Source organism: Dendrobates tinctorius, unplaced genomic scaffold, assembly GCF_039654945.1.
Source record: "Dendrobates tinctorius isolate UK_male_01 unplaced genomic scaffold, ASM3965494v1 ptg000132l, whole genome shotgun sequence".
Taxonomy (NCBI): Eukaryota; Metazoa; Chordata; class Amphibia; order Anura; family Dendrobatidae; genus Dendrobates; species Dendrobates tinctorius.
This window is the reverse complement of record NW_027361800.1, coordinates 2,051,324-2,628,039: the sequence shown is the minus strand read 5'-3', so window position 1 is coordinate 2,628,039 and position 576,716 is coordinate 2,051,324. Positions and strand designations below refer to the sequence as shown.

The 576,716-nt window shown below is 45.4% G+C and overlaps 2 protein-coding genes across 3 annotated transcripts in view; one reads left to right on the top strand and one right to left on the bottom strand.

The window, feature by feature from the left end:
- The window catches only part of PRSS57 (serine protease 57), a 247,421-nt gene extending 37,206 nt beyond the window's left edge, over nucleotides 1-210,215 (top strand). Inside the window, exons 2-5 of the mRNA XM_073543371.1 lie at nucleotides 47,685-47,832; nucleotides 146,826-146,970; nucleotides 147,060-147,320; nucleotides 209,776-210,215. Of these exons, the coding sequence (XP_073399472.1) occupies nucleotides 47,685-47,832; nucleotides 146,826-146,970; nucleotides 147,060-147,320; nucleotides 209,776-209,928 (707 nt within the window). The 3' untranslated portion in view covers nucleotides 209,929-210,215. The remainder of the gene's footprint in view (nucleotides 1-47,684; nucleotides 47,833-146,825; nucleotides 146,971-147,059; nucleotides 147,321-209,775) is intronic.
- Nucleotides 210,216-244,185: 33,970 nt separating this feature from the next.
- Nucleotides 244,186-520,921, bottom strand: FSTL3 (follistatin like 3). Of its 2 annotated transcripts, XM_073543369.1 has the most exons (6): nucleotides 520,118-520,921; nucleotides 469,189-469,374; nucleotides 421,372-421,587; nucleotides 305,457-305,684; nucleotides 304,846-304,899; nucleotides 244,186-245,370 (listed from the first exon to the last, which is right to left on the bottom strand). In XM_073543369.1, exons 1-6 carry the CDS (start codon nucleotides 520,200-520,202, stop codon nucleotides 245,318-245,320), a joined length of 822 nt encoding a protein of 273 aa, XP_073399470.1. In that variant the 5' UTR covers nucleotides 520,203-520,921; the 3' UTR covers nucleotides 244,186-245,317. The 2 variants fall into 2 exon arrangements, with proteins under 2 accessions (XP_073399470.1, XP_073399471.1); XM_073543370.1 differs by lacking the exon at nucleotides 304,846-304,899.
- Nucleotides 520,922-576,716: the final 55,795 nt, after the last annotated feature.

Sequence of the window (576,716 nt, the reverse complement as noted above, 5' to 3'; positions counted from 1 at the left end):
GCATCATCTGATGCTGCAGTTCTCTACCCAAGATCGTCGTGGGACACACTCGTGGACTGCTTCGGATCGTGGGTGAGTATTTTTGTGGTTTGTTATGTTAATATTTATCCCGGAAAAGACAATGGCTTCGGGGAACAATGTGACAAGTATTGGTAAGTATGTTACTCTATGTTATATGTACTGTATGTCAATGTATGTATTGTATGAATGTATTGTATGTATGTAGTATATATGTGGTATGTATGTAGCATGTAGTATGTATGTAGTATGTATGTAGCATGCATGTAGCATGTAGTATGTATGTAGCATGCATGTAGTATATATGTAGTATGTATGTAGCATGCATGTAGTATATATGTAGCATGCATGTAGTATGTATGTAGCATGTATGTAGTATGTATGTAGCATGCAGTATGTATGTAGCATGTATGTAGTATGTATGTAGTATATATGTAGTATGTATGTAGCATGTAGTATGTATGTAGCATGCATGTAGTATATATGTAGTATGTATGTAGCATGCATGTAGTATGTATGTAGCATGCATGTAGTATGTATGTAGTATGTATGTAGTATGTATGTAGTATGTATGTAGCATGCAGTATGTATGTAGCATGTATGTAGCATGTAGTATGTATGTAGTATGTATGTAGTATGTATGTAGCATGCAGTATGTATGTAGTATGTATGTAGTATGTATGTAGCATGCAGTATGTATGTAGCATGCATGTAGTATATATGTAGTATGTATGTAGCATGCATGTAGTATGTATGTAGTATGTATGTAGTATGTATGTAGTATGTATGTAGCATGCAGTATGTATGTAGTATGTATGTAGTATGTATGTAGCATGCAGTATGTATGTAGCATGTATGTAGTATGTATGTAGCATGTAGTATGTATGTAGCATGCATGTAGCATGTATGTAGTATGTATGTAGTATGTATGTAGCATGTAGTATGTATGTAGCATGCATGTAGTATATATGTAGTATGTATGTAGTATGTATGTAGCATGTAGTATGTATGTAGCATGCATGTAGTATGTATGTAGTATTTTTTTTTTTTTTTTTTTTTTTAACATTTAACACATTAGCCGGATGATGGGACTACTACTGTCCCATCATTGGCTAATGTGTCAATCACTGTCATGGTAGCAGGCATCGCCCGATGGGACTTGTAGTCCCATCGGACGATGCTTGCACAGACCCCCGGACATCAGCACAGCCCCCCGGCAGGCCGGCACAGCCCCCCGGCAGGCCGGTACAGACCCCCACAGGGTGCACAGACCACCGGCAGGCCGGTACAGACCCCGGGCAGTCCACACAGCCCCCCGGCAGGCCGGCACAGCCCCCCGGCAGGCCGGCAGAGACCCCCGGAAGGCCCGAAATGACGGCGCATCATGATGCGCACACACCGCGCATCATGATGACGTCAGGCCGTCAATCAACTGAACTTCCGATTCCGATGCCGAATTCCGATATTGAAAAAATATCGGAAGTCGGTATCGGAATTCCGATACAGCAAGTATCGGCCGATACCCGATACTTGCGGTATCGGAATGCTCAACACTACTAGCGATATGACGCAGTCAGGATCGCTGGTGCATCGCTAGGTGGTCGCTAGTGAGCTGCCACACAGGCAGATCTCACCAGCGACATCACTGGGGTCGGGGATCGCTACTTACCTGTCAGACGCGGCGATCCTGCGTCCTCCCGCCCAGCTCCACGCGTCGCTCATCGGTGCCACAGGAAGCCCAGCAGGAAGTGGCCGACGAGGAATGGTCCAGGAGCTTCTCGCGCGATCAGCGATAACCAGCGGGGGAGCCGGTCGGAGGTAAGTATCACATGCAGCGATATCGCTAGCAATATCGCTGCAACGTCACAAAATCGGTGACTTTACAGCGATATTGCTAGCGATATCGCAGTGTGTAACGGGGGCTTTAGGCTTGCTATTGTGGCTGTGTCCCCTCCCTACCTTTTTCCAATGTACACAAATACCCCATACTGTGGCTACTTCCAATTCTGTGCCTGCTGGTGCCCCATTTGCCATATCAATACACTTGCTGTATGGTACCTTGACCCAAATACTTAAAAAAGTGAAGTTCTTATAATTATACCCCAAAAAAGTAATGCAGAGCCCCTGACAATATTAGTGGCAGATAGTGCCGCTGAAATATATAATACCAAACATACACTACTCACAAAAAGTTAGGGATATTTGGTTTCACGCTAGTGATATTTTATCATGAAATTAGGGCATTTAGGTAGAAGAATGCATGTGGATTTCCTCATCTCAAACAATTTATTGAAACAAAAACCAACAATAGTGGTGGGTATACACCAACAAAAAATGTTAATGTCTTAATAACTTGTCATGTGACCTTGAGCATCAATTACAGGTTGACGACTGTTCACAAGTCGAGTTATTGACTGCTGAGGCATGGCATCCCAATCTTCTTGAAGGGTGGACCTCAGGTCATTGAGGTTCTTGGATACAGAGCTACAAGTCTCTACTTGGCAAATCAGCTGATCCCATAGGTTTTCTGTCACAATTCCTCCAATCAATGAGTTATTGCTATGCTGTGCTATGGAAACTGTCTTGCTTGGCTGTCCAATCTTGTGATGGGCTTGCTGAGCTGTCGATGCTTTGATTGACAGCTCCGCTGTCCAATCAGTGACAGGGAGCTGCAGGTCTTTCTCCAGGTGTTCAGTGTTCTGGTGATTTCCCAGCTACTTAACTGATCAGTCTGATCCTGACCCCTACCAGATGTAGTTTGTGCTTCTTGGTGTTAGCCTGATTCTGTTGCTTTGAGTTCTGATCTTCTGCTGCCTGACCCTTTTGACCATGTTCTGATTATCCCTTTGTCTTGTCCTTTGGCCTTTGATCCGCTATCTCTTGTTATTGACCGGGACTGTGACCTACAGTACGTCTTTATTGATTGAAAAATAGAGGAACAGCGCTCCATCCAGGTGTAGTAGTAAAAAAAGAAGAAACTTTATTCCGACATAATATAATACAACGTTTCGATCCAAAATTGATCTTTGTCAAGTATAGGTAACAGTGCAAAGGGTGGGCTTTAAATAGTGTGGAGCTACAACAAGCACCAATCACCATCCAGCCACATCCGCCTTTAAAAAACATACAAGAGAAATTACAAATAACATCAAATATACATAGGATACATATCTGTCATAAATCAATCATATCTATATATGCAAAATTGAATGTATGTGTATGTGTGTATCACCAACCAATCACAAAGCATCTTTCATTTCACCAGAGCTGTTTATAAGAAGCGGAGCTGTGATTGGCTGCTATGAGCAACAGTTTTCTCACTCCACGACAACACCTCAGCAGACACTGACTGGGTGGGAGAAATCCAGCATCCCCGGAAACATAAGCTCCCAGCCATTGTCTGCCCCCCAGAAAGGAGCAAAGAGAACAGGACAAAAATGAATCACCCACTCCCATGCCCATATACCCATCACACATCCTCCATCCCATAGGCACATCTTCCCTCTTAAAGGGATCTCCGGTATGGAAGTTAGGGCAAATCCCTCAGCGCTCTGATTCTGACCCCAGGCTTCTATTAACCCCTTCACCCCCAAGGGTGGTTTGCACGTTCATGACCGGGCCAATTTTTACAATTCTGACCACTGTCCCTTTATGAGGTCATAACTCTGGAACGCTTCCATGGATCCTGGTGATTCTGACATTGTTTTCTCGTGACATATTGTACTTCATGTTAGTGGTAAAATTTCATTCAAATAACTTGCGTTTATTTGTGGGAAAAACGGAAATTTGGCGAAAATTTTGAAAATTTCGCAATTTTCCAACTTTGAATTTTTATGCCCTTAAATCACAGAGATGCAGCACACAAAAAACTTGATAACTAACATTTCCCACATGTTTACTTTACATCAGCACAATTTTGTAACCAAAATGTTTTTTTGTTAGGAAGTTATAAGGGTTAAAAGTTGACCAGCGATTTCTCATTTTTACAACACCATTTTATTTTTAGGACCACATCACATTTGAGGTCACTTTGAGGGGTCTATATGATAGAAAATACCCAAAAGTGACACCATTCTAAAAACTGCACCCCTTAAGGTGCTCAAAACCACATTCAAGAAGTTTATTAACCCTTTAGGTGCATCACAGGAATTTTTTTGAATATTTAAAAAAAAATGAACATCTAACTTTTTTTCACAAAAAAAATACTTCAGGTTCAATTTTTTTTATTTTACCAAGGGTAACAGGAGAAATTGGACTGCAAAAGTTATTGAGCAATTTGTCCTGAGTACGCTAATACCTGATATGTGGGGGGGAATGACTGTTTCGGCGCATGGCAGAGCTCAGAATGGAAGGAGCGCCGTTTGACTTTTTCAATGCAAAATTGGCTGGAATTCAGATTGGACGCCATGTCACGTTTGGAGAGTCCCTGATGTACCTAAACAGTGGAAACCCCCTACAAGTGGAAACTAGACCCCCAAGGAACTTATCTAGATATTTGGTGAGAACTTTGAACCCACAAGGGCTTTACAGAAGTTTATAACGTACAGCGGTACAATTAAAAAATCATATTTTTTCCACAAAAATGATCTTTTCACCCCAATTTTTATTTTCCCAAGGGTAACAGGACCCTAAAAGTTATTGTGCAATTTGTCCTGAGTACGTTGATACCCCACATGTGGGGGTAAACCACTATTTGGGCGCATGGCAGAGCTCGGAAGGGAAGCAGCGCCATTTGACGTTTTTGGCTGGAATTGAGATCGGACATCATGTCGCGATTGGAAAACCCCTGATGTACCAAAACAGTGGAAACCCCCCACAAATGACACCATTTTGGAAACTAGACCCTGTAAGGAACTTATCTAGATGTGTGGTGAGAACTTTGAACCCCCAAGGGCTTCACAAAAGTTTATAACATAAAGCCGTACAATTAAAAAATCATATTTTTTCCACAAAAATGATCTTTTCACCCTCAATTCTTATTTTTCCAAGGGTAACAGGACCCTAAAAGTTATTGTGCAATTTGTCCTGAGTACGTTGATACCCCACATGTGGGGGTAAACCACTATTTGGGCGCATGGCAGAGCTCGGAAGGGAAGCAGCGCCATTTGACGTTTTTGGCTGGAATTGAAATCGGACACCATGTCGCGATTGGAAAATCCCTGATGTACCTAAACAGTGGAAACCCCCACAAATGACACCATTTTGTAAACTAGACCCCCCAAGGAACTTATCTAGATGTGTGGTGAGCACTTTGAACCCCCCAGTGCTTCACAGAAGTTTATAACGCCCGGGCGTGAAAATAAAAAATTCGTATTTTTTCCACAAACATGATCTTTTAGTCACCATTTTTTTATTTTCCCAAGGGTACCAGGAGAAATTGGACCCCAAAAGTTGTTGTCCAATTTGTCCTGAGTATGCTGATACCCCATATGTGGGAGAAAACTACTGTATGGACACACGTCGGGGCTCGGAAGGGAAGTAGTGACGTTTTGGAATGCAGACTTTGATGGAATGGTCTGCGGGTGTCATGTTGCCTTTGGAGAGCCCCTAATGTACCTAAACAGTGGAAACCCCCACAAATGACCCCATTTTGAAAACTAGACCCCCTAAGGAACTTATCTAGATGTGAGGTGAGCACTTTGAACCCCCAAAGGCTTCACAGAAGTTTATAATGCCAGGGCATGAAAATAAAAAAATTGTATTTTTTCCACAAACATGATCAATTAGTCGCCAATTTTTTTATTTTCCCAAGGGTAACAGGAGAAATTGAACCCCAAAAGTTGTTGTCCAATTTGTCCTGAGTACGGTGACGCCCCATATGTGGGAGAAAACTACTGTATGGACACACGTCGGGGCTCGGAAGGGAAGTAGTGACGTTTTGGAATGCAGATTTTGAGGGAATGTTCTGCGGGTGTCATGTTGCCTTTGGAGAGCCCCTAATGTACCTAAACAGTGGAAACCCCCCACAAATGACACCATTTTGGAAATGAGACCCCCTAAAGAACTTATCTAGATGTGCGGTGAGCACTTTGAACCCCCAAGGGCTTCACAGAAGTTTATAATGCCCGGGCAAGAAAATAAAAAAATCGTATTTTTTCCACAAACATGATCAATTAGTCCCCAATTTTTTCATTTTCCCAAGGGTAACAGGAGAAATTGGACCACAAAAGTTGTTGTCCAATTTGTCATGAGTACGCTGACACCCCATATGTGGGAGAAAACTACTGTATGGACACACGTCAGGGCTTGGAAGGGAAGTAGTGACGTTTTGGAATGCAGACTTTGATGGAATGGTCTGCGGGTGTCATGTTGCCTTTGGAGAGCCCCTAATGTACCTAAACAGTGGAAACCCCCCACAAATGACCCCATTTTGGAAATGAGACCCCCTAAAGAACTTATCTAGATGTGTGGTGAGCACTTTGAACCCCCAAGGGCTTCACAGAAGTTTATAATGCCCGGGCATGAAAATAAAAAAATCGTATTTTTTCCACAAACATGATCAATTAGTCCCCAATTTTTTCATTTTCCCAAGGGTAACAGGAGAAATTGGACCCCAAAAATTGTTGTCCAATTTGTCATGAGTACGCTGACACCCCATATGTGGTAGAAAACTACTGTATGGACACACGTCGGGGCTCGGAAGGGAAGCAGTGACATTTTGGAATGCAGACTTTGATGGAATGGTCTGCGGGTGTCATGTGCGTTTGGAGAGCCCCTGATGTACCTAAACTATTGAAATTCCCCTCAAGTGACCCCATTTTGGACACTAGGCCCCCCACGGAACTTATCTAGATGTGTGGTGAGCACTTTGAACCCCCAAGTGCTTCACAGAAGTTAATAACGCTCGGACGTGAAAATAAAAAAATCATTTTTTTCCACAAAAATGATATTTTTGCCCCCAATTATTTATTTTCCTAAGGGTAACAGGAGAAATTGGACCCCAAAAATTGTTTTGCAATTTGACCTGAGTAGGCTGATACCCTACATGTGGGGGTAAAACACTGGGCGCATGGCAGAGCTTGGAAGGGAAGGAGCACCATTTGACTTTTTCAACTCAGAATTGGCTGGAAATGAGATCAGACGCCATGTTGCATTTGGAGAGCTCCTGATGTGCCCAAACAGTGGAAACCCCCAATTCTAACTCCAACCCGAACCCCAACACACCCCTAACCCTAATCTCAGCCCTAACCCTAACCCTAACCCTAGCCCTAACCCTAACCATAGCCCTAACCCTAACCCTAGCCCTAACCCTAACCCTAATGGAAAAATGGAAATAAATACATTTTTTTTATTTTATTATTTTTCCCTAACTAAGGGGGTGATAACAGGGGGTTTGATTTACTATTTATGGCGGTTTTTATGTTTGGCAGCTGTCGCACGCTAAAAGACGCTTTTTATTGTAAAAATAGTTTTTGCATCACCACATATTGAGAGCTGTAATTTTTCCGTATTTTGACCCACCGAGTCATGTGAGGTCTTATTTTTTGCAGGACGAGTTGACGTTTTTATTGGTACCATTTTCGGGCACGTGACTTTTTTGATCACTTTTTATTCCAATTTTTGGGACGCAGAATGAACAAAAACCAGCGTTTCATGAATTTCTTTTGGGGGGGTGCGTTTACACCGTTCCGCGTGCGATAAAATTGATAAAACGGTTTTATTCTTCGGGTCAGTAAGGTTACAGCGATACTTCATTTAGGTCGTTTTTTTATGTTTTGTCGGTTTTATGCAATGAAAACTATTTTATATAAAAAATAATTATTTTTGCATCGCTTTATTCTGCGAGCTATAACTTTTTTATTTTTTTGCAGATGATGCTGTATAGCGGCTCGTTTTTTGTGGGACAAGATGACGTTTTCAGCGGTACCATGGATATTTATATGCGTCTTTTTGATCGCGCGTTATTGCACTTTTTGTTTGGCGGTATGATAATAAATCATTATTTTTTGCTTCGTTTTTTATTTTTATTTTTTAAGGGGTTCGCTAAAGGGGTTAACTAATGGGACAGTTTTATAGGGCTGGTCGTTACGGATTTATTTGGGGGAATATTTTTTTTTTTTTCTAATGTATTTGGCGATTTTTTTTAATTTATTTTAACACTTTTTTTTTTTACTTTATTAAATAGTCCCAGGTGGGACATCACTGTCCTGTGACAGATCGCTGATCTGTCACATCACAGATCACTGTGACAGATCAGCAATCTGTCACAGGCACTGCAGAAGGCTTCCTCATGCCTGCGCTTTGCAGGCACTGAGGAAGCCAGCTTCCTGCAGGCCCCCGAAGGCCCCCGTCGCCATCTTGGATTCGGGGGCCTGCAGGAAAGGAGCCCCCCGCAGCAGCTCTGCACATTGCGCTGCCGTGGGGGGCTCAGGGAAGCACGGAGGGAGCCCCCTCCCTGCCGATGCTTCCCTTTAACCCCCGGTACACCGCGATCTTGTTTGATCGCGGTGTGCAAGGGGTTAACGTGTCGGGGGCGGTCCGTGACCGCCCCTGACACATTGTGCCGGGTGTCAGCTGTGATAATCAGGGCCGGGCTGGGGGGTGGTCCCCGGGCTGGGGGGTGGGCCCTCTCTTACCGCGCAGAGATGTAACAGAAACACGAGGGAGGCAAATATCGGGTACAACAGGTCCAAGTTTTATTCTCTTCGCCGTCCACCTGACGGCCTCCGCAGTACACCGCACTTCAATTCACTTTACCTCACTTGACTTGACTTCACTTATCGGCTCTCCGTTTCCAGAGCCGTTTCCTGCACAATGTACTTTACACCGGGGACGTTCAGATACGTACCGGCCCCTCTTCACTCTTTGACGCTCCTGTCAGATCTGTCCCTGTGGCCGCCTTAGGCCCGTAAACCAACAGTACTTTTCTTGAACAGTCATCTCCCTCTTTCAATACGGTGTGCTTTACCTCGGTGCCTCATCTATACTGCGGTATTTTCCTGTCAGGACCACCCCCCTGACGTTCTCTCTCATCAGTCCCCCTGGTTTGGTTTTCCTCAGAGTGCACAAACTGTCATAGTCCTCCTGTCTCTCGAGCTCCCCCTGGGGACTGGAACTTTCTGGAACCCTCCCTCAGTATTTATATCATTCCGGTTCCCTGTAACTTCGCCCCCCATGACCAACGGTTTACTAAGCCCTTAGCTGAGGTCAAGTCCTTTACTCACACTCCTCCTTGCCCTCTAGTGGTCAACCCAAGGTACTGCATGTCCACTACACTTTTTTAGCTGCTTCCCCACTGTAGTAACTGACACCTGTCAAACTGTGCAAACCTTCCTTTCCCTATTCTGACAAGTCTGTCCATCCGTCAGGTCACCTTCCCTACACTCTCCCTTCCTTTGTCTATTGTCGTCCTCGACAATTGTAATCCCTGCCTTCGTCGTTCTGAAGCTTCACCTACGCTCTGTTGTCGGACCAGTTGTTGGGACAAACCCACTACCCGCGTGGGCCGAACCATACTGGGTGCACCATGCTCTGAGCAGCCTACTGCTACTCACCAGCGCGCACGCCACATGACAACGTCTTTCAAATTGGGCTAGGTACACTATTTTCTCTCTATGGCGTGTACCTTCCCTTACTCTCCCCTTCTGTCACTTCCACTGTCTGGTACGCCATGATCGAGGTCTCACATCTGCCAGATCATTACCGGCGTCCACTTTCCTCCTTCAGGGGTGTCCGTGGTGTCGGGGACCTGACCTGGGACGGCTGTCTTTCTGACATCTTCCATCTCTTCTACCTTTCTTTCAGTTACATGTCATGGTTGGCGCCTCGGTCTCCCAGACCCTCTTAACACATAGACCCCTTTCGGATCTCACACTTCCCTTTGGTCTCTCAGACCTTCTCTTACCCAGACCTGTTGCATTTACTTGTGCGTATTATACAACAAAACAACTATACAACATCACAAGTACCCCATTTTTATGGTTATTTTTTCATTTTCTTTTGCTCTTACAACCAACATGTTACAACAAAATATTGCATGTCTTCTTCGTCCCCCCTTCCTTGAACATGGACACTCTCTTTCCGTATCCCCACTCTGTCAGACTTCTCCATTAAACACGAACCATCCTGTAAGAGGAATATCATAATACAACAATACTTAACAAATGAACACACATTTTTCTTTAACTCAAACTATTCTTCGCAACCTGCACTTCGGTACACCAAACTCTCGACAGTCCTTTCCACTATTTAGTGGTCAGTGGCAAGGGCTCCACAGCCATGGAACTCCTGGGGTACTGAGAGTGTCCACACAAGTCCTTTTTACGGGGGTTCGCATTCTTCGGGCTCCGCCAGTACTGCCACCGCATAATATCCGCGGGGGCAGTATTCTTTATAATATGATACTAAGTCCCCCTCCTTCAGAGCTCGGCCGTGATGTATGGAGGCCACATTCACATAAACCTTTTGGCCAGTCTTATCTCGGATGAAACCGTACCCCTTGTCGAGGTTGGTATACACCAGCCGTCCCCGAGATCTCTTCACTGCCATGCCAGCCTCCCCCTTTGAGTGGAGTAGGCCCCATATCTCCTGCTCCCAGGCTTTCTTTTTCTTGATCACCTATGCGACCCAAACAGAGGGTACAGCGCAGGTTCTGGAGTCCGGTGGGCGGGGCTCCGCCGAAGAAGAGGGCAGGGCAGAGGCGACCGATGGTTTCTGCGGCCCAGCATCCGCTGGAGCCAAATGGCGAATGGGGGCAGCCATGTTCTCAGTAGGTTGGGTCACAGGACCTGCTAAATAGGATGCAGCCGGTTCCAGCACCGGCATAACCGCGGCCGCAGGGTAGGCCGCACTAGACGTTTCAGCCGGGGCCGGGGTAGTGACCGCTTTTAGAAATGAGGTCGTCAGTAGCAGGGGAAGCGCAACAGTGCCATCTGGGATCAGGCTCCGCTCCGGCGGCACCGTACGTGGCGTCTCCGGGCGGGGTGGTTCAGGACTTGGAGCGGAGGCCCCGCTCAGTTCAGCATAAAGGGGAGGGCCTCTTGTGACCGGTCTCTCAGGTACGTAGGCTGCCGCGTGCTGCAGCCGAATGGTGGGGGCCACTTGCAGAGCCACTGTCGGGGCCGGAGGAGCTCTCACCTTCCCCGGCACCGCGGCCTCCGTTACGTCATCACGCGGCTCCTCCCGCAGTCTCTGCTCTCACCCTGCCGTCCGACTGGCCTAGCCTCCAGGCTTAGGGCCTCCGCGGGCAGACTGTCCGCCGATATTCTGGGTGGCCGCTCCAGCTGATTCCGCACAGGCTCCGCAGATGACACTTTCTGACGGAGCTCGACATCCCGCCGCCATTGCCACTCCAGGCGGCCGATGCCTCAACACCCGCAGCGTCTCATACCGTCCGGTGGGCAGCAATCGAATGGCGCCAAGCAGCCGCAGCCAAACTTTTTCTCAGTGCCACTCCCTCTGCTGGGTGGGGCATTGGCAGGCCTTTCAACCCATCTGCCAGGGTCCAGTATGTGAGAGCGCTGGCCTCCTGGTACATATCGCTGGCCCCACTGGTACGTAGGAGGGGGCCCCAGTCCATTGGGAACAACAGCAAACACCTGGATCTTTCTTCTGCGTCGAAGTAACACCGCCATCCTGCGCAACTCCTGGTACCGCCCCGGATCCTCTGCCAACAACGCGGATCCGCCACAGCGTTCCCAATTTGTAATCCACAGGTGGGTGATTTGTATTCCACAGGTGTTGATAATCCACACAGAGCAGTCTGTCTCTTTCCATTCCTTGGGGCAGGCCTGCCGCAGAAGATGGCACATTAGCGGCGGCGATCCTGCCGACTACGCCAAATGTAGGGTTGGTGGGCCGAGCTGGGGGGTGGTCCCTCTCTTACTGCGCAGAGATGTAACAGAGACACGAGGGAGGCAAATATCGGGTACAACAGGTCCAAGTTTTATTCTCTCCGCCGTCCACCTGATGGCCTCCGCAGTACACCGCACTTCAATACACTTTACCTCACTTGACTTCACTTCACTTATCGGCTCTCCTTTACACCGGGGACGTACATATACGTACCGGTCCCTCTTCACTCTTTGACGCTCCTGTCAGATTTGTCACTGTGGCCGCCTTAGGCCCGTAAACCAACAGTACTTTTCCTGAACAGTCATCTCCCTCTTTCAATACGGTGTGCTTTACCTCAGTGCCTCATCTGTACTGTGGTATTTTTCTGTCAGGACCACCCCCCTGACGTTCTCTCTCATCAGTCCCCCTTGTTTGATTTTCCTCAGAGTGCACAAACTGTCATAGTCCTCCTGTCACTCGAGCTCCCCCTGGGGACTGGAACTTTCTGGAACCCTCCTTCAGTATTCATATCATTCCCGGTTCCCTGTAACTCCGCCCCATGACCAACGGTTTCCTAAGCCCTTAGCTGATGTCAAGTCCTTTACTCACACTCCTCCCTGCCCTCTAATGGTCAACCCAAGGTACTGCACGTCCACTACACTTTCTTAGCTGCTTCCCCACTGTAGTAACTGACACCTGTCAAACTGTGCAAACCTTCCTTTCCCTATTCTGACAAGTCTGTCCGTCCATCAGGTCCCCTTCCCTACACTGACCCCAGGCTTCTACTACTAAAGGGATCTCCTGTAAGGAAGTTAGTGTAAATCCCTCAGCGCTATGATTCTCACCCCAGGCTTCTATTTTGCACAAGGAAAGACTAGAAGCAATGGGATGAAACTGAATGGGAGGAGACACAGATTAGATATTAGAAAAAACTTTTTGACAGTTAGAGTGATCAATGAGTGGAACAAGCTGCCACGAGAAGTGGTGAGTTCTCCTTCAATGGAAGTCTTCAAACAGAGGCTGGACAGACATCTGATTGGGATGATTTAGCGAATCCTGCTTTGAGCAGGGGGTTGGACCAGATGGCCCAGGAGGTCCCTTCCAACTCTACGATTCTATGATTCTATGATTAAAGGGATCATTGGTATGGAAGTCAGGGCAAATCCACTCAGTGCTCTGGTTCTGACACCAAGCCTCTCTTAAAGGGATCCCCAGTATGGAAGTTAGGACCGTTCCACTCAGCGCTCTGGTTCTGATTCCAGGCTGACAGGATGATGTGATATATTAGGGGTATTAGTATGGTGGCTCTGGCTGATGGGATGATGTGGGATATTAAGGGTAGTAGTGTGGTGGCTCTGACGGGATGATGTGGGATATTAGTGGTAGTAGTCCGGCTGCTGTGACAAGATGATGTGGGATATTAGTGTTAGTTGTCCGGTGGCTCTGACTGATGGGACGATGTGGGAAATTAGGGGTAGTAGTCCGGTAGCTCTAGTTGACGGGATGATGTGGGATATTAGGCTGGAGTCACACACAACATATAAAAATACGGTCAGTTTTTCACGGACCAGAATTGCACAAATGTTCCCTAAACAATGATCCATACGTCATCCGATTGTCATGCGAGGATGCAATTTTCTAACATCAAGCATCCGTATGACATCCGTATTGCATCCATATGCTAAGATTTTCTCGCTGGCTGGCAAATTGGACATATAATGGATCCCAATGACAGGTTAAAACACAAACGAAAGAATAGATATATACACATAGAATACATATATATATATATACATATCATTGAGACATATATATATATTTTATGTAGTGTAGTGACCACTGTGTCCGCTAGGGGGTGCTGTGTGGGTGTCTCAGGACGGACAGGTAGCCATGTCCAGCGTGGTAACAGGGGCAGGGTGCTAAAGGACCGTTATGTATCCCAAGGTGGGTGGCCTTGGGATGAAGGCTTGGTTATGTTCTCATTAGCAGAGCTGATCTTTTGTTCCAATGTGTTAGGGAGAAGCCTTCAGGTGATTGATGAAAAGGGTGAGATCAATCAACTACAAACCCACCTAGGGGCGGGTGTCTAAAACGCCATAGTAAAGCATGTGTATGATTGGTTGAAGGACCTGTGATGAGGTCATAGCCATGTGATCCAGTGGGCGTGGCTATGGACCATATAACTTTCTGTTGCTGTTCATTGTTTATGATACCTAATAAACCGCATGGACTGTTAGTGTTATATGAGAAACTTGTGCCGGACCTGGTTATTTGGCTGCCTAGCGAGTATCCCCTACCTTAATGACAAGCGCTGCCTTACTATATATATATATATATACAGTGGGGCAAAAAAGTATTTAGTCAGTCAGCAATAGTGCAAGTTCCACCACTTAAAAAGATGAGAAGCGTCTGTAATTTACATCATAGGTAGACCTCATCTATGGGAGACAAACTGAGAAAAAAAAATCCAGAAAATCACATTGTCTGGTTTTTTTTTCATTTTATTTGCATATTATGGTGGAAAATAAGTATTTGGTCAGAAACAAGCAATCAAGATTTCTGGCTCTCACAGACCTGTAACTTCTTCTTTAAGAGTCTCCTTTTTCCTCCACTCATTACCTGTAGTAATGGCACCTGTTTAAACTTGTTATCAGTATAAAAAGACACCTGTGCACACCCTCAAACAGTCTGACTCCAAACTCCACTATGGTGAAGACCAAAGAGCTGTCAAAGGACACCAGAAACAAAATTGGAGCCCTGCACCAGGCTGGGAAGACTGAATCTGCAATAGCCAACCAGCTTGGAGTGAAGAAATCAACTGTGGGAGCAATAATTAGAAAATGGAAGACATACAAGACCACTGATAATCTCCCTCGATCTGGTGCTCCACGCAAAATCCCACCCCGTGGGGTCAGAATGATCACAAGAACGGTGAGCAAAAATCCCAGAACCACGCGGGGGGACCTAGTGAATGAACTGCAGAGAGCTGGGACCAATGTAACAAGGCCTACCATAAGTAACACACTACGCCACCATGGACTCAGATCCTGCAGTGCCAGACGTGTCCCACTGCTTAAGCCTGTACATGTCCGGGCCCGTCTGAAGTTTGCTAGAGAGCATTTGGATGATCCAGAGGAGTTTTGGGAGAATGTCCTATGGTCTGATGAAACCAAACTGGAACTGTTTGGTAGAAACACAACTTGTCCTGTTTGGAGGAAAAAGAATACTGAGTTGCATCCATCAAACACCATACCTACTGTAAAGCATGGTGGTGGAAACATCATGCTTTGGGGCTGTTTCTCTGCAAAGGGGCCATGACGACTGATCCGGGTATATGAAAGAATGAATGGGGCCATGTATCGTGAGATTTTGAGTGCAAACCTCCTTCCATCAGCAAGGGCATTGAATATGAAACGTGGCTGGGTCTTTCAACATGACAATGATCCAAAGCACACCGCCAGGGCAACGAAGGAGTGGCTTCGTAAGAAGCATTTCAAGGTCCTGGAGTGGCCTAGCCAGTCTCCAGATCTCAACCCTATAGAAAACCTTTGAAGGGAGTTGAAAGTCCGTGTTGCCAAGTGAAAAGCCAAAAACATCACTGCTCTAGAGGAGATCTGCATGGAGGAATGGGCCAACATACCAACAACAGTGTGTGGCAACCTTGTGAAGACTTACAGAAAACGTTTGACCTCTGTCATTGCTAACAAAGGATATATCACAAAGTATTGAGATGAAATTTTGTTTCTGACCAAATACTTATTTTCCACCATAATATGCAAATAAAATGAAAAAAAAACAGACAATGTGATTTTCTGGATTTTTTTTTCTCCGTTTGTCTCCCATAGTTGAGGTCTACCTATGATGTAAATTGAAAAAACCAACTACTGATGTAAAGAGAACCAGAATAATGTGAATATATATATAAACACTAAAATAGAGGCAAAATATGTATAAAATAAGCCTTTATTAAAATTATGGCCAAACAACAACAACAGCGATGTATGAAAAAACGTATAAAAAATGGCAAAGAAACCGCACAATACATAAATAGTTAAGTGTTTGTACTTATAATGATATCACCACTTATAGAATAGAAAGTGTAAAATGGGGCATATATAATAATCCCTATATATAGCAACCAAAACACATGGTAGGCACAATAAAACCAAAAATAAAATATAAAGATAAATAGTAAAAGATAATATAAATATACCCAAAATTAGTGAAAAAAAAATATATGTGTGTACATATATAAAAGTGATTAATGTGCACCGAAAAAATTATTATATATATGTGTATAAACAAATAATAGTGAAAAAAAGGAAAAGAAATAATTGATGTGCGCCAAATGGTAGCTATACAAAAACTAGTCCTGAGAAGCGCTATATAGCAAAAATAAACCAGGAACAGAAGCCAAACAGCACATGCGCTAAACAATGGTAAGAAGGCCACAAAAAACACCATAAAAAGCGCTATATGGCAGAAATGGGCCAAAACCATAAGTCAGACAGCATGTGCGCTAAATGATGCCGCATAAGTAAAGTGGGCCACAATAAACAAGACCTAATACACCTGTCAATGGCTAATAAAGCGCTTACACAGAGGTAGTGTGCCCAAACTATGCAGCACCATACAGCACAATGCACTGCTTGGAGGACAAATGCGGAGACAATGATCAGAATAATGAGCTGCAAGGGTACACCACAATGGGACGTCCATGCAGCAAAAACTGTCCTGAAAATATAACGCAATATCGCGCAGTTAGTTACCTAGAGGGTACATGACCAGGGAGTGGTGAAGGCGGTGTGCCAAAAAGAACGCGCCCCGACGCGCGTTTCGGAAAAGCTCCTTCGTCAGGGGGATGGTAATGCTTCAATTAGGGAATCTATTTATAGTCCATATAGTCAGGTGCATAAAGCAAAGCGGCGCGTGCGCAGTCAGCGTCACCAGAGACATAGAGGGCAGAAGGCGTCATGCAATTAATCACCGCACAGCGGTGCATATAAACAATTGCATAAAGACGCCAATGCCCTAGATTTCTACCAGGACGTCAGACAGCGACGCGCACAGCTATATACACAACCTAGACATAAAATTGGACGTTTATATCACTTATATAACATGTGTATATTTACTACAGAGACAATAATAACCAATTGCTAATGCAGCATACGGACATAACACTATATACATGGCATAATACTATAAAGAAAACATATAATCAACACATTAAAGCCACGTACAAAAAAGTGGTAATAAACTATGTGCAAATAATAATAATAGAATAGATATAAAAAATATATTAATAAAATACAGAAAGACATGTATATATATACAAATACATACAATTGTGATATCTCATTATAAAGTTAAATGCATAATGTGAAAAACAGTACATGCAATTGAGATACATTTATATAGAAAAAACATTCCATATAAATTAGTGATACATAATTAAGATACATATATATATAGAAAAATTATATTGTATAAATTAGAAGTACATTAGTGATAATCAAAAAAATATATATACAATTACATATAATGTTTATTTATTAGCCAATGTAAAGAAGAAAATATTCCTTCTCTTGTAGTTGTCAAGATGTCCATATGTATACACAAGAAATTCCCTTGTAGTTTCAATGTATACATATATGATTATTTTCGTAAATGGTCCATAGAATTCATTAGACAAATAGCTGAAAAAATAAAAACATTAAATTATAAAAAAGGCATAAAAGACAAATTTTCATTAAGACCCAGTGGGGACACAGTACGAAGTGTCCAAATCCGCTGTGGAAGAACATGTAATATGTTTGGTGATGGAGAAGGTACGAGAATTATCAGAATTATTAAAAGTGGAGGCTGTCATTATATTCGGACAGGCCACACAGGACCCACAAGGTCTACATCCTTTAGTTGTAATTGGTTTAGAGATCAAAGTATTATCATTTACATCAGGAATATAGTGACTTTTAACCAAAACATCACTCAAATTAGATGACCTTCTAAACGTAATATCGGGATGGTCCCCTATATATTTAGAAACTATGGGGTCCGATTTTAAAATAGACCAAAATTTATTCAGACAACATCTAATAGATTCGTGCTGTCCATTAAACTGTGTGATAAAACGGACAACATTCTCAGACCTAGGGGTTTTTAAATTATAGAGTCTCATGTCGTGATAGAGATCTAGCTCTATTAAAAGCTCTTTTAATTGAACGTTTGCTATATCCCCTTTCTAAAAATCTGTCCTTCAAAATTGTTGCCTGTCTATTGAAATCATCTTCAACTAAAGATGATTAGAGAACTATCCTGGCTGGGCCAGGTGAATAATGTGTTTGGTAATTTGGGCACAACTACTGCAACTATTGATGGTCCAAATTTTGATTCTTTTTTTATTTCTATTAAAAACTATTGTTCAAGCGCACCAGAATCTGGTGGAGCAAGGCTTTCTTAGAGAATTATATTCAAAAATGCTTGATACCAAGAGGTCTTAGGATGAGAGTTACACCTTCTTTTGTAATCGAGGATGCTGAGTTTGTGACTTCATGGGAAAAAGTTTGCAATGAGACATCATGGAAACTCATGGAGCTTCTTATTGGTTTGAATATGAAATCTATAACAAAGATTGATCAGGAAGTTGATGAATTATTTGGTAAAGCTAGGATTGCTTTGTTACCTGATCAACTCAGCAATCTTAATGATATTTTGGGCAAGGATTTGGAAAGATTGGTGAAGGATATTCAAGTTAAACATACAAATAAATTATTAAGAGATCAGAATGATCTTTCTTCCGGAAGGATTTATAGGTGGAGGAAACGGAACAATAATCAGCAGGACAAAGAACGTTCCATTTCAGTTACCTCCAAAATCTCTGCCAGTAATGTCTCTGTGGCCTCATCTTCCGTCTCTATACCTTCCATTTTTACTCCAAAAAGGAAAAGGAATTTACGTTTTCTTCCAAATAAAAGGAACTATTCTCCAGAATTAGGTTCCAATCAACCCAAGGTAATCAATTTGAGTAATTATACCTTCTCATGTCTTGAGATTGATCTTTTAAGTAGAGGTCTTACATTTTGCCCCACTGCTAATTTTGACCTATTTACAGCGGTCAAAGATTTACATCTTTTCGCTCGTAAACTTCTATTTAAACGTATTTTCCATGATGACAAAACATCTAAAATTTTTTCGACAGAGGCGGAACAAGAGGCGTTAGCCACTCTTGAACTACTGGCTAAAGAACACACTGGCATAGATGAAGGTGAGGTTCCTGAAATAATTAAAAAATCCTCAACCAAATTTCCTGCCTTGTCATCATGTTCAAGCATTGACATTTATGTGAGGACAGTCTCTAAAGAATTTGAAAAAATTAATAAATTTCCCCAGTTTGATAATCTTACTTATGAAGAAAAGATTGGTCTTAGAAGACTTTCTGGGTTACAGGATATAGTGTTTAAACTGGCAGATAAGGGTGGGAATGTGGTGGTGTGGCCCAAATCTATGTATGAGTCTGAGGCTTTTAGACAACTAAACAATCCAGATTGTTATAAAAAACTCACATTTAATCCTTTGTCTAAGTTTAATTTGGAACTTAAGAATTTATTATGTGAGGCCAAGGATGAGGGGATTATTTCTAGTGATCTTTGTCTGAGTCTTCAGATTCAGGAACCCACCATTCCCACCCTCTATCTTTTGCCAAAGATACATAAAAATCTTGAAGTTCCACCTGGAAGACCCATTGTCTCTGGGAGAGGCAGTTTTTTGGAAAATGTGAACAAATATATTGACTACATTTTACAGCCATTTGTCACATCCCTTCCTTCGTACACCAGGGACACTGGAGATTTTCTCAAAAAGGTGGATGGCATGTATGTAGATGGGGACTCCATGTTAGTCACTTGTGACGTGGAGTCCCTTTACACTAATATTAGACATTCTGATGGCATCATGGCGGTCAATTATTTTCTACAGCATTCTTCATTTTCTAGGGCATTTATTGTGTTTTTTACTAATCTACTGGAATTTTCTTTATCACACAATTTTTTTACATTTAAGGGGTCCTTTTTCCTACAGACCCAGGGAACAGCTATGGGTGCTTCGTTTGCACCGGCATATGCCAATCTGTTCCTGGGTCTGTGGGAAAGGGACCTCTTTTTGTCTGGTAACCATGATCAAGCTGAACGTGTTCCATTTTGGACACGTTATATTGATGATGTGTTCTTTATATGGCAAGACACCCATGTTGCATTATCAGAATTTATTTTGAAACTTAATTTGAATGCCATCAACATGCATTTCACCTATCAGTGTCACACCGAGGCAATTGAGTTCCTTGATGTGCGGATTTTAATAGATTCCAAAGGCTGCCTACAAACGGATCTATATAGAAAACAGACGTCTGTCAACTCATTACTCCACGCTACATCCTCGCATCCTCAAACATTGATTCGTTCGATACCGATAGGGCAATTTTTGCGTCTTAGACGCATTTGTTCAGTTGAAGATGATTTCAATAGACAGGCAACAATTTTGAAGGACAGAATTTTAGAAAGGGAATATAGCAAACGTTCAATTAAAAGAGCTTTTAATAGAGCTAGATCTCTATCACGACATGAGACTCTCTATAATTTAAAAACCCCTAGGTCTGAGAATGTTGTCCGTTTTATCACACAGTTTAATGGACAGCACGAATCTATTAGATGTTGTCTGAATAAATTTTGGTCTATTTTAAAATCGGACCCCATAGTTTCTAAATATATAGGGGACCATCCCGATATTACGTTTAGAAGGTCATCTAATTTGAGTGATGTTTTGGTTAAAAGTCACTATATTCCTGATGTAAATGATAATACTTTGATCTCTAGACCAATTACAACTAAAGGATGTAGACCTTGTGGGTCCTGTGTGGCCTGTCCGAATATAATGAAAGCCTCCACTTTTAATAATTCTGAAAATTCTCGTACCTTCTCCATCACCAAACATATTACATGTTCTTCCACAGCGGTAGTATACTATGCCACGTGCCCATGCTCCCTCATCTATGTCGGGTTAACCACCCGACAACTCAAGGTGAGGGTCCGTGAGCACGTTTTAGGCATAAAAGCAGCCAAGGATATTGAGGATATTTCATCATTGAAAACACTGCCGAAACACTTCAAAATCTATCACAACAGTGATTCTTCTTTACTTAGGGTTGCTGGGATAGACATGATTGTTGGTGGGATCAGAGGTGGGAACATCAGTAAAAAGCTTGCTCAACTTGAGACCCAGTGGATTTGGACACTTCGTACTGTGTCCCCACTGGGTCTTAATGAAAATTTGTCTTTTATACCTTTTTTATAATTTAATGTTTTTATTTTTTCAGCTATTTGTCTAATGAATTCTATGGACCATTTACGAAAATAATCATATATGTATACATTGAAACTACAAGGGAATTTCTTGTGTATACATATGGACATCTTGACAACTACAAGAGAAGGAATATTTTCTTCTTTACATTGGCTAATAAATAAACATTATATGTAATTGTATATATATTTTTTTGATTATCACTAATGTACTTCTAATTTATACAATATAATTTTTCTATATATATATATATGTATCTTAATTATGTATCACTAATTTATATGGAATGTTTTTTCTACATAAATGTATCTCAATTGCATGTACTGTTTTTCACATTATGCATTTAACTTTATAATGAGATATCACAATTGTATGTATTTGTATATATATACATGTCTTTCTGTATTTTATTAATATACTTTTTATATCTATTCTATTATTATTATTTGCACATAGTTTATTACCACTTTTTTGTACGTGGCTTTAATGTGTTGATTATATGTTTTCTTTATAGTATTATGCCATGTATATAGTGTTATGTCCGTATGCTGCATTAGCAATTGGTTATTATTGTCTCTGTAGTAAATATACACATGTTATATAAGTGATATAAACGTCCAATTTTATGTCTAGGTTGTGTATATAGCTGTGCGCGTCGCTGTCTGACGTCCTGGTAGAAATCTAGGGCATTGGCGTCTTTATGCAATTGTTTATATGCACCGGTGTGCGGTGATTAATTGCATGACGCCTTCTGCCCTCTATGTCTCTGGTGACGCTGACTGCGCACGCGCCGCTTTGCTTTATGCACCTGACTATATGGACTATAAATAGATTCCCTAATTGAAGCATTACCATCCCCCTGACGAAGGAGCTTTTCCGAAACGCGCGTCGGGGCGCGTTCTTTTTGGCACACCGCCTTCACCACTCCCTGGTCATTTACCCTCTAGGTAACTAACTGCGCGATAATGCGTTATATTTTCAGGACAGTTTTTGCTGCATGGACGTCCCATTGTGGTGTACCCTTGCAGCTCATTATTCTGATCATTGTCTCCGCATTTGTCCTCCAAGCAGTGCATTGTGCTGTATGGTGCTGCATAGTTTGGGCACACTACCTCTGTGTAAGCGCTTTATTAGCCATTGACAGGTGTATTAGGTCTTGTTTATTGTGGCCCACTTTACTTATGCGGCATCATTTAGCGCACATGATGTCTGACTTATGGTTTTGGCCCATTTCTGCCATATAGCGCTTTTTATGGTGTTTTTTGTGGCCTTCTTACCATTGTTTAGCGCATGTGCTGTTTGGCTTCTGTTCCTGGTTTATTTTTGCTATATAGCGCTTCTCAGGACTAGTTTTTGTATAGCTACCATTTGGCGCACATCAATTATTTCTTTTCCTTTTTTTCACTATTATTTGTTTATACACATATATATAATAATTTTTTCGGTGCACATTAATCACTTTTATATATGTACACACATATATTTTTTTTTCACTAATTTTGGGTATATTTATATTATCTTTTACTATTTATCTTTATATTTTATTTTTGGTTTTATTGTGCCTACCATGTGTTTTGGTTGCTATATATAGGGATTATTATATATGCCCCATTTTACACTTTCTATTCTATAAGTGGTGATATCATTATAAGTACAAACACTTAATTTACAATTTATTAATTTTTATTTTTATTTGGCTGTATAATTATTTATATTTTATATTTGTGTTGTTTCTTTCTTTGTTCTTCTATGATGTAAATTACAGACGCCTCTCATCTTTTTAAGTGGTGGAACTTGCACTATTGCTGACTAACTAAATACTTTTTTGCCCCACTGTATATATATTTATAGTTCGTAGAGTTATACATTGCATAACAGCCACTAAATCAATTGCTGGCTTTTGTAAAATCATTACAGAACCCGACATGAAATGACACATGGTTTACATAAGGTAAACCATTTCATTTCATTTAGTTTTTTATATGTATTTGACTAATAATTAGACTAGGGTATGTGTGTAAAATTTGGGACATGTAGGTGTTAAATTAATGGGTTATTTCATTGAAAAAATTTGCGTGGGCTCCCTTGGTATTTTCTCCGCCAGAGAGGGAAAGTTAGTGACTCAGGGCAGATATTAATAGCCTAGAAAGGGATCCTTGTTTTTGCCCCCCTCGGCCAAAAAAATCTGCCCCCAGCAACCCCAGCAAAAGGTGCATCTATAAGATGCGCCTTTTCTGGCACTTAGCCCCTCTATTCCCATTGCCTTTAGCGGTGGCTCATGGGTTAATAATGGGTTAATGTCACCTTGCTATTGGAAGGTGACATTAAACCAGGTTAATAATGGAGAGGTGTCCATAAGACACCTATCCATTAGTAATCCTATAGTAGTAAAGGGTTAAAAAAGACACATGCGCATTAATTAAAAATTATTTTAATGAAATAAAAACATGACATGGATTATGGCATCGGACAGAATGATGGATAGGTGAGGGATATGGTTGTTTTTTATTTATTTTTTTTTTTTCCAAAATCATTTTTATTAGATTTTCAAGTGATTCATACAGATGAACATTTGTGTAAACATATATTATCTCACAAATAAAGGCAGTTTGTGATCGAATCCCCATAATAACATAACCCCCAAAATAATAGAGAAATTAAAATCATGTTTACGCGCAACTCAGGTCCCCCTCCTCATCTCAGGCATCTGTTCATTCACCTTGTTTCAGACCTTCAGATTCCCCAACGTACCCCTTATGCTTTCGAGTAAATACCAGTTCGAGTATATAAATGGGTTCATTACCTCTCTTCTTTCATCTTTTGTCATTTTATTCTCAATAAACCTCCTCCATTTCCCCATGAATTTAGCTGTTTCCTTGTCTTTGTTTCTTATCGCCTCTCTTTTATCAATGTCCAATGCTTTTTTAAGGCCCAGTATCATGTCTTTCCCGTCTGGAATCGTTTGCGTTAGCCAGTTCCTCAGGATTAATCGTTTGGCCAGTAATGCTATGACATGAAATAATTTAGGAATGCTCTCTTCCCTCCCCCTATTTCCCGTATGGTGCAGTATCCAACATATGGGCTCAAGTTTCACCTTGACCCCACAGATTTCCTCGGTGAGCCTCTGTACCATCGCCCAAAAATTTTGTGTATATTGACAGTGCCACATCCCATGGATCATGTCAGTTCTTTCTTTCTGACATTTGGGGCATTTCTCTTTTCTGTTTGGGCAATTTGCTGAAGGAGGAATGTTAAAACCAAGCACTAGGCTGTGCATAATTCCAAATTGGCTGTCTCTCCATTTTTCAGAGATGATGTGTTTCCTTACTCTTCCCCAGCCCTCCAAAATACATTCCATCCCGTCCTCTGAGTGTAGTTCTCGAGTCCAACCGCGAAACATTTTGTCTGACCCTGATGGTAACAGGATTTCCCTTACATAACTATATATTTTTGAAATATTCACATCCTGTATGTCCCAATTGGTCATCATGTCAAATTCGTTAGTCCCTATTTCATTGGTCACCTCCCGAAGTTTTCCCATAATGTGAAATTTCACTTGGTTATATTGGAGGATTTGAGACTCTTTGAGACTGAATTTCTCTAAAACCTCTGCCCCCTTCAACCACCTGCCTTCCGTCTCATGTAACAGGTCACCCACGTTTCTCACCCCCTTCCTCTTCCATTCCTCGAACAAAGCATTCTCACGTCCTAACTTGAAATCTGTGTGTGCCCATATGTTCAGGTGTTTGGAAATTGACCAAGACAATTTGAATTTCTTCCTCATCGCCTTCCATGTCATCAGTGAGTGTTTAACTTCACTCGGCACCCCACTCAAGGAAGCGTGTAGTAGCGAAACTTTATCCCACGGTTTGCACAGTTGGGATTCCAGAGCGTTGTCTGAATACCTCGATGTGCCCTTTATCCAATCAATTATATGACGTGTCAGACAAGCCAAATTATAACCACGTACATTGGGAAGACCTACCCCCCTCTATCTTTATGACCCATCAATACTCTGGCGCGTAGTCTCGGCTTTTTGCCCCCCCAAATGAACTTTGAGAAGGCCCTATTAATTCTGTTACAATCTACATGTTTAATCAGAAGGGGTATGGTTTGCATGGGATATAACAGTCTGGCAAAACTCACCATCTTCAAGAGATGGCATCTCCCCAAGAACGACAACGGTAGCCCTTTCCACCTCTCCAATTCTTTTTCAATTTTGTCTATGAGGGGTCTATAATTCAGCGCATATACCTGGCCTGGGGATCTCCCAATTTGTATGCCCAAATACTTTAGTGAGGATTTCATTATCGGGATCCCTACCAAATTATCTCTACCTTGGCTTTCTTTCCCTTCCCTTAACATCAATATTTCACATTTTGCCCTGTTTAATTTAAATCCCGAGAAAGCCCCGAATTTTTCGATTTCCCCTAATAAGCGTGGTAAATCTCTTTTTGAGTTATTCATGTATAGGATAATATCGTCAGCGAAAAGCGCCGACTTAACTATCATTGATCCTATTCTAATCCCCTCATGGGAATCTTGTGAGTTAAGGAACCTAGAGAGGGGTTCTATTGCTAGGTTAAATAGCAATGGCGATAAAGGGCATCCCTGACGGGTTCCCTTATACAGTTTGAAAGCATCAGACAAAAATCCCGGCGTATATACTTTGGCTTTGGGGCTTTTGTACAAAGTCGTTAAATAGTCTCTAAATGGACCCACCATTCCCACTTTGTCTAGTACCATACCCAGCCATGGCCACCTCACATTGTCAAATGCTTTTTCTGCATCCAATGTGACCATGGCCGGGTCAGCACGTGAATCTAATTTCCTAGCTCTAATTGCGTCCAGGATCAGTAGAGTTTTTCTCACGTTCGTGACTGCCGATCGACCTTTGATGAAACCCGTCTGGTGATTTGTAATTATTTTTGGTAACAGCATCGCTAAGCGATCAGCCAGTATCTTAGATAATATCTTGATATCCTGGTTAATTAGTGATATTGGCCGGTATCCCGAGGGCGAATCTTTATCTTTATCCCCTTTTGGGAGCAGTTTGATATAGGCCGTATTCATGTCCTCTGACAAGTTTTCCCCTTTCAATATGTTGTTAAACATTCGTGTCAGGGTGGGTGCGACCTGCGATCTAAGTTCTTTATAGAATTCCCCATTCATCCCATCCGGGCCAGGAGCTTTATGCGCTCCCAAGTGTCTTATTGAGGACTGTACCTCCTCCTCTTTGATATCCATATTTAGAAAGCATCTGTCTTCCTCTGTAAGTGTGGTCAATGCTATCTTCTCTAGCCATTCTCTCCCCCCCGCGAGATTATCAGATTCATCCTTGTATAACTTTGCAAAGTATGTACCCAGAATCCCATTAATGTCTTTGGGATTAGTTACCATATCCCCTTTTCCCCCTTTAATGCTGTTATTAGGGTTTGTGCACGTTTACCTCTCGCTAGATTAGCCAGGAGCCTGCCAGACTTATCACCATATCTGTTCAATTCCACTTCTCTTTGTCCCCATACTAATTGCTCCCTCCTTTCCGCCCATTCCTCATATCTATTTTTGGCCTCTACCCATTTCTGTTTGTTAGAATCATTTGGACAATTCTTAAAAGTTGTGTACTTAGTCCTTACCTCATTACTCGCTAATACATATTGCTCCCTGATCTTCCTCTTCAGCTTTAACGTGTAGGCTATGATCCTTCCCCGTATTACCGCTTTCCCTGCTTCCCAGAATAATTTTGTGTTCTGTTCATGTTCGGCATTTAACAACGCATATTCTGACCACCATTCCCTGAGTTGTTTTCCAAAGTCTCCATCATTTAACAAAAAGGATGGGAAGCGCCATAAAATATCCTGCCCCCTCTGAAATTTTTCTGACAGGTCTATCGCTACTGGACTGTGATCTGATATGACCATATCTTCTATGATCACCCGCCGTGTCCTTTGTATCATGTTGCCGGACCCCAATATCAAATCTATTCTAGACCATGAATTTTGAGCGTGTGAGTAATGAGTATATTCTCTCTCCTGCGGATGCAACACTCTCCAAATGTCTTTGATGTGTAGGTGCGAAGTCATATCTTCCAGATAATTCCTACCTGTTCCCTGTCGTTCCCCAGTATTACCCTCTCTACACGATGATCTCTTTCTATCTTCTCCCTCTCTCATAACTTGATTGAAGTCGCCCCCTAATATCACGTTGGGCTCTGCATCCCTCAGGATTCTGTTTTGTAACTGAGTAAAAAAATCTTTTTGAGATATATTAGGTGCATAAACATTGTATAGGCTGAATTTTTCCTCACATACCTCGATGAGTAGATGTAAAATCCTCCCTTCCTCATCTCCTTCCTCTTGTATTATTCTATGAGCAAGTGATTTGTTTATTAGGATTATTACTCCCCCCTTTCTAGATGAGGTCCCCGAACTGAACACTGCGCTTACCCACATCTTATGCATCCTAAATGCCTCGCTCCCCCCCAAATGTGTTTCCTGAAGCAGGGCTATATCCGCTTTTAGTCTTTTTAAATGTCTCAGAACCATGCTTCTCTTGTTAGGGGACCTTAGGCCTTTCACATTCCATGTTACTATCTTAGGCATAACCGAGCTCTGGGAGGATTCCCTCCTCTGCTGTTGTTATATCTCAATTTATAATTTTCTCCATATGAGGACCTGAGTTCACGACCCATTCTTGTCATTCTCTCCCACCTTCTTTCAGTTTGGAACCACATATAAAAACCCTCTTTTAAAGAAAATTCCCCACCCTTCCCCTCTATTTTCCTCCACTCCTTTTCCCCATTTTCGACTTCCATTTTTTCTACCCTTCAAACGTCGACAACCCCTTCCCGCCTCCCCTACAGAGCCTTTTAACTGACCCGCCTATGAACAAGAATGACCAACCTCTCTATAGTATATCTTACAGTATGTGGCCTTCCGTAACTATAACAGATTTCCGTTGTAACTTGTCTACCCTCCCAAACCTCCCCCGGTTGATTAATCACATGCCATTCCCACCAGCAGTAAGACTGTGCATAATGTGAGAGAAAAAAAAAAAAAGGTGGGGGGGGGTAGGGGGGCACACAGCACGCACGGAGGGCTAGAAGAATAATGGGTATCGAAAAGAAAGCAAGAGGAAACGTAAAGCCACGAACAAGAGAATATGTGGGGGAGTGAAAATATCAGAAGTCAATTAGCAAATTAATGACGAAAATTCGTTTCTCCGCTGGTCGTCACATCCCATCTTCTCTGGATCGCCCTACTGGTTAACCACCTCCTCTTCTGGGCCACGAAACAGAAAGTGAGATCTTTCAGCGGTTGTTATGTTCCTGATCCGATTTGTCCAAGTCCATTTCTGCAATATCCGTGTTTATGTGAAGCTCCTGGCGTAGATCCTCTTCTCTCGTTGGTACATTGGTGCCTTTGCGTTGATTTCCCATATCTAATTGACTTTTTGATCTCATAGTGTCCTTCTTCTCATGTCCGTTTTGTGTTCCACAGCTTTTTTGTATAATGTTTAACGCCTCATTAGGGTCAGATATTATTTTCATTTTACCGTCCTGCGCTCTGAACCGGAGTATGGCTGGATACATCAGATGAAAGCGAATGTTTTTGCGGAACAAAATTGTGCACACTTCACTGAATGCTTTACGTCTTCTGGAGACATCTATGGAGTAATCGTTGTATACCAGTATCTTATGACCCCGTATTAATAATGGCTGCCGCCTGCTCTTAAATGCTCTAAGCACCTCCTCCTTATCCTTATAATCAAGGTATTTCACCACCACTTGGCGAGGTTTTGTGATGTTAGGACGTTGTGGTATGCCATTCCGAGAGTTTACTGACTCTGGTTCACGAGGTGGACTCACCCTGTGAGCTCTTTCCACTCTGCAACGGTGCGAGAGCCCCAGTGCTTTGGGGAGGTCAATTTCACATATCTCATCAAGTGCTCTGGATCCCAGTGATTCCGGCAGCCCCACCAGTTTTAGGTTGCTCCGTCTGGAGCGGTTTTCCAGGTCATCTATTTTGCCCACCATATAGGCGGACTGTTTTTGCAGGTCATTTATCTGTGACTTCATCTCCTCTATCTTATCCTCCGCTCCTGACACCCTCTGTTCAGTTTCTTGAATTCTGGCCTCATGCTGTGTTGAGGCATTTTGAATCTCAGGCAATGAATTATGTACCACCTCTTTAATTGTTAGCATTACATCTTCTTTTAGTGAAGTAACTACTTCTTTTGCCAGCAATTTATAATCAATTAGTATATCTCTGGTCTGTGCATTCTTCCTCCTCTCCCTTCTATGACCTGTCTCAGTTTCACCTCTGTCTTTGCAGCTTTGCACACTGTTGCTCCCACCTCCCTCCTCCCCCTCCTGCATTCCTCCACTCTCCTCGTGTGCCGGCGCCATCTTGCCAGACGCTTCTTCACCCCTCCTCTGTCCTCCGTCCTCCTCCTCTCTCCCCGCGCTTCTAAGGACATAACGATCCATCCCTCCTGCTCCTGTCACACCACTCGCTCCTGTTTGTGGCCTGGGATCGCGGCGGGCGATGCAATAAAATACCGGTATGTGGCGGGTCAGGCAGGAGCTCCTTCACCTTGCGTCCTCCAGGGCAGCGCCGGAACCGGAAGTCTCTTTATTTTTGTTTTATTACAGGAGACATGGCTTCAGTGATATGGGTGATGTCGTTAATATGGTTTAATTTAGATTCATTAAAGGAGTCTGTGTCATTCTTTGAATTAAGGGACTTTATTCTGGCTGTGTGTTTATTTACAATATAACTATAGGATTAGTAATGGATAGGCGTCTTATAGACGCCTCTCTATTGCTAAGCCATAGGCTTGATGTCACCGGACAATACATATGTGACATCAACCCCACAAATATCAAAACCACTTGCCACCACCACAGAGCAAGTGGGAAGAGAACTGGCGCATTTAATAGAGAATACCAGCCCCCAGCTGTCAGCTTTAGCTTGGCTGGTTGTCAAATGGGGCGACCCCACGTTTTTAAATTATTTATTTAAATAATTCAAAAAACAGCATGTGGACCTCTCTATTCTTGATAATCAGCCTTGCTAATGCTGATAGCGGAGGGTTGCAACACGCAGCTGTCAGTTTTTCCTGGCTGGTTATCTAAATTACAGGGGAACCATGTCAATTTTTTTAAATTATCTATTTATAGCGCAATTGATGGGTCAATAAATGACATTTTCCTGGTGTCTGCCCCTAATTTTAGCAGCTTTGGCAGCTTTTTGGCCCCCCTGGAGGTGTTGTCCATGCATTTGGTTTTGCCTCCCATCGAAATCAATAGGCTTTGGGTATGTTCAACGAACCGTTCAGCAAACATCAGAATGTTCGCCGATCCTAACCAAACCTTGAAAGGTTTGCGCATCTCTATAGGTGAGCAATATGATACCGATAAATTTGGAGCAAGTATTTTGAGGCTCATTTAGCAATGAAATGTACCCAAGAAGATGTAATACCCTATGAATGAGCACTAAAATACCAATAAACTAAGTTTTTCTAAGTTGAACTTAGTTTTTGGAGGCTTTTAGAGCAAGGAAATGTACTCAAGAAGATGTAATAGCTTATGGGTAAGCAATATAATACCGATAAATTTTGAACCAGTTTTTTTTAGGCTTTTAGAGCAGCGAAATGTACCCATGAATATGTAATACCCTATGGATAATATGATATTGATAAATTTTGAACAAAGTATTTTGAGGGTTATATACCAACGAAATGTTCTCCAGACTATGGAATAGTTTTATAGGTGAGCATTTATTGTAATACCAATACATTTTTTGAGCCTTTTATAGCAATGAAATGTACCTAGAATATGTAATACCCTATGGGTGAGCAATATGATACCTATAAATTTTGAACAAGTTTTTTTGAGGGTTATATTCCAAGGAAACATACTTCAGACAACAGAATAGTCTATGGGTGATCAATATAATAATGATAACATTTTTAACAAGGTTTTTGAGGGTAATATAACAACAAAATGTACCAAAGAACACATAATACTGCATGGCTGAAAAATGTATCCCAGCAAAATTTTTAAACTTTTTTTGAGCCTTATATATCACATAATAATTATAGCCAGAACACATAATAGCGTATGGATGAGAAAATGTGAGCAAAATGCTTTTTTCTACTGTTATATACCACCAAAATATGACAAAGCATGTAATACTCCATGGATGAGTAATCTACCTTTGAAATATTTTTCTATGCTTTTTGTAAGTTTTACATACCACTGTAATGAAACAATAAGAGTATTAAACTGTATAGATAAGTCATTGAATCCACAAAAAATTTGAGCAAAAATATTTTGAAAGTGTATTTGATGTACTTATACAGTCATAGAGGTTTTGCCGAAAATGCAAAGCCAGAAATTATGCAGAGGGTCATCCGTAGACAACAAATTCCGGGCTTCATTAAAATATTGAATATTACAAACAGTTTATGTGCTGCTGTTATCTGGTGGTGTGGAAAAGTGTGGGCTAATTCAGACTTTGTTCATTTTTATGAGCGTGAGCCTGTCTGCATTCCATTTTATGACCCCCCCTCAGTGGCACTAAAATCCTGCTCAGACGAGACGCTAGTGGCAGGTCAGCACACAACACCTCCAAGACATAGAGGGAGAGCTCATATCAGGTGTCCAGTCAAAAGAGTTAATAGTTGAAAGCCGCAGAGGAATTAGGGAGTACGCTGGTCTAGTCGATCAAGTATTGCTTGACCATCTTTAAAAATGTTTCCCTGCTTGTCAAAAATAACCAGTCTTCATGCCTTGGGCGCTGGGCTGCTGTCATGAAATTGGTCCCCGCCTTTTACAGTGTATTTCTGCCTCTGCTGTGGTTCTCCTTGGCCTCTACTTTTTGATTGGACAAGGAAGCTTGCCCTCTGCTGCTAGCATTGTCTGATGGGAATTTTTTCAACATACACTACCATTCAAAAGTTTGGGGTCACCCAGACAATTTTGTGTTTTCCATGAAAACTCATACTTTTATTAATCAAATGAGTTGTCAAATGAATTTAAAATCTAGTCCAGACGTTGACAAGGTTCGAAAAAAAAGATTTTTATTTGAAATAATATTTTTCTCCTACAAACTTTGCTTTCATCAAAGAATGCTCCCTTTTCAGCCATTACAGCATTGCAGACCTTTGGCATTCTAGCAGTTAATTTGCTGAGGTAATCTGGAGCAATTTCACCCCATGCTTCCAGAAGCCCCTGCCACAGGTTGGTTTGGCTTGATGGGCACTTTTTGCGTACCGTACAGTCAAGCTGCTCTCACAACAGCTCAATGGGGTTGATATCTGGTGACTGCACCAGCCGCTCCATTACAGATAGAATGCCAGCTGCCTGCTTCTTCCCTAAATAGTTGTTGCATAATTTGGAGGTGTGGTTTGGGTCATTGTCCTGTTGTAGGATGAAATTGGCTCCAATCAAGCGCTGTCTGCAGGGTATGGCATGGCATTGCAAAATGGAGTGATAGCCTTCCTTATTCAAAATCCCTTTTACCTTGTACAAATCTCCTACTTTACCAGCACCAAAGCAACCCCAGACGATCACATTACCTCCATCATGCTTGACATATGGCGTCAGGCACTCTTCCGGCATCTTTTCAGTTGTTCTGTGTCTCACAAATGTTCTTCTGTGTAATCCAAACACTTCAAACTTTTTTCCAATCTTCCTCTGTCTGATGTCTGTGTCCTTTTGCCCATATTAATCTTTTCCTTTTATTAGCCAGTCTTAGATATGCTTTTTTCTTTGCCACTCTGCCCTGAAGGTGAGTATCACAGAGTCGCCTCTTCACTGTAGATGTTGACACTGGCGTTTTGCGTGTACTGTTTAATGAAGCTGCCGTTTGAGGTCCCATGAGGCGTCGATTTCTCAAACTATAGATTCTAATATACTTGTCTTGTTGCTCAGTTGTGCAGCGGGACCTCCCACTTCCCTTTCTACTCTGGTTAGAGCATGTTTGTGCTCTCCTCTGAAGGGAGTAGTACAAACCTTTGTAGGAAATCTTCAGTTTCTTGGCAATTTCTCGCATGGAATAGCCTTCATTTCTAAGAACAAGAATAGACTGTCGAGTTTATTTTTTTCTGGACATTTTGAGAGTTTAATGGAACCAACAAATGTAATACTCCAGATTCTCAACTAGCTCAAAAGAAGGTCAGGTTTATCGCTTCTCTTATCAGCCAAACTGTTTTCAGCTGTGCTAACATATATGCACAAGGGTTTTCAAGGGTATTCTAACCATCCATTAGCCTTCTTACACTGTTATCAAACACAAAGTACCATAAGAACACTGGAGTGATGGTTGTTAGAAATGGGCCTCTATACACCCATGAAGATATTGCATTGCAAACCAGACATTTGCAGCTAGAATAGTCATTTACCACATTAAGAGTGTATTTCTGAATCATTTATTGTTAGCTTCATAGAAAAAAAACTGTGCTTTTCTTTCAAAAATAAGGAAATTTCTAAATGACCCTAAACTTTTGAACAGTAGTGTATATTCCACAATGGCCTTCTGGTATAGCACCATTTTAGAAGACCTCTCCGCCTCAGAAAGAAGAGATGCAAAGTTCTTCTTGTAGCATGGGTCTAGCAGGGTGAACAACCAGAACTCCTTTTTGGACAAGATGAATGCAAAGCGAGGGTTATGGGAAAGGCAGCGGTACATAACATGCATACAGTTATGCTAAGCTCCATACAGCCAACTCTACCCTGTCTCCACCATGATGATAATTCTCCTCCTCCTCTGTCTCTTCCTCATCATTCCCATCCTCAGCTTATCCATGTAGGAGAGATGGGACAAAGGTTATGTCCTGTTCCTCCTCTTCCTCCTCCTCAACGTCCATATCCTCATTGTTACACACTCCGGGCTGAGTTGAGCAGATGAGATGAGACTCGGCTGGCTACAATCGCTCTGCGTTATGTTTTCCTCCATCCCCAGCTGCTCCGTATAAAAAGCTTCATGTTTAATTGTTTGTGAGCAGTGACTGTTTAAGTAGGCACAGAAGTGGGATAGTTGCACTGACTATGGTGTCATCGCCACTCACCAGCTTTGTGGAGCCCTCAAAGTCTTGGAGAACCAAGCAAATGTCAGACATCCATGCCCATTCTTCAGTTGTTATTTGTGGAGGCTGACTAGAATACCGATAAGCGTGTTGAAGCTGGTACTCAACCACTGGCCTCTTCTGCTCAAAAAGCCTTGTCAGCATGTGCAGTGTGGAGTTCCAGCTTGTTGTGACGTTGCACACCAGTCGCTGAGCTGGCACTTGAATGTACTGCTGCAGCACTGCGATTTCTGCGGCAGCTGTAGCTGACTTGCAGAAATGGGTGCTGACATGGCATGCCTTGACCAGAAGCTCTGGCAAATCTGTTGAGCACATGTACAAAGCATGGTATGTGTGTGAGCTTACAAAGCTTCAGAGCTGCCACCAGGTTACGCCCATTATCACACATCACTATGCCTGGTTGGAGTTTCAGTGGCAAAAAAACACTAATCTGTCTAGTCTGTTATTCTCTTAAGTAACTCTGTCTCGATGTGCAGTTTGTCTCCTAGACAAATTAGCTTCTGCAGAGGCTATTGCCTCTTCGCTGAGGCAGTGCTGCAGAGCTTCCAAGCTTTTGGCTGATGTTGATGACGTGCTCTGAGATACCTCATCATAGATGGGAGGTTGAGGAGGAGCAGGAAAGGGTACAGGAACTGCTGTAGGAGATGGAAGAAACCTTGATAGAAGTAGAGCCAGCAATGATCAGGGCTGGGTGCAAATGCACCGTGCAAGCTTGTGACTCGGCCCCAGCTTCCACAATGTTCACCCAGTGTATCGTCATGGAAATGTAGGGTCCCTGCCCAAAAGCGCTTGTCCACGTTTCGGTCGTTAAGTGGAAAATGCCAGTAAGTTTATTGGTAGGGGTACAGATGATGTACAAGGCAAGGAGAACAGGTAGCGAGGGACGGAGGGACAGCTGCCGCCATGAGTCAGTGGAAATTCTTTGTGTCTACCAGCCTAAATGGCAACATTTCCATGGCAAGCAGCCTGGAAATGTTCCCGTTTAGCATTTGGGCCTGTGTGTGGGTGGTTAGGAACTTTCTTTTTCATTCCAAAACCTGAGGAAGGGACAGCTGAATGCTGGACTGGGAAAAGGATTAGGAAATGCCTGATGATAATAAGTCAGAATGTACAAGGATAGGTGCAGGGCAGAAGGCATCTGCGCCAGTGTTTTGGACAGGGCATTGGGAATCACCTAGCACAGAGGAAGAGGCAGTGGTGTCACCCAATACCACCAATCATGGGCCACCACCTGATCATGCTGGCGGTGGTTAGATTCTTAGTGGTCAGGCCTCTGCAGATCTTTGCATAGCACAGGTTGCAAATGGCCTTTTTGTTTGCTCTGCTGAACAGTTGTCCATTTTCTCCCTCTAATCAACCACCTGCCTCTTCCTGTCTGTTACGGTGCTGCCTATCTCTCCTCCTCAGCCCTGCTGGCCTCGTTCTGCATGCAAACTTCCCAGGTTGGGTTGGTGACTTTATCATCCACCACCTCGTCGTCCACCACCGCACCCTGGTCCTCCTGACTTCGAGATGTAGCAACAACAAGTCTTAGATGCAACTGTGTCTCATCATCATCATCATCTTCCTCCTTAGGCCAAATTTGCCATTCTCCACCATAATGTTCATGTAGCCTGGGTTGCTCTAAGGTTTGTGCACCACTTAATGGCATGTGCCTCCTGTCCCTCTTGTAGCATGCAGGTTGATAGTCCACAATCAAGAAATTATGTTGTTAAGAGCTCCTGGGAGTGTCCTAGTGTGGGATAATTAGTCTGCTGGGAGTCAACATGGTGGGAGGAAAGAGGATCAAGTGATCCAGAATTTAGACTGGTGAGACTGGACCGTGTTGAAGAATGTGTGGTGATGCCAAGCCTGCAGGAAGAATTATCTGCTATACAACTGATCACCTGTTCACACTGCTCTGGCTTAAGAAGTGGTGTACCATGCCTCCCTGCAAAGTAGGACAGGAACCTATGTGTCATAGATGGGCGTGTTTCTTGTGTCAAAGCCAGATATGCCAGATCACCATTGAGGCCGAATTAAGATATTACGCCATCAGATAACAAGCTCAGAGAAAAGAATGCACATGAGTTGTGAGCAAGTCACTTTTCTGGTTTATTGAAACAAGAAGCAGTATTTTATAGCATCTACAGCAATGTATCTCAAGGTAACTCATGTAGCCCCCCTGTTACCCAGGTCATGCTGACCTTTATTTACCATGTACCCAGAACATGTTCTTGCTGATTCTTGAAAACTTGAAAACATGGCATATGAGATAAGAAGTATAAAATCCTTGAATCGGAGACTATAAGGCTACAACATTATGAGAACAAATTCTAGCAATAAAAGGTAAAACATTAACCCTTCTATATCACTTTCCCTCTTTTGTAAATGGTATAACCTTTTGCCACATGGTCAGTTGGTGTCCACAAAGGAGGTACTGTTTCATTGGTCTGTTACCCATAAGAGGGCTTTCTACCTGCTTCACCCATCCATCGTCAGTGTAGACACTTACTTCCTCCATCAGCAGTGGTTATCTATGATACGCTATGGAAGGTTCAGCCTCAGATTTTTTCTACACATACATTATTCAATAGCTTAGGTAATACATATATTAGCGGTTTTACAGCTACATAAGGCAATAAGCAAAACAATAAAATTTGCATATGTCTGTACAATACCAGAAATCCATCCCGCTAGGCCACTAAACCAGTTGCCTGGATTTTAAAAGGAGTCTTTGTATTGTATTAGCTTCATTAAGAACTTCAAATAACCTGGAAAATCTGAGTCCAGGTCTTATTGTGTATGCAGTGTAGTGTTAATACATTCCATGGCTCCAGAGGTAAGGCTAAGTACGGCATAGTCCTTGCAGATACTGGGCTGTCTGTACAGATCTAACAGTCTTTTGGTTTTGTTCTTCCATGTCCATTATAAGAGCATGAGAATAAGTTTCTTTACCCAGTTTATATTTTAAAAGTTTATCCAATGTTTCTGTAAGGTGCAATATTCCTGCTACTGCCAGCAAGGTGATTAGTATAACAGTCATTCTGCCAGTGAATTGACCTTTTTGCAGTGACTGGTGTGGAATCAGGCGGACTTTCCCTTAAGTCTCACTGAGGTGGATTTGGTCAGCTGGACTTGGAATGGGCTGTCAAACTGTGGATCTAGGCTCCTTCTCACGTGTCTGCCTATGACCAACCAGTCACCTGAATTCAGCTGAGGCACATCTGCACTTTTATTAGGATCCTGAGTAGTAGTATGTAGTCAATCTGCAGTCTCTGAGATGGGTAGAGAGGCCTGGATGTCGCTTTCTTATGGACTTTTTCTGTTCTTCCTGGGTTTTGCTGTGCACAGATGAGACGGACTGCATGAGTTTCGCGGCTGCGTAACTAAAACCAGAACCGATCCAGAAGGCATATACCATGGTACACATGTGACTTTTTGAGGAGTGTGTGGGGCTTTGTGTTGCTTGCGCCATTACTAGGAACAGGGACCTCAGTAAACACATTTTACCCTTATTCTCCCATACTCCATTTTAGTTCAGCTCAGCCCCCATTTTCCCCCATCATTCCTTCTCTGAGGGGGAAGCCTGATGCTTGAGGGATTTCTGGACATGTAGGCTCAGTGTAGCTGGATTTCCCTAACTCCTCGCCACCGTCCTCTGCTCCCTAGGCCATCTTGCTGCTACTTTAGCAGCCTCATGCACCCTTCTGTTGCCCTCTACCTCCAGGGAGCTACCTTTTGTGTGTGCTTTCACCTTGATTATGCCAACCTGGACTGGTAACTGCCTCCATTAATTATTTCACCAGCTCTGCATTTTTAATGGGCTTACCAGCTGATGTAAGAAAAGCTCTGCTTCTCCAGATGGGGCCAAAATCATGGGATATTCGCCATGCATAGTTCGAATCTGTGTAAATTTTAGTGACTTTACCTGGAGCAGCTCTACACGTCTCAGTGAGTGCCTTCACCTCTGCCTCCTTCACTGACATGTGAGGAATCATAGAATCATAGAATCGTAGAGTTGGAAGGGACCTCCTGGGCCATCTGGTTCAACCCCCTGCTCAAAGTAGGATTCGCTAAATCATCCCAGTCAGATCTCTGTCCAGCCTCTGTTTGAAGACTTCCATTGAAGGAGAACTCACCACTTCTTGTGGCAGCTTGTTCCACTCATTGATCACTCTAACTGTCAAAAAGTTTTTTCTAATATCTAATCTGTGTCTCCTCCCATTCAGTTTCATCCCATTGCTTCTAGTCTTTCCTTGTGCAAATGAGAATAAAGTTGATCCTTCCACAATGTGACAGCCCTTTAGATATTTGTAGACAGCTATAGAATCATGAACAAGTAGTTCAGCTCGGATTACCTCATGTGAGGATAGTACCGCATATCCAATGTAGAGTCACCCATTCTGGTGGCATCTGGAGCCATCTGCAAAAAATTCAAAATCTGCATTAGAAACAGGTTTTTCATGAACATGTGCAAAACCCACTGTCTCCTGAATCATCAGTTCTATGCAGTCATGTTCGTGCGTCATGTCAAAGTATTCTTCCTCACTTGTTAATACTGTCACCAATTCCCCCTTTTCTGAATCCACAGGCAGAACATTACATCTTTTGAGGGTGACATATTCAGGAATTAGTTGAGCCCATTCAAGTCTGAGCTGCCTGGCCATAGACAGGTGTTTTGGTTGAACTTGTATGATGAATGGCATGGATGTTATGTGGGGAGTAACTTGTCAAAGGAAAAGTCACTGTGATCTCACACGCCTTTCCTAGCAGTAGTGCAGCTACCCCTACCGCACGGACACACGTAGGAGACCCTCTGATCACTGGGTCTAATTGTGCTGAGTAGTAATAATAATAATCTTTATTTATATAGCGTCAACATATTCTGCAGCGCTTTACAGTTTCAAAACACAAGTCATAAGTAACAACTTTAACAATACAATAATTAAAGCAAAATAAGACGACCCTGCTCATGAGAGATTACAATCTACAATGAGGTGAGGGAGATACAAAGTACAGGTGTGTATTTACAATGATGTATTTGCAATGATGGTCCAGCCATCTTGAGGGAGTGAGGGATGGATGGAGATAGTGAATGGGCTACTTATGCACACTTACACATAGAATGATTTTGATTAGTGAACGTGATAGGCCGCTCTGAACAAATGTGTTTTGAGGGAGCGCCTAAAACTATGCAAATTGTGGATAGTCCTAATTTCTTGGGGTAGAGCATTCCAGAGGATTGGCGCAGCGCAGGAGAAGTCTTGGAGTCGGGAGTCGGAGGTACGGATTAATGCAGAGGTTAGTCGAAAGTCGTTTGCAGAGCGCAGCGGTCGGTTAGGCCGATAGACAAAAATGAGGGAGGAGATGTAGGGGGGTGCTGCACTGTGGAGGGCTTTGTGGGTGAGAACAAGTACTTTGAATTGGATCCTATAATGAATGGGCAGCCAGTGTAAGGACTGGTGAAGAGCGGATGCGTCCGAGTACCGACTAGCCAGATAGATGACCCTGGCTGCTGCATTAAGTATGGACTGGAGAGGGGATAGTCGAGTAACAGGGAGGCCAATTAATAGAGCGTTACAGTAATCCAGGCGAGAGTGGATCAATGCTACAGTGAGGGTTTCTGTTGTTTCCATGGTGAGAATAGGGCAGATTCTAGACATGTTCTTTAGATGTAAGTTGCAAGAGCGGGCAAGAGATTGTATATGGGGTGTGAAGGAGAGATTAGTGTCAAATATAAGGCTGAGTTCACACGTGGCGTTTTTTTCGCGTTTCCTCGATTTTGCCTCAAAAACGCGAAAAATAAGCATCCCATGCATTCCTATGGGATTCCGCAATGCTGTGCTAATGCTGCGTTTTTTACCGCGGCGGAATCGCTTCGCGGTAAAAACCGCAGCATGCTCAATAATTTTGCGGAATCGTGGCGATCCCGCACCCATAGGAATGCATTGTTCCGCTTACTTCCCGCATGTGGCTGTGGCTTTGGGTACCATATCCCTGTAAAAAATAGAATTTAAAATAAAAAATATTGTTATTCTTACCTTCCGCCGTCCCGCGCAGTCTTCCCGCTTCTCTCCACGCTCTCGTTCCCAGTAATCCTTTGCGAAAATGCCCGCAATGGCGTCCGTTCTCGCGGGAAGAGCTTTGAGGAGATCATTTGCATATTCCCAGTGCCTTCTGGGATAAGTAAAGAGTCTCCGCGAGCTCAACGATCACTGGGTTTTGGCCGTTGCAGCTGAAAAGAGGAAATCGAAAACCGCGTGCCGATCTTTCATCGTTTTTAAGAAATCTCAATATGGAAGAGGCCAGGAGCCATTTGGTGAGCTGCATTTCTTGCTACATGTTCACAGACTTACCAGTGGAAAAGCCAAACTTCACATGCCACAAATGCAAGCTTGTGTCCCTGTTGGAGGAAAAGTTGCAAAATCTCGAAGAGCGGTTAGCTACGTTGAAGATCATTAAGGAATGTGAAGAGTTCTTAGACAGAGCAGAATTATCTCTTCATGTTACAGAAAGAGAAGAAATTCGAAGTGCACCTGAAGAAACAGAGGAATGGAGACATGTGACCCAGAGAAGCAGGAGGATCAGGAGGCAGTCAGCACCCATACTTCTCAGGAACCAGTACCAGGCTCTCACGCAGGAAAACGATGAAGAAATACATCAGGATAAGACTTTGCCCACAAACAGCAACCTTGTACACCCTCAGAGTCCTCCTGGATGGGGAAAGAAAAATGTTGTGAAGAAGAAACGGAGAGTGGTGGTCATGGGGGATTCCCTGTTGAGAGGAACAGAGGCCGCTATCTGCAGACCGGATATAACTTCAAGAGAAATGTGCTGTCTTCCAGGTGCAAAAATTAAAGATGTGTCTGACAGGATATCAGGACTCTTCAGACCTACAGATGACTACCCATTCCTGGTACTACATGTGGGCACAAATGACACCGCAAGAAACGACCTGGAAACCATCTGCAGAGACTTTGAAGACTTAGGCAAGAAAGTGAAAGAACTGGGAGCGCAGGTGGTCTTCTCTTCCATCCTCCCAGTGGATGGCCATGGAACAAGGAGGTGGAATAAGATTCTGCAGGTGAACAACTGGCTACGTCGATGGTGCCGTCAGCAACGATTTGGATTTATGGATCACGGAGTGGACTACTTGCTAGAGATGGGGTGCACCTTACGAAGACTGGAAAACATGTATTTGGAAGTCGCCTTGCTACACTTGTAAGGAGAGCTTTAAACTAGAACAACATGGGAAGGAAAGCAAAAGACCAGAAAAAGCCATACACCTGACAAATGCTATTGAGAACTCTGCTATTAGAAGTGGAAAGGAAGAACAAAGACAAAAGAATCTAATTAATAAAAATATTGGAGAAAGAGAAACCAATCACAAACTAAAATGTTTCTATACTAATGCACAAAGCATGGGCAACAAACAAGGAGAATTGGAACTACTAACACAGGAAAAGAAATATGATGTCATTGGAATCACTGAAACTTGGTGGGACGATACACATGATTGTAATACAAGACTAGAAGGATACAACTTATTTGCAAGAACCAGACTTGATAAACGAGGAGGTGTCGCATTGTATGTTAGAAACGCGTATATCTGCACAGAGATTGAAGCTTCAGAGACTGGGAGTTCTGTGGAAACTGTTTGGGTAAGAATACAAGGACAGAACAATGGAAAGGACACCATTGTAGGCATTTACTACAGGCCGCCTGTGCAAGCTGAAGATATGGATGAACTCTTTATGCATCAAATGGCCAAGTTCTCCAAAAAATATGACATAGTTGTCATGGGTGATTTCAACTATCCAGACATTTGTTGGGAATCTCTCTCAGGCAAAACTAACAGGTCAAGGAAATTCTTATCCTCTCTTGCTGACAACTTTATCTTCCAAAAGGTAGGGGAGAAAACAAGGGGAACTGCTACCTTGGATCTAATCCTTATAAACAGGGAGGAAATGGTTGAGGAGGTAAAAGTGGCTGGGACCCTAGGAGGTAGCGACCATGCTATTTTAGAATTTTGGATAACTAGAGGAGGAAGACCTGTGAAGACTCAGAAGTCAAGGTTAGATTTCAGAAAGGCAGATTTTAAGGGATTCAGAAAGAGAATTGGAGGGATCCAATGGCTGGATATCCTTAAAGACAAAAATGTCCAGGAAGGATGGGAAATCTTGAAAAGTGAAATTCTCAAAGCACAATTGTTAACAATTCCGAAAACAGGGAAGAATAGGAAGCATTTAAGGAAGCCAGGATGGATGAACACAGAACTTAAGCACATGCTAAAATGGAAGAAAAAAATGTTTATAAAATGGAAAGAGGTAGGCATATCTAAAGAAGAATATAATGCTGTCTGCAGAACCTGCAGGGCACAAATCAGATTATCTAAAGCTGACAATGAATTGAGGCTTGCAAGAGATGTCAAAAGCAATAATAAAGGATTTTGGGGATATGTCAAAAGTAAAAGAAAAGTCAAAGATGCTATAGGATTTTTACAGGATGAAAATGATGAAATGGTAAGACAGGATGTTGAGAAGGCCGAACTTTTAAATTCCTATTTTGCATCTGTTTTCTCTCAGAAAGGAAATGTAACATCAACTGTTCTTCACTGTCCTATTAAGGGAATAGAAGAATCCAGGATATCTATAAACAGAAAGATAGTGAGGAAACACTTAGCTAACCTAAATGAATTCAAGTCTCCAGGTCCAGATGAATTACACCCCAGAGTACTGAAGGAGATAGCAGAAGAAATTTTTGAACCCCTCTCCATAATCTTTGAAAATTCTTGGAGAACAGGAGAAGTCCCAGAAGACTGGAGAAGAGCAAATATTGTTCCTATCTTCAAAAAGGGGAAGAAGGTGGACCCAGGCAACTATAGGCCAGTGAGTCTGACTTCTATACCAGGAAAGATCTTTGAACAAATTATTAAACAACATGTATGTCAGTACCTGGATAAGAATGAAGTGATTAAACAGAGTCAGCATGGGTTTGTAACTAATAAGTCATGTCAGACTAACTTAATTTCCTTCTATGACGGAATCACTGATTGGGTGGATCAAGGAAATGCTGTAGATATAGTATATCTTGACTTCAGCAAAGCATTTGACAAAGTATCTCATACAACCCTTATTGAAAAAATGACTAAGTATGGAATGGACAAGGCAACTGTTAGGTGGATTCATAACTGGCTTAGTGATCGGACCCAAAGAGTGGTCGTAAATGGCTCCACATCCAGTTGGAAGAATGTCTCAAGTGGGGTACCACAGGACTCTGTCCTGGGCCCTGTATTGTTCAACATCTTTATCAACGATTTAGATGAAGGAATTGAGGGTAAGCTGATTAAATTTGCTGATGACACAAAGCTAGGAGGGATAGCTAATACTAGAGAAGAGAGAGAGAGAGGATTCAAAAAGATATAAATAAACTGGAGAAGTGGGCAGCAACTAACAGAATGGTTTTTAACAGGGAAAATTGCAAAGTACTACATCTGGGCAATAAAAATGAAAAAGCATATACAGAATGGGAGGAATAGGCCTAAGCAACAGCACATGTGAAAAAGATTTGGGTATACTAACAGATCACAGACTGAATATGAGTCAACAGTGATGCAGCAGCAAAAAAGGCAAATGCAATTCTAGGATGTATTAACAGAAGCATACAGTCTAGATCACGTGAAGTCATTATTTCCCTCTACTCCTCTTTGGTCAGACCTCATCTGGAATATTGTGTCCAGTTTTGGGCACCACATTTTAAAAAAGACATCAACAAACTGGAGCAAGTTCAGAAAAGAGCAACCAGAATGGTGACCGGTCTGCAAACCCTGTCTTATGAGGAAAGGTTGCAGGATTTGGGATTGTTCAGTTTGCAAACGAGAAGACTGAGAGGAGACTTAATAGCTGTCTACAAATATCTAAAGGGCTGTCACATTGTAGATGGATCAACTTTATTCTCATTTGCACAAGGAAAGACTAGAAGCAATGGGATGAAACTGAATGGGAGGAGACACAGATTAGATATTAGAAAGAAATTTTTGACAGTTAGAGTGATCAATGAGTGGAACAAGCTGCCACGAGAAGTGGTGAGTTCTCCTTCAATGGAAGTCTTCAAACAGAAGCTGGACAGACATCTGACTGGGATGATTAAGCGAATCCTGCTTTGAGCAGGGGGGGTTGGACCAGATGGCCCAGGAGGTCCCTTCCGACTCTACGATTCTATGATTCTATGATTCTATAAGAACAAATTCTAGCAATGAAAGGAAAAACATTAACCATTCTATATCATGCACCATCATCAGCACTTCCACTTCCCCATCCATTAATGCACTGTTACGCATTTTGTAATTGCTAGGTCTCTTAAAACCAAATTTATTTTTAATAAATGAAAAAAAAAATGGTTACCTGCAGCAATCCAAGCGAGTTTTGAGAGATTACTCCACCGTAATGTAACAGAAAGCACAAAAAGTGTATGGATGACAATCAAATTCAATCCAGAAAAATGTTTCAAAGCTTTTAGTAATTTTGCAGATAACAGAAATGTTCACAGACCATGTAAAAATGTATGTCTGAGAAATGGAAGTCTACAAAATTTTTAGAAGCTTTTTAGCATTTTTACAGCTTACAACAATGTTCACAGACAACGCAACACAGCGAGCCATCGATGACCATTAGCGTCAAGCTTTGCTGTGGTCCTCACATAGGTCATTGGATTGTTATCAGTGTGAACTTTAAAATGCACTCCATGGAGGTAGTCATTTAGTTTGTCTACCACAGCCCACTTCAAAACTCAGAACTCAAGTTTATGTGCTTGAGAATTGGGTTCACTCTGCGTCAATCCTCGACTGATGTAGACTGGCCACACGACACCATTATGCTCCTGATACAAGACTGCTCCAAACCCTCAAAAGAAGCATCCACATAAAGTACATATGGTCTGTTGGGGTCAGCATAGGCCAACACTGATGCCTGTGTCAAGCAAGAATTGAGGTTCTCAAATGCCTCATCACATGCTGTGTTCATCTCTCTCTGAAGGGTTAATTTACCCTGAAGTAGGCCTTGGTTGCAGGCTTCTTGGGGCAAGCTGTCCCTTGTGGAGGTGATACCCTTTGGTAGAAGCAGTTAAAGACTTTGCTATCTTGGAAGTAATGTGTCACAAATCTTCAGTAGTACCCGTAGTATCCTAGAAAAGATCTGAGCTCAACCAATTAGGTGGGCTTAGGCCACTCAAGCACAGCTTGCATTTTGGTTGGGTCTGTAGAGATAGCGTCCTACATACTTGTGTCCTACATACTTCACAGCCTTTTGGTACTTGTCAAGGGATAGTTTTAGTCCAGCTTCCTCTAGCCGATCCAACACTTTGATTAATCAGATTATCTAGGTAGACCAGGACTTCACTGAAATTCAAGTCCCCATCAGTTTGTCCATGCATCTCTGGAAGGTTACTCGGTCACCCATCACTCCCTGAGGCTCCCGCTGAAATTTGTAGGGCCCAATAGGACAAATTAAAGCAGTCTTCTCTTGATTCTCCTTGGTCATGGGTAGGGTTGAGCGAAACGGGTCGGTCAAATTGATAAGTCGCCGCCTTTCGCTAAAGTTGGGTTTCGCCGATCGAAACCCGACCATAGCAGGAGGTCGGCCATGAGGTCGCCGACCCGCACGCCAAAGTCACGTTTCCCATGATGCTTCCATCGCCTTTTCTCAGCCAATCACCAAGGACGCACACTGTGGGCGACGTGATGACATCAGCAGCGGCCACCACCATCTTAGAGAAGGGCATTCGTGTGATTGGCTTGCTTTGTGTGGCGTCACAGTGGCTATAAAAGCCCTGACCGTCGACCGCCATTTTACTTCTGCCGATCTTAGCATAGGGAGAGGTTGCTGCTGCTGATTCTCAATAGGAAGAGCGTTAGGCAACAAAGAAAAAATAAACTGTGCTTCTTCTGATAGCGATTTCAACTGTACAGTTAGTGTGCAGTGACAGGGGAGGATTTTTGTGTGTGCAGCAGCGCTGGTGGTTATTAGGCTGCCTTATAAGGCTACCTGATAGCTGCATGCTGTGTGCACGCTGCTGTGCAGACTGCTTTTTTAAAAGCAAAAAAACTTTTATTCTGATTTTCTGCACAGTTAGAGAGCGTTCATTATTTCACACAGCGTATAGAGGTGTACGCTCCTCACACACTACCGTGTACCGGCTGGTATCATGGACATATACATGATATCTGTGTGCGACTCCGTAAAAAAATAGACGGAGATTTAAAATTTTCCATACATACACCGTATAGAGCTGTCCGCTTCTCAAACAGTTTCGTATATCAGCTGTTTGTATTGTGGTCAAATCTATACAGAGACAGCGTGTGTGTGTGAGACTCTGTAAATACATATACGGACATTTCAATTTTTCCATACACCGTATAGAGCTGTCCGCTTGTCAAACAGTATCGTATATCTGCTGTTTGATAATGGTCAAATCTATACAGAGACTGCGTGTGTGTGTGACTCCGTAAAAAAATAGATGGAGATTTAAAATTTTCCGTACATACACCGTATAGAGCTGTACACTCCTCACACACTACCGTGTACCAACTGGTATCACGGACAAATACATGCTATCTGTGTGTGACTCCGTAAAAAAAGCGGAGATTTAAAATTTTCCATACATACACCGTAGAGCTGTCAGCTTCTCAAACAGTATCGTATACCTGCTGTTTGATGATGGTCAAATCTATACAGAGACAGCGGTGGGTCTCTCCGGGAGGGGACGAAGAAGGGGGTGCATTGGGGGGCATGCGGCTTATCTCAGTGCAGTGCGGGAAAAATAGACTCCCGGGCGAAACAGCAGATGGGAGGGTCAAAATCGGGACTGACCCGCTGGATCCAAGATGGTTGGGAGGCTTGTTACAAGTTCCAACAAGCTAATCACCCTTTGATGTGGCAGTTCTGCAGTTGCATAGGGTTCCAACCTGAGGATTCCAGATTCAATTTCTTAGGGACAGAAGGCAGAGTTCTTCTTTCTCCTTTCTGTTGTGCAGCGCCAAGGCTCATTGTCCTCTCACATCGAGCTGCAGAACTATCTGTTCTTAAACTATGCTCTCTTTCTAGAACAGTGCTGTCTCCTCTCAGTAATGGCTGACAGACCTCCTGTTCCCTGGAACTGACTCCTCCTCCCTTCTACAGCTTGCTCAACCAATCAGTCCCGTCTGCTGCTGCTCCTTCTCTTCCAGGTCGCTAAGGCAATGCAGCTAAGGATGGGGTAATATTTTATACTGGGACACACTGCATGCTGCTACCAGGCTGAGTACACCAGTCTCTCTCCACAGGGGTTTCATATTCATTGCATTTTCTTTATTTATTTCAACTTTCTATTTCCAGAGAACAAATGCAAATACTTTATTTGAAGCTGTCTATGCCAGCTGCAGGCACATTCTTCTAATCTAGAAGCTTTTTTCTTATTTTTTTTAATAGGCGCACACAGGATTGTTGGAGGTCGGGAGGCCAGAATTCATTCAAGACCATACATGGTTTCTCTACAGATCAGGGGTCAGCATTTCTGTGGAGGAGCTCTAATCTATCCTAACTGGGTTCTCACTGCTGCACACTGCATGGAAGACACGTAAGAAAATATCAGACAACTGTGAATTTAACTGTGTACTGAGTTGCAGACTAGAAAGATATATATAATCAGTCTATCAGATGTTTAGAAAAGCTCCAAAGAAGTGTAAATCCGCACAGCGGGGAAGCCCACTCAATGCACAGGTGTTGCGTGAACAAAGCTGCAAGCATATGTAGGACAATGAACGCTCCGTAAGTTGGGGTGCCTCTCCAAAGGAAACAGTCACAATAAATGCCAACATTGAAAGAATCGGATACACTCACCCTTTCGCGCTGCAGTGGTGACCAATAGAAGCGCCACTGTAGCACGAAACGGTAGTCGTCCCTTCCACTCCTGCTCCCATCCTCCCTACGCCGATGTTTTAAAGTATTGGAATAAAGAAGTTTTTTTATTGGTGAGTGCCATCCGCTTCTTTCAATTTTGGCATCTATCAGATGTTTATTTTAAGTTGTCTATAGAAATGAAAGTGGGCCCTCTTTTGATTAACCCCTTCACCCCCAAGGGTGGTTTGCACGTTCATGACCGGGCCAATTTTTACAATTCTGACCACTGTACATTTACGAGGTCATAACTCTGGAACGCTTCCATGGATCCCGGTGATTCTGACATTGTTTTCTCGTGACATATTGTACTTCATGATAGTGGTAAAATTTCATTCAAACAACTTGCGTTTATTTGTGAAAAAAACAGATTTTTGGCAAAAATTTTGAAAATTTTGCAATTTTTCAAATTTGAATTTTTATGCCCTTAAATCACAGAGATACAGCACACAAAAAACTTGATAACTAACATTTCCCACATGTTTACTTTACATCAGCACAATTTTGAAACCAAAATTTTTTTTTGTTAGGAAGCTATAAGGGTTAAAATTTGACCAGCGATTTCTCATTTTTACAGCACCATTTTATTTTTAGGACCACATCACATTTGAAGCCACTTTGAGGGGTCTATATGATAGAAAATACCCAAAAGTGACACCATTCTAAAAACTGCACCCCTTAAGGTGCTCAAAACCACATTCAAGAAGTTTATTAACCCTTTAGGTGTGTCACAGGAATTTTTTTGAATATTTAAAAAAAAATATGAACATCTAACTTTTTTTCACAAAAAAAATACTTCAGGTTCAATTTTTTTTATTTTACCAAGGGTAACAGGAGAAATTGGACTGCAAAAGTTATTGTGCAATTTGTCCTGAGTACGCTGATACCTGATTTGTGGGGGGGGAACGACTGTTAGGGCGCATGGCAGAGCTCAGAATGGAAGGAGCGCCGTTTGACTTTTTCAATGCAAAATTGGCTGGAATTCAGATCAGACGCCATGTCACGTTTGGAGAGTCGCTGATGTACGTAAACAGTGGAAACCCCCTACAAGTGACCCCATTTTGGAAACTAGACCCCCCAAGGAACTTATCTAGATATGTGGTGAGAACTTTGAACCCACAAGGGCTTTACAGAAGTTTATAACATACAGCGGTACAATTAAAAAATCATATTTTTTCCACAAAAATGATCTTTTCACCCTCAATTCTTATTTTTCCAAGGGTAACAGCACCCTAAAAGTTATTGTGCAATTTGTCCTGAGTACGCTGATACCCCACATGTGGGGGTAAACCACTATTTGGGCGCATGGCAGAGCTCGGAAGGGAAGCAGCGCCATTTGACGTTTTTGGCTGGAATTGTGATCGGACACCATGTCGCGATTGGAAAACCCCTGATGTACCTAAACAGTGTAAACCCCCCACAAATGACACCGTTTTGTAAACTAGACCCCCCAAGGAACTTAACTAGATGTGTGGTGAGCACTTTGAACCCCCCAGTGCTTCACAGAAGTTTATAACGCCCGGGCGTGAAAATAAAAAATTCGTATTTTTTCCACAAACATGATCTTTTAGTCACCATTTTTTATTTTCCCAAAGGTAACAGGAGAAATTGAACCCCAAAAGTTGTTGTCCAATTTGTCCTGAGTACGCTGACACCCCATATGTGGGAGAAAACTACTGTATGGACACACGTCAGGGCTCGGAAGGGAAGTAGTGACGTTTTGGAATGCAGACATTGATGGAATGGTCTGCGGGTGTCATGTTGCCTTTGGAGAGCCCCTAATGTACCTAAACAGTGGAAACCCCCCACAAATGACCCCATTTTGAAAACTAGACCCCCTAAGGAACTTATCTAGATGTGAGGTGAGCACTTTGAACCCCCAAGGGCTTCACAGAAGTTTATAATGCCAGGGCATGAAAATAAAAAAATCGTATTTTTTCCACAAACATGATCAATTAGTCCCCAATTTTTTTATTTTCCCAAGGGTAACAGGAAAAATTGAACCCCAAAAGTTGTTGTCCAATTTGTCCTGAGTACGCTGACGCCCTATATGTGGGAGAAAACTACTGTATGGACACACGTCGGGGTTCGGAAGGGAAGCAGTGACGTTTTGGAATGCAGACTTTGAGGGAATGTTCTGCGGGTGTCATGTTGCCTTTGGAGAGCCCCTAATGTACCTAAACAGTGGAAACCCCCCACAAATGACCCCATTTTGGAAACGAGACCCCCTAAGGAACTTATCTAGATGTGTGGTGAGCACTTTGAACCCCCAAGGGCTTCACAGAAGTTTATAATGCCCGGGCATGAAAATAAAAAAAATCGTATTTTTTCCACAAACATGATCAATTAGTCCCCAATTTTTTCATTTTCCCAAGGGTAACAGGAGAAATTGGACCCCAAAAGTTGTTGTCCAATTTATCATGAGTATGCTGACACCCCATATGTGGGAGAAAACTACTGTATGGACACACGTCGGGGCTCGGAAGGGAAGCAGTGACGTTTTGGAATGCAGACTCTGATGGAATGGTCTGCGGGTGTCATGTGCGTTTGGAGAGCCCCTGATGTACCTAAACTATTGAAACTCCCCACAAGTGACCCCATTTTGGACACTAGACCCCCCACGGAACTTATCTAGATGTGTGGTGAGCACTTTGAACCCCCAAGTGCTTCACAGAAGTTTATAACACTCGGACGTGAAAATAAAAAAAATCATTTTTTTCCACAAAAATGATATTTTTGCCTCCAATTTTTTATTTTCCTAAGGGTAACAGGAGAAATTGGACCCCAAAAATTGTTTTGCAATTTGTCCTGAGTAGGCTGATACCCTACATGTGGAGGTAAAACACTGTTTGGGTGCATGGCAGAGCTTGGAAGGGAAGGAGCACCATTTGACTTTTTCAACTCAGAATTGGCTGGAATTGAGATCAGACGCAATGTTGCATTTGGAGAGCCCCTGATGTGCCCAAACAGTGGAAACCCCCAATTCTAACTCCAACCCAAACCCCAACACACCCCTAACCCTAATCTCAGCCCTAACCCTAGCCCTAACCCTAACCCTAGCCCTAACCCTAACCCTAGCCCTAACCCTAGCCCTAATGGAAAAATGGAAATAAAGACATTTTTTTTATTTTATTATTTTTCCCTAACTAAGGGGGTGATAACGGGGGTTTGATTTACTATTTATGGCGGTTTTTATGTTTGGCAGCTGTCGCACGCTAAAAGACGCTTTTTATTGTAAAAATAGTTTTTGCATCACCACATATTGAGAGCTATAATTTTTCCGTATTTTGACCCACCGAGTCATGAGAGGTCTTATTTTTTGCAGGACGAGTTGACGTTTTTATTGGTACCATTTTCGGGCACGTGACATTTTTTGATCGCTTTTTATTTCGATTTTTGGGACGCAGAATGAACAAAAACCAGTGTTTCATGAATTTCTTTTGGGGGAGTGCGTTTACACCGTTCCGCGTGCGGTAAAATTGATAAAGCGGTTTTATTCTTCGGGTCAGTACGGTTACAGCGATACCTCATTTAGGTCTTTTTTTATGTTTTGTCGGTTTTATGCAATGAAAACTATTTTATATAAAAAATAATTATTTTTGCATCACTTTATTCTGCGAGCTATAACTTTTTTATTTTTTCACTAATGATGCTGTGTGGCAGCTCGTTTTTTGCGGGACAAGATGACGTTTTCAGCGGTACCATGGATATTTATATGCGTCTTTTTGATTGCGCGTTATTACACTTTTTGTTTGGCGGTGTGATAATAAATCATTATTTTTTGCTTCGTTTTTTATTTTTTAAGGGGTTAACTAATGGGACAATTTTATAGGGCGGGTCGTTACGGACGCGGCGATACCTAATATGTGTACTTTTATTGTTTTTTTTTTTTTTATTTCCAAAAAATGGATTTATTTGGGGGAATATTTTTTTTTTATTCTAATTTATTTGGCGATTTTTTTTTAATTATTTATTTTTATTTTTTTATTTTTTTTTAACTTTATTAAATAGTCCCAGGTGGGACATCACTGTCCTGTGACAGATCAGCAATCTGTCACAGGCATTGAAGAAGACTTCCTCTTGCCTGCGCTTTGCAGTCACTGAGGAAGCCAGCTTCCTGCAGGCCCCCGAAGGCCCCCGTCGCCATCTTGGATTTGGATGCAGGAAAGGAGCCCCCCGCAGCAGCGCTGAACATTGCGCTGCCGTGGGGGGCTCAGGGAAGCACGGAGGGAGCCCCCTCCCTGCCGATGCTTCCCTTTAACCCCCGGTACACCGCGATCGTGTTTGATCGCGGTGTGCAAGGGGTTAACTTGTCGGGGGCGGTCCGTGACCGCCCCTGACACATTGTGCCGGGTGTCAGCTGTGATAATCAGCTGACACCCGGCCGCGATCAGCGGCGCTCACCACGTGGGCGCCGCTGATCGCGGTAGACGTACTATCCCGTCCATGGGCATAGGGGCCATGGATGGGATAGTACGTCTGATGTCAGAAAGGGGTTAATATTAGCATTAGTAACCTGTTGCTGTTGAGTGGGAAACCTGAGATCTGTCTCCTACCTGCCAGCATCTGTGGTTCTTCTTTTGAACCGGCTTGGCTCGATGTCACATGTGCATCACACAACAGTAATGACATTGCACCAGGCTAGCTAGTCAAATGAGGTTCTGGGAATGTCGTCTTGTAAGAGGCAATTCCAAAGGCTCCTGTCTGTTGACCACAAATCAGCGAAGTGGCTGCTGGGCCAAGTCCTGCAAATCGATTCCCACCATTTCTAGTTGCTATTGTATGTGAAACAGTTTAGTGTTGTTTTTTTAATTTATGTGCGTAGAGCTTTAAGTCATTGAGACATTATCTCTGATATTGTTTAACCACTTAAGGACCATCTTCAGGACCAAACACTGTTTTTCATTTTTTTATTGACAAATATTGTAATGAATTAGAGGTTATATTGCACCTGAGGAAAATAAACTATCTTTAAACCACCTGAAATAGCAAGTAATCAAGCTTGCAAGTGGTTTGTTCTCAGTGAGGTTTGGCTCTCCCATCAAAGTTTTTATTATTTTAAAATATTGCAGTTATCATATGATATAGCATTGTGTGCTTACAATTGCTCAGTTTGCTTTCTACCCAGTTAATGCTTCTGTTCTCCTGTTCTCCAATTAAGTCTATGAGATCATGTGATTTAAAACTGACTAGCTGAATCCTTCTAAGCTCTATGAAGAAACAGGAAGTCTATTTTCCCTGCGTGAGCCATCATTAGAGCTACAATCCTATCTCACTGAAAAGTTCCCGTCAGCCCAGTTCCACCTGGTGCACCCACCAGGGCCGTGGGGATGCTCGGTACCAGGCCATTTCTTAAGGGGATGTGTCACGGCAGCAGTGACCCGGTCCGTGGTCCTGGGCATCCAATGAAAATGATTATAAAGGGGAAATAACGTTTATAAGGGGTTAATTCGTGATGCCACCTGAGGTACTCGGCAATAAGATGTTGGCCGAAGCTGCTTGAAGAGACCGCTGGGGCTGATGGTGATGCAGCAGACTTGGTACAGCTCTCCACAGGTAGAGCTAAGTCCCAGGGCAATTATATTATAAAAGATGGTGATGATGAATGCAATGCAGGGCTGAGGTGATGCAGCAAATAAACAGGAGGACACAGCAGAGTGCAATCTTCACACTTTTACTCACAGTTTGAGGTGCAGACCAAGGCACTGAGTACAGATGATAATGGAGATCCATCCAGTCTGGAAGCAACTTAGGATCCACTAAGCCAGATGAGTTGGAGGTAGTGATGAGTGAACGTGCTCGCCACTACTCGTTACTCACTCGAGTATTACGGTACTCGGAGTACTCGGCGAGCACCGAGCATTTCCGGGATTACTCAGCGGGAACTTGGGTCTCCTCCCAGCTTTTTTGGCAGACTTTAGAGACCCAATAATGCTGCAGGGATTGTCTGCCAGGCAATGAAACTCCACAGCCATCTTTGTTGTAGTCGTGCAGTGATTAGCTGGCCGCACAGCATCATCAGTGTATAAGAGACTGGACGCCGCCCTGCTCGGCATTGTCAGGGTCCTGACAGCGCCGGCGTACAGCCTCTGCTAAGCAGGGACTCACCCGCACCGTAGGGACCCCTGGGGACAAGAACAGCCGGAAAATAAAGATGCACAGGACCTGAATGTAGAAGTTTAGCAAGCTGGCACGGGACTTACGGTCAAGTGACTGAAAGGGGGCGGGGATTAGCATCCTGCTTTCAAAGAAGGTAGAAAACTCAAAGTCGGACAAAGCAGGGGTCATGCACAGTACAGGCAAACGAGGTACAGGAGGGATAAACAGACGGGAGGTCAGACAAAGCCAAAGGTCATACACAAGATATCAGTAAAGTACCAGGGACGAGACAGAACGGATAGTCATGGCCAAGCAGAGATCAAAACCAAACAGACATAGAAGGTACCAGGCAGAATCCAAAGCAAAATCCAGAGAACAGACCGAGTCATACACAGAGAATCATTCAACAAGAACACAGCACTAACACACTCAGAGTCACCACACAATGCCAAGGGTGAAAGTATAACTGACGGGGGATGGGAGCTTCCTGAGGCTATAAGAAGCCTCCCCAGAACCAATGAGAGGCCACCATAATAGGTCCCAGGTGTGCAGGTGAGAGTCTGCACTGAGGTCAGAACATTAACCCCAGCAGTGCCGGTCACCCAGCACTGGTATTATGACAGGCGTATTCAGCTCTGGATTGAGATAGTGTAGGGAGAGCTGCTGTCGAGATAGGGTCAGAATTAGGGATTTATTAGTCAGTGTGGGGTCTACCATCCTAAACTAGTCAAATCCAGCTAAACCAACAGTCCTTCTAAGGACTAATATTAGCCATATATAGCTAGCCCCAGGTGTAATTGGAATACAGGCCATACATTTTTTTTGTGTGGTATCTCCGTGCCAGCTCATATCTGTGTTTGCTTAAACTTTGGCCAGTTTACGGCGGTTTTCTTTTTTTGTCCTGTCTCTCACTGTACTTATGTACAGCAGTATTTAGCAAAAAAATACAGGTCACACATTTTTTGGTGTGGTATCTCCATGGCAGCTCATATCTGCGTGTGCTCAAAGTTTGGCCAGTTTAGGATAGTTTCACTGCATTGTGTACGCAGACCGTGCACAGGTATGCTATTGCCGGCGCATGCGTCCTTTTGACGGTGCGACGGCCGCTCCAAAATGCAACACGATGCATTTGGTCCCGGTCGGCGCACCGTCAAAAGGACGCATGCATCAGCAAAAGCATACCTGCGCATGGCCTGCGTACACAATGCTAAAGATAGGGTATGCAGGTCACATACAGCGTCATGCGCCCATAGGCGGAGCTGACCAGAGGAGGTGTGGCAGGGGGTGGAGCTTCACAGCGAGCATCCACTGCGCCTCAAAGCGCTAGTGTGAAACTAGTGTTTTTCTTTTTTGTCCTTGCTGTCACTGTACTTAAATACAGCAGTATTTACCCACAAAATAAAAAAATACTGGCCACACATTTTTCGGTGTGGTATCTCCGTGGCGGCTCATATCTGTGCATGCTCAAAGTTTGGCCAGTTTAGACCGGTTTTCCTTTTTTTTGTCCTGGGTGAAACTGTATTTATGTACACCACTATTTAGCCAAAAAAAACCAACACATTTGTCGTATCTTCTTGGCAGCTCATATCTGTGGTGCTCAAAGTTAGGCCAGATTACAACGGTTTTCTTTTTTTGTCCTGGGTAAAACTGTGCTTATATACATCACTATGTAGCCAAAAAAACAAACAAACAAAAAAAAACCCATTTGTCATAGTGTTATCGCCGTGCCAGCTGATATCTGTGTGTGCTCAAAGTTTGGCCAGTTTAGGCCGGTTTTCTATTTTGGTCCTGGGTGAAGCTGTGCTTATATACTGCACTATTTAGCCAAAACAAAAAACAAAAAAATAAACACATTTGTCATAGTGGTGTCTCCGTGGTAGCTCATATCTGTGTGTGATCAAAGTTTGGCTAGTTTAGGCCGGTTTTCTATTTTGGTCCTTGGTGAAGCTGTGCTTATATACTGCACTATTTAGCCAAAACAAAAAACAAAAAAATAAACACATTTGTCATAGTGTCATAGTGGTGTCTCCGTGGTAGCTCATATCTGTGTGTGATCAAAGTTTGGCATGTGTAGGCCAGTTTTCCTTTTTTTGTTCTGGATGAAACTGTACTTATATACAGCACTAATTAGTAAAAAAAAAACACATTTGTCATAGTGTTATCTCCGTGGCGGCTCATATCTGTGCATACTCAAAGTTTGGTCAGTTTAGGCCGGTTTTCCTTTTTTTGTCCTGGTTGTCACAGTACTGATATACAACACTAGTTAGCCCAAAAATAAAAACAAAACAGGGCACACATTTGTTGTAGTGGTATAGCCGTGTCAGTTAATATTTGTACGTGCTCAAAATTTGGCCAGTTTAGGCCAAAACATTGTATTTTTTTTGCAATCTGTTAACGTAATTATTAAATCTGATAAGGCCAGAAACATTTTTACCTAAAGCCCAGATAATTAAAAGTGTGGTTCTCAAGCACATGTTTCACATACAAGTTGCCTCCCAAATCACCCTTTTGTAGTGAACGTGTATAAGGCCGGGGTCACACTAGAGAGGAATACGGACGAGTGAGAGGCGCTAAAAGCACGCATTAGATACGGACCAATGATTCTCTATGGGGTACCTCACACCAGCCGTATATTTCTCATCAGTATTCTACGGTCCGTGCCAATCGCAGCATGCTGCGATTGTCAGCGTACTACGGCCGTAGTACGCCAATGCAAGTCTATGGGTGCGCAAAAAATACGGATTACACACGGACCACACATGTGACTTGCGAGAAATACGCACCAGGTGTCTTTTAGCAAAGCCGGCAATTCAGTGCGCTATACAGTAAACTCACACTGACAGTTTTAATAAAGAAACGAAAGAATAGATATATACACAATAGAATACATATATACAGTGGGGCAAAAAAGTATTTAGTCAGTCAGCAATAGTGCAAGTTCCACCACTTAAAAAGATGAGAGGCGTCTGTAATTTACATCATAGGTAGACCTCAACTATGGGAGACAAACTGAGAAAAAAAAATCCAGAAAATCACATTCTGTTTTTTTTTTCATTTTATTTGCATATTATGGTGGAAAATAAGTATTTGGTCAGAAACAAGCAATCAAGATTTCTGGCTCTCACAGACCTGTAACTTCTTCTTTAAGAGTCTCCTCTTTCCTCCACTAATTACCTGTAGTAATGGCACCTGTTTAAACTTGTTATCAGTATAAAAAGACACCTGTGCACACCCTCAAACAGTCTGACTCCAAACTCCACTATGGTGAAGACCAAAGAGCTGTCAAAGGACACCAGAAACAAAATTGTAGCCCTGCACCAGGCTGGGAAGACTGAATCTGCAATAGCCAACCAGCTTGGAGTGAAGAAATCAACTGTGGGAGCAATAATTAGAAAATGGAAGACATACAAGACCACTGATAATCTCCCTCGATCTGGTGCTCCACGCAAAATCCCACCCCGTGGGGTCAGAATGATCACAAGAACGGTGAGCAAAAATCCCAGAACCACGCGGGGGACCCACTGTTTACAGATCCTGCACCTCCTCCTCCTCCTCTTCAGCATCCATCTCAGAAATGAGCACATCAGTCTCAAGCTGGAAGCACTGCAGCACTGCTAAAGCCAAAGCGGCAACAGGCTGTGCTTAAGCTAATTTGCTTAGGTGACAAACCGCACAATACTGAAGAGTTGTTGACAGCTTTGAAAAATCAGGCAGATGTGTGGTTGACACAGCTAAATCTCCAGCCAGGCATGGTTGTGTGTGACAATGGCAGGAACCTGGTGGCGGCTTTGAGGCGAGGCGAACTGACACACATACCATGCCTGGCCCATGTGCTGAACCTCATTGTTCAACGTTTTCTAAAAAGCTACCGGAGCTGCCGGATCTGCTGGTTGAAGTACGTTGCCTGTCTGCACATTTTAGAAAGTCAGCTACAGCTTCAGCAGCTCTTGCCGTACTTCAGCAGCAATTGCAGATTCCGGCTCACAGACTGGTGTGTGATGTCCCCACGCGTTGGAACTCTAAACTGCATATGTTAGAAAGGATTTGTGTGCAGAAGCACGAAGTTGTTCAGTACCAGCATCAACAAGGCCATCGTTTTTCAGGTTTGACTCCACACATAAGACCTCAGGAGTGGATATGGATGTCAGACATATGTAACATCCTCCAAAACTTTGATGAGTCCACCAAAATGGTGAGCGGCGATGATGCCATATTTAGCATCACCATCCCGCTCATCTGCGTTCTGAAAAGCTCTCTGCTCACAATGAAAGAGAAGGCATTGCAGGCATAGCACGAGGACATCGATCAAGGAACCATACAGGGTGATTACACACAGTCCATCCTCATGTCATCACAACGTGGATTGGTTAACAATGAGGAAGAGGCGGAGGAATTACAGGAGCTAATTTCATGCGCTATAGAATGGACTACAACCACAACTGTCATGCCGTCTGTTCAGCATGGATGACCTGAGGACAGGGAAGAAGAGGGATAGGAGGAGGATACCTTGGTCAGTCGTCCTGTTGGTGAGGACATGGAAGGTTTGCCTGTTACCAGTCTTGCACGCATGGCTGACTTTATGTTGTGCTGCCTTTCCCATGACCCTCGTATTGTCAAAATATTGGATACCAGTCATTACTGGCTAGTGACACTTTTAGACCCACAGTACAAGGATAACTTTCAATCTCTACTTCCAGAGGCAGGCATGTGTAACAAAATGGTGCAGTACCATAGTGCCATTGTTGCTGAATTATTAAAAAAATTCCCATCTCAAAACGCTGGTGGCAGAGATAACAATTCGTTGGCCAAACAAGCAGGACAGGCAAGACACACAAGTCCACTCCAGCAGAGGCAGGGGAACACTGGCAAAGTTCTGGGACAGTTTTCTAAGACCCTCCCATCGCCAATGCACTGAGGCACAGGGTAATCACACAAGGAATGCAATCTTCTCTAAGATGCTGAGCGAGTACCTTGCTGACTGTACCAACGTCCTCCGTGATTCCTCTGTGCCTTTTAATTATTGGGTATCCAAGCTGGACACGTGGCATGAGCTGGCTCTTTACGCCTTGGAGGTTCTGGCCTGCCCTGCCGCTAGCGTTTTGTCCGAGCGGGTTTTTAGTGCTGCTGGTGGCATTATCACAGATAAGCGCATTCGCCTTTCTATGGAAAATGCAGACAGGCTGACACTTATAAAAATGAACAAGGGATGGATTGGGCCTGACTTCTCGACACCACCAAATGATGACAGCGAAGCATAAACTCCAATTTAGTGTTTTTTGGGAGGTGTATTCCCATGCACCTCTTCATAACCAAACATGCATATACACGCCCTGATTTTGGCTATTTGATGTCCTCCTTCTCATTCTCCTCATTCTCACCGTCCACCACCACTTCAACACCAGGGTGAACGTATTCAGTCATGCTCTGGCCACTCTATGTTTTGGCAAGGATGTTATGATGCCCGTCACCAAAATACAAAAAATATGTACACCCCCACAGGGGAAACGTTTGCCAGCCCATACACGAAGTGTATAGGCATTCCAAGTCTAGGAGTCCCGCTCCTAGAAATTGGGCCTATTTTTTAATCAGACCTTCCTCCACATCTCATCATCCACTGCCACTAGATCAAAAGGGTTTAAGTGTTTTGTGCAGCTACAGCCAGTGTCGCATTATTAACAAGGGTGGGTGGTTAGGCTGTGCGTAAAAGACTTGTTCTAAAAAAGGTTGAAGTGTACCCCACAGGGGAAATGTTTGCCACCCCATACAAAAAGTGTATGGGCATTCTAAGTCTAGGAGTCCCGCTCCTCGAAATTGGGCCTATTTTTTAATCAGGCCTTCTTCCACGTCTGATCATCCACCGCCACTAGATCAAAAGGGTTTACCTGTTCCATGCAGCTACAGCCAATGTCGCATTATTAACAAGGGTGGGTGGTTAGGCTGTGCCTAAAAGACTTGTTCTGAAAAAGGTTGAGGTGTACCCCACAGGGGAAATGTTTGCCAGCCCATACACAAAATGTATGGGCATTCCAAGTCTAGGAGTCCTGCTCCTAGAAATTGGGCCTATTTTTTAATCAGGCCTTCCTCCACGTCTCATCATCCGCCGCCACTAGATCACCAGTGTTAACGTGTACTGTGCTGCTACAGCCAGTGTCGAATTCCAAACAAGGGTGGGTGGTTTAGATGGGCCAAAAATACTTTTTATGGAAATGGTTGAGGTGTACCCCACATGGGAAAATGTTTGCCAGCCCAACACACTTAGGGTATGGGCATTACAAGTCTAGGAGACGCGCTCCTTTTTAATGAGACATTTTTTGTTAAGAGGCCCTCCTCCATGTTTCTTCCAAGGTGGGATTGGCGTTATTGGGGTGCATATGACTTGGCAGCAGGGCAGGCCTTGCAGTCAGTGCATAAGAAAACAGAATGGGAGTACAAAATGAATAATGTGAAGTGGATTTTCCTGGCCCATCCAGTACCTGGGTTCATAGGCTTTTTGGGGTTCATATGACTTGGTAGCAGGGCAGGCCTTGCAGTCAATGCAATATTTTTTATGGAAGCCCTCCTGGACATCTCGTGAAAAGGGTATTGGGGTGCGTTGTAATTCTTGGCAGCACATCCACTCACTGCATAGGCTATAACTAGAGTTGAGCGACTTTTGGTTTTTTAGGGTCGCGTTTCGTTTCGTGAAACCCGACTTTTCCAAAAGTCGGGTCGAGCAAGATCGTCCGATTATAGGGAAAAGTCGGGGTCGTCCCGAAACACGAAACCCAATGTAAGTCAATGGGGAATAAAAGTCGGCAGTGAGAGGAGGACAGGAAACACACCAACAGTGCCCATTTGAATGCCAAAAGCATCAATTCTTCTTACTTAAGCTTGTCAACCTTAATTAACTTCATAATATAAGTTACGCACTGAAAAATGGGTGTTATTTGGCTAAAGTTGTGGGGGGGGAGGGCTGGCTGCAGGTTTTCATGTGCCCTGGGCGAAAGAGCGCCCCTTTAACACATACCACAACTCATCATGCTCTGATACGGCAGAGAAATAGCGGTATAGTACAATGAAAAATACCTCACTTTTTACATCTCATGACGAGGCCCATCTATTTCTCCATACAGAATCATTGGTCCCATATAATGTTTGAAACAGTATATGATGAGCTCCACATAATGCTACAGTATATGTTGGTCCCCATGGATGAAGCTCCACTGTCTTATGGGCCCAAATAATGCTCCAAACATAATGGGCCCCATTTCTAATGCTCTAGTGTATAATGGGCCCTGTAAATGCTGCTCCAGTGTCTGATGTCCACCTTTGGAATGTTCCAGTGTATGGTGGGCCCCATCTATCATTCTCCAGAGTATAGTGCTCCCCAAAAATTGCTGTCCCAACATTGAAAACAATCAAATAAGTCTCCTCGCTAGGGAATCCCTGTACTTGTCTGGACAGGTGCTGTAGCTTGCTTAACAGCTCGCCAGCCGTTCTCACGCCCAGTATGGATTGCACGTGATTGCACAAAGGTTAGAAAGGGTACCGTATCCCTGGATAACATGTATGGATAGCGTACACATTCAAAATATATGTCTATACAGCATGAGGCAGGCTCAGACGGTGTTAGGCCCAGTATGGATTGCACGTCATTGCACAAAGGTTAGAAAGGGTACCGTATCCCTGGATAACATGTATGGATAGCGTACACATTCAAAATATATGTCTATACAGCATGAGGCAGGCTCAGACGGTGTTAGGCCCAGTATGGATTGCACGTGATTGCACAAAGGTTAGAAAGGGTACCGTATCCCCGGATAACATGTATGGATAGCGTACACATTCAAAATATATGTCTATACAGCATGAGGCAGGCTCAGACGGTGTTAGGCCCAGTATGGATTGCACATCATTGCACAAAGGTTAGAAAGGGTACCGTATCCCTGGATAACATGTATGGATAGCGTACACATTCAAAATATATGTCTATACAGCATGAGGCAGGCTCAGACGGTGTTAGGCCCAGTATGGATTGCACGTCATTGCACAAAGGTTAGAAAGGGTACCGTATCCCCGGATAACATGTATGGATAGCGTACACATTCAAAATATATGTCTATACAGCATGAGGCAGGCTCAGACGGTGTTAGGTCCAGTATGGATTGCACGTGATTGCACAAAGGTTAGAAAGGGTACCGTATCCCTGGATAACATGTATGGATAGCGTACACATTCAAAATATATGTCTATACAGCATGAGGCAGGCTCAGACGGTGTTAGGCCCAGTATGGATTGCACGTCATTGCACAAAGGTTAGAAAGGGTACCGTATCCCTGGATAACATGTATGGATAGCGTACACATTCAAAATATATGTCTATACAGCATGAGGCAGGCTCAGACGGTGTTAGGCCCAGTATGGATTGCACGTCATTGCACAAAGGTTAGAAAGGGTACCGTATCCCCGGATAACATGTATGGATAGCGCACACATTCAAAATATATGTCTCAGGAGGCAGGCTCAGACGGTGTCAGGCACAGTATGGATTTGACGGCCCAGATTACACAGCGGAGGAGCAGGGAGAGGTAAAGATTGCAAATGCTGGGGCCCTGCCCAAGCAAGGGGGGCCCACTCTTGGGCGTCGGTACTGGCACTGGGCCCCTCATAGTACAGCGGTGTGTCTGACGGCGGGTGTGCACCACCACCGTCAAAGACACTTGATTGCACTATGAGGGACTCTGTGCCAGTGCCCGCGCCCAAGAGTCGGCCTACCCACCTGTCCAGGGCAACGGCACTCGCACGGTGTCGTGCGCTAGGTGGTTACCCCGGCCATGGGGGGGAGGCAGCACAGTTAGGGAGTTTTAGAAAGTGGCATATGTTGATGTTGGACATTCAGCTGATGCAAAAGGCGAAATAGGTGAAGTACCAGGAAGAGGTGGACCAAAGCAAGCCATTTTTCTGTCACCCTATGTGTCATCAGGGGAAGGTGGGACAAAATCCTTGGAAACCCATGCGTGGTTCATTTTAATGAAGGTTAGATCATCCACATTTTGGGTTGACAGACGGGTCCTTTTTTCTGTCAGGATTGATCCAGCTGCACTGAAGACTCTTTCCGATAGCACACTTGCAGCTGGGCAAGCGAGCTCCTGTAAGGCATATTGGGCCAATTCAGGCCAGGTGTCCAGTTTAGCGGCCCAATAGTCAAAGGGGAATGACCTGTGTGGGAGAACATCGATATGGGAGGAAAAGTAGTTTGTAACCATAGTTGACAACTGCTGTCTCCTGTCACTTTCCATCGATGCAGTATTACCAGTTGTGTGAGCGGTATTTGAAAAATCAGTCCACAACATTGTCATGAAACCCCTGTCTCCAACGCCACTTCTGCTGTGTGCACCACGAACACCTCTGCCAAGCTGCCCCCGGCCCGTACGGCTCGTGTGAGAACCATCACCGCTGCTGTGTGCTGGGAATGCCTCAAGCAACCGATTTACCAGAGTTGCTTGTTTATTAGCCAATATTAGGTCAAGGTTCTCCTGTGGCATGATGTTTTGTAATTTGCCTTTATAGCGTGGATCCAGGATGCTGGCCAACCAGTAGTCGTCATCGTTCATCATTTTGGCAATGCGGGGGTCCCTTTTTAGGATCCGCAAGGCATAATCTGACATGTGGGCCAATGTTCCCGGTGTCAATGATGCACTGCGAGTGCTGGGTGGAGGAGCACTTTCTGGCAAATCCACATCCCTCCAGTCACGCACAAACCCTGTACCAGACCTTGCCACGCCAACATTTTCACTTGCCCCACGAGATGCATCCTCCTCCCCTAAGTAATCATCCCCATCATCCTCCTCCTCCTCCTCCTCTTCTTCCTCCACCTCGTCCAGGAGAGGTCCCTGAGCAGACAATGGCTGAATGTCATCAAGGATTCCCTCCTCCTCTTCCTCCTCATCAACATTGGCTGCAGACGCCTGCTCCTTAAGGTGCGTCAAAGTTTGCATGAGCAGACGCATAAGTGGGATGCTCATGCTTAGGATGGCGTCGTCTGCGCTTACCAGCCGTGTGCATTCCTCAAAACACTGAAGGACTTTACAAAGGTCTTTCAGCTTCGACCACTGCACGCCTGTCAACTCCATGTCTGCTCTCAAAGTGCCTGGCCGTGTATCCTCCCACAAATGCATTATGGCCTGCCTCTGCTCGCACAGCCGCTCCACCATGTGCAGGGTGGAGTTCCACCTTGTTGCAATGTCGATAATGAGGCGGTGGTTGGGAAGGTGGAGCAATCGCTGCAGCTTCTGCATACGAACGGAGTGTACAGGCGACCGGCGGATGTGCGCGCACAGTCTTCGCACCTTCTGGAGCAGGGCTGTTAACTCCGGATAATTTTTGAGGAAGCACTGCACCACCAGGTTCAAGGTGTGAGCCAAGCAAGGTATGTGGCTGAGTTTTGAAAGGGCTATGGCTGCCACAAAATTACGGCCGTTATCACTAACTACCTTGCCTGCCTCAAGATGTACACTGCCCAGCCATGACTCAGTTTGTCGCTTCAAGTACTCGGCCAGCACCATGGTGTGTCTGTCGCCCAAACACATCATCTGCAACACAGCCTGCTGACGCTTTCCACTAGCTGCTCGATAGGGGGACACATCGTGTGCAAGAGTGGCAGCTGCAGATGGAGTGCTCGTACGACTGCGCTCTGTGGACGAGCTTTCGCTTCTGGAGGAGGAGGAGGAGGAGGAGGGTCGAACGCCTACAGCCAACTGTTTCCTATACCGTGGGCTAGGCAGCACTGTCCCACCACCGCTGTCCCCTGTGGACCCTGCATCCACCACATTAACCCAGTGCGCAGTGATGGACACGTAACGGCCCTGGCCATGCCGACTGGACCATGCATCAGTTGTGAGGTGCACCTTTCCGCTCACTGACTGCTTGAGTGCATGGACAATGCGGTCTTTCACATGATGGTGGAGGGCTGGGATGGCTTTGCGAGAGAAGAAGTGGCGACTGGGTAGGTCATAGCGTGGTACTGCATAGGCCATGAGTTCGCGGAAAGCTGTGCTTTCCACCAACCGAAAGGGCATCATCTCAAATGAGATTAGTTTGGCAATGTGGGCGTTCAAACCCAGTGTACGCGGATGAGAGACTGAGTACTTTCTTGACCTACTCATAGTGTCTGGGAGGGTGAGCTGGACTTGAGATCTGCATATGGTGGAAGTAGCGGTGGACAGGGCGGACTGAGAGAGGGTTGATGATGGTGATGGAGTTGGTGTTCTTTCTGATGGCCTAGAATCAGTCTTTCGTTGATATAACAGTGGGATCCCCTGACTGCTGTGGCCTTGCAACGACACCTCAACATTTGCTGCTGTGCTAACCGGTGGGCTTACAGTGGGGGAAACAATGTAGCGTTGCTGACTACCTTCGTTGTGATCAGTTGCACATGTGGCACTTGAGGTATGGTGTTGTGCCCACGCTTGCAAGTGCATGCTGGTTAAATGTCTAAGCATGCAACTGGTATTCAAATTTTTCAGATTTTTCCCTCGGCTAAAGGTCTTTGCGCACTTCTTACAGATAACCTTGGCCTGATCATGAGGATTTTGTTCAAAAAAGTGCCACACTGCACTCTTCCTACTTTGGCAGTCATTTTGCGGCCTAGCACGCTGTGATCTTTTGACCCTCTGGACAAGCTGTCCAGCAACTCTTTTGATGTTTGGAACCTGTCTTTGGAGTGCTCCGGGCCTGCCAGATAACAGCTGTTGCGATGTCGATGTCTGCTGTGGATGCTCCTCATCTGAGCTATTGGAACCAGCACCCTCTTCCCCCAATGGATGCCAATCTGGGTCAACAACTGGGTCATCCATCACCTCCTCTTCTATGTCATGTGCACCTTTCTCTGTGTCACCGTGTATGGTGGTATAGTGTGCGGGAAGGGGCACCTGAGTCTCATCAGGGTCAAAATCTGGCTCTGTACACTGCGAGGACAATGTAGTGCTCTGAGTGAATGTACCAGGAGAATCATCCATCAGCGGCTGTGCATCAGTGCACTCCATGTCAGATTCATCTTGGCCTGGGTAATTCACCATTTGACTTGATAATCCAGGCATGGTATGTGAAAACAGCTCCATGGAGTAATCAGTAGTATGGCCTGCGTCATCCTTCAATCTTGGTTGGGGTGAAGGACACAAGGAAAGGTGTGGTTCATGAACATGAGCCTCCAATGACAACTCAGTGCTTTTACTTTTTACAACTGAAGAAGAGGAGGCGATAGAGCTGGAGGCTGAGTCAGCAATGTAAGACAAAACTTTTTCCTGATGCTCTGCCTTTAAAAGCGGTTTGCCAACTCCTAGAAAACTAAGCGTTCGAGGCCTTATGTAGCCAGACGATGACGCAGGGTCAGCACCTCCTGCATTCGGTCCTATTTTGCTCTTGCCACTACCATCAGATCCACCACCAATACCATCATTACCAGCTGCCAACCCCCGCCCAATTCCACGGCCTCTTCCACCAGCCTTCCTCATTTTTGGTAGAAATGTAGACAAAATCCAACAAACTATATAGTAATGTAAAACAAGGTACAAGGTGTCTATAGGACAGGGGAGATTTAGAATTTCTGCACTCACTTGTGGACAGTGGACACTTTTGGATTGTGTGAGGCCCACTGATATCTGAGCGCTATGTGACACGCTCGATGGCACAGCTGCCTGTGACCAAAGTGACGAGAGGATAATGGAGATTTTGAATCTCTGCGTACACTTTTGGACACTGGACACTTGTGGATTGTGTGAGGCCCACTGATATCTGAGCGCTATGTGACACGCTCGATGGCACAGCTGCCTGTGACCAAAGTGACGAGAGGATAATGGAGATTTTGAATCTCTGCGTACACTTTTGGACACTGGACACTTGTGGATTGTGTGAGGCCCACTGATATCTGAGCGCTATGTGACACGCTCGATGGCACAGCTGCCTGTGACCAAAGTGACGAGAGGATAATGGAGATTTTGAATCTCTGCGTACACATTTGGACACTGGACACTTGTGGATTGTGTGAGGCCCACTGATATCTGAGCGCTATGTGACACGCTCGATGGCACAGCTGCCTGTGACCAAAGTGACGAGAGGATAATGGAGATTTTGAATCTCTGCGTACACATTTGGACACTGGACACTTGTGGATTGTGTGAGGCCCACTGATATCTGAGCGCTATGTGACACGCTCGATGGCACAGCTGCCTGTGACCAAAGTGACGAGAGGATAATGGAGATTTTGAATCTCTGCGTACACATTTGGACACTGGACACTTGTGGATTGTGTGAGGCCCACTGATATCTGAGCGCTATGTGACACGCTCGATGGCACAGCTGCCTGTGACCAAAGTGACGAGAGGATAATGGAGATTTTGAATCTCTGCGTACACTTTTGGACACTGGACACTTGTGGATTGTGTGAGGCCCACTGATATCTGAGCGCTATGTGACACGCTCGATGGCACAGCTGCCTGTGACCAAAGTGACGAGAAGATAATGGAGATTTTGAATCTCTGCGTACACTTTTGGACACTGGACACTTGTGGATTGTGTGAGGCCCACTGATATCTGAGCGCTATGTGACACGCTCGATGGCACAGCTGCCTGTGACCAAAGTGACGAGAGGATAATGGAGATTTTGAATCTCTGCGTACACTTTTGGACACTGGACACTTGTAGATTGTGTGAGGCCCACTGATATCTGAGCGCTATGTGACACGCTCGATGGCACAGCTGCCTGTGACCAAAGTGACGAGAGGATAATGGAGATTTTGAATCTCTGCGTACACTTTTGGACACTGGACACTTGTGGATTGTGTGAGGCCCACTGATATCTGAGCGCTATGTGACACGCTCGATGGCACAGCTGCCTGTGACCAAAGTGACGAGAGGATAATGGAGATTTTGAATCTCTGCGTACACTTTTGGACACTGGACACTTGTAGATTGTGTGAGGCCCACTGATATCTGAGCGCTATGTGACACGCTCGATGGCACAGCTGCCTGTGACCAAAGTGACGAGAGGATAATGGAGATTTTGAATCTCTGCGTACACTTTTGGACACTGGACACTTGTGGATTGTGTGAGGCCCACTGATATCTGAGCGCTATGTGACACGCTCGATGGCACAGCTGCCTGTGACCAAAGTGACGAGAGGATAATGGAGATTTTGAATCTCTGCGTACACTTTTGGACACTGGACACTTGTGGATTGTGTGAGGCCCACTGATATCTGAGCGCTAAGTGACACGCTCGATGGCACAGCTGCCTGTGACCAAAGTGACGAGAGGATAATGGAGATTTTGAATCTCTGCGTACACTTTTGGACACTGGACACTTGTGGATTGTGTTAGGCCCACTGATATCTGAGCGCTATGTGACACGCTCGATGGCACAGCTGCCTGTGACCAAAGTGACGAGAGGATAATGGAGATTTTGAATCTCTGCGTACACTTTTGGACACTGGACACTTGTGGATTGTGTGAGGCCCGCTGATATCTGAGCGCTATGTGACACGCTCGATGGCACAGCTGCCTGTGACCAAAGTGACGAGAGGATAATGGAGATTTTGAATCTCTGCGTACACTTTTGGACACTGGACACTTGTAGATTGTGTGAGGCCCACTGATATCTGAGCGCTATGTGGCACGCTCGATGGCACAGCTGCCTGTGACCAAAGTGACGAGAGGATAATGGAGATTTTGAATCTCTGCGTACACTTTTGGACACTGGACACTTGTGGATTGTGTGAGGCCCACTGATATCTGAGCGCTAAGTGACACGCTCGATGGCACAGCTGCCTGTGACCAAAGTGACGAGAGGATAATGGAGATTTTGAATCTCTGCGTACACTTTTGGACACTGGACACTTGTGGATTGTGTGAGGCCCACTGATATCTGAGCGCTATGTGACACGCTCGATGGCACAGCTGCCTGTGACCAAAGTGACGAGAGGATAATGGAGATTTTGAATCTCTGCGTACACTTTTGGACACTGGACACTTGTAGATTGTGTGAGGCCCACTGATATCTGAGCGCTATGTGACACGCTCGATGGCACAGCTGCCTGTGACCAAAGTGACGAGAGGATAATGGAGATTTTGAATCTCTGCGTACACTTTTGGACACTGGACACTTGTGGATTGTGTGAGGCCCACTGATATCTGAGCGCTATGTGACACGCTCGATGGCACAGCTGCCTGTGACCAAAGTGACGAGAGGATAATGGAGATTTTGAATCTCTGCGTACACTTTTGGACACTGGACACTTGTGGATTGTGTTAGGCCCACTGATATCTGAGCGCTATGTGACACGCTCGATGGCACAGCTGCCTGTGACCAAAGTGACGAGAGGATAATGGAGATTTTGAATCTCTGCGTACACTTTTGGACACTGGACACTTGTGGATTGTGTGAGGCCCACTGATATCTGAGCGCTATGTGACACGCTCGATGGCACAGCTGCCTGTGACCAAAGTGACGAGAGGATAATGGAGATTTTGAATCTCTGCGTACACTTTTGGACACTGGACACTTGTAGATTGTGTGAGGCCCACTGATATCTGAGCGCTATGTGACACGCTCGATGGCACAGCTGCCTGTGACCAAAGTGATGAGAGGATAATGGAGATTTTGAATCTCTGCGTACACTTTTGGACACTGGACACTTGTGGATTGTGTGAGGCCCACTGATATCTGAGCGCTATGTGACACGCTCGATGGCACAGCTGCCTGTGACCAAAGTGACGAGAGGATAATGGAGATTTTGAATCTCTGCGTACACTTTTGGACACTGGACACTTGTGGATTGTGTTAGGCCCACTGATATCTGAGCGCTATGTGACACGCTCGATGGCACAGCTGCCTGTGACCAAAGTGACGAGAGGATAATGGAGATTTTGAATCTCTGCGTACACTTTTGGACACTGGACACTTGTGGATTGTGTGAGGCCCACTGATATCTGAGCGCTATGTGACACGCTCGATGGCACAGCTGCCTGTGACCAAAGTGACGAGAGGATAATGGAGATTTTGAATCTCTGCGTACACTTTTGGACACTGGACACTTGTAGATTGTGTGAGGCCCACTGATATCTGAGCGCTATGTGACACGCTCGATGGCACAGCTGCCTGTGACCAAAGTGATGAGAGGATAATGGAGATTTTGAATCTCTGCGTACACTTTTGGACACTGGACACTTGTGGATTGTGTGAGGCCCACTGATATCTGAGCGCTATGTGACACGCTCGATGGCACAGCTGCCTGTGACCAAAGTGACGAGAGGATAATGGAGATTTTGAATCTCTGCGTACACTTTTGGACACTGGACACTTGTGGATTGTGTGAGGCCCACTGATATCTGAGCGCTATGTGACACGCTCGATGGCACAGCTGTGACAAAAGTGACTAGAGGATAAGGGAGATTGGATTGCTTTTAAAAAAGCAGTTTGCGGAGCAGTGGGTAAACAGCAATGCCAGCGTGTCAGGAAGCCTTAAAAGGCAGCCCAACAACCAACACCACTGATACACCACAATATAGCCTCCCCTTGCACTGCACACACAGTGACTTGTGTGTTGTGCAGGCCAAATCGCTAGCAGCAGAAGCAGTTTTTTTGTCTTCTTCCCTGCCTAACGCTCTCCCTACAGAATCAGCAGCAACCTCTCCCTATACTAAGATCGGCAGAAGTAAGATGGCGGTCGGCGTGCATGCCCTTTTATACCCCCTGTGACGCCCACCAAAGCAAGCCAATCACTTGCATGCCCTTCTGAAAGATGGTGGTGACCCGTGCCTAGGTCATCACGTTGCCCACAGTGTCCGTGGATCCTGATTGGCTGAAAAAGAGCGCAAAACAAACTTTTGAAACGCGACTTTGGCGCGTAAGTCGCCGACCTCGTGGCCGACCTCATCCTAGGGTCGGGTTTCGTTTCATGAAACCCGACTTTGCCAAAAGTCGGCGACTTTTGAATTTTTTCGACCCGTTTCGCTCAACTCTAGCTATAACAATTTTAAAGATGCACTGTTTAATACTGGCCCTTTAAGCAGATTAATGCTGCCTGATGCCTCGGTAAAAATAGGCTCTGTGATTTTAAGAGTCCCTCCTTCATAAATGAAACAAGATATGTATGCTTATGTGTCACACACCACATGGCCAGCTAGGCTTGGTAAATGTTAGGCTGGTTTCACATTAGCACTTTTTAAGCGCACGCACGGCCGGGGGTAGCTCCGCCCCCAAGCCGGCTCTCTGCCCGGCGTGCCCGCCCCTTGCTTGTAGCGCCGCCTCCTAGCGGACAGCGGCGCCTGCGATCGGCGCACCCTATCTTTAGCATAGGGTGCGCAGATCGTGCGCAGGCCGTGCGCTAGTTGCGCTTTGACCTGCGCTGCGCACTTTTGACGGTGCGCCGTGCACGCCAAAATCGAACTTTTCGGATTTTGGCGCGCACGGCGCACCGTCAAAAGTGCGCAACGCAGGTCAAAGCGCAACTAGCGCACGGCCTGCACACGATTTGCGCACCCTATGCTAAAGATAGGGTGCGCCGATCGCAGGCGCCGCTGTCCGCTAGGAGGCGGCGCTACAAGCAAGGGGAGGGCACGCCGGGCAGAGAGCCGGCTCAGGGGCGGAGCTACCCCCGGCTGTGCGTGCGCTTAAAAAGCGCTAATGTGAAACCAGCCTTACAATGATATTTCCCATTGAATGCATTTGTTTTGGCTGAAAGCTATGTTAAAGTTGAAAAACGCTTCAAAAATGCTGCGTCTGAACATAGCCCAAGGTATGGAGGAGCATTTTTGCTTTTGCTTAATTTTTTTGCCTTATATACAAGTCATTAACCTGAAAAGGACGTACCTTAACAAATTTCCCAGCAAAATCCGTTTTGGTTTCGTTTTGGAATGTTTTTTGTTGCATCGGTAAAAATGGCATGTAACTCTGACAACATTGTTTAAAGCTGTGAACTAGGAGTCATGAATGCTTCCAGGGGCGATCCCCATGATGTCCCCGTGTCATTTGGGCAGAGTTTCCATCATTTTCAGACGTTTTTAGACCTTAAAAGGACCCCGAGGGGGGGGGGATCGCGGTAAAGGGTAAGGGAGGAGGGGGAAAACACACACAGAGAACTTATGTTTTACTAAATATTACCATATGAGATAACAGTGAGATAATGAGATCTACAGTAATATGGCAATGCTCTTAAGACATTGTTATGGTTCAAAATAATACATTAACAACAAAACTATCAAAGCCTAAAAAATAAACAAAAAACAAAAGCAATTATAGCACGAAGGTTTCCTAACCAAAGAGGTATAGGTTAGACTATAGACGAAGGAAATGTCAGGTCCCATCTAGACCATTTTTTATAGTTTTGCAAATTGGTCGTTTGCCAAGGCGAACTTCAGCTCATACGATCTGTGTAGAGCTAATTTCCGGATAATGTTGTCCTTGTTCGGAAGATTTTGACTTTTCCAATGAAAGGCAATTGCATTTTTAACTACCAGGCAGATGTGATTGAACAATGGTTTAATTACTATGTCTATATTTTCCAAATCAAGAGAAAGTAAGGACGATTGTGGAGAAATATTTATGTGTTTTAGAGTTAATTTATTTATAATGGAAGGGAAAACTTGCGACCAGGGTGATTTAACAGTAGGACAATACCAAAATATGTGAAGTATGTCACCTCATTGACCACAATTGGAGGCCTCCTTTCTGCGCTGTCCTATGAGGTCCTTGCTGCCTAAAGCTATGCTCAGTCATCTGTTCTTTATTGTTGTTTAGTCCTTACCTGTATGGCAGGCAGCTTGAGCCTTTTACAAGTGTCACTCCTTCGTGGTGGCTCCGACTTTGGTATGTTGCTGTGCCTTCAGGTGTGTGATGGGACCAGGAGGCCTGCAGTCTCCTGCCCTCCAGATTTGGCTGCTGGAACTGTTGTACCTGTGCAGCCATGGACTCTGGCATCTGGTGTCAAGCACTCTTCCCTGGGGTGAGCTTGGTCACAGCTCCAATCTCCAGGCTTTCCTAAAGTTCCACTTTCCTCTCTCTTCACTCTGCTCTTGGGACGAGCACCTCACAGCTCCTGTCCCCTGTACAGACTTTCACAGACTGACAAACCCTGCTTCCAGGCCAGAACTAATAAGGAAGCTTTCCTGAAACCAGGTTTTGCGCTCCCCCTTCTGATCTGGAGTCAAGAAAGGTGTTGTGGCTAGGGAAACCCGCTTGCTTCCAGGCATGACATCACCCCCTGTGAGGGAGGCATTGCCACTGTGGCAACTGGACTCCTGGGGTGCCACATTCTCTCCTAGTGAAAATCAGTACTCCCGGACTGAGGAAACATAAACATTAACAAGTGAACAATTATAACAATTTACAAGATTTCAAAAATGAAAAATTACAAAAACCAAAAGCTCAAAAACAGTCCTGATGACGAATAGTCCATGCGTTATTGTCCATTGTTCATTCCTGAGCCATGTTGTCAACTATATACAGGTAAGGTAAGGACCACACATAGTCCTGTTACCCAATTGTCCTTTAACGGGTTATTACAAATAATTTAAAGTTCATACAGTAAGTCTCTGTAGACTCTTATGCTTAACTGTTGCAATGATACATATTATTAACTTATTTACATTTTATGTTTACACTTTAGTCCCTATACTGGGCTGGGATCTGACCTCTTGCACTACGGGTGGATCTAAGCAGTATTGGTATTTCTAATGACTAGCTTGGCCTAGTGTGTCTGTTGTTGATGTTGGGGACCCACCAGTGTCTGTGCTGTGAGCAGGCCTGCATATTACTGGTAAACTTGGCAGCCATCTGCGACTTCTTAGACTCACCATTGGTCTGACAGATTCACCTCTGGCAGGGGTTAAACTTTCTTGCCGCTGGTGTGACATCTGCTGCTTGAGCTGACGGGTCTAGAGTCTCTGCTGCTTCAGGTGCAGTAGGCTGGGGAAAGATCAGGACAGGTACTACGATGGCTTGATTCACCTGTGTCCAAGACCGCGGAAAGTCTCCAAGAATGGTATGGATCTTCTTTTCCATGGGCTGAGGAGTGTCTTGGTCTTCAATCCTTTCTTTTAGTTGGTCAGGGCACTGTTTTAGATGATCCCGCCACACTGCCACTGAGGTTTCTCCTCTATCCTTACTGACGAGGCATACTTTGCTATTAAGTTTGAAGGCATGATGGTGTATGGTTCAGTTTCCCACTGATCATCCAGTTTGTGCATCCGTCTCTTCCTTTTGAGTACCTGTTCTCCAGGTGACAAGGGAACTGCAGGGGCGTGCTGATTGTAATTCCTTTCATGCCTCTGTCTTGCCTGGGATAAACTTTTCTTTACACATTCTTGCACCTTGCGGTATTGTTGCTGGCGCTCTGTATCCCAGTCTGCATCTGGTGATGTCGTCTCAGGTGTTATGATTCCCATGTCCAAATCAATGGGTAACTTGCCAGGTCTCGCCCTGATCAGGTAGGCTGGGGTGCAGTTGGTAGAGTTTACTGGGATATGGTTGTATAGATCTACCAGATCCGGCAACTTCTCTGACCATAGATTTTGCTCCTCCAGAGGCAAGGTCTTCAGTAGGTCAATTACCACCTGGTTCATCTTCTCGCAGATGCCAATTGTCTGTAGATGGTACGGCATTTTCCTGATTTTCTTGCAGCTGTACAGGTTCCAGAACTCCTCAAACACTTCTGCCTCAAAGGCTGGGCCTTGGTCGGTGACCACTTGTTCAGGGTAAGTATTCTTGAAACACTTTGGCTGCCTTCTTCGCTGTTTGGTCTTTGACAGGTACGACTACCAAGAATCTTGATTAATGGTCAATGATAGTCAGAGCATAGGTGTAGTCAGCTCGGAGTCAATTTCACATGATCCAAAGCTACCAGTTCAAGTGGCTGTTTGGTGACTATGGGCTGTAATGGGGCTCGCTGGCTGTTGTGGTTTTTCCTGTGCAGGTTGCATGGGCCACATTCTCAGCCCCACTTCTCAATGGCTCTCCTCATGCCAACCCAGTAGAATCTTTCACGAAGTAGGACCTCCAACTTCTTCCATCCGAAATGCCCTGCTCTATCGTGGTACGCCTCCAAGACCATTGGCGCATACCGCTTCGGGACTACCACCTGCCAGACCAATTCGTGTGTGCATGAGTTGATGTTCCTCCGACACAGCTTACCCTCATAGATGAACAGCTTGCCCTTCTCCTTCCACAACTGCTGTGTTTCCTGTGGAGCAGCTGTACCAGGGTGTGAATCAGCTTGTGTCAGCAACTCCTTTACTAGGCAGATGGCCGGGTCACTATCTTGCGTTTCTCCCCACTCATGATGGGGAAATGGGTCAAACGTGGCCTCTCGTATGATGTAGCGCTTGTTCCTCACCCCTTGGGAGAGCTGGGCCGCAACTGGACAGTAGAAGGCTGGTAATTCGAATTTTTTGGAGTTCTTCTGGATGTTCTCCCCCGTCTGGTGAATTGGGCATTCTGGACAGCGCATCAGCATTACCGTTCTTATGCCCCTGCTCAGTACTTGATGGTAAACTCATAATTGGACTACCAGGCCATCCATCACTGCTCCAGCACACCCAGCTTTGCCATTTCAAGGTGGTTTAGCAGATTATTGTCCATGTAGATGGTAAACTTCGCTGACGTCAAGTAGTGATTGAAGCATTCCGTTACCGCCCAGACTATGGCGAGGAACTCCAGCTTAAAGGAACTGCAGTTGTCGGTGTTCCTTTCAGTGGAGCGAAGCTTCCTGCTGGCGTAGGCAATCACTCTCTCTGCCTTTCTGCATTTGTGACAGCACTGCTCCCAATCCCACGTTGCTGGCATCTGTGTAAAATACAAATGGTTGGTCATGGTCAGGATAGGCCAGGACTTCATCTCCCGTGAGAGCCAATTTCAACCGTGTGAAGGATTCTTCTAGCTTGTTCCACTCAAACTGAAGATTCTTGTTCTTGGCCTTCTTGAGTTGGCCCACTAGAAGGTCTTGCAGGGGTGCAGCTATTTTCGTGAAGCCCTTGATGAATCTCCGGTAGTAGCCTACCAACCCGAGAAACTGCCGTGCTTCATGAATGTTGCTGGGTTTTTGCCAGTCCCAGATAAATGTGACTTTGTCAGGGTCTGGTGCCATGCCTTCCACACTTACCATATGGCCTAGGTATTGCACCTTGGGTTTCAAAAGGTGGCATTTGGACAGCTTTACTTTCAAGCCAATGATGGACAGGGCTTCGAACACCTCGGCTAAGTGCTTTAAGTGACCTTCATAGGTTTTGGAGAAGATGATGATGTCATCCAGGTACAGCAGAATGGTTTCAAACTTTTTATGTTCTAGGCATCATTTCATTAACCATTGAAACATCTCCGGTGCACTGCTGAAAGGCATGTAGTTAAACTCATAGAGGACCATTGGTGTCGTAAAACCTGCCTTCTCTCTGCCTGCTTCTGTATGGGAACCTGCCTATACCCACTGGTGAGATCTAAAGTCAAGAAATAGTTAACGGTTCTCAATGCAGCCAATGATTCCTCAATTCTAGATAGCGGGTAGGCGTCCTTTTGTGTAATTTTGTTAATCCACCTGTAGTCAACACACATTCTCATGGTACCATCTTTCTTTTTAACAAGGACTAATGGAGCTGCCCAGGGGCTACAACTATCTCTGATTACCCCAGCCTCCTTCATCTCCCATAACATTTCCTTGGCACGTTGATAGTGTGCTGGGGGTACAGGCCGGTACCTCTCTTTACTGGGCGGATGATCTCCTGTGGGGATATGGTGTTGGGCCCCTTTTGCCTGCCCAAAGTCTAGAGGATGTTTGCTGAAGACCCGCTCATACTCTCGAGCCACCCGGTAAGCCCCATGCTTTTGGTGCGAAGGGATGGAGTCAGTGCCTACGTGTAGCTGCTGACAGCAATCCTCCAGCTTCCCCTCAGAGCCATTGTCCTCCACCTGGAAGAAGGGCTCTGCTGCCGCTATTGCATTGTAACTGACAATGAACAGCTTAGCAAGGGTGGCATACCGGGGTAAATGGACCTCTTTCTCCCCATAGTTCAGGATGCGTATTTGTTAGCAGCGGATTAATCAGCGTAACATCCAGAGTCAGCAACACAGAATGTAGATTTTTTCATATCCAGGTTGAACAGCTTACAGCATGAAATGTGATCAGTCTGGTATTTGCTGTGGCTTGCAGCATGGGAGCATTACAAAAGCAAGAAGGGAAGAGAAGGAGGGGTCATCCTGTCTGTTTTTTTTTTTTTTGTCACTGAACTTTGTTAACAATCTCACAATATGCACAATATATAAAACAGTACAGTAGTAGTTGTTGCAATACATACAGATCAATATGCATTTTTCCAACACCCCCACTCAACAACTACTTATCCTCTTAGTCCCAGTGATGTCCTCAATTCTTGGAACCTGGCTCGTGGTCTGTTTAGCGACTGGCGCAAACGTAGCATCGTAATCTTCACCATACTTTTGAGAATATCCTTTTGCCACCAACCTTGCTTTAAATCTGTGGACTTTACCTTCAGAGTCATATTTGGTTTTGAAGACCCACTTGCACTTGATTACCTTTTTGCCCTGTGGCAGCTTGGTGAGCTTCCAAGTTTGAAGTTGATGAAGCGATTTGATTTCCTTATTAGCAGCATTGATCCACTTTGTTCTTTCATGGACAGGTAGTTCTTGCATTTCATGCCATGACTGCGGCTCTGATTCAGGTAGTGTCTTGACTATGTAGGATAGACGTTTAGCTGGTATGCCTCTGTTTGATCTTGAAGATCTCCTGATTTCAGATTCACCTGATTTTTCTGTTGTTCCTTCAGTGGTTGAAGAATCCAGCCAGACCTCTACATCCTCCTTGTTATTGTCTTGTAATTGTGACTTCAGCTGGACTACTGGCATGATGTCACAAAACTTGGGGGACGCAAAGTTCTCATCAATCACTACATCTCTACTTATTGTGACCTTGTTTGTTTCTGGGTGTAGAATCCTATAACCTTTCTGGGTTTCACTGTAGCCTACCAGGATCCCTTCCTTAGCGTGAGATTCCCACTTAGTTCGCCTTTCTTTGGGAACATGTACAAGCGCTTTACTTCCGAATATTCCTATATGATGTAGTTTTGGCTTTCTGCTGTTCCATTGCTCAAACGGAGTTTTCTCTGTAGATTTACCTGGTAGTCTGTTCTGAAAATAGCAAGCTGTCATGATTGCTTCACCCCAATATGCTGTGGGCAAATTTGCATCAAACAACATACTTCTTCCACTTTCTCAGAGTGTTCAGTTACTTCTTTCCGCGACACCATTTTGCTCAGGATTGTACGGTACAGTGGTCGGAAATAGGATTCCATTTTTCTTTAAAATGCTCTGTCTCCTTACTTGTGTATTCAGTCCCATTATCTGCACGTAGAATCTTTGGCATTCTCCCAAATTTATTATATACCTCAGCTAGATATACTTCAAGTTTCTCTGGAACTTCTTTCTTGCTGTGAAGCAGATGGACAACTGTATACCTTGAATGATCATCAATAAATGTGAGAAAATATCTCTTCTTCCCAGGAGTCTGAGTGCTCATTGGACCACAGACATCTGTATGTATTAAATCTAGTGTCTGTTCTGTTCTTGTAGTACTTCTCTTAGGAAAAGCTTTTCTAGACATTTTCCCTTTAATGCAGCTAGTACATTTCATTATCTGCTTACATAGATCAGTTGTAATGTCCTCAGCTAGTTGCTTTTGAACTAACTTCCTTATTGCTTCTGGGTCTCTGTGTGCTAGGCGCCTATGCCATACATGAATGCAATTATTGTGCCTTTCTTCCTGAGCAGTATACACACACTCTTTGCATTTAAGCTGGTAAAGTTCATTTGTGATTTTTCCTTCTGCTAGTGTGTGGCCCTCTTTTGAGATGATGCAGCTATCATGCTTAAATGTAACTTCATTTCCTTGTTTTGTGAGTTTCTTCACAGATAGTAAATTACTCTCAAGACTAGGCACATAGAGCACATCTTTTACTGGGATCTTCTTGCTTTGTGTTGGTGAGATTTGACAATCAATATAACCATCTCCTATACCTTGTGAAGTCATGTACTGACCATTAGCCATAATCACTTTCTCTGACTTACTTTGATTAAGCTTAGAAAAGAAGTCCCTGTTATTAGTCATGCGACTAGTTGCTCCAGAGTCTATACACCATGCATGCTTTGATGTATTTACACTGACAGTAAATGCAGTTTCAGTATTCACAGAATCATTTTCTGCAGACACAGCACTTTTAACCCTTTGAAGACTGCTTTGCTTTTTCAGCTGATTCATTCTAGCTTTCCAGACTCTGCAGTCGGCTTTCAAATGTCCTGATTTCTTGCAAACAAAACATTCACGTGTTTAGGTGCTTTCTGTTATCATTTAGATTTTGTGTCTGTAAAGCAGATTCTGCATCGCATGTCCTGCTGTTTACACCTTCCGCTTTCCGCTTATATTCATCTATGAGCTTCCCTCTGACATACTCCAATGTAAGCTCATCATCTGGGCGCGCATCTAGTGCAGTTACAAGCGTGTCATAGTTTTCTGGAAGACCACTAAGCAATAATGCGGCTACATGAAAGTCCTTCAAATCTTCCCTAATGCCTCTCAGGCGTTCTACAATCTCTAGAATTCTTGTTGTGTAGTCCTCCAAATCCTGGCCATTCTGTAGTTTAGACTGGTACAATTTTCTCATGAGATAAAGTTTATTGCTTAAATGTATCCTCTCATGCACCTTTTGCAGCTGCTCCCACATTTGTCTTGCAGTTTCACTTTTACACACATGTACAATCTGATCATCATCTATACTGAGTGATATGGTACTTTGTGCTTTCTGATCCATCTCTATCCACTCTTGTGATACTGGGTCAGGTTTAGGCTCCTGTGTGTATTTCCACGTACCTTCTCTTATCAGCAGCATTTTCACTTTGAATTTCCAGGATTGATAATTCTGGTTAGTGAGACTTGGTACTGTAAACTTCATGGAGTTGCTGCTTCTGGTGGCCATCTTTGCTGTCTTCCTTTCTTTTCTTTTCTCTGTGCTCTGGGGATCTGGGACTCTAGGACTCTGGGCCCATAACCTGTTAGCAGCGGATTAATCAGCGTAACATCCAGAGTCAGCAACACAGAATGTAGATTTATTCATATCCAGGTTGAACAGCTTTCAGCATGAAATGTGATCAGTCTGGTATCTGCTGTGGCTTGCAGCATGGGAGCATTACAACAGCAAGAAGGGAAGAGAAGGAGGGGGCATCCTGTCTGATTTTTTTTTTGTCACTGAACTTTGTTAACAATCTCACAATATGCACAATATATAAAACAGTACAGTAGTAGTTGTTGCAATACATACAGATCAATATGCATTATTCCAACAGTATTGGTACTCTCCCATTGTGTACATCAACTACCCCTCTGGCTGTCAGGATGGTGAGTCTACTATCAGAGTACACTGGTTCTACCAGGGTTGGTAATCTTGACCCCTGAGGCCTATTGCTGCCCGACACCAAATTAACATTTCACTCCTTGGGGGGTACTGCAATGGGGAATGGATCACTCACTCTGGCACTTACGACTTCTCTACCAGACAGCACTACCTGTTGTCTCTGCATCAGTGCTTTGATCTCCTTTTGCAGAACCCCCTGCTGACTAGAAATGGTGGCCTCGGCTACCTGTTGCAACAAAACAATAACTTCTCCAAGACAATTTTATATTACAATAGTGTTGTGAGTTCATTTTCCCCTTCACCATTGAGGTCTGATGAACTCCCTCTTCTGGTGAAGGAAGGTAGTGAGGCTGATTACCAAGCACCTGAGCAGAATGATGATGACTGAGTGACTGGAATTGCTGACTGGATATAAGGCAGCCGACGCCCTTCTGCCTTGCGGGTGATTTCTCTGAGGGATATTAGGAGACCAGTCTGATTCCTGCTCCTCAAAAGCTAAGTTTTCTGCTCTGCTTTTTGCATTTGTGTTTTGGTTTTGTTTTGCCTTGTTTTTCTGGATTTCTGCCATTCCCTGCTGGGGTGAGCTGAATTCCTTTTTGCTCTGTCTTCAGAAAATACCTGAGTACTGATATAGTCTTTTTGAAGCCTAGCGTCTTCAGGGCATTTTTCCCTATCAGTCTGTTGGCTCTTGAGAGGGTTTTGGCGGATTGCAGACAGCAGCTTTTCTATCCTGTCCTATTTAGTTAGCTTGGGCCCCATCATTTGCTCAGCCTATCTTTCTATCTGTGTGAGTGTTTTTTCATCTTGCTTCACCATCATTATATGTTGGGGGCTGCCTATTGCTTTGGGATCTGCTCTGGGGCAGTTTAGATTTCCCTTTCTGTCTTTAGGCTATTTAGTTCTCCGGCTGTGATCGAGGGGTCTAGGGCACCGTAGGAACCCCCCACAGCTACTGCTAGCTGTTGTTGTTGTTAGGTTCAGGGGTCTGCAATCCGATAGCTGCCAACTTCTCTGGTTTTCTGGACTTAGCTAGTATTTCTGTTTTTGCCTCCTACGGTGACTCATTCATAGCACAATAGTGCCTAGAGTTATCATTGGATTGCATTCTCATTTGTCAATATCAACGATAATCAAACCTTGCCACTGCAATTCTACTCTGCCAATCTTAATGGTCACCTCTTTATACTCCATCTGAGGCAAGGGCTCACCATTACTGGCCAAGATGGCAAGGTGTTCATCTGGGCTGCAAGTAATGTCTGAATCAGCACAGTACTGCTTAAAGAGGACATATGGCATCGTTGTTACCTGGGAGCCGGTGTCCAGTAAGGCGATCATCGGGAAGCCATCGATCACGGCGGGCAGGACCGGCTGTCCTCGCACGTACTTTTCTTGCCAACTTTGTGGGCCTGGTCATCTTACTCATGGGGGTTGGCCCTCTGCCCCAGGGGTTGCTTGTTTAAATTACAGAATCTTGCGATGTGTCCCACCTTGTTGCAGCAGTGATAGATGGGTTGTCTGTCCTGGTCGTAGCGGTTGTTGTCTCTCCCTCTGGTCTGTGGGATTCTCCTCTGTCGTCAACATGGGATATCATCTGGACTGGAGGCAAGCTAAATCTTCTTCTTTGGGGCCTCTTGCAGGGACTGCACAGATTTAGTTAGTGCAGCCACACTTTCGGTCAGCTCCTGAACCTGGAAACGTAGGTCTGCAGAAGAATCATTATCTTTGGTTGGCGTCTCAGCCTCAACAGGGACCCGGGAAAAGGATGCTGCCTCCTGCTGATTGTGACGTCCATCCACGAATCTGGGCTGTAATAGGGACAGCACCCCGAGAAACCCCCGAGACCCTTAACCCCTATGCAGGGACCTGGAATTGTAGCAAGGCCCAGGGCGTGGCTGTCTAGAGGAGCAGTGGACCAGAGCAGGACGGTCGCCAAGGGAAAAAGGCAGGGAACCAAAAACGCAGAGAGAAATTGGGAGAGCAGGGGAGGTACCGAATCGGCAGGCAGTGGCAGAGTAGACAGTCCAAGCCAAGGTCACAAAATGGGAGAGTGGCAAAGGTACAAAAATGGCAGGCAGTAGCAGAGTCGAATATCCAGGCCAAGGTCACAAACCAGGAGAGGTACAAAATCATCAGGCAGTAGAGGGGTCAGAAATCCAGGCTGAGGTCAGAGTCAAAGAATAGCAAATCACACCGTAGCACACAGGGGAACCAAGAATATATCCGGCGGCTTGCAAGACCAGTCCCAAGGTATTTGAGGGATCAGGTCATCCCTCACAGGTTCCCGGACTGATGATGTCATCAGGACCGCCCCCAGGACCAGGCCAGATGGTGATGCACCAACCCCTTCATGACTGACAGAGGAGCGGAGCCTGTGTCCACCAGATGCCTGCGCAGGAGCCCCTTCTCTGTCGCCGCCATCAGTCGGGGGTGTACCATGGCGCCTCCCAGTGGCCGAGGCAGGAACAGCAGGCCCCGAGTCAGACGGCGACGTGACAGTCCGAGGCCTCCTGGTGGCCGAGTTCGGGACAGCAGGCCCCAAGTCTGATGGCGATGTGACCGTCTGGCGCCTCCTAGTGGCCGAGGCCAGGATAGCAGGCCCCGAGTCTGATGGCGACGTGACACTGATATGTGATGGCTGGGCACCTAGAGGGTGCTGTGCAGCTAGCATTTGGTGCATGCAGCATCCGGATGGCCCTATCCTTAAAGTGCGCAAAGTCCAGGTCAGGATTTTGAAGGGCCATTATGTGCAGCTGTGTCCTTTGAGTGTTAGACAGGAGTCCCTCAATAAACTGCTCAGTTATTAATCTATCCTCATATTTCACGCTGTCTGGGTCAACCTGCTTTACAGCCTGTAGCGCCTCCTGTATGTTAGGGGCATAGTCCCGTATACTGTCCTGCACCCTTTGTTTACACCCAAAGAGTCTCTTTATTATTTCTGCTGCAGTGCTGGTGCCAAAGGTGTCCTTCAGCCTGGCCAAGATTAGCTTAAGGCTAAGTGCACACGTACCGGAACTCTCGCGGAAATTACCGCGAGAATTCCGGAATTCCAGTCCGCGGGAAAATCGCATTTTAAATTCCCGCGATTTTCCCACGGAAAAACTAGCATTTTGCAAGTGTAATTAGCTTGCAAAATGCTAGCGTTTTCCAAGCGATCTGGAGCATCGCTTGGAGAACTGATTGACAGGTTGGTCACACTCGTCAAACATAGTGTTTGACGAGTGTGACCAACTTTTTACTACTGAGGCCGCCTATGCAGCCTCAGTAGTAAAAGATAGAATGTAAAAAAAAATAAAAAATGGTGTTATTCTCACCCTCCGACGTCCCGTGCAGCCATTCCCAGTAATCCTTTGCGAAAATGCCCGCGATGGCGTCCGTTCCCACGGGATCGCGATGTCTCGCGGTGATTCGCGATGACGTCGCGCGAATGACCGCGAGACTTCGCGATCCTGCGAGAACGGACGTCATCGCGGGCATTTTCGCAAAGGACTACTGGGAACGAGAGCGTGAAGACTGTGCGGGAAGGCTGCGAGGGACGTCGGAGGGTGAGAATAACAATATTTTTTATTTTTAAATTCTTTTTTTTACAGGGATATGGTACCCAAAGCCCGGAGGACAGTCTCCTCTCCTCCGGACAGTTTGTACCATCCGCAAATGTTCTGCTTACTTTCCGCATGGTGTGCACAGCCACATGCGGGAAATAAGCGGAACAATGCATTCCTATGGGTGCGGGATTGCCGCGATTCCGCAAATTAATGAGCATGCTGCGGTTTTTACCGCGAAGCGATTCCGCCACGGTAAAAACCGCAGCATTAGCACAGCATTGCGGAATCCCATAGGAATGCATGGGATGCTTATTTTTCGCGTTTTCGCGGCAAAATTGCGCGGTTAAAACCGCCGCGGAAACGCGAAAAAAACGCCACGTGTGAACTCAGCCTTACAGTTCTTTTATCAGTGTCCAGCCAAGACTTTACTTCCCTCTGTGCCACACCAGTTAACTGGCCAGTGAGGATGCTGACTTTTTGACTCTCAGACAGAGGGTTCACTTCAAACAAACTGCATAATCTCTCCTTGAAATCGCTCAGAGTGTGTGACTCCCCTGAGTATTGCGGGAACTATGCCGCTCCAGGGATGTATGGCATTGATAGTGGCATTATAGAGGTTGCAGCTGTGGCTGCCGCCTGAACTGGTGGCACAATGGGTGCTACGGCTGTGGCTGCCGCTGGACCTGTCTGCATCGTGGGGCAGCAGCCGCCGCTGAATCAGGCTGCATCATGGAGGCTGACGCTGAATATCCACCCGGATTGGACATTTTTTCTTCCTCCCCAGTGAACCTCATTCAGACCCTACGTTTCTTTATTGGAGAGCAGCTGTTCCGCAGGCGGTCTGGAATCTGCGCCTTCCGGTTTTCCCAGAAGGGGCTTTCTGCTTCTTGCCGCTGATCACAGAGCGCAGCCTGCACTTTACTTCACACCTCTTCTTTTGGTTCTGTTCCACGATGACATGCCGCTTTCTTCCCGTGCGACACAGTAATGGCGGCAACTTCACAGTTCACTTACCGTATATGCTTGCATATAAGCCCATTTTTGGGGGCTGAAAGTCACCCTCTCGGCTTATACGCGAGCCATATACGCCAGGGGGTTAGTGGGGGAGGGGTAGCAGGGGTGTCAGGTCATACTGATCCCCCCAGCGTGTCTCTGCAGCCTCCCTGCTTGTCCCATGGTCTCAGGGGTCTGCCTTCAGTGGTCACGTGGTACCACTCATTAAAGACATGAATATGCGCATATTCATGCGTTTAATGAACGGTATCACGTGACCGCTGAAGGCAGGCGCTGGAGACCTTGGGAGAACAGGGCTGCAGAGACGCGCCGGGGGGGTGAGTATAAGCGATATTCACCTGTCCCTGTTCCTACGCTGCTCGCCACTGTCCTCCGCGTCCTCTGTCAGTGATGTTCAGGTCAGAGGGCACGGTGACGTTGTTAGCGCGCGCCGCGCCCTCTCCTGCATGAACATCACTGACAGACGATGTGGCAGATAGTGGCGATCAGCGATGGACCGGGGACAGGGGTCTATGGAGCATCTTATGAGGGCATATTCTATCGGGCATTTTATGGGGGCCTATTCTATGGAGCATTTTATGGGGCATTTTATGAGGGCATATTCTATGGGGCATCTTATGCGGGCCTATTCTATGGAGCATCTTATGAGGTCATATTCTATGGGGCATCTTATGGGGCATATTCTTTTGAGCATTTTATGGGGGCATATTCTATGGAGCATCTTATGAGGGCATAATCTATGGAGCATCTTATGGGGGCATATTCTATGGAGCATCTTATGGGGGCATATTCTATGGAGCATCTTATGGGGCATATTCTATGAGGCATCTTATGAGGGCATAATCTATGGAGCATCTTATGGGGCATATTCTATGGAGCATCTTATGGGGGCATATTCTATGGAGCATCTTATGGGGGCATAATCTATGGAGCATCTTATGGGGACATATTTTATGGAGCATCTTATGGGGCCTTTTCTATGGAGCATCTGATGGGGCATATTCTATGGAGCACCTTATGGGGCCATAACCTTTATGGAGCAGCATTTGGGGCATATTATTCTATGGAGCATTTTCTGGGGCCATTATTAACCTTTGTGCAGCATAACATGGGGTGTATTTTGTATGGAGCATCTTCTGGGCCCATCATGAACTGTATGGAGCATTATATGGGGTTCCTGATTCAATATATGGATATTCAAAAATATTTAACCTACTGATGTCTCAATTAATTTTACTTTTATTGGTATCTATTTTTATTTTTGAAATTTACCAGTAGCTGATGCATTTTCCACCCTAGGCTTATACGCAAGTCAATAAGTTTTCCCAGTTTTTGTGGCAAAATTAGGGGGGGTGCTTATACATGGGTCAGCTTATACACGACTATATACGGTAAGTCTCTAGCACACAGTACCCAGCTATGCTGGGCTTGGAAATCCGGTTTGTGACACCAAAATGGCGTGTTCGCCCGGGCCGTGGGGATACTCGGTACCGGGCCGGTTCCAAAGGGGATATATCACAGAAGCAGTGACCCGGTCCGTGGCCCTGGGCATCCATTGAAAATGATAAGGGGAAATAAAGTTTATAAAAGGGTTAATTTGTGATGCCACCTGTGGTACTCGGCAATAAGGTATTGGCCGACGCTGCTTGAAGAGACCGCTGGGGCAGATGGTGATGCAGCAGTTGGTACAGCTCTCCACAGGTAGAGCTAAGTCCCAGGTCAATTATATTATAAAAGATGGTGATGATGGATGTAATGCAGGGCTGACACAGCGGAGTACAGTCTTCACACTTTTACTCACAGTTTGAGGTACAGACCAGGGCACTAAGTACAGATGGTAATGGAGATCCAGCCAGCCTGGAAGCAACTTAGGATCCACTAAGCCAGATGGATTGGAGGCCTCCTTTCTGCACTGTCCTATGAGGTCCATACTGCCTAAAGCTATGCTCAGTCCTCTGTTCCTTATTGTTCTTTAGTCCTTGCCTGTATGGCAGGCAGCTTGAGCCTTTTACAAGTGTCACGCTTTCGTGGTGGCCCCGGCTCTGGTATGTGTTGTGAACACTCTTAACCTGACTTCTGAGTTTGGGCTCCCTCTGGTGGTTGTTGCGGGTAGTGGAGCTGGTCGGGTTGACAGAAGTCCATCACCTGAAGATGATGAGTGGAAGTCAGGTGTTACAGACTGGGAAGATTTAAGTGAGCAAGCATCCTTCAGTTGTTGGTAATTTGTTTTTCTTCCTGTGCATCTTGAAGTCCGCTTGTCCCCTGCTTTGTCCTGCATCGTTCAGATAAGTTATTTGTTTGCTGGAATCTTTTTGCATTTGATCCAGTTTTGACTTTTTCTGCTTTCTGCTTTGCTGTGTGGGTTCAGCATTGTTCCCTGCTGGGACCGGTGCTGGACCCCACTCCATATGCCACAGATTATGTCAGTCTGCTCAGTATTGCTAATCCCCTGTTATAGCAGTGTCTCTGGTTTTGCTTCCAGTTCACACCAGAATGCTGATCTAGTGGGGTAGAGGTCATGTGGCCTCAGTATTTTTCCATATCGGACGTGTTGGATTTTTTATGGTTTTTGCGTGATTGCAGACAGTATATTTTCTGTCCTGTGCTATATAGACAGTTTGGGCCCCATCATTTGCTTACTTTATTTTCTGCCTGTGTTTGTGCCTCATCTTGTATCACCCGTAATATATGTTTGGGGGCTATCTATTCCTTTGAGGTTCTGCTCCATTGCAGTTTAGCTTCCCCCTTTCTTGCTTCAGGCTTAGTTAACTCTTTGGCTGTGCCAAGGCGTCTAGGGCATCATAGGTACATCCCACGGCTAGTTCTAGTTGTGTTGTTACGTTTAGGGGTCTGCAATCCGCTAAGTTGCCAACTTTTCTGGTGTTCTGGTTGCCTAGCTTATTTCCCGGCTATCCTCCTTGGTGACCTAATCATAACAGAATCACCAGCCTAAACTGTAGACTCTAGGGTACTCTAAAGAAGGGAAAAATTGTAAAAAAAAAAAAAAAAAGTGTCAGAATTTTTTATATATTTTTCCTCTTTTTCTCTGGGGGCCATAGGAGGATTTTTTCTTTAATGGAGACTAAGCAATTGTCTGATTGTGTTGAGCAGCTCGCTGCTGAAGTTCGGAAAATGTCTGCCTATCTCGCTCAATCATCTGCTGTAGAACCAAAAATCCCTATTCCTGATGTATTTTCTGGGGATCGGTCTAAATTTTTGAACTTTAAGAATACTTGTAAACTGTTTTTTTGCCTTGAGACCTAATTCCTCGGGGAACTCGTTGTAGCAGATTAAAATTGTCATCTCCCTGTTGTGCGGCGACACCCAGGACTGGGCTTTTTCTCTGACACCTGGGCATCCTGCTCTGGCTAATGTGGATGCGTTTTCTCAAGCTCTGGGATTGTTGTATGATGAACCTAATGTTATTGATTAAGCTGAGAAAAGTTTATTGGCATTGAACCAGGGTCAGGAAGCGGCAGAGTAATATTATCAAAAATTCTAAAAGTGGGCGGTCCTTGCTAATTGGAACGATGACGCCCTAGCAGCTCTTTTTCGGAAAGGTCTGGCAGAAACCGTAAAAGATGTTATGGTGGGATTTCCTGTCCCCTCTGGTCTTAACGACTCTATGTCATTAGCCATTCAAATTGATCGATGTTTACGTGAATGTAAAACTATGCGAGAGGTGGTGCTGCCTTTCGAACAAACTTCTGAGCCCATGCAATGTGATAGGGTTTTGTCTAGGGCGCAACGTCAAGAGTTTAGAAGGCGTAATAAGTTATGCTTCTTTTGTGGGGACGCCTTTCATACTATTTCTGTCTGCCCTAAGCGGGGAAAAACGTTTTGCTCACTCATTTGCTCTGGGCAGTGTACAGCCTAAATTCCTTTTGGTGGTTTCCTTGATCTGCTCCTTATCTTCTAAGGCTTTTGTTGATTCAGGAGCAGCTGTCATAGTCCAATTCTTGGATCTGTGTCAGATTCGGGATTTCCTCATATAAACCCTTTTTTTTTTCCTTTTCAGGCCTTTGGGGACTTAATATAGGTTTTGGTTTCCCTGCTGATGTGACCACTCCCTTGGCTATATAGGTCACATGGTGTATCAGCAGGTGTTGGTTATAGGTTCCTGTTCTGAGTTCATTCTCTGGTCCACCAGTGGTTAGTTCGCCTTCCAGACTCCCTCTGGTGGTGACAGGAGGTGGTGAGGCTGATTTGGTCAGTGGAGATCTACCACCTGATGGTGATGATGACGATTGGACCTCAGGAATCTTAGATTGGATTTAAGACTGCCGACGCCCTAAGTCAGTGCTGGTGATTGCTTCAGGCTGCTCAGGTCTTGGTTTTCAGCTCTGTTCCAGCCTTATCAAAGCTAAGTGTTTTTGCTAATCTTCACACTTGATTTTGTTGGTCTATTCAGTTTTTTGTGTGTTCAGCCAGCCCCGGCTGGGCTGTGCTGAATTTCCACTCTTATTAATCTGTATTTGCCAATTTGCTTTTTAGTCCCTTATTAGATTGGCTTCTTTTTGCTCTGTCTCAGAATATTTCAGAGTGCTGATATAGTGGGAGAAGTCTAGTGGCTTCAGGGTTAATTTTGTTATCAGAAGTGTTGGACATTATTTTGTAGGGTTTTTTGGCAGATTGCAGACAGTGTCTTTCCTTTCCTGTTCTTTCTAGTTAGTCGGGCCCCATCATTTGCTTAGCCTATTTTCCTGCCTGTGTTTGTGTTTTCATCTTGCTTCACCGTCAATACATGTGTGGGGGCTATCTATTCCTTTGGGGTCTGCTCTGGGGCAGTTAGTTTTCCATTTTCTTGCTTTAGGTTTATGTAGTCCTCCGGCAGTGTCGAGGCGTCTAGGAACATCGTAGGAACGCTCCACTGCTACTGTTAGTTGTGTGGTTAAGATCAGGGATCTGCAATCTGCATAGTTACCAACCTCTCTGGTTTTCTTGGACTTAGCTTTTTTTTGTTCCTCCTCGGTGACCCATTCATAACAGGTTCCTTTTTGGATTTCAACCATGGTGAAGTGAGCAGCGGGCTCTGAGGTTTTGAGCCACTGCTGAAAGCTGATCTGGTGCTGCACTCTGCTGTCTGGTGACTGCAGCAGAGAAAGATAAGTGTTTTGGTGTTTTCCCCTTTTCCCTTCGTGTGTATTAGTGCAGCGGTGGGACAAGTGTCCGCACTATCTAGTTCCCTAGCAAGGGATAGGTGCAGGGATAGTGAGGGATTCAGGTATCCTCCTCGACGACAGGTGAAGAGCCTGTATAGGGAACGTTAGGAGTGTTCAGGGACACTGCCTCAGGGGAGTGCAGGAGGTCTCCACATCCCCGTTCCCTATTGCAGGGCCCACCATTGTAACTGTTTCTCCAGATGTTCCCCTTTTGTCTTGTTGTTTTAGTTACCGACCTGCGGGTCGTGTCACACAGGACAGGTACATGTGACGTCTTGTTTCAGTTACCACCTGCGGGTCGCGTCACACAGGACAGGTACACGTGACAGCAGCCCTGAACCTGATGGATTTTGACTTTACCAAACATTGTGGTTTTCCCATGGTACCCCTGCCGACTCCTATTCCTTTAAGGGGCATTGATGCTACCCCTTTGGCAGAGAATAAACCCCAGTTTTGGACCCAGGTGATAATGCGGGTAGCCCCGAACCACCAAGAGAATTGTAAATTTTTGGTGTTGCATAATTTACATGACATTATTGTACTGGGTTTTCCTTGCTTACAAACCCATAATCCTGTTTTGGATAGGAAATCTGTGTCTGTAGTTAGTTGGGGTTGTCAATGTGTTCTTACTGACACTCCTGTTTTCTCCACCTCTCCCCAGTCTCATGATGTTCCTGACTATTTGGCTGATTTTTCTGATGTATTTAGTGAGAGTAAGTCTGCGTCTGTGCCTCCTCATAGGAGTTATGACTGCGCAATTGAGTTAGTGCCCGGTTGTAAATTTCCTAAGTGTCGGCTTTTCAACTTATCTGTACCTGAACATGATGCTATGCGATCTTATATCAAGGAGTCATTGGAGAAGGGTCATATCAGGCCATCCTCTTCACCTTTAGGTGCTGTTTGTTTTTTCTGGCCATCGTTCCCTTAACAAAATCACTGTTAAGTATAAGTACCCGTTACCCCTGATTTCTGATTTATTTTCCAGAGTTAAAGGTGCATATAATCTTATTCGCATCAAGCCCAGGGATGAATGGAAGACGGCGTTTAATACCTCTGAGGGACATTTTGAGTACCTAGTGATGCCTTTTGTGCTCACTAATGCCCCTTCCGTTTTCCAATCTTTCATGAACGATATTTTCTGGGACTTTGTGGATAAGTTTTTGATCGTTTATTTGGACAATATCTTGATCTTTTCCAGTGATTGGGATTCTCATGTGGAACATGTTCGGACTGTGTTCCGTATTTTGAGAGAAAATGCTTTGTTCGTTAAGTGATCGAAATGTCTCTTTGGCGTACAAACGATTTCGCTTTTGGGATTCATTTTTTCCCCGTCTGCTATTGAAATGGACTTGGCCAAGGTCCAGGCCATTTATGATTGGGTTCAGCCCACTTCTTTGACGGCTCTCCTGAAGTTTTTGGGTTTTGCTAATTTCTACCGTAAATTCATAAGCAATTTTTCTGGTATTGTTAAACCACTGACGGATTTGACCAAAAAGGGCGCTGATGTGGTGAATTGGTCTCCAGAGGCGGTCTCGGCGTTTCAGGAGCTTAAGCGGAGATTCACTTCTGCTCCTGTCTTATGGCAACCTGATGTCTCACTCCCATTTCAGGTGGAGATAGATGCTTCTGAGATTGGTGCAGGAGTCGTTTTGTCTCAAAGAGAGCCTATAACCTCTAAGATGAATCCATGTGCCTTCTTTTCTCGAAAATTTTCCCCATCTGAACGTAACTATAATGTGGGGAATCGGGAATCATTGGCCATGAAATGGGCATTGGAAGAGTGGAGACATTGGCTGGAGGGAGATAGACATCAAGTTGTGGTCCTCACCGACCATAAGAACTTGATCTGTCTCGAATCAGTCAGGCGATTGAATCCTAGATAGGCTAGGTGGGCCTTGTTTTTCACGCGTTTTAATTTTGTGGTCTCCATTCTTCTGGGCACTAAGAATGTTAAGGTAGATGCCCTCTCTAGGAGTTTCTTTGTGGATTCTTTTGATGTGACCGAGCCTACTACCATTCTAAATGAGGGTGTGTTTCCTCCCAACATTTCTCCCAATTTGAGACTTGCCCTCGAGGAATTTTAGGAGGACAAACCTGAACGATGCCCTATGGGGAAATTGTATGTCCCTGACCAGTGGAGGAGAAGAGTAATGTCTGAAATTCATTGCTCCCCGTTAGCTGGTCATCCTGGTATTTTTGGTACCAGAGATTTGGTGAGTCGGTCTTTTTGGTGGCCTGCCTTATCTCGTGACATCAGGAATTTTGTGCAGTCCTGTGGGACTTGTTCTCGGTCCAAACCCTGTTCTCGTTCTAGTGGTTTGTTAATGCCCCTGCCGGTGCCCAGGAGGCCATGGACCCATATCTCAATGGATTTTATTTCTGATCTCCCTGTCTCTCAGAGAATGATGGTTATCTGGGTGATCTGTGATAGATTTTCTAAGATGGTCCATCTTGTACCACTCCCAAAGTTGCCATCTTCTTCTGAGTTGGTGCCCTTGTTTTTACAACAGGTGGTTCGTTTGCACGGTATTCATGAGAACATTGTGTCTGACAGAGGAGTCCAGTTTATTTACAGATTTTGGAGATCCTTTTGTTCTAAACTGGGAATTCAGTTGTCTTTCTCCTCTGCATTTCACCCTCAGTCCAATGGGCAAACTGAGAGAACAAACCAGACTTTGGAAACCTATTTGAGATGTTTTATATCTGCTGATCAGGATGACTGGGTCTTATTTTTGCCCTTGGCCGAATTTGCTCTAAATACTGTATATGCTCGAGTATAAGCCGACCCGAGTATAAGCCGACCCCCCCTAATTTTGCCACAAAAAACTGGGAAAACTTATTGACTCGTGTATAAGCCGAGAGTGCACAGTGAGTGGCCTCAGTTATCTGCAGTGTGTGGCCCAAGTTATCTGCACAGTATGTGGCCCCAGTTATGATGCACAGTGAGTGGCCCCAGTTATCTGCACAGTATGTGGCCCCAGTTATGATGCACAGTGAGTGGCCCCAGTTATCTGCACCGTGAGTGGCCCCAGTTATGATGCACAGTGAGTGGCTCCAGTTATCTGCACAGTATGTGGCCCCAGTTATGCTGCACAGTGAGTGGCCCCAGTTATGATGCACAGTGAGTGGCCCCAGTTATGATGCACAGTGAGTGGCCCCAGTTATGATGCAGTGTGTGGCCCCATCATGCTTCTGCTGCCGCTGCCTCTCTTACAAAAAAACCCAAAAAACTGTAGTCACCTCAGTCGCTGCCCCCTGCTCATCAGCGTTGTGCTCTGCAGTGACTGTGCAGGCAGAGAGCGATAGCGCTCTCTGACCTGAATGTCACTGCAGAGGACGCAAGACAGCAGAGTGCAGGGACAGGTGAATATGCCTCCCAACCCCCCGTTCATACTCACCGGGTCCTGGCGCTTGTCTCTGCAGCTCCTCTGCTTGTTCCATGTTGTCGGCGCTGCTCTCTTCCTGGTTCAGCGGTCACGTGGTACCCGCTCATTAAATATGCGCATATTTAATGAGCGGGTACCGTTTGACAGCTGAAGCAGGAAGAGAGCAGTGCCGACAACATGGAACAAGCAGGGGAGCTGCAGAGAAGGGTGAGTATGATCTGACACCCCCGCTCCCCTCCCCCGCCGATCCCCCCGGTATATGACTCATGTATAAGCCAAGAGGGGGACTTTCAGCCCCAAAAAATGGGCTGAAAATCTCGGCTTATACACGAGTATATACGGTAATAGGGCTAGTTCTGCCACTTTGATGTCTCCTTTTTTCTGCAACTTTGGGTTTCATCCTCTATTTTCTTCAGGGCAGGTGGAGGCTTCGGCCTGCCCAAGTGTGGATTCTGTGGTAGAGAGAATGCAGTAGATTTGGGATCAAGTAGTGGATAAGTTGTCTCACTCTCAGGAGAAGGCCCAACGGTTTGTCAACCGGTATAGAACCATCGGTGCCCGGTTTAAAGTGGGTGACATGGTTTGGTTGCCCTCAAAAAATATTCCCATGAAAGTTGCGTCTCCAAAATTCAAGCCAAGGTTCATTGGACCATATAAGATTTTGGAAATCCTTAATCCCATTTCTTTCCATTTGGCTCTTCCAGGAACGTTTAAGATTCACAACGTTTTTCATAAATCTTTGTTGAAAAGGTATGTGGAGCAAGTAGTTCCCATGGCTGCGCCCCCTGATCCTGTATTGGTTAACGGTAATCTGGATTATGAGGTAGAGAAGGTATTGGATTCTCGTCTGGCTAGACGGAGACTCCAGTACTTCGTCAAGAGGAAAGGCTATGGTCAGGAGTAGAGTTGAGCTGACTTTAGCTAAAGTCGGGTTTCGCCTATCGAAACCCGACCATAGCGTGAGGTCAGCCATGAGGTCGCTGACCCGAGCGCCAAAGTCGTGTTTCAAATAATGCTTCCAGCGCCTTTTCTCAGCCAATGATGGAGGACGCACACTGTGGGCAACGCAATGACATGGGCAGCGGCCACCATCTTAGAGAAGGGCATTGAAGTGATTGGCTGGCTTTGTGTGGCGTCACAGTGGCTATAAAAGGCCATCTTACTTCTGCAGATCTTAGAATAGGGAGAAGTGCTGCTGCTGATTATGAATACGGAGAGCGTTAGGCAGGGAAGAAGAAAAAAAATAGCTTCTGCTGATAGCGCTTTTTACTGTACAGTTAGTGTGCAGTGACAGGGGAGGATTTTTGTTGTGTGCAGCAGCGCTGGTGGTGATTAGGCTGCCTTTTAAGGCTACCTGATAGCTGCATTGCTGTGTGCACACTGCTGTTCAAACTGCTTTTTTCAAAGCACTCCAAGTTTTATTATTTTGTTCTGGTCAGTTACCGATCATTCATTTTTTCACACACCGTATAGCGGTGTACGCTCCTCACACACTAACGTGTGCCAGCTGGCATCACGGACAAATAAAAGCTATCTGTGTGTGACTCTGGAAAAACAAACCGAGGAGATTTTCCATTTTTCCAGACCTACACCATATAGAGCTGTCCGCTTTTCAAACCGTTTTGTATATCTGCTGTTTGATGATGGTCAAAACTATACAGAGACAGCGTGTGTCTCTCCGTCTAAAAATAGACAGAGATTTACAATATTCCATACAGACACCGTATAGCGGTGTACGCTCCTCACACACCACCTTGTACCGGCTGGTATCACGGACAAATGCAAGCTATCTGTGTGTGACTCTGGAAAAACAAACCAAGGAGATTTTCCAATTTTTCCAGACCTACACCGTATAGAGCTGTCAGCTTTTCAAACAGTTTTGCATATCTGCTGTTTGATTTCGGTCAAAACTAGACAGAGACAGCGTGTGTCACTCCGTATAAAATTAGACTAAGATTTACAATTTTCCATACAGACACTGTACAGAGCTGTCCGATTCTCAAACAGTATTGTATATCTGCCGTCCGCATTATGGTCACATCTATACAGAGTCAGTGTGTGTTTGTGACACTCCGTAAATATATATACGGACATTTCCATTTCTCCATACACCGTATTGAGCTGTCCGATTCTCAAACAGTATTGTATATCTGCTGTTTGCATTACAGTCACATCTATACAGAGTCAGCGTGTGTGTGTGACAATCTGTAAATACATATACAGAGATTGATAGTTACACAAAAAATGTATACAGCTGTACACTTCTGATACAGTACCGTGTATCTGCTTGTTGGATTACGGTCAAATACATACTGGGAGAGTGTCTGTGACTAACAAAATATATACGTAGATTTAATTTTTTTAATACACCTTAAACAGCTGGACGCTCTTCTTACAGTACCATCTCTCTGCTGGTATTTTTGGTACATTTTCCCAAACATGAGGAAGTATGGTGGAAGAGGCCATGGACATGGGCAGGTGGGCGCGGCTGGTACTGATGGTGGTGGTGCATCGGCTGGCTCTGGCAAAAGCACAATTGCAGCTAATGCAGGAGGTGTTGAGCCTGCGTCATCGTCTGGCCCAAGAAAGCCTGTAAGGTTCCCTTTTCTTGGAGTAGGAAAACCGCTTTTAAAGCCGGAGCATCAGGAACAGGTTTTGGCGTACATTGCCGAAACAGCCACCAGCTCTATTGCCTCCTCTTCTGAACGTTCGAAACCTGCAAGCACGGAGTTGTCAGTTGAGGGTTCTGGTCAGGAAAAACACCTTTCCTTGTGTCCTTCACCCCCTCCAAAAGTTAAGGATGCGGCAGCACACACTTCAGATTACTCTATGGAGCTCTTTTCACATACAATGCCTGGGTTATCCAGTCAAATCCTGAATTCCCCAATCCAAGATGAATCTGACATGGAGTGCACTGATGCACAGCCACTGCTAGATGATTCTGCTGGTACATTGACCAGGAGCACTACATTGCCCTTGCAATCTACTGAGCCAGAATCTGACCCTGCTGAAACTCAGGTGCCCCTTCCCGCATACTATACCACCTTACATGGTGACACAGAGGAAGGTAAAGAGGAAGGTGCAGATGACTTTGAAGAGGAGGTGATGGATGACCCAGTTCTTGACCCGGATTACCATCCATTGGGGGAGGAGGGTGGCGCTGGCAATAGTTCAGATAAGGAGAAGGATCCGCAGCAGGCATTCACATCGCAGCAGCGGTTACCCGGCAGGCCCGTAGCTGTCCAAAAACGTGAACCAAAAACTAAGAGTTGTAGGACAGCTTGGCCAGACAGTCAATTTAGCACAGCGTGCAAGGCCAGAAAATGTATACCATATTAGGAAGAGTGCAGTGTGGCACTTTTGTCCAAAATTCTACTGATGAGGCAAAGGTTACCTGTAAGAAGTGCGGAAGGACCTTTAGCCGAGGTAAACAACTCAGAAATTTGAATACCAGCTGCATGCTTAGACATTTAACCAACATGTACTTGCAAGCGTGGACGGACTACAAAACCTCAGGTAGCACATGTGCACCTGCTCCGACTGAAGGTAGCCAGCAATGCTCCATCACTTCCCCCCCTGTAAGACCACCGCCACCGTTAAGCACACCACCAGCACTAAATGCTGAGCTGTCGTCGCAAGGCCAAAGCACTCAAAGAATCACAATGGTTTTGCAACACAACACTGAATCTAGGCCATCACCACCAATACCATCACCAACCCCCTCTCACTCTGTCCGGTCCACCGCTACTTCCCCCATATGCAGCTCTCCAGTCCAGCTCACCCTACCAGACACTCTGAGTAGGACAAGAAAGTACTCTTCCTCTCATCCGCGTACACTGTGTTTGCCAAAATAATCTCATTAGAGATGATGCCCTACCGTTTGGTTGAAAGCGAAGCTTTCCGCGGGCTCATGGCCTACGCAGTCCCACGCTATAACCTATCCAGTCGGCACTTCTTTTCTCGAAAAGCCATCCCAGCCCTCCACCTGCATGTGAAAGACTGCATTGTCCATGTACTCAAGCAATCAGTGAGTGGAAAGGTGCACCTCACAACAGATGCATGGTCCAGTAGGCATGGCCAGGGCCGTTACATGTCCATCACTGCGCACTGAGTTAATGTGGTGGATGCAGGCTCCACAGGGGACAGCGGCAGTGGAACAGTGCTGCCTAGCCCACGGTATAGGAAACAGTTGGCTGTAGGCTTTCGGCCCTCCTCCTCCATAAGCGAAAGCTTGTCCACAGAGCGCAGTCGCTCGAGCACTCCATCCACAGCTGGCAGTGTTGCACACAAGGTGTCCCACTATCGAACAGCTAGTGGTAAGCATCAGCAGGCTGTGTTAAAGATGATGTCTTTGGGCGACAACAGACACACCGCGGAGGTACTGGCCGACTACTTGCAGCGACAAACTGAGTCATGGCTGGGCAGTCTACATCTTGAGCCAGGCAAGGTAGTCAGAGATAACGGCCGTAATTTTTTGGCAGCCATAGCCCTTGCAAAACTCACACACATATCTTGCCTGGCTCACACTTTGAACCTCGTGGTGCAGTGCTTCCTTAATAATTATCCGGAGTTAACATCCCTGCTCCATAAGCTGTGAAGACTGTGCTCGCACATCCGTCGCTCAGCCGTACACTCCAGTCGTATGCAGAAGCTGCAGCGATTGCTCCACCTCCCCAAGTACCGCCTATTCATAGACGTTGCAACAAGGTGGAACTCCACCCTGCACATGGTTGAGAGGCTGTGCGAACAGAGGCAGGCTGTAATGCATTTGTGGGAGGATACACGGGCAGGCAGTTTGAGGGAAGACATGGAATTGTCGGGTGTGCAGTGGTCAAAGTTGAAAGACCTCTGTAAAGTCCTTCAGTGTTTTGAATAATGCACATGGCTGGTAAGCGCAGACGACGCCATCATAAGCATGAGCATCCCACTTATGCGTCTGCTCATGCAAAGTTTGACGCACATTAAGGATCTGGCGTCTGCAGCAGAGGAGGAGGAACAGGAGGAGGAGGGAAGCCTTGCTGACAGTCAGCCATTGTCTGGTCAGGGAACTCTTCTGGACAAGGTGGAGGAAGAAGAGAAAGAGGAGGAGGAGGATAAGGGGGATGATTATTTTGGGCAGGAGGATGCTTCTCAGGGGGCAAGAGAAAATGGCGTTCCAGGGTTAGGTACAGGGTTTGTGCGTGACTGTAGGGATGTGGATTTGCTAGAAAGTGCTCCTCCACCCAGCAGTGGCAGTGCATTATTGACACCTGGAACATTGGCCCACATGTGTGATTATGCCTTGCGGATCTAAAAAGGGACCCCCGCATTGCCAAAATGATGAAGGATGACGACTGCTGGCTTGCCAGCATCCTCGATCCACGCTACAAAGGCAAATTACACAACATCATGCCACAGGAGAACCAAGAGATAATATTGGCTAACAAACAAGCAACTCTGGTAAACCGTTTGCTTGAGGCATTCCCAGCACACAGCAGCGATGCTGGTTCTCCCACGAGCCGTAGTGGGCACAATGGAAGAGGTGTTCGTGGTGCACACAGCTGAAGTGGCGTTGGAGAAAGGGGTTTCATGACCATGTTGTGGACTGATTCCTTAAGTACCGCTCACACGACTGCTAATACTGCATCGATTAAAAGTGGCAGGAGACAGCAGTTGTCAACTATGGCTACAAACTACTTCTCCTCTCATATCGATGTTCTCCCTCACAGGTCATTCCCCTTTGACTATTGGGCCTCTAAACTGGACACCTGGCCTGAATTGGCACAATATACCTTACAGGAGTTAGCTTGCCCTGCTGCTAGTGTGTTATCTGAAAGAGTCTTCAGTGCTGCTGGATCAATCCTGACAGAAAAAAGGACCCGTCTGTTGACCCAAAATGTTGATGATCTAACCTTCATTAAAATGAACCATGCATGGGTTTCAAAGGATTTTGTTCCACCTTCCCCTGATGACACATAGGTGGCCAGAAAACTGCCTAGCTTTTGTCCTTCTCTTCCTCGGACTTGCCCAATTTTGCCATTTGCAGCTGCTGATTGTTCAGCCTACACATCAACATATGCCATTTTTTAAACCTCCCTAACTGGGCTGCCCACCATCCAAGGGCTGGGGTCAACACCTGGCGCACCCGGGCAAGTGCCGTTGCTCTGAATAGGTGGATGGGCCCACTGATGGCCGATGGCACTGGCACAGGGCCCCTCATAGTACAATACAGTATTTCTGATGGTGGGGGGGCCCACTCGCCGTCAGACACACTAGCGTACTATGAGAGGCCCTGTGCCAGTACCGTCGCCCACAAGTGTGCCCCCCCTGCTTGGTCATGGCCACAGCACTTGCAAGTTGTAATACTTACCTCTCCGTGCTACACCGCTGTGTAGTCTGGGCAGTTAAATCCTTCACAGGGACGGCCACTAGAAATTTAGTGTATTGATCGATGATGGTTAAGATGTAGCTATGGCCTGTCCTGCTGGCCTCTACCTTCAGATGATCAATGGCTACCATTTGTAATGGACATCAACTTACAAGCTGATGCATTGGTGCTTTATGATCACCTTTCACAGTTGTGATAGTCACAGATGTGTGACATTCCTGCCACCATTTTTCAATGCCTCCTCTCATGCCAATCCAATAGAATCACCTACGGCCTGTGGCTTCTGTCTTTTGCACTCCAAAATGACCAGACACATCATGATAGGCAGTGAGGACCATGTCTACATCTCTCCCTGTGATCACAATCTGATGGAGACGAGTAACGGTGATGTGATCCACGCTACTGGGATAAAGCAATTCTTTCTTCACAAAGAACCATTTTTCGCTGTCTCCACAGACACAGTAATTGAGGGTCTGCATCGCCTCTGCAACATCTACCGGGAGGTTTTCCCGCGATGAGTAATTCCCAAATTTCTGCAAACACTCGACTTTCCGTCTGTACTTGTATCCATGTAGTTTCCAGTAGCGGAGAGTCTGGACTGGCTTACTGTGATTGAAATATATACGAAGATTTAAAAGTACCACTACACTATATACTGGTATACGCTTCGAATACCTTTCCCTTTTTCTACTTTTTAAATTCTGGTGTAATACATACTGTGCCTGTGAGTGTCTGTGTCTGACTCCGGAAGTATAGACGGAAATTTACAATTACCCCTAGACTGGATACACCTGGTATATGCTGATACAGTACCTTTGTTCAAATTTTTTTATTACGGTATCATCCATAGTGAGTGAGCATGTGTGGTTTACGCCTTCTATATATACAGTGAATCGGAGATACCAATTTTTACCCTATACTCGATACAACTTGTATCTTGTTATACAGTACCTTTGTTCGACATTAAGTATTATGGTCAAATCCATACTAAGTAAGCGTCTGAGAATGACTACGGGACTATGTATGCAGAGATTTCAATTGTACCCTATAATATATATATACTTGCTATCTTGTTATCCAGTACCTTTTTTACAACATTTTGTATTATGGTCAAACCCAGACTGAGTGAGCGTCTGAGGGTGACTCCGGAAATATATACCGAGATTTCAAATTTGGCCAACACTGTATACAGCTGTGTGCTTGTGTTACATTACCCATTTACAGCTTTTCATATTCTTGTGTAATCCATACTGGGCCTGAGAGCGTTTGTGTCTGCCTCCTGAAATATATACGGAGACTCAGAATGTTTACACTATACTATATATACCTTGTATCTGGTGATACTGTAGCCTTTTTCAACTTTTTATTTTATTGTGTAATCCATACTGAGCCTGTGAGCATCTGTGTATGAAATATATACGGAGATTTACTGTTATCCCTAGACTGTATAGAGCTGTACGCTTCTGATACAGTACCATATATCTGCTGGTATTTTGGGTCCATTTTCCAAAACATGAGGAAGTATGGTAGAAAAGTACGTGGACATGGGCATGGGGGGCCACCTGGTACTGATGGTGGTGGTGTTGCATCTGATGGTAGTGCCAAAAACACAATAGCAGCTTAGGCAGGAGGTGTTAAGCCTGCGTCATGGTGTAGCTCTGTAAGGCCTGTAAGGCTCCCTTTTCTGGGAGTAGGTAGGCTGCTTCTAAAGCCGGAGTATCAGGAACTGTTTTTGGCTTACATTGCTGAAACAGCCTCCAGCTCTATCGCCTCCCCTTCTGAAGTTTCAAAAAATGCAAGCACTGAGTCGTCAGTGCAGGCTTCTGGTCAGGAGCAACCCCTGTCCTTGTGTCCTTCACCCACACCAAAAGTGAAGGATGCGGCAGCACACACTTCAGATTACTCCATGGAGCTCTTTTCACATACCATGCCTGGGTTCATTAAAAATGGGGCCCATCATATACTGGAGCATTTCAAATGGGGGACATCAGACACTGGAGTAGCATTTATGGGGCCCATTATACACTGGAGAATTAGAAATGGAGCCCATTATATATGGAGCATTATTAGGGCTCATCATACACTGGAGCATCATCCATGGGGCCCATCATACACTGGAGCATTCTAAATGGGGCAGATCAGACACTGGAGCAGCATCTATGGTGCACATTATACACTCGAGCATTAGAAATGGGGCCCATTATATATGGAGCTTTATTTGGGCCCATAACACACTGGAGCATCGTCCATAGGGACCATCATATACTGTAGCATTATGTGGAGCTCATCATATACTCTATGGAACGTTATATGTGACCAATTATTCTGTATGGAGAAATATATGGGGCTCATTATTCTGTATGACGCACAATGTGGTGGCCATAATACTGTATGGAGTAATATACTGTCCTTTTTTTGAGCTATTGTACAATTTAAAATAGATCAGTCATGTCATGTAAGCAGTGAAGTATTTGTCATTGTACTATACCTATATTTCTGTGCCGTATCGGAGCATCATGATTTGTGGTATGTGTTAAAGGGGCGCACTGATACTCTTTGGCCCAGGGCACATGAAAACCTGGAGCCAGCCCTACCCCGCCGCAACTTTAGCCAAATAACCCCCAGTTTTCAATGCGTAACTATTATTATGAAGTAAATTAAGGTTGACAAGCTTCAGTAATAAGAATTGATGTTTTTGGCATTGAAATGGGCACTGTAGGTGTGTTTACTGTCCTCCACTCCCAGCCGACTTTGCTTCCCCATTGACTTGCATTGGGTTTCGTGTTTCAATCGCCTCTGACTTTTCCCTATAGTCGGCCGATTTCGTTCGACCCGACTTTTGCGAAAGTCGGGTTTCATGAAACCCGACTCGACCCTAAAAAAGGCAAAGTCGCTCATCTCAGTCAGGAGGATAATGCTTGGGTGTCTGCTTCTGACATTCATGCCGTGAGATTGGTTTGCGCTTTTCACCGAGCCCATCCTGATTGGACTTGTGGCTTGGATTAGGGTTCGGTGACCCCTCCTCAAGGGGGGGTACTGTTGTGAACATTCTTAACCTGACTTTTGAGTTTGGGCTCCCTCTGGTGGTTGTTGCGGGTAGTGGAGCTGGTCGGGTTGACAGAAGTCCATCACCTGATGGCGATGAGTGGAAGTCAGGTGTTACAGACTGGGAAGATTTACGTGAGCAAGCTTCCTTCAGTTGCTGCCGGTGATTTGTTTTTCTTCCTGTGCATCTTGAAGTCCGCTTGTCCCCTGCTTTGTCCTGCATCGTTCAGATAAGTTATTTGTTTGCTGGAATCTTTTTGCATTTGATCCAGTTTTGCCTTTCTCTGCTTTCTGTTTTGCTGTGTGGGTTCAGCATTGTTCCCTGCTGGGACCGGTGCTGGACCCCGCTCCATATGCCACAGCTTATGTCAGTCTGTTCAGTATTGCTAATCCCCTGTTATAGCAGTGTCTCTGGTTTTGCTTCCAGTTCACACCAGAATGCTGATCTAGTGGGGGAGACGTCGTGTGGCCTCAGTATTTTTGCATATCGGACATGTTGGATTTTTTAGGGTTTTTGCGTGATTGCAGACAGTATATTTTCTGTCCTGTGCTATCTAGACAGTTTGGGCCCCATCAATTGCTTACTCTATTTTCTGCCTGTGTTTGTGCCTCATCTTGTCTCACCGGCAATATATGTTTGGGGGATATCTATTCCTTTGGGGTTCTGCTTCGGGGCAGATTAGCTTTCCCCTTTCTTGCTTCAGGCTTAGTTAACTCTTTGGCTGTGTCGAGGCGTCTAGGGCATCGTAGGTACATCCCACGGCTAATTCTAGTTGTGTTGTTAGGTTTAGAGGTCTGCAATCCGTTAAGTTGCCAACCTTTCTGGTGTTCTGTTTGCCTAGCTTATTTCCCGGCTATCTTCCTCGGTGACCTAATCATAACAGGTATGCTGCTGTGCCTTCAGGTGTGTGATGGGGCCAGGAGGCCTGCAGTCTCATGCCGTCCGGATTTGGCTGCTGGAACTGTTGTACCTGTGCAGCCATGGACTCCGGCATCTGGTATCAAGCACTCTTCCCTGGGGTGCGCTTGGTCACAGTTCCAATCTCCATGCTTTCCTAAAGTTCCACTTTCCTCTTTCTTCACTCCGCTCTTGGGACGAGCTCCTCACAGCTCCTGTCACCAGTACAGACTCTCACAGACTGACAAACCTCGCCTCCAGGCCAGAACTAATAAGGAAGCTTTCCTGAAACCAGGTTTTGCGCTCCCCCTTCTGGTCTGAAGTCAGGAAAGGTGTTATATGTTGGTGTTATCTGGCTAGGGAAACCCTCCTTGCTTCCAGGCATGGCATAACTCCCTGTGAGAGAGGCAATGCCTCTGTGGCAACTGGACTCCTGGAGTGCCACATACCCCTTCTTCAACTCCTGACACAGCGGCTCCCACCCCCTTGCTTTTCTCTCTCTTCCTTACTTCCTTTTGGAAGTGACAAAGATTGTAGTTTTAATGCTGACTTATGCTGAAAAGCAAAATGAGAAATTGCCATACAATATGATGATTGAAATTTATTAAGAGGATAAACACTTTGAAAGGAGTGCTCCTTTAAGTGTGACTTGAGATACAGAGACTTTGGATTCAGGGAATTTAGATGGGAGTAAATTGCATTAATTCACTGTTTTTTATTTACTTATTTAAATTCCATTATTATGAAATTCCTATTAGTAAAATAAGCTCTATCGTTGGCAATGCTATCAAGTGTACATCTTGTCGCATGTATAAATTAATTGATCAGCTGCTGAAGGGTGCATACTGCTATGCTGGATCTGTGCACGCTGTACATTTGGAAGCACATGTGCTGGATCTAAATGAGCAGTTTGCAAAATTGAGAACCACTCACAACATGGAAAGGATTTTCTGCTCACTAAGTAAGTGCTCACTGGGCTACATGTGGGGTAGGACAGTGGCATGGAAATGCAGGAAAATGAGCTAGCAGGGTGACAGAAGCTGGAAAGAGGAAAGATGGTCAGGGAGGCTAGTCCTAATCAGGCACAACCCAACAAGTTTGCAGATGAAAGCGATATCATTACAAGGGTAGCACTGCTGCAGCAAGATGTATTCTCTGAAAGCCAGGGCACTGTCTTTTCCAGTAAGGAGGGAAATAGGAGAGCAACTCAAATATTGTGGATTCAAATATTCAAGGAACTGACAGGGCAAAGACCAGGAAATTTGAAAGATGTTTTGTCTTACTTGTGCTCGAGTTTGACACATCGCAGATCAGGTTGACAGATTACTATGAGGTGTTGATGAGGACCCAGCGATCATGGTGCACATTGGCACCAATGGCAAAGTAGGTGGAAGGATCCTAAATATGATTTAAAAAATATAAGCTATAATCTTACAGGGGTTGTCTGGTCTTAAACTACAAGTCTGCAGTCACTCTATGCATCTGCAGACTTGTAAATCCTCATATCATGCACACTGTGTTGTAAAGATTCTACGATGTTGATGCTGAGAATGGTTCTGTGCCCGCAAGTGCACGATATGCATACTACCGGCCACATTCCAACTAGACTGTTTCCAGCCTTGGAGAAGACAACTCGATAAAAAAATAAATTGATTAGATCAGCTTAAAGGCAACCTGACACCAGGCTTGGCCAATGCGAGTTACAACCATCACTTTTCAGGACTGTTGAGAGCAGAGAAAAGTCCTGCAATGCGCAAGCGCTGGGCATCTCTGACTTGTCCCAGAGCCTGTGCACTCCAGTACTTTGCAGATAAGGGCAGATAAGTATGCCTGCGCAGGAGTGCGATGCCGAGCAGATTGTGTGGATAATGCAATGACACATTATCCACATGAAGCAAGCAGGACAGTATCAGAAGAAGATGGGAGGCACCGGATCAAGAAGAGCGACACTCCTCGGACCGACCACCCCGCAGGTTTAGTATAATAAGTTGTTTTTCTTCTCTTACAGGTCGGATTGGGGCTTATCTACAGCATTATAGAATGCTGTAGATAAGCCCTGAAAGGCGTTGGCCGTAACTCTTATCGGCCAAACCTGGTGACAGGTTCCCTTATAAATTTCATTTAAAAACTGGAACCTCAGAGCTTGATGCATGTCTAGGGTACTGGGACTCCCTTAGTTTTAGAATATCACATAAGGTAGAATGGTAAGTGTATACAGTATATAAACAAGGAACCAATCAGAGTTTGATAAAATAAATTGCATTGGGAAAAAAAAAATCCGGTGTTCGCTTCAGAAACCAAAATAGTGAATACAAAAGTAATGTGCCTATAAACTAATATTCTACAAGGCGCCACATAACAAAATACAACACGAAAATATAAACGTATAAATATACAAATATGTTAATATTATATATCAAGCAGAGGCAAATTTATTTCAGACAAGTAATATGGCAGTACAAAAGAGATCTATATATATAAAACTGACTGTATGTTTGTGTGAGTGTGTGTGTGTGTGTGTGTGTGTATCAAAGACAGCAAATTTATACCCCTTATAGCTACAACTCAGAAAGCCAAGTTATTTCATATAACACCAAAAGAACAGGCTTTGATACACCATAAGGTAACTATACCATATTATATTTAATATGCGGGCAATTTTTTTATATTATGACTATATATTGATACTATGTGCACAACATAAGGGCAACTTTTGATAGCATGACCTTATTAGCATTAGGTGCATATTGCATTGTGCTTTGATATGACTCTATGCGTTTATATATATATATATATGTAGTATTTCAGATGCACTTGCATTATTTCCTATTAAGGATCAATTGTTTTGAGGACTTTATACCTTAATACCAACATCATTGAATATATATGAAAAATAGGACTATGTGGTGCTATTATTCAATTGCGGTCTGTGTTGTTTGCCTGTGTTACAAATATTGCATATTTCAAAAACAATTTAAGCGGGCACCATCAATAAATAGTACAAAAATATAACCTAGTGGGATCACCAAATTTACATAGAGATACTATAGATTCTAAATAGATGAAAGACTATGCAAAGAAATAATTTAGGATCACCACACTAATAACTAGTAATTGTGAAAAAATCATGAATTTTTATTGTACATCAGGTCATGAAACACTACACACAATAAAAACATTTAAAAACAAGGCAAGGGACTATAACAAACAAAAGGTCCCATAGTCCACAATATGTCCACCAACTGCCTGGACAGTATACAAATCACATATAAATCACTATTTAGTAGTAGTATGCTGCTGGTTGTTCCATTTAGGTAAGACCATAGGTTATGTAAAACAAAACCTGATACACAGTGGTTATAGTATACTCAGGTAGAGTGTAATATCATATCAAGCATAATATCTGAATAAATGACCACACAAAGAATATGTTTAATCCTAGTAGTCAGTGGCTCTAGCAGATCAAAAGTGAAATACTGAGAGATGCACTAGCCCTGATTAAAGTATAGCTATACATCACCATTTCCCTATCAGAGTAAGTATCAGAGTCCGGTCACCCAGTCATCCCAGTCAGCAGTCAGACAGGCAGCCCATCAGGTGGCATAAAGAAACCCACGCGTTCCGACACACGAGGTGTCTTCCTCAAGGTGAGTGTATCCCATCCCTGTGTACACCAGATATTTATATACAACAATCATTAGAAAATAAAGAGAAGATTATTACCAGCTGGGAGCCCTCAGCAATAGAGCGGTTAAAGTCAGAGTCTCGGCGCATGGTGTAATACCCGGAAGAGCACGCTCAGGGCGGGGGGAAATGACCCACAGGAGTCTGTGACGTAACACAGACGGCGTCTACGCTCATAGAGCACAGCACGGGCTAATCCTCCAAGGTTACTCCAAGTTTTGTACGCAAACAGCGTACCAGATAGAGCAGTTAGCACCAAGGGAGGAGTTACACAGATGACGAAAATATGAGGGAGATTGCTAAACAGGCAGCGCCCTCATGTGGTGAAAAAGTCATCCCGATCAAACACTCCTATATGTGTCAACACAATTATTAACCGTACAAACGCCAAGATAGGGCACCCTTATATCATGGCACAAAGGGTACGTTGCATAGCGTTTTTGAACAGAACACCTTTATTTAGAAATATAAGGGTCACACTATCAATGTAATACAATAATTCCACTTGTATGTAAAAGTGGTATAGGGTAAATCAACAGAATATTTTAGCAGATAGAATTTCAGGGCAGACTGCTCATCCAGATCACCTGCGTGTAAATATATCATACAGGACGCGTATAAATTGACAAAATTACTATGCAAAGGCTGTATTAAAGTAGTCCTCATCAAATACCCCTAAATAGGTAGAGTCAGGTAACCTGTTGTTGCCCTACAAGCTCATCAAGATCTCTTACGTCTAAAGTACATTGTACAGAGCATATGTAGATGGAAAAAACAACACTTGTATAGCAAAATAATATAGCGCGAATCAGCACGATATTAGTGCACCCAGAGCTTACAATAAAATACTAATCCAGGTTGAAAAAACTTTTGATTCTCTTACATGCTCATCCAGATCTCCTACGTCCAAGATGTATTATTTGTGTGAAGCACATATGGATGAGAAAACTCTCCAAACAGAGACAATATTTCCATAGTGAAAATAGTATGACGCAAGTTTACATGGTGATAATACATGATGATAATACACGGAGCTTGGAATGAGGTACTCATCCGAGTCACTTGTAGCTACGGTATATTATGCAGACCACATATAAATGTGGGGGTGGCCATACAAAGACAGCACTTATATACTAGAGCGATAAAACGCAAATTGGGAACAGTCCCAATAGAGAGATCCTATATATAGATAAAATCGAGGGACCTATTGTTACCTTACATGCCTCAGTGAAAAAGTATACAGTAGAGGCTATCTTAATGCAAGGTTTAGGAAACATACCAGCAGCATACTCCAAACTAGGTGCCTCAAAAAGAGGCAGAAAATTCTAAGAAATGGCAAGAGGTTTTTCCTTTCTTCCCTTTATGTGTATACAATGCTGTAACAGCAACCTAATGTAATGTATACGAAGAGTAACTCTAAGTATTTTATTCACCCTTTAGCATAGTATATAATGGGTATTACAATCTTGCCACACCAGATTCAACAATTCAGGGTGACATTGAAAATATAAACAGAGTATAAAAGAGAAAATGGGTATAAACAGGATAAAGACTAATATAATAAATGAGAAGGGAATGCAATGGACTAACAGCATATGATCCCTATTCCTCAGTTGGTTTAAATCAGGAAAACAGACAGCAAGTGAGAGCTCCTTGATCTTTGGTAGATTTGCTTTTTGAAAAGCCGGACAGAAGAGGGGACTCCCAAAAATGCCATTCTCTCATTGCACAGACCTGTGGGAGAAAAGGATCAAATTAGAAGGGTGACAACGCATACCGATCAAACACCGAATTTAAGATCTCCTATAAAAACCGGTGTATAGCAGTTCCTCGTTTAGACCAGCAGGGGAGAGGCTGTCAAGGTAGAATATCCATCTAGCCTCTCGCCGAAGTAATTCATCCGTAATATTGCCACCCCTAATGTTAGTCTGTACACCCTCAAGGCCCATGACTCGTAGAGAGGCCGAAGACCCCCCATGATAGTCCAAGAAATGGGCTGCCACCGATGAAATGGGCTTACCCTTTGACTTGTCCACCCGAGCAGTAGATATGTTCGATAAATGCTGCTGTGTTCTACGTCGCAGTTCCTGTGTCGTCTGTCCAACGTAGATCTTTCTACAACCGCAAACCAATGCGTAGACCAAGTTCCGAGAGCGGCAGTTAAAGTAGGCCTTAGACCGTAGCTGTAAGGGTAGATGGACCAAAAGAGCAGCTTGGTTAGAAATAGTAATAGAGCAAAACGTACAACCCCCACAGGGGAAAGTTCCTCTGTTATCATGTCCTGACCTTAGTTTGGCCATAGGACGCCTATAATGACTGTTTGACAAATGGTCCTTAAGGTTCTTAGCCCTCCTGGCTACCACCTTAGGTTGATCACCAATGAAGCCCCTAAGTTTGGGTTCACTGAGTAAAATACCCCAATTGTTCCCCAAAAGGCGATAGATGTCACTCCATTGGTTATTAAATCTCGTGATAAGGCTGATCTTATGTGTATTCGTCCTTACCCGGGGTCTGAGGGCATCATCTCTTGATTTGTTCATCGAATATTCAAAGGCTCTTGAAACGGTCTTCTTTGGATAACCCCTCTCATGGAACCTTTTGGTAAGCTGTCGGGATTCTTGTAAAAAGTCTCCCATATGACTACAGTTACGTCTAAGCCTCAAGAACTGCCCTTTTGGTATCCTTCGTCGTAGATGTGCCGGATGGAAACTGTCAAAATGTAGTACATTGTTCGTGGCGGTTTTCTTTCTGAATAGAGTGGTGGTTATACGATTCTGGTGTATCATCAGTTTTAAATCCAGAAACTCCACCGAGCTGAAAGAGAAGGAAGAGGTCAACTTGATATTCCAGCAGTTATCATTCAGACCACCAATGAATTCATAAAGTTTATCCAATGTACCAGACCAGATGATCACAATGTCATCAATATATCGTAGCCATTTGGTGACTGATTCCTTAAATAGATGTTGTTTATACACATGTGTCTCCTCCCACCACCCCATAAAGAGGTTGGCGTAGGAGGGCGCACATTTGGCTCCCATAGCCATCCCGGATACTTGTTTGTAGAATGCTCTATCAAAAACAAAATAATTCTTCTCTAGGACGAATTTTAAAAGCTCCAGAATAAAGGCATCATGTCCCCTCTCCCCCGTAGTCTGACATTCCAGAAAAAAAGACACAGCATGCAAACCTAGACTGTGATCAATGTTGGTATAGAGAGCTTCTACATCCAGTGTTGCTAGGATGGCGCCCTCCGGTAGATCCAATTTCTCCAGGAGAAGTATCAAATGTGTTGAATCACGGACAAACGAATCCAGGGTCTGTACAATTGGCTGCAAAAAGTAATCCAAATAAGAACATGGCCTCTCATATAAACTCCCCATCCCTGAGATGATAGGTCTACCTGGAGGGTGTGTCATAGACTTGTGAATTTTTGGCAACATATACAATGTCGGTACCACAGGATGGATAGTTGTCAGAAAGTCCAGCTCTTTCTTATTGATGATGTCACAGGAAAAAGCCCTCATTAACATTCTGTCCAATTGTCCTTTAAAAATAAAGGTAGGATCAGAGGGGAGTAGTTGGTAATGATGGCTATTGTCCAACTGTCTTCTTACCTCTTGGCAATACATCATTTTGGGCCATAGGACAATATTTCCGCCCTTATCTGCTTCCTTAATTTCAAAGGCATCGTTATTTTTTAAATCATATAGGGCTTGCCTCTCAGCCACACTTAGATTGTTGCCCCGATACTTATCGACCCTCAGGTCCCTAATATCACTGCATGTCTTCTCAAAAAATATTTGTATTACTGGAAACAACGAGAATTTGGGAGTGGCCTGTGATGGGAGTCTACCAGTAAATCTGTGCCTGGTTTGTCCGGTCTCACTTTCAGTTAGTAGGTCCAACAGGTCACGGAAAACCTGTCTGTCTTGGTCGGGGAGTTCATCAATAAGGGACGGCTGATAATACAGCATTTTAAAAGTTAGTTGCCTGCAGAAAAGGTACAAGTCTTTTGTCAACTCAAATTTGTCCAGACACATCATAGGTGAAAATGAGAGTCCTTTGGTAAGTAGCTTGGTTTCAATGTCAGAGAGTGTATATGTGGACAAATTGATGATGCGCAAATTTCCCACATCACCAATATTGTCCTGCCAAGGAACAGTACCTATCGATATCTCCGATTGTTGAACCTGGTCTCTCTTTTCGAGGTCTGTGACCAGACTCGAAAGTTCCCTTTCCTTTTCTGTCGATGGCCTAGGCTTCCTTCGCCCCCTTCTATGCTGCTTTCCCTGTCGCTTGTGTCCGTGGATAAAAAATCACTGCTCAAATTAGGGATAGGGCCACTCTCTGTTACTCCTGTTCTATTGGTTGAAGTCTTAAAGGGCTGTTTCCTCATATTGCCCTGGTGAGACCATTTAAATACTCTGTGTCTATCCGAGTCTGTCCTATCACGTAGAAACTTACTCTTCTTCCCTCGAATTATATCTTTTTCAAAACGATCCAATTGGTCTCTAAGCTGATTTTTAAAAGGGTCAACCAGGGTTTTCTTATCAAAAGACTCCAATTTTAATTCCCTGTCTTTAATTTCTTCTCTAATCTTAGAGAGAAAAAGACGGTCTTGTTCTATTAGCATGTCAATGATGATATAAGAACATTTTTTTAAACCAGTTTCCCAGATATTTTTAAACTCATGGTCCACTTCCCATGCCGGGAAGATTTGGACCCTGAGACCACGTGGAATTAGGCCCAATCTCTTATACTCCTCCAAGCTCTTAGTATTCCACCAGGTTTTTGTCAATTTCTTGTGTAGATTAGTCAAATCAGAAGTCAGATTTTGGAAAGCAGAATCACCACTAGCCCCAGAAGCACTATAAGTAGCTGCTCCAAAGATCTCTTGAACCTGCTCCTGCCAAGCAGCTTCCCTAGCATTTAAATCCATAATAACCAACAGATGTGCCACCACTCGCTAGGAAACCTCACTAAAGATGAGGGCAAAATACCAATTTCAAAAACAATTTAAGCGAGCACCATCAATAAATAGTACAAAAATATAACCTAGTGGGATCACCAAATTTACATAGAGATACTATAGATTCTAAATAGATGAAAGACTATGCAAAGAAATAATTTAGGATCACCACACTAATAACTAGTAATTGTGAAAAAATCATGAATTTTTATTGTACATCAGGTCATGAAACACTACACACAATAAAAACATTTAAAAACAAGGCAAGGGACTATAACAAACAAAAGGTCCCATAGTCCACAATATGTCCACCAACTGCCTGGACAGTATACAAATCACATATAAATCACTATTTAGTAGTAGTATGCTGCTGGTTGTTCCATTTAGGTAAGACCATAGGTTATGTAAAACAAAACCTGATACACAGTGGTTATAGTATACTCAGGTAGAGTGTAATATCATATCAAGCATAATATCTGAATAAATGACCACACAAAGAATATGTTTAATCCTAGTAGTCAGTGGCTCTAGCAGATCAAAAGTGAAATACTGAGAGATGCACTAGCCCTGATTAAAGTATAGCTATACATCACCATTTCCCTATCAGGGTAAGTATCAGAGTCCGGTCACCCAGTCATCCCAGTCAGCAGTCAGACAGGCAGCCCATCAGGTGGCATAAAGAAACCCACGCGTTCCGACACACGAGGTGTCTTCCTCAAGGTGAGTGTATCCCATCCCTGTGTACACCAGATATTTATATACAACAATCATTAGAAAATAAAGAGAAGATTATTACCAGCTGGGAGCCCTCAGCAATAGAGCGGTTAAAGTCAGAGTCTCGGCGCATGGTGTAATACCCGGAAGAGCACGCTCAGGGCGGGGGGATATTTATTTAAGGTATTCCCCAGGTTGCCCACCCATTTTTACTGTACCTGTGGTATTTTTCTAATTTTTTAATGTTTTCAATGAGTGTCAATAAAAATGATTTTTTTATCGATATATGGTGGTATCAAAGCCTGTTGTTTTGTTGTTTTATGTGTGTGAATCAAGCCACGCCCACTCCACATATCGCCCCGCCCACGCCACATAGCCACCCTCACTCCATACGCAAAGCCCCGTATAATAAATATCTAATCTAATATATACTGTATATAATGTATATATATAATCTAATATGCTTTAAATATCTAATATATATATATAAATATATTTCATAGGCACATTTTCTTGACCACCACAGGTACACTGCCTGTGTTGCCTATAACAACCAATCACTAAGCATCTTTCATTTCACCAGAGCTGTTTAAAAAATGAAAGCTGAGCTGTGAATGGTTGCTATGTGCAACAGTTTTCCTTGTAGACAGTTGTGGTAACTGAGGTCTATTATTCTTATCATTTTTATGGTGTTATCGTCCTTCTGTAAAGCTGGAAATAACACAATTTATTACCGTGTTGACACAGATCACCCTCTGACACAGACTGCAAGGGGAGCCCAGAATCTGGAACTTCTCTTTGTCTGGCATGAAGCATCTCATTAACTTACAAATTCAAACACAGATTAAAAAAAACACAAGACGATTTCTCCAACTCAGGTATCATTTTAATCAGTATAACAGCGCCAACCTGACAATGCCTGGTTCCCTTTAAACTTACTTATACAGCTACAACTAATGACACTCTAAATTAGTTCTTCTTTACAATGTCTAACTAAATGGTTTTACACTCTGGGGGCAGAGCCGCCACACTGAAATGCTCTGTGCTGTGGTGACACTGTGCCTCCACCGTATACAGATGGGAGGGAACCTGGAGATGACACAGGTATATACTATATACAGGGGGAGATGACATACAGATATATACTATATACAGGCAAGATAACATACAGGTATATACTATATACAGGGGGAGATGACATACAGGTATATATTATATACAGGGGAGATGAAATACAGGTATATGCTATATACAGGGGAGATGACATACAGGTACTGTATATACTATATTCAGGGGAGATGACATACAGGTATATACTATATACAAGAGGATATGACATACAGATATATACTATATACAGGGGGAGATGACATACACGGTATATACTATATACAGGGGAGATGACATACAGGTATATACTATATACAGGGAGAGATAACTTACAGGTATATACTATATACAGTAGAAGATGACACATGTATATACTATGAACAAGGGAGATGACCTATACGTATATACTATATACAGGAGATGACATATAGGTATATAGTATATACAGAGATGACATACAGGAATATACTATATACAGGAGAGATGACATATAGGTATATACTATATACAGGGGAGATGACATACATGTATATACTATATACAGAAGGAGATGACATACAGGTATATACTATATACAGAGGGTGATGACATACAGGTATATACTATATACAGGGAAGATGACATGCAGGTATATAATGTATATACAGGGGAGATGACATACAAGTATATACTATATACAGGGTAGATGACATAGAGGTATATACTATATACAGGAGGAGATGACATACAGGTATATATTGCCATGGCGACACTGATGTCATCATAGGTTGCAAGTCCCGCCCCTCATTATGACGTCATAATTAGCGTTGAGCGATACCACCCGATACTGAGAAATATCGTATCGGAATGGATTGGCCGATCTAAGATTGTATCGGGTATCGCCGATTCCGATCCCGGAAGTCCCATTCAAGTCAATGGAACTGAAATATCGGAATTACAAAAACCCCTTTCTTTCCCTGTAGGTTAATTCTACATGAAGAAACACAACTAATAATAATGTAGAATGTATTGTGGGAGGTGTAGGACACATTAAAGCCATAGAGGTTTAGCCCAATCAAATGGAATAGCAGGAATTAAATTTTTTTTTTTAAAGACGTTTGGAGTTACAAAGATATTTACTATGTTAACCTATTTTATATTTTGTCAGATATGTATGTTTCACTACTTCCATGCTCTTCACCTTCTTTTTTACTTCTCCCACACTTTCTCCTTCATCATCCTCAGCAGCATCTTTTTCATCAACTTCTTCTTCACCTTATTCATCATCTTCTTCTTCTTCTCCTTCTTCTTTTTTTTTTTTTTTTTTACATTCTTCATATTCTTCTTATTCAACTATTATTCTTCTTCATATTCTACTTCTTCATCTTCTTCCTATTCTTCTTCTTCATCATATTCTTTTTTGTGTCAGGCATTCCTGTAGTTGGAATCTATAAAAGTTTGAAGATTACACCTTCCGTTCAGCCTGTGACAACAGATTTACAACAGGATTTGTCCGCGTTCAGTTTGGCCTGCAGCAGCAGGCCTTTTCCAGGGGCACCACGAGGAGGAACGGACTCACCCCCATACACTGTTTAGTCTTCTTCTGCTTATAAATTAGATAATATCATTTGCTCTGATTTTTAGTCTTATGCTTAATGTTCTTCTGCTTTTGGTTTTTATGCTTCTTGGTCTTCTGTCTCTTGTTGTTCTGCATCTTGGTGGTTGTCTTCCTGTTCTTTGTCCTATTGGTCATCTACTTCAGGTTCATCTTTTAGGTATTCTTCTGTGTGGTCTTCAGGGTCGTCGTCTTCAGGGTCACTGTCAGGGAGATCCAGAGTGAGAATCAAAAACCATTTCCACAAGCTTGAACTTGGAAAAGTAGCAGAAGGTACAAGAAGGCTGAGGAACTGCCGAGAACCAGCTGACGGTACTGGAACCCGGAGGGGCAGCAGAATGAACAAGAGCCAATGGGAGAACCGTGGACCAGCTGACGGTGCTGTAACATGGTTTCTAAGCAGGAGGTACCTGTGCTAAAAAGCACTACCAAGGACCAGCAGACGTTGCTGGAACTCAGATACCGAGAAGGAGGTACCTAGGCCAAAGGCTCTGCCGAGAGCCAGCTGACGGTGCTGGAACCCAGAGGGGCAGCAGAAGGAACAAGAGCCAATGGGACAACCGTGGACCAGCTGACGGTGCTAGTACACGGTTTCTAAACAGGAGGTACCTGTGCTAAAAAGCACTACCAAGGACCAGCAGACGTTGCTGGAACTCGGATACCGAGAAGGAGGCACCTAGGCCAAAGGCTCTGCCGAGAGCCAGCTGACGGTGCTGGAACCCGGATGGGTAGCACAAGGTACCCAGGAAAAAAACAAAGTTGCAAGGACGTGAGCCGGCCGCAGTTACCGAAACCAACAGTCCTACAGGGGGTGCTTGTACTACTGGCACTACGGAACCAGCCTTTATTACCAAAACCTGCAGCCCACATAGGAAGCACCGAAACTGCAGGCACCATAGACTCGGCTAACCCGACTGCAACACGACAGGACAACGTATTGGTGGCAAAGTGACGTTGACACTCCCCGGAAACAGCAGGCGTGCTGGAACCAGGCTGGGCAGGAGGGAGTGCCCGTGCCAAAGACACTTCCGAGAACCAGCTGACGGTGCTGGAACCCGGATGGGTAGCATTAGCTACAAGAGTCAATGGAACTACTGAGAACCAGCTGATGGTGCTGGAACCCAGAGTGGCAGCAGAAGGAACAACAGCCAATGGCACAACCGTGGACCAGCTGACGGTGCTGGAACACGGTTTCTAAGCAGGAGGTACCTGTGCTAAAAAGCACTACCAAGGACCAGCAGACATTGCTGGAACTCGGATACCGAGAAGGAGGCACCTAGGCCAAAGGCTCTGCCGAGAGCCAGCTGACGGTGCTGGAACCCGGATGGGTAGCAGAAGCTGCAAGAGCAAATGACACTAGCGAGGACCAGCTGACAGTGCTGGAACCCGGAGGGGCAGCAGAAGGAACAAGAGCCAATGGGACAACCATGGACCAGCTGACAGTGCTAGAACATGGTTTCTAAGCAGGAGGTACCTGTGCTAAAAAGCACTACCAAGGACCAGCAGACGTTGCTGGAACTCGGATACCAAGAAGGAGGCACCTAGGCCAAAGGCTCTGCCAAGAGCCAGCTGATGGTGCTGGAACCCGGAGGGACAGCAGAAGGAACAAGAGCCAATGGGACAACCGTGGACCAGCTGACGGTGCTAGAACACGGTTTCTAAGCAGGAGGTACCTGTGCTAAAAAGCACTACCAAGGACCAGCAGACATTGCTGGAACTCGGATACCGAGAAGGAAGCACCTAGGCCAAAGGCTCTGCCGAGAGCCAGCTGACGGTGCTGGAACCCGGATGGGTAGCACAAGGTACCCAGGAAAAAAACAAAGTTGCAAGGCCGTGAGCCGGCCGCAGTTACCGAAACCCACAGTCCTACAGGGGGTGCTTGTCCTATTCGCACTACGGAACCAGCCTTTATTACCAGAACCCGCAGCCCACATAGCAAGCACCAAAACTGCAGGCACCATAGACTCAGCTAACCCGACCGCAACACGACAGGACAACGTATCGGTGGCAAAGTGACGTTGACACTACCCGGAAACAGCAGGCGTGCTGGAACCAGGCTGGGCAGGAGGGAGTGCCCGTGCCAAAGACACTTCTGAGCTGCAACTGGCGACGTTGGAGCCCAGGGGTCAATCATGCAGCAGGCTGAGGCCTACTTGGAGCGAGTTTTATATTGGTTGTACGCAACTACTGATTTTAACCGGGCTCCACTTAGGCCTCTGGCTCTACTGTCTCTAGTATTTCCCCTGGCCTCCAACCCACCAGTTGCTGCTCTGAAGTGGCATGTGCACAATCCACAATTGTTCCTGTGTGACTGGGGCTCATTTACATCAGTTGATCCACTGATGTGTGTCCGGCAAGGTCTCCTGCTCTGTCCACATTCCCACTACTAGTAATGGGAATGGGGACAGAGCGGGAGACCTTGCCGGACACACATCAGGGAATCAACTGACGTGACTGAGCCACAGTAACTCAGGAACAAGTGTGGATTGTGCAGATGCCACTTCAGAGCAGCGACTGGCGGGGTTGGAGGCCAGGGGAAAAACTAGAGACAGTGGAGCCGGAGGCCTTAGTGGAGCACGGTTAAAAATCAGTAGTAGTGTGAGTTTGGACGCAGCAGGAGACTTTGCCATCCACACAGCAGGGGAACAGCTGGCGTTACTGAACCCCACAGACACTGGACCCAGTGTTTCAATCTCTGCGGACGGCACTTCCAGGCTACAACTGGCTGTGTTGTAGCCCAGGATCAATGCTCCGAGCAGGCTGAGGCCTACTTGGAGCCAGGAGAAAATACGATGTAGTGTGAGTTTGGAGGCAGCAGGAGACTTTGCCATCCACACAGCAGGGGAACAGCTGGCGTTACTGAACCCCACAGACACCGGAGCAAGTGTTTCAATCTGTGTGGACGGCACTTCCAGGCTACAACTGGCTGTGTTGTAGCCCAGGATCAATGCTCCGAGCAGGCTGAGGCCTACTTGGAGCGAGGAGAAAATACGATGTAGTGTGAGTTTGGAGGCAGCAGGAGACTTTGCCATCCACACAGCAGGGGAACAGCTGGCGTTACTGAACCCCACAGACACCAGAGCGAGTGTTTCAATCTGTGCGGACGGCTCTTCCAGGCTACAACTGGCTGTGTTTTAGCCCAGGATCAATGCTCAGAGCAGGCTGAGGCCTACTTGGAGTGAGGAGAAAATACGATGTAGTGTGAGTTTGGAGGCAGCAGGAGACTTTGCCATCCACACAGCAGGGGAACAGCTGGCGTTATTGAACCCCACAGACACCGGAGCAAGTGTTTCAATCTGTGCGGACGGCACTTCCAGGCTACAACTGGCTGTGTTGTAGCCCAGGTTGAAGCATGCAGCAGGCGGAGACCAACTTGCAGCTGGTTTTATAGAGGTTGTAGACTACTACTGATTGTAACAGTGCCCCACTGTGGCCTCCAGCTCCACTGTCTCTAGTATTTCTCCTGGCCTCCAACCCCGCCAGTTGCTGCTCTGAAGTGGCGTCTGCACAATCCACACTTGTTCCAGTGTAACTGTGGCTCAGTCATGTCAGTTGATCCCCTGATGTGTGTCTGGCAAGGTCTCCTGCTCTGTCCTCATTCACACTACTAGTAATGGGAATGTGGACAAAGCAGGAGACCTTGCCGGACACACATCAGGGCATCAACTGACGTGACTGAGCCCCAGTAACTCAGGAACAAGTGTGGATTGTGCAGACGCCACTACAGAGCAGCAACTGGTGGGGTTGGAGGCTAGGGGAAAAACTAGAGACAGTGGAGCCGGAGGCCTAAGTGGAGCACGGTTAAAAATCAGTAGTAGTTTGCATGTGGAGGCAGCAGGAGACATTGCCGTCTACACAGCAGGGGAACAGCTGGCATTACTGAACCCCACTAACACAGGAGCTAGTGTGTTTTGCTCTGTGAAGACGGCACTTCTGAACACTAACTGGCGTTGTTGGAGCCCAGGATGAGGCATGGAGCAGGCTGTGGCCTGATGTTGTTGGCATGTGGAGGCAGCACTAGACTTTGCCGTCTACACAGCAGGGGAACAGCTGGCATTACTGAACCCCACTAACACAGGAGCTAGTGTTTTTCTCTGTGAAGACGGAACTTCTGAACACCAACTGGCTTTGTTGGAGCCCAGGATCAAGCATAGAGCAGGCTGAGGCCTGATGTTGTTGGCATGTGGAGGCAGCACTAGACTTTGCTGTCTACACAGCAGGGGAACAGCTGGCATTACTGAACCCCACTAACACAGGAGCTAGTGTGTTTTGCTCTATGAAGACGGCACTTCTGAACACCAACTAGCATTGTTGGAGCCCAGGATGAGGCATGGAGCAGGCTCAGGCCTGATGTTGTTGGCATTTGGAGGCAGCACTAGACTTTGCCATCTACACAGCAGGGGAACAGCTGGCATTACTGAACCCCACTAACACAGGAGCTAGTGTGTTTTGCTCTGTGAAGATGGCACTTCTGAACACCAACTAGCATTGTTGGAGCCCAGGTTGAGGCATGGAGCAGGCTGAGGTCTGATGTTGTTGACATGTGGATGGAGCAGGAGACTTTGCCGTCTACACAGCAGGGGAACAGCTGGCATTACTGAACCCCACTAACACAGGAGCTAGTGTGTTTTGCTCTGTGAAGACGGCACTTCTGAACACCAACTGGCGTTGTTGGAGCCCAGGATCAAGCATGGAGCAGGCTGTGGCCTGATGTTGGCATGTGGAGGCAGCACTAGACTTTGCCATCTACTCAGCAGGGGAACAGCTGGCATTACTGAACCCCACTAACACAGGAGCTAGTGTGTTTGCTCTGTGAAGACGGCACTTCTGAACACCAACAAGCGTTGTTGGAGCCCAGGTTGAGGCATGGAGCAGGCTGAGGTCTGATGTTGTTGGCATGTGGATGGAGCAGGAGACTTTGCCGTCTACACAGCAGGGGAACAGCTGGCAATACTGTACCCCACTAACACAGGAGCAAGTGTGTGTTTGTCTGTGTGAAGACGGCACTTCTGAACACCAACTGGCGTTGTTGGAGCCCAGGATGAAGCATGGAGCAGGCTGAGGCCTGATTGTTTTGGCATGTGGAGGCAGCAGGAGACATTGCCGTCTACACAGCAGGGGAACAGCTAGCATTACTGAACCCCACTGACACAGGAGCTAGTGTGTTTTGCTCTGTGAAGACGGCACTTCTGAACACCAACTAGCGTTGTTGGAGCCCAGGTTGAGGCATGGAGCAGGCTGAGGTCTGATGTTGTTGGCATGTGGATGGGGCAAGAGACTTTGCCATCTACACAGCAGGGGAACATCTGGCATTACTGTACCCCACTAACACAGGAGCTAGTGTTTGTTTGTCACTGCGAAGTCGGCACTTCTGAACACCAACTGGCGTTGTTGGAGCCCAGGATGAAGCATGGAGCAGGCTGAGGCCTGATTGTTTTGGCATGTGGAGGCAGCAGGACACATTGCCGTCTACACAGCAGGGGAACAGCTGGCATTACTGAACCCCACTAACACAGGAGCTAGTGTGTTTTGCTCTGTGAAGACGGCACTTCTGAACACCAACTGGCATTGTTGGAGCCCAGGATGAGGCATGGAGCAGGCTCAGGCCTGATGTGGTTGACATGTGGAGGCAGCACTAGACATTGCCGTCTACACAGCAGGGGAACAGCTGGCATTACTGAACCCCACTAACACAGGAGCTAGTGTGTTTTGCTCTGTGAAGACGGCACTTCTGAACACCAACTGGCGTTGTTGGAGCCCAGGTTGAGGCATGGAGCAGGCTGAGGTCTGATGTTGTTGGCATGTGGATGGAGCAGGAGACTTTGCCGTCTACACAGCAGGGGAACAGCTGGCATTACTGAACCCCACTAACACAGGAGCTAGTGTGTTTTGCTCTGTGAAGACGGCACTTCTGAACACCAACTGGCGTTGTTGGAGCCCAGGATGAGTCATGGAGCAGGCTCAGGCCTGATGTTGTTGGCATTTGGAGGCAGCACTAGACTTTGCCATCTACACAGCAGGGGAACAGCTGGCATTACTTAACCCCACTAACACAGGAGCTAGTGTTTTTCTTTGTGAAGACGGCACTTCTGAACACCAACTGGCATTGTTGGAGCCCAGGATCAAGCATGGAGCAGGCTGAGGCCTGATGTTGTTGGCATGTGGAGGCAGCACTAGACTTTGCTGTCTACATAGCAGGGGAACAGCTGGCATTACTGAACCCCACTAACACAGGAGCTAGTGTGTTTTTCTCTGTGAAGACGGCACTTCTGAACACCAACTAGCGTTGTTTGCGCCCTTGTAGAGGCATGGAGCAGGCTGAGGTCTGATGTTGTTGGCATGTGGATGGAGCAGGAGACTTTGCCGTCTACACAGCAGGGGAACAGCTGGCATTACTGAACCCCACTAACAAAGGAGCTAGTGTGTTTTGTTCTGTGAAGACGGCACTTCTGAACACCAACTGGCTTTGTTGGAGCCCAGGATGAGGCATGGAGCAGGCTGTGGCCTGATGTTGTTGGCATTTGGAGGCAGCACTAGACTTTGCCATCTACACAGCAGGGGAACAGCTGGCATTACTGAACCCCACTAACACGGGAGCTAGTGTTTTTCTCTGTGAAGACGGCACTTCTGAACACCAACTGGCGTTGTTGGAGCCCAGGTTGAGGCATGGAGCAGGCTGAGGTCTGATGTTGTTGGCATGTGGATGGAGCAGGAGACTTTGCCGTCTACACAGCAGGGGAACAGCTGGCATTACTGAACCCCACTAACAAAGGAGCTAGTGTGTTTTGTTCTGTGAAGACAGCACTTCTGAACACCAACTGGCGTTGTTGGAGCCCAGGATGAGGCATGGAGCAGGCTGTGGCCTGATGTTGTTGGCATTTGGAGGCAGCACTAGACTTTGCCATCTACACAGCAGGGGAACAGCTGGAATTACTGAACCCCACTAACACAGGAGCTAGTGTTTTTCTTTGTGAAGACGGCACTTCTGAACACCAACTGGCATTGTTGGAGCCCAGGATCAAGCATGGAGCAGGCTGAGGCCTGATGTTGTTGGCATGTGGAGGCAGCACTAGACTTTGCTGTCTACATAGCAGGGGAACAGCTGGCATTACTGAACCCCACTAACACAGGAGCTAGTGTGTTTTTCTCTGTGAAGACGGCACTTCTGAACACCAACTAGCGTTGTTTGCGCCCTTGTAGAGGCATGGAGCAGGCTGAGGTCTGATGTTGTTGGCATGTGGATGGAGCAGGAGACTTTGCCGTCTACACAGCAGGGGAACAGCTGGCATTACTGAACCCCACTAACACGGGACCTAGTGTTTTTCTCTGTGAAGACGGCACTTCTGAACACCAACTGGCGTTGTTGGAGCCCAGGTTGAGGCATGGAGCAGGCTGAGGTCTGATGTTGTTGGCATGTGGATGGAGCAGGAGACTTTGCCGTCTACACAGCAGGGGAACAGCTGGCATTACTGAACCCCACTAACACAGGAGCTAGTGTGTTTTGCTCTGTGAAGACGGCACTTCTGAACACCAACTGGCATTGTTGGAGCCCAGGATGAGGCATGGAGCAGGCTCAGGCCTGATGTGGTTGACATGTGGAGGCAGCACTAGACATTGCCGTCTACACAGCAGGGGAACAGCTGGCATTACTGAACCCCACTAACACAGGAGCTAGTGTGTTTTGCTCTGTGAAGACGGCACTTCTGAACACCAACTGGCGTTGTTGGAGCCCAGGTTGAGGCATGGAGCAGGCTGAGGTCTGATGTTGTTGGCATGTGGATGGAGCAGGAGACTTTGCCGTCTACACAGCAGGGGAACAGCTGGCATTACTGAACCCCACTAACACAGGAGCTAGTGTGTTTTGCTCTGTGAAGACGGCACTTCTGAACACCAACTGGCGTTGTTGGAGCCCAGGATGAGGCATGGAGCAGGCTCAGGCCTGATGTTGTTGGCATGTGGAGGCAGCACTAGACTTTGCCATCTACACAGCAGGGGAACAGCTGGCATTACTGAACCCCACTAACACAGGAGCTAGTGTTTTTCTTTGTGAAGACGGCACTTCTGAACACCAACTGGCATTGTTGGAGCCCAGGATCAAGCATGGAGCAGGCTGACGCCTGATGTTGTTGGAATGTGGAGGCAGCACTAGACTTTGCTGTCTACATAGCAGGGGAACAGCTGGCATTACTGAACCCCACTAACACAGGAGCTAGTGTGTTTTTCTCTGTGAAGATGGCACTTCTGAACACCAACTAGCGTTGTTTGCGCCCTTGTAGAGGCATGGAGCAGGCTGAGGTCTGATGTTGTTGGCATGTGGATGGAGCAGGAGACTTTGTCGTCTACACAGCAGGGGAACAGCTGGCATTACTGAACCCCACTAACAAAGGAGCTAGTGTGTTTTGTTCTGTGAAGACGGCACTTCTGAACACCAACTGGCGTTGTTGGAGCCCAGGATGAGGCATGGAGCAGGCTGTGGCCTGATGTTGTTGGCATTTGGAGGCAGCACTAGACTTTGCCATCTACACAGCAGGGGAACAGCTGGCATTACTGAACCCCACTAACACAGGATCTAGTGTTTTTCTCTGTGAAGACGGCACTTCTGAACACCAACTGGCGTTGTTGGAGCCCAGGTTGAGGCATGGAGCAGGCTGAGGTCTGATGTTGTTGGCATGTGGATGGAGCAGGAGACTTTGCCGTCTACACAGCAGGGGAACAGCTGGCATTACTGAACCCCACTAACACAGGAGCTAGTGTGTTTTGCTCTGTGAAGACGGCACTTCTGAACACCAACTGGCGTTGTTGGAGCCCAGGATGAAGCATGGAGCAGGCTGAGGCCAACTTGCAGCACGTTTTATAGAGGTTGTAGACTACTACTGATTGTTACCGTGCTCCACTTAGGCGTCAGGCTCCACTGTCTCTAGTATTTCCCCTGGCCTCCAACCCCGCCAGTGACAGCTCTGAAGTGGCGTCAGCACAAACCACACTTGTTCCTGTGTTACTTGGGCTCAGTCCCGTCAGTTGATCCCCTGATGTGTGTCCGGCAAGGTCTCCTGCTCTGTCCTCATTCACACTACTAGTAATGGGAATGTGGACAGACCAGGAGACCTTGCCGGACACACATCAGGGGATCAACTGACGTGACTGAGCCCCAGTAACTCAGGAACAAGTGTGGATTGTGCAGACGCCACTTCAGAGCAGCAACTGGCGGGGTTGGAGGCCAGGGGAAATACTACAGACAGTGGAGCCGGAGGCCTAAGTGGAGCACGGTTAAAAATCAGTAGTAGTTTGAATGTGGATGGAGCAGGAGACTTTGCAGTCCACACAGCAGGGGAGCAGCTGGCATTACTGAACCCCAATAACACAGGAGCTAGTGTTTTCCTCTGTGCAGATGACACATCTGAGCGACAACTGGCTGTGTTGAAGCCCAGGGATTATAGTTCAGGTGGTAGAAACATGAACACAACAGGAGACCTGGATACAGTTGCCAACCAATTATTTAGTCAGGAAGAGGACTGGCAAATTCTGGGGAGATCCAGGCCTTGTTCATTTTCAGAAAAGTAAGCCGGTCAATGTTATCGGAATAAAGTCGCGTGCGACGGTCTGTTAGTACACCATTTGCGGCACTAAAGACGCGTTCCGATAATACACTGGCAGCAGGGCAAGCCAGCACCTCCAATGCATACTGGCTAAGCTCTGGCCATGTATCCAGCTTAGAGACCCAAAACTTGAAGGGGGAAGAGCCATCTGGGAGTACAGTCACAGGGCAAGACATGTAGTCTGTCACCATCTGACGGAAACGTTGTCTCCTGCTGACTGGAGCCGTCAGTGATGGTGTAGACAATTGTGGCGGACACACAAAATTTTGCCACATTTGGGCCATGCTGGTCTTGCCTTGTGCTGAGGCGCTGCCTCTGCTCCCTCTTTGTGACGAGTTTCCTCCACTGGCTCGACGCACAGAGGTGCTTTGTAAAGCACTAGCACCACTGCTGTCGGGTGGAATGGAAAACATGATGGACTGCACCAGTGTGTCTTGGTACTCCCGCAGTTTACGCTCCCGGTTCAACGTTGGTATGAGGGTTTGCAAGTTGTCCCGGTAGCGAGGATCTAGGAGGGTGTACACCCAATAATCAGCCGTATAGAGAACGTGGGCGATGCGGCGGTTGTTTCTCAGGCACTGCAGCATGAACTCAACCATGTGCTGCAGATTCCCAACTGCCAAAGAACCGCTGTCCCCTGCTTGAGGCGTGATCTCTGCCTGCTCTGCATCACCCCACCCTCGCTGTACATACTGACAAGAGCTTTGTGTACCTCCTTCCTCTGGAGAGATGTCTTCCTCCTCCATCGACTCCTCCTCATCCTCCTCACAAAGTGTCCCCTGCCTAGGCCTTTGTGAGGAAGCACGTAGCGCAGACTGTCCAGAAGCAGATGGCATTTGGGACTCCTCATCCTCCACCTCTTCCAAAACCTCATCCCTTTAGTGCTTGCAGTGTTTTTTGAAGCAGGCAGATAAGGGGGACAGTCATGCTGACTAGTGCATCATCTTCACTCGCCATCCGCGTGGAATCATCGAAGGCACGCAAAACGAGGCAGATGTCCTTCATAGAGGCCCACTCAGTGGTGCTGAAGTGTGACCGGCGCACAGTGCGACTTGTTTGCGCCTGATGCAGCTGGTACTCCATGACTGCTGCCTGCTGCTCACACAACCGCTCCAACATATGTAACGTAGAATTGCACCTGGTGGGTAGGTCACATATGATGCAATGTTCCGGAAGACGTAATCGGCGCTGCAGAGCAGCAAGGCGCGACCTTGCCGTGCTGGAACGCCTCAAGTGAGCGCACTCTATGCGGACCTTGTGCAGCAGTGCATCAAGATCCGGATAGTCCCTCAGAAAGCTCTGCATGACCAAGTTGAGCACATGTGCCAGACATGGGATGTGAGTGAGATTGCCAAGGGCAAGAGCTGCCACCAGATTTCGGCCATTGTCACACACTACCTAGCCCGGCTGGAGATTCGCTGGCAGAAACCACACGTTGCTCTCCTGCTTGATGGCATTCCAGAGCTCCTGCGCTGTGTGGCTTTGATTCCCCAAAGAAATTAATTTCAGTACGGCCTGTTGACGTTTGGCCACGGCTGTGCTCATATCGGTCGTAACAGGCTCCTGCTGCGCTGTTTCAGAGGAACTTGAGTAAGAGGAGGAGTCAATGTGTACAGACTGGATTCCTGCAATCCGTGGAGTTGGCAGAACACGTAGAGCGCCACTCTCCAGATCTGTACCCGGCTCCACAACATTGACCCAATGGGCAGTGAGGGAAAGTTATCGTCCCTGTCCATGGTTACTGGTCCACGCATCGATGGTCAGGTGGACCTTGCTACTGACGGCGTTTAGTAGCGCATGTTTTATGTTTGCCTCCACATGTTTCTGCAGGGCAGGGACGGCTGAAATAAAAGCGGCTTGGCACCGTGTATTGTGGGACTGCCAATGCCATGAAGTCCCGGAAGGTGTCAGTCTCCACCAGCCTGAATGACAGCATTTCAAGTGCCAGTAGTTTGGCAATTCCAGCATTCAGAGCCTGTGCTCGGGGATGGTTTGATGAGTATGGCCGCCTTTTCTCCCATGCCTGTGCTACTGATGGCTGTTGAGTGGCCTGGGAGTGTGAGGATGACTTGGAACGTGGTGCTGTGGGTGGAATGTCACAGGGTCTCCGGACAACAGTGCCAGAGGTTCTTCCTTGGCGATCCTGTGAGGAAGCCGAACCAGCTGTGTGTGAGCTGGAGGAAGAGGCCCCAACACGAGCTGAAGAGGTGGTAGGTGGTGCTGTATGTTGGCCTACGTCTTCAGTGTGTCTGTGTAACTCCCCCTCGTGCTTGGTCCACACATGTTTCCACATATTAGTGGTATTGAGGTTGCTGACATTTTTCCCTCTTTTGACTCTCTGATGACACAGCTTGCATTTGACAAAGCAAATGTCATCTGCAACTGTGTCAAAAAAGGACCACGCACTGCAAGTCCTGGGAGCGCCCGTTTTGCCTTTTGAAAGTGGAATGCTCCTAACGGGTGCCGAAGTGGAGGTTACAGGCAACCAAGTCTGCCCCCTCCCTCTCCCTCCGGTTTTGGCCGTTCGGGGAATCTCTTCCTCAGAGCTGCTCCCACCACCTTCCTGTTCCTCACACCGTGATGGGTCAAGGGCCTCATCATCTACACTTCCCTCTTCAAACACCTGCTTCTCCTGGGTTGTCTCGCCAGCACCGTACGCAACAGAAAGTGGCAACTGTGTCTCGTCATCATCTGATGCGATGTGAGGTGCGCTTACCATAGGCACTGGCCCACCCGCCTCTTCAGATTCAGAGGGTCAAAGAAGTTGAGCATCACTGCATACTCCCTCTTCTTCACATTCTGGAATGCTGCTTGGCTGGCCCCCTCTTTCCAAACCAACAGATTCCGAGAACAGAAGTAGAGACTGTGATGGCTCCTGTCCAGCGCTCTCTGACTGCCTGGGCACTTTGGCAGGTGGTGAAGAGACAGATGGTGGCTCTTCGGTGCTCTGGCTCTGAGAGGATGTGGAAGTAATTGAAGTCGATGCGTTAGCTGCCATCCATCCCACAACGACTTCAATTTGTTCCTCCCACAGCAGTGGGGTACGGTGAGGTCCTACAAAGCTGCGCATAAAGGACTGTTGCCTGCTAAAACTGGGGGATGCTGACTCGCTGCTGCCAACAGCAGGCACAGAATCCCCATGTCCTCTCCCTGCAGAATCCCCACGTCCTCTCCCTGCAGAATCCCCACGTCCTCTCCCTGCTGAAACTCCACGCCCACGTGCCTTACTCCCTGCCTTCTTCATCTTGCTAGACTGAGAAAGATAGGCAGAAAAGTACAAAGGGGGGCCTTAGTGTGCTTATTCCTGAACAGCTGGTTACAGGTATAAGAAACACTAATTTTATGAAGTGTGTGTTGACTACACTTTAATGGGAGCTAATGTGGCCTACACAACTTTCAAATGTAGTGTTTGGTGAACTTTGTTGTTTTTTTTTTTGTGAAAAAAATCTAAAAGGATGTGACCAAAGATTTGAAAGTGAGAGTATCACCAACTTTCTGGAGCTATTACAATGCAGGCAGGTAACCTACAATGCAAAAGATGAGGCTCCAAAAAAATTGGGTAATACTAATCTGGCTGCAGCTGAAGGGCACAAGCCAGAAAAAAGGCTCCTCTATCTACTCCTATGTAGTGTTTGCAACCAACCAATATAGATGGATATGGATGGATGCACACTAATAGGAGAAGAAAAAATGAGCTGCAATTAAAGAAAAATATGTGTGAGGCAGTGACGCACGCTGAGCAGCCTACAACCAGACGTAGCTGCAGGACACACTACTCAGCGTGAGCTGCACTCACACACAGTCAGAGACCTCTCAGACAGCTGTGAACAGTGCAGCTAAGTGGGCACTAGCACTGAAAGGCTGCAGAAAGGCTCCGCTGTCTACTACTAGTGTTTGCAACCAACGTATATGAATACGGATGGAAGCACACTAGATAGAATTTTTTAAAAATAAGCAGCTCAAAAAGAAAAATATGTATGAGGCAGCAGTGAGGCACGCTGGGCGGCCTACAACCAGACGTGGCTGCAGGACCCACTCCACAGCGTGAGCTGCACTCACACAGCCCTTGCAGACAGCTGTGAACACTGCTGCTAGGGAAAAGCAAGCTACAGTGGTGGTTTATGTAGCCTGGGTAAAGCAAAATATTGTTTTGAGAATCGCTATTTCTAACTGACCCTCACAGTCTTCAACAGCAGCCTGTCCCTAACTGAATTCACAGCAGAGTGACCAGAAATGGCGGCGGCAGTGGCTTTTATAGTGCATCATGACATCATTTCAGCAGCCAATCACAGACATGCCAATAGTTAACATACCTACATGCCTAACAGGATGTGCCCACACTTCTGAGGATTCCCATTGGCTGAATCAAAGTGAGCGGGCTGATAGCATTATGGGAGCTTCCGATTCCGGTATCCGATATGAAAAAAGTATCCGAAGTCAGTATCGGAATTCCGATACAGCTAATATCGGCCGATACCCGATACTTGCGGTATCGGAAAGCTCAACACTAGTCATAATGGTTGCCATGGCGAAGCTAATGTCATAATAGGTTGCAGTGGCGAAGATACTGTCACAATGGTTGCCATGGTGATGATGATGCTTAATAGGCTGCAATGGTGACGGTTATGTCATAACGGTTGCCATGGTGATGATGCTGTCATAATGGGTATATGGGCAAGGGACTATGGGATGGAGGATGTGTGATGGGTATATTGGCACTGGACTATGGGATGGAGGATATGTATGATGGGTATATGGGCACGGGACTTTGGGATGGCGGATATATATGATGGGTATATGGGCACGGGACTATGGGATTGAGGATATGTATGATGGGTATATGGGCATGGGACTATGAGATGAAGGATGTGTGATGGGTATATAGGCACTCAACTATGGGATGGCGAATATGTATGATGGGTATATGGGCTTGGGACTATGGGATGGAGAATATGTATGATGGGTATATGGGCATGGGACTATGAGATGAAGGATGTGTGATGGGTATATGGGCACTCGACTATGGGATGGCGAATATGTATGATGGGTATATGGGCATGGGACTATGGGATGGAGGATGTGTGATGGGTATATGGGCATGGGACTATGGAATGAAGGATGTGTGATGGGTATATGGGCATGGGACTATGGGATGTAGGATGTGTGATGGGTATATTGGCACTGGACTATGGGATGGAGGATATGTATGATGGGTATATGGGCAAGGGACTTTGGGATGGTGGATATATATGATGGGTATATGGCCATGGGACTATGAGATGAAGGATGTGTGATGGGTATATAGGCACTCAACTATGGGATGGCGAATATGTATGATGGGTATATGGGCTTGGGACTATGGGATGGAGAATATGTATGATGGGTATATGGGCATGGGACTATGGGATGGAGGATGTGTGATGGGTATATGGGCACTCGACTATGGGATGGAGGATATGTATGATGGGTATATGGGCATGGGACTATGGGATGGAGGATAATTATAATTTGTTATAACTAACCACAGTTAGTTACTATGCCCGGGCAGCACCGGGCTCTTCAGCTAGTATACTATATACAAGGGGAGATGACATACAAGTATATATTATATACAGGGAAGCTGACATACAGGTAAATACTATATAAAGGGGAGATCACACACAGGTATATACTATATACAGGGGTGATGACATACAGGTATATACTATATGCAGGGGAGATGTTATACAGGTATATACTATATACAGGAGGAGATGATGCACAGTTAAATACTATATACAGGAGGATATGGCAAACAGGTATACACTATGTACAGGAGGAGATGACATACAAGTATATACTACTGTATATACAGGAGGAGCTGACATACAAGTATATACAGGGGAGATGACATCCAGTTATATACAGGGGAGATGACATACAGGTATATCTAATATATAAAGCGTCATAGGCTATGTTGTGAGGCGAAATTTTAACCCCGCACGTTCCAATTCACAAAACAATTTTGCCCCTATCTACATAATGGGGAAACAGTGAAAGAAAAAGTGTTGGAGGCAAATTGACAGCTGCCAGATGTGAACAACGGGGACTTAAAGAATGAAAGCGATTGCGCCAAACAGTATCTACTGTACAGTTGCTAAGGTGTGGCCCTGACATGGGATACACACCACACACGGGGATATGAACAGACACACAAAATGCGCCACACACTACCACGTGCTTCAACACATATACCACCCTCAGCACACATTTCACCACACATACACCAACCTCGCCACATAAAAGTCGAAACACAAAAGTCGCCACTCAAAACTCGCCACGCTGTCCCAGAGCTGTTTAAAAGATGAAAAATGAGCTGTGATTGGTTGCTATCAGCAACAGTTTTCTTTGTAGACAGTTGTGGTAACTCAGGCCTATTATTCTTATTTCTATGGTGTTATCGTCTATTAGATACACGGCTCAGCAGACAGTATCACACAGAATAGGATTAGATACACGGCTCAGCAGTCAGTATCACACAGGATAGGATTAGATACATGGATCAGCAGTCAGTGTCACACAGGATAGGGTTAGATACACGGCTCAGCAGTCACTATCACACAGGATAGGATTAGATACACTGCTCAGCAGTCAGTATCACACAGGATAGGATTAGATACACGGCTCAGCAGTCAGTATCACACAGGATAGGATTAGATACACTGCTCAGCAGTCAGTATCACACAGGATAGGATTAGATACACGGCTCAGCAGTCAGTATCACACAGGATAGGATTAGATACACGGCTCAGCAGTCAGTATCACACAGGATAGGATTAGATACACGGCTCAGCAGTCAGTATCACACAGGATAGGATTAGATACACTGCTCAGCAGTCAGTATCACACAGGATAGGATTAGATACACGGCTCAGCAGTCAGTAACACACGATAGGATTAGATACACATCTCAGCAGAAAGTATCACACAGGAGAGGATACTTGGGTAATCGTTTAGTTAATTTGTGTTGCAAATCTGTAGTGTTGAATATATGATGTGAAATGGTTTTATGAGCAATATAATAATTATAATTTGTTATAACTAACCACAGTTGGTTACTATGCTTAGGCAACGCTGGGCTCTTCAGCTAGTACTATGTACAGGAGGAGACGACACACAGATAAATACTATTTACAGGAGGATATGACACACAGGTATACACTATATACAGGAGATGACATACAGTGACAATTTATGTTCAATATAATCATTATAATTTGTTATAACTAACCACAGTTGGTTACTATGCCCGGGCAACGCCGGGCTCTTCAGCTAGTACTATATACAGAAGGAGATGACATACAGTTAAATACTATATACAGGAGGATATGACACACAGGTATACACTATGTACAGGAGGCGATGACATACAAGTATATACTATATACAGGGGAGATGGCATACAGGTATATACTTTATACATGGGGAAATGACATACTGGTATATACTATATACAGGAGGAGATGACACACAGGTATAATCATTATAATTTGTTATAACTAACCACAGTTAGTTACTATGCCCGGGCAACGCCAGGCTCTTCGCTAGTTCTTACTAAATGTAAAACATTGTTTTTATAATTAATTCCATTGGGCTATTTAGTATCTAATGTTAGAATCCAGAACGCCTCCGCAACACCAGTTGCTTTTCCCAATTGCCGCCCCTTATGGGACAAATGACTTTCTCTATACAGTTGTGGCCAAAAGTATTGACACCCCTGCCATTTTGTCAGATAATACTCAGTTACTTCCTGAAAGTGATTGCAATCACAAATTCTTTTTTATTATTATCATTTAATTTGTCTTAAATGAAAAAACACAAAAGAGAATGAAGCAAAAAGCAAGACATTGATCATTTCACACAAAGCTCCAAAAATGGGCCAGACAAAAGTATTGGCACCCTCAGCCTAATACTTGGTTGCACAACCTTTAGCCAAAATAACTGCGACCAACCGCTTCTGGTAACCATCAATGAGTTTCTTACAATGCTCTGCTGGAATTTTAGACCATTCTTCTTTGGCAAACTGCTCCAGGTCCCTGATATTTGAAGGGTGCCTTCTCTAAACTGCCATTTTTAGATCTCTCCACAGGTGTTCTATGGGATTCAGGTCTGGACTCATTGCTGGCAACCTTAGAAGTCTCTCAGTGCTTTCTCTCAAACCATTTTCTAGTGCTTTTTGAAGTGTGTTTTGGGTCATTGTCCTGCTGGAAGACCCATGACCTCTGAGGGAGACCCAGCTTTCTCACACTGGGCCCTACATTATGCTGCAAAATTTGTTGGTAGTCTTCAGACTTCATATGCCATGCGCACGGTCAAGCAGTCCAGTGCCAGAGGCAGCAAAGCAACCCCAAAACATCAGGGAACCTCCACCATGTTTGACTGTAGGGACCATGTTTTTTTCTTTGAATGCCTCTTTTTTTCTCCTGTAAACTCTATGTTGATGCCTTTGCCCAAATAGCTCTAGTTTTGTCTCATCTGACCAGAGAACATTCTTCCAAAACGTTTTAGGCTTTTTCAGGTAAGTTTTGGCAAACTCCAGCCTGGCTTTTTTATGTCTCGGGGTAAGAAGTGGGGTCTTCCTGGGTCTCCTACCATACAGTCCCTTTTCATTCAGACGCCGACGGATAATACGGGTTGACACTGTTGTACCCTCGGACTGCAGGGCAGCTTGAACTTGTTTGGATGTTAGTCAAGGTTCTTTATCCTACATCCGCACAATCTTGCATTGAAATCTCTTGTCAATTTTTCTTTTCCGTCCACATCTAGGGAGGTTAGCCACAGTGCCATGGGCTTTAAACTTCTTGATGACACTGCGCACGGTAGACACAGGAACATTCAGGCCTTTGGAGATGGACTTGTAGCCTTGAGATTGCCCATGCTTCCTCTCAATTTGGTTTCTCAAGTCCTCAGACAGTTCTTTGGTCTTCTTTCTTTTCTCTATGCTCAATGTGGTACACACAAGGACACCGGACAGAGGTTGAGTCAACTTTATTCCATGTCAACTGGCTGCAAGTGTGATTTAGTTATTGCCAACACCTGTTAGGTGCCACAGGTAAGTTACAGGTGCTGTTAATTACACAAATTAGAGAAGCATCACATGATTTTTCGAACAGTGCCAATACTTTTGTCCACCCTCTTTTTTATGTTTGGTGTGGAATTATATCCAATTTGGCTTTAGGACAATTCTTTTTGTGTTTTTTCATTTAAGACAAATTAACCCCTTCACGACCCATGACGCCTACATTCGGCGTCATGAAAAGCCGTGCCCAAACGACCTATGACGCCTACGTAGGCGTCATGCTATAAATAGCCCCCCTGCGGGTCGGGTGACCGGGGTCACTGAAAGGTCACCCGACCCGCACACAGAGGACACGCTACAGTTAATCCCTGGGGGCGTGGCTTAGCCCCCACGTGCCTACGATCGCTCTGATTGGCTGTTAAAAGTGAAACAGCCAATCAGAGCGATTTGTAATATTTCACCAATGAAATTTGGTGAAATATTACAATCCAGCCATGGCCGATGCTGCAATAGCATTGGACATGGCTGGACACCGACACCCGACCCCCCCACACACCGACTGGCGGGGCCGATCGGCCCCCGCCACCGATGGACGGCGGCGATCGGTCGCTGCCGTCATCATCTGCTCCCCCTCCCCTTCCTATCGCTCCCTCCCACCTTCCGATCCCCCCGGGACCTCCGATCGTGCTCCCGGTGTCCCGCCGTGGCTCCCGGCGTCTGGATCATGGGCGCCGCCATCTTGCAAAATGGCGGGCGCATGCGCAGTGCGCCTGCCATTGTCCAAGATGGCGGCGCCCATGAATTTGCCGGTTGCCCGTTCATTTTTCATTTTGATCACTGTGATACACTCTCACAGTGATCAAAATGAAAAAAAAATAAATACACCCCCCTTTTATCACCCCCATAGCCAGGCGCAAATAATAAAATACATTTTTTTTTTTTTTTCCATTTAGGGTTCGAACTAGGGTTAGGGTTGGAATTAGGGTTACAGATAGGGTTAGGGTTAGAAATAGGGTTAGGGTTGGAATTAGGGTTAGGGTTAAAATTAGGGTTAGGGTTAAAATTAGGGTTAGGGTTAAAATTAGGGTTAGGGTTGGAATTAGGGTTAGGGTTGGAATTAGGGTTAGGGCTGGAATTAGGGTTAGGGCTGGAATCAGGGTTAGGGCTGGAATTAGGGTGAGGGCTGGAATTAGGGTGAGGGCTGGAATTAGGGTGAGGGGTGGAATTAGGGTGAGGGGTGGGTTGGGATTAGGGTTAGAGTTGGGATTAGGGTTAGGGGTGTGTTGGCGTTAGGGTTGTGGTTAGGGTTATTATTAGGGTTGGGTTAGGGGTGTGTTGGGGTTAGAGTTGGAGTTAGAATTGAGGGGTTTCCACTGTTTAGGCACATCACGGGGTCTCCGAACGCGACATGGCTCCACGATTTATTCCAGCCAATTTTGTGTTCAAAATGTCAAACAGCACTCTCTCCATTCCGAGCCCCGACGTGTGCCCAAACAGTGGTTTACCCCCACATATGGGGTATCAACGTACTCAGGAAAAATTGCACAACAACTTTGGGAGTCTAATTTCTCCTGCTACCCTTGGGAAAATAAAAAATTGGGGGCTAAAAAAATGATTTTTGTGAAAAAAAATGATTTTTTTTGTTTTCACGGCTCTGAGTTATAAACTTCGGTGAAGCACTTGGGGGTTCAAAGTGCTCATCAAACATCTAGATAAGTTCCTTGGGGGGTCTAGTTTCCAAAATGGTGTCACTTGTGGGGGGTTTCCACTGTTTAGGTACATCAGGGGCTCTGCAAACGTAACATGACGCCCGCAGACCATTCCATCAAGTCGGTATTTCAAAACGTCACTACTTCCCTTCCGAGCCCCGATGTGTGCCCAAACAGTGGTCCCCCCCACATATGGGGTACCAGCGTACTCAGGACAAACTGGACAACAACTTTTGGGGTCGAATTTATCCTGTTAACCTTGCAAAAATAAAAAATTGCGGGCTAAAAAATCATTTTTTGAGGAAAAAAAAAGATTTTTTAATTTCACGGTTCTGCGTTATAAACGTCTGTGAAGCACTTGGGGGTTCAAAATACTCACCACATATCTAGATAAGTTCCTTGGGTGGTCTAGTTTCCAAAATGGGGTCATTTGTGGGGGGTTTCCACTGTTTAGGCACATCAGGGGCTCTGCAAACGTAACATGACGCCCGCAGACCATTCCATCAAGTCGGTATTTCAAAACGTCACTACTTCCCTTCCGAGCCCCGATGTGTGCCCAAACAGTGGTCCCCCCCCACATATGGGGTACCAGCGTACTCAGGACAAACTGGACAACAACTTTTGGGGTCGAATTTATCCTGTTAACCTTGTGAAAATAAAAAATTGTGGGCTAAAAAATCATTTTTTGAGGAAAAAAATAGATTTCTTATTTTCACAGCTCTGCGTTATAAACTTCTGTGAAGCACTTGGGGGTTCAAAGTGCTCACCACACATCTAAATAAGTTCCTTGGGTGGTCTAGTTTCCAAAATGGGATCACTTGTGGGGGGTTTCCACTGTTTAGCCACATCAGGGGCTCTGCAAACGTAACATGACGCCCGCAGACCATTCCATCAAGTCAGTATTTCAAAACGTCACTACTTCCCTTCTGAGCCCCGATGTGTACCCAAACAGTGGTCCCTCCCCACATATTGTGTACCAGCGTACTCAGGACAAACTGGACAACTACTTTTGGGGTCCAATTTCTCCTGTTACCATTGTGAAAATAAAAAATTGCGGGCTAAAATATCATTTTTTGAGGAAAATTTTTTTTTTTTTATTTTCACGGTTCTGCGTTATAAACTTCTGTGAAGCACTTGGGGGTTCAAAGTGCTCACCACACATCTATATAAGTTCCGTGGGTGGTCTAGTTTCCAAAATGGGGTCACTTGTGGGGGGTTTCCACTGTTTAGGTACATCAGGGGCTCTGCAAACGTAACATGACGCCCGCAGACCATTCCATTAAGTCGGTATTTCAAAACGTCACTACTTCCCTTCCGAGCCCCGACGTGTGCCCAAACAGTGGTCCCTCCCCACATATTGTGTACCAGCGTACTCAGGACAAACTGGACAACAACTTTTGGGGTCAAATTTCTCCTGTTACTATTGTGAAAATAAAAAATAGCGGGCTAAAAAAATCATTTTTTGAGGAAAAAAAAATATTTTTATTTTCACAGCTCTGCGTTATACACTTCTGTAAAGCACCTGGGGGATCAAAGTCCTCACTATGCATCTAGATAACTTCCTTAGGGGGTCTAGTTTCCAAAATGGGGTGATATGTGGGGGAGCTACAAAGTGTAGGCAGACAGGGCCTCTCCAAACACGACATGGTGTCTGCTAACGATTGGAGCTAATTTTCCATTCAAAAAGTCAAATGGCGCTCCTTCCCTTCTGAGCCCTGCCGTGCGCCCAAACAGTGGTTCCCCCCCACATATGGGGTGCCAGCGTACTCAGGACAAACTGAACAGCAACTTTAGGGGTCCAATTTATCCTGTTACCCTTGTGAAAATAAAAAATAGCGGGCTAAAAAATAATTTTTGAGGAAAAAAAATTATTTTTTATTTTCATGGCTCTGCGTTTATAAACTTCTGTGAAGCACTTGGGGGTTCAAAGTGCTCACTACACATCTAGATAAGCTCATTGGGGGGTCTAGTTTCCAAAATGGGGTCACTTGTGGGGGGTTTCTACTGTTTAGGCACATCAGGGGCACTGCAAACGCAACATGATGCCCGCAGAACATCCCATCAGTCTGCATTCCAAAATCGCGCTCCTTCCCTTCTGAGCTCTCCCATGCGCCCAAACAGTGGTTTCCCCTGACATATGGGGTATCGATGTACTCAGGTCAAATTACACAACAACTTTTGTGGTCCAATTTCTCCTATTAGCCTTGTGAAAATAAAAAATAGCGGGCTAAATAATCATTTTTGAGGAGAAAAAATTATTTTTTTATTTTCACTGCTCTGTGTCATAAACTTCTGTGAAGCACTTGGAGGTTCAAAGTCCTCACCACACATCTAGATAAGTTCCTTGGGTGGTCTAGTTTCCAAAATGGGGTCACTTGTGGGGGAGCTCCAATGTTTAGGCACACAGGGGCTCTCCAAACACGACATGGTGTCCACTAACGATTGGAGCTAATTTTCCATTCAAAAAGTCAAATGGTGCTCCTTCCCTTCGGGACCCTGCCGTGTGCCCAAACAGTGGTTTATGACCACATATGAGGTATCTGTGCACTCAGGAGAAATTGCCCAACAAATTTTAGGATCCATTTTATCCCACTGCCCATGTGAAAATGAAAAAACTGAGGCTAAAATAAAATTTTTGTGAAAAAAAAGTCCTTTTTTGTTTTTTTACGGATTAATTTGTGAAACACCTGGCAGTTCAAAGTGCTCACTATGCATCTAAATAAGTTCCTTGGAGGGTCTAGTTTCCAAAATGGGGTCACTTGTGGGGGAGCTCCAATGTTTAGGTGCACAGGGACTCTCCAAACGCGACATGGCAACCCCTAAATATTCCAGCATATTTTCCATTCAAAAAGTCAAATGGCGCTCCTTCCCTTCTGAGCCCTGCCGTGCGCCCAAACAGTGGTTTATGACCACATATGAGGTATCGGTGTACTCAGGAGAAATTGCCCAACAAATTTTAGGATCCATTTTATCCTGTTGCCCATGTGAAAAATGAAAAAATTGATGCTAAAAGAAAATTTTTATTGGAAAAATTAAAATGTTCATTTTTTCCTTCCACATTGCTTTAGTTGCTGTGAAGCACCTGAAGGGTTAATAATCTTCTTGAATGTAGTTTTGAGTAGCTTGAGGGGTGCAGTTTTTAGAATGGTGTCAGTTTTGGGTATTTTCTGCCATATAGACCCCTCAAAGTGACTTCAAATGTGAGGTGGTCCCTAAAAAAAATGGTTTTGTAAATTTTGTTGTAAAAATGAGAAATCGCTGGTCAACTTTTAACCCTTATAACTTCCCAACAAAAAAAATTTTTGTTTCCAAAATTGTGCTGATGTAAAGTAGACATGTGGGAAATGTTATTTATTAACTATTTTGTGTCGCATAACTCTCTGGTTTAACGGATTAAAAATTCAAAATGTGAAAATTGCGAAATTTTCAAAATTTTCGCCAAATTTCTGTTTTTTTCACAAATAAATGCAAACATTATTGACCTAAGTTTACCACTAACATGAAGCCAAATATGTCACGAAAAAACAGTCTCAGAATCGCTAGGATCCGTTGAAGCGTTCCTGAGTTATTACCTCATAAAGGGACACTGGTCAATATTGCCAAAAATGGCCAGGTCATTAAGGTCAAAATAGGCTGGGTCATGAAGGGGTTAAATGAAGATAATAATGCCAAAGAATTTGTGTTTGCAATAATTTTCAGGAAGAAACTGAGTATTATCTGACAAAATTGCAGGAGTGTCAATACTTTTGGCCACAACTGTACCCTTATGTATAGCAGTAAAATTTTTCACTGCTTCTGAATAACCATGGTTGTTATTGTTAATATTGGTGACATGTTCAGCTATTCTTTTCTTAAGTTTTCTCGTAGTGTATTCTATATAATAGATATTACATATTCGACATCTATCCAGTGAACCACGTGATTTTATTTGCAGTTACTAAGATCTTTACTGTGATATGTAACATTACATTTAGAAGAAAATGTGACTTTTATTATCTGCAAAGGGGCAGACATTACATCTGCTCCCACCTCAACTGTAGAGCCCCTTAATTGACAACCATGTGATGCATAATTAGGCTTGGTGACAACATGTTGCCCAAAGTACAACCTCTCCTGGCCACACACCTACAACCACCTTGGATAATAATGCGCAGTGTTTTGTCTTGCTTGACAATAGTTCTATATTTTTAACCCCTTCGCGACACAGCCTGTTTTTCACCTTTCTGACCCAGCCATTTTTTACAATTCTGACTACTGTCCCTTTATGAGGTAATAACTCTGGAACGCTTCAATGGATCCCGGTGATTCTGACACTGTTTTCTCGAGACTTATTGTACTTTATGATAGCAGCAAAATTTATTCGATATGACTTACGTTTATTTGTGAAAAAAACGGAAATTTGGCAAAAATTTTGAAAATTTAGCAATTTTTCAAACTTTAATTTTTATGCCCTTAAATCAGTGAGTCATATCACGCAACATAGTTAAAAAATAACATTTCCCACATGTCCACTGCACATCAGCTCATTTTTGGAACCAAATTTTTTTTGTTAGGAAGTTATAAGGGTTAAAATTTGACCAGCGATTTCTCATTTTTGTCAACAATATTTATGTGGCGCCCCTGACGCTCAGTCACCACAGAGGTACTGCACCTTCTCCTAAGGTGTAGTGCCCCACCATCCGGGTAAGTTGGTAGCTCCTTTCCACACGCCAACACCTGCATCCCACACACAGGATAGTTCAGCACTGATCACATTGCGGCTCATGCTTAGAGGGTAGCAGAGCACCTCTGGTGATTCCTTGCTTCATAACACGAGATGCGCTGGGAGGTGGGTGGAGTTGAGATTCATATAAAAGAATGGGAAAGTTTAGAATTGGAGTTCAGTCCCTGAGAGGGGTCGGTCCCTTAGGGGGGCCATCTGACAGAAGGTCAGTCTGGGGTGAGTCCCAGAGGAGCGAGAAGGACCGTGAGTCTGGAGAGCCTGAGGACGGGTCTGAGGAGAGAAGGAGTGCTGCAGCTGTCACAGTGACCTGAGCCAGCTGGCACGGGAAATAGAAGAGAAGGAGAAGGTAGAACTGCAACCTAAGCTTTCATAAGAGAGAGAAGGAACAGCACGGAATGAAGGAGAAGGAGAACAGAGAGGAGGAGTGGGTTGGATAGGAACCATGCCTATATGTTCTCAGCGCAAGGCCGGGGCCCGGTCCCCGAGATTGTATGGACACTTATGGTTCTGCAGCAGACACCGGTGGAGTAGTTGGCTGTAAATGCACTACTCCCATCCAAGACTTGGGACACAACAGCAAACTGATAGAGAGCCCGGATCCAGGAGCATCCCCGAGCAGGCTACAGCTGTCTGTCATACAAGTAGAGTTGTTAGGAACATCTGACAGGAGGAACCACGGTACTGGAGTTCTTCACACTAAAAGGCGCAATGGAGGAGTCGTTCAGGAAAGGCACATGTTGGCGGTGCGTTGGAGAGGAGAGCCCTGACTTGCCTGGGAGGTTGATCGAGTCTCTGCCCCGGAGGACACGGCGCGGCGGCGGGCACCAGTGTGTGCCACGAACTGTGAGTAAGGCTTTGGGACTGCAGGCTCTGGTGTCCTCCATTTATTCGTCGCTAGCACCTTCAGCGCTGCTTCATCTGGGTACCAGCGTCCACACCGTCCTGCACCTATCCTCATCCATAGCACCTACACTTCCCTGGGACTACAGCTCCACCTGTGGGGAGCTACACCATCTTTGCTGCATCACACCATCAGTCCCAGTGGATCTGCAAGCAGCGTTGGCTTAACATCTTACTTGCCAAACACCACGGATGGCGTCACAAACTTTCCATATAACCTACATTACAAACATCATCCGCCATTGATATTGGGTGCCCAGGGCCACGGACCGGGTCACCGCTGCTGTGACACATCTCCCCCTGACACCGGCCCGGTACCGAGTACCCCACAGCCCTGGGAGGGCGACCCATTTACATCTAGATAAGTTCCTTGGGGGGGTCTAGTTTCCAAAATAGTGTCACTTGTGCGGGGTTTCCTCTGTTTAGGTGCATCAGGGGCTCTCCAAATGATACATGGTGTCCAATCTCAGTTCCAGACAATGTTGCATTGAAAAATTCAAATGACGCTCCTTCCCTTCTGAGCTCTGCCATGTGCCCAAACAGTGAATTACCTGCACATATGAGGTATCAGCATACTCAGGACAAATTGCACAACAATTTGGGTCCAATTTCTCCTGTTACCCTTGGTAAAATAAAAATATTTGGATCTGAAGTAAATTCTTTGTGAAAAAAGTTAAATGTTCATTTTTTAAACATTCCAAAAATTCCTGTTAAGCACCTGAAGGGTTAATAAACTTCTTGAATGTGGTTTTGAGCACCTTGAGGGGTGCAGTTTTTAGAATGGTGTCACTTTTGGATATTTCTGTCATATTGACTCCTCATATTGACTTCAAATGTGAGGTGGTCTCAAAAAAAATGGTGTTGTAAAAATGAGAAATCGCTGTTTAAATTTTAACCCTTATAACTTCCTAACAAAAAAAAAATTTGGTTCCAAAATTGTGCTGATGTAAAGTAAACATGTGAGAAATGTTACTTAAGTTTTTTGTGTGACATACAGTGGGGCAAAAAAGTATTTAGTCAGTCAGCAATAGTGCAAGTTCCACCACTTAAAAAGATGAGAGGCGTCTGTAATTTACATCATAGGTAGACCTCAACTATGGGAGACAAACTGAGAAAAAAAAATCCAGAAAATCACATTGTCTGGTTTTTTTTCCTTTTATTTGCATATTATGGTGGAAAATAAGTATTTGGTCAGAAACAAAATTTCATCTCAATACTTTGTGATATATCCTTTGTTGGCAATGACAGAGGTCAAACGTTTTCTGTAAGTCTTCACAAGGTTGCCACACACTGTTGTTGGTATGTTGGCCCATTCCTCCATGCAGATCTCCTCTAGAGCAGTGATGTTTTTGGCTTTTCGCTTGGCAACACGGATTTTCAACTCCCTCCAAAGGTTTTCTATAGGGTTGAGATCTGGAGACTGGCTAGGCCACTCCAGGACCTTGAAATGCTTCTTACGAAGCCACTCCTTCGTTGCCCTGGCGGTGTGCTTTGGATCATTGTCATGTTGAAAGACCCAGCCACGTTTCATATTCAATGCCCTTGCTGATGGAAGGAGGTTTGCACTCAAAATCTCACGATACATGGCCCCATTCATTCTTTCATGTACCCGGATCAGTTGTCCTGGCCCCTTTGCAGAGAAACAGCCCCAAAGCATGATGTTTCCACCACCATGCTTTACAGTAGGTATGGTGTTTGATGGATGCAACTCAGTATTCTTTTTCCTCCAAACACGACAAGTTGTGTTTCTACCAAACAGTTCCAGTTTGGTTTCATCAGACCATAGGACATTCTCCCAAAACTCCTCTGGATCATCCAAATGCTCTCTAGCAAACTTCAGAGGGGCCCGGACATGTACAGGCTTAAGCAGTGGGACACGTCTGGCACTGCAGGATCTGAGTCCATGGTGGCGTAGTGTGTTACTTATGGTAGGCCTTGTTACATTGGTCCCAGCTCTCTGCAGTTCATTCACTAGGTCCCCCCGCGTGGTTCTGGGATTTTTGCTCACCGTTCTTGTGATCATTCTGACCCCACGGGGTGGGATTTTGCGTGGAGCACCAGATCGAGGGAGATTATCAGTGGTCTTGTATGTCTTCCATTTTCTAATTATTGCTCCCACAGTTGATTTCTTCACTCCAAACTGGTTGGCTATTGCAGATTCAGTCTTCCCAGCCTGGTGCAGGGCTACAATTTTGTTTCTGGTTTCTTTGACAGCTCTTTGGTCTTCACCATAGTGGAGTTTGGAGGCAGACTGTTTGAGGGTGTGCACAGGTGTCTTTTTATACTGATAACAAGTTTAAACAGGTGCCATTACTACAGGTAATGAGTGGAGGAAAGAGGAGACTCTTAAAGAAGAAGTTACAGGTCTGTGAGAGCCAGAAATCTTGATTGCTTGTTTCTGACCAAATACTTATTTTCCACCATAATATGCAAATAAAAGGAAAAAAAAACAGACAATGTGATTTTTCTGGATTTTTTTTTCTCAGTTTGTCTCCCATAGTTGAGGTCTACCTATGATGTAAATTACAGACGCCTCTCATCTTTTTAAGTGGTGGAACTTGCACTATTGCTGACTGACTAAATACTTTTTTGCCCCACTGTATCTCTGTGATTTAAGGGCATGAAAATTCAAAGTTGGAAAATTGTGAAATTTTGTAAAATTTTCACCAAATTTCTGTTTTTTTCACAAATAAACGCAAGTCATATCAAAGACATTTTACCACTATCATGAAGTACAATATGTCACGAGAAAACAGTGTCAGAATCACTGGGATCCATGGAAGCGTTCCAGAGTTATTACCTCATAAAGGGACAGTGGCCACAATTGTAAAAATTGTCCCAGTCATTAACATGCAACCCACCCTCGGGGGTCAAGGGGTTAACAGTGCATTGATGCCCAGTGCCTTAGGTAAGTCTTCTGTGCATATCAGTATGAGCTGAATGGGAGTAATGGATCCTGGAAGGCCAAAGATCCTCAGATTGTTTCTCTGGGACCTATTTTCCAGGTCTTCAACTTTATCAATCAGTTGGTGAGTTAGTTTATTGTTTTTTTGAAGATCTGTACAGGCTCCCTCCAGTTTGTCCTCCAACATCAAATAAGACTCAGGAAGTACATAGCCATAAAATTAATAGCCTTTTTTAAAGTACAGTAACAAAACCATTTAAAATACATAAAAGGAGATATATGTCCAATATGCTTACACAAGGTACGTATGCAAATATAGATATACATGTGTACATATAGTGCTTATACAACGCGTTTCGCGTTAGCTTCATCTTTAACCCCCTAAGATGAAGCTAATACGAAACACGCGTCGGGGAGCCTTACTTCACAAGGTTGTATGCTTTCCTTTTGTTGTACTCTGCAGTCTATACTTTCCAGTCCTATTTTCTATGGAAGTAGTGGTGACTTGACTGGTATGGGTCTTTTTGTGACTGCACTATGGTGCTTGATATGATATGCTACATTAGCCATATAGGGATTGCCCTTTGGTCACATCTCCATTGGTAATTCTGACCCTTATATTATTTATTAGCCCTATGTAGAAATTGATTTGTATGTATTTTTGTGGTTACTATATGCCATATTTATATATTATGGGCACTTGCTCATCTTATAATTGCTGAGGTCACGCATATCATTTTGTGAATTCCTCTTCTCAGGTCATTCTGAGATTTTTTATAATCAGTATTCACTGTTTGCACTTTATTATTACATTCAGGGCTGACCCTGCAGAGTATATATTAGGCACATATACATTTTTGCTTAACAGATATTTGTCTGGATACTGTGTTTATATGCCTCATTACTATATGGGCATTTCTTATGCTTGTTTACAAGTGTCTTTTCATGTTTTGTATAAGCACTATATGTACACATGTATTTCTATATTTGCATTCGTACCTTGTGTAAGCATATTGGACATATATCTCCTTTTATGTATTTTAAATGGTTTTGTTACTATACTTTAATAAAGGCTATTAATTTTATTGCTATGCTCTTCCTGAGTCTTATTTGATGTTTTAGTTGATTGGAAGTGCTATTTATTTAGGCCCAATACCTTGGATATATCCCTTTAAAAGCAGATGCAAACTGAAGGGACCCCTTTCATCATTATAGAGTTCATCTGGGTTTCATTATAATGAAATATAATTTTGTGTATTCCATTTTTAGAATTAAATAAAAAGTGCATCATGCAGAACTTTATCTTGTGCTCTAACACCTAACACATAGAAGTCATAGAAATCAATGGGTCTCTCTCTGCACCTGTTTCCATCAGTATGAGACTAATCCATTTTGGCCATTCATTCTGTTAGGCCGTGTGTGCAATGTGAGAAACTCGTGCTTCAATACCCAGCACTGCCACCACTCGGGACTGGAGTGTGTGGCTGCATTTTTTCCTATGCAGCCGAGCACGCCGGGTATTGATGTGAGAGACTCGCGAAAGTTTGACCCCGGCTTTAGTCTGTTGTTAGAAATGGAAGATACAAAAGGAATGCCAAAATGTAAGGCTGAAAGTATCGAAGGGTAACAATACCAATTCATTGTGATCTAACATGATGCATGGCAAGTCTGGGTCTTTTGGCCATCAAAGGACACTAAAATGGGGTCACATTATTTCAACATGAATGAGTCGTAATTCTGTTTTGTTTTGTAGACCCGTGGATATAATACGCGTGGTACTTGGTGCTCATGATCTGCGTAACCCAGACAGATTTGTGCAGGTACTGAACATCCAGGAATCCTTCACACATCCTGAATACAACCCCACAACGTTTCTGAATGATATTAATCTTCTAAAGGTGGGACCTCGCTTTCTAACACATGGTTTGCTTACTTGTGCATTTTTATTTTTCTTGCCCTAAAAAAAATTACATTTCAATCTTTACAGTTAAACAGATCTGCTAATATAACTCCCTCTGTGAGAAATATCGGTCTTCCTCTCAACAACTCGGATGTGAGCCCTGGTTGTCCTTGCTCTGTGGCTGGCTGGGGACAAGTTACTGATTTTGGAGCCTTGCCTAGAGCTCTGATGGAAACAGATGTAAATGTGATCAGTCGTACAGTTTGTAATCAGTTGTGGAATCAGAACTTCGCTGATAGTGTGGTGTGTGCTGCAAGTCGTGGACCACAAAGGAAAGGCTTTTGCTCGGTAAGAGTACTTCCTTCACTAATATCACTCACAGTTTGTCAGTTTCCGGGCCCCTACAGACAAGCATATGACAAATCAGCCAGAAAACTAAGACAATCTTTTTCTAATTTCCATGTGATTATGATTTGTGTGCTATTTGTGTGTCCTTTGTTTTATATCCGTGTCACTGTGACGTCCATGTTAGATCCGTTTTCATACATCTACGCTAAAAAAGGTACGTGATCAAATAAAGTTTCCTAGGTTCACAATAGAAATGTATTCGTAAAAATCAGATGCTACTTGGATGTTCCGTGTGAGATATGATTATTTTACAAGTCCTGATTCCAGTGATGTGTCATTGGTGTTTTATGCTGCATTTTTGATAAAATCACATTTTTCTTTGCTGCAAATCTAGCATTTTTCTGAATGCTGATCTCTGTTTAACACCACCACAGCACAGCTTTCCCTGTACATTGTACATTGGTAGAAAACTGTTAATCAGTGGTGTAGGTGGGGATACACATAAGGCCAGCGTCACATTACCGTAGAATGCAGGCAAGTGCTATGCGAGAAAACATCGTTTTGCTCAAGAATATTGCTGTATTTCGCACCATCCATCTTCCCCTCGACTAAGACCATATTCTCTGACCTCACTGCCTTGGTGTTCTTGGGGTGATGACTCTGTGTTAGTTTGGTGCCAGACACAGAGTTTGCCTTACTGGGCAAAAAGTTACATTTTGGTCTCATTTTACCTCTTCACCTTCCTCCATACAATGGGGGAGTCATCCATATATCTTTTGGCAAACTCAAAATGAGCCTTACAAATTTTGTATGTAAGTAAAGGCTTTTTTTCTGTCCACTGTTCCAAAAAAGGCCACCTCTATGGAGTGTATGGCTTATTGTGATCATAAGGACAGATACTCCAATCTCTGCTTGGGATCTCAGCAGCCCCATCAGGGCTACTTTTGGTTTCTGTGCTGCCTCTCTGATTAATGCATTCCTTGCGATCCTTTCTTGGCAGGTTTGTTGTGGTACCGTCAGAGCTGCCACCAGGAATCTCAGGGCCCTATACTGGCAACATTTTTGGGTTCCTTTGAAACACCACCCAGGCTCCACCCCAGCTCTACCTCCACCTCTCGAACCTTCCACAGTCCCACTGCCCACTTTTGGAAAAAGTCCACTTCTGCACCACATCCTCTCCAATCACCATCATTAGCAGATCCCATTGAACATCATATCACATACATAGCAATCAGATTTTGCTTTGGTCAAAAGATTTTTTAAGCCGCCATTACAAGGTAAAATTTTTTGGCCAGGCCCTACTCTACTCTAACCTATTAAACAGTTCTTAAAATATCCAATACTATTTTTAAGTATATTTTTTATATATTTTTCCTTAAGGGAATGTGTCACATACCGTATTTTTCAGATTATAAGATACACTTTTTTCCTTAAAAATTTGGATGAATCTGCTGTGGATGTGGAGTGGGGAAGTGGCAGCGGCGGAGCAGTGAGTCACAGGAGACAGGAGCTCCCACCTGTGCCTGCTGTTAAAGACAAATGAATATTCACTGCTCTCCACGCCCGTAATCCTTCCCACCTCTTTTAACTGAAGTCGCCACCAAGAGATGTGAGGGACTATGGGTGTGGTGATCATTCAATATTCATTTGTCTTTAACAGCAGGCACACTATTAGATGCAGCCGCCGCCTTCCTGCAGTGGCTGGGCAATTACATGTGCTTGTTACCTGTACAAAAGACACCTGTTGTCACGCCCGTGCCTTGGCTGAATGGTGCGAGCCGGGGGTTGTGGCCCCACTTTGCCACAGACCAGACTACCCTGGAAGGGGCGTGACTGCGACAGCTACCTTGGTCTTCACTGGAGCCTCTGATGGTGAGGTCAGGCTTGTGCGGCAGATAGCTGTCGGGTGCCACTCCAGGGTGGTGTCTGGCTGTGGCTGCTGATCCCACTTGGAGACAAGTCACTTGGACAGATGTGACTGACAGGTAGACTGAGACACAGGGCTAGAAGGTACGACAGATACAGGGCAAGGAGGCGTGGCTTGGAGACACTGGGCAAACAGGCGTGGCTTGGAGACACTGCTTTAGGCGGGCACGGCTTGAGACATAGGACAGGCGGACACGGATTGAGACACAGGACAGGCGGGCACGGCTTGAGACACAGGACAGGCGGGCACAGCTTGAGACACAGGACAGGCGGGCACGGATTGAGACACAGGACAGGCGGGCACGGCTTGAGACACAGGACAGGCGGGCACGGCTTGAGACACAGGACAGGCGGGCACGGCTTGAGACACAGGACAGGCGGGCATGGCTTGAGAAGGAACAGGTAGGGACCTGTTCACACAGCAGGTGCAGGTATGGATGCAGGCAGGCAGGAGTGGAATATGAAGGAACAGGTTTGGACCTGTTCACACAGGAGGTGCAGGTATGGATGCAGGCAGGCATGGAATATGAAGGAACAGGTCTGGTCCTGTTCACACAGGAAGTGCAGGTATGGATGCAGGCAGGCAGGCGTGGAATATGAAGGAACAGGTTTGGACCTGTTCACACAGGAGGTGCAGGTATGGATGCAGGCAGGCAAGAGTGAAATAAGAAGGAACAGGTTTGGACCTGTTCACACAGGGGGTGCAGGTGAAGGCAGAAGTGCAGAGAGAAGCTGCAGAAAGAGGTTCTGCAGTGGCAGCAGGAGTGGAGAAAAGCTGAATCACAAGGTCTGTGGAGAGAAGCTACAGCAAGAGGTACTGCAGCGGCAGAAGGAGCCATGCAGGCAGAGCGGCTAAGGAGCCGGGCAGACAGAGTGGCTAGAGAGCCGGGCAGACAGAGCGGCTAGAGAGCCGAGCAGACAGAGCGGCTAGAGAGCCAAGCAGGCAGAGCGGCGAGAGTGCAGATGCACAGATAAAGCTGCGAGAGTGCAGATGCACAGATAAAGCTGCGAGAGTGCAGATGCACAGATAAAGCTGCGAGAGTGCAGATGCACAGATAAAGCTGCCAGAGTGCAGATGCACAGATAAAGCTGCGAGAGTGCAGACGCACAGATAAAGCTGCAAGAGTGCAGATGCACAGATAAAGCTGCGAAAGTGCAGATGCACAGATAAAGCTGCGAGAGTGCAGACGCACAGATAAAGCTGCAAGAGTGCAGATGCACAGATAAAGCTGCGAGAGTGCAGATGCACAGATAAAGCTGCGAGAGTGCAGATGCACAGATAAAGCTGCGAGAGTGCAGACGCACAGATAAAGCTGCAAGAGTGCAGATGCACAGATAAAGCTGCGAAAGTGCAGATGCACAGATAAAGCTGCGAGAGTGCAGATGCACAGATAAAGCTGCGAGAGTGCAGATGCACAGACAGGGAGGACACAAGGAAAGACACAGCAAGGAAGGGAGCCATGGACAAGGAGAAAGGGAGACTGATAGACAAAGGTAAGACTGAGTTCAGACAGAGAGACAGGGACAAAGACACAAGGACCAGGATATTCAGCCTCCTGGCAGGCGGGCAGAGAACAGACAAGGCACTGGGAACAAGACTCAAGGACCAGGATATTCTGCCTCCTGGCAATCGGACAGAGAAATGCTAGGCAAGGTACCGAGACACAGGAATACAGACTAAGAGCCTTCAGAGAAGGCAAGACATAGGACAGGGCCTGGCTAGCTCAGCAGCAAGGAGCTAACTGAGTTTAGACATTGCACAGGCAAAGGTCAGTGGGAGTGGCGAAACTAAATAGTCAAGGGCTCCAGGTGATTGGTCAGGGACAGATTACACAGGTGCACCCTGAATGCATAAGAACCAGAGAGTTCAGGCGCCGCCCCCCTATACACACAGTCTGGAAACATGGAGAGCAGAGGCACAGAGCTGGCAACAGACAGAATTCACAGCATGGCTTGAAGCAGAAAGTAAGTTGGTGTGCGGGGGATGGGAGGCCATGCAGTGATGCCAGCAGGGTTGTTACAGTACCCCCCCTTTACGGCCCCTCTTCCTCAAGCCTGCCAGAATGACCAGAAGAAGGAGTATGGGACCACACACAGTCCAGGTTGACACGACATCCTTCAGGTAGGGTGGAGTATGTGTGCCATCAGGAATACCAGATTGCCCGGTTTCTTGGTGCCTAAGGGAGTCAGTTTCCAACACAGAGGGTACAAAGACTTCTTCCTCCTGATTGGCAGAGAGCAGGGACCTGGAAGCTTCAGACTTGACCCCTACATCAGCCGACCAGCTGGAAACAGAAGACACCATCACCGAGTCCAACTTCTGCCCGATGTGCCAGAAAAATTGGACCTCCTCCTCCCGGTTGGTGAGAAATGGAGATAGGTAGGTCACTGCTCCAACATCTTCACCCACCTGCCAAATGGAAGCTGGAGGCATACATACAGGGAGCCACTTCAGCCTGTTACCCTGAAAAAACTGGACCACATCTTCCTGGTTAGAGGATGGGTGAAGCTCTGTCTTGGGACCTTCACCCCTGGGCCACAGGGGAGATGAAGGTATACACTCAGGATCCATCTTCAGCCCTTTATCCTGGGGAAGACAATCAAGAGGCAGGGGTGCTCTTGGGAGCAGGACACTGGTATAGTCGCTGGGGACATGTGAGGAGACTGAGACCGCCTCCCCTTCTTCAGAGGCATCCTCACACCTTGACTCGGCGACTAGCAAACCAGACGAAGAAAACAACCTTGCTGACTGAATGCGACACAAGGGAACCAGACACCTCTTGTCACTTGGTTGTTTCAAGTGTGGTGCCTTGCTGGGTCTCCAAACATAAATGGGCGCCAGGATCTCTGGTTCAGAATGACCCATGGGCATACCAGTCAACACGTGGAAGATGAACTTCTTCATGTATAAAGCTCCAACCTGGAGCTGTAGTTGTCCTTGTAGGACTAGACTGTTTTCCAACAGGGCTCGGCCACCTCGAGACAACGCCCACGTTGGCTTCGGGAGCTGTATGACAGAGACGACACACTGACTCCGTATGGCTGGCGGTTTATACACACCAAAGCTCCCAGAAGGCAGAGAAACAGTCATTGGCTTCACAGGACAGAGACCGTCGGGATGTTCCTTCACGAGACCAGATTGCGGCTATAAGCTTGCCAGCCGCTTTTTCTTAGACCTCTTGGACCTTACACGGGAGGCCGCCTTAGCAGGCTGAGGAACAGGAGTGTCAGGGACGGTCACAGATGGATGAGAGGATTCACCCATAGGTTCCTCTTGTCTGGTCTGTATCTGGAAGCTTGAAGGGGAAGACATCTCAAGAGCAGCTGGACGAGGCATGTCGAAAACTTTACGGAAGGCCCCCAGGCTCATGATGACAGGGTCCCCTGCTTCCCAAAGGGGACAGATCCAATTCAAGGCATCACCAGCTAGGTAGGACATGATATATGCCACCTTGACCCGGTCAGAGGGGAAACAAACTGCATTCTGCAGGATGTAGTGCAGGCACTTTTTCAGGAACCCTTGGCACTCTTTGGGGTCCCCATAGAACCTAGGCGGATCTGCTGGGTCGTGCTCTTCGTAGGCCAGGAGCTGCTCATATATGGCCTTGGAGACTATGAGTGGTTCAGAAGTCTCCACAACTGGAATCACACAAGGCGGAACAAACTCTTCCGGTGGCTCACACTGGCAGGGAGAGAGTTCATGACGCTCTGCGAGCGGAAGGACATGGGACTCAGCGGGGACCATGGCCTGTGCAACTGTCACGCCCGCGCCTTGGCTGAACAGCGCGAGCCGGGGGTTGTGGTCCCACTGTGCCACAGACCAGACTACCCTGGAAGGGGCATGACTGCGACAGCTACCTTGGTCTTCACTGGAGCCTCTGATGGTGAGGTCAGGCTTGTGCGACAGATAGCTGTCGGGTGCCACTCCAGGGTGGTGTCTGGCTGTGGCTGCTGATCCCACTTGGAGACAAGTCACTTGGACAGATGTGACTGACAGGCAGACTGAGACACAGGGCAAGAAGGTACGACAGATACAGGGCAAGCAGGCGTGGCTTGGAGACACTGGGCAAACAGGCGTGGCTTGGAGACACTGCTTTAGGCGGGCACGGCTTGAGACACAGGATGGGCGGTCACGGCTTGAGACACAGGACAGGCGGGCACGGCTTGAGACACAGGACAGGTGGGCATGGCTTGAGACACAGGACAGGCGGGCACGGCTTGAGACACAGGACAGGCGGGCACAGATTGAGAAGGAACAGGTAGGGACCTGTTCACACAGCAGGTGCAGGTATGGATGCAGGCAGGCAGGAGTGGAATATGAAGGAACAGGTTTGGACCTGTTCACACAGGAGGTGCAGGTATGAGTGCAGGCAGGCGTGGAATATGAAGGAACAGGTCTGGTCCTGTTCACACAGGAAGTGCAGGTATGGATGCAGGCAGGCAGGCGTGGAATATGAAGGAACAGGTTTGGACCTGTTCACACAGGAGGTGCAGGTATGGATGCAGGCAGGCAAGAGTGAAATAAGAAGGAACAGGTTTGGACAGGTGAAGGCAGAAGTGCAGAGAGAAGCTGCAGAAAGAGGTTCTGCAGTGGCAGCAGGAGTGGAGAAAAGCTGAACCACAAGGTCTGTGGAGAGAAGCTACAGCAAGAGGTACTGCAGCGGCAGAAGGAGCCGTGCAGGCAGAGCGGCTAGAGAGCCGGGCAGACAGAGCGGCTAGAGAGCCGAGCAGGCAGAGCGGCGAGAGTGCAGATGCACAGATAAAGCTGTGAGAGTGCAGATGCACAGATAAAGCTGCGAGAGTGCAGATGCACAGATAAAGCTGCGAGAGTGCAGATGCACAGATAAAGCTGCGAGAGTGCAGATGCACAGATAAAGCTGCGAGAGTGCAGATGCACAGATAAAGCTGCACTGTACTTCATCTTCACTATTCTCCTTCATTCAGCGCAGACCACCATCACTTTTTCCAGCCAGGACTTGTCTCTGCATAAAATAACACACAGTTATCTAGAGTACCGCTTCCACATCACATTCCCCAACTTCTACTCTAAACAGCTGAATAATGATGGGCACTCACCATTATTATATAATTACTTATTATGCAACCCACCATTCCAAATATAAAATGTAATCCACCATTGTGCCCCCTAATTATAAATAGCCCCTTCCCCTCAATTATAAAAATTAATTAGCACCTGTAATCTTTCCCTCAACTCATTACCAGTCACATTCTTTCATTCTCAACAACTCTTTACCTATTACTCCCCCGATTACATTTACATGCCCTTCTCAGCCCTAATTCATTGTCATGTCCTCTTTCTCTCTCCCACCTCCACCCTCAATTCATCATTTCGTGTCCTCATGCTCAATTCATTATCATTTGATGTCCCCATGCCCCAGTCTCAATCCATCATCATTTGCTCTCCCCCACCCTCAATTCATCATCATTTGCTGCACCCTACCCTCAATTCACCATTTGCTTTCCCCCACCCAAAATTCATTATCATTTGCTCTCCCCATCCCCCAACCCTCAAGTCATCATTTGCTGTCCCCATCAGCCACCCTCAATTCATCATTTTCTACCCCCACCCTTGATTCATCATTATTTTCACTCCACCACCTCAATGCATCATCACTCAATGTCCCTCATCACACACCCTCAGTTCATCATCATTTGCTCCCCCCAAGACCAGTTAATTCATTTTATTAAAAAACATCTCATATGATCACCTGTAGCTCCACTACTGGCCTGGTATCCTGGTAAGTGGAGCAGGTACATTCCTCCTTCAAAACATTGTGTACGCACTGTCACAGAAGAGGCAGAGGTGTGGTGGGCCACTAGGGAGGCACCATATGTTGCAGAAGGGGCAGCTGGGGCATGCAGTCCCACTAGGCAGCAGATAATGATGTCACGGTAGCTGAAGTGGACCCCTCAACACTTCCCTCATGTCCACAACAATTCTCAAGAGTGGGAGGTGGCACTTGTGGATGGTATAGTGCCCCCCAGAGCACTCCTGTAGCGGTAGTGTCTAGATCCAGGTTTAGGAGCGCCTGTGGTACAATTTCAAGCAGCCAGACATGCAGATGAACTTGTAAACATAATTTTACTGACAGAGATAATGAGGTACAGTCTCTTTTAAAGGCAAAGTTCACAGTATATTGTGCATATAGAAGCATACCTCCCAACTTTTGAAGAAGGGAAAAAGGGACAAAAAGTAGGCCACGCGCCCGACCTCACCCATTTCACAACGATTCACACCCATGTCCACGCTCCAACCGCACCCATTTAGCAGTGCTGATCACACTGACTCGTACCAGGGGCACAGTGGCTGGCATTATGGGCACAGTGGCTGGTACTGTTGGCACACTGACTGGTACTGAGGAAAAGAAAGAACAGAGAGGGAGAAAAAAGAAAACAGAGAGCTAAAGAAAGAACAGAGAGGGAAAGAAATAAGGGAAAAAAGAACAGAGAGAGAAAGAAACAAACAAACAATGAAAGAGGGGGAAGAAAGAGAGAAAGAAAGAGGGGAAGGAAGAGAGAAATAAAGGGGACAGAAAAAAGAACAGAGACAGAGAAAGAAAGAGAAAGAAAGAACAGAGAGAAAGAAAGAGGAGAAAGAAAGAGAACAGAGAAAGAAAGAAAGAACAGAGAAAAAGAAAGGAAAAACAGAGATAGAGAAAGAAAGAACAGAGAGAAAGAGAAAGAAAGAGAGAACAGAGAGAGAAAGAAAGAAAGAAAGAAAGAAAGAAAGAAACAGAGAGAAAAAAGAGAGAAAGAAAGAAAGAGGGGACAGAAAAAAAGAACAGAGAGAAGAAAAAAGAAATAGGGGAAAGAAAGAAAGAGGGGAAAGAAAGACCAGAGAGCGAGAGAAAGAAAGAGAACAGAGAGAGAAAGAAAGAGGGGAAAGAAAGAGCACATAGAGAGAAAGAAAGAATAGAGAGAAAGAAAGGAAGAACAGAGAGAGAAAGAAAGAAGAGAGAGAAAGAAAAGAGAGAGCGAAAGAAAGATTAGAGAGAGAAAGAAAGAGGGGAAAGAAAGAGAAAGAAAGAACAGAGAGAAAGAGAAAGAAAGAGGGGAAAGAAAGAACAGAGAGAGCAAGAAAGAAAGAGAGAAAGAAAGAATAGAGAGAAAGAATGAGGGGACAGAGAAAAGCAACAGAAAGAGAGAAAAAAGAAAGAGGGGAAAGAAAGAACACAGAGAGAAAGAAAGAACAGAGAGAGAAAAAGAACAGAGAGAAATAAAGAACAGAGAGAAAGATTAGAGAGAGAAGTAAAGAAAGAAACAAAGAGGGGAAAGAAAGAAAGAACAGAGAGAAAGAAAGAGGGGGAAGAAATAAAAAACAGAGAGAAAGAAAGAAAGAGAAAGAAAGAAAGAAAGAAAGAACAGAGAGAGAAAGAAAGAGGGGAAGAAAGAACAGAGAGAGAGGGAAAGAAAAGAGAGAGATAGGAAAGAAAGAAAGAACAGAGAGAGAAAGAAAGAGGAGAAAGAAAGAGAACAGAGAGAGAGAAAGGAAGAGGGGAAAGAAAGAAGAGAGAGAGAAACAGAGAGAGAAAGAAATAAAGATTCTATAAAGATACTATAGCAGCTCGGCTCACATTTTAGTGCCCACCTCAGCCTCCTGATGCAGAACATATCATGATCCGCTCACATGGCCAACATCCCTGAGTCCAAGGTGATCCCACTGTCCATGCTGTCGGAGGACACGGTGATGGATCTCAAGCATTCCCTGAAGTGCCTCCATGGATCCGTCACAATCTCCTCCCGAAATTACCTCATTTCCGGTCAACTCCCAGCATGTCATTTCCGGTGGAATGTCATGTGCAAAATTTAAAGTGCTCCTCGGCTCCGCCGTGTACTCCTGTGTCCGTGGGAAAAGTAACCTCCCGCCCGGGGCAGTGGGGCAGACTCAAAATCGGGACTGCCCTGCTCGATCTGGGATGGTTGGGAGGTATAAATGCTCCCCACCATACACCTTGTACACACATGGCTCTGCACACCTCATACACACACGGCTCTGCTCTGTACACATCGCGCACACATGGCTCCACTGAGTACACACATGGCTCCACTACTTAAACCTCATACACATGCGGCTCTGCTCCGCACACCTTGTACACACATGGCTTCACTCCGTAAACCTTGTACAAATGCTGCTTTGCAACATTCACCTCGTACACACGTGGTTCCACTCCGTACACCTCGTACACACGCGACTCCGCTCCATACACACGCAACTCCACTCTGTACACCCCGTACACACACGGCTCTGCTCCGCTCTATACATACAAGGCTCAGCTCCGTACACTTCGTACACACAGGGTTCCGTTTCATACGCCCTGCACACACGTAGCTCCTCTCCGTACACCTCGTACACACGCGGCTCCGCTCCGTACACCTCGTAAACACGTGGCTCCGCTCTGTACACCTCGTACACACGCGGCTCCGCTCCGTACACCTCGTACACACGCGGCTCCGCTCCGTACACCTCGTAAACACGTGGCTCCGCTCTGTACACCTCGTACACACGCGGCTCCGCTCCGTACACCTCGTACACACGCGGCTTCGCTCCGTACACCTTGTACACACACGGCTCTGCTCCGTACACACACGGCTCCGCTCCATACACACACGGCTCCGCTCCATACACCTCGTAGACACACGGCTCCGCTCCGTACACCTCGCACACATGCGGCTCCGCTCCATACGCATCTCTGCTCTGTACACGTCGTACACATGCGGCTCCTCTTCGTACACACATGGCTCTGCTCCATACACATCGTACACACGCAGCTCCGCTCCATACACCTTGTACACATATGGCTCCGCTCCGTACACACACGTCTCCGCTTCGTATACACACGGCTCCACTCCATACACACACGGCTCCGCTCCATACACCTCGTACACATGTGGCTCCGCTCCGTACACCTCGTACACATATGGCTCCGCTACGTACACACACGTCTCCGCTTCATACACACACGGCTCCACTCCATACACACACGGCTCCGGTCCTTACGCATCTCTGCTCCGTACACCTTGTACACACTCGACTTTGCTTCGTACACCTCGTACACACTCGGCTATGCTCCATACACACATGGCTCCGTACACACACGGCTCCGCTCCGTACACACACGACTCCGCCCCATACACACACGGCTCTGCTCCATACACACATGGCTCCGCTCCATACACCTTGTAAACCCCTTCTGACCCCACACATAAACTTCCCTCATCCAGCACCATGACGACCAGCACAGCAGAGAGAGTCCTGCATACACCAGGCTCCTGATCACCGCAGCCCCTCACAGCGTGCAATGATGGCGCTAGGCTGTAGTTCTCTTCTTTGTGCGCACAGCACCTGTGATGAGGTCACAGGATGAGAGGAGTCAGGAGTCACATTATGATCATGCGACTCCTGACTCCTCCCATCCTGTGACCTCATCACAGGTCCTGTGCGCACAAAAGAGAACTACAGCCTAGCGACCTCATTACAGGCTGTGAGTGGCTGCGGTGGGTCTCTCAGAGGGCGAAGATGGGGTGCAAGGTGGGGCGTATAGCTTATCTCCCTGCAGTGTGGGAAAAATAGTGTCCCGGGCAGGACAGCAGGTGGGCGGAGCAAAAACGGGACTGTCCCGCCCAATCCTGGACGCTTGGGAGCTATGTAGAATTAATGATTCTCTCCTCATGAGACAAGTGAGGTTATGGCCTCTCAGGGTGGCTGGAGCAGAGTTCTCTTCACTTGCTATTAGAGGAAGTGCTATGTGCAATCCAAAAAATATTGCACTGATGGAGGGACTTTCACAGATTGGCTCTCTATGGAAGCACACTAAAGTGTGGAATTGCTCACAGTTTTGAGCCTACCATTCCCTTTTGCAGGCTCTGAGGTATTGAATCTGGAAAATGACCTATAATAACAGAATGCAATATCTCTCTGAGACTAGCCGAGAACATAATCCAAATCGGCGTTCCTTTCCCTAAGCGCCCATATTATTTAGTCACCTGTAGCACTCTGGATTATGGGGCTTTAAAGCATAGCTAATAGGAACTACATACGGTAGGCAAATTTGGTCTCTATGCGCAGATGAAATCCAGCAGAATCCAGTGGTGGTACAACCAAGCCATTCAGAGCTTCAAGCGCAAAGTTATGGGCCAGCCATGGTTCTGGACAGAAAATCTAATTCTCAGACATGGGAGGAGGGAGTTAGCCCAGCCCAGGGGACGCAGCAAAGTGTGGGAGGGGACAGCCTAGGAGATAAGAGACAGCTGCTCATTTTGAGCTGAGTTTTTCTACTAGCCGGAGGATACGTTTGCTAACGGAGCTAGGAAAGCCTGTAGCTAAGATTAACACAGTAATTGCAACTTATCTACTTTATACCCAATCCTTTGTACTACACTCCTGACTGTATACCTATATATTGTTCTGTAAATATACAGTATGCTTGCATACTTCTAGTGCGCCTTTTAGGCGATTAAATATAAAATTAATCTTGGGCTGCTCTTTTATCTCAATCCATGAATACCCATGTCTGCGTACTCGGTTCATCAATTGTACACTACCCGGGTTGGTTTCTGACCCGATATAAGCCTGTTGTCGGATGGGGCTTATGTCGAACGAGGAACTGGTGGCAGAATATCGTATTGTTTTAGTGAGGAACTCTGGCAGTGATGGCCAGGAGGTTTAAATATACAGTGTATCCCAAGCCTGGACTGGCGATATATGTCCCCCCTCACTGGGACCACCTCACTAACTCGTACCTATAAGGGAAGCCTTTCCGGTGACTATTTGCCCTCGGTGCAGTTCCCTCACTGACCTGGAGCAAGGAGTGATGCCAGAGAGTCGATCCCTGCGGGTGCTTCTCTCCTCTTCCCCGAGGTGAACGAAGTCGATGCACCCCTTCCCCTGTGTGATCCCTCACACTTTCATATACACATTGGCCAGTAGATGGCAGCAAAGCACATTTATGAGTTTTGGGTATACAATGCAATGTATTACATTTTCTAAGTCACAGTGCCCAAACTAATCCTGACACACTGGAACAAATGTACTGCCACATGACAACTGCCTCATTCAGCAGCTGTAGAATGGGTACCTTGTACAAATTACAAAGTTAGGAATACAGAGGAAAAAGTGCTATACACAAGTGCATGGCAAAATGGAATAATTACTAGTAAAATCAATGTAGGATGTGAACATGAGAAATATTCAGAACATTGTTGGGATATTGTCTCTAGGCATTTGATGTAAATGGTCATACCTAGACAAAAAATGCAATAGTAGATAAACATGAACATAGACAAAATTCTTAGTAAAAACTATAATACTGTTAATGTAAATGGGGTTAATGAAATGTAAAATTTCTTGGCTTTGTGAGCCAGGCACAGTCCTTGACCTGTTATATTAACTAGAAAAATCACACATATTAATCTGGTAAATCTGAGTATGTAAATGCCAGGAAGGCATATCATTCCAGAAGGATATATGGTGTGGTACCTAGTCCTTGTACCGAGCAGGTAGGATACCTTTTCTACTCCGCTCAGAGCATCTCAAAGGTACTGTCCAATGATTGGAGATCAATTCAGGTTCTATGGTACCTTCAGGTGGAAGAAAAGTATTCTCTGTTGATGTAGGAATGAGCTAATGATAGCCAGGAAACACAAATTGTGGAGCAAAGAAAAGTTCAGCAAGCATAAGCAGTCTTTCGGATGACTCGAGAGGATTTTGTGTTCCAATCAAAGGTGACTTGGGTAGTGGTGACATTTCTGGCCGTAGCGCTTAGTCGTAGATTGTCAGATGAAATTTGGATCTCCACTGCAGTAAGGCTACCAGGCACGGATTGCACGGTGAGGCACTATTCCCCCCCTTTTTTCTCTTTTTTTTTGTTTCCACATGGATCTGGTCCTTGCTAGAAGCAAACAGGATAGCCAGGATAGCACATGTCCAGCTTTATCTCTTCTGTGGGGGAGGCAAGAAGAGAAACCGCTCCTTATCATAATGAACATTTGATTGCTGGGAGTCCCATCCTGCATGCTGAATTTGAGGGTGTTCCAGTGGATTTCTTGATACCGGGTCACAAGTGACATTGATGCCAGAATCATATTTCAAACAGCATTTTCAGGGCCTGGCCAAGCCAGAGGAGACATTGATCCGGTTGTTTGCTGCCAATCAACAACCGATCCCAGTCACAGGGGTCGTGTGGATGAATATTCGAATCTGTAGGCAAGAAGTGGGAAAGAAAGGGATCCTGCTAGTCCCTGAGCCCATCAAAGAAGATGTGCCTGTAGTACTGTGAATGAATATCCTACGAGAACTCAATCAGGTAATGTTTACCAAACGGGGACCCAATTATTGGAAGAAGGCTGCTACACACAAGCCTACTCAAGAAGCCCTTCAGCGATTGATCTGCGTCTGTGGGATGCAGAAGAGTGTGCCGTCTTATCAGACGGTAGGCAGGGCCGGACTGGGACTAAAATTCAGCCCTGGCATTTGAAGTTACACAGGCCCACTAGTCACATGGTGACTATATAATATCTTTGTACACTTGTAGGTTACAAGAAGTGAGAGGAGATTAACACGACTATATAACATGTAGTCAGAGCTGTGCCCAGTATTTCAGCTCAGTCCTATTTATTGCTTTTAGGTACAGTACTCCTCCCAAAGCTCTGTCCCCTTTTGTACGCATGATTACAGAATTCCTGGCAGAACTGCTCTCTATTGGGCAACCAGACCCCCTGGTCATAGCCGCCCCTATCGTACCTCCCAACTTTTGAAGAAGGGAAAGATGGACAAAGACTGCGGCACGCGCAGCGTGCCGCTGCAAATTTTGGCCACGCCCAGCCACACCCATTTCACAACTAGTCACACCCATGTCCACACCTAATCGCACCCATTTAGCACTGCTGATCACACTGACTGGTACTGAGGGCACAGTGGCTGGCATTATGGGCACACTGACTGGCACTAAAGAAGAGAGAAAACAGAGAGAGAGAGAAAAAAGAAAACAGAGAGAGCGAGAAAGAAAGGGGAAAGAAAGAAAGAACAGAGAGAGACAGAGAAAGAACAGAGAGAGAAAGAAAGAAAGAAGTAAAGAAAGAAAGAACAGAGAGAAAGAGAGGAAAGAAAAAGAAAGAAAGAGGGGAAGAAAGAACAGAGAGAGAAAAAAGAAAGAACAGAGAGAGAAAGAAAGAACAGAGAGAGAAAGAAAATGAGGGAAAGACAGAACAGAGAATGAAAGAACAGAGAAAGAAAGAAAAAGAGAGAAAGAAATAAAGAAAGATTCTATAAAGATACTATAGCAGCCCGGCTCCCATTGTAGTGCCCACCTGAGCCTCCCGGTGCAGGACCTATCATGATCCGCTCACATGGCCGGCATCCCCGATTCCAAGGCGATCCTGCTGTCTGCGCTGTCGGAGGAGGACACGGTGATGGATCTGAAGCATTCCTGGTTCCGTCACAATCTCCTCAAGAAATTATCTAATTTCCGGTCAGCTTCCAGCACATCACTTCAGGTGGAACGTCATGTGTGTGTTTTAAAATGTTCCTCGGGGCTCCGCCGTGTACTCCTGTGTCCGTGGGAAAAGCCCGCTTTGTATGCTTTGTACACACTTGGCTCCGCACATCCCGTACACATATGGCTCCACTCCATACACACACGGCTCCACTCCGTCCACCTCGTACACACGCGGCTCCTCTCCGTACACCTCGTACACGCGTGGCTCCTCTCCGTACACCTCATACACACACGGCTCCACCTCGTACACACACACGGCTCCGCTCCGTACACCTCGTACACACACGGCTCCGCTCCGTACACCTCGTACACACACGGCTCCTCTCCGTACACCTCGTACACGCGCGGCTCCTCTCCGTACACCTCGTACACGCGCGGCTCCGCTCCGTACACCTCGTACACGCGCGGCTCCGCTCCGTACACCTCGTACACGCGCGGCTCCGCTCCGTACACCTCGTACACGCGCGGCTCCGCTCCGTACACCTCGTACACACACACGGCTCCGCTCCGTACACCTCGTACACACGGCTCCTCTCCGTACACCTTATACACTCACGGCTCCTCTCCGTACACCTTATACACTCACGGCTCCTCTCCGTACACCTCATGCACACACGGCTCCTCTCCGTACACCTTATACACACACGGCTCCTCTCCATACACCTCATACACACACACGGCTCCTCTCCGTACACCTCATGCACACACGGCTCCTCTCCGTACACCTTATACACTCACGGCTCCTCTCCGTATACCTTATACACACACGGCTCCTCTCCGTACACCTCGTACATGCGCGGCTCCTCTCTGTACACGCGCGGCTCCACCTCGTACACACACACGGCTCCGCTCCGTACACCTCGTACACACGGCTTCTCTCCGTACACCTCGTACACACACGGCTCCGCTCCGTACACCTCGTACACACACGGCTCCGCTCCGTACACCTCGTACGCACACGGCTCCGCTCCGTACACCTCGTACGCACACGGCTCCGCTCCGTACACCTCATACACACGGCTCTGTTCCGTACACCTCGTACACACACGGCTCTGTTCCGTACACCTCGTACACACACGGCTCCTCTCCGTACACCTCTTACACACACGGCTCTGTTCCGTACACCTCGTACACACACGGCTCCGCTCCATACACCTCATACACACACGGCTCTGTTCCGTACACCTCGTACACACGGCTCCGCTCCGTACACCTCATACACACACGGCTCTGTTCCGTACACCTCGTACACACACGGCTCCGCTCCGTACACCTCATACACACACGGCTCTGTTCCGTACACCTCGTACACACACGGCTCCGCTCCATACACCTCATACACACACGGCTCTGTTCCGTACACCTCGTACACACATGGCTCTGTTCCGTACACCTCGTACACACACGGCTCCTCTCCGTACACCTCGTACACACGGCTCCTCTCCGTACACCTTGTACACACGGCTCCGCTCCGTACACCTCGTACACACACGGCTCCGCTCCGTACATCTCATACACACACGGCTCTGTTCCGTACACCTCGTACACACACGGCTCCGCTCCATACACCTCATACACACACGGCTCTGTTCCGTACACCTCGTACACACGGCTCCGCTCCGTACACCTCATACACACACGGCTCTGTTCCGTACACCTCGTACACACACGGCTCCGCTCCGTACACCTCATACACACACGGCTCTGTTCCGTACACCTCGTACACACACGGCTCTGCTCCGTACACCTCATACACACACGGCTCTGTTCCGTACACCTCGTACACACACGGCTCCGCTCCATACACCTCATACACACACGGCTCTGTTCCGTACACCTCGTACACACATGGCTCTGTTCCGTACACCTCGTACACACACGGCTCCGCTCCGTACACCTCATACACACACGGCTCTGTTCCGTACACCTCGTACACACACGGCTCCGCTCCGTACACCTCATACACACACGGCTCTGTTCCGTACACCTCGTACACACACGGCTCTGTTCCGTACACCTCGTACACACACGGCTCCGCTCCGTACACCTCATACACACACGGCTCTGTTCTGTACACCTCATACACACACGGCTCTGTTCCGTACACCTCGTACACACACGGCTCTGCTCTGTACACCTCATACACACACGGCTCTGTTCCGTACACCTCGCACACACACGGCTCCGCTCCTTACACCTCATACACACACGGCTCTGTTCCGTACACCTCGTACACACACGGCTCCGCTCCGTACACCTCATACACACACGGCTCTGTTCCGTACACCTCGTACACACACGGCTCCGCTCCGTACACCTCGTACACACACGGCTCTGTTCCGTACACCTCGTACACACACAGCTCTGCTACATCCACACTGTAAATCCTGACCCCACACATACTTACCTCAACCAGTACCATGACAACAGCAAAGCAGAGTCTTGCAGACGCAAGGCTGAGCGCACAGGACCTGTGATGAGGTCACAGGAGGGGCGGAGTCAGGGGTGACATGTGGGGGGTCTGGACAAAGGCTCCTGATCATGTGACCCCCTGACTCCTCCCCTCCTGTGACCTCACACAGGTCCTGCGAACAGAGCGAGCAGGCAAGCGAATGCGACGCTGTGAGTGGCTGCGGGGGGGAGGGGGTCTCATGCTAAGGCGAGGATGGGGTGCGAGGGGGGGGCGTGGTGGCTTATCTCCCTACAGTGCGGGAGGAACTTGGAAACTATCACCGCCATGCCCGCAGAGAGCCGGCGGCAGGAGCAACAGTGGCCGCAGCAGCTGGCAAGCGGCCAGATGATCGGCGCTGCCGCCCGCGGCCCACGTGACAGCGGCCCAGCGGGAAAATGCCCGGTTGGTTATATTGCCAATCCGGGCCTGACGGTAGGGGTCATCAGGGCCCTTGGGAAAGAGCATGTAATCCTGCCACCCGAGCGAGAAAGTACTGTATATTACACCTTCCAGTGGGGACTAGTCGCAACCTTGACGGGCTGGAGGTGATTGCTTAGCCTGTGGTAGGCGGAGGAGCAGACCAAGAAGTAATGATAGCTCGTATGATAGGGGTGGTCCAGCGAGGACACGTGTCCATAAGAGCTTTGAATGTGGGCCCCGGGGAGGTCACCTTGCCACGAGGGACAGATTTGGCCGGGTGTACCTACACGAGGGCGAAGTGGTGAGTCAGAAGGAGATGTCTTTATCGCCGATAGAAGGTACGGGGTGGACTCTGGCAGTTTCTGCACGGTCCGAAGAGACTCCAACCCCGAAGTGGAATGGGCGGGTCATCCTGGATCAAATGGAAGTGTATGTGAAGGCCCAAGGCCCTGAACGTGTGCAGGTGATAGAAGCTATGCTGTGGGAAAATCAGGCCACATTTGCTCGTCACGCCAAAGATTTTGGCTGTACCGAAGCGATCACACAAGAGATACCGACCGGGGACGCTCGTCCAATCGAGAACGATACCGGCAAATCCCAACCAAGATGTACCAAGAGGTAAAGACATTACTCAGGTAGATGCTGGATTCAGGAATATTGCAGAGTAGTCAGAGCCCCTGGGCGGCCCCAGTGGTGCTCATCAAGAAGACGGATGGGACCATCCGGTTCTGTGTCGATTACAGGAAACTCAATGCTTGCACTGTGCGAGACTCATACCCATTACCCCGCATCAAGGAATCCATTACAGTATTGGGGAAAGCCAAGTACTTCTCCACCTTGGATCTAGCAAGTAGATACTGGCAAGTAGCCATGGCAGAAAAAGACAAGGAAAAAAATGCCTTCATCCTCCCTATGGGATTGTTTGAGTTTAACCGGATGCCCTTCGGGCTCTCCAATACTCTGGGCACATTTCAACAGCTGATGGAAAAATGTTTGGAAGACTTAAACTTTGAGGCTACCCTGATCTACCTGGATGACATCATTGTGTTCTCTGCCTCGTTAGAAGACCATATTGCCCGGCTTGGACAGGTACTTGAAAGACTGCGGGCTCAAAATCTGAAGGTGAAGCCAAAGAAATGCCACCTCTTCAAGAGAGAGATTGAGTACCTGGGCCACATAGTGTCACAAAACGGGGTTCCACCCTCACCGGAAAAAAGTGGCTGCTATCCAGAACTGGCCAGTCCCTCGAACAGTGAGGGAACTCCTGGCCTTCCTTGGGCATGCCGGGTACTACCGACGGTTTGTCAAAGATTTCGCAAAGGTGGCGGGTCCCCTGAATGAGCTGCTGAGGGGAACCGCCGGAGTGCCGAAGACCCAGTGCATCCCTTGGGACCAGAGGTGAGATGAGGCCTTCCAGGCTAAAAAAAATGCTCTTACTTCAGCCCCTATTTTGGCTTACGCAGATTTCGAACAACAGTTCTTGTTGTACACAGACGTTGAAAAATGAGGATGAATGAACTCATGGAGATCAACATCCAACACTGCGGAGACACCATCACGTGTTTCTCAATGCAGTGATTCTAGAGCACTGCCCCCATCCCTTATGGGAAATATGCAAAACATGCAAAACAGAAGCCGCGGAGACACCATCACATGTTTCTCAACGCAAGCAATGACCAGCCAGGTTTTTCCCCGGGAAGGAACAACCACGGGAAGGGCAGTCTCCAATGAAGGAAACCACCTATACCAAAACATGGTATCCATCCACAGACAGCTGTTTCGGGGTATTGCCCCTCATCGGTGTGGAGTAGGAAACTGGCTGGTAGGAGCAATGCCTAGTAAAAGACTGTGAAAAATGAGGATGAATGAACTCATGGAGATCAACATCCAACACTGCGGAGACACCATCACGTGTTTCTCAACGCAGTGATTCTAGAGCACTGCCCCCATCCCTTATGGGAAATATGCAAAACATGCAAAACAGAAGCCGCGGAGACACCATCACATGTTTCTCAACGCAAGCAATGACAAGCCAGGTCTTTCCCCGGGAAGGAACAACCACGGGAAGGGCAGTCTCCAATGAAGGAAACCACCTATACCAAAACATGGTATCCATCCACAGACAGCTGTTTCGGGGTATTGCCCCTCATCAGTGTGGAGTAGGAAACTGGCTGGTAGGAGCAATGCCTAGTAAAAGACTGAAAAATGAGGATGAATGAACTCATGGAGATCAACATCCAACACTGCGGAGACACCATCACGTGTTTCTCAACGCAGTGATTCTAGAGCACTGCCCCCATCCCTTATGGGAAATATGCAAAACATGCAAAACAGAAGCCGCAGAGACACCATCACATGTTTCTCAACGCAAGCAATGACCAGCCAGGTCTTTCCCCGGGAAGGGCAGTCTCCAATGAAGGAAACCACCTATACCAAAACATGGTATCCATCCACAGACAGCTGTTTCGGGGTATTGCCCCTCATCAGTGTGGAGTAGGAAACTGGCTGGTAGGAGCAATGCCTAGTAAAAGACTGAAAAATGAGGATGAATGAACTCATGGAGATCAACATCCAACACTGCGGAGACACCATCACGTGTTTCTCAACGCAGTGATTCTAGAGCACTGCCCCCATCCCTTATGGGAAATATGCAAAACATGCAAAACAGAAGCCGCAGAGACACCATCACATGTTTCTCAACGCAAGCAATGACCAGCCAGGTCTTTCCCCGGGAAGGGCAGTCTCCAATGAAGGAAACCACCTATACCAAAACATGGTATCCATCCACAGACAGCTGTTTCGGGGTATTACCCCTCATCAGTGTGGAGTAGGAAACTGGCTGGTAGGAGCAATGCCTAGTAAAAGACTGTGAAAAATGAGGATGAATGAACTCATGGAGATCAACATCCAACACTGCGGAGACACCATCACGTGTTTCTCAACGCAGTGATTCTAGAGCACTGCCCCCATCCCTTATGGGAAATATGCAAAACATGCAAAACAGAAGCCGCGGAGACACCATCACATGTTTCTCAACGCAAGCAATGACCAGCCAGGCCTTTCCCCGGGAAGGAACAACCACGGGAAGGGCAGTCTCCAATGAAGGAAACCACCTATACCAAAACATGGTATCCATCCACAGACAGCTGTAGCCTTCATGAACTGCAGTATGTTCCCAAATACAGGATGGACATGAGAGAGTTGTCACAGCGCAGGGTCTCACGCGTCTTCCTGCGCGCGCTGTCCGGCGCGCTCCTGCCTCTCGGCGCGTCCCCGCGCCCGGCCTCCGGCTCCCTTGGCGTCCTGCTCCTGCCCATGGCGCTCAGCCTCCTGGGTAAGCTGACACGCTAGGCCCCGCCCCCAATATGGCGGCGCCCACCGCTACATATGGCCGGCGTCAGCTCTGGTAAGACGCCTGATTATCTCATGCGGTGACGCAGTCCGCAGCTTCGCCCTCTGTGTCCTCAGGCCCCTCTTGTTCTCTGTCTTTGCTGCGTTTAGTACCGTGGTTCTTCCTGCCTAACCTCGGCCTGCCTTTCCTGTGCTCTGCCCTCCCTGTCTCCCTGGTGCTTTCCCTCCTCTGTCCTGCTTCCTACTTCCCTCTCCACGTCTCAGTTATTTGCCGTACAACCTGTATTCATTTGTTTGCTTCTTTACATCTACAGCCTCCGTTCCTGTGCACCCCTGGGCCCCCGATTCCGCAGCCACTGGGTTACTGCCTCACCCTGTACGCTTCCTCCTGCTCTCTTAACTCAGTCGTCCCTTTGGTTCCAGCTGTCGTGGCTCTATCCCCGGGAGGTCTGTCCCTAACACTCCCTGTATAGGGGGTGGTCCTCACCTGGGCACTCGCCTCTGGGGGCTCTGGAGCCGTGACCCAGAGGGTCCACTTCCAGGTAAACCTTTACTTTTCCCGCCACACCGTAACAAGAGTCATCGGGTATGCTAGCCGGTCCCTGCGAGACAGCGAAAGAAACCCCCACAATTACGTAAAGCTCTTTCCGGTTAGAGCTCTTTGCCCTGGTGTGGGCCATGACAGAGAAGTTTGCGGGCTTCCTGGCAGGGACCAAGATTCAAGTTCGAGCGGACATTAACCCCCTGGCCCACCTTGAGAATGCTAAATTGGAGGCCTTGGAACAACGGTGGGTGGCTCGCCTGGCCAACTTTGGTTTTATCATCCATTATTTCTCTGCCACTGAAAATGCACATGCCGACGGCCTGTCACGAGTGACAGTGGAAACACCAGTGGGAGATCTTGATGAACAACTCAAAGAGGAAGAAACCCCAGACTTCCATAAGTTCAGGACCCCAGTGGTTGCTGTCCTGTCAAGTAGGGAGGCCAGCGTGCTTCCCCAATCTCTGGGGAGAACCAATGAAGAGTGGAGATGTGTTCAAGACGAAAGCAAAGGGCTGAGACAGATGAAATGCTGGGTAGCGCAGAAGCAGAATCCAGGCAAACAAGAGAGGCATAGTCCCCCCGAGGAAGCGGTCTTGCATACCGCGAAACGCGCGTAGGGGTACACAAGCTGGCGCCTGCTACACACCAGGATATGATGGGTATGTTTATCCAGCTTATTTAAGCTTATTTTGATTTTTCCCACAGGGTTTTCTGTTACATGTTTCACTATATGTTGCTGATATGGTGTACTGCTGAGTTCTGAATAGACTCAGCTTAAGGATATACCACGGCGAGTGCAGTGAGCGGTGGTTGCCCTTTTTTTTCCCTCACTTCTACACAACAGTGACAGACAATTGTGTTAATTGTCACTTTATTTTTCAATATATGGGGGCGACACAACCGATCTCAGCACTGGCTGATTTATACCCAGTCTACCAGCAATTGGCACTGCTACCTTTTTCCTGGGTTTAGTGCAATATATAATATTGCCCAGGGGAAGAATCCCACAAGCAACCTCTGAACAATATACCTCACCATACACCACCTGGTTGGTGTAATGACTACCTTCAATGCCATTTTACTACTTCTAATTGTTTTTTCTCTCCCGTCTGATTACATATACATTGGATTATTACATACGGGAGCCATACAATCGAAAAACTTCTCTTTTTGCAGCACTGGCGATTCACATATAGCGTATTTAATTACCAGCTATTGGCATTTGCATTTAGTCACCAACCGGGGTTAACATAATATTTCATATATAGAACCATAAATTCCCTGCAGGATTTGCTTGGGCATCCATACCCATCACAGGTCGTCCACTTGTTTTTTCTAGTATCGGGCCTTATGTGATTACCCATTTTATTGGTTCCTTTCACTATCCTGTATCTCTGATGTATGTCTACTTTCTGACAAATAAATATATATATGTTTGAAATGGATCTGGATTCTATGTTCTCTTTTTTCTTATTTAATTGAGAATCGTCTCCATACTATAAGATTTCATGAGGCATTATCTATGTACTTCACTAATAATGGAATAAGGATGTTCTTTTGGAGTATTTTTCATATAGATGTTGAGATGAAGAGTGTCTTACACCAGTGGGGTAGGCTGGAGGTGCGAGAATCGGTGCTATATCGCAAGAGACAACAGCCGAAAGACAATGAAGTAAGGTGGCATGTGGTTATCCCAGGAGGAATGGCCCAGGAAGTGGCTCAAGAAGCCCACAAATTCGGAGCTCACTTTGGGTCCACAAAGACCTACCAGTGGTTACAGCGGTACATGTACTGCCCCCGGTTGGAGTCCGTGGTAGAAGAAGTCTGCAGGCAGTGTCGGGTATGTGACCTCGTTAAGAGTACTGAACAAAGGGCACCCATCCAGACCATACGCACTAAGGAACCACTGGAAGTCTTGATGATCCACTATCTCCTCGTGGGACACTCAGCCCAGGGTCCATAGTACTGTTTGGTGATGACCAACCATTTCTCCAAGTTTGCGGTAGTCACCCCGACTAGAGATCAGACTGCCGAGTCGGCGGCAGGGGCCATTTGTTAAGGCTTCATCCGAGTGTATGGGTGCCCAAAGTGCATGCACTCTGACCAAGGTGCATGTTTCCAAGGCAAGGTGATGGAAGAACTGTATCGTTTGTATGGCATCGAGTGGTCCCGGACCACCCCTTATCACCCTCAAGGCAACGGAGCATGTGAACGATTCAACCGAACCTTGCTGCAAATTCTGAGGATGTTGGAAGAGGATGTAAAGGCATGCTGGCTAGACTACCTGCCAGAGTTGGTCTGCACCTACAACAATCGGGTCCAATTCACCACGGGTTACACCCCATATCTGCTGCTGTTTGGAAGAGCGGGACGAGAGATCATTGAGTTGAAGTTAGAACAGAAGAAGAGCTGATGGAGCGAACCGTCACTTCATGGGTGAAAGAATATCGGCAACAATTGCAAACAATACGGCGGTTGGTGCGTCAGCAGCTACAGGAGAAAGAACACATGGGCTGTAAACCGATTCAGGAGATACCGCTCCATCCCGGGGGCTGAGTATTAGTCAGAGAGAAATGCCCCAGGGGTAAGCTAAGCGAGAGATGGGAAATACAGCCTTACAAAGTAATCGAGCGAGTGTATGCTGACGGCCCGGTCTACAAGGTGCAGGTTGAGAATGGGGCGTCCACCCCTAGAGTGCTCCACAGAAATATGCTGTGGCAATGCCGGTCTGAAGCCCGTCCTGTACCAGTGCTGCTTATGGGTGAAGCTCCACCTTCTGAACCTGTCTTGCCTGCTGGTGAAATCAATGATGAATGGTGGATCGGCCCTGACACCATGGGGGGCCCTCAGCCAGACAGAGATGTTAATCTTCTGGAGGTACCACTGCCGCCACGTGATGATGAGTCCAGACAAGAGCCTACTACAACTCCTGCAGCAAGTATTCCTCTGGAAGATAGTCAAGACATCCGGAGATCCCAGAGGTCTACTGCAGGGGTTCCACCAGCCCGATACATAGAACAGTGTTCTCTGTCTGTTTCTCAGCTTGTGTTTTCTCCCCTATAGGTGCTGTTCCGCATTGCAAGTGCCTCTATCCCACTGCAACCTTGATGCTGTGATGGTCAAGGACGACCATCTTTAAGTACGGAGGCATGCAACAGGGTGGCGTTGCTATGGACCGTAGAGACAAGCTGCCACTTTAAGGGACAGCACCTGCTTGGTTTGAGCAGTGGGACATTCTGTGCTTCCCTGCTGTAAAGACTGTTTGGTTTCTTCTGCCAGACTGGAGAGCGGAGGGGCTGCTTTTCTGTGTGTGAAGAGAGAGCCGAGATTTCTGCAGGAACGAGACGTGCCCGAGCTGTAAAGGAAAGACTTTGTAAACTGTTCTGTGGATAACAAGGTGGCTTTCCTATGTTGCAGTGAGGAGCCACGAAGAAAAGACAAGAAAGGAATCCAGAGGAGGAATCCACCATTTCTAGGAGCATCACTGGACCTGCACACAAGGAAAAGACCATGTTGCACAGAGCTTCCAGGAAGAAGTGCGTATTATCTTGCAAAGCTGCAGGGGCCCCTCATGTTTGGAACTGAGATACCAACGCTACTGTGAGTGTTAACCTCTTCTGTGCACATGCTAGGGTTTAGGATAGGCTGCAATAGATAGAGCACGGCAGCCGTGTGGCCCGGGTAGCAAAAGCCAGATAGGTTATAGTTACTGTAGCATCATACATGACTTTACTGTGTTGTCTTGCCAGTTGGATAAATACACTGAGCTGTTGGTGCTCCGTGCTGTTTGACAGCCCAGCTAGAGAATATTATCCTTGTAAATTGTCTGTTTTCATAGCATACCCCTGTCTCTGCATTTTCCTAAACACTGGATTCCTTGCCTGTAAATAAATTAACCCATTGCTGTTTACACCTCATCTTGTGTACCGTAGACTCCCCACATTGTGATGGTCCCCCGGCCATCGCTTCAACAGTATGAGACTTCACTCCTTTTTGGAGAAGATTATGTGGAGAAAAATGTCCCCTCAGTGTGGATTCGCATGGAAAACTATGATGGGCGCAGTAGTGTTTTCTCCCTTAGGCCCCCATCACATACAGTGATCGCTTTGTGACGCAACAGCGATCTCACCAGCGAGACCGCTGTGTGTGACACTTATCAGCGACTGGCCCCCCTGCCGGGTGTCGCTGATCGTGCTCGAATGGCCTGGACTTTTTTTGATCGTTGGTCTCCCGCTGGCCAGCACGCATTGCTGCGTGTGGCAGGCGGGAGACCAGCGATCAGCGAGCTGGAGCCTGGTAACCAAGATGTAAACCCGATGTGTACATTAGAAACCAGCGCGCTGGTGCAGGGAGCTGGTAACCAAGCACGGCGCTTAGAAATCCAATGTTTACCTTGGTTACCAGCTCCCTGCACCAGCGCACTGGTTTCTAACATGCACAGCGGGTAACTAAGCGACATGCGTCGCTGGCTACCCACGTGTCGCTGGTGCTGATCGCTGGTGAAGCTGCCTGTTTGGCAGCTCACCAGCAGTCATGTAGCGACACACCAGCGATCCTGACAAGGTCATATCGTTGTCGGGATCGCTGGTGCGTCCCTATGTGTGACGGGGCCCTTAGGCAGCTTGAACCACCCAGAGCTGCAATTTACCTCAGGAAGTGTGAGTTAGTGTGTTAGCTAAATAGCTGGATCCCTGCTGTGAACGATGGGAGCCGGCACCCCAGTGAGAGCCTCCGAATTCTCTTAATGGCTCTCTCTGGGCGTATAATTTCCAAGCTTGGCAGACGTAACCCCACCCACCTGCTATAAACCCAGCCCACTCATCAATTTCATTTGCTGGCTGCACATGGGCGTGGTTTTGACCACTGCTGGGCTGAGTTTCAGCCATATTGATGTCACCTTAAGTACAGTTTGATGCCAGAAACCTAGATCTTTGACTCCAGCTACACCCCTGATAACTCCAGTCCCCACATTAGGGCTGTATTTGGCATTCATCCTGCCCTATGCACTTTAATTGGCACACCCACTATTATTAAATCATTACAAGGGTATGTACACACAACATCTTTTTAATGTGATTCCACTATGTAACCAGCCTGAAAAATTGCTCAATAAGAGCTAAAAAGAATGCGCTGCATTGTAAATACAACTTGATGTACATATGTTTAATCTTTTGAACTTCTTTTCTCTTAAAGTTTCCAAAAATGACAAGCTGTTAAAATAAGTTATCAGTCTATACCTCAGTTTATTGAGTACAGTTTAAAAAAAATGACAGGAAAAAAAGCAGAAAAAATTGCTTCAGGACAACAGTTGCAGGGGTATTCTGAAGAGTCTTCCGATGGAATAACTTGTTGGCCTCACAGACGTCTAAAGATATGATGTGCACATACTCTTTACATAGTAGTTAAAACACCCATAAACATCAAATTAAAATTGGCCAAACCAGCCAGGTTGACTGACAGCTTAAGGTGTATGAATACCTTTTGCGTTATGATTGTCAGGGGAGATAAGGATTTTGCATGTTCAATTTCAACTGTTGATCCTGTTGTTCTATAACAGATAAGCCACCACCAGAAATGTCTGGCAGAAGCTATCTGATGGAGATTATAGGAGCACTCAGCAACTGTACATGGGAGAGTTGGGAGAGATCGGACAGCTGTTTAAAATGTATTGGGGCTTTAGTCAAACACTTGATCATCTGATATGTATGGCCTCATTCAGACAGCTGTATTTTCAGAACAGCACACTGACTCTATAACCAGAACCACAGTCAGTATAGGAATACAGCACCAGAACCACCATCAATACAGGAATACAGCACGAGAACTACCATCAGTGAATAGTTCAGAACACCAGAACCACCATCTGTACACAAAATATATCACCATGACCATCAGTACATTAATTCTGCACCAGGACCATTATCTGTACATGAATACATCACCAGAACCACAACACCAGAAATATCATTACTGCACACATACAGTACTAATATTAGTACAGAAATCAACTGCAGTGTCACTTCAGTCCTCAGTATAAACAGTTGTATAGCGTGAAAATGCAACTCCCAGCATCTCCTTAACCCCTTCATGACCCAGCCTATTTTGACCTTAATGACCTGGCTATTTTTTGCAAATCTGACCAGTGTCTCTTTATGAGGTAATAACTCAGGAACGCTTCAACTGATCATAGCGATTCTGAGAATGTTTTTTCGTGACACATTGGGCTTCATGTTAGTGGTAAATTTAGGTCGATAGTTTTTGTGTTTATTTGTGGAAAAAATCAGAAATTTGGCGAAAATTTTTAAAATTTTGCAATTTTCAAAATTTGAATTTTTATTCTGTTAAACCAGAGTGTTATGTGACACAAAATAGTTACTAAATAACATTTCCCACATATCTACTTTACATCAGCACAATTTTGTAAACAATTTTTTTTGTTAGGAAGTTATAAGGGTTAAAAGTTGACCAGCGATTTTACAACAAAATTTTCAAGACCATTTTTTTTAGGGACCACCTCACATTTGAAGTCAGTTTGAGGGGTCTACAGTTGTGGCCAAAAGTATTGACACCCCTGCAATTCTGTCAGATAATACTCAGTTTCTTCCTGAAAATGATTGCAAACACAAATTCTTTTGTATTATTACCTTCAATTAATTTGTCTTAAATGAAAAAACACAAAAAGAATTGTCCTAAAGCCAAATTGGATATAATTCCACACCAAACATAAAAAGGAGGGTGGACAAAAGTATTGGCACTGTTCGAAAAATCATGTGATGCTTCTCTAATTTGTGTAATTAACAGCACCTGTAACTTACCTGTGGCACCTAACAGGTGTTGGCAATAACTAAATCACACTTGCAGCCAGTTGACATGGATTAAAATTGACTCAACCTCTGTCCTGTGTCCTTGTGTGTACCACATTGAGCATGTAGAAAAGAAAGAAGACCAAAGAACTGTCTGAGGACTTGAGAAACCAAATTGAGAGGAAGCATGAGCAATCTCAAGGTTACAAGTCCATCTCCAAAGACCTGAATGTTCCTGTGTCTACCGTGCGCAGTGTCATCAAGAAGTTTAAAGCCCATGGCACTGTGGCTAACCTCCCTAGATGTGGACGGAAAAGAAAAATTGACAAGAGATTTCAACGCAAGATTGTGCGGATGTTGGATAAAGAACCTCGACTAACATTCAAACAAGTTCAAGCTGCCCTGCAGTCCGAGGGTACAACAGTGTCAGCCAGTACTATCCGTCGGCATCTGAATGAAAAGGGACTGTATGGTAGGAGACCCAAGAAGACCCCACTTCTTACCCCGAGACATAAAAAAGCCAGGCTGGAGTTTGCCAAAACTTACCTGAAAAAGCTTAAAACGTTTTGGAAGAATGTTCTCTGGTCAGATGAGACAAAAGTAGAGCTTTTTGGGCAAAGGCATCAACATAGAGTTTACAGGAGAAAAAAGAGGCATTCAAAGAAAGGAACACGGTCCCTACAGTCAAACATGGCGGAAGTTCCCTGATGTATTGGGGTTGCTTTGCTGCCTCTGGCACTGGACTGCTTGACCGTGTGCATGGCATTATGAAGTCTGAAGACTACCAACAAATTTTGCAGCATAAAGTAGGGCCCAGTGTGAGAAAGCTGGGTCTCCCTCAGAGGTCACGGGTCTTCCAGTAGGACAATGACCCAAAACACACTTCAAAAAGCACTAGAAAATGGTTTGAGAGAAAGCACTGGAGACTTCTAAGGTGGCCAGCAATGAGTCCAGACCTGAATCCCATAGAACACCTCTGTGGAGAGATCAAAAAATGGCAGTTTGGAGAAGGCACCCTTCAAATATCAGGGACCTGGAGCAGTTTGCCAAAGAAGAATGGTCTAAAATTCCTGCAGAGCATTGTAAGAAACTCATTGATGGTTACCGGAAGCGGTTGGTTGCAGTTATTTTGGCGAAAGGTTGTGCAACCAAGTATTAGGCTGAGGGTGCTAATACTTTTGTCTGGCCCATTTTTGGAGTTTTGTGTGAAATGATCAATGTTTTGCTTTTTGCTTCATTCTCTTTTGTGTTTTATCATTTAAGACAAATTAAATGAAGATAATAATACCAAAGAATTTGTGTTTGCAATAATTTTCAGGAAGAAACTGAGTATTATCTGACAGAATTGCAGGGGTGTCAATGCTTTTGGCCACAACTGTATATAGCAGAAAATACCCAAAAGTGACACCATTATAAAAACTGCACCCCTCAAGCTACTCAAAACTACATTCAAGAAGATTATTAACCCTTCAGGTGCTTCACAGGAACTAAAGCAACGTGGAAGGAAAAAATGGACATTTTAATTTTTCCAACAAAAATTTTCTTTTAGCATCAATTTTTTCACTTTCACATGGGCAACAGGATAAAATGGATCCTAGAATTTGTTGGGCTATTTTCTCCTGAGTACACCGATACCTCATATGTGGTCATAAACCAGTGTTTGGGTGCACGGCAGGGCTCAGAAAGGATGGAGCGCCATTTGACTTTTTGAATGGAAAATATGCTGGAATATTTAGCGGTTGCCAAGTGACGTTTGGAGAGCCCCTGTGTGCCTAAACAATGGAGTTCCCTCACAAGTGATCGCATTTTGGAAACTAGACCCCCCAAGGAACTTATCTAGATTGCATAGTGATCACTTTGAACCCCCAGGTGCTTCACAAATTGAACCATAAAAAAATACTTTTTCAACAAAAATTTTCTTTTAGCCTCAGTTTTTTCTTTTTCACATGGGCAACAGGATAAAATGGATCCTAAAATTTGTTGTGCAATTTCTCCTGAGTACACTGATACCTCATATGTGGTCATAAACCACTGTTTGGGCGCACGGCAGGGTCCGGAAGGGAAGGAGCGCCATTTGACTTTTTGAATGGAAAATTAGCTCCAATTGTTATCGGACACCATATTGCGTTTGGATAGCCCCTGTGTGCCTAAACAGTGAAAACCCTCCACAAGTTACACCTGTTATGATTGAGTCACCGAGGAGGAAAGAACAAAACACAAGCTCAGCCCAGAAAATCAGAGAGGTTGGAAACTAGCGGATTGCAGACCCCTAATCCTATCACACAACTAGCAGTAGCCGTGGAGTGTTCCTACGGTGATCCTAGACACCTCGTCACAGCCGGAGATCTAAATAAGCCTAAAGAAAGAAAAGGGAAAAAATTGACTGCTCCAGAGCAGACCCCAAAGCAATAGGCAGCCCCCAACATATAATGACGGTGAAACAAAATGAAACACTAACACAGATAGAAAGATAGGTTGAGCAAACGATGGGGCCCAAGCTAACTAACAAGGACAGGACAGAAAAGCTGCTGTCTGCAATCCAAGAAAACCCTGGTAAAAATATTGCCAACACAACTGATAAGCAAAATGGACCCTGAAGTCACTAGACTTCAAACCCTATATCAGCACTCAGAATATTCTGAAAGCAGAGCAAAAGAGAGCACTGAACAAGGAATAAGAATCCAGCACACCCCTGGCCGGGGATGGCTGAACTAAAAAAAAGGTAAACAAAACCAAAACTAATAAGTTCAATAGCAGAGCAAAAACTTATCTTTAGGAAGCAGGAATCAGACTGGTCTCCAAGAATCCAGCAGAGAAATCACCAGCCACTCAGAAGGGCGTCGGCTGCCTTATATCCATTCTGCAGTTCCTGTTACCCAGTCACAATCCACCTGATCAGGTGTTTGATTTCTTTCATCCAAACCAGCCTCACTACCTTCCTTCACCAGAAGAGGGAGATCCTCGGACACAAAAGGTGAATGAACAGATGAGCTCACAACAGTACCTCCCCCTTGAGGAGGGGTCACCGAACCCTCATCCAAGCCACCAGGCCGATCAGGATGAGCCCGGTGAAAAGCATGCACCAATCTTTCGGCATGAATATCAGAGGCAGAGACCAAGGAATTATCCTCCTGACCATAACCCTTCCACTTAACCAAATACTGGAGTCTCCGTCTAGCCAGACGGGAATCCAGTATCTTCTCTACCTCATATTCCATGTTACCTTCAAGCAACACAGGGTCAGGAGGTGCCGCCATAGGAACCACTGGTTCAACAAACCTCTTCAACAAGGACTTATGAAACACATTATGAATCTTAAATGTGACAGGAAGAGCCAACCGAAAAGAGACCAGATTAATAATCTCCAAAATCTTGTAAGGTCCAATAAATCTAGGTTTAAACTTTGGAGAAGCCACTTTCATAGAGATATTCTTTGATGACAACCAAACCATATCACCCACCTTAAACCAGGGACCAATGGTCCTATGCCGGCTAGAAAACCGCCTGGCCTTTTCCTGGGAAAGAGACAACTTATCCACCCCTTGGTCCCAAATCTGCTGCATTCTTTCCACCACAGTGTCAACCCCTGGACAGGCAGAAGACTCCACCTGCCCTGAAGAAAATCGAGGATGAAACCCAAAGTTACAGAAAAAGGGTGACATCAAAGTGGCAGAACTAGCTCTATTATTTAAAGCAAATTCAGCCAAGGGTAAAAATGAGACCCAATCATCCTGATCAGCAGATATAAAACATCTCAAATAAGCCTCCAAAGTCTGGTTTGTTCTCTCCGTCTGCCCATTGGTCTGAGGGTGAAATGCAGAGGAGAAAGACAACTGAATTCCCAACTTGGAACAAAAGGTCCTCCAGAAGCTAGAGACAACCTGAACTCCTCTGTCTGACAGAATGTTCTCAGGAATCCCATGCAAGCGAACCACCTGTTGCAAAAACAAGGCAGCCAACTCTGAGGAAGATGGCAACTTAGGGAGTGGTACAAGATGGACCATCTTAGAGAATCTATCACAAATCACCCAGATAACAGTCATCCTCTGAGAGACAGGCAGATCAGAAATAAAATCCATTGAAATATGGGTCCATGGCCTCCTGGGCACTGGCAAAGGCATCAACAACCCACTAAAACGAGAGCAAGGCTTAGATCGGGAGCAAGTCCCACAGGACTGCACAAAATTTCTGACATTACGAGACAAGGCAGGCCACCAAAAAGACTGACTCACCAAATCTCTAGTACCAAAAATACCTGGATGACCAGCCAACGCGGAGCAATGAACCTCAGACATCACTTTCCTCCTTCACTGGTCAGGAACATACAACCTACCACTGGGACAACGCTCAGGCTTATCCTCCTGAAACTTCTCCAGAGCATGTCTCAAATCAGGCGAGATGGCAGAAAGAACCACCCCCTCACCTAAGATGGTAGCAGGCTTGGTCACAATAGGAGAATCAGCCAAAAAACTCCTAGAGAGGGCATCAGCCTTAACGTTCTTAGTGCCCGGAAGAAAGGAGACCACAAAATCAAAACGTGTGAAAAACAAGGCCCACCTGGCCTGTCTCAGATTCAAGCGTTTAGCCAACTCAAGGTAGATCAAATTCTTGTTGTCAGTGAGGACCACAACTTGATGTTTAGCTCCCTCCAACCAATGTCTCCACTCCTCAAATGCCCACTTCATGGCCAACAGTTCTCGATTCCCTACATCATAGTTGCGTTCCGAAGGAGAGAACTTTCGGGAAAAGAAGGCACAGGGGTTCATTTTAGATGTTACAGGATCTTTTTGGGACAAAACAGCTCCTGCACCAGTCTCTGAAGCATCCACCTCCACCTGAAATGGAAGCGAGACATCGGGTTGTCGCAAAACCGGAGAAGAAGTGAACCTCCGCTTCAGCACCTGAAAAGAAGAAACAGCCTCTGGAGACCAATTCAGCAAATCAGCACCCTTCTTAGTCAAATCAGTCAATGGTTTGGCAATAACAGAAAAATTTGCTATAAACTTACGATAAAAATTAGCAAAACCCAAAAACTTCTGGAGAGCCTTCAAAGAAGTGGGCTGAACCCAATCATAAATGGCCTGTACCTTGGCCGGGTCCATTTCAATAGTGACGGAGACAAAATAAATCCCAAAAATGAAATCCTGTGTACACCAAAAAGACATTTCGATCCCTTAACATACAGGGAGTTTTCCCTCAAAATCCAGAACACAGTCCGAACATGTTCCACATGAGAGTCCCAATCCCTGGAAAAGATCAAAATATCATCCAAATAGATGATCAGAAACGTATCCACAAAGTCCCGGAAAATATCATTCATGAAGCACTGGAAGACAGAAGGGGTATTAGTGAGCCCAAAAGGCATCACCGGGTACTCAAAATGTTCCTCTGGAGTATTAAACGCTGTCTTCCATTCATCCCCATGCTTAATGCGAATAAGATTATACGTCCCCCTGAGGTCAAGCTTGGTAAACCAGCAAGCACCTTCAACTCTAGAAAATAGGTCAGAAATCAGGGGTAATGGATACTGATATTTAACAGTAATTTTGTTAAGGGAGCGATAGTCAATACAGGGCCTTAATGAACCATAGTTCTTGGCCATAAAAAAAAACCCAGCACGCAAGGGTGAAGAGGATGGTCTAATATGACCCTTCTCCAACGACTCCTTAATATAAGAACGCATAGCCTCATGTTCGGGCACAGACAAATTAAAAAGTCGACCCTTGGGAAATTTACACCCCGGACTCAGCTCAATTGCACAGTCATAACTCCTATGAGGAGGCAACGACGCAGACTTACTCTCACTAAACACATCATAAAAATCAGCCAAATAGTCAGGAACCTCATGTGACTGGGGAAAGGTGGAGAAAACAGGAGTGTCACTAAGAGCACACCGACAACCTCAACTCACCACAGACACAGATTTCCAATCCAAAACTGGATTATGGATTTGCAACCAGGGGAACCCCAGCACGATGGTATCATTCAAATTATGCAACAACAAAAATCTGCAATTTTCTTGATGGTCTGGGGCGAACCGCATTACCACCTGGGTCCAAAACTGAGGTTTATTCTTCGCCAAAGGAGTAGCATCAATACCCCTCAAAGGAATAGGCATCCGCAGGGGTGTCATAGGGAAACCACAACGTTTAGCAAAATCCAAGTCCATTAGGTTCAAGGCTGCTCCTGAATCCACAAAGGCTTTAGCAGAAAATGTGGACAGGGAGCAGATCAGAGTAATTGCCAGAAGAATCTTAGGTTGTACACCATCTACAGCAAATGTGTGTGCAAAACGTTTCTCTCGTTTAGGGCAGACAGAAATAATATGAGAGGCATCTCCACAGAAAAAACACAGCTTATTACGCCTTCTAAACTCCTGATGTTGCGCCCTAGACAAAACTCTATCACATTGCATAGGTTCAGACATTTGTTCAACAGGTGGCAGCATTTCCCGTGTAATTTTACGTTCACGTAAACGTCGATCAACCTGAATGGCTAATGACATAGAATCGTCAAGACCAGAGGGAACAGGAAATCCCACCATAGTATCTTTTACGGTTTCTGACAAACCCTTCCGAAAGAGAGCTGCCAAGGCACCATCATTCCAAGTGGTGAGGACCGCCCACTTTCGGAATTTTTGACAGTACAGTTCTGCAGAATCTTGACCCTGGCTCAATGCCAACAGGGTCTTTTCAGCTTGATCAATCGCATTAGGTTCATCATACAACAACCCCAAGGCCTGAAAAAATGCGTCCGCATTAGCTAGAATAGGATCATCTGGTACTAAAGAAAACGCCCAATCCTGGGGATCGCCGCGCAGCAAGGAGATGACAATTTTAACCTGCTGCGCAGAGCTCCCCGATGAGTTAGGCTTCAAGGCAAGAAATAATTTACAATTATTCTTAAAATTCAAAAATTTAGACCGATCCCCAAAAAACACATCAGGAGTGGGGATTTTTGGTTCAGCAGCATGTGAATGAGCAAGATAGGTGGAAATTCCTCGCACTTCAGCAGCAAGCTGCTCCACACGATCAGACAATTGCTTAAACTCCATCAGGAAAAAAAAAATATTCCTCCTACGGCCTCAGAGAAAAAGAGGAGAAAATATACACACACAAAAAAAAATTCTGACACTTTTTTTTTTTTAACAATTCCCTCCTGCTTTTGAGTACCCTAGAATCTGCGGTATGGCTGGTGATTCTGTTATGATTGAGTCACCGAGGAGGAAAAAACAAAACACAAGCTGAGCCCAGAAAATCAGAGAGGTTGGAAACTAGCGGATTGCAGACCCCTAATCCTATCACACAACTAGCAGTAGCCGTGGAGTGTTCCTACGGTGATCCTAGACACCTCGTCACAGCCGGAGATCTAAATAAGCCTAAAGAAAGAAAAGGGAAAAATTGACTGCCCCAGAGCAGACCCCAAAGCAATAGGCAGCCCCAACATATAATGACGGTGAAACAAAATGAAACACTAACACAGATAGAAAGATAGGTTGAGCAAACGATGGGGCCCAAGCTAACTAACAAGGACAGGACAGAAAAGCTGCTGTCTGCAATCCGAGAAAACCTTGCTAAAAATATTGCCAACACAACTGATAAGCAAAAAGGATCCTGAAGTCACTAGACTTCAAACCCTATATCAGCACTCAGAATATTCTGAAAGCAGAGCAAAAGAGAACACTGAACAAGGAATAAGAATCCAGCACACCCCCGGCCAGGGATGGCTGAACTCAAGAAACAAGGTAAACAAAACCAAAACTAATAAGTTCAATAGCAGAGCAAAAACTTATCTTTAGGAAGCAGGAATCAGACTGGTCTCCAAGAATCCAGCAGAGAAATCACCAGCCACTCAGAAAGGCGTCGGCTGCCTTATATCCATTCTGCAGTTCCTGTCACCCAGTCACAATCCACCTGATCAGGTGTTTGATTTCTTTCATCCAAATCAGCCTCACTACCTTCCTTCACCAGAAGAGGGAGATCCTCGGACACAAAAGGTGAATGAACAGATGAGCTCACAACAACACCATTTTGGAAACTATCCCCAAAAAGTTGTTGTCTAGTTTGTCCTGAGTACGCTGGTACCCCATATGGGGGGGGACCACTGTTTGGGCGCACGGCAGGGCTCAGAAGGGAAGGAGTGCCATTTGACTTTTTGAAATGAAAATTAGCTCCAATCGTTAGCGGACACCATGTCGCATATGGAGAGCCCCTGAGCGTCTAAACTTTGGATCTCCCCCCACAAATGACCCCATTTTGGAAACTAGACCCACTAAGGAACTTATCTAGATACATAGTGAGCACTTTGAACCCCCAGGTGCTTCACAGAAGTTTATAACGCAGAGACGTGAAAATAAAAAAAATCATTTTTTTTTCACAAAAATAATTTAGCCTTCAATTTTCCCAAGGGTAACAGGAGAAATTAGACCCCCAAAGTTGTTGTGCAATTTTTCCTGAGTACACTGATACCCCATATGTTGGGGTAACCCACTGTTTGGGCACACGCCAGGGCTTGGAAGGGAGGATGCACCATTTGACTTTTTGAACGCAAAATTGGCTGGAATCAATGGTGGCACCATGTCGCGTTTGGAGACCTCTGATGTGCCTAAACAGTGGAAACCCCTCAATTCTAACTCCAACCCTAACCCCAACATACGCCTAACCACAACCTTAACCCCAGCACATCCCTAACCCTAATCCCAACCCTAACTATAACCCTAACCACAAGCCTAACCCTAATCCCAACCCTAACCCTAATTCGAACCCTAACCCTAATCCCAATCCTAAACCTAATTCTAACCCTAACGCTAATTCTAACCCTAACCCTAAATCCAACTCTAACCCTATTTCCAACCCAAACCCTCATTGTAACCCTAACCCTCATTGTAACCCTAACCCTAATGGAAAAATAAAAATAAAATTATTTTCTTTATTTTATTATTTGTGCCTACCTATGGGCGTGATAAAGGGGGGGCTATTTACTTTTTATTTTATTTTGATCACTGTGAGAGTTTATCACAGTGATCAAAATGAATGAATGGAATCTGCAGCCGGTAGATTCGAGTGGGCGCACTGCGCATGTGCCCGCCATTTTCCAAGATGGCGGTGCCCATGATCCGGGACCGCAGGACACCGGGAGCGACAGCGGCACTCGGAAGGTACTGGGGGTGGGAGGGGAGGTGATCGAAAGCTGGGGGGGAGTGGAGAGAAGCCAGGTGGAGCAGATGAGGACAGCGGTGGCTGATCGCCGCTGTCATTTAGTGGCGAGGGGCAGATCGCCCCCGTTAGCTGGTGGGGCGGGGGTCGGATCTCTGTCTCCAGCCATGTCCGATGCTACTGCAGCATCGGCCATGGCTGGTTGTAATATTTCATCAAATTTCATTGTTGAAATATTACTATCGCTCTGATTGGCTGTTTCAATTTTAACAGCCAATCAGAGTGATCGTAGCCACGTGGGGGCTAAGCCACCCCCCAGGGTGAAGTAAAAAGCCCCCTGTACCTGCGGGTCGGGTGACCTTTCAGTGACCCCGATCACCCGACCCGCAGAGGGGCTTTGAAGTCATGACACAGCATATGCGTCATGGGTCGGATTGGCACCAACTTTCATGATGTATACGCTGTGTCACAGGTCGGGAAGGGATTAACAATGGTAATGGGATACTGGGAGTAGTTTTTACTAGTCCTCATCAGACAGCCAACCATACAGGAACCACAATACTGATTAGACACAGATAGCAGTGATATTAAACATACTGTATAAAGAGAAACTTAACTATTTGGAGATATCTTATATGTTTTAGGCCAATTAATTGGTGTGGGTCTGGCTTCCTACTATTGCTCCACAGATCTCTTAGAAGTGTGTAACAAAGTGGCACGAGGTGGTAGTCATGGGCAAGTCCAGTAAGTCACAGTCAGTGAGCACCACGACCCCTGGCACATAGAATGACAGATAAAGTCCCAGCCCTGTGGCACAGTTTTATTAGAATCATAGAATCATAGAATCGTAGAGTTGGAAGGGACCTCCTGGGCCATCTGGTCCAACCCCCTGCTCAAAGCAGGATTCGCTAAATCATCCCAGTCAGATGTCTGTCCAGCCTCTGTTTGAAGACTTCCATTGAAGGAGAACTCACCACTTCTCGTGGCAGCCTGTTCCACTCATTGATCACTCTAACTGTCAAAAAGTTTTTTCTAATATCTAATCTGTGTCTCCTCCCATTCAGTTTCATCCCATTGCTTCTAGTCTTTCCTTGTGCAAATGAGAATAAAGTTGATCCTTCTACAATGTGACAGCCCTTTAGATATTTGTAGACAGCTATTAAGTCTCCTCTCAGTCTTCTCTTTTGCAAACTAAACATTCCCAAATCCTGCAACCTTTCCTCATAAGACAGGGTTTGCAGACCGGTCACCATTCTGTTCGCTCTTTTCTGAACTTGCTCCAGTTTGTTGATGTCTTTTTTAAAATGTGGTGCCCAAAACTGGACACAATATTCCAGATGAGGTCTGACCAAAGAGGAGTAGAGGGAAATAATAACTTCACGTGATCTAGACTGTATGCTTCTGTTAATACATCCTAGAATTGCATTTGCCTTTTTTGCTGCTGCATCACACTGTTGACTCATATTCAGTCTGTGATCTATTAGTATACCCAAGTCTTTTTCACATGTGCTGTCACTTAGCCCTATTCCTCCCATTCTATATATGCTTTTTTCATTTTTATTGCCCAGATGTAGTACTTTGCATTTCTCCCTGTTAAAAACCATTCTGTTAGTTGCTGCCCACTTCTCCAGTTTATTTAAATCTTTTTGAATCCTCTCTCTCTCTTCTCTAGTATTAGCTATCCCTCCTAGCTTTGTGTCATCAGTAAATTTAATCAGTTTACCCTCAATTCCTTCATCTAAATCGTTGATAAAGATGTTGAACAATACAGGGCCCAGGACAGAGCCCTGTGGTACTCCACTTGAGACATTCTTCCAACTGGATGTGCAGCCATTTACGACCACTCTTTGGGTCCGATCACTAAGCCAGTTATGAGTCCACCTAACAGTTGCCTTGTCCATTCCATACTTAGTCATTTTTTCAATAAGGATTGTATGAGAGACTTTGTCAAATGCTTTGCTGAAGTCAAGATATACTATATCTACAGCATTTCCTTGATCCACCCAATCAGTGATACCGTCATAGAAGGAAATTAAGTTAGTCTGACATGACTTATTAGTTACAAACCCATGCTGACTCTGTTTAATCACTTCATTCTTATCCAGGTATTGACATACATGTTGTTTAATAATTTGTTCAAAGATCTTTCCTGGTATAGAAGTCAGACTCACCGGCCTATAGTTCCCTGGGTCCACCTTCTTCCCCTTTTTGAAGATAGGAACAACATTTGCTCTTCTCCAGTCTTCTGGCACTTCTCCTGTTCTCCAAGAATTTTCAAAGATTATGGAGAGGGGTTCAAAAATTTCTTCTGCTATCTCCTTCAGTACTCTGGGGTGTAATTCATCTGGACCTGGAGACTTGAATTCATTTAGGTTAGCTAAGTGTTTCCTCACTATCTTTCTGTTTATAGATATCCTGGATTCTTCTATTCCCTTAATAGGACAGTGAATAACAGTTGATGTTACATTTCCTTTCTGAGAGAAAACAGATGCAAAATAGGAATTTAAAAGTTCAGCCTTCTCGACATCCTGTCTTACCATTTCATCATTTTCATCCTGTAAAAATCCTATAGCATCTTTGACTTTTCTTTTACTTTTGACATATCCCCAAAATCCTTTATTATTGTTTTTGACATCTCTTGCAAGCCTCAATTCATTTTCAGCTTTAGCTAATCTGATTTGTGCCCTGCAGGTTCTGCAGACAGCATTATATTCTTCTTTAGATATGCCTCCCTCTTTCCATTTTATAAACTTTTTTTCTTCCTTTTTAGCATGTGCTTAAGTTCTGTGTTCATCCATCCTGGTTTCCTTAAATGCTTCCTATTCTTCCCTCTTTTTGGAATTGTTAACAACTGTGCTTTGAGAATTTCATTTTTCAAGATTTCCCATCCCTCCTGGACATTTTTGTCTTTTAGGATATCCAGCCATTGGATCCCTCCAATTCTCTTTCTGAATCCCTTAAAATCTGCCTTTCTGAAATCTAACCTTGACGTCTGAGTCTTCACAGGTCTTCCGCCTCTAGTTATCCAAAATTCTAAAATAGCATGGTCACTACCTCCTAGGGTCCCAGCCACTTTTACCTCCTCAACCATTTCCTCCCTGTTTATAAGGATTAGATCCAAGGTAGCAGTTCCCCTTGTTTTCTCCTTTACCTTTTGGAAGATAAAGTTGTCAGCAAGAGAGGATAAGAATTTCCTTGACCTGTTAGTTTTGCCTGAGAGAGATTCCCAACAAATGTCTGGATAGTTGAAATCTCCCATGACAACTATGTCATATTTTTTGGAGAACTTGGCCATTTGATGCATAAAGAGTTCATCCATATCTTCAGCTTGCACAGGCGGCCTGTAGTAAATGCCTACAATGGTGTCCTTTCCATTATTCTGTCCTTGTATTCTTACCCAAACAGTTTCCACAGAACTCCCAGTCTCTGAAGCTTCAATCTCTGTGCAGATATACGTGTTTCTAACATACAATGCGACACCCCCTCCTCGTTTATCAAGTCTGTTTCTTGCAAATAAGTTGTATCCTTCTAGTCTTGTATTCCAATCATGTGTATTGTCCCACCAAGTTTCAGTGATTCCAATGACATCATATTTCTTTTCCTGTGTTAGTAGTTCCAATTCTCCTTGTTTGTTGCCCATGTTTTGTGCATTAGTATAGAAGCATTTTAGTTTGTGATTGGTTTCTCTTTCTCCAATATTTTTATTATTTAGATTCTTTTGCCTTTGTTCTTCCTTTCCACTTCTAATAGCAGAGTTCTCAATAGCAGTTAGTTACTTTCAGCACATGGTTGCTCTCCTTACTGGATCGGCATCCTCCGGATGCAACACACGTCATGCTCCAGTTCCAATAGTAGAAACTTTTAATAAAGATGAGGTGAATGAGGTAACACTTCCTGTGCATTCCCTATCAAAATATGCTGCTTCTTCACCTCTCATCCAGTTTCTGAGAATCAACAGTCTTTTGGTGGGCACTTCCACAGTTCCCGTGCCCGTTCCCACTGCCCGGCAGTCCTTGGCAGTATTTTATTCCCCTCCAGGGGTATGCTCTGCTCCCGATGATGAAGAGCGTGCTGCCATCGGCAAACCTGCCCGGGCACTACTGCTGAAGCAGGAACTTCTTGCCTCTTTTAGGCTGTTAATCTAGCCTCCCTGTTTAACCCCTTCTATCCCTAGTCTAATTGTGGCGCCCCTCAGGCTTCAGTCGCCACAGAGGTACTGCACCTTCTCCTAAGGTGTAGTGCCCCACCAACCAGGTAGGCTGGGAACTCCTTTCCACATTCCAACACCTGCACCCCACACACAGGATAGTTCAGCAGGGACCCATCCATGCTTTATGCTGGAAAGGTCATAGGGTGCCTTTTGTGGTCCCTGCCTTCGTAACACGAGAGGTGCTGGGGAGGCGGGTGGAGTTAGATATAAAAGAGAGGGAAGGTGTAGGATTTCAGGTCAGTCTGGGGTGAGTCCCAGAGAGAGAGCAGACTGACAGCAGGTCAGCCTGAGAGGAGCTCAAGGCGGAGGAAGGCAGTCAGTCAGGAGAGGCTGAGGACTGGTCTTAGTGGAACGAGCTCCCTAGGGAAGGAAGAGAAGGAGAAAGAGACGTAGACTGGAGACTACAGATTCCATAAGAGAGATAGAACAGATCGTAACGAAGGAGAATAGAAGGATGGTGGGAGCTGGTTGAAGAAAGATAGAGAACCCTTCCAGTCCAGAGAGCGCAAAGGCCGGGGCCCGGTCCCCGAGGTTGATTGGATCTTTATGTCCGGCAACAGACACCGGAGGAGTAGTGAGCCGCTATCGCCTTGCTCCCATCATAGACTTGGGACACAACAGCAACTGAATAGAGAGCCGGGACGCAGTGAGGAGTCCCCGAAGCAGGCTACAACTGTCTGTCATACAAGTAAAGACTAGGAAGAGAGAGGCATTCCAGGGTAACTAAGTACTGGAGTGCTTCGCACCTAAAGGGGCATTGGAGGAGTCGTTCAGTAAGGTACATGTTGGCAGAGTGTGGAAGGGAGAATCCTATCCTGCCTGGAGGTTGGCTGGAGCCCTGACCTGGAGAACACAGTACGGAGGCAGGCAGTTGTGTGAACTGCAAACAGTGAGTAAAGCTTTGGAACCGCATACTCTGGTGTCCTCCAGTTATTCCAGCACCGCTACATCTGGGTAACAAGATCTGTGCCATTCTGCGCCTCTCGTCATCCATTGCACCTACACTGCCCTGGGACTACAGCTCCACCTGTGGGGAGCTATACCATCTCTGCTGCACCACACCATCAGTCCCAGTGGATCTGCATGCAGCGTTGGCTCAACATCTTACTTGCCAAACATCACGGGTGGCGTCACAAACTACCTAATAAACTTTAACACCATTAACATCACCGCCATTGATATTGGGCGCCCAGGGCCACGGACCGGGTCACCGCTGCTGTGAAACATTCTCGCCTTGACACCGGCCCGGTACTGAGTACCCCGCTGCCCTGGGTGTGCGAGGGCGACCCAATTTTGGCATCACGAACAGGATGACGAGACCCGATGCCATCGGGTTCTGTGTGTCTTGGTGTTATGAATGAGTCACCGTAGGAGGCAAAAGCAGAAATACAAGCTAAGTCCAGAAAACCAGAGAAGTTGGCAACTATCAGATTGCAGACCCCTGAACCTATCAACACAACTAGCAGTAGCCGTGGGGGGTTCCTACGATGCCCTAGACCCCTCGATCACAGCCGGAGAATTACATAGGCCTAAAGAAAGAAAGGGGAAATCTAAACTGCCCCAGAGCAGACCCCAAAGCAATAGGCAGCCCCAACATATAATGACGGTGAAGCAAGATGAAAATACTAACGCAGACAGAAAGATAGACTGAGCAAAGACGGGGCCCAAAACTACCTAGATAGGAAAGGACAGGAAGGCTGCTGTCTGCAATCTGCCAAAACCCTATCAAAGACATAAGCCAACAAGCTGATATGAAAAAGGCCCTGAAGCAGCTAGGCTTCAAAAACTAAATCAGCACTCAGGTATTTTCAGAAGACAGAGCTAAATGAATTCAGCACACCCCAGCAGGGAATGGCAGAAATCCAGAAAAACAAAGCAAAACAAAGTCAAAGCACCAAAGCAAAAGGCCGAGCAGCAAACTTAGCTTTAGAGGAGCAGGAATTCAGACTGGTCTCCAAGGATCCCACAGAGAAATCACCCGCAGGGCAGAAGGGCGTCGGCAGCCTTATATCCAGTCAGTAACTCCACTCAGCCAGTCATCATCATCAGCCTCAGGTGTTTGATTATCAGGCTCACCACCTTTCTTCACCAGAAGAGGGAGTTCCCCGGGCCTCAGTAATGAAGGGGAAAATGAACTCACAACACCTTGGATTTACAACTTTTGAAAATGTGCAGAAGACCAAATTTAATAGACTGTAAAATGGACATTAGAAATGGCCGCTGTCGCGGAGAAGAAGGGCGTGAAGAGATGGGAGGTCCTAAGAAAAGACCGCGAAGAGTCTTGGGCCGTCCCTACCTGAATTACTATGTGACTGATGCATAGGTTCGTATACTGGCTTGGTATGGAGGCGCTGGAAGAGGACGCCACCCCCGGAAGGAGGGGCAGAGGAAGCCAGTGGCGAGCAGAAGGGCGGAGCAAGAAGAAGAACACCAGAACGCTATTTTGGAGAGTGAGGGAAGGAGGCCTGCGGAGCGCGGGGAAGTGCAACCCCGGCGCCATGGTTGACGGCTCCAACCCAAGCTCCGGAATGAATCGCCAGCAATTGGAAGACGAAATCACTGAACTGACCACCCGCCTACTGCAGCAGAAGAAGGAAGCTTTGGAGAAGCTGAGACAGCAGCGCGCCCCGGCGGGGCCAACACCAGCGGGGCCAACACCAGCGGTAACACCCTCTCCATCGGTACCCGCTGCTACCGCAATGGACTGTCCCCGGGCGGTGCTGACCTACACATCTACTTTGACCGTGCGGTTGAGCACCACCGGCCCGGACAAGTTACCGGAGGACCCGGGAGTGGAAGGAATGGCACTTGTTTAAACTTGTAATCAGTATAAAAGACACATGTCCACAACCTCAAACAGTCACACTCCAAACTCCACTATGGTTAAGACCAAAGAGCTGTCGAAGGACACCAGAAACAAAATTGTAGCCCTGCACCAGGCTGGGAAGACTGAATCTGCAATAGGCAAGCAGCTTGGTGTGATGAAACTGTGGGAGCAATAATAAGAAAATGGAACACATACAAGACCTTGATCTGGGGCTCCATGCAAGATCTCACCCCATGGGGTCAAAATGATCACAAGAATGGCGAGCTAAAATTCCAGAACCACACGGGGGGGACCTAGTGAATGACCTGCATAGAGCTGGGACCACCGTAACAAAGGCTACCATCAGTAACACACTACACCGCTAGGGACTCACATCCTGCAGTGCCAAACGTGTCCCCCTGCTTAAGCCAGTACATGTCTGGGCCCATCTGAAGTTTGCTAGATAGCATTTGGATTATCCAGAAGAGTACTGGGAGAATGTCATGGTCTGATGAAACCAAAGTAAAATTGTTTGGTAAAAACAAAACTCATCATGTTTGGAGGAGACAGAATGCTGAGTTGCATCCAAAGAACACCATACCTACTGTGAAGCATGGGGGTCGCAACATCATGCTTTGGGGCTCTTTCTCTGCAAAGAGACTAAAATAACTGATCCGTGTACATGAAAGAATGAATGGGGCCATGTATCGTGAAATTTTGAGTGCAAACCTCCTTCCATCAGCAAGGTGTCATGGTTAGGACATGGTTAATGTCCTGTTCTCACAGGGTTAACTTTTGCCGGCCTCTCTTTGGATCTGGGAGGGGTATTTATACTCACTCCAGACTAGCATTCTCTATCATCTATACTGTTATTCTGGCTGTGTGTCTGACCGACCCCCCTGGTGTGCGTGTACTGCATTGCTTGTTCGATTCCCGTGTAGGACCCAGCCTGTCCCCTAACTCTGAACTCCATCTCACGTTTTAGGTACTATTATCTTCTCTGGTTCTGACCTCCTGGCTTGGCTATTGTTACTCCGCTACCATTTGCCCCTATTGTACTGTCTATTGCCCGTTCTGGTTTTCTGATCTATTGCTACGTCCCGACTATCCGCTCTGTCTAACCCTTTGGTACTGTCCTGCTATCTCGTGCATTGACCCCGGCTTGATCTGGTTTCCGCTCCTGTCAATGCCCCTTGGTAACGTGTCCCGTAGTTACCTTTCTAGGAGTTCCCCTGCAGCTCCTAGCTCTGTGGAGCTTAGGCCACGCCCCCAGCAGTCACATGCTTCAGGTCCTGATAGTTCGAAGCACGCATTGTCACCGCTGCTCCCCTGCTCCACAGGTATCTTTGAGCACGGTTTTTTGTACTCAGGACATGCGCACTGGCTCAGTGAGCGAGTGCAGTGCGGTGTTCCTGACACAAGGAATTTGAAGATGAAACGTGGATGGGTCTTTCAGCATGATAATTATCCCAACCACACTGCCAGGGCAACAAAGGAGTGGCTTCGTAAGAAGCATATGAAGGTCCTGGAATGGCCTAGCCAGTCTCCAGATCTCAACCCCATAGAAAACTTTTGGAGGGATTTGAAAGTCCATATTGCCCAGCGACAGGCCCAAAACATCACTGATCTAGAGGAGATCTGCATGGAGGAATGGTCCAACATACCACCAAGAATGTTTGCCAACCTTGTGAAGACTTACAGATAACGTTTGACCTCTGTGATTACCATCAAAGTATATATAACAAAATACTGAGATGAACTTTTGTTAATGACCAAATACTTATTTTCCACCATAATTTCCAAAATAAATCTTGCCAAATCAGACAAGGCGATTTTCTGGATTTGTTTTCTCATTTTGACTCTCATAGTTGTGGTCTACCTATGATGTCAATTACAGGTTTCTCTCATCTTTTTAAGTGGGAGAACTTGCTCAATTGGTGGCTGACTAAATACTTCTTTTCCCCACCATAGGTACATCATCAGCATACCGCATGGGGTACACATGCCTGGCTTATAGGAGAGAGGAGGCAAATTAGGGTCCCCGCCACCTACTTACAAGTGCACAACTCAGGAGACATGACTGTAACTTTCTACTGCATCAGCTCTGTGCTATGTATCCCCTTATCATGATGATAATGGTGGTTTCCGAAAGGAGCCACTCTTTGGCTGGGTCCTTCCCTGGAGGAAGATCTGGCTAGTCCCATGTTTGAGACTCTTAAATGAGGCTCCACGGACTTTATTTGCATGTATCCCCTTATGTCTCCTGAGATGTGCATTTCAAATTGTTCTTTGGAGCGATTTGTGGGGGTCTTAGGGCTGCATCCCCCACATATGTGGTCAGAGTTAATGTACTTAAAAAATAAAGTTTAATTATTCTTTAAGTTGCGGCCAATAATCAGAAACCAAATGTCGGTGTCACGTCTACTGCAGCTCTCTGCCCCCGCTGCCTCCGCCGCTGCTATAGCGGCGGCTCCTGCCGCCTCTGCCTCTGCTGTTGTGCCTGCGCCATCCACAGCACTCCTGCATGCTCACCTCTCCCGATATGCTCCCGCTGTAGGCGCGCATCAACCAGCTCCCCTACTTCCGATCCTGTGGCCGGTCTCTGTTCTCCGTCGGGTACGCATGCGCACCTCGCACCATAGAGTGCGGCACATTTCCTCCAGACTGAACCACTCTATCCCTTTTCCTCCGTGATCCTGGAGGACCCTGACCCGGAAGTCCTGCAGCACGCCCTACATCAGGTAGCCTCACCCCCCGCTCTGTGCCTGATTATCAATTGTGTTTCATGATTGATTTCGGGTCCACACTCTCCTGCATTCCCCCTGCCTAGTGCTCTGTTCTGTACCTATTGCGCTGTCGTACCTCTCCTTTTGATCTCCTTGTATTCCTTTCCAGAGTCCGTCCATCCCAGCCTGTGCCTGCCTTCACCTGTGTCGCCAGCCTACTTCTCCTCCCGACCTGCAGCAGTCTCTCTGTGGTCGCCGGCTTTCCTTCCCATCTTCCAGTCCGTCACCCATCTGTGTCCCTCTCCAACTGTCCCCAGGTATCAGCTTCCACGGTGATAGTCTGCCCTGGGCCTGCCCCTAATGCTCCCTGTATAGGGGGTGGTACACCTGGCCAGCTTGCCCGAGGGAGGTTCATTGTCGCTGTCCTGAGGGTTCACCTCTGGAGTCTACCTAGCCTCACAGTATAATCAGGCCCTGGATCCCGCTGGTACCTCGACCCCTACCCAAAAAGAACTTTTGTTCTTACGGGAGAATCAGAAGAGGATAATGTCTTTCCTCAAACCTATGGAGTCCCGTCTGTCGTCCTTGCAGGCCTCTGATCCTGGGAGTGCTCCCTAGATGGCCGATCTCCAACAGGAGCTCGCCCAGCAGCGTGACACTCAGGCCCACATTCTAAATTATATGGCCTTTGTGGATAATTGCCTCCTGACCCTTCAGACCGTTGCTTCTGCCCCGGTCCAGGCTGCGGCCCCGCACCCGCTACCCCATTTGGCGAAACCCCCACAGCATAGTGGTGACCCCAAATTGTGTAGGGGGATCTTAAATCAATGCCAGCTACACTTCGAGCTGTTGCCACAGCAGTGCCCCGCTGAGAGAGCCAAGGTGGCCTTTGTCGTGTCCCATTTAGAGGGGGAGGCTTTAGCCTGGGTAAATCATCTCTGGGAACGAGATGTCCCCTTAGTCTCCCAACTCTCTATTTTTCTGGACACCTTTCGTAAGGTGTTGGACGAGCCGGGCCGCCTGGCCTCTACTACCGAATCGCTTTTTAATCTTCACCAGAGCACGCTCTCAGTAGGTCAGTACGCCATTTGGTTCCATACCCTGTCCTCAGAATTGGGTTGGAACAATAAGGCCTTGGTAGGAGCCTTTTGGCGAGGACTCTCGGGCCGAAACAAGGACGAGCTGGTGGGCCGGGATACTCCAACCTCCTTGGACGCTCTGATCTCCCTGGCTACCCGCATCGACCTGCGCTTTCAGGAGCGCTCCCGAGAGGCTGCTAGAGAGAGGAGATTTCCTCGCCCTCTTCCGGCTACCCCTAGTCCACCCCGCTCGCGCCCTGTGACAGCTTCTGCGGCCCCCACACCGGAACCCATGCAAGTGGTTCGACTCAAGCCGGTGGAGCAGCGTCGGAGAGATAGGGCTGCACAGGGTCACTGCTTCTATTGTGGGAGTGCATCCCACTTCCTGCGTTCTTGTCCTGTGCGACCGGGAAACGCCTCCGCCTAGGACAGGTAAGAGAGGCCTCCCTAGGTACCTGTGATTCCTCTCTACCTTTGACCCTTTCTGTCCTTTTGCATCTGGGCTCCAAATGTTTTTCTGAGTGGGCTTACATAGATTCTGGTGCAGCTGGAAACTTTATTCAGCTCAAAGTGATTAGGAGACTTCGGATCCCTGGAGAACCCTCGGCAGATTGCTTCAGTCGGCGGCCAACCCTTGCGGGAGTCCGTTACTCTGGTCACCGAAGAGGTGAAACTTCAGATTGGAGCCTTACACCGGGAGAAGATAGTCTTCTACATGCTGCCTTCGTTATCTCATACCATCCTTTTGGATCTTCCTTGGTTAAGAACACACGAGCCTACCCTAGACAGGCGCTCCGGTGACATTCTGCGTTGGGGACAGTCTTGCCAAAGCAAGTGTTTGCTTACTGTGCAGCCTAGAAACTCCTCGCGATCAACTACGGTGTCTACATATTTATCTTCTGCTTATTGGGCCTTTTCGGACATCTTCAACAAGAGGGAGGCAGAGAGCCTACCTCCGCATCTCCCATATGATTGTCCCATCGACCTTGTCCTCGGCTCCACCCCGCCCCGACGTCGGATCTATCCGCTGTCTCCCTCCGAGACCCAGGCCATAACCGAATATGTCCATCTGTTCGACCGTCTACGGGGGGCACGGATCTTCACAAAATTGGATCTTTGAGGGGCCTATATTCTGATCCGTATTTGCTCCGGAGATGAGTGGAAGACCGCTTTCAACATCCGTGACAGCCACTAGGAGTACTTGGTCATGCCCTTCGGCTTGTGCAATGCCCCTGCAGTGTTCCAGGAGTTTGTCAATGACGTATTCCGAGATCTACTCTACTCCTGTGTAGTGGTGTACTTGGATGACATTCTGGTGTTTTCCCCAGACCTGTCTACTCACAGAAAAGGCGTCCGCCAAGTCTTACTACATCTGAGAGAGCATCGTCTTTATGCCAAGCTCGAAAAATACGCCTTCAAACAGTCTTCCCTGCCGTTCTTGGGTTACATCATTTCCAACTCTGGCCTACGTATGGACCCAGGAAAAGTGTCCGCCGTACTCAACTGGCCGCGTCCCCAGGGAATTAAGGTGATCCAGCGATTCCTTGGTTTCGCTAATTACTACCGGCAGTTTATCCCACACTTTTCCACGAGTGGCAGTATCTTCTGGAGGGAGCTGTACATCCATTCAAGAACTACACAGACCACAAGAACCTGGCGTACATCCAGTCAGCACAAAGGCTTAATCCCAGGCAGGCCAGGTGGTTGCTGTTCTTCGCCCGGTTCAATTTTGAGCTTCATTTCCGTCCCGGCAATAAGAACCTCAAAGCAGACGCCTTATCCAGGTCCTTTCTGGTCATCGATAACGAGGAGGAACCATCGCACATTGTGGATCCTAGCAAGGTCATTGTGGTCGCCCCTTTTAATCTGACTTCATTGCCTCTGGGTAAGACCTTTGTTCGAGAAAGTGATAGGAAGCGAGTTTTACACTGGGGTCATGCCTCCAAGCTAGCAGGACATGGCCTCAAGAAAACTCTCTCCCTCGTCTCTCATTTCTCTTGGTGGCTCTCTTTTCCTCAAGATGTCCGAAGTTTTATCGCCTCCTGTCCATCTTGTGCCAAAAACAAAGTCCCTCGGCACCTACCCCCTGGCCTCTTGCACCCGCTTCCGGTTCCTTCGGCTCCCTGGGAGCATATTGCAATGGACTTTATTACTGATCTGCCTCGGTCTTCGGGTCACACAGTCATCCTGGTGGTCGTGGATCGATTTTCCAAGATGGCCCATTTCATCTCTCTGCCTGGATTACCTTCTGCTCCCGAGTTGGCGAGAATTTTCATCTTCCATGTTTTAAGGATTCACAGCTTCCCCAAGCACATTGTTTCGGACAGAGGGGTTCAGTTCACCGCGCGGTTTTGGAGAGCCCTATGCAAACTGATGGAAGTGACATTAGACTTTTAATCTGCCTACCATCCCCAAACTAACGGTCAAGCAGAACGTACTAATCAAATCCTTGTAACTTATCTCCGACATTTCTCCAATGCCCACCAGAACGATTGGTCCAGCTTGCTCTCTTGGGCCGAATTCGCCTACAACAACCACACCAGCGAATCCTCTTCCAAGTCATCCTTCTTTATTGTCTACGGGCAACATCCTTGTGCCTCTGCCGGTACCCCCTCTCTCGGGAGTGCTGGCAGCCGATCTTCTGACCGAGGAGTTCTCCAGGGTCTGGCAGGAGACCAAAACCGCACTTGAACGAGCACGAGACAGGATCAAGAGACATGCTGATAAGAAACGCCTGGCTCCCCCGTTGTATCATCCTGGGGATAAAGTATGGCTGTCCTCAAAATTTGTCCACCTTAAGGTCCCCTCGTATAAACTAGGTCCCCGTTACATCTGACCTTTTGAAGTCTTAGCTTGTATCAATGATGTTGCCTACAAGTTAAAGCTCCCCGCCTCGCTACGAATTCCCAATTCCTTCCACATTTCCCTCCTGAAACCTGTCGTACTTAACCAGTTCCACGCTTCTACTGGTCGCTTATCTAGAGATAAGACCCTCTTCTTAAATGATTGGAAAGGTTTTGGTCCCGAGGAAAGATCTTGGAAACCCCGGGAGAACATCCAGGCTCCTCGAATTTTAGCAAGGTTCCTTTCTGGTCTTAAGAAGAGGGGGCGTAAGAAAAGGGATACTGTCATATCTACCATCGCTGTCTCTGCCCCCCGCTGCCTCCGCCGCCACTGTCGCTTCAGCAGTTGCTCCTGCCGCCTCTGCCTCCACTGTCGTGCCTGAGCCATCCACAGCACTCCGGTGCACTCACCTCTCCCGGCGCGCTCCTTTGTCATCCAGCTCCCCTACTTCCAGTCCTGCGGCCGGCCTCTGTTCTCCATCAGGTGCGCATGCGCACCTCGCACCATAGACTGCAGCGCACTTCCTCCAGACCGAACCGCTCTATCCCTTTTCCTCCGTGATCCTGGAGGACCCTGACCTGGAAGTCCTGCAGCGCACCCTATATCAGGTAGCCTCGCCTCCTGCTCGGTGCCTGATTATCATTTGTGTTTCATGATTGATTTCGGGTCCACACTCTCCTGACTTCCCCCTGCCTAGCACTCTGTTCTGTACCTATTGCGCTGTCATACCTCTCCTTGTGACCTCCTTGTATTCCTGTATTCCTTTCCAGAGTCCGTCCATCCCAGCCTGTGCCTGCCTTCACCTGTGTCTTTCCCAGTGTCCGTCCATCCCAACCCGTGCCTGCCTTCACCTGTGTTGCCAGCCTTCTTCTTCTCCCGACCTGCAGCAGTCTCCCTCTGGTTGCCGGCTCTCCTTCCCATCTTCCAGTCCGTCACCCATCTGTGTCCCTCTCCAGCTGTCCCCAGGTATCAGCTTCTGCGGCAATAGTCTACCCTGGGCCTGCCCCTAACGCTCCCTGTATAGGGGGTGGTACACCTGGCCAGCTCGCCCAAGGGAGGTTCGTCGTCGTGGTCCTGAAGGTTCACCTCTGGAGTCTACCTAGCCTCACAGTCGGCCTCTCTAAACAGGCTGTCAAACATTTGATGCACAAGTAAAATGTTTGTTTGTGGGATGAAATTATTTGCATGGTTGCTTGAGTATCAGCATTCTCTGTAGCACATCATTCTACGTAAACATGTGCAGCCAACAATGCAATTCTTTGGCGCACTGGACCATTATGTTACCGATCATACAGCCCACAGGAAAGTGCAGTCATAGACTGTCTTAACAGGCTATTAAACAAATGCAAATCAGTTTCATATAACAGATCGGCAATTGTCTAAAGGCTGAAAATGACTAATGTGAATGCACCTTTACACCTATGTATCTTATAGGTGACATATTCTCTGATTGAAGTCGGTCTCTTTCTTTCTTTTTTTCTTCTTGGTGCCAGGATGACTTTTCACAGCCACAGCATGGCTTTGCAAACTACCTCTTCTTTGGCCATCTGCAGCACATCTCAAGACGGTACTCTTAAAGGGAATCTGTCACCCCATTTTTGGCCTATAAGATGCGGCCACCGCCATCAGGGGCCTATCTACAGCATTCTGGAATGCTTAGATAAGCCCCCGATGTAACCTGAAAGATAGGAAAAATAAGTTAGATTATACTCACCCCGGCGTCTGGTCTGGTCCGATGGGTGTCGCGGTCCGGTCCGGCACCTCCCATCTTCAAGAGATGATGTCCTCCTTCTTACTTCTGCCACGGCTCCAGCACAGGTGTACTGTCTCTGCCCTGCTGAGGGCAGAGTAAAGTACTGAAGTGCGCAGGCGCTGGACCTCTCTAACCTCTCCCGGCGCCTGCGCACTGCAGTACTTTACTCTGCCCTCAACAGGGCAGATAAAGTACACCTGCGCCAGAGCCGCGGCAGAAGTAAGAAGGAAGACGACATCGCTAGAAGATGGGAGGCGCTGGACCACGATACCCACCACACCTGCCCCCGCCCCCCGGAGAGAATAATCTAACTTGTTTTTCTTCTCCTTCAGGTTACATCGGGGGCTTATCTAAAGCGTTACACAATGCTGTAGATAAGCCCCTGATGGCGGTGGCCGTAGCTTATAGGCCGAAAATGGGGTGACAGATTCCCTTTAAAAAGTACGGCATGATTATAAAGATCCTGAATAAAAATAACTAACCATGCTGTGCCCTAAATAATACCTATAATGTGCCCCAGAATAAATAATCACCTCTTACTTTGCTCACTGCACAAAAATTACTCCAACATTGTCTCTTTTATGTTTCATACTGTCCATAAGAAATTCCCACATTTCCATCTCCCCTTTTATACTATAACCACCACCATACTGTCTGACTAGGTGAAATACAACCGCCATGATGAGTTATGGTCACATTGTTCTCCCCATGCTGACCCCACACTATGGCTTCACTCCATAGTGAGCGCCATCCTCAAACTGTGTCTTCACTCCATACTGAGCTCCCTCTTTACACTGTCCCCACTCCTTTTTAAGCATCCTCTCCATACTGACCTCCCATACTGCTCTTTCTTAATAGTAAGCCCTCCATTCAACACTTTTTCCATTCAGACTTCCCATACTGACCCATCTCCTTACTGCGCTAGCTCCATGCAAAGCCCACCATACTGACCCATCTCCATACTGATCCACCGCTATACTGTCCCATCTCCACACTGAGTCCCCTATACTGCCCCATGTCTATACAGAAACCCCATATCGCTCCATATTGAGCCCCCCCTCCCATACTGTGCTTTATCCACTGAGACCCCAATACTTCTCCTTCTCCATATAGAGCCACCACCTATGCTGGCCCCTCTCCATATAGAGCCCTCCTATACAGCCCCATCTCCCTAGAGTGCCCTTCAATACTGCCTCATTTCCACATAGAGACACCGACACTGGTCCATCTATATATAGAGTACTCCTATACTGCCCCGTCATCATATTGAGCCCCTCTATGCTGTCGCAACTCCATACAGAATGAGCCTATACTGCTCCATTTCCATAGTGTACTCCTCAATACTGCCCTATAGAGCCCACCTACGCTCCCAATTCCATATTGAACCCTACATACTGCTCCATAACTATACTCTGAGTATGACAATTTAGTGCACACAAGGTCTGCCCAAAATTTGCACACACCCCAATCCACCAAGGAAGAAATGTGGAGGATGGTCTTCGAAAAATGTTTTCCCAGTTTAAAGGTGCAGGTCTTCCATACTTGTTATTCCCATACTCTAAGTGTATGGGCCAAAAAAACATTTCCCCCGGGGGGTATAGATCAACCTACTGTGTAAATATTTTTTTTACGGCCATCATAAACACCCATGCAAAAAACTATGGTGGCTGTTGCATCACGGAACACGTTTACCCCCGTGTTCTAGTGGTGGTGTCTGAAGAGACCTGGAGTATGGACGAAAAATGTTTTCCCAGTTTAAAGGAGTGGGTCTCCTATTCTTGGGGGGGACCTCAACATAGTGTGTAAACATTTTTGGAATGGGCATCATAAACACCCTATTTTAGGTTAGGTTTCACTGTTATCATGCGGTGGTGTACAGAAGTCTGGCCCAATCCAGCCCTAGTTCATTTTTATAAGAGTCAGCCTGTCAGCATTTTCAATTGACAGGCGGATGCGCTTATCAGTTATAATTCCACCAGCGGCACTAAAAACGCGGTCTGACATAACGGTAGCGGCAGGACAGGCCAGTACTTCCAAGGTGTAGAGAGACAGTTTATGCCACGTATCCAGCTTTGAGACCCAATAATTAAAAGGCACAGAGGAATCTTGGAGGACGTTGGTACGGTCAGCAAGGTGCTCCCTCACCATCTTCCAAAACTCTCCCAGATCTTTGCCAGTGTTCCCCTGCCTCTGCTGGATTTGATTTGTGTCTCTGATCTCCTTGGTTGTCCAACGAACTGTGACCTCTGCCGCCAGCTTCTTCTGATAAGAATTTTTTTAAGAATTCTGCAAGGGCATTCTTGTATTGCAACATTTTAGTACACCTGTTTGCCTTTGGAAAAAGAGATTGAAAGCTCTTCTTGTAGCATGGGTCTATAGTAGTGTCACCAAGCAGTAATGACTGTCAGCCAAAATTTTGACAAAAATGAGGGTCACGGGAAAGGCAGCGCAACATAAAGTCAGCAATGCGAGGCAGACTGCTAACAGGCAAGACTTCAGGGTCCTCACCAAGAGGACGAATGACCATGCTCTCTTCCTCACTGTCCTCAGGCCATCCACGCTGAACAGACGGTATGACAGTTGTGCTTGTAGTACCGTCTATAGAGCATGAAAGTAGATCCTCTTCTTCCTCCTCCTCCTCTTCCTCATTGCCAACCAATGCCACCTCTTTGATTGTGAGCAGAGAGCATTTCAGAAGACAGAGAAGTGGGATGGTGCCGCTAGTTATGGCATCATTGACGCTCACCATCTTGGTGGACTCCTCAAAGTTTTGTAGGATGGTACATATGTCTGACATACATGTCCACTCCTGAGGTCTTATGTGTGGAGTCTGAACTGAATATCGATGACCTTGTTGATGCTGGTAGTCAACAACTGCCCTATTCTGCTCATATATCCTTTCCAACATGTGCAGTGTTGAGTTCCAACTCGTGGGGACATCACACACCAGTCGGTGAGCCAGAATCTGCAAACGTTGCTGAAGCACGGCAAGGACGACAGAAACTGGAGCTGATTTTCTAAAATGGGCACACAGGCGGCGTACTTTGACAAGGAGATCCAGCATCTCGAATAGCTTTTGAGAAACCATTGAACGAGGTTAAGCACATGGGGCAGGCATGGTATGTGTGTGAGCTTGCCTCGCCTCAGAGCTGCCACAGTTTCCGGCCATTGTCACACACGACCATGCCTGGCTGTAGGTTCAGAGGTGTCAGCCACACATCTGCCTGCTCTTTCAGAGCTGTCCACAACTCTTCAGCATTGTACGGTTTGTCACCTAAGCATATTAGCTTCATTACAGCCTGTTGACGCTTGTCTGAGACAGTGCTGCAGTGCTTCCAGCTTGTGACTGATGTGGTCATTTCGGAGATGGAGGCTGAAGAGGAGGAGGATGAAGAGCAGAAACTGTAGACTGTGGGGGCAACCCTGATTAACGTAGGGCCCACAATCCTCAGGGACAGGAAGATGTGTTCCATCCCAAGGTCCCTCTGGGTCCCGGCTTCCACAATGTTAACCCAGTGTGCCGTCAGCGAGATGTAGCATCCCTGCCCATAAGTGGCGGCCGGGGACCGAGTACCGTGGGACGATCGCCGCCATCAGGTTGCGGAAAGCTCCGTATACATGAGCCTAAAGGCAATATTTCAAGTGCAAGCAGACGAGAAATGTGTGAATTTAGTACTGTGGCCTGTGGGGTGTTGGTTGCGTATTTACTCTTGCGTTATAATGACTGGGGTATGGACAACTGAAGGCTGCACTGGGACAAGGACGTGGACATGCTTGATGATGGTGGTAGTTGAGTGGCTTGCACGCACAACAGTGGAAGAAGTAGTGTTTTCAACCACAGTCACTGTTCCTGGAGCCTTGTGTTCGGCTCACAAAGTCGGGTGCTTTGCTGCCATGTGCCTGATCATGCTGGTGGTGGTCTGGCTGGTAGTTTTGCTAAGCCTGCTGATGCAGGCATGGAAGTTGGTGCAAATGGCATTTTTGGGGTTATCAGCAGAGTCTTTAAAAAACAACCAGACTCGGGAAGACCTAAAAGTTGGACTGGCAACTTCCGGCGTGTTGGTGTTGCGGGGAACAGTTGCCCGCCTTCTGCCTGCGAGCACCACACTGCTTCTTCCTGCCTGTTGGGGTGCTACGCCTCCCTCCCCCTGTGTGCTGCTGTCCTCGCTCTTCATGTCCTCATGCCAGGATGGGTCAGTTACTATATAATCCACCACCTCGGCTTCTACTTCCGCACCCTGGTCCTCCTCCTGACTTTCTGGCAATTGCATCTCATCATCGTCCACCTGTTATGACACATTCCCACCCTCGCCTTTGTGTGAATGTGGCTGCTCAAATATTTGGATTTTACTACATGCGATGTTATCTTGCCCCACTTCAAGTGGACAGGGCGAGAGGCCCGAATCTATAAATGGAAAAGTGAACAGCTCTTTGGAGTGTGGGATCAGTTGTCTCCGGGCAGTCACCATGGTGGGAGGAAGGAAGATCAGGGTGAGGAATATGCAGTCAAGACTCATGTCTACTCAGACTTGACCGTGTGGAAAACAGGGCGCTGTTGGTGGTGGAAAAGTGACTGGAAGCATTATCCACTATCCAACCAACAATCTTTTGACACTGCTCTGGTTTCCATAGTGCTGTTCTGCGGTCCCCTATGAATTCAGAGAGGAAGTTCATGAGAGTAGATGTCAGTGTTTGTTTTAGCAAAATTTCAATGCCCACACCCTTGGCCTCTGCTTGCACCATCACGTCCACTTCCCCGTCACTTGCCACGCGCTTTGCCCATTTTAAGTGGACTACACTATTTTCCACGTTTACTTCAAATGGCTGAATTGGGAGGAAACTTCTATGTGATCCATGTGCAGGAAAACCACCCTTTAAAATATCTGGACTGTAGGTAAAAATTTATTTTTTGTCATCAAACTGGTGTCAATAACTAGGATAAGACACAGCAAAAAAAAGGTGAATGAAGGTCTTAAATGCCACAATTAGTAGCACACAGATAGATCAAGCGTCTGAAGGAGATACCACACTGTTCAATATATGGCTTGTATTTTTTTGTTTTTTACCCAAAAATAGTCTATTGAACTAGGGTAAGACACAGCAAAAAAAAGATGAATGTAGGCCTGAAATGCCACAATTTGTAGACCACAGATAGATCAGGCATCTGACCGAGATACCACACTGTTCAATATCTGGCCTGTATTTTGTTTTGTTTTTTTACAGAAAAATACTGTATAGAATTATGGTAAGACACAGCAAAAACAGTTGAATGGAGCCCTCAAATACCACAATTTGTAGCCAACAGATAGATCAGGCATCTGACGGAGCTAGCCCACTTTCAAATCTCTGCCCTGTATAGCTGCCCTGTATTTTTTTTTTCTTTTGGCCAGCAAAATTGTGTCAATAAGTAGGTTATGACACAACAAAAAAATTCTATGGGGGCCTGAAATGGCAAAATTTGGAGCGCAATGATATGTGAACTGTGTGGCGGAAAAAAACCAGTATAAAATATCTGCCCTCTAGCTAAATATTTTTTGGCAGCAAAATGGTGTCAAAAATTTGTATAAGCCACTCCCAAAAAATTCTACAGTACCACAAAAAATGGCAGATTTTTCTGTGCACTCAGATGTGATGCCTGGGACGGGTGTTATGAATAGGTCACCGAGTACGATGGCAGGAATAGGCTAGGCCACCAGGAAACCAGAAAGGATGGTAACTTAGCAGATTGCAGACCCCTGATCCTAACAACACAGCTAGCAGTAGCCGTGGGGTGTACCTACGATGCTCTAGACACCGCAGCACAGCCGGAGAACTAACTAAGCTTAAACCAAGAAAGGTGAATTCTAAACTGCCCCGGAGTAGAACCCCAAAGAAATAGATAGTCCCCAAACATATAATGTCGGTGAGACAAGATGAGGCACAAACGCAGTCAGAAAATAGACTGAGCAAATGATGGGGCCCAAACTGTCTAGATAGGATAGGAAAGGAAAGACACTGTCTGCAATCACACAAAAAACCCTAAAAAATTCTACACGTCTGATGTACAAAAAACACTGAGGTCTCATAACCTCTCCGCCACTATATCAGCATTCTGTTGTGAACTGGCAGCAAAGCAAAAGAGACTAATATAATAGGGACTGAACAAACTGACACAAGCTGTAACATATGGAGCGGGGTCCAGCACTGCCCCAGGAGGGAGCGCGCTGAACCCTCACAGCAACGCAGAAAGAGGCAAAACCAGATAAGCTGTAACGGATTAGCAAATGAACAACTTATCTGAAAAATGTAGGATCAGGCAGAAGACAGCAGACCTCAAAATGCACAGGAAGAAACTAATCACCAGCAGCAACTGAGGGAAGCCTGCTCACTCATATCCTCCCAGTCAGTAACCCCTGATTTCTAATCATCGTCATCAGGTGGCAGACTTCTCTCAACCCGGCCAGCTCCACTACCCGCAGTAACCACTAGAGGGAACGCCGACTCAGCAGTCTGATCAAGAGAATTCACAACAGATGGGCAAACTCATTTAAAATTGCTGGATTTTCATGCTGTACTATGAAAAGTATCTGGCTATAGTGTGCAGTGTCAACAAGCAAATAGAGGAAAAAAAGGGGTTCTGGATTGCTTTGGAAAAAATAATCAGGATTAAGATGCAAAAAAATTATTCCTAGTCTCTGATACCTGGGGCTAGGTATATATGGTCAATATATGTAATAGGCAGCAGCAGACAGTAATGGAATGGACCCTCTTGATGTATGCAATGATATATATATACCCACATACAGTGCATGCACGCCTTGCACTGATATGCATATAGCCATCTATATACCCCGTAATTAGTCCTTAGAAGGACTGTTGGTTTAGCTGGATTTGTGGATTCTATGATGGTATACCCCCACTAACTTATAAACCCCCCAAATCTGACCCTATCTCAGCAGCAACTCTCCCTACACTACCTGATTCCGGATGTGACTGTGACGATCAGGGTAGTGGCAGGTCTCTTATAGACCTGATGATGCTGTGTGGCCAGCCAATCACTGTAATACCACAACAAAGATGGCTGTGGCATTACCGTGTGTGGCAGACAATCCCTGCATGTTGATTAGCGCTCTAAAGAGTGCCAAACTTGCAGCTCCCATCGAATAATCCCGGAAATACTTGGCGCTTGCCGAGTACCGCGAGCACAGCAATACTCGGGCGAGTAACGAGCATTACTGAGCCTACTCGCTCATCACTATGTGACAAGTTATACTATTAGGCCGGGGTCACACTAGCATAGAATACAGACGAGTGCTATGCGAGAAAGCATCGAATAGCACTTGGCCCAGTGTTAATCTATGGGGCATATCACATCTGCGATTATTTTTTCATTCCAAATCGGGATGTGAAAACAATCACAGTATGCTGCGATTGGCACCATGACTCGGCCGAGTCTCAGTTCACTCGCACCTATATAAGTCTATGGGTGCGAGTGACACAACGCATATCACTTGGATATCATCCGACTGCTGTGTGATATACGCTGACGCTGGCAGCAGAGGAGATGGAGAAATTACTTTCTCCGCCTCCTCCGCAGCTGTACTCCGATCCTCTCTGTGCAGAGGTTCGGAACACAGTAGCATGACACTCGGCTCCTGCTCGCAGCAGAGCAGGAGCCGAGGGTCATTAGCATCTAGCCTTATACTGTATCTTGCACCTTCTTCATGTTTGCAGGAAGGTACTAACCCGGTAGATTCTTTCTACAGTCTGAGCACATGGTCTCCATATCTGAGACTCTACTGGTCCTTAATCAGATTATATGCAACTAGTCATTTTTAGGGCTAGGTATTAGGGCTTAAACAATTTTTTGATAATAAACAGCCCCTGTCTTTCTGCCAACTGTCTGTCAGACTCACATGTGGTTGTGGCTTTTTGTTTATTCAAAATGACTCACTGGAAAGCTTCCCTTTCTTGGGCCTTTAATCTCTCTGGATCTCCTTTACCCCTAATGGAATCCACTCTTCTCAGGCTCCAAGCACTTCCTGGCCTTTCTCCTGCAGCCCAATGGCCTGCTTCTCAGCTACCTCAGTATCAGAGATTTCTTTCTGTACATATGGGATATTGCCCATATTGCGAGAGGAGTGGTGAAGTTAACGTAAACAAGTTGAGCACAACAGGGATATCCAGCTGTGAAAAATATTCCACCTCTTCCAAATCATTAAATGTAGATTGCAAACAAATAGCAGTATAGTTGCAGAGGCCAATGCTATAAGCCACGGAAAAAGGTCCCTAGCAGTGGTCACATCACCATCCACATATCACCTGATAATTTGACAATCACTTTACACAAAACCAATTGTGGTGTAAGGCCGGGATCACACACAGTGAGATACGGCCGAGTCTCGCAGGTTAAAACCAAGCTCTGGCGCCGGCACTCCGGAGCGGAGCGTGCAGCCGCACAGCAATACATGGAGATGCACGCTCCACTCCAGAGTCCTGGTGCCAGAGCTTGGTTTTAACCTGCGAGACTCGTCCGTATCTCGCTGTAGTGTGACTCCGGCCTTACACTTGGAGTACCTCACAGTATCCTACCTCTTCTGAATTTTTATTTCCATAAATTTGTTTTCAACAATCATCTGTATTGTAATTTGAGTTCATCTGCAACCATGCGTTGGAGTTAACCCCTCTACACAGATACAAAATCAGGACATAATATTTTTCATACTGTTATTTGACTTCAAACAATATTGTGCACATAACATTGCACCTGGAACATTGATATTGGCAACATATAAAAGATTTGATTGATAGTTCTTGCAAAGCTTTCAGTTTATGTGATGCTTTGCTGTAAATAAGATATGCCTTACATCTGACAAACGCTTTTTCTTTCCAGGGTGATTCTGGTGGCCCCCTTGTGTGCAGGAACCGCATTGAAGGATTGGTTTCCTTTTCTGGACTTTTCTGTGGAGACCCTCGTACTCCAGATGTATATACTCGAGTTTCAGCATTTCTGCCTTGGATTCAGAGTGTGATAAGGAAACGTTGAAAGAAGAAAAAGAAACAGTGGAATGCCCTTTTTTTAAAAAAAACTTTTATAGCTACCGTATTTAGGTGTATTAGACATATGGGGATTATAGTTGAATGAAAAAGGATCATGTCTTTGAGGAATATTGATGTTAATTTATACACACCTTGAATATAGATTCAGACTCAAAAATGAAAAATTGGGTATAGCGGGTAGGGGATTCAGATTAACAAGTGGCTAACATAAGAAACCCCAAAGTGGATATAAAAATTAACTTTTAATGTACACAATTAAAACAGAACAACACAAACGCCATACAATTAAAACGTGCACTCTAGGTTCACCCTACAATGTGGGCCCTTAACTCAGTTCCTGCCTACCAGTGGAGGTTGCACCTTATTAATTCTGTACGAAATACAGAATTATATTTCCTTTCATTCATCCCCAAGACTGTGTGATTGGGTGATTGTTTGCACTTATCCACAGGGATATCCAGGGCAGCTAGGAGCAGCCGCCGAAGATCAGGGGCGTCATTTTCATACAGAATTAGGCCGGTTTCACATTAGCGCTTTTTCAGCGCGCGCACGGCCGGGGGTAGCTCCGCCCCCGAGCCGGCTCTCTGCCCGGCGTGCCCGCCCCTTGCTTGTAGCGCCGCCTACTAGCGGACAGCGGCGCCTGCGATCGGCGCACCCTATCTTTAGCATAGGGTGCGCAGATCGTGCGCAGGCCGTGCGCTAGTTGCGCTTTGACCTGTGCTGCGCACTTTTGACGGTGCGCCGTTCGCGCCAAAATCAAACTTTTCGGATTTTGGCGCGCACGGCGCACCGTCAAAAGTGCGCAGCGCAGGTCAAAGCGCAACTAGCGCACGGCCTGCGCACGATCTGCGCACCCTATGCTAAAGATAGGGTGCGCCGATCGCAGGCGCCGCTGTCCGCTAGTAGGCGGCGCTACAAGCAAGGGGCGGGCACGCCGGGCAGAGAGCCGGCTCGGGGGCGGAGCTACCCCCGGCCGTGCGCGCGCTGAAAAAGCGCTAATGTGAAACCGGCCTTAACTAGGTTGCCAACGTCTGCTAGTAGGCAGGAACTGAGATAAGGGCCCACATTGTAGGGTGAACCTAGAGTGCACTTTTTAATTGTATGGTGTCTGTGTTGTTCTATTTTCATTGTGTACATTTAGGCTGTGTTCCCACAGTAGCGTTTTTGAAGCATTTTTAGGGGTCAAACCGCTTAAAAAATGCTTAAAAGGAGCTTCCCAATCATTTTAATGCTTTTTGGCCTTTTTGTGCCAGTGGATGCTTTTTTTACTGCTAAGGAAACGCTTAGCGGTTAAAAATGCTGCGCATCCTCCGGTCAGCTCCGCCTATGAGTGCATGATGCTGCATATGACCTGCATACTCTATCTTTACCATTGGGTACGCAGGCCGTGCGCAGGTAGGCTTTTGCCGTCGCGTGCGTCCTTTTGACGGTGCTCCGACCTGCGACAAACATATCGTGCTGCATTTTGGTGTGGCTGGCGCACTGTCAAAAGGACGCATGCATCGGCAAAAGCATACCTGTGCATGGCCTGCGTACCCAATGCTAAAGATAGGGTGCACATGCAGCGCCATGCGCCCATAGGCGGAGCTGCCCGGAGGCGCAGCAGGGGGCGGAGCTTCACGGCGAGCATGTGCTGCGCCTCAAAACACTAGTGTGAAACTAGCCTAAGATGTGCATAAATGAATCAGGAGCGTCTGCTCCAAAATGCCCCCTTATCAAGACTAGCGAGAGGATGATGGTCTTGATGAATCACCCCCTGTGAGTTTGGTCAGATTGTCAGTTTTGGCCATAGGGGATTCAGCATTTTATAAGAAAAAAACTAAATAACTGCTGGAGGTTTCTCAAGCTTCTTAAAATCGGACAGCACACGGATGATATCCAAGTTCTGGACATTCTTTTCATGGACCCATAGACTTGCATTGGTGAGTTTGGTTTGTATCTCAGACCAAAATGGGACACATCTCCAAGATTTTAGGAGGACCACTTTGTCCACAAAAACACTGTTACATAAACTACAATAGGTTAGACTTTTAGCCACAATAAAACATGCATAGAACTCATATGCAATAAACTGTCCTCTGAATAAGCCATTGCACCATAACAAAGTGTACGTGTAGAAACTTTAGGGTTACAAATTCACTATTCTGGTGACTTTCAATTATCTTTGCATTCAACATGACACTGAGGTTTAAATATCATGGCGAGCCTTGGGGTGTATGCACACGTTTCGAAATTCTGCTGCGGAATTTTCAGGCGGATTTGTCTAAATCCGCAGGCAAATCTGCAGGTCAAAAGACCTGCAGTTTATCTGTGGATTAGCCTGCGGTTTGACACCTGTCATGGAGCAGGTGCCAAACCGCTGTGGAATCCGCACAAAGAAGTGACATGCTGCGGATTTAAAACCACATCAAATCCGCGCAGAAAATTCCTCACCATGGGCACTGCGTTTTTCATTTTGCATTGCCTTAAATGGTACTGTACACCGCAGCAGAAACTGTTGCAGATCCGCAGCAAAATCTGCAACGTGTGCACATACCCTTGGACCTTTTTGATTAATTGAATTCGCCTTCCCTTTTCCAAACACTTTTCAAAAGTGTCTAATGAGGCGCAAAAAGTATCTAAAACACAGAAAATCTGGTGTTTTAGATACTAGGGGTTTTTTTACTGCAAATTGTTCCAAAATTCTGATACACTTGGCTTAGTCTGTTAAATACTTTTTAGCAGTTAATAAGGAAATTTGAATTATTTTGCATTAGTTGCAGCTTAAATAAGAAAAGAATTGCTTAGAGTCAAATATGTTGACCTTTGTTCAATAGTTTGAGACTTAGACCACGTTCACACTATCAGTATTCTGTCAGTATTTTACCTCAGTATCTGTAAGACAAAACCAGGAGTGGGTGAGAAACACAGAAGTGGTGACGTGTTTCTATTATACTTTTTCTCTGTTTGTTGCTCTCCTGGTTTTGGCTTACACATACTGAGGTAAAATGCTGACCAAATACTGAGAGTGTGAACGTGGGCTTAGGCTGGAATCACACCAGCGTATAACATGTGATGCAATATGCTAATGACCCTCGGCTCCAGCTCTGCTGCGAGTGTGATCAGTGCGTTGTGCGCCGCTCATCTCGCATGAGAGAATCGCACCACATGTGCAGAGAAGGTGAAGAATGCAATTTCTCCATCTCCTCCATGGCCTGACTTGACCTCAACATATATCGGACTACATTGGGGTGATATCCGAGTCCAGTCCGATGTTTCATTCACACCCATAGACTTGTATTGGTGCGTGTGAACGTAGTCACACTCCCAATCGCAGCGTGCTGCCATTTTTCTCTCATGCTGAATCGCCATGAGAAATTAATCCCAGATCTGAGCTGCCCCATTCAATTACACTGGGCTAAGCGCTATGTGATGTTTTATTGCACAGCACTCGGCCGTGTTATACAGTAGTGTGACTCCGGCCTAAATGTAGTTATGCTAAGAAATTGTTTATTTTCCCTGTTGTTAACATGTATGGAAACCTGGATTAAATCTGATTGAAAAAATACCTCTTTCTTTTGTTGCTTTTTACAGTAAATAGGCTTTATTTATACAGAAACGGAGAACCCCTCATAGGGCTTGTCTTGGCTTGCTGGCCTCTTTCAGTATGCCCTGTGTGTAACAGTTGTATCAGGAGAACTTGCAGCAGAATGTTTGAGTTGCAAGTGAAAGTCTGTATTTACTGAAAACTGATTTAACCTATGGATTGAGATTTGCATATTAGTCCATGAGGAGAAAGAAGATTTTTCTGCAGAGATATATTAGAACATTTCTTATGCTCACACATGCTGTTGATTTGTGGGGAAAAAAATAAAATGACAGTTACTCTTTAAAAGACATCTGCTATTCGACCCCCGCACAGTGCCAGAGGTGCTAGCACTTGCACCCCAATCTGGTTATCAAACTGATAACCGTTTATCCAGCTACTGTGGCATTCTCCTTATTGCCTGGTATTGCAGATCAGTCCCATTCACTTGAATGGGAAACAGTTGTAGTGAAGCACAATACTTGGGACAGCCGCTATTAATTATGGATCTGTGCAAACAATGAGAGGAATAAACATCATGGCTCCTTCAGACAGCTGATCAACTCTGGATGTCAAACCCAAAAGTAACAAAGTATCATACACAGTATTAGGAACTATATTTTATTGTAAGATTCACTTTTCCTTATTAATACCTATTAGAAACTATTAAAAAACCAATAACATAAATTAATCTAACATTTTTTATTCACGATCACATTTAGTGTACATATTTATGCAGGCACAATATGGAACATGTTTTCTAAAAGCACCATGCCTGCGTGTGTTTTTTTCATCTGTGGAGGGGAGCTTTAAACCTCAGTCCTCTGCCCCTCCGCTCATACTCACCCAACGGCAGCTTCACCTTTTTTCGGTGACGCTCCAACCCTGCTGCGCCACAGCTTATGACTGGCCGGAAGTCAGAACCTACCTTACGAGAGCACAATACAAGTCTGTGAGAGCCAGAACAAGGCTCACCTAGACTTACACTGATTAGTGACCTCTCGATCACTCCATGAAACACTGGAGCTACCGGCAGGTTACCAACTGCCGGAAACTGATGGTAGCAGCACTGATAACAGATGAAGACACTGCAAAGTGAGTGTCAAGCAGAGGACAGGGGACTAAGATTTGATGCACCACTCTAACAGTAAAAAACCCCAAATCTGCTGGAGTGGTGCTTTAAAGAAGACAGTGTGAGTCACTTATTTATTCAGGGTACCAATATTGGGCATTTTATTTGAGGTAAAGAGTAGAGCATATTTTTATTTAGGTGCATGTTTTATACAAGGCCAAACAAGTGTGGGACACTTTTATTCAGGGGACACCTTGTGCAATACTGTTACTTTCAGGGGCACAGTGTGGAAATGTGCTGACAAAACGAGGAGCTGAAGACATCTGTATAACAAATTCTGCACAGGTGAGTGACAGCAGTGAAAAGTCATCACGAAGGTCTGGACAATATGCAAAAAAAAAGAAAAACAACAACAATATTCAAAGATAATCAAAGAAGATGTCATCTGCGAGTCACCTAACCCTTGGTGCATATGGGCATAACTGTACATTTACATCATGTTTCATAAGGGGGAGAGGCCCAGGAGCTAGAGCTCTCTCCACACAGGAGATGGTAGATGCCAGCTATGCTACATAGTCGCATCTGTCACTAACAACAGCAGTCGGAGCCAAGCTCCAATCACTAATGTAACCACTTTAGATACCAATGTCAAACACTGACAATAGTATTTAAATGAAATGTGTGCACACCAGCTGCCAGCAACCCCCTGCAACATAGTCACAGGGTTTAATGGATTGCCATCAGGTATGGAGAAAGTGCTTGTGACGCGCCCTCGAGGCCTTGGGATACTCGGTACCGGGCGGGTCGTCTTAAAGGGATGTGTCACAGTGGCAGTGACCCGGTCCATGGCCCCAGGTGGTCATGTAAAAGGGTAGTATTGATTAGGGATAAAGTTTATGTAGTGATTTGTGACGCCAGTTGGAGTGTTCGACTGTAGTATAGCCGGTACTGCAGATGATCCCCCCAGTAGATGGTGATGGCAGTGCAGATGTTTAACCCTCTCCAACCATGGCTGACCCCCAGAGTTTGTGATGGAAGTAGAAGTCACGGAGTAATCAGGCAGGAGACAAGGAAAGTCACTATCATTTACTGTAGTTCAGGTGAAGTTTAGGGGATATATATTACAAATCCCACCAGGTTACAGTCTGCTCTGCAGAATGGGAGTTATCCTTCACTTTGCTGTTACTCGGTGTAAGCTTCCTGCTATTCTAATCCCTTCTGGGACCAAGGCTTCCCCGAGTTTGGAACTTCCAGTATAGCCACTACTCACTGTGTATTCCTCCTCTGGCAACTTGCAGCTTGGATCCTGTGTGAAGCTCAAGTTCCTTCTTGCACAATCCTTCACTGATCCTAGTTTGCTGCAGTCTTCCCAGGGAAAACACTCTGCTGTTGGTTGTATAAACCCACACAGTCTCTCAGCTTATCACCCTGCTCTGAAAGCATGGATGTCCTAGGGGCTGACTCCCTGATTCTTCTTAGCTTTGCTCCTGGAGGAAGCACATGTCATGGCTTCCAGGAGTGTTCTCCATTCTCTCCTTCTTCCTCACTGAAAAACAACTCGACTCCTCCCCCTCCCAGTTAGGGTATGTCTGCAAAGCTCTAAGCTTCAGAAAGGTAAGGGAGTGAGGTAAATTGTGTGTGTTGTGGTCTCTAGTAGAGAAAGCATAACTCCCATTGCTCACAAAACACATACAAAACAGTACATATTTAACCCTTTTGTGGCAGTAAAGACGTAGGGCACCACACTTGCAGCTGCCACCTTGGTAGTGTTGTAAAGTACAGCTATAGGCAGAACTTCATAGGAGACCACAATTTACATTATATACTATAATACTGTTGAATTGCAGGATATAATACAAGCAGAGGAAAAGGTATAAAAGCTTTTGGGTCACACCGATGTACCATTTAATTCTCCACTGGCCATATGAAGAAGGTTCTCCAAGAATGTACTAAAAAGATGCGTCAGGTAATTCAAACAGCAGCCTGTCCTAGTCACATATCAGGATGGGCAGCAGTTTTAACGGGAACCTGTCACCAGTTTTGTTACATAGCAGCTAAAAATATCACCTTATTCAGCGTCTGCTATGCATTCCCTAAATCCTTATAGAACCCCCTGAAACCTATTGCATACTCACGAAAATGATTTTTAATGTCTCCCGCGCTGTATGGTATTCTTCTCAGTCTGATCTGATGGGCGTGGTTTCAGGCCTCTACATCACTCCGATTGGCTGTTGCTCGCTGTCCTACTTCATGGGTGACACCTCTTGCACTGTGCGACATCTCGCGCCTGCTCAGAAATATTGCGTTTCGCACATGTGCAATACCCTTTGCCCAACTACGGGCAAAGCCGAAAAACAGAAGTCATGCACCAACACACATACTTCCGGCTCAAGCACCGGAACTACGCTTGCCAGTTTATTCGCACTTCTGTTTTTCGGCTTTGCCCGCAGTTGTGAACGCAATATTTTTGAGCAAGCATGAGATGTCGCATGGTGCATGAGGCATTATCCATTATGTAGGACAGCGAGCAACAGCCAGTTGTACTGTTCCATAATAGAAGCAGAGCAATGGAAAGCAGGCCGGGGATGGATTCATCATTAGATGCACATTTGAGCCCACCTGTACCTATTGACTTTTCCTCCTGCACAAGCTTGGATGTATGCATACATCCAGGTCAGTAAGTACTTACTGTTACTAGTTAGATCATGTGCAGTGCATGATATAACTAACTTGTGTCAGCGCAGCACTGACCATTGCAAAGCATAGCAATGCTCCTGATTTGCTATGCTTTACACTGTAACTGCGATCAGAGTGCTGAAAGACAAAGTCCCATAGTGGGACTATTTAAAAAAAAAGCTGTAAAAATACTGAAAAAAATAAATAAAAAAATAAAATAAATTGTCCCCATAAATAATTTGAAGAAAATAAACAAAAATGTACACACTTGGTATAGCCACGTCTGAAAAACATCATCTTGCCCTGCAAAAAAACAAGTCATCAAACAGCTCAATTAGTAGAAAAATTTAAAAAAGTTATTAGCTCTCAAAATAAAGTGATGCAAAAAAAGTTTTATATAAAATATTTTTTATTGTATAAAAGCGCCAGAACATAAAAAAACTACATAAATGTGTTATCGCTGCAGTTGTACTGACCCGAAGAATAACGCAGCCTTAGGCTGGTTTCACATTTGCGTTTTTTAGCGCTGGAAAAAAACGCATATGTGCGCATGCGTTTTTTCCCCTATATTTAACATGGGTGCGCATACCTGCGCGCTGGTAAGCGCATGTATGCGATTTTCATGCGCTGCGTTTTTTTGGGGTGTGCGTTTGTATTTTCCAGACGCAGCATGTTGCATTTTTTGGCCCTGCAAAAAAGCGCATGCGCACATATGCGCACGTTTTGCGCTAAAAATGGCCATTATAGACTATGGATGCGCATATGTGCGCACTGCCATGCTCATGTATGCGTTTTTTTGCACATGCGTTTTTTTTTGTTAACCATGGAATTTAGGGGTTTGGGTTAGAGTTAGGGTTAGTTAAGGGGTTTAGGGTTAGGGTTAGGGTCAGGGTTAGGGTTGGGGTTTGGGTCAGGGTTAGGGTTAAGTATGGTTTGGTTAAGGGTTAGGGTCAGGGTTAGGGTTAGGGTTAAGTATGGTTTTGTTAAGGGTTAGGGTCAGAGTTAGGGTTAGGGTCAGGGTTAGGGTTAGTTAGGGTTTAGGGTTTGGGTTAGGGTTAAGTATGATTTGGTTAAGGGTTAGGGTCAGGGTTAGGGTTAGGGTCAGGGTTAGGGTTAGGGTCAGGGTTAGGGTTAGTAAAGTCATGGTTTAGGTTAGTGTGAGGGGCCACCTAATGTTGGAAAAAAACGCAAACGCGGTAAAAACGCACTAAAAACGCATACAAACGCATAAAAACGCTGCGTTTTTTTCATGCATGCTCATAAAAATGCATGAAAAAAACGCAGCAGTTGTATGCTTTTGTATGCGTTTTTTCAATGCGTTTTTTTGCGGGAAAAACGCGCTGCAAAAAAAAGCAAGTGTGAAACTAGCCTTATCAACGTGGAATGGCATAAAAAAGACACCAAATAATTTCTGTATGCGCTGTTGTTTGTTCATTCTGCCCCCCAAAAATTGGAATAGAAAGCAATCGAAAAATTTTATTTGCCTGAAAAAGGTACCAATAAAACAAGCCTTCACAAGAGTCTGCTGACAGAAACAACGAAAAATTATAGCTATCAGAATATGGTGATGCAAAAAAGTAAGCGTCTTTTAATGCATGACAGCAGCCAAACATAAAAACCCAATATAAATCTGGTATTGTAATTGCACCGATCCAAAGAATAAAGTGGTCTAATCACTTATGCAAGAGGAATGGCATAGATAAATAAAATCAATTCTTCACCTGTAGTTGAATTGTTCTTTCTGTCTCCCAAAAGTCACAGTAAGGCTTGGCGCACATTTGCATATTTTTGCATTGGGGCACCGAGCACTTACACTGGAGTTTCCATGTAAATTTCTTTAATACTTGATTCCGACGGAACCCCTGATGAAAGATTCCCTATAAAGAAGTAGATGGAGACACTGTCTGGCCTTTAATCTGGCGGTGTTCGTCTTTTTAGATGTGCATAAAAGTGCGTCAGCCACAGTTTTGTGAACTTCTGAAAAGAAGGCCACTGCTGAAAATAGACCAGAGTCCAGAGTAACTCTGCTGTCTTATTATAGTGAATTAAGGGAGTTTCATCTGAATTACATCACTCAGATATAGATGAAAACCCTGATGTAACGGATCAGCGTAGAGCACAGGATAAATCTGATCCCAAATGTTATGTAAAATGTTCTTAACAAAAGCTTCAAAATAATCCACAAGAAAGTCCTTACTCAGGTCTGTCATCTGTCAATAGAAATGTAGGAGGCTTCTACACTACTGGTAGCACAAAATCTCTGGAAAAGCTAAATGGCTCCTCACTCCCCAAAAGAAATTCAGCAAATTCTGTGCTCCCAAATGCTTACCTCCCTTCTTAGAATCATTGTGCCTAAACCTTATTTAGCATCCACGTTTATAATTTCTGCAGCTGAGAGCCCACCTAATTTACGGGTGCATTTCTCCAGAAGCATGAGGCACTACAACATACTGGCCATTACAACTAGAGGCGTTTCTAGGGGGAGGGGCAAGCGGATCATCTACTCCAGGTGCAGCCGGCAGGGGGCTGAAGTCTGCCCTCCTAATGCGGTGGACTCAGGTATCTCCCCCGATGGCTGCATTTTGTCTCCCCTTCACTGGGAGTTGGCCCTTCTCTGAGCCGGCTGTCAAGCTGACAGCCACTTCAGAGAAGGTGCAGTGTGCCGATTCCCAGAGTCCAGTGATCAATTGTACTTGGGTCTTTCATACTTGAGGACAATTGAAACTCTGACCCCTGGGTCAGATCGACATCAGTAGTGTAATCAGGTCATGTGATTACGCTGCTGATTTCACTAGCTTGTGCACAGAAGCGTGAAGAACATTGTTGGTAAAGGGCATGTCACACTAAGAGATATCGCTAGCAATATTGCTATAACTAGTGACGTTATAGCGATATTGCTAGCGATATCGCTGTGTCTAACACTTACCTCCGACCGCTCCCCCGCTGGTTATCGCTGATCGCGCGAGAACAGGCTGGACTGTTTCTCGACGTCAGCTTCCTGCGGCGCTTCCTGCTGTGACGACGAGCGGCACGTGGAGCCGGGCGGGAGGACGCAGGATCGCCTGGTGTGACAGGTAAGTAGCGACCCCTGTCCCCAGCGATGTCGCTAGTGAGATCTGCCTGTGTGGCAGCTCACTAGTGACCACTTAGCGATGTACCAGCGATCCTGACCGCGTCATATCGCTGGTCGGGATCGCTGGTACATCGCTAAGTGTAACAGTACCTTTAGGGCTCCAGTGCTGAAGATACCAAAGATTAATGTAATGTAACAGGGGAGATGTAGGATGGAAAAGATTTACTGTGATGAGGAAGATTTAGTGGGGAGTGGTGGGGGAGATTTGAGGACACAAGTTTGGGGAGCAAGAAACGGATGCAGACACTATATGTGGAGCGGGAGAAATTTGAAGACACAGTTTGAGGTGCAAGGTGGGAGATGGGGTCATGTATGAAGAAATAGTATGGGGGATAGATGTAGACAGTATGGTGAGTAGGGGGACACAATATGAGTTGCGAGGTAAAAAAGGAATGCAGATACAGTACAGGGTGTGAGGGTGATGGGATGTGTGCAGACACAGTATGGGGAGTCGGGGGGGGATGTATGAGGAGGCAGTATGGAGAGTGAGAGGGTATTGTATGAGGTGAAATATGTGAGACAAATATTGAGAGGAGTAATGAAAGAAGACAGTATGGGTGGGAGAAAAGTGTAAGTGATCACAGAATAAAGAATGAGTAGTGTGGGGGTAGCAGGAGGGGACAGTATACAAATGAAGGCGAGCATGATGAGGTGGCACAGTATAGAGACTAAGCCTTATAGGGAGAATATAGTGTGAGAGGATAGCGTGAAGAGCGATCCCGTAAGGAAAGAAGGAAGTGTAGAGGGCATGTATCATAAGAGGGACAGTGTGTGGGTCATATTTTGTGGAGGGAATATAGTGATGGGCAATTATTTATTCAGGGGCTCAGCGTAGGACAGATATTTTTAATCAGGAGCATTATAATGACACTGCTATCTTTAAGGGTATTGTGTGGATATGTGCTGTAGAAGACTGGAGAAGATGGAAGTCTAAAGAGACAAGCTGTGAATGAGAAATCTCTTCTTGGTGTCTGGACAAGATAAAGAAAAAAAAGAGAACAACTTTAATCAGAGACAACATCATTCTATCAGGTACCTGGATGTAAATGTTTTTTGTGATATTAATTCTCATATTTTTAAAGGGGATGTCCACGTTTGTGATAAGTCTGCAGTCATTCTATGTGATTTGCACACTTCTGAATTCTTACAGTGCGCACTGCTAGCTGTCAGCATTCTCTTGTGCCGACTAGACATACATGGACTCACTCAATAAAAATGAATGTCAGAATGTGGTCAGAAGTATACAAATCACATACTTGTGCACGGGAGAATCCTAAAAGTGTGCAGCGCATGCGCTGTGAGAATTCAAAAAGTTGTGGTCACCTAGAATGACTGCACACTTTCATCTCAAACCTGCACAAGCGCTTTAATTATAAAATGAAGCCATGTAGCATGCCAATCCTAAAAGCATGTGTAAAGCTGTTAGGCTGGCGGAACACACCAAATAATAAAATAATAATGAGGTGATTTCGCAGCCTGGGGTCCACCGTGCAGAGATGGAATACTGCAGCTAAGTAATGGCAGATGCTATATGGCGGTGTAATAAACGAACACACGCGGGTTAACGTCACCCGGTGTGTATGAGGCGGACTCTGTTGCCTCACAGAACCACACTACCGCCAAATATAATCGCCGAAGCCTGTTAAGCTCACAGAGCTCGGCGAAGTGAGCGCTGGTGTAAAGTCACAGGACTCTGCCCCAAGACACAGGGTCGGAGTCCCTCTAGACTCACCAGCACTCGGCGCCGCCGTAGATGCGGCACTTATGTGCCTTGTGCTGGATGGCACAATATAGCACTACGTGAGGTGCTGACCTGGAGCACTGTGGCCTAAAGCCTAGCCACTGACAGGCTCTGACTGTAACCACTAGACCCTAACAACAGGCACAACCATGGGTAGGAGTTTCAAATGAGTCAGTCACAGATACATGCATCCATCATCATACACACCTTTAGCATAAGAATCTATACTAGCGCATGGCCAAGTGGCCATGCGACTCTTTTTATAGTGGCGTCCTTCCGGGACCTTCCCAGTGGCAGACCAATCCGAGCAGGAGCGGAACCTGCGCATGTGACCTCCGACCTCCAATGAGAGGTCGTCCCAAGGGCATGCTCAGTAGGCAAAATACAGGACTTAGTCCCTGGAGCATCTGCTTGCTGATTCAAGCATGGAGCAGAGCCTGAAGGAGCAATCAGACGCCTAGCTTTATCCTGGGCAAGATGTCGGGATGGACACCTCTGCTGAGCCGGAATCCCTGCGGCTGAAGAGGAATGGGAAACCGCAGAGGACATGGCTTGAGATTCCCCCTGTGCAGTAGGGGAAACTTGATGCCTAACATAAAGCAGTGGTGTCCACGTTGTGCGGTTATGAGGCAGTGACCCATCAAGTTCAAAACAAAAAAGTTTTTAATGTCCAACAAAACTCACTCAGTGCACAGCACGCTGTATCTTCCAGATCGCAGCCAGGTAAACAAAACGCCAGTCCAGGGCAGTTGCCATGAGCAACGTACTTCCGGGTATGCAGGGAGGGTTGCCAGTACCTTTGGCTTCGCTGGCCCAGTGTTAAATCACACCGGGCGTGCTCTGCAGATTACCTGCTCTGTTTCCGAACCAGAGGGACACTGAACAAATCAACCCTCCCTATAGAGGTTTTTTCCCTTTTCCAACCTGTGGCCATAGGCCACTCATAAGACCTGAAAAACCACAAAAATTGAGCTTGGTTTGAGTTGGTACACAAGCAGCATATAAATGCATGTTCACATGGCCAAAAAGCATACAAAACCTGCAAAAGACAAAATGAAAAAAACCCTGCTATAATTAAATAAGTAAAAAGCAAAAGTGCATTTAAATCATACAGAGTTCTTAGTAATACTGTATTTGATCAAACATAGCATAAAAGCCGTCGCACCATCGACAAGGTGACTCTGTGGTCGGGGCGGTCCTACACTGTCTAGTATTAATAACCTTATCATGTGTCAAAGTTGACGTCTGTGTGAATAAGGGCAGACAAGGACCGGGTCCCAACCACTGGACACCAGTCAGGGGAAGCCTTTGCCCCAACCACAGAGTCACCTTGTCGATGGTGGGACGGCTTTTATGCTATATTTGATGAAATACAGTATTACTAAGAACTCTGTTTGATTTAAATGCACTTTTGCTTTTTACTTATTTAATTATAGCAGGGTTTTTTTCATTTTGTCTTTTGTAGGTTTTGTACACATAAGACCTGGGCTGGAGGAAACGGACCGGACCCCACCACCTTCCTGCAGTCCTTTTCAAAAATAAAAGCCGGTTTTCCTAAACAAACTCCTTGGTCCAAATAGCTTGACCAGGTTCAAACTTACTTTTATTCTGCCCTGCGAGTCACAGACATGTTGCTGTGATCACAAGGCACTCCAGCGGATCTAATACATTTCAGAGCACATCCTGGGGGACACATAGCAACCCTCACATATGACACCGGTCACTGCCTCACATACCCCCCTCTGTTCAAACTTTTCAAACTTGTGGGGTTGAACATTTGTCACCATACAGGGTGTCCGTGACAGTGCATCTGCATTTCCCTGTGATTTCCCCGCCTGATGTTCCACTGAGAAGCTGAAGTTTTGTAGGGACAGGAACCATCTCATGACTCGGGCATTCCTCTCTTTTGCATTTCTCATCCAGACGAGGGGTGAGTGGTCCATTACCAACCAAATGTTAGGAGTGGCGGAAGGCACTAAATAAAAATATAAATAAAGTGCCTTCGCCACTCGGGGTCCACCGTGCGGAGGATGGAAAACCGCAGCTAAGTGACGACAGAGCAATCTGGCGGTAGTGTGCACTGGGTTAAACTACACCCAAAGTGCACAGCACAGACTCTGTTGAACTCAGAGTCGTATAGCCAAATAATAAATATAAGTATACTGAACCTGTTAGGTGCACAGGAATTCAGCAGCACACAGACAGTAACTGGTCACCAGAGTAGTTAAAATATGACAGCACTACACCCACAGAGACCTACCGTGGAGACAAGTGTGCAAAGCGTTGCAACTGCAAACGCGCTAATAAGCTGCTACGGCAGCAGCGCGGCGTGGATAGTGCCACCTAGTGACACCGCATGTAATGCAGGCGCGATGTCAGACGCTAAGCTGCTGTGGTAGATGGAGCAAATGCGCGCTGGCGCTAGCGATGCTACTGGCAGAACTCAAACACTCACACAGACGTAGTATCAGAGGAATGGGGGTTTCAAATGAGTCATTCACCAGTCCAAGCATCCATCAACAAACATACAGCAGCAAGTATGAATATGCTAGCGCATGGCGGAACTGAATGGGACCTTCCGGAAATATCCAAGGCTCCAGGAAGAGCCAATGGGATTCGACTCAGGACCTGAGCACCTGACTCCCGAACTCCAATGGGAGTTTATCCCATGAGCATGCTCAGAAGAGGGAACAAAGGACTTAGCCTGTGAAGAGAGTTGCCGCAGGGCAATCTCTGCAATCTCCTCTGCAGCAGGAAAAGCGCAGGAGACTGCAGAATGTGAGGATCTAGATTTCAGCAAAGGACAGGCAGAAATCTGACTCCTAACACCAAAACTGACGCCTGAGCAAATAGCAGCACAGGGACTCCAAGGCCTATTTAATCGCCAAGCACTCTTTCTCTACTACGCTATAATTTTTCTCAGCCAGGGTCAGCTTCCGGCTCAAATAGGAGACTGGATGCTCATTCCCGTTCACCTCTTGCGACAGCACCACTCCTAAGCCTACCTCTGAGGCATCAGTTTGGACAATAAAGGATTTCTTGAAGTCGGGGCTGACGAGAACTGGCTGTCCACACAACGCTGACTTCAGAGAGTGGAACGTTTCCTCCACTTGAGGACTCCACCGGACCATCACTGTATTGTTCCCCTTTAGCAGATCCGTTAGGGGTGCTGATTTCCCAGCAAAATTGGGTATATACCGGCGGTAGTACCCAATGATGCCAAGGAATGCCCTCACTTGTTTGGTACTTAAGGGCTTGGGCGAGTTTTGAATGGCCTCAATTTTGTTAACTTGGGGTTTGATAACCCCTCGGCCAATCATGTATCCTAAGTACCAGGCCTCGGTGAGACCTATCGCTCACTTTTTTGGGTTGGCTGTTAACCCCACAATTCTAAGAGACTCCAGCACTGCTTGTACCTGGGACAGATGAGTATCCCAGTCGGTAATAAAAATGACTATGTCATCCAAATAGGCCGACGCACAATGTCCATCAGCCTCTGGAACGTAGCCGGAGCTCCATGTAATCCAAAAGGCAAGACGACATATTGATAGAGGCCCTCTGGTGTTATAAAAGCGGTCTTCTCTTTCGCAGTTAAGGGGACCCTGCCAGTAGCCTTTTGTGAGATCCAGCATGGTGAAGTACTGGGCCTTCTCCAATCTCTCAGTTAGCTTGTCCACCCATGGCATGGGATAGAGGTCAAATTTTGACACTTTATTTAACCTCCTGAAGTCATTACAGAAGCGTGAAGACCCATCGGGTTTCGGTATCAGGACATTGGGGCTAGCCCACTCACTCCTCAATGACTCCCAACTGGAGCACTTGCTTCACCTCGGCTGCGATGGCTTGCGTTCGGGCTTCTGGTACTCAGTACGGTTTCATCCGCACCCTTACCTGGGGCTCAGTGATAATGTCATGCTGTATCACCGAGGTTCGGCCTGGCAGCTCTGAGAATACATCCGGATTCCTCTGCACGAGGGCCCGAGTGTTATGAATGAATCACCGAAGGAGGAAAAAACAAAAATACAAGCTAAGTCCAGAAAACCGGAGAGGTTGGTAGCTATCGGATTGCAGACCCCTGATCCTATTCACACAACTAACAGTAGCCGTGAGGGTTCCTACGGTGCCCTAGACCACTCGTTCACAGCCTGAGAACTAAATAAGCCTAAAGAAAGAAAGGGGAAATCTAAACTGCCCCAGAGCAGACCCCAAAGCAATAGACAGCCCCCAACATGTATTGTCGGTGAAAAGCAGATGAAAACACAAACACAGACAGAAAGACAGGTTGAGCAAACGATGGGGCCCAACTAACTAAATAGGAAAGGACAGAAAAGATGCTGGCTACAATCCACAAAAATACTGCCAAAATAATGTCCAACACGTCTGATAGAAAAAAGGCCCTGAAGTCACTAGACTTCAAAAACACTATATCAGCACTCAGGTATATTCTGAAGACTGAGCAAAAGATCAGCTAGGAGGGATAGCTAATACTAGAGAAGAGAGAGAGAGGATTCAAAAAGATTTAAATAAACTGGAGAAGTGGGCAGCAACTAACAGAATGGTTTTTAACAGGGAGAAATGCAAAGTACTACATCTGGGCAATAAAAATGGAAAAAGCATATATAGAATGGGAGGAATAGGGCTAAGTGACAGTACATGTGAAAAAGACTTGGGTATACTAATAGATCACAGACTGAATATGAGTCAACAGTGTGATGCAGCAGCAAAAAAGGCAAATGCAATTCTAGGATGTATTAACAGAAGCATACAGTCTAGATCACGTGAAGTCATTATTTCCCTCTACTCCTCTTTGGTCAGACCTCATCTGGAATATTGTGTCCAGTTTTGGGCACCACATTTTAAAAAAGACATCAACAAACTGGAGCAAGTTCAGAAAAGAGCGACCAGAATGGTGACCGGTCTGCAAACCCTGTCTTATGAGGAAAGGTTGCAGGATTTGGGAATGTTTAGTTTGCAAAAGAGAAGACTGAGAGGAGACTTAATAGCTGTCTACAAATATCTAAAGGGCTGTCACATTGTAGAAGGATCAACTTTATTCTCATTTGCACAAGGAAAGACTAGAAGCAATGGGATGAAACTGAATGGGAGGAGACACAGATTAGATATTAGAAAAAACTTTTTGACAGTTAGAGTGATCAATGAGTGGAACAGGCTGCCACGAGAAGTGGTGAGTTCTCCTTCAATGGAAGTCTTCAAACAGAGGCTGGACAGACATCTGACTGGGATGATTTAGCGAATCCTGCTTTGAGCAGGGGGTTGGACCAGATGGCCCAGGAGGTCCCTTCCAACTCTACGATTCTATGATTCTATGATTCTATGATCAACTTGACCAGAGACAAAAATGGAGCTCAGCCTGTACCAACAAGGGCAGGCAGAACACAAACACTAAGTAAACAGACAATATCTCATGGAAAAATAAGAGAGCAAATACTTAGCTTTCAGAAGACAGGTACTGAACTGGTTTGCAAGAGCTCAGAGCAGAAAGGATCACCAGCACCCCTGTAGGGCGTCGGCTGCCTTATATCCACTCAGTGATTCCGGGTGTCCAATCAGGCTCCACCTGTTCAGATGACAGGTTCTTCCCAACCCAATCAATTTCACTACCTCTCTTCACCAGCAGAGGGAGTTCATCAGACATCAACAGTGAAGGGGAAAATGAACTCACAACAGTACCTCCCCCTTGAGGAGGGGTCACTGAACCCTCATCCACGCCACAAGGACGATCAGGATGGGCCCGATGAAAAGCACGAACCAATCTTTCGGCATGAATATCGGATGCAGGGACCCAAGAATTATCCTCCTGGCCATAACCGTTCCATTTAACCAAATACTGGAGTCTCCGTCTAGCCAGGCGAGAATCCAGTATCTTCTCAACCTCATATGCCACATTACCTTCCACCAATACAGGGTCAGGAGGTGCCACCACAGGAACTAATGGCTCAACAAACCTCTTTAACAGAGACTTATGAAACACGTTATGGATCTTAAATGTAACAGGAAGAGCCAATCTAAAAGAGACAGGATTAAGAATCTCCAAAATCTTGTAAGGTCCAATAAATCTAGGTTTAAACTTTGGAGAAGCCACCTTCATAGAGATATTCTTTGATGACAACCAAACCATATCACCCACCTTAAACTGGGGACCAATGGTCCTATGACGGTTGGAAAACCGCTGGGCCTTTTCCTGGGAGACAGACAACCTATCCACCACTTGGTCCCAGATCTGGTGCATTCTCTCCACCACAGTGTCAACACCTGGGCAGGCAGAAGACTCCACCTGCCCTGAAGAGAATCGAGGATGAAACCCAAAGTTACAAAAAAAAGGTGACATCAAAGTGGCAGAACTAGCTCTATTATTTAAAGCAAATTCGGCCAAGGGCAAAAATGAAACCCAATCATCCTGATCAGCAGAAATAAAACATCTCAAATACGACTCCAAAGTCTGGTTTGTTCTCTCTGTCTGCCCATTGGTCTGAGGGTGAAACGCAGAGGAGAAGGACAACTGAATTCCCAGCTTGGAACAGAAAGTCCTCCAAAATCTAGAAATAAACTGAACTCCTCTGTCAGATACAATGTTCTCAGGAATCCCATGCAAGCGAACCACCTGTTGCAAAAACAAGGGCACCAACTCTGAGGAAGATGGCAACTTAGGGAGTGGTACAAGATGGACAATCTTAGAGAATCTATCACAAATCACCCAAATTACAGTCATTCTCTGAGAGACAGGCATATCAGAGATAAAATCCATTGAAATATGGGTCCATGGCCTCCTGGGCACCGGCAAAGGCATCAGCAACCCACTAGAGCGAGAACAAGGTTTAGACCGGGAGCAAGTCCCACAGGACTGCACAAAACTCCTGACATCACGAGACAAGCCAGGCCACCAAAAAGACCGACTCACCAAATCTCTAGTACCAAAAATACCTGGATGACCAGCCAATGCAGAGCAATGAACTTCAGACATCACTCTCTTCCTCCACTGGTCAGGAACATACAATTTTCCAATGGGACAACGCTCAGGTTTGTCCTCCTGAAACTCTTCCAGAGCACGTCTCAAATCGGGCGAGATGGCAGAAAGAACTACCCCCTCACCTAAGATGGTAGCAGGCTTGGTCACAACAGGTGAATCAGCAAAGAAACTCCTAGAGAGGGCGTCTGCCTTGACATTATTAGTGCCCGGAAGAAAAGAGACCACAAAATCAAAACGTGTGAAAAACAAGGCCCACCTAGCCTGTCTAGGATTCAAGCGTTTGGCCGACTCCAGGTAAATCAACTTCTTGTGATCAGTAAGGACCACGACTTGATGTTTAGCTCCCTCCAACCAATGTCTCCACTCCTCAAATGCCCATTTCATGTCCAACAGTTCCCGATTCCCCACATCATAGTTACATTCAGATGGGAGGAACTTTCGGGAAAAGAAAGCACAGGGATTCATCTTAGATGTTACCAGATCTTTTTGGGACAAAACAGCTCCTGCACCAATCTCAGAAGCGTCCACCTCTACGTGAAACGGGAGTGAGACATCAGGTTGCCGCAAAACCGGAGCAGAAGTGAACCTTTGCTTCAGCTCCTGAAAGGAAGAAACAGCCTCCGGAGACCAATTCAGCACATCAGCACCCTTCTTAGTCAAATCAGTCAATGGTTTGGCAATACCAGAAAAATTAGCTATAAATTTACGATAAAAATTAGCAAAACCCAAAAACTTCTGGAGGGCCTTCAAAGAAGTGGGCTGAACCCAATCATAAATGGCCTGTACCTTGGCCGGGTCCATTTCAATAGTTGACGGAGACAAAATAAATCCCAAAAAAGAAATCCTCTGTACCCCAAAAAGGCATTTCGATCCCTTGACATACAGGGAATTCTCCCTCAAAATCCGGAACACAGTCCGAACATGTTCCACATGAGAGTCCCAATCCTTGGAAAAGATCAAAATATCATCCAGATAGATGATCAAAAATTTATCCACAAAGTCTCGGAAAATATCATTCATGAAGCACTGGAAGGGGCATTAGTGAGCCCAAAAGGCATCACCAGGTACTCAAAATGTCCCTCTGGAGTATTAAACGCCGTCTTCCATTCATCCCCATGCTTAACCCCTTAATGTCCAATGACGGACACAGTCCGTCATCAGACATTTCCCCTGCTTTGACGAGGGCTCCGGCACTGAGCCCGCATCAAAGCTGGGACATGTCAGCTGTTATGAACAGCTGACATGTGCCCGCATTAGGCGCGAGCAGAATCGCCGTCCGCCCGCGCCTATTAACTAGTTAAATGCCGCTGTCAAAGCTGACAGCATGCATTTAAATAGCATTTCCGGCCGCCGGGCCGGAAATGACGTCACCGCCGACCCCCGTCACGTGATCGGGGGTCGGCGTCATGTTGCCTGGACAACCAGAGGTCTCTATGAGACCTCTATGGTTGTTCCAGGCATATGGCTTTCAGCGCCACCCGGTGGTCGGCGCTGAAAGCACAGCAGTAAATCTGCCACATATGGAGACGCTACGGGTCTCGGAAAATTGCGCAATTTTTTTTTTTTTTTAGCAAACTTTGGAATTTTTTTCACCACTTAGATAAAAGAGGACATAGACATGTTTGGTGTCTATGAACTCATAATGACCTGGAGAATCATAATGGCAGGTGAGATTTAGCATCTAGTGAACCTAACAAAAAAGCCAAGCAAAAAACAAGTGTGGAATTGCACTTTTTTTTATAACTTCACCGCACTTGGAATTTTTTTCCCGTTTTCGAGTACACGGTATGGTAAAACCAATGATGTCATTTAAAAGTACAACTCGTCCCGCAAAAAATAAGCCCTCACATGGCCATATAAACGGAAAAATAAAAATGTTATGGCTCTGGAAAGAAGGGGAGGGAAAAATGAAAATGTAAAACCAAAAATACCCCGGTCATTAAGGGGTTAATGTGAATAAGATTATACGCCCCCCTGAGGTCAAGCTTGGTAAACCAGCAAGCACCTTTAACTCTAGAGAATAGATCAGAAATCAGGGGTAACGGATACTGATATTTAACAGTAATTTTGTTGAGGGAACGATAGTCAATACAAGGCCTTAATGAACCATCCTTCTTGGCCACGAAAAAAAAACCCAGCACCTAAGGGTGAAGAGGATGGTCTAATATGACCCTTCTCCAACGACTCCTTAATATAGGATCGCATGGCCTCATGCTCGGGTACAGATAAATTGAAAAGTCGACCCTTGGGAAATTTACACCCAGGGCTCAGCTCAATTGCACAGTCATAACTCCTATGAGGAGGCAAAGATGCAGACTCATTCTCACTAAATACATCATAAAAATCAGCCAAATAGTCAGGAACATCATGCGACTGGTGAGAGGTGGAGAAAACAGGAGTGTCACTAAGGGCACACCGACAACCCCAACTCACCACAGACACAGATTTCCAATCCAAAACTGGATTATGGATTTGTAACCAGGGAAACCCCAGAACAATGGTATCATGCAGATTATGCAACACCAAGAATATGCAATTTTCTTGATGATCTGGGGCGACCCGCATTAGCACCTGGGTCCAAAACTGAGGTTTATTCTTCGCCAAAGGAGTAGCATCAATACCCCGCAAAGGGATAGGCATCCGCAGAGGTGTCATAGGAAATCCACAACGTTTAGCAAAATCCACGTCCATCAGGTTCAGAGCTGCTCCCGAATCCACGAAAGCCTTAGCGGAAAATGTGGACAGGGAGCAGATCAGAGTAATTGCCAGAAGAAACTTAGGTTGAACACCACCCACAGCAAATGTGTGTGCAAAATGTTTCTCTCGTTTAGGGCAGACAAATAATATGCGAGGCATCTCCACAGAAAAAACACAGCTTATTACGCCTTCTGAACTCCTGACGTTGCGCCCTAGACAAAACTCTATCACATTGCATAGGTTCAGACATTTGTTCAACAGGTGGCAACACCTCTCGTGCAGTTTTGCATTCGCGCAAATGCCGATCAACCTGAATGGCTAATGACATAGAATCGTCAAGACCAGAGGGAACAGGAAATCCCACCATAGTATCTTTTACGGTTTCTGACAAACCCTTCCGAAAGAGAGCTGCCAAGGCACCATCATTCCAAGTAGTAAGGACCACCCACTTTCGGAATTTTTGACAGTACAACTCTGCAGAATCCTGACCCTGGCTCAATGCCAACAGGGCCTTTTCAGCCTGATCAATAGCATTAGGTTCATCATACAACAGCCCTAAGGCTTGAAAAAATGCGTTCACATTAGCTAGAATAGGATCATCAGGTTTCAAAGAAAACGCCCAATCCTGAGGATCGCCGCGCAGCAAAGAGATGACAATTTTAACCTGCTGCGCGGAGCTCCCTGATGAGTTAGGCCTCAAGGCAAAAAATAATTTACAATTATTCTTAAAGTTCAAAAATTTAGACCGATCCCCAAAAAACACATCAGGAGTGGGAATCTTTGGTTCAGCAACATGTGAATGAGCAAGATAGGCGGAAATTCCCCGTACTTCAGTAGCGAGCTGCTCCACACGATCAGACAATTGCTTCATCTCCATTGAGAAGAAAAAAAATTCCCCCTACGGCCTCAAAGACATAGAGGAAAAAATATACACAAAAACCAAAAAAAAAAATTCTGACACTTTTTTTTTAACAATTCTTTCCTTCTATTGAGTACCCTAGAATCTGCGGTATGGCTGGTGATTCTGTTATGAATGAGTCACCGAAGGAGGAAAAAACAAAAATTCAAGCTAAGTCCAGAAAACCGGAGAGGTTGGTAGCTATCGGATGCAGACCCCTGATCCTATTCACACAACTAACAGTAGCCGTGGGGGGTTCCTACGGAGCCCTAGACCCCTCGTTTACAGCCGGAGAACCAAATAAGCCTAAAGAAAGAAAGGGGAAATCTAAACTGCCCCAGAGCAGACTCCAAAGCAATAGACAGCCCCCAACATGTATTGTCGGTGAAAAGCAGATGAAAACACAAACACAGACAGAAAGACAGGTTGAGCAAACGATGGGGCCCAACTAACTAAATAGGAAAGGACAGAAAAGATGCTGGCTGCAATCCGCAAAAATACTGCCAAAATAATGTCCAACACGTCTGATAGAAAAAAGGCCCTGAAGTCACTAGACTTCAAAAACACTATATCAGCACTCAGGTATATTCTGAAGACTGAGCAAAAGATCAACTTGACCAGAGACAAAAATGGAGCTCAGCCTGTACCAACAAGGGCAGGCAGAACACAAACACTAAGTAAACAGACAATATCTCATGGAAAAATAAGAGAGCAAATACTTAGCTTTCAGAAGACAGGTACTGAACTGGTTTGCAAGAGCTCAGAGCAGAAAGGATCACCAGCACCCCTGTAGGGCGTCGGCTGCCTTATATCCACTCAGTGATTCCGGGTGTCCAATCAGGCTCCACCTGTTCAGATGACAGGTTCTTCCCAACCCAATCAATTTCACTACCTCTCTTCACCAGCAGAGGGCGTTCATCAGACATCAACAGTGAAGGGGAAAATGAACTCACAACAGTACCTCCCCCTTGAGGAGGGGTCACTGAACCCTCATCCACGCCACAAGGACGATCAGGATGGGCCCGATGAAAAGCACGAACCAATCTTTCGGCATGAATATCGGATGCAGGGACCCAAGAATTATCCTCCTGGCCATAACCGTTCCATTTAACCAAATACTGGAGTCTCCGTCTAGCCAGGCGAGAATCCAGTATCTTCTCAACCTCATATGCCACATTACCTTCCACCAATACAGGGTCAGGAGGTGCCACCACAGGAACTAATGGCTCAACAAACCTCTTTAACAGAGACTTATGAAACACGTTATGGATCTTAAATGTAACAGGAAGAGCCAATCTAAAAGAGACAGGATTAAGAATCTCCAAAATCTTGTAAGGTCCAATAAATCTAGGTTTAAACTTTGGAGAAGCCACCTTCATAGAGATATTCTTTGATGACAACCAAACCATATCACCCACCTTAAACTGGGGACCAATGGTCCTATGACGGTTGGAAAACCGCTGGGCCTTTTCCTGGGAGACAGACAACCTATCCACCACTTGGTCCCAGATCTGGTGCATTCTCTCCACCACAGTGTCAACACCTGGGCAGGCAGAAGACTCCACCTGCCCTGAAGAGAATCGAGGATGAAACCCAAAGTTACAAAAAAAAGGTGACATCAAAGTGGCAGAACTAGCTCTATTATTTAAAGCAAATTCGGCTAAGGGCAAAAATGAAACCCAATCATCCTGATCAGCAGAAATAAAACATCTCAAATACGACTCCAAAGTCTGGTTTGTTCTCTCTGTCTGCCCATTGGTCTGAGGGTGAAACGCAGAGGAGAAGGACAACTGAATTCCCAGCTTGGAACAGAAAGTCCTCCAAAATCTAGAAATAAACTGAACTCCTCTGTCAGATACAATGTTCTCAGGAATCCCATGCAAGCGAACCACCTGTTGCAAAAACAAGGGCACCAACTCTGAGGAAGATGGCAACTTAGGGAGTGGTACAAGATGGACAATCTTAGAGAATCTATCACAAATCACCCAAATTACAGTCATTCTCTGAGAGACAGGCATATCAGAGATAAAATCCATTGAAATATGGGTCCATGGCCTCCTGGGCACCGGCAAAGGCATCAGCAACCCACTAGAGCGAGAACAAGGTTTAGACCGGGAGCAAGTCCCACAGGACTGCACAAAACTCCTGACATCACGAGACAAGCCAGGCCACCAAAAAGACCGACTCACCAAATCTCTAGTACCAAAAATACCTGGATGACCAGCCAATGCAGAGCAATGAACTTCAGACATCACTCTCTTCCTCCACTGGTCAGGAACATACAATTTTCCAATGGGACAACGCTCAGGTTTGTCCTCCTGAAACTCTTCCAGAGCACGTCTCAAATCGGGCGAGATGGCAGAAAGAACTACCCCCTCACCTAAGATGGTAGCAGGCTTGGTCACAACAGGTGAATCAGCAAAGAAACTCCTAGAGAGGGCGTCTGCCTTGACATTATTAGTGCCCGGAAGAAAAGAGACCACAAAATCAAAACGTGTGAAAAACAAGGCCCACCTAGCCTGTCTAGGATTCAAGCGTTTGGCCGACTCCAGGTAAATCAACTTCTTGTGATCAGTAAGGACCACGACTTGATGTTTAGCTCCCTCCAACCAATGTCTCCACTCCTCAAATGCCCATTTCATGTCCAACAGTTCCCGATTCCCCACATCATAGTTACGTTCAGATGGGAGGAACTTTCGGGAAAAGAAAGCACAGGGATTCATCTTAGATGTTACCAGATCTTTTTGGGACAAAACAGCTCCTGCACCAATCTCAGAAGCGTCCACCTCTACGTGAAACGGGAGTGAGACATCAGGTTGCCGCAAAACCGGAGCAGAAGTGAACCTTTGCTTCAGCTCCTGAAAGGAAGAAACAGCCTCCGGAGACCAATTCAGCACATCAGCACCCTTCTTAGTCAAATCAGTCAATGGTTTGGCAATACCAGAAAAATTAGCTATAAATTTACGATAAAAATTAGCAAAACCCAAAAACTTCTGGAGGGCCTTCAAAGAAGTGGGCTGAACCCAATCATAAATGGCCTGTACCTTGGCCGGGTCCATTTCAATAGTTGACGGAGACAAAATAAATCCCAAAAAAGAAATCCTCTGTACCCCAAAAAGGCATTTCGATCCCTTGACATACAGGGAATTCTCCCTCAAAATCCGGAACACAGTCCGAACATGTTCCACATGAGAGTCCCAATCCTTGGAAAAGATCAAAATATCATCCAGATAGATGATCAAAAATTTATCCACAAAGTCTCGGAAAATATCATTCATGAAGCACTGGAAGGGGCATTAGTGAGCCCAAAAGGCATCACCAGGTACTCAAAATGTCCCTCTGGAGTATTAAACGCCGTCTTCCATTCATCCCCATGCTTAACCCCTTAATGTCCAATGACGGACACAGTCCGTCATCAGACATTTCCCCTGCTTTGACGAGGGCTCCGGCACTGAGCCCGCATCAAAGCTGGGACATGTCAGCTGTTATGAACAGCTGACATGTGCCCGCATTAGGCGCGAGCAGAATCGCCGTCCGCCCGCGCCTATTAACTAGTTAAATGCCGCTGTCAAAGCTGACAGCATGCATTTAAATAGCATTTCCGGCCGCCGGGCCGGAAATGACGTCACCGCCGACCCCCGTCACGTGATCGGGGGTCGGCGTCATGTTGCCTGGACAACCAGAGGTCTCTATGAGACCTCTATGGTTGTTCCAGGCATATGGCTTTCAGCGCCACCCGGTGGTCGGCGCTGAAAGCACAGCAGTAAATCTGCCACATATGGAGACGCTACGGGTCTCGGAAAATTGCGCAATTTTTTTTTTTTTTTAGCAAACTTTGGAATTTTTTTCACCACTTAGATAAAAGAGGACATAGACATGTTTGGTGTCTATGAACTCATAATGACCTGGAGAATCATAATGGCAGGTGAGATTTAGCATCTAGTGAACCTAACAAAAAAGCCAAGCAAAAAACAAGTGTGGAATTGCACTTTTTTTTATAACTTCACCGCACTTGGAATTTTTTTCCCGTTTTCGAGTACACGGTATGGTAAAACCAATGATGTCATTTAAAAGTACAACTCGTCCCGCAAAAAATAAGCCCTCACATGGCCATATAAACGGAAAAATAAAAATGTTATGGCTCTGGAAAGAAGGGGAGGGAAAAATGAAAATGTAAAACCAAAAATACCCCGGTCATTAAGGGGTTAATGTGAATAAGATTATACGCCCCCCTGAGGTCAAGCTTGGTAAACCAGCAAGCACCTTTAACTCTAGAGAATAGATCAGAAATCAGGGGTAACGGATACTGATATTTAACAGTAATTTTGTTGAGGGAACGATAGTCAATACAAGGCCTTAATGAACCATCCTTCTTGGCCACGAAAAAAAAACCCAGCACCTAAGGGTGAAGAGGATGGTCTAATATGACCCTTCTCCAACGACTCCTTAATATAGGATCGCATGGCCTCATGCTCGGGTACAGATAAATTGAAAAGTCGACCCTTGGGAAATTTACACCCAGGGCTCAGCTCAATTGCACAGTCATAACTCCTATGAGGAGGCAAAGATGCAGACTCATTCTCACTAAATACATCATAAAAATCAGCCAAATAGTCAGGAACATCATGCGACTGGTGAGAGGTGGAGAAAACAGGAGTGTCACTAAGGGCACACCGACAACCCCAACTCACCACAGACACAGATTTCCAATCCAAAACTGGATTATGGATTTGTAACCAGGGAAACCCCAGAACAATGGTATCATGCAGATTATGCAACACCAAGAATATGCAATTTTCTTGATGATCTGGGGCGACCCGCATTAGCACCTGGGTCCAAAACTGAGGTTTATTCTTCGCCAAAGGAGTAGCATCAATACCCCGCAAAGGGATAGGCGTCCGCAGAGGTGTCATAGGAAATCCACAACGTTTAGCAAAATCCACGTCCATCAGGTTCAGAGCTGCTCCCGAATCCACGAAAGCCTTAGCGGAAAATGTGGACAGGGAGCAGATCAGAGTAATTGCCAGAAGAAACTTAGGTTGAACACCACCCACAGCAAATGTGTGTGCAAAATGTTTCTCTCGTTTAGGGCAGACAGAAATAATATGCGAGGCATCTCCACAGAAAAAACACAGCTTATTACGCCTTCTGAACTCCTGACGTTGCGCCCTAGACAAAACTCTATCACATTGCATAGGTTCAGACATTTGTTCAACAGGTGGCAACACCTCTCGTGCAGTTTTGCGTTCGCGCAAATGCCGATCAACCTGAATGGCTAATGACATAGAATCGTCAAGACCAGAGGGAACAGGAAATCCCACCATAGTATCTTTTACGGTTTCTGACAAACCCTTCCGAAAGAGAGCTGCCAAGGCACCATCATTCCAAGTAGTAAGGACCACCCACTTTCGGAATTTTTGACAGTACAACTCTGCAGAATCCTGACCCTGGCTCAATGCCAACAGGGCCTTTTCAGCCTGATCAATAGCATTAGGTTCATCATACAACAGCCCTAAGGCTTGAAAAAATGCGTTCACATTAGCTAGAATAGGATCATCAGGTTTCAAAGAAAACGCCCAATCCTGAGGATCGCCGCGCAGCAAAGAGATGACAATTTTAACCTGCTGCGCGGAGCTCCCTGATGAGTTAGGCCTCAAGGCAAAAAATAATTTACAATTATTCTTAAAGTTCAAAAATTTAGACCGATCCCCAAAAAACACATCAGGAGTGGGAATCTTTGGTTCAGCAACATGTGAATGAGCAAGATAGGCGGAAATTCCCCGTACTTCAGTAGCGAGCTGCTCCACACGATCAGACAATTGCTTCATCTCCATTGAGAAGAAAAAAAATTCCCCCTACGGCCTCAAAGACATAGAGGAAAAAATATACACAAAAACCAAAAAAAAAATTCTGACACTTTTTTTTTAACAATTCTTTCCTTCTATTGAGTACCCTAGAATCTGCGGTATGGCTGGTGATTCTGTTATGAATGAGTCACCGAAGGAGGAAAAAACAAAAATTCAAGCTAAGTCCAGAAAACCGGAGAGGTTGGTAGCTATCGGATGCAGACCCCTGATCCTATTCACACAACTAACAGTAGCCGTGGGGGGTTCCTACGGAGCCCTAGACCCCTCGTTCACAGCCGGAGAACCAAATAAGCCTAAAGAAAGAAAGGGGAAATCTAAACTGCCCCAGAGCAGACTCCAAAGCAATAGACAGCCCCCAACATGTATTGTCGGTGAAAAGCAGATGAAAACACAAACACAGACAGAAAGACAGGTTGAGCAAACGATGGGGCCCAACTAACTAAATAGGAAAGGACAGAAAAGATGCTGGCTGCAATCCGCAAAAATACTGCCAAAATAATGTCCAACACGTCTGATAGAAAAAAGGCCCTGAAGTCACTAGACTTCAAAAACACTATATCAGCACTCAGGTATATTCTGAAGACTGAGCAAAAGATCAACTTGACCAGAGACAAAAATGGAGCTCAGCCTGTACCAACAAGGGCAGGCAGAACACAAACACTAAGTAAACAGACAATATCTCATGGAAAAATAAGAGAGCAAATACTTAGCTTTCAGAAGACAGGTACTGAACTGGTTTGCAAGAGCTCAGAGCAGAAAGGATCACCAGCACCCCTGTAGGGCGTCGGCTGCCTTATATCCACTCAGTGATTCCGGGTGTCCAATCAGGCTCCACCTGTTCAGATGACAGGTTCTTCCCAACCCAATCAATTTCACTACCTCTCTTCACCAGCAGAGGGAGTTCATCAGACATCAACAGTGAAGGGGAAAATGAACTCACAACACCCGAGCCTCCCACCGCTGCTGTTTGGTGAGAGAGTCATTTATTTTAACCTGTCCCCCGGCTGTGTCCTTGGCCAGTGCCAGAGGGCCCTCTGTTGGTATCGCCTCAGTGACCAAACATTCACGGTCCTTCCAGGCCTTTAGCAGGTTTACATGGTAGAGCTGCTCGGGATTCCTTTTTCCGGGTTGGTAAACTTTATATTTCACTTGCCCCACTTTCCCCCGTATCTCATAAGGCCCTTGCCACTTGGCCAAGAATTTACTCTCTGGGGTGGTCCCCTTTTTAAAGGTCCTGACTGGGGCCCTTTTATTATATGTACGGCTCTGAGCGGCCTGCGCATCCAACAGATGCTCCTTTACTATGGGCCGCAAGACTGCAATGCGATCCTGCATTTTTGTTACATATTCGATGACACTCTTATGGGGCGTAGGCTCCTGTTCCCACGTCTCTTTGGCTACATCCAGTAATCCCCTTGGCTGCCTGCCATACAGTAGCTCAAATGGGGAGAACCCTGTGGACGCCTGAGGTACCTCGCAGATGGCGAACATGAGATAGGGTAGTAACATGTCCCAATCCCTTCCATCCTTGGAGACCACCTTTCTTTTTTAGCATGGCTTTGAGGGTCTTATTAAACCTCTCCACCAACCCGTCGGTTTGTGGATGATACACCGATGTACATAGCTGTTTAATTTGGAGCAACTTGCATAGATCCTTGGTCACCTTAAACATAAAAGGGGTTCCCTGATCTGTCAAGATCTCCTTGGGTAGCCCAAGGCGACAAAACATGGCAAACAGTTCCCGGGCTATTAATTTAGCCGAGGTGTGGCGGAGTGGTATTGCCACCAGGAGGTGTAGTCTACGACTACCAATATGTGTTGGTGACTCCAGGCGGGTTTTACTACTGGCCCCACCAGATCCATCGCAATCCGCTCAAAAGGTACCTTTATAATGGGCAGAGGCACCAATGGGCTCCGGTAGTTCATGGTGGGTGAGGTCAGTTGGCACTCCGGACACATCTCAAAATACCTTTGAACCTCAGCGTAGACACCTGGCCAGAAGAACCGCTGCAGTATGCACTCCTGAGTCTTTTTGGCTCCCAAAAGCCCTCCCAGCATGTGAATGTGAGCCATGCCGACCACCACCCGGTGGTAGGACTGGGACACTACCAGCTGTTCTACCACCTCACCCCTGATTTTATCCACCCTGTACAGTAGCTCCTGGTTGATTACCATCCGTGGGAACTCCATCTACGCACCCGGTTGCTGAGCCACCCCATTTATTTCAATTATTCTCTCCCGTGCTAAAGTGGGATCCTGGAGCTGAGCTGTCCTGAACTTACCAGAGGACAACTCTAGTTCAGGGATCAGTGGGGTCTCCTCGACCTCTCCTACCACAACCTCTAAGGGAAACCTATCAGGGTTACATCCTGTCCCTAGGTTGGCAACCCCTATGGCAGATATCCCTGACTCGGCGTCTTCAGGTTCAGAGCACAGAATACCATTGTCCCTGAGGGTTAACGCTGGTCTCCCACAGGGACCAGAACAGGTGCAAGTCTCTTCCCAATACAGTCCCATATGGAAGAGTCTTTACTACTCCCACGTTTTACTTCCCCACACGGGGTGGAGAACGTGACATCCGCTGTCGGGTACTCTTGGTAGTCCCCATGTATGCACACCACCCCCACCTTACGCCCATCAGGACTGTCCCTGGCAACCAGGGACCCATGCACCATAGTTACCAAACTCCCCGAGTCCAAGAGAGCGTCCGTCTGGTACCCATTAAAGAGTACCTGGCACAGATGACGTTCAGTAACAGCAGGGTTTGTAGAGGCAGTGCAGACTGGCTGGGCATACATAGATACCCGGCGGGTATACCCGCAGTCCATGGGTTCGGTTGTTAGGGGGCAGTTAGCAACCACATGTCCAGGCTCTTGGCATCGCCAGCACTTAAGAACTGGGGCACGAGGGAACTGTGGGGCCACGTTAGGGGACAAGGGGCGGTTGACACTCTCCTTCCGATATCCCCTCAGTTCGGGCATGATCTGTATGGGCATTGGTGGTGGGTTGTGGATTTTTCCCAGGCTCCTGAGCTGACGGGGCCTTATGTGACAGCTGAAGTGGGGCAGTGTCCCGTATAAAGTCTTGAGTGGCTGTATACCACTCCACCAGTCCTACCACCTGGTCCAGAGTGTCCGGGTCCCCTTGCCCCACCCAACGCTGTATGGCGGCTGGCAGGGCCCTCACCAGTCGGTCGACCATCACCCTCTCTACAATCTGGATCAGGGATAAAGTCTCAGGCTGTAGCCATTTTTTTACCAGTTGCAGTAAGTCATAAGCTTGAGACTGGGCATGGCGAGTCTCAGAAAAGGACCACTGGAACACCCGTTGGGTAGGCCTTTTGTGCATCTCCCGTCAAGAAGTTGGAGACCACCTCAGCCCACTGAGCCACCGGCAAGTTCTCCCACTCAGCAGTGCGCTCAAAGATGGTGAGAAAAGCCTCCATGTCATCCTCAGGTGCCATTTTCCTCAGCACTGAACGGACCTTGTATCGGGCTTCCGATTGGTATGTGGTGGCTGGGGATCCTGCCTCTTGCAGAGCCGCAATCTGCTGCAGAATTAAATTGTTGGTTTGCCGCTGCTCCTGTAGCTGCTGCTTCTGTTCCTCTTGCAGCTTCTGCTGTCGCACGTGCGAGGCGGCCAACTGTCTCAGTATTTCCTCCATCATATCAGTCAGCTTAAGCTGCAGCTTTGCAGGCCTAAAATACGACATGCAGCATGCTTTGGGTATGCCTCAATTCACACAGCCCACATTCTCCACCATATGTAAAGCAGCGGTGTCCACGCTGTGCAGTTATGAGGCAGTGACCCAAGCAAGTTCAAAACAAAAAGGTTTTTAATAACCAATAAAACTCACACAGTGCACAGCACGTATTATCTTCCGGATCGGTACCACCAACGGAACACCGTCACACCACACACACTCTATATGCTGTACGCAACATACTCACATACACACTCAAACTCACACTCACTCACACACTCACTCTCAAACTTTCACGCAGCTTTTTGCGCGGTATCAATTCAGTCGGAAATTTATGGCAGAGTGGCCCGACGGAAGCCTCTCTTCAGTGCCAGACATATGAAAGCTCACATAGAGTTTGCTAAAAAAAAAACACATGAAGGACTCCCAGACTATGAGAAATAAGATTCTCTGGTCTGATGAGATGAAGACAGAACTTTTTGGTGATAATTCTAAGTGGTATGAGTGGAGAAAACCAGGCACTGCTCATCACCTGCCCAATACAATCCCAACAGTGAAACAGGGTGGTGGCAGCATCATGCTATGGGGGTGTTTTTCAACTGCAGGGACAGGACGACTGGTTGCAACTGAAGGAAACATGAATGTGGCCAAGTACAGAGATATCCTGGATGAATACCTCCTCCAGAGTACTCTGGATCTCAGACTTGGCCAAAGGCTCACTTTCCAACAAGACAATGACCCAAAGCACACAGCTAAAATAACAAAGGAGTGGCTTCAGAACCACTCTGACCATTCTTGACTGACCCAGCCAGAGCCCTGACCTAAACCCAATTGAGCATCTCAGGAGAGACCTGAAAATGGCTGTCCACCAACATTCACCATCCAACCTCACAGAACTGGAGACGATCTGCAAGGAAGAATGGCAGAAGATTCCCAAATCCAGGTGTGAAAAACGTGTTGCATCATTCCCAAGAAGACTCATGGTTGTACATAGCTCAAAAGGGTGCTTCTACTCAATACTGAGCAAAAATCTGAATACTTAAGACCATGTGATATGTCAGTTTTTCTTTTTTAATAAATTAGCAAAAATTTCTACATTTCTGTTTTTTCATTCAGTTAAGAAGGGGTGCAGAGTGTACATTAATGAGGAAAAAAGAGAACTTTTTTGAATTTACCAAATGGCTGCAATGAAACAAAGAGTGAAGAATTTAAAGGGGTCTGAATACTTCCCATACACTCTGTACATGATAATGAATATAGGTATATGCTTGGGCCATATGGCAGGTATTTAACACACCAATGGTGTCCCTTACTATTACTGACCTAATACACAGCCTTGTATAATGGTATAATAGAACCTGAATAGGTGTGAGTACCCACAGTTTAAATATGCTGTGATTGTCTTTTGAGGTCAATAACCAAAGTAGTGTGGTATTTCTGTACATATATACATATGTATATGTTTGACATACCAAACCACACGTTTATCAGTAGTGTCTACAATTGTGCACTTTTCACTTTATCTGTTTTTTGGTTCACCAATTTGTGCATTTTAAACAATATATTAAATGTTAAATTTTATTTTTTGCTTCATGAGACTCAATATACTTTAAGGACCACACCTCTGCGCTATAACAAAATTTGATGTTAGTAAGATAAATATACCATATGTTGATCATACCCATGGTAAACTAATGTATCATTGTTTCATATATACTTGAAAGATGCTTTAAGAATTGCATTCTCAGGAAGCTTCACTATAGGGCAACACAGGTCCAGTACCTATAGTACAGAAAACAATGGGAGAGAGCGTGGACTTTAATGAAACTGAGCTGACGTTTTGGGTAGATGTATGTTTATATATGAAAATAAAGTAAAATGACAGGACACAGCTTTATTTTTGAATAATTTTATTTTCATGGATAGAAAAAGAGTAAAGACACAAAGATAGAAAAATAGAAAAACAGCACTGTGGTCTCTGACCCAACAAGTTGGAGGCAAATTACACCTGAAACTGAACAGTTCATACCAATTAATCAGTGAATAAAAGCTTTTTTATACAGCTGCAATGTACTGGCATGGTTAAGGCCAGTAGTGTAAGCTGCCATATTCGAAAAATAAAAATTATACTTTGCCCTGTGACAAAACAGTGACAATCGTCACTTCTATTGCGTTACCTGTTTGTTAAAGGAGTTTTCCACTTTCAACAAAATGGACCCCAGACACTTGAGGTCATGTAAAATAACAAAGCCAGATGGTACCTACCCTCCCTGGGTCCAGTACCGGCTGTCTGATGCTACTGTAGTCTCTGTGTTTTGGCTACATTGGCAGAGCTGCTAAGCTCATTGATTGGCTGCATCAGTGATGGGCTGTAGTCGTGATGTCACCAATGCAGACAATACACAAATATCGGAGCAGTGGCAGAGAGATAGTGCTGAAACTGGGGAAGATGTTTACTATCTGGCTTTGTAATTTTACATGGCTACAAGCTTTTGGGGTCCGCTTTGTTAAAAGTGTAAAACCCCTTTAGTATGTGGTTTGGCATTAGATAAGTGTGTCACCCTCATATTTTCTGTCTGTGCCACTGTTAATTTCTGAAGCAGTCTTTATGTCACATATTTTACATTGTGGTATCATAGAAGACTAAGTGACCACCATATACTAGATATCATTTTTTTCTCCTTTTAGAACCATTCAGCCTGTGTCACCATGCCACCCTGTAACAGATGGAAAGACTTCATTTGCTGCCTGAGGAACACATTTCATGCTCCTAAGAAATAGGATGCATCCACCAAAACATAGTGACAACAGATTCACAAAGTCGTACTACAAGACATGACATTTCCTACAAGATATCGCCTAAATATGCCAGCGTTTAGAACTGAACTCTACGATGTATACTCTCGAGTAAAGGAGCCTGGCTGAAACATATAAATAACACGTCCAGTTAATAAATATGCCTCACGGTATGTACAATATACACATGGAATGCCCGTGTGCTCGTTTTGCTGTTTTTGCGTGGCACAATGATGATCTCACACAAAGTTCTTCACTGCATCATCCAGATCCATGGAAAATTTGGATTGCACTGTAAACCAAGCCAGAAAGAAGTCTTATTAATAATAGTTAAATGCACTAATAGATTTTTAACAAGTATTGTGCAAATGTCTTATATACATATGAAAAACAATGATACTTACAAAATAAAGATATAAAATATCACCAAATGTTCTATAAACAGCAGTAAACTATTTTGTATTAAACACATGGGATGGTCAGCCCATGCCTCTAGATCAGGGATGGACAATTCATTTTCACAAGGGGCCACATGAGAAATTCGGACTGTTGTGGAGGGTTGAACAGATAGGCCAAACAAATTATGCTCAATATTAATGTTATCACTTTTTTAAAAACCTTAAATTATATGTTTTGATTAACTACTACTAGAGTTGAGCGAAACGGGTCGAAAAATTTCAAAAGTCGCCGACTTTTGGCAAAGTCGGGTTTCATGAAACGAAACCCGACCCTAGGATGAGGTCGGCCACGAGTTCGGCGACTTACGTGCCAAAGTCGCGTTTAAAAAGTTTGTTTTGCGCTCTTTTTCAGCCAATCAGGATCCACGGACACTGTGGGCAACGTGATGACATAGGCAGGGGTCACCACCATCTTTCAGAAGGGCATGCAAGTGATTGGCTTGCTTTGGTGGGCGTCACAGGGGGTATAAAAGGGCGTGCACGCCGACCGCCATGTTCCTCATGCTGATCTCAGAATAGGGAGAGCTGCTGCTGCTGCTGCTGATTCTGTAGGGAGAGCGTTAGGCAGGTAAGAAGACACCAAAAACTGCTTCTGCTGCTAGCGATTTTGCCTGTACAACACACCAGTCACTGTGTGTGCAGTGCAAGGGGAGGCTATATTGTGGTGGATCAGCGGTGTTGGTTGTTAGGCTGCCTTCTAAGGCTTCCTGACGGCTGCATTGCTGTTTACCCACTGCTCTGTAAACTGCTTTTTAAGGGTACGTGCACACGCTGCGGATTGTGGTGCGGATTCATCCTCGCGGATTTTGTAAAATCCGCAGGTGAAACCGCAGTTCAAAAGACCTGCGGTTTTACCTGCGGATTGCTCTGCGGTTTTGCCCTGCGGTTTTTCATCTCCTCAATGGAGGAGATGGCAAACCGCAGCAGAATCCGCAGAAAGAATTGACATGTCAATTCTTTCTGCGGATTGAAAACCGCAGATAATTCGCGCGGAAAATTCCACACCGTCTGCACTGCGGTTTTTGATTCCCATAGGGAATAATGGTACTGTACACCGCAGCAAAAACTGCTGCGGACCCGCAGCGGCCAAACCCGCTGCGGAACCGCAGCAGAATCCGCAGCGTGTGCACACAGCCTTAAAAGCAATCCCAATTTTTTTTTTGTCCTGCTGAGGTACTGAGCGTGCGTTTTTCAGTGCGTAACTAGTATTATGAAGTTAATTAAGGTTGACAAGCTTAAGTAAGAAGAATTGATGCTTTTGGCATTCAAATGGGCACTGTAGGTGTGTTTCCTGTCCTCTCACTGCCGACTTTTATTCCCCATTGACTTACATTGGGTTTCGTGTTTCGGGACGACCCCGACTTTTCCCTATAGTCGGCCGATCTTGCTCGACCCGACTTTTGGAAAAGTCGGGTTTCACGAAACGAAACTCGACCCTAAAAAACCAAAAGTCGCTCAACTCTAACTACTACTGTTATACATGTTACAATAAGCTTTTATTGCAACATCTATTAGCAGTTAAAGGGGTTGTCCGGGCAAAAATTATTGATGCCCTATCCTCATTCTGTTACAGAAGCAAACATTGGGCCAGGTGAAAAGATATATGGGCCTTTCAATAAGACATCTACTTGTTTACACGATTGTTTACCAAGGACCTAGATACATTCTCAGACAGTGGAGACTTCTCTAGTATGTGCTGGTCAGACAGCACACCAAGGACATCACTGTGTGCTTCTCAGGCAGGGAGGCTGGGAATTCATTCACTATGCTAAGTCAGAACAGAAGGGAGCAGCTAGCAGTTGTGCACACTGTGAGGAGCATCCACAAATAGGTGAAATGCAATGTAGATTGTGCACCAGACCTGCATCACAGGTCAGGTCAGATGCACATGGCAACTTAGAACCACTGCAGCAATGCTGCCTATTAACTTAATTTCTTGTCCTTTGGCTGACCAAAAAAACAGCTAAAGGGTTAGATGTGGCTTGAAGGCCCCAGTTTGGATGGGTCTGCTCTTAAGCACCGTCTATCTTTGATGTATAGTTTTATAGGGAAATTTTGCAGTTCATCTGAGGACTGACATCACAAAAACAAGAGGTCAGACTGGGTCTAGAGGCATGGCACACAATCCAAGTACCCAGCAAAACATAGGAACATAGGATGTCAAACTACATACCACACAACAGTCTAGTTCTGAGGGACTTGCATCAGGATCCAGAAGAAGGATGCTAAATCTAATGCATGCTTATTTTTCATTGTAACTTTTCTGCTTTTTATAAAAGTGTTTAGTTCTCTCTGATATTTGTTACTTAGACTGCATGGATAAGCTGGAGTAGGTGACAATGACAATGCTATTACACTTTGATATTAGACACTGCAGACACTTTTATATGATGCAAATTATCGAATATTATGAGTCTGCGAGTGGCAAAAGTATGTTAACTTTGATGGAGTTGATGGAGAGGGCAATGATGGAGGTGGTGGAGAGGGCAATGAAGGGGGTGGTGGAAAGGAAAATGATGGAGGTGGGGTAGAGGACAATGTTGGGAATTGGGGGGGAGGACAAAGAGGGAGGTGGGGAAGAGGATAATGATGGAGTGGGGAAGAGGACAATGATGGGATGCAGGGGAGGACAATGAGGGGTGTGGGTGATTAGGATGGGAGTAAGGGGGACTTATAATGGACTTATGAACAGGGATAGGAAAGGACGATGTTAGATATGCATGTTATATAAATTGGGTGATGGAGGAGGGTGCTGAGCCCCTAATAGCGTCCTCATCCATCTTACAATTCATTGCGATGCTGTTAGTGATTTAAAATTGATTGGGGAGAGGAGAGGGTAAGGTGCATAGGACACTTTATAATGAATAGAAAGATGGGAGAAGACGCTGTCAGGGACTTGTAATGAATTGTGAAGTGGTGGAGGATGTTCAGTACCTGTCCTGATAAAGTCTTCTTCCATCTCCAAATACATTATGATGCTATCAAGATCTTATAAAGAATGGAGGGTCACAGGAGATGGACTAAGGCTATGTGCTCACGTTCAGGATTTGCAGGAGAAAATTCTGCTATATATCCTAATGTGTTTGTAGGAAGAATGCAGGGTAAAAAAAAATTAATTTTGTCACATTTTTTTTTTACATGTTTTTGTTGTTTATTTTCTCCCACTCATTTGAATCAGCTGTAAATGTGCAAGGAAAAAATATGACTTGTGTGCAGGAGACTTCAGGGATCTCATTCACTTTGCTTGTACTGTAAAACCCTGCATATTTTTCATGGGCACATAGCCTTACAGTTAATTGGGGAGAGTCACAGACTGAATAATTTATATTATTGGGTGGCGGAGATTATAGGTAATGGAGGACACAGTGCTGTTTATCACTCGTAGAGTTTTATAGGTCTATTCACACATCCGTGAAAATCAAGCATCTGAGAATGAGATCCGTGAGGGTCAGAGAATGTCCTGTTCTGATTGGATTTTGAGGATCACAACAGGACAAGCTCAATGAGTCTGTAAAAGCAGGCTGCACATCGACACTGCACACGGATACAGGAATGTAGGCTTACTATCTATAGCACAGTTCCTTAGTATATAGTGTACTCACTTATTATATATAGCACAGTCCCTTAATATATAGTGTACTCACTTATATATAGTACAGTCCCTTAGTTTATAGTGTACTCACTTATTATATATAGCACAGTCCCTTACTATTAGTGTACTCACTTATTATATATAGCACAGTCCCTTACTATATAGTGTACTCACTTATTATATATAGTACAGTCCTTTAGTATATAGTGTACTCACTTATTATGTATAGCACAGTCTCTTAGTATATATTGCACTCACTTATTATGTATAGTGTCATCCTTAGTATATAGTATACTCACTTATGTATAGCACAGTCCCTTAGTATATAGTGTACAGTTACATAGTTTCCTCTTTTATTATCTATAACATCGTGCCTTGTTACGTACCATCCTCTCTAGTTATATATGGTGCCATCCCTTATTATATAGCTTCCTCTGCTGTTCTGTACAGCACTGTCTCTTACAGAGTGTACTATTGTTATTTTTGTTATTCACAGCACCCACTTTTATTGCATAGTCCCCTCTCTTGATAGACTATAAAATAACTGCTGATGGGGCAGCATCAGACCAGAAGACTAGTCCATCATCAGCTACTCCATTAGAAAAGAAGTTTTCCCATGCTCCATGAGCCGTGATTGCATTATGTATCTAACGAGAAAAGATGGTATGTAATAAAGACAGGGCTCTATATAATCCGATATGTAAGGGAAGGAGTTGTACAGAATGAGAGGGCACTGTGTAATAAGGGTCGGGAATATACATAATAAAGGAGACTATGTAAGATATACAGTGGGGGAAATAAGTATTTTATCCCTTGCTGATTTTGTAAATTTGTCCACTGACAAAGAAATGAACAGTCTATAATTATAAGGGAAGGTTAGTTTTAACATTGAGAAATAGAATATCAAAACTAAAATCCAGAAAATCACATTGTATAAATTATATAAATTTATTTGCATTTTGCAGTGAGAAATAAATATTTGATCCCCTACCAACCATTAAGAGTTCTAGCTCCTACAGACCAGTTAGACGCTCCTAATCAACCCATTACCTGCATTAAAGACAGCTTAACATTTAATGTTTTTAAGATTTTTTTGTTACAATTTTAGGGTACATACCATTTTTTGATCACGTTTAATCAGATTTTTCAGAAGCAGAATGAACAAATAACAGAAATTCATTTATTGTTTTTATATTTTGCACGGTTCACGATGCGGTTAAAATAAAGAGATGGATTTCTTCGTCTGCTCAGTAACATTACAGCAATACCAGATTTATATAGGTTTTCTCATGATTTGCTACCCTTACAGACAATATTTTACAAAAACTAATTTGAGAGCTGTAACTTTGTTATTTTTTTGCCTAATGAGCCACATTATGGCTTATTTTTTGAGAGACAGTTTGATGTTTTTAGTGGTGAAACAGGTTTTTATGATTTGTGAGCGCTATCTTTGTGTTTTTTCCATTTTTTTACATATTTTATTTAACCTTTTTCACTGAGTACCACTGTGGGACATGTATAATTTTATCTGTGATTACTTGTCTCATATAATGCAGTACTCGTGTACTGCAGGGCCTGAGACCTGTTAGTGTCTTACTGACAGAACCTGTAAAACTATGCTCATAGCTGGATCTCATAGGCCACCGTTCCCTGGGTTCATCAGATGACCTAAGGGTACCATGGCAACAATTGGCAACCGTGATTAGGATCGCAGGAGTCGATGGTCTTTTAACCCCCTTTTAACCACTTAGATACTGCTATTGCAATTGACAGCGGTATCTAAATGGGTTAATCTGCCCGATCAGTAATAAAACCATCCGGCGCCGATATCGCAGGGTGTTAGCCCAAGCGCTATTCACTTATTCCTCAGTGCAGTTAAAAAGCATTGCTGAAGAATAAGGCCCTTTAATGACCGCCGTTAAGAGGCGTATCGGCAGTTGTTAAGGGATTAAGTGAGAGTAATTCCACTATCACAGGGAGTTCCTGTGTTTAGTGAGAATGCATTACCAGTTTAGGAAATATTGTTCCCGCCATTGAAATCTAAAATTTTAACCCCTTAACGACTGCCGATATGCCTTTTAATGACAGCAGTTAAGGGTACATATTCCTCAGTGGTGTCACTTTTTAACGGTCCTGAGAAATAACGGTATAGCGCCCCCCAGTGTCGGAATATCTCCTTGGTCTCGGCTACCGGTTGCAGCTGAGTCCCCGGAGAACATGATTTGGGTGGGGTTTTACCGTCACCAGTGTTGCGATCATTGAATAACGGCGACCTTTAAAAAAAAAAAAAGTAAGATTTCCCATTTATTTCTCTCTCCTCTGATATGATTTGGCATCCCAGAGGAGAGAGAAATGGGGTCCCCCGAGCCCCCCCTGGTACGTCTGGTGTCCCTAGACCCTTTGGCTCTGTCTCCTGGCCTTTGGCGTCTTCTTCCCGTAAAAAAAATGAGATTTTTCCTATTGGTTCATTTTGATCACTGTGATAGACCCTATCACAGTGATCAAAATAAAAAAAAAGTTAGGTAAAAATAATAAAATAGAAAAAATGTATTTATTTCCATTTTTACATTAAGATTAGGGTTGGGGTTAGAGCTAGGATTAGGGTTGGGGCTAGAGTTGTGTTGGGGTTACAGATGGTGTTACAGTTGTGGTGTGGGAGTTACAGTTGTGGTGTTGGTGTTACGGTTGTGGTGTTGGTGTTACGGTTGTGTTGGGGATACTGTTTGGGTGTTGGGGTTAGGGTGGTGTTGGGGTTAGGGTTGGAATTAGGGTCAGGGCTGTGTTAAGGTTGGAGTTAGAATGGGGGGGTTTCCACTGTTTAGGTACATCAGGGGTCTCGAAACACGACATGGCGCCCGACATTGATTACAGCCAATTCTATGTCGAAAAAGGCAAATGGTGCTCCCTCCCTTCTGAGCCCTGCCATGCACACAGTGGCTTTTACCCATATTCAAGGCATCAGTGTACTCAGGAGAAATTGCTCAACAAATTTTGTGGTCCATTTTGTCTTGCTGCCCTTGTTAAAATAAAAAAGTTTGGGTCTAAAGTAATTTTTTTGTGAGAAAAGTAAAATGTTAATTTTTTCATTCCACATTATTTTAGTTCTTGTGAAGCACCTGGAGGATTAATAAACTTCTTGAATGTGGTTCTGAGCACCTTGAGGGGTGCAGTTTTTAGAACATGATACCAATTAAAACGTCAACTCGTCCCGCAAAAAATAAGACCTCACGTGACTCGGTGGGTCAAAATATGGAAAAATTATAGCTCTCAATATGTGGTGATGCAAAAAATATTTTTACAATAAAAAGCGTCTTTTAGCGTGCGACAGCTGCCAAAAATAAAAACCCGCTATAAATAGTAAATCAAACCCCCCATTATCACCCCCTTAGTTAGGGAAAAATAATAAAATTAAAAGAAAATGTATTTATTTCCATTTTACCATTAGGGTTAGGGCTAGGGATAGGGGTGTGTTGGGGTTAAGGTTGGAGTTAGAATTGGGGGTTTTCCACTGTTTGGGCACATCAGGTGCTCTCCAAATGCAACATGGCGTCTGCTCTCAATTCCAGCCAATTCTGCGTTGAAAAAGTCAAATGGTGCTCCTTCCCTTCCAAGATCTGCCATGCGCCCAAACAGTGTTTTTCCCCCACATATAGGGTTTCAGCCTACTCATGACAAATTCCAAAACAACTTTTGGGGTCCAATTTCTCCTGTTACTCTTAGGAAAATAAGAAATTGGGGGCAAAATATCATTTTTGTGGAAAAAAATTATTTTTTTTATTTTCACGCCCGGGCATTATAAACTTCTGTGAAGCACTTGGGAGTTCAAAGTGCACATCACACATCTAGATAAATTCCATGGGGGGTCTAGTTTCCAAAATGTGGTCACTTGTGGGGAGTTTCAATAGTTTAGGTACATCAGGGGCTCTCCAAACGCACATGACACCCGCAGACCATTCCATCAAAGTCTGCATTCCAAAATGTCACTACTTCCCTTCCGAGCCCCGACGTGTGCCCATACAGTAGTTTTCTCGCACATATGGGGCAGAATAAAGCGATGCAAAAATAATTATTTTTTATATAAAATAGTTTTCATTGCATAAAACCGACAAAACATAAAAAAAGACCTAAATGAGGTATCGCTGTAACCGTACTGACCCGAAGAATAAAACCGTTTTATCAATTTTATCACACGCGGAACGGTGTAAACGCACCCCCCCAAAAGAAATTCATGAAACGCTGGTTTTTGTTCATTCTGCGTCCCAAAAATCAGAATAAAAAGTGATCAAAAAATGTCACGTGCCCGAAAATGGTACCAATAAAAACGTCAACTCGTCCTGCAAAAAATAAGACCTCACATGACTAGGTGGGTCAAAATACGGAAAAATTAGAGCTCTCAATATGTGGTGATGCAAAAACTATTTTTACAATAAAAAGCGTCTTTTAGCATGCGACAGCTGCCAAACATAAAAACCGCCATAAATAGTAAATCAAACCCCCTGTTATCACCCCCTTAGTTAGGGAAAAATAATAAAATAAAAAAAATGTATTTATTTCCATTTTTCCATTAGGGTTAGGGTTAGGGCTAGGGTTAGGGCTAGGGTTAGGGCTGAGATTAGGGTTAGGGGTGTGTTGGGGTTCGGGTTGGAGTTAGAATTGGGGGTTTCCACTGTTTGGGCACATCAGGAGCTCTCCAAATGCAACATGGCGTCTGATCTCATTTCCAGCCAATTCTGAGTTGAAAAAGTCAAATGGTGCTCCTTCCCTTCCAAGCTCTGCCATGCGCCCAGTGTTTTACTCCCACATGTAGGGTATCAGCCTACTCAGGTCAAATTGCAAAACAATTTTTGGGGTCCAATTTCTCCTGTTACCCTTAGGAAAATAAAAAATTGGGGGCAAAAATATCATTTTTGTGGAAAAAAATGATTTTTTTATTTTCACGTCCGAGCGTTATTAACTTCTGTGAAGCACTTGGCGGTTCAAAGTGCTCACCACACATCTAGATAAGTTCCTTAGGGGGTCTCATTTCCAAAATGAGGTCATTTGTGGGGGGTTTCCACTGTTTAGGTACATTAGGGGCTCTCCAAAGGCAACATGACACCCGCAGACCATTCCATCAAAGTCTGCATTCCAAAATGTCACTACTTCCCTTCTGAGCCCTGACGTGTGCCCATACAGTAGCTTTCTCGCACATATGGGGCATCAGCATACTCAGGACAAATTGGACAACAACTTTTGGGGTCCAATTTCTCCTGTTACCCTTGGGAAAATAAAAAAAATGGGGACTAAAAGATCATGTTTGTTGAAAAAATACGATTTTTTTATTTTCACACCCGGTTGTTATAAACTTCTGTGAAGCACTGAGGGGTTCAAAGTGCTCACCACACATCTAGATAAGCTCCTTAGGGGGTCGAGTTTCCAAAATGGGGTCACTTGTGGGGGTTTTCCACTGTTTAAGTACATCAGGGGCTCTCCAAAAGCAACATGACACCCGCAGACCATTCCATCAAAGTCTGCATTCCAAAATGTCACTACTTCCCTTCCGAGCCCCGACGTGTGCCCATACAGTAGTTTTCTCCCACATAGGGGGCATCAGCATACTCAGGACAAATTGGACAACAACTTTTGGGGTCCAATTTCTCCTGTTACCCTTGGGAAAATAAAAAAATTGGTGACTAAAAGATCATGTTTGTGGAAAAAATACAATTTTTTTTATTTTCACGCCCGGGCGTTATAAACTTCTGTGAAGCACTGGGGGGTTCAAAGTGCTCACCACACATCTAGATAAGTTCCTTGGGGGGGTCTAGATTCCAAAATGGTGTCATTTATGGGGGGTTTTCACTGTTTTGGTACATCAGGGGCTTTCCAAACGCGACATGGTGTCCGATCTCAATTCCAGCCAAAAACGTCAAATGGCGCTGCTTCCCTTCCGAGCTCTGCCATGCGCCCAAATAGTGGTTTACCCAGTGGTTTATCAGCGTACTCAGGACAAATTTCACAATAACTTTCAGGGTCCTGTTACCCTTGGAAAAATAAGAATTGAGGGTGAAAAGATCATTTTTGTGGAAAAAATGATTTTTTAATTGTACGGCAGTACGTTATAAACTTCTGTGAAGCCCTTGGGGGTTCAAAGTTCTCACCACACATCTAGATAAGTTCCTTGGGGGTCTAGTTTCCAAAATGTTGTCATTTGTGGTGGGTTTCCACTGTTTTGGTTCATCAGGGGTTTTCCAATCGCGACATGGTGTCCGATCTGAATTCCAGCCAATTTTACATTGAAAAAGTCAAACGGCGCTCCTCCCTTCTGAGCTCTGCCATGCGCTGAAACAGTGGTTCCCCCCATATATCAGGTATCAGCGTACACAGGACAAACTGCACAATAACTTTTGCAATCCAATTTCTCCTGTTACCCTTGGTAAAATAAAAAAAATTGAACTGGAAGTATTTTTTTGTGAAAAAAGTTAAATGTTCATTTTTTTTTAATATTCAAAAAATTCCTGTGAAGCACCTGAAGGGTTAATGAACTTCTTGAATGTGGTTTTGAGCACCTTAAGGGGTGCAGTTTTTAGAATGGTGTCACTTTTGGGTATTTTCTATCATATAGACCCCTCAAAGTGGCTTCAAATGTGATGTGGTCTGTAAAAATAAAATGGTGTTGCAAAAATGAGAAATCGCTGGTCAACTTTTAACCCTTATAACTTCCTAACAAAAATAAATTTTGGTTCCAAAATTGTGCTGATGTAAAGTAAACATGTGGGAAATGTTACTTATTAAGTTTTTTCTGTGCTGTATCTCTGTGATTTAAGGGCATAAAAATTCAAATTTGGAAAATTGCGAAATTTTCAAAATTTTTGCCAAATTTCCATTTTTTTCACAAATAAACGCATGTTATATGAATGAAATTTTACCACTAGCATGAAGTACAATATGTCACGAGAAAACATGTCAGAATCACCGGGATCCATGGAAGCGTTTCAGAGTTATTACCTCATAAAGGGACAGTGGACATGTAAAAATTGGCCCAGTCATGAACGTGCAAACCACCCTTGGGGTTTAAGGGGTTAAATAGCAAAACTAAATTAATGACACATAGGGATATGTAACTGTGAGTAATATGTAAAAGAGACCAACCTTGTGTTAGCTGGATGTAATCTGATGGCTTGTACTAAAAGTTCAATAACTAAGCCAAAAAGAACATGTGAAAGGATTGTTCTGTCTAGTGCTTGAAGTTATGTGCATAGGTACGGGGAAGTGGAGGAAGTTTTAAGTATGCTATTAGACTATCATATTGGAGTCTGAGGGCCAAGATATGAGTGGGCTAAAACTCAAATCTAAACATAACCTGAAATATATATGGTCAAAGTTTTTTTTTTATGTTTAAAGCTATAACAAATGAGGGGGAATTTGGGCTGTTTAAATAGTGGATAATGTTAAGATTTTTTTATATAGTATCTGATGCTTCTCAGGTGGGGAGAAATCCCACTTGGTACAGTTAAAAGGGATTTTAAACCCATAACAAATCAGAACAGAGTAATAATATGTGGGGGTAACCACTATAAGAATTCTATTCAGACTTAATACCTCCACTTTAAATATAGTAAGAAGACTATGTATTGAAATAATTTCATAGTTAAGCAAAAATAATCTTTATAACAAAAAAATACCCAGTGAAAAGATGACAGTACAAAAAGCCCCTTAAAAAAACCTTAAAAAACAGTAAGGGCAGTGTGGCTCATACATGAGTTAACAGGCATGTATACATGTTACATATTACATCAAGTGTATATCACAAACAGGTAAATGACCATGTTTAAATTATTACAAGGCAAAGGAATTAAAAGAAAGAGCCTTAAGGCAATGATGCTGAAAGCTACACCAGAGAGTGAACACCTTACAGTACAATACAAAGCAGAAAGATGATGCCAGATAGATATAGCTAAAAAATATAGACCATTTGCCATTATAGTAAGTGGAATCACACTGCTGAGCACCCCAACGCGCATTTCAAATGTAGCTTCGTCCGTTTAGAACGGACGGAGCGTATTCCTTTGGGGTGACATTAAATACAGTGCGGAAAAAACTATTTAGTCAGCCACCATTTGTGCAATTTCTCCCAATTAAAAAGATGAGAGGCCTGTAATTGACATCATAGGTAGACCACAAGTATGAGAGTCAAAATGAGAAAACAAATCCAGAAAATCACCTTGTCTGATTTGGCAAGATTTATTATGGCGGAAAATAAGTATTTGGTCACCTAAAAACATGCAAGATTTCTGGCTCTCACTGATCTGTAACTTCTTTAACCCCTTCATGACCAAGCCTATTTTGACCTTAATGACCAGGCCATTTTTTGCAATTCTGACCAGTGTCCCCTTATGAGATAATAACTCAGGAACGCTTCAACGGATCCTAGCGATTCTGAGATTCTTTTTTCTTGACATATTGAGCTTCATGTTAGTGGTAAACTTAGGTCAATAATTTTTGCGTTTATTTGTGAAAAAATCGGAAATTTGTGTGACACAAAATAATTACCAAATAACATTTCCCACATGTCTACTTTAAACCAGCACAATGTTGGAAGCAAAATTTTTTTTTTTGTTAGGAAGGGTTAAAAGTTGACCAGTGATTTCTCATTTTTACAACAAAATTTACAAAACCATTTTTTTAGGGATAACCTCACATTTGAAGTCACTTTGAGGGGTCTATAAGGCAGAAAATACCCAAAAGTGACACCATTCTAAAAACTGCACCCCTCAAGCTACTCAAAACTACATTTAAGATTATTAACCCTTCAGGTGCTTCACAGGAACTAAAGCAACGTGGAAGGAAAAAATGGACATTTTAATTTTTCGAACAAAAATTTTGTTTTAGCATCAATTTTTTCATTTTCACATGGGCAACAGGATAAAATGGATCCTAAATTTTCTTGGGCAATTTCTCCTGAGTACACCGATACCTGATATGTGGTCGTAAACCATTGTTTGGGTGCACGGCATGGCTCAGAAGGGAAGGATCCCCATTTGCCTTTTTGAATGGAAAATATGCTGGAATATCTTTAGCGGTTGCCATGTCGCGTTTGAAGACCCCTGTGTGCCAAAACAATAGGGCTCCCTCACAATTGACCCCATTTTGGAAACTAGACCCCCCAAGGAACTTATCTAGATGTATAGTGAGCACTTTCAACCCCTAGGTGCTTCACAAATTGATCTGTTAAAAAAAAAAGTACTTTTTTTCACAAAAATTTTATTTTAGCATCAGTTTTTTCATTTTCACATGGGCAGCAGGATAAAATGGATCCAAAAATCTGTTGGGCAATTTCTCCTGAGTACACTGATACCTCATATGTGGTCATAAACCACTGTTTGGGCGCAAGGTAGGGCCCGGAAGGGAAGGAGCGACATTTGACTTTTTAAATGGAAAATTAGCTCCAATCGTTAACATTGGCGCTTCCCCACAAGTGACCCCATTTTGGAACCTAGATCCTCCAAGGAACTTATCTAGATGCATAGTGAGCACTTTGAACCCCCAGGTGCATCACAAATTGATCCGTAAAAAAAGGACTTTTTTTCACAAAAATTTTCTTTTAGCCTCAATTTTTTCATTTTCAAATGGGGAACAGGATAAAATGGATCCTAAAATTTGTTGGACAATTTCTACTGAGTACCCCAGTACCTTATATGAGGTGATAAACCACTGTTTGGGCACATTGCAGGGCCCGGAAGGGAGGAGCGCCATTTGACTTTTTGAATGGAAGATTAGCTCCAATCATTAGCGGACACCATGTCGCGTATGGTGACCCCTGTGTGCCACAACAAGGAGCTCCTCCACAAGTGAACCCATTGTGGAAACTAGATCCCTCCAAGGAACTCATCTAGATGTGTGGTGAGCACTTTGAACCCCCAAGTGCTTCACAGATGTTTATAACGCAGAGCCGTGAAAATAAAAAATCATTTTTTTCCTCAAAAAATGATTTTTTAGCCCGCAATTTTTTATTTTCACAAGGGTAACAGGAGAAATTAGACCACAAAAGTTTTTGCCCAGTTTGTCCTGAGTATGCTGGTACTCCAAATGTGGGGGGGCACTGTTTGGGCACACGTCAGTGCTTGGAAGGGAAGTAGAAACGTTTTGAAATGCAGACTTTGATGGAATGGTCTGCAGGCGTCATATTACGTTTGCAGAGTCCCTGATGTGCCTAAACAGTAGAAACCCCCCACAAATGACCCCATTTTGGAAACTAGACCCCCAAGGAACATATCTAGATGTGTGGGGAGCACTTTGAACCCCCAAGTGCTTGACAGAAGTTTATAACGCAGAGCCGTGAAAATAAAACATCACTTTTTTTTCCTCAAAAAATTATATTTTAGCCCACAATTTTTTATTTTCACAAGAGTAACAGGAGAAATTGGACCCCAAAAGTTGTTGTCCAGTTTGTCCTGAGTACGGTGATATGCCATATGTGGGGGTAAACCACTGTTTGGGTGCATGGCAGAGCTTGGAAGGGAGAGAGCACTGTTTACTTTTTGAACGCAAAATTGGCTGGAATCTATGGTGGCGCCATGTCATGTTTGGAGACCCCATGATGTGCCTAAATAGTGGAAACCCCTCAATTCTAACTCAACCTTAACCCCAACACACCCCTAAACCTAACCAAAAGCCTAACCACAACCCTACCCCCAACACATCCCTAACTCTAATCCCAACCCTAACCAAAACCCTAACCACAAGCCTAACCCTAATCTCAACCCTAAGCCCCAACACACCCCTAACCCTAATCTTAACCCTAATTCCAACCCTAACCCTAATTCCAACCCTAATTCTAACCCTAATTCTAACCCTAACCCTAATGGAAAAATAAAAATAAAAGTATTTTCTTTATTGTATTATTTGTCCCTACCTATGGTGGTGATAAGGGGATGATTTACAATTTTTTTTTTATTTTGATCACTTTGATAGGATCTATCACAGTAATCAAAATGAATGAATGGAATCTGAAGCTTTGCAGATTCAACGGGCGCACTGCGCATGTGCCCGCCATTTTAGAAGATGGCAGCGCCCATGAAGGAGGGAGTAGGGACACCGGGACTGACATGGAGACATAGGAGGTACCGGGGGGGTGAGGGGGGGATTGCAAGGTGGGGGGAGCGCAGTGAAGGGGGAGCATATGATGACAGAGGCAGGGGGGTCTGATCGCGGTCTCCAGCCATGTCCGATGCTACTGCAGCATCGGCCATGACTGGATTGTAATATTTCATCAAATTTCATTGATGAAATATTACTATCGCTCTGATTGGCTGTTTCACTTTTAACAGCCAATCAGAACGATCGTAGCCACGGGGGGGGGGCAAAGCCAACCCCCTTGGGGTGAAGCACAAAGGGTCCTGCACTTGCAAGTCGGGTGACCTTTCATTGACTCCAGTCACCCGACCCGCAGGGGGGCTATCAAGTCATGACACAGCATATGTGTCATTGGTCGGATAGGAAACGACTTTCATGACGCATACGCTGTCACTCATCGGGAAGGGGTTAAGAGGCTCCTCTGTTCTCCACTCATTACCTGTAGTAATGGAACCTGTTTGAACTTGTTATTAGTATAAAAGACACCTGTCTACAACCTCAAACAATCACACTCCAAACTCCACTATGGTGAAGACCAAAGAGTCGTCAAAGGACACCAGAGACAAAGTTGTAGCCCTGCACCAGGCTGGGAAGACTGAATCTGCAGTAGGCAAATAGCTTGGTGTGATGAAATCAACTGTGGAAGCATTAATAAAAAAATGGAAGACATACAAGACCACTGATAATCTCCCTTGATCTGGGGCTCCACGCAAGATCTCACCCCGTGGGGTCACAATGATCTCAAGAACGATGAGCAAAAATCCCAGAACCACATGGGAGGACCTAGTGAATGACCTGTATTGAGCTGGGACCACCGTAACAAAGGCTACCATCAGTAACACACTACGCTGCCAGGGACTCAGATCCTGCAGTGCCAGACATGTCCCCCTGCTTAAGCCAGTACATGTCCGGGCCCATCTGAAGTTTGCTAGAGAGCATTTGGATTATCCAGAAGAGTATTGGGAGAATGTTACATGGTCTGATGAAACCAAAGTAGAACTGTTTGGTTGAAACAAAACTTGTGTTTGGAGGAGACAGAATGCTGAGTTGCATCCAAAGAACATCATTCCTACTGTGAAGCATAGGGGTGGCAACATCATGCTTTGGGGCTGTTTCTCTGCAATGGGACCAGGACGACTGATCCGTATACATGAAATTATGAATGGGGCCATGTATCGTGAGATTTTGAGGGCAAGCCTCCTTCCATCAGCAAGGGCATTGAAGATGAAATGTGGATAGGTCTTTCAGCATGATAACGATCCCAAACACACAGCCAGGGCCAGAAGGAGTGGCTTCGTAAAAAGCATATGAAGGTCTTGGAGTGGCCTAGCCCGTCTCCAGATCTCATCCCCATAGAAAACCTTTGGAGGGATTTGAAAGTCCGTGTTGCCCAGTGACAGGCCCAAAACATCACTGCTCTAGAGGAGATCTGCATGGAGGAATTGTCATGATCCAGGTTGAATTATGACAGATAAAAGCACTTGTAACTTTTTTTTTTTCCTTAAGCGGTGTGCTTAAAGTTAGTTTTTGCCCCCCGGCGGTCATTAGGGTCATTGCAATGTGGTGGTTTCAGTTCTAGTTTTGCCCCCGGTGGCCGTTAAGTAGCAGCGATTCTGGAGGAAAGCTGCATTCTGGTGGCGGACTCTGTTGCTGGGAGCAAGAGCAACAGAGAAAAGCTAAGTGGTGTTATCCCTGTTTGTACCTTTCCTTTTGTGTGTTTCAGTGCAGTGGTGGGATTAGTTTCTGCACCGCCCATTTCACTAGAAAAGGCTAGGTGCAGGGCGAGCTAGGGTTTTTAGATATCCTGCTCGTCGCCAGGTGCGGAAGCTGCATAGGGACCGTTAGGAGTGTAGAGACACTGACTCAGGGGAGTGCAGGAGGTCTCCACGTCCCCGTTCCATATCGCAGGGCCCTCCATTGTATCGGCTTCCTTGGTGTTTCCCTTTATTATTTAAATTCGCCCTGCTGGAGGCGGGGTATCCAGATACACGTGTAATACTGAAATTTGCCTGCTGGAGGCGGTGTATCCGGCTGCACGTTTTATTATTTAAATTCGACCTGCTGGAGGTGGTGTATCCAGGGTCACGTGTGTCGGAGAAATTCGCCCTGCTGAAGGCCGTGTGTCCAGTCACACGTAACCATCACAGGAATGGGCCAACATACCACCAACTGTGTGTGCCACCTTTGTGAAGACTTACAGAAAATATTTGACCTCTGTCATTGCCAACAAAGGATATATAACAAAATATTGAGATGAACTTTTGTTAATGACCAAATACTTATTTTCCACCATAATTTGCTAAATAAATCTTGCCAATTCAGACAAGGTGATTTTCTGGATTTGTTTTCTCATTTTGACTCTCATAATTGTGGTCTACCTATGATGTCAATTATAGGCCTCTCTCATCTTTGTAAGTGGGAGAACTTGCACAATTGGTCGCTGACTAATTACTTTTTTCCCCACTGTATGGTAACGTGCACAATTGATAGGAGGTGCTTACTAATTAATACTCCACCTTATTTAACTAGGTCCCTTGCCCTATCTCCCAGAACAGGACAGAGTGGAGGGACGCACTGATGTATTTAGCACTTAGCTCCTTAGTATCTAATAATGAACACAAGTTAGTCCACTGATGATTTTTCTTGGATGAAATGGGTCGGCACCTGTTATTTAAAGGGACAGTGCAGGACCTCTCAAACTGGAGTTAGTTGTGGACTGCCCTTGCAAGTACAGGAGTCTTGGGGGATTAGTTTAAATCCAGCCCCATAGGGACTTAAGGGATATCTATCATCCCATTCCTTCTCTGGAGGACCATCCAAGAGTAGAGATGAGCGACTGTGCCTTTTTTCGGGTCGAGTCGGGTTTCACGAAACCCGACTTTCGCAAAGTCGGGTCGAATGAAATCGGCCGATTATTGTGAAAAGTCGAAGTCCGACTGAAACACGAAACCCAATGCACGTCAATGGGGAAGAAAAGTTGGCAGTGAGTGGAGGACAGGAAACACACCTACAGTGCCCATTTTAATGCCAAAAACATCAATTCTTATTCATTAAGCTTTTCAACCTTAACTTACTTTATAATAATAGTTAGGCATTGAAAACTGGGGGTTATTTGGCTAAAGTTGTGGGGGGGGTATTGCTGGCTCCAGATTTTCATGGGCCCAGGGCCAAAGAGTGTCACTGGGCTCCTTTAACACATGACAATTCATGATCCTTTGATACGGCAGAGAAATAGCGGTACAGTACAATGAAAAATACTTCAATTCTTGTATGACATGACTGACATCCATTTTAAATTCTCCAATAGCTCCAAAAACGGACAGTATATTCCTCCATACAGTATTATGGCCACCGCATAGTGCACCATACAGAGTAATGAGGCCCATATATTTCTCCTTATAGAATCATTGGTCTCATATAATGTTCCATACAGTATATGATGAGCTACACATAATGCTACAGTATATGTTGGTCCCCATGGATGAAGCTCCAGTGTCTTATGGGCCCAAATAATGCTTTATATATAATGGTCCCCATTTCTAATGCTCCAGTGTATAATGGGCCCTGGAAATGCTGCTTCAGTGACTGATGTCCACCTTTGGAATGCTCCAGTGTATGGTGGGTCCCAGATATCATTCTCCAGAGTATCGTGCTAACCAAAAATTGCTCCCAACCTTTAAAACAATTAAAAAAGTCTCCTCGCTAGAGAATCCCTGTACTCTGGACTCCTCGTCATCCCCATCTTCCATCTCTCTGCACTTGGATTGTATAGGCAGAGGGCGTACAGACGTGATGTCTTCGCGTTCTTTGACCAGAATGTCACTGTCAGGAAAAGTGTTTGGTTTTCGGGGGCAGTATGGTTGCAAAGCTGAACCTTAAAGGAATGCCCAGAAGGGCACCACCAGGAGTGGAGCTTGCGGCTTAATTGGACTCAACACGGGCAACCTCAACCATGCCATCCACAAAAAAGCTGCACAGATTGCAAGCTTAATTCCGTTAACGAACGAGACTCAGGTATGCCCCCGCGGTCCGCGTCCAGCTTACTAGAGGGACACGCGAGGCTCTGGCACGCGAGATCGGCCAATAACAGGTCTGTCATGCCCTTACATGTCCGGGGCTGCACGCGAGCTACAATGAAAGGACCAGGGTGTATCGCTTACAGGTGCGGCTAACACGCTGAACCCCGTTAGTGATGGGGATCTGGGATTACAATTCTTCCCCGCGCACAAGCATTTCCCAGTAAGTGCAGGTCAACCGTAATTCCGGAATTAGGCCTAAACGGCATTCCAGAAAGAATGTGAAAAATTAAGTGTCCAAATCACAGGTGCTGTAGCTTGCTTAACATCTGGGCTCCTCTGTTGAGTAGCACACAGTTCTTACATAAACAGGCGGCATAGCTTGGTTCACGGGTGGCCAACTCTGCTGAGTAGCATACACAGTTACAAGGCCCAAAGTATTAAGTGGTGTAAATGCAGTCAAAAACTGGTTCTTTCATAAACAGGCGGCATAGCTCGGTTGACGGGTGGGCTCCTCTTCTGAGTAGCAGACAGTTACTAGGCCCAAAAGGATTTTCAGGATAATATGCGGTAAAAAATTATTAGATACACACACGGTGTAGCTCCTTCACAGGTGTACTACACCGCTGGGTACCAGACACCGCTACTATGCCCTAAAACTGTCTATTATCATTGAAAACCATTATTAATGTGAAAAAAAGATACGCTTTTGTTTAACGAAACGTTCTCGAACGGAAACTCAAACAGCCGAATTTTAACCCCTTCACGACCTTTGACGCCACGTAGGCGTCATGAAAAGTCGTGCCAGAACGACCCATGACGCCTATGTGGCGTCATGACTTTAAAGCCCCCCTGCGGGTCGGGTGACCTAGGTCACTGAAAGGTCACCCGACCCGCAGATACAGGGGGCTTTGTTCTTCGCCACAGGGGGCGTGGCTTCGCCCCCACGTGGCTACGATCGCTCTGATTGGCTGTTTCACTTTTAACAGCCAATCAGAGCGATAGTAATATTTCATCAATGAAAATTGATGAAATATTACAATCCAGCCATGGCCGATGCTGCTGTAGCATCGGACATGGCTGGAGACACCGATTCCACCCCCCACCGGCGATCGCCCCCCCCGCAACTGAATGACAGCGGCGATCTGCCGCCGCTGTCATGATCTGCCCCCCTCCCATTCCCTTCGCTCCCCGCCAGCTTCCGATCCCCCCCTCACCCCATCTCACCTCCCCCGGCACCTTCTAAGTCCCCCCGTCGCTCCTGGTGTCCGGCGGGTCCGGTTCATGGGCGCCGCCATCTTAGAAAATGGCGGGCGCATGCGCAGTGCGCCCGCCCGAATCTGTCGGCTGCAGATTCAATTCTTTCATTTTGATCACTCTCACAGTGATCAAAATGAAAGAAAAAGTAAATAAACCCCCCGATTATCACCCCCATAGGTAGGCACCACTAATAAAATAAAGAAAATATTTTTATTTTTATTTTTCCATTAGGGTTAGGGTTAGGGTTGAAAAGAGGGTTAGGGTTGAAAAGAGGGTTAGGGTTAGGGTTGAAAAGAGGGTTAGGGTTAGGGTTGGAAAGAGGGTTAGGGTTGGAAAGAGGGTTAGGGTTAGGGTTGGAAAGAGGGTTAGGGTTGGAAAGAGGGTTAGGGTTAGGGTTGGAAAGAGGGTTAGGGTTGGAAAGAGGGTTAGGGTTGGAAAGAGGGTTAGGGTTAGGATTGGAAAGAGGGTTAGGGTTGGAAAGAGGGTTAGGGTTAGGGTTGGAATTAGGGTTAGCGTTGGAATTAGGGTTAGGCTTGTGGTTAGGGATGTGTTAGGGTTAGGGCTGTGGTTAGGGGTGTGTTGGGGTTAGGGTTGGAGTTAGAATTGAGGGGTTTCCACTGTTTAGGCACATCAGGGGGGTCGCCAAACGCGACATGGTGCAACCATTGATTCCAGCCAATTTTGTGTTCAAAAAGTCAAACGGTGCTCCCTCCCTTCCAAGCCCTGACGTGTGCCCAAACAGTGGTTTACCCCAACATATGAGGTATCAGCGTACTCAGGAAAAATTGCACAACAACTTTGGGGGACTAATTTCTTGTGTTACCCTTGGGAAAATAAAAAATTGGGGGCTAAAAAATTATTTTTGTGGAAAAAAATGATTTTTTCATTTTCAGGTCTCTGCATTATAAACTTCTGTGAAGCACTTGGGGGTTCAAAGTGCTCACAACACATCTTACATACGTTCCTTGGAAGGTCTAGTTTCCAAAATGGGGTCACTTGTGGGGGGTTTCCATTGTTTAGGCACATCAGGGGCTCTGCAAACATAATGACGACCGCAGACTATTCCATCAAAGTCTGCATTTCAAAACGTCACTACTTCCATTCCGAGCCTTGACGTGTGCCCAAACAATGGTTCCCCCCCACATATGGGGTACCAGCGTACTCAGGACAAACTGGACAATAACTTTTGGGGTCCAATTTCTCCTGTTACCCTTGTGAAAATAAAAAATTGCGGGCTAAAAAATCATTTTTTGAGTAAAAAAAAGATTTTTTATTTTCACGGTTCTGCATTATAAACTTCTGTGAAGCACTTGGGGGTTCAAAGTGCTGCTCACCACACATCTAGATAAGTTCCTTGGTGGTCTAGTTTCCAAAATGGGGTCACTTGTGGGGGGTTTCCACTGTTTAGGCACATCAGAGGCTCTGCAAACGTAACATGATGCCCGCAGACCATTCGATCAAGTCGGTATTTCAAAACGTCACTACTTCCCTTCCGAGCCCCGACGTGTGCCCAAACAATGGTCCCTCCCCACATATGGGGTATCAGCATACTCAGGGCAAACTGGACAACAACTTTTGGGGTCCAATTTCTCCTGTTACCCTTGAGAAAATAAAAAATTGCGAGCTAAAAATTCATTTTTTGAGGAAAAAAAAAGATTTTTTATTTTCATGGCTCTGCGTTACAATCTTCTGTGAAGCTCTTCGGGGTTCAAGGTGCTCACCACACATCTATATAAGTTCCTTGGGGGGTCTAGTTTCCAAAATGGGGTAACTTGTGGGGGGTTTCCACAGTTTAGGTACATCAAGGGCTCTGCAAATGTAACATGATGCCCGCAGACCATTCCATCAAAGTCTGCATACCAAAACGTCACTACTTCCCTTCCGAGCCCTGACGTGTGCCCATACAGTGGTCATCCCCCACATATGGGGTATCAGCGTACTCAGGACAAACTGGACAACAACTTTTGGGGTCCAATTTCTCCTGTTACCCTTGTGAAAAAAAAATTGCATGCTAAAATTCATTTTTTTTTGAGGGAAAAAAAATTATTTTTTATTTTCACGGCTCTGCATTATAAACTTCTGTGAAGCACTTGGGGGTTCAAGGTGCTCACCACACATCTAGATAAGTTCCTTGGGGGGTCTAGTTTCCAAAATGGGGTCACTTGTGGGGGGTTTCTACTGTTTAGGCACACAGGGGCTCAGCAAATGTAACATGACGCCCGCAGACCATTCCATCAAAGTCAGCATTTCAAAATGTCACTACTTCCCTGCTGAGCCCCAACGTGTGCCCAAACAGTGGTTCCCCCCCACATATGGGGTACCAGCGTACTCAGGACAAACTGGACAACAACTTTTGGGGTCCAATTTATCCTAGTACCCTTGTGAAAATAAAAAATTGCCAACTAAACAAAATTTTTTAGGGAAAAAAAATGATTTTTTATTTTCACTGCTCTGCATTATAAACTTCTGTGAATCACCTGGGGGTTCAAAGTGCTCACTATGCATCTAGATAAGTTCCTTAGGGGGTCTAGTTTCCAAAATGGGGTCATTTGTGGGGGAGCTCCAAAGTTTAGGCACACAGGGGCTCTCCAAACACGACATGGTGTCCGCTAACGATTGGAGCTAATTTTCATTTCAAAAAGTCAAATGGCGCTCATTCCCTTCTGCGCCCTGCCGTGCACCCAAACAGTGCCCCCCCCCCCACATATGGGGTACCAGCGTACTCAGGACAATCTGGACAACAACTTTTTTGGTTCAATTTCTCCTGTTACCCTTGTGAAAATAAAAAATAGCGTGCTAAAAAATCATTTCTGAGGAAAAAAAATGATTTTTTATTTTCACTGCTCTATGTTATAAACTTTTGTGAAGCACTTGGGGGTTCAAAGTGCTCACTACACATCTAGATAAGTTCCTTAAGGGGTCTAGGTTCCAAAATTGTGTCACTTGTGGGGGAGCTCCAATGTTTAGGTACACAGGGGCTCTCCAAACGCGACATGGTGTCCGATAACGATTGGAGCTAATTTTCCATTCAAAAAGTCAAATGGCGCTCCTTCCCTTCCGGGCCCTGCCGTGCACCCAAACAGTGGTTTATGACCACATATGAGGTATCGGTGTACTCAGGAGAAATTGCCCAACAAATTTTAGGATCCATTTTATCCTGTTGCCCATGTGAAAATGAAAAAACTGAGGCTAAAAGATAATTTTTGTGAAAAAAAGTACTTTTTTTTTTTTTACGGATCAATTTGAGAAGCACCTGGGGGTTCAAAGTGATCACTATGCATCTAGATAAGTTCCTTGGGCGGTCTAGTTTCCAAAATGGGGTCACTTGTGGGGGAGCTCCAGTGTTTAGGCGCACAGCGACTCTCCAAACGCGACATGGCAAGCGCTAAATATTCCAGCATATTTTCCATTCAAAAAGTCAAATGGCGCTCCTTCCCTTCTGAGCCCTGCCGTGCGCCCAAACAGTGGTTTTTGACCACATATGAGGTATCGGTGTACTCAGGGGAAATTGCCCAACAAATTTTAGGATCCATTTTATCCTGTTGCCCATGTGAAAAATGAAAAAATTGATGCTGAAAGAAAATTTTTGTTGGAAAAATTAAAATGTCCTTTTTTTCCTTCCATGTTGCTTTAGTTCCTGTGAAACACCTAAAGGGTTAATAATCTTCTTGAATGTAGTTTTGAGTAGCTTGAGGGGTGCAGTTTTTAGAATGGTGTCACTTTTGGGTATTTTCTACCATATAGACCCCTCAAAGTATCTTCAAATGTGAGGTGGTCCCTAAAAAAAATGGTTTTGTAAATTTTGTTGTAAAAATGAGAAATCGCTGGTCAACTTTTAACCCTTATAACTTCCTAACAAAAAAATATTTTGCTTCCAAAATTGTGCTGGTGTAAAGTAGACATGTGGGAAATGTTATTTAGTAACTATTTTGTGTCACATAACTCTCTAGTTTAACAGAATAAAAATTCAAAATTTGAAAATTGCGAAATTTTCACAATTTTCGCCAAATTTCTGATTTTTTCACAAATAAACGCAAAAATTATCGATCTAAATTTACCACTAACATGAAGCCCAATATGTCACGAAAAAACATTTAAAATCTCCGTGTTTATTTCCGGAGTACAACAAAGACACGCACACCCTCAGTATGGATTAGACAACAATCTAAAAAGTAGAAAAAAGGAAATGTTTTTGAAGCGTACACCAGTATACACTGTTGGGGTATTTTTAAATCTTCATATATATTTCTGTTTCAGTAAGACAGTCCAGACTCTCCGCAAGAGGAAACGAGATGGATAAAAGTACAAAGTCGAGTGATTGCAGAAATTTAGGAATTACTAATCATGGGAAAAACTCCCTGGAGAATTCTCAGAGGCGATGCTTACCCCCAATTACTTTGTGTATGGAGACAGCGAAAACAGTTCTTTGTGAAGAAAGGGTTGCTGTATCGTAGTACCGTTGATCCCATCACCGTTACTCATCTCCATCAAATTTTGATCACAGGGAGAGATGTAGACATGGTCCTCACTGCCTATCATGATCTGTCAGGTAACTTTGGAGTGCAAAAGACAGAAGCCACAGGCTGTAGGCGATTCTATTGGATTGGCATGAGAGGGCACATTTAAAAATGTGGGCAGGAATGTCACACGTCTGTGAGTAGGAAAACTGTGAAAGCTGATGATAAACCACCACTGCATCTCATTGTGAGTCGACGTCCATAAGAAATGGAAGCCATTGATCATCTGAAGCTACAGCCCGGCCAGCAGGACAGGGCATAGCTACGTCTTAACCATCATCTATCAGTTCACCAAATTTGTAGTGGCAGTCCCAGGGAAGGATTTGACAGCCCAGACTACACAGCGGAGGAGCAGGGAGAGGTAAATATTACAAATGCTGGGGCCCTGCCCAAGGAAGGGGGGCCCACTTGTGGGCGTCGGTACTGCCACTGGGCCCCTCATAGTACGCCGGTGTGTCTGACGGCGGGTGTGCACCCCCACCGTCAGATACACTTGATTGTACCATGAGGGACCCTGTGCCAGTGCCCGCGCCCAGGAGTCGGACCACCCACCTGTCCAGGGCAATGGCACTGGCACGGTTGCGTGCGCTAGGTGGTGACCCCGGCCATGGGGGGGAGGCAGCCCAGTTAGGGAGGTTTAAAAAATGGCATATGTTGATGTTGGACATTCAGCAGCTGCAAATGGAGGAATTGGAGAAGTCCGAGGAAGAGGAGGACAAAAGCAAGCCATTTTTCTGGCAACCTATGTGTCATCAGGGGAAGGTGGGACAAAATCCTTTGAAACCATGCATGGTTCATTGTAATGAAGATTAGATCATCAACATTTTGGGTCAACAGACGGGTCCTTTTTTCTGTCAGGACTGAGCCAGCAGCACTGAAGACTCTTTCCGATAGCACACTAGCAGCAGGGCAAGCGAGCTCCTGTAAGGCATATTGTGCCAATTCTGGCCAGGCGTCCAGTTTAGAGGCCCAATAGTCAAAGGGGAATGACCTGTGAGGGAGAACATCGATATGAGACGAGAAGTAGTTTGTAACCATAGTTGACAACTGCTGTCTCCTGTCATTTTCAATCGATGTAGTATTACCAGTCGTGTGAGCGGACTTGAAAAATCCGGTCATGAAACCCCTGTCTCCAACGCTACTTCTGATGTGTGCACCACGAACACCTCTTCCATGTTGCCCCCTACGGCTCCTTGGAGAACCATCACCGCTGCTGTTTGCTGGGAATGCCTCACACAAACGGTTTACCAGAGTTGCTTGTTTGTTAGCCAATATTAGGTCAAGGTTCTCCTGTGGCATGATGTTTTGGAATTTGCCTTTATAGCGTGGATCCAGGATGCTGGCCAACCAGTAGTCGTCATCGTTCATCATTTTGGCAATGCGGGGGTCCCTTTTTAGGATCTGCAAGGCATAATCTGACATGTGGGCCAATGTTCCAGGTGTCAATGATGCACTGTGAGTGCTGGGTGGAGGAGCACTTTCTGGCAAATCCACATCCCTCCAGTCACGCACAAACCCTGTACCACACCTTGCCATGCCAACATTTTCTCTTGCCCCATGAGAAGCATCCTCTTCCCCTAAATAATCATCCCCATCATCCTCCTCCACCTCATCCAGGAGAGGTCCCGGAGCAGACAACGGCTGACTATCATCAAGGCTTCCGTCCTTCTCCTCCTCATCCTACTCAGCTGCAGACGCCTGCTCCTTAATGTGCATCAAAGTTTGCATGAGAGGGATACTCATGCTTATGATGGCGTCGTCGGCGCTTACAAGTTGTGTGCATTCCTCAAAACACTGAAGGACTTTACAGAGGTCTTTCAGCTTCGACCACTGCACACCCGACAACTCCATGTCTGCCCTCAAAGTGCCTGGCCGTGTATCCTCCCACAAATGCATTACAGCCTGCCTCTGTTCGCACAGCCTCTCAACCATGTGCAGGGTGGAGTTCCACCTTGTTGCAACGTCGATAATTAGGCGGTGCTTGGGAAGGTTTACAGCGAGTGATCTACTAGCTAGAGATAATATATTCAACAGCAAGCTAGACATATACTGGAAATTTAAAACTAATTTACTTTATTCAGAATTTGATTAAAAAGGACTTAGTCCATTCATAAAATATGCACATGTACAAAAACACACAAACACTTACAAAAAACGCTAATTCAAATGCGGTAAGCCCAAACTTCAAAGACTTTCCGGTTTACTCTCAGTGTCGTAGTCCAAATTATGCACAGGCACTCCTTCAGAGTATCCACTTAGTATTAATTGTTTGGGAAAAGCACTCTCTTATAGTGCTAAAAATTGTCTATAACAGATCCATTGCTTTTGAATCGATGTACTACTACTGCGTCACATCCATCATTATCACTCACAATGATCTTAGACAAATTTTTGCAATAACAGCCTATACAATACAAAATGGCATGGCATGCAGTCTGAAATTCTCTAACTTAGGTGTGAACCTATACATTGCTCTTATATCATGCAGTTCACCACTTCCGCAGACTTTTTGAATATATCATATGTCATGGAGAGATCTCACCCAAATATTTTTCAGTAATGGGTTCCTCCATATGGCGCTCCCTTCTCCCTACGCGTTTCACCGTCCAGATAATCAGGGGAGTCTCTGGGTAAAGCTCAATGCCTACATGAAAAAAATGCCATCACTGGGCTGTTCACTTGCTTGCTTTTTATACCATGCGCTCCTTTGTATGTTCCCGCCTCATACAGATGGGCGGATGTATGCCCATGACCACTTCCTGTTCTTGTGTTACTATGGTGACAGGCACATCGCTCATACACTTCTAATGCCACTTACTGACTCGTTTACAATTAACCCTTACCATAGGTGTACTCAGTCCTATTAATAATATATGATTGCAAAAAATCGACTTTCTCACAAGGCACATAATCATGCGCGCTCTTTATCCTACATTCAGTTTATCAGGTTGCCTAGTAACGCGCTAACGTCACCCTTTTTTTTCTCCGTGAGTGGACATACCGCGCCTGCGCGTTCTTCCATATCAAGTCCAACCCTCTTTACTATATCAAAGCACATATTCCCTCCCATCACTGAGTTACTACACAGGGACACACCGCGCTTGCGCACTCCATACACAGCCGCTTCTTTACATGCTCCAGCCTCCAAGTGCACACAGTCCCTTCCATCGCTGGGTTATCACGCGGGAGCACTTGTATATCTATATACTCTTAAACACGCGCTTCTTCTGACGCTTTCTTCGCGTCCATCAATTGATGTCAATTTTCATATAAATATAGTTAGCGTTATTTAACGACAATACATGATAGAAAGTGTCATTTAACAAAAATATTTCGCCTTTACCCATCGATATTGCATCATATGAAGGCTTTGATATTTTCTAAACGGTCAGTGTACACACATAGTTGTATAATTTACATATTTTAACATTGTATGGCAGATGTCCCCCGCCATTTAATGATAAATGGCATATATATACTTTAACTCATAGGTACTAGTTGTAACAGAAGTGCCCACTCTACACTCCCCAAAAATACATGTGAGCATAAATCTTACCCTTGTGTAAAATATTAGTGTTAACAGATAACTGTCATTTTGGGCATACTTCACATGTTTACCATCCAATTTTGAGATCTTTATATGATAAATCCGAGGTACTCTACTCTAATTATATACTCCTTGAATTTCTCTTTTCAACAATCCCAATCGATCACCTAGGACAATGTACAGTACTTGACTTGGACCTGATACATCTACCTTCAGGAAGAAGCTTCTTATCTTCTCTTTATCTCACTATACTTTATTTAGAAAGCTTTACTCCCACTTTAAGGATCGAAGATAACATACCATAGAGAGAGTATAACCCCTTTGGTCTCCCTCCTGAGTAACCCCACTACCCTTTAACCCCTATACAGGGATCTGGTTTTACGTGGGGCACAATGGAGCTTGTCCTCTGGGCCCAATACTCAATCAGAAAAGAAAAAAACCTCTTATAAGTGGGAGGATAGACTATAAAAAAGCCGCAAAAGATAGTTGGTCGTTCAGGCCTGTTGGTTGGAGTGTCTTCAACCAAAAAATCCATTTACACTCCTTCTGGAGGATCACTTTATCCCAATCTCCTCCTCTATGGGGGTAGGGAACTTTCTCAATCCCCATAAATTGAATTTTGCTATAATCACCTTAATGTGTCCTATTGATGTGGTTCGCTATAGCTGTATCTCTTCGATTCACCACATCACCAATATGTTCGCGTATTCTCTTCCTGAACTTTCTTCTTGTTTTCCCTACATATTCCATCCCACATATACAGGTTGCCTTATAAATCACCCCAGTTGTACGACAGTTAATAAATTGTCTAATGGTGTATGTTTTCTCGTTGTTCGTACTCCTAAAGGTTTTCCCTTGTGTCACTGACTGACATGCTATACAGTTACCGCACCTATAGCACCCTTTTACCTCCCTTTCTAACCAGGTAAGTGCTGGAGTCTCTCTAAAGTGACTATGCATGAGTCTGTCTTTTAAAGATTTATTCTTTTTATATGTCACTTGCGGTTTAGGGCCTAACGTTTTCTCGATATCTGTATCCATTCTAAGAACTGGCCAGTGTCGTTTTAGAATTTCTTTAAATTTTTCCGACCCATTCGAGAACTTAGTAATAAAGCGTGTGACCTCTTTATCTTCTTTTCTTTCTGCCTTCCTTAGTAGTTCTTTTCGATCTCTCTTTAAGGATTCCTCATAGGCGGCCTTCAAAACATGATCTGGATATCCTCTCTCCTGAAATCTCCCCCTCATATCATCAGCTTGTTCTTTAAATTTCTGAGGGTTTGAGCAGTTACGGCGTAACCTTAAATATTGTCCTTTTGGTATCCCTCTTTTTTGTGGAAGAGGATGACTACTCTCCCATCTTAGAAGTGAGTTAGTGGCTGTTGGTTTCCTATAATTGCTAGTTTCTAAAGTTCCATCAGTTCCCTTTTGACAAACACATCTAAAAATCTCATTTCTGATCTATGTACCTCATACGTGAATCTCAGGCCCAAATCATTACAATTAAGGTCATTTACAAAGGAAACAAACTCAGATTCTGTACTCTTCCAAATCACGAAAATATCATCAATATAGCGTAGCCATAGGGCTACGCTATCGTGTCGAGAATTCATGTCATTGAACACAATTTTTTCCTCCCACCAGCCCAGGAGCAAATTTGCATAAGTGGGCGCACAGGGGCAACCCATTGCAGTGCCCCTGAGCTGGTGGAAGTACTTCTTCCCAAAGAGAAAGACATTATTCGTAAGGCAGAATTTCAAAGCCTTTAAAACGAAATCGTTATGTTTCATAAAGAAGCGTCCCCGAGACTTTAGATAATATTCCACGGCCATCAGGCCTTTTTCATCTGGTATCGAGGAGTACAAAGCCTCCACATCTATGCTCCCGAAAATCATGTCTTCCTCTAGGCATATACCATCTAGTCTGCATAAAAGATCACCTGTATCTCTGATATATGAACTCAAGTTCGTCACAAAAGGTCTTAATATCTGGTCTATATACATTCCTAGATTCTGAGTCACACTGTTAATACCTGCCACTATAGGTCGACCCTTTAAAGGGGTTAGACCTTTGTGGATTTTTGGGAGACAGTAAAATGTCGCCATAGTAGGATGCAAGGGAATCAAGAAGTCTTTTTCTTTTTTGTCAATGACTTCAGAGTCAAAACCTTCATTAACTAGCATCCTAAGAGAATCAGATAGACTCACTATGGGGTTTGATGGTAAGACCTCATAACTCAACCTGTCCTCTAATATAGAAAGGCACATGTTCTTATATCAAAGCCTTCATATGATGCAATATCGATGGGTAAAGGCGAAATATTTTTGTTAAATGACACTTTCTATCATGTATTGTCGTTAAATAACGCTAACTATATTTATATGAAAATTGACATCAATTGATGGACGCGAAGAAAGCGTCAGAAGAAGCGCGTGTTTAAGAGTATATAGATATACAAGTGCTCCCGCGTGATAACCCAGCGATGGAAGGGACTGTGTGCACTTGGAGGCTGGAGCATGTAAAGAAGCGGCTGTGTATGGAGTGCGCAAGCGCGGTGTGTCCCTGTGTAGTAACTCAGTGATGGGAGGGAATATGTGCTTTGATATAGTAAAGAGGGTTGGACTTGATATGGAAGAACGCGCAGGCGCGGTATGTCCACTCACGGAGAAAAAAAAGGGTGACGTTAGCGCGTTACTAGGCAACCTGATAAACTGAATGTAGGATAAAGAGAGCGCACGATTATGTGCCTTGTGAGAAGGTCGATTTTTTGCAATCATATATTATTAATAGGACTGAGTACACCTATGGTAAGGGTTAATTGTAAACGAGTCAGTAAGTGGCATTAGAAGTGTATGAGCGATGTGCCTGTCACCATAGTAACACAAGAACAGGAAGTGGTCATGGGCATACATCCGCCCATCTGTATGAGGCGGGAACATACAAAGGAGCGCATGGTATAAAAAGCAAGCAAGTGAACAGCCCAGTGATGGCATTTTTTTCATGTAGGCATTGAGCTTTACCCAGAGACTCCCCTGATGATCTGGACGGTGAAACGCGTAGGGAGAAGGGAGCGCCATATGGAGGAACCCATTACTGAAAAATATTTGGGTGAGATCTCTCCATGACATATGATATATTCAAAAAGTCTGCGGAAGTGGTGAACTGCATGATATAAGAGCAATGTATAGGTTCACACCTAAGTTAGAGAATTTCAGACTGCATGCCATGCCATTTTGTATTGTATAGGCTGTTATTGCAAAAATTTGTCTAAGATCATTGTGAGTGATAATGATGGATGTGACGCAGTAGTAGTACATCGATTCAAAAGCAATGGATCTGTTGTAGACAATTTTTAGCACTATAAGAGAGTGCTTTTCCCAAATAATTAATACTAAGTGGATACTCTGAAGGAGTGCCTGTGCATAATTTGGACTACGACACTGAGAGTAAACCGTGAAGTCTTTGAAGTTTGGGCTTACCGCATTTGAATTAGCGGTTTTTTGTAAGTGTTCGTGTGTTTTTGTACATGTGCATATTTTATGAATGGACTAAGTCCTTTTTAATCAAATTCTGAATAAAGTAAATTAGTTTTAAATTTCCAGTATATGTCTAGCTTGCTGTTGAATATAGGTGCTTGGGAAGGTGGAGCAATCGCTGCAGCTTCTGCATACGACTGGAGTGTACGGGCGATCGGCGGATGTGCGAGCACAGTCTTCGGACCTTCTGGAGCAGGCCTGTTAACTCCGGATAATTTTTGAGGAAGCACTGCACCACCAGGTTCAAGGTGTGAGCCAGGCAAGGTATGTGTCAGAGTTTTGAAAGGGCTGTGGCAGCCACAAGATTCCGGCCGATATCACTAACTACTATGCCTGCCTCAAGATGTAGACTGCCCAGCCATGACTCAGTTTGTCGCTGCAAGTAGTCGGCCAGTACCTCCGCGGTGTGTCTGTTGTCGCCCAAACACATCATCTTCAACACAGCCTGCTGACGCTTAACACTAGCTGTTCGATAGTGGGACACCGAGTGTGCAACACTGGCAGCTGCGGCTGCAGTGCTCGTGCGACTGTGCTCTGTGGACAAGCTTTCGCTTCTGGAGGAGGAGGGTCGAACACCTACAGCCAACTGTTTCCTATACCGTGGGCTAGGCAGCACTGTCCCACCACCGCTGTCCCCTGTGGACCCTGCATCCACCACATTAACCCAGTGCGCAGTGATGGACATGTAACGGCCCTGGCCATGCATCCTGGCCCATGCATCTATTGTGAGGTGCACCTTTCCACTCACTGATTGCTTGACTGCATGGACAATGCGGTCTTTCACATGAAGGTGGAAGGCTGGGATGGCTTTGCGAGAAAAGAAGTGCCAACTGGGTAGGTCATAGCGTGGTACTATGTAGGCCATGAGTTGGCGGAAAGCTTTGCTTTCAACCAACCGGTAGGGCATTATCTCTAACGAGATTAGTTTGACAATGTGGGCGTTCAAAGCCAGTGTACGCGGATGAGAGGATGAATACTTTCTTGTCCTACTCATAGTCTCTGGTAGGGTGAGCTGGACTTGAGAGCTGCATATGGTGGAACTAGCGGTGGACATGGCGGACTGAGAGAGGGTTGATGATGGTGATGGTGTTGGTGATCTAGCTGATGGCCTAGATTCAGTCTTTCGTAGCAATAACATTGTGATTCCCTGACTGCTTTGGCTTTGTTACGACACCTCAACATTTGCTGCTGGTGGTGTGCTTACCAGTGGGCTTCATTGGGAGCAGTTGCACATGTGGTACGTGAGGTTTAGTAGTCCGTCCATGCTTGCAAGTGCATGGTGGTTAAAAGTCTAAGCATGCAACTGGTAATCAAATTTCTCAGATTTTTCCCTCGGCTAAAGGTCTTTGCGCACTTCTTACAGATAACCTTTGCCTGATCATTAGGATTTTGTTCAAAAAAGTGCCACACTGCACTCTTCCTACTATGTATCAACAAAGAGCCATATCTCAACTATTAAGTGAAAATTAAGGACCAAAAGAGTTTTAGCATAAAAAATAAATTTTATTGCATAATAATTAAAAACAACAGCAGAGCAACAATGCTAAAACAGGCAGTGGTAGACATAAATGGTAGATGATATCTAGAAAAGAATCCAAGTGGAAAGGGCATTACTCCCTCAAAGTACTCAATGATAAATCACATCCATGTAGTGTAAATATAATCTAGAGTGCCTTATTCATGAATCTGCCATATTTTATATAGTAGAGGTAATAGAGAGTATATCTTTTGCCAAAGAATTTATTTTAATAAATTCACTAGAATGTTAATTCTCAGCTGAGAAAAAAATGGGACCAATATAGTGTAATGTACATGACGCCGTGAGCAGTAACCACCACACGGAGAATAGATTAAATAGGTTACAAAAAGCTGCACCAAACATATGAGCTCACATAAAGTGGCAAAAGTTACAAATAAATACAAGTAATTGCCACAATGTGAGCCGGCATATTCACGAAGAGCAACATAAATAAACAGTTAGTTGCTCAGCAGAATAAACCACATATTAATGTGAATAAAACTGGGTGCAAATTGAAAAGAAAATGCAAATAATAACCTCAGCAAATATTGGCGCAGATAAGCCCATACAAATGACCAAACTAAGGCCAAAGCAAAGTATTCTCTACTAGGCAGAGAAAAAAAGACCTATTCATGCAAGTTGAACCGGATAACAATTGAAAAATAGAGTAACGTAACACTTACATGAAGTGACTATGTGCTGCCACTGCCTGCCGCCTCTACGCGCGTTGCGCCTTGGCTTCCTCAGGAGGCGTAACTCACACTAGCCCCGGAATTGATATATATAGGGTCAATAGGCAATAAACCACATCGCGCAACAGGTGTCATCCCGATTGAGCACATGCGCAATGCCAGACCACAAGACTCCCCATTCAGAAGTCTGAAAGTAAGTGACGCATGCGCTGATGTATCCCGACTCAGTAAATCAGAGATCCTCCTTCAGCGCTCATAGGGAGCAAATGGATACCGCTGCATAAGCAGCAGAACACCACAAGCGCACCTGGTGAGCGTGTCAGGAGATCTCAAGTAGGGAAAATCCTGGGCATGCGTACCAATCAGACAAAAAAACAAAAGAAAAAGATATGATCAAAATGTGAGCAACATTTGTAAAAATATTACTGGAAAAATGATAAAGTGTATAGAATAAAAACAAAAAATTGGATACTAGTGCCAAATGGATTATGCAGAAAATGAGACAAGTGATTTGGTGAATAAAATACAGAAAATAATATCGATAATATCCCCAATAATCAATCCCCAAAATAATGGGGACAAAAAGATGCTACCTAACAATAATGATAGTGATAAATAAGTACCAAATAAATTGTACAGAATATGTAACTAACAGTATTGGTGAACAATAATAAAATACATAGAATATAATAATATATAATAATATTAATAATATCCCCAATGTTCATTCACTCAATCAATGAGGACAAATATCCCAAAGTCTTCTTCTTTGTGAGTGAGATTGTGGGTTTAAATGAGAATAATGGTTTTGGATCCTTCTTATAATATAAATAAAATTTCTCATATTGTGTATACATGGTTTTTATTTTTTGCTTCGGTTTTTAATATTTTTTTTTTATTCTTATTATTTTTAGTTTCCATTCCATTCGATTTACCTCATTCAGTCTGCTCTTGGTTGTGGATCTTGTTTATTACACAGAAAATGAAGCGTATCTCACTCACAAAGAAGAAGACTTTGGGATATTTGTCCTCATTGATTGAGTGAATGAACATTGGGGATATTATTAATATTATTATATTCTATGTATTTTATTATTGTTCACCAATACTGTTAGTTACATATTCTGTACAATTTATTTGGTACTTATTTATCACTATCATTATTGTTAGGTAGCATCTTTTTGTCCCCATTATTTTGGGGATTGATTATTGGGGATATTATCGATATTATTTTCTGTATTTTATTCACCAAATCACTTGTCTCATTTTCTGCATAATCCATTTGGCACTAGTATCCAATTTTTTGTTTTTATTCTATACACTTTATCATTTTTCCAGTAATATTTTTACAAATGTTGCTCACATTTTGATCATATCTTTTTCTTTTGTTTTTTTGTCTGATTGGTACGCATGCCCAGGATTTTCCCTACTTGAGATCTCCTGACACGCTCACCAGGTGCGCTTGTGGTGTTCTGCTGCTTATGCAGCGGTATCCATTTGCTCCCTATGAGCGCTGAAGGAGGATCTCTGATTTACTGAGTCGGGATACATCAGCGCATGCGTCACTTACTTTCAGACTTCTGAATGGGGAGTCTTGTGGTCTGGCATTGCGCATGTGCTCAATCGGGATGACACCTGTTGCGCGATGTGGTTTATTGCCTATTGACCCTATATATATCAATTCCGGGGCTAGTGTGAGTTACGCCTCCTGAGGAAGCCAAGGCGCAACGCGCGTAGAGGCGGCAGGCAGTGGCAGCACATAGTCACTTCATGTAAGTGTTACGTTACTCTATTTTTCAATTGTTATCCGGTTCAACTTGCATGAATAGGTCTTTTTTTCTCTGCCTAGTAGAGAATACTTTGCTTTGGCCTTAGTTTGGTCATTTGTATGGGCTTATCTGCGCCAATATTTGCTGAGGTTATTATTTGCATTTTCTTTTCAATTTGCACCCAGTTTTATTCACATTAATATGTGGTTTATTCTGCTGAGCAACTAACTGTTTATTTATGTTGCTCTTCGTGAATATGCCGGCTCACATTGTGGCAATTACTTGTATTTATTTGTAACTTTTGCCACTTTATGTGAGCTCATATGTTTGGTGCAGCTTTTTGTAACCTATTTAATCTATTCTCCGTGTGGTGGTTACTGCTCACGGCGTCATGTACATTACACTATATTGGTCCCATTTTTTTCTCAGCTGAGAATTAACATTCTAGTGAATTTATTAAAATAAATTCTTTGGCAAAAGATATACTCTCTATTACCTCTACTATATAAAATATGGCAGATTCATGAATAAGGCACTCTAGATTATATTTACACTACATGGATGTGATTTATCATTGAGTACTTTGAGGGAGTAATGCCCTTTCCACTTGGATTCTTTTCTAGATATCATCTACCATTTATGTCTACCACTGCCTGTTTTAGCATTGTTGCTCTGCTGTTGTTTTTAATTATTATGCAATAAAATTTATTTTTTATGCTAAAACTCTTTTGGTCCTTAATTTTCACTTAATAGTTGAGATATGGCTCTTTGTTGATATATACTGTTTTCTGAGTTATGCTATTACTTATTTCCCATTAACAGGGGATTTTTTTGGTACTTAATGTATATTTTCTGTTTTACCACAGTTTAATTCCCTATGATGGATTTCAAAGCCAGGGAAAAGGTCTGGCAGGATAAAGCATTGGATTTATTCAAACAGAGCTCAATTGCTAATTTTAATCATACCCAATATGATGATAAAGGATTAATGATGAAATATAAAAACTTGGTTAATAAAAAAACTAGGATTTGGTGGACTAAAACATCCCTAGATAATTATATTAAACAAAAAATCATTCCACGTGGCCTGCGGATACAACTCTATCCAACCTTTAGTCTGGATGATACTGAGTTAATATCTAAATGGGAAAGTGTTTCCTCAGCATGCTCTATGTCTTTTATGGAGATCATCAATATCAAAAATGCTTCTATTTTGGAAGAATTGGATATTGAGCTGAACAAATTACAAGAAGAGTTGGTAGCCAAATTGTCAAAAGAGGCCCTGGAAAATTTCTTTCAGGATCTCAATCATGATATGGAGAAATGGGAACAACAGATCAGTAAAAATAAAATGAAAAAATATCAACGTGATGTGATGGATTATGATCAGAAAAAAGTCTTTCGTTGGCAAAATAGAATTTCAGTAGAAGATCAGAAACAATCAGAGATAAGAAGTTCATCTGTGTCTTCGGTGTCTTCTATATCCAGTAATACCACTTCAACTCACGAAAGGGAATATTATACTCCCAGACGTATTAAAACAAGATATGGTGGTAGGGGCAGAGGAAGTGTAAGATATCAATCTAACTCTGGTACCAGGAGAAATGATAAACCTAAGGTAATTAATCTATCCTCGCATATTTTATCTAATGAACAGGTAGAATTGTTAGAAAAAGGTTTATCCTTTTCTCCATCTCAACAATTAGATTCCTTCACGGTCATAAAAGATGTTCACCTGTTCGCGAGAAAACTGATACTAAAGAGATTCCATGAGAAAAGTACTATGGGATTGTCACTCAATTCTGAGGAAGAGAAAGCTGCTCTGGAAATTTTAGAATCCTTAGCAGAGGAGAGCAACCCTATGGAAGCGGTGAGTTCTTTTCCCGTTTCCTTGTTTAATAAATCAAAAAAATTTCCTAACCTTAACACATGCTCGGCAGTTGAGACTTTTGTGAGATTGGTCACTCATGATATAGAGGAACTTAAGAAAAACTATCGCTTTAATCCAACTTTTATGAGTGATAAAAAAGCAATTATGGAAATGCAAGGTTGGAAAGATGTAATCTTTAAAAGAGCCGATAAAGGTGGCAATCTTGTTCTTTGGCCACGTGACCTTTATGAAAAACAGGCTCATAAATTATTATCGGACACTAATTGCTATAAAAAATTGACTTTCAGTCCTCTTCCTGCATATCATAAAGAACTAAATGATATTCTGTTAGAGGCACATGAGAAGGGTATTATCCCCAAATCACTTTTGGAATTTGTTGAATCTTTAAAACCTAAACTGCCCACTTTATATTTAATCCCAAAAATACATAAGAACATTGAGGATCCGCCCGGCCGTCCTATCGTGTCCGGAAAGGAAGGACTTAGTGAACTGATATGTCAGATAGTAGATTACTATCTGAAGCCCTTGGTGACCACTCTACCCTCCCATATTCTTGATACAACTGCGGCTCTACGGAGGTTAGACCAGCTACATCTGGGAGATGATATGATCCTTGTCACGGCTGATGTGGAGGCGTTATACACCTCCATTCGCCATGACCAGGGACTTAGAGCTACCTCCTGGTTTTTGAGAAATAGTAATTTGGACCCCCTTTTGGCAGCCCTTATAATTATTCTGTTAGAATTTATTCTGACGCACAACTGTTTTTTATTTAAAGAACAAGTATTTTTGCAAACTCAAGGTACAGCCATGGGGGCGGCTTGTGCTCCGGCTTATGCCAATTTATTTTTGGGTTTTTGGGAGAGGGAAATCTTTCAGTGTTCTCCTGTTACCAATATTGAAAAGGCCCACAATTGGATGAGATACATAGATGATGTGATGTTTGTATGGGAGGGCCCGTTGGATGAATTAAAAACATTCATGTCTGCATTGAATGATAACGATCTGAACATAAAACTCACTTATTCCTATGGGAAGAGAGTTAGTTTTTTGGACATCGATATTTCAGTCAATGATGATGGATCTGTATCGACTGATATATATAGAAAACCTACGGCCACTAATTCAATTCTACACGCTAAGTCCTCTCATCTAAAATCCACTATACGCTCAATTCCAGTGGGGCAGTTTTTGCGAGCAAAGAGGATTTGCTCTTCGGAAAAGACATACCAAAATCAAGCTGCAGATTTATATTCCAGATTTAGAGAAAGAGGATATGGTCATAGGCAAATTCGTAGAGCTTATAATAGAGTACAAGAAATCCCTAGGGATCAATTGCTATACAAGAGAAATTCCAAACCTAGGGATAATAATCAAGTTCGTCTAATTACCCCGTTTAATGATCAATGGGATAACTTTACTGGTATAATCGATAAACACTGGCATGTGTTACAAATAGATCCTATTTTGAAAAAGACATTGCCATCTAGACCTTGTATTACAGCCAAAAGATCTAAAAATCTTTCTGATCTACTTGTAAGGAGTCATCTAACCTCCAACGAAAAAGTACAAAAGGGTATTTTTGGTGAACTCCAAGGATTTTACCCTTGTCGAACTTGTAAAGCATGTTCTAATACACTTAAAATGAATACATTTCAAAATTCAGATCATTCCAAGACCTTTTCAATCAGAAAATGCCTTACCTGTTCATCTAAGGGTGTGATATATTATGCAAGTTGTTCTTGCAAAAAGATTTACATAGGAATGACTACAAGAGAGCTTAGAATTAGAATTCGCGAGCATGTTCGAGATATCGAAAAATCTAAGGAGGCTAAGGATCTGGACCAATTGAAGACATTACCGAGGCATTTTCGTGCATTTCATCATTCTCGTGCTGATGATCTTCGTGTTTTTGCAATTGATCAGGTATCGTTGGGTACGAGGGGTGGAAATTTATTTCAAACTCTTTCACAGGTAGAAAGCAGATGGATCTATAGGCTTAACACGATGATACCAGTGGGTTTAAATGAGAATAATGGTTTTGGATCCTTCTTATAATATAAATAAAATTTCTCATATTGTGTATACATGGTTTTTATTTTTTGCTTCGGTTTTTAATATTTTTTTTTTTATTCTTATTATTTTTAGTTTCCATTCCATTCGATTTACCTCATTCAGTCTGCTCTTGGTTGTGGATCTTGTTTATTACACAGAAAATGAAGCGTATCTCACTCACAAAGAAGAAGACTTTGGGATATTTGTCCTCATTGATTGAGTGAATGAACATTGGGGATATTATTAATATTATTATATTCTATGTATTTTATTATTGTTCACCAATACTGTTAGTTACATATTCTGTACAATTTATTTGGTACTTATTTATCACTATCATTATTGTTAGGTAGCATCTTTTTGTCCCCATTATTTTGGGGATTGATTATTGGGGATATTATCGATATTATTTTCTGTATTTTATTCACCAAATCACTTGTCTCATTTTCTGCATAATCCATTTGGCACTAGTATCCAATTTTTTGTTTTTATTCTATACACTTTATCATTTTTCCAGTAATATTTTTACAAATGTTGCTCACATTTTGATCATATCTTTTTCTTTTGTTTTTTTGTCTGATTGGTACGCATGCCCAGGATTTTCCCTACTTGAGATCTCCTGACACGCTCACCAGGTGCGCTTGTGGTGTTCTGCTGCTTATGCAGCGGTATCCATTTGCTCCCTATGAGCGCTGAAGGAGGATCTCTGATTTACTGAGTCGGGATACATCAGCGCATGCGTCACTTACTTTCAGACTTCTGAATGGGGAGTCTTGTGGTCTGGCATTGCGCATGTGCTCAATCGGGATGACACCTGTTGCGCGATGTGGTTTATTGCCTATTGACCCTATATATATCAATTCCGGGGCTAGTGTGAGTTACGCCTCCTGAGGAAGCCAAGGCGCAACGCGCGTAGAGGCGGCAGGCAGTGGCAGCACATAGTCACTTCATGTAAGTGTTACGTTACTCTATTTTTCAATTGTTATCCGGTTCAACTTGCATGAATAGGTCTTTTTTTCTCTGCCTAGTAGAGAATACTTTGCTTTGGCCTTAGTTTGGTCATTTGTATGGGCTTATCTGCGCCAATATTTGCTGAGGTTATTATTTGCATTTTCTTTTCAATTTGCACCCAGTTTTATTCACATTAATATGTGGTTTATTCTGCTGAGCAACTAACTGTTTATTTATGTTGCTCTTCGTGAATATGCCGGCTCACATTGTGGCAATTACTTGTATTTATTTGTAACTTTTGCCACTTTATGTGAGCTCATATGTTTGGTGCAGCTTTTTGTAACCTATTTAATCTATTCTCCGTGTGGTGGTTACTGCTCACGGCGTCATGTACATTACACTATATTGGTCCCATTTTTTTCTCAGCTGAGAATTAACATTCTAGTGAATTTATTAAAATAAATTCTTTGGCAAAAGATATACTCTCTATTACCTCTACTATATAAAATATGGCAGATTCATGAATAAGGCACTCTAGATTATATTTACACTACATGGATGTGATTTATCATTGAGTACTTTGAGGGAGTAATGCCCTTTCCACTTGGATTCTTTTCTAGATATCATCTACCATTTATGTCTACCACTGCCTGTTTTAGCATTGTTGCTCTGCTGTTGTTTTTAATTATTATGCAATAAAATTTATTTTTTATGCTAAAACTCTTTTGGTCCTTAATTTTCACTTAATAGTTGAGATATGGCTCTTTGTTGATATATACTGTTTTCTGAGTTATGCTATTACTTATTTCCCATTAACAGGGGATTTTTTTGGTACTCTTCCTACTATGGAAGACATTTTGAGGCCTTGCACGCTGTGCTAATTTGACCGTCTGGCCTAGCTGTCCTGCAACTCCTTTGGTTTTTGTAACACATTTTTAGACTGCTCCGGGCCTGCCAGATAACAGCTGTTGCGATGTCGATGCCTGCTGCGGATGCTCCTCCTCCTCTTCAGTGCACTCCATGTCAGATTCTTCTTGGACTGGGTAATTCACGATTTGACTTGATAACCCAGGCATGGTATGTGAAAAGAGCTCCATGGAGTAATCTGTAGTGTGGCCTGCCGCAGCCTTTACTTTTGGTAGGGGTGAAGGACACAAGGAAAGGTGTGGTTCCAGACCATGAGCCTCCAATGATGACTCAGTGCTTTTATTTTTTGAAAGTTCAGAAGCGGTCGCGACAGAGCTGGAGGCTGTGTCAGCAATGTAAGCCAAAACTTGTTCCTGAAGCTCCTGCTTTAAAAGCAGTTTACCTACTCCCAGAAAAGGGAGCCTTCGAGGCCTTGTGGAGCCAGACGATGACGCAGGCTCAACACCTCCTGCACTACCACCAACACCATCATTACCAGCTGCCAACCCCCGTCCACTTCCACGGCCTCTTCCAACACACTTCCTCATTTTTGGGAAAATGTACCCAAAATACCACCAGCAATATGGTACTGTAAAACAAGGTACAAGGTGTATATAGTATTGGGGAGAATTTTAATCTCCCTACAGACTTGAGGACACTGAGCTATTTTCTCAGGCCCAGTGTAGATTACACCTCAGTATAACAGGCTGAAATTGGATGGTGTATAAAATGTCTATATAGGACTGGGGAGAATTTGAATCTCCCTAGAGATTTTAGCAAGCTGACAATGATGCTCTCAGTCCCAAGTAAGGCAGCAGGTAGCCTAATAAGCAGGACTGCTGCACACAAAAGTGTGGAAAAATGAACGCTTGGTTACTGGGCAAAAAAGAGGATGAAAAGTATTTTTGCTTTTAAAAAAGCAGTTTGCACAGCAGTGTGAAAACAGCAATGCAGCTATCAGGGAGCTTTATAAGGCCACCTAATAACCAACAGAGCTGATGCACCAAAATATAGCCTCCCCTTGCACTGCACACTAACTGGTGTGTTGTACAGGCAAAATCGCTAGCAGCAGAAGCAGTTTTTTGTATCTTCTTCCATGCCTAACGCTCTCCCTACAGAATCAGCAGCAGCAGCTCTCCCTATTCTGAGATCAGCAGAAGTAAGATGGCGGTCAGCGTGCACGCCCTTTTATAGCCGCTGTGACGCCACACAAAGCAAGTCAATCACTTGCATGCCCTTCTCAAAGATGGTGGTGACCGCTGCCTATGTCATCGCATTGCCCACAGTGTGTGTCCTCCATCATTGGCTGAAAAATGGCGCTGAAGCATCATTTGAAACGCGACTTTGGCGCCATGGTCGCCGACCTCACGCTATGGTCGGGTTTCGTTTCATGAAACCCGACTTTTGCGAAAGTCGGCAACTTTTGAAATTGACCGACCCGTTTCGCTAAACTCTATCCAAGAGGACACTCTATTTGGGCAAATGGACTACAGCAACTGGTGAGACCGCTCCAATTTATTATCCTTCCCTGTCTTAAGCTTCATCTATTTTATTATGTGTAGATGTAATGATTTTTTTCTGTTTGGGCTATGTGCAATCTTATTTTCCTTACAGGATAGAGTATACATATTTAGCCTATATATAACTTTATATAATAAACATCTATTTTTCCATGCACTCATGCACAGTCATACTGTTGTTATTTGGTAACCCAGTTATTGAGGACAGATCTTTCTCCCAATGGGTTTTGCCCCAGTATGATTGTCTTTGTAGCAGGTGACCGTCCTCTCTGATTACAGGAGAGGATAGTTCAGTTTGTTTTTTATCTATAGGGGTGAACACAAATTTTCGGTTAGAATTACAATAATATTTTCTCTCTGATGGGCTCCTTCGGCTCCACCTATTTTTAGAGGTGGCACTACACATTACTTTAGTTATCTTTGATTAAAGGTTTTGTTATTGAGCCACACCAACTGCCACTTTTTTTCTGGATATGGCTTTCTGTCCTCTCCCCTGTCCGTATAATATGAAATTGGAGCCATCTGACTATAAAACAACCCTTCCTTGTGTTTTTTGTCCTGTTTACCGATACCTGTTGAAGGTGTTTAGCTGAAGCATCTTAGTGGTAATGGCAGATGAAGATCTCACCCGCTTGTTGAGGGAGAGCGAATGCAGGCTGAGTGGGATGGTTTCCTCACATACCTGCTGTCGGGACTCAGCGCTTCCACAGCACCTGCTTCTGCTCTGCCCGTTGAAACCCAGGTTAGTGTCAGCCGGCTGTCTGCGTGGCGCTCCCGCCTGCCACTGAGGCTTATCCCCAGTCCTCCTGAGCAAACATTGGGCAGGCAAAGAAATGCCACCTCAGGCCTCCTATCTAATCTCTCTGATGCTTCACAGCATGCTCGATGTTACTGGTAGCACCCCATACTGCTCTTCTTCTGTGGAGGAGCCAATAACCCCCCCCAGATACTCAGGAGCAGGTTGATGCCCCTAATCAGCCCTCATCCAAGGCAAATGAGGTGGTTTTCTTTGATACTCCTGAGTGTCCGCCCCCACATCCCCAACCCATCAATAGTGCCTTACTCAGCCACCATAAGTTTCCTGCCACTCGTACATATTAGTAGGGTTGTTTCAAGATCCCAATCCTGGTCTTGTTTCCAGTTCTCTATCACGCATGAAAGAAGCAGAGCCTCTGGATACAAGTGGAGACATTCCAGCCATTCCTCTAGAGTAGTGGTCCCCAACTTTTCTGACCTAGAGAGCCACATTCAGCTCTGAGAGAGGGTCGTGAGCCACATCCTCCCGCCTCACAGTAGTGACAACCAGAGCCCCCATTACGGGTATAATGATAACCAAAGCTTTTTCACATAAATCCCCCCCCCGAAACAGTCTAACAAGATCCAGTGGTCCCCACAATTCCCCCATTCAGTATTCTCCCATCCAGCACTCTCAACACACTGTCACATCCAGCTTCAGGCACCACCTCTCACAGGTAGTATCATCCTGTCTCCAGTGTACCAAACTTAAATTAAATTGAAACCTCTAAGACTAGTATATGTGCATCCAGATCTGCTCTTCTGTGCATAGCTACTCACAATATTCACCACTTTGAGATGTGCTCCTCATACCTGTTTACTAGACCTGGAGCTAATGCACAAAGCTGGCAGACAGCCGTGAGCCACAATTCATGGGACCGCAAGCCACATGTGGCTCCTGAGCTACAGGTTGGGGACCCCTGCTCTAGAGCATCAAGGTGCAGTAGGAGGTGTTGCCACTCCAGATCCTTGCGGAGGTGCTCCCCATTGATTAGTTCCTGCAGTTCCTCTGGATGGGGCAGGTCAAACCACCATTGCAAGAGACAGGAGGCTTCACTGTTGGCTGGTTCGTCGTGCCATGGGGAAGACCAGTACACCATGGTCCAGTATACCCCATTGGGACTTCCACATTTTCCATCTGCAAACGGTTCAACTTTACGCGGTCCTAGGGGGATAAGTTAGCATGTGATGATTTAGTAGCTTCTCTAAAGGCCTTAATAGGTCAGTTAGTTCCAAAAAAACCCTCCTCCGTGTTGGTTAAACAGCCTGAGCAACCCTGCAAAGGTTTTTATAAAGAAGCTTTCTTCGGTGGGATTAGCCCCTTGGTGGCTCACTAACATGAGGAGACAAAAAAGAAAATATGGGATAGCCAATACTTAGACATTTGGTCTTTAATTTCAGCAGACCAGCATATAGTAGATAAACAGTGCAGGCTCATGTTTCAAAGATCAGTTTACAGATGCACAAAAGATGGCTAAAACCATGAGCAACTGGCTCCAAGCTCTTCAGCATTACAAGGCTGTGTGCCCACGTAAGCGTTTTTTCGTGTTTTTTTAAGTGTTTTTACTGGCAAAAAAGCTTAAAAATCGCTCCAAAGAAGCATCCCATTCATTTTAATGCATTTTGCACTTTTGTGCATATTGATGCGCTTTTTTCCGCGAAAAAAAAAACGCCTCGCGGTAAAAAACGCAGCATGCTCATTAATTTTGTGGAAAAGTCCGCGGTTTTAGCTATTTTCTATGTGTCTGTGGCCGCGCGGAAAAAAACGCATCAAAAACACGCGTGCTGGCCAGCGGGAGACCAACGAACAAACGATCAAAAAATGGCCCAGGACGATCCTGCACAATCAGCGATACCCGGAGGGGGGGCCGGTCGCTGATGGATGTCACACACAGCGAGATCGCTGGAGCGATCGCTGATGCATCACAAAATCAGCGATCTCGCTGTGTGTGACGGGGCCCTTAGTAAATTATCTTTCCTCAGTATCAAACTAAAGTAATCTCCGATGAAATGGTTTTTAGATAACCACAAGAAAAACTGGAAAAGCTCCAGAATATGATTTCAAGTTTTTGTGCTGTTAACAAAGTCACGCTGAAGCAGATGCAATCGTTACTTGGTCTCATAGTTTTCGCTTGGAAGGTTATGCCCATGAGCAGAGTTTTTTCTCGGCGTCTATTGCTTTCCACCAGAGGTATTTCTAATGAATACTGGATCATCACATTCGGGTAACCAGACCTATGAAGGACTAGCCGAATGTTTGGGGGAATCATAGAATCGTAGAGTTGGAAGGGACCTCCTGGGCCATCTGGTCCAACCCCCTGCTCAAAGCAGGATTCGCTAAATCATCCGTCAGATGTCTGTCCAGCCTCTGTTTGAAGACTTCCATTGAAGGAGAACTCACCACTTCTCGTGGCAGCCTGTTCCACTCATTGATCACTCTAACTGTCAAAAAGTTTTTTCTAATATCTAATCTGTGTCTCCTCCCATTCAGTTTCATCCCATTGCTTCTAGTCTTTCCTTGTGCAAATGAGAATAAAGATGATCCTTCTACAATGTGACAGCTCTTTAGATATTTGTAGACAGCTATTAAGTCTCCTCTCAGTCTTCTCTTTTGCAAACTAAACATTCCCAAATCATGCATCCTTTCCTCATAAGACAGGGTTTGCAGACCGGTCACCATTCTGGTCGCTCTTTTCTGAACTTGCTCCAGTTTGCTGATGTATTTTTTAAAATGTGGTGCCCAAAACTGGACACAATATTCCAGATGAGGTCTGACCAAAGAGGAGTAGAGGGCAATAATGACTTCATGTGATCTAGACTGTATACTTCTGTTAATACATCCTAGAATTGCATTTGCCTTTTTTGCTGCTGCATCACACTGTTGACTCATATTCAGTCTGTGATCTATTAGTATACCCAAGTCTTTTTCACATGTGCTGTTGCTTAGCCCTATTCCTCCCATTCTGTATATGCTTTTTTCATTTTTATTGCCCAGATGTAGTACTTTTCCATTTTTTCCTGTTAAAAACCATTCTGTTAGTTGCTGCCCACTGTTCCAGTTTAGTTATATCTTTTTGAATCCTCTCTCTCTCTTCTCTAGTATTAGCTATCCCTCCTAGCTTTGTGTCATCAGCAAATTTAATCAGTTTACCCTCAATTCCTTCATCTAAATCGTTGATAAAGATGTTGAACAATACAGGGCCCAGGACAGAGCCCTGTGGTACCCCACTTGAGACATTCTTCCAACTGGATGTGCAGCCATTTACGACCACTCTTTGGGTCCGATCACTAAGCCAGTTACGAATCCACCTAACAGTTGCCTTGTCCATTCCATACTTAGTCATTTTTTCAATAAGGATTGTATGAGATACTTTGTCAAATGCTTTGCTGAAGTCAAGATATACTATATCTACAGCATTTCCTTGATCCACCCAATCAGGGATATTTCTTCAAAGCTACAAAGGTTGTACCTATTATCAAACAGTTGAAGTATCCAATACTAAGTTAGAGCTGTACACCTCTGCTGCTGGGTCCTCTGGTTTTGAGGCTATTTTTGGGAGTGAATGGTGTGCGAATGTCTAGCCAGAGTCACAGTACACCCTGAGTCTGTGTAGCAACATTCCCAAATATTTCCCATTGTGGGATCGGTGGAACTTTGGGGACTCATGATCTCGAACTGGAGGGTGTGTTTGTGTACAGATAACTACAACATCTTAAGCAGCATACACAACCTTACATTTTCTACACTGCCAATTATGGCTTTGCTTAGGCATTTGGTTAATTGTTGCCTTCAATTTAATGTCTGGTTCAGGTCTCGTCATGTTCCAGAGGTCAAAAAGGTTTGTGCTGATGCTGTTTCAGGCTTTCATTGGCAGGAATTTTTGAAACTCATGCCGAAAAATTCCAGGGAAGGCAGACTATGCCCTTGCATGCGCTGTGTGATATACCAATGAGCGTATGATGATCAGGTCTTCAGTGGCTCCCGCCACCTGGAACAGTTAGGCCGGAGTCACACTAGCGATAAAATCGGACGAATGCAATGCGATTAAAACTCGCATTGCATTCGTCCCAATGTTATTCAATGGTGCTGCTCCCATCATGCGTTTTTTTATCGGATCCGTTCCTCGGACCGAGCCAATCGCAGCATGCTGCGATTGTCACCGATTTTCGGATCGGATTCGACAATGCAAGTCTATGGATGCGATTAAAAATCGCATTGAAAACGCACCACACGTGTGACTTGCGATTAAATCGCAAGACTTCTCCAGGTCAACAGGAAAGAGCATCAGGCATTAGCATTGGATGTCAATTTGATGCTTAGATGCAAATAAAATCGGTTCATCGCCGGAAAATGGGATGACAGACGGATCCCTGGACAAGAAACCTTTGTGCGATTTCGTACCGTAAAAATCGGTCCGAATTTTTAATGGTTGTGTGTGACTCCAGCCTTACGGTAAGGCATGGGACCAGTGGTGTAACCAAACTGGGTCAGAAATTGGTCTTTTAAATATTTCTTCCCTTTTAGATAAGATTATACATTTTTTATACCTTAAGGACACAGGTGTATCCGACTGTGGCTCAGCGTAAGCTTGCGGGTTTAACCTTTCATTTTTGCATACATGGTATTGTTGACCTCATTAAGACTTTTTATATTTGATGAACGTTAAAGGGTTGGAAGAGGGAGCTCATTAACAGAGAATATCGATGTCTGATTTCTTACTAGGTCGCTTGATTTCTGCAGCAAAAATCATCTGTAAAGATAGATTTGAGGCAGCTTTCTACAGTGCAGCCTTTTCCTTAACATTTCTAGGGACTCTCAGAGTAGGTAAGTTGGTAGTATAAGAAAAGTCAGGTGATTTATTAAAAGGTGATATGTCCATTCGCCTCCGGATTTGTCACACAAAGACAGATCAGTTTGAGCGTGGTACGTGGATTCGGCAAAAAAGAGTCGAAAGCATAGAATGTCCTATTTGAATGGTTTCTGAATACTTGTCTTTTTGTTCTGCGGGAAAAAAAATCACCCCATTCCGACAGAAGTTCGCTAACCCTATTTCCGTTTCAGGCCATTTTAAAGCGTTGTTTAGCGGAAAGCGGATTTTCGACCTAGCGACTTTGGCTCTCATGCGCTTAGAATCGGAGTGGCTACGGAAACTTCCACGGTGGGCTTATCTAAAGAGGAAGTTCAAAGGATTGGTCGTTGGGAATCTGAATGCTTTGGAGGTTATATCCGCCCTGAGCTGTTAAACTAACTTATTTATCTTCTAGGTTCTCAGAGGCAGTTGGTATGCTTTTTGGATCATTCCTATGTATTTTGGGTGGTGCAGAGGGTTGAATGCAAGAACCTGGGATTTTGGAATATCAAGGTGATGTGGAGAGGAATTTAGAGTTTTGATATGGTCCAAGGTTTTACCTGAGGCTTTTGAGTTCAGCAAGACATGTTGTTCTAATCATACTTGCTGGGAGCAACAACCTATGCTTTCTAAAAATGGCTGAACTTATGACTTTAATAAGTGTGGATCGAGAGCGTATCACCGGTATCTTTCCAGAAATAATCTTAGTATGGTCTGAAATAATTCCACAGGTCACCTGGCAAGGAGCCAGGGATGCTTTAGCTGTAGAACGGGCCCATAGAAGCGTCAATTGCCAGGTTTCTCATTGCCTGATGACACAAGATGAGGTACACCTAAATGTCATAGATTTAGACATATTTCTTTCTGGTCTTCAGGACAGAGTCGAGCAGGACTTATTCTTGCTACATAGGGGTCGGGGCTTACACAAGCCCTCCCATGGCGAATAAAATTTCCTGCTTGGAAATTTAAAGGAACTGAAGACAGATTTTCCCGACTGGATTCTGTGGGAAGAAGGGCCCCCGCCGAGTGTCCGGGCCGGAACCAAGGGGACCGTCACCTAGGTTGCGGGGGAAACTGTTCCCGGGGGACAGAGTTCAGGGACGGACCACTGAGATGGACAGATGGGCCAGGGGAGGAGCCAGTATAAAAGCGTCGGGGAACGCTAGTCACCGTGAGTCAGCAGACTGGGACAAAAGCAGCAGGAGACCGTGGGAGCCACTGAGAACCATAATGACTTATCAGAGCCAGGAGAGACGTTCCTCGAGGACATCAGAGGGACGGCGCCCAGACGACCATCCGAGAGCCGCTGCCCCGCTTCTGCCCGTGGCTGCTGCCTCCTCACCTCAGCTCGCGGCCGCTGCCGCCTCGCTCCGGCCCGCAGCTGCGGCTTGTCTCCCGCTGCCCGCGGCCGCCCTGCTCTTACCCGTGGCCGCGGCAAGTCCGCCGCCGGCCACCACTTTCCCATTCCGGTCCGCGGCAAGAGCGGGGCCGTTGCTCGCCGCGGATTCCCCGTCGCAGCTGGTAGCTACACAGGTGGCCTGCCCTTCGCCACCCCACATCGCTGCCGCTTGCCTCAGTCCGGGGGCTGCGGCCCATCCGTCCAAGGACTCCTCCGAGGCCTGTGGTGCTCCAGTGTCATCGGAGATCCGGAGCGCTCGAAGACTTCGTCAACACTTCAGCAACTGGGCCCAGCGACTGCTACGCCGAAAGACCACCATCCTGAACGGCAAGGCACATCTGGACGGCTAAGTTGACTATATAATTAAGGACCTGTAGTCAGCCATACTGCGGCCCTATAGTGACCGGCTCTTGCCGGACGTAGTCGTGTTCTACCCCGTTTGTGTTTGCTTGTATAGAGCCCCTGCGAGGGCAATTCTTGTTACCCCTTTGGTTGATTAGGCTACGACTGAGGACAGCTACCTCTAGGCCTATAAACGTTAATACTAAAAGCACTAAACCGTCTCGCACCTCGTCACTGCGTACTGCGTACCTGCGAGTACCACATTTGGCGTAGTCGGCAGGATGCAGTCTCTGAGCGCAGACGGCGGTGCGCCTGACCAAAGTGGGGCCGCGGGTGCTGCTGATAATGGGGTCCCCGCTCCAGCCTCTCTCTAGGGGCTATGCTAAACAATTTGCCCCGGTTTTCTGGCTCCGATAAGCTGTTGTGGAGCTGGACAGAGCGTATGCGGGGCCTTTTCAGCAAACATCCGATGACCCCCGATTTAGAGGCCGAGGTGGCCCTCATGGCACTAGAAGGGGAAGCCCAGAAGTCGGTAATGTTGAGACCCCTGGGGCACCGCAACACCTTTGCCAGGGTCTTGCAGATTCTGGAAGAAACCCATGGGGATCCAACAAACGTGGGAGACTTGAGGACCTGGTAGTTTAGTCGGATGCAGGGGGAGGGAGAGACCATCACCCAGTACATGAACGCTCTCCAGGAGCTATACACAGCCATAGAGCGGAATGACGGAATAGGGGTAGGGCCCATCGACATTACCCTGCGTGACCTGTTAGTGACCGGACTCGGGGACCCGTTGATTAAGCCGACATTGCGGGAGCAGATCCGAGTGAACCCACGCATAGCCTTCTCTGAAGTGGGGAGCCAGGCCGGGTGCAAGAGCAGGAGCAGGGGATGACGGTTCCCGTGGGGAGCATGGAGGCTTCCGTAAGTGTTGTCGGAGAGCCTCAGTGGATTGAAGAAATGAGAAAAGAGTTGAAGACTATCCAGGGCGAGCTGGCCGAAGTAGAGAAGAGAACGGAGCCCGCGCCCGGCCGGCCTGGCAACCATCCCGTGCCTTGGGGGCCTCGCAATACCCGGGGTGGTCAGGCCTCACCGCCCCCGGTGTTATGAGTGTAGAGAACTGGGCCACTTCGCACGAGATTGTCCACGGCATGGGAGATACCCACCCTGGCGGACATTAAACTAGAGGGCTCCGGGCATGGGGGACGGCGCTCGGAGCCAGAAGACACAACAAGGGGTGGTGGAAGTCCCAAAGATCTGGTCGCTAAGTGCCCAAAAGTGTGGGCCGAAGTCGAGGGTCGTTCTGTACGGTGCCTAGTGGATACGGGGTCACAAGTAACGACCACGTCTGCAACTTACTTCCGGCAGCACTTCCCGGAAGCGGCAAGACCCCAGTGGGGGTCCATGATACGACTAGTAGCCGCAAACCAACTGCCGGTGCCTGTTGCCGGAGTGGTGTGGCTCCAGATGACGCTGTGTGGGAAATCTCTCGGCCGCCGGGGAGTGGTTCTAACCCAAGGAGAAACTAACGACCATCATCCAGTTATCTTGGGCATGAACATACTGCGGGAGTTCGGTAATCCACTCCTCAATGACCCCACGCAGGAGACCCTGAGCCAGTGGGGTTCTCGCACAGCCCACGGGCAGGTCTTCCAGCGGTTGGTGTGGGAGGCGCGAGTGCTCCAGGAGTGCTAGGAGGGTGAGGCGTTGGGCAAGGTCATCGCGCCGGCGGCTCCCCCGCTCGTGCTTCCTCCAGGGCAGACGGTGGTGGCCCTGCCGATCCGCGCCCTGATGCCACTGGAGGGCGTGGAGGTGCAGGTGGAACCATACTACTCGGAGTGCCTGCACCCTGGCATACTGGTAGCCCGCTCCCTGGCCACAGTGCGGGAGGGGACCTTCCTGGTGCGGTGGCAACCTGGAAGACAAAGATATCGCCTTGAAGCCCTGGGCTGAAATGGCCAAACTAGTGAGGCTCTTGGAAGAGATGCTGCCGGACCCCGCGGTCCAGTTGAAGGTGCAACCCGAAGATCCTTGAGCAGTAACGGTACGAACTCTACAGACTGCCATATCCTCGACCCAGGAGAAAGGTCGAGCTATCCTGGAGAGAATGCGGGCCGAACTCTCTGGCCTAGCGCCAGCCCAACTTCTCCAGGTAGAGACACTTCTCGGACAATATTACGGTGTCTTCGCCAGCCACGAGGATGACTTCGGGTGTGCCACGGCCATTACTCACGGGATTCCCACGGCCGGAGCGGCACCCATCCGGGAGCTATACCTGGAAGTGAAAACCCTATTAGCTCAAATGCTTCAGAAGGGGGTCATACGAGAAAGCCGGAGCCCCTGGGCGGCCCCCATTGTTCTGGTTCGCAAAAAAGACGGCACTCTGCGGTTTTGTGTGGATTACCGAAAGTTGAACGCTTGCACCTTCAAGGAATCGTATCCGCTGCCCCGCATAGAAGAGTCTCTGTCCGCCTTGGGGAACACAACATACTTTTTGACTCTGGACCTGGCCAGTGGGTACTGGCAGGTGCCGATGTGGGAGGAAGACAGAGCCAAGACGGCATTTATCCTTCTCATGGGACTGTTGCGAGTTTAATCTGATGCCGTTCGGGCTGGCCAACCCCCCGGAAACCTTCCAGCGGTTGATGGAGCGGTGTCTGGGAGACCTCAACTTTGAAGCCACGTTGATATACTTGGATGATATCATCTATTCCGCCACGCTCGAGGACCACCTGCGGCGGTTGGGGCAGGTGCTCGGCCGGCTGCAGAAGTACGGGTTGAAGGTAAAGCCCCAGAAATGCCACCTGCTCTGCACCCAAATCGAATATCTGGGGCATACCGTCTCGGTGGAAGGTGTCAGACCGTCCCTGGAAAAGGTTGCTGCCATTCAGGGGTGGCCTACCCCCGAGACGGTGAAAGACGTGTGGGCTTTCCTGGGGTTGGCCGGCTACTACCGTCGGTTCGTAATGAATTTCGCATGCCGAGCCAGAGCCCTGCAGGACCTGCTGAAGGGGACTCCAGCCGGGGCGAATGGACGGAAGGTCCAGTGGCAGCAACCACAGGAGAATGCGTTTCAAGATCTCAAAGCCGCCCTCTCGAACGCCCGATATTGGCATATGCGGATTTCTCGCAACCGTTCATCCTGCATACTGATGGGAGCCTCCAGGGACTAGGAGTTGTGTTGTCACAGGTGCAGGACGGCCGAGAGAAAGTGATCGCTTACGGCAGCCGGTCGCTGCACGACTCCGAACGCAACCCGGACAATTACAGCTCCTTTAAGCTCGAGCTCCTCGCAGTAGTGTGGGCAATGACAGAGCGGTTCGCAGAGTACCTGGCGGGCTCCGAGGTGGTAGTGTGGACTGACAACAACCCACTAGCCCATTTGGAGAATGCCAAACTGGGGGCTCTGGAGCAGCAGTGGGTGGCTCGGATGGCCAAGTTCAACTACAAGATCATCTGCAAAAGAGGGGCTGAAAACGTGCACGCTGACGCACTCTCCAGAATCCGACACACCACCCCAGGGAAGAATCGAGACGACAAGTTAGAAGGAGAGGAGACGCCGTTCGCCCTCACCACCGACGCGCTTACAGCCAATGCACAAGAAGTGCCTCATTCGGAACCCTTAGGGGGAATGCTGGAACAGTCACGCGACCAGTGGATCCAACAGCAACAGGAAGATGGAGAGATTGGACTCCTACGTCGATGGGTGGCCACCGGCAAACTTCCCACCGGCTCACAGTGACAGACTATGACCCAGGATATGTTGCTGATGATGCGTCAGTGGGAAAAGCTAATCATCAAAAAGGGACTTTTATAACAGAAAGCCGTGTCACGAACAACGTCTGCTACCATATGGCAGGTGATCGTGCCCGGAGCCCACCTCAGCCACCTGGCTCGGGAAGCCCACGAAAAGGGGGCTCACTTCGCTGCTCAGAAGACTTGGCAATGGTTGCAGCAGATAGTATACCATCCATGCTTAAACGCTGCTGTAGAAGTTGTTTGCCGAACCTGGCGCCTGTGCGAGCTCGCTAAACCTCCCGCGCAATGAGTCCCGATGCAGACAATTGTAACATCATCTCCCCTTGAGCTTCTCACGGTGGACTATCTGACCATAGGTCTGGCCTACCAGGGGTATAAACATTGTCTCGTTATGGCGGATCATTTATTATTATTATGCATTTATATAGCGCAATTTATTCCATGGCGCTTTACATGTGAAAAGGGGAAATATAGACAAGTATAATAAACATGTGTAAGACAAGGGATACACAAGTACATAAGGAGAGGGGATCCTGCCCGCGAGGGCTCACAGTTTACAGGGATGGGTGAGGATACAGTAGGAGAGGGTAGAGTAGGTCTTGCTGTGGTTCAGTAGACCGAGGACCATTGCAGGCTGTAGGCTTGTCGGAACAGGTGGGTCTTCAGGTTCTTCTTGAAGGTTTCCATTGATGGTGAGAGTCTGATGTGTTGTGGCAGGGAGTTCCAGAGTATGAGGGAAGCACGGGAGAAGTCTTGTATGCGGTTGTGGGAAGAAGAGATAAGGGGGGAGTAGAGAAGGAGATCTTGAGATGACCGAAGGTTGCGTGCAGGTAGGTACCTAGAGACCATGTCACAGATGTATGGAGGAGACAGGTTGTGGATGGCTTTGTATGTCATGGCTAGGATTTTGAATTGTAGCCTCTGGGCAATAGGAAGCCAGTGAAGGGACTGGCATAGGGGGGAGGCTGGTGAATAGCGGGGAGACAGGTGGATTAGTCGGGCAGCAGAGTGTAGGATGGACTGGAGCGGAGCCAGAGTGCTAGAGGGGAGGCCAGAGAGTAGGAGGTTGCAGTAGTCGAGGCGGGAGATGATAAGAGCATGCACTAGTGTTTTTGTGGTTTTGTGGTTGAGGAATGAGCGGATACGGGAAATATTTTTGAGTTTGAGGCGGCAGGAGGAGGCGAGGGCTTGGATATGTGGTTTGAAAGAGAGCGCAGAGTCGAGGATCACCCCAAAGCACTGAGCATGCGGGACTGGGGAAAGAGAGCAGCTGTTGACATTGATGGATAGGTCTGGTGGAGGGGTAGAGTGAGATGGGGGAAAGATGATGAATTCTGATTTGTCCATGTTCAGTTTGAGAAAGCGAGCAGAGAAGAAGGCTGAGATAGCAGACAGACATTGTGGGATTTCAGTCAGTAAGGAGGCGAGGTCAGATCCAGATAGGTAGATCTGCGTGTCATTGGCATAGAGGTGATACTGCAAACCGTGGGATTCTATGAGCGGTTCCAAGCCGAGATGGAGAATAGTAGGGGTCCTAGGACAGAGCCTTGGGGAACACCGACAGACAGGGGGAGAGGTGAGGAGGTGGTGTGTGAGAGGGAGACACTAAATGTTCGGTCTGTTAGGTATGATGAGATCCAGGATAGGGCCAGGTCTGTGATGCCAAGAGATGAGAGTCTGTAGCAGAAGGGAATGGTCTACCGTGTCGAAGGCAGAGGACAGGTCCAGGAGAAGGAGGACAGAGTAGTGTCACTTGCTCTTGGTGGTTAGTAAGTCGTTAGTGACTTTAGTTAGGGCAGTTTCAGTTGAGTGGAGGAGAGGTGGGAGGACAGTTCAAGATATACATGCTGTTCCAGTAGTTTTCAGGCGTAAGGGAGAAGAGATATTGGGCAATAGTTAGACAAAGAGGATTGGTCAAGGGAGGGCTTTTCGAGGATGGGTGTGGTTGAGGCATGTTTGAAGGATGAGGGAAAGACACCATATTTAAGTGAAAGGTTGAAAAGGTGTGTTAGAGATGGGATGAGGACTGTGGCCAAGTTAGGGATGAGATGAGACGGGAGTGGGTCGAGGGCACAAGTGGTGAGGTGTGATCTTGACAGAAGGGTGGAGAGCTGATCTTCTGTCATGGTGGAGAAGCTGGCTTTTATAGAACAGGGCTGAGCGGCTAAGACCGGCATTGGGGGCTGCGGGCCAAATTTTTGTCTGATCGTGTTGATCTTCTGCCTAAAGAAGGAGGCAAAGTCTTCAGCAGAAATGAGAGGAGGGGGAGGAGGTGTTGTGGGACAGAGTAGAGAATTGAAAGTGTTGAAGAGCTGTTTAACATTGTGAGACAGGGAGGATATGAGAGATGCGAAGTAAGTTTGTTTTGCGGCAGAGAGCATGGACCTTAACGCTGACAAGGGACTGCTTGCATCGTTGAAGTGATCATTTCACCAAGTTCACCGTGGTCACCCCCACCCGAGACCAAACAGCGGAGTCGGCCGCCTACGCAATTTGTAAAAACTTTATCCAAGTGTACGGCTGCCCACAACGAATACACTCGGACCAAGTAGCGTGCTTCCTAGGAAGAGTCATGGAATAACTCGCTTCCATCTCTATGGTATCGATAAGTCTCGGACTACACCATACCACCCGCAGGGAAACGGAGCCTGTGAGCGATTCAATCGGACACTGATCCAAATGCTGCGTACCCTGGAGAGCGACCAAAAGGCCCGCTGGCCTGAATATGTCCCTGAGCTGGTGTGGGTATATAATAACCAGGAGCACTGAGTGACGGGTTACACCCCCTACTCATTGCTGTTCGGACGGGAAGGTAAAGGAATCACGGAAGTGGAGTTAAACCCGGAGGAACCCCAGCCCTGGACCGGAGTGTCCTCGGGGGTCCGAAACCACCGGCATCGGCTGCAGACCCTCCACCGAATTGTCCATACAAAGCTCCAGGATATAGAACACCCGGGGGGAACACTGTCTCCACCGATTGACTTTCAAACTGGGGATCGGGTACTCATGCTAGATCAATGCAAGTTAGAACCACGGTGGGAGGAGAACCCGTACCGAGTGTTGCGCCGAGTAAGCCCCGACGGGCCTGTGTATGAAATACAATCCGAAGGGAACGACGCACCTCTCACTCGTGTTGTGCACCGTAACATGTTACGGCCTTGTGCGTCCACTGATCCCCTACGACCTGAACCGTTCCTGCAGGTCCCTGACCCCCAGCCCACGGCCTGGGACCTGGACGATGAAGAGGACCCTCCAACTGCATCCGCAGGTCACCCAAGTAGTAACACCACAGTGGACCCGGGCATCCCACCAGAATCGACTATCCTACCACCATCCACCACCCCAGAAGACTCCACCATACCCGAGCTTCGACGCTCCGAGCGATCAACAGTTGGCAAACCCCCTGAACGTTACGAACAGGACCAGTTCGCATGGCGACAAGGACTGCAGTCTCGAAGGGCTAACCCGAGTTTACTAAAACCCTCGCCGAGTGTCCGGGCCGGAACCAAGGGGACCGTCACCTAGGTTCCAGAGGGAACTGTTCCGGGGGACAGAGCTCAGGGACGGACCGTTGAGATGGATAGATGGGCTGGGGGAGGAGCCAGTATAAAAGGGGCGGGGAACGCTAGTCACCGTGAGTCAGCAGACTGGGACAGAAGCAGCAGGAGACCGTGGGAGTGACTGAGAACCAGAGCGACTTATCAGAGCCAGGAGAAACGTTCCTCGAGGACATCTGAGGGATGGCGCCCAGACGACCATCCAGGAGCCGCTGCCCCGCTTCTGCCCGCGGCCGCTGCCGCCTCAGCTCAGCTTGCGGCCGTTGCCGCCTCGCTCCGGCCCTCGGCTGCGGCTTGTCTCCCGCCGCCCGCGGCCGCCCTGCTCTTACCCGTGGCCGCCGGCGGTCACCACTGTCCCACTCCGGTCCAGGGCCGTTGCTCGCCGCAGATTCCCCGTCGCAGCTGGTAGCTGCGCAGGTGGCCTGCCCCTCGTCACCCCACATCGCTGCCGTTTGCCCCAGTCCGGGGGCTGCGGCCCATCCGTCCAAGGACTCCTCCGAGGCCTGTGGTGTTCCAGTGTCATCGGAGCGCCAGAGCGCTCGAAGACTTCGTCAACGCTTTAGCAACTGGGCCCAGAGACTGCTACGCCGAAAGACCACCATCCCGAACGGCAAGGGACATCTGGATGGCTAAGTTGACTATATAATTAAGGACCCGTAGTCGGCCATACCACGGCCCTATAGTGACCGGCTCTTGCCGGACGTAGTCGTGTTCTACCCCGTTTGTGTTTGCTTGTATAGAACTCCTGCGAGGGCAATTCTTGTTACCCCATTGGTTGGTTAGGCTACAACTGAGGACAGTTACCTCTAGGCCTATAAACGTTAATACTAAAAGCACTAAACCGTCTCGCGCCTCGTCACTGCGTCCTGCGTACCTGCGAGTACCACAATTCTACTGGGCTATATTGTTTCAGGTTCTGGTTTGTGTGTATTAATGAGTCGTTGGTTAAAATAAATCTTAAATAAAGCTGTGTTGTTTCTGCGTCAGAAATGCATCAAAAACATATGTAATCCGCACCTATGTATAGCAATACATTTTGTTAATGCCAGGAAGTATCAAGCTTTATTTAAACAGTAGTGTCAAAAAGTGCTAAAAACACATGTTCAATAAAGCACAAAAATGCATTGAAGAACCAAAAGTAGCCTAATATAAATAATGGGTTCAGCAATGGTGCAGAAATTTTGCAGTGTCAAAAACTCATGGGAACACAGCTTGCTCTACTCTTTTGCATAATATTGCAACTATCTACACATCTCCCATTATAAGCAATAGGAACTTTGTGCTAGAGCCTATGTGCTGTTTTTTTTTTATTGTAACTGGAGGTACACTTTACTATTATTTTCTTTATTACATATACAAATGATATCAGTAATCTGTTTTTTACTACTACGACACTACTGAAATGGTAACATCTAACATAATATATATACAGTACAAAAAAATCTATAGTAATACAAGTTGTATAATATAAGACATAATACTCTATGTAAATGCAATATATATTACACATTCAACTCTGTCAAAGAAAGGGATAATGATTAATAATAGCATGATAAATAAAGACACAAATAAAAAATCTAATGCTGAAAAGATGTGAACAGAGAACAATTTACAAGAAATAAGAAACCTAGGAAATAAGAAACCTAGGGAATACTAACGAATATGAGCTATGATATTTAGAACAGAAATTTAGGAAAGAGAATTAAAAATTCTATTAAAAAAGATACCTGGGGGCAAAATCGACAATGCTCTGCCTAACTTGTATTTTTTCATTTGGCCAGCTGCTTGCAACAATATTCCCCATGATTTGCACATAAGACACAAGAAGAATAAAAATAGTCAATGCAGAAAACCAATTTCTTATGTAGTACAGATAATAGTTGAGGGCAAATATCTCATATGAACAATTATACTATGTGAACAACTATGAACCAGAAAAACACAAAAGAATGGAGCGGCACTATAAAGAATCCTTATTGGCAGTGTGCAAGCCACAGCAGGTCCGACTCAAATACGAAAATCAACAGTAAAAAAACAAAATAGATGAAATCACCACTCCAAAAATCAGAAAAGAGAGGTTTAATTAGCCAAGTCTCTGAGACATGGAAACCTTTATTCAGATTTTTGAAATGCTACTATCATCAAATTCAACTCTTTTCTTTTTTACTGGACAACTACTAATATACTTTATTTGCTCTGGTTTTACAGATAGTTATAGAATATTGCCTTAAAGTTTTACTACATTATCTGTATTTTCCTGGTAACAGCATAAACACAGAATGAATAATTTTTATTATCGACAAACAGGAGAGGATAGATGATAACTATCGTTAGATACCTGCACAGCTGCCTGCGTGACGGACTCCTATAGATCTTCCCAAGAAGCAAGTGGCTCTTCTGAGATGACAGGCCGAGGGATAGGTGACATTGTTGTTCCCACACAGCATGTACTCAGAAGCAAGAGGCATTGGACATGGAGAAGTACGACACATGACACAATGGGCACTTCCAGTCTGGTCCACAACACATGAGTGAGTCCCTGGGCAAACCACATTAGAACACGACTCTGAGGGTACAGAACATTACCAAAATTTACATTAGTTATACATGAATGACATTGCAAAGTATGGCATCATATAAACAGCTTTATGCAGGATAGCAGGGGATCGCAAATGATTCTTTCTTTGAGGTAAAACATTGCTTAGTAAGCGGATCTATATTGTCAATTTTGAATTAGCTTCTTAGAACGCGTGCTCACTCCACAACCAATGAAAGAAAATCTGTCAGCACAATTAACCTTTTTAACGCGAACCCCTGTATCAGCCGCCTCCCAGCTGCCATCATGCCTCTTTTGTGCCTGGGCGCCGCCTCACAGCCGTCCATCATGCTCCAGGCACAAAAGGGGCATGTTGGATGGATGGGAGGCGGCGCCCACACGCAAGACAAGGGGCATGATGGACGGCTGGGAGGTGGCACCCAGGCACAAAAGGGGCATGACGGATGGCTGGGAGGCGGCTGATACAGGGGGACACACCATACCTATGGGACACATTACAGGTATGAGGAACTATTTATAAAAGTCAATATTTCTGCATTACTAGGGGTCAGAAACAGAAGAGCCACCTTCACAGAATGCAGCCTTAGTGCTGCTGAAGGTGGCTCTTTTACTTAAAAACGCCCTGGGGGGGGGGGGGGTGACAGGTTCCCTTTAAGCTGTCTATAAGGAAATGTATGTCATAGAAAGATGAATAAAAAGATAACTGTAAAAAAGATATCTGTGACCTGATGTATTAGTCTAAAGAGATCTACATTCTTCTTAATATGCAAATAAGCTGTTAAGATCTACAGTGGGTACGGAAAGTATTCAGACTCCTTTACATTTTTCACTCTTTGTTTCATTGCAGCCATTTGGTAACATAGTAACATAGTTTTGAAGGCTGAAGGAAGACCTTATGTCCATCTAGTTCAGCCTATTTTTAGTGCAGCTGTTCAGCATTGTTGATCCTGGGGAAGGCAAAAAAACCCCACAGAGTAGAAGCCAATTTTCTCCATAGGGAAAAAAATTCCTTCCCCTAAGCTGGGTCAACCATCTACCTATAATATTCTTTTATTTGTAACCTTCTATACTGTTACTCACAAGAAAAGCATCCATTCCTTTCTTAAATTCATTCAGTGAGTTGGCCATCACCACTTCCTCAGGAAGAGAATTCCAGAGCCTCACTGCTCTTACCGTGAAGAACCCTCTTCTATGCTGGTGCAGAAATTGTCTTTCCTCCAAACGAAGAGAATGCCCCCTTGTTCTTGTCACAGTCCTTGGTACAAACAGTTCATTGGAGAGATCTCTGTATTGACCTCTGATATACTTGTACATATATATTAGGTCTCCCCTAAGTCTTCTCTTTTCTAGAGTAAATAGACCTAATTTTGATAACCTTTCTGGGTATTGTAGTGAATCAACTCCATTTATCATTTTAGCAGCCTGCCTTTGAACCCTTTCAAGTTCAGTAATGTCTTTCTTTAGCACCGGCGTCCAAAATTGCACACAATACTCCAAGTGTGGTCTGACGAGTGATTTGTACAGAGGGAGAATTAGGTTTTCATCTCGTGTCCCCAGACCTCTTCTAATGCATCCCATGACCCTATTTGCTTTGGTAGCAGCTGCCTGACACTGGGCACTCCAATTTAGCTTCTTATTGACTAAGATGCCTGTCTTTTTCCATGTCTGATTTCCCCAGCAGTTTCCCATTTAGTAAGTCATTATAGCATCTGTTTCTCCTTCCCATGTGCATAACCTTACACTTATCTGTGTTAAACCTCATTTGCCATTTTTCAGCCCAATTCTCCAATTTACGCAAATCTGTCTGTAGTTGCAAACTGTCCTCCTTTGTGTTAACTACCTTACATAGTTTTGTATCATCTGCAAATACTGATATTTTACTGTGTAAGCCATCCACTAGATCATTAATAAATATATTAAATAGTAGGGTGCCCAATACAGAACCCTGTGGTACCCCACTAGTAACCCTGGCCCAATCTGAGTATGCACCATTAATAACCACTCTTTGTTTTCTATCACTAAGCCAGCTACCTACCCATCTACACACATTTTCCCGTAGCCCAAGCTTTCTCATCTTACTTACCAATCTTTTATGTGGGACAGTGTCAAATGCTTTAGAGAATTCGAGATAAATGACATCCAATGATTCTCCTTGGTCCATTTGAGAGCTTACATCCTCATAGAAGCTGATCAGGTTAGTTAGAAGCTGGTAAATTAAAAAAAAGTTCATTTTTTTCTCATTAATGTACACTCTGCACCCCATCTTGATTGAAAAAAATAGAAATGTAGAAATTTTTGCAAATGTATTAAAAAAGAAAAACTGAAATATCATATGTTCATTAGTATTCAGACTCTGCTCAGACACTCATAATTAAGTCACATGCTGTCCATTTCCTTGTGATCCTCCTTGAGATGGTTCTACTCATTCATTGGAGTCCCAGCTGTGTTTATTTAAACTGACAGGACTTGATTTGGATAGGCGCACACCTGTCTATATAAGACCTCACAGCTTACATTGCATATCAGCCCAAATGAGATCAAAGGAACTGACCAAGGAGCTCAGAGACGGAATTATGGCAAGGCACAGATCTGGCCAAGGTTGCAAAAGAATTTCTGCAGTACTCAAGGTTCCTAAGGGAACAATGACCTCCATAATCTTTAAATGGAAAAAGTTTGGGACCACCAGAAGTCTTCCTAGATCTGGCCATACAGCCAAACTGAGCAATCGTGGGAGAAGAGCCTTGGTGAGAAAGGTAAAGAAGAACCCCAAGATCACTGTGGCTGAGCTCCACAGATGCAGTAGGGAGATGGGGGAAAGTTCCACAAAGTAAACTATCACTGCAGCCCTCCACCAGTCGGGCCTTTATGGCAGAGTGGCCCGACGGAAGTCTCTCCTCAGTGCAAGACATATGAAAACCCGCATAGAGTTTGCTAAACAACACATAAAGGACTCTCAGATTATGAGAAATAAGATTCTTTGGTCTGATGAGAAAAATATAGGACTTTTTGGTGATAATTCTAAGCGGTATGTGTGGCGAAAACCAGGCACTGCTCATCACCTGCCCAACACAATCCCAAAAGCGAAACATGGTGGTGGCAGCATCATGCTATGGGGGTGTTTTTCAGCTGCACGGACAGCACTGGTTGCAATTGAAGGACACATGAATGTGTCCAAGTACAGAGATATTGTCATGATGTAGGACATGGTTAATGTCCTGCTCTCTCAGGGTTAACTTTTGCTTGTCTCCCTTTGGATCTGGGAGGGGTACTTATGCTCACTCCAGACTAGGATTCCCTGTCAGCTATACTGTTGTTCTGGCTGTGTGTCTGACCCCCTGGTGTGCGTGTATACTGCTTTGCTTGATTGCCTCCCGTGTATGACCTGGTCTGTCCGTTCACTCTGTTCTTTGTCTCACGTTTTGGTATTATTGTCTTCTCCGGTTCTGACCTCCTGACTTGACTATTGTTACTCAGCTACAGTTTGTCGCTGTTGTACCGTCTATTGCCCGTTCTGGTTTACTGATCTTTTGCTAAGTCCTGACTATCCGTTCTGTCTAATCCTTTGATGATAATGTGTGCAAACTGTAAAGCGCTGCGGAACATGTTAGCGCTATATAAAAATAAAGATTATTATTATTATTTGGTACTGTCGTGCTATATCATGCTTTGAGAATATCTAAAGGGCTGTCACATTGTAGAAGGATCAACTTTATTCTCATTTGCACAAGGAAAGACTAGAAGCAATGGGATGAAACTGAATGGGAGGAGACACAGATTAGATATTAGAAAAAAACTTTTTGACAGTTAGAGTGATCAATGAGTGGAACAAGCTGCCACGAGAAGTGGTGAGTTCTCCTTCAATGGAAGTCTTCAAACAGAGGCTGGACAGACATCTGACTGGGATGATTTAGCGAATCCTGCTTTGAGCAGGGGGCTGGACCAGATGGCCCAGGAGGTCCCTTCCAACTCTACGATTCTATGATTCTATGATCTCTGCAGAGACCTGAAAATGGCTGTCCACCAACGTTCACCATCCAACCTCACGGAACTGGAGAGGATCTTGCAAGGAAGAATGGCAGAGGATCCCAAATCCAGGTGTGAAAAACTTGTTGCATCATTCCCAAGAAGACTCATGGCTGTATGAGCTCAAAAGGGTGCTTCTACTCAATACTGAGCAAAGGATCTGAATACTTATGACCATGTGATATTTCAGTTTTTCTTTTTTTTTTAATACATTTGCAAAACATTTCTGCTTTTTTTTCGGAAGATCAGGTGCAGAGTGTACATTAATGAGAAAAAAAAGGAACTTTTTTGAATTTACCAAATGGGTGCAATGAAATAAAGAGTGAAGAATTTAAAGGGGTCTGAATACTCTCCATACCCACTGTATGTCTTGTCTACAGGCTGTGTGTGGCAATGTTTTTTTTTAACCCCTTCCTGACATGCGTCGTACATATACTGCTCTGTGAGAGCTGCGTTCCCGCAAACAGCAGCATATGTACGGCAGCACGATCGCGCAGGCTCATGCTGAGCGCCGCAGCGATCGGGTGCAGGTGTCAGCTCTCTGTGAGAGTTGACACCCTGCAGCAATGCCCATGATCGGTGCTCCGATCGTGGGCATTTAACTCCTCTGATGCCGCTGTCAGTAGTAACAGCGACATAGAGGAGCATCCCGCAGGCAGTCAGTTCCCTGTGCGCTTCCATCAGGACAACATGATGCGATCACGTTGTCCTGATGGTCTCCATGAAGATGGCCTTGGGGTCCTTTGGGGTTCTGCAGGGAAGGAGGCTTGTGAGCGCCTACTAAGAGCAGGCACTGACATGCTTCTTTCCCTGCCTGTACAGAGTATCAACGATCTGACACTCACTATACAGTGATGTCCCAGGATGGGATAATGTAAAAAAGTTAAAAAAAATATATTAAAAAGTGTAATTTTTTTAAAAAAAATCCCAAAATAAATAAAAAAAATAAGAAAAATATTTTTCCTATACATGTATTTATGTAAATAAAAATAAATAATAAAAGTACACATATTTGGTATTGCTACGTCTGTTACAGCCCGCTCTATAAAACCGTTAACCCACTAGTTAACCCCTTCAGTGAACATCGTAAAAAACTAAACAAAAAACGAGGCAAAATACAATGCTTTATCATCATACCGCTGAACAAAAGTGCAATAAAACAGGATCAAAAAGACAGATGTAAATAAAAATGGTACTGCTAAAAATGCCATCTTGTCCCGCAAAAAGCAGCCGCCATACAGCTCAGAAGAAAAATAAAAAAAAGTTATAGCTCTCAGAATAAAGCAGTGCAAAAATAATTATTTTTTCTATAAAAAATAGTTTTTATCATGTAAAAGCTCCAAAACATAAAAAATATATACTGAATAAATTTTGTATCGCTGTAATCGTACTAACCCGAAAAATAAAGCTACCTTACCAATTTTAACACGGGAAGAACGGTATAAAAAACAAAACAAAAAGCAATTCCTGAATTGCTCGTTTTTGTTCATTCTGTCTCCCAAAAATCGGAATAGAAAGCGATCAAAAAAAGTCATGTGCCGAAAATGGTACCAATAAAAATGTAATCTCGTCCCTCAAAAAACAAGCCCTCACATGACTCTGTCTCTGAAATATGGAAAATTATAGCTCTCAAAACATGGTGATGCAAAAACAATTTTTTGCAATAAAAAGCGTCTTTTCTGTGACAGTAGCCAAACAGAAAAACCTGTTATAAATCTGGCATCGCTGTAATCACACCGACCAGATGAATAAAGTCAAAATATCAGTTATACCAGCAGAGGAACGGTGTAAAAAATAAATAAAACCAATTCTTCACATGTTGTTGATTTTTTTTTCATTCTGCCTCCCAATGATCGCAGTAAGGCTTGGCGCACATTTATCCTGTGCTCTATGCTGAGCGCTTACAATGGTGTTTCTATGTAAATCTCTGAAACATGTGATTCAAACAGAACCTCTGGAGAAATATTCCCTATAATGAGGCAGATGGAAGCACATAGGACCTATGATCCGGCGGTGTCCGTCTTTTTAGGACTGCATAAAAATGCGGCCGGCCACAATTTTGTGCGCTTCTGAAAAGAAAAACACAGCTGAACAGAGGCCAGATGGAGTCCAGAGTAATTGTGCTGCCTCATTATAGTGAATGGATCCATCGGGGGGGTTTCATATGTTACTTCACTCGGAGATTTAGATGGAAACCCCAATGTAAGCGAAGGCCGGATAATTGTGATCATAAATGTTATGTTAAATGTTCATTATAAAAGTTTCCAACTCAATCCACAAAAAGATTACCCACTCAGCTGTGTCATCTGTCAATGGAAATATAGGGGGCTTCCACGTTACTGGTAGCACAAAGGCTCTGGAAAAGTGAAATGGCCCCTCGCCCCCCCAAAAAGAAATTCAGAAAAATATCCGCTACCAAATCCAAATGCCTCCCTTCCCTTCTGAGCCCCAGTGTGTCTAAACCACATTTAGCACCCACATGTTTGGCATTTCTGTAGTGATGAGAGCTCGCTTACTTTACAGGTGCATATCTCCAGAAGAATGAGCTGGGCATAATGTACTGGTCACTTCAACGGCAGTTTGCAATTTTCACTCAGCAACATCCACTGCTGCCTGTTTCTGGAAAACACCCTCAAACATGTACAGCAAGTTTTGCACTATAATCTGGCGTTTGTTCCCTTCTGGGCCTTGCACTGTGCCTCAGAAGTGGTTTTTGACAACATATTGGGTATCAGTAAAATCAGGAGAAGTTGCACAACAAATTTTGGGGTCCCTTTTTTTCTCCTGTTACCCTTGTGAAAATACAAAATTTGGAGCTAAAAAAAGATTTTTGTGGGAAAAAATGTGATTTTTTTTTTTTCATTTTCACAGCTTAATGTTATAAAGTTCTGTGAACCACCTGGGGGTTCAAGGTGTTCATTACACATCTAGATAAGTTCCCAAAGGGGTCTAATTTCCAAAATGGTGTCACTTGTGGGGGGTTTCTACAGTTTATGCACATCAGGAGCTCTCCAAAAGCGACATGGCATCCGCTAATTATTCCAGCAAATGTTGCTTTCAAAAAGTCAAATGGCACTCCTTCTTTTCCAAGCCCTTCAGCACACCCAAACAGTTGTTTTCTTCCACATATTGGGTATCTGCACACTCAGGAGAAATTGCTCAACAAATTGTACTGAGCAATTTCTCCTGTTAGGCTGGAGTCACACACAACCATTAAAAAAATCGGTCCCATTTTAACGGTACGAAATCGCACAAAGAATTCTTGGCCAGATATCCGTCTGTCATCCCATTTTCCGGCAAGGAACCAATTTTAATCGTATCTAAGCATCAAATTGACATCTAATGCCAATGCCTGATGCCCTATCCTGTAGACCTGGAGAAGTTGTGTGATTTAATCGCAAGTCACACGTTTGGTGCCTTTTCCATGCGTTTTTTTATCGCATCCATAGACTTGCATTGGGGAATCCGATCCGAAAATCGGTGACAATCGCAGCATGCTGCGATTGTCTCGGTCCGAGGATCGGATGCGATAAAAAATCGCATGATGTGAGCTGCCCCATAGAATAACATGGGTTCGAATGCAATGCGATTTTTTATCGCATTGCATTCGACCGTTTTAATCGCTAGTGTGACTCCGGCCTTACCCTTATCAAAATGCAAAATTTGGAGCTAAAGATTTATATGGGAAAAATGTGATTTTTTTTTTATATTCACGGCTCTATGTTATAAAATTCTGTGAAGCACCTGTGGATTCAAGTTGCTCAATGCTAGAGTTGAGCAAATTTGTTCGAGTCCCCGGTTATTCGGCAAGCTATAGCGCTTACCCAAAAAGCTACAGCGGGCAACCAGATACATGGAGCACGCCAGCTGATCGGCGCTGCAGCTGCATGAGTTTCTAGCATTAGTGTTGCAAGTCTGACCCCGGCTTAAAGGAAATTTTTTGTGAAAGAAAAGTGTTTATTTTTTCCTTCCACATTCGAAAAATTCCTGTGAAGGGTTAATAAACTTCTTGAATGAGTACCTTGAGGGGTGCAGTTTTTAGAATGGTGTTTCTTTTGGGCATTTTCTGTCATATAGGCCCCTCAAAGTGACTTCAAATGTGAGGTGGCCCCATAAAAATTAAAAGCTTGAAAACGGCAAACTTTGTCAAATTTCTGTTATTTTTAAACAAATAAATGCAAGTCATATCAAATAAATTTTACCACTACCATGAAGTACAATATGTCACAAAAAAATAATCTCAGAATCACCAGGATCTGTTGAACCGTTCCAGAGTTATGACCTCGTAAAATGACAGTGGTCAGAATTGTAAAAATTGGCCTGGTCAGGACGGTGAAAATAGGCTTCGGGGTGAAGGGGTTAAAGAAAGAAGCAATTTTTTCCTAATTTTATAAAATTCTAAAACTAAATATGTTGCCCCGTGCATTTCAACAATAGCAATACCAGACAACCCATGTTCAGGGTTGATGATGTTTCTATTAGGCCTCCTTTATATGTCTGTGTAAAACACATATATGAAAAACTGGTACTGGTGTCACCAGTATTTTCCATCAATGTGTCTGTTTTTACCATCAGTGTGTGAGTGATTTTCCAGTATAGATAAAGAAAAAAATAAATTGCAAAGCTTCTCCTATACTTTGAAATGTCAAACACGGACAGCACATGGACTGTACACTGATGACTTCCATGTACATAAGGACCCATAGACTTGTATTGGCTCTTGCCAGACATGCCAGAAAAAAATGGACAAGTTTCCGTAAGTTTTGCACGGCAACACAGTTCATGTAGTAAAGACATAGCACCATAGGTTATAATGGGCACGTGTGGCATCTGTGAAAAAACAAATGCCACACATACAGGAAACACGTGAGAAGGAGGCATTAAATGAGAGCGATGCTTTCCTCATACGATATGACCTCTGTACACAGTCAAGATAATAAAATACTGGACTAGTCCCATATTATCGGTATTTCCTTTTCTTAATTTACACTGTTAGCTTCTTATTTGTAGATCTACTTGCCTAGAACATTGCTTCTTTTCCTGAACCACCCAGCATTGGAGGTGGAGCTCATTACACAATTCCATGCAGCAGCCATATTAAATAACTTTGCGTTAGCTTTCCAACACTGTGAATGAATGCTATCAGTGTGTTTCTTTAAGCTGGAGGAGTTAGGGAGATGGAAGACATGTGTTTGAACGGACAGACTGTTCCTTCTCTTGCTGCCAAGTGTTTACACTGATTTCTGCTGCTTTTCTTAAGAATGCAAAATGTGTTTCTTCCTTTTAACTTTCCAAGAAAACACAAGGAAGAAGAAAAAAAATATAAAAAAAATGAAAAACCCTTATTTTATTAGCATTTCTGCAATTATTGAGTAACTTAACGAAGAAATTTGCCAGAAGACAGGAACATGTTTTTCCTTTTACAATACAAGCCAACTGGTTAAAATCTTAAAAATCTTGCAAATTACCATATAATTTTTTTTCAGTCAATGAAATATATTTCCCAACAAACACCTCTGCTATTAAATGCTAAAGGCCCAATAAGACTAGACGTGTTTGCCATCATTTTGTTTAAAGATGGTACACAGGCCTCTTGATGATTTGGCTCCTAATAAAGAAAAGAAAAAACACAATAGAAACTTTGCTCCGGAGCTTTCCTGTTGCTACTCTTCTTTCACACTTTCTACAGCGGGTTTTTTTCCTTCTAGTAAAAATGTAGGGGTTGTTTACATGGGATAGATATGCTGCAGATTTTATATCTGGATTTTCTTTTTGAAATGATTGGAATATGTATCAGCAAAATCTGATGCAAATGTAACTGGTGGATTTTGTCAAGAATTTGATGCAGATTTTGCAGTTCAGTTTACACCCTGTTTGGACTTAATACTTTCAGTCTGTATTTTGCAACATACTAGTCATAAGAATACTACAATTATCGGACTTATATACACATATTTGCCGAACTGAAGAGACCCAGAATAATTAAAAAACAACGTTTTTATTGAATATATTAAAAGTATTTTAAAAAAGCAAAATAACCCAGTAGGAGGAATTATACATCCAAGACGCTAGAAATAATGTCAAAGGTAATCATGTAAATATTACTATCTCAGGTCAATAAATCAGAATTAGCAACCATGGTACAAACACCATATTAATTATATGCAAATTGCAAATACATAATTGATGCCAACATAGTAATGGCTGTATTGCTAATTAAATATACATCTCAACCTAAATGCCCATCTTATTAACTAACATCATCATGGATTAAAAATCCTAAGTAAGATGAGAAATACAAATAAACAATTACCTCATATAAATCGGCGTCTGTGACAGTGCATGGTGTGACCTCCCCAACCCCGGGAAAACTCCTGATGTACCAAAACAGTGGAAACCCCCCACAAATGACACCATTTTGGAAACTAGACCCCCTAAGGAACTTATCTAGATGTGTGGTGAGCACTTTGACCCCCTCAGTGCTTCACAGAAGTTTATAATGCCCGGGCGTGAAAATAAATAATTCGTATTTTTTCCACAAACATGATCTTTTAGTCACCATTTTTTTATTTTCCCAAGGGTACCAGGAGAAATTGGACCCCAAAAGTTGTTGTCCAATTTGTCCTGAGTATGCTGATACCCCATATGTGGGAGAAAACTACTGTATGGGCACACGTCGGGGCTCAGAAGGGAAGTAGTGACGTTTTGGAATGCAGACTTTGATGGAATGGTCTGCGGGTGTCATGTTGCCTTTGGAGAGCCCCTAATGTACCTAAACAGTGGAAACCCCCCACAAATGACACCATTTTGTAAACTAGACCCCACAAGGAACTTATCTAGATGTGTGGTCAGCACTTTGAACCCTCCAGTGCTTCACAGAAGTTTATAACGCCCGGGCGTGAAAATAAAAAATTCGTATTTTTTCCACAAACATGATCTTTTAGTCACCATTTTTTTATTTTCCCAAGGGTACCAGGAGAAATTGGACCCCAAAAGTTGTTGTCCAATTTGTCCTGAGTATGCTGATACCCCATATGTGGGTGAAAACTACTGTACGGGCACACGTCGGGGCTTGGAAGGGAAGTAGTGACGTTTTGGTATGCAGACTTTGATGGAATGGTCTGCGGGTGTCATGTTGCCTTTGGAGAGCCCCTAATGTACCTAAACAGTGGAAACCCCCCACAAATGACCCCATTTTGAAAACTAGACCCACTAAGGAACTTATCTAGATGTGAGGTGAGCACTTTGAACCCCCAAGGGCTTCACAGAAGTTTATAATGCCAGGGCATGAAAATAAAAAAATCGTATTTTTTCCAGAAACATGATCAATTAGTCCCCAATTTTTTCATTTTCCCAAGGGTAACAGGAGAAATTGGACCCCAAAAGTTGTTGTCCAATTTGGCCTGAGTATGCTGACACCCCATATGTGGGAGAAAACTACTGTATGGAACCACGTCGGGGCTCGGAAGGGAAGCAGTGACGTTTTGGAATGCAGACTTTGATGGAATGGTCTGCGGGTGTCATGTGCGTTTGGAGAGCCCCTGATGTACCTAAACTATTGAAACTCCCCACAAGTGACCCCATTTTGGACACTAGACCCCCCACGGAACTTATCTAGATGTGTGGTGAGCACTTTGAACCCCCAAGTGCTTCACAGAAGTTTATAACACTCGGACGTGAAAATAAAAAAATCATTTTTTTCCACAAAAATGATATTTTTGCCCCCAATTTTTTATTTTCCTAAGGGTAACAGGAGAATTTGGACCCCAAAAATTGTTTTGCAATTTGTCCTGAGTAGGCTGATACCCTACATGTGGGGGTAAAACACTGTTTGGGCGCATGGCAGAGCTTGGAAGGGAAGGAGCACCATTTGACTTTTTCAACTCAGAATTGGCTGGAATTGAGATCAGACGCCATGTTGCATTTGGAGAGCCCCTGATGTGCCCAAACAGTGGAAACCCCCAATTATAACTCCAATCCTAACCCCAACACACCCCTAACCCTAATCTGAGCCCTAACCCTAGCCCTAGCCCTAGCCCTAACCCTAGCCCTAACCCTAGCCCTAACCCTAACCCTAGCCCTAACCCTAGCCCTAACCCTAGCCCTAACCCTAAGGCTGTGTGCACACGCTGCGGATTTTGCTGCGGTTCCACAGCGGTTTTGGCTGCTGCGGACCCCAGTACCATGATTCCCTATGGGAATCAAAAACCGCAGTGCAGACGGTGTGGAATTTTCCGCGCGGATTATCTGCGGTTTTCAATCCGCAGAAAGAATTGACATGTCAATTCTTTCTGCGGATTCTCCTGCGGTTTGCCATCTCCTCTAATGAGGAGATGAAAAACCGCAGGACAAAACCGCAGAGCAATCTGCAGGTAAAACCGCAGGTCTTTTGACCTGCGGTTTCACCTGCGGATTTTACAAAATCCGCGCGGATAAATCCGCACCTAATCCGCAGCGTGTGCACACGGCCTTACCCTAACGGGAAAATGGAGATAAATACTTTTTTTTAGTTTTATTATTTTTCCCTAACTAAGGGGGTGATAACGGGGGGTTTGATTTACTATTTATGGCGGTTTTTATTTTTGGCAGCTGTCACACGCTAAAAGACGCTTTTTATTGTAAAATAGTTTTTGCATCACCACATTTTGAGAGCTATAATTTTTCCGTATTTTGACCCACCGAGTCATGTGAGGTCTTATTTTTTGCGGGACGAGTTGACGTTTTTATTGGTACCATTTTCGGGCACGTGACATTTTTGATCGCTTTTTATTCCTATTTTTGGGACGCAGAATGAACAAAAACCAGCGTTTCATGAATTTCTTTTGGGGGGGTGCGTTTACACCGTTCCGCGTGCGGTAAAATTGATAAAGCGGTTTTATTCTTCGGGTCAGTACGGTTACAGCGATACCTCATTTAGGTAGTTTTTTTATGTTTTTGTCGGTTTTATGCAATGAAAACTATTTTATATAAAAAATAATTATTTTTGCATCGCTTTATTCTGTGAGCTATAACTTTTTTATTTTTTCGCTGATGATGCTGTGTGGCGGCTCGTTTTTTGCGGGACAAGATGACGTTTTCAGCGGTGCCATGGATATTTATATGCGTCTTTTTGATTGCGCGTTATTACACTTTTTGTTTGGTGGTATGATAATAAATCATTATTTTTTGCTTCGTTTTTTATTTTTATTTTTTAAGGGGTTCGCTAAAAGGGTTAACTAATGGGACAGTTTTATAGGGCGGGTCATTACGGACGCGGCGATACCTAATATGTGTACTTTTATTGTTTGTTTTTTTTATTATTTTCAAAAAATGAATTTATTGGGGAATATTTTTTTTTTTTTTTACTAATTTATTTGGCGATTTTTTTTTATTTATTTTTACATTTTTTTTTACTTTTTTTTTTACTTTATTACATAGTCCCAGGTGGGACATCACTGTCCTGTGACAGATCGCTGATCTGTCACATCACAGATCACTGTGACAGATCAGCAATCTGTCACAGGCATTGAAGCAGACTTCCTCTTGCCTGCGCTTTGCAGGCACAGAGGAAGCCAGCTTCCTCAGGTCCCCGTCACCATCTTGGTTTCAGGGGCCTCCAGGAAAGGAGCCCCACGCAGCAGCGCTGCACATTGCGCTGCCGTGGGGGGCTCAGGGAAGCACGGAGGGAGCCCCCTCCCTGCCGATGCTTCCCTTTAACTCCCGGTACACCGCGATCATGTTTGATCGCGGTGTGCAAGGGGTTAACGTGTCGGGGGCGGTCCGTGACCGCCCCTGACACATAGTGCCGGGTGTCAGCTGTGATAATCAGCTGACACCCGGCCGCGATCAGCGGCGCTCACCACGTGGGCGCCGCTGATCGCGCCGACGTACTATCCCGTCCCCGGTCATACGGGCCCGGGTACCGTGGACGGGATAGTACGTCGGATGGCAGGAAGGGGTTAAAATACTTTTAATATATTCAATAAAAACGTTGTTTTTTAATTATTCTGTGTCTCTTCAGTTCGGCAAATATGTGTATATAAGTCCGATAATTGTAGTATTCTTATGGTTATGAAGTGCCAGTATATTTGGTATTAGGACTAATTTTGATTGATTAACATACTATTCATGTCAGGGCTCAAACAGAATGAAGAAAATATTTATTCCATAAGACACTAAAAATATAGAAAGTCAGTACAGCAGTATGACTCTTCACACCAAAAAAGTATCACCATTTATATCAATACAACTATATATTACCTTGTAGGACTTTCTTTTTATATATAATGCTTTAGCCAACATTGAAAGCATACATTACAATTACAAATCTCCAGCTGTTCTCTTACTAGCATCAGCATAGAGAAACATCTATAAAGGGTATGTTTTCATGAGTGTATCACAAAATCTGTCAAAGTTTCATCCAGTAAATTGGGACAACTCCCTTTTCTTGCTTGTCATCCATGTGCAGTGTGTATACAAACCGTTGTTTTACAGCATCAGCTATTAATCAGTTACAGGATCATTTACAGATTCCTATGTTACAGAATTGCAATGTATCCGTAAAAATGGATGCTATACTGTGACTCCGTATGGCATTCGAATTTTTTTACGCACTCATAGACTTGAATGGATGAAACAGTGCTGATTAGTGTTTTTATCTCTTGCTGATTTACCATGAGAAAAAATTCACACCATGCTGTGAACACACTCACTAATTCAAGTCAACGTGTGCGTGGAAAACATTGCACTGAACACAGATGACACAGAATAGAGAAGATGGGAGAAATATTGTCCTTGTTCTCCATCTTCTCCACACCTGTGTTACAATTCTCTCATCTGAGAGAATCGGATCAAACTATGCTGACGCTGATCAAACTCGTATCAGAATATGAGCGTCATTTACATAATCAGTCCGATTCTTTCGCATGAAGAATCTACACTCGTGTGGCAATGGCCAAAACTAGAGCAAACTGCAATTTTTTTCACACACAGATTGGGTCAGTGAAAAAAAACGCTCATCTGCACTGTCCCAATGAATAAGATAGGAAGATAGCAGGTTTTCAAAAGGGGGTATGTCCTCTAGCTCAGCTCACAAGTGAGGTCAGCCAGGAAGGAGTCCCTTGGTTTTGGGCCAAAGGATAAAACTGAAACACTCAATTGGGGAAGTGTCAGATGCCCAGAGAGCCAGCTAAACAACTTGCTGTGCTGATAAACCATTTTCCTTGGGAAGGCCTTCCTCCCCTTTACCAACACATATACAACCTGTGGGTTGGTTCCTGACCCGATATAGGGTTAAGGCTGGAGTCACACACAACGAATAAAAAATCGGTCCCATTTTAACGGTCCGAAATCGCACAAAGGTATCTTAACCAGTGATGCGTTTTTGATGCGATTTTTCTTCATTGATGCGATTTTAATCGCATGTAAGGATCCTTTTGACATCCTTCTGGCGAGATTTTCTCGCAGGAAAGCAAAATGGACATATAATGGAGCCCAATGACAGGTTTCCCACACAAACTAATTAATAGATATAGACACATTAAATAAATATATATATATATATTTTATACATGTTATAGAGACACATTAATATATATATATTTCTAGTTCATACAGTTCTTACTTGCAGAATAGCCGCTGACACATTAGCCGGCTTTTGTATAACATTCTCCTGCCCGACATGAAATGACACATGGTTTACATATAGTTAACCATTTCATTTCATGTTTTTTAATTTATGTCTCTCACTATTAATTATATGAGGGCTTGTGGGTTAAATTTTGGGCTTGTAGGGGTTCATTTAAGGGGTTAATTCGTTGTATTAAATTGCGGAGACTCCCGCTGACGTCACTGAGGCTGCAGGGAGTCCCCGTAATTTAATACAACGAATTAACCCCTTAAATGAACCCCTACAAGCCCAAAATTTAACCCACAAGCCTCATATCTATAATAATAAATGCCCTAACCAGCTTCCGGTTGTAACAACTTCCGTCCAGTTGTAACCGGTGACGTCACCACACACACGCACATGTTAACCCTCAACACACCACACCGCCTCAACACACACTCCTCTCACCTTTCACCTCCACTCATGTCCACTCACTCTTTCACTCCACATACGTTCCGTTCTCTCACTCCGTTTCTCATACTCACACCGTCATCGTCGCTGCCCCGACATCTTCCTCCGCCGCCGCGATCCAGGATCCAGACGTTCTCCAGGCCGCCGACATGTTCTTGCGGGACGCCATCTTGAATTTCGTGAAATCCCGCGATATTCAAGAAGGCGTCGCCGCAACAACATGTCGCTGGCGTGGACGACATCGGGATCCAAAAAGATGGCGTCGGCGAAATCTCGCGAGATTACACCGACGCCATTTTGGATCCCGATGTCGCCCATGCCAGCGACATGTTGTTGCGGCGACGCCATCTTGAATATCGTGGGACTTCACGAAATCCAAGATGGCGTCCCGCAAGAACATGTCGCTGGCGTGGGCGATATCTGGATCCAAAATGGCGTTGGCGTAATCTCGCGAGATTTCGCCGACGCCATATTTTGGATCCCGATGTCGTCCACGCCAGCGACATGTTGTTGCGGCGACGCCTTCTTGAATATCGCGGGATTTCACGAAATCCAAGATGGCGTCCCGCAAGAACATGTCGGCGGCCTGGAGAACGTCTGGATCCTGGATCGCGGCGGCGGAGGAAGATGTCGGGGCAGCGACGATGACTGTGTGAGTATGAGAAACGGAGTGAGAGAAAGGAACGTATGTGGAGTGAAAGAGTGAGTGGACATGAGTGGAGGTGAAAGGTGAGAGGAGTGTGTGTTGAGGCGGTGTGGTGTGTTGAGGGTTAACATGGCAAGAGGTGTTAACGACGTCGGCGAATCGCCATCTTGCATTCATGAAATTGCGTCATTTACCTCACGCCGACTTGCTGTGCGGACGCTTGGCATTGCCTGTACCACCATAACTACTGCTGCCTTGGTCCTATGCCTGTTTACTGCCGGTGTCTAATTACAGGGCCAATTTGCCTCTACCGCCATAACTACTGCTGCCTTGCTCTTCTGCCAGTGTCTAATTACAGGGCTAATTTGCCTCTACCGCCATAACTACTGCATTGCTCCTCTGCCGGTGTCTAATTACAGGGCCAATTTGCCTCTACCGCCATAACTACTGCTGCCTTGCTCCTCTGCCGGTGTCTAATTACAGGGCCAATTTGCCTATACCGCCATAACTACTGCTGCCTTGCTCCTCTGCCGGTGTCTAATTACAGGGCCAATTTGCCTCTACCGCCATAACTACTGCTGCCTTGCTCCTCTGCCGGTGTCTAATTACAGGGCTAATTTGCCTCTACCGCCATAACTACTGCTGCCTTGCTCCTCTGCCGGTGTCTAATTACAGGGCTAATTTGCCTCTACCGCCATAACTATTGCTGCCTTGCTCCTCTGCCGGTGTCTAATTACAGGGCCAATTTGCCTATACCGCCATAACTACTGCTGCCTTGCTCCTCTGCCGGTGTCTAATTACAGGGCTAATTTGCCTCTACCGCCATAACTACTGCTGCCTTGCTCCTCTGCCGGTGTCTAATTACAGGGCCAATTTGCCTCTACCGCCATAACTACTGCTGCCTTGCTCCTCTGCCGGTGTCTAATTACAGGATCAATTTGCCTCTACCGCCATAACTACTGCTGCATTGCTCCTCTGCCGGTGTCTAATTTACAGGGCCAATTTGCCTCTACCGCCATAACTACTGCTGCCTTGCTCCTCTGCCGGTGTCTAATTACAGGATCAATTTGCCTCTACTGCCATAACTACTGCTGCCTTGCTCCTCTGCCGGTGTCTAATTACAGGATCAATTTGCCACTACCGCCATAACTACTGCTGCCTTGCTCCTCTGCCGGTGTCTAATTACAGGGCCAATTTGCCTCTACCGCCATAACTACTGCTGCCTTGCTCCTCTGCCGGTGTCTAATTACAGGATCAATTTGCCTCTACCGCCATAACTACTGCTGCATTGCTTCTCTGCTGGTGTCTAATTACAAGGCCAATTTGCCAATACCGCCATAACTACTGCTGCCTTGCTCCTCTGCCGGTGTCTAATTACAGGGCCAATTTGCCTCTACCGCCATAAGTACTGCTGCCTTGCTCCTCTGACTGTTCACTGCCTGTGTCTAATTACAGGGCCAATTTGCCTCTACCGCCATAACTACTGCTGCATTGCTCCTCTGCCGGTGTCTAATTACAGGGCCAATTTGCCTCTACCGCCATAACTACTGCTGCCTTGCTCCTCTGCCGGTGTCTAATTACAGGGCCAATTTGCCACTACCACTTCATAACTACTGCTGGGCAATTACAGGGTCAATTAGTATCTGTTTACTCTACAATACTCCAGGACGCCTTCTTCACTGCCAGATAACTGCCAAATAGACTCCTTTACCTGTGCCAACATGAGTCATAACAAAAAGTATGCCAATGCCAGTGAAAGGAAAGCAGCTTTAGCACTACGACAAAAACAACGCCGTGCTAATGAGACTCCTGAGGAAAAACACCATCGCCTTGAGAAGATTAAGGCTTATAAATGCCGTCGCCTCACACACGAATCCCCTAACTCTAAATCCATAAGATTGGCTGAAGAAGCCTCTGCACGCCGTCACCGCCGACAACAGACGGCCTCTTCCTCATCATTATAATTAGACTCACAACAGGATGCTTCCACATCAGCATGTGGAACAATTTACTGCTACACTTCATCCCATATGCCGTTCACTGACATAACTAATCAGCAATCTGTTTCTGCCCTATCAATACCACCATTCAATACCGATGCACAGTATGCCAATGCCAGTGAAAGGAAAGCAGCTTTAGCACTACGACAAAAACAACGCCGTGCTAATGAGACTCCTGAGGAAAAACAGCATCGACTTGACAAGATTAAGGCTTATAAACGCCGTCGTCTCACACACGAATCCCCTAACTCTAAATCTATTACATTGGCTGAAGAAGCCTCTACACGCCATCACCGCCAACAACAGACGGCTTCTTCCTCATCATTGTTAGTAGACTCACAACAGGATGCTTCCACATCAGCATGTGGAACAAGTTACTACCACACTTCATCCTATATGCCGTTCACTGACATAACTAATCAGCAATCTGTTTCTGCCCTTTCAATACCACCATTAGTCAATACCAACGCACAGTTTCTTCACATACAAGCTGCAGTTAGCCCGCAGAAAGTGCAACCAAGACAAATATACGTTGGTCTCAAAACTAGGCGCACCCCATCGGTTGGACATGCACTTCTACTACAACCTCACATTTTCACTAATGATGAAAATAGTATTACCGAACACAGCTGTGGTGACATGACCCATGTATGTGAGCATTGCGAAGCTTTGCATTTTGTAGCAGAGATACCTTCTGATAACAACTTTACGCTCTGCTGTCAGAAGGGTAAAGTCCATGTACCCATACTACAATATCCTGATGTCTTTACACGTTTACTGAAAGGGCAAAGTGAATTTAGCAAAAATTTCATGGATAATATTCCAAGTATTAACAGTTCCTTTGCTTTTGCCTCCATGGGTGCAAATATTTCACCACCTCCTGGATATGGCCCATACTGTTTCCGCATACATGGCCAGATCTATCATAGAACTGGAACACTACATCCCTCAGATGACCAGCAACGCGCATTTGCCCAACTTTACATTCTCGATACCACTACCGCAAACGAACAACGCTTACGATGTAAAGAAAATCAAAAATGTACAAAACGGAACTGTCATGCCAAACATCACTATGGCTATTAAACAAGATCGTACTCAAGACCCTCGACGCTACAATAATCCCACTGTCAGTGAAGTAGCAGTCGTGTTTCAAAATGACAATGGTGAGCCACTAATGTCCACTCGCAGGATTTCAGAATACTCAAGATGGCATGGCCGCAAGAACATGTCACCGGCGTGGACAATGTCGGGATCCAGGATGGCGCCGGAGGAAGAAGATGTCGGGGATCGTGGAGCAGCGACGATGACGGTGTGAGTATGAGAAACGGAGTGAGAGAAAGGGTCGTATGTGGAGTGAAAGAGTGAATGGACGTGAGTGGAGGTGAAAGGTGAGAGGAGTGTGTGTTGAGGCGGTGTGGTGTGTTGAGGGTTAACATGGCAAGAGGTGTTAACGACGTCGGCGAATCGCCATCTTGCATTCGTGAAATTGCGTCATTTACCTCACGCCGACTTGCTGTGCGGACGCTTGGCATTGCCTGTACCACCATAACTACTGCTGCCTTGGTCCTATGCCTGTTTACTGCCAGTGTCTAATTACAGGGCCAATTTGCCTCTACCGCCATAACTACTGCTGCCTTGCTCCTCTGCCGGTGTCTAATTACAGGGCCAATTTGCCTATACCGCCATAACTACTGCTGCCTTGCTCCTCTGCCGGTGTCTAATTACAGGGCCAATTTGCCTCTACCGCCATAACTACTGCTGCCTTGCTCCTCTGCCGGTGTCTAATTACAGGGCTAATTTGCCTCTACCGCCATAACTACTGCTGCCTTGCTCCTCTGCCGGTGTCTAATTACAGGGCTAATTTGCCTCTACCGACATAACTACTGCTGCCTTGCTCCTCTGCCGGTGTCTAATTAAAGGGCCAATTTGCCTATACCGCCATAACTACTGCTGCCTTGCTCCTCTGCCGGTGTCTAATTACAGGGCTAATTTGCCTCTACCGCCATAACTACTGCTGCCTTGCTCCTCTGCCGGTGTCTAATTACAGGGCCAATTTGCCTCTACCGCCATAACTACTGCTGCCTTGCTCTTCTGCCGGTGTCTAATTACAGGATCAATTTGCCTCTACCGCCATAACTACTGCTGCATTGCTCCTCTGCCGGTGTCTAATTTACAGGGCCAATTTGCCTCTACCGCCATAACTACTGCTGCCTTGCTCCTCTGCCGGTGTCTAATTACAGGATCAATTTGCCTCTACCGCCATAACTACTGCTGCCTTGCTCCTCTGCCGGTGTCTAATTACAGGATCAATTTGCCTCTACCGCCATAACTACTGCTGCATTTCTCCTCTGCTGGTGTCTAATTACAGGGCCAATTTGCCAATACCGCCATAACTACTGCTGCCTTGCTCCTCTGCCGGTGTCTAATTACAGGGCCAATTTGCCTCTACCGCCATAAGTACTGCTGCCTTGCTCCTCTGACTGTTCACTGCCTGTGTCTAATTACAGGGCCAATTTGCCTCTACCGCCATAACTACTGCTGCATTGCTCCTCTGCCGGTGTCTAATTACAGGGCCAATTTGCCTCTACCGCCATAACTACTGCTGCCTTGCTCCTCTGCCGGTGTCTAATTACAGGGCCAATTTGCCTCTACCGCCATAACTACTGCTGCATTGCTCCTCTGCCGGTGTCTAATTACAGGGCCAATTTGCCTCTACCGCCATAACTACTGCTGCCTTGCTCCTCTGCTGGTGTCTAATTACAGGGCCAATTTGCCTCTACCGCCATAACTACTGCTGCCTTGCTCCTCTGCCGGTGTCTAACTACAGGGCCAATTTGCCACTACCACTTCATAACTACTGCTGGGCAATTACAGGGTCAATTAGTATCTGTTTACTCTACAATACTCCAGGACGCCTTCTTCACTGCCAGATAACTGCCAAATAGACTCCTTTACCTGTGCCAACATGAGTCATAACAAAAAGTATGCCAATGCCAGTGAAAGGAAAGCAGCTTTAGCACTACGACAAAAACAACACCGTGCTAATGAGACTCCTGAGGAAAATCACCATCGCCTTGAGAAGATTAAGGCTTATAAACGCCGTCGCCTCACACACGAATCCCCTAACTCTAAATCCATAAGATTGGCTGAAGAAGCCTCTGCACGTCGTCACCGCCGACAACAGACGGCCTCTTCCTCATCATTATTATTAGACTCACAACAGGATGCTTCCACATCAGCATGTGGAACAATTTACTGCTACACTTCATCCCATATGCCGTTCACTGACATAACTAATCAGCAATCTGTTTCTGCCCTATCAATACCACCATTCAATACCGATGCACAGTATGCCAATGCCAGTGAAAGGAAAGCAGCTTTAGCACTACAACAAAAACAACGCCGTGCTAATGAGACTCCTGAGGAAAAACAGCATCGACTTGACAAGATTAAGGCTTATAAACGCCGTCGTCTCACACACGAATCCCCTAACTCTAAATCTATTACATTGGCTGAAGAAGCCCCTACACGCAATCACCGCCAACAACAGACGGCTTCTTCCTCATCATTGTTAGTAGACTCACAACAGGATGTTTCCACATCAGCATGTGGAACAAGTTACTACCACACTTCATCCTATATGCCGTTCACTGACATAACTAATCAGCAATCTGTTTCTGCCCTATCAATACCACCATTAGTCAATACCAACGCACAGTTTCTTCACATACAAGCTGCAGTTAGCCCGCAGAAAGTGCAACCAAGACAAATATACGTTGGTCTCAAAACTAGGCGCACCCCATCGGTTGGACATGCACTTCTACTACAACCTCACATTTTCACTAATGATGAAAATAGTATTACCGAACACAGCTGTGGTGACATGACCCATGTATGTGAGCATTGCGAAACTTTGCATTTTGTAGCAGAGATACCTTCTGATAACAACTTTACGCTCTGCTGTCAGAAGGGTAAAGTCCATGTACCCATACTACAATATCCTGATGTCTTTACACGTTTGCTGAAAGGGCAAAGTGAATTTAGCAAAAATTTCATGGATAATATTCGAAGTATTAACAGTTCCTTTGCTTTTGCCTCCATGGGTGCAAATATTTCACCACCTCCTGGATATGGCCCATACTGTTTCCGCATACATGGCCAGATCTATCATAGAACTGGAACACTACATCCCTCAGATGACCAGCAACGCGCATTTGCCCAACTTTACATTCTCGATGCCACTACCGCAAACGAACAACGCTTACGATGTAAAGAAAATCAAAAATGTACAAAACGGAACTGTCATGCCAAACATCACTATGGCTATTAAACAAGATCGTACTCAAGACCCTCGACGCTACAATAATCCCACTGTCAGTGAAGTAGCAGTCGTGTTTCAAAATGACAATGGTGAGCCACTAATGTCCACTCGCAGGATTTCAGAATACTCAAGATGGTATGGCCGCAAGAACATGTCGCCGGCGTGGACAATGTCGGGATCCAGGATGGCGCCGGCGGAAGATGTCGGGGATCGTGGAGCAGCGACGATGATGGTGTGAGTATGAGAGACGGAGTGAGAGAAAGGGTCGTATGTGGAGTGAAAGAGTGAATGGACGTGAGTGGAGATGGTGAAAGGTGAGAGGAGTGTGTGTTGAGGCGGTGTGGTGTGTTGAGGAGGTGTGTGTGTATTGAGGGTTAACATGGCAAGAGGTGTGTCACTATCCTCTCGATGCGATAGCATCGGGCCTTAATCTACTATAATAAATGCGCTAAGCAGCTTCCGGGTTGTAACAACTTCCGTCCAGTTGTAACTGGTGACGTCACAGCACACCTCTTGCCATGTTAACCCTCAACACACCACTCCTCAACACACACTCCTCTCACCTTTCACTATCTCCACTAATGTCCACTCGCAGGATTTCAGAATACTCAAGATGGCATGGCCGCAAGAACATGTCGCCGGCGTGGACAACGTCGGGATCCAGGATGGCGCCGGCGGAAGAAGATGTCGGGGATCATGGAGCAGCGACGATGACAGTGTGAGTATGAGAGACGAAGTGAGAGAAAGGGTCGTATGTGGAGTGAAAGAGTGAGTGGATGTGAGTGGAGATGGTGAAAGGTGAGAGGAGTGTGTGTTGAGGAGGTGTGTGTGTATTGAGGGTTAACATGGCAAGAGGTGTGTCACTATCCTCTCAATGCGATAGCATCGGGCCTTAATCTAGTAATTAATAGTGAGAGACATAAATTAAAAAACATGAAATGAAATGGCTAACTATATGTAAACCATGTGTCATTTCATGTCAGGCAGGAGAATGTTATACAAAAGCCGGCTAATGTGTCAGCGGCTATTCTGCAATTAAGAACTGTATGAACTAGAAATATATATATTAATGTGTCTCTATAACATGTATAAAAAATATATATATATATATATTTATTTAATGTGTCTATATCTATTAATTCATTGCTTTATTTAACTGAACACTGTGATTTTACTGTCTTTAGGAAAAAAAATGCCGGCTTTTGTTGCGATTTTTATCGCAACTCACACATCGGGTCCGTTTTTACTCCCATTTTTTCTCGCCCCCATAGACATGCATTGTCGAATCCGATCCGAAAATCGGTGACAATCGCAGCATGCTGCGATTGTCTCGGTCAGAGGATCGGATGCGATAAAAAATCGCATGATGGGAGCTGCCCCATAGAATAACATGGGTTCGAATGCAATGCGATTTTTTATCGCATTGCATTCGTCCGTTTTATTCACCAGTGTGACCCCGGCCTTAGTATCAAAATAGGAACTGGTGGCAACTAGTGTCCTGGTGGTATTGGGGAACCCTGGCAGTGACGGATCGGAGGTTTATGTGTGTATTCCCTGCCTGGGACTGGCGATAAACACAACGTCCTCACTGCAGAGTGGCCATACGCAACAAGGCAGCCTTTCCGGCGACTACTTATCCTAGGTGCAGTTCCTTGGCTGACCTGAGGATAAGGGGGGCGCCAGAGAGCTGCAAGTTTCTAACCGGAACTGAAAGTGGAAACAAAAGTTGTGGGGTTATATATCTCATGAGTCATGACAGATTGGTAATCTATAATATAATGCTGTAAGCGTCACTCTGTCCGAAGCCTTTATAGACTGCGCAAGCGTGACAAACCTGCGCAGTCTGGCTCCAGACAGAATGAGGCAGCCAGCGGTGAGGAGTGTGTATGGCGCCAGAGATGGCAGTACCCTACACACTGCATACCGCCATCTCCGACACCATACTTACATACTTACCTGACCGGGAGGAGCATGCGCACAGCATGATCCAGCGCCATTTTACTGAAGACACACTTGCAGTGTGTCTTCAGCAATATGGCGCCGTACAGCGCTATGGGCTTGCACGTACTCTGGTGCCAGACTCCTCCCCCAGCCTCCAGCAGAACGTGGTGTCAGCGCTGGAGCACAGGAAAGAAGGGTGAGTATAAATGTTTTTCTTTTTTTTTTTGGATGCGTGTAGTTTTAATAGGAGTGAGGGGACCATGCATACCAGGATAGGGGAGGTGAGAGGACCATGCATACCAGGATTGGGAGATGAGGGGTACCATGCATAGTAGGATTGGGGGATGACAAGACCATGCATACCAGGATTGGGGGATGAGGGGTACCATGCATACCAGGATAGGGGGGGTGAGAGGATCATGCATACCAGGATTGGGGGATGAAAGGTACCATGCATACCAGGATTGGGGGATGAGGGGTACCATGCATACCAGGATAGGGGGGTGAGGGGTACCATGCATACCAGGATTGGGGGATGAGGGGTACCATGCATACCAGGATTGGGGGATGAGGGGTACCATGCATACCAGGATAGGGGGTTAAGGAACCATACATACCAGGATTGGGGGATGAGAGGTATCATGCATACCAGGATTGGGGGATGAGGGGTACCATGCATACCAGGATAGGGGATCATACATACCAGGATAGGGATGAGGGAGTACCATGCATACCAGGATTGGGGGATGAGGGGTACCATGCATACCAGGATTAGGGGATGAGGGGTACCAAGCATACCAAGATTAGGGGATGAGGGGTACCACGCATACCAGGATTGGGGGATGAGGGGTACCATGCATACCAGGATTGGGGGATGAAGGGTACCATGCATACCTGGATAAGGGGGTGAGGGGACCATGCATACCAGGATAGGGGGTTAAGGAACCATACATACCAGGATTGTGGGATGAGAGGTATTATGCATACCAGGATTGGGGGATGAGGGGTACCATGCACACCAGGATAGGGGATCATACATACCAGGATAGGAATGAGGGAGTACCATGCATACCAGGATTGGGGGATGAGGGGTACCATGCATACCAGGATTAGGGGATGAGGGGTACCAAGCATACCAAGATTGGGGGATGAGGGGTACCATGCATACCAGGATTGTTGGATGAAGGGTACCATGCATACCTGGATAAGGGGGTGAGGGGACCATGCATACCAGGATAGGGGGTGAGGGGGCCATGCATACCAGGTCTGGTGGAGGGGTAGAGTGAGATGGGGGAAAGATGATGAATTCTGTTTTGTCCATGTTCAGTTTGAGAAAGCGAACAGAGAAGAAGGCTGAGATAGCAGACAGACATTGGGGGATTTCAGTCAGTAAGGAAGCGAGGTCGGGTCCAGATAGGTAGATCTGCGTGTCATCGGCATAGAGGTGATACTGCAAACCGTGGGATTCTATGAGCTGTCCCAAGCAGAAGGTATAGATGGAGAATAGTAGGGGTCCTAGGACAGAGCCTTGGGGAACACCGACAGACAGGGGGCGAGGTGAGGAGGTGGTGTGTGAGAGGGAGACACTAAATGTTCGGTCTGTTAGGTATGATGAGATCCAGGGTTCATAGCTAGTATTACTATAATTCGTGACAGCATCTTTAGTCACCTGGTAGGTAGATTTGTCATAATTTATTTTGATGAGATATTAATTTATTCACCTGACCTTGAGTTACATCAGGTACATGTCAGTCAGGTCTTACAGATACTCAGAGACAATAAATTATTTGTCAAACCAGAGAAATGTATGTTCTCGGCTGAGGATATCTCCTTTCTAGGGTGTGTTATTGTCCACTGGTTTTTGCATGGATCAGGCAAAAGTCTGGTCAGTACTGGATTGGGATTGTCCTGAGTATTTGAATGCATTACAAAGAGGTTTTTGGGATTCGTCAACTACTACCATAAGTTCATGAAAAAAATTTCGGTAGTGGCCAAACCTCTGATGGATATGACCAGTGGTCCAGTTCAGTCAGGGAGACATTCAATACCTTGAAAGAGTATTTTGCATCTATGCCGATTCTCATACAGCCTGACATCATTCAGCCCTTTACTTTTATTGTAGAAGTTGATGCGTCTGAAGTGGGGGCTGTATTGTCGCAGGGTGCATCTTCTGGTAAATGGTGTCTTGGCAAACAAATGGGTCTTTGAAGAGTGGCGTCATTTTTGGAGCGGTCAGTTCATCCGGTTATGGTAATCACAGATCATAAGACTCTCATATATTTAGAGTCTGCAAAATGTCTAAAGCCTTGACAGGCAAGATTGGCATTGTTCTTCACCAAGTTTAACTTTTTTGTTACATATAGGCCGGGGAACAAGAACATTATAACGGATGTCTTTTCTCGTTGTTTTACTGGGGGTGGAGATAATTGTGAACCGGTTCCTATACTACAAAAAGGGGTTGTTATTGTATCTATATGCTCCCATCTTGAGAAAGAGGTTGTTGAGGCTCAATGGGATGACCCTGCTGCTTGTCCATTACGGAAATTGTTTGTACCTGTGAATCTCCAGCTGAGAGTTCTTAATGAACATCATTATTCGGCCTTGGCCGATTAAATAATAAATCCACCACGGATCTTCTTACTCTACGTTTTGGTGGTCAGGGGTACATCAGGATGCCTGAGAGTATGTAGCCACCTGCAATGTCTGTGTGCATTCAAACTTCAAACTATGATACTTGTCCGACTGGGCCTCTCCAACCATTGCCGATTCCCAGTAGACCTTGGATTCATTTATTGGCCGATTTTTTTTTACCACTGATCTGCCCGTGTCAGCAAGTAATATTGTAATTTTGGTGGTGGTGGACAGATTCGGTAAAATGTCACATTTTATTGTGCTACCTGCTTTACTAGCGCCAAGACTTTGGTGCAAATTTTCATCAGAGAGACTATAAAATTGCATGAGATCCCTACCAATATTGTTTCTGACCAGGGGGTACGGTTTATTTTCAAATTTTGGAGGGCGTTTTGCATTCGTTCGGGGATCCATCTGACGTTCTCTTCAGCATTTCACCAGCAGTCTAATGGGAAAACTGAACGGGTTAACCAGAATCTTGAGACATCTTAGGTGTTTTGTGTCTGAGAATCAGGAGCATTGGGTTACCTACTTATCTCTCTAGTTGAATTTGTGGCAAATAATCGTCATGAGTCTACTGGTAAGTCCCCGTTTTTTCGGAGCATAAGGGTTTCATCCTCAGTTCAGCTAATTTAATAGGACTTGTTCTTTTGGAATACCTGAAGAACGATTTTCATCATCAGTTACGTCTGTGGCAAGGTGTTCTTAATAATTTGAGGAAGATAGGGTCCAAATATAAGACTGTGACTGGTCGGAGACGTTTGGTGGGTCCACTCCTGTGTGTTGGTAACTTGGTGTGGTTGTCCTCAAGGAACATTAAGTTGAAGGTTCCCTCGTGGAAACTGGGTTCCAGGTTCATGAGTCCTTATAAGATTGTGACCGATGTAGCATTGACCGATTGTGACCGATTGACCGATTGTGACCGACCAGTAGCATTCCGCCTTGCTTTGCCGCCCACTTTTAGGATCCATAATGTGCTTCATCCATCTTTACTCAAAAAATACGTTTTGCCCTCTGTACCATCACCGCTACCATCATCTCCATTCATTGTGGATGGAAATTTGGAATTTCAGATAGCTATGGTCATTGATTCTCGCTTAGTTCATCAGTTACTTCAGTATCTGGTACACTGGAAGGGATACGGTCCTGAAGAGAGGATGTGTGTACCAGCATCTCGTGTTCATGCAGCCAGGCTGATCTGGTCTTTTATCGTGGCACACCATGATAAACCTGGTTTAGAGGTTTCGGAGGTCACTCATAGAAGGTGGGGTACTGTCACGGGTTTACAACGACAGAGTGGAGCCAGAAAACCGGAGAGTCTGAGTTCTCCTATTCCTGCACTGATTAGAAGTACTTCAACTTTATATTAAAAGGTGTAAGTTTATTTTAGCAGTGCAGGGGTTAATCTGCCCAGTTGGGAGCTCCTGGAAGTGTGACATCCCAGAGTCCGGTTGTCACAGTGACATTGCCTCCCTCTAAGGGTTAAAGTCATGCCTGGAGGCAGGAGGGGGGCCCCCATGCCAGGTAACACAGATTACATGACAATTTGTGCTGCAGGTCAGAAAGGGGAGCTTCCTTATAAATTCTGGCCAGCAGATGGGGTTAGTGAGTCAGCAAGAAGTCAGCTGAGAGAGCAAACAAGGGAGTTGTCATGGAAACAGGAGCAGCTGAGCTCATGACAAGACAGTTAGTCTGTTGGAGAGGGGGAGTTGATCTGTGAAGAGGGAAAGGACAGGAGCAGAGACAAGAGGCTCTGACGAAACTAAAATTGCATATAGGAGACCGCAGAGCTAAGAGCTGATATAAAAAGAGGACGCCAGAGTTCTAGACTAAACAGGAGCTGTATGTCCTGACCGCTAAATCTGGAAGTACAGGGGACTGCAAGTTCCTGGGTGACATTGAACACCTGAAGGCATGGCAGCAGATCAAGAGCCCGGGGCTGACGGTGAAAAGGACAGTACCCGTGATATAGGCTCACGCTGTCAGCCATACAGGTTAGAAACCATCACACAAGAGAGGGTCGCAGCTTAGTTACAAACAGCAGGGACCTGAAAACAAAGCGCAGAAGGAAAGTCCCAAACCCCACCTGGCAGGGTGGATCCCCTGAATGCCTCCAGGTGAGCCGGACTCAATCCACCACCTGTATGTGGTACCCCGGATTGCAACCACTTGCAAGTAAAAGGTAAAGAAAACTGCACCTCACTGTGTCCTTCTCTTATTTCTCTGCACCCCAACGTTCACCTCCATCTGAACAATTATTCAAATATCTTTGCCCTGGGGCCCCCGCCCTACCCGTGGGGAGCTGAACCATCTTTGCTGCGTCACCATCAGCCCCAGAGGACCAAAAACCGCAGCGTCGGCCACTCATTGCCGAACACCACGGGTGGCGTCACACTTAAACATCACACCACTTTCCTCTATTTTATTACTGGATGCCCAGGGCCACGGACATCCCCTTCTAAGAGCCTGACCGGCCCGGTACCGAGTAGCCTAAGGCCCTGCGGGGCGCTCCAACTGGCGTCACGAACAGGATTTATCGAGCCTAGCAAAGCTGGGTACAAGGAGCCTGGCAAAGCTTGGTACTGTGTGCCATAGACTTTAGTAAATTGAGTGCTAGAGACTTTAATGAGTTTTCAAATAACCGCCATAACTGCATCACACAGTGCGTGCGAGCAGAGATGGGCATGTCATTGTGGGCAGAGCCAGAAATAGAGCACGATGCGAAGCCCTGCCCGCGCTCTTACGTCAGTGGGCAAAGTGAAGCTGGAGCTAGCTGCGCTCTATTGTGAGCAAGTGGAAAGCAGGAAGATCTGATTTGGAGATCAGGAGGAGCTCGATCCAGCCTGTCAGAGAGCAGCTGCTGACACCAGTAAAGGTACACTGAGGGAGGAAGAAAATGCCCAACTTGGGTGGAGATTCAGCGGCGGTCGCAGCCGCAGCCTCCATAATGCCGCTATCAATGCCATATATACCAGGAGCGGCCTGGTTACCACAGCACTCAGGGGAGTTGCACACCCTGAGCTATTTTAAGGAAAGACTATGTAGTTTTTTAAAAGTGTACCCCCTGTCTGAGAGTCAAAAAGTCAGTAACCTCATTGGCCAGTTAACTGGTGCGGCCCAGAGGGAAGTAAAGTCCTGGCCGGACACTGATAAAGGAACTGTCAAACAAATCTTGGCCAGACTGAAGGACACTTTTGACACCCGTACTACAACAGGGATAAAAATTAGATTCTTTGGGTGCAAACAGAGTGTGCAGGACAGTATACGGGACTTTAGGAGGCGCTACGGGCCGTATAGCAGGTTGACCCTGAGAGCGTGCAAGATGAAGATAAAACTACTAACGGAGCAGTTTATTGAGGGACTCCAGTCTAACAATCAAAGGACACAGCTGCGCATAATGGCCCTACAAAATCCTGAATTGGACTTTGCACACTTTAAGGATAGAGCCATCCGGGTGCTGCGTGAACCAAATCCTAGCGGCACAGAGCCCTCTAGGCATCCAGCAATTACATACCAGCAGGAGGCAGCATCCTTTCCAAAGACATCTACTGAGACTGACACGCCGGCCCAAGATGATGACTGCTGCAGACTTACGTCTCCAAGTCAAGGAACTAACCAAAAGTGTTGTTGCACTCACAAAAACTGTGCAGTCCCTACAAGTGGCTCCAAAGAAAAATGCGATCCAGCTGGCCTCCAGTTCAGATGACGTCCCGTGGCGACAGCAGAGGAGAATCCCACCGACCAGAGGGAGAGATAGCAATCGCTAAGACGAGGATGGACAGCCCATCTGTCGCCGCTGCAACAAGGCAGGACACCTAGCAAGATTATGTCATTTAAACAAGCAACCCCTGGGGCAAAGGGCCAACCCTCACTAGTAAGACGACCAGGCCCACCACATTGGCGAGACAAGTACGTAGGAGGATGGCCAGTCCTGCCCGTCGTGATTGACGGCTTTCCGATGAACGCTTTACTGGACACCGGCTCCCAGGTGACAACGATGCCATATGTTCTCTTTAAGCAGTACTGGGCTGATTCAGACATTACTCACAGCCCAGATAAAGACCTTGCCATATTTGCCAGCAATGGTCAGCCCTTGCCTCAGATGGGATATAAAGAGGTGACCATCAAGATTGGCCGAGTAGAATTGCAATCGCAAGGTTTGATTATAGTTGATATTGACAAACGAGAATGCCATCCTATGATCTCTTTAGGCACTAATGTAAGTGAAAATAGTCTTGGAGAAATTGTTTTGTTACAACAGGTAGCCGAGACCGCCAGCTCCAGTCAGCAGCGGGTCCTGCAAAAGGAGATCAGAGCCCTGATGCAGAGACAACAGGTAAAGCTGTCTGGTGGAGAAGTCGGCAGTGTCAGAGTAAGTGATCATTTCTCCATTTCAGTACCTCCCAGAAGTGAAATATTAATTTGGTGTCAGGCAGCAATAGGCCTCAGGGGGTCAAGGTTACCAAGCCCTGGTAGAACCCATGTACACTGATAGTAGGCCCACTATCCTGACAGCCAGAGGAGTAGTTGATGTCCGCAAAGGGAGAGTACCAATACGCATCTTAAATTGTGGAGAGAGGTCAATTTACCCCGGTATGCCACCCTTGCTAAGCTGTTCACCGTCAGTAACAATGCAAAAGAGGCACTAGAATGCTAGCTTCCATCTGACAAGGTGGAAGAGAATGGCTCTGAAGGGCAGCAGCAGGATTGGTGTCAGCAGCTACACGTAGGCACTGACTCCACCTCTTCGCACCAAAAACATGGGGCTCACTGGGTGGCTCGAGAATTTGAACGGGTCTTCAGCAAACATCCTCTAGACTTTGGGCAGGCAAAAGGGGTTCAACACCATATCCCCACCGGTGATCATCCACCCATTAAGAGAGGCACCGGCTTGTACCCCCAGCACACTATTAATGTGCCAAGAGTATGCTACAGGAGATGAAGGAGGCTGGGGTAATCAGAGATAGTTGTAGCCCCAGGGCAGCTCCATTAGTCCTCGTTAAAAAGAAAGATGGCACTATGAGAATGGGTGTAGACTACAGGCGGATTAACAGCATTACACAAAAGGACGCTTACCCATTACCTAGAAATGAGGAATCACTAGCTGCACTGAGAACCGCAAACTATTTCTCTACCTTAGATCTCATCAGTGGGTATTGGCAGCTTCCTGTGGCAGAGGCAGACATAGAGAAGACATCATTTACAACACCAATGGGCCTCTGCGAGTTTAACTACATGCCGTTCAGGCTCAACAATGCGCCAGGAACATTTCAGCGGTTAATGGAATGCTGCCTTGGACATAAAAACTTTGAAACCGTTCTGCTGTACCTGGATGACATCATTGTCTTTTCCAAAACCTACAAAGACCATTTGAAGCACCTAGCCGAGGTATTCGAAGCCCTGTCCAACTTTGGCTTGAAAATAAAGCCGTCCAAATGTCACCTTTTGGAACCCAAGGTGCAGTACCTAAGCCATATGATGAGCACGGAAGGTGTGGCACCCGACCCTGACAAAGTCACTGTTATCCGGGACTGACAAAGACCCAGCACTATTCATGAACTAAGGCAGTTTCTTGGGTTAGTAGGCTATTGCGGGAGATTTATCAAGGACTTCACCAAAATAGCTGCACCCTGCAAGATCTTCTAGTGGGCCAATCCAAGAAAGCCAAGAACAAGAGTCTTCCGTTCGAGTGGAACAATAGGATAGAAGAGTCCTTCATCAAGTTGAAATTGGCCCTCACGGGAGATGAGGTCCTGGCCTACCCTGACTATGACCAACCATTTGTACTTTACACTGATGCCAGCAACGTGGGATTGGGAGCAGTGCTGTTACAAGTACAGAAAGGCAGAGAGAGAGTGATTGCCTACGCCAGCAGGAAGCTTCGTCCCACTGAGAGGAACTCAGACAACTACAGTTCCTTTAAACTGGAGTTCCTCACCATAGTCTGGGCGGTAACAGAGCGCTTCAAGCACTATTTGGCTTCAGCAAAGTTCACCATCTACACCAATGGTTCTCAACCTTTCTAATGCCGTGACTACGCAATACAGTTCCTCATGTTGCGGTGACCCCAAACCAAAAAATAATTTTGGTGGCTACTTTAAAACTGTAATTTTGCTACAGTTATGATTCGGAAAGTAAATACCTGATATGCACCTGTGTTGTTTTCTATTACACACCTGTTACTATGACCAGGGGGCAGTACTCACATGCTTAACTAATGTATCTGTTTTTTTCCAGATTAGTGGCAAGTTTTCTATATAGAACAGTGTGAACTACGTCATAGGATACACTGCAGTTTCTGAACAGCATGGCATCTTTTATAATGTGAATGTGACTCAACTCACCATAGGTTTTGAATGAGTGGGAGCACCGGGCTTGTTTCCCTGTATCAGTGAGAGCACTGGGCTTGTTTTCCTGCAACAAGATGGTCCCATATTTGACAAATATTCAAAAGGTGTAGCACACATATAATCCCCCATGTAAAGAAAGATGGGCCCACACATATAATACTCCCATGTATAGCAAGATGGCACCACACATATAATCCCCCCATGAATAGCAAGATGGTCCCACACATATAATCCCCCCATGTATAGCAAGATGGTTCCACACATATAATACTCCCATGTATAGCAAGATGGCCCCACACATGTAATCCCCCATATATGATAGCCCCACACATGTAATTCCCTATATATATGATGGCCCCACACATGTAATCCCCCATATATATGATGGCCCCACACATGTAATCGCATCCTGTATACATGGCACCGCTCCCATCCTCCCATCCTTGTATACATGGCACTGCTCCCACTCTCCCATCCTGTATACATGGCTCTGCTCCCACTCTCCCATCCTGTATACATGGCTCCGCTCCCACTCTCCCATCCTGTACACATGGCTCTGCTCCCATCCTGTATACATGGCTCTGCTCCCACTCTCCCATCCTGTATACATGGCTCTGCTCCCATCCTGTATATATGGCTCTGCTCCCACTCTCCCATCCTGTATACATGGCTCTGCTCCCATCCTGTATGCATGGCTCTGCTCCCACTCTCCCATCTTGTATACATGGCACTGCTCCCACTCTCCCATCCTGTATACATGGCTCTGCTCCCATCCTGTATACATGACTCTGCTCCCATCCTGTATACATGGCTCTGCTCCTATCCTGTATACATGGCTCTGCTCCCACTCTCCCATCCTGTATACATGGCTCCGCTCCCAGTCTCCCATCCTGTATACATGGCTCTGCTCCCATCCTGTATACATGGCTCCGCTCCCATTATTGTATGCATGGCTGGGCTCCCCCGTCCTCCCCCATCCTCTCCCCCATCATATTTACCCGCACACCGTCGCTGCTGAACTTCCCTGCATCTCTATCTTGGTGCGTCAGCTTCTTCCTGTGTGGAGCGGTCACATGGTACCGCTCATTTAAGGTCATGAATATGGATGCCACGCCTATGGGAGAGGAGTGGCGTCCATATTCATGACCTTAAATGAGCAGTACCACGTGACCGCTCAGCGCTGGATGAAGCCGCCATGCCGACAGGGATGCAGAAACTGCGAGTGAGTAAACTGTGAGTGCTTTAGGCGACCCTGCCGGGGTCGCGACCCACAGGTTGAGAACCGCTGATCTACACAGACAATAATCCGCTAACCCACCTTGAAACGGCAAAGCTAGGGGCACTTGAGCAGTGATGGATGGCCCGGCTGTCCAACTACGAGTGTACCATCAAGTACCGAGCAGGACATAAGAACGCTAATGCGGATGCGCTGTCCAGGATGCCCAATTCACCAGATGGGGGGAGAAGATCCAGAAGAACTCAAAGAAATCGAGTTACCAGCCTTCCACCATCGAGTTGCAGCCCAGCGCTCCCAAAGGGTGAGGAATAAGCACTCTATCGTACAAGAGGCAACGTTGAACCCATTACCCCATCATGAGTGGGCACAGACACAAGATTTTGACCCAGCTATTCATCTAGTAAAGGAGTGGCTGGCACAAGCTGATTCACACCCTGGTCCAGATGACCCATAGGAAGCACAGCAGTTATGGAAGGAGAGAGGCAAGCTGTTCATCTACGAGGGTAAACTTTGTCGGAGGAACATCAACTCGCACACACACGAACAGGTCTGGCAGGTAGTAGTCCCGAAACGGGATGCGCCAATGGTCTTGGAAGCGTACCACAATGGAGCAGGACACTTCGGGTGGAAGAAGATGGAGGTCCTACTTCGTGAAAGATTCTACTGAGTTGGCATGAGGAGAGTCATAGAGAAGTGGTGCCGAGAATGTGGACCATGCAACCTGCGCAGGAAAGACCGTAACAGCCAGCGAGCCCCATTACAGCCGATCATCACAAAACAGCCGCTTGAACTGGTAGCCTTGGATGACATGAAGTTAACTCCGAGTAGGAATGGCTTCACCTATGCTCTGACCATCGTTGACCATTACTCAAGGTTCTTGGTAGCTGTGCCTGTTAAAGACCAAACAGCGAAGATAGCAGCCAAGGCATTTCAGCAACACTTTTGTCGACCGCACGGATACCCTGAACAAGTGCTCACCGACCAAGGTCCAGTCTTTGAGGCAGAAGTGTTCCAGGAGTTCTGTAACATGTATGATTGCAAGAAAATCAGGACGACGCCGTACCATCCACAGACAAATGGCATGTGTGAGAAAATGAACCAGGTGGTCATTGACTTATTGAAGACCTTACCTCTGGAAGAAGGAAACCAATGGCCAGAGAAGTTGCCAGATCTGGTAGATCTATATAATAATATACCGGTAAATGCCACCAATTGCACTATGGCCTACCTGATGAGGGCAAGACCTGGCAAGTTACCCATGGATTTACACATGGGAGTCTTAACATCTGAGACGACATCACCAGATGCAGACGGGGGATACAGAGCGGCAGCAACAACACCGCAAAGTGCAAGAATGTGTGGAGAAAAGTTTGTCCCATGCAAGACAGAGGCAGGAAAGGAATTACAATCAACACGCCCCTGCAGTTCCCTTGACACCAGGAGAACAAGTACTCAAAAGAAAGAGATGAATTCACAAACTAGATGACCAGTGGGAGGCAGAGCCATACACCGTTATACCTTCAGACTTTAATAACACCAAGGTATGCCTCATCAGCAAGGATGGAGGAGAAACCTCAGAGGCAGTCTCAAGAGATCATCTAAAGGTGTGCCCTGATCAATTGAAAGACAAAGAGGAAGTTCAAGACACTCCACGGCCCACAGTAGAGGTGGAAGAGAAGATCCAAACTATCCTTGGAGAATTTCCTCGGACTTGGACACAAGTGAATCAGGCTATCGTAGTACCAGTCCTAACCTTTCACCAGCCTACTGCACCGGATGAAGCAGAGACTCTTAAAGAAATGGCTCCAGTAACAGATGCCACATCTGCCGTGGAATGCGAAAATCTGTCCCCTGCTAGCAGCGAATCTCTCAATCTCATGGTGAGTCTAGGAGTCAAGAGAAGGCAGTCCAGAATACCAATATTATACAAGTCCACTTATAGCATAGTGACTAGTGCACCAACAGTAGACATTAGAGAACAGGTCAGGTCATCGGAGATAGCTATACTGAGTAGATCCACTCGTAGTACCAGAGGTCAGATCCCTGTCCGTTATAGAGAATACATAATGTGAATAAATTAATAAGAATGTATAGTTGTAACCGTTAAGCATGTGAGCCTACAGAGACTTACTGTATGAACTTTTTAAGTATTCATAATAACCAGTTGAAGGACAATTGGTCCACAGGACTATGTGTGGTGAGAACTTAATTTGTAAATAGTTACCCCAACTTGGCCTTGAAAATAAGCCGCTGGCTTGGCTGAAAAACCAGGCCCATCTACAGAGTGCCCTGTAGCCACGCCCAGGGACGACACACAAAGTGGGCTAAGGTGGTTCCCACCAACCAAACCCCAGGTACATGGACAAAGACAATTCCTAGATGGCAGTGTAAGGACTGGTTGCTGTAGTAACTGTGTTATTGTTTCTTTTTCTTTTCTGGTTTTGATAATTTTTACATTTTTTTAAAGACTTTGTAGATTTTCATTAATTGCTGTTGTTAACAATTCTTGTTATTTTTTCCTCAGTCCGGGAGTACTGAACTTCACTGGGGGGGAATGTGACACCCCAGAGTCCGATTGTCACAGTGACATTGCCTCCCTCTAAGGGTTAAAGTCATGCCTGGAGGCAGGAGGGGGGCCCCCATGCCAGGTAACACAGATTACATGACAATTACTGCTGCTGGTCAGAAAGGGGAGCTTCCTTATAAATTCTGGCCAGCAGATGGAGTTAGTGAGTCAGCAAGAAGTCAGCTGAGAGAGCAAACAAGGGAGTTGTCATGGAAATGGAAGCAGCTGAGCTCATGACAAGACAGTTAGTCAGTTGGAGAGGGGGATCTGTGAAGAGGGAAAGGACAGGAGCGGAGACAAGAGGCTCTGGGGAAACTAAAATTGCGTATAGGTGACCCCAGAGCGAAGCGCTGATATAAAAAGAGGAAGCCAGAGTCCTAGGCTGAACAGGAGCTATATGCCCTGACCGCCGAATCTGGAAGTACAGGGGACTGCAAGTTCCTGGGCGACATTGAACACCTGAAGGCACGGCAGCAGATCAAGAGCCCGGGGCTGACAGTGAAAAGGACAGTACCCGTGATATAGGCTCACGCTATCAGCCATACAGGTTAGAAACCATCAAGCAAGAGAGGGTCGCAGCTTAGTTACAAACAGCAGGGACCTGAAAACAAAGCGCAGAAGGAAGGTCCCAAACCCCACCTGGCAGGGTGGATCCCCTGATTGACTCCAGGGGAGCCGAACTCAATCCACCACTTGTATGTGGTACCCCGGATTGCAACCACTTGCATGTAAAAGGTAAAGAAAACTGCAACTCGCAACGTTCACCGCCATCTGAACAATTATTCAAATATCTTTGCCCTGGGGGCCCCCGCTCTACCCGCAGGGAGCTGAACCATCTTTGCTGCATCACCATCAGCCCCAGAGGGCCAAAAACCACAGCGTCGACCACTCATTGCCGAACACCACAAATGGCGTCACACTTAAACATCACACCACTTTCCTCTATTTTATTACTGGATGCCCAGGGCCACGGACCGGGTCACTGCCACCATGACATTCCCTTCTAAGAGCCTGACCGGCCTGGTACTAAGTAACCTAAGGCCCTGCGGAGCGCTCCAGAAGCTTTCATGATTTAAGGCTCTCAGCTGTTCACTGTTAGCTACTCACCTTTCCTTCATTATCTGGGCCCTGGCTAGCACTCATTGTCAGAGTAGCTTTGCTGCATTGCTGGAGGTTGTTGTTTGTTATTTGCGAAAGCGTCTGGTGGATTTATCTGTGACTGTTGCTAAGTTTTGAGTGTGTGATAATTCCCTTTTCTTCGCCTACTTTGATTTAACCCCATCCTCCACTCCCCGATGCATTCCTCTATTGTCTGTGTGATTCTATTTGTATGTTTGATATTTTTTGTTATCCCTGTTTGTATTACCTTGTTAGTCTTGTTGGTGTCTTATGGTACTCTACAACTCCTTTCTTCCCTGGGTGGGGGAAGGGTACAGACTGAGGGTGGATTCAGGCGTTAAAGCAAGATACATTGCCCCGGCATCTTCACCATCAGAAGTGATCTGTTGTGAATTCTCTCTCTGGCTTCCCTCTGGTGATTACTGAAGGTAGTGGAGCTGGTCAGATTGACAGAGGGGTTGCGAGTTCTCTTACTGGGCTCCCTCTGGTGGTTACTGGAGGTAGTGGAGCTGATCTGATTGACAGAGGCTTGCCACCTGATAATGAGGAAGACGATTGGAGATCTGGGGTTTCAGACTGGGATTTAAAATAGCAGACTCCCTCTATCCCTGCTGGTGATTTTCTTCCTGTGCCTCCTGAGGTCTGATGTCTCCTGCTCTTTCCCTGCATGTTCAGCTAAGTGGTACATTTGCTACTCTGTTTGCATTTGATCTGGTTCTGTCTATCTCTGCTTTGTGCGGGTCAGGCAGCTCCTGCTGGGGCAGTGCTGAATCACCGCCCATATGTTACTGCTTGTGCCAGTTTGTTTTGTCCCCTGTTATATTGGGCTCTTTTTGCTTTGCTTTCAGAATATACCGGAGTATTGATATAGTGGGGGAGAAGTCGTGCGACTTCAGTGTTTTTGTGCATTAGATGTGTTGGACTTTTGCAGCGTTTTTTGCGTGATTGCAGACAGTGTCTTTCCTTTCCTGTCCTGTCTAGTCAATGTGGGCTCCATCGTTTGCTCACTCTATTTTTCGGACTGCGTTTGTGTTTTCATCTTGTCTCACCGACAATATGTGTTTGGGGGCTATCTATTCCTTTGGGGTCTGCTCTGGGGCAGTTTAGATTTCCCTTTCTTGCTTTAGGCCTAAAATAGTCCCAGGAAGCCCAGACGGTCTCAAATCTGTCCAAACTTGTATTCAATAAGGCTGTCATGTGCTCCATCCTGCGGATGTCAGATATTTTAGCCAAAACCTTCTGATAAGAGAGGGGGCAGTTTATCTCCAATGAAGAGCAAACATCTAGCTACTGACAACAGATGTAACAGAAGTCTGGATGAAATCCTCCCCATCCCTCTAGGGCAGGGGTCCCCAACCACCGGTCCGCGGCCCAGGACCGGGCTGTTGCAGTGCTCTTGCCGGTCCGTGGAGCTGGACACAAGGGGAGCCGGCGGCTGTAGCTTCCAGACCACATGGATACCCTCAGTTCCTGCATCCCTGTCCCTGTCGGCGCGGCGGCTTCATCCAGCGCTGAGCGGTCATGTGGTACAGCTCATTTAAGGTCATGAATATGGACGCCACTCCTCTCCCATAGGCGTGGCATCTATATTCATGACCTTGATGAGTGGTACCATGTGACCGCTCCGCACAGGAAGAAGCTGACTCACCGCGAGATGCAGGGAAGTTCAGCGACGTGAGGGTAAGTATGATGGGGAGGACGGGGGAGCCCAGCCATGCATACACGGGTGGGAGCGCAGCCATATATACAAGGAAGGGAGGGTGGAAGTGGAGCCATATATACAAGGGTGGGAGGGTGCTTGCGGAGCCATATATACAAGCGTGGGATGGTGGGAGCGGAGCCATGTATACAGGATGGGAAGGTGGGAGCAGAGCCAAGTATCCAAGATGGGAGGGTGGGAGCAGAGCCATTTATGCAGGATGGGAGGGTGGGAGCGGAGCCATGTATACAGGATGGGAGAGTGGGAGCAGAGCCATGGATACAGGATGGGGGAGTGGAGCCATGTATACAGGATGGGACAGGGAAGCCATGGATACAGGATGGGAGAGTGGGAGTGGAGCCAAGTATACAGGATGGGACAGGGGAGCCATGTATACAGGATGGGAGAGTGGAAGCAGAGCCATGTATACAGGATGGGAGAGTGGGAGCGGAGTCATGTATACAGGATAGGAGAGTTGGAGCAGAGCCATGTATACAGGATGGGAGGGTGGGAGCAGAGCTATGTATACAGGATGGGACAGGGGAGCCATGTATACAGGATGGGAGATTGGAAGCAGAGCCATGTATACAGGATGGGAGAGTGAGAGCGTAGCCATGTATACAGGATGGGACAGGGGAGCCATGTATACAGGATGGGAGAGTGGAAGCAGAGCCATGAATACAGGATGGGCGAGTGGGAGCAGAGCCATTTATGCAGGATGGGAGGGTGGGAGTGGAGCCATGTATACAGGATGGGAGGGTGGGAGTGGAGCCATGTATACAGGATGGGAGAGTGGGAGCAGAGCCATGGATACAGGATGGGGGAGTGGGAGTGGAGCCATGTATACAGGATGGGACAGGGGAGCCATGGATACAGGATGGGAGAGTGGGAGTGGAGCCATGTATACAGGATGGGACAGGGGAGCCATGTATACAGGATGGGAGAGTGGAAGCAGAGCCATGTATACAGGATGGGAGAGTGGGAGCGGAGCCATGTATACAGGATGGGACAGGGGAGCCATGTATACAGGATGGGAGAGTGGAAGCAGAGCCATGTATACAGAATAGGAGAGTGGGAGCAGAGCCATGTATACAGGATGGGAGGGTGGGAGCAGAGCCATGTATATAGGATGGGACAGGGGAGCCATGTATACAGGATGGGAGAGTGGAAGCAGAGCCATGTATACAGGATGGGAGAGTGGGAGCGTAGCCATGTATACAGGATGGGACAGGGGAGCCATGTATACAGGATGGGAGAGTGGAAGCAGAGCCATGAATACAGAATGGGAGAGTGGGAGCAGAGCCATGTATACAGGATGGGAGGGTGGGAGCGGAGCTATGTATACAGGATAAATGATATATTAAATGATAAGTATGCACTGACTACTAAACTACAACCCTGTCCATAGCCACACCCCCTTATGATCAAAGCCCCGCCCTGCCGGGCCATGGAAGAATGGTCTTGCTTGAAGCCGGTCCCTGGTGCAAAAAACGCTGGGGACCACTGCTCTGGGGGAAACATTTAGTAGGTATATAGCAAGGTCCAGCTCAACTTCCACATATAGAACCTTTTGTATAAACGTTTTCACCTTTTCCAAAAATCCAGCCAGCACAGGGCAAAACCAGAAAATGTGGAACTGAGAATCCTGTGCTGATCAGTAAATATTTGGGAGAAGGTGGTTCAGTCTATGAAGGAGCTCCGGAGTGTGATACCAAAACATCAAAATTTTATATTGGTTTTACTTATAAAGAGTGCAGATAGAGGATTTGGACACCTTTTCCAATATATTCTACCAGCAGTGGGGAGACAGCATCTTTCCCAGGAGAGACTCCATCTAATAATATACAGATGTTTCAAGGGGGGGGTCAGTCCGAGGAGAACCCAAGATCCTGTAAATATCTGATATTAACCCTTTAGTTTACGTTCCTTTCTTACAAAGCCTCTCAAATTTTATTGGCTGAAAATCCTTCATTGAGCCATATAGTGAAGAAGCCAGGTGCTTAATCTGCATGAACTAGAAGAATTCTCTATTAGTTATAGCAAATTCTTCTATTTTATATGATCGAACGAGAGAACTTCCAATGTTTCCATCCACCAAATCAGAAAATTTAAATAATCCTGCCGAAATCCATGGGTGGACCATTGTCGGTTCCAAACTATTTGGTATCAGAGGCTGATCTATAAAAGATCTCATTGGGGAATTGGGGGTGATATAGAAGGGTTAATGATTTGCCTTTAAATGCCTAACTGCCTTTAAATTCTTCATTTGACACTGCAGTTTTGCCTGTCTCCTCTTCAAGGGAAAAATGCTTCTTATCATATATGTTCTCAATAGTCAGACACAACGTGTTCTGGATACATTGTAAACAAGGTATGACCCTGAGGTGATGGTGGGGGCCACATGAGCTCCATAGAATTACATATTGTTGTAAATAGTATAAAAGATTGCCTTGTATTTCATTACGTCAGATAAAGTGATTTGCCCACCATGCGTGTGTTTGTGCAGTCTCCAAAGTTGTCTCCAAGCGCTTGTAAATTAAGGGCGTAAACTCCTAATTTGGCCTCACTGGTGATCTGGCAGACCTGACTTTTGTCAGAACGAAAACAGCTACCACAGTTTGGCGCCCGAATGGGGACCATGGAAACCAGCCTATTCGGAATCCGTGTGTGGGAACTTCCTAGGAGGTTGAAACATGCAAAATCCAGCAGCTGCAGCAGGTGGGAAAATTTTATTCTTACATTGATTTAGCATTTTGCAATCTCTCTAAGGATCTCTACATATCTCTGGGTAAGGCTGTACAACACTGTTCAAAAGAACCCACATCACCAGTGAGCAGTGAGTATGTTCGTATGAGAGTTGAATAATACAGTAATAAGATAATAATTGTCATCTGTATTATCTGTCAATCTGTTCTGGCAATATACTAATAAACTAACTGGTTGTGTACCATGTAGCACAGAGCTGGGATAGACTCCGTGAAGTGTTGTTATTTTGGTCATTTTGGATTGGCAGTAAATCATATGAGGCTGTATTTTGCATAGGGCTGCGGTTTTTGGTTGTTTTGGTTTTTGTTGTTCTTGTTGTTTAAGAAGTTGGCTTTGGTGTTCTCAGAGTGTCAATGGACACTGCTGCAGTTTAAGGTGTTAATTCCAAAGTGCAAAATAGGCATACTGTATGAATCCTTGTATGTATGTCTATGAGAACCTTTGAATGAGATGAGAGATGAGTAATTGAGTATAAGGGATTTTTGTTATCTTCTCTTTGTAAAATCAAATATCCACTGAAAGTGAAGGAAAAAAAATCCCTGAATGAGCACATACAGTTGTGGCCAAAAGTATTGACACCCCTGCAATACTGTCAAATAATACTCAGTTTCTTCCTGAAAATGAATGCAAACACAAATTCTTTGGTATTAATATCTTCATTTTATTTGTCTTAAATGAAAAAACACAAAAGAGAATGAAGCAAAAAGCAAAACATTGATCATTTCACACAAAACTCCAAAAATGGGCCAGACAAAAGTATTGACACCTTCAGCCTAATACTTGGTTGCACAACTTTTAGCCAAAATAACTGCGACCAACCGCTTCCGGTAACCATCAATGAGTTTCTTACAATGCTCTGCTGGAATTTTAGACCATTCTTCTTTGGCAAACTGCTCCAGGTCCCTGATATTTGAAGGGTGCCTTCTCCAAACTGCCATTTTTAGATCTCTCCACAGGTGTTCTATGGGATTCAGGTCTGGACTCATTGCTGGCCACCTTAGAAGTCTCCAGTGCTTTATCTCAAACCATTTTCTAGTGCTTTTTGAAGTGTGTTTTGGGTCATTGTCCTGCTGGAAGACCCATGACCTCTGAGGGAGACCCAGCTTTCTCACACTGGGCCCTACATTATGCTGCAAAATTTGTTGGTAGTCTTCAGACTTTATATGCCATGCACACGGTCAAGCAGTCCAGTGCCAGAGGCAGCAAAGCAACCCCAAAACATCAGGGAACCTCCGCCATGTTTGACTGTAGGGACCGTGTTCTTTTCTTTGAATGCCTCTTTTTTTCTCCTTTAAACTCTATGTTGATGCCTTTGCCCAAAAAGCTCTACTTTTGTCTCATCTGACCAGAGGACATTCTTCCAAAACGTTTTAGGCTTTTTCAGGTACGTTTTGGCAAACTCCAGCCTGGCTTTTTTATGTCTTAGGGTAGGAAGTGGGGTCTTCCTGGGTCTCCTACCATACAGTCCCTTTTCATTCAGACGCCGACAGATAGTACGGGTTGACACTGTTGTACCCTCGGACTGCAGGGCAGCTTGAACTTGTTTGGATATTAGTCGAGGTTCTTTATCCAACATCCGCACAATCTTGCATTGAAATCTCTTGTCAATTTTTCTTTTCCGTCCACATCTAGGGAGGTTAGCCACAGTGACATGGGCTTTAAACTTCTTGATGACACTACGCACGGTAGACACAGGAACATTCAGGTCTTTGGAGATGGACTTGTAGCCTTGAGATTGCTCATGCTTCCTCACAATTTGGTTTCTCAAGACCTCAGACAGTTCTTTGGTCGTCTTTCTTTTCTCCATGCTCAATGTGGTACACACAAGGACACAGGACAGAGGTTGAGTCAACTTTAATCCATGTCAACTGGCTGCAAGTGTGATTTAGTTATTGCCAACACCTGAAAGGTGCCACAGGTAAGTTACAGGTGCTGTTAATTACACAAATCAGAGAAGCATCACATGATTTTTCGAACAGTGCCAATACTTTTGTCCACCCTCTTTTTTATGTTTGGTGAGGAATTATATCCAATTTGGCTTTAGGACAATTCTTTTTGTGTTTTTTCATTTAAGACAAATTAGATGAAGATAAAAATACCAAAGAATTTGTGTTTGCAATCATTTTCAGGAAGAAACTGAGTATTATCTGACAGAATTGCAGGGGTGTCAATACTTTTCGCCACAACTGTATGAATGAATCATCACACATCATTTTGTGTCAAGAGATTGTTACCTTTCTAGTTCTTGTGGGAGATCCTGGACAGATGCGTTATAGATATTTCAAATCTACATCTGAGACTGAATGAATTGAGTAATGATATAGCTCGTGTTATATGTGGCATTACATTACAAAGTTTCCTGGATGCATTGGGCCAGAAATGGGCAAGGCTCGGTTACTCACATTATACAGTTACCTGCTCTTACTGTGAAATCCCGTGATTTTAAGAGTTTTGCAGAGATTGGTTTTGATTAAGTCTAAAAGAACTACTGACTTCTGTTACTGTGTGAAGGACACTACATTTCTAATATTCTGATGGGAAGGGGGAATGAAAGGGCTGCACAGTTCTCCTCTCCATTCCGTTGTTATCTCCGCTGAGTGTCTAATGAGACGATTCATGGAGCTGCGCTCAAGATTCTCTGTGTTTCTGTCCTTGGCGTAATACTCGCTAGGAAATTTGTGCATTTTAAAGCAACAGTACTTAATTGAAGTGGAATGAAATTTTGTAAGTTGAAGTTGGAAATTGAAAGTAAAATATGGTGCCTAATTTAGAAGGAAATTGTAAGTGATTGTTTGGTCAGTAATGTGTCTGAACCTGCTTCTAGTTTGTGTGATTGATTTATAGCAAATTGTGGAACAACAAAGGAGGTAGCAGACTGTATGGCTGATAAAGTAGGTTACAGGCCTATCACACCTGGGCCTTCTTACTTTAGTCAGCGGGCTTTTTGTTGTGGGTGAGAGGCGAGGGCAAGGAGCCTTCTGGATACACTTTGGCAGGCTTACTCTGACTTGCTATGTGTGGCCTGTAAGACAAGGTCAGGCACACTAGAAGAGCATTTCAGAACAGAGGTGAGCTGACTAAGTTGAAGGAGCCTTCCCACGTTACATGGAGCTGGGCTGGAAGGAAAAAGGCCTATTCCTATTCTAGCCAGCTGATCTAACGGGTGAGAGGCAGAGAGCTTTCTTGTTACATCCTGTAGGTCTACTGGGTGAGAGGCAAGGAGCCTTCCCGCTACACCTTGGCAGGCTCTCTCTGACTTGCTAAGTGTGGCCTGTAAGACAAAGTCAGGCACACTAGAGGGGCATTTCAGAAGAAAGGTGAGCTGTCGGGAGAAAACGTTGAAGCCATGGGCAACTTTTTCTGTGTACAGTCGGTGCCCCCAATGGGATCCAAGACAGCTATGCAAATTGTAAAAGACAGAGAAGAAAGGAAGCAGTGAAACAAGTGGGACCAATATTGAAAAAGGCAAAAATACCAGAGTGTGAATGTTTGGATGTACAAAAAGGCATAGACAAGGGAAGAAAATAGCAAGTGAATAAATGATGTTTGAGAATGTGCAGCAGTATGGAAGGTGTATTATGAATGTTTTGATTGACAAAGTTTAACCAGAGACCCAGACAAAACAGATGGACTTGTAAACACTGTGGTCAGACAAACCCAGACTGAATAGCTACTTGTGTGACCTGTGCTACTGAGCTAAGCGAGTTGCGCTAAATCCTGTCCAGACAAGATCATATGTAATGACATAAGAAGCTGACATAAGTGTGGTTAGTGGGTAGTGGGGATATTGACCTTTGAGGAGTAAGCTGACAGTAGACATCAGACGACCAACCACATCAGGACCTAGAAGGGCGACTAGAATAAGAAAGATGCAGGTGTATTATCCCTGGAGCCCATCTGACCAGCTAGCTTTGCTGAAGCAGCTGCCTGACCCTGAAAACCAACCATTCCGATTTTTCAGACACATAAAGGAAATACAGGAGACATATAAGTGTACCTGGGCAGACCTAGAGAGGTTGGTAAGTTTAAAGGCAGGTGACGCACTAGGACATATAATTAAGACACACACAGATGTGGCAAAGAATCAGGCTTGGGGCATGGATGATAAATCTGAGCGGTCTGGGGAGACGTACTGTGAGTTACTAAAACAGTGGGCTACAGTGAAACAATCAGAGCAGTCTGTACTTCTGACTAACGTGACACAGCAAAAAAGAGAGTGTAGAGATGTACCTTTGACGGTTACAGCTGAAATGGGCAGACATGGGGTACATTTGCATAAACCAACTTGATGGTACTACCTGCAAAACTGTCATACCATCTGTTCAGCGTGGATGGCCTGAGAACAGGGAGGAGGAGGAGAGCATGGTCACTCGTCCTCTTGGTGAGGACATGGAAGTCTTGCCTGTTAGCAGCCTGGCACGCATGGCTGAGTTTATGTTATGCTGCCTTTCCTGTGAACCTTGTGTTCTGAAGATTTTGGGTGACAGTCATTACTGGTTGGTGACACTTCTAGACCCACACTACAAGAACTTTATTTCTCTTTTTCCTGAGGCGGAAAGGTCTACTAAAACGGGGCAGTAACAGAGGGTCCTTGTTGCAAAATTATTAAAAAATTTCCCATCTGAAAACGCTGGTGGCAGAGGTCACAGTTTGTTGAACAACCAAGGAGTACAGGCAAAAGAGACAACTCCAATCCATCAGATGCAGGTGAACACTGGCAAAGTTCTGGGAGAGTTTTCTCAGACCCTCCCATCGCACAGGCCCCGAGTACTCCCACAAGGAGGGCAAAGTTTTGGAAGATGCTGAGGGAGTACCTTGCTGACCGTACCAATATCCTCCGTGAATTCCTCTGTGCCCTATAATTATTGGGTATCCAAGCTGGACACATGGCATGAACAGGCTCTCTACGCCTTGGAGGTCCTGGTCTGCCCTGTCGCTAGCATTTATTCAGAGCGGGTTTTTAGTGCTGCTGGTGGAATTATAACTGATAAGCGCATCCGCCTGTCAACTGAAAATGAAAATGCTAACAGGCTGACTCTTATAAAAATGAACAAGTGCTTAATTGGGCCAGACTTCTCAACACCACCAAATGATAGCAGCGTAACATAAACTCAAATCCAATGTCTTATTTTGGGAGGTCTATTCCCATGCACCTCTTCACCCCCACACATGGGTATAAGCTTCCTAATTTTGGCTATTTCCTGTTGTCCTCCTCCTCCTTCATCACCATATCACCAGGGTGATTGTGGTCCGTGATGCAACACCCACATAATTTTTTTAAATGGTGTTTATGATGTCCGTGCAAAAAAGAAATGGTTATACAGTATGTTCATGTATTCCCCCCAGGAGTAAATGTTTGTCAGCCCATACACTTAGTGCATGGGCATTTCAAGTATATGAGACCTGCTCCTTCATAATGGGAACATTTTTTATGAGGCGCTCCAACACGTCTCTTCCAAGGGGCATTGGAATGGCTCAAAATTTTTGGCAGCCCTTGCATTCATTGCATAGGAGAACACTATGGGAGGCCCACTTCTTCATAATTGGAATTTTTCATGAGGCCCTCTTCTACGTCTCTTCAAAGGGGTATTGTAGTGGCTCCAAACTTTTGGCAGTCCTTGACTTCACTGCACAGGCAAACAGTATGGAAGAACAAATTCCTAATAATGGGAACACTGTTTTCAGGAGGCCCTCCTGAACGTCTCTTGAAAGGGGTATTGGGGTGCCTCTACAATGTTGGAGTTTACCATAGACTTACATTGGGCTCGTTGCTAGGTTCAAGCACCCGAGCATTCCAATTTGTTCGACCCGAGCAACGATCACCCGAGCATTTTAGTGCTCGCCCATCACAAGTCATCAGCAAATAATGAAATCTTAAATGACATCCAACCCTGGGAATTGCAGACTTGGAGACCGGACAATCCCTTTAAGTATACTTAGCAGACAACTACCCTCATTTAAATAAACTTTTGCAATATGCTTTGTTTTACTAATATATATCTAACAAAAATATATCTGATAATGATCTTCTCATGTTATGTTTTATTGGATAAGTGAAATGTTCAATGTCTGCATCTAATGTTCCTCACACAATGAGCAGTTATGCACCTGCCCAGCATCATAGTTTCTGAAATTGTTTTATAATGTTGGCAAGTAAGCCTTGACAAGCAGTACTGCCAACTTAATCTGTATATATCAGCGTCTGTTTGGCAGCACGGTAAGGGGAGAATAGTCACATGATCGTGTTCAATGCACTACTGAGGAAAACAGAAACTTTCATTAACAGCAGGCTAAATTGCTTCAACTTTCCAACACATAGGGCCTGATTCATTAAGATTGGCATTGTGGACGCAAGTTTAATGAAGGCACTGCTGCAATAAGATGCACCTAATTAATTATGAGGAGCACGCCTCATAAAGACTTAGGCACATGTAACAGGTCGCTGGGCCAGTAGCCGTGGGCGAGATACCCGTCTCTTACACCCTGGCACGTTACATGAAAGTGGGAGTCCTGGCTTGGTGTGTGGACTTGTGCTGTGAGGGCATTATGCCCATGCAGGCTGCAAGTAACCAATGTTACTGGTTTGCCAGGACCAAAGCATTTTCCACCCGCAGATTCCTTCCTCTTTTCTTTCTTGTCCTCTATCTTCACATTGCCTCTTCACTCTCTCTTTCTGTCCTCTGTTTCCATAGTTTCTCACTACTTCACCACAACCTAGCTGTACAGTCCTGTTTAGCAAGAGTCCTTTGCTCGTCCCGCAGTTCCTCGTCTTTTTTCTCCTAAGCATGCTGGTATCACTTAAGGAACTCCCGCTCAAGACTTTTTACTAGTCTTACATACTCAGTCCTGTCTAGGCCTGTTACCTTCAAGAGTTTTAAACTCTGGGCTTCATAGCTAGGCATCCTCTCCCAGGACCTTTCTCCCGGAATTCACTCTCTCAGTCACTTTTCTTGTTTCTGCTGTAGACACCTTCCTTTGGTCTTCTCTCACCTTAGGGAAACCCCAAAATGCAGCACTGCTCACAATGGACTTTGGGACCTCTTTCTATGCACTCCAGGCCCTATCTGCCTCCCTTCAACTTAGCACCAGCCATTCTTGGCTAATCCAAAAAATTAACTCTCACTATCCCTACTAGGACCCGTTGAAGCGCAGGAGCGCGAAACGGCCGTTGTCCGCACTCTCTGCATTGCTCCCCGAGTCCATGCATTTTTATCCATGAAATAAAGACTTCTACTTTTGGTAACGGTGAGTGCCATTCTTCTTTCTTTCATTGTGCTATTGAATTCTGTTATATTTCTTCAGGATTGAGCACCCGTTCCTTGGGGTATGTGGCGTTCATATAGTGTGTGAAGGGTCTCTTTAGATTTGCTTAACAGACCACGGTGGTGCAGCGGTGCCAAATCTGTTTCTCTTTTTTGGACTTAATATTACACGTTGCAGATTCTGCTGTGGATCTGCAGCAGATTTGGCCCTGCGGATCCTGTGTACAGTGCCATGTAAGGCAATGCAAAATGAAAAACGCAGTGCCCACGGTGCGGAATTTTCCGTGCGGATTTGCTGCGGTTTTAAATCCGTAGCATGTCATTTCTTTGTGCGGATTCCGCAGCGGTTTGGCACCTGCTCCATGACAGGTGTCCAACCGCAGGGGAAAACCGCAGGCTAATCCACAGAAAATCCGCAGATAAACCGCAGGTCTTTTGACTTGCGGATTCCTGCAGATTTAGACAAATCAGCGCGGAAAATTCCGCAGCAGAATCCGCAACGTGTGCACACACCCGTAGCCTCCGCTAAAATGTTATTCCAGTTAGGGATTCCAGTATATTCCTAGTGTAATTTTGATGAATTTGCTCAGTTTGCATTGCCACACCCCACCCTGGCAGAGCCAATTTGTCACGGCTGGCAGGGACTGTCGTAAAAACACCTAAAGTCACAACATTTTTTGCACAATTGTGATCAGCTCAAAATTGTAGTGCCATTCAGGGTATAACTATAAATGGCCTATGATAAGTAAAGGGCCCTTTTACAGACTGTAGAAAATAGAATATGGCATAAAAGATGATGACTAGAGAATAAAAGAAAAATAAGAAAAAAGCTATATGAAGATCAAAAAAAAAATTGCAGACAGAAGATGAGTACTGCTGTGGTGTGTTCTTAGTATGTAATAGTATCCACCAAAAGTGGTTAGAAGAAGAAAGGATCCTTGGTGTCCAAGAGCTCCTTAATACATGTGAGAGCAAAGATGCCTCTTGGCATCATCCCAGAAATAAGAGCTACAATAGCACACGTTGACTAATATGTTAAAGCTGGAGACATCAGAACTTGATAATGGAGCACTAGAAAAAAAAGCCTGGTCCAACAAATAATTTGTTTTATTTTTTGACCCCTTAGTGATAGAGCCAATTTGGTACTTAATGACCCAGCCAATTTCTACAATTCTGACCACTGTCACTTTATGACGTTATAGCTCTGGAAAGGTTCCACGGATTCTGAGATTTTTTTGTGACATATTGTACCTCATCTTAGTGGTAAAATTTCTTCTATATGACATGAGTTTATTTTTGTAAAAGCGGAAATTTGGCAAAAATTTTATAAATGTAGCAATTTTCAAACTTTTATTTTTTATGTTCTTAAATCAGAGAGTCATATTGCACAAAATAGTTGATGAATAATATTTCCCACATATCTACTTTACATGAGCACAATTTTGGAAACATAATTTTTTTTGCTAGGATTAGGGTTAAAAGTTCACCAGTAGTGTTGAGCTTTTCGATACCGCAAGTATCGGGTATTGGCCGATATTAGCTGTATCGGAATTCCGATACTGACTTCCAATACTTTTTTCATATCGGATACCGGAATCGGAAGTTCCCATAATGCTATCAGCCTGCTCGCTTTGATTCAGCCAATGGGAATCCTCAGAAGTGTGGGCACATCCTGTTAGGCATGTAGGCATGTTAACTACTGGCATGGCTGTGATTGGCGGCTGAAATGATGTCATGATGCACTATAAAAGCCACTGCCGCCGCCATTTCTGGTCACTCTGCTGTGAATTCAGTTAGGGACAGGCTGCTGTTGAAGACTGTAAGGGACAGTTAGAAATAGCGATTCTCAAAACAATATTGTGCTTTACCCAGGCTACATAAACCACCACTGTAGCTTGCTTTTCCCTTGCAGCAGTGTTCACAGCTGTCTGCAAGGGCTGTGTGAGTGCAGCTCACGCTGTGGAGTGGGTCCTGCAGCCACGTCTGGTTGTAGGCCACCCAGCGTGCCTCACTGCTGCCTCATACATATTTTTCTTTTTGAGCTGCGTATTTTTAAAAAGTTCTATCTAGTGTGCTTTCATCCATATCCATATACGTTGGTTGCAAACACTCTAGGAGTACACAGCGGAGCCTTTCTGCAGCCTGTCAGTGCTAGTGCCCACTTAGCTGCACTGTTCACGACTGTTTGAGAGGTCTCTGACTGTGAGTGCAGCTCACGCTGAGTAGTGTGTCCTGCAGCTACATCTGGTTGTAGGCTGCTCAGCGTGCGTCACTGCCTCACACATATTTTTCTTTAATTACAGCTCATTTTTTCTTCTCCTATTAGTGTGCATACATCCATATCCATCTACATTGGTTGGTTGCAAACACTATATAGGAGTAGATAGAGGAGCCTTTTTTTTCTGGCTTGTGCCCTTCAGCTGCAGCCAGATTAGTATTACCCAATTTTTTTGGAGCCTCATCTTTTGCATTGTAGGTTAACTGCCTGCATTGTAATAGCTCCAGAAAGTTGGTGATACTCTGACTTTCAAATCTTTGGTCACATTATTTTAGTTTTTTTCCCCCCAAAAAAACAACAAAGTTCACCAAACACTACATTTGAAAGTTGTGTAGGCCACATTAGCTCCCATTAAAGTGTAGTCGACACACACTTCATAAAATTTGTGTTTCTTATACCTGTAACCAGCTGTTCAGGAATAAGCACACTAAGGCCCCCCCTTTGTACTTTTCTGCCTATCTTTCTCAGTCTAGCAAGATGAAGAAGGCAGGGAGTAAGGCACGTGGCCGTGGGCGTGGAGTTTCAGCAGGGAGAGGACGTGGGGATTCTGCAGGGAGAGGACGTGGGGATTCTGTGCCTGCTGTTGGCACCAGTGAGTCAGCATCCCCCAGTTTTAGCAGGCAACAGTCCTTTATGCGTAGCTTTGTAGGACCTCACCATACCCCACTGCTGCGGGAGGAACAAATTGAAGCCGTTGTCGGATGGATGGCAGCTAACGCATCGACTTCAATTACTTCCTCATCCTCTCAGGGCCAGAGCACCGAAGAGCAACCATCTGTCTCTTCACCACCTGCCAAAGTGCCCAGGCAGTCAGAGAGCCCTGGACAGGAGCCATCACAGTCTCTACTTCTGTTCTCGGAATCTGTTGGTTTGGAAAGAGGGGGCCAGCCAAGCAGCATTCCAGAATGTGAAGAAGAGGGAGTATGCAGTGATGCGCAACTTCTTTGTCCCTCTGAATCTGAAGAGGCGGGTGGGCCAGTGCCTATGGTCAGCACACCTCAGTACGCATCAGATGATGACGAGACTCAGTTACCACTTTCTGGTGCATACGGTGCTGGCGAGACAACCCAGGAGAAGCAGGTGTTTGAAGAGGGGAGTGTAGATGATGAGGTCCTTGACCCATCATGGCGTGAGGAACAGGAAGGTGGTGGGAGCAGCTCTGAGGAAGAGATTCCCCGAACGTCCAAAACCGGAGGGAGAGGGAGGGGGCAGACTTGGTTGCCTGTAGCCTCCACTTCGACATCCTTTAGGAGCATTCCACTTTCAAAAGGCAAAACGGGAGCTCCCAAGACTTGCAGTGCGTGGTCCTTTTTTGACACAGCTGCAGATGACATTTGCTTTGTCAAATGCAAGCTGTGTTATCAGAGAGTCAAAAGAGGGAAAAATGTCAGCAACCTCAATACCACTAATATCTGGACACATGTGCGGACCAAGCACGAGCTGGAGTTACACAGACACACTAAAGACGTAGGCCAACGTACAGCACCACCTACCACCTCTTCAGCTCGTGTTGGGGCCTCTTCCTCCAGCTCACACATAGCTGGTTCGGCTTTCTCACAGGATCGCCAAGGAAGAACCTCTGGCACTGTTGTCCGGAGACCCTGTGACATTCCACCCACAGCACCACGTTCCAAGTCATCCTCACACTCCCAGGCCACTCGGCAGCCATCGGTAGCACAGGCATGGGAGAAAAGGCGGCCATACTCGGCAAACCATCCCCGAGCACAGGCTCTGAATGCTGGCATTGCCAAACTACTGGCCCTTGAAATGCTGTCATTCAGGCTGGTGGAAACTGACACCTTCCGGGACTTCATGGAATTGGCAGTCCCACAATACACCGTGCCCAGCCGCTTTTATTTCAGCAGGCGAGCCGTCCCTGCCCTGCAGAAACATGTGGAGGCAAACATAAAACATGCGCTACTAAACGCCGTCAGTAGCAAGGTCCACCTGACCACTGATGCGTGGACCAGTAACCATGGACAGGGACGATACCTTTCCCTCACTGCCCATTGGGTCAATGTTGTGGAGCCGGGTACAGATCTGGAGAGTGGCGCTCTACATGTTCTGCCAACTCCAAGGATTGCAGGAATCCAGTCTGTACATATTGACTCCTCCTCCTACTCCAGTTCCTCTGAAACAGCACAGCAGGAGCCTGTTGCGACCGGTATGAGCACAGCCGTGGGCAAACGTCAACAGGCCGTACTGAAATTAATTTCATTGGGGAATCGAAGCCACACAGCGCAGGAGCTCTGGAATGCCATCAAGCAGGAGAGCGACGTGTGGTTTGTGCCAGCGAATCTCCAGCAGGGCTTGGTAGTGTGTGACAATGGCTGAAATCTGGTGGCAGCTCTTGGCCTAGGCAACCTCACTCACATCCCATGTCTGGCACATGTGCTTAACTTGGTCGTGCAGAGCTTTCTGAGGGACTATCCGGATCTTGATGCACTGCTGCACAAGGTCCGCATAGAGTGCGCTCACTTGCGTCGTTCCAGCACGGCAAGATCGCGCCTTGCTGCTCTGCAGCGCCGATTACGCCTTCCGGAACATCGCATCATATGTGACCTACCCACCAAGTGGAGTGCCAGCTGCATCAGGCGCAAACAAGTCGCAATGTGCGCCGGTCACACTTCAGCACCACTGAGTGGGCCTCTATGAAGGACATCTGCTGCGTTTTGCGTGCCTTCGATGATTCCACGCGGATGGGGAGTGCAGATGATGCACTTGTCAGCATGACTGTCCCCCTTATCTGCATGCTTCAAAAAACACTGCAAGCACTAAGGGATGAGGTTTTGGAAGAGGTGGAGGATGAGGAGTCCCAAATGCCATATGCGTCTGGACAGTCTGCGCTACGTGCTTCCTCACAAAGGCCTAGGCAGGGGACACTTTGTGAGGAGGATGAGGAGGAGTCGATGGACGAGGAAGACATCTCTCCACAGGAGGGAGGTAAACAAAGCTCTAGTCAGTATGTACAGCGAGGGTGGGGTGATGCAGAGCAGGCAGAGATCACGCCTCAAGCAGGGGACAGCGGTTCTTTGGCAGTTGGGAGTCTGCAGCACATGGTTGACTTCATGCTGCAGTGCCTCAGAAATGACCGCCGCATCACCCACATTCTCTACACAGCTGATTATTGGGTGTACACCCTCCCAGATCCTCGCTACCGGGACAACATGCAAACCCTCATACCAACGTTGAACCGGGAGCGTAAACTGCGGGAGTACCAAGACACACTGGTGCAGTCCATCATGTTTTCCATTCCACCCGACAGCAGTGGTGCTAGTGCTTTACAAAGCACCTCTGTGCGTCGAGCCAGTGGAGGAAACTCGGCACAAAGAGGGAGCAGAGGCAGCGCCTCAGCACAAGGCAAGACCACTATGGCCCAAATGTGGCAAAGTTTTGTGTGTCCGCCACAATTGTCTACACCATCACTGACGGCTCCAGTCAGCAGGAGGCAACGTTTCCGTCAGATGGTGACAGACTACATGTCTTGCCCTGTGAGTGTACTCCCAGATGGCTCTTCCCCCTTCAAGTTTTGGGTCTCTAAGCGGGATACATGGCCAGAGCTTAGCCAGTATGCACTGGAGGTGCTGGCTTGCCCTGCTGGCAGTGTATTATCGGAACGCGTCTTTAGTGCCGCAGGTGGTGTACTAACAGACCGTCGCACGCGACTTTCTTCCGATAACGTCGACCGGCTTACTTTTCTGAAAATGAACAAGGCCTGGATCTCCCCAGAATTTGCCAGTCCTCTTCCCGACTAAATAATTGGTTGGCAACTGTATCCATGTCTCCTGTTGTGTTCATGTTTCTACCACCTGAGCTATAATCCCTGGGCTTCAACACAGCCAGTTGTCGCTCAGATGTGTCGTCTTCTGCACAGAGAAAAACACTAGCTCCTGTGTTAGTCGGGTTCAGTAACGCCAGCTGCTCCCCTGCTGTGTGGACGGCAAAGTCTGCTGCTCCATCCACATTGAAACTACTACTGATTTTTAACCCTGCTCCACTTAGGCCTCTGGCTCCACTGTCTCTAGTATTTCCCCTGGCCTCCAACCCCGCCAGTGACAGCTCTTAAGTAGCGTCTGCATAATCCACACTTGTTCCTGTGTTACTTGGCCTCAGTCACGTCAGTTGATTCCCTGATGTGTGTCCGGCAAGTTCTCCTGCTCTGTCCACATTCCCATTACTAGTAGTGTGAATGAGGACAGAGCAGGAGACCTTGCCGGACACACATCAGGGGATCAACAGATGGGACTGAGCCCAAGTAACACAGGAACAAGTGTGGATTGTGCTGACGCCACTTCAGAGCTGTCACTGGCGGGGTTGGAGGCCAGGGGAAATACTAGAGACAGTGGAGCCGGAGGCCATAGTGGAGCACGGTTACAATCAGTTGTAGTCTACTACCTCTATAAAACGTGCTGCAAGTTGGCCTCAGCCAGCTCCTTGCCTCATCCTGGGCTCCAACAACGTCAGATGGTGTTCAGAAGTGCCGTCTTCACAGAGAAAAACACACTCGCTACTGTGTCTGTGGGTTTCAGAAATGCCAGCTGTTCCCCTGCTGTGTAGACGGCAAAATCTCCTGCTGCCTCCACATGCCAACACCATCAGGCCTCAGCCTGCTCCATGCCTCATCCTGGGCTCCAACAACGCCAGTTGGTGTTCAGAGGTGCCGTCTTCACAAAGAAAAACACACTCGCTACTGTGTCTGTGGGGTTCAGTAATGCCAGCTGTTCCCCTGCTGTGCAGACGGCAAAGTCTAGTGCTGCCTCCACATGCCAACACCATCAGGCCTCAGCCTGCTCCATGCCTCATCCTGGGCTCCAACAACGCCAGTTGGTGCTCAGAAGTGCCGTCTTCACAGAGAAAAACACACTCGCTAATGTGTCTGTGGGGTTCAGTAATGCAAGCTGTTCCCCTGCTGTGTAGACGGCAAAGTCTAGTGCTGCCTCCACATGCCAACACCATCAGGCCTCAGCCTGCTCCATGCCTTATCCTGGGCTCCAACAACGCCAGTTGGTGTTCAGAAGTGCCGTCTTCACAGAGAAAAACACACTCGCTACTGTGTCTGTGGGGTTCAGTAATGCCAGCTGTTCCCCTGCTGTGTAGACGGCAAAGTCTAGTGCTGCCTCCACATGCCAACACCATCAGGCCTCAGCCTGCTCCATGCCTCATCCTGGGCTCCAACAACGCCAGTTGGTGCTCAGAAGTGCCGTCTTCACAGAGAAAAACACACTCGCTAATGTGTCTGTGGGGTTCAGTAATGCCAGCTGTTCCCCTGCTGTGTAGACGGCAAAGTCTAGTGCTGCCTCCACATGCGAACACCATCAGGCCTCAGCCTGCTCCATGCCTCATCCTGGGCTCCAACAACGCCAGTTGGTGTTCAGAAGTGCCGTCTTCACAGAGAAAAACACACTCGCTACTGTGTCTGTGGGGTTCAGTAATGCCAGCTGTTCCCCTGCTGTGTAAACGGCAAAGTCTAGTGCTGCCTCCACATGCCAACACCATCAGGCCTCAGCCTGCTCCATGCCTCATCCTGGGCTCCAACAACGCCAGTTGGTGTTCAGAAGTGCCGTCTTCACAGAGAAAAACACACTCGCTACTGTGTCTGTGGGGTTCAGTAATGCCAGCTGTTCCCCTGCTGTGTATACAGCAAAGTCTAGTGCTGCCTCCACATGCCAACAACATCAGGCCTCAGCCTGCTCTAAACTTGATCCTGGGCTCCAACAACGCCAGTTGGTGTTCAGAAGTTCCGTCTTCACAGAGAAAAACACTAGCTCCTGTGTTAGTGGGGTTCAGTAATGCCAGCTGTTCCCCTGCTGTGTAGACGGCAAAGTCTAGTGCTGCCTCCACATGCCAACAACATCAGGCCTGAGCCTGCTCCATGCCTCATCCTGGGCTCCAACAACGCCAGTTGGTGTTCAGAAGTGCCGTCTTCACAGAGCAAAACACACTAGCTCCTGTGTTAGTGGGGTTCAGTAATGCCAGCTGTTCCCCTGCTGTGTAGACGGCAATGTCTCCTGCTGCCTCCACATGCAAACTACTACTGATTTTTAACCGTGCTCCACTTAGGCCTCCGGCTCCACTGTCTCTAGTTTTTCCCCTAGCCTCCAACCCCACCAGTTGCTGCTCTGTAGTGACGTCTGCACAATCCACACTTGTTTCTTAGTTACTGGGGCTCAGTCACGTCAGTTGATCCCCTGGTGTGTGTCCGGCAAGGTCTCCTGCTCTGTCCACATTCCCATTACTAGTAGTGTGAATGAGGACAGAGCAGGAGACCTTGCCAGACACACATCAGGGGATCAACTGATGTGACTGAGCCACAGTTACACAGGAACAAGTGTGGATTGTGCAGACGCCACTTCAGAGCAGCAACTGGCGGGGTTGGAGGCCAGGGGAAATACTAGAGACAGTGGAGCCGGAGGCCATAGTGGAGCACTGTTACAATCAGTAGTAGTCTACTACCTCTATAAAACCAGCTGCAAGTTGGCCTCAGCCTGCTGCATGCTTCAAACTGGGCTACAACACAGCCAGTTGTAGCCTGGAAGTGCCGTCCGCACAGATTGAAACACTTGCTCCGGTGTCTGTGGGGTTCAATAACGCCAGCTATTCCCCTGCTGTGTGGATGGCAAAGTCTCCTGCTGCCTACACAGTCACACTACATCGCAGTTTCTCCTTGCTCCAAGTAGGCATCAGCCTGCTCGGAGCATTGATCCTGGGCTACAACAGAGCCAGTTGTAGCCTGGAAGTGCCGTCCGCACAGATATAAACACTCGCTCCTGTGTTAGTGGGGTTCAGTAACGCCAGCTGCTCCCCTGCTGTGTGGACGGCAAAGTCTCCTGCTCCATCCACATTCAAACTACTACTGATTTTTAACCCTGCTCCACATAGGCCTCTGGCTCCACTGTCTCTAGTATTTCCCCTGGCCTCCAACACCGCCAGTGACAGCTCTGAAGTGACGTCTGCACAATCCACACTTGTTCCTGTGTTACTTGGCCTCAGTCACGTCAGTTGATCCCCTGATGTGTGTCCGTAAAGGTCTCATGCTCTGTCCACATTCCCATTACTAGTAGTGTGAATGAGGACAGAACAGGAGACCTTGCCGGACACACATCGGGGGATCAACTGACGGGACTGAGGCCAAGTAACACAGGAACAAGTGTGGATTGTGCTGACGCCACTTCAGAGCTGTCACTGGCGGGGTTGGAGGCCAGGGGAAATACTAGAGACAGTGGAGCCAGAGGCCTAAGTGGAGCACGGTTACAATCAGTAGTAGTCTACAACCTCTATAAAACGTGCTGCAAGTTGGCCTCAGCCAACTCCATGCCTCATCCTGGGCTCCAACAATACCAGTTGGTGTTCAGAAGTGCCGTCTTAACAGAGAAACACTGTGTTAGTGGGGTTCAGTAATGCCAGCTGTTCCCCTGCTGTGCGGATGGCAAAGTCTCCTGCTGCCTCCAACATCACACTACATGTTATTTTCCACTTGCTCCAAGTAGGCCTCAGCCTGCTCGGAGCATTGATCCTGGGTTTCAACACAGCCAGTTGTAGCTTGGAAGTGCCGTCCGCACAGATAGAAACACTCGCTCCTGTGTCTGTGGGGGTTCAGCAACGCCAGCTGTTCCCCTGCTGTGCAGGCCAAACTGAACGCGGACAAATCCTGTTGTAAATCTTTTGTGACAGGCTGAACGGAAGGTGTAATCTTCAAACTTTTATAGATAACAACTACAGGAATGCCTGACACAAATAAGAATATGATGAAGAAGAATAGGAATTAGATGAAGAAGTAGAATATGAAGAAGAATAAAAGAAGAAGAATAAAAGAAGACGATTAAAAGAAGAAGAATAAAAGAAGAAGAATAAAAGAAGAAGAAGAAGAAGAAGAAGAAGATACTGCTGCTGCTGAAGATGATGAAGGAGAAAGTGTGGGAGAAGTAAAAAAGAAGGTGAAGAGCATGGAAGTAGTGAAACATACATATCTGACAAAAAATTAAAGACTTTAACATAGTCAATATCTTTGTAACTACGAACGTCTTTAAAAAAAAAAAAATCCTGTTATTCCATTTGATTGGGCTAAAGCTCTATGGCTTTAATGTCTCCTACACCTCCCACAATACATTCTACATTATTATTAGTTGTTTGTCTCCATGTAGAATTAACCGACAGGGAAAGAAAGGGTTTTTTTATTTCCAATATTTCTGTTCCATTGACTTGAATGGGACTTCCGGGATCGGAATCGGCGATACCCGATACTTTTTTTAGATCGGCCGATCCATTCCGATACGATATTTTTCAGTATCAGGTGGTATCGCTCAACACTATTCACCAGTGATTTCTCATTTTTCCAACAAAATTTACAAAACCAGTTTTTTTAGGGACCACCTCACATTTGAAGTGAGTGTGGGGGGTAGATATAACAGAAAATACCCAAAAGTGACACCATTTTAAAAACTGCATCCATCAAGGTGTGCAAGACCACATTCAATAAGTGTATTAGCCCTCCAGGTGTAAGAATTAGGGTTAGGGTTAGAATTAAGGTTAGGGTTGGAATTAAGGTTAGAATTAGAGTTAGGTGTTATGAATGGGTCACCGAGGAGGAAAACAAGACCAAGCTAAGTCACAGAAAAACCAGAGGTTGGTAACTACGTGGATTGCAGACCCCTGATCCTGACCACACAACTAACAGTAGCCGTGGAGCGTACCTACGATGATTCTAGACGCCTCGTCACAGCCGGAGGACTAAATAAGCCCAAAGCAAGAAAAGGGGAAATCTAAACTGCCCCAGAGCAGACTCCAAAGGAATAGACAGCCCCCACACATGTATTGACGGTGAGACAAGATGAGAGCACAAACACAGGTAGGAAAATAGGCTGAGCAAACGATGGGGCCCACACTAACTAGAAAGGAAAGATACTGTCTGCAATCATGCCAAAAAAAACCCTGCAAAAGTGTCCAACATTTCTGATAGCAAAAAAAACCCTGAAGTCACTAGACTTCTCCCACTATATCAGCACTCTGGCATATTATGAGAACAGAGCAAAAAGAGGCCAATGTAATAAAGGACAAAAAGCAAACTGGCACATACAGTGACATAAGAATGGAAATTCAGCACAGCCCCAGCCGGGGCTGGCTGACCACACAAAAAACTGAATAGACCAAACCAAATCAAATGTGAACATTAGCAGAGAACACTTAGCTTGAGAAGACAGGAACTGGACTGGAAGACCTCAGGAGGCAGGAAAAAATCACCAGCATGGGAATAGGGAGTTGGCTGTCTTAAATCCAGTCTGAGACTCCAGATGTCCAATCCTCATTATCAGGTGGCAGGTCTCTGTTAACTAGATCAGCTTCATTACCTCCTGCCACCACCAGAGGGAGCCTGGAAAGAGAACTCACAACTCCTCTGTCAGCACAACCAGCTCCCTCACCAGAAACCAGAGGCAGACCAGAAAATGAGTTCACAACAGTTAGGGTTAGAATTAGGGTTAGAATTAGGGTTAGGGTTGGGATTAAGGTTAGGGTTGGGATTAGCGTTAGGGGTGTATTGACAGCCATGTAGTAATTTTTGCAAATTTATTAAAAAAGAAAAACTGAAATATCACATGGTCATAAGTATAAGAATCCTCTGCCCTCGCTATGGTGCGTCTCACCCTGGGTAAGCCTGCCCAGGCTCTTCCCTACAGTATATGCAGAAAGTCCTCTATCTATAACTTGAGGCTTTGCACCATCCCCCTAACTCCCCCAATTGTTTAACACTAGTGATGACCGAGTATGCTCGTGTCATGATCTGAAGTGATCTGACAGTTTTAAAAGCACTGTGTGAACTTTTTTTCCTTTTGGCAAGTTGCTAAGGTGACTTGACTGTCCCCGGTGGTGGTTAGTGGTATCGCACCTTAGGTTTCAGTTTAATGTGCACGTAATTAGGAATCAGGTGTGGGGCTCTATAAAGGAGTCTCAGGGTGTGTAATCACTGCTGGTGATATTGATTGATTCATTCTTTGATTCTGAGTTGGTGAGAGCCTGGTGGAAGGATGGAGCTGAGGAAGAGTCCTGTGCAGCTTAGCCAGGGGGGACGTGTGTCAGCTATGGTGTCTGGACGAAGGGCTGGCATGGCGTGGTGGGGTCGCAGTGATGGTGTCAGCGGGAAGTGTATGCATGGTCTGGTGGAGTGGCTACTATGGAGAGTGGCACTCACCATGTGGGACTTGGCTGCTGAGCTGGACTCAAGCATGCTTGACTTCGTGGCAGAAGCTGAACTCATCCTTGGGACTCTGTTACTAAGCAGCAGCAACTGGTGGTGGACTCTGCTCCTAGGCAGCACTATGGTGCAGGATCCTGTTATGGTGATGGATCCGGGTGGAGGAGAAGACGCACGCAGGTGGAGGGCTCTGTTGCAGGAGCATAAGCACAGAGCATAAAGCTAAGTGGTGTCCCCCTGTTTTGTCTCTTTCCCTCATGTGTGTTGTTAGTGCAGTGGTGGGATTAGTTTCCGCACCGACCTATTCCCTAGTGAGGGTTTAGGGTCAGGGCGAGCTAGGGCGTTGAGGTACGCGTGCGGCGCCCGGTGCGGAACCGGCATAGGGAACGTTAGGAGTGCAGGGACACTGGCTCAGGGGAGCTCAGGAGGTCTCCAATTCCCTTTTCCCTATCGCAGGGCCCACCACTGTTAATGTTTCCCAGGTCCCCTTATTATTTAAATTCGCCGTGCTGGAGGCGGGGTTTCCAGAATGTTTATTAACGTGTAATACCTAAATTCGCCAGGTGGAGGCGGTGTATCCATCTGCACGTTTTATTATTTAAATTCGCCCCACTGGAGGCGCTGTATCCAGGGTCACGTGTGTTATGGGTTCGCCTTGCGGTAACACCTGCGCCCAGACACACAGTGACCATGACAGCTCGTTGCTCGGGTGGTCTCAGAGTATTTGGAAGTGCTCGGAGAATTAATTTCGCAGCTGCATTATTTGCAGGTACTTGAAAGCCTGAATACATGTGAGGATTGCCTGTTTGTTAGGGAATTCCCACATGAATTCAGGCTGTCAAGTAGCTGCAAATCATGTAGCTGCGGCAACAGAAACTAAACCTCCGAGCACTTCCAAATACTCGGAGATCACCCGAGCATGCTCGGGAAAACCCGAGCAACGAGCATACTCACTCATCACTCAACACTTAGTATTCTGTCCCTAAGCTAAAAAATACATTTTATACTACATTATTAAACGACACATTCTAATACAACAGGTTACAAAATAAGAACATTGGAAAACCGCACATTACATCAATAAAACGTTAGGAAGCCGCACGTAACACATGTGTTCGTTATTCAGGAGGGAGGAGGCACATGAGGGTCTCTGCCACTTCCTTACACTCATCCCTCCTAAAATATGGTCATCCCGACCATGATGGCTCCTGTAAGCTTAAAAACGGTTAACATTTATAAAACAATGAGAACCTTAATACATTTTTTTTTTCAAAACACTTCTTGGCTGTAGCCCTGACACCAAAGAGTCCAAGTTACTTGTTAGGAATCTGTGTCCTGCCATACATATGCAGAGATCCAGATCCTCACATTTGTCTCCAGAGGCTAAGTCCTTTCAGCCAGCTTCTGAGCATGCTCATGGAATGAGCTCCCATTGGAGTTCAGGAGTCAGGTGCTCAGGTCCTGCTCCTGATTCCAATGGTTCAGCTCAGGGCTCTGGAGATTTCTGGCAGGTCCCGTACGCTATAAAAAGTGCGCATGGCAGCTATGCCATGCGCTAGTATTTTCTGATACTTGCTGCTGTATGTTTGTTAATGGATGCTTGGTCTGGTGGATGACTTATTATGAAACCCCTTCCCTCAGTTATTACGAGTGTGTGAGTGATTGGTCAGCCAGTAGCCGTGCTAGCGCCAGCGCGCTCAAGCTTCAAGCCATCTCAGCAGCAAAGCGTCCTGCATCGCGCTTGCGTTATTGCGGTTGCAGACTTCTGTGGCGTTCGCAGTTCCGACGCCGTGCACACGCTCATTTACGGTAAGTCCGTTTGGTTGTAGTGCCACGTTAACTACTCCTGTGTTCGGCTACCGTACGTGTGCCGCTGTGTCCCTGTGCGTTTAACAGGCTCAGCGTTACCTTTTCTTTATTATTTCTCCTGTGCAGCTCTGTGTCCCATAACAGAGACTGCTTCTTTTGCACTTGGGTGATTTAGAACCCTGTGCACACTACCGCTGTAGTGCACTGCCTCCCTTAGCAGCGGTTTTGCCATCTGTCGCACGGTGGACCCCGAGTGGCGAAGGCACTTTAATTATTTATTTTTTTTAGTGCCTTCCGCCACTCATAACATTACTTCAGTGTGGGGATCCAACGGACCCCGGTCCCCTGGATCCCGGGACCCATACACCTAAGGTGCTAAATAACAAGTTCAAGGTTGAAACAGTTTATTTCTTAAAGCAGCTACACACACAATCCATAGTGATTTACTTTTGTAGAGTTTCAGCCCCGTAATCCAGCAGGGGGTGCGCAATGTGTGAAAATAAAACTTGGCGGAGAGGGAAACAGACAAAAAGGTTCTGCAAATGTGACTGTACTGGCCACCACTGGCACCCAGTCCTGGTGCAATATAAGGCTCACTACACTTTCAGAGACGCGAAACAGTCTCTTTTATTCAGCAGGTGCAACTGGCACATTTTTTTTTTTCAAAACAGGGCCACATCAGTCTATGCACGGCCGCTGATGAGAGTAATAGGCCGCATTTGGCCCTGCACCACGATGCATGTGTGAGGAGGAGTCCCCACTACTTCATCTACACCATGTCCCTTCCAGTGGCGGTCCCACTGCTCCCAGAACTTCCTGATCCGGTGGCTCAACTGTGGCCACCACATTCTGTCCAGGCGCCGATTCCTCCTGTCTAGCTGCAGGAGCTGCAACCATTGCAGTCGGCTGCATATCATGTCGGGCTGCACGAAATTGTCGCTACTCCGGGCTGGAGACCATCCTGATGGCCACCACATATGGCCCCCAAGGTCCCTGCTCCTTGATAAGCGACACTCGGTACCATTCCTGTATGGGACTTTCACAGCGAATAGACCCAGCATTGACGTAGACCTTCTCTCAGGTCTCAGGCTTGTAGATGAATTCATATCCCCGGGAGGGTAAGAAAGAAATCCTATCTCTCTGACCGCTCCTTTTACTGTATCTTTTGCTGGCTCCTCCTCCTCTCAACTTACCCCTTACTGTTGGTGTTCCTCAAGGATCGGTTCTAGGCCCCCTCCTCTTCTCTCTGTATACTGCCCCTATTGGTCAAGCAATCAGTAGATTTGGGTTCCTGTACCATCTCTATGCTGATGACACCCTATTATACACTTCTCCTCATATCACGCCTGCCGTTTTGGAAAACACCAATGATTGTCTTACAGCTGTCTCTAACATCATGTCCTCCCTCTATCTGAAACTGAATCTGTCAAAAACTGAACTCCTCATGTTTCCTCCCTCTACTAACCTACCTATGCCTGGCATTGCCATTTCTGTGTGTGGTTCCACCATTACTCCCCAGCAACATGCCCGCTGTCTTGGGGTCATACTTGATTCTGATCTTTCATTCACCCCCCACATCCGATCACTGGCTCGCTCTTGTTATCTGCACCTCACAAACATTTCTAGAATATGTCCCTTTCTTACTTTTGACTCTGCAAAAACTCTTACTGTTTCTCGTATTCATTCTTGTCTGGACTATTGTATCTCTCTACTAATCGGTCTCCCTTTTACCAAACTCTCCCCTCTCCAATCTGTCCTGAATGCTGCAGCTAGATCATATTCCTCACCAACCGTTATACCGATGCCTCTATCTTGTGTCAGTCCTTACACTGGTTACCTATCCACTCCAGAATTCAGTATAAACTTATTACCGTCACCCACAAAGCACTCCATGACTCATCACCACCCTATATCTCCTCCCTCGTCTTAGCCTACCACCCTACCCGTGCCCTCCGTTCTGCTAATGACCTGAGGTTAATATCCTCAATAATCAGAACCTCCCACTCCCGTCTCCAAGACTTTTCACGTGCTGCGCCAATTCCTTGGAATGCACTTCCTAGGTTAATGCGATTAATCCCCAATCCCCACAGTTTTAAGCGTGCCCTAAAAAAGGCATTTGTTCAGACTTGCTTATTGCCTCAAAGCATTAACCTAAATATCATTCAAAATTTTTTACCATAACTAGATTCCTTGCATCATGTTCTCACATGCGTTACACATTTAATAGCCCTTTGTGTCAGAACTGTTACATATTTAGACTGTTAACTGGTTCATGCAGCAACAGGAACACCCGATTCTTACACTATGGCTGGTCCGAACAATAAAAGCAATTGTTACAATCCACCTTTCATGTGTCCCCTTTTTCCTTATTGATTGTAAGCTTGCGAGCAGGGCCCTCACTCCTCTTGTTATCTGTTTTGATCTATGTGTTTATTTGGTATGCTGTAATGTCTATTGTCTGTAGGTCCCATCTATAATGTAAAGTGCTGCGGAATATGTTGGCGCTATAGAAATAAAATTATTATTATTACTATTATTAATGTACCTGTGGATTACCCGGTCTGACATGGCTCCCCTGCCAGCGTGTTGTAACTCCTTCTCAATTTTAGCGTTCTCGCCACTTCTTCTTGCTAATCACCCCTTGAATCCACCGGACCTCCTCGGGAGAGCGTACTCTGCACTCCTCCAGGTATGCGTCAAGAGAGGTGGCAGGAGTAGGTGAAGATGGCTGGGCCAAGGGAGGTGAGGGGGTAGGAGTTAATGTGGCAGTCTGGTCGGATGCGGGTTCCCTACTCACCGCCACTGCACCCGGTGAAAATCTTTTCACGCGACTGCATGAGCTGGGAACTACAGTCGCAACGACCCCACTCAGGATAGCCTCCAAGGTCTTTCAGGCTTTTTCCGGTTCCAATTCTGCCACTCCCGCGATATCATCGACAGCCTGATATTCGCGCAGGCCCGTCTCCACCCGGGCCACAGATCGCTTCCATTCCTGGCATTCGATGCCACCATGGAAGGACATGCTTCATATCTGCATGTTGTCAGGCAATGGCATCTTCTCTCCCGACAAGCTGGCTCGTTCTTTTCTGCTCCTCCCATTCGTGGGCAGAGTCTCTTCCTGCTGCTCCACCCATTTCCTCACACTCTGGTGTAAAGGCTGAAGCTTCTACTTTTCCTGCACCCATTTCGGGCGGGCACAAGTTACAGTAGGATGTGGCATCTGTTACAGTTCTGCAGCACAGGAGTAGGGTAGGAGGGGGAAAACTGACCCTGCACTGCGTCTAGGCTGATGCCCTACGATGGAGTGGGCGACCCATTCCTTGTGAATAAACCCACCGAAGATCCTAGGCTAATCTCAAGCGAAAACCTATAGATAGGGGGAAGGGGGTCCCTGAAAGATATAAGGGCTGGGTACAAAAACAGGTCACCTCCTAACAGAAAACACAAAGAAGGCTGCAGAAACAAACTGAAAACAGAAACTGAGACTAGCAGAACCAGAGGTCCCAGAACTGCTTAAATTAAACACACAGAAAGCAAGTCAAGGCTCCAAGCTAGACTACAAGCGGATTAACACTGGTGTCCAGCAAGGAATGGGAGAAAGGGTCATACAATCACCTGACCAAAGGCAAACCCAGCACCAGGGGAAAAAGACCAGCAGCCAAAACACTACAAGAAAATGGCGGATGGTCACAAACTGAGCAGATTCTAACACTACCTCCCCTTTAACGAGGATCCCCCAGATCCTCTAGGCCGAGCTTTATTCGGAAATTTCCTGTGAAAAGCCTTAATTAATCTTAAGGCTGAGACATCCACAGCTTTCACCCAGGAATTGCCCTAGGGACCGAAACCCTTCCAGGACACGAGACACTGTAAGCCTCCTCTGTGCCACCTGGAATCAAGAATGCGCGAAATCTCAAACTCAGAGTCCTCATCAATTGGGGGAGCAGACGGCATAGCCACCTTATCAGGCGTGTCAACTTTCTTCAGCAAAGATACATGAAAAACTGAATTAATTTTCCAGGATGAAGGAATGTCCAATCTGACCACTGCTGAGTTGACAATCTGAACCACTTTGAAAGGTCCAACAAACTTAGGCCCCAACTTTTTAGAAGGGATCTTTAAATGCAGATTCTTAGAGGACAACCAAACCATGTCCCAAACCACAAACCTCACCTCCCTTCTTTTCTTGTCAAAATATTTCTTAGATCTCCTATTAGCCTGATTCAGATTATGGCGCACACTGGTCCAAACCCTTTCCAAATTTCCAGAAAAACTCTCCTCAGGCACCGCTGCCCCAATCCTAGAAAAAGGACCGAAAGATGGATGCTTCCCAGTACAACAAAAAAAAGGAGAACACCCAGCCGAAGAAGACGTATGATTATTGAGAGCAAACTCAGCTAATGGTAGATATTCCGACCACATCTCCTGATTATCTGCTACAAAAAAATCTCAAAAACTTCTCAACGTCCTGGTTCTTCCTCTCGGTCTGTCCATTGGACTCCGGATGATAACCCGACGAAAATGACAAATGAACCTTAAGTCTGTCACAAAAGGCACGCCAAAATCGAGCCACAAACTGTGGTCCTCTATCGGAGACAATGTCCGTGGGGACACCATGGAGTCTGACAATCTCTTTCACGGGAACGGGACCAGATGACACATCTTACTAAACCGGTCTACCACAACCCAGATGACAGAAAAACCCTTAGAGACCGGCAGTTTCGACAATCCCGGGATGACCTACCAAACAAGACTCATGACATTCTGTAAACAAAGCTCTCCTCAGGCCTTTCGGCACAAATAATTTCCCATACGAAGTGTTGGTTGGTGCTGCATCCTGGGCTTTAAGAATGCTATTTTCCAACTCAGAACCTAAAGCTGCCACCACCACCCCTTTCTGCAGAATGGATTCCTTCTTTTCAGTATTAACCGCTGGGGTGAAACTTCGAGACAAAGCATCAGCTTTAACATTTTTTGTCCCAGGGATATATGTCACAGAGAAATAGAACCGGGCAAAAAACAATGCCCACCTAGCTTCACGAGCATTCAAACATTTAGCAGCATCCAGATAGACCAGATTCTTATGATCAGTAAAGACTTGTATAGGATGTCTAGCGCCCTCCAAAAAATGTCGCCAATGCTCAAAACGCAAGCTTAATAGCCAACAATTCTCAGTTTCCAACATCGTAGTTGAGCTCCGCCTCCGAAAATTTCTTAGAAAAGAACGCACAGGGATGTACCCCATCCTCTCCCTCCTGTGACAGAACAGCCCCCACTCCTACTGATGAGACATCCACCTCTACCAGAAAGGGCTTAGTCTCGTCTGTCTGGATCAAAACAGGGATACTATTGAAGAGAAATAGCGCAATAGTGCATTATCCAGTGTAGAGGGGGTTTTACACTAAGCGATATCGCTAGCAATATTGCTATAACGTCATCGGTTTTGTGACGTTATAGCGATATTGCTAGCGATATCGCTATGTGTGATACTTACCAACGACCGGCTCCCCCGCTGGTTATCGCTGATCGCGCGAGAATGTCCGGCTCCATTTCTCGTCGGGCCCTTCCTGCTGAGACTTCCTGCTGTGACGACGAGCGACGCTGGACGCGGGCGGGAGGACGTCAGGATCGCTGTGTGTGAAAGGTGAGTATCGTCCGCTGCGTCGCTGCTGAATCGCTGTGAGGTCTTTCTGTGTGAAAGCTCACTAGCGATCATTTAGCGATGCACCAGCGATCCTGACCGGGTCAGATCGCTCGTCGGATCGCTGGTGCATTGCTAAATGTAAAAGGGCCTTAGGTATATCAATGTAAAAATAATACACTCACCAGATGGAGCTTGTAATAAGCATGGAGGTTTCGCGGCTGCAGAAACCACAGATTCACGAGGGACCGACGTAGAAGATGCAGGACAGGAAAAAAGTGGTCAGACAATCTGCGCTGCGAATCACTATGAACAATTATTATTACAGTGGTTTTTATTCGACGCATTTCGAAGTTTCACAGAACTTCTTCCTCAGGAAAAAACCACATGCAAGCATCATGAACAGGTTCTTAAATAGAAAAAAACAGTATACTTGTCATTCAGGTGCTCGACGTCTAACAGGTCACCTGATTCAAAAGGATTTCAAAGTTCATTGCTTGAACACATGGTAGACACTTAATAGACAAAATATATATAAATTTCTGTTATAAAATTATTATTATACTTGCATTATAAAATGACTAATACATTAATTTCTTATTATACTTGCATTATAAAATGACTAATATATTAATTTCTTTATTAACAATCAACAGAAAAAAATTAAAAAGAAAATTTAAAAAGAAAGGGACAAGAACCTCCAAAAACGGGGGAAAAAAAGAAGAAATGCCTTACAGGGAGAACATCCTCTCAAGAGAGCCACCATGAGGATCAAAACAGGAGCAGAGCGAAACTTCTCCTTGAGATGTTCAAAGGCCTTAACAGCCTCAGGGGACCACTGGACAGTATTGGAACCTTTCTTAGTCAGATCAGTAAGGGGTTTTGCGGTAACAGAAAAATTCTTTATGAATTTTCTGTAATAATTAGCAAACCCCAAGAATCTCTGAATTCAATTCAAGCATTCAGGTCTAGGCCACTTCAACACCGCCTGAACCTTCACCGGGTCCATCTCAAACCCATCACTGGAAACAATGTACCCCAAAAAGCTAAATTTTCTGTACCGCAAACTCACATTTCTCCAGTTTAGCAAAGAGTTTTCCCTCAGAATCTGCAGAACCTTGCGACTCTCTGCCAATGAGACTCCAGATCGGGCAAGTAGATCAAAATATCATCCAAATGACGATAACACTCCTACTGATCAATGTCGTTGATGAAATTTTGAAAGAACGCCGGAGAATTTGTAAGGCTGAAAGGCATTACTAAGCATTCAAAATGACCTTCTGGGGTACTAAAGGCTGCCTTCCATTCATTGCCTTCTTTGATCCGCAGCAAACTATAAGCCCCACAGAGATCAATCTTGGAGAACCACTTGGCTCCAACCAATTGGTTAAACAAATCCGGAATTAGCGGCAAGGGGTAAGGATTGCGCACAGTGATCTTGTTACTCTCCCTGAAATCCAAACACGGCCTAAGACCCCCATCTTTCTTTTTGACAAAAAAGAATTCTACAGCCACCGGAGACTTGGAGGGTCTTATATGACCTGCAGCAAGATTAGTCTGTAGGTATTCCTTTAAGGCCTCCCTCTCGGGGATCGTCAGATTAAATAAACGACTCTTAGGGAGAATGGCACCTGGGACGAACTCAATAGCGCAATCGTAATCTCTGTGCGGTGATAGAGCTTGTGACTCCACTTCAGAAAAGACTTTCCAGAATTACTGAATGGGTTCAAGAAGCTCATTTTTCATATTTCCCGTAACACCCCTGACCCCAGGTCCTTATAGTATTTGATGACCAGTCTAGTACAGGATTGTGCACTTTTAACCAGGGTAACCCCAGGACGACTGGAAAAGGCAATTTATCAAGTACAAACAAATCTAAAGATTCCTGGTGTTCCATATTCACTGTGAGTGGAAACCCAGTGACTTTTCGGGAAACGCACCCATGCTCTAACGGAGTGTTATCATTCGCCACTTCAGGAAAAGGGGATGACAAAGGCACGGACTCAATTTTATACTTGTCAAGAAATTGTTGATCGATCAAATTCAGTGCAGACCCACAGTCCACCATCACTTGAAAATCCATCGTGTGACCATGACAGATAGAACTATCAGAAAAAGAAACTTCAGCGGACCGTAAAAATGCAATACGAATCGGAGGGTTACTCCGAGGCCTTTTTTTTTTTCTTTTCCGGATTAATGCGACCTTCACATTGCTTGATATAATGGCCAGTCTTACCACAATAAAGGCAGAGCCCCTCAGAGAACCTTCTCTCCCTTTCCTGGGAACGAGAGGACATTGCGCCAAGTTGCATTGGTTCCCCATAGTCCACAAGGTTCTCTTGAGAGACAGGACCCAGCAGAATTGAATCCTCATTCTGCCTGTCTCTCAATTTTCCATCCACCTTGATGGCTAACTGCATTGCAGCCTAAAGTGTATCAGATACAGGGTATGCAATGAGTTAGTCTTTAACCATGTGTGAGTATCATGTGGGAATAGTGGATGAGGGCAGGTATATCTCGCCCAGATTCCTTTCCTATGTGGCCTAGTCTGGTCAGTATCGCACCTGCTTGCTAATGAATAATGGGAGGTGGATATAAAAGGATGCCATGTGGTTGTGTGAGTGTCTCAGCCTGGGAACACAGAGAGCCTGGCTGTGTGAGAGACACACGTGAGTGAAAGCAGTGCCCACTGCAACTGTGGTTTGGCTGGACGGGAGAAGCACGCCAGTTGGTAGTTAGGTTGTCCATTGTTTAGTTAGTGCCGGACAGGCAAGGATTTGTTTTATGTTTTATTTCCTTTTTGCATTGCTTTCACCTTTAATAAACCTGACCCAGTGTCAGTTATACCCGAATCCCAGCTCTGCGCCTGAGTTTCATGCTGAACGCACGTGACCTTTGACCCAAGCAAAGGCGATCCCAGAGTGTTTTATCACATTGTGGTGGAGAACGCGGGCATCACGTTGCAAGCATGAGCATGGAGGACGTGGTAAAAGCGCTGGTACAGTCCACCACCATCCAGCAAGAAGCTAATCGGGTGATGAAGGCACAGCTGAAGGAGTTGGTGGACATGACAGCTACCGATCGTTCGCTTCTCCAGCAGGTGGCGCAGCGCCTGGCAAGCCTACATGAGGTTAACCTGGAAGCCGAGTCGAGAGTGATTCACGTGAGTCGGTACTGGCAGAAGATGACGACCGAAGATGACGTCGAGGCATACCTGACCACGTTTGAACGGACGGCGGTGCGAGGAAAATGGCCGAAGGCACGATTGCCCCGTTTCTTTCCGGTGAGGCCCAAAAGGCTTATTATGACTTAGAGCCTGAAGCTGCGCAGGACTTTGACAAACTGAAAGCCGAGATCTTGGCCCGGCTGGGAGTGACGACCGCTGTCGTGCACAGAGAGTGCATCAATGGACTTATCAGCCGGATAAACCACCGCGGTCACAGATGTTCGACCTGATCCACGTGACGAAGAAGTGGCCCTAACCAGAGGTGCTGACAGCGCCAGAAATAATCCAGAGAGTCGTCATGGACAAGTACCTGAGAGCTCTACCGCCAGCCCTGAGGAAGTGGGTAAGCCATGGAAATCCTACGACGGCAGATCAACTGGTGGATCTGGTTGAACGTTACTCTGTGGCGGAAGGACTCCGAGACGATGCTACCCCACCTCGTTCTTCATCGTCTCCAGGTGGAACCGGTAAGACTGTTCCAGGGAGTAGGGGAGATGTAAAAATCCCTAAGACAGTGGGGGAGGAAAACAGGACTGCCCGCACTGCGAGGCCGAGAGTAACAAACTATGGTCTAAGCAAGGGGCCCGTTAGGTGTTTCCGCTGCCAAGAGATGGGACATATTGCTGCGAACTGTCCGGTCACTACTGAACCCATGCAGTGCGACGTCACAGACTCTAAAAACCGCATGTCTATGGTTGCACGGGTAGTGAGTGTGAATGCTGGTCAAAAGGAGGTGGAAAAACACTTGTGTGATTTAACTGTTGATGAAAAAAATGTGGTGGCATTGTTAGACTCGGGAAGTGTGGTGACTCTGGTGAAGGCCTGTCTGGTGTCAGCCCCGACTGGACCATCAGACAAATTTTCTGTAACGTGTGTGCATAGAGACACCTGTTCGTACCTCACCACGGTCATATGCATTACTACTTCCTATGGGTCTGTGCAACATAAAGTGGGACTCGTCCCGGCGTTATTGCATGATGTTATCCTGGGCCGGGATTTTCCCCACTTCTGGCAACTGTGGGAGAATCAGTTGATACCCCAGGGTAATAATGTACATGATTCTTCTCCCCAGGCGCGTGTGGGTCCCGAACCCCTGGAAGAGGTCTCCCCGGAAGACTAGGGGGAAGAGTCTGCTGGAAATGACTTACAGTTCCCGTTTTCAGTCATGGCGGGTGATACGGAGGAGACCGGGGAAGAGGAGGAGGCCGACAGCCGTCCACCTCCCCGTTTGCCGGATTTAGAAGTTCAGAAAGATGACTTCCAAAGCGAGCAAATAAAGGATCCTACCCTTTCTCAGGCTAGGACAAATGTAAAAGTGATACATGGGGTACCCGTAGAACCTGGCTCTAGGCTGGCATATCCTTACATGGTTCTGGAGAATGATTTACTCTATCAGATAGAGAAAAAGGGGGAAGACACGGTGCAACTATTAGTCATGCCAAAACCCTACCGGCGGCAGGTGCTGGACCTGGCCCACGGACATGTGATGGGAGGTCAGGCAGTTTCTACTTCACAACCAAAAGTTTTTCTCAGAAAAACCCGGGCAGACTACGCTACTGAAACATGACATCGTAACGGAACCTGGTGTCACTGTTCACGTGAAACCCTACAGAATTCCGGAAGCGCGCCGTGAAGCCGTTTCCCGAGAAGTGAAGGCAATGTTAGAGTTAGGTGTCACTGAGGAATCGCACAGTGCTTGGTCCAGCCCGATTGTGTTAATTCCTAAACCGGACGGCACAATCCGGTTCTGCAATGACTTCAGGAAACTGAATGCGGTCTCAAAATTTGATGCCTACCCTATGCCCCGGGTCGACGAGTTAATAGATCGGATAGGAAAAGCCCGGTATATTACGACCCTAGACCTAACAAAGGGATATTGGCAGATCCCTCTGGCGGAGGCTGCCAGAGAAAAGACGGCATTTGCTACCCCAGAAGGTCTATTTCAGTATGTGTATATGCCGTTTGGACTGCACGGAGCACCGGCGACCTTCCAGAGACTGATGGATCGAGTCCTGAGGCCACATAGGCAGTACGCGTCGGCCTATTTGGACGACATTGTCATTTACAGCTTGGACTGGGAGACTCATCTCCAGAAAGTACAAGCTGTGATTGATGACCTGTGGGAGGCAGGTCTAACCGCGAACCCTAAGAAATGTCATATCGGGCTAGAAGAAGCCCGGTATTTGGGGTATGTAATTGGGAGGGGTGTTGTTAAACCCCAGGTTGATAAGATTCAGGCGGTTCAGGACTGGCCACAACCTGTCAACAAGAAGCAGGTGCAAGCCTTCCTGGGGATCGCCGGCTATTATTGCCGGTTCATACCCAATTTTGCAGCCATCGCTACCCCCCTGACGGATCTTACAAGAGGGAAAGACTCCATCATGATTAAATGGAGTTTAGCGGCTGAAGAAGCCTTCCATAGCCTAAAACGGGCACTTTGCTCTCAGCCCGTACTGGTGACTCCGGACTTCCGCAGCGAGTTTGTGGTACAAACGGATGCCTCTGATACCGGTATCGGGGCCGTACTCTCACAAGTGAGGGACGGAGTGGAACACCCAGTCCTCTATCTCAGCAGGAAGCTGAATAAACACGAGCAAAGGTATGCAGTCGTAGAAAAAGAGTGCCTCGCCATTAAGTGGGCTCGAGAGGCCCTCAAATATTACCTGGTGGGCCGAAAGTTCAGGCTGATCACTGACCATGCCCCTCTCAAGTGGATGCACTTGAACAAGGAACGGAATAGCTGGGTGACCCGGTGGTTCCTTGCCCTGTAGGCCTACACTTTTACGGTGGAGCACCGCCCAGGGGTACAGATGGGGAATGCAGATGCCCTGTCCCGAGTGCACTGTTTGGCGGGTGTCATTGCTCGACCGGAGTGGTCTGAGCAGGGGGGGGGATATGTGAGAATCATGTGGGAATAGTGGATGAGGGCAGGTATATCTCGCCCAGATTCCTTTCCTATGTGGCCTAGTCTGGTCAGTATCGCACCTGCTTGCTAATGAATAATGGGAGGTGGATATAAAAAGATGCCATGTGGTTGTGTGAGTGTCTCAGCCTGGGAACACAGAGAGCCTGGCTGTGTGAGAGACACACGTGAGTGAAAGCAGTGCCCACTGCAACTGTGGTTTGGCTGGACGGGAGAAGCCCGCCAGTTGGTAGTTAGGTTGTCCATTGTTTAGTTAGTACCGGACAGGCAAGGATTTGTTTTATGTTTTATTTCCTTTTTGCATTGCTTTCACCTTTAATAAACCTGACCCAGTGTCAGTTATACCCGAATCCCAGCTCTGCGCCTGAGTTTCATGCTGAACGCACGTGACCTTTGACCCCAGCAAAGGCGATCCCGGAGTGTTTTATCACACATGTTATTCAGAACTGCTAAAAACTGGCTTCTGAGTGCAGGATCATTCCAGCTGACTTCTGCAGACCATCGTCTGAACTGGGTACAATATCTCTCAGCGTCACCAGAACCCTGTTTCAGCCGTCTGAGTTTAGCCTCGGCTGTAGCAACCCGATCCGGATCGTCATATATTAAGCCCATAGCAGAAAAAAACCTTTCCACTGACCCCAAACAAGGGTCATCTGGACGCAATGAAAATTCCCAAACTTGTGGCTCTCCTCGCAATAAGGACATAGTAATCCCCACACGCTGTAATTCAACCCCTGAAGACCTAGGTCTAAGCCGAAAATAAAGCAAACATGCATTTTTGAAAGAAAAAACTTCCTGCCGTTTACCAGAAAAACATTCAGGCAAGCTCACCTTAGGTTCTCCAGGGCGGACCCCTGGGCAATTAATCACGTGCTGTTTTAAGCTCGAAACTTCCGACGTTAATCGTTGCAGGCGTTGGGCGAGATCTTGAACACTATTCATATTGCAGAAATCCGGGAGGGTTTTTTTTTTGTTTTTAATATTTTTTCAGGCTGGGCAAACTGTTACGGTTCTTCAGCACAGGACTAGGGTAGGAGGGGGAAAACTGACCCTGCACTGTGACTAGGCTGATGCCCTACGATGGAGTGGGCGACCCATTCCTTGTGAATAGACCCACTGACGATCGTAGGCTAATCTCAAGCGAAGACCTATAGATAGGGGGAAGGGGGTCCCTGAAAGATATAAGGGCTGGCTACAAAAACGGGTCACCTCCTAACAGAACACTAGTGTTCAGCAAGGAATGGGAGAAAGGTGCAGGCTAATAAAGAGTCATACAATCAGCTGACCAAAGGCAAACCCAGCACCAGGGGAAAAAGTCCAGCAGCCAGAACACTACAAGAAAATGGCGGATGGTCACAAACTGAGCAGATTCTAACAGCATGCTTCCTTTTGGTGCCAGTTTCTTTCCTGGACGCCCATGAAGAGCGGCACCGCCTTCCATTTTTGCACCTTCTCCTTCTCGACAGTGTTTGGCGCCATCTTGGACCATTACTCAGTCATATGTCCACAAGTCCCGGGAATCTTTTCCACCTGTCCTGTAGCTGCAGGGCTTCTGTATTTGATCCTGCCAACTATGCCAAATGCAATAAGGCGGCATGTGGTGGTAGTCATGGGCGATTCCCTTAAGCAACAGTCAGTGAGAACCCCAGCACCTTGTACATAGAAAGACAAGTGAAGTCCCAGTCCTGCAGTACAGTCAGTTACTTCTATCACATGTTCACTTCGGTTGCTGGGGACCAGATCTCAGGAAACACCACAATCCACAGTTCTGCTCCAACGGTAAAACTTTACTGAACACGGTACAAACAAGGCAATGTTTTCCTGTACTTTCCCTGCAGCCTCTGTATGTTTTACGCCACCAGCTCCTATCATGGTCCGGAACCCCTTATATCTCCTGTGGTTGACCTCGCAGAGCCAGTGTCCATCCACGCTGCCCGTCAGCCTTGGGCAGCATTTATCCCCAGGTCCAGGAAATACTCTGTCCTTGCTATGGTGCATATCTCGCCCTGGACAAGCCAGCCCGGGCTCTGCCCTATATGCAGGAAGTCCTCTTCGCTCAGTCCCCCTCTAACTCCTCCCAAATGTTTAACTCTTAGTATTCTGTCCCTAAGCTAAGAAATACATTTTATATTACAGTATTAAACATCACATTCTAATACAGCACGTTACACAATACAAGAACATTGGAAAACCGCACATTACATCAACAAAACGTTAGGAAGCTGCACTTTATTCAGGAGAAAAGAGGCACGTGAGGGTCCCCGCCACCTCCTTACACGTCAGACCAAATGAAAATAATGAGCTCAACGGAACTGGCCAAGGAGCTCAGAGACAGAATTGTGGCAAGGCACAGATCTGGCCAAGGTTACAAAAAAATTTCTGCAGTATTCAAGGTTCCTAAGAGCACAGTGGCTTCCATCATTTTAAAATGGAAGAAGTTTGGAACCACCAGAAGTCTTCTTTGATCTGGCCGTCCAGCTAACCTGAGCAATAATGGGAGAAGAGCCTTGGTGAGAGAGGTAAAGAAGAACCCTAAGATCACTGTGGATGAGCTCCACCATGGATGAGCAGTAGGGAGATGAGAGAAAGTTCCACAAAGTCAACTATCACTGTAGCCCTCCACCAGTCAGGCCTTTATGGCATAGTGGCTCGACGGAAGCCTCTCCTCAGTGCAAGATATTAGAAAGCCCACATAGAGTTTGCTAAAAAACACATGAATGACTCCCAGACTATGAGAAATAAGATTCTCTGGTCTGAGGAGACGAAGATAGAACTTTTTGTGATAATTCTAAGCGGTACGCGTGGAGAAAACCAGGCACTGCTCATCACCTGCCCAATACAATCCCAACAGTGAAACATGGTGGTGGCAGCATCATGCTATGGGGTGTTTTTTAGCTTCAGGGACAGGACAACTGGTTGCAATTGAAGGAAACATGAATGCGGCTAAGTACAGAGATATCCTGGATGAAAACTTCTTCCAGAGTGCTCTGGAACTCCAACTTCGCCGAAGGTTCACCTTACAACAAGACAATGACTCTAAGCTCACCGCTAGAATAACAAACGAGTGGCTTCAGAACAAATTTGTGACCATTCTTGACTGGCCCAGCCAGAGCCCTGACCTAAACCCAATTGAGCATCTCTGGAGAGACCTAAAAATGGCTGTCCATCAACGTTCACCATCCAACCTGACGGAACTGAGGAGCATCTGCAAGGAAGAATGGCAGAGGATCCCCAAATCCAGGTGTGAAAAGTGTGTTGCATCATTCCCAAGAAGACTCATGGCTGTACTAGCTCAAAAGGGTGCTTCTACTCAATAATGAGCAAAGGGTCTGAATAGTTACCTTTCTAGGAGTTTTTCTACAGCTCCTAGCTCCCTGGAGTTTAGGCCACGCCCCAACAGCAGTCACATGCTTCAGGTCCTGTTTGTCTGATGCACGCATCTTCACCGCTGCTGCCCCGCTCCACAGGTATCTTTGGGCAGTTTGTTTTACTCAGGACACGCGCACTGGCTCAGTGAGCAAGTGCAGTGCGGTGTTCCTGACAGATATCCTGGATGAAAATCTCTTCCAGAGTGCTCTGGACCTCAGACTTGGCCGAAGGTTCACCTTCCAACAAGCCAATGACCCTAAGCACACAGCTAAAATAACAAAGGAATGGCTTCAGAACAACTCTGTGACCTTTCTTGACAGGCCCAGCCAGAGCCCTGACCTAAACCCAATTGAACATCTTTTGAGAGACCTGAAAATGGCTGTCCATCAACGTTCACCATCCAACCTGACGGAACTGGAGAGGATCTGCAAGGAAGAATGGCAGAGGATCCCCAAATCCAGGTCTGAAAAGCGTGTTGCATCATTCCCAAGAAGATTCATGGCTGTACTAGCTCAAAAGGGTGCTTCTCAATAATGAGCAAAGGGTCTGAATACTTATGACCATGTGATATTTTAGTTTTTCATTTTTAATAAATTTGCAAAAATTTCTACATCTCTGTTATGTTTCAGTCAAGATGGGGTGCAGAGTGTGTACATTAATGAAAAAATCAACGAAACAAAGAGTGAAAAATTTAAAGGGGTCTGAATACTTTCTGTGTCCACTGTATAGTTACGCACCTGCATATCTGTAAAGTTACTATGCAACGTACAAGAAACAGATAAGTAAACTGGCACCAAGTATTTCAATATATTCCATGCAAGTGTCATTTTCCTGCTACTAGTGATAGTTTTCTTTGTCATGCCTTATCACAGCTAACTGGAAGATGGAAATACAGTATATGTCACCCCTTCCAGCGCCAGCTTGCTTAACTTTTTCAGTTCCTTTACTGAAAAAGAAAATTAGGATTAAAAGTGAGTGTTGGGTCAAAGGCTTGGAAAAAATTAAGACTTTATATTTAGACTACGTTGCTTAGCACCAATTGGAGCTGAAAAGATATCCAATATGCTATAATATTTTTTTTTAGAGAAAATAATTAAAATAAATAAAATTAATCACTTTTATTCCATATCCTAAACACTATTACGGTAAGTAATATATTGGATAATAAGATACTTGAAACCTGAAACCAAACTTTCATGCTTCAATTGAAGTTACTCCGAAATCACAGCTCTGTGGTGTCAGTAACTGCTTCCATCTGACTTTCCACAAATGTGCAAGAGTGTAAATTTTACAATTTTCTTATTTCCCATAAAGTATTTACCAATACTAAATTCATGTCATGCCAAGTTTAGCTGGCTGCAGTTGACGATGAGTTACATACCACTCCACCTACTGTATAAATTCCAGCATACCAGACATTCACTGTGGCCTAGACAATAGTAAAAAAACGTAATATGGGAAAGCACTACCAGCATTTGTTGAATAACGTATTCAGTTGTACAGCTGTGCACAAAACTTTGTTTCACTAGAAAAATCACTCATGCAGTACAATTTCCACCAGACAAGTCTGCATAAAATGTGCAACCTCAGTACTGACCTTTTAATTCAATGTGAGTCATATGCTTCTAAAAAGTCTCATAAAATTTTTGTCAGTGTATGTGCGGTATTAAACTACAAGTCACAAATATTTCCTCTGGGATTACTCTTTATAATGTAAAGTTATGGGGAAATGTATTCAGTTTATGCTACTCTAAAATATCTTTCAAATGTCTTATTTCTTGAAAAGTAAGAGAAAGCGCAAATCATGTCTTGTTAAAACATAAAACAAAACATTTCTAGCTAATGCAACTGTATCCTTGCAGCAAAATAGAATGCTATTTAGCTCTTTCTACTCATGTACCCATTCAGGTTTTTATCAAAGTGGAAAGTTGTAAAATCAGTATACGTTTAGGAATGAGCTACTGCTTTATTTATTTATTTTTTTTCTGCTTAGAGGATTCTCTAATTTTATTTTTCCCTTTACCTATATAAGGTATATCCTCCTTACCCTCCCTCCCTACTGTTTACCTTCCCCTGTTTAAATATAAAATGAATAAAAATATTTAAAAACATAAGTTTAGGAATGAGCGAACGTGCTCAGTGATACTCAGTTATGACTCGAGTATCACAGTGCTCGGCTGTGCTCATTACTCGGAGAGCAATGGGCGGTGCTCTAAGTAAAACTCAAATCCTTTGGACCCTGTTATGCAGCCAAAAGGCATGCGGGGATTGCCTGTGAGCCACTGTAATCCCGTAGCTATCTTGGTTGTGGCATTACTGTGATTGGTTGGTTGTCTGACATCAGAAGCGTATCTGGGGGGGGCACCTGGGCATGTACCCTGGGTGCAGCCGGCAGGGGTGTGCAGTCAGACCACCTAATGCGGCGGTCCGCAGTGTCTCCCACGCAGATGCATTCTGCCACCCCCCCGTACTGGGAGTCGGCTGTTCTCTGTGCCGGCTGTCAAGCTGACAGTCGGTTCAGAGAAGCTGCAGTGCGCCGGCTCCCAGTGATCAATTGTACTTGCATCTTACAGTCGCCAGCACAATAGAAGCTCTGACTTATGGGTCAGAGTGACGTCAGCAGCATGATCATGTCATGTGATCACGTTGCTGATGTCACTTGCCAGCACCGCAGAGACACAGATGGGTGGTAAGTGCTCCAGTGGAGCTGAAGATACAGAAGATTAAGTGCATGGGGAGGTTGATTTAATGTGCGGGTGGAGATTTTGGTGGGGGGGACTTGGAAGGGGGGATTTATTATGTGTGCGTGTGTGTGGAGATTTGGAGGGGGATGGTGGATTTAATTTGGGTGGGGAGATTTGGAGTTGGGATGGGGGATTGTTATGAATGAGTCACCGGAGGAGGAAAAAACAAAAATGCAAGCTAAGTCCAGAAAACCGGAGAGGTTGGTAGCTAGCGGATTGCAGACCCCTGATCCTATTCACAACAACTAACAGTAGCCGTGGAGCGTTCCTACGGTGGTCCTAGACGCCTCTTCACAGCCAGAGAACTAAAGCCTAAAGAAAGAAAGGGGAAATCTAAACTGCCCTAGAGCAGACCCCAAAGCAATAGACAGCCCCCAACATGTATTGTCAGTGAAAACAGATGAAAACACAAACAGACAGAAAGACAGGCAGAGCAAACGATGGGGCCCAACTAACTAGATAGGAAAGGACAGAAAAGATGCTGGCTGCAATCCGCAAAAACCCTACCAAAAATGTCCCAACACGTCTGATAGGAAAAGCGGCCCTGAAGTCACTAGACTTCAAAATCCCTATATCAGCACTCCGATATATTCTGAAGACAGAGCAAAAGAGATTTAACGGATCAGAGACAAAAATGGAAATTCAGCAGAGCCCCAGCCGGGGCTGGCAGAACACAAAACTAAGCAAATCAGACAAAATCTCATGGAACAATAACAGAGCAAAACTTAGCTTTAGAAGACAGGAACTGAACTGGAGGCCAGAGCTCAGAGCAGAGAAATCACCAGCAACCCTACAGGGCGTCGGCTGCCTTATATCCACTCAGATTCCGGATGTCCAATCGCAATCCACCTGTTCAGGTGACAGGTTTCTCCCATCCAAATCAGTTTCACCACCTCCTTTCACCAGCAGAGGGAGTTCATTGGACATCAAAGGTGAACGAGAAAATGAGCTCACAACAGGGGATGTAATGTGGGAGATTTGGAGTGGGGATGGGGGATGTAATGTGTGGGGAGGAGATTTGGAGTGGGGATGGGGGATGTAATGTGTGTAAGGGTACAGCCAGGAGGGGACAGTATACCAAGGAGGGGGAGTGTGATGACAGAGTACAGTATAGAATCTCGGCCCTATAGGGGGGACACAGTGTGAGAGGACAGTGTGTAAAGGGGGCCGGTATGGAAAGAAGTCAATATGAAAAGCATGTACCATAAGAGGGACAGTGTGGGGTCATATTTTGTGCAGACAATATAGTGAAGGCCATTTTTTATTCAGGAGCATTATAATGACACTTCTATCTTTAAGGGCATCATGTAGAGATTTGCTGCCGAAGACCGGAGAAGATGGAAGTCTGCAGAGACGGCTGTGGATGAGAAAACTCATCATGGGGTCTGGACAAGATGAAGAAAAGAAGAACGACTGCAGAGACGACGACATCTATAAGGTACCTGGATGTAAATGTTATTTGTGACACTGACTAATTCTCATGTTTTTATTTATGCTAGGAGGAGTAAAAGGGGTTGTCCAGGTTTGTGATGAGTCTGCTGTCATTCTGTGTGACTTCAGAATTCTCACAGTGCTCACTGCACGCTATCAGGATTCTCTGGTGTTGGCGATTTACAAACATGCGGTCACATGCTGACGACACGTGTGGCCTCACTCAATAAAAATGAACTGAGCTAGACCGGGCACATCTAGTCGGAATGTGGCCAGAAGTATACAAATCACATACTTGTGCTGACATGACAGTCCATTGGCAAGGGAGAATCCTAAAAGTGTGCAGTGCATTAGCTGTCAGAATTCAGAAGCTGCAATGTCAGGATTCAGCTCTGCAGGTTCCAGTAGTCATCACATGGACACGTCACTCATATGCGATTTTCATACTTATGGTCCTGTGACAATGAGCTTCTCTTCCTGCTTCTCTCAGTTTTTCACTGATCATAGAGAGCATTAGGGAGAGCAGCTTGTTGGTGTGCAAATCGCATGTGTGCTTGGGGAGGGGCGCCAAAATTCTTGCCCCGTGTGCCAGAAAACCTAGATAGATATACCTCTGTCTCACATCATCAGTGATTAGAAAAGGCCAGGCGCCTTGGTACACTGATGCCACTGCACAGCTCTGTGACGCTTCGTACTGGAGGGAGAGAGTGCTTGTCTAGGCCTGTGGGCACAGTATAACGAATCAGAGTCCTGTAGTGTTGACATTGGTGCTGAAGCCGTCGTTCTGTCTATTCATTTGTTTTCCTGTTTGTATCACATACAATCTGCATTTAGCCTAGGGATGGAGAGAGAGGTGCAGTAGCAGGAAAAGTGACAGAATCCAGTCTGTAGTCATTGATTAGGCCTGTGCAGTCCATTGGCAAATATATAGCTGCAGCTTTTTTTGTGTGGGCTGAAAAAAATGAATATATTTTAATACATCAAGTATTATGTGCTTTCAGGTCGTTTTTGTGTTATATCACTCACCCTAAAATCATTTAAATATTTTTGAGCTACATCTCTAAGCCATACACTATTCTGCAGTGTAGAGTACTGTACATATCTGTGATCTCTAAAACTGAGAAAAAGTTGAAAAATTCTTGTAGGGTTCCATTTCTCAGTCCTAAGGGTTACGTGGTCTGGGACCATTTCTGTGATCCTTAAAACTGATAAAAAGCTTTTAAAAAATTTGTAGGTTTCCATTTCTCATTCCTACAGTGTTACGTGGTCTGTGAACATTTCTGTGATATCTAAAAATGAAAAAAAAGATTGAAACTTTTTTATATTGTCATCCATGCACTTTTGCTTTCTTTCTGTTATATTACAGTGGAGTAAACTCCCAAAACCTGCTTTGTTTCAGGTGACCAATTTTTTTTCAAGAGACGTAGCAATTACAAAATACGTAAGGTGTGCGTTAAGGAACAGAGAAGTAGAAGTGCTAATATTGGTGCACGCAGATGCCGAAGACGTGGGGCAGGTGCGACTATGTCTGTTGCTGGAGCACAAGAAACAGGCCCATCTATGAAACACTTTGAAGGGAGGCACAGTACACCACTTCTGAAGCCAGAGAAGTGCGAACAGGCATCACCACACTGTCTTCCACACGGTCCAGTCTCACCAGCCTAAAGTCTGGATCAATTACTCTTCACCCTGATCCTCCTTCCTCCCACCATGTTGAGTCCCAGGAGACTAGTGATCCCATTATAGGAAACTCCAAGAAGCTCGTTACATCATTTCTTGATTATGGTTTCTCAACCTGCATGCTCCGAGAAGGACAGGAAGACATGGTGTTTAGTGCACAAAACTTAGAGCATCCACAGACACAAAAACTTGACAGTGGGGAACAGTAAATTTGGGATAAGGAGGAAGATGATGTGACACAGTTGCTGCTAAGTCTTGTTGTTGTTAGGTCACAAAGTCAAGAGGACCAGGGTGCAGTGGTGGAAGACAAAGTGGTGGATGACAAAGTCACAGACGCAACCTGGGAAGCTGGCATGCAAAGTGAGGCCAGCAGTGCAGAGAGGAAGAGATTGGCAGCACCAAAACAGACAGGAGAAGGCAGTGGGGTGACCAGAATTTGAAGACGGACAACTATTCAGAAGAGCACTGACAATCCAGAATTTCTCCATCAAAGCTTTAGGTGTTGTTAGGCATCGGGTTCCTGTCACTGCACAGCAGGAACCCCGAGCTTTGCATTCAGTGGTCTCTCAATCCTCTCCGGCCGCAGTGGAGCCTGCTCGGCGAACTCGTCAATCCCAGCGCTTTGCTCACACCAGCATTGTAGGTTTGGTTGCTGCTGCCACCTCTGGTCCAGCTATAGCAACGCATGCTGGCCAGCAGCGAACGACTCCTGGGACTAAGTCCTCCTTTTGGTCCACTGAGCATGCCCGTGGGACGATCTCTCATTGGAGATCGGAGGCCACATGTTCAGGTCCTTCTCCAGCTCAGACTGGACCATCAGGAAGGTCCCAGAAGGACGCTGCTTTAAAAGGTTCGCATGGCCGCCCCACCATGCGTTATGATAGACATTGAGTCTTTTGCTTTAGTGGTGTGTCTGATGATGGATGTATGATTCTGGTGACTGACTCATTAAGATCCCCCTCCTCGGTTGTGTATGAGTTAGGGCCTTAGAGTTAGTCTAGACACCTAGCACTAGTACTGCTTAGCGCCCCAGTGCAGTTATTTCTGGTTCCATTTGCACCAGTGGGCGCCAAACAGTGCAGACACCACAACTCCGCAGTTACCGCAGTGACTATCCGTGCGGCGCCATGCGCAGTTACTAGCGCTTTCCAGCACTGTTCTCACGCTGGTTAGTGGCGACCGCCAGGGTAGTCGTAGCATCCACTCTGTGCAGTGTACTACTCCCAGTCGTGTCCTGTGAAGCTTAACAGGGCACGGTTATATGCCGGCTAGTGCGGACTCCGTGAGGTAACAGAGTCCGCTCTTGGAAGCACCAGGTCAGTGGTTACCCGCCGGTGCCCAGCTCCCACCTGTTATATCGTATCCGTCATTGACTAGCAGCAGTTTCCATCACTGCATGGTGGACCCCAGGCTGCGAACGCACCTCATTGACATCTTTATTATTTGGTGCGTTCCGCCTGCATAACAGGTGCTCCCAAATCTTGGACTTTTTTAAGAGAGTTCTGAGACAAACAAAATGGCCATTTTTAACCTGTGCCAGTCCAAGATCAGCAGAGACCTGACCAGCAAGAACCTAACCACCACCCACATGATCAGGCACATGGCATCTAAGCACCCAGCTCGGCAGGTCAAACACCTGGGTCAACGATAGGTGCCATCAGGTGACACCACTGCCTCTTCCCATGTGCTAGGTGCTTCCCAATCCCCTGTTCAAAACCCTGGTACAGATGCCTCCTGCCCTCCAGCTATCCTTGCACATTTTGACATACCGTCATCAGGAACTTCCAATTCCTTGTCCCAGCACAGCTTTCAGCTGTCCCAGGCCTTGGAATGAAAAGGAAGTTTCCAGCCACTCACCCACAGGCCCAAATGCCAAATGGAATGGGCACATTTCCAGGCTGCTAGCCGTGGAAGTGTTGCCATTTAGGCTGGTAGGCAGAAAGGATTTCCGCCGACTCATAGCGACAGCTGTCCGTTGGTACTCGGGTCCCCAGCTGCCACTTTCTCTTTTGATGTGACGTCTACTAGTTAGTGATCAGGAACATCACTCGTGCCCTTACCAACGCACTTATTGGCATTGTCTACTTAACGACTGACTCATGGACAAGCGCTTGTGGCCATGGATGCTACGTTTCCATGGCAGCTTACTGGGTGAACAAAGTGGAGGCTATGGCCGAGTCACACCCGGGCACAGCTGATGTGCTCCCGACGTCGAGAATTGCTGGCCCTACTTTTATCAGGGTGTCCCTCCATCTCTTACAGTAGTCCCTGCACCTCCCCCTGCTCCTCCTCATCCTCCATTACCGATGTGGTATCTCAGAGCCCGTCGTCCACATCAGCCAGAAACTCTGCAGCAATGTTTCAGCAAAGCGCAAACAGGCTCTGCTGAAGCTAATTTGTCTAGGAGACACAGCGGCAGAGTTATTTAAAGGAATAACAGACCAGACAGATCCATGGTTTTTGCTGCTGAACATCCAATAAGGCATGGTTGTGGGTGATAATGGGTGTTACCTGATGTTGGCTGTGATGCTTGGCAAGCTCACACACATACCATGCTTGACACATGTAGTCAACTTGGCAGTTCAATGATTTCTGAAAACATGCCTAGATTTTCCAGAGCTTCTGATCAAGGTACACCGCATCAACGCCCAAACAGTGGTTTTCTACACATATAGGGTATCGGCATGCTCAGGAGAAACTGCACAAAAAAAATTGGGGTCTTTTCCCGTTACCCTTCTGAAAAAAAAATTGTCTCTAAAATATTTTTTTTGTGAAAAAAAGTAAAATGTTCATTTAGTTCCATATTTCAAAATTCCTGTGAAGCACCTGAAGGGTTAATAAATTTCTTAAATATGTTGTTGAGAACCATGAGGCACATGTTGCAGATTTTGTTGCGGATCCGCAGCATTTTTGGACACGCGAAATTGCACTAAATTCGCAATGTAGTGCCCAGCCAATGTTAATCTATGGGAATCCAGAATTGGTGTGCACATGCTGCAGAAAAATTCACACGGATTTGCAACATTTTATTTTCTGCAGTAGGTCAATTCTTTTTGCGGATCTACAGCGTTTCTGCACTCATTGACATCCTTAGAGTCAGTCAAATCCGCAGCAAAACCGCAAATGTAAAAAGGTCTGCGGATTAGCGTGCCAAAAACTCTGCAGATAGGGAGGAAGAAGAGTGTGTGGGCGGAGAATATGTGTGTGGGTGGAGACTATGTGTGAGCGGAGAATATGTGCATGACCGCGTGTGTGCGGGTGTGTGTGTCAGTGTGTGTGTCTGTCTGCGGGTGTCTGTGTGTAGCCAGGCATCGTCTGATGGGACTACTAGTCCCATCCGGCTATGTCTAGTGTCACATACATCAGTGACAGCATGAGCTGATGATGGGATAGTAGTCCCATTATCCGGTGACTATGTTCAAGTGTAAAAAAAAACAAAACACATTCATACTCACCAAACACCCAATTCCCTGACGCCCTCGATCTTCTGAAATAAAAATAAAATAAACCAACACAAATACTCCATAATCCGCCGTAGTCCTAAGTAATGAGTGTCCCACGACGATGTCATGTATAGAACAGTCATATCGGGAGATGTGACTGCTCTACATGGCTCCAGTGATACAGTGACAGGAGGTATCCTTCCGCACTGTATCACAACGCTGCCGTCAGAGGTCACTGGAGTTCATGCTGTCACTTGCGGCACTGCTGCATGAGAAAATTCTCACACAGCAGTGGTGCCGTAAAGTAACAGCACGAACTCCGATGACCTCTCAGTGTATCTCCGGAGCCATGTAGAGCAGTCATATCTATCTCTTGAAGATATATTCAACAGCATGGTGATGCTGAAACCTAAAGAAAATTTGGAGTCTTAGAAGCCCAACATTATTATAACAATTTTTGCCTTTATACCCAATCCTGTGCAGGGTTCTACTGGGAAAATTTAGGCTAATCAAATGCCAAAAACATCCTCATGTTCAGCTACAGGTCTCTATCTTCAGGAGCCGCTGCATATAACTCAATAACTCACTGTAACAAATAAACGTTTACTGGACAGTGCAAGTTCATCAGACACGCAGTTTCATGCACAATACTTCTTATTACTGGTTTAATTTGTACAGTATGTTTCCAACATTACTATCCTTTCCTCCTAGACTATCCCCATGTTTACTGGTTCTGTCACCACCAGAGTTTTCCCGTCCAGTCCCACAGTGCACCCAGAATCCGTTACCTTCCCTTGTACACTAGAGGATATGACACTCTCCGTATTACCTGTACTCCAGCCATTGCAAGAATGTCCGCAAAAGATTCCAGAAAGGTTTCCCACTGCACTGAATGACAGTTGCTCATCCACTGCAACTTGAACTTGGTTACTGTACATCCCTATTTGACTATCAGGAAGTAGTCCTCTAAGGCCTCTTTCACACTTCAGTCTCTTGACGTAGGTCAAAATCCGTTGTTTTCAGCAAAAAACAATTCTGCATTTTTTTTTTCGCTGGATCCGTTTTTTTCTCATAGACTTGCATTAGCGACAGATTTCGACGGATGGCCGCACGTTTCGTCCATCGTGCGCTGGATCCGTCGGAATTTCAGAGTCCGTCGTCTGGAGAAGATGGACTTTGTAATGTTTGTCTGCGTTGAAAAGACGGTTCGCGATGGCTAGAATGGAAGCCTATGGGCGCAGGATCCGTCGCAATCCGTCAAATGATGGAATCCAGCGACGAATTCCGTTTTTTTTAACTGAGCATGCTCTAGATTGTTGCTAGCTTTCCAGACAGCCCCAAAACTATATAAACCTGCCAGGTAGGGCTTCATTCCTCAATGTGCCAGCCAGCAAGAGTCCTGCCTGCCAGCAAGAGAGTCTGCCTGCCAGCAAGAGTCTGCCTGCCAGCAAGAGAGTCTGCCTGCCAGCCAGAGAGTCTGCCTGCTAGCAAGAGAGTCTGCCTGCTAGCAAGAGAGTCTGCCTGCTAGCAAGAGAGTCTGCCTGACAGCCCAGCCAGCAAGAGAGTCCTGCCAGCATGTGTGAGTGCAGCGTGTGTGTGAGTGTGTGTCCTGCAATTTTTTTTTTCATACTATACTTGTATTTACAACATAGTGCTGTGGCGTGTGTGTGACTGTGGCGTGTGTGTGTGTGTGAGTGTGTGGTGTATGTCCAGCCATGTGTTTTTTTGTTTGTTTTCATCATTTACTGTACTTGTATTTAAAATAAAGAGCAGTGTAGCTCCTACTTGCCAACAAAAGTAAAAAAAATAAATAAAAACTCCAAAAACTGTCCATAGTATCATTTAAAACTAAGGTCACTTTAAAATTGTGGGTATGCCACACAGGAAAGCACTACATGCAATACAGAGGTTTTTGAGGTTCTATTTTTTTAACAAAAGGTGTATACAAATGAGGAATGCAGAAATTTGTTATTTCAATTTTTATCTGGGCTTTTAAAACATTGACTCTATGGCCAATAGATTTTCAAGTGGGGGTTTAGGTATTTAAGGGTGGAAGGAGGATAGGTGTTTGCAAGGTTTTTTTCTTCTTTTTTTTTTTGGGGGGGGGGGGAATACAGGAGGTGCAGGGTTTTCCAGCTTGTGCATCGCGCATATCAAGTTGGAAGGAGGGTGGGAGGTGCTTGCAAGGTATAGGTCTTTTTTTTTGGGGGGGGCGGGGGGAATACAGGAGGTGGAGGGTTTGCCAGCTTGCGCATCGCGCATATCAAGATTGAATGAGGTTATTAACCATTAAATTACAGAGGGGGTTAGAAAATGACTCAAGTACTTAGCATTTTTTTGTTTTGTGGGGGTCATAGGTTTAATTTTTTGGTGGGGAGGTTTTGAAATCCAAATAGCTCTGGACCTAACTTTTTTTTTTCCTAACAGCGGACAACACATAAATAAACGGTATAATAACAGGTGTCTTTATACTTGCAGATCCTTCGAAGGACAAAGCCAGGCCACCAGTGGGAAAACCAGGCCACCAGTGTGCATGCCAGGCCCTAAGTGAGCAAGCCAGGCCACCAGTAAAAGTAGTGATGTAATATAAAAACCAGAAAGCTTAATATATAATTTGTATAGTAGGTACCAAGTTTCTTTACACTTGCAGATCCTTCAAGAACAGTGACAATGTCTTCTTCTGGGAGCCCCCCATCACAGCGTCGGCAAACTGAGGTAATTAAAAAATTTTTTGTTTTACTCTGATGGTAACAGTTTTTGTAACCCTATATGCATTTATTCTCTTTTCACAGGAAGCTGAAGCAGAGGGGCTTCCAGAAGGAGACGGACGGGGTGGAGAAATGCCAGGAGCGGGCGCGCAGTGTAAGTTTCACAGAGACAGATCCTCACATACATCAAACTACACCCAACACAAACATTCATCTCAGCACACACAATACATATGCCTCCATTCAAGCACAGAAAGCTTAATATATAATTTGTATAGTATCTAGCAAGTGTCTTTAGACTTGCAGATCCTTCAAGAACAGTGACAATGTCTTCTTCTGGGAGCCCCCATCACAGCGTCGGCGAACTGAGGTAATTAAATTTTTTTTTGTTTTTTTCTGATGGTAACAGTTTTTGTAACCCTATATGCATTTATTCTGTTTTCACAGGAAGTTGAAGCAGAGGGGCTTCCAGAAGGAGACGGATGGGGTGGAGAAATGCTAGGAGCGGGCGCGCAGAGTGTAAGTTTCGCAGAGACAGATCCTCACATACATCACACTACACCCAACACAAACATTCATCACAGCACACACAATACATATGCCTCCATCCACGCACAGAAAGCTTAATATATAATTTGTATAGTAGCTAACAAGTGTCTTTAGACTTGCAGATCCTTCAAGAACAGTGACAATGTCTTCTTCTGGGAGCCCCCCACCACAGGGTCGGCGAACTGAGGTAATTAAAAAAAAAAAAAATTTTGTTTTTTTTCTGATGTAACAGTTTTTGTAACCCTATATGCATTTATTCTGTTTTCACAGGAAGTTGAAGCAGAGGGGCTTCCAGAAGGAGATGGACGGGGTGGAGAAATGCTAGGAGCGGGAGGGCAGAGTGTGTAATTTTCGCAGAGACGGATCCGCACACACAATACATATGCCTCCATCCAAGCACATAATCTTTTTTTTATTTTTTTAAAGTCTTCACAGTCCAGGGCTCGGCCTAGAGGTCCTCCAAGCACCTCTCAGGATCGTCAACATGAGCATCGCAGCGGTCAGCAAAGAGTAAGTACCCTTTTTTGTTTTGGGTTGTTTTATTAATTTTTTACTTCATGTCGATGAATTGAGTTTAATTTTTTTTGTCTTTTGTCACAGGATTCACAGCGTGCTACCAACTCAGAAGGTGAGGAGGCGGGCATGGACGTCGACATCCTAATCAACGAGGTCCGAGATCGGGAGCCGCTGTGGAACATGGCGGGCCGCCGCCATGCTGACCAAGCCATCACCCGTCGGCACTGGGAGGAAGTGTTCTTTGTAGTTATTGACAACTGGGATGTTACGATTCTAGTAGGAACCGGAGAGTGGACCCTCTGGGTCGTGGCTCCAGAGCCCCCGAGGGCGAGCGGCCCAGGTGATGACCACCCCCTATACAGGGAGTGTTAGGGGCAGGCCCAAGGGGGGTGAGACCACGACAGCCGGAACCAAAGGGACGACCCAGGGAGTGTGCAGAGGGAAAGGCCAAAGGATACTGACTAGAGTAGGCCCGGAGCAGGAGGGAGACAGAACGTAGGGAACCAGGACCGATCAGGATGGAGCCAGGGCAGGAACGCTGGAAGAAAGAAGGAAGAAAGGTTAGGGGGGACTGACCTAGGGGTGAGGACGGAACCCTAGCTAAGGAACCACCGGTGACAGGAGCAGAGAAGGACCAGGCGAGGTACAGGCACGGAGGCAGCAGAGGGGACTGAGCGGGAGTCCAGTCGGGGCTATGGAGCGGAGAGCAGAGCGCAGACCAGAGAGAGGGGGGACCTGAGAGTCGGGTGCGACGCTGCGCAGGAACGCTAAGCGCCACAGAGGAAGACAAACAGGCGTCTTACCATTCCAAACGCCAGACAGAAATACCCGGTGGGCGCCGCCATGTTGGGGGCGGAGCCACCGGGTCACGTGCTCCCAGGATGCCCCGCGGTGAGAAACGAGCGAGTGCGCATGTGCGTGCCCCTGACGCGCCGTGACCCTGCAAAGCCAGACAGGGCACGGCGCGAGGAAGAAGGAGGGATGCGCCGGGAGGAGGGGGACCCCAGGTGAGCATCGGGGCGTGTAATATGGGAGAACCTCGGGCCCAGGATCAAGCGCGTAAGTATTCACAGTTCAGTAAGTTATGATGCAGGATGTAATGTGTTGTATACTAACCAATTTGTGCTTCCACTTAACAGGTGAAAGGGGTTGTCAAGCGGTGGCGGTCACTCAGGGATCACTTCAAGAGGGAGTTCAACAAGGAGATGCAGGCCCCAAGTGGATAGGGAGGACGCAGGAGCAGGTATAAATACGCCAGAGCCCTGTCGTTACTCCGATCGACGATGGTGAGCAGAAGGTAAATATTCCACACCCCATTTATTCAGTCAAAATCTTTACATCTCTAACCTTTTTTTGTTTCAGCAAGGGCAATGTAATATCAATATATTAATATTTTTAATTTTTTCCTTGACAGCACCGTCTGCAGCATTCGGAAGCCTGCTGCTGAGTTGGACCCCTCTGGAGTGATCCCACAGGAGTCGGCCACCGGGGACCACATCGAGAGACCTGACCCCTCTGCACCTTCCCTCATGTCTGGTCCCTCGACCCCATCCACCAGTGCTGGAGCAGCAGGGCAGACTTCGTCACATGAAGCTGCTGGTGACGAGGTAGCTTTCTCTTTACCCCACACCTCTGACACTGCCGCTACATCTAGAACACCTTTGGGTTGTACTCGGGCACATGGAAAGTCTAACTCCTGACCAGCAGATGTATGTGATGCAAGGCTGCCACATTGCTCTAGTGCAGGCCACCTCCCAAGCCACTCCACCTACCCCGCAAATTCCAACGCCTTCCCCCCCTCCAGCCGCTGTCCATCGTTCTCTCACTCCGTCATTCCAGCTTTCCCCATTCCAGTATTCTAGTACCTTACTTCCCCGTTCCATCCTTCCCTGTTAACTTCACCGTACCCGATCCCAGCAACACCTTCACCGTTCCTCCCACAAACCACATCTGTCCCTCAATTCCCTGCACAACCTCATGCTTTCAACACCCCTTCCACTTCTGATCCTACCCAACCTGGTGTCCAGTCCCACACTATCGACGTGGTCCGCCCTGTCAGCCCCTCAGGTAATATCTCCAACCCACACTACACAAGATTGTAAATAGTTTGTAAATAAAAAACATTTTTGTTTCAAAACACATTTATTGTCTTTCTTTTTTTTAGTGCTAAGTTAAAAATCTTTGGGTAAAAGGTACAAAACATACAAAACTTGGTGTAAAGGTACAAAAGGTGTAAAGGTTCCAAAATTGGGGTACAGGTACCAAATATACAAAACTTGGGGTAAAGGTCCAACGGTTTGGTTATAAAACAAAAGCATGGTATAATCACAACTGTGCAAACAATAATTTTGATAATCAAACCTACAGATATAAAAAGCAAAATATTTCAAACCATGTCATACTGCCATTCAACTCTTCCTTGAGGTGACAAGGTCGTCGGCAAATTTGACTCTCATTCTGGAAACTGACACAGCACTCCGAAAACTTATATTTTGATTATCACAAAAGGTGGTTTCTGACACATTTTCATCAATGGCAACCGGTTCCTTGGATATGACAAAATTGTGTAGGACCACACAAGCCTTCACCACCTCATCGACAGTTTCAGTTTTCAATTTGATAGCGGTTAACAGAACTCGCTATTTTGCTGTTAGAATCCTGAAAGAGCACTCCACCACTCTTCACGCTCGTGTCAAGCGATAGATGAATATTCTTTTAGTTGGCATCAATCCAGTACTTCCATATGGCTTGAGCAGGTGTTTTGAAAGTTGGAAGGCTTCGTCTCCAACACACACAAATGGCATTGGTGGCCCAGAGGTTCCAGGGACTGGTCTTGGAGGTGGAAATTGAAATGTGTCTCCGTATAAACGACGCCCCATTGCAGACATTTTAAAAACCTGCGAATCATTTGAGCGGCCATAGGCACCAATATCCACCACTAAGAATTTGCATTGGGCATCTGCAATGGCCATCAGTACAATTGAAAAATATTTTTTATAGTTAAAATATTCTGAGCCAGATTCAGCAGGTTTAACAATCCTTATGTGGATATTTTTTCTCCTTCGCCTCATTGGGGGACACAGGTACTGTGGGGTGTATGCTACTGCCGCCTGGAGGTTAGCTGCTCCTCCACCGTATACACCCTCGCCCCGATTGCGGGCGGAAATCAGTTTTTTGCTTAGTGTCCGTTGGAGGCACACGTCTGTTTTTGCTCCAGATTTTTTTTTTCTCTTCCACGAAGATGAGACAGGGGCGACAGACCCTATTGAAAGGGCCGATCTCCCCAAACCAACAACAGGCGAGCACGTGCAAGTGTCGCCTCCACGTATCCTCTCTCACAACGTGGGACACAATGCCGGACTTAGCCCTGACCACCCCTAGGTATTGAAACCATGGGCTGTACAGAGGCACAAGCATAGCCGTGTGGCCCCCACTGCTCCACCAATGCTAGGCTGCGGTGCTGCAAGGCGGCGGATGGTCCCTCTTCTCACCCCTGGAAGGAAAGATGCAGTTAGGGTGCCTGCACTGTCCTAGATCTGGCCATCCTTCCATCTACCTGAGCTGGGAAGCTGAAGAAATCATCACGGAGGGGATGGCCTGGGAAGGCTCCTGGCAACATCCACAGGGCTGGAGCCCTTAGCCTGCCCAGCGGAGGTCGGTGCAACAGCAGCAGCAGGGAATCCCTCGTCGCCCACGGTGGCGGGTCCGCACGTCCAGCCTCGGCCTGGGACGCCGTGGGAGGTGGGCCCGCCCCCCGTCACGGGCATGCAATAAATCGAGCCCACGGCTTCGGGCGCGAGCAGAAGTCCCGCCTCCTTGTGCCTGGGCGGGCGGTGAAGAAATTGAGCCTCCGAATTCGGACCACAGTTAGGCCGCAAGCCGTAAACACCACCCCGGAGCTATTCTTCTGCTGTTGGCCCACCCCGCAGCTGTGGCGTGCGCTTCCTTGAAACTGGAGCAACGCCCGGCATGTCCAGGACACGTGGGGGCACAGGACTGGGGTAAGTGCTGCCCGAGAGGCCACACTACGGGAAAAATGGGGTGCTCCCTCCCCCCCAGCGGTCTGCAGTGCGGATGCCTGACAGATACAGCATGTCCGAAAAAGCAAAGACGCACATGTTTTTATATGCTGCATGCATCTCTTGTCGCGTCGCTTTTCCGCGGGCACAGAGCAAGCGATTATGCGAAGCCTGTGATTTCGAATGCGCCGAGGAGACCTCCCCTGTGACCGGGACTAGTGTACCAAGTCCCCCAGAGTGGGCCCTATCACTGTCACAGTCCATGGTGTCGCTTACGAGGGCAATCGAGTCCCTTCGTGCCCCAGATAGGGGCAGGGACCACTAGTGGCTCGCCTGTCTTAGAGGGGTCCTCCACCTCACAAAAGCCTCCGGCCTGCAGGGGCCGCTCTCACGCCAGGCAGACCCGGGGGAAACAAACCCACACGGTGTCGCCCAGTCCATCCGGTGCCTTGGCATCCATGAGTTCCGCTTCTCACTCCCTGTCACCAGTGATCGATAGCGATCAGACCTCAGATTTTGACTCAGACGAACCCCTTGTCCTGGATGCTCTGGGGTCTCGTGAAACTGTGGACAGCCTCATCGAAGCCGTCAACCAGACCTTGGGGATTGAGGATGATTCCACCTCGGCTTCAGGCCATAAGGTGTCTTTTAAGCAGGATAAGCAGCCGCATAGAGTATTTTGCACTCACCAAGAGTTTGAGGGCATAGTACAGCGGCACAGGGAACGGCCGGACAGGCGCTTCTCGGGTCAGAAGGCGCTCGAAGTGAGGTATCCATTTGCTCCGGACCTCTGTAAAAAATGGACGGAATCCCCAATGGTGGATCCACCGGAGTCACGCTTAGCCTCTAAAACCCTGTTATCCATACCTAGTGGTTCTTCTATTAAGGATCCCATGGATCGTCTCATAGAGAGCTTGGCTCACTCAGAAATTGAGGCATCAGGGTCAGCACTCTCTCCCTCATTCGGGTAGCCAAGGCCATGATTTCTTGGTCAGAATCGTTAAACAAAGCCTAGAAGGATAGGGACCTACCTGCAGAGATATCGGAGATCGCGAGTCAGATCACTATGGCTGGGGACTGCTTAATGCATCTTTGGATGAGGCCAATTGCGTGGCACTTGCTGCCGCTAATGCAATTTCCATTAGGAGAGCTCTATGGTTGAGGACATGGCGGGCTGATTCCACCTCCAAGAAGTCCTTGACTTCTCTACCTTATCAGTGCGGCCGCCTATTCGCAGAGAAGTTAGACCAGCTCATAGCTCATCTCCGACTCCACAGGAGGGAAGAGCGGTTTTCTCCCTCAACAAAAGATCACACCGCCTTTTCACCACCAGTTTCAAGCATGTTTTCGGGCCTTTCGCAACCCCGGGTGGACCGCAACGGCCAATTCCGCCGCTTCAGGTCGCCTTAACCAGGATAGAGAGTGTCAGGTCTCATATAGAGCCAACCCATTAGGGAGAATGCGTCAACCAGCGTCAACTCACCAGCCCAGGTCGAGGGGATCCAGGTCCCAAAGATCGTCATCCAAATGACTCGAGGCATTTGCCAGACGACACCAGCAAGGTAGGCGGCCGCCTACTCTGGTTTCACCACGTCTGGCTCAACGTCGCACACAACACATGGGTAAAAGAGCTGGTGTCCTAAGGTTACGAGATAGATTTTTCTTTCCCATCTTCCCAGGGTGGATACCCGGGCAAGGGCTTTGCTAGGAGCCAAAGAATCGCTCCAGTGCAACAGAGTCATTATTCCCGTGCTGGAACACGAAGCTCGTGGCTTCTATTCCAACCTATTCGCAGTTCCCAAAAATGACGGGACTGCCAGACCTGTTTTGGACCTGAAGCTCCTGAACAAATTCATCAGGGTCAGACATTTCTGGATGGAGTCCCTCCGTTCAGTCATATCGGCCATGGGGCAGGGAGAATACTTGGCCTCTATCGATATCCATGACGCCTATCTACATATTCCCATCTTCCCTCCACATCAAAGGTTTCTACACCGCGCCATCAACGGTCTACATTTCCAGTTCGCAGCGCTACCCTTCGGACTAGCCACGGCCCCCAGAGTGTTCACAAAGGTCATGGCAGTCATCATGGCCATCCTGCACTCTCGGGGCATAGTCACCTTGCCTTACTTCGACGATCTCTTGGTCAAGGGCCCTTCAATGCGGGCATGCGAGGAAAATGTCAGCATCACGCTAGATACTCTTGCCCGCTTAGGGTGGTTGGTCAATACAAAGAAGTCATCCCTTGTGCCAGCTCAGAGAATTTCCTTTTTGGGGATGATTTTCGACACTTGCCGAGGGTTGGAAATTCTCCCTCGAGACAAGGCTCTAGCCCTCCGGCAGGGAGTCCGGACACTTTGCCAACCAGTCCCTCATACCAGCAATAGAAATGGCAGCAATAGAAGCGATACCATTCACCCAGTTCCATCTTCTCCTCCTGCAGCACGCCCTCTCGTCAGCCTGGGACAAGAACCCTTTCACGCTCGATCGCCGATGCCGATTGTCCTCGCAAGTCAGGCAGTCGCTCGGGTGGTGGATAACCAGTTCCTCTCCACTTCTGGGGAAACCCTTCCTCGGCTGGGGAGCGGTTTTTCACCACCACACGACCCAAGGACGGTGGTCCCCGCAGGAGGCATGCCTCCCGATCAACTTGTTGGCGATATGAGAAATCCAGCTGGCTCTGCAACAGTTTCATCACCTTCTAGCAGGCTGCCCCATCCAGATTCAATCGGACAACGCCACGGCGGTGGCTTACATAAATCATCAAGGGGGCACCCGCAGCAGAGCAACCATGTGCGAGGTAGGGCATGTTCTTCATTGGGCCAAGACGAACCACTCAGTGATATCGGCAGTCCACATCCCGAGCGTGGAGAACTGGGCGGCAGACTATCTCAGCGGGCAGGGTCTTGCGTCCGGGGAGTGGTCATTACACCCCGAGGTCTTCCAGCAGATCTGCCAACGGTGGGGGACACCGGATGTTGACCTGATGGCTCCCAGGGTGAACGCCAAGGTGCCCACGTATGTCGCTCGGTCCAGGGACCCACAGGCAATCGCTGTGGATGCGTTGGTTCTGCTATCGAACCAGTTTTGCCTCCCATATCTATTTCCCCCGCTTCCACTACTCCCGAGAGTCATCAAAAATATCAAAACAGAAGGGGTTCCGGTGATTCTGCTGGCCCCAGACTGGCCCCATCGAGTGTGGTACGCAAATCTAGTGCAGCTGCTCGCCGACGTTCCTTGGTGACTGCCAGAGCGCCCGGATCTACTGTCCCAGGGCCCGATCTTCCACCCGAACTCAGGGGCCCTGTGTTTAATGGCATGGTCGTTGAATCTTGGATTCTAACCCAGGCGGGGTTTGGGCGGGAGGTGGTCGCTACAATGGTTAGTGCCCAGAAGCCTGCCTCAGCACGTATTTACCATCACACCTGGAAGGTTTTCTTTTCTTGGTGTCGAGGCCGCGGTTGTCCTCCACTGACATTCTCTATCCCCAACATCTTGGCCTTCCTCTAGTCTGGCCTAGACTCAAGGTTAGCCCCAAGCTCCCTCAGGAGACAAATATTGGCTTTATCCGTCCTGTTCCAGCGCAGAAATGCTATCAATTTGCAGGTGAAGACTTTCATCCAGGGAGTCTCCCATTTGGTACCTCCCTATAGGGCGCCCCTGGACGCCTGGGACCTTAACCTGGTCCTAAGCGTTTTGCAGGAAGCCCCATTCGATCCGCTACAAGATGTCTCTTTGTTGTACCTTTCCAGGAAAGTGGTGTTACTGGTGGCCATATCTTCTATCAGGCGGGTCTCGGAGCTCGCGGCCCTATCCTGCCGAGCCCCGTTTCTCACTTTCCATAAGGATAAGGTGGTGCTCAGACCAGCCCCTCCCTTTCTGCCGAAGGTCGTTTCTTCATTTCACATTAATGAGGATATTGTCCTGCACCATGTGGAAAAGGCTCTTCACACGTTAGACCTGGAAAGAGCCCTCCAGAGGTACGTGTCACGGACAGCACCCTTTCGTCAGACAGACACGCTGTTCATGCTCCCCGCAGGGCGCAGGAAGGGGCTCGCTGCCTCAAAATCGACCATAGCCAGATGGATTCGTTTGACTATTCAGGAGTCCTACCGCATCAGAGGCGTGCCGATTCCGGCAGGGATCAGAGCACACTCTACTCGGGCAGTGGGTGCCTCTTAGGCGCTTCGGCACCAGGCTTCGACGGAACAGGTTTGCAAGGCAGCAACCTGGTTCAGCCTGCACACATTCGCCATAGATTATAATATACAGTGGGGAAAAAAAGTATTTAGTCAGTCAGCAATAGTGCAAGTTCCACCACTTAAAAAGATGAGAGGCGTCTGTAATTTACATCATAGGTAGACCTCAACTATGGGAGACAAACTGAGAAAAAAAAATCCAGAAAATCACATTGTCTGTTTTTTTTTTTCATTTTATTTGCATATTATGGTGGAAAATAAGTATTTGGTCAGAAACAAAATTTCATCTCAATACTTTGTGATATATCCTTTGTTGGCAATGACAGAGGTCAAACGTTTTCTGTAAGTCTTCACAAGGATGCCACACACTGTTGTTGGTATGTTGGCCCATTCCTCCATGCAGATCTCCTCTAGAGCAGTGATGTTTTTGGCTTTTCGCTTGGCAACACGGACTTTCAACTCCCTCCAAAGGTTTTCTATAGGGTTGAGATCTGGAGACTGGCTAGGCCACTCCAGGACCTTGAAATGCTTCTTACGAAGCCACTCCTTCGTTGCCCTGGCGGTGTGCTTTGGATCATTGTCATGTTGAAAGACCCAGCCACGTTTCATCTTCAATGCCCTTGCTGATGGAAGGAGGTTTGCACTCAAAATCTCACGATACATGGCCCCATTCATTCTTTCATGTACCCGGATCAGTCGTCCTGGCCCCTTTGCAGAGAAACAGCCCCAAAGCATGATGTTTCCACCACCATGCTTTACAGTAGGTATGGTGTTTGATGGATGCAACTCAGTATTCTTTTTCCTCCAAACACGACAAGTTGTGTTTCTACCAAACAGTTCCAGTTTGGTTTCATCAGACCATAGGACATTCTCCCAAAACTCCTCTGGATCAACCAAATGCTCTCTAGCAAACTTCAGACGGGCCCGGACATGTACAGGCTTAAGCAGTGGGACACGTCTGGCACTGCAGGATCTGAGTCCATGGTGGCGTAGTGTGTTACTTATGGTAGGCCTTGTTACATTGGTCCCAGCTCTCTGCAGTTCATTCACTAGGTCCCCCCGCGTGGTTCTGGGATTTTTGCTCACCGTTCTTGTGATCATTCTGACCCCACGGGGTGGGATTTTGCGTGGAGCACCAGATCGAGGGAGATTATCAGTGGTCTTGTATGTCTTCCATTTTCTAATTATTGCTCCCACAGTTGATTTCTTCACTCCAAGCTGGTTGGCTATTGCAGATTCAGTCTTCCCATCCTGGTGCAGGGCTACAAATTTGTTTCTGGTGTCCTTTGACAGCTCTTTGGTCTTCACCATAGTGGAGTTTGGAGTCAGACTGTTAGAGGGTGTGCACAGGTGTCTTTTTATACTGATAACAAGTTTAAACAGGTGCCATTACTACAGGTAATGAGTGGAGGAAAGAGGAGACTCTTAAAGAAGAAGTTACAGGTCTGTGAGCCAGAAATCTTGATTGCTTGTTTCTGACCAAATACTTATTTTCCACCATAATATGCAAATAAAATGAAAAAAAAAAAACCAGACAATGTGATTTTCTGGATTTTTTTTTCTCAGTTTGTCTCCCATAGTTGAGGTCTACCTATGATGTAAATTACAGACGCCTCTCATCTTTTTAAGTGGTGGAACTTGCACTATTGCTGACTGACTAAATACTTTTTTTCCCCACTGTACATACTCAGGCATCAGCGGATGCGAGCCTGGGTAGAAGGATTCTCCAAGCAGCGGTGATGCACCTTTAGACAGTAGGTGCATATAGCTTGGATCGGTGAGTCAACTCCCATCCAGGGACTGCTTTCGGATGTCCCACAGTACCTATTTCCCCCAATGAGGCGAAGGAGAAACATGGATTTTTGTGATAACTCACCCAAAATCCTTTTCTCCGAGACGCTCATTGGGGGACACAGCACCCACAATATTAGCCAAGTTGGCTCTTGTTTGTTTAATCAACATGCATTTTTCGTTTGATATTAGGGTGTTTTTTTCTGGACATGTTGTACCTGTATTAAGGCTGATTTTGTTGTTCTCTTACTGCTTTTGCACCAAACTGATTTCCGCCCACAATCGGGGCGAGGGTGTATATGGCGGAGGAGCTAACCTCTTTTTTTCACTTAGTGTTAGCCTCCAGGCGGCAGTAGCATACACCCCACAGTACCTGTGTCCCCCAATGAGCATCTCGGAGAAAAGGATTTTACAGTGAGTTATCACAAAAATCCATGTTTCAGCTCTCATGCATACATAATTGAAGAACTTCTCAGGGTTTTGCCTCAATTCCATGTACAGCGTTGAATATACCCCACAGGTCATTCGCTGTGCAGTGATCGGATGGATCCACAGACGTCGCCCAGACGAAGGATGGGCTGTCTTGCTTCCTCCTTTTCCTGATCACTGCCAACCTACTGGCCTCAAAAGCAAAATCTGCATAGATGTTCACAATCTTCGCAATAACTCCTTCCATCTCTGCCACTTGCTCTCCAACCTTTCAAAGATGTGGTGTTAAAACACCCTATATATAGTTTTCCAGTAGTTTCCAGTAGACAATCACGTTTGGGAGCCTCCCATTTGGGAGGTATGAAAAAAACGGATCCGTCGAAAAATGGACGAAATGAATGAAAAAACGGATCCGTTTTTCACTATTTTTGACGGATCCGTTGCGACGACGAATTCAAACTGACGTCAAAAGACTGAAGTGTGAAAGAGGTCTAAGGCTTTCCCTTCCTAAACTTTAACTATGTCTGTCCCTATAGTATGTAGCTGGACAAACCTATATCACAATCACTATGTATTACACTTACATAAACTACACATATTATATTTAGAGTGCTAACCAAAGTCTACATTATCGATAGTCACTACCTTATGTCCTAAAATCTAAACTATTATATCACTTATCTTATACTTTACATTGCCTATAGCTTTTCTGCACACTGTACCTACTATACTTGCAATGCATATCAACTCTATATCTTACCATATCACATTATGCACACTTAAAACTGCAATACACAGTTAACACTTCACATGTCAAAAAATAAGTAAAACTGCATGACACTCTTCTCATTGTAATACACAGTACAGCGCGATTTGTGTTTTCAGGGGTAGGAACACAACAGTACAATCCACCACTCTTACACATGGGCACAAGCTCTTAAAGGGAATGTCATCAGAAAATACCTATTGTTTAAATTACGTTTTTGTGTCAAGTGTATTTTTTTTTGTATACAGCAAGTCAGAATAGCCAACACATGAATCAGAAGAGGACTGGAGCAGTGATAGAAACCGGGGAAGATGGCGATCTGTGAGTATATTACCACATGTACATGACATTACATGTACAATTACACAGGTTTAGGCATTAAAAGTGTTGGGAAGAGATTAATTTTATAGTTTTAAGGTTGAAGGTAAAGGGAACCTGTCACCTCGTTTTTCCGCAATAAGCTGTGGCCACTGCCTTTCGGAGCTTATCTACAGCATTATAGAATGCTGTAGATAAGCCCCCGATCTAACCTGAAAGATAAAACAAGTTATATTATACTTACCCGGGGGGAGGTCTGGTCCGATAGGCGTCGCAGGTCCAAGGCCGGCGCATCCCATCTTCATGCGATGGCGTCATCTTCCTTGCTTCTTGTCGTGGCTCCTGTGCAGGCGGAAAGGTCAGAGAGGCCCAGCACCTGCGCATTGCAGTACTTGGCTCTGCCCTCAACAGGGCAGATCAGTACACCTGCGCAAGAGCCAGGACAAGAGGCAAGGAAGATGACGCCATCGCATGAAGATGGGAGGCGCAGGACCCGGACCTGTGACTCCCATCGGACCTGACCACCCCCAGGTGAGTATAATAAAACTTGATTTTCTTCTCTTTCAGGTTAGTTTGGGGGCTTATCTCATCACAGAAGTTAGTACGAATAACCTGTAATATTATATATTTCAAGAAAGACATCCAGACTCTTCTTGAACTTTTGTATTGAATCAACTATTACATCATCATGTGGCAGAGAGCTTCATACTCTCACTATACTTACAGGAAATAATCTGCATCTGTGATTATGATTAAACCTTCTTTCCTCTAGCCAGAGTATACCCCCTTGTCAATGTTGCTTATTTAAGTTATTTTATGAGGCTAAGTCCCCAATAAAATATTTGTTCTTAGATTGTTTTTACAGGATTCATAGCTCATCTGATTAATTCATCTGCAAATTCATAATCACATTTAAACAACATATGTCACAATTGAAAAAATGTGAAAAAACATGGAAAGCCACACCGTGCTTTGTCGCTGCATCAGTAGTAAGTACCCATGCTATGCCATGCTGCCAACCAGTTCAATGATCAAAAATAAGAAAAAGGATGGGTACTTGAATAAAACTCCCATTTATTTAAACTGTTAAAAAAAGGGGGTTATCAATGATCAAAAAAATACAGATTGTCTCTTACGTGTCTGGCATAACTGCTCTTAGTCATAGAATATAGTCTATGACTAGGGGCAGATATGCCAGAAACGCGTAGGAATCACTCTGGATTTTTTAAATCATGGTTACCCCTGTTTTTAACGGATGAAATTAAAGTACCGATCCCTTTTCCAATTTTTGCTCATGTGTCAGCATTACACGAGTTAGAATCAATTTATATTACAACAAACTTTCATTTTCATGGATTTAATGAGGTCTCCTTTTGTAGTAATCGCTTTTCAGCAAATTTTAATTAGGAGCAAATTAGTATAAAAGATTGTCCTGTTTCTGAATGAGCCTAAGGCTGGGTTCACATGTCCATATTTCATAGTCTGTACACAAACCAAAATGCACTGACTGACCTTGGGCCTCTCCACCTGAATTTACATCTTTACAGGGATATGAGGCTGTAAGTTCGAGTCGGAAGACCTGTTGTCAAGTCCGTGCAGTATGCTCCATATACAGTACAAGACTTGAAATATGGTAACCTGAACCTTGACAAACAAAGGAGGACAGTTTGCAACTACAGACAGATTTGAGTAAATTGGAGAATTGGGCTGAAAAATTGCAAATGAGGTTTAGCACAGATAAGTGTAGGTTATGCACATGGGAAGGAGAAACAGATGCTACAATTACTTACTAAATGGGAAACTGCTGGGGAAATCAGACATGGAAAAAGACTTAGGCATCTTAGTCAATAAGAAGCGAAATTGGAGTGCCCAGTGTCATTCAGCTGCCACCAAAGCAAATAGGGTCATGGGATGCATCAGAAGAGGTCTGGGGACACAAGATGAAAACATAATTCTCCCTCTGTACAAATCACTCGTCAGACCACACTTGGAGTATTGTGTGCAATTTTGGACGCCGGTGCTCAAGAAAGACATTACTGAACTTGAAAGGGTTCAAAGGCGGGCTACTAAAATGATAAATGGAGTTGGTTCACTACAATACCCAGAAAGGTTATCAAAATTAGGTCTATTTACTCTAGAAAAGAGAAGACTTAGGGGAGACTTAATATATATGTACAAGTATATCAGAGGGCAATACAGAGATCTCTCCAATGAACTGCTTGTGCCAAGGACTGTGACAAGAACAAGGGGCCATTCTCTTTGTTTGGAGGAAAGAAAATTTCTGCACCAGCATAGAAGAGGGTTCTTCATGGTAAGAGCAGTGAGGCTCTGGAATTCTCCTCCTGAGGAAGTGGTGATGGCCAACTCACTGAATGAATTTAAGAAAGGAATGCATGCTTTTCTTGTGAGTAACAGTATAGAAGGTTACGAATAACATAATATTATAGGAAGATGGTTGACCCAGCTTAGGGGAAGGAATTTTTTTCCCTATGGAGAAAATTGGCTTCTACTCTGTGGGTTTTTTGCCTTCCCCAGGATCAACAATGTAGAACAGCTGCACTAAAAATAGGCTGAACTAGATGGAAATAAGGTCTTCCTTCAGCCTTCAAAACTATGTTACTATGTTTGACTTAAGGCTGGAGTCACACTTACCGTATAAAAAAAAAAATCGGTTCGAGAATCGAGACAAATGTTCCCTGAACAGTGATCCGTATGTAAATCCACTTGCAATGCGAGGATGCGATTTTCCCGCATCTAGTAACAGTGTGATATCCGTATGACATCTGTATGCAATGTGATTTAATGTGATTTTAACATGAACTTTTACATACAGCAGACCTCTCTATGTAAAAGCTCATGTTAGAATCGCGTTGTAAAACACAACTGTAAACATTGTTTTAATACCAAATAATCTTTAAAACACACACACATATATATAATATATATATATATATATATTGCTCAAAAATATAAAGGGAACACCATTCCATTTGCAATAGGCTGTTTGTGTTCCCTTTATTTTTTTGAGCAGTGTATATATATATATATATATATATATATATCTTGCAAATGATCTGCTGCGTACAGTATAGAATAGAATAGGTTAGAATGGAATAGATATATACACGTAGAATCAGTGACACACATATATATATATATATATATATATATATATACACACACACACATATATACACACACACAGTTGTGGCCAAAAGTATTGACATCCCTGCAATTCTGTCAGATAATACTCAGTTTCTTCCTGAAAATGATTGCAAACACAAATTCTTTGGTATTATTATCTTCATTTAATTTGGTTTAAATGAATAAACACAAAAAGAATTGTCCTAAAGCCAAATTGGATATAATTCCACACCAAACGTAAAAAAAGAGGGTGGACAAAAGTATTGGCACTGTTCGAAAAATCATGTGATGCTTCTCTAATTTGTGTAATTAACAGCACCTGTAAATTACCTGTGGCACCTAACAGGTGTTGGCAATAACTAAATCACACTTGCAGCCAGTTGACATGGATTAAAGTTGACTCAACCTCTGTCCTGTGTCCTTGTGTGTACCACATTGAGCATGGAGAAAAGAAAGAAGACCAAAGAACTGTCTGAGGACTTGAGAAACCAAATTGTGAGGAAGCATGAGCAATCTCAAGGCTACAAGTCCATCTCCAAAGACCTGAATGTTCCTGTGTCTACCGTGTGCAGTGTCATCAAGAAGTTTAAAGCCCATGGCACTGTGGCTAACCTCCCTAGATGTGGACGGAAAATAAAAATTGACAAGAGATTTCAACGCAAGATTGTGCGGATGTTGGATAAAGAACCTCGACTAACATCCAAACAAGTTCAAGCTGCCCTGCAGTCCGAGGGTACAACAGAGTCAACCCGTACTATCCGTAGGCATCTGAATGAAAAGGGACTGTATGGGAGGAGACCCAGGAAGACCCCACTTCTTACCCCGAGACATAAAAAAGCCAGGCTGGAGTTTGCCAAAACTTACCTGAAAAAGCCTAAAACGTTTTGGAATTATGTTCTCTGGTCAGATGAGACAAAAGGAGAGCTTTTTGGGCAAAGGCATCAACATAGAGTTTACAGGAAAAAAAGAGGCATTCAAAGAAAAGAACACGGTTCCTACAGTCAAACATGGCGTAGGTTCCCTGATGTTTTGAGGTTGCTTTGCTGCCTCTGGCACTGGACTGCTTGACCGTGTGCATGGCATTATGAAGTCTGAAGACTACCAACAAATTTTGCAGCATAATGTAGGGCCCAGTGTGAGAAAGCTGGGTCTCCCTCAGAGGTCATGGGTCTTCCAGCAGGACAATGACCCAAAACACACTTCAAAAAGCACTAGAAAATGGTTTGAGAGAAAGCACTGGAGACTTCTAAGGTGGCCAGCAATGAGTCCAGACCTGAATCCCATAGAACACCTGTAGAGAGATCTAAAAATGGCAGCTTGGAGAAGGCACCCTTCAAATATCAGGGACCTGGAGCAGTTTGCCAAAGAAGAATGGTCTAAAATTCCAGCAGAGCATTGTAAGAAACTCATTGATGGTTACCGGAAGTATTAGGCTGAGGGTGCCAATACTTTTGTCTGGCCAATTTTTGGAGTTTTGTGTGAAATGATCAATGTTTTGCTTCATTCTCTTTTGTGTTTTTTCATTTAAGACAAATTAAATGAAGATAATAATACCAAAGAATTTGTGTTTGCAATCATCTTCAGGAAGAAACTGAGTATTATCTGACAGAATTGCAGGGGTGTCAATACTTTTGGCCACAACTGTATATATATCTTAATATTCATTTTTTGGCTTCTGTAAAATAATTGCAGACGCTAACAGGATAGGAGACATGGTTTACATACAGTAAACCCATGCAGAACAGTGAGATTTATAGAGGTCAGTGACTAATACTGTTAGTAGTATGTGAGTGTAAAATTTGGGACCTGTATGTATTTACTAAAAGAATGTATTCACAGAAAAAACTGGCGTGGGCTCACCATGCTTTGTCGCTGCATCAGTAGTAAGTACCCATGCTATCCCATGCTGCCAACCAGTAGTGTGCAATGATCAAAAACAGGAAAAAGGATCGGTACTTGAATAAAACTCCCATTTATTTATTCCATGTCTCCACATAGTATAGGTGTATATATATATATATATATATATATATATATATATATATATATATATATATATATATATATATATACTCCTATACTATGTGTATATTTCTATTCTATCTATTCTATTGTAGGGGTGTCCGGTCATCACATCAAGGTAATTTATCACCAGACTTACCCTATATTTGCCCCTTCTTGTCGCACACCATGCCTTCATACTTATGAATGATCATGTTTATTGCATTCACTTGCTTATGCACTTGCATCTAATCACTATTTTGATTTATCATATTTATCTTGATTAATTTATGCTAATTGGTAGTATTGGTTCACTTGTTGCTTTTTAGGGGCATATATATATTTTTTTTGTTATTTTGGATGCCACCTTTGATTTGTTTAAAGCACTTTTTCTATTTGGCCCTTTTTTTTTTTTTTTTTTTTTTTTTTTTTTTACACATTAGGAAATCAATTTTTTTTGTGACCTTACATTATATTGTACAAAACAATTTTTGGCATTCTATAATACCTTGTCTGGCACTTTACCTTTATGTGTGACTTCCATTTGCACATGTTGTTCCCATGATTATAATATTGTTGAATTGCATTTAAAAAAATATATTTTTCTCATCTCAATAAAATTTGTATATTTTTATGGTATTTAGTTTTCCGTTTTCATTTTGTAGTCTCTTCAATTTATGGAAACTACAATTTTTCTAGGTAAAACTACGTTTTGATGTGTCTATTCTATTGTAAGCTGTCAGTGTGATTTTACTGTACACCGCACTGAATTGCCGGCTTTTCAAAGGACACCACTCACAAGTCACACTGATGGTTTTTCTCGCACCCATAGACTTGCATTGGCGAGTCTCAGCCGATATATGGTGCAAATCGCAGCATGCTGCGATTTCACCGGGACGTACAATACGGCAGAGAAAAATACGGTGATGGGAGCTGCCCCATAGATTAACAGTGGTGTGAGTGCTATGCGATTTTTTTTCTCGCATAGCACTCGTCCATATTCCTCTGTAGTGAGACTCCAGCCTAAGGCCCCCATACATATTAGAAGAAAGTCGTTTAAACCCATCATTTTAAGGAGGATCGACTGACCATATAAGGTTTATAGGAGCCTTCCAGCATTCTTACAAGAGATGCTGTTGGAGAAGAAAAGGGTTGATCCATTTGAATTTTGCCACATTTTTTCAGCAACCTCTTTCCCCAATGAAATCAGAAGAGTGCTTGGCTGAGCAATATTTTCATACTAGCTGAAGAGCCCGGCGTTGCCTGGGCATAGTAACCAACTGTGGTTAGCTATAATAAATTATAATGATTATATTGCACATAAAAACCGTGCATCTAATCCTATCCTGTGTGATACTGACTGCTGAGCCGTGTACCTAATCCTATTCTGTGTGATACTGACTGCTGAGCTGTGTATCTAATCCTATCCTGTGTGATACTGTCTGCTGAGCCGTGTATCTAATCCTATCCTGTGTGATACTGTCTGCTGAGCCATGTATATAACACTATTTTGTGTGATACTGTGTGCTGAGCTGTGTATCTAATCCTATCCTGTGTGATACTGTCTGCTGAGCCGTGTATCTAATCCTATCCTGTGTGATACTGTCTGCTGAGCCATGTATATAACACTATTTTGTGTGATACTGTGTGCTGAGCAGTGTATCTAATCCTATCCTGTGTTATACTGACTGCTGAGCCGTGTATCTAATCCTATCCTGTGTGATACTGGGCTCCCCCTGCAGTCTGTGTCAGAGGGTGGTCTGTGTTGGCACGGTAATAAATTGCGTTATTTCCAGCTTTACAGAAGGATGATAACACCATAGAAATTATATGAATAACAGGCCTCAGTTACCACAACGGTCTACAAAGAAAACTGTTGCTGATAGCAACCAATCACAGCTCATTTTTCATCTTTTAAGCAGCTCTGGGACAGCATGGCGAGTTTTGAGTGGCGACTTTTGTGTTTCGACTTATGTGGCGAGGGTGGTGTATGTGTGGTGAAATGTGTGCTGAGGGTGGTATATGTGTTGAAGCACGTGGTAATGTGGCGCGCATTTTGTGTGTGTGTTCATATCCCCGTGTGGTGAGTATCCCATGTCAGGGCCCCATCTTAGCAACTGTACAGTATATACTGTTTGGCGCCATCGCTCTCATTCTTTAAGTCCCCCTTGTTCACATCTGGCAGCTGTCAATTTGCCTCCAACACTTTTCCTTTCACTTTTTCCCCATTATGTAGGGGCAAAATTGTTTGGTGAATTGGAACGTGCGGGGTTAAAGTTTCGAATAACAACATAGCCTATGACGCTCTCGGGGTCCAGACGTGTGACTTTGCAAAATTTTTTGGCTGTAGCTACGACAGTGCAGATGCCAATACATTCATACATACACTTTTTCCCCATTATGTAGATAGGGGCAAAATTGTTTGGTGAATTGGAACACGCGGGGTTAAAATTTTGCCTCACAACATAGCCTATGATGCTCTTGGAGTCCAGACGTGACTGTGCAAAATTTTGTGGCTGTAGCTACGACGGTGCAGATACCAATACACACTCATTTTCCCCATTATGTAGATAGGGGCAAAATTGTTTGGTGAATTGGAACACGCGGGGTTAAAATTTTGCCTCACAACATAGCCTATGATGCTCTTGGAGTCCAGACGTGACTGTGCAAAATTTTGTGGCTGTAGCTACGACGGTGCAGATACCAATACACACTCATTTTCCCCATTATGTAGATAGGGGCAAAATTGTTTGATGAATTGGAACGTGCGGGGTTAAAATTTTTCCTCACAACATAGCCTATGATGCTCTCGGGGTCCAGACGTGTGACTGTGCCAAATTTTGTGGCTGTAGCTGCGACGGTGCGGATGCCAATCCCGGACATACACACACACCCACATTGAGCTTTATATATTAGATTTGCAGTGTGAGTCAGAAGAGAGAGATAGCTACTGGAAGAATAAGCGATCGCTTGCAGCTATCTAAGCTGCAATGGCACCTGAAACTTTAGTTATGGTTTTGAGTGACCAGTCACACATACAGTGAAGAAAATAATTATTTGATCCCTTGCTGATTTTGTACATTTACCCACTGACAAAGACATGAACAGTCTAAAAATTTTAAGTCTATAATTTTAAGGGTAGTCTAATTTTAGCATTGAGAGATAGAATATCAAAAATGAAATCCAGAAAATCACATTGTATAAATTATGTAAATTTATTTGCATTTTGCAGTGAGAAATAAGTATTTGATCCCCTACCAACCATTAAGAGTTCTGGCTCTTACAGCCCAGTTTGACACTCCTAATCAACCCATTACCTGCATTAAAGACAGTTGTCTTACATAGTCACCTTTATAAAAGACTCCTGTCCACAGACTCAATTATTCAGTCAGACTTTAACCTCTACAACATGGGCAAGACCATCCTTTCTAAAGAGGTCAGGGACGAAATCATAGACCTGCACAAAGCTGGAATGGGCTAAAAAAACATACGTAAGATGCTGGGTGAGAAGGAGACAAATGTTGGTGCAATAATAAGAAAATGGAAGAAATACAAAATGACTGTCAATCGACATCGTGCGTTATCCTTGATCATGAGGAAGGTGAGAGATCAGCCTAAAACTACATGGTAGGAACTTGATAATGATCTCAAGGCAGCTGGGACCACAGTCACCAAGAAAACCATTGGTAACATATTACGCCATAAAGGTTTAAAATTCTGCAGTGCCCGCAAAGTCTCCATGCTCAAGAAGGCACATGTGCAGGCCCATCTGAAGTTTGCCAATGAACACCTGGATGATTCTGTGAGTGATTGGGAGAAGATGCTGTGGTCAGATGAGACAAAAATTGAGCTCTTTGGCATTAACTCACCTCGCCGTGTTTGGAGGAAGAGAAATTCTGCCTATGACTCAAAGAACACTGTCAAGCATGGAGGTGGAAACATTAAGTTTTGGGGGTGTTTCTCTGCTAAGGGCATCAATGGGAGAATGGATGGAGCCATGTACCGTAAAATCCTGAGTGACAACCTTCTTCCCTCTGCCAGGACATTAAAAATGTGTCGTGGCTGGGTCTTCCAGCAACACAATGACTGAAAACATACAGCCAAGGCAACAAAGGAGTGGCTCAAAAAGAAGCACATTAAGGTCATGGAGCAGCATAGCCAGTCTCCAGACCTTAGTCCCATAGAAAACTTATGGAGGGAGTTGAAGTGTCATGATCACGTGTGTCAGGACGCAGATGTTTCCGCTGGGCGAACCCATAACACACGTGACCCTGGATACACCGCCTCCAGTGGGGCGCATTTAAATAATAAAACGTGCAGGTGGATACGCCGCCTCCACCTGGCGAATTTGGGAATTACACGTTATAAATACATTTCTGGAAACACCGCCTCCAGTACGGCGAATTTAAATAATAAAGGGGGAACCTGGGAAACATTAACAGTGGTGGGCCCTGCGATAGGGAAAAGGGAATTGGAGACCTCCTGAGCTCCCCTGAGCCAGTGTCCCTGCACTCCTGACATTCCCTATGCCGGTTTCGCACCGGGCGCCGCACACGTACCTCAACGCCCTAGCTCGCCCTGACCCTAAACCCTCACTAGGGAATAGGTCGGTGCGGAAACTAATCCCACCACTGCACTAATAACACACATGAGGGAAAGAGACAATACAGGGGGAACACCACTTAGCTTTGCTCTGTTGCGTACGCTCCTAGCAACAGAGCCCACCACCTGTGTGCATCTACTCCTCCACCCTGACCCATCACCATAACTGGATCCATCACCATCGTGCAGCCTGGGAGCAGAGTCCATCACCACTTGCAGCAGTCCAGTACACAGAGTCCCAAGATGAGTCCAGCCTCTGCCAAGAATCCAAGCATGCTCGAGTCCAGTTCTCACCAACCAAGTCGAACATGCTGAGTGCAACTCTCTTCCAAGTCGCCACTCCTCTAAGCCATGCCCGCACTTCCCGCCGACACCATAAACTGCGACTCCACCAGGCCATGCAAGTCCTTCCTGCAGACACCATTAGCTGGCACTTGTTCTCTCTGGCTGACTGCGCAGGACTCCTATCCAGCTCCATCCTTCCACCAGGCTCTCCAACAACTAAGCAAGGAATATCACCAGCAGTGAGTGAACACCCTGAGACCCAATTATAGAGTCCAACACCTGAATTATAATTAAGTGCACATTAACCTAAGGTGCGATACCACTCACCACCACCGGGGACAGTCAAAACACCTTTGAACTGAACCAAAGTAAAAAAAGTTAACTTTGTGCTTTTAATACCGCCAGATCCAACACTGGATCATGACATGAAGCTCCGAGTTGCCAAGCGACAAACTCAAAATCTTAATGATTTAAAGATGATCTGCAAAGAGGAGTGAACCAAAATTCCTCCTGACATGTGTGCAAACCTCATCATCAACTACAAAAAACGCCTGACTGCTGTGCTTGCCAACAAGGGTTTTGCCACTAAGTATTAAGTCTTGTTTGCCAGAGGGATCAAATAGTTATTTCTCACTGCAAAATGCAAATAAATTTATATTACGTGATATTCAGGATTTTATCTTTGATATTCTATCTTTCAATGTTAAAATTAACCTTACCTTAAAAATATAGACTGTTCATGTCTTTGTCAGTGGGCAAACTTACAAAGTCAGCAAGGGATCAAATAATTATTTCCTTCACTGTAACTGAGAGAAAAGACTATCTCTGTGATTATTGTATGAAAAAATGATACAGCTGCACATAGAGTGCATATGGCTCCTGTAGTACAAAAACCACAGCGACTTCATGTACGTCTATGTGGATCTGTGTGTGGAAGATACCGTGCATTCAAATACATTTTCATATTTAAGTAAGTATAGCACAAGAAATAAGGTAACATAAAAAGTGATAACATACTCTTGCATTTTCCGTAGTACATTACTTCCAGGTCCGGCTGTCCACGGCATTTGATTGTGATTAGTTCACATTCATCCTGGTATGTATTCCCATCTGAGCCACATACCGGAATATCACTATTGAGACCAGAACAGTCAGGTGCACATTCACACTGGGGGCGACCATCTTTCAGAAGGCATGTCTTACCAGGTGGGCATTGTACATCATCACAGCTGTCTGTGGGTAAAAGCGAATATGAGACACATATGAAAGATATTACATGGTGTTAGAGAGAAGATAACTGATTATTTAACTATAATATCAAAGATATGCAAAACAGCTACATGGACAAATACATTAATACAATTTATATTAAACTTAATGCTATAAAACTATTAAGACTTACTCTTCACAACATAGTTTTGGCTGTGACTGAAAAATGATATATACAGTTGTGGCCAAAAGTATTGACACCCTTGCAATTCTGTCAGATAATACTCAGTTTCTTCCTGAAAATGATTGCAAACACAAATTCTTTGGTATTATTATCTTCATTTAATTTGTCTTAACACTAGAACTACTGATGGAGTCATTTTGACACCTTTCGTTTTTTATTTCTCTTCTGTGACTACATTTTTCAGAATTCCGGCTTGAAACTCGGTGACTTTTCCTCAAATATGATGTGAAAAAAGATTTTGTGAGAATAAATAATTTTGGTGAAAAATTTGCGCGTTTTTTTCAAAATTTACCAAGAACTACTGAAGGGAGTCATTTTGACTCCCTACTATATTTTGAGGTCCTTTTGTCACTAAATGTTGCTATAAAGTTTTGTGCATAATTTTTTCACTCTTATTTACCCTGATGTTCATATAGATGTAGTTCAATTTACATGTCAACTTTTCACATTTTCCTTGTGTTTTACCTGCTTGTATTACTGTGTAATACTGAACAAAATAGCTTGTTTACTCTAGGCTCTTATCTTATCAGATTTGATGAGAAATCTACTCGATCGGAGAGACTGCAAACGGACAAGTTTGCTCTATTTTCTACTGTGTGGGACAGGTTTATTGAAAATTGTATTGCGTGTTACAAACCTGGCCCATACATAATGGTGGATGAGCAACTTTTCCCAAGCAAAACTAGGTGTCCATTCACGCAGTACATGCCTTCCAAACCAGATAAATATGGCCACAAATATTGGCTAGCTGTTGATAAGGAGAGCAAATATCTGGCAAATGGCTTCCCTTATCTAGGCAAAAGATGACACACGCCGTGCTGAGGACCGTTTAGCTGACCATGTGATAATGAAGTTATTGGACCCGTTTTTGAAAAAATGTCGCAATGTTACAACCGATAATTATTTTACTTCAGTAAAATTAGCTAAACAGCTAAAAAGCAAAGGAACAACCATCGTGGGAACACTGAACAAGATAAGGCAAGAAGTGCCTAAAGAAATAAAATCCATGAAAGAGGAATTGTACAACACTAAAGTGTTTAGAAATGAAGACAATTTTTCACTTACAGTATATCAAGGAAAGCCCAAAAAAATGTTGTCATTTTGAGTTCGGTCCATCCAGATGTTGTTGTTGCGTCTGATTCCGCTAAAAAAACTCCAGAAACGGTAAAGTTTTACAATGAAACAAAATATGGAGTAGATGTAGTGGATCACATGGCACGAAAATATACCACACGAACATGCACAAGGAGATGGCCTGTTCATGCATTTGAAAATGCCTTAGACTTTGCGGGTATAAATGCATGGATAATATACAAGGAGATTACCCACCAAAAAATGTCACGCAAGGCATTTTTGCAAACGCTTGTGAGAGAGTTGAGTGGTCCTTATGTCACAGATAGGGAAAAGGGTTCCACGTCCCAAGTTTCTACATGCTCAGAAGTGATGGTTCAAACAAAATTTTGCCAGATCAAAGAAAAGTGCAAGAAAAATAGATCTGTCGGCAATTGTAAGACTTGTGGTAAGTCTTTGTGTGGGCAATGTACTGCCATAAATCAAAGGCAATGCCTAAAATGCGAAACACCAAATGTTTAGAAGGTGAATTCTGCGCCATATTTTCATTTTTATGCTCCTCCACCTACATTTTCTCTGCTTTTTGTTTTTCAGTTGTTGTTTATATGTGTGCACTTGAAAAGAAAAAAATGTTGTTTGAAAAACGTCTATTATAATTATTGTTATTTTCTGTAGAAAAATAAGAAAAGCAGAAAAAAAACAATCAAAAGCATTACTGTTGGATCTCACAATAATAATACATTACAAAAAATATAATTATTAATAAATAACCACAAATGAAACTCTAAAAATAAACGAAAACAAGCAAGGAGTCAAAATGACTCCTTTCAGTAGTTCTAGGCGGGGTCACGAGTCCAGTAGTCCTAGTGTGAAAAAACACAAAAAGAATTGTCCTAAAGCCAAATTGGATATAATTCCTCACCAAACATAAAAAAGAGGGTGGACAAAAGTATTGGCACTGTTCGAAAAATCATGTGATGCTTCTCTGATTTGTGTAATTAACAGCACCTGTAACTTACCTGTGGCACCTTACAGGTGTTGGCAATAACTAAATCACACTTGCAGCCAGTTGACATGGATTAAAGTTGACTCAACCTCTGTCCTGTGTCCTTGTGTGTACCACATTGAGCATGGAGAAAAGAAGTTTAAAGCCCATGGCACTGTGGCTAACCTCCCTAGATGTGGACGGAAAAGAAAAGTTGACAAGAGATTTCAACGCAAGATTGTGCGGATGTTGGATAAAGAACCTCGACTAACATCCAAACAAGTTCAAGCTGCCCTGCAGTCCGAGGGTACAACAGTGTCAACCCATACTATACGTCGGCGTCTGAATGAAAAGGGACTGTATGGTAGGAGACCCAGGAAGACCCCACTTCTTACCCCGAGACATAAAACAGCCAGGCTGGAGTTTGCCAAAACTTACCTGAAAAAGCCTTAAATGTTTTGGAAGAATGTTCTCTGTCAGATGAGACAAAAGGAGAGATTTTTGGGCAAAGGTATCAACCTAGAGTTTACAGGAAAAAAAGAGGCATTCAAAGAAAAGAACACGGTCCCTACAGTCAAACATGGCGTAGGTTCCCTGATGTTTTGAGGTTGCTTTGCTGCCTCTGGCACTGGACTGCTTGACCGTGTGCATGGCTTATGAAGTCTGAAGACTACCAACAAATTTTGCAGCATAATGTAGGGCCCAGTGTGAGAAAGCTGGGTCTCCCTCAGAGGTCATGGGTCTTCCAGCAGGACAATGACCCAAAACACACTTCAAAAAGCACTAGAAAATGGTTTGAGAGAAAGCACTGGAGACTTCTAAGGTGGCCAGCAATGAGTCCAGACCTGAATCCCATAGAACACCTGTGGAGAGATCTAAAAATGGTAGTTTGGAGAAGGCACCCTTCAAATATCAGGGACCTGGAGCAGTTTGCCAAAGAAGAATGGTCTAAAATTCCAGCAGAGCATTGTAAGAAACTCATTGATGGTTACCGAAAGTGGTTGGTCGCAGTTATTTTGGCTAAAGGTTGTGCAACCAAGTATTAGGCTGAGGGTGCCAATACTTTTGTCTGGCCCATTTTTGGAGTTTTGTGTGAAATGAACAATGTTTTGCTTTTTGCTTCATTCTCTTTTGAGGACATTCTTCCAAAACGTTTTAGGCTTTTTCAGGTAAGTTTTGGCAAACTCCAGCCTGGCTTTTTTATGTCTTAGGGTAGGAAGTGGGGTCTTCCTGGGTCTCCTACCATACAGTCCCTTTTCATTCAGATGCCGACAGATAGTACGGGTTGACACTGTTGTACCCTCGGACTGCAGGGCAGCTTGAACTTGTTTGGATATTAGTCGAGGTTCTTTACACTACGCACGGTAGACACAGGAACATTCAGGTCTTTGGAGATGGACTTGTAGCCTTGAGATTGCTCATGCTTCCTCACAATTTGGTTTCTCAAGTCCTCAGACAGTTCTTTGGTCGTCTTTCTTTTCTCCATGCTCAATGTGGTACACACAAGGACACAGGACAGAGGTTGAGTCAACTTTAATCCATGTCAACTGGCTGCAAGTGTGATTTAGTTATTGCCAACACCAGTTAGGCGCCACAGGTAAGTTACAGGTGCTGTTAATTACACAAATTAGAGAAGCATCACATGATTTTTCGAACAGTGCCAATACTTTTGTCCACTCTCTTTTTTATGTTTGGTGTGGAATTATATCCAATTTGGCTTTAGGACAATTCTTTGTGTTTTTTCATTTAAGACAAATTAAATGAAGATAATAATACCAAAGAATTTGTGTTTGCAATCATTTTCAGGAAGAAACTGAGTATTATCTGACGGAATTGCAGGGGTGTCAATACTTTTGGCCACAACTGTAGTACTCTCCATTTATTTTGACTGTATTTTTTGTTATTAATTATAAAGCACATCTGTAATTTCAGGTTACTTTTCAGAATAAGCTGTCATGTGTATGTACCATATTTTTCAGATTATAAAACACACTTTTTTCTCCTAAATGTGGGGGTGCGTCTTATAATGCGGATATACCTTACCGGCCACGTTGGAGCAGGGTCCCAGGGTCACTGATGGAGGAGGCAAGAATGGAGCGTTGCTGAAGGCCGCAGGCTGGGATGAGGGGGTGTTACGATGTGCGCCGCTGCGGGTGAAAATGGCTGTGATGCGCACCACTCTTGCCTCCTCCAGCAGCGACCCTGGGACCCCGCTTCACCGCAGTCACCACCCCCGGTAAGCAATAAGATGCAAGGATTATAAGAGGCACCACCATTTTATAAGAAAAAAAAGTTTTTTTTCTGATTTTTCGCCTCAAAATTTGGGGTGCATCTTATAATCCGATGCGTCTTATAATCCGCAAAATACGGTACTTTAGGCATAACACTATTTCTGGTTATTTTATGACTAGCAATCTGCAATTTTCATTAATTTTTCCCTCTGCAGGATCTATAAAATTTTCATCTTTCTTAGCTAGGGGCTGGAGACTAGCAACAATGATGTCTCCCATGCATAGTCCACAGAAAAAGAGGAATTGCTACACTGATTTCCCTAGGTGCACAAGTATAGACGCAGCAGCACAGAAAACACTATATAGTAGGACTAGGCAATTTACCTGTGAATACAGTACTAGGCTTCTCTGCCTTTTTATCACATTGCTTGTCATTCCTTCTCTCCAATCACCTTTTCCATAGGGAAAAGAGGTGTCAACGGTTTTTCAGAATGGATGGTGAGATCAGGAGGTGGGGACGTGAATAGACTCATAAGTGGAGAAAGAAGTAGATTTCTCTGATAAGAATTATTATGCAAATTGCCTCTTCAAAAAGGAAGAGGACTTGAACTCTATAGGGTCACCTGTTGGAAGCAGCACTCCTACAAGTCACTATTAACCCTTTAACGAGCCTTGAAATGTGACTTAGGACAAAAGCCAAATCAGAATCTCAATTTGCAGACAGTGTTTCGGGGTATTGACCCTCGTCAGTGCAAAGTATAAGAACTGATTTGGCTAGGTGAGGATTATTACAAAATTTCTTATATGCATTCATGCTATTAATTTATGCAAAATTTGTTGAAGAGACAGTGACCATTTAAATATGATGAAGAATTCTATATGAGCTTTTGTCTGTACTTTGAGTACTATTCTATCTGCTATATTTGTTGCTTCTCCTTTATGTATCATCACTGAGTGTTGCAGATCAATATTTAATGCAGTGTAATATAGTTTTTGTATTAAGTATAACTATGCCAGGCAATGATCATCTATTTATTGTTTAATACTGAAAATACTGTAATATTGCTCCTATTCAGCCCAACTTCCAAATTAAGCTATAAAAAAAATTAGTTTCACATGCCACCTTTATCTTAGGCTGGCTTCACACCTGTGTAGTGTAGCCCTGCGGATGGTAGCCTACTTCCTCCATGAAGCTCCGCCTACTGCCGCATGCGTCCAGCGTTTCCTGCGTACCTATCTTTAACATTGGGTACGCAGGGACATGCGTTGTATGCGTCCACATGCGGCGATTTGATGTGTGTGGTGACCGCTGGTCTAATTATGAGCAATAATGACATAAGTACAATGAAAACTGGACTTGAAACTGCAAAGATTTTAGCCTGACTCAAGCTCAAGGCAAGCTTAATTCATGGCCTACCCAAGCAAGCAGGTAGCACACAACTTCACAACACTATTGTTTGATTTAACTTGCAAGCTGTACAGCAAAATGCAAAACCATACATCACTTCTGTATGATAGCCAACACTTTAAACCCTTCCCAACATTTCAAATATATATTGTAACAACCCTGCTGGCATCACTGCATGGCCTCCCATCCCCCGCACACCAACTTACTTTCTGCTTCAAGCCATGCTGTGAAATCTGTCTGTTGCCAGCCCTGAGCTCCATGTGCTATGCCTCTTGTTTTACTGCTTGCTCTCCATGTTTCCTGACTGTGTGTGTATAGGAGGGCGGCGCCTGAACTCTCTGGTTCTTATGCAGTCAGGGTGCACCTGTGTAATATGTCCCTTACCAATCACCTAGAGGCCTTGACTATTTAGTTTCGCCACACCCACTGACCTTGGCCTGTGCAATGTTTATACTCAGTTAGTATCTTGCTGCTGAGGAAGCCAGGCCCTGTTCTGTGTATCTCCTTCTCTGTAGGAATACTCTGTCTCGCTTTGTACCTTGTCCGCCTGCCAGGAGGCAGAATATCCTGGCCCTTGAGTCTTGTTCCCAGTACCTTGTCTTTACTCTGTCCGCCTGCCAGGAGGCAGAATATCCTGCTCTTTGTCCCTGAGTCTCTGTCTGAACTTAGTTTTACCTCTGTCTGTCAGTCTCCTTGTCTGTGGTTCCTTCTCTGCCGTGTCTTTCCTTGTGTCCTCCCTATCTGTGCGTCTGCACCCTAGCGGCTCTGTCTGCACGGCTCCCTAGCCGCTCTGCCTGCTCGGCTCCTTAGCCGCTCTGCCAGCTCGGCGCCTTAGCCGCTCTGCCAGCTCGGCGCCTTAGCCGCTCTGCCAGCTCGGCTCCTTAGCCGCTCTGCCAGCTCCGCACTCCTGCGGCTCTACCTACTCCGCATTCCTGCGGCTCTGCCTACTCCACACTCCTGCGGCTCTGCCTACCTGCACCTCCTGTGTTAAACAGGTCCAAACCTGTTCTCTCATATACCACTCCCGCTTGCCCAGTGTCTCCAAGCTGTGCCCGCTTGCCCAGTGTCTCCAAGCTGTGCCCGCTTGCCCGGTGTCTCCAAGCCGTGCCTGGCTGCCAGTGTACCAAGCCGTGCCTGCTTGCCCAGTGTCTCAGTCTGCCTGTTAGTCACACCTGTCCAAGTGACTTGTCCCCGGGTGGGACCAGCAGCCACAGCCAGACACCACCCTGGAGTGGCACCCGACAGCTATCTGCCGCACAAGCCTGACCTCACCATCAGAGGCTCCAGTGAAGACCGAGGTAGCTGTCGTAGTCACGCCACTTCCAGGGTAGTCTGGTTTGTGGCTCAGTGGGGCCACAAACCCCCGGCTCGTGCCATTCAGCCAAGGCGCGAGCGTGACATATATACACATCATGGAAGGGAAGCACTTCCCGCCCAATGAAGTACATATACGACATGTCATTCATGCGATCTCTGTGACTAAACACAGAGGGATCAAATGAAGGTGCCTGCTGTTTCTGACAGATGGCACTGGGACTCAAACACGGGAGACAGAGCCCCCCGCAACTCCAATCACAGTGTGGCTGCTCATTTCTGAGTTCAGTGCTGAGCCTTCGAGTGCCACAGACTTTTTAAACCTGTGCCATCACTGCTGGTGTTCCTGCTGCTGCTGAAGGAAGATGTGCTCCCATGATCCGTTCCTGATCTTTCCTAATCCACCACAATCCCACTATCCTCCCTTTCCCCCCTCTCCTCCTTCTGCCACCCACCGAGCACTGATCAGTACTAGTACTTGAGCACTGATTAGTACTTGATGGCTCGATTTTTGGCAGTTTTTTCTTTTTTGTGCATCCTGCAGTCACTGAGCGCCGATCCATGATGCAGTGCTCACTATATTCCATGACTTTTTTTTGTCCGTGTCTAATTCCCCACTCTCCTTTGCACCACCTCCGTGCGCATGTCCTGCAGCCACAGAGTGTTGATCACTGAGGCACATTAGTGATTGACCTCTGTTTGTTTCTTGTTTGTTCTTGTGAAAAAAAAACAAAAGAAATAATTTAGATTAGTTGATAGGAATAGATTAGGCACAGTAAAAAAATACTTTAGTAATTGGCATCTAGTACAGTATGTTTTACTGAATTGAGTTCAGCGTTAGTGTCAGATAGTAGAGAGCAGAGATGGGGAAACCCGAACAGTAAAGTTCGGGGTCGTACCGAACACCTACTTTTTGGGTTCAACACCCCGAACATCAAGTATTTTCCGCGCTAGCGGTGATGTCACCGGAGTTCATCTTCCTGGTTCACAGCAAAGTGAACTGGGAACACAGGCTCAGTGACCTAAGGTAACTTCGATGACGTCACTGACTCTGCACTCACAGCAGCTCATTCTCTCGTGGTTTTTAGCCAGACGGTCGCATCTTGGCACTGTCCAGGTTGAAAACAACTTATCGCAGACATGGATTACGGCATTGGATAGCATGTGCGGACTGCTGAGGGATATAGTTATTTTTTTTTGGAAAAAAAATTTCCATAGGAGACCAGGACTTCTATAGAATGGGCATTAGGTGAGTATTATTGTCTTTTATTATTTTCAGTTTTTTTTCAGGGTTTTTTTTTTTTTTTTTTTTTTTTACAGTGGATGAGTGCTTCAATGGAATGGGCATGAGGTGAATATAACTTTCATTTTTAAATAAAGTAAAGTGGTGTGTATTTTTATTTCAAATAAATGACTTTATACATGCTGTGTGTTTATTTATAATATGACTATGGGTTAGTAATGGAGAGCACACTAAACTGTGGGCTTGATGTCATCTGACAATACAAAGGTGACATCAACTCCACAAATATTAATCTCACTACCCACAGGGCAAGTGGGAAGAGTCGGGCAAAGCACCAGAATTTGTGCATCAAATAGAAGTACCATTTCTGGGGCGGCTGCATGCTGCTATTTTTAGGCTGAGTGGGGCCAATAGCCATGGCTCCTTACCAGCTTGAGAATACCAGCCCCCAGCTGTCTGCTTTACCTCGGATGGTTGTCAAAAATGGGGGGACCTCACACTGTTTTTATTTATTTAAATAATTTTAAAAAACGGTGTGGGGACCCCTCTATTCTTGATATCCAGCCATGATAAAGTTGACAGCTGAGGGTTGCAGCCTGTAGCTGTCAATTTTGCCATGCTGGATAGCAAAAATAGAGGGGAATCCATGCCATTTGTTTAATGAATTAATTTATTTATAGAGCAGGGCCAGCTAATGAATACTCCTCAGCTACCACATGCTCTCGCTGTTATCAGCGACAGCAGGCAAAGGCTGATGAGAGTAGTACTCCCTTCAGCCGACGCCTGTGACTGGAGGTAAACTTTTCAACTCCAGTTGCTGCTGCTGGCTCATGCTGTTATCTGACTGTGTGGGAACTGCAGCTCTTTGACGGGTGGTAATGATCTTACTGCCGATCAGAGCCAGTGGTTGCAGTGCTGTCATGCAGATGATAGCAAGTGTGAGGTAGCGCTGTCATTCAGTGTTGGGGGGACACTCGCTTGGCAGCGAATAAGTCACATCCAGCACGGGTTTTCATAAAGCAGTATAATCCATGCGGTTCATTTCAGCTTCAAAAACCGTCACAGCAACAGAAAACAGCATACAGTCAGCATTGCGTCCATTACAGAGTTCAGCTCTGTTATCCTTGCATCACACAAGATATGCACTGTTCAATGCGCAGGCTTTTTAGCCACCAAGTTATCTTACCCACGTCAGGGTTGCCTCGTGCTGTTTCACCATGCTGCACGTTTATTCCCTCCAGGGAACTAACAGGCACATATCGCCATTACACACAGCGTCCACATGTGCTGTCAGGCAGGAAGCCCTATGTCAGCGGGACCTTCCTCTCTGGACCAATCGGGTCCCTGCATTCACCCACATGTGACCGGACCTCAGGTACCTTATATGGTCCATAACCACACCCACAGGTGATCACATGGCTATGACCTCACCCAAGGTCCTTGCAGACAATCACACACACAGGCTTCCCTGACACATTGTAACAGAACGTACTAGTCAGCAGTACCTCTGCTGATCATTATGATCTTTCAGTATCCTACCCCTATCAGGGCAGTGGAAATGTTTATACGGCTGTCCTGGGACACCCACACAGCGCCCCCTAGCGGACACAGCGGTCACTGCACCACATACCTCCCCCCTATGTTCACACCTGTGGGGTTGAACACACAGCATAACCCCCGGCTCTCGAGACTGGGCACTCACTACACCTTGCCCACCAGGTCGAGAGAACCGTCTCCATTTGTCATACGGCCTCATCTCTACGTTAGGCCTCCCCCGCTCCCAGCGGTCATAATACCGGTCATTGTCTTTGACCCCCCAGTCACGGTTTGTCTGCGTCATCAGACACTCTCTAGTCTCCACCTGTCTGCAGTATGCTTCGTCACCTGATCTTTCTCTCACTGACCGTCTCTTTCGGTTGGTGCGGTCATAAGTCTTAGTAGAGTCTGCTGTCTGGTCTGAGTCTGACTCAGTCAGCGTCTCACAGGAACTATGGTCTTTCAACGTCATCCTGCCAGTCAAACTACCCCTTGCTGACACTCTTCTGCCATCTGCCCTGTCACTTCTTGGAGGAACCGTTCGGGTCCTTACATCTTGGGTTGGAGGCGGCTGCCACCTGGTATTCTTTATTTCTTTATTAATTCGCCGACGGTCCAGCCTCAACTGCTCAATTTCTTGCAGGTACTCCACTTGATACTCCACGAGCATCCGAAATTCTCTCAGGCTTTCCACGGAGCCAACCACCATGATGGAAATCCTATCCACTTCCCTGGATACCTGGTCATCATCAGGAGGGATCCTCACCCTCACCACACCGGAGATATTCACAAGGTCTTGCATTACCTTCCCGGACCTTCCAATGATTCTCCCAATCAGAGTTTTGGGTACCAGAACCACATCTTTCCTCAAACCCAACCGATCCATAGCCTCTCTTGCTATCTCTAGGCGTCGAGCAGCCTTCATATTACTTTGCCTAACCAATTGTTTGACACGTAGACACTGCAAATGCATCTCTTTCAGGACAGCTACTCGGTTTGATGTATCTTCCCTGGCTGATACTATCACCAACTGCCGAGTCTCAGGTGCCCAGTGCACCTCACATGCTTTGACCGCCTCTTTGAAAGCCTCATGTACCCCTTCCTCCGCACAGGCTTCTTGCATGTTTTCGGGTACCTCGATCACAGATTTGAAGGTCGTGGTCTTGCTCTCTTCCTGGACAGAAGACTCTGGCTTTACCACGGACACTTCCCTCACTACAGTTGACCCGACCAGGTGACTGTCTTCTTCGGCTCTTTGCTCACCAACTTCAGGAGATTTTATCTCTTCACGAGCCTTTGCCAAGATAGGTACCAGCAGTTCCGTCTTGTTATCACTCGGACCCAGCTGCTGCACATCTCCGTCCAAGCTCTTCTCCCGCAGAAGACCTTCTACTACTCCTCTGAGTTCCTCAATCTCTTCCTTAAGGCTCTTGTTCACACTTTGCCAGGTGGACAGGTGACCTCTGAGCTCTAAGACTTCTTTCTCGAGCCCCTCCACCTTGTGCTCGGCCAATTGTCTCAAGATTCTCTCTTGTTTGACATGTTCTTCCACTGTCTCTTTTATTAGTTGTATCTCCTGATCTTGTTCTCTTTTGGCCAGCACGTGTCGCACCACTAATTCTTTAACTATATCGTCAAAGGGTACCACTGAGTCAGTCCTATCAGTCGAGTGAACCCCCCGGTTACCCTCTGACTGTGTTTCTATTCCTGTTATCCTCTCGATCAGGTTACCACCAGTCCTGTCATGAGTTTCAGTCAGCACAGCATTAGATTCTGTCCTAGTGGTGGCCACTGGCAATAACACGTCACAGTCACACCACACCGTACGGTGAACCCCCAAGACACTCTCTATCCGTGTGTCAGCTCCGCTCTTTTTGTTTACCACACCATTCTCATTCACACTGTGGAACGCTTCAGGTGACGTCAGGTCAGTAAATTCGTCTGACGCAATTCTTTCTCCGGTCGCCCTTATGTCTGGCCTGTCCACGTTAGGAGGCGTCAGCGTCTCAGTGTCTGCTAGCCCTACAGTAGAAACATCTCTATCCTCCTGCCCCACATCTTTAAACATGACAAAGTCCCGGCGCCTCTCAAAGGTATGCACTAAGTTTGGTGGCCTACTACCACCTTGGCACTCCCCCTTTGTCATCTCAATTAGGACTCTGTCCACCTTATAATTCACGATGACCCCGTGGAGGCAGCGAACTCTGACGTTTTTCTCGGTCAGAGCTAAAACGAGCGGAGTTCCTGTGAGAGTCACCTGACTCTTTGAGTCCAGCCTACCAGGGACTCCTTCCCGATGCAGCATCACGGTACACACCTGCGGCCCATCGTCACTATCCAGAAAGGATATCCCACATTCTGACCAAGTCATACACACACACTGCGGTACTCCAGATGTACCCACTGAGTCATCTAGCGCTGTCATTTCTTCAAACTTGGCCCTTTTCTGGACCACCACCCCACTTTGGGTTGCCGCCCCCTCCTGGGACTCCACCCCTTTTTGGGTTACCGCGCCAATTTGGGACTTCACCCCCTTTTGTGCTACTACCCCGATTTGGGTCACCGCCCCCTTTTGGGACTCCACTCCCTTTCGGGATCTCCCCATGTCTGTTATACCGGTCTTCTCAGACCACAGTTCACACCACACAGTTTGTGTCTCTTACGATACCACACAAGTCTTTGTTGGCACCACCACAGCTCCTGCTGTCACCGATCATCGGCACCACCGGCTGCTGTTCACACACAGCTGCTGGTGTCACTGCAGCTCCTGCTGCGCCGTCTTCGTGGACCCGCTGATCCACCGGAAGCCGCTTGTCCCCTTCGTAACCCCGCCGGGTTACCGGAAGCCGCTTGTCACCCTCGAAGATAAAAGAAACCACAAAAGCGCGCCCATAGGGCTTTACCAGTGCAGGTATAATGGGTATAAAGAAATAATACAGGGTACTCACCCTTAATAGTTGTGTAAAACCACAACTACTGTATCCGCTTAGTCACATGCAATAACGCTGCAGCAGGATGGTGTAGACAGACAGCGTCTGCTACCAATGCTGAAAGAGGAGATCCCAAAAAAAAGAAAAACACCAGGTCCCTGTGCTGCGAGATCTTCGTGACCCCACTGAGCCACAGCAAGCACCTTCAGGTTTTGCAGAGGAAAAAAGGAAAAACACAAGCAGGAAAAAACTCCAAAAAACTCACGTATCCTGTCTGTGCACTATTCAGGACGTACCGTCTCCGCCTGAGACCGTCCAACACACAGGGCACACCGGGTGCTATTCAGGGAGCCGACCCTCCTCCCAGGGTCTCCCAACACTGACCCTCCAGGACCTTGCTCACTGATCCAGGTCAGTACAACAACGAACACCTGTCGTTACCTGTGTCGGCCACACAGGTCCTCGGGTACCTCTTTTCCCAGAGGCACCCAAGCAATCACCCGTCTCTTTCACTGAGCTGCTGTCAGTGTACGGCTTTCACAACAGTCAGCCCTCCTGGCTCAGCGTTGCCAGCACTGCAACATGTGCTGTGGAACTGCAGCCCTTAGCAACAAAGTATTTTTTTTTTTTTTTTGGCAGTCCTTTTCCGTTGCCCCCAGCAACAAGGCTCCTATATTGCCCTTAGCAATTCTCCACCATTTGTGAGGTCGCGCTGTCATTCAGGGTTGGGGGGACCCTCGCTTGGCAGCGAATAAGTCACATCCAGCACGGGTTTTCATAAAGCAGTATAATCCATGCGGTTTATTTCAGCTTCATAAACTGTCACAGCAACAGAAAACAGCATACAGTCAGCATTGCGTCCATTACAGAGTTCAGCTCTGTTATCCTTGCATCACACAAGATATGCACTGTTCAATGCGCAGGCTTTTTAGCCACCAAGTTATCTTACCCACGTCAGGGTTGCCTCGTGCTGTTTCACCATGCTGCACGTTTATTCCCTCCAGGGAACTAACAGGCACATATCGCCATTACACACAGCGTCCACATGTGCTGTCAGGCAGGAAGCCCTATGTCAGCGGGACCTTCCTCTCTGGACCAATCGGGTCCCTGCATTCACCCACATGTGACCGGACCTCAGGTACCTTATATGGTCCATAACCACACCCACAGGTGATCACATGGCTATGACCTCACCCAAGGTCCTATTGCAGACAATCACACACACAGGCTTCCCTGACACATTGTAACAGAACGTACTAGTCAGCAGTACCTCTGCTGATCATTATGATCTTTCAGTATCCTACCCCTATCAGGGCAGTGGAAATGTTTATATGGCTGTCCTGGGACACCCACACAGCGCCCCCTAGCGGACACAGCGGTCACTGCACCACACAAGTCAAACAATGGCTGTTCGGGCACCACATTCATCTGAATGGGGTCAGGGTTTGGGCACTGTTCTGGCAGCAGAACCAAATTAGATTAGTTTATAGGACTACTGTATATTAAGGACAGTAAAAATAGTAGTAAACGGCGTCTACTAGAGTATTTTTTACTGAATTCAGTTAGGGTTGGTGTCAAACAGCAAGGAAAAAAAAGAAACACATCCGTGCGTGTGTCATACAGTCGTAGAGTGCTGATCGCTGACACATACCAGTGATCGGCCTCCGGTTGTTGATTGTTTTTTTTGGGTGTGAAAAAAGAATTAAAAAAACTTAGATTAGTTGGTAGGACTAGATTATGGACAATTAAAATATACGATAGTAATTGGCGACTACTACAGTATTTTCTAATGACTATAGTCAGAGTCAGTGTCAGATAGTTACGGGCGCTCAGTAATTTCTTTTTTTATTTTTTTCTTTCTAGATACTTTTCTTTTTTAATCTCTTCCAAACATTAAGACTCCTGAATAAAATTTGGTAAACACATAAACACCACGTGAAAAAATGTCATCCAGCTCGTCCCAAACAAGGTATTTAGCGAAGCCTCAGACACTGAAAGTGAGGGAAATGATCCCACCTTTCTTTAATTTTCCGACAATTCCTATTCTTCCTCAAGTGATATGCAGACGCCCCAGGTAAGAAAATGAACCAGCACCTACTGTTAGTGACCCTCTATGGACCTCACCTAACAAAAATTATGAGCCTCAGATTACTGATTTTGTGGCGCTATCAGGAATCCAATTTAACACTACCAACCTTAAAGAAAGTGACTTTTTCAAAGACTTTTTCTCTGAGGATTTTGTAAATCTCATGGTATCCCAGAAAAATTTGTATGCCCAGCAATTTTTATCCCAAAATCCCACTTCATAATTTGCTAACTGGACCCCTGTAAACGCTGGAAATGATGACGTTTTGGGGCCTTATTTTTCAGATGGGGATAGTGAAGAAGCAAGAAATTCGGCAATATTGGGGTGCTGACGTTTTGGATAACACTTCACAGTTCCGCATGGCTATGCTCCGGACACGCTTTAAGGTCATCCACAAATTTTGCATTATGTCACAATGTCATTATGCACAATGTCATCTCCGAGATTACAGACAGACTTTTCAAAGTTTGTCCTGTCGGGGACCACTTTAGCAACAAGATTGTTGAGGTGTATGATCCCCAAAGGGACACCTGCGTGGTTAAGTCCTGTAGAGACACAGCGTAAGTGGGTGCTCTCGTTCACTGGCCTAGCTGTCTTTTGAAAGACTGCATGAAAAGGCCTGCTTTCTCTTCCCATGGGCAGAACACTACTCAGACAACACAGAGTGAGGGTAAATCAGTGTGGCAATAATTTATTGAACCACCAACATACAATAGCAAATAGAACAGTCCCAGCAAATACCCAAGATGGTGCAAATTACAGAGTCTCACCCTTCCACTGACTCGCCGGGATTAGAGCTGCTTTCAGGGCTGACTATCCCCACCAGTTGCACCCCGCTTTTGGCGGGCCCCCACAGAGAGGAGGTAACGACAAGCTTTGGAAGTTAACCAAGAGCAGTGAGTTATGTGGCCAGAAGACCCGATTGTCCCAATTTTTTCAAATTTGATCAGTGTCACTGATCTGTCTCCGGCATAATTCATGAACCCTGCGTCCCACAATGGCGTTGACCTCAAAGTCGTCCGAAGACAAGTCTGATGTCCCGGCAGATGACTTGGAAAACCAGGACATGTAAACAGGCTTGAGAAGGGACACGTGGAAGATGTCAGAGATGTCCAAGTGTGGTGGCAGAGCCAGACAGTAGACCACTAAGCTGATCCACTCGAGGTCCTTGAAGGGACCAATGTATCACGGCGCGAACTTGGAGGACTCGGCACGCAGCTTGATATTTCAGGCAGAGAGCCACACCAAGTCGTCAGGGGCAAAAGTTGGAGCGGGGCGCCGATGTGTGTTGGCGGACACCCTCATTCTCTCTTTAGAGGCTCGAATGGCATCCTGGGTGCGATCCCAAATGTCGCGAGCCTCCACTGCCCAGTTTGCCACCCTGGAATGAGTGGAAGACACTGGCATCGGAACGGGGACGCGAGGATGCTGGCCGTAATTAAGAAGGAACGGCGTCTGACCAGTGGAATCAGCCACTGCGTTATTCAAAGCAAATTCAGCCCACGGTAGTAAGGATGCCCAGTCATCCTGCCTGGCAGAGACAAAATGTCACAGGTATGTGACCAGAGTTTGATTGGCTCTCTCAACCAACCCGTTCGTCTCGGGATGATATGCGGAGGACAAATTGAGCTAGATACTGAGTAGACTGCAGAGCTCCCTCCAAAAATCAAGACGCAAATTGGGGACCTCGGTCACTGACTATTTTGTCTGGCATACCGTGCAAACGAAATACGTGCTTTATGAATAGTGCGGCGAGACCACGAGTGGAAGGCAGCTGCGCGAGTGGCACCAGATGCACCATTTTAGAAAAATGATCGGTGACCACCCAGATGACCGTGCTGCCACCAGATGTAACCCAGCCGGCCTCTGTCTAGAGGACCTGTTCCGAGCACAAGAGACGCATGCCTGAATGAAATATTTTGTGTCCCGAGCCATGTGCGGCCACCAATAATACCTTGCCAGGAGTTCTGTGGTCCGCTTATTGCTAAAGTGACCACCCACCCTGGACGCGTGTGACCACGTGAGGACCTCTGGTCGCAGGCGAGGAGGGACAAAGGTCTTGCCTAGCGGTATTGCCTCAAGAGCGACCGGGGCCACGGTCCTCAGGCTCTCAGTGGGGACGATTAGCCGAGGCTCAGCCTCCTCTTCCTCCGCTGAGACCACAGAGAGAGAGAGCATCCGCACGGACGTTCTTCTCTCCAGACAGATAGTGCAAGGTGAAGCGGAAGCGGTAGAAGAAGAGCGACCACCTAGCTTGACGAGAGTTCAAGTGCTGGGCCGTTTGTAAATAGACCAGGTTTTTATGGTCAGTGAACACCTGAAAGGTAAAGCGGGCTCCCTCCAGATGTCTCCACTCGGAAAAAGCCAATTTCATGGCCAGTAACTCCCTGTCCCCGATGGAGTAGTTTTTCTCTGCCAGTGAGAAGGTCTTTGAGAAGAAGAAGCAGGGATGCTTCCGACCTTGAGCATCCTTCTGGAAAAGGACTGCTCCTGCACTGAAGGATGAGGCATCAACCTCTAGGATAAAGGGTTTAACAACATCGAGACGGTGGAGGATAGGAGCGCCACCAAAATGGGTCTTCAGAGATGAAAAGGCCGTGGAGACCTGCTCTGACCAAACCTTAGGATTGGCTCCTTTCTTGGTGAGAGCGACCAAAGGAGCTACCAGTGTGGAGAAGTGGGGAATGAACTGGCGGTAATAGTTAACGAACCCCAAAAAGCGCTGCACCGCTTTCAGAGAATGGGGATCCTGCCAGTGAATTACCGCTTGCAATTTGGCAGGATCCATAACCAACCCTTGCGCCGAAATGATATAGTCCAGGAACGGCAAGGACTCCTACTCAAACTGGCACTTCTCCAGCTGGGCAAAGAGAGAATTCGCCCGCAAACGGTCGAAGACCTTGCAGACGTCAAATCAGGAGAAAAGATGAGGATGTCATCCAGATAGACCACCACCGAGGTAGAGAGCATATCGTGAAAGACGTCATTTACGAAGTCCTGGAAGACAGCAGGCGCATTACAGAGGCCGAAGGGCATGACCAGATACTCATAGTGGCCATACCTGGTATTAAAAGCTGTCTTCCACTCGTCTCCCTCACGTATGCGGATCAGGTTGTACGCCCTCTGTAGATCCAATTTTGTAAAGATCCTGGCCCCTCGCAACCTGTCAAACAACTCAGAGATCAAAGGAAGAGGGTATTTTCTGATAAACCCTCTTGCCAGGTTCTCCCGGATATATTGTGACATGGCCTCTGTCTCCGGGAGAGATAGAGGATACACGCGGCCTCTAGGAGGTTCCGCGCCTGGCAATAGGTCTATCGGGCAATCGTAAGGACGGTGTGGCGGAAGCGTCTCCGCTGATTTTTTGGAGAAAACGTCCGCGTACTGCCGGTAGTGGCTAGGGAGCGCGGAAAGATCCGCGGGCACCTCTGTGGAGGCTACTTGAACACTGCACACTGCCCCTCATGCACCTTCCCTCACAGTCACTGCTCCAACCCAGTATACTCCCCAAAGACCAATCTATATGAGGTGAATGGCAATGGAGCCAGGGAACTCCGAGAAGCACCTGGTCGATGCCATCTGGCCAAATGAAAGGGACAAGGTCTCGTGGTGAGATAGTGAGATTGAGAGCCCAAGGGGTGCTGTCTGATGGGTGACCTGAGATGGTAAAGGCGCACTGTTAACCACCCTGATGGTCATGGGATGGGATAGTAGCACCAGCGGAATAGCGTGCTTTTGGGCGAAGGACAAGGACATGAAATTTCCTTCTGCCCCGGAATCCACCGTGACCTCTACCTCCCAGGTGGAAGCACCGCTATCTAACGTCCCTCGGAATACTGGTTTGGGGAAAAGGGCTTCATATCAGGTAGACCCCCACCTACTACCATGGTACGTGCTCGTTTGAGTGCTGCGGGCACCTGTTAGCCGGGTGACCAAACTGTCGACACTGGTAACATGGAGCGAAGCTTCGCACCAGACTCGACTTGGGACCGGCGCGTGACACCTCCATGGGTTCAAGAGGTACCGAGAAGGTAGGAGCCAACCTAACCTTCTGTCTGTAGTGAGCTTGCTCCAACCCGCGCTCAGTATAATGGAGATCAATGCGGGTGGAGATAGTAATCAGCTCCTCCAGAGTTATGGGAACCTCCATAGTAGCTAAAGCATCTTTGACATGCTCCGCCAAACCCCTCCAGAACACAGGGACGAGTGCCTTATCAGGCCACTCCAACTCAGAAGCCAGTTTCAGAAAACGGACGGCGTAATGCCTGACCGAGAGGGAGCCCTGTGTTAAAGCCAATAACTGGAGAGAGGTGTTGTGAGTGACTCGTGGTCCCAAAACGACCTGTTTTAGAGAGGTTAGAAACTGAGCAGCGCTCAGAACCACGGGATCACCACGCTTCCACAGCGGCGTGGCCCATTCTAACGCCCTGCCCGACAAGAGGGAGATGATAAACCCCACCTTAGCCCGCTCTGTAGGGAATCGCACGGCCAGTAACTCAAGCTGGATAGAGCACTGGCTCACGAAACCCCTGCAGTAAGCGCTGTCGCCAGAGAATTTATCGGGCAACGGGAGGTGGGACAATGTCGGCACAGGCGTGGATGTGGGTACACGCGAGACAGCCACTGCGACTGCCTGGGCAGCGGCCACTGTAGCATTCGCAGCTGAGGTGGAGCTCTCGATAGTCGCCCACCTGCCCTCCAGCTGCCGAATGTTCTGGCGTAGCTGCTGCATGTCCATTACTAGCCAGACCCTGGTGCTAGTATAATGTTAGGGACGGCGGAACGCACTAAATAATAAATAATGTAAAGTGCATTCGCCGCCCGGGGTCCACCGTGCAGAAGGTGTTAACACAGCTGCTAGATAATGGTGAACGTACAATATGGTGGTATAACGCATGCGGGTTGAACGTCACTCGGGTGCACTGAGCGATCTCTGTTTATTCACAGAGACGCCTAAGTGCTAAACACAAAAGGCTGAGCCTGTTAACGTCACAGGTCTCAGAGAAGTGCACATACAGTATATGGTCACAGGAGCTGGGCCCTAGGCAGAGGGTCAGCATCCGTCTAGACCTACCGTGCGTGCAGCGTCGCTACTGCGGACGCCAAGAGGAGCTGCAGAATGCAGCACGGCGACAGACACTGCCGTTAGTCGACAATGCCCGGTAGCAGGCGCACTGTCGGACGCTAGCACTGTGGAGGATGCTATTGTGGCTGTAGTTTGCCACTGGCTGGCGCTGACTCTAAACTTAAGTCCCTATACACACACTCGTAATATCAGAGGGAGGGTATCTTAATGAGTCATTCACAGGTACATGCATCCATCATCATTCACACAGTTAGCCACTAAAGCCTATACTAACGCATGACCGAGTGGTCATGCAAACTTTTTATAGCCGGGACCTTCCGGAAGCTTCCAAATCCCTGAGATGGACCAATCAGATCACGAGAAGGACCTGGGCATGTGACTCATGATCTCCAATGGGAGATCGTCTTGTGAGAATGCCCTGTAGAGCGACGGGAGAACTTAGCCTCTGGAGTGGCTTGTTGCTGAGCAGCCTGCAATGCTATTGCTGGCCCAGAGGTGGCAGCAACAGCCAGACCCACAGAGCTGGTCTGAGCAGAGCGTCTGGGACGCTGGGATTGCTGTGCAGGCTCCTGAGTGGTTGGTGGAGACTGGGAGACCGCTGAATGCAAGGCTCTGGATTCCTGCTGTGCAGCTGCAGGAACCCGACGCCTAACAAAAGGTCTCCCAAAACTTGAGAGCTAGGTGACCTACTACAAGGGGTCCTAGTTGCCAAATGTGAAGGTGACCTACTAGGACTTGCATACCTTGACACAGCCAAAGGTGTTAACCCAATAGTCTAAAAGTTGCCCTACAATCTACAGGAGAGGTGGCTCACATGTGGTTCCACGTACAACTACAAACACAGTGTTTCATTCCTTCCCTTCTCAGTTTTTGTAGTCTTTATACACGAACAAGTGACAATCAGAAATGATCCCAGCTTTGACTTTGCAATGTCATATGCCGCACCACCACCCACAAGACTTATGTTTCTTCTCCAAGTTCCAATTAGAGGTCTGCTGGCCGCTCTCAATCAGAGACAAAGGTGCAGGACCCTGACAAGCAGTGCCCGCTTCATCAGAAGCCTAATCCTCTCCCGATATGCAGAGCCTACAGAGGAAAATCTATGCCGGATCGCAGAAGCTTCCTGAAAGATAACGGTATCTGCTACAAGTGCTGCTCATTCACCACTCATCTCGCCAAGGACTGTAAGGTTAGTGTAAAATGCACAGAATATGGCACCACAGATCATAACACTGCCCTACACCCTGGCCCAGCTCCATGGAGTATGCAAAACACGCCAGCTGACAGTGAGCATGGCGGGGAGGAAAGGAGCACTGATGCAGCTACACCAGAGATCACTTCACAATGTACTGAAGTCTGTAAAGGGACAATAGACAGTAGGTCTTGTTCTAAAATATGCCTCGTCAGGGTGTACCCAAAAGGTCATAGAGGCAAAGCTGTGAGACTGTATGCTATCTTGGATGATCAAAGTAATCGAACCCTGGCTAGATCAACATTCTTTGACCTATTCAACATTAAAGGACCAAGCACTCCTTACTCATTAAAGACATGTGCAGGTTCTGTGACAACAGCAGGCAGGAAAGCCACTGACTACCAAATTGAGTCCTTAGACAGACAATTCTGCCTACCACTACCTACAATCGAGTGTAATCAGATCCCAGACAACAGATCTGAAATCCCTACACCAGATGTGGCAATCCATTATGCTCACTTGAAACGCATAGCACACCTTATACCGGAAATCGACCCGCAGGCACAGATAATGCTGCTGATGGGAAGAGATATCCTACAGGTTTATAAAGTGAGAAGTCATATCAATGGACTCCACAAAGTTCCTTATGTCCAAAAGCTAGACCTAGGATGGTACATAATGGGAAACGTATGCTTGGGACATATGCACGCCTCATCTTCTGTGACAAGTATACTAACAAATACATTAGAAAAAGGGCACCCATCTCTGTTTCAACTTTGCAACAATGAGTTCCATGTCAAGGAACTACCACACAGCATCCAACTACCCAATCATTTAATAGAGTTTACTCATGACAGCAGTATGGTGTCAGGAAACTATGAGGATCAGTTGGGGTGCACAGACTTCCAGAGAACGAAGCAAGACAACCAAGTAGCAATGTCGGTAGAGGACAAGTTGTTCTTAGAGGTAATGGACAAGGGACTCGTAAAAGACAAGACCAACAGCTGGGATGCACCTCTTCCCTTCAGAACCCACAGACCACGTCTACCAAACAACAGAGATCAGGTATTCAAACATTTCTCCTCTCTCAAACATAATCTGCAAAGGAAACCAGAGATGAAAGATCACTTTTTCTCCTTCATGTCAAAGATTTTTGAGAACTGCCATGCAGAACTAGCTCCCACTCTCAAACACTCTGAAGAATGATGGTTCCTATCCATGTTTGGAGTATACCATCCTAAGAAACCGGGCCAAATTAGAGTGGTGTTTGACTCCAGTGCCAAGTTTGATGATATCTCCCTGAATGATGTTCTACTGACAGGACCAGACCTCAATAACAAACTGCTGGGAGTACTTATGCGCTTCCGTAAGGATTCTATTGCTTTCATCGCTGACATCCAGCAAATGTTCCATTGTTTCCTTGTGAGAGAGAGACAGGAACTTCCGAAGATTCTTCTGGTACAGAGACAATGATCCTACTAAAGAGGTCACAGAGTACCGCATGAGAGTGCACATCTTTGGCAATAGTCCTTCACCTGCAGTCGCCATCTATGGACTGAAAAGGTCAGCTCTAGAAGGAGAAACAGAATACGGATCAGATGTTAGACAATTCATAGAAAGAGACTTATATGTTGATGACTGTCTGAAAGCCATGCCTTCAAATGAGACTGCCATCAGTCTTCTCAGGAGAGCCCAAGAGATGCTTTCTTGCTCCAACCTCAGGCTTCACAAAATAGCCTCAAACAGCCAAGAACTCATGAAAGCATTCCCTTCACAAGACTTGTGTAATGGTCTCAGAGACCTGGACCTGGGGTCAGACCACACTCCAATGCAACGCAGCCTCGGGCTTCTCTGGAATCTACAGTCAGACACTTTTACCTTTCAGGTCAGCCAGGAAGAAAAGCCTTTCACACGCAGAGGTGTCCTGTCTACCATCAACAGTCTGTATGATCCCTTGGGTTTTGCAGCTCCTGTTACTATACAAGGCAAAGCCATACTAAGAGACTTAACCAAGGAGACCTCTGACTGGGATGCACGTCTGCCACCTGATAAGAGAACTCAGTGGGAAGCATGGAAGAACTTTTTAGCAGCCCAACCTGAATGTGCCAAGACCATACACCCCTGTGCCATCTACAGAGATACAGAGCCAAAGACTGTATGTATTTGCAAATGCTTCTGTCAAAGCAATTGCTGCTGTTGCCTATCTCAAAACTGTAGACTCCAAATGTCAGAGCCACATTGGATTCGTTATGGGATAGGCCAAACTTGCTCCACAACCAGAGCACACCATACCAAGGTTAGAACTTTATGCTGCAGTCTTAGCCGTCGAGCTAGCAGAGTTCATCGCATCCGAGATGGATATCGACCTGACACAAGCCAAGTTCTACTCAGACAGCAAAGTAGTCCTGGGATACATCTACAATGAAACCAGGCGATTCTACATTTATGTTAACAACAGGGTCCTACGAATTAGGAGATCAGTTCATCCAAAACAGTGGCATTACATTCCCACGGTCCAAAACCCTGCAGATCATGCAACTAGAGCAGTTGACGCAAGTCGACTAGAGAGCACAACATAGTTCTCAGGACCAAAACTATTGTACACTGAGGAACGTTGTCCAGTCACCTTTGAACTTGTGAGAGAGGAATCAGGTGCTGAAATCCACCCTCAGGTGTCTACACTTCATACATTGACTCCAGCTACTCTCCTCACCCAGAAAACAGGACTATCCAGTGCCCCTCCATGAGGATTCGATGCTAAGGACCTCTACGAGCGCCAATGGAAACAGGTACAAAGTCTTGCCAATACATTCTGGGACAGGTGGCGCAAACAGTATTTGTCTACCCTGCAGCCACGGACGAAGTGGCAATCTACCAGACCTAATCTGAGGATTGGTGACCTCGTCCTTGTGAAAGACTATCAGGCCCATCGGAACCAGTGGCCAGCTGGACTAGTGACTGCAACATTCCCAAGCAAAGATGGCAACGTCCGCAAAGTCAAACTTAGGATGGCCAATGGGGACGAACTTAAGATATTCTCCAGACCAGTGACTGAGCTAGTCCTATTGTTGTCTTCGGAGAATAACTATGGTGACATCCGTTTGATGTCAGACGGGGAGTGTTCTGTCTCCGACATAATTCATGATCCCTGACTGTCTACTTGTGTTAGGGCTGGCGGAACGCACCAAATTATAAAATAATAGTAGGTGCGGTCGCAGCCCGGGTGTGACGTGGACCCGTCCTGTGTGACATGACCCGTAGGTCGGTAACTAAAACAACAAGACACGGAGGAAGGGGAAACGGTTACAATGGTGGGCCCAGCGATAGGGAACGGGGACATGGAGACCTCCTGCACTCCCCTGAGTCAGTGCCTCTCACACTCCTAACGTTCCCTATACCGGGCACCGATCAGGATACCTGTCACCCTAGCACACCCTACACTGTTATGAAAAGGGTAGCCGAGGAGAAAATAAAAAACAACACAAGCTAAGTCTCAAAAAACCAAAGAGGTTGGTAACTATGCAGACTGCAGATCCCTGATTCTAACCACACAACTAGTAGCAGTCGTGGAGCGTTCCTACATTGGTCCTAGACGCCTCGTCACAACCGGAGAGCTACATAAGCCTAAAGCAGGAAAAGAGGAAAACTAACTGCCCCAGAGCAGACCCCAAAGGAAAGGCAGCCCCCCACATGTATTGACGGTGAAACAAGATGAAAACACACACAAAGGCAGGAATATAGGCTGAGCAAACGATGGGGCCCGACAGGAAAGACACTGTCTGCAGTCTGCCAAAAAACCCTACAAAATGTCCAACACAACTGATAGCAAAATTAACCCTGAAGTCACTAGACTTCTCCCACTATATCAGCACTCTGAAATATTCTGAGACAGAGCAAAAAGAGGCCAATCTAACAAGGGACAAAAAAAAGGCAATTTGGCAAATAAGAGTGGAAATTCAGCACAGCCCAGCCGGGCTGGCTAACCACCCAAAAAACTGAAAAGACCAACGAGAGCAAGTGTGAACATTAGCAAAAAAACAAACTTATCTTGAAAGACTGGAACAGAGCTGAGTCCTAGAGCTGAGAAGCAGACTGAATCACCAGCAACAGGATAGGGTGTCGGCTGTCTTATATCCAGTCTGATACTGCAGAGATCCAATCATTATCTTCCTCACCTGGTGGCAGATCACTACCACTTAAACCAACCTCACTACCTCCCGTCACCACCAGAGGGAGAACGGAAGGGGAACTCTCAACTGGTGTAGCAGAAAATGAGCTTATAACAGTACACCCCCCCAGAGGAGGGGTCACCGAACCCTCATCAATGACACCAGGCCGATCAGGATGGGCCCGGTGAAAAGCACGAACCAATTTATTGGCATGAATATCAGAGGCAGAGACCCAAGAATTATCCTCCTGGCCATAACCCTTCCATTTGACCAAATACTGGAGTCTCCGTCTAACCAAACAAGAATCCAATATTTTCTCTACCTCATATTCCATATTGCCTTTAACCAAGACAGGGTCAGGAGGTGCCACCACAGGAACTACTGGCTCAACAAACCTCTTCAACAGTGATTTGTGAAATACGTTATGGATTTTGAACGTAACTGGAAGAGCCAATCGAAAAGAAACAGGATTAAGAATCTCCAAATTCCTATAAGGTCCAATAAATCTTGGCTTACATTTTGGAGATGCAACCTTCATAGGAATATTCTTAAACGACAACCAAACCATATCACCCACTTTAAACCGGGGACCAATGGTCCTATGCCGGTTGGAAAAACGCTGGGCCTTTTCCTGAGAGACAATTTATCCACAACTTGGTCCCATATCTGCTGCATTCTCACAACTACAGTGTCCACACCTGGGCAGGACGAAGATTCTACTTGCCCTGAAGAGAATCGAGGATGAAACCCAAAATTACAGAAAAAGGGTGACATCAAGGTGGCAGAACTAGCTCTATTGTTCAGCGCAAATTCGGCCAAGGGCAAAAATGAGACCCAATCATCTTGATCAGCAGATATAAAACATCTTAAATAAGACTCCAAGGTCTGGTTTGTTCTTTCAGTCTGCCCATTGGTCTGGGGATGAAACGCGTAGGAGAAGGATAACTGAATTCCCAGATTGGAACAAAAGACTTTCCAAAATCTGGAAACAAACTGGACCCCTCTATCGGACACAATGTTCTCAGGAATCCCGTGTAACCGAACCACCTGTTGTAAAATCAAGGGTACCAACTCAGCGGAAGATGGCAACTTTTGGAGTGTTACAAGATGGACCATCTTCGAAAATCTATCACAAATTACCCAGATAACAGTCATTCTCTAAGAGACAGGAAGATCAGAAATAAAATCCATTGAGATATGGGTCCATGGCTTCTTGGGCACCGGCAGGGGTATCAGCAACCCACTAGAATGAGAACAGGGTTTAGACCGAGAACAAGTCCCACAGGACAGTACAAAATTCCTGACATCACGAGATAAGGCAGGCCACCAAAATGACCGACTCACCAAATCTCTGGTACCAAAAATACCTGGATGACCAGCCAATGCGGAGCAATGGACTTCAGACATCACTCTCTTTCTCCACTGGTCCGGAACATACAATCTTCCCATAGGGCAACGCTCAGGTTTATCCTCCTGAAATTCCTCCAGGGTGCGTCTCAAATCGGGCAAAATGGCAGAAAGAACTACCCCCTCACCTAGGATAGTAGTAGGCTCGGTCACATTAAGAGAATCAGCAAAGAAACTCCTAGAAAGGGCGTCTGCGTTAACATTCTTAGTGCCCGGAAGAAAAGAGACCACAAAATTAAAACGCGTGAAAAACAAGGCCCATCTAGCCTGTCTAGGATTCAAGCGTTTAGCCGACTCCAGATAAGTCAGATTCTTGTGATCGGTGAGGACCACAAATTGATGTCTAGCTCCCTCCAACCAATGTCTCCACTCCTCAAATGCCCATTTCATGGCCAACAATTCCCGATTCCCTACGTCACAGTTGCGATTAGATGGGGAGAACTTTCAAGAAAAGAAGGCACAGGGATTCATCTTAGAAGTCACAGGGTCTTTTTGGGACAAAACAGCTCCTGCACCAATCTCAGAAGCGTCTACCTCCACTTGAAATGGAAGTGAGACATGAGGTTGCCGTAAAACTGGAGCTGAAGTAAACCTCCGCTTAAGCTCCTGAAATGTTGAGACAGCCTCAGGAGACCAATTCAGCACATCAGCTCCCTTCTTGGTTAGATCAGTCAGTGGTTTGACAATACTAGAAAAATTACCTATAAATTTACGACAGAAATTAGCAAAACCCAAAAACTTCTGAAGAGCCTTCAAAGAAGTAGGCTGAACCCAATCATAAATGGCCTGTACCTTGGCTGGGTCCATTTCAATAGTCGATGGAGATAAGATAAATCCCAAAAAAGAAATCCTCTGTACACCAAAAAGACATTTCGATCCCTTAACAAACAGGGAATTCTCCCTCAAAATCCGAAACACAGTCCGGACATGTTCTACATGGGAATCCCAATCATTAGAAAAGATCAAAATATCATCCAGATAGATGATCAAAAACTTATCCACAAAGTCTCGGAAAATATCATTCATAAAGGACTGGAAGACAGAAGGGGCATTGGAGAGCCCAAAAGGCATCACCAGGTACTCAAAGTGTCCCTCCGGAGTATTAAACGCCGTCTTCCATTCATCATTGTGCTTGATGCGATTAAGATTATACGCCCCCCTGAGGTCAAGCTTAGTAAACCAGCAGGCACTCAACTCTGGAGAATAAATCAGACATCAGTGGTAACGGGTACTGATATTTAACCGTCATCTTGTTAAGGGAACGATAATCAATACACAGTCTTAATGAACCATCTTTCTTGGCCACAAAAAAAACCCAGCACCTAAAGGTGACGAGGATGGTCTAATATGACCCTTCTCCAACGACTCCTTAATATAGGATCGCATAGCATCATGTTTGGGTACAGATAAGTTAAAAAGCCGACCCTTGGGAAATTTACACCCAGGCATCAACTCAATTGCACAGTCATAACTCCTATGAGGGGGCAAAGACGCAGACTTACTCTCACTAAATACATCAGAGAATTCAGCCAGATGATCAGGAATATCATGAGACTGAGGAGAGGTGGAGAAAACAGGAGCGTCCCTAAGAACACAATGACAACCCCAACTCACCACAGACACAGATTTCCAATCCAAAACTGGGTTATAAGTTTGCATCTAGGGGAACCCCAGAACAATAGTGTCATGCAAATTATGCAGCACCAAAAATGTACAATTTTCCTGGTGGTCAGGGGCAACTCGCATTATCACATGGGTCCAAAACTGAGGATCATTCTCCGCCACCGCAGTGGCATCAATACCCCTCAAAGGAATAGGCGTCTGCAGAGGCATCATGGACAAACCACAACGTTTAGCAAAGTCCAAATCCATCAGATTCAGAGCTGCTCCTGAATCCACAAAAGCCTTAGTGGAAAATGTGGACAAGGAGCAGATCAAAGTAATTGCCAAAAGGAACTTAGGTTGTATACTGTCCACAGCAAATGTGTGTGCAAAACGTTTCTCTCATTTAGGGCAGACAGAAATAGTATGAGAGGCGTCTCCACAGAAAAAACACAGCTTATTACGCCTTCTAAACTCCCGACGTTGCACCCTAGACAAAACCCATCACATTGCATAGGTTCAGACATTTGTTCAAAAGGTGGCAGCGCCTCCCGTGTATTTTTACGCTCACGTAAACGCCGATCAACTTGAATGGCTAATGCCAGAGCTATCCAGACCAGAGGGAACAGGAAATCCCACCATAACATCTTTTACGGTCTCTAATAAACCTTTCCGAAAGAGGGCTGCCAATGCACTATCATTCCATGTAGTAAGGACCGCCCACTTTCGGAATTTTTGACAATATAACTCTGCAAGATCCTGACCCTGGTTTAATGCCAACAGCATTCTTTCAGCTTGATCAACGAAATTAGGTTCATCATACAACAACCCCAAGGCCTGAAAAAATGCATCCACATTAGTCAGAATAGGATTTTCAGGTGTCAGAGAAAACGCCCAATCCTGGGGATCGCCGTGCAGCAAGGAGATGACAATTTTAACCTGCTGCGCAGAGCTTCCCGATGAGTTAGGCTTCAAGGCAAGAAATAATTTACAATTATTCTTAAAATTCAAAAATTTAGACTGATCCCCAGAAAACACATCAGGAGTGGGGATTTTGGGTTCAACAGCATGTGATTGAGCGAGATAGGCGGAAATTCCCTGCACTTCAGCAGCGAGCTGCTCCACACGATCAGACAATTGCTTAATCTCCATTAAGGAAAAAATCCTCCTACGGCCCCAGAAAAAAAGAGGAAAAAATGCATATAAAAAAAAAAAAAAAAAAATTCTGACACTTTTCTTTTTCTTTTTTTTTTTCCTCCTGCTTTTGAGTACCCTAGAATCTGCGGTATGGCTGGTGATTCTGTTATGAAAAGGGTAGCCGAGGAGAAAATAAAAAACAACACAAGCTAAGTCTCAGAAATCCAAAGAGGTTGGTAACTATGCAGACTGCAGATCCCTGATTCTAACCACACAACTAGTAGCAGTCGTGGAGCGTTCCTACGTTGGTCCTAGACGCTTTGTCACAACCGGAGAGCTACAGAAGCCTAAAGCAGGAAAAGAGGAAAACTAACTGCCCCAGAGCAGACCCCAAAGGAAAGGCAGCCCCCCACATGTATTGACGGTGAAACAAGATGAAAACACACACAAAGGCAGAAAGATAGGCTGAGCAAACGATGGGGCCCGACTAACTAGAAAGGGCAGGAAAGGAAAGACACTGTCTGCAGTCTGCAAAAAAACCCTACAAAATGTCCAATACAACTGATAGCAAAATTAACCCTGAAGTCACTAGACTTCTCCCACTATATCAGCACTCTGAAATATTCTGAGACAGAGCAAAAAGAGGCCAATCTAACAAAGGACAAAAAAAAGGCAATTTGGCAAATAAGAGTGGAAATTCAGCACAGCCCAGCCGGGCTGGCTGACCACACAAAAAACTGAAAAGACCAACAAGAGCAAGTGTGAACATTAGCAAAAAAACAAACTTATCTTGAAAGACTGGAACAGAGCTGAGTCCTAGAGCTGAGAAGCAGACTGAATCACCAGCAACAGGATAGGGCGTCGGCTGTCTTATATCCAGTCTGATACTCCAGAGATCCAATCATTATCTTCCTCACCAGGTGGCAGATCACTACCACTTAAACCAACCTCACTACCTCCCGTCACCACCAGAGGGAGAATGGAAGGGGAACTCTCAACTGGTGGAGCAGAAAATGAGCTCATAACACTACACCTATTCCTTGCTAGGGAGCTGGGTGGTGCAGGCACTGGCCCCACCGCTGTACTAATACACACCAGGGAAAAATACAAACAGGGAAAACACCAAAAAGACTTATCTTGCTCTGCTGCAGCACCAGGCAGCAGAGTGCATCACCGGATTAACTTTTCGCAGTGGCTCGACACCTCAGAGCCAGCTGCCACCTTCACCATCTCACTCTGCTGCGGACACCGGGCAGCAAAAGTTCAACACCAGTTTCAGCAGTGGCTCCAACCTTCAAGCCAGCTGCTAACTTCACCAGGTTTCTGCAGTGGCTTCACACCTAAGCCAGCTGCTCCCTTCACCGTGGTTGGAATCCCAAACAGACTCTATCACCAGCACCTGCTCATAGACCATGTGACCCTATATAGGAAAAGGGAATGGTCAAATGATCACGGGCTAAAATCCCAGTGACCACGGGGTCAAAAAGCAAAGCAAAGAAAACAAGTGCAACGACCCTAACGGACACCGAGGGCAAAACTAGAACTGAAACACCCAGCTTAAGGAAAAAAAAAGTTTACTAGTGCTATTTATCTGTCATGATCCAGCATGGATCATGACACCGGGGTCCACCGTGCAGAGGTGGTACACTACTGCTAGGTAAAGGTGGGAGTATAAAGCGGTGTGGAAAGGTCACATGTGGGTTAACGTCACCCAGTGTGAACAGGAGCGAACTCTGTTAACTCACAGAGCCGCACTACCGCTGAATATAAATGCCGGAGCCTGTTTAGATCACAGAGCCCGGCCAATGAGCGCACAGAAAGCGGTCACAGAACTCTGCCCCAAGGACACGGGGTCAGAGTCCCTCTAGACCTTCTGAGCGCGCGGCATTGCAACTGCGGACGCCGCTATAGACGCTGACTACGGAATGTAGAACACGTGCACTGAGGCATGCCGAGTCACTGATGGAGACTGATGCCGGTCTCAGACTCTGTCCTACCTTCACCTAAGCCTGGGCGCTTAACAGGCTAGACTGCACAACACATGCGTACCAAGGGTAGGGGTTTCTTAATGAGTCATTCACCAGAGACATTCATACATGCATACAACACTCACTCCTCATGGTCTGATAATGCAGTCTATATTAGCGCATGGCCGAGCGGCCATGCAAACCTTTTATAGCCGCGTCGTTCCTGGACCTTCCTGACCTTTCTGATGGTCCAATCCGAGCTGGGGAAGGACCTGAGCATGTGACCTCCGATCTCCAATGAGAGATCGTCCCATGGGCATGCTCAATGGACCAAAAGGAGGACTTAGACCCTGGAATAGCTCGCTGCTGACCAGCATGCGTTGCTATAGTTGGACCAGAGGTGGCAGCAGCAACCAAACCCATGGAGCTAGTCTGGGCCTGCTGAGCAAACTCCTCCGCGGCTGGAGAGGAATGGGAGACTGCCGGAAGCAAGGCTCGGTATTCCCGCTGTGCAGCGACAGGAACCCGACCCCTAACAACTTGTTTATGTATATACATAGTGATTTGCTGAGAATATCTATAATGTTCAGTTTTTCCATAGATTTTGATGTTTGGTGTTTTTGACTCCATCTAGTGGCCAAAATTATAACTGCAGTGTTATTCTATCTTACTTTTGTTTTCACTTGCATATTTTCCCTCCAATCCACAATGTATCCTGGGTAAGTTTGCAAAGCATCATGGTCTATTCCAGCCCCATTTTTCTCTCCAGTCTGCCATTTTCTACCAAGCCTGCATCTGGGAACATCTCATTCCTCTAGTCCCCTTGGTTAGCATCGGTGTTTCACCACATCTATATACCCTACGTTCAATAAAATACAGATTCAACTACAGTCTCCCTTATTGGACCCCGGTATATATGTTTAGCTGCCTGTATACACTACATGAATCCCAGTTCATTAGTAAGGACAGAACAGTCACGTTGTGTGTTAATATCTCTGGAACACTTCAACAGATTTTTTTTTTCATGTCACATTGTACTTTATATTAAAGGTAAATTTATGTCGACATTTTGTGCGCTTATTTATAAAAATATCAGAAATTTGACAAAAAATACTAAAAATTTGCAATTTTTGAACTTTGAATGATTATCCCTTTAATCCAGATAGTCATATCACATAAAATAGTCATTAAATAACATTTACTTTATGTCTGCTTTACATCTGCACCATTTGTAAAATATCTTTTTATTTTGTTAGGATGTTAGAAGGTTTAAAATTATAGCAGCAATTTTTCATTATTTCAAGGAAATTTACAAAACTTATTCTTTCAGTGACCTATTCAGTTTTGAAGTGACTTTGGCAGACCTCTATGTCGTAAAATACCCAAAAGTGATACTATTTTAAAAACAGCGTAGCTTGAAGTATTCAAAACTGCTGTCAGGTAGTTTATTAACCATTCGACTGCTTTTCAGGAATTAACAGAACGTGATATGACAGGAAGGAAGAAGTTTATTTTTACCACCAAAATGTTCCTAACTTCTGAACAAGCTACTGTAGCCGGCAGACTCTAAGGCCGTTATTTGCTTGTGAATTGCCACAGCAAACTTCAGGACCACACAATAAGATAAGAAAAGATAATCCTTTAATCGTCCCACCATGGGGAAATTCAGAGCATTACAGCAGCAAGGCAGGAACAAGTACAGATACAGATGCATAAAGGCATTACATTGACAGTAGGTAGGTACATATACAAAAAAGAAAAAAAAAAAATCAATAATGATGTCAGTGTGCCAATGGGGTTAAAGAGGAAGCCCATACACTGTATTTACCATTTAGATTCCATAGTCACTGTTGACAGCAGCATCTAAGGGGTTAAAAAGCCATGATGCGAAAAAGGAGATGTGTTCCAGCTTCTTTGAATCCAAAAATGTATTAGAAAATGCTTCTTAAAAAAACCATGGCAATGGCAAGGTTCACATGACAAGATATAGTTACACGTTTCAAACACACAAGGCGTCCTTTATCAAAATAAAAAATCCAAAATGCCTCTCTGGTCATTAGAAGTCTCTTGATGTTTCCTCCTCTCAATGCATGTGCAATGCGTTCTATTCCAGAAATCCTAAATGAAACAAGTACTTCTTTGATGACAATGAATAAAATGCCTGGATACAAATGAAATGGCACGATCTGAACTGGAAAGAGAAACAATGTCTGTTATATGTTCAGAGATTCTGACCTTTAAATTGCGGGTGGTGCAACCTATATATACAGAGCCTTGCGAAAGTATTAGGCCCCCTGGAAATTTTCAACCTTTTCCCACATATCATGCTTCAAACATAAAGATATACCAAATGTAAATTTTTGGTGAAGAATCAACAACAAGTGGAACACAATTGTGAAGTTGAACGAAATTTATTGGTTATCTTAAATTTTTGTGGAAATGCAAAAACTGAAAAGTGGGGCGTGCAATATTATTCGGCCCCTTTACTTTCAGTGCAGCAAACTCACTCCAGAAGTTCATTGTGGATCTCTGAATGATCCAATGTTGTCCTAAATAACTAATGATGATAAATATAATCCACCTGTGTGTAATCAAGTCTCCGTATAAATGCACCTGCTCTGTGATAGTCTCAGGGTTCTGTTTGAAGCACAGAGAGCATCATGAAGACCAAGGAACACAACAGGCAGGTCCGTGATACTGCTGTGGAGAAGTTTAAAGCTGGATTTGGATACAAAATGATTTCCAAAAACTTTAAACACCCCAAGGAGCACTGTGCAAGCGATCATATTGAAATGGAAGGAGTATCATACCACTGCAAATCTACTAAGACCCGGCCGTCCCTCTAAACTTTCATCTCAAGCAAGGAGAAGACTGATCAGAGATGCAGCCAAGAGGTCCATGATCACTCTGGATGAACTGCAGAGATCTAGAGCTGAGGTGGGACAGTCTGTCCATAGGACAACAATCAGTCGTACACTGCACAAATCTGGCCTTTATGGAAGAGTGGCAAGAAGAAAGCCATTTTTCAAAGATATCCATAAAAAGTGTTGTTTAAGGTTTGCAAGAAGCCACCTGGGAGACACACCAAACATGTAGAAGAAGGTGCTCCGGTCAGATGAAACCAAAATCGAACAATTTGGCAACAATGCAAAACGATATGTTTGGAGTAAAGGCAACACAGCTCATCACCCTGAACATACCATCTCCACTGTCAAACATGGTGGTGGCAGCATCATGGTTTGGGCCTGCTTTTCTTCAGCAGGGAAAGGGAAGATGGTTAAAATTGATGGGAAGATAGATGGAGCCAAATACAGGACCATTCTTGAAGAAAACCTGTTGGAGTCTGCAAAAGACCTGAAACTGGGATGGAGATTTGTCTTCCAACAAGACAATGATCCCAAACATAAAACAAAATCTACAATGGAATGGTTCACAAATAAACGTATCCAGGTGTTAGAATGGCCATGTCAAAGTCCAGACCTGAATCCAATCAAGAATCTGTGGAAAGAGCTGAAAACTGCTGTTCACAAACGATCTCCATCAAACCTCACTGAGCTCGAGCTGTTTGTCAAGGAAGAATGGGCAAGAATTTCAGTCTCTCGATGTACAAAACTGATAGAGACATACCCCAAGCGACTTGCAGCTGTAATCGCAGCAGAGGGTGGCGCAACAAAGTATTAAGTTAAAGGGGCCGAATAATATTGCACGCCCCACTTTTCAGTTTTTGAATTTCCACAAAAATTTTAAATAACCAATAAATTTCGTTGAACTTCACAATTATGTCCCACTTGTTGTTGATTCTTCACCAAAAATTTACATTTGGCATCTTTATGTTTGAAGCATGATATGTGGGAAAAGGTTGAAAAGTTCCAGGGGGCCGCATACTTTCACAAGGCACTGTATATCAGATTACATTCAATGCACTTAATCATGTATACAACATTGCGAGATTTGCAGTTTATATATTGTTGAATTTTAAATTGTTGGGTGTTACTGAAATTGTAGAATGTGCGAGTTGTTCCAGAATGTTTACATGTTATACATCTAGATCCTCCGCAGCCAAAGGATGGTTTAACCCCTTAATGACCGCCGATACGCTTTTTAACAACGCCAGTCAAATAGGTACTTATGCCTTAGTGCCGATTTTTACCATGATTCGGGTCAGTTTTACCAACCCCATTGTTGTGATCGCCGTTTTTCACGGCGATGATTGCACATCAGAGGAGAGAGAAATGGGGTGATTGCAGATCAGAGGAGAGAGAAATGGGGTCTTCTGATCACCCCTCCCCCCGACACCTCTGGTGTCCCTGGACCCTCCTGCATCCTCCTGGCAGGCGGTATCGTCTTGGCATGTGCATGCATATTTTAACCCCTTGGGCTAGTTTCACACTTGCATTGTGTAGCGCTGCGGATGACAGCCTACTTCCTCATTTCTTCCTCCGTAAAGCCCCGCCCACAGCCGCACCTCTTCCTTCAGCTCTGCCTACGTCTGCATGAATCCTGCGTACCTATTTCTAATATTGGGAATGCAGTTTAAGTGAATTGGATGTAATTTGATGTATATATAGGATGCACCACTTGCAATATAAAGGTCAGAATTAGAGATGAGCGACTTTGCCTTTTTTCGGGTCGAGTCGGGTTTCACGAAACCCGACTTTCGCAAAAGTCGGGTCGAACGAAATCGGCCGACTATCGTGAAAAGTCGAAGGCCGACTGAAACACGAAACCCAATGTAAGTCAATGGGGAAGAAAAGTCGGCACTGAGTGGAGGACAGGAAACACACCTAGAGTGCCCATTTTAATGCCAAAAACATCAATTCTTATTCTTTAAGCTTGTCAACCTTAATTTACTTTATAATAATAGTTAGGCATTGAAAACTGGGGGTTATTTGGCTAAAGTTGTGGGGGGGTAGTGGTGGCTCCAGATTTTCGTGGGCCCAGGGCCAAAGAGTGTCACTGGGCTCTTTTAACACAATTCATGATCCTTTGATACGGCAGAGAAATAGCGGTACAGTACAATGAAAAATACTTCAATTCTTACAACACATGACTGATATCCATTTTAAATTCTCCAATAGCTCCAAAAACAGACAGTATATTCCTCCATACAGTATTATGGCCACCGCATAGTGTGCCATACAAAGTAATGAGGCCCATATAGTTCTCCATATAGAATCATTGGTCCCATATAATGTTCGATACAGTATATAGAATCATAGACTCGTAGAGTTGGAAGGGACCTCCTGGGCCATCTGGGCCAACCCCCTGCTCAAAGCAGGATTCGCTAAATCATCCCAGTCAGATGATCTCCACATAATGCTACAGTATATGTTGTTCACCATGGATGAAGCTCCAGTGTCTTATGGACCCAAATAATGCTCCATATATAATGGGCCACATTTCTAATGCTCCAGTGTATAATGGGCCCTGTAAATGCTGCTCCAGTGACTGATGTCCACCTTTGGAATGCTCCAGTGTATGGTGGGCCCCATCTATCATTCTCCAGAGTATTGTGCTCCCCAAAAATTGCTCCCAACCTTTAAAACAATTAAATAAGTCTCCTCGCTAGGAAATCCCTGTACTCTGGACTCCTCGTCATCCCCATCTTCCATCTCTCTGCACTTGGACTGTTTAGGCAGAGGCGTACAGACTTGATGTCATCGCGCTCTTTGACCAGAATGTCGCTGTCAGGAAAAGTGTTTGGTTTCCGGGGGCAGTATGGTTGCAAAGCTGTACCTTAAAGGAATGTCCAGAAGGGCACCACCAGGAGTGGAGCCTGCGGCTTAATTGGACTCAACACGGGCAACCTCAACCATGCCATCCACAAAAAAGCTGCACAGATTACAAGCTTAATTCCGTTAACGAACGAGACTCAGGCATGCCCCCGCGGTCCGCGTCCAGCTTACTAGAGGGACACGCGAGGCTCTAGCACGCGAGATCGGCCAATAACAGATCTGTCATGCCCTTACATGTCCGGGGCTGAACGTGCTACAATGAAAGGACCAGCGTGTATCGCTTACAAGTGCGGATAACACGCTGTACCCCATTAGTGATGGGGATCTGGGATTCAAATTATTCCCCGCGAACAAGCATTTCCCAGTAAGTGCAGGTCAACCGTAATTCCGGAATTAGGCCTAAACGGCATTCCAGAAAGAATGTGGAAAAATTAAGTGTCCAAACCACAGGTGCTGTAGCTTGCTTAACAGCTGGGCTCCTCTGCTGAGTAGCACAGTTATTACATAAACAGGCGGCATAGCTTGGTTCACGGGTGGCCAACTCTGCTGAGTAGCATACACAGTTACTAGGCCCAAAGTATTAAGTGGTGTAAATGCAGTCAAAAACTGGTTCTTTCATAAACAGGCGGCATAGCTCGGTTCACGGGTGGGCTCCTCTGCTGAGTAGCATACACAGTTACTAGGCCCAAAGTATTAAGTGGTGTAAATGCAGTCAAAAACTGATTCTTTCATAAACAGGTGGCATAGCTCGGTTCACAGGTGGGCTCCTCTTCTGAGTAGCAGACACAGTTACTAGGCCCAAAAGGATTTTCAGGACAATATGCGATAAAAAATTATTAGAAACACACACAGTGTAGCTCCTTCACAGGTGTACTACACCACTGGCTACCAGACATCGCTACTATGCCCTAAAACTGTCTATTATCATTGAAAACCATTATTGTGAAAAAAAAGATACGCTTTTGTTTAACAAAACGTTCTCGAACGGAAACTCGAACAGCCGAATTTTAATCAAAGTGTTGTAGTTCGACGAACGGATCTAACACCGCCCAAAACAGCTAGAATTTGAACTTGGCCAACAGTTCCACTCAAACACCACTCATCTGTAATCAGGAGGCAGACTCAAACGGTCTCAGGCACAGTATGGATTCGACAAGATTGCAGAAAGTTGAGAAAGGGTACAGTATCACCGGATAACAGGTATATATAGCATAGTTTAAACATTTAAAATCTCTGTGTTTATTTCCGGAGTCCGACAAAGACACTCACAGCCTTAGTATGCATTAGACAACAATCTAAAAAGTAGAAAAAAGGAAATGTTTTTGAAGCGTACACCAGTATACACTGTTGGGGTATTTTTAAATCTTCATAAACATTTCTGTCTCAGTAAGACAGTCCAGACTCTCCGGAAGAGGAAACGAGATGGATAAAAGTACAGACATAAAGTCGAGTGACTGCAGAAATTTAGGAATTACTAATCACGGGAAAAACTCCCTGGAGAATTCTCAGAGGCGATGCTGACCCTCAATTACTTTGTGTGTGGAGACAGCGAAAACCGTTCTTTGTGAAGAAAGGGTTGCTGTATGGCAGTACCATTGATCCCATCACCGTTACTCATCTGCATCAAATTTTGATCACAGGGAGAGATGTAGACATGGTCCTCACTGCCTATCAAGATCTGTCAGGTAATTTTGGAGTGCAAAAGACAGAAGCCATAGGCTGTAGGTGATTCTATTGGATTGGCATGAAAGGGCACATTTAAAAATGTGGGCAGGAATGTCACACGTCTGTGAGTAGGAAAACTGTGAAAGCTGATGATAGACCACCACTGCATCTCATTGTGAGTCGATGTCCATAAGAAATGGAAGCCATTGATCATCTGAAGCTAGAGCCCGGCCAGCAGGACAGGGCATAGCTACGTCTTACCCATCATCTATCAGTTCACCAAATTTGTACTGGCAGTCCCAGGGAAGGATTTGACAGCCCAGACTACACATCGGAGGAGCAGGGAGAGGTAAATATTGCAAATGCTGGGGCCCTGCCCAAGCAAGGGGGGTCCACTCGTGAGCGTCGGTACTGGCACTGGGCCCCTCATAGTACGCCGGTGTGTCTGACGGTGGGTGTGCACCCCCACCGTCAGAGACAATTGATTGCACTATGAGGGACCCTGTGCCAGTGCCGGCGCCCAAGAGTCGGTCCACCCACCTGTCCAGGGCAATGGCACTCGCACGGTTGCGTGCGCTAGGTGGTGACCCCGGCCATGGGGGGGGGAGGCAGCCCAGTTGGGGAGGTTTAAAAAATGGCATATGTTGATGTTGGACATTCATCAGCTGCAAATGGAGGAATTGGAGACGTCCGAGGAAGAGGAGGACAAAAGCGAGCCATTTTTCTGGCAACCTATGTGTCACCAGGGGAAGGTGTGACAACATCCTTTGAAACCCATGCATGGTTCATTTTAATGAAGGTTAGATCATCAACATTTTAGGTCGACAGACGGGTCCTTTTTTCTGTCAGGATTGAGCCAGCAGCACTGAAGACTCTTTCCGATAGCACACTAGCAGCAGGGCAAGCTAGCTCCTGTAAGGCATATTGTGCCAATTCAGGCCAGGCATCCAGTTTAGAGGCCCAATAGTCAAAGGGGAATGACCTGTGAGGGAGAACATCGATATGGGACGAGAAGTAGTTTGTAACCATAGTTGACAACTGCTATCTCCTGTCACTTTCAATCGATGCAGTATTACCAGTCGTGTGAGCGGGACTTGAAAAATCAGTCCACAACATGGTCATGAAATCCCTGTCTCCAACGCCACTTCTGATGTGTGCACCACGAACACCTCTTCCATGTTGCCCCCTACGGCTCGTTGGAGAACCATCACCACTGCTGTGTGCTAGGAATGCCTCAAACAAACGGTTTACCAGAGTTGCTTGTTTGTTAGCCAATATTAGGTCAGGGTTCTCCTGTGGCATGATGTTTTGGAATTTGCCTTTATAGTGTGGATCCAGGTCGACATCGTTCATCATTTTGGCAGTGCAGGGGTCCCTTTTTAGGATCTGCAAGGCATAATCTGACATGAGGGCCAATGTTCCAGGTGTCAATGATGCACTGCGAGTGCTGGGTGGAGGAGCACTTCCTGGCAAATCGACATCCCTCCAGTCACGCACAAACCCTGTACCTGACCTTGCCACGCCAACATTTTCTCTTGCCCCACGAGAAGCATTCTCCGCCCCTAAATAATCATCCCATCATCATCCTCCTCCTCCTCTTCTTCCTCCACCTCGTCCAGGAGAGGTCCCGGAGCAGACAATGGCTGACTGTCATCAAGGCTTCCCTCCTCCTCTTCCTCATCCTCCTCGGCTGCAGACGCCTGCTCCTTAATGTGTGTCAAAGTTTGCATGAGCAGACGCATAAGTTGGATGCTCATGCTTATGATGGCGTCGTCTGCGCTTACCAGTCGTGTGCATTCCTCAAAACACTGAAGGACTTTACAGAGGTCTTTCAGCTTCGACCACTGCACACCCGACAACTTCATGTCTGCCCTCAAAGTGCCTGGCCGTGTATCCTCCCACAAATGCATTACAGCCTGCCTCTGTTCGCACAGCCTCTCAACCATGTGCAGCGTGGAGTTCCACCTTGTTGCAACGTCGATAATTAGGCGGTGCTTGGGAAGTTGGAGCAAACGCTGCAGCTTCTGCATACGACTGGAGTGTACGTGCGACTGGCGGATATGCGAGCACAGTCTTTGGACCTTCTGGAGCAGGCCTGTTAACTCCGGATAATTATTGAGGAAGCACTGCACCACCAGGTTCAAGGTGTGAGCCAGGCAAGGTATGTGTCGCAGTTTTGAAAGGGCTATGGCTGCCACAAAATTCCGGCCGTTATCACTAACTACCTTGCCTGCCTCAAGATGTAGACTGCCCAGCCATGGCTCAGTTTGTCGCTGCAAGTAGTCGGCCAGTACCTCCGCGGTGTGTCTGTTGTCCCCCAAACACATCATCTTCAACACAGCCTGCTGACGCTTACCACTAGCTGTTCGACACCGAGTGTGCAACACTGGCAGCTGCGGATGGAGTGCTCGTGCGACTGCGCTCTGTGGACGAGGTTTTGCTTCTGGAGGAGGAGGATGGTCGAACGCCTACATCCAACTGTTTCCTATACCGTGGGCTAGGCAGCACTGTCCCACCGCCACTGTCCCCTGTGGACCCTGCATCCACCACATTAACCCAGTGCACAGTGATGGACACGTAACGGCCCTGGCCATGCCTACTGGACCATGCATCTGTTGTGAGGTGCACCTTTCCACTCACTGATTGCTTGAGTGCATGGACAATGCGGTCTTTCACATGAAGGTGGAGGGCTGGGATGGCTTTGCGAGAAAAGAAGTGCCGACTGGGTAGGTCATAGTGTGGTACTGCCATGAGTTCGCGGAAAGCTTCGCTTTCAACCAACTGGTAGGGCATCATCTCTAACGAGATTAGTTTGGCAATGTGGGTATTCAAACCCAGTTTACGCGGATGAGTACTTTCTTGTCCTACTAGTAGTCTCTTGTAGGGTGAGCTGGACTTGAGAGCTGCATATGGTGGAACTAGCAGTGGGCATGGCGGACTGAGAGAGGGTTGATGATGGTGATGGAGTTGGTGTTCTTTCTGATGGCCTAGATTCAGTCTTTCATAGTAATAACATTGTGATTCCCTGACTGCTTTGGCCTTGCGACGACACCTCAACATTTGCTGCTGGTGGTGTGCTAACCGGTGGGCTTACAGTTGGGGAAACGATGTAGCGTTGCTGACTACCTTCATTGGGAGCAGTTGCACATGTGGTACGTGAGGTTTGGTAGTCCGTCCACACTTGCAAGTGCATGGTGGTTAAATGTCTAAGCATGCAACTGGTATTCAAATTTCTCAGATTTTTCCCTTGGCTAATGGTCTTTGCGCACTTCTTACAGATAATCTTTGCCTGATCATTAGGAGTTTGTTCAAAAAAGGGCCACACTGCACTTTTCCTACTATGGAAGACATTTTGAGGCCTTGCACGCTGTGCTAATTTGACCGTCTGGCCTAGTTGTCCTGCAACTCTTGGTTTTTGTAACCCGTTTTTGGACTGCTCCGGGCCTGCCAGATAACAGCTGTTGCGATGTCGATGCCTGCTGCGGATGCTCCTCCTCCTCTTCTGAGCTATTGGCAGCGGCACCCTCTTCCCCCAATGGATGCCAATCTGGGTCTACAACTGGGTCATCCATCACCTCCTCTTCAATGTCATGTGCACCTTCCTCTGTGTCACCATGTAAGGTGGTATAGTATGCGGGAAGGGGCACCGGGGTTTCATCAGGGTCAGATTCTGGCTCAGTACACTGCGAGGACAATGCAGTGCTCTGAGTGAATGTACCAGCAGATAAATCTAGCAGTGGCTGTGCATCAGTGCAGTCCGTGTCAGATTATTCTTGGACTGGGTAATTCATGATTTGACTTGATAGCCCAGGCATGGTATGTGAAAAGAGCTCCATGGAGTAATCTGTAGTGTGGCCTGCCGCATCCTTTACTTTTGGTAGGGGTGAAGGACACAAGGAAAGGTGTGGTTCCTGACCATGAGCCTCCAATGATGACTCAGTGCTTTTATTTTTTGAAAGTTCAGAAGAGGAGGCGATAGAGCTGGAGGCTGTGTCAGCAATGTTAGCCAAAACTTGTTCCTGAAGCTCCGGCTTTAAAAGCGGTTTACCTACTCCCAGAAAAGGGAGCTTTCGAAGCCTTGTGGAGCCAGACGATGACGCAGGCTCAACACCTCCTGCATTAGGTGCTATGGTGCTTTTGCCACTACCAGCAGATCCACCACCACCACCACCACCATCATTACCAGCTGGCAACCCCCCCCACTTCCACGGCCACTTCCAACACATTTCCTCATTTTTGGGAAAATGTACCCAAAATATCACCAGCAATATGGTACTGTAAAACAAGGTACAAGGTGTATATAGTATTGGGGAGAACACTGAACTATTATCTCAGGCCCAGTGTAGATTACACCTCAATATAACAGGCTGAAGTTGGATGGTGTATAAAATGTCTATATAGGACTGGGGAGAATTTGAATCTTCCTACAGACTTGAGGACACTGAACTATTATCTCAGGCCCAGTGTAGATTACACCTCAATATAACAGGCTGAAATTGGATGGTGTATAAAATGTCTATATAGGACTGGGGAGAATTTGAATCTCCCTACAGACTTGAGGACACTGAACTATTATCTCAGGCCCAGTGTAGATTACACCTCAGTATAACAGGCTGAAATTGGATGGTGTATAAAATGTCTATATAGGACTGGGGAGAATTTGAATCTCCCTAGAGATTTTAGCAATGATGCTCTCAGTCCCAAGTATGGCAGCAGGCAGCCTAATAAGCAGGACTGCTGCACACAAAAGTGTGGAGAAATGAACGCTTGGTAACTGGGCAAAAAAGAGGATGAAAAGTATTTTTGCTTTTAAAAAAAGCAGTTTGCACAGCAGTGTGAAAACAGCAATGCAGCTATCAGGGAGCCTTATAAGGCAGCCTAATAACCAACAGAGCTGATGCACCAAAATATAGCCTCCCCTTGCACTGCACACTAACTGGTGTGTTGTACAGGCAAAATCGCTAGCAGCAGAAGCAGTTTTTTGTATCTTCTTCCCTGCCTAACGCTCTCCCTACAGAATCAGCAGCAGCTCTCCCTATTCTGAGATCAGCAGAAGTAAGATGGCGGTCGGCGTGCACGCCCTTTTATAGCCCGTGTGACGCCACACAAAGCAAGCCAATCACTTGCATGCCCTTCTCAAAGATGGTGGTGACCGCTGCCTATGTCATCGCGTTGCCCACAGTGTGCGTCCTCCATCATTGGCTGAAAAAGGGCGCTGAAGCATCATTTGGAACGCGACTTTGGCGCTATGGTCGCCGACCTCGTGGCCGACCTCACGCTATGGTCGGGTTTCGTTTCATGAAACCCGACTTTTGCAAAAGTCGGCGACTTTTGAAATTGACCGACCCGTTTCGCTCAACTCTAGTCAGAATCTCTGAACATATAACAGACATTGTTTCTCTTTCCAGTTCAAATTGTGCCATTTCATTTGCGTCCAGGCATTTTATTCATTGTCAAAGAAGTACTGTTTCATTTAGGATTTCTGGAATAGAACGCATTGCACATCCATTGAGAGGAGGAAACATATGTTCCATTATTAATTTTTTTGTCTTTTCGTGTCAAAGTATATACAGTACATGCAATGACATGATTTTATGTAATTCATATTTTTTCTCTTGTTTCTATTTCATTCCTTCACTTCCCCTCCCCCTCTTCCCCTTTTTTTGCACATGGAATTTTAATGTGATTAGCATGTTTGTTATGTGATTTGAAATCTCTCTTTCATTAGTCACATTTTGTATAAAAGCTGAATAGGAGTATAGGACCTGTTCATGTATAGTTTGATAAAGGACACCTTTTGAGTGTTTGAAACGCGCAACTATATCTTACCACGTGAACCTTGCCATTGCCATGGTTTTTTAAAAAGCATTTTCTAATACATGTTTGGATTCAAGGAAGCAGGAACACATCTTTTTCATCAATACTACTCGTGTGAACACACGAGTTCCATGCTAATGTATCTGAACAAATTCGCAAGTTACCCATTATCACACACTTCCACCATGGCTACAAAATTATTATTAGGAAACATTGGCCTACTCTACAAATAGACAAAATAGTAGGCGAATTCTTACCTAAGTACCCAAAATTTGTTTTTAGAAAATGTCAGACAATAGGCAAGTGGGTAATGCTAGGATTGGAGTCCCGGATATGCAGGTACCTCGTTTTACACCATGTGGGACCTTCTCTTGTTGCATCCGTACAGACATTAAGAAAAAACTACAACACGTATTTTATAATTTTAATGGCTCCCAGGAATTTCGTATCAAGGACTGTATATCTTGCATTTCTACAGGGGTGATCTATATAATCACATGTCCTTGCAACAACATTTATGTGGACCGTACGAAACGTAAGCTCACGGACCAGATTAAGGAGCATTTTAATAATATCGAGAAAGGTTTCATTGGACACCCCTTATCTAAGAACTTTAAGGACTACCATAAGAAATTGGTGAAAGGGGTACATTTTTGTGGCATTCAGAGGGTATACAAAAATATGAGAGGTGGCGACTATCTTAAAACAGATGTCGCGTACCGAATCTAAATGGATTTTTACCCTCGACTGCCTAGCCCCTGAAGGGTTAAACCATGACCTAGAGCTTTATGGTATGCCTTCTCATGATATTATAACTTATGCCCTAATTCTAATGTTTTTATATTTATATTTTTATCCTTAATTTTTACATTGGTGGACATAACATGGGTTTGATTTGCTGATATATCCATTTCTTCAGGTATATATGTGTATTTTAGAGATTTATCTCAACATTTTATAAACACACTATCAAAAAGTGCTTTATGCCTATATTTTTATGTCTTTCAATATATGGGCAATTTTTAGGCTGGTTTATGTATTTATTCTAATTTTATATAATTAATTCTAATAAAGTGTTGAAATTTTACATTTTTATAATATATAATCCTGCACCTTATTAAATAACCTTAGACTAAGCTCAATAGAATTATTATTCTATTTTTCATGGATCCTATAGGGAGTTGGTGGCATTTCGACAAAGGGGCAGGGACTTTGCTACTATATTTAGGGGATATGACGGTGGCCAAGCCAACAGCCCTGACGAAGAAGGTCCGTGCACCTTCGAAACGCGTTGGCGAAGGGCCCTTCTCAGCCTCCGTCCCCCTGCTTCTGTATAAAGAAAATGAAGGGCACCACTAACACACTGGAGGTGTAAATATATATAAAGAGACGAGAGGGTTCACCAGGGTATGTACAAAACAATAAGCAAAAAGAGTAAAGAAAAAAGAAGATCATACCCATGGGAAGGGAACACCTCAATTATACAAGAAATATAGTATTATAAAACGTTAAATTTTATTAATGACCAAGCAAAGATACATGTATGACAAAACAGGACACATGTTAAAAACAATTAAAATTGCATCTAATTTATGCAAGGAAACTCAAAACAATACCACACCTTATTATAAAGGTTGTGGCACACCACACAGGGCTCTCACAAAAGAGGCGCTACTTGAAGAGAAATAGCCGGCTAGAACATATAAGACTCTGTATAAATATATATGTGTGAATAGGCACAACAGCAAATCTACATTGATCTGATATATGCACAAAATAAATATGCAAAAAGTAGAAAATAAATCCATATACATTCCAGGACCATAGTATGTCCCAGAGTATATGTGAAGCCAGCAGCAACTCAAAAATAATGAGAGTCTGAGTGTGGGATGAGATCCCAGGCATATCACCACACAAAGGGTGGCTTCCTCAGGGATTTATTTGTGTGTATCTACACACAACTTCTCTGACTCATCATCTCTGAAGCATGTATAATTATTAAGTCTTTTTCATCTGACAGGGTTACTCAGCTCTTGTCAGGGGTCATCATTTTATTCCATCTCCATTGGAAAGTGTCACATGTACTCGTCCTGTGTGACATGACCCGCAGGTCGGTAACTAGAACAAGACCAACACGTGTACCTGTCCTGTGTGACAAAACCCACAGGTCGGTAACTGAAACAACAAGACAAAGGGGAAGGGGAAACAGTTACAACGGTGGGCCCTGCAATAGGGAACGGGGACTGAGACCCCGGAGAAATTCCAACTCTGGCATTAAAAAGCGGCGCTGAGGCATAAGAACCCTTGACTGCTGCCAATAAAAGGCGTATCAGCGGTCATTAAGGGGTTAAAATGGTTTTCCAAATTTTGTTGTACAAATGAGAAATCACTGAATCCTTCTAACTTCCTAACAAAAAAAATTACATTTAAAAAATTGTGCTGAAATGTTATTTTTTTTGCATGACATAACTCCTCTTTGACTTAAGGCTATTATGATTAAAAGGTTTAAAATTGCAAAATTTTTGCCAAATTTCAGATTTTATCACATATCAACGCAAGTCATGTTGATCAAATTGTACCATGATCATGAAGTAGTAAATGTGACGAGAAAACAATCTCAGAATCAGTGGAATCAGTTGAAGAGTTCTAGAGTTATTACCTCATAAAGTGACACTGGTCAGAACTGTAACATTTGGCCTGGTGATAAAGGTGAAAACAGGCTCGGGGGTGCAGGGATTAAAGTTCCCTTTGCATGTTACAAATTACATTGCTGTGAATTATCCTACTTAGTGTCACTCACCTCTGCAAGGTTGACAATTGACCAGTCCAAGAAAGCCCAAAAGGCTAATTTTGTTCATTGGATCAGTGTAGTTAGACCAGGCTGTGTCAAGGTGTCCATCACCACAGCACTCATCCCACGTCACTGCAGTGAGCAACATTAAGCTGCACGTTGAACTAGAACCCTGTAGAAGCCAACAAGTGCCACCTGTAAGATGTAAGCACTACAGTAAAATATATAATAATGAGAAAATTATATAATAATGAGAAAATTACAGCATTTTTTTTTACATAGTAAATCCATTATTAAATAGCAATAACCTTAGCACTATAAATTATGATACTTAGAATTGCAACCAATTTACTGTAATACACTCAAAAAGTGACTTAATATATCTTTTGAAAAGAAATAATGTCATCATGAAAAAATATGTATACACGTCCTCAAGTGATGTAATCAGGCCTGACGATATATTGCAATATGTAAAGATAAAATACAAATCTTTATTTAGATTATAAAAAATAAAAACAAAAAGGATTAATAATATATCAAGCTTAGGGAACATGAAGAAACATATGAGCTTTGGGAGTAAATCATAAAAAGTAATTATACTAGTATGCACAAATAATATTCCATTATAAGTTCTAATGAAAGATTTGTCTTAGCACTCAAATGAAGCAATCAAGTGATGTGATAATGCTATCTGAATATGCATGTAGAAGGCTATTCATCCACAATGAAATATAAAGTGCATAGTGCAGATACTTCAATGTGGATTAATGAATTGCCATTGTGAACATCATAAGACTGTGTTAATTTTATCATGAAAAAATGTGTAAAACCCTTGTTAAACCACGTACACACATTGAGTCAGTATTTTACCGCAGTATCTCTAGGCCAAAATCAGGACAGGAACAATCAGAGGAATAGCTAAAAGTATAATTAAAACACATGCACCACTTCTGCATTATTCCCACTCCTGCTTTGGCTTACAAATACAGAAGCAAAAACTTCACCAAATACTCAGTGTGTACACATGGTGGTCTTATGGAACATTCACATTTTCCAATCCATGTTTGGCAGAAAATCCAAACTTTCAAAACTAATTAGTTAAAATACAAAGGCATATTAGAGGAATATTAAATGGATTGTCCACTACTACGACAACCCCTTCTCAATCTGATGTTAAAATAAAAACATGTATACTCACCTCCCGTGTCGACCCTGTTCCAGCTGTGTCGGCACTCGAATTCCCGGTAGCTCACATGAGGTTGTTATGTCATGTAAGCTCAACACACAATCATTGCTGGCGTCACTGTCCCCACTTTCGGACACAAGTAATTAAGAGGAGGTGAGAGAGCAGCTGCAGCTCTAACTTGCTCTTTATTACGTATACATCCGAAGGACGAGGAATAACAACCTCATGTGAGTCCCGAAAATGCAAGAGCAGACACTGAGAACTGCGCCAGCATGAAATGTGAGTATACCATAAGTGTTTTTAATTTAACAGGGGCAAACATTCAGATTGAGAGGGAGTTGTCCTAGTAGTGATATGAAAACATTAAAAACATTGTGAAAACATTAAAAGGGTCATGTGTTCACCCCAACAAGTTAAATGAGCATTCTGAAATTCTTTTCTTTCTATTGCAAAAGCTACAGCATCATCCTTTTATACCTTTTACTGTATTTATTAGATGCTCACTGTTTATCACACTGTTCCAGTACTATATGTTTATTTTGCCTATTACATCTTAAATCATTGATATATTATATTTATGCTTATATTATCCTTTCATTCAAAGAGCCTACACTCTGCGCTCTGACTCTTTTATTTCCAGTGAAAACACTACTACTGAATATGTAGTAATGTATGATAATGTTTTTTCCAGTTCTTGTTATTTTCCTTTAGGGCTCATACTCACAGGTGCAATCCCATAAAAAAAAAAATCAATTATTATGTGTTCATCTGCGATTTTTTTTTTTCTAAGCTTGGATCGAACAGAGAAAAAATTTGCAGCATGTTTTGCCACATACAGACGTTGTCAAAATTGTTGGTACCCCTCGTTTAATGACAGAGAACCCCACAATGGTCACAGAAATAACTTGAATCTGACAAAAGTAATAAATAAAAAATCTATGAAAATGAACAAATGAAAGTCAGATATTGCTTTTCAACCATGCTTCCACAGGATTTAAAAAAAAATAAAACTCATGAAATAGGCCTAGACAGAAATGATGGTACCCCTGAAAATAATGTGACAAAAGGGACATGTTAAATTATGATGTATCCACTAATTAGCATCACAGGTGTCTACACTCTTGGAATTAGTGAGTGGGCCTGTATAGAGGGCTACAGATACACACCATGTCACCAAACAGCACAGTGAGTATCACAGTCAGGCGAAGGAAGGAAAGCGAAGGAAAGAGTTGTCTCAGAAGTACTCAGGGCTTACCAACAATTTTGATAATGTGTGTATATTGTACTAGTCTTGGCAATGCAAGTCAATGGCTGCGGGAAAAAAAATTGCACGGCACAAGGATCATGAAATCATTTCATCCGCCATCTGCCGAGTACAGTAAATTCAAAGGAAGAAATGTCAGAATAGGATATATCGAAAAAAAAAAAATAGAAGCGGGGTCCCCCTTAATTTTCTTAACCAGCTGAGGGAAAGCGAACAGCTGGGGGCTGATGTTTATAGTCTGTGCAAGTGGGAAGAGCCAATGTTAAGTACTAGAATTGGTGCATCTAAAGGATGCATCTTTTTGGCATTGTTGCCAAAAAGTTCGATTTTGGTTTCATCTGACCAGAGCACCTTCTTCCACATGTTTGGTGTGTCTCCCAGGTGGCTTGTTGCAAACTTTAAACAACACTTTTTATGGATATCATTGAAAAATGGCTTTCTTCTTGCCACTCTTCCATAAAGGCCAGATTTGTGCAGTGTACGACTGATTTTTGTCCTATGGACAGACTGTCCCACCTTAGCTGTAGATCTCTGCAGTTCATCCAGAGTGATCATCAGTCTTCTCCTTGTTTGAGATGAAAGTTTAGAGGGACGGCCGGGTCTTGGTAGATTTGGAGTGGTATGATACGCCTTCCATTTCAATATAATCGCTTGTACAATGCTCCTTGGGATGTTTAAAGTTTTGGAAATCATTTTGTATCCAAATCCGGCTTCAAACTTCTCCACAACAGTATCATGGGCCTGTCTGTTGTGTTCCTTGGTCTTCATGATGTTCTCTGTGCTTCAAACAGAAACCTGAGACTATCACAGAGCAGGTGCATTTATGCAGAGACTTGATTACACACAGGTGGATTATATTTATCATCATGAGTCATTTAGGACAACATTGGATCATTCAGAGATCCACAATGAACTTCTGGAGCCTAGAACAGCAGGCGGCCGCTAAGCAACTTAAAGCCGGGCCGGGACCAGAATGGGTCTGTATTTGCTCCATCATTTAATCTGCCTGCTGTTGGTAATATGATGCCACAATAAAGGATATTTTTTGCACGGGACGGATTTAGCCTATCCGCTTTCTTCTCTATGGATATACAGAACTTCTGGAGTGAGTTTGCTGCACTGAAAGTAAAGGGGCCGAATATTATTGCACACCCCACTTTTCAGTATTTTAATTTCCACAAAAATTTAAAATAACCAATAAACTTCATTCAGCTCCACAATTGTATTCTATTTGTTGTTGATTCTGCAACAAAAATTTACATTTGGTATCTTTATGTTTGAAGCATGATATGTGGGAAAAAGTTGAAACGTTCCAGGGGGCAGAATACTTTCACAAGGCACAGTATAAGCCCAGTCTGTTAACAGGATTATTTCAAGCCAGAAGCCAGCCCCGGTAGTATGGAATATTAAACCAAGAAATCGAAATGTGGATCGAGATAAAAGAGCAGCCCAATGTTAAATTATATATTTAATTGCCTTAAGGGCAATGGTTATACATATACAGTGCTGTGCAAATTAATTGGGACAAAGCATTTTTTTAAGTAAAATCGTAAGTTGGCTACCAGTCAGTGATTCAAGCCAGTTTTAACTGCTTTGAACAGGTGGGAGTACCTGTTCAAAACAGTTAAAACTGGTTTGAATCACTTACTGGTAACCAACTTACAATTTTACTTAAAAAAATGCTTTGTCCCAATTAATTTGTACAGCACTGTACAATTATGAGCTATACAAGTACAATAGTGGGAGGACTGATGGATAATGGATGGATAATGTCAATTACTGGTTTGATGTTAGACTGTGTGTGCGTTGGGCCACAGGGGGCATGGGCTGCCCGCTGACTCCTAGGTCCTTCACAGCACATTACTCAACGTGACTCTCATTTCGAAGTGGGATGCATGCATAACAAAGACCACATGGCCTTATACTAGCTTACATTCACTATGGGCCACTCCCCTCCTGCCTTTCTGGGTTGAACATAAATCCCATCCAAGCCTCTAGCACAGGGGTGGGGAACCTCAGGCCCCAGGGCCATTTATGGCCCTCGATGACCTTTTATCAAGCCCCCGAGCAGATTCTCAGGGACTGCATTCTTGGGCAGGGAGCTGTATTTTGATTGCCAGAAGCTCATTAATTTCTTCTTGCTCTGTTAGCACACACACGCAGTGTTCACTACTGAACATTGAAGGGCATACAATGAAAAATTAAGTCATGAAATCAGTGCCAGAGTCAGGATGTACTTTGTGGGCGGAGTTTGTACAGCCCCCGAAGGATGGTATAAATATCCAAATGGCCCTTGGAAGAAAGAAGATTCCCCACCCCTGCTCTAGCAGCTAAAAACTCCAAAACCTAAGATCATTAATAGTAACCTACACACAGTGTCAGGCTGCTGTAGCATCAGACATGGCTGGTAACACCAATCCGACCCCCCCACCGGTTAACGGGGGCGATCTGCCCCCCGCCACTGAATGACAGCGGCGATGTGCCGCCGCTGTCATAACCTGCCTCCCCGCCTTCCGATCGCCACCCCCACCCCCCCGGTACTCACCGAGTACCGCTATGGCTCCCAGTGTCCCGCGGTCCCGGACCATGGGCGCCGCCATATTGGAAAATGGGGGGCGCATGCGCACTGCACCCTATTGTGAGTTCATTTTCCCCTTCGTCACTGATGTCTGGTGACCTCTCTATTCTGGTAAAAGGAAGGTAATGAGCCTGATTATCAGGCACCTGAGCCTAATGAGGATGACTGGCTGAGTGGAGTCACGGACTGGATATAAGGCTGCCGACGCCCTTCTGCCCTGCGGGTGATTTCTCTGTGGACTTCTAGGACACCAGTCTGATTCCTGCTCCTCTAAAGCTAAGTTTTCTGCTTTGCCGGTTAGCATTTGTGTTTTGTTTGTGTTTTCCTTGCTTTTCTGGATTCTGCCATTCCCTGCTGGGGTGAGCTGAATCTCCTTTTGCCTGTAGCTCTGTCTTCAGAATATTCCTGAGTACTGACATAGCTTTTTTGAAGCCTAGCGTCTTCAGGGCCTTTTTCACTGTCAGTCTGTTGGCTCTTATTTTCATAGGGTTTTTCACGGATTGCAGACAGCAGCCTTCCTGTCCTTTTCTATCTAGTTAGCTTGGGCCCCATCTTTGCTCAGTCTATCTTTCTGCCTGTGTTAGTGTTTTCCTCTTGCTTCACCGTCATTATATGTTGGGGGCTGCCTATTGCTTTGGGGTCTGCTCTGGGGCAGTTTAGACTTCCCCTTTCTTTCTTTAGGCCTATTTAATTCTCCGGCTGTGATCGAGGGGTCTAGGGCATCGTAGGAACCCCCCACGGCTGCTGCTAGTTGTGTTGATAGGTTCAGGGGTCTGCAATCCGATAGCTGCCAACTGCTCTGGTTTTCTGGACTTAGCTAGCATTTCTGTTTTTGCCTCCTACGGTGACTCAATCATAACAGAATCACCCGCTATACCGCAGATCCTAGGGTACTCTATAGCAGGAAAGAATTGTGTTTAAAAAAAAAAAAAAAAGGTGTGTGTATATTCTTTCCTCTTTATCTCTGAGGCCGTAGGGGGATTTTTTTTTTTCTCTCAATGGAGATAAAGCAATTGTCTGATCGTGTGGAGCAGCTCGCTGCGGAAGTGCGGGGAATTTTCGCCTACCTTGATCATTCGCATGCTGTTGAACCAAAGATCCCTCCACCTTTTTTGGGGATCGATCTAAATTTTTGAGTTTCAAAAATAATTGTAAATTATTTTTTGCCTTGAAGCCTAACTCGTCAGGGAGCTCCGCGCAGCAGGTTAAAATTGTCATCTCTTTGCTGCGTGGCGATCCCCAGGATTGGGCGTTTTTTTTTAAACCAGATGATCCTATTCTGACTAATGTGAACGCATTGTTTCAAGCTTTGGGGTTGTTGTATGACGAACCTAATGCTATTGATCAGGTTGAAAAGACCCTGTTGGCATTGAACCAGGGTCGAGATTCTGCAGAGTTGTACTGTCAAAAGTTCCGAAAGTGGGCGGTCCTTACTATCTGGAATGATGATGCCTTGGCTGCTCTCTTTCGGAAGGGTTTGTCAAAAGCCGTAAAAGATACTATGGTGGGATTTCCTGTTCCCTCTGGTCTGGACGATTCTATGTCATTAGCCATTCAGGTTGATCGGCGTTTATGTGAACGCAGGATTGCACGAGAGGTGTTGCCACCGGTTGAACAGACTTCTGAACCTATGCAATGTGATAGAGTTTTGTCTAAGGCGCAACGTCAGGAGTTCAGAAGGCGCAATAAGCTGTGTTTTTTCTGTGGAGATGCCTCGCATATTATTTCTGTTTGTCCTAAACAAGAGAAACGCTTTGCACACACGTTTTCTGTTGGTGGTGTTCAACCTAATTTTCTTCTGGCAATTACTCTGATCTGCTCCCTGTCCACATTTTCCGCCAAGGCTTCTGTGGATTTGGGAGCAGCGCTAAACCTAATGGACTTGGATTTTGCTAAACGTTGTGGATTTCCGATGACACCTCTGCAGACGCCTATCCCTTTGAGGGGGATTGATGCTACTCCTTTGGCTAAAAATAAACCTCAGTTTTGGACCCAGGTGGTCATGCGGGTCGCCCCAGACCATCAAGAAAATTGCAGATTTTTGGTGTTGCATGGTCTGCATGATGCCGTTGTTCTGGGGTTTCCCTGGCTGCAAATTCATAATCCAGTTTTGGATTGGAAATCTGTGTCTGTGGTGAGTTGGGGTTGTCGGTGTGCCTTTAGTGAAGCTCCGGTTTTTCCACCTCTCCTCAGTCGCATGATGTTCCTGACTATTTGGCGGACTTTTATGATGTATTTAGTGAGAATGAGTCTGCGTCCTTGCCTCCTCATAGGAGTTATGACTGTGCAATTGAACTAAGCCCGGGGTGTAAATTTCCCAAGGGTCGGCTCTTCAATTTATCTGTTCCCGAGCACGAGGCTATGCGGTCCTATATTAAGGAGGCGTTGGAGAAGGGTCATATTAGACCATCCTCTTCACCCTTAGGTGCCGGTTTTTTTTTTGTGGCCAAAAAGGATGGTTCTTTAAGGCCTTGTATTGATTATCGTGCCCTCAATAAAATTACTATTAAATATCAGTATCCATTACCCATGATTTCGGATCTATTCTCTAGAGTTAGAGGTGCTTGCTGGTTTACCAAGCTTGACCTCAGGGGGCGTATAATCTTACCCGCATTAAGCAGGGGGATGAATGGAAGACGGCGTTTAATACTCCGGAGGGACATTTTGAGTACCTGGTGATGCCTTTTGGGCTCACTAATGCCCCTTCTGTCTTCCAGTGCTTCATGAACGATATTTTCCGAGACTTTGTCGATAAATTTTTGATTATCTATCTGGATGATATTTTGATCTTCTCCAAGGATTGGGATTCTCATGTTGAATATATTCGGACTGTGTTCCGGATCTTGAGGGAGAATTCCCTGTATGTCAAAGGATCAATATGCCTTTTTGGAGTACAGAGGATTTCATTTTTGGGATTTATTTTGTCTCAGTCAACTATTGAAATGGACCCGGCCAAGGTACAGGCCATTTATGATTGGGTTCAGCCCACTTCTTTGAAGGCCCTCCAGAAGTTCTTGGGTTTTGCTAATTTTTATCGGAAATTTATAGCAAAATTTTCTAGTATTGCCAAGCCACTGACTGATCTGACTAAGAAGGGTGATGATGTGTTGAATTGGTCTCCGGAGGCTGTTGCTTCCTTTCAGGAGCTGAAGCGAAGATTTACCTCCGCCCCGGTTTTGCGGCAACCTGATGTCTCACTCCCGTTCCAGATAGAGGTGGATGCTTCTGAGATTGGTGCAGGAGCTGTTTTGTCCCAAAAGGATCCTGTAACATCTAAAATGAATCCCTGTGCTTTCTTTTCCCGAAAGTTCTCTCCATCTGAACGTAACTATGATGTGGGGAATCGGGAACTGTTGGCCATGAAATGGGCATTTGAGGAGTGGAGACATTGGTTGGAGGGAGCTAAACATCAAGTTGTGGTCCTCACTGACCACAAGAATTTGATTTATCTAGAGTCGGCTAAACGCTTGAACCCTAGACAGGCTAGGTGGGCCTTGTTTTTTACACGTTTTGATTTTGTGGTCTCTTTTCTTCCTGGAACTAAGAATGTCAAGGCAGACGCACTCTCTAGGAGTTTCTTTGCTGATTCTCCTGTGGTGACCAAGCCTGCTACTATCTTAGGCGAAGGGGTAGTTCTTTCTGCCATCTCGCCTGATTTGAGACTTGCTCTGCAAGAGTTCCACGAGGACAAACCTGAGCGTTGTCCCAGTGGAAAGTTGTATGTTCCTGACCAGTGGAAGAAGAGAGTGATGTCTGAAGTTCATTGCTCTGCATTAGCTGGTCATCCAGGTATTTTTGGTACTAGAGATCTGGTGAGTCGCTCTTTTTGGTGGCCCACCTTGTCTCATGATGTCAGGAATTTTGTGCAGTCCTGTGGGACTTACTCCCGGTCTAAATCTTGTTCTCGCTCTAGTGGGTTGTTGATGCCTTTGCCGGTCCCCAGGAGGCCATGGACCCATATTTCAATGGATTTCATCTCTGATATGCCGGTCTCTCAAAGAATGACTGTTATTTGGGTGATTTGTGATAGGTTCTCTAAGATGGTTCATCTTGTACCACTCCCTAAGTTGCCATCTTCCTCTGAGTTGGTGCCCCTGTTTTTGCAACAGGTGGTTCGCCTACACGGGATTCCTGAGAACATTGTATCTGACAGAGGAGTTCAGTTTGTGTCTAGATTTTGGAGGACTTTCTGTTCCAAGCTGGGAATTCAGTTGTCCTTCTCCTCTGCTTTTCACCCTCAGACCAATGGGCAGACAGAGAGAACAAACCAGACCTTGGAGTCGTATTTGAGATGTTTTATTTCCGCTGATCAGGATGATTGGGTTTCATTTTTGCCCTTGGCCGAATTTGCTTTAAATAATAGAGCTAGTTCTGCCACTTTGATGTCACCTTTTTTTTGTAACTTTGGGTTTCATCCTCAATTTTCTTCAGGGCAGATGGAGCCTTCTGCCTGCCCAGGTGTTGACACTGTGGTGGAGAGAATGCACCAGATCTGGGACCAAGTGGTGGATAAGTTATCTCTCTCCCAGGAAAAGGCCCAGCGGTTTTCCAATCGACATAGGACCATTGGTCCCCAGTTTAAGATTGGTGATATGGTGTGGTTATCATCAAAAAATATTGCTATGAAGGTGGCTTCTCCTAAGTTTAAGCCTAGATTTATTGGACCTTACAAGATTTTGGAGATTATTAATCCGGTCTCTTTTCGTTTGGCTCTTCCTGTCACATTTAAAATCCATAATGTGCTCCATAAGTCCTTGTTGAAGAGGTTTGTTGAACCAGTTGTTCCTGGGGTGGCACCTCCAGACCCTGTATTGGTTGAAGGTAACATGGAATATGAGGTAGAGAAAATACTGGATTCCCGTCTGGCTAGACGGAGACTCCAGTATTTGGTTAAGTGGAAGGGTTATGGTCAGGAGGATAATTCCTGGGTCTCTGCCTCTGATATTCATGCCAAAAGATTGGTGCGTGCCTTTCATCGGGCTCACCCTGATCGCCCTGGTGGCATGGTTGAGGGTTCGGTGACCCCTCCTCAAGGGGGAGGTACTGTTGTGAGTTCATTTTCCCCTTCGTCACTGAGGTCTGGTGAACTCCCTATTCTGGTAAAGGAAGGTAATGAGCCTGATTATCAGGCACCTGAGCCTAATGAGGATGACTGGCTGAGTGGAGTCACGGACTGGATATAAGGCTGCCGATGCCCTTCTGCCCTGCGGGTGATTTCTCTGTGGACTTCTAGGACACCAGTCTGATTCCTGCTCCTCTAAAGCTAAGTTTTCTGCTTTGCCGGTTAGCATTTGTGTTTTGTTTGTGTTTCCCTTGCTTTTCTGGATTCTGCCATTCCCTGCTGGGGTGAGCTGAATCTCCTTTTGCCTGTAGCTCTGTCTTCAGAATATTCCTGAGTACTGACATAGCTTTCTTGAAGCCTAGCGTCTTCAGGGCCTTTTTCACTGTCAGTCTGTTGGCTCTTATTTTCATAGGGTTTTTCACGGATTGCAGACAGCAACCTTCCTGTCCTTTTCTATCTGGTTAGCTTGGGCCCCATCTTTGCTCAGTCTATCTTTCTGCCTGTGTTACTGTTTTCTTCTTGCTTCGCCGTCATTATATGTTGGGGGCTGCCTATTGCTTTGGGGTCTGCTCTGGGGCAGTTTAGATTTCCCCTTTCTTTCTTTAGGCCTATTTAATTCTCCGGCTGTGATCGAGGGGTCTAGGGCATCGTAGGAACCCCCCACGGCTACTGCTAGTTGTGTTGATAGGTTCAGGGGTCTGCAATCCGATAGCTGCCAACTTCTCTGGTTTTCTGGACTTAGCTAGCATTTCTGTTTTTGCCTCCTACGGTGACTCAATCATAACAGCGCCCGCCTGCTGCAATTTCCTTTAATTCATTTTGATCACTGTGATAAACTCTCACAGTGATCAAAATAGAATGAAAAGTAAATAAACCCCCTGACTATCACCCCCATAGGCAGGAACAACTAATAAAATAAATTATTTTTATTTTTCCATTAGGGTTAGGGTTTGGGTTGGAAAGAGGGTTAGGGTTAGAACGAGGGTTAGGGTTGGAAAGAGGGTTAGGGTTAGGATTGGAATTAGGGTTAGGGTTGGAAATAGGGTTAGGGTGGAATTAGGGTTAGGGTTGGAATTAGGGTTAGGGTTGGAATTATGGTTAGGCTTGTGGTTAGGGTTATGGTTAGGGTTGGGATTAGGGTTAGGGGTGTGTTGGGGTTAGGGTTATGGTTGGGATTAGGGTTAGGGATGTGTTGGGGTTAGGGCTGTGTTGGGGTTAGGGTTGAAGTTAGAAATGAGGGGTTTCCACTGTTTAGGCACATCACGGGGGTCTCCAAACACGACATGGTGCAACCATTCATTCCAGCCAATTTTGCGTTCAAAAAGTCAAACGGTGCTCCCTCCCTTCCAAGCCCCAACGTGTGCCCAAACAGTGGTTTACCCCAACATATGGGGTATCAGCGTACTCAGGAAAAATTGCACAACAACTTTGGGGGTCTAATTTCTCCTGATACCCTTGGGAAAATAAAAAATTGGGGGACAATTTTTTTTTTTTTATTTTCACGTCTCTGCATTATAAACTTCTGTGAAGCACTTGGGGGGTTCAAAGTGCTCACCAGGCATCTAGATAAGTTCCTTCGGGGGTCTAGTTTCCAAACTGGGGTCACTTGTGGGGGGTTTCTATTGTTTAGGCCATCAGGGGCTCTGCAAACGTAACGATGACCGCAGACCATTCCATCAAAGTCTGCATTTCAAAACGTCACTACTTCCATTCCGAGCCCTTACGTGTGCCCAAGCAATGGTTCCCCCCCATATATGGGGTACCAGCGTACTCAGGACAAACTGGACAACAACTTTTGGGGTCCAATTTATCCTGGTACCCTTGTGAAAAAAAAAATTGCTGGCTGAAAATCATTTTTTTTGAGGGAAAAAAAATATTTTTTATTTTCACGGCTCTGAGTTATAAACTTCTGTGAAGCACTTGGGGGTTCAAGGTGCTCACCACACATCTAGATAAGTTCCTTGGGGGGTCTATATTCCAAAATGGGGTCACTTGTGGGGGGTTCCACAGTTTAGGTACATCAGGGGCTCTGCAAATGTAACATGATGCCAGCAGACCATCCCATCAAAGTCAGCATTTCATAATGTCACTACTTCCCTTCCGAGCCCTGATGTGTACCCAAACAGTTGTGCCCACCCACATATGGGGTACCAGCGTACTCAGGACAAACTGGACAACAACTTTTGGCATCCAATTTATCCTGGTACCCTTGTGAAAATAAAAAACTGTGCACTAAAAAATAATTTTTTGAGGGAAAAAAATTTTTTATTTTCACGGCTCTGCGTTATAAACTTTTGTGAAGCACTTGGGGGTTGAAAGTGCTCACTATGCATTTAGATAAGTTCCTTAGGGGGTCTAGTTTCCAAAATGGGGTTGTTATGATTCCACCACATGGCGGGGGAAGAAGGTGCCACTGAGCTCCACCCCCCACTGACCCTACCTACTTGCCGGTCCCACCCTAGCCGGTGGGCGACAACTGGGCGGCGGTCCCTACCTCGGCGTAAGTGCAGGGAGCTACAGTGAGGGTAAACCGAGGGTGGAATGAGTGCAGGACAACCTAAGAGAGACAAGCAGCTGCAAGGAGGACTACTAGTGTGAAACTAAAGAGTGACTGAACCTGAAGGGGAAAACCACGAAACCCCAAAACTAACACAAAAATACTAAGCTTTCAGCAAAGACAAAAGCGGAAAGCTGGAGTCCCAGAGGTACTCAACGAAAGAGAGACCGGGAAGCTGTCAGAGGTTGTACCGGACAGCGCTGTAGGGAGACAGGAATCCGTACCACAGAAGAATCACCGGCAAGGAGTGAAAGCCCTGTGGAGTGCTAAATAGGAAAAGGGCGGGACATAAGCACAGGAAACAGTGAAGCAGCCAATCACCAGAACGGAGGAAGAACGAAAAAGAACTAGTTGATCAGAAACTGTATATTAAGACTGGTTGTGTGGCACAACCAGTAAGGCAGCGAGACTTGCTGTGGAACACAGACTAGACCCCGGTACGAATCCTGACAGGGGTCAATTGTGGGGGAGCTCCTATGTTTAGGTACACAGGGGCTCTCCAAACACGACATGGTGTCCGCTATCGATTAGAAGTAATTTACATTTCAAAAAGTCAAATGGCGCTCCTTCCCTTCTGAGTCCTGCTGTGTGCCCAAACAGTGGTTACCCCCCACATATGGGGTAACAGCGTACTCAGGACAAACTGGAAAACAACTTTTGTGGTCCAATTTCTCCTGCTAGCCTTGTGAAAATTAAAAATAGCATGCTAAAAAATCATTTTGAGGAAAAAAAATTATGTTTTATTTTCACTGCTCTGTGTTATAAACTTTTGTGAAGCACTTGGGGGTTCAAAATGCTCACTACACATCTAGATAAGTTCCATAAGGGGTCTAGTTTCCAAAATGGGGTCACCAACGTTTAGGTGCACAGGGGCTCTCCAAACGCGACATGGTGTCCGATAACGATTGGAGCTAATTTTCCATTCAAAAAGTCAAATGGTGCTCCTTCACTTCCGGACCCTGCCTATGCCCAAACAGTGGTTTATGACCACATATGAGGTATCGGTGTACGCAAGAGAAATTGCCCAACAAATTTTAGGATCCATTTTATCCTGTTGCCCATGTGAAAATGAAAAAACTGAGGCTAAAATAAAATTTTTGTGAAAAACAGTACTTTTTTTTTTTTACAGATCAATTTTTGAAGCACCTGGGGGTTCAAAGTGATCATTATGCATCTAGATAAGTTCCTTGGGGGGTCTAGTTTCCAAAATGGGGTCACTTGTGTGGGAGCTCCAATGTTTAGGCACACAGGGGCTCTCCAAACGCGACATGGCAACCGCTATATATTCCAGCATATTTTCCATTCAAAAAGTCAAATGGCGCTCCTTCCCTTCTGAGCCCTGCCGTGCGCCCAAACAGTGGTTTATGACCACATATGAGATATCGGTGTACTCAGGAGAAATTGCCCAACAAATTTTAGGATCCATTTTATCCTGTTGCCCATGTGAAAATGAAAAAATTGATGCAAAAAAAAATTTTTGTTGGAAAAATTAAAATGTCAATTTTTTCTTTCCACGTTGCTTTAGTTCCTGTGAAACACCTGAAGGGTTAATAATCTTCTTGAATGTAGTTTTGAGTAGTTTGAAGGGTGCAGTTTTTAGAATGGTGTCACTTTTGGGTATTTTCTGCCATATAGACCCCTCAAAGTGACTTCAAATGTGAGATGGTCTCTTAAAAAAATGGTTTTGTAAATTTTGTTGTAAAAATGAGAAATCGCTGGTCAACTTTTAACCCTTATAACTTCCTAACAAAAAAATATTTTGTTTCCAAAATTGTGCTGATGTAAAGTAGACATGTGGGAAATGTTATTTAGTAACTATTTTGTGTCACATAACTCTCTGGTTTAACAGAATAAAAATTCAAAATTTGAAAATTGCAAAATTTTCGCCAAATTTCTGATTTTTTCACAAATAAACGCAAAAATTATCGACCTAACTTTACCACTATCATGAAGCACAATATGTCACGAAAAAACAGTCTTTGAATCGCTAGGATCTGTTGAAGCGTTCCTGAGTAATTACCTCATAGACACTGGTCAGAATTGCAAAAAATGGCCTGGTCATTAAAGTCAAAATAGGCTTGGTCATAAAGGGGTTAATGATATGCTCATGTCCTAAGGCTGGGCTGGGGTATGTGGTGCTCTGATTAGCTATTCATTTTGCAGACTGCTGACAGGTCACTGATCCCTAACTGGCCTGCCCCCTAGTTTGCATAATGAATGTACTAGTGTGTGTCCAGGCAAAGAAAAAAGAGAACTGCACTAGAGAGAAATTTTTCACACAATGTGTTCATGAATGGTCCTCTATTTAAATGACTGTCATACCGCGTATTCAACAAATCTGTGGTGCTCAGCAATGGAAAAGAACATGTCTGTAAAAATATATTAAGAAACATTTGCGGCACTTAAGATGAAATGAGTTTCAAAAGCCCTTTATTAAACCGCTTCGCTTGTTACAGCTTCAACGGGTCCAGGTGCACCTGGATCGCCATTTTGATAAAGTGACATGCTTTTTTTTTCAAATACACACATTAGTATATTCATTATGCAAACTAGGGAGCAGGTCAGTGAGGGATCAGTGACCTGTCAGCAGTCTGCATTATGCACCTGGACCAGTAACAAAAGAAACAGTCGTCGTCCACTTCTGCACTCCCCGCATTCCTCCCTAACTTCCACGTCCGATTTCAATGCCTACACCATAAAGGTTTAATAAAGGGTTTTTTAAATTATTTTCAACTTGGTGAGTGCCGCAGATCTTTCTTAATATAGTTGTACTAATGTGTGTATTTGAATAAAAGCATGTCACTTAATCAAATTGGGGTCCCTGCACACGTTCTCTTATCGGTTAGTGCCTACTATCTTCCTGTGTTTCAAAGAAATAAAATCCATCATAGAATCATAGAATCGTAGAGTTGGAAGGGACCTCCTGGGCCATCTGGTCCAACCCCCTGCTCAAAGCAGGATTCGCTAAATCATCCCAGTCAGATGTCTGTCCAGCCTCAGTTTGAAGACTTCATTGAAGGAGAACTCACCACTTCTCGTGGCAGCTTGTTCCACTCATTGATCACTCTGTCAAAAAGTTTTTTCTAATATCTAATCTGTGTCTCCTCCCATTCAGTTTCATCCCATTGCTTCTAGTCTTTCCTTGTGCAAATGAGAATAAAGTTGATCCTTCTACAATGTGACAGCCCTTAAGATATTTGTAGACAGCTATTAAGTCTCCTCTCAGTATTCTCTTTTGCAAACTAAACAATCCCAAATCCTGCAACCTTTCCTCATAAGACAGGGTTTGCAGACCGGTCACCATTCTGGTTGCTCTTTTCTGAACTTGCTCCAGTTTGTTGATGTCTTTTTTAAAATGTGGTGCCCAAAACTGGACACAGTATTCCAGATGAGGTCTGACCAAAGAGGAGTGGAGGGAAATAATGACTTCACGTGATCTAGACTGTATGCTTCGGTTAATACATCCTAGAATTGCATTTGCCTTTTTTGCTGCTGCATCACACTGTTGACTCATATTCAGTCTCTGATCTATTAGTATACCCAAGTCTTTTTCACATGTGCTGTTGCTTAGCCCTATTCCTCCCATTCTGTATATACTTTTTTCATTTTTATTGCCCAGATGTAGTACTTTGCATTTTTCCCTGTTAAAAACCATTCTGTTAGTTGCTGCCCACTTCTCCAGTTTATTTATATCTTTTTGAATCCTCTCTCTCTCTTCTCTAGTATTAGCTATCCCTCCTAGCTTTGTGTCATCAGCAAATTTAATCAGTTTACCCTCAATTCCTTCATCTAAATCGTTGATAAAGATGTTGAACAATACATCAGTATGGCTCCGTCAGGTGCACCTGCGCATTAGTATTTATCGCGGTCCAATAGATGCTACTGTGCAAGCGCCGCCACCAGCTCCTCGTTGCTGCAGCCAAAAAAATGTAAACTAAAACAAAATGGCGCTGGCGGCAGAAATTGCATAGTAGCATCGCTCGGTATGCAATAGATGCTACTGCGCATGTGCCGCCTCTGACACCATTTTGTTGTAGTGTAAATTTTTTTTTTAGACAGCAGCAACAAACCGCAGGCACAGGCGCTTGAACAATAGCTTCTATCTCGTACTGAGAGATGCTAATGTGCAAGCCCCGCTGCCATTTTGCTGTAGTACACCTTTTTTTGGCTGCAGCAACAAAGCCGGTGGCAGCGCTTGCGCAGTAGCATCTATCAGACCACCATAATGATGGTGATTTTTTTTTCTTTGAGATACAGGAAGATAATAGGCATTAACTGATAAGAGAAAGTGCGCCGGCGCCCCAGACGCTGCCATTTTGATAAAGTGACATGCTTTTTTTTTCAAATGCACACATTAGTATATTCATTATGCAAACTGAGGGGTAGGTCAGTGAGGGATCAATGACCTGTCAGCAGTCTGCATTATGAATAGCTAATCAGAGCACCACATACTCCAGCACTGCCTTAGGACATAAGAATATCATTAACTAAATACTGAAAATAAAGATTAAGAAACAAGATGGATTTCATCAACCCAGGTATCATTTTTTTCTGCATAACGGCGCTGACCTGACACTGTGTGTAGGTTACTATGCACAATCCTGCTGACAGGTTCCGTTTAATGGATGGTCCTAGGGAGGCAGTTTTGGTGCCGTTGGATTTGGCCGGGCCCTTGCTATGCATTAAGATTAGACACATCCTTGCCATCTGGTTCCTATTAGCCATTCTAACTCCTCTCCCTGGGGTGCTAGAACAGATCGAGACCCTGAAAGGCATTTGCCATGTTCTGGAGAACTTGGAAATATACAAGATGTACAGCTAGGATGTATAGTATCTCCATAACTTTGGCTTGATCCCCCTGCTGAGTTAGGTGCCAGCTCTCTCCTTGAGGCTTGGAGAATATTGGACTTCCTGCTGAGTCCCTGATGCACAAAAGAGGATTTTATAATCCCAGGCCAAATACGATACAAATGACTGGCATGAAATTATATCTCCACTATTCTTCACATCTCACCCTTTAGAGGGTGCTAGGGGCAGCATTTTCTGGTGTTCCCTCACAGGCCTGTCCGCAACCTCTCCTCGTCGGGATAACCCGTCGGAATGACTGTGGTCACTGCGCTTCTTGTGGCAAATGGCGAAGTGGTACTGCTGGAGTGCAAGACTCTAACGTAGCAACCTCCAATTCATTCCAGATACGGTGTGTAACAAGCTCAGGGTGTTGTAGTCACTTTCCATGGTGGATTGGCGTCTGTACAAGTATGGCTGCAGACGCTGCAGGGCCCACCCTATGGCCAGACATTCCTTCTCCATCGTGGAGTAGGGCACCTCCCTCAACAAGAGCTTTCAACTTAGGTAAAAAGGGGTGTTCTTGGCCCGCAAAGTCAACATGGCTGAGCACAGCACTGCGGCCAAAGTCACTATCATTAGACTCATTATAAATGGCAGTGTAAAGTCAGCTGCTTGTAGTACTGGAAAGGGCGGTCTTCAGTGCCTGGAAGGGTCGTTTGTCCAATTGACTGTGGAGGGCAGCTTATTCTTGGTGAGGTCTGTCAGGGTCTTCGCCAGGCTTTATAGAGGGACGAACCTCCTATAGTACCCGACGGTCCCCAAAAAGGACATCACCTGTTATGTGGTCCTGCAGATGGTCCAGGATGCAATGGAATCCACCTTCCAGGGCTCCTGCTTTAGAGCCCCCCCCGCAATCTGGTGTCACAGCCAGTGGACCTCACTCATACCCAGCTGGCATTTTTCCACCTTAATGGCCAAGCCTGCCCGGCAGATCCACCCGAGCAACTACGCCAGATGCTCTAAGTGATCCTCCCAGGTGGGACTAAATATGGCAGTGTTGTCCAGTTATGTAGCCGCATACCCTTCAAGTGCCTTGAGCAGCGTATTGACCATCCGCTGAAAAGTGGCAGGAGCATTCTTCATGTTGAATGTTATTACTGTGAACTCTTACTTACTCTTCCTACACCTCACGGGTCACGATATTCCCAGCTCAGATCCATAATGGTCAGGTACTTGGCCCCGGCCATCTGAATAAGTAGGTCATCAATGCGTGGCATTGGCTACGCCTTCATCGGGCGTGATCCAGGGAGACCAGATATGTTACAGCATTGATCTGCTGGTGCACGAGATACGTGGACCAGTACCCACATCTTTTTACCCACCTGGTTGTTCCTTTCACAAGCATTATGGTTGTACCATCACTTCTGGTCGGCTGGGGCTTGCGTCACATTATCGTGCACCAGAGGTGCCAAGGCCTGCATCTTGTCATAGAAGCGTACAACATACTCAATGACCAACATTCCAGGGGTAGCTAAGTCTTCTTCCTAGACCTCTTTCAGAAGAGCCAGGGGCCCCGGCACATGTCGCCCGTACAGGAACTCAAAGGGGGAGAACCCCATTGAGGCCTCTGGAACCTCCAGGTAGGGCCAAATAGCGGGTGTGGGAGGTACCGCTCCCAGTCCTGCCCATGAGAGTTTGCCATTGAACAATTCGCACAGGCCGTTGGTCTGTGAATGGTAATGGCTGGTCACCAGATGTTGCACCTGTATCTGCTTAAAGAGCGACTCCATCAGCTATGACATGAACTGGGTCCACTGGTAGGTGAGTATTTCTTGGGGAAAACACACTTGGGAGAATATCTCCAGTAAGGTTTTGTCCACCTTGTTGGCCCCAACAGACTACAAGGCTACTGCTTTCGGGTACCATAGTCTACTACCGTCAGTACATAGAGCTTCCCAGAGCTGATGGGAGTGGCGATCGGGCCAACGAAATTCATAGCACCCTCCCTTCCCCACCCTCTGACAGGTGTCACATGAACGGCAGTAAGCAGTCACGTCGACCCCCATCCTGGGCCAGTAGATATGCTGGGCAAGCCTGGACTTTGTCTTCGTGATCCCTAGATTTCCAGCTATTGGAATCTCCTGTGAAATCCGCAACAACTCCGACCTGAATGGATAGGGTACAACCAACTGTCGGTCCCTAGGCCACACCTCCGATGAACCCTGCTGTATCATAGTCCGGGACAGCCGTCCTTGGTCCCAGACCACCCGCTCGAGGTATAAGTCCAAAGGAGGCTGTGTTGCCTCCTCCTTGAGAGCTTTCAGGCTGTCGTCAGTTTCCAATGCCGCCTGAAACCCTTGACTGGACAACACCGCTACATCTGGAGTTTTCTGGGACCTGACTCCTGGCCTCTGTCTGACCAGGCAGTAACTTGGTCGGAAGAGGAGAAGTTGTCGGATCTCTGAGGGGCCCCGGAGCCACCACTGCAAGTGACAGCGGCCATAGCCACTGCAAGCGCACGTACTTCCCACTTCTCTTCTGTTTCCCACCAAGTCGCCAGTCCAGACTGACTAACCTGGCCCTTTGATATCCCAGTCATGGAGGAAACCTGCAATGATACCTAACCTGGAAGCTCTACCTCTCCTGGGACAGCCCAGCCTTCAATTGCATGCTCTCCCTCCGCAGCTGTCTGCCCTCTGGCTGTCCCATCTGTGACAACCTCACAGAACAACTGGTTCCTGAATGACGGCTGGCCACACTCTAAGGCATTAGTTTGCTTGCTTGATTGATCCCCCCTTCCCGAGGGGAGAGGGACACAGTACATCACCCACCCCCACATCTCCATCAGTAGGCTTGTTACTCACATTGACATCAACAGGATCGGGTCTTGGAGGTTCAATGGCCAGATACTGAGACACTAGCCGCCCCAGGTCTGTCCCAAGCAAAACACTTGCAGGAATATTTGAGGTTAACCCCACCTCTCGCACTCTCTTCCCAGCGCCCCAGTCCAAATACACCTTTGCGACGAGCAGTGCCGGCTTGACTCCTCCAATCCCAGAGAAAGCAAGGGTTTTCCCAGGAACCAAATCCTGTGGTCGTAGAAGGGTCATCTCAGCGCCAGTTTCCCGTATACCCATGGCCAAGGACTGACCTATGGTGATGGGCTTGTCAAGGGACCTTCCACTACCTCCAGACACACACACACACACACACACACAAAACAGTGGACAGTTTTTGAGATGAGGACAGACCGTTCTGGAGCTGTGGATAGATGGCTTTGAAGTGTCCCGGCTATTTGCAGAGATGACACAATCGGGAGTTCCCCCACCGACATGGAGAGGGAATTATGGGCAGTTGCCCCCTTGGGCTTTGGGACAGGGACAGCAGGCACCGCATTCATCTTACCTCTTCTCCAACCACCAGTTTTCTTGGCCTCTGTCGTCCTGTTGTTGGAGTACAAGTGTCTCCAGCAGCAAGTGTCGCTGTTGCAGAGTTCCCCTGTCACAGAGATACAGCTGGAGGTTTTCCGGGCAGTTCCACAAAAACTGTTCAGTCGTGATGAGCTCCTTCAGCTGCTGGACAGTGGTCAGTTCCAATCCCATGGTCCATTGGTTGACTGCTCTCAGTAGGACCCACATGTGATCAGCCCAGCTGTCTGCAGGACCCGGCTGCATATTCTGGAGGTTCTTCTGGAATGTCTCAGGGATCAAGTTGCACTGCCAGACCAGAGCCTGCTTGATGTCCTGTCCTCATAGATCAGGGTAGTCTTGCTGGGCAGGTACCCAAAGATTTCCAGGGCCTTATCCCTGAGGCGTGGGGTTAAGAACCGGACATACTGGTCCTGAGGCAAACGGTACTGATGGCAGCAAGAAATTGTCCAAGTACCATCCTTTGTCCAGCAGGGGGAAGTCCTCCGCCTGTAGCTACAGGATCCGGATCTCATGGGACTCGCAACTGGCTGAGGTTTGCATTTGGAGTTTGAGTTGGAGCTGAAGCATTTGTTGCTGGTTCTCGCGCTCCGCTCTGTAAATTCAGCCGAATTGTTACATTCTGCAGCTTCCATTAACTCACCACTCTCTGCTGCTTCTGCTGCCTCGTGACATTCTGCTACTGCTCTGAGGGTCTTGTAGGAGGCCTTGTCTCCTTCCTGGAGTCTGGCTATGGCAGCTTGCAGGAGTGTTTCTGAGCCTGCCTGGCTGGGGGACAGGTAGGTGGTGAGTGGCACACTGCGGGGGGGGCTGACTGCCAGCGACTGGCTCCTTGGAGAGCCTGAGCTGGACTCCCCATCTCCTTGAGCAATATCGTCTTCTACCTCCTTACCGACATCCATAGCATTTGCCATTTCCCTGGCTCTGGCCCTGGTGCCACTGGCCATCCTTGCAATCTTTGGTCGCTAACACAGAGCTGCAACCTGATTCACCCACACACGTTACAGTATTTGAACACAGACTGTCTAGTGCTGAGCTGATCTTAAGACCCCAGCGGCAAAAGCTACTGATGGCAGTCTTTAGCAACTAGGAATATGGGTCACATACTCACTATTAAATCTATCCCACCGCGCTGCCACCACATGTGATGAAACCGCACCTCGTCACCCCTCTTGACATCACTATTACTTGAAACGGATCACATAATGCAGTCTTCCCGCTTTCACCAACGTGCCGTTATGCACCCCCTGGGGCCATGTAAGGTCAGCTTGGTACAGTTTTACACTCTTGCCCTGTGTTCACACGGGCCCAGAGAGACACAGAGAGTGAGAAGATATGGCCCATGCAGTCACTTATGTGGCAACACTTTTGCTCACAACCCTGACAGGCTTAGAGGCGCCTTTCAGTAGCACCAGTGAAGCAGAGCGCTGACAACTCGGTAGGACTGCCACCAGTTATTCGCTAGATATAAGCCCGGTCCTTTAACGGGATTATATCTTGCCAAAAACCAGCCCCAGTAGGAAGGAAAATTAAACTGAGAAAAGGACATCTGGATTGTGAATCAAAATAAAAAAGCAGTCCAAGGTTAAATTATATATTTAATCACCTTAAGGGCACACTAGACAATACACTATAAACACAGTGGTTACACATATACAGTGGTTAGATATGCAAATACAATAGTGGTAGGCAGGTCAGGCTCCAGGTTTTCATGGGTCCCGAGCAAAATAGTCTCAGTGGGCCCATTTAACATATACCATGATTCATGATGCACAGATAAGAAATATAGGTATAGTACAATGCCAAAGATTTCACATACTTCTTACATTACAAAGGATATCTATTGAAAATTCTATAATAGCTCAGAAACTGGTGAATCCTCGCAGTACACAGTTCATGCACTGGGGGAATTCAAAAGCTTTCATTTTATACCAGATAGTATAGTCCTCCATACAGTATAATGGACCTCAGATATTGCTTTATTCAGCATCATGGACCCCATATATTGATCCATACAGTATAATGAGCATGATATATTGCTACATACAGAATAATGGGCCCCATATAATGCTCCATACAGAGTAATGGACCCAATATAATGCTCCATACAGAATATAATGGCCCCATATAATTCCCCATGCCGAATAATGGGCTCATATAATGCTCCATATAGACCAAAGAGCCCCATATAATGGTCCATACAGAATATAATGGCCTCATATATAGTTCCATACAGTATACTCAGCACCATATAATGCTCCACACAGAATAATGGACCACACAGATTGCTCCATACAGAATAATGGGCCTCATAATGGTCCATACAGAATAATGAGCCCCAGATAATGCCCCATCAGAATGGGCCTCATATGTTACATACAGAACAATGGGCCCCATATAATGCTCCATACAGAATTGGCTATATATAATGCTCCATACACAATATAATTGCCCCATATAATGCTCCACACAGAATAATGGACCCCATATATTGCTCCATACAGAAAAACGGACCCCATATATTGCTCCATGTAGAATAATGGGCCTCATATAATGCTCCATACAGAATAATAGGCCTCATATAATGCTCCATACAGAATAATGACCCCATATAATGCTTCATACAGAATAATGGACACCCTACAATGCTCCATACAAAATAATGGACCCCATGTAATGCTCCATACAGAACAATGGACCCCATATAATGCACCATACAGAATGTAATTGCCCTATATAATGCTCCATATAGAATAAAGGACCCAATATATAGCGCCATATAAAATAATGGACCCCATATATTGCTCCATATAGAATAATGGGCCTCATATAATGCTCCATACAGAATAATAGGCCTCATACAATGCTCCATACAGAATAATGACCCCCATATAATGCTTCATACAGAATAATGGACCCCATGTAATGCTCCATACAGACTAATGGACCCCATATAATGCTCCATACAGAATATAATTGCCCCATATAATGCTCCATACAGAATAAAGGACCCAATATATTGTGCCATATAAAATAATGGACCCCATATATTGCTCCATACAGAATAATAGGCCCCATAATGAGCCCCATATAATGCTCCATGCAGAATAATGGACACCATACAATGCTCCATACAGAATAATGGACCCCATGTAATGCTCCATACAGAATAATGGACCCCATATAATGTTCCAAACATAATAATAGGCCTCATATAAAGCTCCATACAGAATAATGGACCCCATGTATTGCTTCATGCAGATTAATTGACATCATACAATGCTCCATACATAATAATGGATCCCATGTAATGCTCCTTACAGAATATAATATCCCCATATAATGCTCCATACAGAATAATGGACCCAATATAATGCTCCATACAGAATAATGGACCCAATATAATGCTCCATACAGAATAATGGACCCAATATAATGCTCCATACAGAATACAATGACCCCATATAATTCCACATGCAGAATAATGGGCCCATATAATGCTCCATATAGACCAAAGAGCCCCATATAATGGTCCATACAGAATATAATGGCCTCATATATAGTTATTAAGGTTGAAGGGAGACTTTAAGTCCATCTAGTTCAACCCATATCCTATCCTAACTTGCCCTAACATGTTGATCCAGAGGAAGGCAAAAAAAAACCATGTGGCTAACAGTAAGCTTCACATTGGGGAAAAAAATCCTTCCCGACTCCACATACGGCAATCAGACTAGCTCCCTGGATCAACGCAATATTAGCTCCATACAGTATACTCAGCCCCATATAATGCTCCACACAGAATAATGGACCACATAGATTGCGCCATACAGAATAATGGGCCTCATAATGGTCCATACAGAATAATGGGCCCCATATCATGCCCCATACAGAATAATGGACACCATATATTGCTCCCTACAGAAAAATGGACCCCATATATTGCTCCATATAAAATAATGGGCCTCATATAATGCTCCATACAGAATAATAGGCCTCATATAATGCTCCAAACAGAATAATGAGCCCCATATAATGCTTCATACAGAATAATGGACACCCTACAATGCTCCATACAGAATAAAGGACACCATGTAATGCTCCATACAGAATATTGGACCCCATAGAATGCTCCATACAGAATATAATTGCACCACATAATGCTTCATACAGAATAAAAGACTCAATATATTGCGCCATATAAAATAATGGACCCCATATATTGCTCCATATAGAAAAATGGACACCATATAATGCTCCATACAGAATAATGAGCCCCATATAAAGCTCCATACAGAATAATGGACCACATGTACTGCTTCATACAGATTAATGGACATCATACAATGCTCCATACATAATAATGGACCCCATGTAATGCTCCATACAGAATAATAGACTCCATATAATGCTCCATACATAATATAATTGCCCCATATAATGCTCCATACAGAAAAATGGACCCCATATATTGCTCCATATAGAATAATGGACCCAAAATATTGCTCCATATAGAATAATGGGCCCCATATAATGCTCCATACAGAATAATGAACACCATATAATGCTTCATACAGAATAATGGGCACCATACAATGCTCCATACAAAATAATGGACCCCATGTAATGCTGCATACAGAATAATGGAAGGCATGAATTGCTCCATATAGAATAATGGGCCTCACATAATGCTCCATACAGAATAATGCTCCATACAGAATAATGTACCTCATACAGAATAATGTGCCACATAAAGCGCTCCATACAGAATAATGGGCCCCATATAATGCTCCATGAAGAATAGACACTATATAATGCTCCATACAGAATAATGGACCCCATGTAATGCTCCATACAGAATAATGGACCGCATAAATTGCTCCATACAGAATAATGGGCCTCAAATAATGCTCCATACAAAATAATGGGCCCAATATAATGCTCCATATAGAATTTACTGGCCTCATATAATGCTCCATACAGAATAATGGCCTCATATAAAACTCCATACAGAATAATGGGCCCCATATAATGCCCCATCAGAATGGGCCTCATATAATGCTCCATACAGAATTATGGGCCATATATAATGCTCCATACAGAATATAATTGCCCCATATAATGCTCCATACAGAACAATGGACCCCATATATTGCTCTATATAGAATAATGGGCCTCATATAATGCTCCATACAGAATAATAGACCTCATATAATGCTCCATACAGAATAATGAGCTCCATATAATGCTTCATACAGAATAATGGACCCCATATAATGCTCCATACAGAATATAATATCCCCATATAATGTTCCATACAGAATAATGGACCCTATATATTGCTCCATTTAGAATGGGCCTCATATAATGCTCCATACAGAATAATAGGCCCCATATAATGCTCCATACAGAATAATGAACCACATATAATGCTTCACACAGAATAATGGGCCCCATATAATACTCCATACAGAATAATGGACCTCATAAATTGCTCCATATAGAATAATGGGCCTCATATAATGCTCCATACAGAATAATAGGCCCCATATAATGCTCCATACAGAATAATGAACCACATATAATGCTTCACACAGAATAATGGGCCCCATATAATACTCCATACAGAATAATGGACCTCATAAATTGCTCCATATAGAATAATGGGCCTCATATAATGCTCCATACAGAATAATGTACCTCATACAGAAGTGTGCCCCATATAGCGCTCCATACAGAATAATGGGCCCCATATAATGCTCCATAAAGAATGGAAACTATATAATGCTTCATACAGAATAGGGTATGTAATGCTCCATACAGAATATAATTGCCTCATGTAATGCTCCATACAGAATAAAGGACCCAATATATTGTGCCATATAAAATAATGGACCCCATATATTGCTCCATATAGAATAATGGACCCCATATAATGTTCCATACAGAACATAATATCCCCATATAATGTTCCATACAGAATAATGGACCCCATATATTGCTCCATATAGAATAATGGACCCCATATATCACTCTATTTAGAATAACGGGCCTCATATAATGCTCCATACAGAATAATAGGCCCCATATAATGCTCCATACAGAATAATGAACCACATATAATGCTTCACACAGAATAATGGACACCATATAAGCTACATACAGAATAATGGACCCCATGTAATGCTGCATACAGAATAATGGAATGCATAAATTGCTCCATACAGAATAATGGGCCCCATACAATGCTCTATACAGAATAATGGGCCCCATACAATGCTCTATACAGAATGGGCCCCATATAATAATCCATACAGAATAATTTACCACATAAATTGCTCCATACAGAATAATGGGCCTCACATAATGCTCCATAAAGAATCATGCTCCATTCTGAATAATGTACCCCATATAATACTCCATACAGAATAATGGGCCCCATATAGCACTCCATACAGAATAATGGGGACCATATAATGCTCCATACAGAATAATGGACCCCATGTATTGCTCCATACAGAATAATGGACTGCATAAATTGCTCCACACAGAATAATAGGCCTCATATAATGCTCCATACAGAATAATGGGCCTCATATAATGCTCCATACAGAATAATGGGTCACATATAATGTCCCATACAGAATAATGGGCCTCATATAATGCTCGATACAGAATGGCCCAATAAAATGCTCCATACAGAATTTACTGGTCTCATATATTTCTCCATACAGAATAATGAGCCTCATATAATGCTCCATACAGAATAATGGGCCCAATATATTGCTCCATCAGAATGGGCCTCATATAATGCTCCATACAGAGCAATGGGCCATATATAATGCTGCATACAGAATATAACTGCCCCATATAATGCTCCATACAGAATAATGGACCCCATATATTGCTCCATACAGAAAAATGGATCCATATATTACTCTATATAGAATAATGGGCCTCATATAATGCTCCATACAGAATAATAGGCCTCATATAATGCTTCATGCAGAATAATGGACACCCTACAATGCTCCATACAGAATAAAGGACACCATGTAATGCTCCATACAAAATATAATTGCCCCATATAATGCTTCATACAGAATAAAGGACCCAATATATTGCGCCATATAAAATAATGGACCCCATATATTGCTCCATATAGAATAATAGACGCCATATAATGCTCCATACAGAATATTGAGCCCCATATAATGCTCCATACAGAATAATGGACACCATACAATGCTCCATACAGAATAATGGACCCCATGTAATGCTCCATACAGAATAATGGACCCCATATAATGTTCCATACATAATAGGCCTCATATAAAGCTCCATACAGAATAATGGACCACATGTACTGCTTCATGCAGATTAATGGACATCATACAATGCTCCATACATAATAATGGACCCCATGTAATGCTCCATAGAGAATAATGGACCTCATATAATGCTCCATACATAATATAATTGCCCCATATAATGCTCCATACAGAGTAATGGACCCCATATATTGCACCATATAGAATAATGGACCCAAAATATTGCTCCATATAGAATAATGGGCCCCATATAATGCTCCATACAGAATAATGGGCCCCATATAATGCTCCATACAGAATAATGAACCCCATATAATGCTTCATACAGAATAATGGACACCATACAATGTTCCATACAAAATAATGGACTCTATGTAATGCTACATACAGAATAATGGAAGGCATAAGTTGCTCCATATAAATAATGGGCCTCATATAATGCCCCATACAGAATAATGGGCCCCATATAATGCTCCATACAGAATAATGGGCCCCATATAATACTCCATAGAGAATAATGGACCGCACAAATTGCTCCATGCGGAATGGGCCTCACATAATGCTCCATACAGAATAATGCTCCATACAGAATAATGTACCTCATACAGAATAATGTGCCCCATAAAGCGCTCCAAACAGAATAATGGGCCCCATATAATGCTCCATGAAGAATGGACACTATATAATGCTCCATACAGAATAATGGACCCCATGTAATGCTCCATACAGAATAATGGACAGCATAAATTGCTCCATACAGAATAATGGGCCTCAAATAATGCTCCATACAAAATAATGGCCCCAATACTCCATACAGAATTTACTGGCATCATATAATGCTCCATACAGAATAATGGCCTCATATAAAACTCCATACAGAATAATGGGCCCCATATAATGCCCCATCAGAATGGGCCTCATATAATGCTCCATACAGAATAATGGGCCAAATATAATGCTCCATACAGAATATAATTGCCCCATATAATGCTCCATACAGAACAATGGACCCAATATATTGCTTTATATAGAATAATGGGCCTCATATGATGCTCCATACAGAATAATGAGCTCCATATAATGCTTCATACAGAATAATGGACCCCATATAATGCTCCATACAGAATATAATATCCCCATATAATGTTCCATACAGAATAATGGACCCTATATATTGCTCCATTTAGAATAATGGGCCTCATATAATGCTCCATACAGAATAATAGGCCCCATATAATGCTCCATACAGAATAATGAACCCCATATAATGCTTCACACAGAATAATGGGCCTCATATAATGCTCCATACAGAATAATGGGCCCCATATAATGCCCCATAGAGAATAATGGGCCCCATATAATACTCCATACAGAATAATGGACCTCATAAATTGCTCCATACAGAATAATGGGCCTCATATAATGCTCCATGCAGAATAATGTACCTCATACAGAATAATGTGCCCCATATAGCGCTCCATACAGAATAATGGCCCCATATAATGCTCCATAAAGAATGGAAACTATATAATGCTTCATACAGAATAAAGGACCCTATGTAATGCTCCATACAGAATATAATTGCCCCATATAATGCTCCATACAGAATAAAGGACCCAATATATTGTGCCATATAAAATAATGGACCCCATATATTGCTCCATATAGAATAATGGACACCATATAATGTTCCATACAGAATATAATATCCCCATATAATGTTCCATACAGAATAATGGACCCCATATATTGCTCAATATAGAATAATGGACCCCATATATCGCTCCATTTAGAATAACTGGCCTCATATAATGCTCCATACAGAATAATACAAAAAAGCTCCAGATTTTCAAAGCCAGCTTACCCGTACACCCCGGTGTGTGAGATCCAATATCAATCCAGGAGAAAGTCTGCACGGAGACCAGAGCAGGAGCCAGTCACGAAAGATTCAAAATGAAAAAATGTAACTTTAAACTCCAGCGGACAAAATCCAGGATGCAAAATTTTAAAAAGTTTTTTCTTGCATTAGCAAAGATTTTTATTATTAAAGTCCATCATAAAATAAATCCACACTTCTGGACAGTAGATAAATAGATTAGGGGAAGGGGGGTTAGCCTCTCAGACAACGCGTTTCGGCGAATTAACGCCTTCTACATGGCCTATTACAGAATAACAGGCCCCATATAATGCTCCATACAGAATAATGAACCACATATAATGCTTCACACAGAATAATGGACACCATATAATGCTACATACAGAATAATGGGCCTCATATAATGCTCCATACAGAATAATGGGCCCCATACAATGCTCTATACAGAATAATCGGCCCCATACAATGCTCTATACAGAATAATGGGCCCATATAATATTCCATACAGAATAATGTACCACATAAATTGCTCCATACAGAATAATGGGCCTCACATAATGCTCCATAAAGAATAATGCTCCATTCCGAATAATGTACCCCATATAATACTCCATACAGAATAATGGGCCCCATATAGCATTCCATACAGAATAATGGGGACCATATAATGCACCATACAGAATAATGGACCCCATGTAATGCTCCATACAGAATAATGGACCGCATAAATTGCTCCATACAGAATAATAGGCCTCATATAATGCTCCATACAGAATAATGGGCTCTATATAATTCTCCTTAGAGAATTTACTGTCCTCATATAATGCTCCATAAAGAATGGGCCTCATATAATACTCCATACAGAATAATGGGTCACATATAAAGCCCCATACAGAATAATGGGCCTCATATAATGCTCCATACAGAATGGGCCCAATAAAATGCTCCATACAGAATTTACTGGCCTCATATACTTCTCCATACAGAATAACGAGCCTCATATAATGCTCCATACAGAATAATGGGCCCAATATATTGCTCCATCAGAATGGGCCTCATATAATGCTCCATACAGAGCAATGGGCCATATATAATGCTCCATACAGAATATAATTGCCCCATATAATGCTCCATACAGAATAATGGACCCCATATATTGCTCCATACAGAAAAATGGACCCATATATTACTCCATATAGAATAATGGGCCTCATATAATGCTCCATACAGACTAATAGGCCCCATATAATGCTCCATAAAGAATTATGAGCCCCATAAAATGCTTCATACAGAATAATGGACACCATACATTGCTCCATACAGAATAATGGGCCTCACATAGTGCTCCAGACAGAATAATGCTCCATACAGAATAATGTACCCCATATAATACTCCATACAGAATAATGGGCCCCATATAGCGCTCCATACAGAATGGACCAAATATAATGCAACATACAGAATATAACAGCCCCATATAATATTCCATACAGAATATAATGGTTCCATATATAGTTCCATACAGATATACTGAACCCCATATAGCATTCCATACAGAATAATGGACCCAATATAATGCTCCATACAAAATATAATGGTCCCATAAAATGCTCCATGCAGAATAATGGGCTTTATATAATGCTCCATACAAAATAATGGGCCCCATCAGAATGGGTTTCATAAAATGCTCCATACAGAACAATGGGCCCCATATAGCGCTCCATAAAGAATAATAGACCCTATATAATGATCCATAGAGAATAATGCACCTCATAGATTGCTAAATACAGAATGGGCCTCATAATGCTCCATACAGAATAGTGGGCCTCATATAATGCTCCATACAGAATAATGGACCTCATATATTGCTCCATACAGAATGGGCCTCATATAAAGCTCCATACAGAATAATTGACTGCATATAATGGTACATACAGAATATAATGGCCCAATATATTGTTCCATACAGTATACTGTGCCCCATATAATGCTCCATACAGAATAATGGGCCCCATATAATGCTACATACAGAATAACGGACCCCATATAATGCTCCATGCAGAATAATGGACCCTATATAATTCTCCATGCAGAATAATGGACCCCATATATTGCTCTATTCAAAATAATGGATACCATATAATGCTCCGTATAGAATGTGTCCCATATAATGCTTCATACAGAATAATTGGCCCCACAGAATGCTGCATACATAATAATGGGCCCTATATAATACTCCATACAGAATAATGTTCCCCAACTGTCACGTTTGTGCCTTGGCTGATTGGCACGAGCCGGGAGGTTGTGGCCCCACTGTGCCACAGACCAGACTACCCTGGAAGGGGCGTGACTAAGACAGCTGCCTTGGTCTTCTCTGAAGCCTCTAATGGTGAGGTCAGGGTTGTGCGGCAGGCAGCTGTCAGGTGCCACTCCAGGGTGGTGTCTGGCTGTGACTGCTGACCCCACTCTGGGACAGGACACCTGGTCAGGTGCGAGTGACAGGCAGGCTGAGACACAGGGCAAGCAGGCACAGCTGAGACACAAGGCAAGCAGGCATGGCTGAGACACAGGGTAAGCAAGCACGGCTTGATACACTGGCAGGCAGGCACGGCATGGAGACACAGAGCAAGCTGGCACAGACGAGACACAGAGCAGGCTGGCACGAATGAGACACAGGGCAGGCTGCATGGCTTGAGACACCGGGCAGGCAGGCACAGCTTGAGACACAGGGCAGGCAGGCACGGCTTGAGACACAGGGCAGACAGGCATGGTGTACGAAGGAACAGGTAGGGACCTGTTGACACAGCAGGAGCGGGTTTGGACCTGTTCACACGGGAGGAGCAGGTATGGATACAGGCAGGAGCGGAGTAGGCGGAACGACAGAAGTGCGGAGTAGGTGGAGCCGCAGGAGTGCAGAGTAGGTGGAGCCGCAGGAGTGCAGAGTAGGTGGAGCCGCAGGAGTGCGGAGTAGGGGGAGCCGCAGGAGCGCGGAGCAGGGGGAGCCGCAGGAGCGCGGAGCAGGTGGAGCCGCAAGAGTACAGAGCAGGCGGAGCCGCAAGGGTGCAGAGCAGGCAGAGCCACAAGGGTGCAGAGCTGCAAGGGTGCAGAGCAGACAGAGCTGCAAGGGTGCAGAGCACAGACAGAGAGGACACAGGGAAGGACACAGCAGGAAAAGAAGCCAAAGACAAGGAGGCAGGGGTAGGACAGAGTTCAGACAAAGTACAGGGAAAAAGACTCAAAGACCAGGATATACTGCCTCCTGGAAGGCAGACGGAGGTACTAGCAAGGTACAGAGACAAAGCTAGGACAAGACAGAGACCAGGTTATTTGCCTTCAGGAGGGCAGCCAGAGAGTACTAGACAAAGCTAGGAGTAAAGCCTCTCAGAGAAGGCGAGACATAGGACAGGGCCTGGCTTACTCAGCAGATTGCACAGGCAATGTTCCAGTGGGTGGGGCAGCCCTAAATAGTAGAGGGCTTTAGGTAGTTGGTCAGGGACACATTAGCCAGGTGCACCCTGACTCCATAAGAAGCAGAGCGTTCAGGTGCCACCCCTATACACACAGCCAGGTAACATGCAGAGAGAGAGCAGGAGACGAGGCATAGCGCATGGAGCTGGCAGCAGACAGAAATCACAGCATGACCTGGAGCAGTGAGTAAGTTGGTGTGCGGGAGGTGGGACGACATGCAGTGATGCCAGCAGGGTTGTTACACCATATATTGCTACATACAGAATAATGGCCACCATATAATGCTCCATACATTATAATGGATCGCATAAATTGCTCCATAGAGAATAATGAGCCACATATATTGCTCCATACAGCATAATGAGCCCCATATAATGATCCATACAGAATGGGCTCCATATAATGCTCCATACAGAATGAGCCCAATGCAATGCTTTATACAGAATGGTCCCATATAATGCTACAGAGAGAATAGTACCCATATAATGCTCCATAAAAAATGGGTCCCATATAAGGCTCCATTTAGAATGGGCCTCATATAATGTTCCATACAGGATGGTACCCATATAATGCTCCATACAGAATGGGTCCCATATAATGCTCCATATAGAATGGGCCCCATATAATGTCTCATAGAGAATGGGCCTGATATAATGCTCCATAGGGAATGGGCTCCATATAATCTCAAAGAAAGGACCCTATATATAATGCTCCATATATAAAGGGTGCCGTATAATGTTCAACAGAGAATAAGCCCCATATAATGCTCCATAGATGATGGACCCCATATGTCCCATAGACAATGGGTCCCATATAATGCTCCAAAGATAATGGGCTCCATATAATGTTCCATACATAAAAAATAAATACCACTCCTTGTTCCTTGCTGGCTGCAGCTCCAATCTCCTCAGCGACTTCTCCTGACTCCCTGCACAACTCAGTACAGAGGGTGCACAATAGTGATGACACCATGTCCTCTGTTCTGAGATGACAAGAAGACAAGGAAGAGACAGGACCTGCGGCCAGTGGGGAACAAGGAAAGGTAAGTATTTCAATCAGTTTAAAGTATGGGGGTGGGCCTGGTACCAGTGCCCATGCTGGCACGACCCCCCTCTCGACTCCATGGCCTCATAGCCTGCCAGCATCCCTGATGGTAAGTGCCCCCCCTCCCCGGCTTGCTCAGGGGGCAAGGACTGCCAGCTGAATCCTAGATCCTTCAAAGCAGGTTACTTGACGTTATCGCATTTCAAAGTGGATGGCATGCATAGCAAAGAAAGAGACCACATGGCCTTATACTAGCTTACATCCCCTTTGCGTCACTCTCCTCCTGCCCTTCTGGGTAGAACCTAAATTCAATTCCCTTGCCTCTAGCACTTAAAGACTTCAAAACCTAAGATGAGTTATAATTATTCAATGGAGGTTTTGGCGCCATCGGATCCGGCTGGGCCCCTGCTACACATTGAGACTAGACCCATCTTTGTTATCTGGTTCCTACTAGACATTCTAAGCAAGTAGTGCTAGAACGGATTGAGACCCTGGAAGGCAATTGCCATGTACTGGAGATCTCAGAAGTTTACATGATGTACGGCTATGACGTATAGTAACTCCTTGTGGAATTGTTTCTGGAATGTTCTTTGACAGCTTCTGCATGATTCTATATTTCAAGCAAGCCTTTGTCCTACTCTGAGCTGGCTGAAGGTGTGAGATCTGTCACTCATAGCCTTTGGCGGCTTGACCCCCCTGCTGAGCTTGGTGCCAGCTTTCTCCTTGAGGCTTGGATAATATTGGACTTCCTGGTAAGTCCGTGCTGAACAAAGGAAAGAGGGGTTTATAATCCCAGGCCAATTTTAATACAAATGATTGGCATGAAATTATATCTCCAATATTCTTTTTATTTTTATTTAGGAGTGAAACAAACACACAGCAAATATATATATATAAAGCCATAGATAAGACATATTTTTCAAAACATCTGTAACGTGAACAAGAATCCACATTGTGACCTCGCTTCACCAAGTTTTCATACCAACATAGGTAGGAAAAGGAAAGTGAAGAGAAAATAGTATAAATTCAGGCATGAAGAAAAAGATAAAACTAAAAGTGTAGACAGGGGGAGAAATGAAAGTGTGACGTACGGAAAAAAGGGGGGGGGGATGGGAGGGTGGAGGGAGCCACCCCAATCCATGCATGCATTTGAACAAAAACCCAAATTACATTCAAGCTTGAGGGTCAAGTTGTACAAGGCTACCATTTTCACTGGAGTGCTTGAATTCCATCCAATAGAACCATGTTTTGTAGAAGACATCATATCTACTGTAGAGAGAAGCCATCAAGTCCTCCATGTACATTAAGTGATTAACCTTAGAAATCCAGAGGGACAAACTAGATGGATTAGCTTTCTTCCATAACAGCAGAATATAACCTATGGTAGCCATAACCAAAAATCTTAGTAGAGACCGTTTGTAGGACAAAACAGAAGTCTCACAGAGCTGTAGAAGGAATAGTTCAGGACCCATTTCAGATTAAATGCCTGCAATCAACCTGATAATAGTTTTCACTTTAGTCCAGAACGGGTGTAACACCAGACAGGATCAAAATATATGAAGGAAATGTCCCTCACCTGATCCACATCTCCGACACTTAGGGTCAATAGAGGAGAACATTTTATTTAACTTAACTGGAACCCTGTACCACTGTGTGAAAGATGTCTGAAATTCGCTTCCTGAAGCCGGGAATTTATGGAAGATTTATGCGCCAAGGACAACACCCTTTCCCTTTGTTCCATGGAGAGAATGATGCCCAAGTCCTCTTCCCATGTAATAAAAATCTGGGGGGAGGCTGAACCACTGGGTTAGTTAGCCTTGTGTGTACAGAGGAAAGTGCATGATAAATCAACCCTCACTTATACAAAGAGTTTCAAAAGTGGAAAAGGTTTGTGTTTATTGAGCGCAGTTTGGAAGGGGGCGAACAAAGTGATGGAGTTGGAGAGAATGCCATGTGCCCAGTGGTAAGGAGTCGATAACACTGGTCAACAGCATTTTTGGTGCCAAAGATATTTCATCGAATTTAGGGTATTTTTGGGGTGCTGATTCTGAATATGTCATCAGTTTTGCCAGATTGGCTCAAGTTTTTGAGATTTTTGGTATCTTATTTATAGCACTTGTTGGTAAATGCGACGCATCATCTCATTAATTTCTTTGGATTAGTACTTGAACTGAGCAGTTCTCAATATAGTTTTGTGTTAATTAGTGTTCTAAAAGTTTGTTCATAGCTTGATTTTTGCACTAACTTTATGTTGTTGTCTGTTTTCCAGTGAAAAGCATGAACTCATCAAGAAGAAGTTGTCTTAACGATCCAGACTCATTCTGTTACATTTGTGGTGAATACACACTGCCAAAACATAGAAGAAACATAACAGACTTCGTAAAAAAAGTGTATTTTGCCTATTTTGGGGTTATGCTTGGGGACCAAGACAAGTTTTGGGCACCACACATAGTGTGCAAAGCATGTATCGAATTATTACGAAAATGGAGCAAAGGACAAAGAAAAAGCTTCAAATTTGGTGTTCCAATGGTGTGGAGAGAGCCAAAAAATCATCATGATGACTGTTATTTATGGTAAACACAGGTACAGGCACATCTTCACAATGAGGGACAGGCCTTCTTGCAGATTCCATGTTACTCCCATTTTCGTTTCTTATGCTTATTGAATCCTTGCACTTGCACTGCACAGAAATAACAGTCATCATGATGATTTTTTGGCTCTCTCCACACCATTGGAACACCAAATTTGAAGCTTTTTCTTTGTCCTTTGCTCCATTTTCGTAATAATTCGATACATGCTTTGCACACTATGTGTGGTGCCCAAAACTTGTCTTGGTCCCCAAGCATAACCCCAAAATAGGCAAAATACACTTTTTTTACGAAGTGTGTTATGTTTCTTCTATGTTTTGGCAGTGTATATTCACCACAAATGTAACAGAATGAGTCTGGATCGTTAAGACAACTTCTTCATGATGAGTTCATGCTTTTCACTGGAAAACAGACAACAACATAAAGTTAGTGCAAAAATCAAGCTATGAACAAACTTTTAGAACACTAATTAACACAAAACTATATTGAGAACTGCTCAGTTCAAGTACTAATCCAAAGAAATTAATGAGATGATGCGTCGCATTTACCAACAAGTGCTATAAATAAGATACCAAAAATCTCAAAAACTTGAGCCAATCTGGCAAAACTGATGACATATTCAGAATCAGCACCCCAAAAATACCCCAAATTCATTAAAATATTTTGGACACCAGAAAAAAAATTTTTTTTCGTTGACCTGTGTAATAGCTTTAGGTGTCTCTAATGAATGCCAATCATTATCTATACCAATCTGGAAGGCCCTAACCTTTCCCTGAGAGATCCAAAGTCTGAAAACAGGGTCTGACAGACCAAGGGAAAATTCCAGAGTGCCGATAACAGGCGATAAAGATTATATGGGAAGAAGTTTGCGTATCTCTGATCTGGAGCTGCAGTAGAATGTAGCACTAACTGTAGGATAAGATTTCATCAATGTTTGGGAAATAGAAGGTAACTAGGGGAGAGCAGCTATATTGACCTCAAAAGCTTGGTGCCTGCACAAATCTAGACATATGAGCAGACAGACAATACATTTTTGTATCTGCAAGGCTCAATCCACCTCGACTATTTGGTCTACATAGGAGGGATCGCTGGAGTCTAGCTGGCTTATTAGCCCATACCATAGGAAACCTATTTGCATGGACACTATAGATTTGAAAAAGGAACTAGAGATTTTAATGGGGAGAGTTTGAAAAAATATAATATGTGATGGAGAACATTCATTTTAAGAATTTCACATCTGCCAAACCAAGTAAAATAAAGTTTAGACCGTTTTGTACCTTTAACTTTAATGTTCTGTAGCAATGGTAAAAAGTTAAGTTTTTAGATGGAATTATTATCAGCGGAGAGGAGAATGCCTAAATACTTCAGGGACTGAGATTACCAACGAAATTTAAATGAATTCTATAATGAGGAAACTTAGTTAAGTTAATTTTAAAATTAGACAAAACTGCACATTTTTTTAAATTCCAACACCAAGCTAGGGAGAGATACAATCGGGTTAGTAATGAAGAATAATAGGTTATCCGCATAAGCTGCAATTTTGTAAGAGATACTTTGAATCTTTAGACCCGTAATATCTGGGTTGGAATGGATACACCGAAGAAAGGGCTCAAGAGTGAGGATAAAAATTAGAGACGAGAGGGGGCAGCCCTGCCGAGTGTCATTTGCAATTGGAAATTTCTCGGAGAAAACACCATTTACCCGCACACAGGCAGAGGGAGTACTATAGAGAGAACCAATCCACTTTAGCATGGAGCTCTGCAATCCAATACATTTCAACAACTCTTCCATGAAAAACCCAGTTACACCCAGGGCTGTGGAGTCGGAGTCGGAGTCATGGAGTCGGAGTCGGTGCTCATTTTGGTGGAGTCGGAGTTGGAGTCGGTATAAAATGGACCGACTCCGACTCCTAAAATATATAATAAATTGGGTACAGTAATTCAATGCAGGATGTGCTGAATATTTTTTCATAGGAGTTTGGGAAAGTTATGAAATGTCCTATAAATGGCTGTTATATTCCTGATCTAAGGCTACATTCACACACAGTGTTTTTCCTGTGTTTTTTGAGGATACATTTTTCAGCTGCAAAAGCTGATCATCTTTTTAAAAAACTGCATCACCTGAAAGGTTTTTGAGCTCATAGATAATGTTTTCAATAGCAAAAGCAGATTAGAAATCTGCTCTATCCATTTATCCATATCTGTCTATCCATATCGTATCTGTACCAAAAAGAATGAAAACCGGGTAGTACACCAATATATATTCTGTTCTATCTAAATATCTTGATTATTGGATCATAAAAATGATTAAATGTCTGAGGTTCACATTGTACTACAATAAATTTTTCACTTAAATATAAGCAATATGTGTGGGAGTCGGAGTCGGAGTCGTGGAGTCGGAGTCGGAGTTGGAGTCGGTGTAAGGGAAATTGAGGAGTCGGAGTCGCAGGTTTGGCTTACCGACTCCACAGCCCTGGTTACACCATCAAAGGCCTTTTCGGCATCTGTGGATGAGAGCATCAAGGGTGTGTCATTTCATTTGACTCTATAAATGAGATTTAAAGCCTTAGTGGTGTTGTCTCTCGTATCTCTGCTGGACATAAATCCCACCTGGTCAGGGTAAAAAATTTCTGAAAGCAAGGGCGCTAGTCTGGTTGCTAGAATCTTGGTAAAACATTTCAAGTCTACATTACGTAAAGATATTGGGCGATAGCTGGCGCATTGGGCAGGATCTTTAACTGCTTTATGTATAACCGTGTTGGCAGTTAGCGCGTCTTTGAGAAGTGGAGCTACCAAGAAAGCAGATATATTATTGATGGAAAACAAGAAGGGACAGAATAAGTAGGAGTTTTTTGTAATATGTCAGAGGGAGACCATCTGGACCTGGTGCTTTACCTGAAAAATTCTTGACTGCAATTTTAAGCTCCAGCTAAGAAATAGGACTCTCTAGGGTGTGAAATCCTCACTCTTCAATGAAGGGAGGCTGGAGTTTTTGATATAATCAGAAATACGGTTCCGGAAATCTGCCCTGGCAAAGCCAGAGTTGGATTTATCTATAGCATATAGAGAAGTGTATAAATCCTTAAAGGAAGAAGCAATGCATTTTGGCAGAGTTGCTTTACCGCCTGAAGGGGTCTGAATCAATGGGATATAGCCCTTAGATCGCTGGATTCTCAGTGCCCTAACAAGCGTTCTGCTACATTATTCCCAAATTCATAAAAATGTGTTCTACATTTAACTGTTTGCGGATTTACTGAGTTTTTGTTTCCGTTTTTACTGGCTTCCTATGGTGTTTCCCACGCTGTCATCTTTGTGACAGCATGGGAAACACCGGCGCAGTGGTTCTTATCAACGATAATGCTACCGTCAGTAAGGCAGTCGGTCAGAGAGTTGCAGGGTAACACTATACCGGTAAGACCATCGGTCAAAGCGCTGCGGGGTCATGCTGTCAGATGTCTAGGAAAATGGAGCCATTTTTCTTTTCGCGGATTCTTTTTCACCACTTAAATAAAAAAGAAACTACACATATTTAGTATCTACGAATTTGTAATGAGCCGGAGAATCAGTTTTACCATATAGGGAACATGGTAAATAAAAAAATCCAAAGAACAACTGTTGAATTGCACTTTTTTTTGCAATTTCACCGCATTTAGATTTTTTACCCCATTTTTCAGTACACAATATGGTAAAACCAATGGTGTCCTTCAAAAGTACAACTCGACCTGCAAAAAACAAGCCCTTACACGGCCATATTAACAGAAAAATAAAAAAGTTATGGCTCTGGGAAGAAGGGGAGCAAAAAACGAATGCAAAAACGGAAAACCCCAAGGTTGTGAAGGGGTTTATTGTAGGACTAGAAATATCGCATCGGGAGGGCAGTGTCATCATGATGGGGGCAGCTCTGTGGCGCTGGGGGTGGCGGTGTGATGTGTCACACGGCCACATCTTTGTAATCCCGAATGTCCAAAGATGGCATCCGCGTGTGTATGCATATGTGTGTATGTATGCTTGTATGTATGCGCATGTGTGTATGTGCATGTATGCATATGTGTGCGTGTATGTATCTGTATGTTTGTGCGTACTGTGGTGTAATGACCACTGTGTCCACTAGGGGGAGCTGTGTGGATGTCCCAAGAGAGAGGATGAGTGGCCGAATACGAAGTGGCCGTGGTGTGTCTCAAAGTGGGTGGCTTTGAGATGAAGGCTTGGTTATGTGCTGATCAGCAGAGCTGATCTGTCGTGCCTATGTGTTAGGGAGAAGCCTTCAGGCAGCTGGAGAGATGGGTGGGTTCTAGCTGCCCACAAACCCACCCAGGGGTGTGTCTGATAACACCTATAGTAAAAGGCTATGTGAGTAGGTGAAGGACCTGTGATGAGGTCATAGCCATGTGACCCAGTGGGCGTGGCTACGGACCATATAACGTAGCCAGGATAGGTCACAAGGTGTGAATGCTGGGACCAGGTTGGTCCAGTTTGGAAGGTCCTGTGAGAAGGATCTCCTCACTAACAGCCTGTGGAGCGGCTGGGCGTGTGCCAGGGCGATGTGTGCCTGAGAGCTCCCTGGAGGGAACTAACATAAAACGTCCTGATAAGCCGCATAAGGAACCCTGACGGGTGAGCTAACACTGGGGCTGAACAGCCTGTTTAATGGACGCTATGCTGGTGATATGAAGCTGTTGTACATTGCTGCTGTGGTTTATGAGGGTGAATAAACCGCATGGACTGCTATGTTTTAAGGGAAACCTGCTGCCGGATTTGTTTTGTTCGCTGCCAAGCGAGTGATCCCCACTTAGATGACAGCGCTACCTCACAGTACCTATGTATGTGCATGTGTGTGTGAATGTATGCGCATGTATGTGAGTGTCACCATCACCCACGGGAGGTAAGGTTTGCTTGCACCTGTCTGGTTTTATTTGCTTATGCATTAGCTGTATGCTCTCTGTATAGCAACAATATGTTGTTATGGGGTGGAGATACTAGCATTTGTATAGCACCAATTAGATACTTATGGTATGTGTAGTCTCCCTATGGATTCATTGTTGGTTATGGTGCCATCTTTGTGGTGTCCCACTTTTTAAAAGTCTTGTATTTTTTAAATCTCGTTATGTATATTATGATCTAAATAAAGTTTACATGTCTTTTTTGGTAAATTTGGCTTCTGAGTACATTTTTTTATCGGATGTGATTGTATTGTACGAAACCAATTAGGATATCCATAACTAAATTTGGCACCATTAAATCTCATTTTCGCAAGTGCTTATTCAAGTGCCTCCTATGTATGACTACAATTTATCTGTGATGTATGTGCATGTGTTTGTGTGTATGCGTGTTTGTGTATGCATGTGTGTGCGTATTTCTGTGAGTGTTTGCACGTGTGTGTTTGTGTGTATGTGCATGTTTGTGTATGTGCGTATCTGCGTGTGTGTGGGGACATTATACTGTGTGTGTTTGTATGTGGTTGCACGTGCGTATGAGTGTTTGTGTATGTGCAAGTATGTGTGCGTGTAGTATACATTTGTGTGTATGTGCATGTTTGTGTGCATGTGCATGCTTGCGTATGTGTGTATACGTGCATGTGTATGTGCGCATGTGTATGTATGTGTGCGTGTATCTGCGTGTTTGTGTGCATGTTTGTATGTGCTTATGCATGTATGTGCATGCTTGCGTGTTTATGTGTCTCTGTGTATCTGCGTGTGTGGGGTGTGGGGTGTGGGGACATTATACTGTGTGTATGTGTTTGTATGTTCGTGCTCGCATGTGTATATGTGTGTGGAAGTGTACGTGCGGACATTATACTGTGTGTATACGCGTGTGTATGCATGTTTGTGAGTGCGTGTGTATCTGTGTGTGTATGCACAGGAATGTGTGTTTGTATGTATGGGGATATTATATTATGTGTATGCGTATGCATGTGTGTATGTGCTTATCTGCGTGTAGGTATTCACAGGCGTGTATGCGCTTGCGTGTGTATGTGCATACATGTGCGTGTGTGTATGAGTATGTGGGGACATTATACTGTGTGTATGCGTGTTTATGTATGTGCGTGTGGGAACATTATACTGTGTGAATGTGTGTCTGTATGTGCGTGTGTATATCTGCGTGTGTGTGGTTTCATTATACTGTGTGTATGCATGTGCGTATGTGTGTTTGATTGTATGTGCGTGCTTGCATGTGTGTATACGCGTGCACATGAATGTGTGTGTGTGTGGGGACATTACACTGTGTGCGTATGTGTGTATCTGCATGTATATATACGCATGTATCAATGCACGTGATTGTATGTGCGTGCTTGTGTGTGTATGTGGGGACATTATACTCTGTGTATATATGTATCTGTGTATGCGTGTGTTTGTGTGTAAGTGGGTGCATGTGTAAGTGCGTGCATGTGTAAGTGCATGTGGGGACATTATACTGTGTGTATATGTATGTCTATGTGTGTATGTATGTGAGTACATGTATGTGTGTGTACATTCGTGGGTGTGTCTGTGTACACTCATGTTTGTAGTGTGTGTGTGTGGCGCCCGCACCCCATCTCCAGCACAGGCCGCAAGCCGCGGTCTTTCCTGCCGGCTGTTACTGCATGGAGGTAGGTGGGTGAGCAGGAAGCTGCGGGATGCGGTGGTGGGCGTCTGGCGGGGGCGGGTGTCCCAGCAGGGGTCTGGCGGCGGTGGGTGTCCCAGTGGGGGTCCGGAGGCGGGTGTCCCGGCGGGGGTCCGGCGGCGGTGGGTGTCCCAGTGGGGTCCGGCGCCGGGTGTCCCGACGGGGGTCCGGTGACGGCGGGAGTCCCGGTGGGAGTCCGGTGCAAGGGCCTGGTACCACCAGCGGGTGTCATATTGGAATACCCACCACTTGGGTATTCCAATATGGCGGTCGGCGTACTTCCGGTGCGGCACGGTGGATTGTGGGATAGCGACACAATCGCCGGAAGCTGTGACAGAGCCGACAGGCAATTATATATTAGATAGCTATTTTATCAGCAGAAAAGAAAACGAAAAGCAGCACAGGCAGATAGCGCTCCTGGGTGCCATGCCTCCAAGGCAATGACCAAACCTCCATATACAGACAAAAAATGAAGGCAGCACACCAGTTCAGGGTGAAAAAATGTGTCTATTTAACTACCCAAAATGGCGACGTTTTGGCCCAGGATGGTGAAAGGCTCACCATCCTGAGCCGAAACGTCGCCATTTTGGGCAATTAAATAGGCATTTTTCACCCTGAACTGGTGTGCTGCCTTCATTTTTTGTCTGTAAACCTGCTGCCATGTAGTTCTCCATATTCATGAGCACTGTATAACCATGTGCCCAATTTTCTGCCTATGCAAAGTGTACTCAGAAAGCTGTCAATCACTGTTGTGGGAACAGATAAAGAGCTCGGCATTCAGAGAACGATCTGAATCAGCACTTTTCAGGAAATTGGGTACAGTAAAATGTTGACATATTATTTTAGCAGATGCATATGTTGCTAAACATATTACCTCTTTTCACCTGTAAAATTCCCTATTACTTCAGCCCTGTTGGTCCTTTAGTTCAGTGTTCCCCAACTCCAGTCCTCAAGGCCCACCAACAGGTCATGTTTTCAGGATTTCCTTTGTATTGCACAGGTGATGGAATTATCACCTGGGCAATACTAAGGAAATCCAGAAAACATGACCTGTTGGTGGGCCTTGAGGACTGGAGTTGGGGAACCCTGCTGTAGTTCAAACTACCAACCAGTGTTTATAACGTAGCAGCCCTGACATATGTAATTAGAGTAATTGGCTGAAGCAGTCACAAGAGAAATTAGATACATACTGTGGGGAAAAAAGTATTTAGTCAGTCAGCAATAGTGCAAGTTCCACCACTTAAAAAGATGAGAGGCGTCTGTAATTTACATCATAGGTAGACCTCAACTATGGGAGACAAACTGAGAAAAAAAATCCAGAAAATCACATTGTCTGTTTTTGTTTCATTTTATTTGCATATTATGGTGGAAAATAAGTATTTGGTCAGAAACAAAATTTCATCTCAATACTTTGTGATATATCCTTTGTTGGCAATGACAGAGGTCAAACGTTTTCTGTAAGTCTTCACAAGGTTGCCACACACTGTTGTTGGTATGTTGGCCCATTCCTCCATGCAGATCTCCTCTAGAGCAGTGATGTTTTTGGCTTTTCGCTTGGCAACACGGACTTTCAACTCCCTCCAAAGGTTTTCTATAGGGTTGAGATCTGGAGACTGGCTAGGCCACTCCAGGACCTTGAAATGCTTCTTACGAAGCCACTCCTTCGTTGCCCTGGCGGTGTGCTTTGGATCATTGTCATGTTGAAAGACCCAGCCACGTTTCATCTTCAATGCCCTTGCTGATGGAAGGAGGTTTGCACTCAAAATCTCACGATACATGGCCCCATTCATTCTTTCATGTACCCGGATCAGTCGTCCTGGCCCCTTTGCAGAGAAACAGCCCCAAAGCATGATGTTTCCACCACCATGCTTTACAGTAGGTATGGTGTTTGATGGATGCAACTCAGTATTCTTTTTCCTCCAAACACGACAAGTTGTGTTTCTACCAAACAGTTCCAGTTTGGTTTCATCAGACCATAGGACATTCTCCCAAAACTCCTCTGGATCATCCAAATGCTCTCTAGCAAACTTCAGACGGGCCCGGACATGTACAGGCTTAAGCAGTGTGACACGTCTGGCACTGCAGGATCTGAGTCCATGGTGGCATAGTGTGTTACTTATGGTAGGCCTTGTTACATTGGTCCCAGCTCTCTGCAGTTCATTCACTAGGTCCCCCCGCGTGGTTCTGGGATTTTTGCTCACCGTTCTTGTGATCATTCTGACCCCACGGGGTGGGATTTTGCGTGGAGCACCAGATCGAGGGAGATTATCAGTGGTCTTGTATGTCTTCCATTTTCTAATTATTGCTCCCACAGTTGATTTCTTCACTCCAAGCTGGTTGGCTATTGCAGATTCGGTCTTCCCAGCCTGGTGCAGGGCTACAATTTTGTTTCTGGTGTCCTTTGACAGCTCTTTGGTCTTCACCATAGTGGAGTTTGGAGTCAGACTGTTAGAGGGTGTGCACAGGTGTCTTTTTATACTGATAACAAGTTTAAACAGGTGCTATTACTACAGGTAATGAGTGGAGGAAAGAGGAGACTCTTAAAGAAGAAGTTACAGGTCTTTGAGAGCCAGAAATCTTGATTGCTTGTTTCTGACCAAATACTTATTTTCCACCATAATATGCAAATAAAATGAAAAAAAAACAGACAATGTGATTTTCTGGATTTTTTTTTTCTCAGTTTGTCTCCCATATTTGAGGTCTACCTATGATGTAAATTACAGACGCCTCTCATCTTTTTAAGTGGTGGAACTTGCACTATTGCTGACTGACTAAATACTTTTTTTCCCCACTGTAAGTACAGGTTTATTTGCTATTTTTCCATATTTGAAATTAACTGTAAATATATACTGTATATACTTTGTAATTTACTTTGGGTAGCTGTAATCTTCAAATTAGAAAATGGGGCATAAGGCAACAGGCGGCAGAATAATTTAGAATGCCATGCATATGCTGTCCTTTGTTCTGAGAAAAACTGATGAAATTCTCAGCAAACTCTCATGGTAAAAACAGACATACTGATCAATCTCTGATGACACTCTAATCAAAAAACTAGGGAATTTCAGACAGGTTGTTTGCATACAGTACAAGAAAAATAACTGACGTGTGAAGGAGCCCTTACGCTGATGTTTGTGATATTATGACTACTTAAATTGTTTAAGAATAACAATATGGTGAAAAGGGTGGGCAATACACGAGATCAATTGTACAGACTTGAAATATTTTCCATGCTGAAAAATGTGCCTATTCTATGTAGAAAACACTGGGGCTCATTTATGAAAGACATCTAATGAACAGTGCCTACTTAGTCTAGACAGTTTTTAAAGGGAATCTGTCAGCAGGATTTCACAAAGGTACGGACGGACTGGCCATGTATATATTGGACTTGTCTTTGAAAGAGCTACACATGTGCATATAGTTTGTGGATGAAGTCCTGCTGACAGATCCCCTTTTAAAGGGGTTGTCCAGACATATAATATTGATTAGCTATTCTTAGCATACGTTATCAATATCAGATGAGTGGGGAATCGACACTCGGCACCCCCAATGATCAGTTCCAACAGCTCCAGCATCGGCCAGATGTAGACCTTGAATGAAGCTAAACAACTCAGCTCAAAACACTGTGCAGTGACTGCTGAAAATGAAATCAGCTCTTGTTTGAAGAGAATTGGTCACCATGTCCATGTAGATGACGCGCCACTGCATCATCACACAGGCTCCCGGGCATTGCGCTCCTGTGCAGGCGTACTTATCAGCCCTGTTGAAGGCAGAGCAAAGTACTGCATTGCGCAGGCACCAGGAAAGGTCAGAGAGGCCCAGTGCCTGTGCACTGCAGGACTTTGCTCTGCCCTCAACAGAGAAGTATGCCTGTGCAGGAGCACGATGCCGAGCAGACTATGTGGATGATGTAGGGATGCGTCATCCACATTAAGCAAGAAGGAGGATGGCGATCGTAAGAAGATGGGAGGCGCCACTCCTCAGACCGGACCACCCCGCAGGTGAATATAATGAAAGCTATTTTTCAGTTCTATACGAATTTTCTAAATGCTGAGCTTTTTATTACTCCGCTCACAACAATGATTATACATAGCATACACAGAAAGCTGCCATTCAGTGGTAAAGTCGTGGTACATGGTAGCAGACCCAAATAGTTTTCTACTGAGAATCTCCTGCTGATAAAACAGATCTAACACCCTGTCTCCCCTAATGTCACTAAATAAGTTCCGCTGAGCAGAAGCCTAATCCCTAACTGCACCTAGCGATAGGCCCTGTATAGGGAGGGGACAGGGTACGCACTAGTCAGACCCCACTGCAACTAAAGACAAATAAGGTAAACAAATGAGGGAATACACTTAGCTTAAGAAGTCACCAAACAGATCAAGCCAGCTATCCTCCAAGAGAACTCAAAGAAGGAACTAGTCGACTACTGGTACTTCCAACCAGAGGGAAATAGAACTATCACCGGTGTCTTACTGAAGAGACTAAAGGCATTTAAATATCCAGCAAGGGTGCGTTAATCAGCAGCAGACGGTGGAGATTACCGCTAGGTCCTAGAGGGAGAAGGATATCACAACACAGCAGAGTTGCAAGAAACAGGAGGTGCCTGCAGAGAGCAATGACTTTCTGCAGTCGGATTCAGAATGACTGACTGTCACACCTGACACACCCGTGCCAGGTATGGTGGTATAGACAAAGATGACGGAGGAGATGTAGGGTGGCGTGGAACTGCGGAATGCTTTGTGGGTGAGAGAGTAATACGTTTATAATTGAGTCTAGCAGATTGGCAAACAGTTCAAAGACTGGCACAGGGTAGAAGCATTGTTGCAGCAGATGGACGGGAATATGATCCTCAGTTCTGCATTCAGGATGGATTGAAGCGAGAGTTTAGTAAGAGGGAAACCGATACGTAAAGAGTTGCAATAGTCCAGAGAATGAATAAGAGCAACAATAAGAGTTTTTGCAGAGTCAAAAGTAAAAAAAGGTTGGATTCTAGAGATGTTTTTGATCTGCAGTGATCGAATGTAGGGAGTGAATTTAACATTTAAGATAATATATGGTAATCCCATATATGCTGTTTTGGGAGTCAGGACGGGTTGATATTGCGTATCAAAAACCTGGTCACAGATTCCCTTTAAGGAAATTTGCCTGGACAATCCCTTTAACGGCACCAAATTAAAAGTGCTGATAAATTTGGTGTATGTTTAGACAGTCAAATGTAAGGCACAATTGATCAAACAGTTTTCAGCTCAATTCCGGTGTGAAACTGTAAAATGTCCTACCATTTTTGCACAACTCGAAGTTTAAAAATGTTATGAGTTTAGACATTGTTACGTTAGTTTTAGCCAGCTCCGCAACTGAAAAGCTCAAGGGGAATGGCACCTCACCAAGCATGCCTGAAAAAATGTATCATAATTTATGCAACAAAAGTGGTGTAAATTACAGCTGAAACACCCTCTCAAATAATTCAGTGCATCTTACTCCAGCACTTCTTTCTATAAGATTGGAGTACAAAAAGCTAGTCTTAAAGGTGTTATCCTGGATTTATTTTTTTTTTTTGCTAAGGGCCTAGAAACTAAGTCAGACAGTTGCTAAATACCTTCCTGTCTACCTGCTGGAGGCTCTGATCAGTCATAGACCGCTCTTCCTTTTCTGGGCTGCTCTGTTGATGGGGCAAGATTTTTGGCATCATGCTGATTGATAGCTGGCTTCCCACATTTAGGCAGCAGGGAACCAAGATATCAACAGAGCAGAGGAAGCTATAGAATTGCTGGTAAGTTTTTAGTTACATAGTAAAAAAAATAAATTAGTGCTGAAACCCCTTTAAGGGGTTGAGCCCTAAGTTTAACCCAGCTATAAGTTGGCTTACTTTAGTACACTAACTTGGGCCAAATTGTGGTGAAATTTTGGCACATGGCATCTCAATTTAGGTCACACCCCTTTCCTACCCACTTTTTAACATACTATGCTACTTGTCAAATGTCTAGACACGTGTTTAAAATACCATAAATGTCATGTAATGCATGTTAGACAGTTTTTGTCACAAATTAAGCTCGAATGAAGCTTAGTAAATCGGTCCCATTGCACGTATTTTTTTATTCTATAGCTAACTTATCCAGCCACCAAGGATACATCATGTATCCTCTATTGCTCAGACTGTGCAGATGCTTTTTAAAGCATGTTCTGCATTATTGTCCTTATTTTTAAATCCGAAAATAGCCTTTCCTGCTTTCAGTGTTCAGCTTACAGATAAATATGTGTTTAAGTATAGATAAGTCAAAGAGAAAACTACAACATGAAAAATAAAATGTAGTTAAAAGATTTGGTGGTAGATAGCTAGACAGTCAGATAGATAAAACGTGTGTTGCTGTCTATATGTCTATGTGCAGTGCTCCAGACAACTGGTGTCCGTAATGTTAAGCATGGTCTATGTAATAAAATATACAGTATATAGCTAGAGATGAGGCAGAGATAGATAGATAAGATAGATAGATAGATAGATATGGGATAGATAGATAGACAGATAGATATGGGATGTGTTGATCAATTTGATGTATATTTAGATCAATGATATTTAGCTAGATATATTTAGAAATGGGATAAATAATAGATAGATATGGGATGGATAGATAAAAGATATATAGATATGGGATAGATAATAGATAGATATGGGAAAGATAGATAGATAGGTAGATAGAGCGATATGGGATAGATACATAAAGAGCGAGATAATAGATATGGGATAGGAGATGTGTTGATAAATATGATATTCAGCTAGATATATTTAGATATTAGATATAAATGAGATGGGTAGATATTAGATGTCATAGAAATTAGACAGTCATCAGCTACATAGTATTCGATAAAATATATATTTATTGATAAACTGATTAATATTTATATATATATTAGCAGAATGTGCAAACATAAATGACATACAAAACACATAATACATACACAAACATGTATAATTCACATATCCGATAAACGGAGACATATACACATTTCTACAGCATTTCCCCTCTGAATTTGTATCTAAAATGCCATGTATTCCTGTATCCCTGCAGGTCCATGATTGGGTGGCTGTGTGTGAGGAGGGCAGAGGTTGCCGAGTGCATGGCACAGAAGTAGGGGTACAATGAGCACTGTGAGTTGGGGTGCCCAGTGTGACTCACCCGGCGGCATTGTGTCCCCTCCCGGGATAGGGTGGCATCGGGTACCAGTCAGGAGCAGGAGAGGGAGCATCAGTAATTGGAGCATGGTGCAGGAACTTGGCAGCGTCACTGTGTCCTAGGACCTGCGTCTGGGAGCTGTCTACCTGTCTGTGGCGGCTGGCTGTCTCCTCAGATGTGCTCTCGGTGGCTGACAAGGCTTTCAGGCTGGATCTCCTAAGAATGGGGTGTCCTCCAATGTTTCCGTGACCCTCCCCTGTTGTTTGCCACTTCTCCCTGTGTCTGGCGCCCTGTGTGTGCCTCTCTCAGCCTCTGTCTAGTCTGTCAGTATCTCCCCCTCATTTGTGCCCCTATGTCTGTCCTGTGTCTAAGTGCTGTCTGGGTCTCAGAATTGTGAGTACAATCCGGCTGCCCCCTCCTCTGCACTTCTTTATTTCCCCGAGTCTCCCCCTCCTCTCCCCTTCTTCCTCCCAGTCCCCCCACGCTGGGTGTCGGTTTCCTCTATATGGCTCCTCACTTTTGTTGTACTGTTGCCTCACCTGTCTGTGTGTGTGTGTGCGCCTGTCTGCCCGGTGTCTGGCTGCGTCTGGGAATGCGCCTATGCTCTATACACGCCTGTCTGACTTGCCCTCCATGTGACACGTGAGAACATTTCAGGAACTTTATCCATTTGCCCGTTGTGTGTCTGTGTGGGTGTGTCAGCGTGTGTGTGCGCCAGTGTGTGTGTGTGCCCGGTGGTCCTGTCTGGCTCACGCCTCATAAACTCCAGGACTTGACTGTGCGCAACGTCTCCTTCTCCCTGTGCCCTCTCTTTCCCGCTCAGGTCTGTGCAGGCAAGCGCAGTGTGTGAGGTAACTGCAGCTCAGAAGGGGAACTACGCCTCCGACACCACGGTGCTCTGTGTGGTGCTGTATACTTTACTATATACAGTGCTAGATACTTTACTATACACAGTGCTATATACTTTACTATATACAGTGCTATATACTTTACTATATACAGTGCTATATACTTTACTATACACAGTGCTATATACTTTATACAGTGCTAGATACTTTACTATGTACAGTGCTAGATACTTTACTATATACAGTGCTATATACTTTACTATGTACAGTGCTATATACTTTACTATATACAGTGCTATATACTTTATACAGTGCTATATACTTTACTATATACAGTGCTATATACTTTACTATATACAGTGCGACAATGAAGGAAATAAGTATTTGATCCCTTGCTCATTTTGTAGCTTTGCCCACAAAGACATGAACAGTCTATAATTTTAAGGGTAGGTTAATTTTAACCTTGAGAGATAGAATATCAAAAATAAAATCCAGAAAATCACATTGTATAAATTATATAAATGCATTTGCATTTTGCAGTGAGAAATATGTATTTGATCCCTCTGGCAAACAAGACAATACTTGGTGGCAAAACCCTTGTTGGCAAGCACAGAAGTCAGACTTTTTTTTTGCCATTTTAGGTTTGCACACGTCAGGAGGAATTTTGGTCCACTCCTCTTTGCAGATCATCTCTTAATCCCCTAAATTTTCTATGGGATTAAGGTCTGGAGACTTGCTTGGCCACTCCATAACCTTAATGTGCTTCTTTTTCAGCCACTCCTTTGTTGCTTTGGCTGTATGCTTTGGGTCATTGTCTGGCTGGAAGACCCAGCCACGACCCATTTTTAATGACCTGGTGGAAGGAAGGAGGCTGTCACACAGGATTTTATGGTACATGTCTCCATCCATTGTCCCATTGATGCGGTGAAGCAGTCCCATGTTCTTAGCAGAGAAACACCCCCAAAACATAAAGTTTCCACCTCCATGCTTGACAGTGGTGACAATGTTTTTTAGGTCATAGGCATTTCTCTTCCTCCAAACACAGCCAGTTGAGTTAATGTCAAATAGATCAATTTTTACGCCGTAAAGCTTTAAAATCCTGCAGTGCCCCCTGCTCAAGAAGGCACATGTGCAGGCCCATCTCCCCCGCACCGCATGGCCTGCTATGAAATGACTTAAGCAACTGTAAGTGTTTTTCTCCTTTTAATCCCTGTTATTTTGTAATCATTTGTACATATTTCAGTTGTCTCATTTTGTAATATCTTTTATACTTTTTGTAAAACACTGACTACCTTTAGGAGTAAAATCTATAAAATTACTAGCTTTGTTTCTCCTTGCTCTATAATGTACGTTAACGTCTTCTGAGGCTAAATTCGCTACTGATTGGGTTGGCTCCCGACCCACTACTAATCATAGGAATAGGAGCTGGTGGCGGCGCCATGTCCTGGGCTTGTTGGGCAAAGCTGGCAGTGACAGAACGGGTTTTATAAGCGTATTGCCTGGCTGCAGCTGGGAGTCTCATCTGACCACAGCACTTTCTCCCAATCACTCACAGAATCATCCAGGTGATCATTGTCAAACTTCAGATGGGCTTGCACATGTGCCTTCTTGAGCAGGGGGCACTGCAGGATTTTAAAGCTTTACGGCGTAATGTGTTACCAACGGTTATCTTGGTGACTGTAGACCCAGCTGCCTTGAGATCAATAACAAGTTCTCCCCGAGTAGTCTTAGGCCGGCGTCACACTAGAGAGAAATACGGACGAGTGAGAGGCGTGAAAACAACGCATTGCACTCGGACCAATGTTTCTCTATGGGGTAGCTCCCATCAGCCGTATATTTCTCTGCCGTATTTTACGGGCCAAGACATTCGTAGCATGCTTTGATTGTCAGTGTATTACGGCCAAAATACACCAATGCAAGTCTATGGGTACGCAAAAAATTCGTATTACACACGGACCACATGTGTGACTTGCGAGAAATACGCAAGACTTTTCCAGGTGACAGGAAATGGGCCAAGCCATTATCAGGAAGCTTAGACATGCTAATTAGCTCAAAAAGCGCTCCAGACATCCCGGAAGAACGCCTCCACGGAGTCCTGTAGCATGTCTACCCACATTAATGTAGATATGCTCATCGTTTTGGTCCAGGAAAGGCCCGAACTTTGGGAGCAAAGGGATGCACATTACTCTGACCGGGCCAAAAAAGAGGCGGCATGGAGTAAAAAAAAAAAATGTTTTAAATAATTGTAAAAATTTAAAAATATAACAATAATAAAAAACAATATTATTCTATCACTAAATAAATATTTGAAAGAAAAACAAATCTAAACAATAAAAGTACACATATTTAGTATTGCCACGTCCATAATGACCCGACCTATAAAACTGTCCCACTAGTTAACCCCTTTAGTGAACACCATAAAAAAGGCAAAAAGCAATGCTTTATCATCACACTGCCGAACAAAAAGTGGAATAATACGCGATCAAAAAGACGGATAGAAACATGAAACTATTGAAAACGTCATCTTGTCCCGCAAAAAATGAGCTGCCATACAGCATCATCAGCGAAAAAATAGAAAAATTATAGCTCTCATAATAAAGTGATGGAAAAACAATTATTTTTTCTATAAAAGAGTTGTTATTTTATAAAAACGTCAAAGCATAAAAAAATGATATAAATGAAGCATCGCTGTAATCATACTGACCCGAAGAATATAACGGCTTTATCAGTTTTACCACACGCAGAACGGTGTATACGCCACCCCAAAAAAAGAAATTCATGAATTGCTGGTTTTTGCTCATTCTGTCTTCCAAAAATCGGAATAGAAAGGGAGAAAAAAAGTCATGTGCCCAAAAATTGTACTTATGAAAACATCAGCTTGTCCCACAAAAAACTAGACCTCACATGACTCTGTAGGCCAAAATATGGAAAAACTATAGATCTCAAAATGTGACGCAAAAACATTTTTTTGCACTAAAAAGCGTCTTTTAGCATGCGACAGCTGCCAAACATAAAAACCCGCTATAAGGCCTCTTTCACTCGTCCTGATATTTCCGGTACCAGAGATGTCAGTGTCCTTGTGTATAATACTTGTGGCACACGTGCGGCATGTGACCCCGGTGTTACCATCGCCGTTATTAACGATATAACGGCGACTGAAAAAAAAAAATAGTCTGATATTCCATTTAATTTCTCTCTCCTCTGATGTGATTGCACATCAGAGGAGAGAGAACTAGGGTCCCCCGATCACCCCCCCCGTTCCGTCGTCCCTGCAGGCACCCCTGATGTCCCCCGAGCCGTCGGCTTCTTCCGGGAGAAAATGGCAGGCGCAAGCGCAGTGCGCCTGCCGAGATCTGCCGGCCGACACCCGGCAACAATAGGAGATTTTTTCCTATTGGTTCATTTTGATCACTGTGATAGACCCTAGTGATCAAAATAAAAAAATAGTAAATCAAACTGTAATACTCCTTCTACAATGCTCACATTCAAAGTACCCTTCTAGAACTTTCGATTGTCACACACACTGAGCTACATCCATTATGTCTGTGCAAGACACATGCTGTGGGCTTTTCGACCCCCCTCCCCTCCCAGCTCCTTCTAGCACCACATTCTGTGTAACGTGATACTAGTTTATGGCCCTAAGCTGGCTGAAGGCAGTTGGGGAAACGTGCTCTTTTGTCAAAGATAGTTGATTTAAGATCTAAATATTAGGGCATTTCTTGACCCCAGTTGGTGTTATAGGTATGAAAGTTACATATTTGGAATGTGCTCCAATAGAGCTACCCATCCTTTAGTTTTCTAGACCCCAGCTTCAGCGGAATCCATAAAATGGATTCCTACTTAACTGGTTCATACAGGCACTTCATGTTTGGACTTAAATAAACGCCACCATCGTGCTGAGTAAGATGATACTTTGTTCATCGCTATACGAGTTCCCTCCCCGCGATTTGATACTTATGAGTCTATTAGGCATTTATGAAAATAGGAGGGCTTCTATAACTCAGCCCCCTCAGTGATGTCATGACCATGGGGTTTAAGATAGTGGGAGCTCATTTTGCAGGCATCTTTGCCCTGGAACCCTGATACAGAGAGTCTCTGTGATGCACTGTGATGTATCGCCTCTCCCCCGCACCGCATGGCCTGCTATGAAATGACTTAAGCAACTGTAAGTGTTTTTCTCCTTTTAATCCCTGTTATTTTGTAATCATTTGTACATATTTCAGTTGTCTCATTTTGTAATATCTTTTATACTTTTCGTAAAACACTGACTACCTTTAGGAGTAAAATCTATAAAATTACTAGCTTTGTTTCTCCTTGCTCTATAATGTACGTTAACGTCTTCTGAGGCTAAATTCGCTACTGATTGGGTTGGCTCCCGACCCACTACTAATCATAGGAATAGGAGCTGGTGGCGGCGCCATGTCCTGGGCTTGTTGGGCAAAGCTGGCAGTGACGGAACGGGTTTTATAAGCGTATTGCCTGGCTGCAGCTGGGAGTAGTTATATTTCCCTCTCTGCAGCATGCCTAATAGCCAGTACACCTCCAGGCGGCCCGACAGGCGACTGATTTCCCTAGGTACAGTTCTCTAACTGACCTGAGGGTAAGGGAGGTGCCAGAGAGCCGCATGTTCCAAAACAGGAACTGGAGTGGGGTCGTAAAATAGGATCCCTGATGAACTGGGGGCAACCAAACACTCTGGTTCATGACACAAATCCCACTTTATCACCCCCTTAGTTAAGGAAAAATAATAAAATTAAAAAAATGTATTTATTTCCATTTTCCCATTAGGGCTAAAGTTGGGCTAAAGTGAGTTGAGCTAAAGTTAGAGTTTGGGTTGGGGTTAAAGTTAGGGTTAGGGTTTGGATTACGATTACGGTTGGGATTAGGGTTAGGGGTGTGTCCATCAGCGTTCACTATCCAACCTGACGGAACTGGAGGGGATCTGCAAGGAAGAATGGCAGAGGATCCCAAAATCCAAGTGTAAAAAATTTGTTGCATCATTCCCAAGACGACTCATGGCTGTACTAGCTCAAAAGGGTGCGCTTCTACTCAATACTGAGCAAAGGTTCTGAATATTTATGACCATGTGATATTTCAGTTTTTCTTTTTTTATTAATTTGCAAAAATGTCTACATTTCTGTTTTTTTCAGTCAAGATGGGGTGCAGAGTGTACATTAGGCTGGCTTCACTTTTGCGTTTGTGTGCGCAACGTTTTATCCGCATAAAGCTGCATGCGTCATGCGTACATATATTTAATATGGTGTACACAGGGACCTGTGTTTGCATGTCTCGTTTCGTGGTGTGTGGCGGGGCGCGGCTAACGCAACATGTTGCATTTTGTGTGACGTCAAAAATCAGTCAAATATGCTCAAGCATGCGTACTTCAGAATGAGCAGGTCCAGGAAGTGGTTTCATCCACCCCCAAAACAAAGCTGTATATAAAAGGAAGTGTGGAAACTGCAAGGCTATTACTTTCAAGACTCTGGATCTGACAACACTGGCTATGTAAGTATAGAACCTTTGAAAATGTCTCTCTCTCACTGCAGTCGGTACTTTGTACAAATTTTTTTTTTTGTTCCTTTTAGACTGGTTGTTTCCTGGTGCTGGCATCTGTCCTGGGGCTGCTGTCTGTCCTGGTGCTGCCATCCTGGTGAGGACAACACTGCCTGTGTACGGCTACTTTCACACTAGCGTTTCCTGGAGCTGCAGAGGGATGCGCACGGCTGCCATGAAGCTCCGCCCACAGCTGCGCCTCCTCCTGTCAGCTCCGCCTATGGGCACATGACGCTGCATGCGACCTGTGTACCCTATCTTTAGCATTGGGTGTGCAGGTATGCGTTTGCTGGCGCATGCATCCTTTTGACGGTGTTGCATTTTGGTGCGCTCGGCGCACCGTCAAAAGGACGCATGCGCCGGCAAACGCATTCCTGCGCACGGCCTGCGTACCCAATGCTAAAGATAGGGTACGCAGGTCGCATGCAGCGTCATGCGCCCATAGGCGGAGCTGACCGGAGGAGGCGTGGCCATGGGCGGAGCTGCACTGCAGCTGTGCGCATCCCTCCGCAACTCCAGAAAACGCTAGAGTGAAAGTAGCCTAAGTATAGAAGCTTTGAAAATGTCTGCCTCTCTGTTTTCTGTTCCTTTTAGACTGGTTGTGTCCTGGTGCTGCCAACCTGGTGAGGACAACACTGTCTATGTAAGTATAGAAGCTTTGAAAATGTCTCTCAATTTTTTTTTCTGTACCTTTTAGATTGGTTGTGTCCTGGTGCTGGCGTCTGTCCCTGTCCTGTGCTGACTACTGTGCTGTTGGCATGGCTTTTTTGTAAAAAAATATTTGCCGGTACGCAATATTTGCCCCTGACCTCCTCGGTGCAGCCCCCGACCTCCTCCTTCATACTCACCCTGCTGTGCCGTCGCTGAACGTCCCTGCATCCTCCTTGTCCCAGCGCTGACAGCTTCTTCCTGCCTTCAGCGGTCACATGGTACCGCTCATTAAGCTCATGAATATGCTTCTACGCTCATGGGCGTCAATATTCATGAGCTTAATGAGTGGTACCATGTGACCGCTGAAGGCAGGAAGAAGCTGTCAGCGCTGGGACAAGGAGGATGCAGGGGACATTCAGGGAGGCACGGGAGGGGTGAGTATGACTTCCCAGCCACCGGCTCCTGCCGCCGCTCCCCCTCCCCCACTGAAGCACCTTCAGATTTCCGGTACGCCGTACCGTCACAAAAAAAGCACTGGCTGTTGGACTGCTGCCTGTAATGTAAGTATTGGTGTCAATTTTTTTTTTTTTTTTTGGGGGGGGGGGTTTGGCTACATTGTGTTTGGTTCTTAGCATGTTTAATTTTCGTTACCATTTTTTTTTCCTGTAGTGTTTAACTTGACTGCTGCCTGCTCTTCAACCATGTCCTCAAGTGAAGAAATGACTTCTTCATAGTGTGGACATGACAAAGATTATGTAATCACATTTGCTCTACTGGTTGGCATGTAGTGACTGGCAATACTATACCTGTGTTAAATCATGTAATTTCTTTACAGGTACCTTCCACTGATGAAGCGCAGGAGCAGTCAAGTGGAAATGATTCTTCCCAGGGTCGTCGGGCTCAGGAGGAAAGACGGGTGTAAGTATTCTTTTCATCAGAGTTGATTTTGAATTTTTTTTTCAGTTTTACTTAAAATTGTTTTGTTTTATTTTATATATAGGTTCCACAACGGGAAGAAGCCAAACAGGACATTGACAACAATCAACTCATTAACCTTGTGCAAGAGCGAGTACCGTGATCGTCAGCACTCTGACACTGCTGTGATTCGACTACTCTGGGAAGAAGTGGTCACATCGCTGTTGCATAATTGGGAACATGCCATGCCACGTACCAGAAGTGATTTTGGTAACTATTGCAATGTGGTGTGATGCACCATTGAAACTGTAAACTGTAATTGTAGATGCATTGTTTTACAATTAATTTTTTCCTTTTTTCCCCCCTCCACAGTGAAGAGAATAAGAGTCCGTTGTCTCTTGATGAAGGATCGCTTCAACAAGGACATGAAACAGGAGAAACAGGTTAAAAATGGTGCTGATCAAAAGATAATAAGAAAATACAAATACCACTGTAACCTTGCTTTTCTGAGGCCTGCGCTTGCTCAGCAAACGTGAGTATCTTTTGTGTTGTCTTACTATTTAACTTTTTTTTTTTTACTAATGTTTTTCTTTTATTTTCACCACAGAACCTGGTGCAGCACAACACAACCTGGATCAACCTCTGTTGAAGCGGCTCCTCATCGACCAGACAACGAACAGACGCAGTCCCAATCATTCACCAGCGATGTAGCAACCTGTCAGGCCTCTCAGGCTGAGGAACAGGCAGCCGCCGGTCCATCAGGTTTTTTCATCTCCCAGCCCTCTACCGCTGGTTTTGTTGGGTCTTCTTGTCAGCGGCAGAGGGCCTGGGAGAGGTCACTCATGCCCGAGTTTATGCACTTAAGCTCGGTCTTCCAGGTTGAGATTAAGGTGCTTGGTGACAGACAGAAGAGTGGGTTCAACCATGTGAACACACTTATACAGGATGTCAACAAACGCCTTGACCACCTGGAAGTCGAATTTTTTTTTCAGCAATAGAGCGGGAAGTGTCGGAAAACCTTACGCCTCAATTCCAGCTCAAAGTCATGCAGTCCTGCCAGGCTGCTTACAGTCTCGCATTGCAGCAGCAGTCCCAAAGCTACAATCCACAGGCTGGAGGATATTACTAACAGCCGAACATATACTTTACAACTCCCACAGCACCGAACTATCCTACGCCACCAACGGCTCCAGTTCAGAGATCCACCACACTGCCGACTTCATCAACCCTGCAGTCAGCAGTATCCACCACGCTCCCAAGTTCAGCACCCCTGCAGCCAACAGCATACATCACGTTGTCCAGTTCAGCAGCAAGCCAGAAGACTGCTACAGAGGCCACCACTCCCACTTGGCCAAGAAAACAAAGGACAAAAAAAAAACAAATTACCATCAGGACGAAGACCTGGAGGCAAAAAACCCTGCCAAAATTGGACCCACCACCTCCAACCTCACCTAGCAATGTGTCTCTGTTGTCAAATGTGTCACTACCTTCCCTTGTGTCTGTACCTTCCAGTTTGTCTATCCATTCCCATGATTCCATCCATGATCCAATCCTTCAATTTGTTGCTCCTTCCCCTGTAACTAGAGATGAGTGACTTTGCCTTTTTTCGGGTCGATTCGGGTTTCACGAAACCCGACTTTCGCAAAAGTCGGGTCGAACGAAATCAGCCGATTATTGTGAAAAATTGAAGTCCGACTGAAAAACGAAACCCAATGTAAGTCAATGGGGAAGAAAAGTCGGCAGTGAGTGGAGGATAGGAAACACACCTACAGTGCCCATTTTAATGCCAAAAACATCAATTCTTATTCCTTAAGCTTGTCAACCTTAATTTACTTTATAATAATAGTTAGGCATTGAAAACTGGGGGTTATTTGGCTAAAGTTGTGAGGGGGTAGTGCTGGCTCCAGATTTTCATGGGCCCAGGGCCAAAGAGTGTCACTGGGCTCCTTTAACACATGACAATTCATGATCCTTTGATACGGCAGAGAAATAGCGGTACAGTACAATAAAAAATACTTCAATTCTTACATCACATGACTGATATCCATTTTAAATTCTCCAATAGCTCCAAAAACAGACAGTATATTCCTCCATACAGTATTATGGCCACCGCATAGTGCGCCATACAGAATAATGAGGCCCATATATTTCTCCATACAGAATCATTGGTCCCATATAATGTTCCATACAGTATATGATGAGCTCCACATAATGCTACAGTATATGTTGTTCACCATGGATGAAGCTCCAGTGTCTTATGGGCCCAAATAATGCTTTATATATAATGGTCCCCATTTCTAATGCTCCAGTGTATAATGGGCCCTGTAAATGCTGCTCCAGTGACTGATGTCCACCTTTGGAATGTTCCAGTGTATGGTGGGTCCCAGATATTCTCCAGAGTATCGTGCTCCCCAAAAATTGCTCCCAACCTTTAAAACAATTAAATAAGTCTCCTCGCTAGGGAGTCCCTGTACTCTGGACTCCTCGTCATCCCCATCTTCCATCTCTCTGCACTTGGACTATTTAGGCAGAGGGCGTGCAGACGTGATGTCATCGCGCTCTTTGACCAGAATGTCACTGTCAGGAAAAGTGTTTGGTTTCCGGGGACAGTATGGTTGCAAAGCTGCACCTTAAAGGAATGTCCAGAAGGGCACCACCAGGAGTGGAGCCTGCGGCTTAATTGGACTCAACACGGGCAACCTCAACCATGCCATCCACAAAAAAGCTGCACAGATTGCAAACTTAATTCCGTTAACGAACAATACTCAGGCATGCCCCCGCGGTCCACGTCCAGCTTACTAGAGGGACACGCGAGGCTCTGGCACACGAGATCGGCCAATAACAGGTCTGTCATGCCCTTACATGTCCGGGGCTGTACGCATGCTACAATGAAAGGACCAGCGTGTATCGCTTACAGGTGCGGATAACACGCTGAACCCCGTTAGTGATGGGGATATGGGATTACAATTCTTCCCTGCAAACAAGTATTTCCCAGTAAGTGCAGGTCAACCGTAATTCAGGAATTAGGCCTAAACGGCATTCCAGAAAGAATGTGAAAAAATTAAGTGTCCAAACCACAGGTGCTGTAGCTTGCTTAACAGCTGGGCTCCTCTGCTGAGTAGCACACAGTTCTTACATAAACAGGCGGCATAGCTTGGTTCACGGGTGGCCAACTCTGCTGAGTAGCATACACAATACTTTGGGCCTAGTAACTATGTATGCTACTCAGCAGAGTTGGCCACCCGTGAACCAAGCTATGCCGCCTGTTTATGAAAGAACCAGTTTTTGACTACATTTACACCACTGAATACTTTGGGCCTAGTAACTAAGTGGTGTAAATGCAGTCAAAAACTGGTTCTTTCATAAACAGGCGGCATAGCTCGGTTCACGGGTGGGCTCCTCTTCTGAGTAGCAGACACAGTTACTAGGCCCAAAAGGATTTTCAGGACAATATGCTGTAAAAAATTATTAGAAACACACATGGTGTAGCTCCTTCACAGGTGTATTACACCGCTGGCTACCAGACACAGCTACTATGCCCTAAAACTGTCTATTATCATTGAAAACCATTATTAATGTGAAAAAAAGATAAGCTTTTGTTTAACAAAACGTTCTCGAACGGAAACTCGAACAGCCGAATTTTAATCAAAGCGTTGTAGTTCGACGAACGGATCTAACACCGCCCAAAACAGCTAGAATTTGAACTTGGCCAACAGTTCCACTCAAACACCACTCATCTGTAATCAGGAGGCAGACTCAGACGGTCTCAGGCACAGTATGGATTCGTCAAGATTGCAGAAAGTTGAGAAAGGGTACAGTATCACCGGATAACAGGTATATATAGCATAGTTTAAACATTTAAAATCTCTGTGTTTATTTCCGGAGTACGACAAAGACACAGCCTCAGTATGGATTAAACAACAACCTAAAAAGTAGAAAAAAGGAAATGTTTTTGAAGCGTACACCAGTATACACTGTTGGGGTATTTTTAAATCTTCATATATATTTCTGTCTCAGTAAGACAGTCCAGACTCTCCGCAAGAGGAAACGAGATGGATAAAAGTACAGACGGAAAGTCGAGTGATTGCAGAATACAGACGGAAAGTCAAGTGATTGCAGAAATTTAGAAATTACTAATCACGGGAAAAACACCCTGGAGAATTCTCAGAGGCGATGCTGACCCTCAATTACTTTGTGTGTGGAGACAGCGAAAACAGTTCTTTGTGAAGAAAGGGTTGCTGTATCGCAGTACCGTTGATCCCATCACCGTTACTCATCTCCATCAAATTTTGATCACAGGGAGAGATGTAGACATGGTCCTCACTGCCTATCATGATCTGTCAGGTAACTTTGGAGTGCAAAAGACAGAAGCCACAGGCTGTAGGCGATTCTATTGGATTGGCATGAGAGGGCACATTTAAAAATGTAGGCAGGAATGTCACACGTCTGTGAGTAGGAAAACTGTGAAAGCTGATGATAAACCACCACTGCATCTCATTGTGAGTCGACATCCATAAGAAATGGAAGCCATTGATCATCTGAAGCTAGAGCCCGGCCAGCAGGACAGGGCATAGCTACATCTTAATCCATCAGTTCACCAAATTTGTAGTGGCAGTCCCAGTGAAGGATTTGACAGCCTAGACTACACAGCGGAGGAGCAGGGAGAGGTAAATATTGCAAATGCTGGGGCCCTGCCCAAGCAAGGGGGGCCCACTCGTGGGCGTCGGTACTGGCACTGGGCCCCTCATAGTACGCCGGTGTGTCTGAAGGCGGGTGTGCATGCCCACCGTCAGAGACACTTGATTGCACTATGAGGGACCCTGTGCCAGTGTCGGTGCCCAAGAGTCGGCCCACCCACCTGTCCAGGGCAATGGCACTCGCATGGTTGCGTGCGCTAGGTGGCGACCCCGGCCATGGGAGGGAGGCAGCCCAGTTAGGGAGGTTTAAAAAATGGCATATGTTGATGTTGGACATTCAGCAACTGAAAATGGAGGAATTGGAGAAGTCCGAGGAAGAGGAGGAGAAAAGCGAGCCATTTTTCTGGCAACCTATGTGTCATCAGGGGAAGGTGGGACAAAATCCTTGGAAACCCATGCATGGTTCATTTTAATGAAGGTTAGATCATCAACATTTTGGGTCGACAGACTGGTCCTTTTTTCTGTCAGGATTGAGCCAGCAGCACTGAAGACTCTTTCCGATAGCACACTAGCAGCAGGGCAAGCAAGCTCCTGTAAGGCATATTGTGCCAATTCAGGCCAGGCGTCCAGTTTAGAGTCCCAATAGTCAAAGGGGAATGACCTGTGAGGGAGAACAACGATATGGGACGAGAAGTAGTTTGTAACCATTGTTGACAACCGCTATCTCCTGTCACTTTCAATCGATGCAGTATTACCAGTCGTGTGAGCGGGACTTGAAAAATCAGTCCACAACATGGTCATGAAACCCCTGTCTCTAACGCCACCTCTGATTGGTGCACCACGAACACCTCTTCCATGTTGCCCCCTACGGCTCGATGGAGAACCATCACCGCTGCTGTGTGCTGGGAATGCCTCAAACGGTTTACCAGAGTTGCTTGTTTGTTAGCCAATATTAGGTCAAGGTTCTCCTGTGGCATGATGTTTTGGAATTTGCCTTTATAGCGTGGATCCAGGATGCTGGCCAACCAGTAGTCGTTATCGTTCATCATTTTGGCAATGCGGGGGTCCCTTTTTAGGATCTGCAAGGCATAGTCTGACATGTGGGCCAATGTTCCCGATGTCAATGATGCACTGCGAGTGCTGGGTGGAGGAGCACTTTCTGGCAAATCCACATCCCTCCAGTCACGCACAAACCCTGTACCAGACCTTGCCACGCCAACATTTTCTCTTGCCCCACGAGAAGCATCCTCCTCCCCTAAATAATCATCCCCATCATCATCCTCCTCCTCTTCCTCTTCTTCCTGCACCTCGTCCAGGAGAGGTCCCGGAGCAGACAATGGCTGACTGTCATCAAGGCTTCCCTCCTCCTCTTCCTCATCATCCTCGGCTGCAGACGCCTGGTCCTTAATGTGCATCAAAGTTTGCATGAGCAGATGCATAAGTGGGATGCTCATGCTTAGAATTGCGTCGTCTGCGCTTACCAGCCGTGTGCATTCCTCAAAACACTGAAAGTCTTTACAGAGGTCTTTCAGCTTCGACCACTGCACACCTGACAACTCCATGTCTGCCATCAAAGTGCCTGCCCGTGTATCCTCCCACAAATGCATTACAGCCTGCCTCTGTTCGCACAGCCTCTCAACCATGTGCAGGGTGGAGTTCCACCTTGTTGCAACGTCGACAATTAGGCGGTGCTTGGGAAGGTGGAGCAATCGCTGCAGCTTCTGCATACGACTGGAGTGTACGGGTGACCGGCGGATGTGCGAGCACAGTCTTCGGACCTTATGGAGCAGGCCTGTTAACTACAGATAATTATTGAGGAAGCACTGCACCACCAGGTTCAAGGTGTGAGCCAAGCAAGGTATGTGTCTGAGGTTTGAAAGGGCTATGTCTGCCACAAAATTCCGGCAGTTATCACTAACTACCTTGCCTGCCTCAAGATGTAGACTGCCCAGGCATGACTCAGTTTGTCGCTGAAAGTAGTCGGCCAGTACCTCCGCGGTTTGTCGCCCAAACACATCATCTTCAACACAGCCTGCTGACGCTTTCCACTAGCTGTTCGATAGTGGGACACCTCGTGTGCAACACTGGCAGCTGCGGATGGAGTGCACGTGCGACTGCGCTCTGTGGACGAGCTTTCGCTTCTGGAGGAGGAGGTCGAACGCCTACTGCCAACTGTTTCCTATACCGTGGGCTAGGCAGCACTGTCCCACCACCGCTGTCCCCTGTGGACCCTGCATCCACCACATTAACCCAGTGCACAGTGATGGACACGTAACGGCACTGGCCATGCCTACTGGACCATGCATCTGTGGTGAGGTGCACCTTTCCACTCACTGATTGCTTGAGTACATGGACAATGCGATCTTTCACATGAAGGTGGAGGGCTGAAATGGCTTGGCGAGAAAAGAAGTGCCGACTGGGTAGGTCATAGCGTGGTACTGCGTAGGCCATGAGTTTGCGGAAAGCTGCGCTTTCAACTAACCGGTAGGGCATCATCTCTAACGAGATTAGTTTGGCAATGTGGGCGTTCAAATCCAGTGTACGTGGATGAGAGGATGAGTACTTTCTTGTCCTACTCATAGTCTCTGGTTAGGTGAGCTGGACTTGAGAGCTGCATATGGTGGAACTAGCAGTGGACATGGCGGACTGAGAGAGGGTTGATGATGTTGATGGAGTTGTGTTCTTTCTGATGGCCTAGATTCAATCTTTCATAGCAATAACATTGTGATTCCCTGACTGCTTTGGCCTTGCGATGACACCTCAACATTTGCTGCTGGTGGTGTGCTAACCGGTGGGCTTACAGTGGGGGAAACAATGTATCGTTGCTGACTACCTTCATTGGGAGCAGTTGCACATGTGGTACGTGAGGTTTGGTAGTCCGTCCACGCTTGCAAGTGCATGGTGGTTAAATGTCTAAGCATGCAACTGGTATTCAAATTTCTCAGATTTTTCCCTCGGCTAAAGGTCTTTGCGCACTTCTTACAGATAACCTTTGCCTGATCATTAGGATTTTGTTCAAAAAAGTGCCACACTGCACTATTCCTACTATGGAAGACATTTTGAGCCCTTGCACGCTGTGCTTATTTGACTGTCTGGCCAAGCTGTGCTGCAACTCTTTTGGTTTTTGTAACCCGTTTTTGGACTGCTCCGGGCCTGCCAGATAACAGCTGTTGCGATGTTGATGCCTGCTGTGGATGCTCCTCCTCTTCTGAGATATTGGCAGCGGCACCCTCTTCCCCCAATGGATGCCAATCTGCTTTAACAACTGGGTCGTCCATCACCTCCTCTTCAATGTCATGTGCACCTTCCTCTGTGTTACCGTGTATGGTGGTATAGTATGCGGGAAAAGGGCACCTGAGTTTCATCAGGGTCAGATTCTGGCTCAGTACACTGCGAGGACAATGTAGTGCTCTGAGTGAATGTACCAGCAGATAAATCTAGCAGTGGCTGTGCATCAGTGCACTCCATGTCAGATTCATCTTGGCCTGGGTAATTCACGATTTGACTTGATAACCCAGGCATGGTATGTGGAAACAGCTCCATGGAGTAATCTGTAGTGTGGCCTGCCGCATCTTTCAATTTTGGTAGGTGTGAAGGACACAAGGAAAGGTGTGGTTTATGACCATGAGCCTCCAATGACAACTCAGTGCTTTTATTTTTTGAAAGTTCAGAAGAGGAGGCGATAGAGCTGGAGGCTGTGTCAGCAATGTAAGCCAAAACTTGTTCCTGAAGCTCCGGCTTTAAAAGCAGTTTACCTACTCCCAGAAAAGGGAGCCTTCGAGGCCTTGTGGAGCCAGACGATGACACAGGCTCAACACCTCCTGCATTAGGTGCTATTGTGCTTTCGCCACTACCAGCAGATCAACCACCAACACCATCATTATCATTAAGGAATTGGTGGTGGACTTTCGCAAGGGCAATAATCCACCAGTAGTGGTGAACATTCAGGGAAATGACATTGAGATAGTCGACACCTATAAGTACCTTGGTGTGATCCTCAATAATAAGCTTTACTGGGCCCATCACTTGGATGCAGTGTACAGGAAGGGCCAAAGCAGGCTTTATCTGCTCAGAAGGCTGAGAGCCTTCGGAGTTAGAGCGGCACTCCTTGCATCCTTCTTCAACTCTGTTGTGGCATCAGTCATCTTCTTTGGTGTGGCGTGCTGGGGTAGTGGCATATCAACCAGGGACAGGAATAGGCTGGACAAACTGATTAGAAGGTCCAGCTCTGTCCTGGGATGCCCCCCTTGACCCAGTTCAGGAAGTAGGCGACAGGAGGATACTGGCCAAGGTGAGCTACATGGTGCGGAATGATTCCCATCCCATGCATGAGACCGTGACAAAGATGTGCAGTACTGTCAGTGACCTGCTGCTTCATCCTAAATGTGAGAGGGAGCGCTATCGAAAGTCCTTCCTTCCTGCTGCAGTTAGGCAGTATAACCAGCACTGTCCAAAACGGAGAACGACCCAAACAGAGAACTGATAGATCCAAAGTTGTGACAGTCCGGTTACATTTTTTTTTTTTCGTATATGTACCTACCTACTGTCAATGTAATGCCTTTATGCATCTGTATCTGTACTTGTTCCTGCCTTGCTGCTGTAATGCTCTGAATTTCCCCATGGGGGGACGATTAAAGGATTATCTTACCAGCTGCCATCCCCCGCCCACTTCCACGGCCTCTTCCACCACACTTCCTCATTTTTGGGAAAATGTACCCAAAATACCACCAGCAATATGGTACTGTAAAACAAGGTACAAGGTGTATTTAGGATTGGGGAGAATTTGAATCTCCCTACAGACTTGAGGACACTGAACTAATATCTCAGGCCCAGTGTAGATTACACCTCAATATAACAGGCTGAAATTGGATGGTGTATAAAATGTCTATATAGGACTGGGGAGAATTTGAATCTCCCTACAGACTTGAGGACACTGAACTATTAAGTCAGGCCCAGTGTAGATTACACCTCAATGTAACAGGCTGAAATTGAATGGTGTATAAAATGTCTATATAGGACTGGGGAGAATTTGAATCTCCCTAGAGATTTTAGCAAGCTGACAATCATGCTCTCAGTCCCAAGTATGGCAGCAGGCAGCCTAATAAGCAGGACTGCTGCACACAAAAGTGTGGAAAAATGAACGCTTGGTAACTTGGCAAAAAAGAGGATGAAAAGCAGTGTGAAAACAGCAATGCAGCTATCAGGGAGCCTTATAAGGCAGCCTAATAACCAGCAAAGCTGATGCACCAAATTATAGCCTCCCCTTGCACTGCACACTAACTGGTGTGTTGTACAGGCAAAATCGCTAGCAGCAGAAGCAGTTTTTGTATCTTCTTCCCTGCCTAACGCTCTCCCTACAGAATCAGCAGCTGCAACCTCTCCCTAATGCTAAGATCGGCAGAAGTAATATGGCGGTTGGCATGCACGCCCTTTTATAGCCCCTGTGACGCCACAGAAAGCAAGCCAATCACTTGCATGCCCTTCTCAAAGATGGTGGTGACCGCTGCCTATGTCATCGCATTGCCCTCAGTGTCCGTTCTTCCTGATTGGCTGAAAAAGGGCGCTGAAGCATCTTTTGAAACACGACTTTGGCGCTCTGGTCGCCGACCTCGTGGCCAACCTCACGCTAAGGTCGGGTTTCGTTTCATGAAACCCGACTTTGACGAAAGTTGGCGACTTTTCAATTTGACCGACCCGTTTCGCTCAACTCTAGTCTTGAGTGAGGAAAAGAAGGGCTCATTTCTGGCTTTAGTAGCAGAGGAATACAGTGAGCGTCATGTTGCATCTGTGGCGCCCCCAGGAGTATGGTCGCCACATTGGTTTTGCCTTCCTCCAGGGAGGGTAATGCCAGGCTTGGAGGCAATGACGGGTCTCTCTCGCAGTCAATCTATGCATGCAACACAGTTCCACTCCAGGCCAGCAGGGGGAACTCTGAACCGGAATTAAGGGGAGGAGTGCTCTCTGAGGGCCAAGAGGAAGGAGTGGTCAGTTAGTCTGCGGAGGGTGAAGTGTGCAGACGTGTGGAAGGAGCGCTGAAATAGAGCTGAGAGGAAAGGCTCATCTCCGGTGAGAGCGCATGAACTGGAGCCTGGTCTCCACGGTTGTATGGATGCTAATGATCCTGCAACAGACACCAGAGGAGTAGGAGGCTGTAAATGCCCTACCCCCATCTAAGACTCGGAGGCACAACAGCACGGAGTGAGCCAAGAGACGAACAGCGGCTACAGCTGTCTGCCATACGAGGAGCGAGAGTAGAAGAGAATTGAGAGGAACTTCAGTGTAATTCAGTACTAGGAGTACTTCACTCAAATAAGCGCTAGGAAGGAGACTGCACAGCCCATCTGCTGAGAGAGAATCCCTGCGTTGCTTCCAGGCTAGCCTGCTCTGGTACCATCTGTAACCAGGACCCTGGACTGCATTTATCAAGTAAAGGTACAGAAATTGCACCCCGCTGTGTCTTGTCTGCTTCCTACCTTTCCGGCACCGCTACATACCCGTGCCAACCACATCTACACTGCCCTGGGCCTACAGCTTCACCTGGTGGGAGCTTTTACATCTTTGTTGCACCATACCATCAGTCCCAGCGGATCTTCGTGCAGCGTCAGCTTAACACCTCCCTTGCTGAGCACCACAGGTAGCGTCACAAACTATTCATCTAACTACATTCCACCATTCACCTTTCCCCATTACTTGGGTGCCCAGGGCCACGGTCCGGGTCACTGCTGCTGTGACACATCCCACTGATACCGGCCCGGTACCGAGTACCCCACAGCCATGGGAGGGCGACCCAACTTGGCGTCACGAACAGGATTACGGAGCCCGGTACCCCATGGGTCCTGTGTGCCATAGACTGTGTTTGTGAAAAAGACTGTGTGTGAAATTGGTGCCAATTGCCTCCATTGCCATGCTGCTTGGCGCGTGTGGGAAGAAAGGGGTGGGCCTTCGTGGGCAGAGACTGTTGCAAAGATCCTGGCCAAGCTGAGAAACACCTTTGACACCCGCACTGCAGCTGAAATCAAGATGAGGTTCTTTGGCTGTAAACAGAAGGCGCAGGAAAGTATAAGGGACTATGCTCTCAACCTGCAGGAGGTGCTGCGAGCAGTTAAGCAAGTTGATCCTGACAGTGTGAAGGAGGAAGATAAACTGTTAAAGGAGCAGTTCATTGAATGACTTCTATCCAGTACACACAGAGGACAGTTGCACATCATAACCCTGCAGGACCCTGATCTGGACTTTGCTGATTTTAAGGACAGGGCTATACGGGTACTGCAGGAACCCACTGACAGCTGTCCAGCACCCCTGAGGCACCCAGCGATCACCTACCACCAGGATGCAATGTCTTTCCCTTCCATCCCTGTGGAGGCTGATGCACAGACTCTGGATAAAGACCCTACAGAAGAGCTGCGTCTTCAGGTCCAGCAGTTGACCAAAGGGATGGCTGCACTTACTAAAACCGTGCAGTCCCTGCAGATGTCCTCCAAAGAAAAGATCCAGCTTGCTTCCAGTCCAGAGGATGTCCCGTGGTTCCGGAGCAGAGCCCCGCCACTTCTAGGAAGGAACAACGATCGCTATGACCAGGACGGACGTCCCATCTGTCATCGCTGCTACAAGGCAGGGCATCTTGCAAGATTCTGTCCTTTAAACGAGCAACCCCTGGGGCAGAGGGCCAACCCCCAGGAATAGAATCCCCAGGCCCAAAGAACTGGAGAGCCAAGTATGTTGGAGGGAGAAAAATCCTCCCTGTGGTGATTGACGGTATCCCCATGAACGCTTTGCTGGACACTGGCTCCCAGGTGACCACTATGCCGTACATTCTTTACAAGAGGTAATGGGCTGATTCTGTACTTACTCGTGGCCCAACTGATGAACTGACAGTAGTTGCCAGTAATGGTCAGTCTTTGTCGCAGATTGGATGTAAAGAGATTACTGTTAAAGTGGGTCGGGTAGAGCTAAAATCTCAATGTCTGATAGTTGTGGATATTGATCGACGTGAATGTAATCCCATGATGACTCTTGGTACAAATGTAATTGAAAACTGTCTTTCCGAGGTTATTGTCTTGTTGCAACAGGTGGCTGAGACTGCTGGTTCCAGTGAACAACGAGTCCTGTAGAAGGAGATCAGAGCCCTGATGCAAAGACAACAGGTTGAACTCTCTGGCGGAGAAATTGGCAGTGTCAGAGTGAGTGATCCCTTCCCCATTGCAATACCCCCCAGATGTGAAATGTTGATTTAGTGTCGGGCAGCTATAGGTCTCAGAGGGAGAGATTACCAGGCATTGGTAGAACCAGTACACTCCGATAGCAGGCCCACTGTCCTGACAGCCAGGGGGGTGGTTGATGTACGAAAAGGGAGAGTACCTGTACGTCTTTTGAATTGTGGGGAGGAGAAGGCCACAATACTGTGGTATGCCACAGTTGCTAAGCTGCTCACTGTTAATAACAACTCATTGCAGGCAGCAAGAGCCCTTGGTCTCATCCAACCAGGTGGAGGACAATGGCTCTGGAAAGCAGCCAGAGGAGTGGTGTCAGCAACTGCGGTGGGAACTGACTACACCTTCATACCAGAAAAATGGGGTTTACAGAGTGACACAAGAGTATGAGCGGGTATTCAGCAAACACCCACTAGATTTTGGGCAGGCAAAAGGGGTCCAACATCATATCCCCACTGGAGACCATCCACCCATAAAGGAGTGGTACAGACCTATACCCCCCAACACAATACCAATGTGCTAAGAGTATGTTGAGAGAGATGAAGGAAGCTGCGGTTATCATAGACAGTTGTAGCCCATGGGCAGCTCCCATAGTTTTTGTAAAGGAAAAGGATGGTACCATGAGAATGTGTGTTGATTACAGGAAAATTAACAGCATTACACATAAAGATGCCTACCCATTACCTAGAATTGAGGAATCATTAGCTGCACTTAAAACTGCTAACTACTTTTCCACCTTAGATCTCACTAGTGGGTATTGGCAGGTTCCCGTGGCAGAGGCAGACAAGGAGAAAACAGTATTTACCACTCCGATGGGTCTATGTGAGTTCAACTATATGCCATTCGGGCTCTGTACCACTCCAGGAACATTTCAACGGCTGATGGAGTGCTGCCTGGGACACATGAACTTTGAGACGGTCCTGCTGTACCTGGATGATGTCATTGTTTTCTCCAAAACCTATGAAGATCATCTGAAACACTTGGCTGAAGTGTTTGAAGCTTTGTCCATTTTTGGCCTGAAGGTGAAGCCTTCCAAATGCCACCTCCTGAAGCCCAAGGTACAGTACCTCGGTCATGTAGTGAGTGCAGAAGGTGTGGCACCAGATCCTGACAAGGTCAGTCATCCGGGACTGGCCGAAGCCCAGCAACCTTCATGAAGTGCACCAATTCCTTGGACTGGTAGGCTACTACTGAAGATTCATCAAAGACTTTACTGAAATAGCTACCCCTATGCAAAATCTGGTGGGGCAGTCCAAGAAGGCCAAATGGAAGAATTCCACCTTTGAATGGACTGAAGAGTTGGAGAGATCCTTCACTCGGCTGAAGATGGCTCTCACAGGTGACGAAGTTCTGGCCTACCCAGATTATGACAAACCCTTTGTGCTGTACACTGATGCCAGCAATGTGGGACTAGGAGCAGTACTGTCGCAGGTACAGAATGGAAAAGAGAGAGTGATCTCATACGCCAGCAGGAAGCTGCGTTTGTTATGAATGGGTCACCGAGGAGGAAAACTAAACAAGCTAAGTCACAGAAAACCAGAGAGGTTGGTAACTATGCAGATTGCAGACCCCTGATCCTAACCACACAACTAGCAGCAGCCGTGGAGCTTTCCTATGATGAATCTAGACGCCTCGTCATATCCGGAGGACTAAATAAGCCTAAAGCAAGAAAAGGGGAAAACTAACTGCCCCAGAGCAGACCCCAAAGGAATAGACAGCCCCCACACATGTATTGACGGTGAAACAAGATGAAAACACAAACACAGGCAGTAAAATAGGCTGAGCAAATGATGGGGCCCAAACTAACTAGAAAGGACAGGAAAGGAAAGACACTGTCTGCAATCTGCCCAAAAAACCCTACAAAAATAATGTCCAACACTTCTGATAACAAAATTAACCCTGAAGTCACTAGACTTCTCCCACTATATCAGCACTCTGAAATATTCTGAGACAGAGCAAAAAAGAGGCCAATCTAATAAGGGACAAAAAGCAAATTGGCAAATACAGATAAATAAGAGTGGAAATTCAGCACAGCCCCAGCCGGGGCTGGCTGACCACACAAAAAACTGAATAGACCAATAAAATCAAGTGTGAACATTAGCAGAAACACTTAGCTTGAGATGACTGGTACAGAGCTGAAAACCAAGACCTGAAAAGCCAGAAGGAATCACCAGCACCAGAATAGGGCATCGGCTGTCTTAAATCCAGTCTGAGATTCCAGAGATCCAATCGTTATCCTCATCATCAGGTGGCAGATCTCTACTAATTAAATCAACCTCACTACCTCCTGTTACCACCAGAGGGAGCCCGGAAGGGGAACTCACAACTGGTAGACCAGAAAATGAGTTCACAACAGTACCCCCCCTTGAGGAGGGGTCACCGAACCCTCATCCACGCCACCAGGCCAATCAGGATGGGCCCGGTGAAAAGCACTAGCCAATCTATTGGCATGAATATCAGAGGCAGAGACCCAAGAATTATCCTCCTGGCCATATCCCTTCCATTTGACCAAATACTGGAGTCTCTGTCTAACCAAACGAGAATCCAATATTTTCTCTACCTCATATTCCACATTGCCTTTAACCAATACAGGGTCAGGAGGTGCTGCCATAGGAACTACTGGCTCAACAAACCTCTTCCACAGTGATTAGTTAAATACGTTATGGATCTTGAATGTAACTGGAAGAGCCAATCGAAAAGAAACAGGATTAAGAATCTCCAAAATCTTATAAGGTCCAATAAATCTTGGCTTAAATTTTGGAGATGCAACCTTCATAGGAATATTCTTAGACGACAACCAAACCATATCACCCACTTTAAACCGGAGACCAATGGTCCTATGCCGGTTGGAAAATCGCTGGGCCTTTTCCTGAGAGAGTGACAACTTATCCACCACTTGGTCCCAAATCTGCTGCATTATCTCTAGAAAAGGGGAAAACTAACTGCCCCAGAGCAGACCCCAAAGGAATAGACAGCCCCCACACATGTATTGACGGTGAAACAAGATGAAAACACAAACACAGGCAGGAAAATAGGCTGAGCAAACGATGGGGCCCAAACTAACTAGAAAGGACAGGAAAGGAAAGACACTGCAATCTGCCCAAAAAACCCTACAAAAATAATGTCCAACACTTCTGATAACAAAATTAACCCTGAAGTTACTAGACTTCTCCCACTATATCAGCACTCTGAAATATTCTGAGACAGAGCAAAAAAGAGGCCAATCTAATAAGGGACAAAAGCAAATTGGCAAATACAGATAATTAAGAGTGGAAATTCAGCACAGCCCCAGCCGGGGCTGGCTGACCACACAAAAAAATGAATAGACCAACAAAATCAAGTGTGAACATTAGCAGAAACACTTAGCTTGAGATGACTGGAACAGAGCTGAAAACCAAGACCTGAATAGCCAGAAGGAATAACCAGCACCAGAATAGGGTGTTGGCTGTCTTAAATCCAGTCTGAGATTCCAGAGATCCAATCGTCCTCATCATCAGGTGGCAGATCTCTACTAATTAAATCAACCTCACTACCTCCTGTTACCACTAGAGGGAGCCCGGAAGGAGAACTCACAACTGGTAGACCAGAAAATGAGTTCACAACAGGAAAGGAACCCTGACAAGTACAGTTCTTTCAAGTTGGAGTTCCTTGCCATAGTCTGGGCTGTCACCGAAAGGTTCAAACATTACCTAGCCTCCGCCAAGTTTACTATCTTCACTGACAACAATCCGTTGACCCACTTGGAAACTGCAAAGCTAGGTGCACTGGAACAGCGATGGATGGCTCGGCTATCTAACTATGAATTCACCATCAAGTACCGAGCAAGGCACAAGAATGCCAATGCTGACGCACTGTCTAGGATGCCTAATCTGCCTGATGCAGGAGAAGACCCTGAGGCTCTTGAAGAAATAGAGCTACCTCCCTTCCACCGGCCAATTGCGGCCCAGCGTGCCCAAGGAGTGAGAAACCGACGGTCTGGCTTGAAGGAGGTCACCCTGAATCCATTGCCCCATCATGACTGGGCAGAAACGCAAGATAGTGACCCTGCAGTCCGCCTGGTGAAGGAGCTACTGTCACAAGCTGACTCATGCCCAGAGTCGGATGCTCCTGAAGAAACCCAGCAGTTGTGGAAAGAGAGAGGCTGGCTGTTCATCTATGAAGGAAAGCTGTGTCGGAGGAGTATCAATGCCCGCACTCATGAGCTGGTCTGGCAGGTGATAGTACCAAAGAGAGAGGCATCAATGATCCTGGAAGCATACCACAATGGAGCTGGACACTTCGGATGCAAGAAGTTGGAACCCTTGATCTGGGAAAGGTTCTACTGGGCTGGTATGAGGAAAGCCATTGAGAGGTGGTGCCGGGAGTGTGGACAATGTAACCTGCGCAGAAAGGATCGAAACAGCCAGAGAGCTCCTCTGCAGCCAATCATCACCAAACAGCCACTTGAGTTGGTAGCCCTGGACCATGTGAAGCTGGTTCCAAGCAGGTCAGGCTACATCTATGCTCTTACCATCATGGACCACTACTCAAGATTCCTGGTAGTTGTGCTTGTAAAAGATCAAACAGCCAGGACAGCAGCCAGAGCATTCCAACAGCACTTCTGTAAACCACATGGATATCCTGAAAGAGTGCTTACAGATCAAGGTCCAGCTTTCGAGGCAGAAGTGTTCCAGGAATTCTGTAACTTGTCTGGTTGTAAGAAGATCCGGACAACACCATACCACCCCCAGACCAATGGTATGTGTGAGAAGATGAACCAGGTAGTGATTGACCTCCTGAAGCCTTTGCCCTTGGAGGAGAGAAATCTGTTGCCAGAGAAGTTGCCAGATCTGGTGGACCTCTACAACCATATTCCAGTGAATTCCACTAACTGTACCCCACCCTACTTAATGAGAGCAAGACCTGGTAAACTGCCTATTGATTTGGACATGGGAGTCCTTATGCCTGAAGTAACATCACCGGACGCTGACTGGGATACAGAAAGACAACAACAGTACAGAAGAGTTCAAGAATGCGTGGAAAGGAGTCTAGCTCTGGCAAGACAAAAGCAGGAGAAGCTTTACAATCAAAATGCACCTGCCATTCCTTTGTTGCCGGGAGAACAAGTTCTCAAGAGGAAAAGAAGATTGCACAAATTGGATGATCAATGGGAAGCTGAACCTTATACCATTCTGCTCTCAAACTTTGATAATACCAAGGTATGCCTTATTAGCAAAGATGGAGGAGAAACCTCAGCAGCAATATCAAGAGATCACCTGAAACTATGTCCTGACCTGTTGAAGGAAAGAGTGGAAGAACCAGATAACATCCAACCCATAGAGGAAGAAGAGAAGGTCAGCACAATACTTGGAGAATTCCCTGCGAATTGGACTAAAGTAAACGATGCTATAGTGGTGCCCGTGTTGACATTTCCCCAACTGGTAGCACAGGAAGACGTGACTCGAGGTAATCCTGAAGATCAGGATAATCAGGCAGCAGATGCCACACCAGCAGTGGAGCTAGAGAACCCTCGCCCTGCCAATGGTGAACCTTTTATGCCCTTGGTGAGTCTAAGAGTCCATAGGAGAATACTACCCAGTTTACCCACACTAGAGTTAAGCAGGTCTACCCGTACTACACAAGGTATACCACCAAGCAGATATATATAGCAAATGTAAATGTTGAAATTGTATGTATATATATGTAACTGTTCTCAAGTTTTGTGCCTACAGGTAACCTGTAAGAGTTTCCTTTGGAATTTTTCCAGTTTTGTTTTATGGACATTGTACCACAGGACTTGTGTGGTCAAAAACGTTATTTGTATATAATTCACCACTTGCCCAGGAATGGACCATGGACATTGATGTTTGGACTTATTATCATAGGACCATTTTTGAAGCACTTGGTTTTTGTAACTTTTTCATTTTTAAATCTTGTACACTTATTATTGTTTAACTGTTTATGTTTCATGTTTTGTTCAGCCCAGGAGTGCTGACTTACACTAGGGCGGAGTGTGGTGCCCCCAGGAGTATGGTTGCCACAGTGGCTTTGCCTTCCTCCAGGGAGGGTAATGCCAGGCTTGGAGGCAATGACGGGTCTCTCTCGCAGTCAATCTATGCATGCAACACAGTTCCACTCCAGGCCAGCGGGGGAACTCTGAACCGGAATTAAGGGGAGTAGTGCTCTCTGAGGGCCAAGAGGAAGGAGTGGTCAGTTAGTCTGTGAAGGGTGAAGTGTGCAGATGTGTGGAAGGAGCGCTGAAATAGAGCTGAGAGGAAAGGCTCATCTCCGCTGAGCGCATGAACTGGAGCCTGGTCTCCACGGTTGTATGGATGCTAATGATTCTGCAACAGACACCAGAGGAGTAGGAGGCTGTAAATGCCCTACCCCCATCTAAGACTCGGAGGCACAACAGCACAGAGTGAGCCAAGAGAGGAACAGTGGCTACAGCTGTCTGCCATACGAAGAGCGAGAGTAGAAGAGAATTGAGAGGAACTTCAGTGTAATTCAGTACTAGGAGTACTTCACTCAAATAAGTGCTAGGAAGGAGACTGCACAGCCCATCTGCTGAGAGAGAATCCCTGAGTTGCTTCCAGGCTAGCCTGCTCCGGTACCATCTGTAACCAGGACCCTGGACTGCATTTATCAAGTAAAGGTACAGAAATTGCACCCCGATGTGTCTTGTCTGCTTCCTACCTTTCCGGCACTGCTACATCCCCGTGCCAACCACATCTACACTGCCCTGGGACTACAGCTTCGCCTGTGGGGAGCTTTTACATCTTTGCTGCACCTTACCATCAGTCCCAGCGGATCTGCGTGCAGCGTCGGCTTAACACCTCCCTTGCCGAGCACCACAGGTGGCGTCACAAACTATTCATACAACTACATTCCACCATTCACCTTTTCCCATTACTTGAGCACCCAGGGCCATGGTCCGGGTCACTGCTGCTGTGACACATCCCACTGATACCGGCCCAGTACCGAGTACCCCACAGTCCTGGGAGGGCGACCCACCTCCATCCTTAAAATTTCTAAGACTGCAGTCTATTACAACAAGGTCAAGCAGCAGATATTGGGGACAACAAAGCTACAGACCGGCAGGGGGCGAAAACGACTCTCTACTGACTGGGATGACCATCATTTTATTCGAATGTCACTCTGCAACTGCAGGATAACATCAAGTGACCTACAAAAGGAATGGCAAATGGCAGCTGGGGTGAAGTGTACGTCAACAACAGTTCGTATCAGGCTCCTAGAGGCATGGCTAAAATCATGTAAAGCTAGAAAAAAGCCTTTCATCAATGAGAAGCAAAGGAGAACCAGGCTGAAGTTTACCAAAGACCATAAGTATTGGACCATAGAGGACTGATGTAAGGTAATCTTTGATTAGTCTAATTTTCAGCTTTGCACAACACCTGGTCATCTAATCATTAGACGGAGACCTGGAGAGGCGTACAAGGCACAGTGTCTTGCACCCACTGTATAATTTGGTGGAGGATCGGTGATGATCTGGGGATGCTTCAGCAAGGCTGGAATTGGGCAGGTTAGTCTTTGCGAATGATGTATGAATCAAGACGCATACAAGGTTATCCTGGAAAATCAGTTGATTCCTTTTGTTCAGGCAATGTTCCCCAACTCTGAGGACTGGTTTTTCCAGCAGGACAATGCACCATGCCACACAGCTAGGTCAATCAATGTGTGGATGAAGGACCACCACCACATCAAATCCCTGTTATGGCCAGCCCAATCTCCAGATCTGAACCCCATTGAAAACCTCTGGAATGTAATCAAGAGGTAGATGGATAGTCACTAGTGATGAGCGAACGTGCTCGCCACTACTCGTTACTCGCCCAAGTATTAGAGTGCTCGGTGTACTCAGCGAGCAGCGAGCATTTCCAGGATTGCTCGGTGGTAACTGGGGTCTCCACCCAGCAATTTTGGCGGACATTAGAGACCCAATCCCACTGCAGGGATTGTCTGCCAGGCTATGAAATGCCGCAGCCATCTTTGTTGTGGTCGTGCAGTGATTGGCTGGCCGCACAGCATTATCAGGCGTATAAGAGACCGGGCACCACCATGCTCGTCGCAGTCACGTCCAGAATCAGAGAGGGTAGGGAAAGCTGCAGCAGACATAGGGTCAGAATTGATGCTTTATTAGTTAGTGTGGGGTCTAGCATCCTATATCCTCACATCCAGCTAAACCAACAGTACTTCCAAGGACTAATTCCGGAGTGTATAGGTTCCAGTATTAGGCAGGCAGGGTAGTATACACATCAGTGCAAGGGTGGCCTGCAGGCACTGTAGGTGTGTATATAGAGCATTGCATACATCAAGAGGGTCCACTCCCTTCCTGTTTTCTGGTGCTGCTGCTGCTACCTGTGGGCTATATTAGCTGTATATAGCTAGCCCCAGGTGCAACTGGAATACAGAACAGCTAACAGAAAAAATTCAAAAAAACTCATACAAGAAGATATGCCCTTACTAAAACCCTGTCTGATGACAAATGCACATATAGCAGGATGCAGCTGGCCTTCACTAATAGAGGCAAGGGGCAGCTCAGGCACAAACTACTGATAAAAATGAAAACCCCACACCTAACAAACCATGGTGGGGTTGGCTGCCTAGTAGGAAAAATGCACATAGATAAGGCTTGCATATGATGTCAGTCACACATATATAAGTGTGATGTAAAGTGTCTGGCTTGCAACCTATTAATAAGATAAGATAATCCTTTAATCATCCCACCATGGGGAAATTCAGAATGATGATGCCCATAGTATTATCAGGCGGGCTGCTACAGCACTAAAATATGCAACACACAGTGACAGACGCCCCAATAGACCAAGGCCCGACTGTATCCTGCAAAAAATGATATAAGTGCAAAAAATGAATGCATACAATGAGTACATTAAATGAGGTATTGTTTAATATTTTGGCCAAAATAGAGTCTGCAAGCCAACGTCAATTAGTGGAGGCCAGCTGCATCCTGCTATATGTGCATTTGTCATCAGACAGGGTTTTGGTAAGGCCATATCTTGTTGTGTGAGTTTTTTTGAATTTTTTCTATGCTAGTTGTTTTGATATTAGTGTTAGGGACCTGCAATATCATGAGGAGCCTTGACGTTGGCTATCTATTTTGGCCAAAATATTAACCAATACCTCATTTAATGTACTCATTGTATGCATTAATTTTTTGCACTTATATAATTTTTTTCAGGATGCAGTCGGGCCTCTTTCTGTTGGCTTGGTCTATTGGGGCGTCTGTCACTGTGTGTTGCATATTTTAGTGCTATCGCAGCCCGCCTGATAATACTATGGGCGTCATTAATAGGTTGCAAGCCAGACACTTTGCATCACACTTATATATGTGTGATTGACGTCCTATGCAAGCCTTATCTATGTGCACTTTTCCTACTAGCCAGCCAACCCCACCATGGTTTGTTAGGTGTGGGGTGGTTGTTTTTATCAGTAGTTTGCACCTGAGCTGCCCCTTGCCTCTATTAGTGGAGGCCAGCTGCATCCTGCTATATGTGCATTTGTTATCAGACAGGGTTTTGGTAAGGCCATATCTTGTGTGAGTTTTTTTGCAATTGGAATACAGGCCGCACATTTTTTGGTGTGGTATCTGCGTGGTAGCTCAAATCTGTTCGTGCTCAAACTATAGCCAGTTTACGGCTCTTTCACTTTTTGGGGCTAGCTGTACCTTTTTTAAATACAGCAGCATTTAGCCCCCCCCCAAAAAAAAAGCCTCACAATCAATGTAGTGATATCTCGGTGCCAGCTCATGTCTGTGCGTGCTCAAACTATAGCCAATTTATGGCTGTTTCATTTTTTGGGCTAGCTGTGCCTTTTTTAAACACACAAAAAACCCCTGTGGCATGAAAAATGCCAATTGGCAAGATGCCAATAGTCTCTCACCAGGGAGAAGAAACACTCGCTCAAACCGAACATGTGTATCAGGAGGAAAAAGAGCTACTAGGTAAATATAGTAAAAATATTGGTTTCACTTTATTAAACAATTTATCAAAAAATACATGACAAGTACATAAATTTAAACATCACAAGACTGCAGCAAGATAGTCTGGGTGCGTCGCAAGGGAATTGCTGTGCCTTTTCATGCATAAATGGCATATAAACATAAGATTAATAAAAAGTCCAAGTGATTTAGTAATTATATGCATGTAGGAGAGCTCCAGGTGACGGTCCTAATTGACAGTAGCCCATAAGTATGGATTACCATAAAAAGTTACATGGAGGACTGAAAGCCAGGGAACTCACCAGAGATGTAGGGGACACCGCAATCGACCCCGGACCGGGTATAAACGCCTCGAACACGTTTCGCGTGCTCAAAGCACCGCTTCCTCAAGGAGAGTACCTGCATAGTGTGTGAAAGGACCTTATGAGCACATGTGACATGGTCAGCTGGTACTGACAGGGCCAACAGTGGTGTTGGAAGCGGCGTATGCGCACCGCGCGCCGCAGGTCCCGGCAGATACAAGGAGGACGTCAAGTCCCACAGCGCACGCGCAGAGGAAAAATTTACAATGGGCGCACGGAGGATATGAAAGACGCCCCCTGCATCCCCGGGGTCCAGGCGCCCAGCGCGCAGGTGCACACACCACTATATCACCAACGACAGACTGCAAAGGTTACATCAGTGGCAGAAATATCTATAATTCTTTTCCAAAAATAGCTCCTATACTAAACATCCCAAGAACACATGGTTGGTAGAATATCATAAAAGTGCAGAGTGCATAAGACAATAAGTCAATATATAGATGGCACAATGGAGAATATTCATAATAAAATGCAACACTGACAAAAATACATCATATGGGCTATAACGATGTATATAGCATTCAGAAATAATCAAAAAGGTGGATGAAAGAAAAGGCCCAAGGGATGATGGATCCAATAATAACGTGCCACAAGGTTCCACTAAAAAGTAAGAAAAATAATTTTACATTAAAAACCAATTAAAATCAAGAAGATACTTAAAAATACCCGGATTAGGGGTCAAACAGGGGATCGGAACAAGGGAAAAAGGAAGAGGAGAGCTAATGACCATAATGTTCCAACAGACATATAACAAGGGTGCCCAACCCCAAGGGTCACAAAAAGGAAGAAAATGTAAGGGATTCATTAAGGCCCGAGGGGTTCATGGGGTCTAAAGTGACTATCCATTTGGCTTCAACCTGTGCCAGGATCCTTTTATAGTCACCACCCCTCATGCCAAGATGAATGCAGTCAATTTCTCTCACCTTAAAGCTAGAGGGTTCACAATTGTGATATTGGTGAAAATGGCGTGGAATTGTTTTTAACAGGGATAGGTCGGCCGCTGACTTAGCTGCGCAAATGTCCTGCACATGCTCACGCACACGCTTCCTCAACTCTCTAGATGTCAGCCCAATATAAATTTTTGCACAGCCACAAGTGGCATAATAGATGACATTCATAATATTGCATGTAATGCTATGCCGGATGTCAAATGTTCCCTTGCCATCAGAGGATTGGAACGTGGAGCAGTGCAGGACATTTGCGCACGTTAGACAGCGACCACATTGAAATGAACCAGATGTGGGGCCACGAGAGCCAAAGGGATATTTCACAAAAGGAACATAATGGCTTTTAACCAGGAGGTCATTGAGATTTTTAGACCTCCTGGCCGTCATAGAAGGAGATTCATCAAGTACAGTACCCAGAGAGGGTTCGGCACTCAATACGGACAAATGTTTCTGAAGGACCTGCCTCATATCCTCCCAGCTATGATTGAATGTAGAAATAAAATCTGATAGGCCCATTGCCAATGGATAAGGGCCGGGCCCAATCAGATCTAAAGAGACTGACGTGTGGAGTTGCCCTTGCTCTCTGATAGCCCTTTTTAATGCATCTGCTGGAATAACCACGGGCCCGAAAACGAAATGCCAGGCCAGAGGCCTGTGTCTTAAACTTGGCATCGGATGAAGAGATTCGCCTCATTCTCAGGAACTGACCGACCGGGACAGCCCTAATGGTGGAAGGCTTGTGAGCTGAGGACGTATGAATCAGAGCATTGACCGATGTAGGCTTATGGTAAACGTCGGTCTGTATACAACCAAAATTATCAACATCCAAAGAAATATCAAGGAAGTTGATCCTCTTACGGTCATACGTGTGGGTCTCAACCAATGGTTTTAGATAAAAATCAATAAATTGGCAAATCCGGTCACAAGGTCCGTCTATGCCGGACACTATAATGCACCCTGGAGGATCGAGGGCATTCTTGTGGACCTTGGGTAGAAGATAAAAAGTTGGAACCTTAGGACACTTCACAAGTAACCCATCAAAGATTTGTTTAGTGTTAACATTGTCATCCAGGGCCTCAGTAAGGATGTACTGGAGGCCGAGAGAGAAGGAATCCAGAGGACTGGAGGATAAACAAGTATAGGTGTTAGCATCCCTTAGTTGGCGAAAGGCCTCCCGCTCATACTTAACATAAGGCCAGACCACGATGTTTCCCCCCTTGTTCACTGGTTTAACCCCTTAACCCCCAAGGGTGGTTAGAACGTTCATGACCGGGCCAATTTTTACAATTCTGACCACTGTCCCTTTATAAGATAATAACTCTGGAACAATTCAATGGATCCCGGTGATTCTGACATTGTTTTCTCGTGACATATTGTACTTCATAATAGTGGTAACTAGAGTTGAGCGACTTTTGTTTTTTTAGGGTCGCGTTTCGTTTCGTGAAACCCGACTTTTCCATAAGTCGGGTCGAGCAAGATCGTCCGATTATAGGGAAAAGTCGGGGTCGTCCCGAAACACGAAACCCAATGTAAGTCAATGGGGAATAAAAGTCAGCAGTGAGAGGAGGACAGGAAACACACCTACAGTGCCCATTTGAATGCCAAAAGCATCAATTCTTCTTACTTAAGCTTGTCAACCTTAATTAACTTCATAATACAAGTTACGCACTGAAAAATGGGGGTTATTTGGCTAAAGTTGTGGGGGGGAGGGCTGGCTGCAGGTTTTCATGTGCCCTGGGCGAAAGAGCGGCCCTTTAACACATACCACAACTCATCATGCTCCGATACGGCAGAGAAATAGCGGTATAGTACAATGAAAAATACCTCACTTTTTACATCTCATGATGAGGCCCATCTATTTCTCCATACAGAATCATTGGTCCCATATAATGTTTGAAACAGTATATGATGAGCTCCACATAATGCTACAGTATATGTTGGTCCCCATGGATGAAGCTCCACTGTCTTATGGGCCCAAATAATGCTCCAAACATAATGGGCCCCATTTCTAATGCTCTAGTGTATAATGGGCCCTGTAAATGCTGCTCCAGTGTCTGATGTCCACCTTTGGAATGTTCCAGTGTATGGTGGGCCCCATCTATCATTCTCCAGAGTATAGTGCTCCCCAAAAATTGCTGTCCCAACATTGAAAACAATCAAATAAGTCTCCTCGCTAGGGAATCCCTGTACTTGTCTGGATTCCTCGTCGTCCCCATCTTCCATCTCACTGCACAGTATTTCAACTTTGCAAGTGCTGTGATCCTGAGCAAGCGGGGGGGCCCACTCGTTGGCGACGGCACTGGCACAGGGCCCCTGATAGTACGGTGGTGTGTCTGATGGCGGGTGGGCCGAACCTGCACTTTCATCTGCAGCTTCCTCTTTGTCACCGTGTAAGATGGAACTGTATATGGGAAGGGTAACCTGAGTTTCATCAGGGTCAGATTCAGGTCGTGTAGCGTGCGAGGGGAATGTAGTGGTCTGGGTCAATGTACCAGCAGATTCATCGAGCAGTTGCTGGGCATCAGTGCACTTGTGTCGCCCCCAGGAGTACGGTCGCCACAGTGGCATTACCTTCTTCCTAGGGAGTGTGATGTCATGCTTGGGAGCAACGAAGGATCTCTCTAGCAGGTTAACTGATTGGGCAGCGTTATTCCCACGAGTCATGACCCTCCAAACAGCGTTCATGAAGGCAAAGTGTTTGTTTTACGTGGGCAGTATGGTTGCAAAGCTGAACCTTAAAGGAATGTCCAGAAGGGCACCACCAGGAGTGGAGCCTACGGTTAAATTCGACTCCACCTGGGAAACCTCAACCATGCCAGCTACAGAACAGATGCACACATTGCAAGCTTAATTCCGTTAACGAACGAGACTCCGTCATGCCGCACGGTCCGAGTCCGGCTTACTAGAGGGACACGTGAGGCTCTGGCACATGAGATTGGCCAATAACTGGTGTGTCATGCCCTTACATGTCCGTGGCTGCATGTGCGCTACACTGAAAAGGCCAGCGTTTATCGCTTACAGGTGCAGATAACCCGCTGAACAACGTTAGTGATGGGGATCACTGATTACAATTATTACCCGCGAACAATGATTTCCCAGTAAGTGCAGGTCAACCGCAGTTCCGGAATTAGGCCTAACCGTCATTCCTGAAAAAATGAAAAACTTACGTGTGCAAACCACAGGTGCTGTAGCTTGCTTAACAGCTCGCCAGCCGTTCTCACGCCCAGTATGGATTACACGTGATTGCACAAAGGTGAGAAAGGGTACCGTATCCCCAGATAACATGTATGGATAGCGTACACATTCAAAATATATGTCTCAGGAGGCAGGCTCAGATGGTGTTAGGCCCAGTATGGATTGCACGTGATTGCACAAAGGTTAGAAAGGGTACCGTATCCCCGGATAACATGTATGGATAGCGTACACATTCAAAATATATGTCTCAGGAGGCGGGCTCAGACGGTGTTAGGCCCAGTATGGATTGCACGTGATTGCACAAAGGTTAGAAAGGGTACCGTTTCCCCGGATAACATGTATGGATAGCGTACACATTCAAAATATATGTCTCAGGAGGCAGGCTCAGACGGTGTTAGGCCCAGTATGGATTGCACGTGATTGCACAAAGGTTAGAAAGGGTACCGTATCCCCGGATAACATGTATAGATAGCGTACACATTCAAAATATATGTCTCAGGAGGCAGGCTCAGACGGTGTTAGGCCCAGTATGGATTGCACGTGATTGCACAAAGGTTAGAAAGGGTACCGTTTCCCCGGATAACATGTATGGATAGCGTACACATTCAAAATATATGTCTCAGGAGGCAGGCTCAGACGGTGTTAGGCCCAGTATTGATTGCACGTGATTGCACAAAGGTTAGAAAGGGTACCGTTTCCCCGGATAACATGTATGGATAGCGTACACATTCAAAATATATGTCTCAGGAGGCAGGCTCAGACGGTGTTAGGCCCAGTATGGATTGCACGTGATTGCACAAAGGTTAGAAAGGGTACCGTATCCCCGGATAACATGTATGGATAGCGTACACATTCAAAATATATGTCTCAGGAGGCAGGCTCAGACGGTGTTAGGCCCAGTATGGATTGCACGTGATTGCACAAAGGTTAGAAAGGGTACCGTATCCCCGGATAACATGTATGGATAGCGTACACATTCAAAATATATGTCTCAGGAGGCAGGCTCAGACGGTGTTAGGCCCAGTATGGATTGCACGTGATTGCACAAAGGTTAGAAAGGGTACCGTATCCCCGGATAACATGTATGGATAGCGTACACATTCAAAATATATGTCTCAGGAGGCAGGCTCAGACGGTGTTAGGCCCAGTATGGATTGAACGTGATTGCACAAAGGTTAGAAAGGGTACTGTTTCCCCGGATAACATGTATGGATAGCGTACACATTCAAAATATATGTCTCAGGAGGCAGGCTCAGACGGTGTCAGGCACAGTATGGATTTGACGGCCCAGACTACACAGCGGAGGAGCAGGGAGAGGTAAAGATTGCAAATGCTGGGGCCCTGCCCAAGCAAGGGGGGCCCACTCGTGGGCGTCGGTACTGGCACTGGGCCCCTCATAGTACGGCGGTGTGTCTGACGGCGGGTGTACACCACCACCGTCAGAGACACTTGATTGCACTATGAAGGAGCCTGTACCAGTGCCCGCGCCCAAGAGTCGGCCTACCCACCTGTCCAGGGCAACGGCACTCGCACGGTGTCGTGCGCTAGGTGGTGACCCCGGCCATGGGGGGGGAGGCAGCACAGTTAGGGAGTTTTAGAAAGTGGCATATGTTGATGTTGGACATTCAGCTGATGCAAAAGGTGAAATAGGTCAAGTCCCAGGAAGAGGTGGACCAAAGCAAGCCATTTTTCTGTCACCCTATGTGTCATCAGAGGAAGGTGGGACAAAATCCTTGGAAACCCATTCGTGGTTCATATTAATGAAGGTTAGATCATCCACATTTTGGGTTGACAGACGGGTCCTTTTTTCTGTCAGGATTGATCCAGCTGCACTGAAGACTCTTTCCGATAGCACACTTGCAGCTGGGCAAGCGAGCTCCTGTAAGGCATATTGTGCCAATTCAGGCCAGGTGTCCAGTTTAGCGGCCCAATAGTCAAAGGGGAATGACCTGTGTGGGAGAACATCGATATGGGAGGAAAAGTAGTTTGTAACCATAGTTGACAACTGCTGTCTCCTGTCACTTTCCATCGATGCAGTATTACCAGTTGTGTGAGCGGTACTTGAAAAATCAGTCCACAACATTGTCATGAAACCCCTGTCTCCAACGCCACTTCTGCTGTGTGCACCACAAACACCTCTGCCAAGCTGCCCCCGGCCCGTACGGCTCGTGTGAGAAGCATCACCGCTGCTGTGTGCTGGGAATGCCTCAAGCAACCGATTTACCAGAGTTGCTTGTTTATTAGCCAATATTAGGTCAAGGTTCTCCTGTGGCATGATGTTTTGTAATTTGCCTTTATAGCGTGGATCCAGGATGCTGGCCAACCAGTAGTCGTCATCGTTCATCATTTTGGCAATGCGTGGGTCCCTTTTTAGGATCTGCAAGGCATAATCTGACATGTGGGCCAATGTCCCCGGTGTCAATGATGCACTGCGAGTGCTGGTTGGAGGAGCACTTTCTGGCAAATCCACATCCCTCCAGTCACGCACAAACCCTGTACCAGACCTTGCCACGCCAACATTTTCCCTTGCCCCACGAGATGCATCCTCCTCCCCTAAGTAATCATCCTCATCATCCTCCTCCTCCTTCTCTTCTTCCTCCACCTCGTCCAGGAGAGGTCCCTGAGCAGACAATGGCTGAATGTCATCAAGGATTCCCTCCTCCTCTTCCTCCTCATCAACATTGGCTGCAGACGCCTGCTCCTTAAGGTGCGTCAAAGTTTGCATGAGCAGACGCATAAGTGGGATGCTCATGCTTAGGATGGCGTCGTCTGCGCTTACCAGCCGTGTGCATTCCTCAAAACACTGAAGGACTTTACAGAGGTCTTTCAGCTTTGACCACTGCACACCTGTCAACTCCATGTCTGCTCTCAAAGTGCCTGGCCGTGTATCCTCCCACAAATGCATTATGGCCTGCCTCTGCTCGCACAGCCGCTCCACCATGTGCAGGGTGGAGTTCCACCTTGTTGCAATGTCGATAATGAGGCGGTGGTTGGGAAGGTGGAGCAATCGCTGCAGCTTCTGCATACGAACGGAGTGTACAGGCGACCGGCGGATGTGCGCGCACAGTCTTCGCACCTTCTGGAGCAGGGCTGTTAACTCCGGATAATTTTTGAGGAAGCACTGCACCACCAGGTTCAAGGTGTGAGCCAAGCAAGGTATATGGCTGAGTTTTGAAAGGGCTATGGCTGCCACAAAATTACGGCCGTTATCACTAACTACCTTGCCTGCCTCAAGATGTACACTGCCCAGCCATGACTCAGTTTGTCGCTTCAAGTACTCGGCCAGCACCTCGGTGGTGTGTCTGTTGCCCAAACACATCATCTGCAACACAGCCTGCTGACGCTTTCCACTAGCTGCTCGATAGGGGGACACATCGTGTGCAACAGTGGCAGCTGCAGATGGAGTGCTCGTACGACTGCGCTCTGTGGACGAGCTTTCGCTTCTGGAGGAGGAGGAGGAGGGTCGAACGCCTACAGCCAACTGTTTCCTATACCGTGGGCTAGGCAGGACTGTCCCACCACCGCTGTCCCCTGTGGACCCTGCATCCACCACATTAACCCAGTGCGCAGTGATGGACACGTAACGGCCCTGGCCATGCCGACTGGACCATGCATCAGTTGTGAGGTGCACCTTTCCGCTCACTGACTGCTTGAGTGCATGGACAATGCGGTCTTTCACATGATGGTGGAGGGCTGGGATGGCTTTGCGAGAGAAGAAGTGGCGACTGGGTAAGTCATAGCGTAGTACTGCATAGGCCATGAGTTCGTGGAAAGCTGTGCTTTCCACCAACCGAAAGGGCATCATCTCAAACGAGATTAGTTTGGCAATGTGGGCGTTCAAACCCAGTGTACGCGGATGAGAGACTGAGTACTTTCTTGACCTACTCATAGTGTCTGGGAGGGTGAGCTGGACTTGAGAGCTGCATATGGTGGAAGTAGCGGTGGACAGGGCGGACTGAGAGAGGGTTGATGATGGTGATGGAGTTGGTGTTCTTTCTGATGGCCTAGAATCAGTCTTTCGTTGATATAACAGTGGGATTCCCTGACTGCTGTGGCCTTGCAACGACACCTCAACATTTGCTGCTGTGCTAACCGGTGGGCTTACAGTGGGGGAAACAATGTAGCGTTGCTGACTACCTTCGTTGTGATCAGTTGCACATGTGGCACTTGAGGTTTGGTGTTGTGTCCACGCTTGCAAGTGCATGCTGGTTAAATGTCTAAGCATGCAACTGGTATTCAAATTTTTCAGATTTTTCCCTCGGCTAAAGGTCTTTGCGCACTTCTTACAGATAACCTTGGCCTGATCATGAGGATTTTGTTCAAAAAAGTGCCACACTGCACTCTTCCTACTTTGGCAGACATTTTGCGGCCTAGCACGCTGTGATCTTTTGACCCTCTGGACAAGCTGTCCAGCAACTCTTTTGATGTTTGGAACCTGTCTTTGGAGTGCTCCGGGCCTGCCAGATAACAGCTGTTGCGATGTCGATGTCTGCTGTGGATGCTCCTCATCTGAGCTATTGGAAGCAGCACCCTCTTCCCCCAATGGATGCCAATCTGGGTCAACAATTGGGTCATCCATCACCTCCTCTTCTATGTCATGTGCACCTTCCTCTGTGTCACCGTGTATGGTGGTATAGTGTGCGGGAAGGGGCACCTGAGTCTCATCAGGGTCAGAATCTGGCTCTGTACACTGCGAGGACAATGTAGTGCTCTGAGTGAATGTACCAGCAGAATCATCCATCAGCGGCTGTGCATCAGTGCACTCCATGTCAGATTCATCTTGGCCTGGGTAATTCACCATTTCACTTGATAATCCAGGCATGGTATGTGAAAACAGCTCCATGGAGTAATCAGTAGTATGGCCTGCGTCATCCTTCAATCTTGGTTGGGGTGAAGGACACAAGGAAAGGTGTGGTTCATGAACATGAGCCTCCAATGACGACTCAGTGCTTTTACTTTTTACAACTGAAGAAGAGGAGGCGATGTAAGACAAAACTTTTTCCTGATGCTCTGGCTTTAAAAGCGGTTTGCCAACTCCTAGAAAACTAAGCGTTCGAGGCCTTATGTAGCCAGACGATGACGCAGGCTCAACACCTCCTGCATTCGGTCCTATTTTGCTCTTGCCACTACCATCAGATCCACCACCAACACCATCATTACCAGCTGCCAACCCCCGCCCAATTCCACGGCCTCTTCCACCAGCCTTCCTCATTTTTGGTAGAAATGTAGACAAAATCCAACAAACTATATAGTAATGTAAAACAAGGTACAAGGTGTCTATAGGACAGGGGAGATTTTGAATTTCTGCACACACTTGTGGACACTGGACACTTTTGGATTGTGTGAGGCCCACTGATATCTGAGCGCTATGTGACAGGCTCGATGGCACAGCTGTGACCAAAGTGACTAGAGGATAAGGGAGATTTTGAATCTCTGCACACACTTTTGGACACTGGATGGACACTTTTGGATTGTGTGAGGCCCACTGATATCTGAGCGCTATGTGACAGGCTCGATGGCACAGCTGTGACCAAAGTGACTAGAGGATAAGGGAGATTTTGAATCTCTGCACACACTTTTGGACACTGGATGGACACTTTTGGATTGTGTGAGGCCCACTGATATCTGAGCGCTATGTGACAGGCTCGATGGCACAGCTGTGACCAAAGTGACTAGAGGATAAGGGAGATTTTGAATCTCTGCACACTTTTGGACACTGGATGGACACTTTTGGATTGTGTGAGGCCCAATGAATATCTGAGCGCTATGTGACAGGCTCGATGGCACAGCTGTGACAAAAGTGACTAGAGGATAAGGGAGATTTTGAATCTCTGCACACACTTTTGGACACTGGACACTTTTGGATTGTGTGAGGCCCAATGAATATCTGAGCGCTATGTGACAGGCTCGATGGCACAGCTGTGACAAAAGTGACTAGAGGATAAGGGAGATTTTGAATCTCTGCACACACTTTTGGACACTGGACACTTTTGGATTGTGTGAGGCCCAATGAATATCTGAGCGCTGTGTGACAGGCTCGATGGCACAGCTGTGACAAAAGTGACTAGAGGATAAGGGAGATTTTGAATCTCTGCACACACTTTTGGACACTGGACACTTTTGGATTGTGTGAGGCCCAATGAATATCTGAGCGCTATGTGACAGGCTCGATGGCACAGCTGTGACAAAAGTGACTAGAGGATAAGGGAGATTTTGAATCTCTGCACACACTTTTGGACACTGGACACTTTTGGATTGTGTGAGGCCCAATGAATATCTGAGCGCTATGTGACAGGCTCGATGGCACAGCTGTGACAAAAGTGACTAGAGGATAAGGGAGATTTTGAATCTCTGCACACACTTTTGGACACTGGACACTTTTGGATTGTGTGAGGCCCAATGAATATCTGAGCGCTATGTGACAGGCTCGATGGCACAGCTGTGACAAAAGTGACTAGAGGATAAGGGAGATTTTGAATCTCTGCACACACTTTTGGACACTGGACACTTTTGGATTGTGTGAGGCCCAATGAATATCTGAGCGCTATGTGACAGGCTCGATGGCACAGCTGTGACAAAAGTGACTAGAGGATAAGGGAGATTTTGAATCTTTGCACACACTTTTGGACACTGGACACTTTTGGATTGTGTGAGGCCCAATGAATATCTGAGCGCTATGTGACAGGCTCGATGGCACAGCTGTGACAAAAGTGACTAGAGGATAAGGGAGATTTTGAATCTCTGCACACACTTTTGGACACTGGACACTTTTGGATTGTGTGAGGCCCAATGAATATCTGAGCGCTATGTGACAGGCTCGATGGCACAGCTGTGACAAAAGTGACTAGAGGATAAGGGAGATTTTGAATCTCTGCACACACTTTTGGACACTGGACACTTTTGGATTGTGTGAGGCCCAATGAATATCTGAGCGCTATGTGACAGGCTCGATGGCACAGCTGTGACAAAAGTGACTAGAGGATAAGGGAGATTTTGAATCTCTGCACACACTTTTGGACACTGGACACTTTTGGATTGTGTGAGGCCCAATGAATATCTGAGCGCTATGTGACAGGCTCGATGGCACAGCTGTGACAAAAGTGACTAGAGGATAAGGGACATTTTGAATCTCTGCACACACTTTTGGACACTGGACACTTTTGGATTGTGTGAGGCCCAATGAATATCTGAGCGCTATGTGACAGGCTCGATGGCACAGCTGTGACAAAAGTGACTAGAGGATAAGGGAGATTTTGAATCTCTGCACACACTTTTGGACACTGGACACTTTTGGATTGTGTGAGGCCCAATGAATATCTGAGCGCTATGTGACAGGCTCGATGGCACAGCTGTGACAAAAGTGACTAGAGGATAAGGGAGATTTTGAATCTCTGCACACACTTTTGGACACTGGACACTTTTGGATTGTGTGAGGCCCAATGAATATCTGAGCGCTATGTGACAGGCTCGATGGCACAGCTGTGACAAAAGTGACTAGAGGATAAGGGAGATTTTGAATCTCTGCACACACTTTTGGACACTGGACACTTTTGGATTGTGTGAGGCCCAATGAATATCTGAGCGCTATGTGACAGGCTCGATGGCACAGCTGTGACAAAAGTGACTAGAGGATAAGGGAGATTTTGAATCTCTGCACACACTTTTGGACACTGGACACTTTTGGATTGTGTGAGGCCCAATGAATATCTGAGCGCTATGTGACAGGCTCGATGGCACAGCTGTGACAAAAGTGACTAGAGGATAAGGGAGATTGGATTGCTTTTAAAAAAGCAGTTTGCAGAGCAGTGGGTAAACAGCAATGCCAGCCTGTCAGGAAGCCTTAAAAGGCAGCCCAACAACCAACACCACTGATACACCACAATATAGCCTCCCCTTGCACTGCACACACAGTGACTGGTGTGTTGTGCAGGCCAAATTGCTAGCAGCAGAAGCAGTATTTTTTTCTTCTCAGCAGGACAAAAAAAAAAATTGGGATTGCTTTTAAAAAAGCAGTTTGCGGAGCAGTGGGTAAACAGCAATGCAGGAATGTCAGGAAGCCTTAGAAGGCAGCCCAACAACCAACACCACTGATACACCACTATATAGCCTCCCCTTGCACTGCACACACAGTGACTGGTGTGTTGTACAGGCCAAATCGCTAGCAGCAGAAGCAGTTTTTTTGTCTTCTTCCCTGCCTAACGCTCTCCCTACAGAATCAGCAGCAACCTCTCCCTATACTGAGATCGGCAGACGTAAGATGGCGGTCGGCGTGCACGCCCTTTTATACCCCCTGTGACGCCCACGAAAGCAAGCCAATCACTTGCATGCCCTTCTGAAAGATGGTGGTGACCCCTGCCTATGTCATCACGTTGCCCACAGTGTCCGTGGATCCTGATTGGCTGAAAAAGAGCGCAAAACAAACTTTTGAAACGCGACTTTGGCGCGTAAGTCGCCGACCTCGTGGCCGACCTCATCCTAGGGTCGGGTTTCGTTTCATGAAACCCGACTTTGCCAAAAGTCGGCGACTTTTGAAATTTTTCGACCCGTTTCGCTCAACTCTAGTGATAACATTTCATTCAAATAACTTGCGTTTATTTGTGAAAAAAGCGGAAATTTGGCGAAAATTTTTAAAATTTCGCGGGGAAGAATTGGAATCCCAGATCCCCATCACTAACGGGGTTCAGCGGGTTATCTGCACCTGTAAGCGACACACGCTGGTCCTTTCAGTGTAGCGAGCATGCAGCCCCGGACATGTAAGGGCATGACAGACCTGTTATTGCTCGATCTTGCCAGAGCCTCGCGTGTCCCTCTAGTAAGCTTGACGCGTACCGCTGGGGCATGCCTGAGGCTCGTTCGTTAACGGAATTAAGCTGACAAATCGCTAGCACAACTAAAAACGGACATCCACCACTACCCACTGAATCGACAAAGCTTGCAATCTGTCCATCTTTCTGTAGCTGGCATGGTTGAGGTTTCCCGGGTGGAGTCGAATTAAGCTGCAGGCTCCACTCCTGGTGGTGCCCTTCTGGACATTCCTTTAAGGTTCAGCTTTGCAACCATACTGCCCCCGGAAACAAATACTTTGCCTTCATGGATGTTGTTCGGAGGTTCGTGGGAATAACGCCGCCCGATCGGCAGTTGGCATAATTTATGGTGGGAAGTCCGACGGTATATGATAGTCTTCGATTTCAGACTTTTTATTTTTTTTTAGTATTTTACATTTTTATTCCAGCCTTTCTTGACTTCATAAAGGCATGACATGCCTATATCTGTGTCTCCTCCTCCTTTTACTCCTCCACCTCTTTTCTATATGTAGTTGCCCTTTTCAATGTTATTTTTGTATTCTGAGCATTTTGTCTGGTTTGGGACACCTTTTAAGGTGTTTTGTAATTGTTTTCTATGTGTTAGTATGTGTTTGTGTTTGCCTGCCATTGTTTTCAATGGTGTTCATCGAACGTTCGACGAACATTCGACGAACTTGCCTCCTGTTCGACGAACCAAAACGAACCAAAACGAACTCGAACACTAGCGGGGTGGCTCAACACTACTCCTGATATATAGACGTACATTTTTAATGTTTAAACTATGCTATATATACCTGGTATCTTGTGATACTGTTCCCTTTCTGTCAGGAAGTCCTCCTCCACCCACCACTCTAAGTGTATCATTGACACCTGGAACATTGTCCCACATGTGTGATTATTTCTTATTTCTTAGATGTACATTTAAAAATTACCCCAACACTAGTGTACACAGCTCTACGCTTGTGACACATTACCCATTTCCTGCTTTTTATATTCTGGTCTAATCCAAACTGACCAAGTGAGAGTTATTTTCTGACTGTGGAAATAAATACTGAGATTGACAACAATGACCCCTACACTGTGTACAGCTGTACTCTTCAGATCCATTACCGTTTTATGGCTTTTTATATTGTGTTGTAATCCATGCTGAGCCTGAGAGCATCTGTGTCTGCCTCCTGAAATATCTACAGAGATTTAGAATGTTTAAACTACACTATATATACCTGCTATCTGATGATACTGTACACTTTTCTACTTTTTATATTCTTGTCTAATCCATACTGAGCCTGTGAGCGTCTCTGTGTGACTGATGGAATATATAGGGAGATTGACAACTATCCTTTGACTGTATAGAGCTGTACGCTTCTGATACAGTACCATATATCTGATGTTATTTTGGGTTCATTTTCTGCAAAATTTTGAAGTTTGGTGGAAGAGGCCGTGGATGTGGGCGTTGGGGGGGCCAGCTGGTGCTGATGGTGGTGGTGCATCTTCTGGTAGTGGCAAAAGCACAATAGCAGCTAAGGCAGGAGGTGTTGAGCCTGCGTCATGGTCTGGCTCCAGGAACGCCTTGGAAGGCTACCTTTTCTGGGAGTAGGTTAACCACTTTTAAAGCCGGAGCATCAGGAACTGGTTTTGGCTTACATTGCCGAAACAGACTCCAGCAAATATGCCCTCCTTTTCTGAAGTTTCAAAAAATGCAAGCACTGAGTCATCAAGTGGTGGCACCTGGTCAGGAAGAACCCCTTTCCTTGTGTCCTTCACCCCCACCAAAAGTGAATGATGCAGCAGGCCACACTTCACATTAGTCCATGTAGCTCTTTCTATCATACCATGCCTGGGTTATCAAGTCAAATCGTGAATTCCCCAGTCCAAGATGAATCTGACATGGAGTGTGGGTGGCCAGCCAGGGCAGTGGAGTTAATTGGTACCGGGCCGGTGTCTCAGAGGGATGTGTCACGTTGGTGGTGATGACCCATTCCGTGGCCCTGGACATCCATGCAAAGGGGTGAATAACGTTTATAGGTGAATGATACGTGACGCCACCTGTGGTTTCTGATCAGATTGACCCGCGCTGCAGTGTCGCTTCTCTAGGACAGATGTTGTGGTGCAGCTAAGATGTAGAAGCTCTGCACAGGTAGAGCCGTAGTCGCAGGACAGATGAAAGAGTTGGTAGATGGTGTGCAGTGCAGGATGTAGCAGAGCCGTGCGCCAGGCGCAGGAGAAAGATGACAGACACAGTCGTGCAGTTCCTTTACCTGTACTTAGTAAGTGCCGTCTAGGACCCAGAGTTACGATGGAGAAGGAGTTGGTCAGCCTGGAAGCAAATTTGGAATTCTCTCTCTGCAGATAGGTAGTGTGGCCTCTGTTCTAGCGCTTATCTGAGGTACTCGCAGTACTGAGTTCACTGAAGCTCCCCCTGTTGACTTTCTTTTGGAACTTTCTCGTATGGCAGGCAACCATAGCCTTTTCCTTCTGGCTCACACATGTCGCTGCTGGGGCCTCCAAGCCTTAGTTGGGAACAGAGCATTTACAGCTGCTAATTCCTCCGGTTTCTGCTGCAGGACCGTCAGTGTCCCTACAAACTCAGAGACCGGAATCTGGACTCCAGCTAGGAGTGAGCCTTAACTCTGCTCATCCTCCAGCTCCCCTTCTCACATCCACACACTTCCCCTTCTCTTCACAGACTGCCCTAACTTCCCTCCTCCCGACCACAGAGAGCAGCTCCTCAGCAGTCAGGTTCAGAGGTCTCCCTGCTGGCCTGGAATGGGAACTGTGTTGTGTGTTGGTTTAACTGCTAGAGAGATCCTTCGTTTCTCCCAAGCATGACATCACACTCCCTAGGAGGAAGGTAACGCCACTGTGGCGACCGTACACCTTGGGACACCACAAGTGCACTGATGCCCAGCCACTGCTAGATGATTCTGCTGGTACATTGACCCAGACCACTACATTCCCCTCGCACTCTACACAGCCAGAATCTGACCCTGACGAAACTTAGGTTCCCCTTCCTGCATACTATACCACCTTACACGGTGACAAAGAGGAAGGTGTAGATGAAAATGCAGGTTCCTTGAGCAGGTGGGGGGGCATACTCATGGGCGCCGGCACTGGCACAGGGCCCCTCATAGTATGCAAAAGTGTCTCTGCCCGCCGTCAGACACACCGCCATACTATGTGGGGCCCTGTGCCAGTGCCGTCGCCAACGAGTGGGGCCCCCCCTGCTTGCTCAGGATCACAGCACTTGCAAAGTTGAAATACTTACCTCTCCCTGCTCCACCGCCGTGACGTCTTCCGCGTTTCCTGACGGTGACATTCTGGTCAGAGAGCGCAATGACATCACGTCTGTACTCCCTCTGTCTAAACAGTCCAAGTGCAGTGAGATGGAAGATGGGGACGACGAGGAGTCCAGATTTTTACAGGGATTCCCTAGCGAGGAGACTTATTTAATTGTTTTCAATGTTGGGACAGCAATTTTTGGGGAGCACTATACTCTGGAGAATGATATATGAGGCGCACCATACACTGGATCATTCCAAAGGTGGACATCAGACACTGGAGCAGCATTTACAGGGCCCATTATACACTGGAGCATTAGAAATGGGGCCCATTATATATGGAGCATTATTTGGGCCCATAAGACAGTGGAGCTTCATCCATGGGGACCAACATATACTGTAACATTATGTAGAGCTCATCATATACTGTTTCAATCATTATATGGGACCAATGATTCTGTATGGAGAAATATATGGGCCTCATTACTCTGTATAGCGCACTATGCGGTGGCCATAATACTGTATGGAGTAATATACTGTCCGTTTTTGGAGCTATTGGAGAATTTAAAATGGATATCAGTCATGAGATGTAAGAAGTGAAGAATTTTTCATTGTACTATACCGCTATTTCTCTGCCGTATCAGAGGATCATGAATTGTGGCATGTGTTAATAGAGCCCACTGACACTCTTTGGCCCAGGGCCCACGAAAATCTGGAGCCTGCCATACCCCCCCCACAACTTTAGCCAAATAACCCCCAGTTTTCAATGCCTAACTATTATTATAAAGTAAATTAAGGTTAACAAGCTTAAGTAATAAGAATTGATGTTTTTGGCATAAAAATGGGCACTGTAGGTGTGTTTCCTGTCCTCCACTCTCTGCCGACCTTGGTTCCCCATTGACTTGCATTGGGTTTCGTGATTCAGTCGGCCATTGACTTTTCACGATAATCGGCCGATTGCGTTCAACCCGACTTTTGAGAAAGTTGGGTTTCATGAAACCCGACTCGACCCGAAAAAAGGCAAAGTCGCTCATCTCTACCCGTGACGTTTCCAGCACCGCTATTGGCCCTGTCAGTACCAGCTGACCATGTCACATGTGCTCATAAGGTCCTTTCACACACTATGCAGGTACTCCCCTTGAGGAAGCAGTGCCTTGTGCACGCAAAATGTGAGTTGGGGTGTTTATACCTGCTCCGGGGTCGTTTGCAGTGTCCCCTACATCTCTGGTGAGTTCCCTGGCTTTCAGTCCTCCATGTAACTTTTTATGGTTATCCATACTTATGGACTACTGTCAATTAGGACCGTCACCTGGAGCTCTCCTACATGCATATAATTACTAAAGCACTTGTACTTATTAATCTTATGTTTATATGCCATTTATGCATGAAAAGGCACCGCAATTCCCTTACGACGCATCCAGACTATCTTGCTGCAGTCTTGTGATGTTTACATTTATGTACTTCTCATTATGTATTTTTTGATAAATTGTTTAATAAAGTGAAACCAATATTTTTACGATATTCACCTAGTAGCTCTTTTTCCTCCTGATGAAAGGTTGGTAACTTAGCGGATTGCAGACCCCTAATCCTAACAACACAACTAGCAGTAGCCGTGCGGCGAACCTACGATGCTGTAGACACCTCGGCACAGCCGGAGAGCTAACTAAGTCTAATGCAAGAAAGGTGAAATCTAAACTGCCCCGGAGTAGAACCCCAAAGGAATAGATAGACCCCAAACATATATTGTCGGTGAGACAAGATGAGACACAAACGCAGGCAGAAAATAGACTGAGCAAATGATGGGGCCCAAACTGACTAGATAGAACAGGAAAGGAAAGACTCTGTCTGCAATCACGCAAAAACCCTAAAAATCCAACACGTCTGATGTACAAAAAAACACTGAGGTCTCACGACCTCTCCCCCACTATATCAGCATTCTGGTATGAACTGGCAGCAAAGCAAAAGAGACTAATATAACAGGGGACTGAACAAACTGACACAAGCTGTAACATATGTAGCCGGGTCCAGCATGGCCCCAGCAGGGAGCACGCTGAACCCTCACAACAAAGCAGAAAGAGGCAAAACTTAACTGAAAAATGCAGGATCAGGCAGGAGACAGCAGACCTCAGAATGCACAAGAAGAAAACTAATCACCAGCAGCCACAGAAGGAAGCCTGCTCACTTAAATACTTCAGTCAGTAACCCCTGATTCCCAATCATCGTCATCAGGTGGCAGACTTCTGCCAGCTCCACTACCCACAGTAACCACCAGAGGGAGCCCCGACTCAGAAGTCAAATCGAGATAGTTCACAACAGTACCCCCCTTGAGGAGGGGTCACCGAACCCTCATCCACGCCACCAGGCCGATCAGGATGGGCCCGGTGAAAAGCACAAACCAATCTCTCGGCATGAATGTCAGAAGCAGAGACCCAAGAATTATCCTCCTGGCCATAACCTTTCCTCTTGACCAAGTACTGGAGTCTCCATCTTGCCAGACGAGAATCCAATATCTTCTCTACCTCATACTCCAAACCAAATTACCCTTAACCAATACAGGGTCAGGGGGCGCCACCATGGGAGCTACTGGCTCCACAAACCTTTTCAACAAAGATTTATGAAAAACATTATGAATCTTAAATGTAACTGGAAGAGCAAAATGGAAAGAAACAGGGTTAAGGATTTCCAAAATCTTATAAGGTCCAATGAACCTTGGCTTGAACTTTGGAGACGCAACTTTCATAGGAATATTTTTTGAGGACAACCAAACCATAACACCCACTTTAAACCAGGGACCAATGGTCCTATGACGGTTATAAAACCGTTGGGCCTTTTCCTGAGAGTGGGACAACTTATCCACTACTTCGTCCCAAATCTCCTGCATTCGATCTACCACAGAATCCACACTTGGGCAGGCCGAAGCTTCAACCTGCCCCGAAGAAAATCAAGGATGAAACCAAAAGTTACAGAAAAAAGGAGGCATCAAAGTGGCAGAACTAGCCCTATTGTTTAGCGCAAATTCAGCCAAGGGCAAAAATGAGACGCAGTCATCTTGATCAGCAGATATGAACCATCTCATATAGGATTCCAAAGTCTGGTTTGTTCTCTCAGTCTGCTCATTGGTCTGAGGATGAAATGCAGAGGAGAAAGATAACTGAATTCCCAGTTTGGAACAAAAAGCTCTCCAAAATCTGGAAACAAACTGGACTCCTCTGTCCGACACATTGTTCTCAGGAATCCTGTGCAAACGAACCACCTGTTGTAAAAACAAGGGCACCAACTCAGAAGAAGATGGCAACTTTGAGAGTGGTACAATATGGACCATCTTAGAAAATCTATCACAGATCACCCAGAGAACAGTCATTCTCTGAGAGACAGGGAGATCAGAAATAAAATCCATTGAGATATGGGTCCATGGCCTCCTGGGCACTGGCAGGGTCATCAACAAACCACTAGAACGAGAACAGGGCTTGTACCGAGAACAAGTCTCACAGGACTGCACAAAATTCCTGACATCACGAGATAAGGCAGGCCACGAAAAAGACCGACTCAACAAATCTCTAGTACCTGGATGACCAGCCAATGCGGAGCAATGAATTTCAGACATTACTATTCTCCTCCACTGGTCAGGGACATACAATTTTCCCATAGGGCATTGTTCAGGTTTGTCCTCCTGAAATTCCTCCAGGGCACGTCTCATATCGGGTGAGATAGCGGAAAGAACTACACCCTCATTTAGAATGGTAGTAGGCTCGGTCACATCAAGAGAATCCGCAAAGGAACTCCTAGAGAGGACGTTCGCCTTAACATTCTTATTGCCCGGAACAAAGGAGACCACAAAATTAAAACACGTGAAAAACAAGGCTCACCTAGCCTGTCTAGGATTCAAGCGCTTGGCTGATTCAATATAAATCAAATTCTTGTGGTCAGTGAGGACCACAACTTGATGTCTAGCTCCCTCCAACCAATGTCTCCACTCTTCAAATGCCCACTTCATGGCCAACAATTCCCAATTCCCCACGTCATAGTTACGTTCAGATGGGGAAAATTTTGGAGAAAACAAGGCACAGGGATTCATCTTAGAAGTCACCGGATCTCTTTGGGACAAAACGGCTCCTGCACCAATCTCAGAAGCATCTATCTCCACCTAGATACATGGCCTTAATGAGCCATCTTTCTTGGCCACAAAAAAACCAGCAACTAAAGGTGAAGAGGATGGTCTGATATGACCCTTCTCCAATGACTCCTTGATATAAGATCGCATAGCATCATGTTCAGGTACCGATAAGTTGAAAAGCCGACCCTTGGGAAATTTACAACCGGGCATTAACTCAATTGCGCAGTCATAACTGCTATGAGGAGGCAAAGACGCGGACTGACTCTCACTAAATACATCAGAAAAATCAGCCAAATTGTCAGGAACATCATGAGACTGGGGAGAGGTGGAGAAAACAGGAGTGTCACTAAGAACACATTGACAACCCCAACTCACCACAGACACAGATTTCCAATCCAAAACAGGATTATGGGCTTGAAACCAAGGAAAACTCAGTACAATAATATCATGTATATTGTGCAACACCAAAAATTTACAATTATCTTGGTGGTCCGGGTCGACCTGCATTATCACCTAGGTCCAAAACGGGGGTTTATTCTCTGCCAATGGGGTAGCATCAATACCCCTCAAAGGAATAGGGGTCCGCAGGGGTACCATGGGAAAACCACAATATTTGGCAAAGTCAAAATCCAACAGATTCAAAGCTGCTCCTGAATCAACAAAAGCCTTAGCAGAAAATGTAGACAAGGAGCAGATCAAGGTAACCGCCAAAAGGAACTCAGGCTGTACACTGCCCACCACAAATGAGTGAGCAAAACGTTTTTCTTGTTTAGGGCAGACAGAAATAGTATGAGAGGCATCCCCACAAAAGAAGCATAACTTATTACGCCTTCTAAACTCTTGACGTTGCGCCCTAGACAAAAACCTATCACATTGTAGGGGTTCAGAAGTTTGTTCGAAAGGCAGCTCTGCCTCTCGCATAGTTTTACGTTCACGTAAACATCAATGAATTTGAATGGCTAATGACATAGAGTCGTTAAGACCAGAGGGGACAGGAAATCCCACCATAACATCTTTTACGGTTTCTGCCAGACCTTTCCGAAAGAAAGCTGCTAGGGCATCATCATTCCATTTAGTAAGGACGGCCCACTTTCAGAATTTTTGACAATATACAGTTAGGTCCATATATATTTGGACAGGGACAACATTTTTCCAATTTTGGTTCTGGACATTACCACAATGAATTTTAAACAAAACAATTCAGATGCAGTTGAAGTTCAGACTTTCAGCTTTCATTTGAAGGTATCCACATTAAAATTGGATGAAGGGTTTAGGAGTTTCAGATCCTTAACATGTGCCACCCTATTTTTAAAGGGACCAAAAGTAATTGGACAATTGACTCCAAGGCTATTTCATGGACAGGTGTGGGCAATCCCTTCGTTATGTCATTCTCAATTAGGCAGATAAAAGTCCTGGAGTTGATTTGACGTGTGGTGCTTGCATTTGGAAGGTTTTGCTGTGAAGGAAACATGCCGTCAAAGGCGCTCTCCATGCAGGTGAAACAAGCTATCCTTAAGCTGCAAAAACAGAAAAAACCCATCTGAGAAATTGCTACAACATTAGAAGTGGCAAAATCTACAGTTTGGTACATCCTGAGAAAGAAAGCACTGGTGAACTCATCAATGCAAAAAGACCTGGGCGCCCACGGAAGATAACAGTGGTGGATGATCGCAGAATAATCTCCATGGTGAAGAGAAACCCCTTCACAACAGCCAACTAAGTGAACAACACTCTCCAGGAGGTAGGCGCATCAATTTCCAAATCTACCATAAAGAGAAGACTGCATGAAAGTAAATACAGAGGGTTCACTGCACGGTGCAAGCCACTCATAAGCATCAAGAATAAAAAGGCTAGACTGAACTTTCCTAAAAAAAAATCTAAAAAAGCCAGCACAGTTCTGGAAGAACATTCTTTGGACAGATGAAGCCAAGATCAACCTCTACCAGAATGATGGAAAGAGAAAAGTATGGTGAAGGTGTGGTACAGCTCATGATCCAAAGCATACCACATCATCTGTAAAACATGGCGGAGGCAGTGTGATGGCTTAGGCGTGCTTGGCTGCCAGTGGCACTGGATCACTAGTGTTTATTGATGATGTGACACAGGACAGAAGCAGCCGAATGAATTCTGAGGTATTCAGAGCCATACTGTGTTCTCAGATCCAGCCAAATGCAGCCAAACTGATTGGGCGTCATTTCATACTACAGATGGACAATGACCCAAAACATAAAGCCAAAGCAACCCAGGAGTTTATTAAAGCAAAGAAGTGGAATATTCTTGAATGGCCAAGTCAGTCACCTGATCTCAACCCAATTGAGCATGCATTTCACTTGTTAAAGACTAAACTTTAGACAGAAAGGCCCACAAACAAACAGCAACTGAAAACCACCGCAGTGAAGGCCTGGCAGAGCATCAAAAAGGAGGAAACACAGCGTCTGGTGATGTCCATGAGTTCAAGACTTCAGGTAGTCATTGCCAACAAAGGGTTTTCAACCAAGTACTAGAAATGAACATTATATTTACAATTATTTAATCTGTCCAATTACTGTTGGTCCCTTTAAAAACAGGGTGGCACATCTTAAGGAGCTGAAACTCCTAAACCCTTCATCCAATTTTAATGTGGATACCCTCAAATGAAAGCTGAAAGTCTGAACTTCAACTGCATCTGAATTGTTTTGTTTAAAATTCGTTGTGGTAATGTCTAGAACCAAAATTGGAAAAATGTTGCCTCTGTCCAACTATATATGGACCTAACTGTAACTCTGCAGCATCCTGATCAATGGCATTAGGTTCATCATACAACAAGCCCAGGGCTTGAAAAAATGCATCCACATTAGCCAGAATAGGATCTCCAGGTGTCAGAGAAAAAGCCCAGTCCTGGGGATCACCGAGCAGCAGGGAGATGACAATTTTAACCTGCTGCACCTAGCTCCCCGATAAGTTAGGTTTTAAAGCAAGAAATAATTTACAATTATTCTTAAAATTCAAAAATTTTGACCGATCCCCAGAAAACACATCAGGAGTAGGGATCTTTGGTTCTACAGCAGATGATTGAGCGAGACAGGCAGAAATTCCTCGCACTTCAGCAGCGAGCTGCTCAACACGATTGGACAATTGCTTAGTCTCCATTAAAGAAAAAATCCTATGGCCCCAGAGAAATAGAGGAAAGAATATATAAAAAAATTCTGACACAACTTTTTTTTTACAATTCTTTCCTTCTTTAGAGTACCCTAGAGTCTACAGTTTAGGCTGGTGATTCTGTTATGAACTGGTCACCGATGAGGATGGCAGGAATTGGGTAGGCCACCAGGAAACTAGAAAGGTTGGTAACTTAGCGGATTGCAGACCCCTAATCCTAACAACACAACTAGCAGTAGCCGTGCGGCATACCTACGATGCCCTAGATGCCTCGGCACAGCCGGAGAGCTAACTAAGCCTAAAGCAAGAAAGGTGAAATCTAAAATGCCCCGGAGTAGAACCCCATAGAAATAGATAGCCCCCAAACATATATTGTCGGTGAGACAAGATGAGACACAAACGCAGGCAGAAAATAGACTGAGCAAATGATGGGGCCCAAACTGACTAGATAGAACAGGAAAGGAAAGACACTGTCTTGCAATCACGCAAAAACCCTAAAAATCCAACACGTCTGATGTACAAAAAAACACTGAGGTCTCACGAACTCTCCCCCACTATATCAGCATTCTGGTATGAACTGGCAGCAAAGCAAAAGAGACTAATATAACAGGGAACTGAACAAACTGACACAAGCTGTAACATATGGAGCGGGGTCCAGCACGGCCCCAGCAGGGAGCACGCTGAACCCTCACAACAAAGCAGAAAGATGCAAAACCAGATCAGATGCAAAGGATTAACAAATGAACAACTTAACTGAAAAAATGCAGGATCAGGCAGGAGACAGCAGACCTCAGAATGCACAAGAAGAAAACTAATCACCAGCAGCCACAGAAGGAAGCCTGCTCACTTAAATACTCCAGTCAGTAACCCTTGATTCCCAATCATCGTCGTCAGGTGGCAGACTTCGGCCAACTCCACTACCCACAGTAACCACCAGAGGGAGCCCCGACTCAGAAGTCAAATCAAGATAGTTCATAACATGGCTGCCTGTCACTTTGCTTTAAATACTCGAGAATTTAGCCCACAAAATAAAAAAGGCCACCCAAACATTGTAGTGGTACCTCCGAGCCAGCTCATATCTGTGTGTACTCAAACTCTTGACTGTTTATGGCTGTTTTATTTTTGGGGCTGCCTGTCACTTTGCTTTAAATACATGAGAATTTAGCCCACAAAATAAAAAAGGACACACATTCATTGTAGTGGTCTCTCCGTGACAACTACTATCTGTGCGTGCTCAAACTTTGGCCAGTTTACAGCTGTTTGATTTTTTGCCTGCCTGTCACTGTCGTTATATCCAGCAGTCTTTTGTATCCCAAAAAAATAAAAATTAATAAGGAATACAGTCTGTTATCTCAGGCAGAGGCTTGGTATATCTGTAGTGGAAAAATCTTCGCTTTGCAGGTTTATGGTACTTACCACATCCAATTGTTCTCTCTACATCCATTTGTAGGCGTTGTTTTACCTCTTTCATTACGCCATTTAAAATGAGCAAGGGGCAAGGGATGGGGAAGTGGACATGATGCTTATGGTGCATGCAGAGGATGAGGCTGTGGCAAAGCTTACAGTGGGCCACAGCAAAGACCCACATCTTCACGATCGAAATTCCTATCCCAGTTTCTAGGGGACCAGACCACAACATTATTGAAGCCAGAGCAGTGTGAAATGGTTGTTGGTTGGATAGCGGATAATGCTTCAAGTCACTTAGCCACCACAACCACCATGTCTTCCACACGGTCAAGTCTGAGTAGCCGTGAGTGTGGACCAGATATTACTCACCCTGCTCCTCCTTCCTCCCACCATGCCGAGTGCCCTGAGACAACTGATGCCACACTCGGATACTCAAAAGAGTTGTTCAGTCATCCATTTGTAGATTTGTGCCTCTTGCCCGTTCCACTTGAAGCAGGGCAAGATGATATTTCATGTAGCGATTCACAAATCTTTGAGCAGCCATGATCACCTGAGGGGGATGATGATGAGACACAATTGCCGGAAAGT

Coding starts and splice junctions, on each gene's coding strand:
- FSTL3 (XM_073543369.1), bottom strand. CDS start 520,202: ATGCTCCAATTACTGATGCTCCCTCTCCTGCTCCTGACTGGTACCCGA. Junction 421,588..469,188: donor CAATTGTCAACCTTGCAGAG/GTGAGTGACACT, acceptor TTTTACCCACAG/ACAGCTGTGATGATGTACAA. Junction 245,371..304,845: donor ATTGTCGATTTTGCCCCCAG/GTATCTTTTTTA, acceptor CTTGGTTTACAG/TGCAATCCAAATTTTCCATG.